Below are 576716 nucleotides of genomic sequence, written 5' to 3'. Positions count from 1 at the left end.
AGTCTTTTAAATTTTATATTAGTGAGTTTATTTTTAAAAGTTAATTGTAGTAGAATGATTTTATAGGCCCACAATTTTAAAAAGTTGACTCATTCACTAATTAGTATTTAAGAATAATATTTATTTTTATGCACCTAATCATTTTTAAAATGTCCCCATTGGAGCACACATAAAAGGAAGGTGTTCAAAGTATACTCCTGTGGGATATTCTGTGGAAAATGTGAACAAAACTCCATCTACCTGCTTCTCTGGAAGTTTCACAAAGAAAGCCTATGGCCATGTTTTGATAAATTTCCTGAAATTTTATATTTAATTTAATAAAGACATGCCTCAATATATGTGATCATAAATATTACATATAGCTAATTAGCATTTGAAATTTCTCAAACTCAACCTCCTTACAATCAATTTCAGAAAACTCCTAGCAATACGCAGTCCTATCCACCCTGCCTGGTATTCCCATTGTTAAATTTTACCAGAGTCTTTAAGCATAAGTTCAAAAATATATCCCTGAAGTACCTCACATATGAAAAAATACTCTCAATTAGTAAAAGATTCCTAAAGAATAAAGACCCATCAGCTATGAATGCTACTTGAGATACAAAGGATGTGTCGATTCTCTAAATAACACCACAGAGCCAAACCATTGGAAAAAGCTGTCCAATTCTAAAGAACACCAAATTCTCTGACAGAAGTTGCAGTGACTCACTCAAGTCCTTTGTAAGGCCTGTCATAAATATAAGTGTACATTTAACAATCTTAATGAAATGTACAAGTCGTTATGTCAAAAACGAACTTTACAACTTTGGTGGGGGGGGGGGGGAAGCAGGGAGGACTGGGTGGGGGGGGGCGGGGGAAGGATACGAAGGGATGGGAAGGGAAAACAAAGGAGGAGGCCACAATGCTTGATAAGAAATGTACTCATTATCTTGCCCATGTAATTGTAACCCCTCTGTACAGTATTTTCACAATAAAAAATAAAAACAAAAAAACACTTATATTTCCATCCCAGGATTTCAAGATTTGTCTGTTAGCTTTGATGTCTTGCTGTATTAAATAATTATGAGACATTGTCTCCAAAGACCAATAATCTGAGAGAACTAAACTCACTATCAGCTTTATAAAATGCAGTACACTCACAACACATTAGTGCTGCAGAATCAAATTTTCTGAAGGAGTTACTGAGAATAACAAGAACACTTTTGTACTATTTGAATGCTCAAAAGCCATAAGCTTGCTGTTTATATATATAACAAAATGTATAAATTATCCAAACTCCATAACTAAATTTGTAATCTTGTAAACATCGTATACTGATTCTGTCTTTATGACCTACAGACAATTCAACCTTACATAAAATAACTTCCTATAAACAAAAGTTTTTGTGCTTCTTGAATGCAATAAGTATTCTCAGCTTTTTTTAAAAAAATCAAATTTTACACAATGTTAATTCTTTATTATTATTCATTTATTCATTCTCTTTGCAGAAAACAGCACAGTGTATACAATGGGTATAATGATATCCCAGATTAGGATTTCTGCTGGAGATAGATTTGTCTTCACATTCAGTATTACCTGAAGTGCTTGAGATAGGTAACAATTACCTTGAGAGCACAGCTAATGGAGCACTTTATCCATTTATAAGTGAGAACTTACTAACTCTGTAGGTTTTTATCAATGATCTAATCTAGAATTAAATAATCTAATCTAGAATTAAAGGCAAAATTATGAAATTTATTGATTGACTTACCTAAAAATAATTTGCCTTCACTATTTCTTCCTAATAGTCACATGGGAGAGCTAATAGCTTAGTGTTTCTCAAGATTCTATAACTTAGAAAAATATTTTTGGCCCCAAAGTATTTTTCTTAACTTGAATACTATCCAGTGATGCACTAGGTCCAACACACAGTGGCTTACAAAATTTAATTGTGCAGCTCTTCCAAAATAAGGGAGCAAGCTAATTGGAAAGCAATTTTAAAGGAAATAAAGGGAATAGAAAATAGATTATTAATGATTTTGTGATGATTGTGGGGTATATTTTCTGTCCTTCATAAATCCTTATTTCGGATTTATTTTCTTCTATTGGGCCAGCTGAAGTTAAATCAAGTTTTGCCAAAAGTAGAACTAATTGTGTCATTCAAGAGAAAAGAGACAGGAACTGAGGGAGTTCAACAACTAAATTCTTCTCTTCTGTTTTTAGGTGTTTTGTTGTTCGTTCATTTGTTTCACCCAACCTCATATTGTCTGCTAAAATTTTGAAGTATTAACTAGCATTTCCCACATGCTGCTTCAGTCATTCTGCAAGATGGTGAAAGCACTCCATTCATACTGCTCCAAGGAACGTATAATACAAATTAAAATATGTCAATAGCTACTGAATGAGCTTTTTCTTTTAGGGAAGAATTGTGAGATGGCTGAATGCTCTTTGGCAAAGGATTCTGTACTCTCTCCTCCTCCCTAAATCAAATCAAGGGGAAGAAGAGGAATAGGAATAAAGTTCTAATGACTTTTGAAGGGTAAAGAACACTTCTGCACATCATATCTTATTTGATAAAGGCTCAAGGTAAAGAACTCTATGGGAGACATTACCTTACTGGTTCATGTACACAGAGGAAAGAAGATTTCTCCTGTGACCTCATGAGCTAGTGACTGGAGCAATAGAATGACAAACATGAGCAGCTTCTCAGGTGAGATTTGGGGCGTTAGCAAATAGTTTTCTTTGTGTCATGTTTCACTAGATCAATAGGGACATAGTCCATGAACACCAAAATAAAATCTGAAGGTTCACATCACCTAAGTTCATGACTTGACACTACACAAGGTACCTGGTATCTTAAATCTCACCTGAGTGATAGAAAATTGATAGATTTATAACATGCAGGAAAATATGGACACAGAATTAAAAATAAAATATAATCAAAATAAAAGATAACTATTGCACCTCTGTGATTGAATTTACAAACTGAATTTCATAACACGCTACACCTGGCCTCTCACAATTAAAAGACTAAAGCCCCAAGGCAGTGTGAGATTAACAGAAAAGAAGCATTAGGCTTAGCTCTACCTCTGCCTTAAGCCTTATGCAAAAGAGACAAAAGAGTTCTCCTCTGAGCACACATGGTCCAGTATATCTCATCAGGCAGAAGTTCTGGCAAGGACTTGTTGCCAAACCTGATTTCAGTAAACAGTGTGTAATTTGCTTAGAGGATTGTTGGTATATCCTCTTTAGAACCCAGTTGGGAATAGATAGCTAGTGGAGGATTAAGAATTCCTGACCTTGAGTATCACCTGGGAAATGGTTAACTTTGCACCCTCAAATATATCACAATCTATTAGCCAGTTTGTATCTTATAAAGTGAAGATACAAAAAAGAATTTAAATGTAAAAAGAAAATACCCAGTGCTAGTGCCAGCAATGTTTGTACTTATTAACACTTGAACACCTGCCAAAAAGTATAAAAAGTAGATTGTGCTGAAGATTTATTTACAAGTATAAGTTGTCACCTATGTCTTAGCAGATACATTTCTACAGATAGCTTTACTGTGAGTATGTGAGTGTGTGTTGTGGATGTATATGCTCTTTGTACAGAAAAATACAATTTCAAACACAAAGGTCAGGAGCGTGGAACTGCAAGTCACTAATATGATCGACAATTTAGAATTATGTTTCCAAAAAGTGAAGGAATTCAATTTGAAATATACTAACCATAATTTAATTAATGAGTAGTATAACATTTCAGAGATTTTTTTCTGATTTTAACCATTTTAATGACAGGAACTGAAATCGGACTAATTTTTTTACTTATTTCTTTTCTTTTTTTTTTTTTTTTGTCAGTCATGGGCCTTGAACTCTGGGCCTAGGTGCTGTCCCTGAGCTTTTTAGGCTAGCACTCTACCACTTGAGCCATAGCACCACTTCCAGTTTTCTGGTTGTTAATTGGAGATAAGAGTCTTATGGACTGTCCTGCCCTGGCTGGCTTTGAACCTCAATCCTCAGATCTCAGCCTCCTGAGTAGCTAGGATTACAGGCATGATCCCCCAGCATCTATTTCTATAGGCAAATTTTTTACATGCTACATCTATAGATAAATATGGTATTTCTTTTTGAAGTATCAAAATTTCACTAACTACATTCCCATAAAAATTTAGAATTGTGATCCTGATTCGAGTTTTTCCAAATATTCCTGACCTCTACCAATATAGTTTAGTTTGAACAGTAGTGAAAAGAGAAATAGACTGTAAGAGGAAATTAGGAAAACTTCTCAATGAATAGGACCAATAGCAATCTGTTATAGTTTGGGGATTGTAACCACATCGAACTAATTCAAATTAGTTTGACTAATAATATTTGAGTAATACATTTAGAGGAATGTGGTAAATGGAGGTAAGAAAGATGGCTATCTTTGTCTAAAAATAATAGATAAATAGTAGTGGTAACAAAAACTCAAACTTCTTTATTGGCTCATATGTAGGTATGCTTATAATTCTACCAGAGCCCTGTAGAATATTTGGTTTTATTCTGAGACTGTTGGGATATTAGTGAAGCTTTTCAAGCAGAAGGATGATTACTGTTCTGGAAATACTTCTCTGACATTGAATGAGAATGACATCTAAGGGTAAGGTTGGAGGTAAGATCTCAGGAAGTGATTGCAGTAATATCTGATAGCCAGTAAGAGCATATGTTAGCACTGTAATGGTGGATATAAAGAAATATGGTCAGATTGTGGTTTCATGTTTATTGATAAAGTCTTAAAGACTTTCCTGATAAAATAGAAAGAAACTATGAAGAAAAAGTAGTTCTTACACATGTAACTTTCCAAAGGAACTGATTAGAATATGAAATGAGGGTTCTTTGGAGAGAGAAAACTTGAGGATTAAAATTAATTTCTTCATTTTTGAAGCATATCATATGAAATGTTATTAAGTAACCAGATGAAGTTGCTAAGAACAAAAATATATCTCATGAAGAAGTTACAAACAGGAGGTTATTGACACATTGAAATCCTAAAACTGAGTGATCTCAACTAAGAACCTGAATACACAACATAAAAGGACCCAAGACAAAGCTAGGGGATATTTTAAGCTTTGAAGTTCTGACAGAGAAGCATATAGTAAAAGATCAAAATACATGGGAAGCCAGGTACATCTAGAGATGAATTATTTAAGTATAGATTAGTGAAGCTGTCAAGGTAACAATAAGCAGTAGAAGATAAGTCATTGATCATGATCATTTATTCTAGCAAAATAAGGTCACTGGTGGGAATTTTTCAGTGAAAGAAGAGGAAAATATAGCCTAATTTAAGCAGATTGAAGAGAAAAGAGGATGTGAACAAAGGTGTAGAGGCATTTATTTAAGAGTTTCTTTAAAGGGGAAGGAAGAAAAGGAGTAGTGACTTCAATGGAATGTAAGGAAAGAATTTTAAGGCAATATTTTTTCAGTGTTTACAAATTTTAAATGCATAATATTGAACATCATTTTAGCAGGAGAATAATGATCTGGTAAATGGACTCATTGTTGAGGCAAGAAAGGAATATGATTCATTCTTTTCTGCCTCATCCCAGCAGAATTCTGAATTTGAAATTAATTCAGATACTAAAGAAAGAAACAACCAAGAAAACTCAGAAGTAGAGCTGTCCCTTAACTGATAACATGCTAGCCTTGAGCAAAAAAAAAGCTGAGGAACAGTGCCCAGGACCTGAGTTCAAGCCCCAAGATCAACATGAAAAAAAAAAGAAAAGAAAAAAGAAAAAGATTTGAGAATGAAATATTTAGATAGTCCTTAGCAAACTTCTGTGGTGTCTGAATTGTCTTCATTTACATCCTGGATCTTTCTTAATTCATATTTTGTAATATTTTATATCCAGAAAGATCTGAAAGCGAAAACTTAATAGTATATTGTTACTCTTAGTATTTCTTGAGTAATTCTTTAAAAATCAGATCAATAATGAGCCTCTAAGCTCATAAAAGATTACTACCATTTGAGAAAGATGAAATGAATTTTAAATCTATTACCTTAAAAGAAGTATCTGATGAAATATTTTAAAACCACAGAAAATGAACATCACAAAATTGGATGGTAAAATATAAAATTCTTACTATTATCTATGGAAAAAACCAACCCTTGGGAAGTTAGGCAAACTTTTCTTAGATGATATATTACTAGTATATGGAACAGGCAACTGAAGAAAGCCATAAAATGCTTAATTATGAACACAATGAAAATGATTTAAACATTTTGACTGTACAGTTTACAGCCTTTAAACATTAGCTCTGTAAGAGGAGAAATAATTAAGTGCCATATGGCCTCTTTCTTTGACAAAGCATCATTTCAGTAAAGTAGAAGGTGGAAAGAAATAAGGATTTTTATTGCAAGCTCAAAATTCCTTTCTGTTCTTTAAGATATAATTAAAATAATAAATGGGAAAAACCTATTGTTATAATAATCCAGATAATGGTAAAAACAAGTCAGATACTTTTGTAGTATCCTGGAATAGTAAAACATGATTTGGTTACAGTTTTCCAAGGCCAAGGAAGGAAAAAGCAATCAGTCAGAATTATGTTGTGGTTGGAGTATTATGGAACTATAGCAATTTGTGATGGAAGTGTAGATTAGTTCCACTCTATTCAGCAATTCTGTTTACTATGGACACTTACAAACATAACAACATAGCTTGCTAACAATACCTTCTAAAACACTAGGAAATTCAAAAAAATGAATAAAAATATTTCAGTACTTGAAGATTCTAATTACTCTATTATTTCCCCAAACATACAAGTCATTGACTTAAACTGTACTTTATTTGATTCAAATAAATCATTCATCTGATATTATTACTTAAAACTTAACATGTTACTTAAAACTACTAAAGTCTTACTCATCTAAATCACCACCAATATCCATTACTTTAATTATAAAGTTCTAGGTACAAAGTAAGACATTGAGGAACCAGGGTATCAGAATAAAAACCAATTGTCATTTTGAATTACAATTACAGTTTAGTTTCAAAAATTAGTAAATTATCCAATGAGACTAAAAACTAAGACTAGAAGATCGGATTTGTAGTTCTAAAAGCTTCCTAATACTTGGGATATTTTACATGATTAAAATTCTTGAAAATACTGATTCTGATTATAGGAAAAATGAACAAAATCTTCCCTTGTTTTTCTGTAAAAGGATATTGAAATAAGAACTATTGATTTATTAAGACCCTTAGAGAAGCAGAGTAAATAGATTGGGATAATTAAGTGTTTAAGCAAGAGGAGTAATGCAAAAACAGATTCTCTGTTGCAACTGCTCTAGGTACAAATGTCAACTCACACCCATGAGGAATTCTGGGAATACTATCAAAGAAGGGCAGACATTGCCTTGGTTCACATGCATCATTTTTTTCAGCTAAGGTTTTGCCACACTAAATAACAGCAGCAGAAGAGAATGTATTCAAACTGAAGATAAGAAGCCATGAATATAGAACATGCCCACAGATGCCTACCTACCTTCAATCATCTCAGAGATGCCATTCTACATGTGTGCCTTGCCTTTAAAATAAGAATGTTAAAAGACATCAAAAATGTTTTTATTATAGAATGAAAAGGGGTTATCCATAAAAAGACAAAATACAGAATATAATGGGTCAAAACAAAATGTTAATAATAAAACACAAAGTTTTAGAGTTAGCACATTGCTTTGCTTCTTTGTAAATTATAATTGTTTATGGTCTTTCTCATCTTAAGGCAATACTTTTCAACTTCACACATTTTTTTCCTACAGATTCTTTTTAAAAAAATTATTTGTTTATTCCTTCAAGAAGTCATACAAGAGTGTTACCATTTAAAAAAGTAGTTTATGAACACAATGTCTTTTGATCAATGTAATTTCATCCTTCTCACCCATCCTTACTCTACCTACCACTTTCCTCATTCTTAATTTTGTAGGATATTCATTGAATTGTTGATTATATTCTCTTCCTCTTCTCTTTGTTCATCTACCTCTTTGCCCCTTAAGCCCATGCCACAGCTTTCAAGGACCTGTTTCCTGGTGTTTTACTTTGTTAAGAAATAACACTATTTCTAAGAAATTACACTGACTTCTCCCTTGAATCTACTATATTTCAGTTAAAACATTGTCATATATACATTTTATATATGATATATAGGTTATATATATACATGTATAAACATTTATAGTAATACATTTGTATAATATTTTTGTATACACTTGTATACAACCCAATGTATTTACTTGAAAGTTTACTAGCTAAATGTAGTTTCTACATTCAAGGGAAAATGTATGTCTTTTATCTTTCTGGGCCTGACTTATTTCACTTACCATAATTTTTTAAGTCTATTTCTTTCAAGAAGATACTTTCAAGGTGAACAAACAAGATAATGAAAGCAAACTCTTATGGCAGTATATTTATTATTTAATAATGAAGAAGAGTTGATCACTTTTCAATCCCAAGGAGCTAATATATAGATAACTAGAAGGCACTATGAGCTTCTAATTAGAATATACAATACTTTATAATAGAGTCTTACCAAAATACCACATTTTAATTGAATGAAATATATATGTAATAGTGAAAATATGTTGAAAATATTGAAATTATATATAATGACAGTATATATATTTTATATATATGTTGAAAGTATATCTTGAGAATATGTTATGGGATATTATGGGGTAAACCAGAAATCTCAGGTTGTGAATATATTTGCAGGAAACGTCATATATTCCTTTATTAAATATATTGGGTAAGAAAAGAGAAATAAAGTTCATTTTTGACATAACATTTTGTACATCTCATTGGTGAGATGGGAAGAGATGGGAAGAGGAAACAAAGGAGGAGGCAACAATGCTTGATAAGAAATGCACTCATTACCTTGCCTATGTAATTGTAATCCCTCTGTACAGTATTTTCCCAATAAAAAAAGAAAAGAGAAATAGAGAAACATACAATGAATAAATATATAAATAGAAAGAGACAAAAAAGCATAGCTGCAAATCACAATGTGTGGTTATAATTCAAACAAACTACAAAAGCTGAAATAAAATTGTGTTTCTAAATTTCAACATGGCTTAAGAGTAAAGAAGTATAGTTAACAGTATAGTTAATTTGAGGGGTTGGTATTAAGGTTTGAAAATAATAAACTATTGTTACTGTCTAAAGGCATGATTTATTTTACTGTGATTATCTTCTAAGTTTTAGCAGGGGTTTGTTTTAGATAATGAAGTTACAAAAAAAATAGAAAACAAGAGAGAAATATTTCCTGTACCCATGCAGAAAATGTAAGTTAAAGGCTCCTGTAGGGTCTGCACAGGGACACCTCCCTACTCTTGGCTAAGTTTCTGCCCAGTATCTGTTACCTAGGTAACTGGCACACCTGGAAGCAGTCACCTTCCCCTCCTGCTAGGTCACATCTTGGGCCACCCCTGGTCACATGCCTCCCATATGACCTTAGGAGGGTCCCAGATCCTGAGGTCATGTCCGAATCCAGCATGGCCACACCTTTGCCCCACCTGGCCACACCTCTTCCTGTCCCTGGCCTAGGTAAGTCCTAGGCATGCTTCTCCACTATGCATGGTGGGGGCAGCAGTTCAGTAAATAAACTTCTCCGGCCTGAATAGCATGTGGTGTTCTCTTCATCAGCTACCTAATGAAATCTACCTATTTAATATACCTTACTGTTCCTATTTGTCATTTATGTTTTCATAGCTGGATCATGACATGACCATATGTGTTTGGAATCCTAAAGTAAGGTTTAGGGTAAGATGGGTGGGACCCACTCAAAATACAAGGAGCTTTCCAAAGTTTCTTTTGTCAGACATGACTTATTTCTGTCTTTACCCATTTAAGAGTAAAGTTTTTCAGATTTTTACCATTTCAAAGTATAAGACAGGTTTAGATATCCCCTCCAGTTTGTCTTAATCTTATAACTTAACATCTAAAATGGCATCTAAAATGGAGAATAGGGAGCTTATGTGTTTTTGGTTTACTTCCTAATTTTATTGTGATTATTTTCAAAAGGAAAAGATCTTATCTTTTAGACTGGGGTATACTGATATGCATAGATGAAATAAAGTGTTTGAAATAGCATGGAAGCTATAAATGTACATAGAATACTGTTGTTGAAACAGCTAGTGGGCATATAGATTATTTTAATAGTTTTTCATTTGTTTAGGTTTCCTTCAATAAATTTTTCATTAAAAATAGATCAAACAAGTAGTGATAGAAGAAAATGATGTCATTCACAAAAAGATGATTCATCTATAATTTTTAACTTTTTTAGAGTTGAATTTACAGTTAGCCCTTTTATTGTATTAATGATTTATGAGTGTGCTCCTGAATAACAAGTCAAAAGTAGCAAAGTTAGTTATCTGAGTTTTCTTACATTGTTGTTGTGTTTATTGGTGATAGAGTTGTTCATTAGGAAGGCACTCTATCACTTGAGTCATACCTCTGCCTTTAGTTATTTTTCAGATAGGGTCTCTCACATTGTTTCCAAGCCTGGTCACCACAATCCATCTACCTGAACCTTGGTATACACATGTGCAGGCACATCAGGCTTGTTTGTTGAAATTGATGTCTCTTTAACTTTTTTCTGTGTTGTCTATGAACAGGGATCCTCCTGATTTCTACCTTATGAGATGTGATTGCAGGCATGTGTCAATACAACCAATGTTAAAACAGCATGTCTTATAAGTGTTTCCTTGAAATCTTGTTTTCAGTTTTCATTATTTTTTTCAGTTGACAAAATATTTGCTATGTATTTTGGGAACTAGGAATAGAAGGGCTGTGTTTGAACATAATAAAGGACACACACACACAAACACACACACACACACACACACACACACACACACACACACACACACACTAAGCCTACAACTATGTTTACAGTGAAAGGAAAAAAACTTAAATCAGTTCCTCTAAATTTAGACTATCTTCTCTCTCTCTTTCTTTCACTCTCTCTCCTCTTAATACAGTGATAAAGGATTTAGAGCAATAAGACAAGTGAAAGAAGTAAATAAGGACACAAATAGGAAAGGATACATCAAATTATCCCCATTCACAGAATATATAATCCTATACTTAAAGATCCAAAAGACTCTATGAGAAAACTCTTACAGGTGATACAGTTTCATCAAAGTCACAGAACACAAATGCTAGTTGAACTATGAATAACTTCAGTGTTTAATAATATACTATTATCCATAAAAAAACCTAAGAAGAGAAAGACCTCTACAGTGAGAACTATAAAATACAGAAGAAAGAAACACTAAATCATTGCAAGAAAGATTTCCCATGTTCATGAATTGGCAGAATTATCATTGTAAAAATAGTCTTATCATCAAAAACTATATTCATATTCAGTGTAAAATCCAACAAAATTTCAATAACATTCTTGACAGAACTAAAAATCATAAAATTCATATTAAAGTATTAAATAACTTCAAATAACCCAAGGAATCCTGAACAAATAAAGCAATGGTGATATTACAAATTATTCTACTGAGCCATAGTAATTAAAATAGCACAATAGTGGAAAAGAAACAGACACAAAGACCAGTGGAATCGAGTAGTAGATCTAGAATAAAGTTCAAGAAAGTACTGATTCTTCTTAAAAATATTAAGGTGATGCACAGAGGGGTTAGTTACATAAACAAGGTAAGGTCTACATTTCTTGTCCAACAGAGTTGCCCCCATCCTTTTCTCCCACTTTCTCTATCCCTGGACTCCTCTCACCCCCAAGTTGTAAAGTTCATTTCGAACATAGTATCTTGTGAGTATCACTGTATATTTGAAAAAAAAAAAAAAGACAGCATTAGTGGATAACCACATGTAGAAGACTAAAATTTTACACTGTGTATACACTTCTGTTATGTACACCAAGGATCAAAGGAAGAACAAGATAGAGATAATTATATAATCATGTTTGTCATGGCTATTTACAATTAGCCATGTTATGGGATGTGCTTAAGTGACAATAAATGACAGGATAAAGAAAATATGGTTTTATACACAACTAGGTCATTAAAATAAGAATATCACCTGGTTTCAGGAAAATGCATAAGTAAAATAGCCAGACTTATCAAGACAAATATTACTTATTTTCCTCTTACATGTAGAATTAATGTTTTGAAAAGCAATCTTAAGAGTAGAAAAGGAACTACAGTATTTGGAGAGAGAAGGAGATTGAGCAAATAGTAGGATGCGTAAAAGTGATGAAAGTATACTATACATAAGAATACATACACTTATTTATGATAAAGAAACCCATTATTTTCTACAATTAATGTGTGCTAAAAAAGGAAAGAGCTATAATATATTTATTGAAAAATAAATAAAATGAATAATATCTATATTTATAGAATACTTGGTAAGGCATCATATACCTCCCATCTACTAGGTGGCAAATATACCTAACCCCGAAACTTTCCATATTTCCTTTGAGCCAATGTATTCTAGTGTCTCTCATAATTAAGTAGACCCGTTTAATTTTAATAAATATTATATAAAACACAGTATTGTCTAATACCTTATAGGTATTTAGACTTGAAAGTAATTGATATTTGTTTATCCTCATGGATTTTTGCATATTCACCGAAAGAAAGCCCTTTCTAATCTGCCTATAGGCATACAAATATTCTATTTTAAAATCAAATTTTACATGTACGTAATGCAAGTTTCTAAGCAACCTGTTACAACAGCCTTTGCCACCTAGTGAATCACTTGAATCTACCTGCTGCCCAGGAATTCTGAGAGCAGCACTATATAGTGATCATTGATAGAAGATGCTCTAAACTATTTATTTCCTGTCCGGTTCAATACTGTAGTATTTAATACTATATTTTGAAATCTTGTGCCCATTATTTGTCTTCTTTTTATAGAGTTAGTTTTTTTTTAATTGTGAGAATACCGTACAGAGGAGTTGCAATTACATGGGCAAGATGAGTATATTTCTTATCAAGCATTGTTGCTTCCTCTTTGTTTCCCCTTCCCATCCCTTCCCATACTCCCCCCACCAAAGTTGTAAAGTTCATTTTTCAACATAACGACTTGTACATCTCGTTGTAATGGGTCCACCTGTATCCCTAGTTAAACGATTTGTTTTTGCCCTTGAGTTCAAGATGAATCTGTGTGCTACGCCATGTCAGTGAACCAAAAATGATGCATGAACTTGAATATTGGTGATTTTGGGATCCTAGGCCAAAGAACGACAAAGGAAGTCTATAATGATAAGTAAGAATTTCAATAAATTAACCCCATCTCCAAAATGAAAGAGGACCCAAACTATTTTACCTGCCACTAATTAGCCTATTTGCTTTCTTGAAGGATGATGCCATACTGTGGATTCTGTGTTGGTCTCTGAGGATGACAAGTAGAATATCAAGCAAAAGTAGTGTCTAGATAGACCTTCCTAAGTTAGAATAAATATGTATAATATCTACTACTACCACTAGAGTTACTCTATTTTATCTTAAATCAGTTAACATAAATTTATTGTATAAGAGACATTAAAAAGGTGGGATCCTTCAGTAATTATACCAACATAGTACAAAGGATTAAGTTTTTAAGCAAAAGCCCTAATATAGGATTATGTGGGTTTTTTTAAATCAGCTCTCAAGTGCAATTAGTATCAACAGAGTACAGTAGATTCAGGAAAAGTGAAAATAAATAAAATCTGCTTGAAATTCTGTGTGGCTTGTGTGAAATACCATAGTAAAACTCCTTTCAACAACTAGTGTCCACTAAAAAAATGAATGACTAACATGTAAAACAGGTCCTGCAAGGTGTGGGTCCGAAAGGAAGAGGGAAAGGTAAAAGAGGGAGAATATTGTGGAAATAGTTTATGTGGGAATAGTTTATGGGTGAAAATGGAACAATGAATCTTGCAGATATACGTTTGAGAAGACTGGAAAGAGAGTAAGAAAGAATGACAAGGAATTAATATAATCAAGGAACATTGTATGCATCTATGGACATATTCAAAGGAACCATCCTCCTACAATTTATTAAAATGTAAAAAAACATTGAAAAGAACAATAGGGTTATAGGATACAGGAATTTTTGGATGGTGAAAGGAGCACAAGTTCTGGTAAGAAAGTTTGGGGTTTGGGGCTCTAAAGTTCTGACAACTGTGATAAAAATAATCAAATTACTTGAACTCTTGCAAGCTTAATTTTCTCTTCTGGAAAATTACACAAATAAAATCTATCTTACAGAAAAAGAGTGTGGATTAGGAAGATACACTTACTATACAATCTGGTTTTTAATAACTTTTCATACTATACAATCTGGTTTTTAATAACCTTTCAATCTATGTACTAATTGAGAAGAAATTAATAGCATTTTGGATTGTCCACCATTAGGAATGTTCAGATATGGTGGGGTACAAATCTCTTGTAGCGGAGAAATTGTAGGTGTGAAAAGCAAAACAACGATTTGCAGCATAGAATGAAAATGCAATGCTACATGGAGATTAAGCTGCAGAAGTCATGGGTTGAGATTTCCATGAACTTAAGAAGTCATTGTGATACGAATGTGGAAATGAAAGAATTGAAAAGATGGGGAGATATGGTAGGTAGTCAGGATCACAGAGCTTAAGATTTTTCATACATTCTATTCTGAGCAATATCAAGGCACAGGTATACTGTTAGGGAGGGAACAAAAATGTAATATTGATTACAATGAAGTACAACAGAAAACAATTATAGACACTTAACTCTACCTACTGCCACAGATAGAAAGTTAACATTTGTATAGGTGGTGTATTCCCATCCTGGTGACTATAGTTTAGGATTAACTAGGTATCAAGTACCTGTATGGCTCTAATAAGCACTCTTAATCTTAGTTGGTTTCATTGATATATACTGGACTTTAAGTCCTTCCTACACTTTTCATGACTTGTCAAATTTTATTATCAACGAAACTAATGAAGAAACCACTAAACTCAGATTTTCTTCCCCAATCTCAGAGACTATTTTGATAATTTTGGAATGACATAGAAGAATACATATATATATATAATTTTATTTATGTATGTATTTATTCATTCATTTTTTTCAGGTCCTGAGGCTTGAACTCTGAGCCTGGGTGTTGTCCTCAGAAAATTTTGCTCAAGGCCAGCACACTACCACTTGAGCCACAATGCCACATCCATCTTTTTTCTGTAATTTATTTGGAGATCAGAGTTTCACAGACTTTCTTGCCTGGGCTGGCTTCAAACTGTGCTCCTCAGATCTCAGTCTTTTGAGTAGCTAGGATTACAAGCATGAGCCATGAACACAGGGCTAGACCCAATTCAAAGCAAATATTTCTCAATTAGGAAAGAATGTGTTTGCATGACATTTTATGCTCATTTATGCTTTATTATCATCCTCTTACTTCTTTTTCTTAAATGAAGAATAGAGACTTAAAATGATTAATTGATTTGCCTCTGGTTATTCCCCTGAAAAAGACATGGATCCAAATTCTTGATAGACTCCAAATTAAAGATGATGTCTTCCTAAAAGCCTGCTCATATAAAGACACACTTTACTGAACTATTTAATTCTGGAAGACAAACTTGTTTTATGTTGTTTGTGGATATGGTCCAGAATTAGGCTATTATAGTTTTAATTTCCACTTTAACATTTGTGTTTCTCTTGCAGAGTTCATACATAAAACTGTCTAGAAAGTGGAAGACCATTGGACTGCTTTTTTTGTTTTGTACTTTGTGTATATGTGCTATTTTTTAGGTATTAATATCAGTGTCACTCTTTGAGTTAAAGACTTTGCTTCCAATGCTTTGAATTATTTTAATGTGAATTTGACATGTTGCTTGAATATTTCTCACATTCACATTCTAGGCATTCAGTCAACATTATTGAGTAGTTTAGGGATCCTCAGTAATCTATAATGTGTGGCTGAACTGGCTGTGCTGCTTAAATGGAAAACTATATGCAAAGGTTTAGAAGTGAATTATTTGTCCAGAATAAGTCTACACTAGGAAGCAGAGACTTATTTCCAGTTAAATTGTTAGCTATTTATTAGCATGGCATATGCTGAAAAGAAAAATAGCCCAAGCTATTTTAGAAGATTAAGTAATAGTAATTCTCTAACGACTTGGGAATTCAATATAAAGTTCTTGATGGGTTTCCCAGATAAGGTGCAACAGCCTTAAGTTCAGAAACAAAATAATCGATTCTTTAGAACATTCTGTAAGAAGAGAAAATGATCAACATTATTTTTCTTCTGGAAAGGCTAAAGCTTCAGAGAACTGAACTTTATGCTTTCTTGGTCTCATTTTGTGGAAAAAAGATATGTATTAGATAAAAAAAGAAAGAAAAATGTGATTAATTTCCATCCAATTCCAATTTGGGGTTTTTAAAATCTGATCACTATTTTCTCTCTCATTTTATTTCTCTCACATTGTATTCATTACTTGATTTTACCAATATGAAATCAAACATGAAACAAGCAGCTAGCTTAGAGTTGGAAAGTAATTTATGACAACTTTATATATAGTTATCCTTAGGCAAGCAACATATCTGGTATCTAACCGAAAATAATTTACTCTTTTTAAGGAAATTTACTTATTGGTTACATAATCTCCAGGTGCCTTCGATTATAGCTATCTTTAGATAGGGCAATGAAAGCAAGGGAATTATTATTATTATTATTTTTGTCAGTCGTGGGGCCTGAACTCTGGGACTAGGTGCTGTCCCTCAGCTCTTCAACTCAAAGCTAAAGCTCTACCACTCAAGCCACAGTGCCACTTCTGGCTTTTTCTGCTTATGTGGTGCTGAGGAATCGAATCCAGGACATCATGCATGCAAGGCAAGCACTCTACCACGGAGCCACCTTCCCAACGCAACTTCCTAAGTTCTGCTTTAATTTCCTTTTTCAGATTGTTAAAGTTTTCATCATAGAGGCCCTTCACTTCTTTAGTTAAGTTAATTCTTAGGTGTTATAATTTTGGGGGCTATTACAGAAGGAGTTGCTTTCCTGAATTTAACCGGGCTCTTCTCAATATTGGCATACAGAAAAGCTATTAATTTTTGAGGGTTAATTTTATACCCTGCTACATTGCCAAAGTTTCTAATAGAAACTTCTCTGAGGAGGAAATAAGAATGGACTATAGACATACGAAGAAATGCTCAACCTCTCTAGCCATAAAAATAATGCAAATCAAAACAACATTGAGATTCTACCTCACCCCAGTTAGAATGGCTATAATCAAGAACTCTAATAACAACAGATGCTGAAGGGGATGTGGCCAGAAGGGAACTGTACTGTATTGTTGGTGGGAGTGTAAATTTGTTGAACTACTTTGGAAAGTAGTACGGATGTTCCTCAAAAGACTCCACATAGAGCTCCCCTATGACCCAGCTATCCCTCTATTGGAGATTTACCCAAATGATTCCAAACAAGACCATACTAAAGCTCCAAGCACAACTATGTTTATTGAAGCATTATTTACCATAGAAAAGATACGGAACCAACCCAGATGCCCCTCAATAGATGAATGGATCAAGAAAACGTGGTATATGTGTACAATGACATTCTCTGCCTCCATCAGAAAGAATGACATCATCTCATTTGTTAGGAAATGGAAAAAACTTGGAAAAAAATATATTAAGTGAAGTAAGCCAGGACCAAAGAAACAGGTCCTATGGTTTGCCTTATTTGCAGTAACTAGTATATGTCTGGGACAAGCAGAAAAGGTCAAAAACTATGTACATATGACCAATAAGATGATGTTAAGTGATATGATAGGGACACAAGTGGTTTTTTCTTTCTTGCTATTGTTCCTAAAGTATTTATAAAATACCATGTGGGTTTTTTTTTTTTTTTTGTTGCTTTGTATGTTCCTCCCTCACATGGTATAACCAGTGTTCACTGTATTTGATGTTGATGCCCTGCATCTTGTATATACAATTCTCTAGCTTGGGGAGAGGAAGGGAAAAAGCAAAATGCTTAAATAGGGATACAGGTTGACCCATTGTAACAATGAGATGTACAAGACACTATGTTGAAATACAAACTTTACAATTTAGGAGGGAGGGATGGGGTGATTATAGTTGTGGAGGGGGAGGGAAGGAAGGGTAGGGGAAAAACAAAGGAGGAGGTAACAATGCTTGATAGGAAATGTACTCATTACCTTGCTCATGTAACTGCAACCCCTCTGTATGGTATTTTTACAATATAAACATTTTTAAAAAAAAGAAAAGAAAACACAGTTCTTTGTCCTCTAGGCGACTGGCAGTCAACAAGGATGCCAGAATATTCATCATGGGTTTTTCAGGAGTTAAAGAAGAATTTAAATGAGTTTTACTAGCAGATTATGAAGTTTTAAGCTCTGTTTTCTACTGCTTCTTCCCTCAATTTTCATCTGGAAGCACTGACTTTTACTTTCTGACACTTCAAACTAACAAACACATAGATCTCTGGTGAGGTTCCTACTTCTGCACGGATATGCAAAGCAGAGTGTCACATGAAACGGGATGATCAAGGATCTTACCACCAATGCTCAAAAGGAAATGTACTCATTACCTTGCTTATGTAACTGTTAACCCCTCTGTACAGTATTTTTACAATAAAAACATACAAAAAATAAAAAAAGAATCTCACCAACTAAGACTCTAATCAATTTGTTTAATTTTTTTTCCTTTTTTTATTGTAATGGTGATATACAGAGGGGTTATAGTTACATATAAGCCAGGTAATGAGCACATATCTTTTTGAAGAATGTCACCTCTTCCCTCATTTTCTCCCAGCTTTTTTCTGCCAACCCCCCTCGCTCACAAGTTGTATAGTTCATGTAGAGTCTAGTGAATGTCACTGTGGCATTGCTCACCCTTTGTCCCACCATTTCTGTGCTTCTCCTTACCCTCTCCAAATAGATAACCTTTTGTCTTGCATGTAAGTTAATCACTTTCTTCAAGAGTCAAATGTCTTTTGTTCTTGTTTGGCTTTTTTTTTTTTGTCAATTGTGGGTTTGAACCCTGAGACTGGGCGCTGTCCTTCAGCTCTTCAGCTCAAGGATAGTGCTCTACCACTTGAACCACAGTGCCACTTCTGGTGTTTTATTGGAGATAAGAGTCTCACAGACTTTCCTGCCCAGGCTGGCTTTGAACCATGATCCTCAGCTCTCAGCCTCCTAAGTAGTTAGGATTACAGGCATGAACCACTGGCACCTGGCAGGCTTTTTTATTCATGGTAAGGTATTAGTTAATTATGTCCCAGCAGCTCCTTGCACATTTTGTTCAAAATTCAACATTGTCAGTAGGAAGCATGATTTAAACAATGTCCTCCCTGTAAAAATTTGCTACCTTAAATATCTTATGTTTAAAAGGGAGAATATAGAAATAATATCAAATTATATTATTATATTATAAATCATGTTATAAATGCAAAATGTGTCTTACAATGCCTAACACATAGAAAAATCTTGTTTTATGTTAATTGTTTTTATTGTGATAATTTCCAAGGTAAGATATTTCACTTAGCTTTGAAAATTCCTTTAGTTGATTCCAATTACTCTGTTCCCTGACACTGCTATAGCTTGGATATGATTTAGGAATAACCATAGGTGTGAATATGTTAGGTGCTGGGTCTTCTGTTATGTTGATCTTGGGATGATAGGGAACTTTTTTTTTTTCTGTTGAGGGACCTGAACTCTGTGCCTGGGAGCTGTCCCTCAGTTCTTCAGATTAAGGCTAGCACTTTATCATGGAGCCACCTTTCCAGCCCCTGATTAGGAACTTTAGAGTAGGGCCTAGTGGGAAGTAGTTTAGTCAGTGAGAATGCTGCTCTTGGAAGGAATTGATGTGATTTTCAGTGAAGCCTGGTTAATTCTTGCAAGAGAGTTATATATGTTATTGTACAAGTGCAAAGCTGGGCCCTTTCCAGTCTCTCCTAAATTCGTGTCTTACCATGTAATCTCTTTCTGTTGTGATACCACGTGTCACGATGTGCCACAATTGGGGGTCTTTCACTGAAGGCTGAATCTACCATCTAGGATATTCAGCCTTCCAAACTGGAAACTAAATAAACTGTTTTACTTTGTACATTATTCCTGTAATGTATTGTTTAGATGAAAAGGAGATTAAATTCCATGAAAATACAGTCTTAATAGTCACATAAATTAAAAAATAAAATATTTTGCCTTAATTATCTGGATGCTGATCATTTAGTACACATTAACTGAAATCTTACTGTATGCTTTCATTATACTTGATTGTGGAAATATTTAGGTAGGAAAAGTAAAAATAATCAAGGATCTGTAGTATTTTCTAAATGAATTTTTATATAGACACAATAAAATGCAATAAAATTACAAAGAAACTGTTATGGAATTTCTGTTGACTTATAATGCTGCTACAATTGATACAAAGCTAATACTATAATACATAATTTTAACCATATATGTCTTACCCAGTAGAACTACCTTATGCTGCACAATTTAGTCCATATAAATTAGGGAACCTAAATAATGCCCTTTAGTATACTAAGTCTACTTCATTGTGGACATAAGAATTATTTTTTAAAAAGCTCTCAACAACATAATATAATAAATCAAGGCCATAAAATAAGAACAAAATTATTTGAAAATCATTCATTCATAGATAAAAATGACTAAGAATTGGTCCCATGAACCAATGAATCTTTGAATGATATTTATACATCATTATCAACATAAGCAAGGAAAGATGATAATTCTGTATATTAGGATTCTGTAAAATTCTGTACTAGGATTTCCTGATTCATGAAGTTACCTGTTCCTAAAAGAAGTAATTTAGGATATAATACAGTATTAAATATATATATAATATATATATTATATATACCTCTATTTACTCCTGAACTGTATCTTTTCATGAAGAAATGGGAGTTGTAAATTTTTACCACTAATAAAAAAGTAACATTATCTTCACTACAGATTTGGAATTTAAAGAACTACTCTAGTTATATAAGCAAGAATACTACCCAAAAATTGATTTTAGTGATTGAATAAAAGATACATGGGTTGTCTGCACATATTTTAATGTTAATAAGAAAACATGTATATTACTGGACACATAAAATCAATTTAAACATAATTTGTTTCTAGTTTGTAATAGACAGCTCAATAAATTCAAATGTGAATGACCCATTTGCTTTTAGAGAAATGTGACCTGGGTGTAAATTGGAAACGGATCTTTTGTTGTGAACTGTGAAACTGGAGAGTAAGGGATTATTGCAGTTTTTATTTTTGACATCGTTGTTATTTTAATTGGAGGAGGGACAAAGAAATCAAAACTAGGTTTATCTTCTCTTATGATGATAATTTCTAAGTACAAAGCACAATTGTTAACACTTAGACTTTCTCCACAGGACTCATAGTAACAATTTAGTGAAACTCACAATGCTTCCTGATTTAACTGAAAACCATGCTATAGATGAGACTTGAGTTGTGCACATTCTTTCTAGCATTTAAATAACATGTCACATGTTGTGACCCAGCCACAATCAATATCCTAGACGTAGACCTTGAGGCTAGCAATTTCACCACCACTTCTTTTGCAGCATCAAAGAATTTGAAATTAAAAGCATAGATCATACATTGTAGCTGAGAGCTAACACATCATTTGATTCTAAATACTTTCTTGGAATCAGAGCCCAGCAATACTAATTCAATGAAGTTACACCAAAATACTGAGAGCAGTTTGTCTAAACAATAAAGGCCTTCTCCTAAATACACAATATCTTAATCCTATCTTCACAAAGAGCATAAAAGATTCCCACACTAAAGAACAGAAACTTTCTTTCAAGTAAAGAATTATTCCAGTTTCTAAAATCCATATCAGAAATAGAATTGGTCAATTTGGCCTTTTTCACAGTTGTAACTGATGTTAAATCTATTGTAATTATATGCTAATAAAATATTTGAAGATCTATTGTAAGACTAACATAAAATATTAGTAATTTAACTTGGTCACTTAATCTTGGCTCAAATAAATCAAGGATATTTCTCCATAAAATGAGTACTGAAGGTAAAGAAAATATATGCTGATTAAAAGACAAGTTCATACATCTACCTCACAAAAACTTTGCTTGAACTTTTATTTACATCTTGCCCTTTTTATTCTCTTTCCTTCTTCCGTTCCTTTTTTCCTTCTCTCCTTTCTCTCTTCCTTCTTTTTCCCTTCCTTCTTTTATTACTTCCAACCTTTCTTTCTCTTTCCTTTTTTTGGACTATTTTCCTTCAGACTATACCAATTGTGGGAAACTATTTTTTTAATATGGATTCATGGTAAAATAATATTCAAAATCATCCCATGTGTCTTCTCAATTACTCCCTTCAATTTTAAATTAGGTGACTGCTTAAACAGTAATTTCAGCTTTCTTCTAACATAGAACATTAAATGACTGTACAGACTCTATTATGTTTCTGTATAGCTCTTACTTTAAATTCTTTATAGGTGTGATCATGTGTTTATTCATTGTCATTTGCTTAACATTTGCCTTTCCTATTCTATTTGAACTCTGATGATAGCAAAGAACAACAATCAATTAATATTGATAGCTTGGTGGGTAGCATTTTAAATTTCTACTTTCTTTTTGAATTATTGAAGGTGAACATGTTGAGACTGTGTCTTTACATTTGAAAAACCAGAAAACATTCAATAAGTTTTGTTAAATGTTTCCCAAACACCTTTGTTCTCAAAATGACTAACTGGGAAATCACTATACAGACTAATTTATAAAACTAAAAGTCCACACAGGCTTTACCAAATAATCATCAACTGCACTACATTTAACACCCCATTAGTAGTTCACTATTAAAATCAGTTTACTCACATGCACAAAAATTGTGCCATTATTAATAAATATAAATAAATTGTGCTATAATTAATAAAAGAAAATAAAAACCCTTTGCAGAGCATTTCGAATGTGCCCATACCATTAATTTTGTAAGCCTGCAACAACAACAACAACAAAAATCTCACCACGGACATGTTGTTCTGTCCCTGCTGAAGCTTCTGTCAATACCTGCAAGCAGATTTGTCATTTTTAGAACAGATATCACTATGAGCTTCAATCACATCTGAAAATGCTAACTTGATATCTAAGAATGGTTAGTTTTGACTATTAAATTGATTGGATTTAGAGAAAGGCCTAAGGGATTAGGAAAGCACACTTCTCAGTCTTTAAATGATGTTGTGTCTATAGGTTATTGCTATGTGGGTCAGCAACTGAGGGAAAAAGACCTACCTCATATGAAATAGCCTCATTTGGTACCTTTTAATGCCTTTATGCCTGCTAGTTATGGTACATATATAGTATAAATAAGCATAGTCTGATGAAGATTAGGTAAGTAAGGGCTGAGACTCCTTGAAGACAAAAACCTGGACCATCTTCCTAAAGACCCTAAGAGAAGTTCCAAAACCAACTCCAAGAATGAGGATGACATCTCTGTTAATTTTCTTGGTTTGCTAAAGTCTGAGTAAAGTCTTTTTAGATGCCCTCTATAGCTGTCAATGTGAAGCTCAGAGAAGAAGGGACTTCCTGTTTCCACCTGTTGGATGGATATGATAAAATACAAGCTCGGCTCATGTTTCAGGATATATTCTGTACCAATCCCAGAGTCTAGGTACCACTACAACTACTCATGATGAGCTGCTCAGTAGGTCTTGCTCCCTACCCACCGCCACCACTCCCACAGCTGCCCAATAGAAAAAAATTAACATCATCTTATTATTTCCTAGGAACATGGATTAACAAATTATCAGCAATTCCCCTTAGCAGCAACCTAAGTGTAAGTATCAACAGCCTCAGAACTCAAGATCTACAGATAAGACTCTGAGTGGCTCTATCTTCTACAGTAACTTTCCAAATGGATCAAAGTAAATTCTGGAGGTGGTGAAATTTAAAACCTTGTAGGAAAATTTTTGACCTTTGAGACTGAAGAGATAGAAATCCAAAGACCAACTGCTTTTTCATTCTTTTCTTACCTCAACAGCTGTCATTTCCTTCGCTCACTGTGACCTTGGATCATGTGACTGATTAATGGCTAAGGCATTCCTTTAAGGTTTGTGGCTGGTTTTTCTATTTATACACACCCTTTACTGGCTTTCTCTCCCAAGAACGCTTTGTTTTTCTTTCTTTACTTGCTTCTTGATTCTAACCTATACTCGGCAATAACAAGTCAGTATAGAGTGAGCAAGTTAGGAAGAACCCAAACTCAAAAGGCTTATTCAACATGTCAAAGTCCTCTAAGATCTATCCTGTTGTTGCCCACGAAAAAATGCTGCTGAAACTCACAGAAATATTTCTTCTTGTATTTGTGTCTCAAATACTGAGATGAATGCCATGGAGAATCTCTATTTCCTACTTTAAAGGACTTAATTGAACTTATCTACTCAGCAAAGAAAAATATGCCAAATATTAAAAACTAAAGGTCCAGACATGTGAGCAGTTGGCATATGTATTTGTCAAAGATTAAAGCATTAGTAGGTAGAAAGAGGGTGAAAGGTAGGTAGGTTGTACATAATATACAATAAAACCTCTCTTATTAGCTGTATAGATATGAAAACACTGGGATGACTTTCACCATGAAATAATTAAACATGTGAAGAAAAGAAAGAAATGGGACAAATGACAGACATCTGAAGAGTTGTCACAGAACATTGTCAGATACAGAAAGTGAGAGAGGTAAAAAGAATAGAAAATAGAGCCTAATGAGGCACATCAAAAGTATTTATAACAGATCTTTATACATAATATATAAAACTTGTTTAACAATTCATTAGCTAGTTTGTTTCTGACACCTGTTTTTCTAGATTCTTCGTTGTTTCCTATGGAGATGATAACTTTGAGCATTTTGAATATGGATCCTGTCCTGCCAAGCAAAAGACTCACTTTATAGTCACTATCATCACCAACATTTTGTGTCATTTATTCTTAAAACTTGAAACAGGTTGCCAATCATATCATATGCATTTATTAAGAAAGTGTACCAAGTTATAAACCTTTGTGTTGGTAAAGGCAATAATAAAAACAAAAAAGCTTGTCTACTGATTCAAACACACACAACCACATAGCAGATCATCCATGAACTCTTAAACACTATTTGACAGATTAAGCTGTCATTCTAAATTACACATACTTTCTATTCCCATACTGGTAAAATGAGCCTCCTGTTGCAAATTACTCTTAATTCTGAATGCTTCTGTAAGCATTGAACCTGTATTCTCCCAATCAATATCCTGTATCAAAACAGGAAACTCAACTTGCAAACTGTACCAGCTCTGCTCTGCTACTAATTGTAGATAACTGATTTAAACAATAAAGACATAATATCACAATAGAGAAGTATTAAAATAGTAATGACTTTAGTGTCATAATCTATAGAAGAAATGTGGGAATAATATACAACAACACTCTTAAAAGAAAATGCTGTTGCATTTTATAATTATATAAACTAGGAAGAGAATTAAATGATTAATTTACTGATTTTAAATCAATATCAAGTATGACTAACTAATAAGATTTGTTCTCTAGTATTCCACACAAAGAAAGCTAAAAGTCAACACAAAGAAATGCAAATTATAAAAAATTAAAGTTTGTGGAAATTTAGGAATAATACATAAAAATATTTAAGGCAGAGGGCCAGAGGAAGATGGCAGAGGAAAAGCTGGAGGCTAAACAAGCTCTCACATAGAAAGCAGTTTCAGTGTTCCAGTGAACAGTCCTACATAAGAGAATCACACCAAGAGTTTGGCCAGAGAGGTAAAATCCAGGAAGCTTGGTCAAGTAGACAGATCTAGGCACATGCCAGCAGTGGTGGTGGCAAAGGTGGTGAGGGCCCAGCAGCAGCTGTTGCCATGGCCACCATATCAACCAAGAGTGTCTGGGACAAAGGTGCCAGATCAGAGTGAGAACAGATTCTACTCATCACCAGCAAGAACTGACAAGGAGCAGAAATCTTCATCCTGCTTATCACAGACCTTGGATAGCCCAGAAACCAAGAGGCTGGCTTGAGTAGACCCAAGACATCTTCACTCTTCATGGAGCAGTAGTGGGAAAGTAGCCCCTCCCCCACCACTGGAGAAGATATCTATCTTTGATACTGACAAAGGCGAGGCTGGAGCAGCTAGCTCCTACTCAGATCTTGGAAGAAAATAATAGGAGCCATTTCACAGGTCACAGGAACCTGATTGACCTGAGGGGCACAGCTCCACCTAGGGGAAAGTTGCCCTTCCCAGGCAGAGGGGGCTCTGCCCACCTCCTCCCCCACCCTAATGCCCCCCCCCCAGGAATGACTTTCTTCACTGGGTAAACAGAGCCAGAGGCTGCCCCTCCTGACTGCAGCCTTGGCCTGCAGTCTCAGCAGCAGGGGGGAATTGAAACTCAGTAAACATAAATCCTGAGAATGGCTCCAGGCTGGGTGAGTGTCTCAAGAGCTAGCCCCTCAGAGAAAAGCTACTGATTGCTGATAGGCCTCAACTCTACCCAGAACCTAGCGTTATCATAGCAACTCCAAGCTAGAAGAAACAATCATCTCCCTCTTTTGTGATACTCAAAGCAGATCTCCTTCCCACTGAACTAGCCTAGGAGGAGGATCACAAAGTCGTGGGTCAAGCAGAGCTTTTCTCTGCCTGCTCAAACAAACTGACTTAAGAAATCAATCAAGCCACATGAAAACCAAACACAACAAGCAAACCAGAGACTACAACAAGACTGGTTATGAACAAAGGGGAGATAAAAAATCTTCCCCACCCCCCCCAAAAAAAATCAAATACTCTTTTTTCTAACTAATTTTTTAAACTTTTTTAAAAAAGTGTTTTCTATTTTTTTTCTTTCATAATTTTTATTTTAGGTGTATGTGTGGGTTCTTTTTGTAAACTCTCTTTTAACCTTTTGGTCCTTTTTTTTTTTGCATGACTTAATTGCTGTTCTGCTCATACCCAGATATATACCCATTGTTGGTTATTAGACCTTATCTCTCATTGTGTACATACTTAATTCAGAAATTTATTACCCAATTCACAACCTCTTAGGCTCAACTGCTTTAATAGTAGTATTATTTCTTTATACTATATTTTTTTAATTATTCCATTGTTAAATTTTTTATTTTTTCATTTTCCTCTTTATCTCTCTCCTCCTCTCAAGCTATCCTTTTCATCTCTCAATATTATTTCTTTATCCTGACATAATTTTAAGTGTTTCTTTTATTAATTTAAATTTCTGTTTTTTCATTTTTTCTTGTTTTTGTTTTTTATCTTTCTCCTTTCATTCTATTCTATCCATTTCCTCTCTGAGATTAAGACTGGGTTAAATTCACTCTTTCCTTTTACCTTTCCACATCCCTCTAATCCTATTTTCCCACAATTCTCCCTAAACCTATTAATTTCTGGTCTGCTGAATGAATAGATTGTATCTGTTGAACGAGATTGTATCTGCAGCCATTTTGACTGTGCAACTACAGGACTCTGGTTGATGCTTGCCTTAAAATAGTGTTTTAGAATATAATTTGGGTTACTTTCAAACCAAATGGGCAGAACAAGCTGGAGAAACACAAGAAAAATGGCAAGTCCAGGTATCTCAACTCCCACTCATGATAATCAGGTGACAGAACAGTTAATGAATAATCGAGAGGAGAGTTCCCAAAAAACTCTACAAACACTGATGGTAAACATGGTGAATGTAAAGACTGAAAACCTGCTCAGGACTCAGTGAGAGCATGATAGGGAGTAAGATGAGGTTAACCAAAGATTAATACAGGAACTTTGCAAGCATGATGAGGCTAACCAAAAATTAATACAGGAATCTCTTGAGCAAGAGGAAGCTAATCAAAGCTTGCATGAGCAGGATGAAAATAGACAAAGATCAATAGAGGCATTCATGGAATCCATAAACAGACAGCAGAAGGAATCCAGGGAGACCACAAAAGGAATGCTGAATGGAGCTCCTGGAGTCCAAGGAAAGCATAACCCATCAACTAAGGGATTTGAGAATAAACACTGAACACCAAATTAAGGAAGTAAAGAAGTCTAAACAAAATCTAAAACAAAGCCCCAACAAATAATTTGAAGCCATCAAAGCCTATCAATTAGAAGAAAAGGAAATAAAAAACAAAATAGAAAGTTTTGACAGTAGCTTAGGCCATGTTGAAGATCAACTCTCTGGGATTGAAGACAGCCTAGCTAGTATAGAGAAAGAATATACAACTATCCAAGACAAATCCAAGAAATATGATAGATCTATTCAACATTAAGAAGACACCATCAGAAGGCCTATTCTGAGGATATTGGGTATATAGGAGCACCTACCAATAGAAGTTAACGGACTTGGGAATTTATTTAACAGGATCCTAGCAGAGAACTTCCCAAACATGCAAAAAGATAGGCCTATTCAGATACAAGAAGCTTTTAGACCCCCCAAATAGACGAGACCAGAACAGGGCATCCCACTGTCACATTATAATCCACACAGGATCAATTCAGAACAAGGAAAGGATCCTTAAAGCTGTCAAGTAGAAAAGATCAGTCACCTATAAAGGGAAACCAATTAGAGTTCTCTGCAGAGACAAGGCAAAAAGAGCCGGGAATGATGTATGACACACCCTAAAGACAAACAACTATCAACCAAGAATACTCTACCCAGCTAAAGTCTTCCTCATAATGGAAGGTCAAATAAAAACCTTCCATAGCAAAGAAAAACTGAAACAATATATCTCCTCCAAACCATCCCTAGAAAAGATACTTAAAGATGTCCTACACATAGAAGACCAACAAGAGCACAATAAAGACCCAGAAACTGCACCCAAACTGAGAATGCAAGAACCAAGGAAAGAACCCAGTTGTCTCAGTGCTCAAGAAGGTGGATAACATGGCAGGAACTACCAAACATCTCTCAGTTCTAACCCTCAAGATTAATATACTTAACTCTCCAATTAAGTGACATAGACTGTCTAATTGGGTTCAAAAGCAAGATCCTTCTATCTGCGACCTTCAAGTGTCACACCTTGCCCATAATAACAAACGTATTCTGAAAGTGAAAGGCTGGAATAAAATCTATCAAGCAAACAGCCCCCCATAAATGGGTGGGAGTTACAATCCTAATATCAGATAAAATAGACTTCAAATTAAAATTAGTGAGAAGAGATAAAGAAGGTCACTACATACTAATTAAGGGATCTTTCCTTCAGGAGGATATTACAATCCTAAATATCTATTCACCAAACAACAGAGCACCGGAATTTATCCAGGAAACACTACTTTCCCTCAAATATCACATAGATCCAAAGACATTAATTTTGGGGGACTTTAACACACCACTATCCTCACTAGATAGATCAAATCAGCAAAAACTCAAGAGAGAAACAACAGATCTAAACAACTGCATAGATCAACTAGATTTAACAGACATTTACCAAATATTTCATCCAGCAGCAACAGAATACAAATTTTTCTCAGCAGCACACAGAACATTTTCCAACATAGACCACATATTAGGTCACAAAACAAACTTGTCCAAATTCAGAAACATTGAAGTTTATGCCCTGCGTTCTCTTAGACCACAGGTGAATAAAATTAGAACTCGATACCAAAAGCCACTGAAGACAGTCCTGTAACACATGGAGCCTGAACAACACACTGTTGAATCACCTGTGGGTCATGGAAGAGATTAGAAAGGAAATTCAAATGTTGGTGATATTCAACAGAAATGAACAAACAAATTACCAGCTCCTCTGGGACACAGCAAAGGCAGTACTTAGAGGCAAGTTTATAGCTCTGAGTACTTACATCAACACATTGGAGAGATCTGAAACCAACAATTTAATGAGACATCTGAATCTCCTTGAAAAAGAGCAGCAAGATAAACCCCAATCCAGTATATGAAAGGAAAAAATTAAAATTAAATCAGAATAAAATGAATCAGAATCCAAAAAAATAGAAAGAATCAACAAAATAAAGTTGGTTCTTTGAAAATATTAACAAAATTGACAGACCCTTTGCAAGCTTATCAGGAAAAGAAGAGAACACACCCAAATAAAGAAACTCAGAGATGAGGGAATACTTCTCAAACCTTTATGCTAATAAGTTTGAGAATCTGGAAGAAGTGGGCAATTTCCTAGCAAATATCGACATGCTAATGCTAAACCAAAATGAGTTAAACCAACTTGAAAGACCAGTATCAAGCATCAAAATAGAAACAGCAATAAGACTCCTCCCATCTAAGAACAGCCCAGCACCAGATAGATTTGCAGTGGAATTCTACAAGGCCTTCAAATCAGAATTCACACAAATACTATTCCAACTCTCCAATGAAATTAAAAGAGAAAGTTCACTACCGAAATCTTTCTATGAAGCCATCAAACCCTCATCCCAAAACCAGGCAGGGACTCATTAAAAAGAGACAACTATAGACCCATTTCTTTGATGAATATTGATGCAAAAGTTCTCAACAAAATTTTGGCCAATCAACTTCAACAATTCATCCAAAAAAATCATACACCACAATCAAACAGGATTCATTTCAGGAATATAAATACATGCAAATCAATTAATATATGCAAATCAATTAATATAATTCATCACAGCAACAAGAGCAAGGATAAGAACCTCATGGTTTTGTCAATAGATGCAGAAAAAACATTTGACAAGATCCATCACCCCTTTATGATGAAGGTTCTGAAAAACTAGTAATCCATGGAACATTCCTCAATACAATAAAGGCTGTATATGACAAACCTACAGCCAGCATTATACTTAATGGGGAAAACTAAAGCCATTTCCTCTAAACTCAAGATTGAGTAAAGGATGTATACTCACTCCACTTCTCTTCAATTTAGTATTAGAATGCCTACCTACAGCAATAAGACAAGATGCAAACATAAAAGGGATCCAAATACGAAAAGATGAAGTAAAACTCTCTCTCTTTGCATATGACATGATCTTATATTTAAAGAATCCCACAAACTCCACTCCCAAATAACTCAAGCTGATTCAAAATTTTGGCAAAGTATCAGGGTATAAAATTAACCCATAAAAATCAATGGCTTTTCTGAATACCAACAATGAGAAGAATCCAGCTGAAATCAGGAAAGCAACTCCTTATGTAATAGCCCCACAAAAAATATAATACCTAGGAGTTAACTAAAGAAGTGAAGGACCTCTATGATGAAAACTTTAAAAACCTGAAAAAGGAAATCAAAACAGAACTTGAAAGTAGAACAAACTCCTATGCTCCTAGATCGGAAGTATCAACATCATGAAAATGGCAATACTTCCCAAGGCTATCTACAAATTCAATGCTATACCAATCAATATTCCAACCTCATTCTTTAAGGAAATAGAAGAGACAATCCAAAATTCATATGGAACAATGAAAGACCCCAAATAGCAAAAACTATCCTTACCAGAAAGAAGAGTGCTGGAGGAATATCAATACCAAATTTTAAACTGTACTACAAAGCATAGGTAATTAAAACAGCTTGGTACTGGCCCAAGAACAGACCTCAGCACCAATGGAATAGAACTGAAAACCCAGAAATGAACCCACAGACCTATAGCCACCTAATCTTCAATAAGGGAGCTGTAAAAATAGAATAGTAAATGCTGCTGGCAAAATTTGTTAAATACCTGTAGAAAACTAACATTAGATCCTTATGTATCACCCTGCACCAGAATTAACTCCAAATGGATCAAAGGCCCCGAAGTTAAAGCAGACACCATGAAAACATTACAGAGCAGAATAGGAGAAACCCTAGGTCTCCTTGGCACAGGCTGAAATTTTCTTAATAGAGACCCAGAAACACAACATAACCAATGAAAGTTGGACATATCAGACTGTGTGAAACTGCAGAGCTTTTGCATGGCAAAGGACATAGCTAGCAAGATCAATAGAAAGCCCACAGATTGGGAGAAGATCTTCACTGGCCAAACAACAGATAAGGGTCTCATATCTAAAATGTACTTGGAACTAGAAAAATTAAATCCCCCAACAACAAATCCTCTAAGACACAACTGCCCAATAGATAAATGGGCTAAAGAGCTAAAGAGAATCTTTTCTGAAGAGGAAAGAAGGATGGCCAATAGACACATGAAGAAATGCTCAACCTCCCTAGCCATAAAAGAAATGCAAATCAAAACAACATTGAGATTCCACCTCACCCCAGTTAGAATGGCTATAATCAAGAAATCTAATAACAACAGATGCTGGAGGGGATGTGGACAGAAGGGAATTCTACTGTACTGTTGGTGGGAGTATAAACTTGTTCAACCACTTTGGAAAATAGTATGGAGGTTCCTCAAAAGACTCCACATAGAGCTCCCCTATGACCCAGCAATCCCACTTTTGGGCATTTACCCAAATGATCACAAACAGGACCATAGTAAAGCTACCAGCCCAACTATGTTTATTGCAGCATTGTTTACCATAGCTAAGATATGGAAGCAACCCAGATGCCCCTCAATAGATGAATGGATCAAGAAAATGTAGTATATGTATACAATGGAATTCTATGCCTCCATTAGAAATAATGACATTGCCCCATTTGTTAGGAAATGGAGTCCTGGAAAAATTATATTAAGTGAAGTAAGCCAGGCCCAAAGAAACATAGGTCCCATAGTATTCCTTATTTGCAGTAACTAGTATATGTCTGGAACAAGCAGAAAAGGTTAAAAGCTATGTACATATGACCAGATAAGGTAATGTTAAGTGAAATGAACCCCAAGATAGGAAACAAAAGGTTTTTTTTCTTTCTTGCTATTTTTTCTAACATATTTATAATATACCTAGTGATTTTTTCTGTTGCATTGTATGTTTCTCCCTCACAGTATAACCCCTTTTTTCACTGTCTTTGATGTCGGTCTAATTTGTGGAGGGGAAGGGAAAAAGCAAAATGTTTAGAGATACATGTTGACCTATTGCATAAATGAGATGTACAAGACACTATATTGAAAACCAAACTTTACAATTTAGTTGCAGGTGGGGAGTGGGATGGGAGGGGAGTATATCTGTGGAAATGGGAGGGAAGGGATGGTAGGGGAAAAACAAAGGAGGATGCAACAATGCTTGATAGGAAATGTACTCATTACTTGCTCATGTAACTATAACCCCTCTGTATAGCATTTTTACAATAAAAAATGTATTTAAAAATATTTAAGACAATTCACTAGACAAGTTTAAATGCAGAAATAAGTTAAAATATCAATGTATTTGAAGATAGAAAGATATAAATTGCCTAATCTGAATGGACGAGAGAAAATATTTTTAAGAAAACTGCCTATTAAGTGTCTATGAAACATGTAATTGGTCTCAGAAGAAAAGGTTGAGAAAGGGAAATGGGAACTTAAATTCGGTGAAAATATAAATTTACAACTTTACAAGGAAACTTAATTAACTGAAGCTGGAAATAGAGGAAATCAATGTTAAGCACATTATATTCAAACTGTTTAAAATATGATCTGGAGAAGTATCTGGTTAACACAAAGAATTAGGAAGAAATGGCTCACATTATATACAATATTTATATTTACAACGTTCACTTGATCAGGTTGTCAACATCTTTGAAAGTTTCTGTTAGCCATACTCTTTACCTAATACCTTCTAGCAATTCATGTCTGTTGTCCTAGCCACAGGGATTCTAAGAGCAAAAGGTTCATGTTCCTAGATCAACCCAGGCAGAAAAGTTCCAGAGACCCTATCTCAAATTTTTTCCAACAGAAATTGGTAGAGCTCCAGCTTAACAAGCATGGACCCTGAATTCAAACCACATTATCACAGTGTTTTCTCTTAAGTGTGGATCTAAGACTCAAAATACAAATTCCCATTAAACTTTCATAGAAGTATATACTTATATGTATATCATAGAATTGGCTATAGAGATTATAGAAGTGAAACTGCATAGAGAAATCCTTTGGATCAATAAACAATTTAACAAAATGAATATCAGGAAGCTAAAATGAGATTGTATGTGAGGGGTTAATGGAAGGGGAGAATGAATGAACAAGGTAAGAAAAGACAAATACAACAAGAAGATTCTATGTATACCTGTGATAACAGAAGTGGAAAATGATAAGTCTGAGAAAGAGGGAGCAGATGGTATGGAGAGAATAATGAAAAGGTTGATTTTTAGATAGACTTGTTAAATGGCAACTTCCTTTTACAACCTTTAAAAGTTCAGGAAAATTAAAATTAAATAAGAAAAGAATAAAATAAGGACAAATGAGCAAAGAAAATAAAAATGAAAAATAAACAGAAAAAGAAAAGGAAGTTAGAAAGATCCCTTAGGAATATATTTCCTATAACATGAAAATATAAAGTACCATTTTCTACATTATTACTTACCAAATAAATACCCTAAAATCATAACATAAACTATTTAATCACAGCAATTTCTACCCAATTCTGCAAAAAGGGTGAATTACTTCTATTAAATTCATTATGTTTTGGTATTAAGAAAATAGCATATTTTATTGTTGGTTAATGTCAATTAACATTGACCGCTTGTTAATTAAACCTTTGTATGTAGATGTCATGGATGTGATGGTGCCTTTAATAAGCTTAAGAAATAGTTACTATTATCATCTTGTTTTCATTTGGTTATTAATATTTACTTCTGCTCTTGGAATGTGCTAGGTAGTTATATAAGACCTTATGTATCCTTTATGTAATCAAGGTCTAGTTTCTATTTTTGATGATAAAAGACAAAGTAATCAGTTACTATTATTATTTTCTAGTTGTGTTTATGAAAGTTTGCATTCACCAGAAATCCTTTTCATACTACTTTTCTCCTTTCTTCATTACTTCCTATAAATTTCTTTGGACTTAAACATAAAATATAACAAAATATCTGAGTAGAAACACATCACTAGTTTCTTCCTGATGAGTTTCTTTAGAACAGGTTTTCATCCAGCCTATTTTTATCTAATTATTTGTTTGTACTTGTGAATTTTGTGTCTGTTATATTTGTGTGGTTATTTATCCATGTGTAATCTCCTTCTCTGCACAGAGTATAGAATCCAATCATATATATATTCCTTATCACTGAATTTTTGAGGCCCACACAATAAATTAATGCTAAAATACAGATGAATTATCTGATTCAATTATAAAGGGAATAAAATATTAAATCAATTTCCAGAAACATTGGATTGTATATGTAGTTTGCTTGTTTTTACAGGTACATTTAAATCTACCTTTGCTAAATATTCTTCTATAACTTTCTTAGTTCCAATATTGATTAATGGCTTACTGTGTAGGACAATGTAAGATACTTGATTTTTCTAAGTATGCTCTGCCCTTCTGAAATGCCTTTTGGCTTCATTCTTGAAAACCCACCCATGCTTTTAGTAACACAGTCATTATTTTTCTTAATAGCATTTCACTTTCAGGTACGTTTACTGTCAAGATAATTACTTCATTAAACTATAAAGTTTACTAATAGGAATATGTTAACTTCAGATATGATTTTAAGACTATTTAACCCACATGAGGTTTTCTGTATATGAGTATTTTAAGTATATTGTTTCTTGATATTAGTTAAATAAATAGAGTAGGTCAAAGAAAGGACACATTTTTCTTATAGTAAACACAATCTGGAAATGCAACATTGATTAATGAATGTAGTTGTAGACGTGCTTTAAATGCTTCTCTTATTAGAAGCGTTGTCAGAAGTAAGAATTTTCAACAATTTTAGTGGAATTCCACTAAACTCTCTCATTTTCTCTCTTTCCCATGAGGAGAATGCTGTTTTTTTTTTCTTCCTCCAATTCCTTCATTCGATTGCATTATTTTTTCCTGTGGAACAGATGGCTTCCCAACTATTGAGTTTGCTCTCGAAAAATATCCTGGGGAAGTATAAACTTAGTCAAGAAAACCCTCAAGCAATTTTTCACATTATTTATTTTCACATTAGTTTATAGAATTAGTCCATGAGATCTAGTTTTCAAAACAGATAACATGATCAATAGTTAAAATAGAATAAATTTAATTTTATCTACACTTTTCCTACTGAGAAAAGTTGCTTTAAAGGCTGCTGAAAGACTTAACCAGATTATTGGTCTATCAAGAAAAAGTTTAAAATGAATATAAATTAGTTCAGAGGAGCAATTCTTTTCCAGTTATTCATTTTTTTCTCTTAGCTTCTTTACAAATTGATGTGACCTTTTTTTTTAAATGAATGAGTTTTCCATACAGATAACAGATTATTGAAATGGTGTTTCTGATTAACCATCTTCTATTAATTTTTCACATCACTCATTTTAGACTTACCCTTCTTTGTATCATTCATCTGATTTAAAATTTCCGAGGCCCCAGATTTCAAGGACAGCCTTCATGATCTTTAGGGTTCGGGCCCATCTGAGGAATTCACCTCCTGGCAAATGTGCGATTTTTCAAGCCTGACTGTCGATATTGCAAAGCCATGGCTTGGCAGGCTTCATGGGGGATGGCTGCCCTCCAGACACCACACTTGGGGTTCTGTAATCTCTGAAGTGATTTTCACGCAGCAAAGGACTCAGAACCCTCTGGCCAACCATTTTCCTCTGATATTTGCATTTAAAGCCAACATCTCTTTTAGGACGTCAGAAGAGCTCTTCTTGAGCTTTTGCCAATGGTTCCTATGAAGATAACTGAGAAGAAGAAAATTTTAAAACATGTTCCCTCCCTGACTCAGTACTCCATAATCCATAACACCCCACAGCCTTTTGCTGGGGTTCCCTCAAAAGTAGATGTATGGAATGCTTTGTGCATAAATTGTTCTCTTTGTTCCTTCCAATCTCGAGTGGCATTTGGATTTAAAAATGGATATATCTTGAAACTTTGGTAAACTGTAGAATTTAATGGGAAACTCAACACACTTGAGGCCTTTTGCTATAACACCCAGGTCAAACATCTGCATCAGCTCCTTGAACCAGGTACTCAGTCATCATGTTCCTTTGAACATTTTACTGAAAATATTTGAGCTGTTTAGTGTAAGACATTTGAGGAATCCATGTTTTTAAGTAACAAATAGGAGAACTAGTAGACCATGAGGGGAAGATGGGAAAGAAAAGGTTATGTGTTAAATTGAAAACTATGTAACATTTAAAACGACAGCAGTAAATTCTACTTCTTCACAGAATGTTAATCACAGACACAATCTTACTTGTGTGTTCTTGACATTTCTATAATTCTCTCAACTGTTGTAAACCTCACTTCAAGAACCCAGCTGTTTTATCAAATTATAGGGAGAGTAGAATGAAGTGTGGTCCTTGCATGTAATGCCTAGTGAAATATGTGAACAACTGACTAATAAAAATATTTTTTGTGTGGGGGGTTGTATTGGTTTATTTGAAAGAGAGCCCAAATTAATATCTAGACAGCTTATTTGTAAATGGTGTTTCAAATATTGGGAGAGATAAATTATTTCTTTGGATTTTTAAATGTATCTGTCATCCCAGATATATTGGACATATGTCATAGTTTATTGACTTTTTCTACAAAGTGAGTTCCAAGACCTTTTGATATAAATGAGGGGAACAGAAAGGGGGTGTTACAGTCAGTCAAAATCTCTCTTCTAACTCTATGTTTTTTTATTTTCTCTTAGTCACCTATTTTTTGCAATAACTTACATATGAATAAAAACAGGTGACATTTACTATGTTATATGTTATCTTTTGCTGTGGTTAATAACTAGCTATCAGAACAGTGGCAGTTTCTGTAGATTTATAAGGGGATCAAGAGATCTTTCTTTAATCATTGTTAAATTATTTTGTATTCTGTCTCTACTTCTCCTAAAACATTAAAATTTTAGTTCTTTGGGTTGTTAGGATGTAAAATAAGCATCTTATCCCTCAGTTGCTCTTGCATAGGTTGTTCTTGTTCTAACACAGAAAAATTGTGTACACACACACACACACACACACACACACAAAGTAAAAAAAATCAGAAAATGAATACAATCAAGATTGAGGGGGAAGGTCAAAGGAAAAGGGGTAGATCAATGAAGGGGAAAGTGAGGAAGGAGTATACACTCAAGAATTCATTATATATACTACAAAATTTAAAAATATAATGAAAGGGGTGTATTGAAGGGAGGGTGAGAATGTTGAAGGGGGAAGCAGTGATCATGACACATTGTATCCATAAGCTGTTTCCTTATATGGCATCTTCTTTGTGAAATTACTCAAAGATAATTTAACATATATAAAAACATGAAACATTTCTATTTCTGTGGGGAATTAGCAGTTATGGTAAAGATAAGTACAAAGAGGAAAACATGGCTGTTGTGGTCAGCTTTCCATCACTACTACAAGGTACTTGAAACAATTAACTTACGAAGTAAAAAGTTCATTTGGGTTCACAATTTTAGAAGTTCCAGTGTGTGATTGATTGGTCTCATAGTTTTGGCACTATTAAGAAGGAGCATATCATGCTGGGAGTACATGATAGAGCTAAATTGATTATATCATAAGTCAGGAAGCAAAGAGATGCAAACCAGAGTTTTAGAGCCCCCTTCAAAGACACAAAAACTAAAAACTTCCCAATTGGTTTTCCATCTCAGAGGTTCCATTCTTTCCATTCCCTTTCCACTCACCGAAAGCACTATTTCAAACATGTTTAACAGTGTTGTTTAACACATCAGTCTTTGGGATATGTTAATGAACCAAACTACAGTAACAGCCAGTGCCATGATGTTAAGAAGTATCAGAGTCTGTTTTAATTGAGCCTGAAATTCTTTTCAAATGTGATGACAATACCATAATTACCTTGTTCACCAATATACTTTGGTGTGCAGTGATGATTTTTTCAGATTAAATATTACAGCAATATGAGTGGTTTGTGATTTCTTAAATTACTGCTCTGAGCTCTTGTCTTGTTTTATACAGTATAAGCATGTTTCTTTTGGTATCTCTCATTTTTCCTAATACATTGACATAACCAAAATAAATAACTACATTTCAAACCATAAATGTTTAGCAATATGACTCAGCAAATTCTAATAGGTTGCCACAATTCTTCTGAAGTCATTAAGCAATTCATTTGTTACCTACATCTCAACATTAAGACATTTTTACCAAAAGACATGGGAGATGGTAAAAACAAGAAGTCATAGTAACATTGACACAATTATAATACTTAAAATTAGTAGTTATATGAAAACCCAACTTAGAGATATATACCCAAATGGTGTTGAAGATTGTTTCAAGGGACAGGATAATTAGAGACTATTTCTTACCTTTTTTTCTTATGTACTATAACATAGACAGATTGTTTCTATAATTTTATTACTTTAAATATTTTAATGAGCTTTAATTGTCAATTTCTTATCCAGATTTGGGGGGAGGGAAACAACAACAGAGAAAACGAGTAATTCTGCTGAGAAGACCTAAAAGTGACTTTGTGACTTTTATTCAGAAGGAGCAAAACACAAGAAAAATAGAAGAGTAAAGTACACGAAGACCTTGAAATCTACGTGCTGTCCTGGTGAAGTCTGCAAGGCAGTCCAGCACAGTGTGCAGTATGGTCAGGGGTTCTGCATGGCTTGGAGGCAAGCTTAGCTTCCAGATGCCAAAATTGTCACATAAAGCCACCTATGAAAAAAGAAATGTAATGGTAGTACTCCGAATGACTTTCTCAGATAGAAAGAAAAAGAGCCAATATTTGACAAAGAGCCAGGCCCTTGTGTTCCACATTGCCTAGTGGAATGGTGCATCATATCAAAGACAATATTATTGATGATAACTAATATATGGGGCCAATTGTCAATATTAAAAAAACATTTTAGAATTTAATAGGGAATTAAAGCCAAGAATCTTAAGCAATTTCAACTTGAAGAACGTTTACTATGTCTCTTCATCCCAAACAGTCTAGGAAAAATTGGGAGTATATAGGCAAAGTACCTAACCAATATCTGAGAGGAACACAGGAGAGACACTTGAGAACAGAAACTTCCACTGGCTGAACTTTATGATTTCCATGTGTGAATACTAAAGTGAATTGATGGTAGTGGTGGATATACGCTATTGTCTTTTGCATACCCACCACTTTCTCTTTTGCTTGATTTGCATCTTTATCAACATCAATTTCTACTATGAAAGTTGCTATTATTCCTTTAGGCAAGTTAGTTTATAATAGGTGACTCTTGTAGTCTATCAGCAAAACGCCAGGATTTCAATCTTATTCAAGTACTTCTTACCTATTCGTTCTTCATCAAGTCCAACTTCCTAGTGTTCTTTGTTTTATTTTATCTTAAAAACACAAAAATAATGCATGCCTCATAGGATGGTTAGGGTCTTTAAGGAAGTTGAAATTCTAATTTAGTATGAGCTATTGTCAGTTTTACAATAATGCTACTTTCCCTCTCTCTGAAGGCTCCCACTACCCATTCTTCTACAGAAATGCCATTCATCTCCCTTGCAGAAAGTCTGCCATTTTATCAATCCAGTCACCTGGGATGCTTTCTGTCTTCTATTTTCAGGTCTTTTTAATTTCACGCCTGAACTATTTCAATAGTCTCTTAACTTGTCTCTGATCTCCAGGCTTTTCCCCCACCCAGCTTTTCTGTTCACTATTGCCAGACTAATCTTTCCAAAGTGTCATTCTGACCCTGACATTCTCCTGCTTAATTTTTTTTTTTTACAATTTTCTAACAAATATAAGAAAAATTCACAACTTCTTGCTGAAGCAGCACATCAGGCTTCACCCTAATATGAACTTTGTGTCTAAATTCCAGGTGCTTTGCATGCATTTTCTTTAATCCTTATAACAACATAGCAAGTGTGAGATTATTATTCAGTTTTACAAATAGGAAATGGAGGATCAGACAGGGTTTGGGACCAGCCAAATTGAAACAGCTTGAAGGCACCGGAGTGCACTCACATCTGGTTTTGCTTTCTCTGCAAGGTCTGTATCCTTAAACACCACACACCAACACTCAAGCAATTGTATCCTAGCCTTGTACTGTTTCTGTATCTGTACTTCATGTGGTTCTAATTACTTTTCTACATGGTGGTACCTACTGTGATGTTCTTAACATGGAAGGACCGTTTCATTTTCTTCTGTATATCTATGAGAATGTGCCAAGAGTAAAACAGGCAAAAAGTAAAGAGTTTCTATTTTATGAATGGATCAATTAAAGAGAAAAAAATGACACTCATGACATGTAAAATGCCTGGTCAGAGCAGAGTACAGCTTGAATACAGTGTGGGCAACATTGTTTCAAAGATGATGAAAGCACAGAAAGCTTTAATATCTGTATGCCAGTATCAGCAGAGAGGGGAGAATGGAAATTGGAGCTATGTTTCAACTACACCTTGTTTCTCGGTTTTTTTCCATAGTAACATTCTCTTATACTGTATTAGTTTAGCCTCTTTCCCTATATAAAACCAGAAAGGGTACATTTTTAAGTTACATGTTTGTCTTTCTTCATGCTGTATTTTGTGATTAGTAGTAATTGTTCAATTGCGACATGTGCTTAGTAATTTCCTGTGGACTTTATATGAAGTTGGGACTTTACATAATGGTGTTTCTAATTAGAGCTTTGCTTGGGAAACAATTCAATGAGATAAGGAAACACAAATATCATTTTATTGCTCAATTATGCCATTGAGGGGCTAATTCTGAACACACAGTATTCTTCAAGGCTTGCTTTTCTCTGTGTCTGTCTGTGTGTGTGTATGTTTGTGCATATGTGTATGTGTGTGTAATATTACTCTTTTAGTGGCTGAGAAATGATCAGGACATTAATTTCTGCATTTGGGAATTACAGGTATATGTACTGAGAATAATTTAATATAAATCAAATTTAAAAGTGTACATAAATGAAATTCATCAGTACAGTGCCTCTCAGATTTGACAAACACACAGCAAGACCCAAAGGGATTGTCAACTTAACTGCTATTAATATGAAAACATGCTTAGAGCTTTAGCATTCTGCTATTAAAGTCAGTCCTGACATACAATAGTGAATATCTTTGGTGGGGCAGCTTCTTCACCAAGGAATCTAATTCTTCATTTTTCAAGAGGATGAATTTGTCTGATGGTAAGGAACTGGAAGTAAACTGTCCATATTATTTCAACAACACAATGATTAGTGGTATAGTTAACTGAATCTGCCCTAGAAGAAAGAAGCTGGTATTAATCTGAACTCAAAAACAATTCCTAGTTTACTTCACATATTGGATGATAAATAAAGCCTGAGGAAAAATAAATGTATGGAAACAAAAAGTCTAAAAATAACAGGCAAAACAGTGCTAGAAATAAGAGATATAGTCAGTGTTGTGTTTTTTTTTTAATTTGATGTTTCAACTTCAGTCACTGAATTTTAGATTATTGGATTACTTTAAATCATAAATAGTGAATAAGATAAAAAACAGAGAAAACAATAGCTACTTATCATGATGGCAAAAATAATTTTATTTATATCATTCAGAAATTTTCCTGCTCTTTATAAGATGAACTACATGTCTGTATTGTTACATAATTTGTTTCGGCTGCTAGTCATCTAACAAAGTTAATTATTCCTTGTGGTTCTGGGAGCAGGTTCAGTATGTACAGAATTTAGTTTGAAGCAGCTTTGTCCTGTAATAAAAGGGAGAATGAAATCTTTCTGCTTTCTTTATGCTGGAAACATGAGCAATGTCCACTATGGACACACTAATTTTCTCTTTTTATTTATAGTATGTCAATTTTCTTCATCTAATGGGACAGTTATTAGAAATTATATTTAAACTGAAAGTCTAAAAACTATTGGTCTAAAAATTCTTAATTTATGAGGAAATAATTTCTTTTCTTTTCTTTTTTTTTCTTGCCAGGGCTGGGGATTGAACTCAGGGCTTGAGATTTGTCCCCAAGCCTCTCAGTGCTCAAGGCTAGTGCTCTACCACTTGAGCCACAGCGCCACTTCCTACATTTTCTGAGTAGTTTATTGGAGATAAGAGTCTTAAAGACTTTCCTGCCCAGTCTGGCTTGGAATGCTGATCCTCAGATGTCAGCCTCCTGCATAGCTAGGATTACAGGTGTGAGTCATTGTCTCCTGGCTAAGAATTTCTTACTTTTGATACTTACTCAAAACCATTTTCCTTGTAATTTTTTTGTTTGCCTGTTTGGTATTGGTCCTGGGCTTAAACTTAGGGCCTGAGTGCTGTCCTTGAACTTTTTCCTCAAGGTTGGTTCTCTAACTCTTGAGCCATACTTCTCTTCCTGCTTTTTACTGGTTTATTGGAGGTATTGTCTCATGGTCGTTTGTGCCTGGTCTGGCTTCAAACCTTAATGCTCAGATCTCAGCCTACTGATTGGTTAGGATTACAGGTGTGAGCCACCAGTACCCAGCCGTTGCTCTTAATATTACATTTAACTCCATAAAATGTGTAATGTTCTTGGATAAAAATGCTCAAATATTTATGTGACCCATTTCATACTTTTGGGGCAAGAGAGAAAACAGTAGAAGTCCAACTGAACTGAGATATATATATATGCCTTTTGGAGCTATTTTATTTCATCAAGTGTTACATAATTTCTTCAAGGCCACAGTCCTATGAAGGTTAATATTGTGAACTAATTGCCTAAAATAAGCCTGCAGAATTCACTTCTCTGCCTTGACTTCCAATTTATAAATGTTAAAGTTGTCAAATTAGTTATGTAGGAATACCTCCAAATTGAAGGAAATAAATTTTTATTGCTTGTAGCCTGTATCTCTCTTTTCATCCCTGTTTCTCTTTATAATGTCCTCTTCTTTCTGCACTTACTTTTCCACAGTATAACATACCTGGCTCAGCCATTAATCTTTCCCACAAAAATGGGGACATTCACGAATATTACAGGATAATTTAATAATTGTGTTATCGACTTTGGGGAGAACCCTTCCATACTGTTTACCAAAATGATTGTGCCACATTATAGTCCCATAATCAGCGCTTAAGTGTTCTCTTTCCCCCACATTCTCTCCAACATTTTTCACCTTTATGATAATAATAGCTATTATCCACCCAATCCTTCCCCCCCTCCCCCCCCACACCGACATTGTAAAGATCGTTTTTGACATGACATTTTGTACTTCTCATTGTTGCAACAGGTCCACCTGAATCCTTAAACGACTTGTTTGTCCCCGTCTCCTCCACATGTTATACTGACATCAAATATAGTGAAAGCGGGGGTTATACTGTGGGGGAGGGACATACAAAGCAGCAAAGAAATAATCTTATAAATGCGTTAGGAACACATGCATGAAAGAAAAAAAACATTAAAATACATATTTGAGGGTTTGTTTTCCTAACATCACATTATCTGAACTTTTCCGCTTGACTCATACATATACTAGATATTGCATATAAGGGAAACCATGGGACCTATGTTTCTTTGGGCCTGGCTTACTTCACTTAATATAATTTTTTCCAAGCCTTTCCATTTCCTAACAAATGGGGCAATGTCATTCTTTCTGATGGAGGCATAGAATTCCATTGTGTATATATACCACATTTTCTTGATCCATTCATCTACTGAGGGGCATCTGGGTTGGTTCCATATCTTAGCTATGGTAAATAATGCTGCAATAAACATAGTTGTGCTGGTAGCTTTAGTGTGGTCTTGTTTGTAAACATTTGGGTAAATGCCCAAAAGTGGGATTGCTGGGTCATAGGGGAGTTCTATGGGAAGTTTTTTGAGGAACCTCCATACTGCTTTCCAAAGTGGTTGAACAAGTTTACATTCCCACCAACAATGAAGTAAGGTTCCTTTCTGTCCACATCCCCTCCAGCATCTGTTGTTGTTAGAGTTCTTGATTTTTGCTGTTCTAACTAGGGTGAGGTGATATCTCAATGTTGTTTTGATTTGCATTTCTTTTATGGCTAGGGATGTTGAACATTTCTTCATGTGTCTATTGGCCATCCTTCTTTCTTCTTCAGAGAAGTTTCTCTTTAAGTCTTTCGCCCACTTATTTATTGGGCAGTTGTTTCTTTGAGGATTTGTTGTTGGGGGGTTTAATTTTTTGAGTTTCAAATATATTTTAGATATGAGACCCTTGTCCGTTGTATGGCTAGTAAAGATCTTCTCCCAGTCCGTGGGCTTTCTATTGATCTTGCTAGCTATGTCATTTGCCCTGCAGAAGCTCTGCAACTTTATGCAATTCCATTTGTCCAGCCTTTCTTTGATTTGTTGTGTTTCCGGGTCTCTATTCAGAAAATTTCGGCCTGAGCCAAGGAGACCTAGGGTTTCTCCTATTCCATCCTGTAATGTTTTCAGAGTGTCTGCTTTGAGTTCAAGGTCTTTGATCCATTTGGAGTTGATTCTGGTGCAAGGTGATATATAAGGATCTAGCTTTAGTTTTCTACATGTAGTTAACCAGTTTTGCCAGCACCATTTACTGAAGAGGCTGTCTTTCTTCCATTGTATTGTTTTAGCTCCCTTATCCAAGATTAGATGGCTATAGGTCTGTAGGTTCATTTCTGGGTTTTCAATTCTATTCCATTGGTCCTGAGGTCTGTTCTTATGCCAATACCAAGCTGGTTTGATTACTATGGCTTTATAATAGAGTTTGAAATTTGGTATTGATATTCCTCCAGCAGTGTTCTTTCCGTTGAGGAGCGTTTTTGCTATTCGGGGTCTTTTATTGTTCCACATGAATTTTTGGATTGCCTCTTCTATTTCCTTGAAGAATGAGGGTGGAATTTTGATAGGTATTGCGTTGAATTTGTAGATAGCCTTGGGAAGTATTGCCATTTTCACGATGTTAATCTTTCCAATCCAGGAGCATGGGAGTTTTTGCCATTTTTTAAGTTCTGTGTTGATTTCCTTTTTCAAGCTTTTAAAGTTTTCATCATAGAGGTCCTTCACTTCTTTAGTTAAGTTAATTCCTAGGTATTTTATTTTTTGTGGGGCTATTACAAATGGAGTTGCTTTCCTAATTTCAGCCAAACTTTTTTCATTATTGGCATACAGAAAAGCCATTGATTTTTGGGGGTTAATTTTATAACCTGCTACTTTGCCAAAGTTTTGAATCAGCTTGAGTAATTTGGGAGTGGAGTCTATGGGATTCTTTAAATACAAGACCATGTCATCTGCAAAGAGGGAGAGTTTTATTTCTTCTTTCCCTATTTGGATCCCCTTTATGTCTGCATCTTGTCTTATTGCTGTAGCTAGGCATTCTAATACTAGATTGAAGAGAAGTGGAGAGAGTGGGCATGTTGTTCCTGAGTTAAGAGGAAATGGCTTTAGTTTTTCACCATTGAGTATAATGCTGGTTGTAGGTTTGTTATATACAGCCTTTATTGTATTGAGGAATGTTCCCTGGATTCCTAATTTTTCCAAAACCTTCATCATAAAGGGGTGTTGGATCTTGTGAAATGCTTTTTCTGCGTCTATTGAGATAACCATGTAGTTCTTATTCTTGCTCCTGTTGATATGATGAATAATATTAATTGATTTGTGTATATTGAACCAGCTTTGCATGGCTGAAATGAATCCTGTTTGATCGTGGTGTATGATTTTTTGGATGAATTGTTGAAGTCGATTGGCCAAAATTTTGTTTAGAAGTTTTGCATCAATGTTCATCAAAGAAATGGGTCTGTAGTTCTCTTTCTTTGATGAGTCCCTGCCTGGTTTTGGGATGAGGGTAATGATTGCTTCATAGAACGTGTTCGGTAGTGAGCTTTCTCTTTCAATTTCATTAAAGAGTTGGAAGAGAATTGGTGTGAGCTCTGCTTTGAAGTCCTTGTAAAATTCCGCTGTAAATCCATCTGGTCCTGGACTTTTCTGAGCTGGGAGGTCTCTTATTGCTGCTTCTATTTCAATGCTCGATATGGGCCTGTTATGATAGTTATGATAGTTTAACTCATCTTGGTTTAGTTTTGGCATGTCAATATTTGCTAGGAAGAGGTCCATTTCTGTCAAGTTCTCAAACTTATTAGCATAAAGTTTTGAGAAGTATTCCCTTATAATGTTCTGAATCTTGGTTGTTTCTGTGGTGATGTTTCCATTCTCATCTCTGAGTTTATTAATTTGGGTGTGTTCTCTTCTTTTTCTGATAAGATTTGCTAAGGGTCTGTCAATTTTGTTAAGTTTTTCGAAGAACCAACTCTTTGTTTTGTTGATTCTTTCTATAGTTTTTTTGGATTCTAATTCATTTAATTCTGATTTAATTATGATTATTTCTTTCCGTCTACTGGATTGGGGTTTATCTTGCTGCTCTTTTTCAAGGAGGTTTAGATGTGTCATTAAATTGTTAGTTTCAGATCTCTCCAATTTGTTGATGTAGGAGCTCAGAGCTATAAACTTGCCTCTGAGTACTGCCTTTGCTGTGTCCAAGAGGAGCTGGTAATTTGTGTGTTCATTTTTGTTGAATAGCATGAACATTTGAATTTCCTTTCTAATCTCTTCCATGACCCACTCATGATTCAGCAGTGTGTTGTTCAGCCTCCATGTGATACCAGACTTTCTTTGGTGGCTTTTGGTGTTGAGTTCTAATTTTATTCCCTTGTGGTCAGAGAGAATGCAAGGTATAACTTCAATGTTTCTGAATTTAGACAAGTTTGCTTTGTGGCCTAAAATGTGGTCTATTTTAGAAAACGTTCCATGTGCTGCTGAGAAAAACGTGTATTCTGATGCTGCTGGGTGAAATGTTCGGTAGATGTCTGTTAAGTCTAGTTGATCTATGCAGCTGTTTAGATCTGCGGTTTCTCTGTTGAGTTTTTGCCGAGTTGATCTATCTAGTGGGGAGAGTGGTGTGTTAAAATCCCCAACAATTAATGTCTTTGGATCTATATGGGATTTGAGGGAAAGTAGTGTTTCTTTGATAAATTTGGGTGCTCCATTGTTTGGCGAATAGATATTTAGAATTGTAATATCCTCCTGAAGGAGAGATCCTTTAATTAGTATGTAGCGACCTTCTTTATCTCTTCTCACGAATTTTAATTTAAAGTCTATTTTTCTGATATTAGGATTGCAACTCCCGCCTGTTTATGGGGGCCGTTTGCTTGGTAGATTTTGTTCCAGCCTTTAACATTGAAAATGTGTTTGTTTTTACGGGCAAGATGTGACTCCTGCAGGCAACAGATAGAAGGGTCTTGTTTTTTAATCCAACTAGACAGTCTATGTCGCTTAATTGGAGAGTTCAGTCCGTTAACCTTAAGAGATAGGACTGAGAGGTATTTGGGGGTTCCTGCCATGTTATCCACCTTCTTGGGGGCTGTGAAAACTAGGTTCTTCCTATGGTTCTTGGATTCTCAGTTTGGGTGCAGTTTCTTGGCCTTTATTGCGGTCTTTTTGGTTTTCTATGTGTAGGACATCTTTAAGAATCTTTTGTAGGGCTGGTTTGGTGGAGAAGTATTGCTTCAATTATTCTTTGCTATGGAAGGTTTTTATTTGGCCTTCAGTTATGAAGGAGAGTTTAGCTGGGTACAGTATTCTTGGTTGATAGTTGTTTGTTTTTAGGGCATGGCATACATCATTCCAGGCTCTTCTTGCTTTGATTGTCTCTGGTGAGAAATCTGAGGTGATTCTAATTGGTTTCCCTTTATAGGTGATTACCCTTTTCTCCTTGACAGCTTTAAGGATCTTTTCCTTGGTCTGAGTTGATCCTGTGTGGATTATAATGTGACAGTGGGATGTCCTATTCTGGTCTGGTCTATTTGGGGTTCTAAAGGCTTCTTGTATCTGAATAGGCCTATCTTTTTGCATGTTTGGGAAGTTCTCTGCTAGGATCCTGTTAAACAAATTTCCTAGACCATTAACTTCTGTTTCTAGGTGCTCCTCTACACACATTATCCTTAGATTAGGCCTTCTGATGGTGTCTTTCAGGTGTTGGATAGATCTATCATATTTCTTGGACTTGTCTTGGATGGTTGTATGTTCTTTCTCTATAATATCTAGGCTGTCTTCAATCCCTGAGATTCGATCTTCTGCATGGTCTAACCTGCTGTCAAGAGTCTCTACTTTGTTTTTTATCTCTTTTCCTTCTAGTTGGTCAGCTTTGATGGCTTCAAGTTCTTTGTTGAAGCTCTGTTTTAGGTCTTGTATGAATTTCTTTACTTCCTTAATTTGGTGTTCAGTGTTTGTTCTCAAATCACTTAGTTGATTGGTTATGGTTTCTTTGGACTCCCATTCCTTCTGTTGGGTTCCATTCAGCATTCCCTTTGTGGTCTCCCTGACTTCCTTCAGCTCTTTGTTCATGGATTCCATGAATGCCTTTAGTTATCTTTGTGTGTTCTCTACCTGGTCTCTCAATTCCTGTATTACTCTTTGATTAGCTTCCTCCTGTTCGTGGGATTGCTGTAGTTCTCTTTCCTCCCCTTCGTGCGATTCCTGCAGTTCTCTTTGAGTGTTCTCAGCCTGCTCACGCCATTCCTCCCTTTCTCTTTGAGTAATCTCAAGATGTTCACGTAAATCTTGTATCAGTTTTTGAGTAGCTTCCTCACTCTTACGATATTCCTTTATAAACTTCTGGGATGCCTCCTCTCTCTCCCTATCACGCTCATACAGAGTCCTTTGTAAGTTGTCAAACTTCTCATTTATGTTTGCCAGTAGTGTTTGTAGAGCTATTTGGGAACTCTCCTCTGGATTATTCATTATCTGTTCTGACCCCTGATTATCAAGATTGGGAATTGAGATACCCGAATTTGCCATTTTTCTTGTGTTTTTCCGGCTTACTCTGCCCATTTGAGATGAAGATAGCACCAGTTTTGTGCTAGAACACTATCTTAAGGCAACCATCAACCTAAGTTTGCATTTGTACAGTCAATAGTCTACAGATACAATCTAGTTCAACAGATACATCTATTCAACATCAAACAACTATAAGTTAATGGACTTCGAACCGCAGAGAAGAATTTGGAAAACCAGAAATTATTAGGGTTAGGGAGAGATGTGGGTAAAAAATAGGGATACATTGGTGTAGGGATGCACAGGGAGAGTTAACTATGTCCTAATCACAATGCAGGAAATAGGTTGGGTAGGATGCAAGTAGAGAGAGAGGGGAAAAGAAGAAAGGGAAAGGGGAATGAAAAGAGACCAGAAAAAAAAATAGAATCGTAAAAATTAATGTTATTATAGAGATTAAAAGACCATCTATTTAGAGAGGAATGTGAATATATTGAGAGAAGGGGAGGGACATAGAGGAGATGTGAAAAACTTTAAAAAAATGCTTAAAATATTATATAGGTATAAAGAGGTAGTACTGCTATTAAGGAATTTAAGTCTCAGAGGTTTTGAATTGAGTAATAAATTTGTGTATTAAGTGTGTACACAATGGGGGATAGGGTCTACTAGTTAACTACGGGTTTATCTGAGGATGTGCAGGACAAGAGTTAAGTCACATAAAGAAGAACAAAAGAGAGGAAAAGGTGAAATGGATAGGAAAGGGAGAAAAAAAGATCAGAAGTTCAGTAGAGCTAGACAAAAAACAAAAAGATAATTAAGAAAGAAAGAAAAAGAGAAAGAAGACAAGAAAAGAAAGGAAAACACACATTCATGTATTCCTAAAATAAAAATTATAAGAGGAAAAAAAAAGTTACTGGAAAACAATTATTTTTTCAAAAGAGGCAAAAATTAAAGATTAATAAAAGTTTTAGAAAAGGAAAAAATTTTTTTATATATATAAGGTACCAAAAAAAAAAAAAAAAGAAAAGAGAAGAAAAAATAAGAAAAAAAAGAAGAAGGAAAAAAAAAAAAAAGTTCTTTGATTTTTTTTGTTTTTTTGGGGGAGGGCTGGCAAGAATCCTGTATCTCCCTTTTGTCTGTAACCAGCCTCTCGTTGGAGTCTCTGGTCAGCTTGAGGTCCTGTGGCTTGATTGGTTTCTTAAGTCAGTTTGTTCGAACAGGCAGAAAAATGCTCTGCTTTACCCAAGATTTTGAGATCCCCCTCCCAGGTTAGTTTAATGGGAGGGTGATCTGTTTTGAGAATCACAAAAGAGGGGGATGCAGTGAAGAGGCTAGGTTCTGGGTAGAGTTGAGGCCTTTCAACAAACAGTAGCTTTTTCCTGGGGCTATTTTGTGAAAAAACTCACAGAGCCCAGCCTGGAGCCATTCTCAGGGTTTCTGTTTTTTAATTGATTGTGGAGGCTGCTAGAGGGAGGGGCAGCCTCTGGCTTTGGTTACCCAGTGAGGAGAGCCACTCCAATGGCTGGCGCCTGAGCTGGGTGACTTTTCCCTGGATGGAACTGAGTCTGTGAGGTCACTTTGCCGTTAAGTTCTTGTGACCTGCTAAATGACTCGTTTTATTCCAAGACCTGAGCTGGAGCTAGCAGCTCCTCCGAGCTTTGTCTGTATCCAAGATGGAGATCACCGGTGCTGGGGGGGGAGGGGTGGCCTTCCCTCCTCTGCTCCCTGAGAAGGAGTGAGGAAGTCGGGCTTCTACTCACGCCGAGTCTTGGATCCTGGGTCGTCTCTGGTCTGAAAACTGCAGGATGAAGATGTCTGCTCCTTGTCGGTTCTTGCTAGTGTTGAGTAGAATCCGCTCATCTGCTGCGTCTGGCTCCTTCGTCCCGGACTCTTGTGTCTCAGGTATGACCGCGGTGGCAGTCGCTGCCGTGACCCTGCCGCCGCCGGGGCGGTTGCTGGCAAGCGCTCAGATGTGTCTCCTTGCCTTGGCTTCCCCTCTCTTGACTAACTCTCAGACATAGTTTTTAAAATGTAAAATAAAATGCTTTTTTTAGTGACAACATGAATAAATCTAAGACATTACAGTAAGCAAAATAAAATGGACCAGTAAAGATAAGCATCTCAGGATCTCACACATGCCATGGAATTTAAATATTCAGATAGTTAAACTTAGGGAAGGAGAGAATAGAATGGGAACTGACGGAGGCTGAGCCATCAGGTGTTTAGGAAAAGTAAAATTGGAAGTCAAAGCATACAAAATTTTATAACATATGAAGAAAAATTTGGGTGATCTATTTGTTGCATAGAAAGTTGGCTACCCTTAATAGTGTCGTTCATTTCAAGGTTTTGTGGAGTACATTTTCATCGTAATGAAATGCCTATCATAAGAGGTGAGGGATTTTAAATTTTTAATTGTCTCAATGTATGCATGTATGGAAGCATTACATTATGCTCCATATATATGTATGTATGTTTTTCACTACAATAAAACATTTAAAATATCCATTTCTATTTGTCACAAGGAAGTGTCCAAATTATAAGTTATATACCATTAAATTAATATACTTTGAATAGTTTGGCATTTATACCTCAAAACTATTTTTTTTTGTTTTTAATGATAAACTGGCATGACCGTAAAACTCTCAAATACTCTTTGACAAATAAATGGTGTGCCAATCCAAAAATTCATATGGAACAATAAAAGAACCTGAATACCAAAAATGATCCTTAACAGAAAGAACAGTGCTGGAGGAATATAAATACCAATTTTCAAACTCTACTACCAAGCCATAGTAATCAAAACAGCTTGGTACTGGCACAAGAACAGACCTCAGGACCAATGGAATAGAATTGAAAAACCAGAAATGAGCCTACAGACCTATAGCCATCTAATCTTTGATAAGGGAGCTAAAAAAAATAGAATGGAAGAAAGACAGACTCTTCAGTAAATAGTTCTGGTAAAATTGGTCAACGACTTGTAGAAAACTAAAGTTAGAACCTTATATATCACCCTGTACCAGAATCAACTGCAAATGGATCAAAGATCTCGGAGTCAAAGCAGACACTCTGAAAACATTACAGGATGTAATAGGAGAAACCCTAGGTCTCCTTGGCACAGGCTGAAATTTTCTTAATAGAGACCCAGAAATACAACAAATCCAAGAAAGGTTGGACAAATGGGATTGCATGAAATTGCAGAGCTTCTGCATGGCAAAGGACATAACTAGCAAGATCAATAGAAAATACATGGAATGGGAGAAGATCTTCACTAGCTATACAACGGACAAGGGTCTAATATCCAAAATATACCTGGAACTCAAAAAATTAAATCCCTCAACAACAAATCCTCAGAGAAACAACTGCCCAATAAATAAGTGGGCGAAAGACTTAAAGAGAAACTTATCTGAAGAGGAAAGAAGGATGGCCAATAGACACATGAAGAAATGCTCAACCTCTCTAGCCATAAAAAAATGCAAACCAAAACAACATTGTGATACCACCTCACCCCAATTAGAATGGCTATAATCAAGAACTCTAATAACAGATGCTGGAGGGGATGTGGACAGAAGGGAATTCTACTTCACTGTTGGTGGGAGTATAAACTTGTTCAACCACTTTGGAAAGCAGTATGGAGGTTCCTCAAAAGACTCCACATAGAGCTCCCCTATGACCCAGCAATCCCACTTTTGGGCATTTACCCAAATGATCACAAACAGGACCATACTGAAGCTACCAGCCCAACTATGTTTATTGCAACATTATTTACCATAGCTAAGATATGGAAGCAACCTAGATGCCCCTCAATAGATGAATGGATCAAGAAAATATGGTATATATACACAATGGAATTCTATGCCTCCATCAGAAAGAATGACATTGTCCCCTTTGTTAGGAAATGGAAAGGCTTAGAAAAAATTACATTAAGTGAACTAAGCCAGGCCCAAATAAACATAGGCCCCATGGTTTCCCTTATTTGCAATAACCAGTATATGTCTGAGTCAAGCAGAAAAGGTCAGATAAGTTGATGTTACGTGAAATGAACCCCAAGATAAGTATTCAAATGTTTTTTCTTTCATGGGATTGTTTCTAACATATTTATAAGATGATTTGTTTGTTGCTTTGTATGTCCCTCCCCCACAGTATAACCCCTGCTCTCACTGTATTTGATGTTGGTATAATTTGTGGAGGGGAAGGGCAAAAACAAACCTTTTTAATATGGTTACAGGTGGACCCGTTGCAATATGTCGAAAAACAAACTTTACAACTTTGGCTGGGGGTTGGGGAAGATGGGAAGGGATGGGAAGGGGAAACAAAGGAGTAGGCAATAATGCTTGTTAAGAAATGTACTCATGGGCTGGGAAGTGGCTCAGTGGCAGAGCGCTTGCCTTGCATGCCTGAGGCCCTGGGTTCGATTCCTCAGCACCACATAAGCAAAAAGCCGGAAGTGGCGCTGTGGCTCAAGTGGTAGAGTGCTAGCCTTGAGCTGAAGAGCTGAGGGACAGCGGCCAGGCCCAGAGTTCAGGCCCCACAACTGGACCAAAAAAAAACAAACAAACAAAAAAAAAGAAATGTACTCATTATCTTGCCCATGTAATTGTAACCCCTCTGTATTGTATTTACACAAGAAAAGAAAAAGAAAGCCAAAACCAAAGTTCAGTAAAACAAAAGCAGGAAATGGGCACTCGAAAGAGGTAGGTGGGGTAAATAAGAAGGGAGTAGACAAATGAAGGGGGAAAATACAGTCAAGAGTTCACTGCATATCCTATAAAATTAATAAAGTTGAAGGACGATGTGGGTAAAGTAGGGATGGGTGAGAATGTTAAAAAGAGTGACGCTGATGGAGATAGTCATATATTCGTATATTCGTATATGCATATATCGATGCTTTGTTAAATGGCAATTCCTTTGTAAATAATAATAATAAAGTAAAAATTTTATGTATTGTGTTAAATAATAAATTTTTATCATCTATGTAAGGCATTTTGCTATTTTTAGAGAAATTAAGGCATTTTTCATATTTAACTAATGACAAGAAAGATGGCACATTAAGGTTCAGGATTCAAGCATTTTCCCTAAGATAATGTTGGTTATAGAATAAATTCATTTTAATTTTTAATCAATTAAATGAAGATAATTGTTGCTACTTTAAAAAGTTGTTTTTGACTTGGATTCTGGTGGTGCATGCCTATAATCCTAGCTACTCAGGAAGATGACATCTGAAGACTTACATTGGAAACCAGCCTGAGCAGGAGAGTCTTTGAGAGTCTTCTCTCTAATTAACAACCAAAAAGTTGGAAGTGGCACTGTGGCTGAAATGGAATGTTAGCCTTAGTTTTACAGATATTCAAAAAATGCTAGGTCCTATGTCATCATTACATCATTTGGTGTAGTGATATTTAATTAATATCCCACAAGGAAACTAAAATAGCTTCTAGAGATACATTTTTAAAGTTTTTATTTTATTGTAAAGATGTTGTACAGAGCAGTTACAGTTAAATGAATAAGGTAATGAGTACATTTCTTCTCAAACATTGTTACCCCTTCCTTTGTTTTTTTCCTAGTATACCTTCCCTCCTCCCACATCCCTTACTACTCTCCTGCCAAGTACCTTTTTAAAACACAGTATAATATATGCCTTGGAAAATTCTAACACAACATACACATAACATCCTGCAAGGTAGAAAGTATAAATGTATTTTATTGTTTCTTCTCTAGAAAGCAGAAATCACTGCTTTTTTTCATGTTTTAAACCAAGGAAAAAGCCGAAGTACAGAAGATCACCAACAGGAAATTAAATACAATAGAATTACAAATTCAAGAACTACAGACAATGGCAGCAACACACTGTTAGAAAAGTTTCATTAAGTACAAACAGTACTTAATGAAACCGTCATTTCTGGTTATTAGTGAATAGCCAAATGAAACTTTATCGAACAGTCCCTGTCATGGTACCTGTTCAACACGTTCAGTTTCTGTAAAGTTAAAGAAATTGTTTCTGAGATGAAGGGATTAGTGCTCATATCTACCTGTGAGGAACTTTATGAAACCATGTGTCAGAAAAAATATCACAAAAGCCCTTGATTTTCATTTGTGTCTTTTGCTTTTACTCTGAAGTATCTGTCCTATAGTTGGTACATGGATGAAAGAGAATGGTGACCAGAAAAAAAATATATTTAAGCTAGAATCTAAAATCTGCAACACATCCCTATTTAGACAAAAAGATCTCCTAGACACTGGTTTTTCTTACCTGTCTGCCTGTCAATTATCATCCTACAGGTTTTTTTTGTTTTGTTTTTTGTTTGTTTTAATTTTTTTTTACTGGTCATGGGATCTGAACTCTGGGTCTCAGCTCTTCAGCTCAAGGTTAGCACTCTACCACTTGAGCCATAGCACCATTTCAGGCTTTTTTGCTTATGTGGTGCTGATTAATTGAACCCAGGGCCTCACACATGCAAGGCAGGCGCTCTACCACTGAGCCACCATCCCAGCCCTACAGCTTTTATTTATATTTAAAATCTTTTTACTACAGATACAAAGTTTTTTTTTCTTGTAACTGCCTTGATTTAAGCATAGCCAACTCTCTAGCTACATTGTAGATGTGTTTGATTTATCTCAAAAGCCAGAACAATACTTCCATTTCGCAAAATCTTTTTTTTTTTCCGTTGTTGGGTAAATACTGTATTTAAAACTATGTCTATTAAGTTATGTTTGGACATGATTTTGTAAAACTCGTTCTTGAAGTGATAGTCTTAGGATCAGTTTAGAACATTCACCAAGAACAACTCTAATTTACATTGATATAATTCTTTCCAATCCCCAGATATACATTTAAGATTAATATGGATATCAATAACTAAGTTATAGTTCAAAAAGTGACTATGCTCAAAATCTCTATAAATTATCTAAAAATTAAATTTCTTCTATTTCTCTAATTGAAAAAGCTAACAATATAATTTATAAATCCACCAAATAGTACAACTATTGATGAAGACTAGTTTCTTAACACATTGCTAAGGACTTATTAATTTTACTGTAAGTGCAGAAATTTCCTTCTTTAACATTATCATGAAATGGATAAAATATTTTTATCATCAGAGATCTGAGTAGTTTTCATAATGAAATAAGTATTTGTACTTTCTTAGTGACTTCCAACTTGCAAAAAATATATAGTCATATGAAGGTCTGATAGTCAAATGCAACTAATCATGTAAACATCAGCACTATTTTTAATTTTGCTAATGGATATTATTATATACAATTTATTAGACCTGGGATTTGGTGTCCATGAACGTATATTCCCATTTCTTTTAAGGTCACAGATTTCCATCATTTTCCATTTTGTGTCCAATAGAACAGATAGTGACAAAGCCTACATTTTTGCATTATGAGCTAAATTTTAGTGCATTTAGAACATAGTGAGAAAAACATTTCTGAGCAATTAAATACTTTGATGAATTTTAAAACTACTAACACTGGGAAATTTTGTTGCCTTTCTGAGGCCTTGATAAATATCTCATCAATTTATTATTATTTAATATTTAATTTAGTTAATCAAGATTATACTTTTCCTAGGCTAAAAAAAACAAAATTTATACAGTCATTTTCAAATCTATACTGTACATCAAAACTACCTAAACTTTGGTTTTTAGAACAAAATCATCTGAAATAAATTGTCTCATGATTACCTTGAACAAGCACCATTTTATGTATCATAATTCCTACAAAATTTAAAGAAAAGAGAAGTATACACAGAATAGCTTACTTTATGCAACATACAAAAAGGAAGGATAACAAATCTTTTGAAAAGATCAAATTTTATTTTTTTGTTATCTTCAAGTAGTTGTGCAAAGATATTGCTATTAAACAAAGCAGTTTGGAGGAAAGAAGGATGGCCAATAGACAGATGAAGAAATGCTCAGCCTCTCTAGCCATAAAAGAAATGCAAATCAAAACAACATTGAGATACCACCTCACCCCAGTTAGAATGGCTATAATCAAGAACTCTAATAACAACAGATGCTGGAGGGGATGTGGACAGAAGGGGACCTTACTACATTGTTGGTGGGAGTATAAACTTGTTCAACCACTTTGGAAAGCAGTATGGAGGGTCTTCAAAAACTCCACATAGAGTTCTCCTATGACCCAACAATCCCACTTTTGGGCATTTACCCAAATGATCACAAACAGAACCATACTGAAGCTACAAGCACAACTATGTTTATTGCAGCATTATTCACCATAACTATGATATGGAACCAACCCAGATGCCCCTCAGTAGATGAATGGATCAAGAAAATGTGGTATATATACACAATGGAATTCTATGCCTCTATCAGAAAGAATGACATTGTCCCATTTGTTAGGAAATGGAAAGACTTGGAAAAAATTATATTAAGTGAACTAAGCCAGGCCCAAATAAACATAGGCCCCATGCTTTCCCTTATTTACAATAACTAGTATACGTCTGAGTCAAGCAGAAAAGGTCAGATAATGTGATGTTAGGTGAAATGAACCCCAAGATAAGTATTCAAATGTTCTTTTTTTTCTTTCATGCAATTGTTTCTAACATATTTATAAGATGATTTCTTTGTTTTTTTGTATGTCCCTCCCCCATGGTATAATCCCTGCTTTCACTGTATTTAATGTTGGCATAATTTGTGGAGGGGAAGGGAAAAAACAAATCATTTAACTAGGGATACAGATGGACCCATTGCAACAATGAGATGTACAAAGTCGTTATGTCCAAATACAAACTTTATAACTTTGGTGGGGGGAGGGGAGGATAGGCTCGGGGAAAGTGGGGAGTATAGGAAGGGATGGGGAGGGGAAACAAAGAGGAGGCAACAATGCTTGATAAGAAATGTGCTCCTGTGTTGTCCATGTAATTGTAACTCCTCTGTACGGTATTCTCACAATAAAAAAAAAGCAGTTTATAAATAAAATCTACCTTGAGAAATGTCACCTCTTTCATCATTTTCATTCATCTCTCCCAACCCCAAACCTTTTCTCAATTTTGTAAGATATACATTGAATTTTATAGATGAATTGTTCCTATTCCTCTCTTCTTGCCCTTTGAGCTTATCCTGGGCCTTCTTTACAAGTATCTGTTTCCTGTGGTTTTGTTGGTGTGGCTGTTGTTGTGTTGGGCTATGAATAGGTCCTTCTAAGGAATTAAACCATTTGAGTTTTCACAGAGTCTACCATATTTCAATTAACACATTTATGTATGCTTAGGTACTTCTCTGAAATGTTTACTTATAGTTTGCTAAATTAATTCAAGGTTCCACATATGAGAGAAAATACACATCCTTTGATTCTCTGTTAATTTATAAAGGGATGATATAATAACCAATATGTTAATAGAGTTAAAAAGATAACATGAATACTTACTTATAAAACATACATGAATCTAGAATTGAACAAAAGAAGTTAGAGACAAAAGTGAGCATAATGTTTGATTCTACTTACATTAAACATACAAAACTAATCTATGATGCTAAAATTCATTATAACCCTTCACCTTGGGGGAAAAAGTAATTAAATAATATTTAAGAGATTTTTCTAGGTTCTATTAGTATTCTGGTATTTTTATGTAGATGTAGGTTGAAAGAGTTTTACTTTTCAGTTATCATTTGCATATATTTTCATTATTGGTTATTAAACTAAATACTAACCTTTGATAAACTTTATGAAAGAACATGAGTAAAAATAGAAATAAATTAGTGATCAACTAATAATTGAAAATGGAGAAAAGTATATTGTGGAAGTGACGATGGGCTAATAGAGCATAATAGTTTTCCCAGTACAGAAATTTAGGAAGCTTGTGTAATTTGATAAATTAAAATGTAGAAAAAGTCCTGAAGTATAGATTCTGGTCTTTTTGCTTCAGTCTTCCTAACTTTACTATGTTTTTGGTTATACTGATATATCTTTAAAAATTCACTGAAATCTATACCAGCTTTGGTTTCTCTAACACAATGAACAAGAAAAGTGACTATGAGTGTTTAAATTGTCTCTCTGTCTCTGATATAATTTATATGTCTTTAGGCCTTGAAAAATAAAACTTTATTAGGAATTAATAATTATTTTTCTATGCTATAAGAAAAACCAAGGAAGATTTGAAGTTTGATACAAGAAAGATAGTCTTCCTTGGAATTTGAACTAAATTACTTCCTCTGAGAGTAGCTGGTGGGGATTGCATATTATTTGTAGGATAAAACTATTATTTTAACTCAACCTAAGTCCAAACAATATCAACCAAATTGATTGTAACTGGCTTTGATAATTGTCAGCATATAGTCCTTGGATGACATTAGTATTCTATTTGCATATTATAGAACTGTTTTCTCATTTTTCAAATTCATATAGTTTCCATTACAATAAAGTATTTGTATAGTTGTTAAATATATACTGCAATAGAGAAATAGCAGAAGGTGTATGAGAGAAATAGAGTAATTAAACTGGTCCAAAATTATTCACAGCTAACGGGTTGAGACAATGAAAAAAAATTATCTTTACTGTAACATTGGAAACCTAAAGTATAATTAAAGATTTGAAAAAGATCTGTCCAAGCAAAACTTCAGTTGTACATACCATATAGGCCCTTTCTTCTTCAAATTCTGTAAGAAAGTTCTCTGATAGACATTTGTGCTCTCTGTACTAGTAATAAAGGCCTGGACTTACCTATAGTGCACAGAACATATGGAGAATTTGCCTTTTAGTCTCAGCTAATGCATTTATACCTCACAGAAGTAATTTTCAGTTACCTAAAAGTAGGTAGAGTAAATGCTTCCTAAATTCAATTAATACGTTTCACAATGTGCATATGTGCTCTATAATTCTCCTATTAAATATCAATTTTCCTGTCTGTCTGTCTCTTGGGGGTTTGTCTTCACATAAAAAAAGAGACCAGGGATGGTTAATGTGTGTATCATTCATGCAATACAGTGAAAAAAATAAAAAAGTTATTGAATGGATAAAAACTGCCAATATTACTTTTCAGTAAAATACACACACACACATACACACACACACACACACACACACATACACATACACATACACACACATTACAGATATCAAGAGTCTGTGGTATCTGAAACAGAAAACATCTAAATAAAAGATTCATCAACTTTGTCGTTTGGTCCTTTTAAAAATTATGAAATGACTTTTTCCATTGTAAATTTAAAAACTTTGTTATCCACATTCTCAAAATGGGAAAGTATATTTTCATCATTTCCACTTAATAACTATGTAACATATAGAAAGAAATTTGTAAAAAAAATTCTGTTCCAGGCTTTCTATACTGACAACTGGATAAAGTCTCACTGGAGAGAGGAAAAAGACAATATGAAACATATTTTTAAATCTGGTTTCACAATCATGGAAATAAAAAAATACAAATACAGATGATATGTTCCATTTGTTTTAAAAGTACATAATCATTTAAATGTCTCATTGGCTTTTTCCAAAGTTTATTTTCTCTTGAAAATATCTCCCTCTTTTGGACTCTAAGAAGAAATGAAGGCCAATTAATAATCATACCATTCAATTGAACACAACAAAAATTGTACTTTTCCTATAATTTTCCTTTATATTCATTTCAGATTATATGAAAATAGCTAAACAAAACAATATCTCAGGTAAAGGTCAGTCTATGTTATACAGAAAGACTTGAAAACAATACTACTATAAAGGTTTCAACAACACTGAGACTTTTCTTATGTAATATCCTTGCTGTTTATTGATAACTTTGATAAAGGTCATTTAAGAGTGTAAGTTTTTAAGGACTCCCAAACCAAGACTTAAAACAAGTGATGGCATATACCAATTTATATTGTGTGCTCAATTATGATGTGTGCCATATTGATGTTTTGAGAAAAATGGAGATGACAAAGTCTGTTCTTTGGCCTAATAAATATGACCTATTTCCTGTGTATTAAAAAAAAAAAAGCCTCAGTATGGGCTGGGAAGGTGGCTCGGAGGTAGAGCGCTTGCCTTGCATGCCTGAGGCCCTGGGTTCAATTCCTCAGCACCACATAAGCAAAAAGAAAAAAGCTGGAAGTGGCACTGTGGCTCAAGTGGTAGGTAGAGTGCTAGCCTTGAGCTGAAGAGCTGAGGGACAGTGCCCAGGCCCAGAGTTCAGGCCCCATGACCGGACCCCCCCCCCCCCCCGCTCAAAAAAAAGCCTCAGTAAAATTAAAACCTAAAGTAATTCACATAGTAAAATCACAATTAAAAATATCTTCATTATCAAGACAGTCTAAAAAAGAAACCAAATGTAATTCTATAATTAAAAAGTATAATAACAAAAATGAAAAAGTCCATTAGGATTGAAAGGTAGACTTGGGTAAGCAGAAGAAAAGGCAGGAAATTTTTATAATGGATGAAATAAAACGATCAAGTCTGAGAAGCACTTTCTGATCCCAGAGAAAAGTGGAACACTCAAGTGCGATTTACTTCAGATATTTTTTATGTTTCTCTGTCAAGCAGCCAGCACTAGAACACTCAGATAAAAGATGTGGGTCTCTAACTTCCTTTTATGAATACTGGGAATTAAGGCAAACTCATGATATCTAGAAGAGAACTTGATTTCCTGCCTACCCTTGTTAGCTATACTTTGGAATGCTGCTCACACAAGCACAAAGCAAACTAAACTAGTAGTATCACTGCTTACATAATCTAATATTGAACCCACTCCTCTTTTGTAAATGGGAGTTGTGAAAGAACACTAGGGGAAGACAAGTGCTCCTGGTCCACCATGATTCCTCTGTGCCTCCAAGACACTGCTGTACAGAGGCAATACAACACTCCTGGGGCACTGTGAGGTCAAGACTAGAGATGTGCAGTCTGTCACCATTGGGCCTTAAAAGTACTGTGGAGCTATGCAGTGAACAAACTTTTCCAATGATAGCTTCTCTGTTAGTTTCAATGGATTTTTTTTGTCTTATATGCTATTTTAGTGTACTTTCTTTGGTTTCTCAACAACCTACCTGGACTACCCCATTTCAGCTCATCTATCAACAAGGCAAACATTAAAGAAAAGATGAAAGGAAAGTGAATAAAGTCCAATATACTTATGGGACACTATCAAAGGAAGGAACATACATGTTGAAGGAGTCCTAGAGGAAGAGAAAGAGAAAATGGAATTAATGACTTAAAGGAATTCATAAAATCCCAAGTTTATTAAAAACAGACATAACTGAAACATCTAAAAAGCTAAACAAACTCCAAGTAGGATGACCTGAGAGAGATAGGATGACCTGAAAGTGATCCATATGGAGATATAGCATAACTGAACTGGGAATGTTGAGATAGATAGAAATTTGAAAGCAGCAAAAGAGAAATGGTTCATCACACTCAAGTTATCCACAATGATATTATGACCAGATTTCTCACCACTGATTCCAGGGAACATGCTACCCACTGATTGTTTCTGTCTCCCCTGAGTTCAAATGTTAAATCTTTAATTTTCAATGTTACGCAGTTTGCAAATAGGGTCTTGGGGAGATAATAAGGTCATGTAAGTAGGACTTTGTGGATAGAATTAATGCCCTACCTCTCAGGGAAGGAGCCATCTGCAAAGTGGGAAGAGACACCATCAGATCATACTTCCTGTCGCTCTGACATAAGATTTCTCAGTCTTCTGTGAGAGATAACACCCCCTTTTTTTTTTAAGTGTTATTATAGAGGGATGTACAGAGGGATTACAATTAAACAAGTCAGGTAATGAGTACATTTCCTTTCCTGCAGTGTCTTCTGTTACCTCTTTCTCTCCTAGTCCCTCCCTCCCATTTCTACCCAGGAGTTGTTGAGCCTGTTGTCATCAGTGTCCATTGATCTCCACTGCAGCACTTTTTCACCCTTTTTCCCTCGACTTTTGTACCATCCCCCCCTTCCAAAGTTGTACACTTGAATACATCATATGTAGGGTAAAGAAGACAGAATCACTGAACACTAAAAAAACGAAATAAAAGAAAGGGGGGAGGAAAGTAGTCTCTTATTTCCATATCTTGGAGTTGATTTTAGTATGTATATTATTTTATATAAACATGAAGAGGCAGTTAGGCATTTTGCTTTTGTGTTTCTCTCCAAGAGTAGGAGAAATGCGTAGACTTAGAATAAATCATGTTAAGTGAGATAAGTCAAACTCAGCAAGACAGATGGTGTATGTTCTCTCTGATATCAGAAATTAGATCTAAAATGCACTGGGATATGATAAATTATGCAGGATTCTAGATACTCACACACAGTGAGTGCAGTACTCATTTAAAAGTCACCCCATTCATGATACTTTGTTGTGGCAGGCAACACTGAGTAAGATTAACCAGAAGACAATGGCCTATTAGATTTAGAATGCTATGATAAGTAAAATCTGCTTATCAAGAGCCCTACATCTACTAAACTGCTTTCAAAAATTAAAAACAACAACAAAAATGGCTGAGGGTATCATTCAATGATAGAGCAGTTGCCTAGTGTGCCTGAGGCCCCAGGTCCAATCCTTAACAAAAAATGGAAGGAAGGAAGGAAGGAAGGAAGGAAGGAAGGAAGGAAGGAAGGAAGGAAGGAAGGAAGGAACGAAGGAAGGAAGGAAGGGAGGGAGGGAGGGAGGGAAATTAAGACCTTTCCAGGTTAAACCAAAACTCAGATGAGTGACTAGGAATAAGGGGAGAATGAAGTGGTGATAATATTCAATGCTTGCTTTATTAAACTACAAAAATTGAGTTGATGGATGGGTAAGGTTGGGTGAGATAGGTGAGAATGAGGAAAGTAGAGATATTGATCCTAATGCATTGTACTCATAAACTGACATGTTAAACTCTACACCGTTTCTAAAACTACTTAAAAATAATAAAAATATAATTTAAAAATGCAATTAAAAACCTGAGAAACTTTATTACTTCTAGATATAACCTATAAAAAATTTTAATATGAGTCTCTCAGATTGAAAAGAAAAGACAACAGACAATAATATAAAACTATATGAAAAAAGATTTTTAGTAAATACATGAACAACTAACTACAGATAGAATTGTTATTAGAATCCTGTGTAACTTATGTTTATTTTCCACATGAAATAAAGAAATTTAAAAGGTTATTCATGTAAAATCTAGTGTTTTGTAACCCGTATGGCCTTGACAACTGAAAGAAATATAAATGGAACAGACATTTTTTGAATATTAAATTGTTTGAAAAAAATTAAATTTATAATTTTATAATTGTCAAAGTAATGTTTATGTAAACCACAAAATGGATATTGAACACAAAAAATAAAGAGTTTAACCATATCAACATTTTTCTACAAAATAAACTAAATAAAAAAGAAGCCAGTAGTATAAAAAATGAATGGAAAAATGTAAGTCATAATAAAAAAGACACTTCTCTGATCAATAATTGGCTTATACTTAATGAATTAAATTGTCCAATCAATCCATCTTTTTAAAAGTCCTAATTATATACTGTGTACAAAAAATTCACAAATAGTTTAAAAGCCAAAATATGATAAAAAAAATAGTTCTCACAAATAAAATGAAGAGAGCCATGATTATACTAAAATTATGCCTGATAGACTAAATCAAACTTTTTACCAGAGGCAGAAAATATATGAAATATTAATAAAAGGTACAAGACATCATTAAGTTGTAATAACTCCCTAATGACAAATCATAAAAAATGATCTTTGTAGACTATCACTTGGAAAGACTGAAAATTCATTCTCTAAAATTTATAGAATTGGATTTTTAAAACAAACAATATATAAGGATTTAACAATGTGACTAACCTACTAGATCTAACAGACATATATGAATCACTGTAACCCAAAAGTGGGGTATAAACTTTCTGAAGTGCACATGACATATTTTCTAATATAGATCCCACGCTATGTCTCATCTCAGTAAATAAAATATTGAATTTTATACAAAATGTCTTCATCATAATGGCATCAAGTTAGAAATTAGTAACATGAGGAAGATGAGAAAAAAAGACAATACTTTAAGATCCTTTTTATAAATACAAAGATATGTATGGTCATATGTACGTAGCTTTTGGCCTTTTCTGCTTATCCTACACATGTGCTAGTTATTGCAAATAAAGGAAGCCATAGGACCTATGTTTCTTTGGGCCTGGCTTACTTCAGATATGTAGTGGTGTCAAAATGATGAAAATAGATAGAATTATAGTTGCCAGGAAAAGGGAGCAGGAAGAGATAGGGTGTTAATGCTTAAATGGTATTGAGTTTCAGGTCTACACGATGAAAATAATTCTAGAGATGGACGTTGGTGATTACTTTCTCAATAATAGTAATGTTCTTAACCTTATTGAGTATTAACCATGTACTGTTATTGAGAAATGATATTTTAAGTATTATATGCATTGAAAAAGGAAAAGTCATAAATGGTATATTATATATTTTTACCCTGCTAAAAATTAGAATAACATAATTATGTAAGTCACTATCAAAAATTTTCCTTTGGCTACTATTTGCTACAAAGATTTTTTTTTAAATACTTATAAAGAATCTGAGTGCTGATGGGCTGCTTTTGAGGCTAAAAATGGGAGAATTGTCATTCAAAGCTAGCCTGTGCAGAAAAGTTCACAGACTGTTTCTCAACCCATAGTTGGATGCAACGACACATTTCTGTCACCTCAAGCTTTATAAGAGGCTGAGAATGGGAGCGTCATAGTGTCAAGTCAGTCCAGAAACAAAAGTCGTAGGGACTCCATTCCATGGAAGTGAAACTGGATGTGATTCTAGCAATGGCAAGAAGCACAATAGGTAGATCATGGTACATGACCTTTACCCAAAAATTCACCAGTGAACAACTGAGCAGTAGGCATACCTCAGCTGTACTGTCAAATGTACCAAGTGTAAGGCCATGAGTCCAAACCCTTAGTACTGTAAAATTTAAATAACTAGCTAACTAAATAAACAAATAAATCTAATAAAATAAAAGTTACTTACCGTGAAAAAAATAATAAAGACGCTGTGAAGTGATAAATTTTCTAGTATTGAAAAACCAATGAAACAAGTAGAAAATCTTTGACTGAAATATAATGAGTGGTTGCAGTTAAAAGGTAATCAAGGAAAAGCCATACAGGCCTAGCCATGTCTTTCATCCTCGTGCACTGTAGGAAAAATGACATAACAATGGTTCCCTTTCCCCTAAAACAAAGTAGAAATACCAATTTTGCATGAAACAATAATGATACTGATACAACACTTCAGGTACATGATAACATAAGTAATTTTTCTGTAATGTGACCTGGACCTTAATCACCAGGCATAATGATATTACTAAAAAAAAAACTTTACAAGCCATAAATAGTCAATTCATCCATGAAAGTTTAAAAGATGGCATAGAGGCTGTCTTGTGGGGCTTCTGTTTAAGGTGACACTGTGAGAATGTGATGTTACTGCCCTCTAATGGGTGGAATGTGATAGAATTCATTCAAATTACAATACATATGAAGTTATCAAATGATATTAAAGCCCTACTTTGATATATTTACGTAAGAATTTTAATTCACAATGCATAAATATTGGTGTCACTATGGGGTAAACAGAAAGGAAGGGTCTATTCTATTTTTAACAAAGTATAAAATTTAAAAGTAGGAATGCTTTTTTATTAAATTAAAATGCAGAAACTCAAAATATTAGTTATATATTTTAAGTACCTCTTGTTAATGTGATTTCTGAAGGCATGGTCATGATTCTACTACTTAGAATTTAAACTTTGGAAAAATTCTAATAATAAACATACCTATACACTGATATTTGAATTAAATTATGTATTTAGTGTACACTAAAACAAATGTATACTTCATATTATACATCTATATAGAGAACTAAAAAGAAACTATTGTTATATGTTAAAACATACAAAATTAATATTTGTTTTCAAGAAAAAAATTTTAACCTCCCTAAAACCTAAGGTGGGATTAAATTCAGGAAAACAATGAGGGAAGGGGACAAGTATCTTTAGTCTGACCCTTCTTTTCCCTCAGTTGAATAGATATATCCTTGTTTCTTCTTTGAGACTAGACCATACATAATTATCTGGAACTGAATCTTTCATACACCACAGAAACTGCCCTGCAAATGTCACAGAACACTAGCCTTTGCATCCCTCCAACACCACCACTAAGATAAATGAAAACATCTGCACAGATGATTGCCAGGAAGAAGAGAAATGTGTTTCTTCAACCAGTACATGAAGTCTGCTGACAACATAATTGCTTACCTGAATTTCCATTTCTGTAACTAAACAGAGAGAGAGTATATGTGAGTGTGTGTGTGTGTGTGTGTGTGTGTGCACACACATGTGTGTGTGTGTGAGAAAGAAAGAGAGAGAGAGAGAGATCTCAAGTAATCCAAAGATGCATCTCAAGCACTTAGATAAACAAGAAAAATAAACAAAAATTATTAGGCAAAAAGAAATGATAAATATAAGAGTAGAATTAATGCAATTAAAAACTTAAAAATATAATACAAAGAATCAATGAATCAAGAAGTTGGCTCTGAATAGATAAATAACAGTGATAAACTCTTAACCAAAATAAACAGGAGAAGGCAAAAACAGACACAATTCAATAAGATTAGAGATGAGATATCACAACAATAATAACAAAAAAATACAAAAAAACTGTAAGATTATTGGGGAATTCTTCAAAATTTTATAATCTAAAAAACTGGAGAATTAATCTAGAGAAAAATAAGAATATTTCTGAATGATTATGCCTTAGTAAACAGATTTTTTTTTTTTTACTGTGAAAATACCATATAGAGGGGTTACAATTACATGGGCAAGGTAATGAGTACATTTCTTATCAAGCATTGTTGCCTCCTCCTTTGTTTCCCCTTCCCATCCCTTCCCAAAGTTGTAGAGTTTGTTTTTCAACATAACAACTTGTACATCTCATTGTTGCAATGGATCCACCTATTTAAACGGTTTGTTTTTGCTCTTCCCCTCCACAAATTATACCAACATCAAATACAATGACAGCAGGGGTTACACTGTGGGGAGGGACATATAAAGCAACAAAGAAATTATCTTATAAATATGTTAGAAACAATAGCAAGAAAGAAAAAAAACATTTGAATAATTATCTTGGGGTTCATTTCACCTAACATCAACTTATCTGACCTTTTTTGCTTCTCTCAGACATATACTAGTTATTGCAAATAAGGGAAACCATGGAACCTATGTTTCTTTGGGCCTGGATTACTTCACTTAATACAATATTTTCCAAGTCTTTCCATTTCCTAACAAATGGGGCAATGCCATTCTTTCTGATGGAGGCATAGAATTCCATTGTGTATATATGCCACATTTTCTTGATTCATTCATCTACTGAGGGGCATCTGGATACAATAGACAAGGGTCTCATATCTAAAATATACCTGGAACTCAAAAAATTAAATCCCCCAACAACAAATCCTCAAAGAAACAACTGCCCAATAATTAAGTGGGTTAAAGACTTAAAGAGAAACTTTTATGAAGAGGAAACAAGGATGGCCAATAGACACATGAAGAAATGCTCAACCTCTCTAGCCATAAAAGAAATGCAAATCTATACAACATTGAGATACCAACTCACCCCAGTTAGAATGTCTGTAATCAAGAAATCTAATAACAGATGCTGGAGGGGATGTGGACAGAAGGGAACCCTACTGCATTGTTGGTGGGAGTATAAACTTATTCAACCACTTTGGAAAGTAGTATGGAGGTTCCTCAAAAGAGTCCACATAGAGCTCCCCTATGATCCAGTAATCCCACTTTGGGGCATTAACCCAAATGATCACAAACAAGACAGATTTATTAAATAGTGAAATTTCAGTAGTAATAAACAATTTCCCACCAAGGAAGGCAAGGAGCAGAAGGATTTACAATGAACTCTACCAAAGCTTTAGAGAACAGCCAATACCAATACTCCTCAAAACTTACATGAAACTGAAACAGAAAGGATTTTATTAGACTAATTTATTGAGTCAGTAGTACTGTTTTTACTAAATTTGATAGGGATATAACAGAATTTCTTGATAAACATAGAACTTGAAACCTCTCAGTAAAATACTTTTGAATAGACAACATATTGAAAAGATCCTAGACCATAATCATGCTGGTTTTATTCCAAAAATATAAAGGTGATTCATGATCTTCCAGTCAATGATTGTAATAAAGGATAAAAATCACATGAACACCTCAATAGTTACAGGGAAAGCTTCTGACAAATTTTAACATCCCTTCATAATAAAATCTCAGAAGATAGTAAGAAATATAAACATATAGGAGGTAATAAATGGCAAATCTAGAGCTAACATCAGACCAAATGAGATAAACTAAAAATGCATCTTAATGAATCTGTTGCTGATTATAATAGTTTGAAAAGCTGACGAATATATATTAGGAGAAATCCAAACTCGGAAGTGCCTACCTGATCCTGTCTTTGGGTCACTCACTACATTTACAAAATTCTCATGAATACTATTAATATGCAATGATAACTATGTATTTCAGAAAAATATAAAACATTAGGAAATATAATCCCATCAATCTCCTCATAGGTAAACAACATCCCACAAATAGAATGATTAAAACCACACAAACATTTTAGGGATATACCACATAAATGTCAAAAGAAGAGAACTTAACAGGACTTCATACTGAAGGCATACTTATATTACAATTCATACTGTTCCCTAATATGTAGGGTATTATGACATGCAAGACACATTAATTATATCCCCACTAAAATACACAGAGAGAAAGACAGGGAAGGGATATACACAAACACGTAGCCAAATATCTTATGATACTCCAGGCAAAGATGCAATCTAATTTCATAGGTGTTAAAATGTGAGGATTTAGACATAGTGACATTGACTCAAAGTCTTAGCAATAGAAGAAGTTCAAGCATCAAATCTTATACTTGTAAAGATTTAATATTCATTAAAGTAACTTTGTACCAGATGTATCTATTTTTATGTAAAAACTCTCATAATAAAAAATGATTTACTTTTAAGTCTATACATCCATCTTAGTTTCTACTGTTTAGCAAGTCTAAGCAAATTTAAAGTTAAAAAAATGTATTAAGTGAAAACAGTAGTCTTTGCTTTCAGTTTTCTTTTCATAGTCAAATTTCTACTTAAGTAGATATGACCTGGCTATTAAGAGCTATTTGATTCCATATCTTAGTTACGGTAAGCAATGCTGCAATTAACATGGTTGTGCTTGTGACTTTTGTGGGGCCTGGTCTGAGGTCATTTGGGTAAAAGTCCAGGAGTGGGATTTCTGGGTCATAGAGGAGCTCTATGTTTAGTCTTTTGATTCCCCTCTTGGATGACTATATAAAAAAATGTGGTATATATACACAATGGAATTCTTTGCTTTCATCAGAAAGAATGACATTGCCCCATTTGTAAGGAGATGGAAAGACTTGGAAAAAATTATAAGTCAGACCCAAAGAAATATAGGTTGCATGGTTTCCCCCATTTGTAATAATTAGAATGTGCCTAGAAATCCAGTTGATAGTAAAAGACAAATCATTACACTTGAACATGATTAACTAAACAGCACCCTAAACATTCACACAGTGAGAACAAAAGAGGATATTGGAGAATATTGGAGAGGATCACAACGGTTCAATAGCTTTGTGAATATGATCATATAAAATGATGCCTATTGAAATGTATTCCAAGAAATGGAAACAAGAGGGTTTTTGTTTTTTTTGTACTGTTTATAGTTCTTTTCCCCCTTTTGGTTTATTCCCTGTTCCCACTGTTTTAATTTCCTGTACCCTTTGTCCTATGAATAAGTTTACCTGATTTGGGGAAGTGAAGGGGAATCACAGAAATGGTGGGACAAAAGGCAAACCAATTCAGCAAAGATACTCACTAGACACTATGTGGGAAATGAACTTTATAACTTGGGGGTAGGGGATTGGGAGGGGAAAAACTGGGAGAAAATGAGGGAAAGGTGACACTGTCCATAAAGAAATTTACTCATTACCTGACTTATGTAACTGTAACCCCTCTGTACATCATCTTTATAATAAAACTTAAAAAAGAGATATTTGAAAAAAATCTATTTTTAAAACAAAAACTATTTTAAACTATCTGTTTTTAACTAAAAGATGAGAATATGAGATACATAAATGCAAATATGTGTTACAATATAATAGTTAAATTTAAAACAATAAACATAATTATTATTTTTATCCATCAATGTTAAAATAATTTCTCATGGCCAATATTCATACAATTGCCATGTAACTCATAATCAAGACAAATAAAGAAACTAGGTATATTTGATCATACCATATTAAGTTCTCAATTTCTACATGCTCCTAAAGATCAATTTCTACATGCTCCTAAAGATCAAAGGTCACAATGGACACAGAGTGGTATAATAATTGGAAAAGCACTCAGCTGGGCTGTCTTTAAATGAGTCTGACAGCCTTGAAACGAGACACTATCAATGACTGTCAGACCCTGACTGGCAGCTGGGGCCAGTCAGGGTCGTCAAAATTGAGAAGTTTCTTCAATACCCTTGGTCTAGAAGCCATTTGTATTATCATTTTAAAAATCAGTACCTAGTCAGGAAAATTCCCCAAATCTATACAAAGATTTCTATAACTCATTATTTTAGTGTGGTTCATTGATTTCTCACTCACAAACAAACATACTATTATACCCAATATGTCAGCAGTTCAATAGTCATATTTTTAGTCTTTGTCTTTACTTTTGTTTTAGTTTTTGGTCTTACCAAGTAAACTGTAATGTATGTATCTGTACATAATGATGGCTCAGCTATTCTTCACTCTTTTGGAAGAAATCCAGAAATTGAAATATTTTATAACTCAGCTTCTTCAACCATCAGTCTTTGTCCTGATTATGTGTCATTTTACAACAAATGTTTATTTCCCTAAAGTATGAATGTTAAGTAGAGCACTTAAAGTCTACATGCCATTTTCTTTATTTTCCTTCCGCTTCAACTAACATATTTTAAGTGGAACTAGATGAATGTATTTCACTGGATCAGATTAGAATCCAGTGAGGCTATGGGAGACTGTCATGTGCATCTGAGTTCAACTAACTTTAATGTCTTTATGATCAACTGGTAACTGACTAACCCTCAGCACCTTATGAAATTAACAGGTCATCATTTACATGCAAGTCTAGTATAACTTATCAGTGGTATATTTTTCTAATTACTAAAATTTCCAAGTCCTTTTTTTGTTTTAACAAAACAGGAGTAATAATGAATTTTATATAATGTAACAGTAACACTATCATAGCCTAGTACTTCACAGAATGACATCTTTTCTAAGTAGAAAATATATAGACTTAGCATATATAAAAGACATGAGAAATCACAGATGTTTTTCACACTTTGTAAATAAGTTGGATGACATTTCATGCTGAGGAATGTACCAAAGTATTTTAAGAAAGTTTAAAAAAAAGAACATATACATAAGGATAAAATAGTGCATTTATGACTCTTTCAACAACTCTTCAAATCTCCAATATATCCAAAAAGGAAGGAAAGTAAAAATACTAATGCAGTTTTCTTGTTGTGTTGTCATTTGCATCTTGAATTATTCAAGACATATCTGACTAGAACTATATAAATGTAGCTCCATGTTTTATCAACATTTATTTTCATATATATATATATATATCAAATACTACATCTTATATGCATGTTATCTTGATCTTAAATTGCTTAACACACTGTTACAGAGTAAAAAAATACTTCAGCTATGTTGCTATACTATCATACTAAATATTTTGGGGTTTGTTTTACACTGATCAGATTTGTGTTATAACAATGAAATATGAGAGGCAGGTAATTTATAAATGGAAGCAAGGTAACTTCACAATTTTGGAGGCTAATGCCTAAGATTGGGTGTCCCTTAAGTCTGGCCTCTGACAAAGGCAAGAGTTGGAAGCCAATCATTGGGGAGGGCATGTGTAGAAGCAAGCCAGATCAGGAAGGGGAAAGAGAACATGGGGATACAAGCACAGTCATTTCATAAAATCCCTCTGCAGAAAAATAGCAAACAAATCACACAAGAAATGCCTCAGGCCCCCAGTTGCCTAAGCATAATCTACTAGATCCATTTTTCCAAAGATTCCACAAGCTACCAAAAGTACTACCCTAGAAACCAACTCTTAGTCACAAGACTCTTAGAAACATTCACACTGCATCTAACTTTTAACAGCTCATTAATTTATTTAGTTTCTTAATTATGTATTTATCCTGGTTCACAAGAGCTCAGATGATGAAAATACCAGGAAAAATAAAAATGTAGTTCATTAAAACAACCTAAAATATCTAATAAAATATATTTCATGACAATTGTTTGCAAATTTAAAGTGTAAACAGAGGAAATATGTAATATATAAGAAAAACTGTGCCTTGAATTAACACAAACTTAAACTAAAACATAACAGAAGATTATCAATCTGAAAGAATCATCTCATAATGGGAACTAATGGGAAGTTTAAAATAATTGTAAATTAAAAGTCATTTTCTCTGGTTTTGTGTCAACTTATTGCCAAAAACTATGAAGACAAAGTTCAATTCCCAATACTACACAAATAAATAAATAAATAAATCTGTAAAGATGATTACAAAGTCTCATTGTTTCTTAAAGGGGGTGACATTGATCAAGATATATCCATAAACTGCCTTGTTAAATGGCAATGCTTTTGTACAACTTAAAGATAAAAAATTACAACAACAGTTCAAGCCTTTTTATACCTCCAGAATCTATCCTTCCAAAGTCAGTAAACTTTTGTCCCTTGCAAACATAAACTATTTATTTCTGAAATTTTTTTAGGGCTATGCTCTACAATTTAAAGGACTAAAATCAGTGAAAACTTTTTGATATCAATCTCACTTGATTTTAGTTGACCTTTAGTTCTTTAGCTACTACAATGACATATATTTCAGTAAAAACAAACCAATCGGTCCATTTCTCTAAACACTGAAGCTTTGTTCCTGTTTCATGTTCAGCTAATTAGAACATAGCTGCCATTATGTCTGTTAGGAAATGTAAATTAATGTCCTTATGGAATTAGTTGAGTTCAAAGCTGGCAATAGCTAAAGAAGATCTAACATAAAATAGCCTCAAAAGAAATTAAGACAGAAGAAAATGTCTACTGCTTAAAGAGTCTTAGAGTTTATTTATACATAAATGCTGAATCAGGAAATTGCCATGTGGGTGAACTGCTTTTAGTAGAAATTATTGCCAACGGGAACAAAGATTTCTTTTATTATTCCAATTTAAGTGATCTTCATTTTATGATGTGCTCCCAGTGGACCCATAAATTTATTTCTGTGTATTGCGTTTCCCACAGACAATAAATGTTGCTAGGGGAATTTTGTTTTGGCCTTATTTCTCTATTCTAAAATGTAGGATACTTAGGGAGTTCCTTTAATCTCCACCCCAAATTCAATTAACTACTTAATTTCAGGAACCTCTGTCTTTCTGACACTTTGTTAATATGATTTTTAGTTCCACATTAGTATTAGTAATTCTAGAAAACTCATGGTAAATCTTTGAATCTCAAGAGAACATTATGTGATGTCAAAATAATTTGCCCAATTTTAATTTTTCTCTCCAGAAAAGAAATTTCTTCAATACCTGATAAGATATGTACTCATTACCTTAATGATGTAACTGTAGCCTCTCTGTGCCTCATCTTTACAAGAAAAAAAATTTTTAATAATTTTTTTTTTTTTTTGGTCAGTTGTGGGACTTGAACTCTGGGCCTGGGCACTGTTCCTTAGCTCTTCAGCTCAAGGCTAGCGCTCTACCACTTGAGCCACAGCGCCACTCCACTCCCGACTTTTTCTTTTTTTGCTTATGTGGTGCTGAGGAATCGAACCCAGGGCCTCATGCATGCAAGGCAAGCGCTATGCCATTGAGCCACTTTCCCAGCCAGGTGTTCTACCACTTGAGCCACAGTGTCACTTCCAGTTTTCTGGTGGTTAATTGGAGATAAGAGTCTCACAGCTTTTCTGCCTGGGCTGGCTTTGAACTACGATCTTCAGATCTCAGTCTCTTGAGTAGCTAGTTTTTTGGTGTGAGCCACCTGTACCCAGCAAAAAGAAAGTTCTTAAATTTATAGAATGCAATTCTTTCCTAAATTGTATTTGAAAAGTTATTCAGAAATTCCACTTAGTATTTCTGATAGGTGGGAGGATAGCTTAAAATATTAGCTTAAATACAATTATCTTCCACTTCACATCTATAATCTGGCACTCAAGACCAATTACAAATTAGACAAGACAGATTGCAAAAATTAGTTTAAAATATTTTCTTCTATGAATACATAATATATAGGTCATAGTAACCAAAGGAATTCCAGTGAGCAAATTTTGTTCATCAGGCCCTCTATCTGATATCCCTTCTATGCTTATATTTTACTTATTTAAATAAATAAAAGTGAATAGGCACCTTTGCTTGTTGCTATAAATAAGCTGGTGAAAAAGATCTTGTTCATTACTTCTCTTGAAAAATAAAATAAAATAATCCAAATAGCCAATATCTTGCTTCTTTCTTACTCAACTAGTAGGTGCATATGTTATAACCACTTTAAGTCTTTAACACCTGAGAAAAATGTTTTAACTATATTGATAATCTATGTACTATAACCAACATAGTATTTTATAGCCATTGTGTACTCTTTAAGTCACATGACTTTTAATGCATTGTTAATATCCTTCAGAGAAACCTGTTACAAGATTATTTTTTAGAACAAAAAGAATAAAGTCATGATTCATAATTATATATAAAAATCATTATTACTTTACTTATAAGATATGAAGTAATCAAGTTGATGTTACAATTGTCAGTTCAAAGGAAAAATTCAAGCAGCATGAAATTAAAAAATTTAAGGCAGTGTTGTCTTCTTAGAAGGACAGTAATTGACTGGGAATGGATGTGAAGGGTAAACAAAGGAGGAGGCTGCAATGCTTGATAAGAAATGTACGCATTAACCTGCCCATGTAATTGTAACCCCTCTGTACAGTGTGTTCACAAAAAATTTTTTTAAAAAAGGACAGTAATTGAAATCATTAACAGACAGGATAGAATTTGTGTATTACGAATGATAACCTAGAAATATCTGCCAGACAACCACTGGCTAGAATATGATAAATTTAGAAGGGTCTGCTATGGATTACATAGTTTTCTGTTGAAAGAGATTTTTCTACAAAAGGTCCATTTTGACTTAAAAGTAATTTCTAAAAAAGATGATTATTTATCACAAACTAAGTAAGAATGTGTCCTGTTACTTTTGACCTGATTATTTTCATAGGTGCAGCACAAGCATTTGGCAGATGGGCCTTCTTAGATGTGCTTTGCTAAAAGTTTTTACAAGGAATCTCAAATTGGACCCTTAAAAGCCTCTTTACAATCAGAAATCAAGCCATGACTCAGTGCCAAATTTTACCTGCAGTGCCTTTTCACAAGAGTGAGTTTTTCTCTTCTCAAGGTCTCCAAAATACCCACAAGCTTCCTGGGACTTCCAGAAAGTCACCATTTCTCATCTGTAAAGCTGTGAACCCTATAAGTGACCTGCCACTCATTTTTCCAAGAAGGCTCTGGAAACATTGGATCCATAAAGTCAATGTTTCTTAAAAGTTTCTGGTCACAAGCCAGGCATGGTGGTGCATAATCTCACTCAGAAGCTGACTCAAAATGATCATGATTTCAAGACTAACCTAAGCTTTAGATGGTAAACTTGGCATACAATAAGACACTATTTGATAAACAACCAAAAACAAAAAGTATCTGATAATGCCTAATTAAGTGATTTAATGAAGCCTTCCTTGACCTAAATGATGAAGTGCCAAAAACAGCCTTGGTTCCATTGCTAATAACATTAATAATATATATTAGCATAAGAAAGAACAGCTTCTTTTACTTTCTTGTGTACAGTCCCAGAGTTTGAACCAAGTCGCTTACTTTCTGCACAAAACACCACCACATGAACTACCCTCCCAATCCATACTTAATTATTTATTTATAGTCTTGATAAATTTGCCTGGGTTCACCTTGAACCCAGTATTCCTACTTCTAGCTGCCTAAGAATATAGACATGCACTATTACTCCTTGCTACAGGACAGATTCTCATTAAAGCTGTACAAATAACTCTAATGATACAAAAATGCAACTATAAGAGTTTCCAAATTCTGGAGGGCTCAGTAGAAAGAATGAGAAAATTACATGTTTCATTTGCTTCAGCATAATAGATTTTGCTACTTTTTGGTTAACTATAGATTAAAAGAAAGAAAAAATTCTTTTATATGTATATTTATATATTACATATTTTATGTGTTATAGATCCAGAAAATAAAATATTAAAATAACAGTGTTCCAAATAAAATTATGACATCATCCAATAACCCATTTATCTCTATACAAATTTATTTACTGGGTCCTGTATCAGAAGTCTGAAAAAACCATCTGTTACATAACAAAAATTTTGGAAGTCCTGAATGGTCACTGATATGGTCTCAAAATTGTTCAAGCAGTGCCATCAGAAACTCATAGCTGACATTTCCTGTTAACGACCTTTTTCCATGAGTCTCTCAGATCACGTTAAAGCTTCTGGTCAGTAAGTGATTTCAGACCATTTAAGGAGGTGCCAAAGTAACCAGTGAAAAACTATCTGAAAGACAAATGACTTAAAAGAGCTAGTCTTAGCTTATTAGTACTAATTTTAAAAGTGAAATACATAATAGAAATTAAGGCCAAAAATGAAAGTGGAAAAAAATTGAAATTTTCTATGGAAAGCAAATTAAGATAATAAAGTAAGTTTGAAAGTGAGTGAACATAATCTTTAGATAGGAAGAAAATGATAGAAGAATATTAATCTTGATATATTTTATGATTATACCAAGTATGCATTAAGATATACAAAGAGCACAGAGGATAAGTCAACTAGAAATTCAGGAAGACTCTAGCAGTTCTTAAAATTTACAAAATGACTCTTCACTGATGATTATTGTGCATCTCAATTGAAAACTTCTGATGTGAATGATTCTATATTCTAAAGAAAATATCATACCATCATGTTAACATTTGAAAATGGAATTGAAATTGTATCTCATGGAGTAAAGTCTTGACATGTACTACTAAGGCAAAGCAAAACCAAGTCTTAGGTAAACATGAGCAGTGCAGACCTTGCCAAACAGTAACATATCAAGTGAATTTTATTATTATTTTATTGTAGCACCTCTCTTTTTACAACCTGAAAGAACAGAACTGTGTGATTTTTTAGAAGGCCTCTTGGAAATCTAAAAGGTAGTGTCTGGCAGAAGATACCCCAAAGGCTACTTTATTTTATATATATAATTTCTTTTTGGAAACAAGAAAATCAAAAGTTGTCAACAGATTTTAAGAGTTAAGTTGGGAATTGAATCAGCCAGTGGAAGAAACAGTAGTATCACTCCTTTCGAGGTGATAATAAAATATTTACAAATTAAAGATGGCAACAAGTCTTAGCTCTTCTTTCCCATGAGAAAAATATTTATCTTCCTGGACAAAGACACCAGAAATTTTACTGTAACACATCATAGAATATGATTCTAGTAAGACACAACATCTTTATGATCTGGGCATATTACAGAGATAAAGACAATGACAATTCTTAGTGGAGGTTATGGAGAGATGCAGAAAATCCAAGTAAAGAACTCCACCAAATCAGAGCACATTTTGCTCATAGTTTAAAATATTTCATAACTTTAAATACTCATGTACTACAAAGTCAAAACAAAATTCTTTATATTTTTTATTATGCTCTATCATTCTGGAATATATTGGCCTGATAAGGATTTTCTAAATTAGTGCATGAGGTAGAAGTGGCTTTAATAGTTGACTGGATAGACTGACCTAAAATTTATGAAGAGGTGGAAAACAGCTCAAAATCAATGACTAAAGTTAGAATTTAACAAATATGGAAGAATATGTTACTGGTGATATATAAGTTCCTATTAAAACAAAATGTTTTTGGAAAATAAACTTATTTTATTCTTATATCATTAGCAGAGTAGCTAAATAAATACTAACTTATGAAATATGGAAAGTGAATCTGTAAAACATAGATTTGCCCAGCTGTTTCCACATTGCTTTAGATTCACTGAATGTTGACATGTACCTTAGGAAATGAAGATATCCAAGTACCACTTTGAATTTTCTGTGTTTTTGAACAAATGAAGCACTAAATTACAAATAAGTTATTATCCATAGACAAAAGACAAAATCTGTTCAATTCCACACTTTGCTAATATGTAGCAGAGAGATTGGAAACAATTCTTTTATACAAACTCTTTATCAAACTGTCCCTACATCAAAGATAATGGGAATTAAATGTAATATCAGGATGGGAAGCTCTTCTCAGTGCCTTCAAGGTGGAGTTCTTTCTCCCCTATCCTTAAGACCAGAAATCCCCTGACTGCCGCTCTTCCAACTGTCATGTTTTGTACATCAATAAAGAATAGCTCTCATTTTGATTGAGAACAGATAGAAACTGAAACAAGTTGCAATTGGCAGAACAGGCTTCCATCTAAAGATAGTCATACTGAAAATCATACAATTTTTTGGCTAAGTAGCTAGGAAAACAGAAACTTGATTAGTAAGTTACTTTGCTGGAGTAGATCTCAACCATGGGCTGAGTTTGTATGACCAATGAGAGAAAGCAGTGCTCTTTAGTTCTGGTGTTATCCATGGTGTTATTGACTGCCAGTTTCAGCTACTGTCTTCCAGTTTTTAACAGAAACATTGAAAGAGAGCTTATCTATTTTTTTTCTGAAGCAGATAGTAAAACAAAAAGATGAAGAAACACCATGTGTTCAGCTCTGCCTGTTCCTTGTTTTTATGCAAATTTTCATGGAAGAAATCTGTTATCCAGGTCAAGTACAGCATCTCCTCCTTCAGGTAGCAGGTTTGCGGTGTGGGCAGAGCCACCAGATGCATGTGCCCTGCAATTACACAGAGAGGCACCATTCACAAGCTTCTGGTGTTTATAAATGGAGCAGTGACTTGGCTATATTTTTCATTCATATGCATAGCTGGGAAAAATCTTGCACAGGCTAATTCCAGACATGGAGTGAAGCAAATAAAGGAAGACACTTGAAAACAATGGACCTACATGTTCTTTTGCTTCCTGAAGAATTAAGTTTGTAAGGTTCTACATATGTTTAAAATGGCTTTCAAAAAACACTGGGAATATTTTTAAATGACAATGCTTTTTATGGAATAGAACTGAAAACCCAGAAATGAACCCACAGACCTATAGCCACCTAATCTTCAATAAGGGAGCTAAAAAATAGAATGGAAGAAAGACAGACTCTTCAGTAAATGGTGCTGGCATAATTGGTTAAACACCTATAGAAAACTAAAGCTAGATCCCAATATATCACCCTGCACCAGAATCAACTCCAAATGGACCAAAGACCTCAAAGTCAAAGCAGACACCCTGAAAACATTACAGGAATGAATAGGAGAAACTCTAGGGCTCCTTGGCACAGGCTGAAATTTTCTTAAAAGAGACCCAGAAACACAACAAATCAAAGAAAGGTTGGACAAATGGGATTGCATAAAACTGCAGAGCTTCTGCATGGCAAAGGACACAGCTAGCAAGATCAATAGAAAGTCCACGGATTGGGAGATCTTCACTAGCCATACAATTGACAGAGGTCTCATATCTAAAACGTACTTAGAATTCAAAAAATGAAATCCCTGAACAACAAATCCTCAAAGAAACAACTGCCCTATAAATAGGTGGGCAAAAGAATTAAAGAGAAACTTCTCTGAAGAGGAAATAAAATTGACCAACAGACACATGAAGAAATGCTCAACTTCTCTAGCCATAAAAGAAATGCAAATCTAACAACATTGAGATTCCACCTCACCACAGTTACAGTGACTATAATCAAGAAATCTAATAACAACAGATGATGGAGGGGATGTGGCCAAAAGGGAACCACACTGCATTGTTGGTGGGAATGTCAACTTGTTCAAGCACTTTGGAAAGCAGTATGGAGTTTCCTAAAAAGACTCCACATAGAGTTGCCCTGTGACCCAGCATTCCCACTTTTAGATATTTACTCAAATGACTACAAACAAGGCCACACTAAAGCTACCATAATGACTATGTTTATCACAGCATTATTTACCATAGCTAAGATATGAAAACCAACCCAGATGCCCCTGAGTCTATGAATGGATCAAGAAAATGTGATATATATATATATATATATATATATATGTACACACACACACACACACACACACACACACACAATGGAATTCTATGCATCCATCAGAAAGAATGGCATCGCCCCATTTGTTAGGAAATGAAAAGCCTAGGAAAAAATTATATCAAGTGAAGCAAGCCAGACTCAGAGAAACATAGGTCCCATGATTTCCCTTATTTGCAATAACTAGTATATGTCTAGACAAGCAGAAAAGGTCAAAAGCTATATAAGATAATGCTAGGCAAAATGAACCCCAACATAGGGATACAATAAGTTTTATCTTTGTTTTTTATGTACTTAAATGTACTATGTGATATTTTGTTTCTTTTTCTGTTCTTCCCCCAGGGTATAACCCCTGTTGTCACTGTATTTGATTCTAGTGTCCTGCATATTGTATATACATGTTTCTAATTTGAGGAGGGGAAGGGATATAACAAAATGCTGAAGTAAGGATAAGAATGACCCATTGTAACAATGAGATGTACAAGACAGTATGTTGAAAATGAACTTCACAACTTTGGGGGGTGAGTGAGGGGAGGAAAGAGTTGGGGAGTTAGGGAGGGAAGGGATGGTAGGGGAAAAACAAAGAAGGGTATAACAATGTTTAATAGGAAAAGGATTCATTACGTTGTTAATGTAACTGTAATCCCTCTGTACAGTATCTTTACAATAAAAATATGTGTATATATTTAAAAGAAAAAGCTTTTTAATTTTTTATAAACTGAACATATGTTCATTCCAATGGAAATTAAGGAAATAAAACAAAATACAAAGACTAACATTTCTAGACTGAAAAAAAATGCTAATTACATTTCTTTCAGGATCGATTGTGATATATCAACCAGAGACTCAAGTTATAAAGTTTTGAAATTATGCTATTTTATAGCACTTTGAGCTATCAGATATTCTATACGTCCTATACGCAGGTACCCTCCCAAAGGTCTTATATATAATAGTTTACTTAGTACTACTCCAAAGTAGATACTATTTTTATCCTTGTTTTACACAGATAATTGAAGCAAAAGTTCATATTGCCAATTAGTGGTGGAGTTTGATTTGACCACATTCATAAGAGTTTCTCCAGGTCACATCTATGCTATCAAATGCATTTATACAGATATTTTAATGAATGTGGTGTTCCTTGGCATAGATATTTGAACTACTCCCCTATTATAAAAGATGTGCAATAATAGTATTCAAAATAAAGCAAAACCCTGACTTACAGAGGCTCTAAACTAACTGTGCTAAAGGTTTAACTTAATCCAATGAGGAAAAGGGTGAGATATTAAAAACATTCCAAAAAGGAGTAAGATAAATAGTTGGAGAGCAACAATAATAAAACCAGTATGCAAAAGGGGACAAAACTGATCTCTTCCTTGAAGTGGGAAGGGACTCAATTGAACTTCCAAAGGTCACAATTTACATGACTATGGGATAGAAATAGTTGGTGTCACTATTATTTATATACAATACATGGGGTTAAAATTACCTTCCCTGGGGCTGGGAAGGTGGCTCAGTAGTAGAGTACTTGCTTTGTATGCATGAGGCCCTGGGTTCAATTCCTCAGCACTGTATAAGCAGAAAAAAACCACAAGTGGTTCTGTGGCTCAAGTGGTAGAGGGCTAGCCTTGAGCTGAAGAGCTGAGGGACAGCACCCAGACCCCATGACCAGCAAAAAAAAACAAAACAAAGCAAAAACAAAAACCTTTCCTGGAGTAAGATTAAAAAGCCTAGAAAGTGTGGTACAGACACATAATTTTCCATTGAGGAACCAGCTTTTCCTTGATGATCATTATTTCTAGTTTTCCATTGTTACAAAAAAAGCTTCAGTAAATAATTCTATGTATACATATATGTATCAAACGTAAGATGTAGAAATTTCAATCACTTTAATATATATGTGTATATATGTAATTATTTTCTATCACATAATACTTCTTTAGTGCCCTCAGTGCCTCTTTCCGTACAGATAAAGATACTAGATGTTTAGTCCTCTGACATTTTAATCTCTTATCATTATAATTCCACAGGGACTAAAGATTTATGTGTCAGAGCACAATTAAAGTTACATTTATTTGGAGACATTAAATAATTTATCAGAGAATCATGCTCTTAAAGAAGACAGTGAAAAATCATGATATTATTTCTTTGATCTGAAAGATTATGTGTAAATTTTCCACACATGAGTCCATAACTGGACTGTGGACACTCAAGAAGCAATGAAGAAATAAGAAAAGAAAATATCATACATCTGTATGAATGAATCTAGTTGGATACGCCAGAAAGAAGAATATTTTATGGAGTTTAAAATATTCAGGTAGGATTATTATACAGAGTAAAGCATAGTGAATTAACAAGTTAAAACTATTTTAATCCCCTAAAGTCTTTACATCGCCAAAAAATGAGCAAATGAGTATTATAAACCTTCTGAAAATAATATTTATAATGATTAAAGTTGTGTGTTCCAAAATCTATGTTGAAACATTTGGCCAGAACCTATGCATATAACCTTATTTGGAAATAAGAATCTTCATAAATTTAATCAAGCTAAGATGAAGTCATACTATGCAGGACCTAACCCAAGTGACAGGTATTTAATAAGAAAAGAGATAATTGGACACTGACCAAACAAAAAACAAACAAACAAACATGAAAACACAGTAAGATGGTGACTTTAGAAACTGCAATGATAATCTTAAGAGCAAAGAAAAGCTAGGAGTAATGACAACACAGGAAAGAGAGAGAGAGAAGGTTGGAACATATTCTCCTCCAGAGCACTGAAAAAGGGTTCAATCTTGATCACACTTTGACCTTGGACTGCTAGATTCCACAACTGTGAGTAAATAAACTTCTATCATTTTAAGCAGAAGTTCATGGCATTTTGTTATGGCACTACTAGGAAAGTAACTTTTATCTTGTCAAAAATTCTCCTTTAAGCTGGGTGCCAGTGGCTCATGCCTGTAATCCTAGCTACTAAGGAGGCAGAGATCTGAGGATCAAGGTTCAAAGCCAGCCCTGGTAGGAAAGTCTGTGAGATTCTTACCTCCAATAAACCACCAAAAAACCAGAAGTGATGCTGTGGCTCAAATGGTTCAGAGTTCAAGCCCTACCATCACCACCACCACCACCAACAACAACAACAAATTCTCCTTTAGTACAACCTCAATATTGCATATTTAATTCTTAGTGAAATTATGCTAACAAACTATTTTTTCTAAACAAATGTCTATTGTGACTTTTCATAATTACTCTTAAAGAATGTGTTCTCATTTCCATTCAGTTTTTCTCTCCCTTGGATTCCAGAAATTGTGTTGAGATATCAGTCCTTGGTCTATGTTAAACAGTAGTGTTAAAGTTAATCACAAGCTAAACTCTTCTAATTTTCCCCTAATTTTATCATTCATTATATCCAAGTCCCTTTATATGTTTTCTAAAGTAGACCTCATAATCTATAAAGGAAAATAGTTATAAGTCAGGAAGAATCTATAGTTAAGGCTTCACTTCAAAATATTATCTCCAAGATGGATCCCAAATCATTTCTCATTGGCCAAATATCTGCAATACCTTCAATGGGTAAGTGAACAAAGTCTTCAATAAACAATCATGCATTTGGAAATAATGTCCTAGTTTGGTTTCACTGACTCAATTGCTCACATCAGGTATATTATTGAAGAACCATTTGTTAAAATCAAGACTGTTAGTTAAAGTGAAGGAATTAGCTGGAAGCCAACAACCTGACATTTTGATATAATAAGACTCCCAGGCCAAAATTAAAGACCTCAAGTCCAGCCCATTTAAGTATCACTTAGAGAACACTAAGAATATCTAAAAAGAATCAAAAGAATTATAAAATGTATAACAATGGATTTTATTTGTTCCTTGATTTGTAGAACAGTTGTGCTGCCACATTTCAGGTTTCTATAAAACCACATTTGTGGGGCTGGGAAGGTGGCTCAGTGGTAGAGTGCTTGCCTTACATTCATGAGGCCCTGGTTTCCATTCCTCAGCCCCATATAAGCAGAAAAAGCCGGAAGTGGCACTGTGGCTCTAGTTGTAGAATACTAGCCTTGAGCTGAATCGCTGAGGGACAGAACCCAGACCCAGTTCAGGCCCCACAATTGACAAATATAAATAATTAACTAAATAAATATAAAAACACATTTGTGCATAAACATATATATATACACATATATTCATAAAATGTAAAGATACATTGTGTATTATATATTTTATTTTGTATATTTTAGTATTTATAAATATCTATTGTATGTGCACATATATACATAAATAAACCTCTCATATTACTACTTCACAAAGAAAACCAACCTTATATGGCATATTCAGTAGGTTTTTTTTTACCTCAGTACTTAGAAAGAATGGTGTTAAGCTCTCTTTTCTTCTCACTGCATGGCGTGTTAGGAACAGCAAAATTGTTTGTATAAAGTTCAAACTAAATATGAAATAATTTTGTTCAGAGCATGCCTTTACTCAGTTGTTAGGTGGCATTTTCTAATTGAGCCTTCAAAACAGTGCTGAAGAAATTTTCTCCAAAAGGTCATTTTCTGCCATGTGGAAATAAAAAGGTTATTTTAGCTGAAGAATTTTTCTCTCATGATCATAAGGGCATTATTTATTTGCAGTAGGGGTTTTTGAAATAAACCAAAAGGAAACAAGCAAGTTTGACAGTTTGGTTACAATTCCTAAGTGCTACAACCCTTTCCTAAGTGTTACTATTTGCCAATTATGTTGCATTGAAGGTATAACAAGGAAATGAGTTTTAAAATAGGATATTAAATTAATAGGATAAGCTGGATGCTGGTGGCTCACGCCTTTAATCCTAGCTATTCAGGAGGCTGAGATCTGAGGATCATGGTTCAAAGTCGCCTGGGCAGGAAAGGCTATGAGACTCTTATCTCCATTAAATCACTCAGAAAACCAGAAATGGGGCTGTGGCTCAAGTGGTAGAGTGCTTGCCTTGAACTGAATTGCTGAAGGACAGCACCCAAGTCCAGAGTTCAAGCCCCATGACCAACAAAATAATAATAAATTAATTATTAGGTTATTAAATTTCAGAATGAACATTTTTTATTTTTTAATTTTTATTTACTTATTTATTTATTTATTTTTATTGTGAAAATACCGTACAGAAGGGTTACAATTACATGGGCAAGATAATGAGTGCATTTCTTTTTTTTTAATTTTTATTTATTTTTTATTGTGAAAATACTGTACAAAGGAGTTACTATTAGATGGGCAAGATAATGGATACATTTCCTATCAAGAATTGTAGCCTCCTCCTTTGTTTCCCCTTCCCATCCTTTCCCATACCCCCCTTCCCTCCCTACCCAATCCCTCCCACACCAAAGTTGTAAAGTTCGTTTTTCAACATAACCACTTCTACATCTCATTGTTGCAATGGGTTCACCTGAATCCCTATTTAAACAATTTGTTTTTTCCCTTCCCCTCCACAAATTATACCAACATCAAATACAGTGAAATCAGCAGTTATAACGTGGGGGAGGGACATACAAAGCAACAAATAAATAATTTCATAAATGTGTTAGAAACAATCACATGAAAGAAAAAAAATTGGAATACTTATCTTGGAGTTCATTTCCCTAACATCAACTTATCTGACCTTTTCTGCTTGTCTCAGACATATACTAGTTAGTGAAAATAAGGGAAACCATGGGACCTATGTTTCTTTGGGCTTGGCTTATATCACTTAATATAATTTTTCCAAGTCTTTCCATTATCACTAAGCAGCTGTACAAAGGAGTTGCCATTCATCAACAAGTCACACAGTGCTTTGTTGAAACCATTGGGCAGTAGAAAAAATGCTGTATTTCTTTTTTTGGGTGGGGGGGAGTCATGGGGCCTGAACTCTGGGCCTGGGTGCTGTTCCTCAGCTCTTCAGCTCAAGTGATAGAGCCTTTTGCTTATGTGGTGCTGAGGAATCAAACCCAGGGCCTCATAAATGCAAGGCAAGCGCTCTACCACTGCACCACCTTCCCAGCCCCCTCTCTTTATTTCTTTTAATTGACAGAAATGATTGCAAATATTTATGAGGTACAGTCTTTAGTTCCTGGAATAATCACATTGTACTTCATAAATTATTACCTCATTATGGTCATTGGAATCTCCTCTTTGCAGACATTTGTTATTCTTCATGGTGAGAATATTCAAAATTATCTCTCCTGGTTATAAATTACATAACAAAATTTTGTAGGCTGTATTTAACTTATTGTGTTGAAAAACATTGAAAATTATTCCTTCTAGATAACTGTTTTGAAATATATTGTCCATTCTCCCTCTCTCTTTCTTTTTCATTACCTTTTCTAGCCTATCAGGACCACTAGTTTCTTTACTTCTACTCATTCCAATTTTGTCTACCTGGATATGTGAGTCTGAATATGTGGTATTTAAGTTTTTATAAGAAAATATTTAAAGGAATTTAATTTGTTATTATGAAAATATCTTCTGAATGGAAGAAAGACCACTTGCTCAACAAATGGTGCTGGCAGAATTATCTACACAGGTATAAACTGAAGTTATGTCACCTTGCACCAGAATCAATACCAAGTGGATCAAAGACCTCAAGGTAAAAGCAGATATCCTGAAATACTACAGGAAAGAATAGGGGAAACGCAAAGGCTTATTGGCACAGGTCAAAACTTTCTTAATAGAGACACAGAAATACAACAAATCAAAGAAAGGTTGGATAAATGAGACTGCAAGAAACTGCAAAGCTTCTGCAAGGCAAAGGACATAGCTAGCATGATACATAGAAAGCCCACAGACTGGGAGAAGATCTTCACTAGCCATTCTTCAGACAAAGGCCTCATATCTGATATATACCTATACCTCAAAAAATTAAATCCCCAAAAACAAATCCTCAAAGAAACAGCCCTGCCAAAAACAAGTGGGCTAAAGACTTAAAGAGAGATTTCTCTGAAGAGGAAATAAGAATGGACAATAGACAAGTGAAGACATGTTCAATATCTTGGTCATAAAAGAAATGCAAATCAAATCAATATTGAGATTCCACCTCATATCAGTTAGAATGGCCATTATCAATAAATCTAGTAACAACAGATACTGGAGGGGATGTGGCCAAAAGGGAATACTACTACACTGTTGCTGGGAGTGTAAACATGTTCAACTACTCTGAAAGCAGTACAAAGGTTCCTCAAAAGACTAAACATAGAACTAAACATATGACCCAACAATCCCACTCCTAGGCATTTACCCAAATGACCACAAAAGAAACCATGCTAAAGCTACCAGAACAATCATGTTGATTGCAGCATTATTTATCATAGCTAAGATATGGAATCAACCCAGATGCCCCTCAGCAGATGAATGGATCAAAAAAAATGTAATATATATACACAGTGGAGTTCTATGCTTCCATAAGAAAGAATAGCATTGTTGCATTAGTAAGGAAATGGAAAGACCTGGAAAAAATGTATATTAAATAAAGCAAGCTGGGCCCAAAGAAATGTAGGTTGCATGGTTTCCCTCATTTGTAATAACTAGAATATGACTATGACATTCTCAGCAGGGGCTCACAATAGCTCAATCACTAGGTGCATAGGACTATATATAATGAAGTATATCAAAATGAACTCCAAGAATTGGAAACAAGAGGTCCTTATCATGTCCCGTGTGCAATTATTTCTTTCTGTTTTAGTTTTCTATTCCCTTTGGCTTGTAGATAAGCTTGTCTGATCCGTGGAAGGGAAAGGGAATCACAGAAACAGCAGGATGAAGGATGAACTAATGCAACAAAGATATTCACTATACAATATATTGGAAAAGAACTTTACAACTTGGGGAGAGGGAAATGGGGATTGGTAAACTGAAGAAAATGATGGCGATGGTAACAATGTTTAAAAAGAAATGTACTCATTGCCTTATTTATGTAACAGCCCCCCTGTTAATCACCTTCACTATAAATTTATAAATAAAAAGCAAATATCTTCCCATTCCCCTTAACCTGAATAAATTTTAGAATTTTTTTCTTTTTAATTATAGATTTGACTTCCTTTTTCTAGAGAATTTACTTTAGAAAATTGTAATTGTAAGTGGTAGAGTGCTAGCCTTGACCTGAAGAGCTGAAGGACAGTGCCCAGGCCCTGAGTTCAAGTCCCAGGACTGGCAAAAAAGAAAAAAAAAAGGAGTTCCAGGAAGATGGCGGAGGAGAAGCTGGAATCTGAACAAGCTCTTGCATAGAAAACAGTTTCAGAGTTCCAGTGAACAGTCCCAAGCCAGAGAATCACACCAAGTGTGCCATCACAGGACAGAGAGTTAGTCAAGAGAGGGGAAGCCAAGCAGACACAACTGAGCACCTGCCAGCAGCTGCCGCTGCGGCGGCAGGGTCGCGGCAGCGACCACCGCCGCGGGGGCATACCTGAGACAGAGTCCAGGACAAAGGAGCCAGACGCAGCGGACGAGCAGAATCTACTCAACACCAGCAAGAACCGACAAGGAGCGGACAACTTCATCCTGCACTTTGCAGACCAGAGACGACCCAGGATCCAAGACTCAGCGTGAGTAGAAGCCCGACTTCCTCACTCCTTCTCAGGGAGCAGAGGAGGGAAGGCCACCCCTCGCCCCCCAGCACCAGTGATCTCCATCTTGGATACCGACAAAGCTCGGAGGAGCGGCTAGCTCCAGCTCAGGCCTTGGAATAAAACGAGTCATTTAGCAGGTCACAAGAACTTAACGGCGAAGTGACCTCACAGACTCAGTTCCATCCAGGGAAAAGTCACCCAGCTCAGGCGCCAGCCATTGGAGTGGCTCTCCTCACTGGGTAACCAGAGCCAGAGGCTGCCCCTCCCTCTAGCAGCCTCCACAATCAATTGAAAAACAGAAACCCTGAGAATGGCTTCAGGCTGGGTGGTGTGAGTTTTTTTCACAAAATAGCCCCAGGGAAAAGCTACTGTTTGTTGAAAGGCCTCAACTCTACCCAGAACCTAGCCTCATCACTGCATCCCCCTCTTTTGTGATTCTCAAAGCAGATCACCCTCCCATTAAACTAACCTGGGTGGAGGATCTCAAAATCTTGGGTAAAGCAGAGCATTTTTCTGCCTGTTCCAACAAACTGACTTAAGAAACCAATCAAGCCACAGGACCTCAAGCTGACCAGAGACTCCAACCAGACTCTGGTTACAGACAAAAGGGAGATACAAGACTCTTCCCACCCCTCCCAAAAAAAAAAAAAAAAAAAAATCAAAGAACTTTTTTTTTTCTTCTTCTTCTTTTTTTCTTTTTTCTGTTTTGTTTTTTTTTTTCGTTTTTTGTTACCTTATATATATAAAAAATTTTTTTCCTTTTCTAAAACTTTTATTAATCTTTAATTTTTGCCTCTTCTGAAAAAATAATTGTTTTCCAATAACTTTTTTTTTCTCCTCTTATAATTTTTATTTTAGGAATATGTGAATGTGTGTTTTCCTTTCTTTTCTTGTCTTCTTTCTCTTTTTCTTTCATTCTTAAATATCTTTTTGTTTTTTGTCAAGCTCTACTGAACTTCTGATCTTTTCTTCTCACTTTCCTATCCTTTCCACCTTTTCCTCTTTTGTTCTTCTTTCTGTGACTTAACTCTTGTCCTGCACATCCTCAGATAAACCCGTAGTTAACTAGTAGACCCTATCCCCCATTGTGTACACACTTAATCCACAAACTTATTACTCAATTTAAAACCTCTGAGACTTAAATTCATTAATAGCAGTACTACCTCTTTATACCTATATGATATTTTAAGCATTTTTTTAAGTTTTTCACATCTCCTCTATGTCCCTCCCTTTCTCTCAACATATTCACATTCCTCTCTAAATAGATGGTCTTTTAATATCTATAATAACATTAATTTTTATGTTTCTATTTTTTTTTCTGGTCTCTTTTCATTCCCCTTTCCCTTTCTTCTTTTTTTCTCTCTCTCTACTTGCATCCTACCCAACCTATTTCCTGCATTGTGATTAAGACATAGTTAACTCTCCCTGTGCCTCCCCACACCAATCTATTCCTATTTTTTACCCACATCTCTCCCTAACCCTAATAATTTCTGGTTTTCCAAATTCTTCTCTGCGGTTCGAAGTCTTTAGCATATAGTTGTTTGATTTCCAAGAGATGTATCTGTTGAACTAGATTGTATCTGTAGACTATTGACTGTACAAATGCAAACTTTGGTTGATGGTTGCCTTAAGATAATGTTCTAGCACAAAACTGGTGCTATCTTCATCTCAAATGGGCAGAGTAAGCCGGAAAAACACACAAAAAAAATGGCAAATTCGGGTATCTCAATTCCCAATCTTGATAATCAGGGGTTAGAACAGATAATGAATAATCCAGAGGAGAGTTCCCAAATAGCTCTACAAACACTGCTGGCAAACATGATAAATGAGAAGTTTGACAACGTACAAAGGACTCTGTATGAGCGTGATAGGGAGAGAGAGGAGGCATCCCAGAAGTTTATAAAGGAATATCATAAGCGTGAGGAAGCTACTCAAAAACTAATACAGGATTTGCGTGAACAACTTGAGAATACTCAAAGAGAAAGGGAGGAATGGCATGAGCAGGCTGAGAACACTCAAAGAGATCTGCAGGAATCGCACGAACAGGAGGAAGCTAATCAAAGAGTAATACAGGAATTGAGAGACCAGGTAGAGAACACAGAAAGATCACTAAAGGCATTCATGGAATCCATTAACAAAGAGCTGAAGGAAGTCAGGGAGACCACAAAGGGAATGCTGAATGGAACCCAACAGAAGGAATGGGAGCCCAAAGAAACCATAACCAATCAACTAAGTGATTTGAGGACAAACACTGAACACCAAATTAAGGAAGTAAAGAAATTTATACAAGACCTAAAACAGAGCTTCAACAAAGAACTTGAAGCCATCAAAGCTGACCAACTAGAAGGAAAAGAGATAAAAAACAAAGTAGAGAGTCTTGACAGCAGGTTAGACCATGCAGAAGATCGAATCTCAGGGATTGAAGACAGCCTAGATATTATAGAGAAAGAACATACAACCATCCAAGACAAGTCCAAGAAATATGATAGATCTATCCAACACCTGGAAGACACCATCAGAAGGCCTAATCTAAGGATAATGTGTGTAGAGGAGCACCTAGAAACAGAAGTTAATGGTCTAGGAAATTTGTTTAACAGGATCCAAGCAGAGAACTTCCCAAACATACAAAAAGATAGGCCTATTCAGATACAAGAAGCTTTTAGAATCCCAAATAGACCAGACCAGAATAGGACATCCCACCGTCACATTATCATCCACACAGGATTAACTCAGACCAAGGAAAAGACCCTTAAAGCTGTCAAGGAGAAAAGGGTAATCACCTATAAAGGGAAACCAATTAGAATCACCTCAGATTTCTCAGCAGAGACAATCAAAGCAAGAAGAGCCTGGAATGATGTATGCCATGCCCTAAAAACAAACAACTATCAACCAAGAATACTGTACCCACCTAAACTCTCCTTCGTAACTGAAGGCCAAATAAAAACCTTCCATAGCAAAGAAAAATTGAAACAATACATCTCCACCAAACCAGCCCTACAAAAGATTCTTAAAGATGTCCTACACATAGAAAACCAACAAGACCGCAACAAATGCCAAGAAACTGCACCCAAACTGAGAATCCAAGAACCATAGGAAGAACCCAGTTTTCGCAGCCCCCAAGAAGGTGGATAACATGGCAGGAACTCTCAAATACCTCTCAGTCCTATCTCTTAATGTTAACGGACTGAACTCTCCAATTAAGCGACATAGACTGTCTAGTTGGATTAAAAAACAAGACCCTTCTATCTGCTGCCTGCAGGAGTCACATCTTGCTCGTAAAAACAAACACATTTTCAATGTTAAAGGCTGGAACAAAATCTACCAAGCAAATGGCCCCCATAAACAGGCGGGAGTTGCAATCCTAATATCAGATAAAATAGACTTCAAATTAAAATTCGTGAGAAGAGATAAAGAAGGTCACTACATACTAATTAAAGGATCTCTCCTTCAGGAGGATATTACAATTCTAAATATCTATTCGCCAAACAATGGAGCACCCAAATTTATCAAAGAAACACTACTTTCCCTCAAATCCCATGTAAATCCAAAGACATTAATTGTTGGGGATTTTAACACACCACTCTCCCCACTAGATAGATCAACTCGGCAAAAACTCAACAGAGAAACCGCAGATGTAAACAGCTGCATAGATCAACTAGACTTAACAGACATCTACCGAACATTTCACCCAGCAGCATCAGAATACACGTTTTTCTCAGCAGCACATGGAATGTTTTCTAAAATAGACCACATTTTAGGCCACAAAGCAAACTTGTCTAAATTCAGAAACATTGAAGTTATACCTTGCATTCTCTCTGACCACAAGGGAATAAAATTAGAACTCAAACCAAAAGCCACCAAAGAACGTCCGGTATCACATGGAGGCTGAACAACACACTGCTGAATCATGAGTGGGTCATGGAAGAGATTAGAAAGGAAATTCAAATGTTCATGCTATTCAACAAAAATGAACACACAAAATACCAGCTCCTCTGGGACACAGCAAAGGCAGTACTCAGAGGCAAGTTTATAGCTCTGAGCTCCTACATCAACAAATTGGAGAGATCTGAAACTGACAATTTAATGACACATCTAAACCTCCTTGAAAAAGAGCAGCAAGATAAACCCCAATCCAGTAGACGGAAAGAAATAATCAAAATTAAATCAGAATTAAATGAATTAGAATCCAAAAAAACTATAGAAAGAATCAACAAAACAAAGAGTTGGTTCTTCGAAAAACTTAACAAAATTGACAGACCCTTAGCAAATCTTATCAGAAAAAGAAGAGAACACACCCAAATTAATAAACTCCGAGATGAGAATGGAAACATCACCACGGAAACAAGGAAGATTCAGAACATTATAAGGGAATACTTCTCAAAACTTTATGCTAATAAGTTTGAGAACTTGACAGAAATGGACCTCTTCCTAGCAAATATTGACATGCCAAAACTAAACCAAGATGAGTTAAACTATCTTAACAGGCCCATATCAAGCATTGAAATAGAAACAGCAATAAGAGACCTCCCAGCTAAGAAAAGTCCAGGACCAGATGGTTTTACAGCGGAATTTTACAAGGCCTTCAAAGCAGAGCTCACACCAATTCTCCTCCAACTTTTCAATGAAATTGAAAGAGAAAGCTCACTACCGAACGCAGAAAAATCATTCGACAAGATCCAACACTCCTTTATGATGAAGGTTTTGGAAAAGTTAGGAATCCATGGAACATTCTTCAATACAATAAAGGCTGTATATGACAAACCTACAGCCAGCATTATACTCAATGGTGAAAAACTAAAGCCATTTCCTCTTAACTCAGGAACAAGACAAGGATGCCCACTCTCTCCACTTCTCTTCAATCTAGTATTAGAATGCCTAGCTACAGCAATAAGACAAGATGCAGACATAAAGGGGATCCAAATAGGGAAAGAAGAAATAAAACTCTCCCTCTTTGCAGATGACATGATCTTGTATTTAAAGAATCCCATAGACTCCACTCCCAAATTACTCAAGCTGATTCAAAACTTTGGCAAAGTAGCAGGTTATAAAATTAACCCCCCAAAATCAATGGCTTTTCTGTATGCCAACAATGAGAAAAGTGTGGCTGAAATTAGGAAAGCAACTCCATTTGTAATAGCCCCACAAAAAATAAAATACCTAGGAATTAACTTAACTAAAGAAGTGAAGGACCTCTATGATGAAAACTTTAAAAGCTTGAAAAAGGAAATCAACACAGAACTTAAAAAATGGCAAAACCTCCCATGCTCCTGGATTGGAAAGATTAACATCGTGAAAATGGCAATACTTCCCAAGGCTATCTACAAATTCAACGCAATACCTATCAAAATTCCACCCTCATTCTTCAAGGAAATAGAAGAGGCAATCCAAAAATTCATATGGAACAATAAAAGACCCCGAATAGCAAAAACGCTCCTCAACGGAAAGAACACTGCTGGAGGAATATCAATACCAAATTTCAAACTCTACTGTAAAGCCATAGTAATCAAAACAGCTTGGTATTGGCATAAGAACAGACCTCAGGACCAATGGAATAGAATTGAAAACCCAGAAATGAACCTACAGACCTATAGCCATCTAATCTTCGATAAGGGAGCTAAAACAATAGAATGGAAGACAGACAGCCTCTTCAGTAAATGGTGCTGGCAAAACTGGTTAACTACATGTAGAAAACTAAAGCTAGATCCTTATATATCACCCTGCACCAGAATCAACTCCAAATGGATCAAAGACCTTAAACTCAAAGCAGACACTCTGAAAACATTGCAGGATGGAATAAGAGAAACCCTGGGTCTCCTTGGCTCAGGCCGAAATTTTCTGAATAGAGACCCGGAAACACAACAAATCAAAGAAAAGTTGGACAAATGGGATTGCATAAGGTTGCAGAGCTTCTGCAGGGCAAATGACATAGCTAGCAAGATCAATAGAAAGCCCACGGATTGGGAGAAGATCTTTACTAGCCATACAACGGACAAGGGTCTCATATCTAAAATATACTTGGAACTCAAAAAATTAAACCCCCCAACAACAAATCCTCAAAGAAACAACTGCCCAATAAGTAAGTGGGCGAAAGACTTAAAGAGAAGCTTCTCTGAAGAAGAATGAAGGATGGCCAATAGACACATGAAGAAATGTTCAACATCCCTAGCCATAAAAGAAATGCAAATCAAAACAACATTGAGATATCACCTCACTCCAGTTAGAACAGCAAAAATCAAGAACTCTAACAACAACAGATGCTGGAGGGGATGTGGACAGAAAGGAACCTTACTTCATTGTTGGTGGGAATGTAAACTTGTTCAACCACTTTGGAAAGCAGTATGGAGGTTCCTCAAAAGACTTCCCATAGAACTCCCCTATGACCCAGCAATCCCACTTTTGGGCGTTTACCCTAATGTTTACAAAAAAGACCACACTAAAGCTACCAGCACAACTATGTTTATTGCAGCATTATTTACCATAGCTAAGATATGGAACCAACCCAGATGCCCCTCAGTAGATGAATGGATCAAGAAAATGTGGTATATATACACAATGGAATTCTATGCCTCCATCAGAAAGAATGACATTGCCCCATTTGTTAGGAAATGGAAAAACTTGGAAAAAATTATATTAAGTGAAGTAAGCCAGGCCCAAAGAAACATAGGTCCCATGGTTTCCCTTATTTGCAATATCTAGTATAGGTATGAGTCAAGCGGAAAAAGTCAGAGAATGTGATGTTAGGAAAACGAACCCTCAAATATGTATTTTAATGTTTTTGTTTCTTTCATGCATGTGTTTCTAACGCATTTATAAGATTATTTCTTTGTTGCTTTGTATGTCCCTCCCCCACAGTGTAACCCCCCTTTCACTACATTTGATGTCAGTATAACATGTGGAGAAGATGGGGACAAACAAGTCGTTTAAGGATTCAGGTGGACCTGTTGCAACAATGAGAAGTACAAAATGTCATGTCAAAACCAGCTTTACAATGTCGGTGTGGGGGAGGAGGGGGGGTATGATTGGGTGGGGGGGAGGGGGGAGGCTGGGAAGGGAGGTGAAGGGTAAACAAAGGAGGAGGCTGCAATGCTTGGTAAGAAATGTGTGCATTATCCTGCTCATGTAATTGTAACCCCTCTGTACAGTATGTTCTCAAATAAAATAAAATAAAATTTAAAAGAAAAAAAAAAGAAAATTGTAATTGTGAATTTTTTATTCCCCTTGAGATGTAAAGCCCCTCTAAGTTCTTGCATGTTTCAAGGAACAGAGAAACATATTTTTTTTAATTTAATTTTATTGTCAAGGTGATGTACACAGGGGTTACATTTACATATATAATTAGTGAGTACATTTTTTGACGAACATTGTTTTTAACTGCACACATTAAGAAGGAACTGTCATTTTCTGTTCTCCTTCCAAGCAGGATAGAATATTAACTTCTTAAAGTATAAATTAGCAACATTCCTAACCTGATCACATTGACAACTTCAACCAACTTTCTTCCAGTACTTAAATTCTCACAACTTTTGTTTCAGTTCAGTTATGATTCAAACTGACTTCCCTAGTTTAACATTCTTGCATTTAAGTCTCATTGTCTGTTTAACCTATCCTGGGAAAAATGTCTTTGTTATTTCTTCAGCATGTGGATATTAACCATAGAAGCAATAAAACTAATAACTGACATAAAACCTTTGTTTTGCTTATTTCACAGATTCTTGATTCATTCCTCATAGAAATCATTTTAACTGCTGATATAAATGTACCAAGCTACAGTGTTTGAAGAATCTTTACAAAAAGAATTTAGTCATTTGAAAGGATAGAAGAAAAGAATTTAGCATCAAGATAATAAACATTGAACAAACTTATGAAGGATTTAAGGCTTTGAAGTTTGTCCTTTCTTCATTTTGATATTTCTCCTGTTCCCCCAAATCCATATGTTGAAATCCTAACCTTCAAGGTCATGGTATTAGGAGGCTTTTAGAAGATGATCAGATAAACCTAATGGAACCATAATGGATGAGTTCAATAGTCCTTTTATAGAGACTCTGGAAAATTGTATTTCATCTGTCATATAAGGCCACAGTAAGAAGGCATTGTCTATCACAAAACATGCCTACAACAGACACTGAATCTGTCAACATCTAGATCTTGGATTGCCAGGCCTCAGAAGTAGACTTATTGCTTTCTATAGAACTCTTATCTCTGTTCCCTTACTGAATAAAAGCATTTGTTGTATCCATTCTTAAAGTATCCTTGTTTCCAGACAAATTTTGTCCAGTACATGCACCATTTAATCTAGCCCTCACTAATTGGACATGCTATTTTTACCAGTGTTAATCACTATTTTATTTATTTATTTATTTATTTTTTTGGTCTGTCATGGGGCTTGAGCTCTGGGCTTGGGCACTGTCCTGCGCTCTTCAGCTCAAGGCAAGTGTCTACTGTTTGAACCACAGCACTACTTCCGGTTTTCTATTGGTTTATTGTAGATGAGAGTCTCATAGTCTTTCCTGCCCAGGCTGGCTTTGAACCGCTATCCTCAGAGCTCAGCCTCCTGAGTAGCTAGGACTACAGGCATGAGCCACCAGCACCCAGCTGACCACTATTTTCTTATTGGCATCAAAATTTTAATCTGGTATATTGCCATAAAACGACTATGATCAGTATTTCAGGTTCTGATGAATAAAGTACTAAAGGCCAAGGAAACAGCAATTTTTAATTAAAATTATTAACTATTGGCTTTCTTAAGGGATCCCAATATTGAATTCTAAGCCAAGCTTAACATGAGAAAAGCAATGATCAACTCTCACCTCTTGTACAATTATAAAATCTCCTTCCTAAATATTAATTCTGTATCTATAGAAGTTATTAAAATAATCATGTGGAACCTTACATTAAATGAAAAACCATCAGCCTACAATTTTAAGAAGTGTCTTATAAAAACAATAAATACTTAGTTTAAAGTCAGGGATGATTTATAATAAAGTTGGGCTTATCACATAAATTGAGTGGACTCAATTTGAAATTTGACTGGCAGTGGACACATCCTCAGAATGCTCTGACCAAGGGACTTTTTTTTTCCGGTAGTGGGTCTTGAACTCTGGGCCTGGGTGCTGTCCCTCAGCTCTTCAGCTCAAAGCTAGCACTCTATCACTTGAGCCACAGTGCCTCTTCCAGTTTTCTGAGTGGTAGATTAGAGATAAGAGTTTCATGAACTTTCCTGCCCAGGCTGGCTTTGAACCATGATCCTCAGATCTCAGCCTCCAGAGTAGCTAGGATTACAGGAGTGAGCCACCAGTGCTTGGCTCAAGGGACTTTCAAATATGACCTAAATTGCCATTAAACTTCTCTATAACATCCATCAATCAGAGAACCCAGAGAAACCGAAGATTAATCTCAAAGAACTTCTAATTCTATACCAGTTAACTGTTATGCCAAAATTGTTCTGGATTAAATTGTCTCATGCTTCATGGTTAATCTAAGAAGGTACCAATTTGTACTATAAAACAATCAGCAAGTATAATTCTTATTATTCTTTTTTAGATAAAATTCAGATCTGATATGAATCAATTATTCTAGAAGATGGTCAATGTAATTAAGTTTCTTTTAGTTATATGTAAAAAAGTCCTAAGAGAATGAATTCGTAAATTTAAAAATAAGGCATCTTATTTTAGAAATAGACTTGCTGAAGAATGATATAAATCAGCATATTTTAATGTTCATCACTCTGGGTTTTGCCAATTGCAGATGATTAAAGAGGTGGACGTCTAGAAAAAACTATTTTGTTTAACTTATCTTCTCATTTTCACCAACTTTATTTTATTGATTTTCCTCTCACTTCCTCCAATGTTCTTATCCCCTATTAAAAGAATAAATTTGTTTTAGAAATCTCTCAATCATGAAAAATTAAAAAATGCTTTGAAAGAAGTAAAAACAGAACTAAGTTTCCTGTATCACTTGCTTTTCTACACTATCTAAATTATTGCCTCTGAGCTAATTTTCAACTCTGTAAGTCATAAAAAACTTACAATGTAAATAATAATCATCTGAAGAAATGCAAAAGAATGATGTCTAATGGAATGCAATTTATGATTGTGTTTGGATAGACTATTTGCATCTAATTATAAACTCATATAAATATTCATTATTGTCTAAATATGTAGTCTTGGAATTCTATCTTGAAACAATTATAACATTATACAGGTTGTTGTTTATTGATTTAATAAATTCAGTATGATTTTACATATGTTTTTATATTTGTGTGGTACATTTTTATGAATCTGTATTTTTACATGATTAAAATAAATTAAGTTTATTCTTTAACATCTTCTCCAGTATTCCTGTCTACTTCCACATACTTTGGTTCTATTAATCCTTTAAATGATTTACTTCACAATATCACCCACCATCTCACTGGCCTCTGAAAAAGTATTACTGCATTTCCTTTATAAAGAGGCGAAATAAAAGATAAGATCCCTAAGGTTAGAAAGGGAAAGAGGAAAAGTTTAACCATTCAGGGTAGGCATCTCAGCCAATATGAAATCAAGGCTTCCTAGTTTTAGATAATACTAAAAAAAGAGTAGTTATATTTTCTTTCACCCTCAGTAAAGTACAGAATGAAGAAATATTCTAATATATAAAATGACAACTCTGTTTACAAGTCTATCCTATTAAGAATCTGAAAACATTTGGGGGAATATCCAGTAATTTCTAGCCCCAAGTGGGTAAGCTTGTCTATATTAATGGCAGCTATATTAAAGCTTGTCCAAGGAGGTTCTAGAACTTCTAGGAGATGGAACCTGGTGGAGAGGTCTCAGCCCTTCACATGGGATTGGGAGGCATTGGCTCTTGCCCTCATTGCTCTTAATTCCTGGCCATCAGGTGACAGTTTTCCTCCATGCACTCTTGACTCTGCCATGAAGCATCTTCCAGAGGGCTAAATGCCACAGGCCCATTCAGTTACAGGCTAGGACCTCTAAGACATGAGTCAGAATATTTTTTATAATCTTTAGTAGTTGTAAAAAGGAGTTTTAATTCAACATACAAATTTACGAATACATTGTCACTTGATCAATAGCATGTCTTTCATTGTTCTCCTACATTTCCCCCAATATCCATCCTCTCAAGTTACCTAGTTTCATTTTCACTTATGTACATTGGATATTATGACCCTGTTCGTTCACCCACCTTTTCTCTCTGCATTCGACAGTGTTTCCTTACCTTGACCTCTCGTTTCCTGAAAACACAGTTCAGCTTCTTGTTATTCATTTTATTAAACAGTGAGTTCATAATCTTGTGCCCATCATATTTCAGTAAGAGTATTTTGGACACATTTTCTGATCTAAAGAAAGACTTAACAATTATAAATTAGCAATGATAACTATTAATAGTTGCCTTGAATCTGAGCGTATGAGATGTTTCCATGCAGGTATGTGACAAAATGTTTTTATTATTAATTAAGAATGTGTCAACTTTAAATCAACACTAAGGCAGTAAAAACATGAAATATTTGAAGAATCATAAAAATAGCTGAGCTAAAACAGAATTTCTGTAATTAATAATAAGCTAAACAAAGTATAAAGGATTTTGGACTGTTTTGAAAGTAGTATTGTCAATCAAATATGTTAAGCCAAGGTCTTGACTCACCATCAATACACAAGTTTTCCATGTTCCTTTCTTGCCAATATATTCAGAAAAATAGTCTGGTTTTCCCAAGAGCAGAAGGTAAAAAGGACACATCTGGTAATGAAAGCCATTTGTGGTAAGAAATAATCTTTACTTAAGAAGGAAGTAAAAAGTTCAATAAAGTAATTAGGAAGCTAAAAATGTTCTTTAAATTACATCTTTTGAAGAGTTCACTTGATATGCTTCACATCTACAATTGGTCTTAGGCATTATAGGCATGTGGAATTGATTTCTATCCTCAGGATATACATACAAGGTTCTTCTTATTAACCAGACCAAGGAATTTTCAAGATTTATTTGACAAAATTAAAGCTAAAATGTTAGTCCTATTGTTGACTCTTGCATTACAGCAAAAATTGTCTTTTGTATCAATGAAGCTAGAATTATTATTTAGCAATGATTTGAGTGTAAAACAAACTTGATCTCTTACTCAGTAATTACATCCCATCAAGTACAGATGAAATCTATTCCCCAATTAAAAAATAAAGGAATATTTTAATGCTAAGAGTTATATTTAGTGGGTAGGAAGCATGCAGAGTGACTCAAATAAGTAGCATGTTTTAATATTTTTAATTTAAAATGTCTGTAATAGCTTTAGTTCAATCATTACTAACATTATGTAAATTCTTTAAAAAATAACATTTGTTGTACTCATTATCTTGCCCATGTAATTGTAACCCCTCTGTACAGTATGTTCACAAAAAATAAAAATTAAAATTAAAAAATAATGTTTGTGAATAACTGGATTTCCAAATTGTAGTAGAAAAATTTTTTGATAAGACAAAGTTGACTTTATTCCAAGTATAGGAAGCATACTATCTTAACAGTGTCCTATTTCAGTGGAGAGAAGTCACAGTGAGAATGTTTGCTGACAATGTGAATTGCTGTTGAAGGTAGATGAGAGCTGTGGAAATAGTACTGATTATCACTTTTTTCCATACATGGTTTAAATACAATGGCAATGCCAATTTCTTGATGCATTATATTTTTTTCAGAGGTTCTAAGGATTTAGTACCCCATAAATCTTTTTTTTTATTGTGAAAATACCGTACAGAGGGGTTACAATTACATGGGCAAGATAATGAACACATTTCTTATCAATCATTTTTGCCTCCTCCTTTGTTTCCCCTTCCCATCCCTTCCTATCCCCCCTCTACCCCCCAAAGTTGTAAAGTTCATTTTCGACATAACATCTTGTACAACTCATTGGTGTAATGTGCCCATAAATCTTTAAATATACTTTCACATTTAACACAATGGCCCGGATCATGAAACACAATCAAAAAAGGTATAATTGTGTATGGACTAGAAAGAAAACAGTTGTTTTCTGGTTGCACTTGAATTTTACACTGAAAACATTTATTATCTTTAATGATATCTAAAATAATTTGATCCATGCTTAATATTTCTTAAGACTGACTATTACAGTAAAATATCTGTGTTGATTTGATCATTGTGCTTATTACTTTCATTAATTCTAAAGAAGGCAATTCAAAAAGTGCTACACTTCCATGAAAAACTTTTATCACCATTGTAATAAAATATTCATTAATCAATATAATAAAATACAATTTGATGAAGCTATTCAAATGCTTTTAATTAAAGAATTGATAGGTTTAAGGCAATTCCACATGGTAAATAAGAACAAAGAAGACATTTAAGTGGAATTTTCCACACATGAGAGTAATGTAATTCCATTCAAAGTCTAGTGTCATATTTTAAATTTTGCTACCTGGACTAGGCTTCAAAGAATGAGAAAGCTTTGGTTTGATAAGGTAAGCGTAAGGCCATATTCAGGAGCCTCAACATATCTGATATTCCAGGTATAGCTTGTTTTATTGCACTTTACCTATTTATAATTCAGCTTATTTTTAATGGAAGGTTTTTCTTAATCCTTAGTCAAATGGAATCAATATTTCCATTAGTGTGTGCCTATTTCGTGTCGCTGTGAATTACCATAAGCTTTGGTAATTCTCATAATAATTCAAACTTTTCCATGATGATTTATAAACTTTGATATTACTAACATAATTGTCTTCCTGCTATAAACTTCATCCACATAGGGCAGTGAAGTTAACAGATAAAATTTGGTTATGTTCTGTTTTCCTGACCAGCTGTCTCCTTGCCCTCTCTAGCTCTCTCTCTTTACCCAGCAATGCCTATTTTCTATGAAAAAAATATTTGAAATAAGCCAACCAATACTCTACAATGTTTTCCACCTGTTCAAATAAATGCAAGAGTTACACTTCCTCATTTTAAGTGAAAAGCTGTTGACATTTGTGAAGGAGACATGTTCAAAGCAAAGATAGGCAGAAATCTAAGCCTTCCAAGCCAAGTACTTTTCAAAGTAGTGAATTGAAAGAAAACATTCTGGAAAAAATAAAAATACGACTTCAATAAACACACAGATACTAAGAAGTGAAACAGCGATTTTGCTGATAAGGAGAAAGTGGTAATGGTTCAGAAAAAAGATCAAACCAGCCACAACATTTCTTTGAACCAAACTCTAATACAGAGCAAAGCTATAATTTTAGTTTATGAACTCTAAGAGGAGTGACAAAGCTACAGAAGAAAGGAGGTTTGAAGCAGGCATATGGTGCTTCCTCAGAAGCATACAGGAACAGTGTAAAACTGCAAGTGGTGATACAGAATTCGCTTCAAGGTTTGCAAATTTGGCTAAGATAATGAATAGAGATAGTTATACTAAGCAGTAGATAGGTTTTCACTGTAGATGAAAGAAGCTTGTAAATAGAAGTGTCATCTAGAACATTTGTAACCAAAGAGAGGAAGTTCTTGCTAGGCTTCAAAGCTTCTGAGGACAGGATGAGAAGATCAAGCCTCATCATCAGCCTTTTCCAGCAGCAAAGCATTTTAATTAAGTTCTATTAATTTTTGGACATAGTGATATTGCACAGTAATAGGAAGAATTTAAACTTATGCTTTACATGTTCTGGACAAAACAAAGAACCACATGGCTTGCTTTATTATTATATTCATTTCATTACAGTTGTCTGGAATGCTACAATACGATGAGGTATGTCTCTTGTTATTTCATAACGCAGATGATAACACATTCAGTTGAAGCCAATGGCAATTTACTTTTTTGAAAATTTTAGGACTCCTAAGATATATACTAAAGCTATTCATACTATGACTTAAAAAATGAAGCAACAAATTCTGTGTGACAGTATGTCTAGTTACAACATTTTATTTATACTGAATATTTTATGCCCACTGTGGGCTTAACTGTTCAAACAAAATATATTCCTTTCAAAATGTTACTGTTTACTAACATGGTTCCTGCTCATCATATGACATACATTCTCTGGAACATGCATCAAAGAGTAATCTTCAATTCTAAATCGTATTATTGAAGAAAAATATTTTACAAGGAGATAGCTGCCACAGATGGTGATTCTTCTTATGGTTCTGGCCAAAGGGAACCATTAACTTTATGAAAAGGATTCACCATTCTTGGCGCCACTAACATTTCTGGGTCATAGGAAGTCTATTACTAGTGAAGAAGCTATAGATATTATTTGATTGACAACAAATGATTCAAAATATTACAGAATAGTAATTCAAATTAATTGAGAGAGCATTGGTTGAGTTGATAAAGATTAACTCCAATTTTGAAAGAAAGTTCTATTACATGCAATAAAACAGCGTCATATGCTACATGTGGTTGTGGAGATGGGAGGGAAGAAATGGGAGAGAAAAACAAAGGAGGAGGCAACAATGCTTAATAAGAAATGTACTCATTACCTTGCTCAGGTGATTGTAACCCCTCTGTACAGTATTTTCACAATAAAAAACTTATTAAAAAAGAAAAAAGAAAAGTAAATTAATATAGCAAATGACATTCTTAGCTTATTATTGAAGTTGCTACATCCACCCCAACAGTCAGTATCCACCATCCAGAATAGTCAGTATCCATTATATAAGGACCTCCACAGCAAAATGAGGCTTGCATGATCATTATCATTTTAGCAATCAAGTATTTTATTATATTAATTATATTATTAGTAATTGTCGAAAAGGCATTTCAAGGAATATTTTCTTGCTTCTTTCTTCAATGGATCTACCCTTTTTTGTATCCCAGGGATCTGTTTGACTAAGGATGTTGGAAAATAAATAACGTGGGAAAGATAATGTTAAATTCTTTTTCACAATTACGAATGGTACTATGAGAAATTTTAAATTCAGTGTGAAGAACATCAAGCTGTCAGAATGGACTGTTGTTTAAAACCTTTATGAGTATACTATCAGGAGCAATTGGAGAAGATTCCAAAGGGAATATAACAGTAGAAATGATGAACAGCAATGTATGAGGTAGTCTCATAGTTACAATATCATGTAGAAATATGTAAAAGTGATAGTATGTGAAGGTAATGGTAGACTGAAGAAACCAATTGCTATCAAGGTAATAAAGACTGTCATTTTCCCATAACAAGAGAAACCTATGATTTCCTCTTATTTGCTTCTGTGACTGAAAATGGCAATAAAATGACCTTATTGAATTTCAGTTTTCTTCCATAAAACTTTTGTACACACCCTCTACTGAACAAACGCCTCTGTAAAAAAAAAATCCAGTGGGAAATGATTTGGTGGGAATAAGAGTCTCCCAGGCTCTAATGTTTCTAATTTTTAACAACTCACTTTGGGAAAAACCATCACATAATTTTAGAATGGATTAAAAAATGAAGTTAGTTATGGAAACAATCTTAACAATAATCTGTACCATTTGGAATCATTAAGTTACACTGCTTTTTATTAACAGAGAGAAGTGATTTTATTCATTTGTTAACAAAGGCAAACTTTTCTTCAGAAGGCTAAGGAGAAAACTTTTAAAAATTACATCATTATTTGTCACTAAAATTGTGGGATTAATCCTGGTTTCTCATCTATATTAAGATAGCATTTCAACTTGGAAACCAGATGAAAATTTTTGTTTTTTGTTGATACTGGCATTTAACTTGCTTCCATTGTATTTTTCTCTTACTTTAAAATATGGTATACATATATATTCATATTCTAACAAAAATAAAGCTGATTGACCTTTTAATATTAAAATTATCGCATACACACTTTATCAATTTTGGAAAATAAATATAAAAGTATAAAAATATCTTAAAGTATATTGAATAGAATAAATACAAAGATAATAAAATAAGTAAATAGATTATAGCTGATATCATTCTGAAATAGAAAAATTACCAGCATGAAAGTACATCTAAGTCTATATTCTTTGTCTGTTATTGAATCTATTCTAGCTTGTTAACTAAATTTGTGTATTATGGTAAATTAATAAGTAAATCTAATGTATAAAATCTTAGCTCCCACCTTGAAGACTCAAATACTGTGGTTGTTAATTTTGCTACCAACTTGACTACGTTATAGTATCTGGTTTTTTAATAATCAATATTTGTTAGATGTTGCTCTGCAGGTTTTTACTATTCACAACCATTTAGTTTAAACATTGGCAGATTATACACCATAGTATAGTTGAGCCTCACCTGGATAGTTACAAGCCTTAAGACAAAACATTGAATATTTAATGAAGAAATAAATCTGCTTCAAGATTGTAAAGGTTCTTGTCTCAGTTTCTAACTTGATGTCTTGACCTATAAACATTCCATTCCATTCTATAACTTTACTTCTTGCAAGATACTCAAATTCCTTATTCATTAAGGAATATGACACTTTCTCATGTGAATAAATATTATATGTGAATTATGTATATAGAGGATGTATTTATATATTATATATTACATTACATATTATATATGTGAGAAATATACATCTATACTTATATACACACATACTGAATGCATATGGAGTATATATATGTGTATATATATATATAGCGTGTGTGTGTGTGTGTGTGTGTGTGTGTGTGTGTGTGTATGTTGATCTGTTTTTCTGTTGTCTACTATTACATCACAGCTAAATCTCTTTCTGGGAATTATATAAACATGCATTGACCATGTTTGCTCCAGCCATCCTATCTCCAGTAGTGAGTTAGTGTGGGATAATGCCACAAGCTAAAATATAATATATCTGTTGGAAACTTAACAAGGGCAAAAGATGAAGAAATTTAACAGTGATACTCACTAGACACTATGTTGGAAATGAACTTGGATTCATTTACCACTTGGTTGGGGGAGGAGAGCCTGGGACAGGGGTGGGAGGACCAGCTGGTGGGGGGGAGAGGGGGACAAGTGGGAGAAAATGAGGGAGGGGTTAACACTGTTCAAAAAGAAATCTACACAACTTTGAGATTCCACCTCACACCAGTTAGAATGGCTATAATCAAGAAATCTAATAATAACAGATGCTGGAGGGGTTGTGGCCAAAAGTGAACCCTTCTGCATTGTTGGTGGGAAGATAAACTTGTTCAACTACTTTAGAAAGAAGTATGGAAGTTCCTCAAAAACTCCACATAGAGCTCCCCTATGACCCAGCAATCACACTTTGGGGCATTTACCCAAAAGATCACAAGCTACCAGCACAACTATGTTTATAGCAGCATTATTTACCATTATTTCCAAGATATGGAACCAATCCAGATGCCCCTCAGAAGATGAATGGATCAAGAACATGTGGTATATATACACAATGCCTCCATCAGAAAGCATGCTATTGCCCCATTTGTTAGGAAGTGGAAAGACTTGGAAAAAATTCTAAAGTGAAGAAAGCCAGGCCCAAAGAAACATAGGTCCCGTGGTTTCCTTTATTCGCAATAACTGGTATATGTCTAGACAAGTAGAAAAGGTCAAAACCTATGTATATGTGGCCATATAAGATCATGTTAAGTGCAATGAACCCCAAGATAGGAACATAAGAGTTTTTTTTCCTACTTGCTATTGTTTTTAACATACTTATAATGTACTATGTGATTTTTTTGTTTCTATTGTATTGTTCTTCCCCCATGGTATAACCCTTGTTTTCACTGTATTTGATGTTGGTGCCCTGCATCATGTATATACATTTTTCTAACTTGGGGAGGAGAGGGAAAAATCAAAATGCTTAAATAGGATTACAGGGGGACTCATTGTAACAATGAGATGTACAATACACTATGTTGAAAATGAACTGTGCAACTTGTGGGGGGGGAGGAAAGGAGGAGTCAGGAGGTGGGGAGGGAAAGGATAGTAGGGGAAAAACAAAGGAGGAGGTAACAATGCTTGATAGGAAATGTACTCATTATCTTACTCATGTAACCCCTCTGTACACTATTTTTACAATAAAAAACATAGTAAAAAAGAAATCTACTCATTATCTGACTATGTAACCTTCTATACATCACCTTTACAATAAAATTTAAATTAGAAAAAAGACAATGGAAGATTCTCACCTAGACATTTTGGAAAGAGCATAGTCCAGTAGCTCCACAATTATTTTTTATATAATTTTTGTTATTATCAAGGTGCTGTACAAAGGAGTTATCATTTCATATGTCAGATGAGTACTACTTTTTGACAATGTCACCCTTTCCTTCACTTTCTACCACTTTCCCCCTCCCATCCCTGCTCATGAGTTGTATAGTTCACAATTATAACCTAATAAACATCAATAATAAATCAATAAGCTTGTAAAATAGTAAAAAGTTAATATCTAAAAGTACAGCACTATCATTTGAGACAAGTGCCAGTCTATTGTTAGCAAATTAGACTAAATCTACCCTGCAGGAGCAGGTATTCATCTTAACTACAGACAACATGTAGTCCATATACAGTGTACCTCGCTTAATTCTAGGGTATCAGTTAACATCATTATCCAAAGCTAGAGTGTCACATCCATGTACATTTCACACACAAAAATATTGTCTTGAACCAAGAAACTTGCTGTCAGAGCAAAAATTATACAACACAAAATCAAACAGTCAAGAAAGACTTCTCTGAAGGCTTTTCAAATCAGGATAAAAGAGTTCCATCTGAATTCAACTAAAGTCAGGCTACTTTCTAATGTCTGGAATGAGTGCATGGAAAATACTGGAGGATGTTAGAAAGGAGGTAAAGTATTGTGATATGTCAGACACATTGAGTTATTTCTGAGATGGAAAACATTCTTCTCTCTGATTAACCATCTGTATTTGCTAACTGGTGCTCACTGGAGTAAGTTACTATACTCCCACCTATATCCCAATAGGACATAGGTATGCTATATCTTTCTCAATTATTTTTTTTGTCAGTCATGGGGCCTGAACTGTGGGCCTGAGTACTGTCCCTCAGCTCTTCAGCTCAAGGCTAGCGCTCTATCACTTGAGCTACAGCGCCACTTCCAGTTTTCTGATGGTTTATTGGAGATAAGAGTCTCATGGACTTTCCTGCCTGGGCTGGCTTTGAACTGCAGTCCTCAGATCTCAGCCTCCTGAGTAGCTAGTATTACACGCATGAGCCACTGGCGCCCGGCAATGACTTCTTTTCAAAAAGAGGGGCTACCAGCTTCTTCTGAAAGACGTTCTGGAATGTAATCTTGTAAAAAGATTTGTAAAACATATTTACGTTTCAAAAGGATAGAGCTTATAAGTTTTCTAAAATTAGTGTTTTGAGAAAAAGATCAGGCCTTAGAACCTGTCAAAGTTTAGTGAAACTCAGAGAAATATTTATAGAGATAAAATGACAGCACGATAGATCAATAGAATGAGCTTTTGACAACACCTTAAAATACTGGCTCAGAGATATACCACTGCAAGAATAGGGAACACCCTCCAGGATTCAATATATGTCTTAAATCAATCAGCATCATATGCGGTGGTTTCTCTACCCCATGTAATATATGAATATATAGACTACGGAAGCAAGAAGTAGAAGTATTAGTAGTCTAGATTACCATCACTTTCTGTGACTCACCTGGGAGAATTTGTGATTTCTCTCTATAAAATTTTAGTTCTAGTGGGCTAGAATCCTGATAATAAGAAAGGAAAATCAATGATAATGGGGCACAGCAATATTTCCATTCATTCTTAACTTATGTAGTTGCTGCTCTGCCACTTCAGTCTCTACCAAGAGACAGACATTTACCAAATCATGTGCAACTCGGTTCAACATGTAATCTCACATTGCTAGTTTAAAATGGGCAAGTGTAGAAGTAGTTACACCACAGAAATTGTAAATACAAATCAGAGTCAGCTCTTAACCATTTTGAGCATTCATAGTAGGCAAGGAAAGGAATCTCCACTTTAGTAGGAGTCACTGACCTCAGTAATTAAGAAGAGAAAACAAAAATTTCCCTGTTCAAAACAAAACAAAACAAACACAATGGTGATTCCTTGAGCTCAAAGGATCCTGCCCTTGACTCAGGGCCTTGCAAATCTCCGGTCTCTTTTTGGTGTCTAAAAATATGATTATTATTCCAACATATTGCTAAGAAATATCTCTAAACACATTCTCTACAAAGCTTCTTGACCTTTTGTCCTCACAGAGAGGAAAGAGGATGAGGGTTTGTCTCCTTATTTTCATAAACCACCCATTCTCTCCACAGCAGGAAGGAGAGTGGGAATGGACATTTCCTTTAGGGGAAATCCTCACCTCACCCACAGGATGTGGTCAGGCCTTTGAAGGATATTTTTTTCCTTTTTTCATAGACAAGGCAACTTCAATAATTTTCAATAGATTTCCTGTCATCCTTGCTACTCTGATTAAAATTACACCATGTGTGGAAAAGAAACTCAGCTGCTGTCTCAATATTTAACAAATAATATTATCTAATTCTTCAAGGACAAAATTAGGCTGAAGATAATCCCGATTCATACTTTACATCTCACTCCAATGTCTACATTTAAAGTTGTTGTTACTAACTTAAATGGGTATGATCTTCCATTCTTTACAATTATATAGATTTTATTTTTTCCTCTAAATATTTCTTTATTGAGTTTGACTACATAGATTTCACAATACTATGGTATAGTTATACTTAGCTAAGGTCATAAACACATTTGAACCTTCATGGTGATAATCATCATGGTTTTAATCTACAAAGTTTATGAACTCTACAAACTTTAACCATAAGACTATTTTTTTCCAAATTGGGGGTTATGTGCTTTTCTTTCCTTTTGCTTAGTGTCAGCTGTTCCTTCTTTCTCTCTCATTCCCTCTCATTACTGCCCTTTGAGTTGCTTAGTTCAGTTTTATCAATATCCAGTGCTGTTGATAGGCCCCTCTGCTGTATTTTTTCACTTGTTTTCCAATGATTCTGTGTCCTCATATTGATTTTAAAAATATGAGATAGGGTCCCTATCTTCCACCCTCTGTAGGAACTTAATTTCAGTCAGGACCTATAAACAATCCCAGATGAGGGTTCATATGGGCCACTGTACCCATCAACACTACCCTGCTTTCCACTTCAGTAAGTTTTCATTTCTACTGAATGCCTCTCATCCTTTCTATTTCCTCATTCTCCCTTTGAAGCCATCAGCCTTGATGGTTCATACCTGTAGTTCCAGCTAATCAGGAAACATAGGTAGGAGCAGAGTAGTCTAGTTGGCCTGGACAAAAATGTAAGACTCTATTCGAATAATAACTAAAGTTAAAAAGATTTGATCAACTTTCTCTAAAGGGTACAGTCCTAGCGTAGAAAGCAGAAGGCTTCAAGCACAATTCTCAGTTCTACTCCAAACAAACAAAAATCTTGTTCTCCTCTATACTCATTGAAGATGGATTCAGTTTATTCCCTATTGTAATAATAAATTAGAGATTAAATCTGTCCTTATCACTGGGAGGAGAGTCAATAACTTCTTGATATTCATACTCAATTTGGTCCCAATTATCACTTTACTTACTAAAACATTATTCTTGTTTGTCAACTTTGCACATCAAAACCATATTTTCTCTATAAAATAGATTTTAATGTGAAGACTTATTTACACATTACAATGATATATCGTATCTTTCTTATTTACACAATGTTCTTATTTATATATTGCTTATTTATATATTACACATTACAATGTTCTTATTTATACTTGAAAAACTATAAATGACATGAAAATGGTATGTATGAGGTGCATAACAATTCAATTCTAAATATTTTCCTATATTATAACTCATGTGCTAAATTGCATATTTATGTAGCAAAACAGTAGAGGAAGCAACAATTCTCAGCATGTTCTATACTTTTCAGGAAAAAATTACTAGAATTTATGTTATTATTTTGATGTGAAAAATTAGCGATATTCTAAAATTTCATTCATCTTACCAAGTATCTACAAAAAAGCATGAAAAATTTATAATCTTCTTAGTGGCATATGGAGGTACATTTTTTGAAACATTTTTCTATTATAGCATGTCTTAAAAGTTAACCTACATAGTTTGGCATTAGTGGCTTATGCCTATAATCTTAGTCACTTAGGAGGCTAAAATTTGAGGATTGTGGTTCAATAGGGAGGCAAGAAAATCTATGAGAGCCTAATTTCTAATTAACCAGCAAAAAGCTGGAAGTTGAGCTGTGGCTCAGGTGGTGGAGTGCTAAACATGAGCAAAAGAGCTGAAAGAGTGAACAGACCCCCGAGTTTAACCCCAGAACTCCCTCTCTCCCTAGCCCTGTCCTCTCACTCTCTCCCTCCCTCCCCACACACAAATTAACCTATGTGATAGTGACAATTGGCTCCTTTTAGGTTCTGTTAACTCTAAAAGCTCACAGGAACTGTGTATACCTGTATCTATTATGTGTATCAGATTATCCAATTATAGTGGTTCTGAGAGTTCTGGGTGTTTCTCTTTTGGGCAGAATTGTACTCCCCTCTCCTAGTCAAATGTATACACCAATGCATTAACCATACAACTATACTTGTAAAAAGGGCTTTTAGCAAGTTCATGAATATTACATAAAAAGTAGATAAAAAGTAGAAATCACACTAGAGTTGGACACACAAAGAAGTAAAATATGTGAACATACAAGCAAGTCGGTGTTGTGAAAGCCAATAAAAAGACCTCAGGAGAAACTCAACCTGTGGACAACTTGATGGATATACAACCTCCAGAATGAGGTTAGGCTTTTAACTGAAACTGTTCTTCAAATTCATCACATTTAGAAGGTGCTATGAATTTTCTACTGTTGAATCAGAGCCAACATTTTGCTAAAAATTTTGCATGTAAGAATTTTCTATTAGCTGCTTTAGTGTCAAATGAATTTCTATATTTCAATCATTTCTTGTATTTGCTTCACTCAACAGAATACGCTGCAGAGTCTGGGGTTGAATGACACTAGGGATATGGCCAAAGATTTCTACATAGTCATACTTTTAACTAAGCCTTTCTCAACTATAAATACTTTGATGTTTAACAAGGCTGGAGATTTACATTTTAAAAAATCACTTGGTGCATTTAAAATGCCCTTTAGAATTCTCTAGGTGAATCCTCCAGTGCTCAGTAAGATGGAGTTATGAATAAAGAATTTACCCTATTTCCTGTTTCAAAAGGTCTTTCTGTTGCATGAACTGTTATGTGGAGTGTTTAATCATCTACTAAATAATTTTTCGCAATTGCTGCATGCATAAAGAGTTTCTACAGTATGAACTATTTGGTATATGAAAAGTTGGATATATGGTTGAATAATTCCCTACATTCCCATTCTTCATAAATATTTTGTCCAGTGTGTATTCTCTGGTGCTGAACATGTCTCCATTGTGATTAAAGATTTCCCCTTAGTGCATTTGTAGTGCCTTTGTCCTCTTCCCATTTGGTGTTGCTGTGTGGTAACCTTTACCCAAGTGCTGAGTGATCTGAAGCTTCAGAAGGCTTAAGCTTGTTGGAAAAAAAGCGTCTTTCTTATCCTTCACACATATGAAGAGCTTCTGTGAAGCAAACTGTACAGTTTCTTCAATACTTAACCTCTTTCCTCTGTTGTGCAGTGATGGTGTTAGTGAGGGTTACTCAGAACTCTAAGCTTCTCCTCCATATCCAGACCACCATCTGCTAGGTCCACAAACAGTAGAGAAAATTCTTTCATGACTGGACAACACAATGCATGTCAGTTTCCCTTCCAGGTACACATAACTGTCCTGGAATCCTTGACCTGTGACACTTCATATATAAAAGCACTTCTGTGCAGGAACCTGCTCAGGCTTCCTTTCTCTTTGTAAACAACTATTTGTGGCCCCTCTATTCCTTCTCACTAGAGCTGCATTATGTCTTCTCTAAAAGCCTGTTAGTTGCAGAGAGGTGTCATAACCAAACATGACTGATTAACATCAAAGAGAAGTTGTCTTTATGATTGAATCTTATTCATTCCAATATGCACAGTAGGGAGATTTCTAGCAATGTTAGGATTGTGAAATACTTTCTAGAATAAGCTGTATGTCTTCATTGTCCAAGGATTCACAGTTCTGTGACCACCAGAACTATATGTGAAATCATCTCAGCTCTATAATCTAGTAAACATCTATCATGTGCATCTACAGACCCAAGTGCCCTAGCTTCATATCCTAGAGGAAATCTCCAGTACCTTGATTCGCCCCTGCTAGTTTACTCATAATGAAGACCTGTCCATTGTAATCTCATGCTACTTTTCTTACTGACTTGTGAGGGGGGAAACCTACTCTAGGGTCATGGGGATGACTGAATGCATATGGGGGTTGCTTAAATCCACATTGGAGAGATGAGGTAGATAGAAGTTCACACCTGCAGCAGTGCAACTGCAGCTCCAGAGAAAATACTGCATGCTGTACAAACCTAGAGAGATCCCTTTGGGGGCACTTCAAGTAAGAGAATAAGTAGATTTCATAATGGCTTAACTTTCATAGGAGGGTGGGATTGGCTTGCTTGAGCAATTCCTTGGACCCACAGAGCACTGACATCTGCCTGTCAGATGTGTACTTTCCCAGCTACTGTGATGAGGAGGCTCAATTAGGAATGGGTTTTATCTGTGAGAGAAGCGTACAAAGAAAACAAAATGCTAGTTAGGCTGAATAGAATGTCAGGGCCTCAACAAATTAAGCTAAAAAGCTTCTGCACAGTGAAAGACAATGTCCCTAAGCTAGAGACAGCCTACAGAATGAGAGAAGAGCTTGTCAGTCATATATCTGATGAAGGTCTCATGACTAAATATATAAGAAGAGCAAATAGTAAAATCCCTAAAAATCAAGAACCCAGTAAATAAATAGGAAAACAACCTAAATACTCTTCACTAAATACATAAAAAATACACAATATTCTTGACATAAAGGAAAGACAAATCAAAGCAACATGGAGATTCCAGTTCACTCCAGGCCATACAACTTTTAGAATGAAAACAAAAGAAAAATCATGACAACAATATGAAACAGGAATTCTTCCTTGCTGATCAAATTGTAAAATAGTACAACTGCAATGATATGCAACTGGAAATCCTACAAAATTATACATGTCTTTATTGTATGATCCAGAAACATATTCCTTGGTATTTATTCAGAAAATCTGAAGAGTTATGACCACACCTTACTCTACACAACCAATTCAGACCAGCTTTACTCAAGAAAACAACCATCTTTCAATAGCTGAATGAATAAATAAATTGTGATATAGACAGAAAATGAGATCTTTTTTTTTTTTTTTTTGTCAGTCGTAGGGCTTGAACTCTGGGCCTGAGCACTGTCCCTCAGCTTTTGAGCTCAAGGTGAGCACTCTACCACTTGAGCTACAGTGCCACTTCCTTTTTTCTAGTGGTTTATTGGAAATAAGAGTTTCACGGACTTTCCTGCCCGGGCTGGCTCTGAACCAGGATCCTCAGATTTCAGCCTCTTTAGTAGCTAGGATTACAGGCACGATCCACTGGCGCCTGGCTTGAAAATGAGATCTTATTGAGCCCTCCAAACAACCAACCTATCAATCCATAAGACTACATAGAGAAAATTTAAATGCATGTTAGCAAGTAAAACTGACAGTCTGGAAAGGCTACCTATTGAATGATTCTATCTATATAACATTTTAGAAAAGGGAAGAAGATGTAAGAATGTTCATAAGCTGCCAAAGTTTAAAGATGATTAGGCAGAGCACAGAAAGCTCTTAGAATAGTGATGTACAAGACCAAGAAGTTGGAAGGCTAATATAAACTGTGGACTTTGATCATTATCTAACAGTTAAGATTCATGAGTTCATATGGACTGGAGTGAACTGGAATCTCCATGTTGCTTTGATTGGTCTTTCCTTTATGTCAAAGCATATTGTGTATTTTTTATGTATTTATTTGAGGAGTATTTAGTTAGGTTATTTTCCTATTTATTTACTGGGTTCTTGATTTTGGGGGATTTTACTATTTAATCTTCTTGTATATTTCAGTCATGAGACCTTTGTCAGATGTATGGCTGACTGAACCATCAGGATGGTTGTTTGTGTAGAGGAACAGAGGATATATAGTGTTAATAAGATATAAAAAGCCTGATTTCTAATAATAATTTTACTTTCTGAAGAATCATGAATGTCAGTCATTTATATTTAAAAACATCATTGATGAATGTCAAACCCTTCAATATGTTTTGTGTATGCAATTTAGAATAAGAAAACCATAGATATTTTATAATCTAGATGTTTACCAAATTATGGTATTTATTTTTTAACAGAATGCTACAATTATTAGAAGCCTTAATTGTGGTGACCACAGAATTCAGAGAAACTACTCAGAGCCCTTTTTTAAATTCTGCCAAAAATACATCTTCAATTTCATGAGCTAATGATATAGGAAAAGGGGTGGGGTGTTAATCTGTGTGGGAAAAAGCACAGTTGAGCTGTGGCCATTCATTTTTCCTTGGCAGGACAAAGCAAGTTTCTTAATATTAAAAAGTCATTTGGGTGTACTCAGTGTGTGTCAAGTGATTAGACTGTTATAATAGACATATTAGCTTTCAGCTGTGTCCTTCTCCCAAAATAAGGCTTAAGCCATCTTTAAAGAAATATGCTTGTCAAATAAACCTAAATCCATAATTAAATTATATTACTGTCTTTCCCACAAAATATATTTTCCTTTGGTATCATTGTAAAAGTGTAATATTATCTATTATTTTAATTTCTATGAGAATGTTTATAGACACAGAAACATTTGCAAAGCAAGATAATTTGCAAAACAAATACTAAATTCTACAAGCTTTGTGACTGTGTGCCTTCTGTTAGCCAGAAAATGTGAAACAAAATTGAGATGTATTAAGAGATTAGGTAGAAAAAATATGTAATATTACATGGAGATCATATTTAGACTACATTACAGAAATATATCTATGACTATACTGGCAAGGTAATCTAGAATTTTCTTCACTTCAAATATATTCAAATTCTTCTTATTGACTTCATTTAATCTTCAGTCAAAACATGAATCACTGTGATACAGAAGAAAGTTTTAGGTTTGAATGAGAGAAACCTGAGCAATAACTACCCAGCAGGGTTCTCCTGAAAGTGAGAAATATAATATAATTTATTAGCTAAAAATGTTAAATAAAACACATAGAAACATAAATGTATGCAAAATATCTAACACTTTGATAGAATCAACTAATATTAATATTATACTTAAATTAAAAATATGCTATACATCTAAATTATATAATTATCTTTAAACATTTTAGCAAATATGAATAGTTTTCTATGAAGCTGCTAAAAATTTTGCTCTAAAAACATACACTTTGAGGCAAATAAACAATAAGTTCCATTTTTATAAAAATAAAGCTAAGGGATAAAGTAATTCATTGGCATGTCAGAATGGATTAGTTTTACCTATGAAGCTTCATGTGTTTCTCATGTAATTTTTCATCCTCTGACTTCTCATATTAACCAAATAGCTGGCTCTAAATGAAAAGGTCATCACTCTTGAGAATTTATTATATTTCATGTGGGAACTTAGAAGTGCCTCAGTTCTGATTTTGCCATTAATCTCTTTAGTAAAATATTACATCTTATGTACTAAAAGTATGCTGTAAAACAACATACTTTCTTTAGTGAAAGTAAAAGTGAAATGGCCCTATTTTAAAACTACAAAAAATATTAAGGTACAGCATATTTGATTAGGTCCTAGTTCTAATTCTCTTGCATATGTACATAAGCACATTCACATATATACAACAAGCACAACCCTGACAAAATTATTTATGAATTTTGCCTAAAATTTAGTAATCTTGAGAAAAAATTATATTTTGAGTAATTCTTCCTTCCATACCTATGAAAAAGCATCAGACTTTACAACTTTGGTGGTGGGGGGAGGATTTGGTGGGGGGGGTGGAGGGAGGTTGGGAAGGGATGTGAAGGGTAAACAAAGGAGGAGGCTGCAATGCTTGATAAGAAATGTACTCATTATCTTGCCCATGTAATTGTAACCCCTCTGTACAGTGTGTTCACAATAAAAAAAATAAAAATTAAAAAAGAAGAAGCATCAGACACTTTAATATCTATAGAATTCCGTCTATAAAATTCAAACTTAAGCAATGATGATGGCTTCAAACACCTTCTGTTATCTGTACTGCCAAAGACGACCAACATTGTTTTACAGAAACTATTCCTCTCCTTGAAAATGCATTACTTAGCTTCCTTTTGTTTATATCCTTAATAGTAAATTTCATAATTCCTAGGTCCTGTTTAACATGAACCCTAGATAGAATCCAGCCATCAATGGCAGAAAAGAATTCACTTTACATCAGTCAAAATTCATGTATGTTTAGTAGGGGATTTTTTAGTATTTATTTGCCATATTAATCATAAGGCACAAAGTTGGCTTCTTTGCTCTTTGGTTTCACAAACTGAAAATGCAGCTTTTGCTCTTTTCAATCAGCATGAAACAGAGAAGAATGAGGAAACTACCCCTTTCCCTCTGAGGGAGCCTAGAGCTCCCTGTCTAAAAACTGGAGGAAATAATAGAATACAATTTGGTTGTATGCTACAATTATGTTCTTATATTTCCCTGTGTGGATATGTTTACCAACCTGGACAACAGGCTGAAGGAGAGAACATGTAGATCTTAACAATTTCTCCTCTTTGTGAGTTTGGAATGAGTCTGGAATGTATCCTTGGCATAAACATTGTCTTCCTAACAGCAAGCAATGAGCCTCCATTTTCCCTGTGAGCTTCCCTCTAAACCTTTCCTGCTCCTTTTCCATCTGCTCTCTAGAAGACAGCATGTTTGGAAATGAAGGTTCAACTTGTGGCCTTTTAATTAAATAATTGCTGTCTATCTTCTTTTCCTAGTAGCCATAGAACAGGCAATGTATGTCCAAAGTATGGTCAAGAGAGAGAAGAACAAAATGAAAAACAAAATCAAGTGACATCAGTAAAAAGATCCCAAAACTCGTTTCACACACAAATAAAACAATAAACAAGCCACTGCATTCTGACATCAATAGCTCTGAGAAGGCTCATGAGTATCATAAAGGAGTTGCAGAGACACTGTGCAACATAGACACTGATGGAACCCATAAAAAAAAAAGTGTAGAAAGCATTCATTCTAGCTGCATCATCCATGCTGCCGTTGGGCCCACCTTGTGTTGATAGTGATAGCACCAAAATGACCTTCCCCAATGAAGGGCAATGAAGGCAGCAGCAACCCAGCAGTAACCTCATCGCCAGGGCTTTCTCCACCAATGTCTCTTTCACACCCTATATACATGGAATCAAATGCGTGGTGCTACCTAGAGATCACTCTGCTATGCCTTTGTCAAGAAAAGGGTTCTGTACCCTTCCAGAGAAGTTGGCACTAATGAGCCCTGACAAAACAATGAGTACCACTGAATATTTGAACCATGGGTAGCAGTTGAGCACAGTGGAGCCCAGCTATAGCTGCAACTTGTTGAGCCTTCCTCACTCTGAGGGTGACCTATCCCCTGTTGGTATTAACACGCATCCTCATTCTAAACATCAGTCATAGCTATGGCAAGTGTACATGCACCCTGATTCAGACATCACAATTGTGCTATGCAGTGTTTTTTCCCAGGAACTGGTTTGTTGGTTGTTTTGAATTCAGGTGCCCTAGAATACGAGTGTTATTACTCTGGGAATTATGCCTGTGCTGCAGGTCCAGGCAATCCTTAATACTAGCTCAACACCAGTGGAAATTCCCTTGACTGTCATAGAGGAAAAGGAGCCAGGAAGCATTCAGAAGCCTCTGCCACCAAGTACCCCAGCAGCCCTCTGAGAAAATGGCAAATAGCCCCAGCTATGAAAGCCACTGCCCTCTATGCTGATGCTGACCTTTGATTCATAGAGCTCCCGCTTACAGAAATTGTTCAAGTCAAAAAGCAAACAATCTGAGTAGCAACATGAAAATATATGAAAAAATAAGTCTAAGAGGTTTATATACAGGTTGATGTCATGCTGTGCAAATAATTCTGATCCCCTAGTATAAAAACTAATAGATAAAACTTGGCTTATAATTTATAAGATTATTTCTTTGTTGCTTTGTATGTCCCTCCCCCACAGTGTAACCCCCGCTTTCACTATATTTGATGTCAGTATAACATGTGGAGGAGACAGGGACAAACAAGTCGTTTAAGGATTCAGGTGGACCTGTTGCAACAATGAGAAGTACAAAATGTCATGTCAAAACGAGCTTTACAATGTCGGTGTGGTGGGGGGGGGTATGATTGGGTGGGAGGGAGGGGGAAGGCTGGGAAGGGAGGTGAAGGGTAAACAAAGGAGGAGGCTGCAATGCTTGGTAAGAAATGTATGCATTATCCTGCCCATGTAATTGTAACCCCTCTGTACAGTATGTTCTCAAATAAAATAAAATAAAATTAAAAAAAAAATAAAAAAAAATAAAAAAACTTGGCTTATAGGTATACAACAAATCTCATTTGTAAGAACGACAAGAACACAAACATAGGGTGGGCAGGAACAGAGGAAAAGAATGGTGTTTTTGTAAGTGATTGAAATTAAGTTATTAATTTAAAACAGAATGTTGTAAGTATCCGCTATTTTATAAATGCCTCAAATTAATCATAATTGAAAGTATGCAGCAAGTGTGGAGACTAAAGACTAAAGCAAGTGACTTACAAAAAATCATTACCATACAACAGAAGAGAAGAAAACAAAAGCAAATCCACTAGAAAAAAGGATAAGGGCAAAACAGCTTCAAGACAAAAGAATTTTTTAAAATAAAAATAGTATATTCTCACTTATCAATAATTTCCTTAAATGATTTAAATGTCCAAATCAAAAAACATGAAATGGTTGAATAGGAAAACAGGAGAACAAAATTCAGTGGTGTGCTGTCAATAGGAGAATGACTTTAAAGACATACATAGGCTGGAAGTATAGCGATAAAAATAGATATTTTATACTAACAGTACTCAAGGAAAGCAAGAGTGGCAATACTTACATAGGACAAAATACACTGATATTTAAATATTATTACAGCATGTTGCCAGTGGCTCATACTTATAACTCTAGCTACTCAGAAGGCTAACATCTGAGTATTGATGTTGCAAGGCAGCAAGGCAGAAAAGTCTGGGAGATTCTTATGTCTAATTTACCACTAAAAGCCAGAAGTGGATGTGTAGCTTAAGTATAAAGTGCTAGCTTTAAGCAAAAGAGCAAAGGGACATTGCATAAACCTTCAGCTCAAGCTCCAGTACCTGCACATATTCACACACACTCACACATACATACCAAAAAAAACCAGACACAAAACCAACCCACTTTTATTGCATAATGATAAAGTAACGGCTATTAAATGTAATGATAAAAGGGTCAATTCAAGGGGAATGTAATGATAAATATATACAAAACCAACATCAGATCACAGGAGTATATAATACAAATATTGACCAATCTGAACAGAGAAATGGGTAGAAATTCAGTAATTAGAGAGAAGTTTTAAATCCCACCTACAATAATGAATAATAATTGAAACAGATATCAATAAAGAATACCTGGTTTGAATAGTATGTAGCATTTCACATCATCTCCTTAAGTACACATGGGATATTATCTAAGATAGACACCATGTTAAATAAAAAGTAATTATTAACAATTTTAAAATATCAAAAACATTTCAATCGTCCTTTCTAAGCAAAATGAAATAAAACAAAATCAACCAAAAGAAGGAAATGGAAAAACTTACACATACTTGGAAAATAACCACAAATATTTTAGTAAGCCCCCTCAGTCACAAAAGAAATCAAAATTAAATGAAAATTAAAACACAATATTCAAAACTTTTTGTATATAGCCAAAATGCAGCAGTAAGAGAGAAGTTGTAAGGATAAATGCCTACATTAAAAAAGAAAGATCTTAAACAAACAACCTGACTTTACAACTGAAGTAATTGAGAAGAAACAAAGACTAACATTAGCAGAGGGAAGTAAGTATAAACATTAGGGCAGAAATAAATCAAAGGAAACAAAAAATAAAAGGGAATTTTTTAAGTAAAAGCTAGTTTCTTGAAAATATAAACAAAACTGGTAAAACCCTTAGAGTAAGAAAAAGAGAAATGACAAAGAATTATAGTCAGAAATAAATGAACGAGTCTTTCCAGAAACATGGTCATAAGGAACTATTCTGAATAACTAAATATATGCAAGTGCTGCAACAGGAAAAGTGGATAAATTCCTAGTAACTTTAAAACTAAACAAAAGAAAGGATAACCCACTAAGAAATAGAAAGAATGAACAGATAAATAACAAATAAGGACACTGTAAAGAATATTTCCCACAAATAAAATCCAAATACCCAATGATCTTACAGATGAATTCTACCAAACATTCAAAGAAAAATTGAATCTTAGGAACAGTTAACTCTTCATGTCTTCATGAGGCTGAGAGCATAAGGCTCACAGTTCAAAGCCAAAAAAAAAAAAATTCACTTGCCTAGCAAGGGCAAGGCCCTCATAATATACCTAAATAACACAAAAAATAATAAATATTGATAGAGTAACATGTTGTGTTTAGATTCATGCCTATATTGTATACTGTTTAAGTTAGGTTCATCATTTCTGTATTTTCAAACACATCATTTCTTTATATTGAAATTTTATAAAATTCTTTATATTTTTATATAAACAGTATATTGTTGTCACATTACTGTGTAATATCACAACAGAACCTTTTGTGCCTATTTAGGTTTAACTTAGTATCTGTTGATCAACTTTGTTCTACATCCTTTACATATCTCCTCCAACTTGTGCTAACCTTCAGCCTATCCTCAACTTCTGTGTGACAATTCACACGTTAATGAGATCATGAAGATTTTCTGGGTCCAATTCATTTAATTTGATTAGTGTAAGTTTCATCCATATTGCCACAAATGATAGGATTTTATTGTTTATGACTGAATAACATTATATGTATCTGTGGCATATCTTCTATATCTAGTCAACAGTTGCTGGACATTTAGATCATATCCACTTCTTGTTAAATAAATAGGGCTACATCAAACATGAAAGCAGAAAAGTCTTCCATATACTCATTTTATTGTTTGGGGATATATACATATATATATGTATGCATATAAATAATGTACAGTTGAGAAATTGTTGTATCATACTGTAGTTATATTTTTAATTTTTAAGTCTATATGTATTGTTTTCCATAATGGCTGTACTAATTTACATGCTTACCAACAGTGTCTAAGGATTTTCTGTTGACCACATATTCACCGACATTTGTTATCTATGTCTTTAATAGCCATTCTTTATTGGGCCAAGTTGCTGTTTCACTTGGTTTTGTTTCATTAGACAGGCAGAAGCTTATTAGTTTGTCTATTTTCTCTTCAATATTCTACACTGGTAAAGCATGTTCCAAAGTGTTCTTACTCCTTCTAATATCCTAAAGTGTTTCCCCCTAGTGGTTTTAGGTCTTAGGTTTTTCTTCTTATATTTAAGTTTTAATCAGTTTTGAGTTAATTTTTATCTGATGAAGAATATCTGCCTAATATTATTATTCTTCATGTGGGCATCCAATTTTCCTAGAACAATATGTTGAAAATATTATTTATTTATTTATTTATTATTTTTTAATTTTAATTTTAATTTTTATTTTTTGTGAACATACTGTACAGAGGGGTTACAATTACATGGGCAAGATAATGAGTACATTTCTTATCAAGCATTGTTGCCTCCTCCTTTGTTTACCCTTCACATCCCTTCCCAGCCTCCTCCCCCCTCCCCCCCACCCAATCTTCTCCCCCCACCCCATCCCTCACCCCACCTCCCGCACCAAAGTTGTAAAGTTCGTTTTCAACATAACAACTTGTACTTCTCATTGTTGCAACAGGTCCACCTGTATCTGATGCTGGAGGGGATGTGGACAGATGGGAACCTTATTTCATTGTTGGTGGGAGTGTAAACTTGTTCAACCACTTTGGAAAGCAGTATGGAGGTTCCTCAAAAGACTTCACATAGAGCTCCCCTATGACCCAGCAATCCCACTTTTGGGCATTTACCCAAATGTTTACAAACAAGACCACACTAAAGCTACCAGCACAACTATGTTTATTGCAGCATTATTTACCATAGCTAAGATATGTAACCAACCCAGATGCCCATCAGCAGAGGAATGGATCAAGAAAATGTGGTATATATACACAATGGAATTCTATGCCTCCATCAGAAAGAATGACATTGCACCTTTTGTTAGGAAATGGAAAGACTTGGAAAAAATTATATTAAGTGAAGTAAGCCAAGCCCAAAGAAACATAGGTCTCATGGTTTCCCTTATTTGCAATATCTAGTATGAGTCAAGCAGAAAAGGTCAGATAATGTGATGTTAAGAAAATGAACCTTTAGATATATATTTTAATGTTTTTTTTCTTTCATGCATTTGTTTCTAACGCATTTATAAGATTATTTCTTTGTTGCTTTGTATGTCCCTCCCCCACAGTATAATCCCTGCTTTCACTATATTTGATGTCGGTATAATTTGTGGAGGAGATGGGGAAAATATTATTTTCTTAGCACCCTGCTTGTTGCAAATTAGTTGGCTGCAAATGTGTGGATTTACTTCCAGTTCTCTATTCTGTTTCATTGATCAATTGCTTTTATACTGGTATTGTTGCATTCTTTAGAGAAGGAAGCAAATTAAATGTATATAGTTTCACAAAGGAAAGATTTCAAATAGCCAAAAATACTTAGCAAAGAAAGCATCATACTTCTGATTTCAAATTGTATTATAAAGCTACTGCTATCAAACCAGTTTGATACTAATATACAAACCAACATACAAACCAAAGAAACAATGTAGACCTTGGATTAATTTACAATTGTAGCAAGGATGTTATGAACCCCAAATCGGGAGAATAGTCGCTAAAACATTTTGAGAGCATAAATTAGAAATCTGCATGTAGAAAAATGAAATTTAAACCTTCTGTATCAATTTATACAAAAATCAACTCAACATAGATTAAAAATCTAAGTCATTTACTAATACATTTTTGAAAACAGTTTATGTGTTCTCACACAAACAAAAAGTTATGTGCAATCATGCTCTGTTCCCTAGTTACAAGTGATTATTTCAGTATGGATATGATAACATGTTATCAAATTTTTGAAAAACTCATCAAGCTATGTTTCTGTCATCTGATGACTTTTCTATAGCTACATTATTATTTCAATAAAAATATTAATTTTATAAAAAAAGTTCCTGTAACTTCTACTATCATCTGCTCTGTAGCTTATACATAATATTTACCATACTCAATTAACACTTTTGCAGAGTTTAGCTATGTTCACCATTCTTAGAATTTCTAAATTATCTTCTATTTAAAGAAGATTGCTTTCATGGTTTATTTTTGCAAACTCTGCCACTGAAATTTTGTTCCTCTAATTTCTCCCAATTCTAACTTCAAGGCATCTTTCAACATTAAATATATACTGTCAGAATATATAAGCTATATTGATAAACTATAATATATAATATATAATATATAATATATAATATATAAGCTATATTGATAAAAAAGGATTTTTTAATTAGGGATGATGATGAATAGAATCTTAACATAATTTAAGATAGAGCTGTCAGTGAAATGATGTAAATGAAATAATAATAACCCCATGAGTTTTTTTCCTACTTGATTAAAATAAATTACTCAAGGTGATCTTCTTTTACTTTTTTAAAAAATTTATTTGTTTTAACTCATATCCAATGATTGGCTTTACTCTAAAATAAACCCCAAATCTCCACACTATGTATGTTTCAAAAACTTTAACTGCATGCTAAATTATGTAAAAATGTGCACATCCTACTCTCAACTCATTTAAAACTCTGTTGGTATGTTGTGCAAGCATGTGCACAACTGAACATCATTTCATTTATTAGCATTATACTTCAGTAAGGTAGAGATCACGAAGCACAATATGATTATTCATGAGGAAGTAAATAAATAGATGATAACGCTTGAACCAGACCTCCAGCTCTAGCCCTTCTCTTTTCCTCACCCAAATCTCCCTTCAATACACACAGGCATTCCCAAAAGAACAAGTAAAAAAGGACAATTATCACATTTCAGTTTCACATTCCTCCTAGTTTTGCATATAGATCTCCACATATAAAAGAGACTGCATGCCCACATGCCATATGTTAAGCAATCTTTGCTTGCAGAGACAAGAGTACTTGGTGGAACTTTGTAGATGTGCATTTATTTAAACTTTGTAGTTTTGTATGGCTCTGGGAAAGTCCTTGGGATTGCTCTTGCATTGCCATTCAGTAGGAAGATGATCATCTTTTCACATACCTTGCAACCCAATTGCATCCTCAATGTCTTCCTTTATTCTGAGATCCATTATATGGATATTAAGCTGTTATCTCTGTAATTTCCAAGCCCAAACTGTTGGCTTCTTATCTATTTCTCTGAGCCGTTCAATTTTCAGGCTCAAGCACGAATTTATTCTGGTTCAGTGATATTATCCACCCATCATCAAGCCATCTCACATCCTCTGCACCATCTGTTTGTGGTAGATCTTCACTACAGCGTTTGCTCCCTGGAGGAAAGCATTCAGCTGGAGTTATTTCTTTTTTGATAAGCCCATTATTATAACTTCAAGAAACCTTGTCATCACTGTTTACTTAATATATGTTCAAGAACATCAGTGTTGTTTTTTCAACATGTTCATACCATATTATTGTGATGAAATGGGAATCATCTGTTCTTTCTATTTTAAGACTAGATGTTTTCGATAGTATGCATTAATATTAAATATTAGTATTGGTGCTAATCAGCATTTATTTTCTGTGTTGTTGAATAGAGTAATACTTGTTATACACAAGTAATTGATCACATGGAATTTCCAATTATGAACATTTTGAGGAAAGAAGAGTAAATAGATGTTGATTAAGGGCTTAGCATTGGTGGCTCACATGCATAATCCTAGTTACACATGTAACTAGTGGAGAATTAAAAATTACAGTTCAAAGTTAGCTCTGTCTAAAAAAATGTCTGTAAGATTCCATCTCTAATTATCTTGAAAAATGCCTGACTGGATGTGTGGTTCATGACACAGAGCACCAGCAGTGAGTAAGTAACCAAGCAAGAGCACAATGTCTGACTTCAATTTCCACTATCAAGAAGAAAAATGTAGATAACAATACATGGTTGTCAAGTGAGGTCCCTTTTTCTTCCATGATCTATTAGCAATTCACTGAAGTGAATAAACTTCACAGTTCTACTTCTTTGAATATTCTCCCAATTTAATATGCTTTATATTAAAGTTCATCTACTCAAACCTCTTTCTTATTTTATAACAAATACACTAAATATTGTTTGTGATACATACTATGTTAGAACCTATAACCCTATATAATACAAAGATAGTCAAAATGTTTCCATAAAATATTTGTTAAGGTTAACAAGGAAAGCAGAAAAATATGAACTCTATAAATATCCAGCAAAAGATAAAGTCTTAACCTTAGTCAAAAATTTTCCAACTAAAAGTACAAGCCCTTCCTAGGGACACAAGTCAGGCACAAAGACAAGAGATTTTTTGTTTCAGAAAAAAATACAAATAAAAATCAATTGATTAATATGTAACTCAGATGATAGCTCTTTTAGTAAAAGTCACCTTTGAATATGAAGCATTGATTTTTAAAATGCATGATTTCGTACATCATTGCACTAATAGGGCTTTTGAGAAACATCTAACAATATTCAGGCTATTGGTTTTCTCTCTGAAGCTAGTTCTAGTTTACTATGATAATGGTTAGATGAAGAGGGAAGTATTGGAGTATCAAGCTTTATTTCCAAATGTCTCTTGTTTCATTCAAAAGGATAAAGTTATTAGAGAATTATTAAGATTCAATAAAGTTTGGATTTAACTTCTGACTTCTTTGTTTTGGGGTGCGTGTATGCCTCTAAAATACGTTTTCTGAAAATCATGTGACACAATAAATGCTGAATTTTGTAAAAGTCAAAATTTTAATAACCTACTTTTCCTTTAGCAGGAAAAATAATTCAAATGTATCCTCACTTTTTCAAGTCTGTTTAGGGAAGACTCACTTCCTCTGCACTTCAGAGACTTGCCACAAAATGTAGTGCTTCCACTTGCTTCAAAGAAAACTATCATCATAAAAGAAATAAACAGGAATAAAGAAGGCTAAGTCTAGGTCATGCTGTGACTACATACTCTGTGCTATGATCTGTTCCTGGAATGAATTTAGGAACTAAAGGACAAATAAAAATGCATTGTGTATTTATTTTTTGCTATTATCATTTAATGTATCATTTTCATCTGTTTATCTTTGATGTTAATAGCAAACTCACAGATGTGTTATGAATGTGCAATATTTAATCAGTTAGCATAATGTCAGGAAAATTTGCTGTGCATGGAACTGGAAACTCTGGGTTTCAAGCATTAGTGAGACAATGACATGTATGTGGTTTTCTATCTCTCTGCAATTCCTTTGTAAACCTTGAAGGATGGTGTCAATGATTATTAACATTTTAGGAGGTCATTGCACTGTGAAGATGTTCAAAGGGCTGCAGGTATAGAGGAAGGAGCAGCAAACACCAGTGTTTTCATGTAAATTGAGAGAATATCTACATTTCTAGATGGATAAATGCCTGATCTAAACCTTTGGTAAGGCTCTCCAGACTAAGACTTAACATCAGACCTAAAAAAGCTTCAATATTTAATCATCACTAGTGATTATAAAAATAGTTCTATAACAGAAAATGATCAGTATGACTAAGTTTCTTAACATGGAGATAAAAGTGGTTCACTGCAAATCTTTTTGTGTGTGTGGGTGGATGTCAATTGTAGGGCTTGAACTCTGGGCTGGGCATTGTCCCTCAGCTCTTCAGCTCAAGGCAAGTGCTCTACCACTTGAAACCTAGTGCCACTTCAGTTTTTGGGTAAGAGTCTCATAGATTCCTGCCTGGACTGGCTTTGAATCATGATCCTTAGGTCTCGGGTTCCTGAGTAGGTAGGATTACAGACATGAGCCAACTGTGTCCAGCTCCACTGCAAATCTTTAATAATTAACATTTAAATTATCTGGTTTTGTAAAAAACAAAAAAAGTGTAAAATGACAACAATATATCATGTATCTTTATAATTAATTAGAAAACCCTTCCTTTGTGATAATTAATTTTTTCAATATTTACAATTGATTTAAGGTGAAAAAGTCTTTCTGGAAAATAATATATTAAATTTGCAATAATAACATATGATAATAATAGTAATAGTAGAAAATTTCCATGTGTTTGAATGCTGAATATTGAGGAAACTTTATCTATAATATACATATATGTAAACACAAATACACAATATATATCACCATAGTATTTCAAATTTAGCAAGGTATTACTAATATTTTAAATACCCCCAAATCTAATTCATAATATATTCTATATAAAGCTAACTGAAACTTAATTTGATGTTCACTAATACAAGACTAAAATAATAGATATACATATATATAATGCAACCTTTCAAAGGTTAAGAATAGGCCTTAAAAACAATCAGAATCAGGGAAACAGACATATATACACAGTTAATATACAGAACAAAGGATATTTGGTGATAAAGGAAGGTGATTTTCACAAGAGAAGATAAATAATTCCCCATGAAAAAAATGTTATAAATAAATAAAGACCTGGCCATTCTTACCCATGAAAGAATGCTGGATTTTTCAGAGGACAAAAAAAAAACCAACCAACATTCCACATGGAAAAGAAAATAAGGAAACATGAATCAAATGATAAAGCTAGAGAAATATCAGAAATGCTGGATTATCTGGTTTTCAGTGATTAAACATTTAGGGGAATGAAAGTAAAACATAATTCACAGTACAATATTGATTAATGGAGATGTTCTAAAGAATAGCAATTTATATATACAAAAGAGAAGAAATGTCTGTCCTGAGAATATCAAAAATATTTGAGCTTTACTCTGAGCATGAGCCGTCTCATTCCCATCATTGAGTGAGTTATTTAATGGCTTTGAGTCTATTTACTTAACAGTTAAACTGAAGGATTACTCATAACAATTTTATGACAAAGGAAAGCTTAAAATGATTTAGCATGTGTCAAATCACAAGATAAACACAGTCACAATAAATATTATTTCCTACCTAGAAAAGTGTGAAAAATGGCTACATAATATATTCAGTCAGACTTCAACTCAGCTGCATGATGATGAGCTTCTGAAACAAAGAAAAATATATTATTAACACATTGATATTTGTGTTTGATGTAATTTGTGAACACATATTGGTAAAGTATGGGTTATTCACATATGGAAACTTTTTCTTAACAAAACTATTTCATGAAGAGAACATTCTATACTATTGCCACGATACATAGAACTTTATTGCACAGTGTGTTCTAGTAGCATGGCCATCTGTCCAGAAAAAATTACTCCAAATTTAGGAAAAGAGCATATTATTTGCTACATAATCTGAAATCCAAAATTAATCTCTACCTGAAGTTCATTGAGGGAGGGAAATAACAGACTGGGAATAATAGAAAGGGTGGTTTAAAACCTCTTGTGTCCCTATCTTGGGGTTCATTTCACTTACCGTCATCATAAATGGTCATCTGTACAAAAGCTTTTGACCTTTATCTTTTTGCTGTTGTTTTTAATGTTTTTATAATGTACTATGTGATTTTTTTGGTTTCTTTTGTATGTTCTTCCCCCATGGAACAACCTCTGTTTTCACTGTATTTGATTCTGGTGTCCTGCATCCTGTATATACATTTTTCTAATTTGGGGAGGGGAAGGGAAAAAACAAAATGTTGAAATAAGGATACAAGTTGACCCATTGGAACAATGAGATGTACAAGACACTATGTTGAAAGCGAACTTTACAACTTTGGGGGGTGGGTAGGAGGGAGTTGGTGAGGTGGGGAGGAAAGCTATGGTAGGAGAAAAGCAAAAGAGGAGGTAAAATGCTGGATAGGAAATGTACTCATTACCTTACTCATGTAACTGTAACCCCGCTGTACAGTATCTTTACAATAAAAAAATATACTAAAAAAAGGGTGGTTTAGAGTTTCCTTGGAAAGTAGAATAGTATGTGAAATGGTGGTGGTGGAGCACTCAGTTTTGCTTTGACAGTGTTTTATTTTATACTTTTTACTCATTGGAAATCAAATGGGTTATTTTTACCTCATATGATTTAGGATAACATCTTTCATTAAACTTTAGCAGTAATCCTAGAACTTGTATCTAAGCTAACTAAACAAACCTATACATGAAATCTATATTTTTAATTGTTGTTGGTAACATTACTAAGATTAGAACTCACGGCTTTGTGCCTGAAAAGAAGGCATTCTATACTTAGGTCATTTTGGATCACCATATTCCTATTTAAGCATATCTGGGATAACATGAACATCACCAGCGCTTGGCTTGTGATTGACATCTTTTATACATCTTTAAATTTTCTATTGCCTTGAGAAAACAGGGCTTTTTTTTTAAACCTGAATAGTTTTAAGGGAATGTAGACTTGGTAAATTTGAGTACTACAGGGATTTTAGGTGCTGCTACTTTGTTGATGTTCCTTATGAATGCAAAGTTAAAAGTAGAAACATAACCACAGCCAAGAATGCAGACAAAGCTGGGTGATGGTGGTTCACAGATGGAATCCTGGCTACTCAGGAAACTAAGATCAGATGATTTCTGTTCACAGCAAGTGTGGGCAGAAAAGTACTTGAAATGCTCCAAAATAACCAGCAAGAAAAGCAAGGCAGGAGGCATGGCTAAAGTGGTATAATTCCAGCAAACCAAGCAAGCTAAGTGGTTGAGGACCTGAGTTCAAACCCCAGTACCACACAAAAAAAGGAAAACAAAAAATAACAATAGCAATATGGAGGTTCCTCAAAAGACTCCACATAGAGCTCCCCTATGACCCAGCAATCCCACTTTTGGGCATTTACCCAAAAGATCATGAACAAGGCTATACTAAAGCTACCAGCACAATTATGTTTGTTGCAGCATTATTTACCATAGCTAAGATATGGAACCAACCCAGATGCCCCTCAGTAGATGAATGGATCAAGAAAATGTGGTATATATACACAATGGAATTCTATGCCTCCATCAGAAAGAAAAACGTTGCCCCATTTGTTAGGAAATGGAAAGACTTGGAAAAATTATATTAAGTGAAGTAAGCCAGGCCCAAAGAAACATAGGTCCCATGGTTTCCTGTATTTGCAATAACTAGTATGAGTCTAGGACAAGCAGAAAAGGTAAAAAGCTATGTACATATGATCATATAAGATGATGTTAAGTGAAATTAACCCCAAGATAGGGACTCAACTTGTTTTTTTCTTTCTTTCTACTGTTTTTAATATATTTAAAATAATTTTTTGTTTCTTTTGAATGTTCTTTCCCCATGGTATAACCCCTGTGTTTCACTGTATTTGATATTAGTGCCCTGCATCTTGTATATACATTTTTCTAATTTGAGGAGGGGAAGGGAAATAACAAAATGCTGAACTAAGGATAAAGGTTTACCCCTTGTAACAATGAGGTGTACAAGACAGTATGTTGAAAACGAACTGTACAACATGGGGTTGGAGGGGAGTTTGAGAGGTGGTGAAGGAAGAGATGGTAGGGGAAAAACAAAGGAGGAGGTAACAATGCTCAATAGGAAATGTACTATTACCTCACTCATGTAATTGTAACCCTCTGTACACTATTTTTACAATAAAAATCATAAAAATCCAAAAAAGAATACATTTAGGCTACCTAAGCTGTGAACATTTTAATTATTGAAAAGTTAATCCCCTTCAATAAAGAATATCGCTTTCAGCTAGCCAGTAAACAGATTTTTGCTTCTTCTATATAGAAAACTAGCTAAGTATTAAAGGAATCTTGCTATTCGACTCACTCTATCTGCCACCCCTTCCAGTTTAACCACTTGATGTAAATACCTTATACCTGCTCAGGTGACCACCTAACCATACAGTCATATTTCAACGAAGTCTACAAATGTATTCATTGACCCAAGTTCTCTGCATTAACCAACACATTTCATGGGATAAAAGATACCATTACCCAAATTCCCCTCATATCTCATAGCATAGACAAATTTTAAGGAAATAAGATAATGCAGTAAAAATGAATTATATATACACAAAATTAAGAAAAATAAAGACAGGGGTGAGTCAAAGTGGGGAGAAAATTTTGAAGAGGATGACACAGATCCAGATGCATTGTATTCATAAATTGCTGTGTTAAGTGGCAAAAATTCAATACATACCCTATAAAATTAATGAAGTTAGGGGTGAGTTAGGAAGGGTGGGTGAGAATGTTGAAAGGGGTGACATTCATCAAGATGCACTGTATTCATAAACTGCTTTGCTAAATGAAAGCTCCTTTGTACAACTACTTAAAGATAATAAAATATTAAAAATACACAGCTACTAAAACATCTGATATGTTTATATTTGCTTCTAACTTGCAGAGTTGGAATAGAGCTCAACTTAGAGAAACAAAAAACCCTCAAAAACTCCATCATTTATTTAAATCTTCAGAGGCAGAAAATCTGATGAAAAACTGTCACTTGAGGCTAGTTGCTTATGAGATTGCTGGCTCTTTAGTGTACCTGTAGGGTTGCTAATTCACAAGAGAACACTGAGTCTTTCAGGAGTTGGCACTATAAAGCCTGATATCTGCCAACAAATGAAAATACAGCTGAAAAAAATCATCTTGAAGGTGAAAATTCCAAATGGCAACAATCAGGGGGCATTAATAAGCAAAGGAGTAAACATCCTTTCTTCAAGGTGATAAGCAGATATTCTGAGATGAGATTGACTTAATCTTTGTGAGCACAGTTGTTTTAAGTATTCAGTCTTGCTTACATCCTATTTTATCAAGAAATACAGTGCTGAACCCCCAGTTATTTCTGGAACCTTACCCCTTGAACGATTTAAGCAATCAACTACATTAAAACTTACTTTCTTTGATTTGTTCTATATATTTACAATTTTGCACTTTTTGGGTCTTGGGCTCCTCTTTCTTATGAACTGTTACAAGGGAGTGGAACAACTTGTGACACCTTGAAAGCAAGGGAGGAAGAGGAGACCACGTTCATGTGCCAGTTGGGGGGTTAGTAAAATTGCACAGCTTCTGATGCTGTTTCTTCTTCAAACAGAAAGCTGTGTATTCATAGATTCCTTCCACATAGAGTTTTCTCAGTCATAGAAGTTATGATTTTGCCAAAAGAATAGAAACAATGCATCTATAATGACATTTTCTAATTTAGAACTTTTAAAGTAATTCAGACATCAGTGAATATCAACTTGGGAGTTATAAATCAAGTAACTTTTTGCTAATATTAAACTAAGAAAAGGACATTCATTCCATATCTTACATTGAGAAGGTAGAGAACACTTCAATGGCAGACAAGGAAAAAATGGTCCGTGTTTTGTAGTTATTAAATCATAAATTTTTCATCTGCAGTTTTGTGTAAATTAATTTCATTTTTGAGAATATAAAATAGGAAAATTTCCACATTTCAATTTACATTTTTATGGTATCAGATTCCTATAAAGAGAAGTTTCATTTCAAAAATATGATAAAGTAGGAAATAGTTGTGTTGAATTAATAAATCCAAAAGATAAGTTTTGAGAGATATGTGAATATAAGAAAACCTTACAATTCATTTCCACAGGAAATAAATATTATATTTTCAGAGGACTGTGAAGGAATTTTACATGTATATAAATAAGAATGGCATTTGTCACAACACTAAACAGACAAAAAATTGACATAACTTATGTAAACTTGTATTTTATGAAAAAAATGTAATGTGTTCCAGATGGGGTCTATCTTTACTCATTGCTTTGTATTTTTATGGCATAAGATATAGGGAATATATTTGTGTATATCTATGTGTAGGGGAATAGTGTACCAATGTACAAAACATTTTGTGGGTATCAGAGTAAAAAGAATATGTTAGATTATAAAATAATATAAAATAGACCTCTTTCTTTGTGCATTTGATCGCACATTTAGGAAATTGTTACCAATACAGGAAACTAAATATTTCTTAACTAACCCAGGAAAAATCTAATAGTAGCGCCTGGCAACTGGTAATTAGAAGGTTAAGAAAGGTTGAATTAGAAGAAAGCGTCTTCTAATTGAGTGTGAATAAGAGATGTGGGATTTGTCCATGTCACTGGACCACAAAGTGTTTGAACCTAAATAGTTATCCTGATGTTTCCCATTATGCCTACTCTCACAGAGGGCAAATGTTTGTGGAATTAAGTTTACAATATTATCCTTGATTCTCTCCTGTGCCTCAGTTATATGTTGTTATTTAATTAGGCACTACCAGACACCATCAATATAAGCATGATGCTTTAATTATACATTAAGATGTTACCTTAATGACCGAAAGTACTGTCCTCCAGAGATTGCTAATGTTAAACTTACTGTTTCCACATGTAATTGCCTGGCTAGGGCTGCCCTATTAGATTTTTCTTGTAAAAATCTCTTCAGTGTGTATCCTATATGTTTATATTCATTTTCTTATCTGTACACTATGTGACAATTTTGTTTCTTTTACATCCATTTATATCAGTACATTTTTCTTCAAGCTTTCTTTTCTTTGCTTTTTTTTTTTTTTTTTTTTTTACTTCATCTCGTTTTGGATTTTTTTTGTCAGTTGTGGGGCCTGAACTCTGGGCTTGGGCTGAACCCTCAGCTCAATGCAAGTGCTCTACCACTTGAGCCACAGCACAAATTCTGGGTTTTTTTTTTTTTTTTTTTTGCTTATGTGGTGCTGAGAAATCGAACCCAGAGCTTCATGCATGCAAGGCAAGCACTTTACCACTGAGCCACTTTCCCAGCCCCTTTAGATCTTTTTTACTTCATTCTCTGTTTAGCATTACTTTTTTTTGGGGGGGGGGGGTCCGGTTGTGGGGCCTGAACTCTGAGACTGGGCGCTGTCCCTCAGCTCTTCAGCACAAGGCTAGCACTCTACCACTTGAGCCACAGCGCCACTTCCGGCTTTTGTCTTTTTGCTTATGTGGTGCTGAGGAATCGGACCCAGGGCCTCAGGCATGCAAGGCAAGCGCTCTACCACTGAGCCACCTTCCCAGTCCTCTGTTTAGCATTACAAACAAATTATTAGAGACAAAAATTTGTTGATAGAAATATATTACTTGCAGAGAGCTTCTGAGTTAACTTAGTTCTAATATCCTGCATCTGCTTCAAATTTCTTTTTTTTTTTTTATTCTGAAAATACCATACAGAGGGGTTACAATTACATGGGCAAGTTAATGAGTACATTTTTTATCAAGTATTGTTGCCTCCTCCTTTGTTTCCCCTTCCCATCCTCCCCCCCTTCTCCCGCCCGGCTAAAGTTGTAAAGTTCGTTTTTCGACATAACTTCTTGTACATCTCATTGTTGCAATGAGTCCATCTGTATCTCTATTTAAACAATTCGTTTTTTCCATACCCCTCCACAAAGTATACAAACATCAAATACAGTGAAAACAGGGGTTATACCGTGAGGGAGGGACATACAAAGCAACAAAAAAATCATCTTATAAATATGTTAGAAACAATCCCAAAAAGAAAAAACATTTGAATCCTTGTCTTTGGGTTCATTTCGCTTAATATCAACTTATCTAACTGTTTCTGCTGGTTTCAGACATATACTAGTTACTGCAAAATAAGTGAAACCATGGCACCTATGTTTCTTTGGGCCTGACTTACTTCACTTAATATAATGTTTGCCAAGTCATTCCATTTCCTAACAAATGGGCAATGTCATTTTTTCTGATGGAGGCATAGAATTCCATTTTGTATATATACCACATTTTCTTGATCCATTCATCTACTGAGGGGCATCTGGGTTGGTTCTATACCTTAGCTATGGTAAATAATGCTGCAATAAACATAGTTGTGCTGGTAACTTTAGTGTGGTCTTGTTTGTGATTATTTGGGTAAATGCCCAAAAGTGGGATTGCTGGGCCACAGGGGAGCTCTATGTGGAGTCTTTTGAGGAACCTCCATACTACTTTCCAAAGTGGTTGAACAAGTTTATACTCCCACCAACAATGCAGTAAGGTTCCCTTCTGTCCACATCCCCTCCAGCATCTGTAGTTATTAGAGTTCTTCATTATAGCCATTCTAACTGGGGTGAGGTGGTATCTCAATGTTTTTTTTTTTTTTTGATTTGCACTTCTTTCTTTTTTTTATTGTGAGAATACCATACAGAGGAGTTACAATTACATGGGCCAGATAATGAGTACATTTCTTATCAATCATTGTTGTCTCCTCATTTATTCCCCTTCCCATCCCTTCCCATACTCCCCCCTCTCCTCACCCTATCCTCCCCCGACTCCTCACCAAAGTTGTAAAGTTCATTTTTCGACATAACGACTTCTATATATCTCATTGTTGCAATGGGTCCACCTGTATCCTTAGTTAAACAATTTGTTTTTACCCTTCCCTTCCACAAATTATACCAACATCAAATACAGTGAAAGCATGAATTATATCATGGGGGAGGGACATACAAAGCAACATAGAAATTATCTTATAAATATGTTAGAAACAATTGCATGAAAGGAAAAAACAAACAAAAAAACATTTGAATACTTATCTTGGGGTTCATTCCCCTAACATCAACATATCAGACCTTTTCCGCTTGACTCAGACAAATACTAGTTGTTGCAAATAAGGGAAACCATGGGACCTATGTTTCTTTGGGCCTGGTTTACTTCACTTAATATAATTTTTTTCCAAGTCTTTCCATTTCCTAACAAATGGGCCAATGTCATTTTTTTCTGATGGAGACATAGAATTCCATTGTGTATATATACCACATTTTCTTGATCCATTCATCATTAAACCACTATGGAAAGCAGTATGGAGGTTCCTCAAAAGACTCCACATAGAGTTCCTCTATGACCCAGAACTCCCACTTTTGGCATTTACCCAAATGATCACAAACAAGACCACACTAAAGCTACCAGCACGACTATGTTTATTGCAGCATTATTTACCATAGCTAAGATATGGAACCAATCCAGATGGTTTGCATTTCTTTTATGGCTAGGGAGGTTGGCATTTTTTCATGTGTCTATTGGCCATCTTTCTTTCCTCTTCAGAGAAGTTTCTAAGTCTTTAGCCCACTTATTTATTGGGCAGTTGTTTCTTTGAGGTTTTGTTGTTGGGGTATTTAATTTTTTGAATTCCAGGTATATTTTAGATATGAGACCCTTGTCCGTTGTATGGCTAGTGAAGATCTTCAAGCATTTCTTAATTACCTTAGGTAGAAACTTAGTTAAAGTTGGTCATGATTGTTTGTCTTTCATATTAAGGAAACTCTCATTGAGAAAAAAAACTGCTGTAGGAATCTCAGTTCAAAATATTTGTACAGAAATGTAGATCAGTAGCAAATATGAATACTAGAGCATGGTAGTCTTGATATATTACTAAGAACTAGTTTGGGCTTTAAGTACTGGAGAATCCTAGTTAAAAATGGCTTAAATAAATCAGAAGCTGTTAATCATGTACCATCTACTAAGACTTTTCAGTCTAAAGTAAGCAGAGGGTTTTGGTTTGAGTTCAGTGTCAGACTTAAACTCTTCGTACCTGCATGACTTGATCTCTGTCCACTTTTGATATAGAGGAAGAGAGAAGAGATAAGCCATCTGTACCAGTTTGCTATTTTCTTGAACAGAAATGTCAGGAGCTATGCACTGTCCTTACCTAGAGGCTGTGCGTCCAGTCCCAAATCAGTGACCACTCAGCACCAACAATGGGAAAAGCCTTTTATGTATCACTGCAATAAGACAGTTATTGCATTCATTGTTAATAAGACAGCGTAATATTATCTCTACTCTCCAACACTAGAGCTCAGATAACTTTTCAAGAGCTATTATTGTAAAATTAATATGTCTTTTTATGCTAGAAGAAAGTAGTTTATTATTCAGCTATCTTTTGCTGCATAGGAAACAATCCCAAAATTTCATTACTTTGAAGTAACAACTGTTTCATTATCTCTGATAATATTTTGAGTGGTGTGAATTTACCGAGACAGTTCTGCTGCATATGATATTAGCTGTGCTGTCATCTGGGGACTTAGTTATGCTTCTATGTCAAGATGATTCACTTACATGGCTGTCAATCAGCACTCATTCTCTGCTAGTAGCTCAGCTGTGGATCAAAGACCCTTAACAGCCTCCACAAGTCTCTCCATTCACTTTGGGCTCATCCTAGTATGAAGCTCTTATTCCAAGAATTAAGAGAGAGAAGCAGCTAGTGTTTTGCCTGGCATTGGTTCAGAACTACCAGGGCATCATTTTTGCTATATGCTTTATGTGATAACCAGTGACAAAACCTTCCCAGATTAAGATCTGGCTGGGATGGGGCACTGGGGGAAGAATGTGTACTACTTTTTGAGGGAGCACTGTGTTGTTTGTTTGCTTATTTGTTTGTTTGTTTGCTTCAGATCTTTTCCTCTTGATCATGCGGCTTGAACCCAGATTCTGATTGCTGTCTCTGAGTTGATTTTTGCTCAAGACTGGCACTCTACCACTTTGAGCCAAAGCTCCACTTCCAGGTTTTTCATTGGTTAATAAGAGTCTCGCAGAATTTCCTGCCCAGACTGACTTTGAACAGTGATGCTCACCTCAGATCTCAGCCTCCTGAGTAGCTAGGATTACAGGCATGAGCCTCCAATGCCCAGCCAGAGCACATTCTTTTAAAGAAATATATTTTATCTCCCCTTTCCCACAGACCTTGAATCTATGTACTAAGTTTAGCCACAAAGTATTTCAAATTGTATGGACAATTCTCCAAGTGAAAGTAATTTGTCAATTAACATATTCAGCTACATCTGTGAATACCATTGGGTAAATTTATTATTTGACATGAAAACAGAAAGCGGAATCTTAGAAACTTAGTAATTCAATATGTGGATAGAATCAACATAAAATTATTCATGCATGAGACATACGTAGCATGCAAGATTTTTTGAACAAAAAAAGCAAGATGCTAAAATAGAAAAAATCATTCATTTAGTTACAAATCCAGAAGATGCCAATTTCCAGTGCCAATAAAACTCCTGTCAGTTTCATGTAGTCCATAAATGCTGTGGGATGGAAGTAATTTTAATTGATTTTGTTGTTTAAAGTATTGTTCTTTCTTCTTTATTTATGGCTGTGTTTTCAGGTGGAAGCACAGCAAATTACAAGGTCAATATTAAACAATCAAGATGAAATTCATTCCTCTGTCCTAAAGCTCCTTTCTGGCTTAAGTTTTAGTATAAGCTCATTTTTTTTTGTTCCTTTCAACTCGGGATAGTGGAATTATTCCTTGAGTTGTTACATATGAATTATAGATGTCTATTCATGCTGATAACAAGTTCAATAAACCTTTTCCATGTTCCATTTTCCCATTTTCAAAGGTAACACAAAGAGACAAATTAAACCAGATCTTTTCCCCACGATGTTTTTCTTGGTCGAGGGACTCAGAATTTTCACTACTTATTTTCTTCTCTTTCCCCTTTGTTTTGTTTTAAACTCACTACAGTTGATTCTTTCTCTAGCAATAAATCTCTACTTTTATTCAACTATGCCCTTACCACTTCCCAGCCAAATCAATCTGTACTAGACTCAAGCGAATTAGCCATCGACAGCACTGTACTTGAGTTTTTTCCTCATCAGAAATGTATAAATCACTATAGCTTCTACTACTGAGATCCCAGGTTTCTCTCTTGAAATCTTACGTGGAAGATAGATTTCCTCTTTCAAAGTAGCCAGTGAAAAGTGAAGAGTTTTTGGGAATCAATCAAATTCCATCTCCCTCAGAGCAGACACGATCTTGGGGAAAATTAATTTCTCTGTGTTTAATTTCAGTTGGCTTTCTATTAAAATAGCAAATTTATTAGCTTAAATTATTATTTTAAAGATTCAACAGGGATTAAAGTCCTAGAACTGAGCTTAGCATAGAGTATTAACATATCAATAACTAACTTACTTGGTTTCTGATTCTATTATGCTTGTATTGGTTTCCCATTGCCACCATAACAACATACTACCACAACTTAACAAAAGAACAAAATTCATTCATTCACTTAAAATCAGTTTATAAATAATGAATCTGGAAACTCTTAAGATAACTCTTTTCTTTCCTCATTCAGTTTCTAGAAAATGACAGCATTCCTTAACTCCTAAATCTCTTCAGTTTCAAAGCAAGCAATGGCTGGATCTTAAAGTATTGTCCACAATGTTAATGCTCTTGTTTGAGTTTTTCTGTTTTTCTGCTTCCCTATTCGGTGAGGTAAGTACTGTATGTACTGCATTGGATCCAAGCAGAAAAATAAAGACAGTATTTCAACATTGATAAATTCTATTTGTAACATTAATATTCTTTTGATCTATAACATGAAAGCAAATTCTAAGAATAACAAGTTGGACATCAGTAGAGGGTTGTTACTGTGACTTTCTTCTCCTCCTCCTCCTCCTCCTTTTCTTCTTCTTCTTCTTCTCATATTGTATTTGAACACACTGATATAATTCACTATTTCACTCTATAAATATTTAGCTCAAATGAAGAATTCATTAAATAATGATTAGTATGAAAAAAATACTTCTATCTGATCATTAGGAAAGAAGAAGGGCTTAAATAAATAGAGTAGAGAAGGAATGTGATTAGAGATAGAAAAAATTCATAAAATAATGGTGAAAAGAATGCCTGAACTAAACATTATACTTCGGAGCATTGGTTTCAATATAAAGAGTGATCAAGGACAAAAAGACTATTTTACTTAATTTTGTAGTGATATTCAACCTAATGATGGATTAAATAAACAATAGAGAGATGAATAGGAAGAATGAATGGATAGTTAAATAGATAGCTTTAAATCTCTAAATCTCTATATAAACACACAATCCTATTAGAATATATACTTTTAGAATTACTATTGTTTTCTTTTTTAAATTAATTTCTCAGAGGTGGAAGTATGAAGAATAGGCCATGAATATAGCAAGAACACTGTAAATGAAAATAAAAAATGAGTTTTCTCATTTATATTAAGAAAGAACTAAAAATATAAAAAAGAAAGAACTGAGACAAAAATGTACAAGATGTTATGCCGAAAAATGAACTTTACAACTTTGGCAGGGGTGGGGTGGGGGGGACAGGAGGGTGGGAGATGGGAAGGGTTGGGAAGGAGAAACAAAGGAGGAAGCAACAATGCTTGATAAGAAATGTGCTCATGTAATTGTAACTCCTCTATATGGTATTTGCACAATAAAAACATTGAAAAAGAAAAAAAATAGGAATGAGGAACTAGAAGATTTGAAACAATATTGTCATTATTATTGAGAAGAACAAAAATGGAAATGGAGAATACAAAGCACACACTACCTATGTTACAATTTTACCAGGATAATTTTCTTATCTTTGGGGAATAGCAAGTGTATGTTTTCAAATGCCCAGAACTATAGTTCTCAACAGTACACAAGTCACTCAAATCTAAGCATGTAGACTGAAATAATAGACAATGACTAAACAGTTCATGCCTAATCATTCTTTTCTATGTCATCTTCAAAGCCTCATGCATCAGAAAGATTACAGTGTGAGTGGCTTGCTGGAGCAAAAATGTTTAAGTGAAAGAGCAAAAATTATATATATTTGATTTCATGGTATCTTCATGCTACTCAAAGGAAGGAAATCCACAGATTAAAAACAAGAATATTAACAATAACAGCATATGCCTGAAAGTAAAAAATAACATAAGATAACCCTAAAATATTATTACAACAATCAATTATATATAGGGAGAAAATATATCATGAAGTAGTGAGGGCTACTCTCCACCTTTCCTTTGTCTATGAATTCCCAGTGTTTGTCATGGCATTATTGGTCATGTGCTTATTCTCTATCTCAGAAATGTTCTTTGAAATAATAGGAATACATAGGAGAATTTGCTGAATGTAACTCCTTTGTTTAACTACTTGAAGATAATGAAAATATAAATTAAAAAATAGCATAATAATTAAGTTAGGTCAGTGAGTACAAACAAAAAAGTATTCATAAAAGAGATAAAGTGCATTGTTTTCTGTGTTATGTTATAGGATGTAACTTACCATATCACATTATTTTTAATTCATTTAATCATTTTGAAATTGACATTCTAATGTTTTAGTGAATAATAAGAGTTCTAGATCATTTTAATCAGTAGCTTCGCTCAGATTAATTAGATAAAAATAAATGGTAGCAACACTGTGGTTATTATATATGTGTGTGTCTGAATTAGGATATGCCAGTGTTGATGTAAATTCTCTTAGAAATCTGACCTAGTGAATTTTGCAGAAGTTTTCAGCTACTACATATTATTTAAGTTATATAGAAAAAGACTATCATTTGTTTCTCTGGCATATCTCCAAGTGAATTTAGAAATGCGAGGATTTTGTCTTGTGGAGAGAATAATCTAGTAACCTTTCCTATTTCTTTGTTTTGCCATGTGAGTTGCTCATGACATAATTTGCAAATCCCACTATTTGCAGCTTGCATCAAATTTAAGGAGCAATGTGATAAGGTAAGGTTTATTGAACCTGTGTTCATGAGTTTCAACTGCTGTAACAAAAATACCATAGTCAGAGTGGCTTATAAACAACAGAAATTTATTCCTCACAGTTCTAGAGTCAGGAAAGTCAAATTCCCAGTAGACAATGTCTGCTGAAGGCCCTCTACCTAGTTTATGGACTACTGTCTTTTCTTATTGTGAACTCACAAGCTAGAAGGACATAATTAACTCCCTGGAGCCTTCATTAGGACTCTGTCTCATGACCTAATCATATACCATGATCCAGTCCTTCAGGGTTAGCATTTCAACACATAGATTCGTGAGAAACAAAAATATTTTCCCCCTTTTTCACATACCATTTCAAACCCCTCAAAATTTCTATCCCACTTGCATGTAATATGGATTCATTCCATCCTGACTCCCAAAGTTGTAACTCAATCTAACATCACCATTAATATCTAAATCTAAAGCCTTATTCAAATATTATCAATTTCAAATTGATCTCTCAGTTATGAACTTGTGACACTGAACCTGTTATATACTTTCAAATACAATGACAAGACAGACATTCCCACTTTCAAAGTGGAAAATATGAAAGAAAAAAGAAATAGTTCATTTCAAGAAAATCCATAATCCAGCAAGATTTAACAGGACAAAGAGCATCAAACCTTCAGAACTAATTTTTTATTTATTTTATTTTATTTTATTATTTTTTTGGGGGGGGGTCCAGTTGTGGGGCCTGAACTCTGGGCCTGGGCACTGTCCCTCAGCTCAAGGCTAGCGCTCTACCACTTAAGCCACAGCACCACTTCCGGCTTTTTTCTTTTTGTTTATGTGATGCTGAGGAATCGAACCCAGGGCCTCATGCATGCAAGGCAAGCGCTCTACCACTGAGCCACCTTCCCAGCCCCTAATTTTTTATTTGATGTTGTGACCTCCAGGCCCACTGGGTGTCCTACTTTCCAGGCCTACTGAATCAGATGTCCTGTCTCTGACTTTACCTATATAAGCACTAGACTCCATGGCTCTAGGTGACTTGTCAAGCTTGTTACTTACTTGGCTAGATTCATATGCCAGTAGCTCTCTTAGTTGGGATAACCGGGGTGTCTGAAGCCCTTTTGTGGTTCTCAGCATGGGAGTCATGCACAAGGCTTCCATGCTTCAAAATCTAAGTGTAGGTAATCACAGTCCCAAGCTTCATTGTTCTCTAAGTGCTTGTGGACCAGGTGCTCAGTGGATTCTGACAAAATTTAGTGTCTGACCTCTTGAGGTGCATCTACTATACCCTAAACCACCCTGAGGCCTGCTACACATGCATATATGGTGACCAAGGACTATATCAACACTAGAGCTAGGAGAAGAAGGCCCAAGAGGTGGGCCCAAGACAAGGCATGTCAAAAATCGGTCAGCCTCTACTGTTCCTTCTCTGAATTTGAACTGGCACTGTTTTCCTCCATCCCTATTCTTCTAGGCTACTGTACTTCATGATGGGGATGCAATATATTTGGCAATCCTGGTGATATTTAAATGACTTTGAGCATCATACTTCTGTATTCTTGGACAATATATCTTGGTTTGGTTTAAAGTGCTGAGTAACCACTGTATCTGATGATCATTAGTCATATTCTTTAAGAGGGTTTTTTCACTGATTTAAGTACAAATAAACTGACAACTTTTTGAAGTATTAAGTCCTGTTTTATTTTACTTTTGATACTTAATTCTCACTCAGAATTTACAAAACACAGGAGTGATGGTATCTGAGAGCAGGAAGAGATGGATGTCACAGATGAGGAGAATACGTTTTTCTTTCTTCCATCTTTCTGTTGTAATTAGGCCCTCAGTGTATTTGATAGTGCCTAACCACATGGTGTTGTGATGGAAAGGAGAGGGAAAATGACATTTTTTTATTCAATCTACCTGTTTAAATACTGAATGCTGGACATATCCTTTCATGTATACCAACAGATAATGTTTACCAGCTATCTGGGCATGATTTAGCCCACTTAACATCACACAAAAACTAATCATTAAACACCTTTCTAGAGATAGTAACAGAAGTTTATTTTAAAATAAATTGACTTAAAATATAATGATTATGTTTTGCAACCTTTTAGCTATAGTTATAACATTTTCAATGGTATAATTATAATTAGATAATTTGTCATCTAAAATATAATTCCATTGAAAATGAAAATACATAACCAGTTCTTAACTTATGGTAAAAAAATAATGTGAATATATAGAAAATATATCAGAAAAATGTGAATATATAGCCATCATTGTATATGTAAACAAACATTGCAAAATATGTGAATAAAACCAGATTATGGTTTGTTTATCTAGCTAGCTAGCTAGCTAGCTATTTATACACAGACACACACATACTTAGTCGAATCACATAATTTTTTTTTACTGTAAGTGTATAATTACTATTTATAGAGAGGGGTAAGTAAGTGTATAAATGTATTTTATAGTTGCATTAAGATTCTCTTACATTTGAATTAATTGAAATTTTTCAAATACTGATGGATTAATATGATATTAATTTTAAAAGCAAATACCCACTGGCCATACACAGTTTATATTGGAGGAAAAAGAAATTCTCACATATTTGTTCTAGATAAGTCTCAAGTTTAAGAATTTATGTTATGACAAATGGAAGGAAGAAGAGAAGGAGGAGAATGCAGACAAGAATACAACATATATCCTACAAAATTAAGAAGAGTGAGGGAGGAAAAAAGTAGGTAGGATAGGGATGAGTAAGAATGTTAAAATCAGGACATATTGTATTCATAAACTGCAACTATTTGTACAACTATCTAAAGATAATTCAATAAAATAATAAGATTAAAAATAAAAACAGTATGAAGAAACATGCTGCAAAGGAAGTTCATGGAAAAGGAAGTGGCAAGGTCCATAGAACCCTTGATCTGGGCAAATGCCCAAAATCCTAAAATAATTCTGAAGAAGGATATTGTAAGAAAGGATATAGGCATCACTGAATTAGATACAACATTCCCTGAATTTCTCAGAATGGTATAAAAAGAATGTTAAAACTTGTGTCATAAGATTGTATGTTTTGGTTTAGTTATAGCACCTTTAACTCCATTAGCCATGTTATTTTGGTGAACAATAAGTTGTGGACATGTTTTTTCTGTAAGTTTTATTGAATAATGACAAGGAACAGTGATTGATAACTCATTGCCATACTGAGCAATTCTGGGGATATGACAGAGGGCTTTCATCAAGCAAGACATAACCAATATATGTGTATGTGTGTTGGATTAAGACATCTAATGCTAACCAAGTGCACAATTGACCCCAAGGTAAAAGATACGGCTATAGTAATAACAGAATCAAGAATCAAAATTATTTTGACTTGTGTGAAAGTTAGACCAAAACTACTACACCAAAGTAAGAATCTATCTATTTATCTATCTTTATAAACCTGTAATTTTACCTCCAATTAAAAGAAAATGTTTACTGTATCTAGCACAAGAGAATAAAATTTCCTGATATAACAGAAATGAAAGTGTTATTGTTTTAAACAAAAGTTATTTCTCAATCGTACCACCTGTGGTTGTATGGCAGATGTTAACAAAAGAGCTTTGCTAACATGTGTGTGTGTGTGTGTGTGTGTGTGTACACATATACATATATATATATATTTATATATATATATATGTTCACACACACTGGGGCATAATAAAATATATAGAAACCTAGTCATTAAAATACAGAGGCCAAATGATGCTAGGCATAGGAGTGGTGGACAAAGGTTCAATAGCTATATACAGATGATCATATAAAATAATAATCTAAGTAGCCGGGCACCTGTGGCTCATGCCTGTAATCTTAGCTACTAAGGCTGAGATCTGAGGATCGCAGTTCAAAGCCATCCAAGAAGGAAAGTCCATGAGACTCTTATCTCCAATAAGTGACACAGTGGCTAAAGTGGTAGAGCACTAGCCTTGAGCTGAAGAGCTGAGGGACAGTGCCCAGGCCCAGAGTTCAAGCCCCAGGACCAACAAAAATAAAAAAAAAATAATAGTCTATGAAATGAACTCCAAGAAAAGGAATTAAGTGAAACTTCAGTGGCCATTGTTGCTGTTTTTGTTTTCTTTTCTTTTTTGTCTTGTTTGTTAGTCTATATTTGAGAGGGTAAAGAGGGTACATAAAAGATGTAACAAAGATGAACAAATACAACAGCAATATTCTCTAGACACTATGTGGAAAATGAAATTGATATCTGGTGGGTGAGTACAGGAGGGAAACACTGGGAGAAAGCAAGGGAAGGGGAATCATGGTTCAAAAACAAAGGAGGGGCAACAATGCTTGATAAGAAATGTAATCACTATCTTGCCCATGTAGTTGTAACTCCTCTGTATGGTATTTTCACAATAATAAACATAAATAAATAAATAAATAAATAGAGTTGTACTCATTACTTATTACCTGATTCCCATAATTGTAACCCCTATGTGTATCAGCTCCACAATAACTTAAAATTTTTGGATGGATTGTAAACTTGTTCAACTACTCTGGAAAACAGGATGAAGGTTCCTCAAAAGACCTAGAGCTCCCCTATAACCCAGCTCCCTTATGCCCACTCTTGGGCATTTATCCAAATTACCACAAAGACATCACTAAAGTGATAAGCACAGCTATGCTCATTGCATCACTATCTACTATAGCTGAGATATGGAATCAATCCAGATGTCCCTCAGTAGAATAATGGATCAAGAAAATGTGGTGTATATACACAATGGAATTCTATGCTTCCATTAGAAAGAATGACATTGCCCCATTTGTAAGGAAACAGAAAGTCTTGGAAAAAAATCATATTAAGTGAAATAAGCTAGAGCCAAAGAAAAATAGATTCCATGGTTTCCCTCATTTCTACTAATTAGTATATGTCTAGGATAGGATCACAATAGGTCAATATGTATGTACATATGACCACATAAAATGTTGCTAATCAAAATGAACTCCAAGATGTGGAAACTGTAGGGTTTGTTGGTTTTAATGTACTTTTTGCACTTATTTCTTTTTTCTTGTTTACTTTCATCTGGCTTATTTCCTGTGGTCACTGTTTTTTTATTTTGGTACCCTTTGTCTTGTATAAATGTTTGCCTGATTTGGGGAAGAGAAGGGATGCAGAAATGATGAAATAAAGGTTGAACCAATGTACTGGTGATCCTCACTAGATACTATCTTGGAAATGAACTTTACAAGTGGAAGGGAGGGTGTCAGGAGCAAGGGAAGGAAGCAGGAGAAAACAAGGAGGTGGTAAGTGAAAAGAGAGGCACTCACCTTGCTTATGTAACTGAACCCCTCTGCACATTACGTTTGTAATAATAAAAAAATATAAATAAATAAAAGAAGAACAAATCAGCCTCTCCTCCATCACTTCTGGCTTCTACTCAGCCTTAAGAACTGATAAGAAATTGATCAGTTCTCTCAAATAATAAATTCCTTATCAGTTCTTAAGACTTCACCAGAAAAGAAATCATTTTCCAAAGGCCTTTATTGATCTAGACCTAATGCAAGAGGCAGACAAAGAAGAAATGGTATATTATGTGGCTAATTTATATACAATCGTCAATAATAACCAAAGTACCTAGCTAAAGTATCTATCAAAGTATCTATTGTGAAATAATTTAGGAAGTGGTTAACAAGTTCAACAAGAAAAAATAAGAATTCTCACATGGAAATCAAAATAAAGTAAACCAAAACAAAGAAAGAAAAATATAAAAAGAAGAGGAAAAACAATGGGCTCTTAAGAATTCAAATCATAGCCCTCTTCTAGTGATGAGCCCTGTATACTCCCTTCATTTGTCCATAGGATGGATTTTATATCTGGGTTTAGGTCATTTTATGCGATCAAGGTCAAAGAATTTTGCAGATATAATTAAGGTCTTAAATCAATTTTAGGAGAAATATGATGGCTAGACCTGACCTAATCCATTGAAGCCTTAAGAAGGACAGAGTACAGAGAAAAGACAAGCAAAATGTCAGAAATATCATCTTGCTGATTTTTAAGTAGAATGCTTCCATGAGAAGCAGCTCAGTGGCTAGGACTTGAGGGAACTGACATGCCTCCTGCAGACAGCCGGAAACTACTGGGACGGCTTGAAAGAAGAAACTGAGCTTTAGCTGAGAACATGTCCAAAGTAACTCTGAGCCCCTGAGAAAAGAACTCAGTAAAGCCAGACATCCATGGCTCTTAACTATAATCTTACTCAGGAAGCTAAGAGCTGAGGACTGCAATTCAGGGCCAGCCCAGGTAGAGGAATCATCCAATTAACCAACAAAGAGCTGGAAGATGTGTCTCAAGTGGTAGAAGTGTCCCAGTATTGGCACACAGAGAGACAAAGAGAAAGAAAAAGAGAGAGAGAGAGACAGAGAGACAGAGAGAGACAGAGAGAGAGAGCATCTTCTACCCTGATCCATGAAAGCAGTGAGAAAAAATTAAAATGTATCTTAACACACTAACTTACAGGAATTCATTCTGTAGCATAAAGAAATAATTCCATTTACTATAAAACAACTCAAATATATTTAAAAGCCAACAATACACAGTACAATGACTCAAATTTGGTTTAAAATGTATTTATTTGTTTGAGAGAATAATTATGATGTTTATACATTCAAAGTTTAACAAATGTGGTTAACACTGACAGCTAGTATTTTCAATTTATGCTGCCATATGTATAAAATCTTATCTTCATAAAGTCCTCAAGGTAGTAATCATTATATTCATTAATTTAATGATACATACAGTGACTTTTAATGATCTTTTTTGGATATTATGTGGAATTTCATTTCCAAATTTAATAGATCCAGTGTTTTATAGTTAGATATGAATAAAGCTTTTATACAAAAATGATTGCCCAAATTTACAGAAGAGTAGAAAGCTATTTGCATTTTAGAAACTACATAAAACTCTGAAGAGGACTACAAATCTAATGTCAGCCAACCATAAATGATACCACAAAATAATATCAGCCACCTTAATCTAATTGAATAGTCTTTCTTGTATTGAACTTTCACACCTAAGATTATTTGACCAAATTCTATCTTTTAGTTGCTTGCCTCAATGACATTTTTCTGATTCTACAAATACTAACTAGAGGATGGGATTCAAAATTAGATGCACCATTTCCATGCATGGCACATGGAAACCTGTATTCTTGCTCCTCTACTATCTTCTAAGTTTTCTTCTGTCTAACTGGGAAGTCATCCTTGGTGAGTCTAAAGGCTCATGTTGAAAACAGAGTTTCCCTCAGTTGAATCTCTGAAAGAATGTTGGACAGCCTCCTATGCCACCCATGGAGTGCTTTCTTCAACAGCTATGAGTGATAGGTAATTATTTTATATTGTATTATTACATTATATGTTAGGTCTGTTAACAAACGGCTCATGCTTAACTACTTCAGGCAGTTTGCTGTGATTCTGTGTATGCTATACAAAAATCATTATCATCTTATTTCATATGCAATTAAACTAAATCTTAGAAAATTGTAGTTCATCATCAGTCATCTGAAAGTGCTCTTTCAAGTAGTTAGTGGCCAAGCAAGAACTGGAATTTGTTGTCTTTCTCTACCAAAATCTATGTACATGATGTCTTTGTAGCATTGACATAATTTAAGGGTGATTAAAACAAACTGAGTGGCATCTGAAGAAACAGAATTTTCCTAGTAGTAATATTTTAAGGAACTAGGATTATATAACCTGACATGACCAACATGAAAGCTGTTGGAAAGTCCTGGTGTTTAAGAGTAGGAATAAAGTTGTTCTTTGCAACACAAATGGGAACTTTAGGGAAGAATTCCAACTCAGTATAAGAGATTTTCCAAGAAGTCAAACTGTCAAACCATGAAGAACATTGTCTTCATTTATTAATTTTTCCTTTTATTTAGCCAACATTGTGTTCTTACAATATTGTAGGCATTCCACTCAGATGTAGATGTGAAGATAGGAAAGACATAGTTTACGTCATTAAAAATGTACTTTCTCAAAAATCAAGGCAAAACTATAACAGTTACTCCTCAGTACAAAACAGTTGTGTCAAGGGCCATACCAGCATAATGCACTCAATCTCTCATGATCTGGGAACCTAAGCAGTTTTTTAGAAGGAAGAGGTCAAAGTCCAACAAAATAAGCACCAGGAAATGGGTGCATGAATGAGAGTTGAGGCCAAAGCGAAAAGGGGTAGATGAATGAAGGGGAGAATGTAATCAAGAATTCATTACATGTACCACAAAATTAAGAAAATGAAAGCAAAAGGTGGCTTCCAGTGTGGTGAGAATGTTTCAGGGTGACACTGATCAAGATGCAATGTATACATAAACAGCTTTACTAGATGGCACCTCCTTTGTACAACTATTTAGGAAAAAAAAAAAAAAAACAGCTGTAACACTTCCAGAAGAAAGCAATTGCCCCTATTTGAATCTGTCAGGGAAAAATATTCTTCAGTAAACTTTGCGGACTAGTACCTGCCTAAAATGAGAATAAAAGAATATAGTAATATTTTTGTAAGGCTCATTTATTCTTCTCAGGTTTGCATTCTTCCTTTTAGTATTAATGCTTTTTATTAAAACTATCCGATTGCAGCTGGTGGCTTGTTTGTTATTTGTATTGTTTGATACTGGGTTTGATGTTAATGTCTTTTATTTGCCAAACATAACTTCAGCAATCCTAAACTGCCTGTATATTTTCAAAGTGAAATCTTAATCGACTGTAGGTCACAGTCTAGTTTAAACTGAACATTAAAAATAAGCAGAGGTTTAAGATATCACTAATCAGGTTTCCAGGTAGAAAGGAGTACTTGGGGAAAAAAAAATCACAGGGATTTGAAGTCTACAGACTCAATTTGGTCTTGCTTGAATACAAAATATCATACATGGGATGGGAAAATAAGAAATAGGCTATACAGATCACAATGCATATGGTATTTTTATCATGGTATATGATTTTGATGTGATCTTACAGTCAATGCATTTCTCTCAAAAATCCACCTGCTCTCGGTCAGTGGACTGGAAAATTTAACATAGCTCCTCAAACCATTGCTTCATGCTTACTTCATTTTATCTTGTGTTTCAGAGTTGGTTTTTTTTTTTTCTTTCCAGACTATGGTGGTTATATTTTTAGACTTGGCAGGTCTATGTCAAGAAAAAGAACATTCAGGTCAGACTTCACTCAACTCTCAAAATCAGATTTTTGTTTAGTGTTTATGTCTTATATTTTATAGAAAAACTAGAAGTATATGATCTTAATTTCAGTCTTAGGAAGACCAGGGTCTTCTGTAAAGTCTGAAATGCAAGAAGACAGGGCACTATGGATACAGGATGAGTAGGAGCCCCAGCAGTAGTGATATGTGATCACCAAGAATCACAGTTTGTTAGCTGAAATGGCTCTTCAGGCTCTTAAAAGGATGTATGGATTTCCTTTTCAAGGGAACATAGACATATAAATAAAGCAGTGTATGTAAGGGTAATGATGGTGAAAATTACCAAAAGATTATACTTCCAGCCTTGTCATTGCTTTCCTGTTTTCTTCAGTCTGACAGACTCCATATTTTCCTGCTTTTCCTCCTAATCTCAATTTTTACAAAAGGAGAACAGGGCACTTCCCAACATCATATCTTTACAATGTATCTTTCATCTTCCTTTGCGAAAAGCATACTATGCCTGCTCTGGGTAAAGCTGACTACAGTCTCAGATTTAGCCTCTAGAAATGTTCTATGACACATTTACTGAAATTCCATCCACAAAACAGACTTATAAAATAAATCCAGTCCCTGAATCACAACAAATTGTCATCTCAAAAAACTTTGTAAATCAATGCTTAGGAATGCTACTGGAATTTGAACTTTGAAAGGATGTGGTCAGAATGGAATCAGGTTTAATATAACTTTTCTAGATAAAACTTGTATTTATTTCTACTTTAATACTGCTCTTCTTGGATTAGTATTATACTACAAGTTTTCATATGTTCCAGGAAACACCATAAACAGCTGAATTTTCCCCTGAAAAGTTTCCTTTTGATTTCTAGAACTGCCTAAATTATATCATCATTGGGCTCATTACTTTAAACAACTAAAATCTCAGTTCTTAGCAACTGGTCCTAATTCAATTCTTAAGTAATGAATATTAGGCTCTTTTCTTTCCATTACATGTTGGTTTTGATTGCTAAAGGCTTATTGAAGCTAAAGTGGACAGTATGATGTATTTTTTCCAATGGAATGAATCACATCTAACAAGATAATAACAACAGTTAAAAATGTCAGTCTCTCAATCAATGCAACAGTACTTTAATGTGAATGTGCAGCATTTACTTAATTTCATTATTAACTTGGATTACTCATCAGTTACCTTTTTCGACCTGGAAGAGTCATACAATAAAACAGAATTCAAGTCACAGATCTTTTCCATCTATACTTGAAAAATAATAGTTGATCAAGAAGTTTTAAATTACTTATTTCTCTAAAGAATAGATAAAACTGATATAAATATATATGACAATCATTGTATCAAAAATCAGAAAATACCTGCACAAAAAGGAATGACCCAGGCCTATACTGTATTCCTGATGATAGCACCATAATGAAACTAAAATCATATATGGAAAGTTCCCTAGAATGTCATATTTCAGTTCTTTCCACTCCATAAATGTCATTTTGCCTGGTGCTTAATCTAGTTAAATAAGAAAGAAATTTCCAGAAAGTTTGGTATTCTATCCAAAATCAACTTTCTTATATGAGCATTGGTGTTGATTCAGTGTCCTGAAAGTTCTGTAACTTCAGGATGTGGATGAACTGTCTCTGTGTATTTTTGTCTAGTGTTTACTGTGTTTCCATGAGCATGGATCCAAACCTCACCAGCAAGCATAGAGTAGGTTTAATAAGAAAGGTGTTAAATTTAAATCAGCTTTATAAAGATTTGGAAAAAAAAATGAAGTATCATTTAAATTCAAAATAAGCAGAGTAGTACACACATGTGATCTCGATTAACTGTGTGCATAAAAAGGTTCCCTTACTGAGTAAAGGTCTAAAATTGAGCGTTGCTACTCTATGTCAAATAAATGATTCTTCTTTCTAAATTTACTGTAGTGATTATATCAGGTAATATATGTAGCTTACAAGGTCACACTTCACTCACAACCTGATCACTCTAGTGGCTCTGTGGCAGCAAGCTGACATTCTTTATTTTTAACTTAATGACCACACATTATGGCATTTTGTGAGATGCAGGTTCATTAGACCTTCTGTTCAAGTGCCTTAAGGCCACAATTCATTCTTAGTCTGCAATTATTTGTGACAATTTTTATATTTGGCCAAATTTTCAATCTCACTGGGTATGTCTGCATAATTTGTAGTTTTTTTTGCTCTTTTCTGTAATAATCTCATATTGGAAAAATAATCAATGATGCATTATGCAAAAGCATCAATGCTATTTGTACCATTTAGTATTTTTTAAAGCATGAGCATTACACAAAGGAATATGGAGAAATAAAGATATTATCACATCTTGATTTTTATAAAGTTTATACTGGCTTATAATACTGCATAAACTAAAAAAAGAAGAAATAGCAATCTTCTCTGCTATCTTTGTATCATGTAAGTATATTGTTAAAGTTTTTACTGTTCTGAAATCTGTTCACTCTATATATCAGTTACATTTTCCCATGTATATAATATTTCTGAAATTAATTTTAACAACCATCCTAGTTTTAGATTGTGAGTTACTGTCATTGAGTGTCTCCTACTAATTTCACAGAAGCTGTGTGGAAGTCTGTCAGATATGAATTTAAATCAATTCTGGCCAAAAACTTGGAACAAATCCACTATAAACCTGATGGCAGAGACACTAATTGGAAGACAAAGATAGAGCTGTTCCTATGCAGGATCCTGGGGTGTGATTTGTAGGTTATCAGCACACACTGACTTAGACCAGATTCCACAAGACAGGAAACACCTGTGCATTTAAATAAACAAATGTGAAACCATAGCAATTTACCATCATTTCTAAAGATTATTGTCTGAAATCAATTCATTAAAACACAAATAATACTGTTTCTCCCCAGAATTTTAGTTGCTATTTTAGTAGGTTAGATAACATGAAGAGTAGAAAAAAATCTTAGAAAAGTATGTTTAAAATTTATAACATTAAACCAGTTCTGAAAAGAAAGAAAAGAAGAAATGAGGTAGAGAGAGAGTGAGGGATGGACTGAGTGGTAGGAGGGAAGAAGGGAAGGAAAAAGGAAAGATAGGGAGAAAAAGGGAAGGTAGGGAGGGATAAAGGAAAGGTAGGGAGGGAAAAAGGAAAGATAGGAAGGAGTGAGCATGGAGAAAGAGAAAAAAGAGAAAGAAAAAAGAAAGGAAGGAAGGAAGGGAGGAAGGAAAGAAGGAAGAAAGGCAGACAGGCAGGCTGTCAGGCAGGAAGGCAGGAAGGCAGGAAAGAAGGAAGGAAGGAAAAGCTGTCAGCAACAGTAAAGATTTTCTTAAGAATTGATTAAAATGAAGTTTGAACAAAGCACATGCATTCTTTAGCCTATTCCTCTTTAATTCTATAGCAGCAGAAGGCAAAGGGGTAACTGTAGTACTCTCTTACATACCAGTGCTCTGGGTTATTGTATGCAGTACATTTAGAACAAATCATTTTGTCTTCATGACTATCAGTTTCCATTGGTATAAAATGCCAATGATAATGCAGATTTATAAAGACAACAAAAAATTTAAACAATATAACCCCTGTGACTTCTCCGACTTCATAGTTATCATGCACAGTAGTACATCAGTCACCTATTCATTAATTGTGAGTGGAAAACTTTTTGAATGAGAAAACATCTCTGGGATCCGTCCACTGGAGAGAACAAAAAGCAAAATATAACTCACTGATAATAAACACAATCTAGCATATAATAATTGCCAACTCCCTTCTCTGGCCAACACTGGCTATTGATACAAATGCCTGGAAATGATTCAACACACAGGTGCTTGTTTCGAGACCTTAAGCAAATTTCTAAGATACCTCTGGGACCTTTTAACATCAGTACATGACTGGAGAAGTAGGTGCTTTTATAAGCTGAAACATAATGTGTATCTCCACTTAACACCTAATGATAACCGAGTCTGAGCTGCATATAACTAGACCTGTTAACTTTAACAGTGCTAAGCATATTAGGTGATCATTGTTAAATACTTCAGACCTGCATTCTTAAACAGGTAAACCTCTAGCACATGCTCCAAATACTTCAAACTATGCTACAATTCCTGACCACTGGCAACTAGTGGACGCAAAAATGAAAAAAAAAATAGTAAAGAAAGAAAACATCTATATAAAAGATATTTTTATTCAAATGTATTCCCAATATTTGAATGGCACATCTGAAAAGAGATGCTATATTATGCATGGTGGATTTACAATGATGACATTATCTAGTTGCCTTTCAAACTAAATGAATCATGATCAATGGAATATTCAGAACACACTCAACTCCACTTCCTGTGAAGTGACAAGGAGAGTGAACATGTTGCCTGGCTGCTGAACAAGTGAGTTGCTTAGCAACAAGAAACAGGTTCAAAAGATTAGGTCAATAATATCTAGCTGAACTCAGTAACAGCCAAAGAGCATACTCTCAGATATCAGACCCCACACTCCTTCTCAGAACAATTCTTTTTTCCATAATTCAACTACATAGTCTTTACTATACTTGCAATAACAACTTATTTAGTGTTACATTTAAGTTAGTCAAGATCATAAAACTACATTAAATCATGATACATTCAATTACAAAGCACCTCAATTTTGTGTTTAAATTGACCTAAGTCTGCTTCTGCTGACTAAGCATGACAAGAAAAGAATGTGCAGTAGGTGAATTGCTTTTATGTAGATTCAACCCACCTGTCATCTAGGCAGGGCTCAGTTTGAGTAAATAACTATTCGGGGTAAAGAATGAGGGATTTGAGCAGTTAATAGCACATGTGAATATACTCAGCTTTTAACTTTTGTGTTCTCAAAAAGTTTTATAGATAAGATGCAGAGATCATTCAAATTTGATAACCCACAGTCAGTAACTGTACTAAGTAATCTGACTTTGTTTCAACTGTTTTTATGCTGCCACTAGGGTTCCTTCTCTTAATGTCTTTATTGCTGAGTGCCAAGTATTTACCTCTCAGTTAATTCTGCTGTCCTCTCATTTATGGACCTAGCAGGACTAAATGCAGCGTAGCTTCATTTTGTGACTCTCTGGAACTTTGGGGGAGGAAGAATCCTTCCAGCATGGAGTCCCCACTAAATATTTTTATCTGTAACTAGTTAATTATGTTACATTTGAAGAACAGCTGTATGCTAAGACATCAACATTGAACAAGACTGCTTCTTACAAGAACTATGGGTCAAGCTAGAATAACCTCTTGTAAGATTTTCACTATGTGAAATGATGGGGCAGATTCAAAAGTAAAGACACTTTCTATTTATTACACAAAGAAAGATTCTAGGAACGACAGTTGAAACTTGAATGAATTGTAAAAGGCTACCATTCAGTCATCTTTGGGTACATGGGTTTTCCTTCAATATTTTTCCTCATTTTCTTCAAACTCAAACATGCACTTCAAATGAGTAAGAGAATAAGACGGAAGAGATACTATACTACTCAACCACATTCATAAAGTGTGTTTACAGTTGAGGGAATTCTGGAGAAAAGAGTAATTGGAAGAAGTATCTCAAATACCCTGATTTAAATATTAGATTATTTCTTTTAACTGCATGGATTGAATCGATTTCAATAACGAATATATTGGAAAATGTCACGTTGATATTGATGATGCTTTTTCCCTACTCCATAGTATTTCTACACTGAATTCTGAATGAAAAGGAAAATCACTGTTGCTTTCCTTTTCATCTTATTTAATGAAAAAGAAAAAGGGCAGACAATTTGAAAAGAAGTTGACTGGTTAGCCAGGATCACAAATAGCCATGCTGATGATTTCTCCGGTCCATGTTAGTTAGCTACTATGCCAGAATTACTCACTCAATTGTCTGTTCCTCGCCAAGGCAGGTAGTACTGCATGAATTGTTTCTTTCTTAGAAATTATTCGCTTTTCAGCTGGTCCTTTCTTTCTTCTCAGGAGCTGGGCTTAGCCATATAGATATCATCTGGACCTACATTTTTATTTACACTATAAATTTAGCCTAGAGTCTAATTTAAGGTAATAGGGTCTTCCTTGCTCTTTTCCAAGATGACAATCTAAACTTAAAGCAAGTTTATCTTACAAAACCCTAAGCTAGAATTAATAAAGCAAGCCCCCCAAAAGACTTTTATCAAAGCTACACTCAAAGAAACACATTATCTTCAGTTAGGAAACTATAAATCCACAATAATCTACACAGATGGAGAAACCAAAGAGATGTGATTGATTTTTACATTGCCGGATTTAGTTTTGAACTAAGGATGTCAGAACTTCTCTAACAAAACATTGTTTTTCAAGATAGTGATATCCAGATGTTGAGTTCTTTTCTCACTTAGCTATCATTTTTTTCCAAATGAGAATAAATATTTGGATGCTCTGTTGTGACATTACCTTCATTACTGATATAAAAATAATATAAGAAACATCTTATTTTATCACCACATTTCACAAAGGTCATTTCCTTGCAGGAAATAAAATAATATGTTTTCGACATAGTCCTAGTTCCAAGTATCTGAGAAATATTTCAGTGCAAATGTTCAAGACAAAGGATATGGAAATCTTAGACCAGAGATTTCAGTCAAAACAAAAATAAAGCAAGCTGTGTCTTCTATATATGCCCGAGGATATGGCTACAAAACTCCCAGTTAGAAGTAAATTATTCAGCTAATCAGTTTGCTATGCGCTGCCCAAAATCTGATTTGATGTGGTTTTTATTTTATTTATTTTTATTTGAAGACCAGTTGCTTAAAGGAACTGACTTGATGGGCCAGTTCTAATGTTGTTGCACATACTCAGTGTCTGAGAGATTCATGCTTCAAATTTGTCTTGTTGTTATTAACATATTAACATAATCATAATTCTGTCATTTTTTTACATAAAGAGGATAAATATTCTTCAAAGAAAAAATTCATTCATACTCATGATTGTTTGTCTCAATTTTGTGTAAAGCTTGTAATAAGTAATATGACTTTCTATTTCAGATGCTTCAGTATCTCATACCAGTTGAACTGCCAACAATAAAGATTTATGGGAAAGCTTGGTTTTCATTTCAAATATATGTGTTCAAGTGTTTGGGGTACAGCTATATAAGTTATCTTCTTCAACTAAGGGAATTTGAGATAAAATACTCCTTGTAGAAAAGCCAAGAGGATATAGCATTGAATGTCAAGGCTTAAGTTTTATGTGAATGAAATGGAGGGCTGTGTATTGGAATGCCTTGAGGAGCAAACGCAGCAGTAAAAAGTCTCAAAAGAGAAAATGGCCCATTTGTTATGTGGATTTCAAGGTCATTGTGCTGTTCTACGTGGCAAGTGTGAAATTAATTACTTTGATTTTAGATTTAACAATGAGAAGACAGAAAAGCAGTGGAGATATATGTATTTCAGTATAGTAAGACTATAATAAATGGCTCATGAGCATGGTTCAGTGAAGTATTAACAATCCAGTCATGAATACTCACATATACAAAAAGCATGCATACACATTGAGTATTAAAACTTAAAATTTATGTATTATGTTTATGTGTTGTTTTTATGTACATGCACACAAATATTTTTAAAAACCTAACTTTCAAAAAGGACAACTACCATTCCAAATACCTTATACAAATATAGCCTCTTTAGTCTGGGTTGTTTTTGCCTACATTCCTACTAGATAACTTTTATAAGAAAGATATTTGCCACAAATAATAAAAAAAATATAATTGATGGACTTTATAACATTTGAATTTTATATGAAAAAATTTCTATTCCTTCTGAAGGATAAACAATAGAAAACTAAGGTATCATTTACTCAAACACATTTTTTCCTAAGCTACATATCAATTAAGAAAATATAATTGATAGTCAAATATTTGCTCCAAAATCCTAGTATAATTACTGCATTAGAACATAGTTGTTTATAAGTCTATGATAAAACTACAAAATTTATCATAGATTTAAATCGTTATTCATTTATTTATACTAGCTATTATATACAAGACACTCCAGTAGACCTTGTTGGGATACTACAATTTAGTAAAGCACACATTGTCTCAAGTATCACCAATCTATTAATACTATATTGAACTTGGAAAAGATGAATGCAAGCAAAGAGATGATAAGAAGCAATTTAAAGATGAAATAAGCTTTCAGGATTTGACATAATTTAATACTGAGTTTAAAAATCTGGAAATGGCCTGTAATTTTAAATTAATATCAGTGAAATATCATTATCACATAAGTGTATCATATCATCTTTGTAGGAAATAAATCAGCAAATAAGCTTTAATCTATTGGCTAAATTTGCAAATTCCTCTTAAGTTACCTATTATAAAATGATTTTTGGGTGTTTGGGTAAAATAAAATATCATTTTTCTTAGTAAATAAGAATTCAGTTTTAACATTTGATGTACAAATTGATATTTTCAGTCCTTCTCCTATTTTTTGTTGTAATGATCCCTTCAGAATTATAACAAAAACATATTTTCCTCTAAGCTGCTAGATATATTCACTGCCAAATGCTTATTAAGTATTTGTGTGCTGTTGATACTATGTATGTAAGATGAATCCTTCAATAGTGAATGCAAAATTTTGGCCTACCTGTCTGTACATGTGGAAAGCAGTTTGACTGAATAGCCATGCCTTCATCAAACTAATACTGCTATTTAGACAAAATGATTAAAATGATTAATTTACTCACCTTACACCCATAGCAACCACAGACACAAAAGTAAGCAATCTGGTTCACTGAAAAGTGTTTTAACTAAAATTCACCATCTGTTGGACATTGTTCATTGCCAGTTCACATCTTATCTCACTGATGAAAGAGGAGACTCCCATGGCCTCTCAGCTATTCATTAACTAGACAAAAAGCTGTTCAGAGGCCTTCCCTCTCACTGCCCTCACATCTCCTGTGAAATGTGTGTGATCTTCTTCATGGTTAATAGGACTCATTCCAGCCATTCTAAAAATATAACCTATACAAATGGAAACATATTTTCACCAGTCCTTTTCCTCTCTCTCTACTTCTCTCTCTACCTCCCTCTCTCCTCCTCTCTTTCCTTCTTTCTCTCCCTTTCTCCCTCTCCTCCTTGCTCTCCCTCTCCCTCCCTCCATCTCTCCCCCTCTCTCCCTTCCTTCTTCTCTCTCTCCCTCTCATTCCCTCTGTCTCCCTCTCCTCCTTTCTCATTCCCTCTAGCTCTCTTTCTCTCTCTCCCCTGCATAGACTCAGCTGTACACACCATCCTTGGGGTTTTTTTCACTTTTTTTTTTGTCGGTCTTGGGGGCTGAACTCTGGGCCTGGACGCTGTCCCTCGGCTCTTCAGCTCAAGGCTAGCACCCTACCATTTGAGCCACAGCCCCACTTCCGGCTTTTTTCTGGTTATGTAGTGCTGAGGAATCGAACCCAGGACCTCTTGCATGCAAAGCAAGCACTCTACTACTGAACCAACCTCCCAGCCTTCTTTTCACTTTTTAAAACAAGATATTCTTGTACCTTCAGACTAGATAATTTTTAGTTTTCATTTATTTATTTCATTTATTTATTTTCATTTATGTATTGCAAAGATGATGTATAAAAGGGCTACAGTTACATAAGTCAGAGTACATAAAATGTTGAACAATGTCACCCTTTCCCTCTTTCTCTCCCAGTTTTTCCTTCATGTCCTCACCAACAAGTTGTATAGTTCATTTTCAATGTAATATCTAGTGAGTATCACTGCTGAATTTGTTCACCCTTTGTCTCACCGTTTCTCTACCTTCCCATTATTCTCCCAAAGAGAGATAAAAGTACAAAGAAGAAAAAAAAAAGAAAAGGAAAACAAAAACAGCAACAGAGAAAGAAAAACCTCTTGTTTCCACAACCTGGAATTTATGTTGATAAATATAATTTTATGTGGTCACATGCACATAGCTATTGCCCCTATGTAATCCTCTCCTAAAATTATCTTCCTGTGGTCTCTCTCTGTGTAAATGCTTAGACACTTGCACATTTTATCATATCCCAGTGTATATTTTTTCTTTTACCATCGAGTGTGTTTACTTGTAGACTGAAGAATATTCACTGATATGTCTTCTAAACTAAATGACCTTTTCTTCCACAGCCTCAATGTGTGTTTACAACCCACAATGAATTTATACTAGTTATTATTCATATAATTTATTATGTATTTTATATATTTTAGATACATTATATTATTTATAGTATTTAATTGTAGAAGATCCAGTAGATCTCTCAGTTTGTATTTCTCTTGTATCACTTAACACAATTATAAAACTAGCTATTTTTATATCAGTGTGAACTGATTCTAGCCACTGTATCTGTTGATTTTTTTCTCATGAAAACTAATTACAGTATTTTCTTGACTTTATTTTTTAAATATTTCAGCCAATTTTGAATGATCATTTGGATGATGTAAATATTTCATACAAACATAAAATAATTATGAATATTGAAAATAATGCATGAGCTTATGATTTCACCTCTCAGGTTAGAGAATGGTGTATTACATATAATACATATTTAACAAATGAATAAATCAAAAAGAAAAATGATTGGCCTCTCTCAAATTTCTCTCTTCCAAATTAGATTAGGTTAAATAAATTCCTTTTTATTTTCTCAGTATAATCATATTGAGAACTATTTCAGAGTCACTCACTACTCCATCAAGATCAGAAACATATGAGACCCATAAGGAAAATTAATATTCTGTTAAAACCCTGATTTGAGGTGCTATGCCAGGAGTGAGGTAGTTAAACTTGTATGTATGTGTTTCCATTACAGACTTCTATGTTCAAACACTTAAGATATAAAGACAGTATCATAGTAACATATTCAATATCTGACCCTGATTATATTTCTTGTTGTCTTCTAAAGGAATTAAACATGTACATAGTTAAAACGTTCAAGTTGTTTATGTGCAATTATAGCATTATGTTTGAACCTTGGAGGGCAAGTTTTAAATAGGTGTTGGTTGTGATTTTCACACTCCCAATTTGTGAATAACTTGTCAGTGCTGTTTGAAAACGGTAGCAAATTTAAGACGGTAGCAAATTTAAGATGTTTGAATTAATATATCCTGCTATAAATTACGGAGAAACTGAGCAATTGAATTTGTTACGTAGAAAGATAAATTTGGGTATACATATTTGATAACCAATACATATGATTTCTGAATAGAGATGCATAAATCTACAGCTACCATTGAGAAAGCTTGACATTTTATCATAGGTGAAGTACACATAGGTATTAGCAAGGTTATTCACACTGTCTTGTAGTCAGTGGACATGTATAATGTCACTGTTTTAAAACCATTTAAGACACACAGAAATATTTAAATATAGCCCTAGTCTCAGAAGTTATTATCATGACAGAAAAGAAGTAGTTTTTAATGTTTTTTTAATTGTGAAAATACCGTACAGAGTGATTACAATTACATGAGCAAGGTAATGAGCACATTTCTTATCAAGCATTGTTGCCTCCTCCTTTGTTTCCCCTTCCCATCCCTGCCCTACCATTGCCCCTCCCCCACCAAAGTTGTAAAGTTCATTTTTCGACATAATGACTTGTACATCTCATTGTTGCAATGGATCCACCTGTATCCCTATTTAAACAATTTGTTTTTCCCTTCCCCTTCCCAAATTATACCAACATCAAATACAGTGAAAACAGGAGTTATACCGTGGGGGAGGGACATACAAAGCAAAAAAGAAATCATCTTATAAATATGTTAGAAACAATAGCAAGAAAGAAAAACCATTTGAGTCCTGAAAAGAAGTATTTTTCCCTGACAATTAAGTTTCACTAAGTGTGAATTTAAGTTTCACATCAATTGTATGTATCCCTATTCCATCAAGTATCTGCTCAATAGAAGGATTAGAAGAAAACAGAGAAGAGTTTTCCATCTTGTACTCTCAATTACAGTGGAACCAAAACACTTGAGGAAAACAATCTACCTGTTTCATTTTTATCCCCTAGTTCAAAGTCATGAACAGTTATTTTGGAGTCAAGGAGAACTATCCTCCCAAATTATTATATTCAGTATTCACTAGTTATAATGGTAAATGTTGGTAAAGGAGAAAACTCAAGATATTTTCTGCCAGTAAAAGAATAGCCATGTAGGGATGTACTCAAAACTCTGTCAGGTTCTGACAGTCAACCTACCCACAAATTGCCAACAGATGATGCCTGACTCTGCCTTCCTCCAGTGCTCAGTGAGGCCATAAATTCAGAGATGATACTTCTCCAATTGGATGATAGACACAACTCAATTTTGGAAGATTCCTATGAATGTTTGCTGGCCGTGATACATTTCTGAAATATCTGTAAATCACATTTAATATAATGAAACTGGAAACACAAGTCTGAAAACTAAACTAACTTCCAATTTAAAATAATGTTACAGCCCAATGTTTTAAATCATTCTGGAACAAGTATAATTTAAAATTTCAAAAATATGTTGGAAGGCAAGCTTTTGATAATACACTTCTTTTGTTTTAATGATTGGATATGACCTAAGAATAACATATTAATGATGGAAATTCCAAAACTAGAAATTAGAAGGTTTTTAAAATTTTTTTATTGTGAAAATACTGTACAGAGGGGTTACAATTACATGGGCCAGATAATGAATACATTTCTTATCAAGCATTGTAGCCTCCTCCTTTGTCTCCCCTTCCTATCCAACCCTCCTCCCCTCCCACACCAAAGTTGTAAAGTTCGTTTTCCACATAACGACTTGTACATTTCAATGTTGCGATGGGTCTGCCTATATCCCTAGTTAAACGATTTGTTTTTCCCCTTCTCCTCCACAAATTATATCAACATCAAATACAGTGAAAGCAGGGGTTATACTGTGGGGGAGGGACATACAAAAAGCAACAAAGAAATAATCTTATAAATGTGTTAGAAACAATCGCATGAAAGAAAAAAAAAACACTTGAATACATATCTTAGGGTTCATTTCCTTAACATCAACTTAACTGACCTTTTCTGCTTGCCTCAGACATATACTAGTTATTACAAATAAGGGAAACCATGGGACCTATGTTTCTTTGGGCCTGACTTCCTTCACTTAATATAATTTTTGCCAAGTCTTTCCATTTCCTAACAAATGGGGCAATGTCATTCTTTCTGATGGAGGCATAGAATGCCATTGTGTATATATATACCACATTTTCTCGATCCATTCCTCTACTGAGGGGCATCTGGGTTAGTTCCATATTTTAGCTATGGTAAATAATGCTGCAATAAACATAGTTGTGCTGGTAGCTTTAGTGTGGTCTTGTTTGTGAACATTTGGGTAAATGCCCAAAAGTGGGATTGCTGGGTCATAGGGGAGTTCTATGTGGAGTCTTTTGAGGAACCTCCATACTACTTTCCAAAGTGGTTGAACAAGTTTACACTCCCATCAACAATGCAGTAAGGATTCCTTCTGTCCACATCCCCTCCAGCATCTGTTGTTATTAGAGTTCTTGATTATAGCCATTCTAACTGGGGTGAGATGGTATCTCAATGTTGTTTTGATTTGCATTTCTTTTATGGCTAGAGAGGTTGAGCATTTTTTCATGTGTCTATTCTTCATGTGTCTACTAGTTTCTTTTTACCTTAGACACTATACTTTGTGAAATATATATTTAAAAAAAACTGCATGCAATAGAGTAGTCTGGAAAGTTTGCCAAAATATTTAGCTTAAACAGCTTTTTACATAAGCAAAACTGATTTTAATTGAGGTAAAAGTCACATAATTTAGAATTAATCTTTGTAGAGTGAATAATTTGTATTTATTTCATTTCTAATGTAGGATCAGAGCATCTGTGATCCCCAAGTATTTCCATCATCAAAAATAAAATATTGGGCTGGGAAGGTGGCTCAGTGTTAGAGTGCTTGCCTTGCATGCATGAGGCCCTAAGTTCTATTCCTCAGCACCACATAAACAAACATAAAATCTGATCCGTGCCCCAATACCCTTCATTGATTATTAGCCTAGTTTTTTCACCCAAGCATTTACCTGTTCTAGATATTTCATATTGATATACTCATAGTAACCTTTTATGTCCTACAATGCTTTCTAGGTCCATCCATGTTATGGCATATATCTGCACCTTGTTTCTTTCCCTGCCTGAAAAAAAGTTCTATTGTCTTTTATTTATTTATTTATTCATTTACTCATTATTTTATTTTTGTTAGTCGTGGGGCTTGAACTCTGTGCCTGGGTGCTGTCACCTCAGCTCTTCAGCTCAAGGCTGGAGCTCTACCACTTGAGCCACAGCACCACTTTCTGTTTTTCTGTTGGTTAATTGGAGATAAGAGTCTAATGGACTTTCCTGGCCAGGCTGGCTGTGAACCTTGATCCTCAGATCTCAGACTCATGAGTAGCTATGATTACAGGAGTGAGCCACCAGGGTCTGGCTTCATTTTATTTTATTTAGTTAGTTTTTAAATTTTATTTATATATTTTGTTTATTTTTTATTTATTTACTGGCAGTTATGCCGCTTGAACTCTGGGCCTGGACACTGTCCCTGAGCTCTTCAGCTCAAGGCAAGCACTCTATAAATTGAGCTACTTTCAGTTTTCTGGTGGTTAAGTGGAAATAAGGATCTCACTGGGGCTGGGAAGGTGGCTCAGTGGTAGAGCGCTTGCCTTGCATGCCTGAGGCCCTGGGGTCGATTCCTCAGCACCACATAAGAAAAAAGAAAAAAGCTGGAAGTGGCGCTGGGGTTCAAATGGTACAGTGCTAGCCTTGAGCTGAAGAGCTGAGGGACAGCGCCCAGAGTTCAGGCCCCATGACCCGACCCCCCCCCCCAAAAAAAAAAAAAAAGAATCTCACTGACTATCCTGCCTGGCTGGCTTTGAACTGAAATCCTCAAATCTTATCCTCCTAAGTAGCTAGGTTTACAGGTGTGAGCCATGGGTGCCTGGCTCTGTTGTCTTTTTTTTTTTTTTTTGGTCATGAACTCAAGGCTAGTACTCTACTACTTGAGCCACAGCACCACTTCCGGTTTTCTTGTGGTTTATTGGAGATAAGAGTCTCCTGGACTTTCCTTCCAGGGCTGGTTTTGAACTGTGATCCTCAGATCTCAGCCTCCTGAGTAGCTAGGATTTTAGGTGTGAGCTACCAGTGGCATTGTATTTTTAAGGTAAAATTTTTCCTTTCCTCTGTCCATAAATATTTGAATATTGAGTATTTCTACTTTCTAAGACATTATCAATAATGCTGTTATGAGTATCTGTGTACAAATCTGTGTTTTTCTTAAACAACTATTTTCAATTCTTTAAATTATATGAGTAAAATCTTTGAGGTCATATTAACGTTAAACCTTTGCTTAACTTTTTTAGAACTACAAAGCTATTTTTCACAGCAGCTGGGAAAAAATTGATGTTCCTGCCTTCAATGTATAAGTGTTCCCATATTTTCTCATCACTGCTAACATTTATTTTCCTTTTTAAGAAAATTATAAACACAAACTTTCTGTTTAAATCCAACAATGTTAACTGAACCAACTGATTTTTAGATGCTTGGTTGTAATTTATCATACCATAAACTAATCATACATATACCTATACATATGCACACATACATGCACACATGTTCTTAGGATATAAATGGTACTATTATTTTAAAAGAGAGAACATTTGTACATAACAAAAACGATTCTTCAGGGTGTGTTTCTCTAACCTTTATAATGATCTACAAGGAGTGGTTTGTGATGTTTCCTCACATCCAGGAATTATGGTATTGTGTAACAATGACAAGTGCAAAAACAGGCATAAAAAGCAACCTACCTCGTGCTTCCCTCCTGTAACTCCTGTAGTGTAAACACAAAACTGCCAAATTTTGAAATTCATCAAGATTATTTCTTTGGTAAAATTTTAATATTAATGTGTTAATCTTCAGTGCCTTCCTCTATCCTGTCTCACTGGACTTATTTCAAGTATGTTAGATGTTAAAACTATACATAATGGAATAAGCTGGAAAAGTTGCCTAAACTTGAACTTAAATAACTTTTTGTCTAAACAAACCTGTTTTTAATTAGGGTAAAAAAAATCATAAACCTTCACTACCGTCTTCTAGGCTCTTGCCATCATAGGGAAAAATGAAACATGAAAATAGTTCAGTCTTAAGTACCAAAATAAAAATTTTAAATTCAGAGAAACATAGAATCAAGAATATTACCTTGTTCCAAATGGCCTGTGTGAATTTTTTAACTTGACATTCATTAGCACTCTGACCTTGGGTACATTTTCTTACTTCTTTAGGCATGTGTTATAATCTTCTTGGCAGCTGGACTCCTTGCATCTATAAAGAATATATGTGCCTTATTAATTTATTTATAACTAAAGATAGATTTATATAGCCTTTCATCTTCATGGTAATAGTACAGAATTGGGTAATGCTGCATTTGGGTGAATGTTTAGCTGTTCAACAAGACCTATGTCATTTGCACAGAAAAATTAGCACCATGTCAGGTGAGTAAGAAGCTGCACAAAATATAGAAGATGCATTACTCTCAAATTAGAACATATAGGATATTCTGTAATTTAATGTTTTACAATATTATAGGAATTCTGTCTTTGAAGCAGATTCTATTCAATGCTCCTTTCTCTTTCTTCCCACATTGGCCAGCAGAATGGCCAGACACTTAATATCAGATATATTTAGTATTCAGATATACACAGATAGATCTGAATACTTAGTATTCTTAAACAAGAAGGAGGTTAAAGGAAAAAACTAGAAGTCACAACTAGAAGGACCTTTAAGTAGATGACAGAGCTAAGTTAGTGATTTCTACTTTGCTGAAATTCTGTTCAAGTCCTTACATAGATGGGAGGTCCTCAGAGAAAGTTTGGTTCTGCATTGGTCCTTATACAGTTAAGGAACCCAAATCTTCAAGAATAGTAACATTTTTTTTAACTGGGTCATTATAGATCACCAGATGGATGACTATTTCTATTCTTTCTTAGGAATTCAAGTAAAAACCACAAGTTATGAAAATATCAAGAACTTTTTCAGATCAACTAAAATCTCATCTTGCAAACTGGTGTGAAATTTAGTCTTTTCAGATGGAAATGTCACTTCACTTGTCCTACTCTTCTCCAGATAGATATCAGCATGACTATAAGCAAACAGTGGACATGGCCCATCAAAAGTGTAAGCTCATTTGAGACTTCACTTATAATTCACTTCTCATTGCAACAATGAGATGTACAAGTCGTTATGTCGAAAAATGAACTTTACAACTTTGGTGTGGGGGGGGTGAAGGGGTGGGGGGTGGGGGGATAGCGGGGAGGATTGGGTGGGGGGGCAGGGGGAGGATGGGAAGGGGAAACAAAGGAGGAGGTTACAATGCTTGATAAGGAATGTACTCATTATTTTGCCCATGTAATTGTAACCCCTCTGTACAGTATTTTCACAATAAAAAAAAATACAATAAGAAAAATGTTAGTCCATTTCACCTTTGTGACTTGTATAATACAACTCCTAGGTTTTCCAGAACAGGAGTCATAGAAACACATGTAACAACACAAACACCACGTGGAATCAGGGATTATATGAATTTTACTTCCTTTTTAAATTGAATATGTATGAAAAAATCCCATGGAATGGTTGTTGGCCTGCTATACTTTCATCTACTCCCTTTATTGATGTCATCTACTTTTCTTGGTTTCGCATTTTTACAATAGGCAAAAAACAAAACTACTGTTAACTTCCATGAAAATTTGGAAGACGAAAGTGACTGTGAGGCCCATTAACCAAAGCATTTTAAAAATGAATCTTAAATATAGCACTAAAAAAAATCTATCATGGGATATTTTAAAGTCAATATCTGAACATAAGGAGGCATGAACTCCATAGATACTCAGAGCATACTCAAGACTAAACCAACACCAAGAGAACTATATATCAATTCTACTACTCATGACATTAGCTTAGTCAAAAGGACATTTAAATAAATGAGTAAATTATTCCCTGAAATAGTGAGTTCTCCAAAAGTCCCTGGAATTTAAATTGCAGAAATTTTACTGTCAACAAGCTGGATTTTTTTAAACTATGAAATATTGAATTATGCTATCACTAAGGTCTCTAGCAACTCCAAAAGTCAAGTGAATGATGGGACTACATTAAGATTAATGATTCAAGATACTAGAAATACAATTTTTACTGTCTAATTTTTCACCACTCTTCTTCATCACACGAAAGCTGGCTTTCATCCATTTAGGGAACTGAATTGGCAGACTCCCATGATCTTGTTTAAAATTCAGTGATTATTTCTCAGATTTTTCCTTCTTGACCTTTCTGCTACATTTGTTCCTACAGATCATCTAGTCTACGCAAAACCTACTTTCTAGACAGACCTATTAATATTCTCCTCTTCTGCCATCAACATTCACGCCTTCCAAGTTTCTGCCACTTCATCTTCTTATTTTTGCTGCTCAGGTATGTGCATTCTACCACTGAGCTCTTTTTATTTTTCATCTTTTTTTGTTTCTCATTCATTCATATGGTTCTTATTGTAATGTTGAATTCCAACACTTAAACTTTCCTCAATTCATCATACAGTACAAGTCATGCCTTTCTAGCCTCCTACTAAAAGATGTACATCAGGTTATTATTATATGACTTCAAATTTTAACTCTCTCAATGGACCTTTAATTGAATTATGTTCCATTTGTCAACTCCCTTTCCTAAAAATGCCATCAACACTTACCCTGTGACCCCTGGAATAAATTTTATCCTAGGTTCTTTCAAATTCTCTGTGAAGGCCTTTTCCATTGAGCCTACTTAATATTTCCTCACTGATGATCTCCCATTATCTTAGCCCAATATTGCTTAGAAGAGAAAGTCCCTCTGTTTACTTTCATCCCCACTCCTGAGAACTTGATCCCTTCACTGGGCCTATTTGTACTTTTTCTAGAATCACCCTAGTCTAAGAGAAAAGAAACCTGAGCTCCTCAGAATTTATTTGTATTATGTTATCCTCAAGTACAACTAAGTAGAGTTGGTGACTCTCAGAGTCTGATGAGGGAGGTTGTGGCTGATTGAGAATATTCATCTTGGCAGTTGAAAGAGAGTTCAAAATGACTGCAATTTTCCACCAACAGAACAAGCATTAGGTGGGGCATGGCCTTAGTCTATATAGTATAAAAGGAGAATATTTAGGCCTTTCAATAAAATACGTTTAGCTTGTGGACTCTAAGTGAAGGACTTTCAGGAGGCTGAGCACCAAGTAAGGGGCTGACCCATTTTTAAGACAGTAGTGAAGAGCAGGATACTGAGGCCGTGGTAGAAAACTGATGAGTATGTGAGTCATAAGAAAGGAAGCGAGTAGGTATGATGTTACCAGCAAATATGAATAAATGAAAGGGAGGGATGAAGGCAGAGAAAGAGAGAGAGAAGGTAGAAGAGAAGGAGGGAGGGAGGTTCCTCAGAATAAAATGTGAATCCAGAAAAATAGACCAGATTGAAAAAAAAATAGGCACAAAGGGGGTGAGACTTGAGAAGAAATGGTAACCCAATTTTGAAAGAATAAATATACAAGCTGTAGGGTGGATTTGGGACTAAGCCACTGATGACTGGCTATAATAAAAATTATTATCTACTATTTATTAGTATGTTATAGCCATTATATCATGTAGACATTATTTTAATTTCTGCCCACAGCACTGTGTTATTAATACTATTAAAGGAAACCAAGGCTCAGAGTGATTCAGTCACAGACTCAAGTGGGGATCATAGTGTAACTTGAGACAGTTTCTTCTAACTCCCAAAGACAATTTCTTAACCATTGTGTTGTGCAATATGTAAAAACATCTTATCCCAAGAGAGGGATTTTTCTTAAATGCCAATGAATGGAAGCAGGGCATCACATGTTTCCTTGCTGGACACAGAGAGAGACTATATTTCAGCCTTATCTTTGTTTTCTTTCTCCTCATGTGTAAAGTTGGGATTTTAATTGTTATTTCAAAGGAGAAACAAGATCAGGGAAGTGTACACATAGTTCTTAAATCTGATCAAGGTAGTAGTGAGAAGAGAATTGTGTGAGTCCATACTTGGATACATAACTTATAGACTCACTCAAACTCTACTATCCTTGTTGAAGCAATGTTTCAATCTATTTAAGCTGCTATGACAAAATACTATCGATTATGTGGTTTATAAGCACCATGAATATATTTTTCCTACTCCTAAAGATTTACAAGTCTGATATAGGGGCATCAATAGATTCATGTTTTTGTTGTGGTAGTTATGGCTAGAGTGTACTTCCTTAGAACTCATCTGTCTCACTGAATCTGAACAGGGAAAGAAGTCAGGATCCTTTTTAGGGACTGTTTTTATTTTAACAAATATAACAATTCCATTCACTGATCTCCACCCAGAGTTCCCCTCATGAAAACCATTTTCTTGGGGTTAGGATTTTAACATGTATTTTTAACATCTTAGTATATAAATGTAATGTTTAATTTAGAAATTGTAAGACTGAGCTCCCTGTCTCTTCTTCTAATATCTTACAATAGAAACTATATTTTAGTAACTGGAAGGACTCAAAGTATTGTAGTCCCAGGACAAAATTTATTGGCAAAATTAACATGCAATGCTGCTTACTCAAATGTTATGAAGAGTTTCAGATGCTTACAGCAAAAAAAAAAAAATATGCTAAGCTCAAGCTCTTAGAAGTGAGCTCTGAATAAATATACAGTCTACACACTTGAAAATAGAAACAGGAAACAGAAAAATGCAAAAGAAGAGAGAGTGTATGACCACTGGTCTACAGAAAGACTGATGCCCAGCTGAGTACAGGTTGCCAACTCCCTGTTCAGGCTTTGTATCCCTGCCTTGCAGACTTCGATTTCAATGTGGAATCACTCTTTCCTTTCCATAAACTTAGCTCTTGTTTGAGTATTTAAGCAGAGTGATTACTTTCTTGGCTACATAACTTTTTCAGTCTAACAGGCATCTTTAGCAATTTGGAGTTCCAAAGGTGTCATGTTATTGAAGATGTCATTCAAAATTTTGTGCATCTTTCAAAATATATGAAAAAAGTTACACCTAAATTTTTTTTGCCTTCTTTTTTTTTTTTAATTGTGAAAATACCGCACAGAGGGATTACAATTTCTTGGGCAAGTTAAAGAGGACATTTCTTATCAAGCATTGTTGCCTCCTCCTTTGTTTCCCCTTCCCAACCCTTCCCATCTTCCTCCATTCCCCCAGGCAAAGTTGTGAAGTTCTTTTTTCTTTTCAACATAAGGACTTGTACATCTCATTGTTGCAATGGGTCTACCTGTATCCCTATTTAAACAATTTGTTTTTGTCTTTCCCCTCCACAAATTATACCAACATCAAATACAGGGGTTATACCATGGGGGAGGGACATACAAAGCAACAAAGAAATCATTTTATAAATATGTTAGAAACAATCGCATGAAAGAAAAAAAAAACATTTGAATACTTATCTTGGGTTCATTTCATCTAATCAAGTTATCTGACCTTTTCTGCTTGTCTCAGACATATACCAGTTACTGCAAATAAGGGAAACCATGGCACCTAAATTTTTTTCTACCTTGTATTTTCATGAAGCTCCAATATGACAATCTCTTAATAGTCTTAAAGCACATATTATTTAAAGAAGAGAATCTTCAGGGAATAACCAGAGACCCTTAAAAGGTCTTTGCCTTTTATCTATGTCAAGGAGTCTAAGAAGCACCAACTTAAAGCCTTCTGAATTCCTCAACAAAGGTTTTAGAGTCATGATCTTGACTTTATCTCTGACCTGCCTAGAAGCCACATTTTCCTGGCAGAACTCAGCATTTTATCTTTTCCCTAAGGCATTTTTGTTTCAGTTGGGGAAATTTTCTTAGGAGTTTTATAATCAAATTTAAAGTCTTGACTTGTATATCTTTCTTCTATATATCTAACAGAAATTAGGAAATATACAATTTGTATTCCTCTGCAGCATGTGATATTGCAACTAAAATATTATTTGACATTTTCTATACTCTTCCTGGAAGTGTCCTTAGCTCTATCAATTCCTTCGGTCTATATTCCTTTTCCACAAAATAGCAGGTATTAGTTTTTGTTAAATCCCTCACCTACAACACATACATACCATACAATGAAATTCTCCTTTCCTCTAATTTCCAGTGTAACATTTTCGACTTGACTTTAAGCTTCCATTATTCACCTAGGGGCCCGCTAAGGCTTCTGCATTCTGCTCAGTAATGCTCTCCTATTCCCAAAAGGCTGATTATATTTATTTTGAGTTTTATTGTAGAGACATCCCATCTCTGATACCAAGAGTTTAATAAATAAATCTGTAGAGCATGGTAGAAACCACAGACTGCCCAGATCTGCATTTAGGGGTTAGAGTCTCATGGGTTATTCCAACAGTTAAGCAACAAGAAAGCTTTTTGAGCAAGCCAGCAAAAACAAAATCAGCCACAAAGGGAGAGTTTGATATTGGTAGGGGAAAGTGTGAGAAAGCGATGAGAGAAGCTAAATTTTAACCAAATATTCCAGAGTGCTTTTAATTATGAATCTTTCCTAGCAAATGTTCAAACATTTCTTGTCACATTTTATGGGGAAAAATTAGATCATTCAGATTTCTGCTATTCCTGAGAAAATTCATGACATCTAAATGACCTCCACTTTACCACTAAACTGTTTTTTAACCCTACATGTTATGGTAGTTTTGTTCTCCTTTCTCTTATTCGTAAAACAAAACAGTCTCTTTTGTCCATGAAGTACAGTATATTTTAAAGTGGAATTATTTTACTTGAAATTCCTAAGTCCTAACTGGCAATCTAATGGATTTACTTATTGAATTATATTTCCTTATGGTGAAAGAAAAATATAACTCATTATTGAGAAAGATAAAGACATATTCTGGTTAGCCATTAGCATCAGAACACATATGCCAGAGTTTGTTTTAGTTGGCAATTGGCCTTTTTAAAATTCCAAAGCATGGCTAATTTAATAATAGAGAAGAGGGTTCAGAAAGAGAGCCTCTGTGAAACGTAAAATCATTTCAGTTCTCAGTCATGAAAACCAGAAATCCCTTTGGTCACAGGAAGAAATAGTTTCTGGACTCTCCTTGGCAAAAACACAAAAATTAAACCTGCTCATTACGTATTCGTGGATCCCTGCTAAATCCATTTAGCAGAGTAAGTCAAAGTCTAGTCTGTGCAGCAATTTTCTCTAAGAACTTCTACAGAGAACATTTCTGTCTATGGGTTTGAATTGGGCAGAAAGGGGAGTTCCCATGATCAAGAGAAGGTATGTCTTTTCTTGCTTCTGCTCAGTGTTCTTCCTTATATTTGACAAGATCAGGCTTGATATTCTACAGCTTTGTGCAGTGCTGATTCCATCTGTCGCCCTGAACAGGAGTATGGTATTAATGTGATACTAGACATAAATTGGCACTTAAAGAATCAGCACAAGTTTACCAATGATTTGCTCTTTCACTTACAAATAAATCGCATTAGCCTTATTTAATTGTAACCCTAAATGAAAGCCTCCATGAATCTTGAACTCATTAATGTTCAATGACCCAAGAAAATCAACCCCTTCTACATATGATTTTCCATACAGCATCACAGCCCCAAGAGTATCCTTCTTTTTCTATAAAATGTGTCTTCTAGGTTTCTCCTACCTCTATTTGAAGACCTACTCACTTCTTAGCATATGAACATGTACTTACAGACAATTATGTAACATCAATACGGTTCATTTTTATCACATAGCTGCCATCACAAAAACTTAATCAGAAGTGATTAGGGAGTTTTGAGAGTTTACAGAAAATCATGATGAACTTTGGAGCTCAAGATAAGTAACTCAGCCAGGAGAGAGAAAGGCCTGTGGAATACAGCTGTTGGGAAAATCCAGGGAGTGTTTTTGAATTGACTTATACCTTTGTCATCTTCACACTTTGGACAGTGATTCATTGCCCAGCTGCAGTCTGGATTTAGGCATGATAATGGGGCGAGGGAAGTTTTTCTATGAGCTGATTTGCACTAGATGAAGAATACAGAGATAAAAAAACGCAAATTCACATCTGCTTGCCTCTACTAAAAAATGCCCAGCGGCATTCTGGGAGAAAGTAAGAGAGCATGGAAGCCTCAAAGGACGCTCTGTATAATGAGGAACAGTTAAAAAATCTTTTATGTTCTTATTAGTTTTGTTCCATTTTTATGGATTAGGCAAGGGGCAAAATTTAAAAAAAATTAAGGGAGAGCCTTGGGTGTTGGTGGTTCACACCTAGAATCCTAGCTACTCAGGGTTCTGAAATCTGAGGGTAGCAGTTCAAAACTAGTCAGGGAAGGAAAGTCCATGAGATAATTGTCTCAATTAAGCACCAAAACATAAAAATCTCTATAAAAGTAAAAAATATAAATATAAAATTAAAAAATAAAATTAAAAAGAAACAATGCTGGAAATAAAGCTGTGGCTCCAGTGGTAGAGCCCTTGAGCAAAAACAGCTCAGGAAAGCACCCAGGCCCAGAGTTCAAGCCCCAGGACAGGCACATGCCCACACACACACACACACACACACACACACACACACACACACACACACACACACAAAGTTAAAGAAGATATATCTTCCTGGCACCATTTACTAACTCTTTCAGCATATAGAACATTTGGCATTATTGTATGTGGTATTTCTCATTATAGAATGTCATGAGCTAAACAAGACAAAATGTAAAAAGTGCTGATCAGAGATAGAAGGATGGAAGAAGACCTAGATCATAATTGCATTCCTCATTGAAAGAAGAGAACAGTCCTACTTTTCCTCAAGAAGGATGCAACATTCACCTGAAGATGGACAAATGAGGAAGTTCCTGACTAGGCGAAACTGAAAGTCAACACACTGGATATTGAGTCTGAACAGATTCCATGGAAAGCCATCTTTTTCTCCTCCCTTAAGCACAATTGTCCTCCAAGGTAAATATCAGGTTTTCGAAGTCTTGGAAAGTTAGTAGGTTGCTGGTGGCACTGCCCACTGAAAGGAACAAGTTCTCCTGGGGACTCCTATTCCTCTCAGATTGAACTGCTATAAACACCCGAGTCTGCTCCACCATCTGCTGGTTCCCCTTTGGTTTCCTGTGTGATGATGTGATCTCACGTTTCCAAACACTCATACCATTTAGACACTGTGCACTGAGATCTCTGCCAAAGCGGAGCAAAGTCCAGTTCCATCTTCCAGAAATGTGAGCTGAGAGAACCTCTTTGCTCTATAAAGTTATCTTGTCTCAGACATTTCATCATAGTAATGAGAAATGGGAAAATATAGGAAGTGACAGGCTTCCTATCACAGCTGATAAATATTGCTGAGAAAAGCCACGTGTTGCTTATGTATAAAGAAGCTCTAGTGAACTTTGCTACAAATGTGCCACTGCTTGAGAATTCTTCCCATCTTTCAGGTGGATACTTTTCAATAATGTAACTGAGGAAGTTTTTCCTCAACCAACTCTCTGTGGAGCCTGCTAGTGTTTGCTATCCTTCCTCAACGTGAACAGCTGGAAGTACATCTGGAATCCTTCCATCCCTCACTGATTATCACCGCAGTCACAACTCATGCAGGACCCGGGCTGAAGCCGTGGACCACCTCACCCCCCCCAAGGGAACTGGTCTAAATAAATGAGAAAACAGCATGTAAGCAGCCATATCCCATACCTCTGGATATGTATTTAAAGATAATTGTTGCCTAGTATGGGTTTTATTTTCCTGTGAAGAAACTTCTACTTTGTATTTTTCTATAAAAGCTGAAGAGAATGACAAGGAAAAACAAGCAAACACAAAAGTTTTGTGTGCTTTCAAGTACAAACCTTTCCAGATAGTTTTTATTGGGGAAGAGATTATAAAAAGGATTATAAACACACTCTCAAGTATGTTTAAATTTGTTTCTGCTTCTTTTAATAAGTTTTTTATTGTGAAAATACTGTACAGAGGGGTTACAATCACATGAGCAAGGTAATGAGTACATTTCTTATCAAGCATTGTTGCCACCTCCTTTTTTCCCCCTACCATCCCTTCCCTCCCATCTCCACAACTATATCCTCTCCACCAACCCCCCCTCACCCCCCCACCCCACCCCCCGGGGCTAAATTGTAAAGTTCATTTTTTTACATAGCGTCTTGTACATCTCATTGTTGCAATGGGTCAATCTGTATCTCTATTCAAACAATTTGTTTTTTTTTCCTGTGTTCTCTTATTAATGCTTTTAGAAAATATTGCCTTGGCCTGAACATAATAATGACCATATCTAGTTTTTAGGTTGGATATAAAATGACATGAACCTGTTCTGTATTAAAATAGTGAATAGAGTCAGGAAAGAGCTATAAAACTCATTTTCATGTTCTACTTAGTTTTTCTAGACAATTAATATGTTCTCCAAAGGGAAATCTAAGCTGTCTAGACACAGAGACACAATTGAAGTATTTATTTTCATATGTAGGAAAAAAGTAACTTTCTTAGTTTAGTTAGGAACATAAAACAAGTATGGAATATTTTTCATGTAGACAGACCTCTTCTCAAAAAATGAAACACCTTCCTCTTTTAATTATTCTAGATGTTGACACCAAGCAGCAAAACTGTGACCAGAAATAAGCAGCGATGCAAGATTTACTTTGAAATGTTTATTCGTCAAGTGCTGCATCTCTGAAGATTTTAAAAATATATTTATAACTTTCTGTTAAATTGGAGGAAAACTATTATATCCAAATGGAACAAAATGAAACCTTCTCACTCATAACCTGTCATTCTGCCCCTTTGTTCAGATAACCACACACTGTCTGGGGTTTACATTTTTATATTCCCATCTAGTGCATTAATTGTACCAAGATGTAATGTATCCACACATTCATATAATGTGCTTAGGTTAAATTCACTGCTTTTATTACTCTTTTTCACAACCCTTACCCCTTTCTAAACAAGTTTTAACAGGTTCTTTGTCTATTTTTATACCTGTGTATGAAGCACTTGGACCATGTATAATGCTCTGCCCTGGGTCACTCTCTCCTTTCCCCTTTCCCCTCCCTATGGGTCCCTGCAGAGTTCTTGTTTCACATTTCTTGTAATTCATTCTTTTCAGAGGGAGGGACATCAAATGGCTGCAGACAAGTTGACTGATTAACAATGGAAACAAAATCAGAAGCAAGAGAAATGTTCAAACTTGTAGAAACTCTAAATTCTCATACAAACTAGAGTAAACATACAAGCAGCCAAATTCCCATTAACGTTTCTTGTCTATGTTGCCCATTGCGTTGGCCCTAGCACCTGTCACATAGGGTCATTGCTGTGTTTTCAGTGTGACCTTGAAGTTCATTGTTGGAAATTAAATCTCCAGTACACAGTGTTGAGAGGTGTGCTTTCACAGTTAACAAAGCCATGAGTGTAGAAGACACTAATGCTGTCATCGTGGGGGTGGGTTAGTTGTCTGTGGGATTGCTAAGCAAAGTACAACCATCTTCTTTTTCTTGGTTGCTGTCTTGACATTATGTCATGTGATGATAGAATACCAAGGTCCTCACCACACATGGAATCCTTGATCTTGGACTTTTCAACTTCCAGAACTGAAAAAAAAGTTAATCTCTACTCTTTTATAACTACCCGATCCCTGGCATTCTGTGACAGTGACACATAGACTAAGTCGGTCATGTAAGGTCATTCAAAGACAGCAACAGTGAATATTTTAGTGTATTTACAGCTATAATTATTTTCATTTATGTATCTATTTTAAGCATATTAGCACTGACATCTCCACAGACAGTAGACAAAAATGATGTTAAAAAAGTAAAGACACTCAATGACAGCATCTTCCTTGTTATTCTTTGACACTTAAAAATCTGCATTTGTTTTTTTTAATTATTATTGTAAAGGTGATGTTCAGTGGGGTTACAGTTACATATATCAGGTAATGACTGCATTGCTTTTTGAGTAATGTCACTTCTCCTTTTGTTTTCTCCCAGTTTTTCCCTCTTAAATTGTAGGAAAGAAAACACACAGGAAAGAAAACATACAGTACTTGTCGCTCTCAGTCTGCTTCATTTATGTAATATGATCTTTACTTCCATCTACTTCCCCCAAACATGATTTAATTCTGTACAGTTGAAAGATAGTCCATTGTGTAGATATACCATATATAGGCAGATTCCGTAGCTTGATTATTGTGAATAGGGCTGCTATAAATGTGGGTGTCAAGTATCTCTCATGTATGCTGACCTGCTGTCTTTAAGTACATACCTAGAAGTGGTATATCAAGAGCACATGGTAGTTCTATCTCAGTTTTTTTTTATTTTATCTCTAAGTAGTTGTATAAATAAGTTGCCATGTCAACAAAGTAGCATATGAATACAATTAATCTTGATCAATATCACCCTTTCCATCACTCTCTCATACCTCCCAATTCCAGTCTTTCCCTCATTTTTCTTAAATTTGTAGGATGTGCATTGAATTTCATGAGTGCTTTCTCACCTTTTACCTGTTCGTTCTAGTTCCTTTGTTGTTGTTTTTGTTTTGTTTTGTTTGTTTTGTTTTGTCGATTGTGGGGCTTGAGCTCTGGGTCTGAGCCCTGTCCCTGACTTTTCAGCTCAAGGTGAATGCTCTACCATTTGAGCTTCCGGTTTTCTGGTGGTTTATTGGAGATAAGAATCTCATGGACTTTCCTGGCCTGGCTGGCTTTGAGCCAAGATCCTCAGATCTCAGTCTCCTGAGTAGCTAGGATTATAGGCATGAGCCACCAACACCTGGCTAGTTCCTTATTTTTAATATTTTTGATTTACTTTGTTATATAGGATTGCTTTAACTTGAATTCATAAAACTTCTGTCTTAAAAAGTATTTTTAGAGGTGGTGCTGGTAGATCATACCTGTAATTCTAGCTATGCCAGAGACTCCAATTCAGAGGACTGAGATTTTATGCTATCCAAGGCAGAGAAGTCTGTGAGACTCCAATACTGGAAGAAATATATCAAAAATTAAAATATTTGTGTGTGTTTCCATTTTAGCAGATGAGCAACGCTCTGGACCCCCTCCTATTTAGGACACTAACAATTTCTTAATTAGAAGTTCACAGCTTCCCAGACTTGTTAGTAATACCTTTTAAATTTCTTTATTGCTAGCTCCATGCCAACAAAAATTAAAGCAATTCACAATTATATATGATCGATCTTGATTAAGAGAATTGAGAAAGAGGAAGCTAAAAAAATCACCTTCAACTATAGTACAGATAAATTTATTCCACTCTATTATCCAAGACACATTTATCTACTGGGATAAACAGGGGCCACAAATTGTCAGCAATCAGGAATGAGACAGGTCTCCTCATAACCAGGCAAGAATTCATCTATAGGCCAAGATAAAGGCAAAATGTGGGTAGGGACTAGATAGGAAGCAGGTCACCACAGCAGAGAAGATCAGTAAGCTAGCCTCTCCTTCCCTTTTCAATAGAAAAGGGCTTGTCATCTCTACCTGGCATCCAAGCTGTAAATGCCAATGTAGTTTATCTGAGATGTTGATAAGTATTCTAAAGAGAAAAGGTAATGTACACATCCATTGTAATGCTGTAGTCCACCCTATCAGAAAAGTATTGCTTTCTTTTCCCTCTTTGTCTTCCAGCAAGAACAAGAACCAGCATTTGACTTGCTTAGCTATTATTTCATACACTCCCTCCAAGCTTTAGTGGAAACAGGAGTATTTTTATTTGGCTTCATATCATTGGGACAAAAATAAAGGATTTATTTGAAGGAGATTGCTCAAAGTCAATTTCAATAAGGATTGAAAAATAAAATAGGACTAATATTAAACTTAGATTTCTATTTTTTTTACTTTTTAATTGTTATTATAAAGGTTATGTACAGAGAGGTTACAGTTACATAAGTCAGAGAAAGAGTACATTCAGACAATGTTATCCTTTCCCTCAGTCTCTCCATTTTTCAGTCTTTGTCCTTCCCTTTGTGTGCTACCCTCTTACCCTCCCAATGACAGATAAATGGATAAACAAGACCAAAAAAAAAAAAACCAGCAATGAAGAAAAAGTCTCTTGTTAGATTTCATTTTTTGAAAATAATAACCTTATGTTGTGCACCTCCCATGCAGGTAGAATAAAATTTAGATATATTTTCAAAATAAAGGGAAATTGAAGAGGGAAAGATGATATATAGTTTAGCTAATAATTATATAGTTATTTTAACTTTGACCACTGTTCTAAATATGTTTGAGTTAAAGGCACTAGGTTGTATAATGCTTTTGCCTCATGAGAAGTTGGAGGCTATTGCAACTCCAAACACACAGGAGATCTATGGATTTAAAATGAAATAATAATTCTTGGTTAGGACTAAGATGCTAAAAAATCTCAAAAACATATGAAAATATTAGCTTGTTCAGAAGGTGTTTCAGGACCATCTTGGGAACTGTATGTTGTTGGATATTAATATACCATTATACTTTACTAGACCATACGTTTCAAGAAGGCATAGCTATATACTTCAATCATCGGCTTAGTCACAGTGCTTAACAGAGATTATTAAATTTGTAAAGAAAAAGCAGGTGTTAGCATTTAGGAAGCCAGAAAGAAAAAGACAAGAGCTGGTCTGAAATGAGATATATACAAGTTTGCACACGGAGAAGTAAAGGGATGTAACAAAGTCTTCATAGCTGATGCTATTTGTGCTTATCTATGTTTACAGTTATGGCCCATATCCTTCCCAGGTTTGTCAAATCCTTCTTTGTCATTCCCTCTCTCCCATATTAGGAAACAGACTAGAGTTTAAATCTGGGTCAATGTCTTCACCCTACCTCAGTATGAAACAATAAAGCTGCATATTTTTGTTGAACCTCAGTTTTGAAACTTCTAAAACTAGTGAAAACAAAACCCCAAAACTCAAAGCATATTTTTGAAGATTATATAAACATGACATATGTGCAAGAGGGTGGAAGATAAGCATTCAACAGTGTTCTTGATCTGTATCTAATTTAGTACAAGCGCAGCATGATTTGAACGGCCCTCAATGGAAAAATCCCTGTGAAAGTATCAGATACTCTTCTGTGTGTGCTCATGAAAAGTATACATACCAAAAATGTTCAAATCAATGTATTTAAAACATTTATATAAGCTCCAAACTATGAGAATATAAACTAATAAGAAGTTGGGTCCTAAAACAGGAAGTGGTGGCATTGCCTGTTTACCCTTGCAACTCAAGAGGGTGAAATCTTAGGAGGGACACTGTAAGCCAGCCTGAGCAAATTAGAGAAACTCTTATCTTCAACTAACCAACAAAAAGCCAGAAGTAGAGATGTGGCTCACATGATAGAATATCAGCCTTGAGTAGAAAAGGTAAGCAAGAATGTGAGAAATTGAGTTCAATACAAAGTACCTACAAAATAAAGTTGAGTCACTTAGAAAAGGTAGGTTGATTTTGTTTTAAGCTTTGTGGAAGTTGTCTCTGATAATAGCTAGTCTCATTGAAAGATATAGGATCCCATTGTAGTCTTTCATTCTCAATTCCCTAAAATTTGGGAATTTTCTTTTATTTGTGTGTTGGCTACATTTATGTTTTATTTTGAGATCGTTAGCTAATTTTTAATTGAGTTAAGAGTATTATTGCCATTAATCATTTGAATTTGTTATTTATTCTAGACATTAACCATTTGTCTGATGTATTCTAATGTATTCTTCTTTACAAGTATTTGTTCCATTAAATAAGCTGTTTCTTTGCACATTTTTTTTTGGTTTGTTTTGTTTTCTATTCTTAAGCATTTTATGTTCACAATTAGAAGAACATAGAATCCAACTAAAGGTATATGAAGAGATGTATGTACAAAAGGGAAATGTGACATGGAATAGTCATAAATAAGAGTGAAACCTGCCATTTGCGAAACATGAATGCAGTTGGAGAATACATTTAAATAGCATATTTAGATAACAGATTCTTAAAGTAGATTTCATGAATTGAAAGTAAGAAAATAATTACAAAGAGGAGGTGATCAGTAAGTATGGAAGCCTAAGTTCTGATGAACAATAGCACAGCTTTTGTACATGTACAATAACAGTAATGAACTCTACATCTCAGAATATGTAGATGAGAGAAATTTGAATTCATCACTACAAAGAAACATTAAATCATTAGGTGATAATATGTTAATTACCCAGTGTTGATCACAATCTAAGTTATACATGATTCAAACATCACATTGTACCTGATATTGTATACCAAATTAAATATTGCTTTAAAGTTTGGGTTGGTTATCCTAAAACTTTATCCTACAACTTTGGTTGTAATTTCAATTTCTGTGTTAATTTTACATTGTTTTCTGCAAGTGTCATAGTTTTAAAAAGAAAAATATTATTGATCAAAAATATAAACTATTTCTATAAAATAAATTAGAATTAGAAACAATTGATGAATTTCTCAATTCAAATCTAGCTTGTGCTTTGTTGTTGTTGCTGTTTGTTTTGGATAATCAGATTTAAGCATTTACAAACATATTCCTATAACCTTTATGGCTTCTATAAATGCAGTCCATCATATTTAAGTATTTCTCTCTTTTATTTCTAAAGACAAAATATCACTGTTTAATATTTGTTTGTGGAGCATAGGTGTACCCATGCTCCACAAACAATAATTTTATTTGGGAAGTAATTCCCCAAATTTATATTTTGGTCAATGAGATTAAAATGGAAACCATCCTTATACCTACAATACTGGTTCAATCTCCAGGCCAGGTAGCAACATCACAGGCCATGTAGCAGTACAGTTGGACATGATGTAGCCCAAAAAGTTCTTGTGTCAAACAATGAGAGCTGACTTTCAGGCATGGAAATACACAATAGTCTGTGCAGTACCAGGGGTGGGACTGAACTTGGTTTTATACCAAATACTGGTTTTTCTAGATAGTTGCTTTTCTGCCTGTTGGGCTGCTTGGTAGTTGTTTGTTTGTTTCACAGTATTGGCATTTAAACTCAGGGCCTCACACACTATACAGGTGCTGTTTCACTGAACTATGCCTCTGGCTCCCAAGGTTTATGATGTACTATGTTAGAAAAGTATCATTTCTTTACCTTAAAGAATCCTTTAAGCGTGGGTAGTATTTTTTAATTTCAGATTTCAAACATTTCATTTATATAGATCTTTAAATCTCTCCTCTTCCAGTTCTTTCTGTTAATGAGAATGTCACCTTGTCTGCTGATTCCCAGGGTTCAGTTTGCATGTCAATGGCACACTGAACCCTGTACTATGGGACAAGAGCTGCCCTGGCAAGGGAGATGTAAAAATTCAACCATTCTGGGTCAGCAATCCAACATAGGTCTGGGTCCCCACACAGGAATGGAGGCCATTTTCTCCCTCACTCTGTGGTTTAGCTGCAACACTGAGAAGGTAATCTCTGATTCTCTAATAAATTAACATCTCAGTTCTAATCAGTTTGAGGTGTAGAAAAATACAAACATTCAAGTAGATCAAGAAAGATTTGTTGCTTTGATTTTATGTAGACATCTCTGAGACGTAACTAGAAGAATTACCGATGGCATAGGAAGTTCATTGGCTGAGGAACCAGAAATTGTCACCCTACTTGCTGACTTAGTGGTCTTTTACAAATCACTCTACCCTCTCAGTCAATATGATTCCTGGCCAGTCACTGGATTATTATTTAGGGAAATGAGTTTCTGTATTTCTTGTATAAAACCCAACAAGAGGTAACTGCTCAAAGCCTTTCAGTGGCTCCCAACTGCCAGTGGATTGAGAGTAGCTAACAAGGATGACAGAGTGTTTTCTACTCCACCTCCAAAGACCCAGATTGTGATTTAGCAGAGCAGTGATAAGACCAAGCAAATTATACTTTGTGACCCACACCCTGGTCTAAAACAGTAATCACAGGTAGACTCTATTCAATTACAGAATGGAAACGTGAAGACAGGGTGTCAATCAGAATGAGACTGGGCACTAGAGAAATGGAAAACCTTTGCTAAACTCACCTCATTTGCTGATCCCAGCCCCTAATTCCCAAACTCCTGCTTTTGTAAAAGATGAATAAAAGGATGAGCAAATCTCAGCTGAGACCTAGTGGCGTCAAATGAAAAAAATCATCCTTCATAATTTTAAGTACCCCTTTGCTCAGCTTTCTGGTTATCCATCAGCTGAGATCTCCACTTCGCTCTCTGAGGTCAAGTGTCCCAGGGTCCCAGACCTGGGCAAAATATCCTGGGACTCACATTTGTCAGGAAACATGCACTGGTTCCCTTTACACTGGTGTGAAATTTATCTCAATCTTGTTGGCAATACAAAGGGATTTTCTTACAGTTCCTGATGCCAAAGTTTAAAATTGGTTTCACTCCATTACAGGAAGATGTTAGCTGTGCTGGCTCTTTCTGGAGTCTCCAGGAAACAGTAGCCTTCCTTGATTCTTCTACCCGGGGAAGGTGCCTGTGCCCCTAGGCACCTGGACACCTTCCTACAACCATTCATTTCTTTCTTCTGTCATCACATCTGCTACTTCCTCTTTTGATCTGCTTGTCAATCTCTTATCAGCATCTGCATAAAATAGGAACATCTACTCAAAATTTGGTTAGTTCACTGCATTTGCGCATTCCCTTTGCCAAAAAAAAATAAGATGCAGCTACCTTTCAGAAGACATTATTCAGCCTATTACTGTAAGGTCCGCTCCTGGATGGTGAGCAGACTCCACCCTCCTCGCAGCAAAGTCTCCACCCAGTACCTGCGTTACCTAGGCAACTGGGACATCTGGAAGAGGTCACATCTGCATCCGCTGAGATCACATCTGAATTTGATGTGGCCACACCTTTCTCTGCCCATACCCTACATAAGGCCTAGCCCAGGCCCAGACGCTCTTTTTCTCACTCTGTTCTTTTCTAGCTCTTGCTCTTGCTCTTCTTTTCTAGCTCTCTCTGCTCTCTCTCTGCTCTAGCTCTTTCCTCTCTCTTTCCCAGCCACGTGGAGTGCCAACCTTGCCTGGTCCCAGCAGGTCTTCTGAATAAACCTACCCCTTACCCGAATACCACGTGAGTGCTACTGTTCTTACCCCTCTCTCTGCTCTTTTCTAGCTCTTTCCTCTCTTTCCCAGCTCTCTCCTTCCCAGGCCTTTCCCAGCCACGTGGAGTGCCAACCTTGCCTGGTCCCAGCAGGTCTACTGAATAAACCTACCCCTTACTTGAATACCACGTGCGTGCTGCTGCAGTTCTTACTCAGCTACCTCTTTTTAAAAACCTAACATAAATGGTGCCGTGACTCGGATAAAAGGCTTATAGTCAGGAAAGCTGGGATTTCTGTTTTTTTTCCTCTTTTTTCTTTTTTTGTTCTTCCCTTTTTGCTCTGAGGAATACCCACAGTTCTGACGGCCTTTTGCGAACCAGTCTGTCTGCGGCGGAATCAGTGCATCTATACCATTGCTGCCTTCACATCCACGTCCACACCACTTCTCTACTCTGGTGAGTGAAACTACTCTACGGCTCTCTGTTACTCAGTCTCTGTCCAGACGTGGCGCCACGCCAGAGAGCTCCTACGGCCTTTAGCTGAAAGGCCGGTCACCTCTGAAGCCGAGGACGCTTGGTTTTGGGGGCTTGGCCATTTCTCTCTAGAGGGCTCTGGGGGAAGTCGGGACGCCGCTTCTGCCTGGTCAGCTCTCCTTCACTCACCAGACTGACTCTACTCATTTAATGGGGTGCTAGCCGTGAAACCCCTTTGAAATGTCTCCTGCACTCCCTGGAAAGCCAGAGAGCCTCATTTTTATGCCATTCTCAGAAGTACAGTTTTTGCTACTGCAATGGTAAATGATCAGAAGTCTGTTTACTTTCGGGCTCTCTTTGCTCTCTGCCATTCATGGGCAAGTTTCTACCCTTTTTTTTCTACAACTTTTTGGCTTGTGCCTTGAAGAGTGCGACGCAGGCTGGGTCACAGGGACCCCCCTCTAGGTTCCCTCTCAAAGGCTAGCCAATGTAGGCTTAATCTATTCAGGCTTTCTTTGCATTTTTTCAGAAATTCGCCATCTTGAATTCGCCATCTTGGCCACGTGGTGGGTTAAGGGTTTGGCCCCATCTGACCCTTAACCTTCCACTAAGTTTACTACTTCATCTATTCTAAGGTGCCTTGCTAACAAGTAGCTCTTTTCACAGGCCCTGGTAATGGAGGCCCAACCAGCTGATATGCTTTGTTAGCAAAGATGTCTAAACGTTGTCGAAATTTTAGGTTTTAAGTTTTGCCTTTTTTGTTTTGTGTTGTGTATTCTACTACTGACTATGTGGTTCTAAAATACTGGGTATATCTGCTAAAATTCTCATCACATCTAATGAGTTTCATCATTTCAGAATATTTGTTGGCAATTCTTGATAAGAACCAGGTAAGCTCTACTTATTCTACTTGATCTCCTTGTTGCCTTAATTGGAAATAATAAAGGGCTTTTGTGGCAAAGATTTCAGTTCAAAGCCAGCTCGGGCTAAAAAATCTCTAAGACTCCGTCTCCCAGCTGAACTCTGCAAGTGGTACTATAACTCAAAGTGGTTCAGTGCTAGCCTTGAGCAGAAGTGCTCAGGGACAGTGCCCAGGCCTTGAGTTCAAACCTCCTTAAATACTAGTGGTACTATAACTCAAAGTGTTTCAGTGCTAGCCTTGAGCAGAAGTGCTCAGGGACAGTGCCCAGGCCTTGAGTTCAAATCTTGAATACCAACTGGGACAAGCCATCCCAGCAATGAGCACCTAGACTCAGCCAGTCTGGGGAACAAGGGAACATGGAGAAGAGTAAGAGGAGATAATGTCACATCAGCTACTTTGTGCCTGCCCTTTCAAAATTAACCAGAGCCGGGAGGTCAGTGGAAGTAAGAAGCCTACCCAGCTAATGTCTATACCTGTGTACCTATTAACTGAACAGGAATTTATATTCTTGCCTTTGTCACCTGACTTCTCTACCTAGTAGCCAGATGTCAGAAGTAGCTAGGGACATTTCTAACAACATTTTCAGCCCCAAGTCCTTCCTCTTGTCATTTATTTGCTGTTTAGTATTTTTTTTTCCAGCCCCTCAATGCTCATGAGACTTCTCCAGACTTCACCTAAGGACTCACACCACCAAGGGACAGCTGCTGCTCACTGCCTTCTCTGGGAGGAGACCAAATTCCAGCCTTTTACCCCTATTGTCGACGCCCCTTGTCAGCAGGAAGTAGCCAGAGAGAATCCGCGCCCTATTTCATGATTATTAAAAGGCTGGAATGTAAGGTCCGCTCCTGGATGGTGAGCAGACTCCACCCTCCTCGCAGCAAAGTCTCCACCCAGTACCTGCGTTACCTAGGCAACTGGGACACCTGGAAGAGGTCACATCTGCATCCGCTGAGGTCACATCTGAATTTGATGTGGCCACACCTTTCTCCGCCCATACCCTACATAAGGCCTAGCCCAGGCCCAGACTCTCTCTCTTTCTCTCTCTGTTCGTTTCTAGCTCTTGCTCTTGCTCTTCTTTTCTAGCTCTGTCTGCTCTCTCTCTGCTCTAGCTCTTTCCTCTCTCTTTCCCAGCCACGTGGAGTGCCAACCTTGCCTGGTCCCAGCAGGTCTACTGAATAAACCTACCCCTTACCTGAATACCACGTGAGTGCTACTGTTCTTACCCCTCTCTCTGCTCTTTTCTAGCTCTTTCCTCTCTTTCCCAGCTCTCTCTCATTCCCAGGCCTTTCTCAGCCACGTGGAGTGCCAACCTTGCCTGGTCCCAGTAGGTCTACTGAATAAACCTACCCCTTACCTGAATACCACGTGCGTGCTGGTGTAGTTTTTACTCGGCCACCTCTTTTTAAAAACCTAACAATTACAAAGCACCAAGCTGCCAGATGTGATATTACATGGTTTTTGGACAATGATAAATAATACCCGTCCCCTATTTTATAAATAGCAAAGGGCCCTATTGAAGTCTTTTGTAACCTTAAAAAAAAGATTGGTCATCTAATAACAATTGCGATTGGATTTTCCTTCAGTCTAGGATACATTTAACTTAATTTAACAAGTGATATTGCTTTGCCTTTGTTGAGTAAGATTCGTATGTACCAAACTCTAACTCCTTTCGGACAGTCCTTCTCCCTCTCCCTCTCCACACCCACCCCCCTCTGTTTAGAATCATCTCCATTCTCTACAGTAGAACTTACTTTATTAATTAAGATTGTAGGTTTACGTTTATATCAGATTTTTAAAATTTTTTTTGTTTTTTGTTTTTTTTTATTGTGAAAATACTGTACAGAGGGGTTACAATTACATGGGCAAGATAATGAGTACATTTCTTATCAAGCATTGTAGCCTCCTCCTTTGTTTACCCTTCCCATCCTTTCCCATCCTCCACCCCCACCCCCCACCCAATCCTCCTCCCCCACCACCAAAGTTGTAAAGTTCGTTTTCAACATATCGACTTGTACATTTCATTGTTGCAATGGGTCCACCTGTATCCCTAAACAATTTGTTTTTTCCCTGCCCTTTCACAAATTATACTGACATCAAATATAGTGAAAGCAGGGGTTATACTGGGGGGGAGGGACATACAAAGCAACAAAGAAATAATCTTATATATCAGAAATTTTTTAGAAAGCCCAATATTGTGAATAAATATTGTACAGTCATAAGTAAATAAATAAGATACTCATCCAAAAGAATTTTGCTTTACTTCATCATATTTGTATTTCATAAGAAAATAAATAGGGAGAAAATGAATAAAGGGCAGAAATTAATCACTGGGAAACATCTCTGCTGCCCTAAAAAATAAACTTTCCACTGACTTTTGAAGTATTTGAATTTTTATAGAAAACAAAATTATGCCTTAGAAATTAGGGAATTCACTCACTATAATTTAAGCTCTAGCAAATGGAATAATCATTATCTGGTGTGTGTGTGTGTGTGTGTGTGTGTGTGTGTGTGTGTGCTGGTATGGAGTTTTGAACTTAGTACCTTATGCTTGATTACTCATGGCTGGAGCATTACCAATCAAATCAAGCCCTCCAGTCCAACAATTTGCTTGATGAGTTTTGATGACTTTTCTACCTAGGCTGGCTTTGAACCACAAATTTCTAGGTCTCAACATCCTGAGTAAAGAAAACTGCAGGCATGAGCCACTTGTGCACAGCTATTATCTGATTCTTGATATATTTTTAAACACTGCATTCTTACTTATTTATACTAGAATATTTATGTAGCATCTCTTTATCAAATTGTCTTCTTGATTCTGTGGCTTAGTCAAAGTTGAAAATAGTGGATGCTCCTTTGTCCTACTGGCTTCCTTGTGTTGTCTTCCGCCATTTCCTACAATTCTCATTGCCCCTTCAAAGATACAGCACAATTACTTCTTGGAGCCAAGTGCAGTCCTTCAGAGCTGGAACACAGGAAAGCAGCCATGCTGCTCACCTCCTCTGCTTGAATCTATGCTCTTTAGGGTGTGTTTATTCAGGCTAGCTTTCCCACCCCACAGGGCAGAAAACCAGACTCATTAAATCCTGAATAGTTCCTAGTATTGCTCAGATATATTTTAAAAAGAGGATATAGTCTTGAAAATTAGGGGAAAATAATGTATATACCCTGAAACCTGAGTAATAAATTTTAGAAAATGGGCCAAACTAGTAGAATCCAGCTAAAGATGGATGTCTATGAATCAGGCCTGATTTTACCATTCCTTTCACATCTCATTTCTTAGTATTAGTTCAGCTTTCTTCTCAATCTCAGCTTGCAATTGAAAGTTCACTCTGATTCCCTTTCTCATGATAAGACAGCAAACATCCTATCATTATTCAGAGTTGAGACTGAGCTCTCACATTATGTTGTGTATATATTGCTATAATCACTTCAAGATAATATGCTTTTTATTATCTTTTAAACAACCAGGATATCAAATGTAGTCTGCCAGCTGTCACAGAGTAATCTTGTCAGAATAAATGGACAAAATCACCTTGGCAAATCTCAGCTGTTCTTCACAATTAACTACCCCCAAGTGGCAATCAATAATAACCATTCAACAATTTTGGCTTCCTAATACTTAAAGTCTCAAATCTCTGGCAACTGCTTATCTTAAAGATTCTTATTTTTTTTAATGTTTTTTGTTAAAAATTACTTTAATTAGTTACACAAAGGAGTTGACATGCTATATCTATTTCTTATATACTTGTGTGAGACCAAATGTAATAGGGCTCCTCTTCTTTAAAACTTTATTTTCTATATCATACCATCTTATTGCAATTGACTTCTCATAAATGGATTTACAATTTTGTATTCCATGTAAATTTTAGGTATCTTTTCACCCATCTTTAGAAGATATAAAAATGTTCAAATAAGACTAATTTTTTTTCTTGGAGAAACTCTTGGCATAAAAATAATTGGGTCTCACTGTAATAATGAGATGTACAAGACACTATATTGTATGTTCCTCTCCCATCTGTTTTCACTGTATTTGATATCGGTGCGCTGTATCTTGTATACACATTGCTCTAATTTGGGGAGGGGAAGGGAATAAACAAAATGCTTAAATAAGGATATAGGTAAACCCTTGTAACAATGAGATATACAAAACACTATGTTGAAAATGAACTTTACAATGGGGGTTAGTTGTGGAGGCGGGAGAGAAGGGAGGGGGAAATCAAAGGAGGAGGCAACAATGCTCAATAGGAAATGTACTCATTACCTTGCTCATGTAACTGTAACCCCTCTGTACAGCATTTTCACAATAAAAGACATACAAAAAGAAAAAGAAAAAGAACTTTACTACTTCGGGGAGGGGAGGGAGGAGTTGGGGAGGTGGGGAGAGAAGGGATGGTAGGGGAAAACCCAAGGGGAGGGGTAACAATACTGGATAGGAAATGTACCCATTACCTCACTCTGTAACTTACTACAACCCCTCTGTACAGTATATTTACAATCAAAAATGCATGTTAAAAAGTATATAAATCTATGGAAATATTACAGTGAAACCTCTTTGTATAATTAAGGTATGCTAATAAGTACAAATCATTCTTGATCCACTCATTGATTGTAAGGAAATCTGTGTTATTTCCATGCCTGGGCTATTATGAATAGTACTACAGTGAACATGAGTTGGTAGACACCTTTATTTTATCCTGACATGCCATGTTTTAAAATAAATTCTTAAGAGTGATGTTACTGAAAAAGAAATAATTGGGTCAAAGACTATTAAATTTTATTTCCATTAGTAGTATGATTGCTAACTACTGTATAGCATTTAAATGTACTACCAGAGAGAGAGACAGACAGACAGACAGAGAGACAGAGAGAGACAGAGAGACAGAGACAGAGAGAGTGAACATTTCTGAACCCCAGTCCAAAACTCCAGGAGTTTCATGTATTAAACTACCCCAATCACTCTATGTGCTAGTGGAGGGAAGAGAATGGAAATTGATTATAAGGCAGCAACCAGAAGACAGCATTTCTTATCTTTATATCATATCTTATTTCATACCTTCAGCAAGCTCTTTGGGTACAGAAATTTGTCATAGGTTAAATAGAGAGAATTTTGTGCTGGGAATGGGGAAAGTATGCATAGGCAAAACAATAGCAGGTAATGCATGTTCATAGGTGGTCAGAGGTGGCTTCAATAGTGGCCTGAGATTCTGTTTTCTCAGGGATGACCGTGAGGAATATTGTTCCAGTAAGAGTCATGCACAACTGACAGATGTTTCAGGCCTTCCTGGATTTCAGGATGACTACAAAGCTATTGTAGAAGACAATGACTCAACAAAGGACATAGATACAAAATGGAGGAGATATTAAATGCCCAGCTTTTATTCTTCTTCTAGTTAAGTCACAGCTCCAAGTAAGAAATCAATGTTTCTAAATAAATAAATAACAAGCCAGAAGTTTTTAAGCACCTCTTAAAGTTACACACACATATATTGAAATTGTATTTTAACGATGTTGCTGTTACTTATACTTCAAAGGGTTAATTAGTATCTATTAGCATATATTGGTTCATCATTCATCATAAAATTATTAAGCTAATACACCTTCATGTTATAATATATTATCAATGTTTACTCCTCCTTATTTTCAAGTTTTTCACAAATGTTTTTATGGTTCATTTCTCAAAATTTGCAATAATAAAATAATGTTTCATATGACTGGTAGCATTTCACCACATAAGCAAAATGTAAAAATAGCTATATCATACCTACAATACTAAGCAATAATTGAAAATAAGTATCCTATTAAAATGAATTTAATTGGCGCATTGTTTTTAATATTAATGTTAACCTTGAAATTATCTTCCTGTCCTATATAAATCACAATTAAGGCAGGATAGATGAGAGGGCAGGGAAATTTAATTACATTTGAGAATAACAGCCTTACTCAGACATATGAAATAGAAGGCAAACTAATACACACACACACACACACACACACACACACACACACACACACACACACAGACATACGCACAACAAAGTCAAGCTCCACCTTTCATCACATCTACCTCCAGAAGTCACAGTAAGAAGAGACAGAAAGAGAATATCAAACTTTGCCTTTTCCATTGAGATGGAAATAACTTTAAACTCTTCATGAATGGGTGAAAACAGAAAGAATTCAAGGCAAGACAGGCTAGAGGAAGTTGTGAAGGTTGGTATATATTTGGGTAAGCTACATCCTTTTCATGCACTCAAAGCCATTGTCAAAGGATTTGGAGCTATGTGATTGTAATGTGACTAAGGAAAGCATGGTTTATAAGAGAAAACACAAAATGGATGTGGTAATGGCATGCCTTTCTCCTGCTTTTAGTTAATTAATGGAGGCAGAAACAGTTTAAATACCTGTTACACATACACTTGCAATAGACTGAAAATAGGTTGTATCTGGGTGAGAATACCATTGCAGTTAGACTTTGGGGTTTAGTACTTATTGTATTGCTTATAAGAAACTCCTATCTCTAGGTCCAGTTTGTGAGACTGATTACTTGTAAGTAGACTTAATTACAATAGTTTTTTTTAGACCCTGTATTATTGCATTCCTCATTTTAGGTTACATTTGCATTTCCCTGGGTTGCATTTCCCCATCACGCGTGACTAATTGCTACCTATCAGGATATTTTGGGGTGGTATTTAGGATTGAATTGAACACCTTATGTTTGCTAGTGACACTCTTGTCACTTGAGTCACACACTCAAGATCTTTTACTTTGTTTTTCAGATAGTGACCCACATTCCCAGAGTCCTTAATTAGGTCAATTTCATGATATATTTGATAGGTTTCTTTTTAAAAATATTATTTATTTTTTATTGTCAAGGTGATGTACAGAGGGGTTACAGTTACATAAGTAAGGTAATAAGAACATTTCTTGTGGAACTTGTTACCTCTTCCCTCATTTTTCTCCCACTTTCCCCCTCCTAAGTTGCACAGATCATTTCCAACATCGTGTCTTGTATCATTGTTGCATTGGTTTTCCCCCTTGTCCTTTGTCTCACCATTTTGTTGTTCCCCTTGTTTTCCCTAATTCATATATAAAATAATTCCATATTTTATATATATCCATATATAAAATAATTCACATATAAAAATACCCAAGGTACCAAATCAAATACAGTGACAACAAGGGATAAACCATAGGGGGTAAAACACACAAAGGAAACTAGAAATCACATAGTAAATTAAAAAACAACAACAGCAAAGAAAATAAACCTCTGTGTCCATGTCTTAGAGTTCATTTTACTTTGCATCATATTTTTTTATTGTCAAGGTAATTTACAGAGAGGTTACAGTTAGATAAGTAAGGTAATAAGTACATTCTTGTAAAACTTGTTACCCCTTCCCTCATTTTTCTCTAACTTTCGCTCTACCCCCAATTCCCCCCCACAAGTTGTACAGATTATTTCCAAAATATTGTTTTATGAATATTGCTGTTGCGATGTTGTCACACCATTCTGTTGCTCCTCTCCCCTTATCTAATTAAGATAAATGTATATACACTACCAGAGTCCCACCTTTGGGTATTTACCCAAATGACCACAAACAAGGCCATACTAAAGCTACCAGCACAAATACGTTTATCACAGCATTATTCACCATAGCTAAGATATGGAACCAACCCAGATGCCCTGCAGTAGATGAATAGATCAAGAAAGTATGGTATATACACATATGTCCTTCCTCCTCTGGTATATCCCCTTTTGTAACTGTATTTGATTTTGGTACCCTGTTATTGTATGTAAGTTTGTTGTTGTTGTTGTTGATTGGTTGGATGGTTAAAATTTCCTGAGATACATTTACAGGTATAACAACTATATTGGAATGTTCCATTTTTGTGTCTAGCTATATTTGTGAAGTACTAGATCTTTTAACTATTTTAAAATTTAGGTATATGACTCATTTATAGCTGTTTTACATATTCTAGGATTTGTTCTTATCTTACTTGCTCAATTCTTCAATAAAAGATACAATATAAATGTCAATGGATTGCATAGCAAAATTCAATTATATTTGCTAATGTATTACTAGTAGAAACAGATTTTGGTGTTGCAAGTGATGCTTAAATATTATTATAACAACTTTTAGATCACTGTTATAAAGGAGCAGCTATACTTCTCAATCCTATTGAAATAATTTCTTCTCAAATGAATGCTCTATATAAAGCTATACATTGAAGAATTTCTGAGAGTTTGCCTAGCGTTTAATTCTGCAGAGCCACAATGTATGTAGAATCAGCTAAACACATCCACACCCACCTTTACCTATACATACATCTTTTAAGTCAAGGGGAAAGATAAATTCATTAAAGACAAAGGACTTAAGTGTCATATCTACATTGTTATTTGATCCAGTGAAGTTGGGAACTCCCACTTATATCTGTAACCTGAGCCATTTGGAATACATTGGCATCTCCTTTTTCTTTTTTAGATTGCAAAATAATGTTTTGAAACATATCTAAGTCATGAACACTTAATATTAGTAATTTTAAAGGAAAACTATACTTCACCTAACCTCATGTGGATTAGGGCACCTTAAGTTTACATGTAAGCAACATGATACCAAGAAATGGAAAGCTGTGGACTAATTTAAGCCAACAATATTTTATAGTTTTCAAGTTTAACCTTTATTTTCTGTTGTATCTTCTTATATAGAAATATGAAGAAACACACAAACATTTCATATGCATGTTTCTCAAAACTATTATTTAAATGTTTCAAGTGTGAAAATTATTTCTTTTTTCTCTTTTTGACAGGATTTGGGATTGAAATCAGCATCTTATGCTTACTAGGCAGGCACTCAAATACTTGAATCACACGCCAACTCCTTTCTGTGTGTTTTTCAAGTAGGTACAGGGTGGCTTCAGACTCCGAGCTGATCCTTCTACCTATATATCCTATAAAGATAACATTGCAACTGTGAACAATCATGCTTGGTTTATTTGTAAAAGTCCTGCCAAAATTTTTGTTTGGGTTGATATAGAACTAAAATTCTCCAATCTCTGCCTCCTGAGTAGCAGAATTACAGATGTTAGCCAATGTAGTCAGTTATTATTCCTTTTTGTTAATACATGAAATTAAAAGGACACATCTATAAAGTTTTATGCACAGTGAATTAAACATATAAAATGAAACAATTTGAATTTGCCAAGCTTGATTTAATTATTTTTGAGAATAACCTGTACTAGTAAACATCAGTGCTAGTGATGTGACTTTGCCTAGCTTTTATTCTATAATAGAGTCCTTAAATGCTTGGCATACCAACAAAAATATATAATTTGCCTACACTGTTGGGTCCTCACAAGACCCAGAAATACTGTAACCATATTAAAATCTCCATTAGTGGTACATTATTTTGATGTACTGATTGTGTTGAGATTGTAATTTCATTTTCAAACTCTCCTTTATATGAAAGAGATTTCTGTTCCACAGCATATGGGAATTCTGCAGTATGTCTTGAATGTGCACCCTAGTTCACAAACACTCATCATAACCCTACCCTACTCCATTAGTGTCCCACCAATGTAATTAGCCAGAACTCTGGTACCCAGAAAAGGTGAGCTACTAACCAAAGGTTATCTTTTATGCTTAGAAAGACTCAGGTGCATCTAACACGCTAATCCTCCAACATCTCCTTTACATTTTCCTCTTAAACTTTATTACAAGAAAAGCTCCACAGATGTATATTAGCTACTCAAAGTAAGACTTGCATTTTACATAAAAATACAAACATGTTCAATTCTTATCTATCTCACATGTTGAAGGCAGACAGATTTATATCATAGGTGCCTTCATTAGGCTTCACTTCACCATGTGGTGATATACTGTGGATCTTTTGGGGCTGGGAGAATACTTCCCTTTTAAAAAGATCCATTAATAGTACAAAGGGATTTCATATAGAAGTTCATAGAGGTGTACAGTTATTTGAGTGAGCAACCCTGCTGATTTTATGGGCTTCCTATCTTTCTTCCTTCTCTTTTTAAAACAATACTTGAGAGTTTCATTATGCGCTCTAAGACTCTGAATGACCTACTAGGATAAAAACAGGGAGTCAAATTTAGTACAACTTTTGCTTTATTAATATCATTTTCTTTCTTGTTACAGTTTTTGTGTTTTTTCATCTCAACATCCAAATTGTGGCCTTTTAATTCATAAGCAATAAAATTTATTGCACTTTGAAAAATGCTGACTCATGACTCTACTATCACATAATAAAGTAAAATATAATTAGTATTTATGTAATTTTATATAATTATGTAATTAGTAGATCTATAGATGTAGTTTATAGATCTACTAATTATATAATTTATCTGTTCTATGAAAGAGTATAAAAATCTTCAATAGCTGGGTGCTGGTGGCTCACATCTATAATCCTAGCCATTCAGGAGGCTGAAATCTGAAGATTGTAGTTCAAAGCCAGCCCTCTTAGGAAAAATCTCTAAGACTTTTATCTCCAAATAATCACCAGAAAACTAGAAGTAGAGCTGTGACTCAAAGGTAAAGCACTAGCCTTGAGCAAAAAAGCAGTGTTCAGGCCCTGAGTTCAAGTCCCACAATGACCACCAACAACAATAACAAGATCCTTCTTGAATAGTATAGCAATGTAACAATCTTTTTGAGTGTTGTAAAGAAAGTAAATCTCAGTCCTTGCCAAGATGGTATTTCTGCCATCTACATTGATTGAGTCCCCCAGTTGGACAGGGTCTGATCTTGATACTGTGAACATAAAAGGGAGCCTGGGAAGGAAAGGCAAAGACAAGGTGGGAGGAATAGAGTAGCAGAGACAGGGGTGTAAAGAACTGGGTAACAAGGTGTAGGTGAGTCTTCGACTCCCAGGTTTTGTTTTTTTGGCCAGTCCTGGGGCTTGAACTCAGGGCCTGGCCCTGGCTTTTCAGCCTCTGTGAGCTCAAGGCTAGCGCTCTACCATTTTTGCCACAGTGCCATTTCCAGCTTTTTTGAATAGTTTATTATAGATAAGAGTTTCATGAGGACTTTTCTGTCTGGGCTAGCTTTGAAGCGGCAATCCTTAGATCTCAGCCTCCTGAGTAGCCACTGGTGCCTGGCTCTGTTTTTGTTGTTGTTGTTGTTTGTTTTATTTTGTTTTTGTTTTCATTTTCAGTGTTGTTTTATGAACACAGTGTCCCTCTGATCACCCTCAGCTGTCCAAGTGTGCCTTCTCTTCCTGCATTTTCTGGAAGTCAGGCAGCATTTACTGCAATTTACTGTGCAATAACATTCTCCAAGGGTGAAGCCGCCCATGTCCCTCCTCCCGCTAGCTCCTCCTCATCAGTATCCAGGTTGATTTCTTCAAATTCATCTTCATAGGCAGCTTCAGCTTCCTGGGCCTTCCAAGGGCCTGTAGTGGGCTCATCAGCAACCCTCTCAGAGGCTGCCTAGAACTTGCCTTACTCCTGCACAAGCTGCAACACTAGCTCCTGCAGATCCCGTGCCATGCATTGCATGTCCTCATCTAGCCAAGTAATGTACTCCTCCTCCTCCATCCTCTGTTACTCTATAGCCATGTGCTTTTCACAGATGGCAATGCCATGCCCTGTATTGTCCACCTCTCCACATCACTGAACACAGAGAAGTTCCAGCTCTTCCACCCAGTCCTTCAAATACATCTTCACCTGTAGGGGCTCACTGAAGCAACTTTGAAGTTTGTGAATGGCTGGTAAATTTGTGGACACACAATTGTCCCAAGTTCCCGAGGCCAGGGTCTACTGCTGAGTGGTTCCAGCTGCCAAATGAGCCAGGCACTGGCATTGCAGCTTCTGCTGTCTCAGCTGCTGGCCCGCCCAGCAGGGCCTTCTCTGCCTCAGCTGAGGCTTGAGCGGGAGTTGAAAAGGCCAGCTTGTCTTCTCCGCTCTATGCTTTCTGGGATAGTGAGATTGAGCTTGGGAACCTTCTCATCCTTTTCCTTGGCTATTTCTTTCCTTCATCAGGGAGAGTCAGGAGGCTGAGCTGGGCCTGAGGCTGTCTCCTTGCTATCAGGTGCTCCTGAGTCTCTTGCAGTTTTTTTCAGATAAGTTCTGTTTCCCTCCTACCCTATAGCACCTCTTGCTGCAGCTGCTCCAGCTGCCTTGCGGCTGGTTCTTCATGTGCTGCCCTGACTGCAAGGCACTGGTCAGCTCCAACATGCTATTGGGGAGCTTGATCAAACCATCCTGGAGCTCAGCCAGGTTCTCCAGGGACATCTTCAGTGTTCCTACTTGGGTTTCCCAAGCTGTGCCTTCTAACAGCTTGTTGGAATGACTGACTGGTTGTTCAGACAGGCTAGAGCACTGAAATTGGAGTATGTGAGATATTGCTAGCTTCTTTTGTTCCTCCTCTATTCCTTGTTCCATAGGTGCTTTTCTCAAGCAGAAAATTTGAAGGCATTCTTCTAGTTTGGAGTTGTACTCCTGTAGTTCTGTCCTTTGTTGGTTTTCTCCAGCTCCACTTTTAGGCTGTCTCTTCCTCTGATGAGCTCGCTATTGTACTGCATCTCCTGCTCCTGCTGCGTGGAGATGGCAGAAAGGAAGGGCTTCCAGCTCTGTCATATGCAGTTGGGAAGATTGCAGAGCAGTGGCAAGACCCTGTAGCTCTCCTGAGTTCTGAGTAGCAGCCTAATGCATGTGGACCAGGGCTATGTATGAATCAGTCATATGAGATATTAGTATCTCAATGGTTAGTTCATGGCACTGCAGGTCTTTCTTCAGCTCCTACTGTTCATCCACCAACTTCTGCTTGTATCCTTCTCTTTCTGCAATTCATTCAGAGTGTCTTGGTTTTGTTTGTCCAGTTTCCTCACCCTCTTGCTTTTACAGCAGAAGTCTAAGGCATATAGTCTTTCAAGATCATCCCTAAGTTCAGTACATGGGAAACTCTTCCTATCTTTATTGAGTGTAGTCTCAGACATAAAACTATTATGCGTTCAGAAAGATGTGTCAAGCTCTTGAGCTCTTCCATGTTTAGACCACTGTCAGCATCAGGGTCATTAACTAATGTTATCTTATTTAAAACATCAAGGGGGGATGGCTGGGAATGTGGCTTAGTGGTAGAGTGTTTGTCTAGCATACATGACACCCTGGGTTCCTCAGTACCACATAAACAGAAAATGCCAGTAATGGCACTGTGGCTCTAGAGGGGTAGAGTGCTAGCCTTGAGCAAAAGAAGCTCAGGGACAGTGTCCTGGCCCTGAGTTCAAGCCCCAGAACTTGTAAAAAAATCAATCAAAAGGGGGAGAGACACTGTTAGGGTATTGAGAGTCATCTACAGATGACTCTGGACCCTCCTGCTACTGACCCTCTTCCCTTGTCTAGAGGGTCTATGTCCCAGGGCACAGAGGTGAGTAGGTAGGTGATGAATAGGCTGTAGGAAAATGTCATTTTACAGTCCCTTTTCTAACACCTCAAACCTCTGCCTCATTCTTCAATGTATTAGAAATCACCTGCAAGGTATCTCATCTGATCTCCACACAGTCTTTTTTCCACAACTTTTCTTCCCCACTTTTTCAGAGTTCTTATTTCTGGTAGCTCAACTGACATCCTCCCATATGGATTCAGTCCCAGCATCAGGTCAACTGTCCTGTGGCTGTTGCTTTTCCCCAAGCACCAGAGGAAACTCCTCCCACAGCCTCTGGATATCTTGTTACTCCAAGCCTTACTCTAGATCTCACTAGCCTGTCCCTTCATATTATTCTTTTTAAAAATGTTTTTATTGTAAAGATACTGTAAAGAGGGGTTACAGTTACATGAGTAAGGTAATGAGTACATTTCCCCATTGTTACCCTTTCTTTTGTTTTTTCCCCTCCTATCCCTTCTCTCTGCACCTCCCCAACTCTTCTCTCTCCAACCACCCAAATTGTAAAATTTGTTTTCAACGTAATGTCTTGTACATCTCATTATTACAATGGTCATCCTCTACCCTTGTTTCAGCATTTTGTTACTTCCCTTTTCCTCCCCAAATTAGAAAAATGTATATACAAGACGCAGAGCATGGGAATCAAATACAGTGACAACAGAGGTTATATCGTAGGGGGAAGAACAAACAAACAAAACAAAACAAAGAAACAAACAAAAAAATAACATAGTACATTAAACACAACATCAACAAGGAAAAAACCTCTTGTATCCTTATCTTGGGGTTCATTTCACTTAGCATCATCTTATATGCTCATATGTACATAGCTTTTGACCTTTTCTGCTTGTCTGGTAAGATTATACTAGACATATACTAGTTATTACAAATAAGGGAAATCGTGGGACTTATGTTTCTTTGGGCCTGGCTTACTTCACTTAATATAATTTTTCCAAGTCTTTCCATTTCTTAACAAATGAGGCATTGTCATTCTTTCTGATGGAGGCATAGAATTCCATTGTATATATTTACTACATTTTCTGAGGGACATCTGGGTTACTTCCATATCTTAGCTATGGTGAATAATGCTGTAATAAACATAGTTCTGCTGTTTGCTTTAGTATGGCATTGTTTGTGATCATTTGGGTAAATGGGATTGCTGGGTCATAAAATACTTAAGAATTAACTAAAGAAGTGAAGGATCTCTATGATGAAAAAATTTAAAAACCTGAAAAAGGAAATTAAACAGAACTAAGGAAGTGGAAAACCCTCCCATGCTCCTGGATTGGGAGGATTAACAATGTAAAAATGGCAATACTTCCAAAGGCTATCTACAAATTCAATGGAACACCCATCAATATGCCAACTTCAGTCTTCAATGTATGTGTGTGTGGTGAAGAGGGAGACTGGGGAGATGGTATTAGGGCCTTAACTCAAAGCCTAAAACATTGCTTGGCTTTTTCACTCATTCTACCAGTTGAGTCACATCTCCGCTTTCACTGAGTCTGTTTTTAGCCCCTTTTTAAAGAAGTGTTCTTACCTGAAGCTTCTGCCTTCTTAGATGTCTTAACTTGGCTTTTCCCAACAAGATTTTTCTCTTTCTCTCATCTCTAATTTTATTAATTTAAGTCTTCTTTTTTTTGATTAGCTTGACTAAGAGTTTATCTTGTTTAACTTTTCAAAGAATCCATTTTTTGATTCATTGAATTGTTTTAGTTTTAGTTTGCATTTCATTAATTTCTGCTCTGATCATTACTTTTTCCCCTATAAACTTGGGGTTTTGTCTTTTATTTATCTAAGTTGCTCATCCTTTTTTATGTTATTATTTATTTCCTAAAGCTAGATGAGACCATAAAATTCTGTGTCTGTACATTATAACAGAAAATGTGCATATTTCTGGGTATAACTGGAGATTTTTGTGTGTGTGTGTCTATGAGGCTCAAATAATCTTATGTATTTCCTGAAACATTTGTGGTTCATTATTTATATAGACATTCAAAATGCTTACTTTTAGCTTTTGTAACATTTAGAGTTATTTGTTATGGTCACTATACTATACAATAGAATATTAAAATTTGTTTTTCATATCTATGTTGTGGTATCCCTCATCTGATCTTCTATTACCCACTCCCCCACTGCCCCCTCCGCCCGCCCCAACTCTTCCTTAGTAACTAGTGACCACTGTTCTACTCTCTACTTCTACAAATAATTGTTTTGGCTTCTGCATATGCCTTTCTGTATTTAACATATCTTTCAATATAATGTTCTCTGGTTACATTCACTTCATTACAAATATCAGGATTTCATTATTATTATGGTTGAATAATATTTTATTACATAAGTGTATATGTAATACTTCCTTATTCATTTGCCTCTAGATACCTAGTGGTTCTATGTCTTTTCTTTTTTAAAAGGAGTTACAGAAGGATTACATTTACATAAGGCAATGCTTTCCTTCTATCCCCATCCACAAGTCATATAGTTCATTTTCAACATAATGTCCAGTTAGTACCACTGCTATATTTTTTCACCCTTTGTCCCTCCATTTCTATGCCTTTTCTTACACTCCCAAAGACATGTAAACAAACAAACAGAACAAAAGGGAAGGAAAACAAAAACAGCAAAAAATAAAAGAAACTTTTGTTTTCATTCACGGTCTATGTCTTTTCTATTTTGAGTTAGTCTACAACAAACTAGAGATCAGACATCTCAAATTACTATACCACTGTCCCCATTCTTTTTTTTTGTTTCAAGTCTTACAGTTTAGTCTTTAATGTATTTTTTCTGTTTCCTTCACTGGAACTATGTTTTGTTTTCTTTTTTTGTTTAATAACATGATGAAGTTAGTTGATTAAAAAAAAAACTAGTGAATTTTGTGTTCTCACTAGCTCATGTCACATTTTCTTTTCGTTGTGGTATTTGATTTGTTCAATCTTTGAGCATTTTTTAATCTGTCTTTGAAAAGTCTTAATCTGGTATTGTGTCTTTTATAATTTTTACACTATGGATATTTTGTGTGAAATATGATTAAGAGAAAAGAGACCAGTAATGTCACTGTATAAGAGAACTTATTGAAAAGTCATTATCTGCAGTGTGCAAGTATGTTAATTTTATTCCAGACTTTCACAGTTTAGTATTGAAAAAATGTTCTTCAACAAACAGTGTTTCTAAAAGGTGGCCTATTTCTTTTTTTTTTTTAGTCGGTCATGGGGCTTGAACTCTGGGCTTGGGCGCTGTCCCTGTGCTCTTTAGCTCAAGGGGAGTTCTCTACCACTTCAGCTACAGAGCCACTTCCAGTTTTCTAGTGGTTTATTGAAGATAAGGGTCTCATGGAGTTTCCTGCCCAGGCTGGCTTTGAACTGCAATCCTCAAATCTCACCTCCTGAGTAGCTAAGATTATAGGCATGAGCCACCGGTGCCCAGCAAGATGGCATATTTCTGAACTGCTTTGAGAATAACATTCTGCTTATCAAGAGAGAGATGAAATAGGAATTTTTTTTGTCCCCTAGGTCCAAACCCCAGGACTTCCACATGTCAGGCCCAGTCACACTCTCCTATATGCCAAAGAGACAGAGACATATGTATTATAGGGCATCCACAGAAGACAGTACTTCAGTACATTTCCATCCATCTTTTGAAATACACACATTTGCTTTAGGTTAAATAAGGAGAATTCAGAGCAGAGACTGAAAAGGTTTACTTTAGAAAAAATAGTCTAAATCACAGATAGGTAACGTAGGTGGGTCACAGGAGTGAGGAAGTTCAACAGACAATTGTCTTAGGATTGTTTTACTATAACAAGGTGGAACCTTTTACAGTAAGAATCATTGCCTCCTGGGAAATGATTTGACCCTTCCTGGCTTCCAAGATATCTGCAAAGTGACTGCTAGAGAGAATGGCCTAGGACAAAAAGTGCAAATGCAAAATGGAGAAGTCTGGTATGTCAAGTCTTGATCTTCCTTATGACCCAGAAAAAGCAACTTTTATGTACCTGTTATAACACACATTGTACAAGTGCATATGTTGTTTACATAAAGCAAATTTCCAGCAATTAAAAAGTATCATAAACAGAAGGATCTAATCTTTTAGTGAAAGAAGTTGGACTTTGTAGCTGTGCCAAAACAGGGAAGAGGAGGAAGAGGAAGTGGTGCAAGAAGAAGGAGGAAGAAAATGAGGAGGAGGAAGAAAAGAGGAAGGAGGAGGAGGAGGAGGAAGGTGGATAAAAAGTGCATCTGTCATTTTCTTGTTTATTCATTTGATATAGTCTTTCTTTTTTGTCATTTTTTCCAGTAGAATGCTGACTATAACATACATCATTTAATTCATATATCTAGCAAACCATATGGAATATTAATTTTTGATTCCCACTTTTATAATAAAGTAAGACCCATAGCTGCCAATTTAAATTCCCTTTTTCTTTCATTTTTTTTTTCACACAGAAAGATACGAGTTTGCTTGTTTCTCTTGCTTATCACTGCTGTGCTGCCACTTGAGCAATGTCTCCTGTGACTGAAGCATTTAGCTAGTTAATTGGAAGTGAAGTCAGTGGTACAGTTTCAAAGATTTTTCTTTCTGGGCTGGCTTTGAACCTTAAGCCTCCAGGTCTCAGCATCCTGATTAGCTAAGATTATAGGTATTAGCTTTAAACCTCTGGCTAAGAGATTTCTTTTTGAAGTGATTGAATATCACTATTAACACAGTTCTATTGAATTTCAAATCATATGTTAAACAAAAGTTTTCTAGAATACTAAGGGAAAATTAGAAATCCGATCAAACCAAGACATAACAACAACAAGGAAGGGAAGGGGTAATAATGATCGAGAAGTAATGTATGCATTGCTTTACTCATGCAACTATAACCACTCCATACTACATCTTAACAATAAAATTTAAAAAAATACAAGACATTAAGCAAATTAGACTCCATTCTGCTTAATCTCTGTTATCAATTAGATGAAGAAATGACCAGGAGTTTATTAAAGCACATCTCTGGTCCTTTCTGTGAGGACCTTTACAGGGACGATTAGATCATTAGGGCATTGATCAAAGGCTGTTTGATCTGTTGATGGACTCAAAATCTGAGTTGACTACTTGAAGGTGAGGGAACTGTGTGTAGGAGGCCTAGTTGGAGCAAGAGGGTCTCTATGGATAAGGAATATAAGCACATTTGGAGATTTCTAGTGAGAGATGGTCGGCTGCCTCACACTGCTTGGAAAGAACTGTTTCACACACCACTTCCCAATTTTCCATCTAGGGATATATACTGAGACTCAAATTCTGTGGAAGAAATATATGTACTGCAAAGTTCAACAACTGCCACATCAAGATAACTTATATTTTGTCTTTACTTTTGCATTTCTAACTGTTTTCTATACACTCTCCCACAGGAAAAAAACTAGTATGTTTGTTGCTCATATTGTGCATTTGTAAGATGTTTTTCCATGATATAAAAAAGCAGAAAACAATTTTTGATCAGAGAGAAAATATTTTTAATGCTCAATACATCAGACGTTCAAAGACAATTTTAGAGAAAAACCTCGGTACCATCTGGATGACCTGTCACCATGTGCAGATGGAAAATGGTTACATGACAGTTCCTGTAAGAAGAAAAGTGTGAAATATTATAGCATTTAAAATTAAAGGAGATTTGCATACCCAAAATAGCACTCTCAGCAGTTCTTCAATTTATTAAGTTTGTTTATTTAATCCAAGAATTACTTGAAATTATTTTTGAAAGCTTAATAGTTCATTAGTCATTGAAATTTACCATCTAGTCATATCACTTTATCATTAAAGATGAAAAATTAATACCCTTAGCAAAATGCATTATTACTGTATTATTGATCTATATTGTTTCAGTTGTTTTTAAGCATTGAAAATGTGTCATCTCTGGCCCAGTCTATTGATGCATGCCTATAATTCTAGCTACTCAAGAAGCAAAGGCAGGAATATTGTATATTGGAGACAGCACAGGCAAATATATTAAGGAGACTCTGTCCACCCACCCTCCACCCCCCCCCCCCCCACAAAAGAGCTACAAACAAAATAAATTGGGTATGTTTCAAGTGGTAGCTTGTCTAAGATGTGCAAGACCCAGTTGAATAGGGATTCAGTCCTCGGTGCTATAACAAAAGTTCATCTCTGACCATTAATACAAGAAATAACATAAGTGGTTTAAATAGTTTACACAGTTTTCAGAAAAATCACTGCCTCTCTGATCTGGGTTGTAAAAGATGTAAGGAAAAGATTATCAACAGTCACCAGGAGAAAATCTCCAATATTCAGTAGCTTATTTTATACTTAATTCTTTTCCTTCTACAATTAAACACACTCTTGATGGGAAAGAATTTTTAATATTGGAAACATAATATTTGAGACTATATGACAAGGAACACTTACCTAGCAGGCAGTAACAAATACATAGGTTTGGACTTTCAGATAGATCTCATCTAAAAACACAGTAAAGCTATTGATTTTTGTGTAAAAATCTATTGTGAAGAACAGTAGAATATGGAAATTTTTAATTACTTACACCGGTGTTTTATTACCCCCAAACTAAATTATAGTAATCAATATTATATCATTTTTAAATCATATCATTGATGGGTTTCAAGTGATTCCACACATTCAACACCATGTCATCTCAACATTTGTTGCTCTGTGGGGTGACCACAGGACATGACATGTCTAGCTCCTGAAAAATGGATCTTATATACTTCATAATAAAATATATTTAATCTATGGTTAATATGCATAAGTAATATATAAGCAGGTAATAAGTAATATATAGTAGGAGGCTTATATATACAGAAAAAGAAGCCCAAAATCACTATTTTTAAGTCTCCCTATATTAGATAGAAAAAGTCCATATAAAGTGTCTTCCAGCCTATGTATTCACTGTGTTTTGTACATATGAGTTTTCACAGACATTTTAAGAAACAGAGATACACTGAAGAAGTCATGCATGAAAACTTTTTTCAGGTTTGGTTTTTACCGCTAAAAGCACACCCATGCCTACAAGCTTACACATTCATGGGTTTTCGTATCATTTCAAGCTGTAAACTCTTTAATGCTAGCCTATCAATGGCTACATTCATAAAACTGAATAACCAGCTGTAGAGAAAAATGATTCATTACATTGTGCTTTAGTAATCTCATTTTGAAAAGTATCTGGCTGTCAGTTAGTTCTATTTGAAAGCAAGACATCTAGAATACCATCTTTCAGTGGCCTCCCAGTATTGTAAGAAGGAGGTGGGGTGAACTGTGCTCTTGTTGTAAAGTGTTTCCCTTTATGGAATGAAAGAAATCTTAGTGTGACAACTCGAACAGTGCTTTCTTGTAAAGCCTGCAAAAATACTTCACGTCCTGTAGGAATTGAATGAAAATCTCTTTGGAGGCTACAGGGTGTCATTCTAGTGAACTCCACTGTCCGTTTCAGTGGATTGCACACTATTTAACTACAGCCCTTAGGAACACAAAGGAAGCTGTATAAGTGTCCTTATTTCCTATGAACAAATTCAAAATGCTTTTTTCTCTATGGAACCGGAAGCAGGTAAGTCACACACTCGTGTGTCTGATGGTTTAAATATTTCAGCATAATACTCTTAATTGTGACTATATTCGGGGTAAAAAATAATCAAATATGCTGACTACACTAAGGAGTTAAGTTAGAGATTCATTTAATTATGCACACCGAAAAAAAAAGTGTGTTTTATCAGAACTGATATATCTAGGTTATTTCTCCTCTAAATTCAAATTGTTTTTTTTCCAGGCCTCCAATTATTTATACAGGCCAAGTTATTATTTACTTTCTGTCTCCTGAGAATTCTGTCTATTCATGCTTGAAGCCTAACTCTATTGATTCTAGCTCTAGCACGCCTTTCCCTTTTAAGGGTTATTTATTTGTATCTTTTCAAGAAACTCTATTTTAGAATAGCTCAAGATGCATAACGCAATGGAGCTCAGAGAGTAGAGACCCTGTATGCGCTGTATGCTCTCTACCCTCGCCCTGCCAGGAACCAACTCCTTCACCATCACTTCTGGCACCAGATGGGTCCTTCATATTCGTTAAATCAAAATCTGCATGGACATATCGTTGGCACCCAAAACAGCCCACATGAGGGTAGGCTCTTGGTGCTGTGCATATTATGGGCCTTGGAAATAATAGTTGTAATAACATATCCATCATTATCATGCCATACAGAAGAATTTCTCTATCCTACCAAATCCTCCAAGATCTGCCTAGCCAATTCTCTCTAGACTAGTTACAGCAAACAAAAGTTCATTAAATTAGTCATTCCAATGCTGATGCTTCTCCACAGTGTCATATAGTTGGGACCACAGAGGGATCAGCTATTATAAATTGGCTTCTTCCATTCCAGATTTTTCATAATTTGATGGCTCATGTCTTTTTAGTAAGTACTAGTTGTATATTGTTTTAATGTGCCACCATGTATCCATTGATCTAATAAAGGACATCTCAGTTTCTTCCATTCTATAAAAATTACTAGTAATGCTGCTATACACACACACACACACACACACACACATATAATTATGGCATCATCCCATTTAAATGAGTGCACTTTTTGACAAGTACAATGTGCGTGTGACATCTGCTATGATATAGGTATGACTTTTGAGGTGATATGAAAAGATAGACATGATGATAATAATGACAATATAATAATTCAGTGAAGATTATAACACTAGAAAATGGAGTAGCATAGTACATTACTCATAAGCCTGACAAATTCTTAAGGATTTGGCATGAATACATTTCATTCAATCACACAGCATTCTGAAAACTCACAGTGTAAATTCATAGATTTCAAGGAAAAACACTTCTCAAACAGATGAAATATATCAACATTACAAATACCATTGAAATGTGTAAAACTACTAAAATTATTTTAATTTTCTAAATGGAAATTTATTATGAAACTTCTCAATGATGCATAAATGGAGAGATGATTATAAGGCTTAGGATTGAAATGACAGGAAAAGAGCATGAAAAGGAGGTAAGAATTTTATAGTAAAATAAACAATAGCAAAAATTGTCATCAAAGATTTACAAAAGGCTGACTGTGAAAAATACCTGTAATGTCAGCTACTTGGAAGTTGGAAATAGGAAGATCACTGTTCAATGCCAGCCTAAGACAATATTTGGGAAATAAACTGTACAATTGGGGGGGGGGGTTGAGTGGGAGGGAAAGTGGGAGAAAAATGAGGGAGAAGGTCATAAGTTTGACAAGAAATGTACTCACTAACTTACGTATATATGTAACTGTCATCCCTCTGCATATCACCTTGACAATAAAATAAAATTTTAAAAAAATTAATGCAATGAGATGTACAAGATATTATGTCAAAAATGAACTTTAAAACTTTGTGGGGGAGGGCAGGGATGGTAAGGGGAAACAAAGGAGGAGGCAACAATGCTTGATAAGAAATGTACTCATTACCTTGCTCATGTAACTGTGACCCCTCTGTATGGTATTTTCACAATAAAAAGATCTTATTAAATAAAACAAAAAGAAAAAAAAGAAAGAAAAGTTAATGAGGTTCAATCTCAAACAACACACAAGTTGTGGTGGTGCACATGATCAGGGGCCAGTCCTGGACAAGAACCAATCTGAAAAATAAGCAGACAGGATGGAGGCATGTCTCAAGTGTCAGAGTACTTGTGTCATAAATGTGAAGCCCTAGTTCAAAGGCAAGTACTGAAAAATGATCACTATTTTCTTAAAAAAATTGTATGACAAAAAAGTATTGCAACACTCTGATATCATTGTGTTCAATTTACAGATGTGAAAACCACACTGAATGATAGTAAGATTGAGTGATCTGCCCTACAGAACACATTAGTGCAAATGAAGTTCAGATACAAGAAAACTCAACAGGTTAGCTCAAAAGTTTCCTATCAAAGTTTCATGTTATCTGGCCTTCCACTGAGGTCTTGCATCCATTTTGTTTTGATGCTCGTGCAAGGTGATGCATGGAGATCTAGTTAACATTATTCTGCACATAGTAATCCAGTTTTGCCAGCACCTTTTCTTGAAGAGGCTATCTTTCTTCCCATCTATATTTTTGGCTTCTTTATCAAATGGTAGATGGCTATAGGTCTGTAGTTTCATTTCTGAGTCTTCTGTTCCATTGATACTTAGGGCTATTTTTGTGCCTATACCAAGGTCTTTTCATTACCATGGCTCTATAATAGAGTTTGAATTTGGTGTTACTGTTCCTCCAACACTGTTCTGTCTTCTAAGGATTGATCTTGAAATTCAGGTTCTTTTATTATTTCATACAGATTTTTAGATTGCTTTCTCTATCTCATTAAGGAATGTTGTAAAAAAAAAAAAAAGGAATGTTGTTGGGATTTGATGGGTATGCATTGAATTTGTAGATTGCTGTGGGCAATATTATTATTTTCATGATGTTAATTCTTCCAATCCAGGAACATGGATGGTCTTTTGCAAGAAGGTTTAGGAGAAACACTAGAATTCCTAGGCTCAGGTTGAAACTAAGTAAAAATCCAGAAACACAAGAAATCAAAGAATTCATAAATGAGAATGCATCAAACTTAAAAGTTTGTGCACCACAAAGGACATAAGTAACAGAACAGGAGATTTCTACCAGCTCTACATCGGAGCCTAATATCCAAAATATAAATCAAGCTAAATAAATTAAACCCCTCAAATAAACTCTAGCAAAAATAAAACAACAACCAAATTAATGAATAGGCTAATGACTTAAAGAAAGACTTTTTGAGGAAGTAAAATTGGTCAATAGACACATGAAGAAATGTTCAACATTTTTGATCATAAAGGAAATGCACATCAAAACAACACTGAGATTCCCTCTCATCTAAATTAGAATGGCCAGTATTAAGAAAACTAAGAATAACAAATGGTGGTGAGGATGTGGCCAAAAGCAAACTCTACTACTACTGGTGGGAATGTAAGCTTTTGCTACCACTCTGTAAAGTAGCATGGAGGTTCTTCCAAAAACTAAACATAGAACTACCTCATGGCCTAGCAATTGCAATCCTGAACATTCATCCAATAGACCAAAAGGAGGATACTCTAACACCACCAGCATAACAATGTTTATTACAGCATTATTTACCATACCCAAGATAAGGAATTTGCCCCTCAATTGATAAATGGATAGAGAAAATATGATATATATAGTATATTATATATATTGGAATTCAACTAATCCATCAGAAATAATGGTATTGTAGATTTCTAATGAAATGGAAAGACTTAGAACAAAATGAAAAAAGTATATTAAGTGAAATAAGTCAGTCCCAGAGACACATGGTTGCATAGATTCTCTCATTTGTGGGAGGTAGAATATGCCTACAAATCTGTAAGCAAACACAAAGGATGTGTATGCAAGTGGTTATAAATGGCTTAACCGAACACTATCACACTCTGTGGAGAGTGCAAATAGAATAATTCTTTGAAAAGATTCAGTCAAAGCTCAATAAAATGAGTTCCAGGAAATGGGTACTTGGCAAGGAGGGAGGTGGAGGTTGTTAAGAGAGCTGTAAACGAATGAAGCAGGAAGGGAGTAGAATGCAGGCAAGAACTTATTGTATAAACCACAGAATTGATTAAAATAAGGAAGAGATGGGTAAAAGTGGGGAGAAGATGTTGAAGGGATGACATGGATCAAGATGTATTGTATACATGAACTGCCTTGTTAAATGATAAATTTTGCAGTACATAACTTAAGAAAATCAAGACAAGGGGTAGGAAGGGAGGTGGGTGAGAATGTGTGACATTAATAAAGTGTGACATTAATAAAGATGCACAATAAAATGCTTTGTGGAATGGCAATATCTTTGCACAGCCATTTAAAGATAATAAAAATATTCTTGTTAACTTTTCTGTGTTGTTATGTTTTGACTCATAGTAATCAATGCCCCAAAGTGAAAACTGCCCATATTGCTTCCTGGACATCCTGTGGGGTTGATTTGAGCATTATGTTCCAACACAACTTGTAATTTTTTTCTGTGCTCAGCATTTTAGATAATTGTTATTCCTGCACCCCTCCCCAAGAATTTCCAAAGCAATTCCACCCCAATTAACCTTAGGCCATTTTTCTATACCAAGTATACTCTCTGTGATCTGGTGATACTGTTCTTGCTAACGGTGCAGAAATAACTAGCACAAGTAGTACTGAAATTATCCTCTCAAAAGATCCTTTTCATGTATTAGAAACAAATATCCTGTGGAGAGAATTCAAGTGAGTTTATCTTATAATGGCTGTCTCTATGAAAGAGATAATGTTTGAGCCAGGTATAGTGGTGCATAGTGGTTGGTACAGGGTTTGGAATCAGATCTAGCCAAACCTACTTCCAGACTTACTCCTAGATGTCTTAACCAACTATTTTTGTTCAGTTATATGAATTCTTGCTAGAGAAGAATATAAATATTAAAATTATAAATTTCTAAGAATAGAAGTACAGATTCATGCAGCATTCATTTACATTAAATGGAGCAATATTAAATGAAGTTCATTGAATGTGTTTTATCTCTGCATTATAAAAAGAGAACTCTTAATGGATCAAGTCAACAGGTTGGTAAGCTGCATTCCATTTTGCACATCAGAGAAATTAGGTAACTTTCTACAATTTAGAAAACAGTGAGTCCCAACAGCTACATTCTAACTGTGAATACGTGTTCTATGAACAATGTTAGGGTGAGATTTAAATCTATTGAAATGTATGTGCATGTGTATTCAATATCTAAGCCTCAATTACATTAATATTAATTCATATTATTTGTATATTCACATTTAATTATCCCTGCTAACTGCATTTCTTTACTGCCAAAACTCAGTTTATAAAGGTCTGAATAATTCAAACCTCTTTCTTTTGTGCACTACAGTACTAAAATAGTTCCAGAATTGCCCGATGATTTTTTTTTTCCTTCTCCTAAGTATTTCTGCCATAGTATATGTTTCTGGGGATGCACTCATCCTTCCATGTAGATTAAAATTTAATATTGATGAGATAATCTCAGATATACTTAGCAATGCTACACTCTTAGTCACCAATTTGTCTTCACTTGCACAACTGAAAAGGATTTTGTTCTCAATGTTCTTTACTGGCCACTGAAACAAAGTAGATTTTAGTTTAAAAAAAAAGGTGTAATCCATATATTGAAGTTTGTGTATTCATTTATGGAAGCTCAAATATTTGTTTTCTTCTTTTGTAATATGTTCTAGATTTATTGTTTATCATTACTCTCAGAAAAGATTTCCATTGCTAAGATACAGAAAATGTTCATAGCTATAAGGGAAATAACAAGCATAAAGTTACTTTAAAATAGGATAAATTCTGCCCAGAGATCTAATTATTTCATCAATAATATGGTATGTTCATCTTTTAATCTCAGAGAGCAATTGTGGTAAGAATGTACTCTCCTTAATTAAAACCCTGATAATTGTATTAACCCACTGAACAGTTGCATGAATAGAAGGAACTGGATATTGAATTCACTTTTTCCATGATGCAAGAAACATAGTGATGGAAAAATTATACCTTAAATAATTTTTCCACCTCATAGCATATTTTAGAGCTTCACATCTTCTACACAGGTGCCTTACAAATTAAGCCTTAACTCCAGCTGTTTTTGCTATTCTTAGATCTGAAATAAGGTCTTGATAATTTTTTGGTTTTGTTTGTTTATCTTTCCAGTTTTAGTCTAAGCATAATTTTCCCAATTATGTTTGCTTCCATAGATGTATGAAAGATGGTGACATTGGGTCTTGGCAATTATTTTGTCTGAGCTCTCCTGAACTACAGTCTTCCAAATCTCAGCCCTCTTCATAGCTGAGAATGGAGATATATACAACTGTTCCCAGCTATTGATTGTGATGGAGTTGTTTGAACTTTCTGTCTCAATTGGTCTTGAACTGTGATCCTTATCTCAGCTTCCCAAATTGCTGGGATTACAGACATGAGCCATAGTGTCAGGCTTTTGATTCATTTTACATCCCTTTCAAACTTATGCTTTTTTCCCCATTTTCGATTTACAGAGCCCGGCTACTTCTTTAAGTTTCTCACTAAAGCTTCTTAAAAAAGCATCACCACAAACTCTGATTTCTTTTTCCGCTTTTCAAAATAATCTTCTTTAAAGGAAGGAAGGAAGGAAGGAAGGATGGAAAGAAGGAAGAAAAGCAGGGGAAAAAGGGATGAAAGAGATCTCAGAGGGAAAGAAGATAGAAGGGAAAGAGGGAATAAGGGAAGGAGGGAAGGTGGGCGGAAACTAGGAAAGAAGGGAGAAAGGAAGGAAGGAAGGAAAGAAGGAAGAAAGGGAGGAAGGAAGGACAGACATACAATCAATTATTTCAGCAATAATAGAAAAGAAAAATAGAAGAAATCTAACAGTTCATATTTTTATTTCTTTTTTATTGTTCTTTTGGTAACAATCTACGTTTTCATCTACAAGTACTGTCAAAAGAATCTTGGAATTCTAGCTGAAATATAATAAAAATACACAAAATAACTTCTCTTGTTACAGCATGTTTTTACAGATCTAATAAAATATAGAGGGTATAAATGATAAAAAAAATCTCCTTTAGCTTGGGCTATATAGTGAGTTCCAGATCAGCTTAGGCTACATAAGGAGATCCTATCTCAATAAACAAAACAAAGACATACACAAACAAAATGACCTTCTTGACTTCTCTCACACCAACCTTGACTTCTCAAAGAGCTGGTTTCAGCTAGGTTTTAGAAAAAAATATCATAGTTGAACTGATCTATGTGGCTGTATAAATGAATATTAACCTTAACCATACTGTGGTTATGTTAGGATCAGAAGTTAATTTAAACAAATAATTAAAGAACTAGAAAGTAGAAATATACAAAAATACTTTTAATTTATAGCAATCCAGACACCTACAATTAAACTGAAGAAAAACACATGTAATGTCAGAAGAGAAATCTTGGATATAATCAAGAAGTGTCATCTTTAATCAAGTCAGGAAATCATCTCCCCCTGCTGGGATCTGAATCTTAAATATCTTAGATTGAATTGCAATAATAATTTATTTCTAAACCTGATGCTTTTGAAACACCTATAAGTGTTGAGTTTTACATAAACTGTCTCCTGTAAAGCAGCCTCGGTAGATTCCAGAGATAAAAGAAAAGTGCTATTTATGTGCCTGTAGTGTTTAAAAGTAAATGTTTCTAAATTTGGAAAAACAAAAAAAACTAATATTCAATACAGTATTAACAACCTGAGAACTGGTTATCCTTTACTAAGTAAATAAATGATCTAATATTTTTGTCCCATAGAATATATTTAACATTTTATCAGTCAATCACTGATATATATATATATATATATATATGATGAAATACATTTCTAAAACTTATTAATCAAAACCTATTATTGCACCAATCATAATACATAAAATATCCATGCCAAAATTTTGTTAGGAAAAGGAAACCAAGCATCTTGAATATGATGACCCAACAGTAGTGATAATTTACGATTTTTGGTAAAGATACAAAAAGAGATGATTAGTGTTATAAAACTAAGATTAATGGGCAATTTAGTAACGCATATATAGCTGGATTAATGTTCTGATTTTCAACAGGAATGTAAACTAAAAGTACCATGAATGAATATGAAAACAGTTAGTTTAAGACTTACTTTTTTTTTTTAATTTGAAGAACAACTGTGACCAGTGAATTGTTGACGTTATGTTGGTATGTTTGGTTAATGCATATATTTAATTTTGTAGTTCAAATATAGCCAGTTGGCAAAAAAAGAATTGACTTTTAATGGACTGGCACTTGGAGTTAGAATATAAAGGCAGATAGACTACAGTAATTCATTTGAATTTCCGGGTTCCATGTGTATGTCAGTGATGACTCAGAACCCCTTAGACACAATGTGTCAATCACTTTGAGATTTATTCATTCAGATCTGGAAGCAGAGCAGGTTTCAAGACTGGGCCACTGAACAGCGGAAGTCTGGAGTGCCCAGGGTTCCTCTATCAGCCACCTGCTCTTCCTCTCTTTGGCTTCCACATAAGTCGCTTTGTTCTGGGGATCTTGGCAAATGCTCAATAGCATTTAGGACAAGATGAATGCTGTGAGCTGACAGCAACCCTGGCAGATCTTGTCTTGCCTTTTCTTTACCAAGCTCCACTCACTTCCTATAATGTCTAACATCACCATTCACTCCCTAGGGGGAGGAGTCTCATTTTCTCTCTTCAACTGTAAATTGCACAGCTATTACAAATTTCAGCACTTAAAGGGAAGAAAATATAAAGAATTATGGCCAGATGGACCCATGAGGAATTTAACAATATCATGGGAAACTATATCCTGGAGGCCAGAAGTCTATTTTTCCTGGTCCTAAATACTCATTGTATTTTTATCATTCTATGAAATACTAAGTTCTTAGTATGACAAACTTTTTTTAATAAAAGAAATACTTAATCCATTAGATAATTTCACGTATGTAAACTGAAGGTAAATGTTACAGAATAATGCAAATCGTTTGTGGAGGGTTGGCTAGAAATTCTTGGTAGTTATCTGTAAGATATTATTGACTATGTCCAATTTTCCAGACTGGCAACAAGATATTCCAAATCAGAGCAAGGAGTTCCATATAGAGACTACATGAGCACTTTGTTATCAATTTCCTAATGTAAATGAAGTTACAAATTAAACAAGCACATGGCTAATACATAGATAAGCATGAATCTGTTAGTAGTTAAGGTCTCAGGTAAAGAAAACAGCCCATGGTAATATTCAGCTCATAAGCAGAGCCACTGGCTCATGCCTAGAATCCTATCTACTCAGGAGGCCGAAACAAAAACAGTTACAGTTGCAGAAAAATATAGGCAAAAATGTAACAAGACCCTAATTCAGCCATAATCTGGGCCTGATGTCATATGACTATCATCCTAGACATTTGAAAGGCTGAGATTTAAAGAATCACATTCTTGGCCAACCCAAGCAAAAAATGTTTTGTAAAGTTCTCTGTTAGCTCCTATAAAACTCTATCACTTTGCAGATGACATCATCTTGTATTTAAAGAACCCCATAGACTCCACTCCCAAGTTACTCAAGCTGATCCAAAACTTTGGCAAAGTAGAAGGGTATAAAATTAACCCTCAACAATCAATGGCTTTCCTTATGCTAATAATGAGAAGAGTGCAGCTGAAATCAGGAAAGCAACTCCTTTTGTAATAGCCCCACAAAAATAAAATACCTAGGAGTTAACTAAAGAAGTGAAGGACCTCTATGATGAAGACTTTAAAAACCTGAAAAAGGAAATTAAAGCAGAACTAAGGAAGTGGAAAAACTTCCCATGCTCCTGCATTGGGAGGATTAATGTCATGAAAATGGCAATACTGTCAAAGGCTATTTACATTCAATGTAAATATCCCAACTTCATTCTTCAGTGAAATAGAAGAAGCAATCCAAAAATTCATATGGAACAATAAAAGACCCCAAATAGCAAAAACAATCCTTAGCAGTAAGAACAGTGCTAGAGGAATGTGAATACCAGATTTCATACTCTACTACAAAGCCATAGTAATGAAAATAGCTTGGTACTGGCACAAGAACAGACCTGCGGACCAAGGGAATAGAACTGAAGACCCAAAAATGAACCCATAGACCTATAGTCACCTAATTTTCGATAAGGGAGCCAAAAAATAGAATGGAAGAAAGACTCTTCAGTAAATAGTGGTGGCAAAATTGGTTAAACATCTGTAGAAAACTAAAATTAGATCCTTATATACGACCCTGCACAAGAAGCAACTCCAAATAGATCAAAGAACAAAGCAGGCACCCTGAAAACATCACAGGAAAGAATAGAAGAGACTCTAGGGTCCTTGGCACAGGCCAAAATTTTCTTAATAAAGACCCAGAAACACAACAAATCAAAGAAAGGTTGAACAAATGGGATTGCATGAAACTGCAGATCTGCATGGCAAAGGACATAGCAAGCAAGATCAATAGAAAGCCCATGGATTGGAAGAAGATCTTCACTAGCCATACAATGGACATGGGCCTCATACCAAAAATATACTTAGAACTCCAAAAATTAAATCCCCCAACAAGTCCTCAAAGAAACAACCACTTGATTAATAAGTGGGCTAAAGACGTAAAGAGAGACTTCTATAAATATGAATTAAGAATGGCCAATAGACACATGAAAAAATGCTCAAAAAAACCTGAATAAAAAGGCTGGAGGCATTGCTGTAGCAGTAAAGAAGAAAACAAGAAAGAAGAAAAGAAATTTCTGTCCCAGAAATCTCACATTTTTTTCATGGGACTTATATGCAGATATTTAAGTAACTCAAAAGACAGTAATATGTAGCTGATGTGAGGTTTTTTTGTTTTCTTTTTTAGTTTTTTTTATTGTGAAAATACTGTACAGAGGGGTTACAATTACATGGGCAAGATAATGAGTACATTGCTTATCAAGCACTGTTGCCTCCTCCTTTGTTTCCCCTTCCCATCCATTTCACTCCCATCTCCCCCCACCCACTCAAAGTTGTAAAGTTCATTTTTCGACATAAGGACTTGTACATCTCATTGTTGCAATGGGTCCACCTGTATCCCTATTTAAACGATTTGTTTTTTCCCCTCCACCAATTATACCAACATCAAATACAGTGAAAGCAGTGATTATACAGTGGGGGAGGGACATACAAAGCAACAAAGAAATAATCTTATAAATATCTTAGAAACAATCACATGAAAGAAAAAAAAAACATTTGAATACTTACCTTAGGGTTTATTTCACCTAGCATGAACTTATCTGACCTTTTCTGCTTGTCTCAGACATATACTAGCAAAGATATGGAAGCAACCCAGATGCCCCTCAGTAGATGAATGGATCAAGAAATTGTGGTATATATACACAATGCAATTCTATGCCTCCATCAGAAAAAATGACATTACCCCATTTGTTAAGAAATGGAAAGACTTGGAAAAAATTATATGTGAAGTAAGCCAGGCCCAAAGAAACATATGTAGCTGTTGAAAACTAAAAGATCTAGCCCATTTATGAGGCTTCTATAGAAGCTGTTAATTACTGTTCCAATTGTACAATTTTCTCTGTAAAACTTTTTCACTCAAGGATTGGTGTAGATATGTATTGAAAGGAAGAATGAAGAAATGAAAACATTGCTTTTGGAGAAGCACTGAACATGTGTCACTATTCTTAAACTGGCTGAATAGATGTGATAGTATCTGCAGATTTTGGGCAGTCAAAAATTTAGGTCCTTTGAATTCAAGAAAGAATTTTCTCAGACTTCTCTGAGATTTTCTTTTCAATGTGTAAGTTAAAAACAGAAATGAATGCAAGTTGGACTATTCCAGGAAATTGCCTGTTCAATCCTGTAATCTTCTTTTCCGTAAAAAGCTTTGATTACATTATCCTTCCTATAATATATAGTTTCCATTGCAATATCTCTAGCAGAATTCCTATTTAGGATAGTAGATGTTCAATTCTTCCTTTTGCCATAGTTGATATCCACAAATTTCACTTATAATTCAGGTTTCCATACATCAATTGTACAGATTCACCATTGGACAAAACTTTATACAGAGAAATATGTTCAAACTTATATGATGAATTCCTAAATGGTGTTTGTATTTCTCTGAACATCTATCAAGCTCTGCAATTGCAGTTTTACCATCAGGTATGCTTTAAGTGTTTATTTAAACACTTTTACTGGTTGTAGATATACATTTATAAATAACATAGAAAAAGGCCTCGACTTTAGGCAGTTTCAGTCAGGTGAGAAGGACAAATTATACATTGCCAATAAATGAAGAAGACGAATAAAAAATAATCTGCCACTATGATGACCTATTGTTCCTTGGAATGCAAAATATTATATTTCTCTTTCTCTCTATATATATACTTTTTCCTTTTTCAACTTTGTTTGCAAGATTCAATTTTTCATAATAATACCGTATTTACTAACCACATATGTTTATTTTAACTTCAAAGACTATATTATTTTTTATTTTCTTGTTTGATTTGTATTATTTCTTCTAAAGAGTACGAATTTAGCAAAAAATGGAACATTTTATAATTATTGCAATTCCAAATACCAAATACTTCCCCTATATCTTTTAGAAGTGGTCTCTCTCTCTCTCTCTCTCATCTATCTATCTCTATGTATCTATCTGTATGTCATCTCTTTTCTCATTTTATCTATACATATTCAAGAAACCAATTTTGTTTGTTCTCTAGTCCAGGATTTATTTTCTGGGTGTGTATTATATGCAAATTCCTATGATATGAGATAAACCAAGCAAGTCTGGTCCCTGCCCACACAGACTTGATCACTCTTGAAGGGAGCTGGATAATAAGATTAACTTACTCTATCAAGATGTACAAGATTATGAAAGTAATCATAAGAGAGTATAAGAAGAAAAACTAATGGAGGCTAGAGAATAAAGTAGGGGCATTTTAAGGAAATACTATTTGAAAACTAAGGGATGGCTCGGGGAACAGAAAGCTCTGGGAATGTTTCTGAAGTGAAAGTGAGCTAGAAGAACCAAATATAGGCCATGTGGCAAATGAAGGGGTGGTAGATATAAGATGTGGTTTCAGGGCTAGGCAAGCAGCGGATCCTGAAGGCTTAATTCAATGTGTCAGGGTTTAGCTTTTATTCTAAGCACAATAGAAATCCTTCAAATTATTTTAAGCAAATAAGTGACCTAGGATAAATTATATATTATAGCCATTTTTCCGATAATACTGTGGGAAATATAAGGGGAACAGGTAAATTGGAAATCAGCAACCTCTTAAACACCTGGAGGCTTTTTCTTGTCCATTGGAGAGAAAACATGAATTGGGGTAAGATTTTTACTATTAAGATGAGAAAATAATAGTGATATTTTTGAAATATATTTTTAAATATAGTTATGAGAATTCCTGATTGAACACAGAAATAAGGAAGCAACCTCGTTTCTTCTTTGAAAAAAAATTATATATTTACAGTATAGAGGAGAAAACAGACCTTATACATGCTGATTTGATAAGTATAAACTCATTACATTACACACAAGATTCCACCTAAGAGGTGAACAACATTGCATTGCAATAATAAAAATTAGACAAGCAAGGAATTGTCATTTCTTTTTACACCATAACTTTGTCCCTTCCTATTGTTAAGTAGTAAATTTGCCTCCTCTTCAGATTCTTAAAGCAGACTTCTTATTGATCTATTTCATTTTTTCAAATACATTCTATTGACTCTAGATCAACACTTCACCTATTTTTGTCTTTGAACAAATACCTACAGCAAGAGCCACAGCTAAGATTCCATTCAGAAGAGAAGGTCTCACAATATTGGTTGAGGCAGAAGGACATCTCCCATAAAAGGAGCTTTCTGGCTCCTTGATCTATAACTTACTATCTCACAAGACAATTTTTGTTTGTTTGTTTTTCTTTTTAGTCCGGTAGTGGGGCCTGAACTCTGGGCCTGGGCGCTGTCCCTCAGCTCTTCAGCTCAAGGCTAGCGCTCTACCACTTGAGCCACAGAGCCACTTCTGGCTTTTTTCTTTTTGCTTATGTGGCGCTGAGGAATCGAACCCAGGCTCTCATGCATGCAAGGCAAGCGCTCTACCACTGAGCCACCTTCCCAGCCCATAAATTATTTTTTTTTGTTTTTTTGTTTTGTTTTGTTTTGTTTTTACATTTTAATTCTCAATTTGCCCACTGGGAGAGACCACTGTTTTTTTTCTCATGGTTAATAAGGGTCTTGAGAAAAGATGTGGACCTTTCATATTGTATTGCATTTTAAGTTCCAGACAGGAAAGAAACCATTAGTCATAGAAGAATAGAGATCTCTGAGATTCAGCACATCAAGGGTGGTAGGGAAAGAAACACGTGCATTATCATTCCCTTGAGCAGATGACCTAGTGGCTTACCAAGCCATTTTTAGTATTTCTTAACATCTGTGTACAGTTTAATATTCCAAGCAAAGAGTCATTAAATCGGCTTTTATTTTTATGAATCACTGCCATAGTATAAATTCAAAATGTACTAGAATGTTCTCATACTTACTGTCAAGAAAGACACATTAAAGATTTTTGCAAGTGGTTCCCTAATTACAATTCACCTTTTCTTCTGTTAATGGCATGATCTACTTTGACACTGGTTACTTATTTTCTTTTAAGCCACTATAGAATTATTTTTTTTCAGCTATAAGTTGGACTAAGAGATCTATTGGTTTAGCTAGAACTTGAACCAAGGATACAGGCAATGAATAGTACATCATGATGCCCGTGCATTCATCTCCTTTTTTTCCCTCTTTGTTTCCCATTGCTAGATCTTTTTAATAACTCAAACTAGATCAAGGCAGACATCAGTTGAATGGAGGTCAAGACCTACACGCTGCCTTTATACATAACTGCACAGGGCTTAGGGATAAACGGTCACCTCACATTGCTACCAAAGGAAAACCGACACTTGCCACTAGTCATAACCTAGTCACCTCAGTGTGGTATTTCTGACAGTTGTATTGGGTGTTCCAGAGGTTCCAGTGCAGCAAAGTTTCAAAACCTAAAACATTAAGGTGTTATGAATTAGGCCATATTTCTCAATATTTCCATTACCATGACCTATGTAGAACAGGGTTAACATAAAAGACATTTTGAAAAGTTAAGCACTAGACTAGAGACTAATAGCTTCAAATTCTACCCAGCCACTCAGAGAGCAAGAAATCAATATTTTGCCACATTTGAAATCCATTTGTGGAACACCTGCATTTGTGGTACACTGACAAATTAAAATGAATTAATCCAGATAGTGATTCTTTTCCCTTAGGAGATGTGATTGTAGTCCTGGGCTTATATGGCAGACTAAGGGGAGTGTTCCTTGTCCACAAAATCCAACATAGCTCATCATCAGCTTCTTGATTCAGGAAGGAGAATGAGTAATTTGTAAATGTATAATGAAAAGGCCAATCGTGCCATTGCTAAATGTACTGAAATGGCCAGGAATGGGGAATGTAATCTTTGACAAAGAAAATAGTATGATATTTTTACAAAATGAGATTATGGCAAACTGTATTAGTATTCTTCCTAAAACTGTATTAGTATTCTGTTCCCTTTGATTACTAAACATTTTTGTGCATTATTTTGTAAATATAGACCGTACTGATTCCATTTCAGGAAGATGTAATACCATATTTCTATTAATCATTATAGTGAAATCACAGGATCTTGATAATATACAGCTACCTCCACTAAGTATAGCATACCCTTATGGGGGAGATTCACAACCATAACATCATCAGACACAAGTTATTTAAACCTGCCCTAATCTTACCCACCAAATAACACATGTATAAATAGAGCGTCAGAACAAGATAATTTTGCACAGAGTATATTCAGAGAAGGAAAGAATGAGAGATACCCAGCACTTCCATGTCCATTGTAGCAACTATTTCTTACAGAAGTCCTGGCCTTGACAATAAGTTATACCTTCAAATTCCTGATTCACTATCTTCCAGTCACACATGTCTCCCTGGAAAGCTTTCCTGTCTATTGTCCTCCAATACCACATCTGAAGTGAATGGTGGACAATTTTGCCATTCTTAATGGCTAAATTACTTTAACAGCCCTGTTCCTGCCACTGCACTTCTGAAGGCTGCTGGATGGCTAAAGTCACACATCCTTTGGCATCCAAGCTTTGTTAGTGATGTCACTTAACAGGCTATTAGTACATTTACTTCCAACAAAGCATGTGGATATAACCACCACCACAGATCTTGTTCATACAAAATTTGTGCCTGAAGAATTTCTTTTCTAACTTACTAGACTCTCTAACTCATCTTTCTTAAGGGAACTTACATTAAAGTAATCCAGATGACAGGTTTAGAGAAAAAAGACAATCCACTTAATACGATTTCTGCCATGAAGATAGTTTCTTTTCTATGGTCTAAAATTTTTAAGTTACCAGTATCTGAAGAATACTTGGGGGCATATTTCTTGCTAGCTTGAGATCCACATCACAAAGTATTTTAGGTTAAGGTACAAAAGAAATTTGGTGTTGCCTTAACTTTCTAGTCACTGTCAAGTGGCTAGTTACTGTCAGCCAATGTGGATTATCTCGTACAGGAGAAAAAAATGGCCTTTATCCTAATCATGAATATTTAAGTTTGTTTTGCAAGCTGCTTAGCAATAACCTGAGTTGATTTCTTCTTTGCAGGATTTGCTAAAAGCATTAGTACATACCAATGAATACCAGCATTCAGGAATTTAAGAAAATATTTTCCCTAGAGTTAAGAGTCAACATGGGAACTTTTATTCCAATATATCATAAGCAAAAATTTTACAAACTACTTTTTGACAGCATTCCAACTTTCCAGTCAGACTTATTTGTGTTTTGCTACTCACCTTCTGACAGCTTAGCAAATGAATGCTGCATGTTTCAAAATGTGTTATATGAAGACATTGCTTTTAAATGCCAAAATTTCTGGCAACCAAAAAGTAGTTTCCCTGCTTATAGGGAGACCAAAATAAAAGTACTTTGTTCCTTTATTCATTCACTTATTGATTATGTTTTATCTATTTTTTGTGCTGATACTGGGGCTTGAACTTGGGGCCTAGGCATTATCCCTTAACTTTTTCAGTCAAGGATGGTACCCTACCACTTGACCCACAGATCCACTTCCAGCTTTTTTGATTGTTAACATTTTCTTCCATGCTGACTTCCAGATACAAACCTACAACTCAACTTCTTCAGTAGCTAGGATTACTAGCATGAACCACTGAGGCCCAACTCTTTATTCTTGTGTTGTTTATTTACATATATTAGCTGTAAAAAGCAGGCATTCATTGTAACCTTTTCACACAGGTAAACAAGCATGTCAATCAACCTTAGCCCCCTCTCATATTCTCCCCATCCCACGCACTCTACATAAAACAATTTTAATATTTCATTCATTCAAATAAACTATACCAAGCATATTCATCCTCACTCATCCTTTATCCACTTCTTGTCTTGCTTTCTCCTGTCAGTGTTAGGGATCAAACTCAAACATGCTAGGCCAGCACTCTATTACTCACCTACAGTTCCAGCTCTAATGAGTTCTTTAAAAACAACTAGGATGTGGATGCCCAGAGCTACTTTATAAGAGCACCTAGAGGCATAGGCTCTTCAGGCCTTTTGGGGGTTATTGTTCCATTTTTACCAGTGGATTATCCTTATTGCCACAATATTAAGTGTTTCTCCATTGAATCCATATTTCAGAAAACAGAATGGAGGAAGTCATGTACATCTGAGGAATAGCTCTTACTGCTTTCTCTTATTAGTAATACTGGCCAAGATTTAGATATCATTGGCAAGAACTACCTAAAAAATTCCTAGGAAATGTAGTTATTAGTAAACCAATCAAATATTTGCCTCAGAGTTCTATTACCACAGACAAAGAGAATTTAATTTGGAGGGAAATGTTTATATTTTCAATATTTTCTTCTGTTTTATAAGAAACAATTAAAAATTAGTATTATTTCTTCTAATATGTAGAAAATCCACAACATGAGTTTCTCAAAATATTTTTTAATTAAATATTTTAGATAACAGCCTTCTTTACTTTTCCAATGATTTATTAATATGTACTTATTGGAAATTTCAGTTACTTGAATCATTCTTTGAAGTTAGTACTTTTTTTCTTGCTTTAAAAACCATGATTTATTTTTTACTTATATCTAAACCTTTGGCTTAGTGGAAGATGAAGATCTGTTATATTTATAAGATCTAAGAAAGGAGCCATTATATATTGAATTATTTTAAAACTTGTTCTAAATAATAAAAACCCAAACAACTCAACAGCAAGGTAACAATCTCCTACAAAATCAGCAGAGGATCTAAAAAGGCATCTCTGAAAAGAGGCCTACAAATATCCTATAAGTATATGAAACATTACTAATCATTATAGAAATGCAGAGATGTATGTGTTCATTGAAGTATTGATATATACATATATATATCATAGACATATATTAATGAAGCTGCACTCCACCCTAGTAAGAATGGCTAGTAGGCAAATAGCTTGGCCTGCTTGAGGCCCTGGGTTCAATCCAAAATACACAAACAAAACAAAACTAATGCTATGAAGAGCTTGTGGTGATACAGAGAAAAGAGAACACTTGAACATTGGTGGTGGAAATGTAAGTTAGTAGTCCCATAAACTAGTATGGCAGTTCCTCAAAACTGAAAAATAGAACCACCAGAGCTCTTATTTCTGAGTACAGAAAAAATTCATATTTCAAAGAGACGTGAGTACTCCCATGTTTTGGCACTATTATCGTGACTCAGTAGTTGAGATATCATAACCTAAGTGTTCATTAAGTGTTGAATGGATAAAGCAAATGTAGTTCGTGTACACAGTACAATATTATTTAGTCATTTCTTCCTCCATGGACAAAGCTGGCCATTGTTGTGTTAAGTGACATACACCAGACACATAAATAGAAGTCCCACAGAGGAATCTAAAAATGTTAAACGGAGAACAGTGGGTACCACAGTTCAGGGAGAATGGGGGGAGGGGCGATGAAAGACATGGGAAAAGACTTATCAAGAGGTATTAAGGTGTTGTGGGTGAAATAAATCCTGGGGATTGTTGTACAAAAGATAACTATTGATAACAAAAAGTTTACTAAATATTTTTTTAAACTACAGGAACTCTGTTTTTACCACATAAAATGATTAAATGTTTTATTATATATACCAAGCATCACCAAATGTCCCATAGATATGTATAACTTTATATAATGTACTCGTTATCTTGCCCATGTAATTGTAACTCCTCTGTACAGTACGCTCACAATAATAAATAAACAAACAAACAAAGAAACAAGAGTAACTATAAGAGAAATAGGAGAGCACTTCAGTGAATGTGTTTTTCCAGGAGGTACTTGATATATTTATGTAACTCTGAAACCTGAAATATGCTGTTATTTATTACTCAGCACAGGCTGTTTACAGAAAATAAAAAGAGCTTCTTGTCCTGAATTATAAAATGTAATGCTTTTGTTTCCATGAGTTCAATTTTATTTTTTTTCCTCTTAGCATTTTTAAATTACATTTTAAGTAGTTGTACAAAGGAGTTGCCATTTAACAAAGCAGTTTATGAATATAATATGTCTCGATCACTATCACCCCTTTCAACATTCTCAACCATCCCTCCCCTACTAAATTCATTCTTCTTAATTTTGTAGGATATACATTGAATTCTTGACTGCATTCTTCCCTTTTTTTCCCTTCATCTCCCTACCTCTTTCCCTTTGACCTCACTACCCCCTTTTAAGTACCAGCTTCCAGGTATTTGTTTTATAGAACTTTCATTTTGTCTACCTAAGGAATTACACTATTCCACTTCTCCTGGGAACCTCAGTTCAAAGAAATTTTTATTTTTATCCTTCGGATAAAAGAGAGTTGACCACTGAGTAGAAACCCTTTCCATCTGTTATAAAAGCAAATAATATAAATTCCTAGCAATAGAAAACCACAGTATTCTTGAAAACTTCTTGTTATTCAAACCTCTCTTTATGACTCTTACAGAAAAACATCAAAATATGCATTCACATTCCTTTTTTAAAAAAATTATACAGAAAACAAGATTTCATCCACCTTTTCATTGCTCTATTCTAAACTAGAAATTTTAAATTACCGTAAAATGTATGACATTTAAAATTATCAAAATTTTAATAATGACTATAAATGATTGTATCTTATTCTTTGGAAGTATTCTACATAAGGTCATTCAACAAAATATTTTTAATATAGTGGCTTTTGGAAGATGTTGATATTCTTGCGTATGTGTGCTCTCAAATTATTGTGAAACATGAGTGAAGATTGAAAAGGGACACAATGGGATGGCAGACATAACAGGCAGTTCACTTTACAATTCAGCTAAGATCCTTAGCATTGTAAGAACCCATGCAGGCTCTTTTTTTTTTTTTACAATGCAAGTTTGATTTTTAACAAGCAAGTTATATGAAATTTGCATGTGTTTTTAATTTTATTTCTCATGTTGATTCTACAGGCAGTCTCTCCTTACTTCTGAGAAAATGAGCAGGAGGTGTGAAGCCTCTAAGAAGCATGACTAGTACACTAGAAGTACAAGGAGAATAATGTAAACCCGGACACCCAACATTCATATGGTAAGCAGGAAGTACACTGTTCTACAACCAGGTGAGAAATTCTTCAGGATTCAGATCTCTAGCAAACAATGAACAAAGTGTTTTCAAACAACTATTTCTATTGGACCAATATTGGTATCCTTGAAAGAAAATATGAAATGTGTTACTAAACACACATAAACCATAAAAAAATTCCTCAGCCTCATATGTGACAGGTCTTATATGATTTTCCCTGCTGGTAGTTCAGAGGAAAACACTTTAAAGAATTTTACATGAAAGTATTCTTTCAATAAGGCAGGATTAAAGGAGAAAGATGTGTCACCCAACTTGTGTTCAGTGTTTTTGGAATGCTGTGCTATGTGGAGCAAGCCAGAAATGCTGGCTTTAAAACTAATAAATTCAAGGTAAGTTCATACCTTTCACAGAAACTCCTTTTCATTTAGTTGTATAATTACTTCTCCTTAGATTTCACTGACGTGATGTTAAATTATTTAACCCATGAACAAACAACCACAGGTAGTGAATTTACATTGTGAATGACCCTACGAAATTGATGTAGAGACGTTCTAATTTTGTACACCAAGGAATAAGACACTAATTAATATAAAGTTTGAACTATGAATCAGTTGAGCTGTGGGGGAGCGGGAGACATTTTCCCATCGCTCAGGCAAGTCCACATGTGAAGATTTAAACAAGGATTCTATTTTTCACCTTTCAATTGGCTGTTTGAACTTCCTAGCCAGTGCCTACAATGAATGACATTGCTAGCTGATATCCTCTGGGTTTTGTGCACCAAATCCTAATACCACAAACTGGTCCCTGATAGCTCATTTGTCTATTAGAGAGAAAGGAATGTGATCATTTTCAGTTTAAATTGCCTTTCCTCTGCCATGGTTAATTACTGTTCTCGCCTATCAAACCTACCAGTGCTGCCCTACAATGAGCAAACAAACCAATTTTGTAAGATACTTGGAGAGAATTCATCACCATGTCCTCTGCCTGTAGAGGCATCAATGAACAAAAGATACTCTCTTGCCTAAGACAGCTATCCAGTTCAAACAAAAAGAAACAAAGTTAGAGGGAAAATGAGTAATATTTGTTCAAATACACCAGCTAAGAATTAATGATATCTTAAGATCCAAAGAGAAAAATCAATTATAATTCTGGATTCTCTCCTTAACCTGTATCTATATAATAATGAAAATGTTACTCTAAAGTCACACATTATTACTCATTATGATATAAAAATAGATTAGTGATTATCAAACATGTCAGTGGCACTTTCTAGTTCATATTTTATTCACCAATTTTGCAGGATTATTTAGGGTATTTTATGTAAATAACATATATTAGTTTAAGAGATATATTTACATTTATTCAAGGAATCTAAAAAGCCTTTCATACATCAAAGATCAATCCTTAGTCTAATTGAAATAATAAGAACAGGGGCTGGCAAGGTGGCTCAGTGGTAAATATCCTGATATCCTGATGGTTCCATATTCTCCCACACATGCTTGCCTTGCATGCATGAGGCCCTGGGTTCGATTCCTTAGCACCACATAAACAGAAAAAGCCTGAAGTGAGTGCTCTTAGCTCAAGTGGTAGAGTGTTAGCCTTGAGCTGAAGAACTGAGGGACCGCACCCAGGCCCAAAGTTCAAGACCCATGACAGACAAAAAAAAAGAAATAATAAGATCATTCTTATGAAATACACATTTGTGTCATTTGAAGGAGATTTTGTGTGTTTAAGTGTGTGGGGTGTGTGTGTGTGTGTGTGTAGTGATACTGGGGCTTACTTGGATTTTTCGCTCAAGGTTAATGCTTTACTACTTGAGCCACATCTCCACTTACAGCTTTGTGGTGATTAGTTAGAGGTAACACTTAAGAGATTTGTCTGCCTGGGCTTTTTTCCAACCTTTTTCCACAGATCTTAGCCATCTGAGTAGCTAGAAGTACAGGCATGAGCAACCAATATCTAGCTAAAATATTTTTAAGTCCAATATAAGTTTTTGTTGGTGTATCTAATTATTAGAAAGAATGCCATTCCATTCTAGGACAAACATGCAACAGTCTATGTTTAGAAAATCATTTCAAAATAAAACAAAAAAATAAGTGAATATTGTTGTAAATCAATTGCGACCATTTGTCCACTGGTTTTCTTCTTCTGACTTTCACAATAAAACTAAGCTGCAATTTTCTTTCTCCTTTTCACTGGCAAGAAAAATGTAAGTGAAAACTTAAGTCCCTCAAAGTCTAGTACTCTAAAATGAAAGTTCCATGGTGGAAATTAGGACTCTATCTCCACTGTACATACCATTTGCATATCTGTGTCACACAACTGTTCCTTTTCCTGAGTGTGTGACAGACATGGCTAATCAATTGCAATACTGTTTTACTCTAAGCATCCACAAGGTCCCAGAATCCTTTTCTACTTAGCACTTCAAGAAGCCATTACCAATCAATTGGCATTGGTGTACAACTTAAAACCTGTTTTCTTTCCCTGGCTGACCCTTGCTTTTTTTTTTTTTTCCACTAGAGCAAGCTGCCTTTTGAGAAATGATTAAAGAGTAGCTAATTCCAAAATGCTCTGAGGTTTAAAACATAAAACCCCAGATCATCAAGAACCTGATTAATGATTTCAAAGTCTTTTGTGAGTGAATTATAAATAGATTCTGTTCAGTGCATCCACTACTCTCTGCAAGCATATTTTGCTCTTTAGAAAGATGCTTCAGAACAGTTCATTAATATGACACAATAAATTAGTAATTTTGCCAACTGAAGTGTCCCTTTGGTACATTTAAGTGCTTTAAAATAAGGCAAACTACAACGTACTCACAAGAAGTTGGTTACATATGCACTGGTGTACGGAAACAGAACAAAAAACTTGCTGGAGAAGAAATGCTCCATCTATTTTTAAGGCTTCAGTAATGATGAGATTAGGAAAATAACTGATGCCCAAAGAAAATCCTCTTAGCTTGTACAGGTCTATAAAGACAGATGATGCCCTGACCATTCTCTGGCCAAGGAAACTACGTCTGGTGGTTAAAGGTGTGGGAGAATATGGAACCATCAGGATATTAGAAATGAGGATTTGCAATATCTAGTGGACCTCTCTTTGGAGTGGGAATATGACTTAAATGTTTGAACGGCTTATTTCTTCACTGAAACATAGTTTTCAAAAGGTTTTTTTCAGATCAAATTTTGTTTCCATGAAAATTGATGCTTGTATTGTTTTCCTATGTTTATTTCTTTTTACTAGCCACTTGATACTGTGCCTGGAATCTTTGGTCTCCATTCCTCACCCTGCAATAGGAAACCTGCAAGACAGAAAATGGTAGATGAAAACAGGTTTATTCAAAATGGGCCTGAAGAAGACAGAGGAGACTCTGGTTGTCAAATTTCTACCTCAGGAGGTCTGTGAGAACAGTGAGCTTTTATGGTAAAAATAAAAAAGAGGAGAGAGACAATGAGCAGGAAATCCATGCCCTGGGTGAGGTTTTCATCGTCCAGAGGTGTGTCTTTCCATTTTTCTAGCAGGAAGCTTACAATGGAGATTGGTTTCCTGCAGCAAGTTAACTAGAACCAAAGAGAGGACTTAGCTTCTGCAGGAAGGATGAGGGAGGTGCTGACGGCAAAAGGAAGGAAAGGGAAACAAGAAATAGTTTCAAATGAATCACTGCTAGACTAACAATAGGTGAAGGGCCTCAGAAGAGAAAGGTTGAAAGATGACATCAAATAGATAATTGTACATTATCTGCATAATCCTACATGATCTGATTGTGGATTGTACTAATAAAAATCTCAGTACTCTATCAGACACATCTAGAAAGAAAAGCTGACTTAGAATATGATACAAGATTTTATTTTTATTGAGATAGAAATAAACATCCTTTTCTGACCCTTATCTAGTTGATGGAGATATTATATGAATTTTAATGCAAAAATAGAAAAAAACTCAAAAGTTAGAGTATGTTCTTCCAAATTTTGTTTCTTTGTATGTTCTGATAGCTGTTTTTATGGCTCATAATATTTTGTGGCTATCCCCAGTTGTTCAAATGATCACTTACACATGTTTAAATCATAATTTTTGCTTGATCAAAATGTATAACATGGCATCTATATGTCATAATTTCCTTCACACAAATAAAAATTGGACAGCTACACCAAAGTTTGGCATCAGTTATGTGAGTTTTGGAGTTAAGGCTCTTGATGTTTACGTGGTTTCCTTAAAGAAGCATGACTTGAGGTTTGAGCTTTTTTTTTCTTTTTTAAAAAATCTTAATACAATGAGAGAGCAAGAAATTCAAAGGCAACAGGGAGAAATGAGACAAGCCCAGGTACAATGTTGTAGGAAAGAAAGGTGGGATGTTTTAGAAATTCTGACAACCTTAACTAATTTCTTTATAAGTAGAATGTGCATACAGCACACCTCCTGTTTAATAAAAAACTGAAATATTTTTAAACAACAATTTTATGCAAGACAAAAATAAAAGGTATCCTCAGCTACCCCTGATGTTGTAAAAGCTGAGACTTTCTTTTCAAAGTCTTAGGGTCTGGTTTTGTGAGGGAACGCCAGTGTTCTTCCCAGGTGAGATCAGAGTGTAATGATGCTATTCAAACTATTTTGAGAATGAGAAAACTATATATGAGTAGTGCAAAGGAAAATGCAAAAATTGTCTTCTCTCTTCTACCAGAGTAAATCAGGCTTGGTGCCAACAATGATTCATGCCTTTAATCCTAGCTGCTTTAGAGGCTAAGATCAGAACAGGAAAATTAGTTTGATGGCAGTCCAGACATTTATGGTAACCCCTTTTCAACCATAAGGACTATCATCCTTGGTATGTGGGAAGTTGAGATAGGGAGAATAATGTTTCCAGGACAGGCCAGGCCAGGCCAGGAGGAAATGTCCTATCTGAATAGAACCTGAGTGTGGTGCTGTATCACTGCCATCCCAGTTAAGATGAGAAGGGAAAAGAAGGAAGATCATGGTCTAAGTACAAACCCAGGAAAGAAGTGAAACTCTGTTTCCAAAATAACAGTGCAAGAAAACAAAAACAAACAAAGCAATTAAGCACTTTATAATCTTAGGTATCAAATAATACTGGATTTAAGACAGATACTTTTAAGATCTTTCATAATCTCCACAAAGAAGACAAAAGATCTTCAGTTTATTAATCTCTTGGTTGGTCACTTCTCACAGTTATTTTGTAGTTCTTTGTTTTATTCTAATGACACCAAAGGAGATATGTATTGTAATTGTTTGTCCCGGTGAGAAAGAGGAAACATATCATCTCTGCTACATCAGGATTTGACTCCATTTTGTTAAATTCCAAATCATATTCTTTTTTTTTTAATGTTTTTATTGTAAAAATACTGTACGGAGAGGTTACAGTTACCAAATCAAATTCTTGATCATAGCATTTGGTTTGAAAGGTTGTTGCTGGTCTAATTTGTTTGTATTCATTCTTTTAAAAATAACATTTTAATCAATAGATTTGACTTTGATTTTTTTAAAAGTCTACAGGCTAAATGCTCAGGAGTGGACTTATTGGGTCATAAGGAAGCTCTATGTGTAGTCATTTGAGAAACTGCCATTTCTTGACTAAGGTAAACAATGCTGCAATAAATGTGGTTGTGCTGGTGGCTTTCATCTGGCCTGGTTTGTGGTCCATTGGATAAATGCCCAGGAGTAGGATTGATGGGCCATAGGGAAGCTTTCCAGAGTGGCTGAACAAGTTTACATTCCCACCAACAATGTAAGTGTTCCCTTGTGGCCACAACCCCACCAGCATCTGTTATTGTTAGCTTTCTTGATAATGGCCATTCTAACTGGGGTGAGGGGGAATCATAATGTTATTTTGATTTGCATTTCTTCTATGAGCGTTTCTTCATTTGTCTATTGGCCATTTCTTTTCATTCCTTTGAGAAGTCTCTCTTTAAGTCTTAGCCCACTTATTAATTGGGTTGCTCAGTTTTTGAGGGTTTATGGCCTGAGATGTTGAATATTGCTTCATGTGTATATTGGTCATTCTTGCTTCTTCTTCTGTGAAGTTGCTCTTGATTAATTGGTTTGTTGTTTATTTGAGGGTTTATTTGGGATGGTATAGTTTTTTGAGCTGTAAGTACATTTTAGATATGAGGCCTTTGTCTGATGCATAGCTAGTATGGATCTTGTCCCTCTTTGTGTGATTTCTATTTATCTTGCCAGTTATGTCCTTTGCCATGCAGAAACTTTTTAGTTGGATGCGATCCCATTTATCTAGTCTTTCTTTGATTTGTTGTGATTCTGAATCTTAGGAAGTATTGACCCATGCTTACAAGCCCTAGTGTTTCTACTACCTCTTCTTGTAATATTTTCATGATATCTGGCCTTACACAGAGCTGTTTTATCCACAAAGCTACCAGCCCAACCATGTTCACTGCAGAATTGTTTACCATAGCTATAGTATGAATGATCCCAGATGCCCCTCAGTGGATGAATGGATCAAGAAAATGAATCATACATACTCAATGGAATCCTATGCGTCCATCAGAAAGGATAAAATGGAAACTCTTAAAATAAATTATTTTAAGTAAAGTAAGGAAGGCCCAAAGAAACATAGGTTGCATGCTTTCCTCATTTGTTGTAACTAGAATGTACCTATAATTCTACAAGTAAACACACTGGATGGTAAAAAAAATATTACACTATGACATGATAAATTATATAGGACTCTAGACTGACAGACTGAGGATATTCTTAGAAGAGGATCACAAAGGCTTAATAGCTATGTGGATATGATCATATAAAATGATATTTATCAAAATGAACGTCAAGAAATGGAAACAAGAGGTTTCTTTGTTATTTTCCTTTTTTTTTCTTTTTGTTGTTGTTTTTTTTTTATTTCTGTAGCATTTGTCTTGTATATAAGTTTATTTGTTTGGGGGAGGGCAGGGAGGAACACAGAAAGGGTGGGACAAAGAGTGAACAAATGCAGCATTGACTCACACTAGACACTGTTGAAAATGAATTATACAACTTGGAGTAGGGAAGTTGAAAGGGAAAAACTAGAAGAAAATGAGAGAAGAGTTAACACTGTTCAAAAAGAAATGTACTCATTACATGACATATGTAACTGTAACTACTCTCTGTTTATCACCTTTATAATAACAATTTTTAAAAAGAAATCTAGAAGGTCTGCATATGAGTAAACACATTGAACACTAAATATGGCATTTTTATCTATGTATACAGCAAAATTTAACCAAATAATTTTAATTATTTGATAATAACTTATATTCCAAGATATCAATTCTAAGACAAGTATTCAAAAGAAAAAAATAGATTTTAAAGGGCATAAACTACAAATATTACTCTAGTCTCATCTTGCCAAAAGAAATAGGAGGTCAGAAAAACCCAATCTACAAGTAATGATTGACTAATCAGCAAGCAAATCTCCAACAGCTAAGATATGTGTTAGTCATTATAATAAATGATGTAGAAACTATAGAAATATAAAGTACTGTTTAAAATTAAATATGCAGATGAGTAAGGAAAGTAATTATAGATAATGTCCTTATAGCTAAACACCATCAGTTATTAACATCCTCTACATGTAACCACACACAAACAGCCCGAGGAAGCTTGACAGGTAAGTTGTAAGAATACAGATGAAGTCATTATAAAAGGACTTTTATTTGTCAAAAAGTACTCTAAAATTCCCGAGACTCCTCCAAATTTAAATTTGTCCTTGGCTCTATTTTCCACTAGTGTCAGGTCTAAAAAAATTAGATTTTTTTTTTGTTTTTCAGTTTTTGTTTTTGTTTTTGTCAGTCGTGGGGTTTGAATTCTGGGCCTGGGTGCTGTCCTTGAGGTCTTTAGCTCAAGGCTAGTGTTTTACCACTGGAGCCAAAGCACCGCTTCCTAGAATTTAAAATTTGCATTTATTTCTGCATTTAAATATAGCAAATGTATAAATATTTTTCATAGTGGCACAGGATGTATGTTTTCCAGGTAACTTAATTATTTTTCTGGATATTTTACTCAGTAACTACCATTGTAATTATTGATCCAAGCAGGGTGACACAACATTTTCTGCCAAGGCCATTTAGATAATTATAATATAGTTCTCAGGCCATGCAAAAAATTTTATGAGCCCCGTACAACCACCAATTTATATATTCCAAGTATTTCTTATCCCTGCAAGTTTAACATATTTTAGTAACCTCCAAAAAATAAGATTTTGGGCTGGGAAGGTGGCTCAGTGGTCGAGTGCTTACCGCTCATGCATGAGGCCTTGGGTTCAATTTCTTAGCACTACATAAACAGAAAAAGCTGGAAATGGTGCTGTGGCTCAAATGGTAGTGCACTAGCCTTGAACAAAAAAAGCAGCTCAGGGATAATGCCCAGGCCCTGAGTTCAAGCCCCAGGAATGGCAAAAAAAAAAAAAAAAAAAAAAAAGAAGATAATTTCTGAGCTAATGACAGCTTGCAACAGAAACTTTTCTTGGTTGGGGGCCAGTGGTTCATACTTTTAATCCTAGCGACTTATGAGGCAGAGATCTATGAAGAAGCATTTGAGAAACATGTGTCTTGTACATACTAAATAATTTTATGAGCCTCATACAACTGCCAGTTTATTTTTTGCCATTAATAAATCTTGAAATTTTATTATATTTTTATTTTCATATATTTAGCTTTAGTCATAGTCATCTGCCACAGCCTGTTTTACAGGAGAGATCATCAAAATTCATACAGACTTTCGAATCAAAATTTAAGAGTTCAATATCATACATTTCCAGGAGCACAAAATATTTCTAAAAATTTGTTTCTATTGCTAACCATAGATTCACTACGGTTAACAACTGCCAGTTTATATATTCCAAATATTTCTCACTCCTGCAAGACTAACATATTTTAGTAATCAAAGAAAAAGATTTTAAGAAGATAACTTCTAAAGATAATGACCGATTGCAACAGAAACTTTTCTTAGGTGCCAGTGGTTCATGCTTCTAATCGTAGTGACTCATGAGGCTGAGAGATAGTCATGGAAACAAAAGTCTGCATGTTTTGATCTCCAACTAACCAGTAAAGAGCTGGACTTGAAGTGTGGCTCAAGTAGCATAATACAATGCTTGAGCGCAAGTGTGAGGCCTGAGTCATGTATAATCCTCCAAATCTCAAAAGTTTGTTCTTTCACATTTTAGAAAGTATGTCTCTGAGACTTGCCTTTTGGGCATTTCATCTCTATACTAGCCCCCTTAATTTGTTTACCACAACCTAGAATCAGAGCAAATAATTTCTATTTTGTGGACAGTATTGTAGGTGAAGTTCTTTTGACAGACCTGGCTATAGTTAAGGAAATTCTGGTCCTTCTTTATCCCTGTAGAGTTGACATAACTGGGTGGATGTGAGGTAATGGTAGCAAGAAAAGAAATTCCATTTTATTATATTTTGAAATATTTTAAATCACACTTTATTTTGATGAGCCTTATGACTGTTAAATTCTTTGCCTATCCTTTTTTTGGCTAAAAGTTCCCTCTTCAACTGTATTTTGGTATAGTACAGCATTCAGATTTCTTTCATAAACATGAAAGTCTCACAATGCCTTGATTTTTCTATGGATGGATGTATGGGTGTCTGGGTTGTAGACTTTGTTTTTCTTCATTTTGATTAAATTATTAATATGCGACCTTCAAAGTTTTATGTTGAAAGGTTCAATAGAGGTTAAAATCAATTTAGTATATATTTATATATAGTAGACAATTTTTATAGTATTTCACTAACTTCCTCCGTCTTAATATTTACCTTCATAAACATCTCACAGGTGACATGAATATGAAAATAGAATTTGTCATGAATATATATGAATGAGAACAACTTCGGTAGAAGAAATTTCATTCTTCCTAAGACTTAAATAGTGCTTGAAAAATCTCCTCTTTCCAGAAATAAAATGTATCCTTACATGACATGCTATCTCCTAAGCCAACTTCTTTATGTGAAGCATATATTTAGAGATACAACCATATACAATCACTATCTTTACTTATTCCTTCTTTGATCTATGTTCATCCCCATAAAATTACATGCTTGAAAGGAATGCTGAGCTTGAAATTAGAACAGCTTCATATAAGCTAGAGTAATTGAGGTATTTGGATTATTTTGTGACTTTCAACCTGATGATCGATCAATTCTTTGTTGGATTCATCTAATTTTCTTGACAAATAAAGTATTGATCTACCAACTGCTTCTACCTTATGTTCAATGTGAGAAGAAAATGAATTTATGAAGAAAACATTTGAATTTTATGGGCTATTATGCACAAGGACTCCTCATTCTGTTTTTTGAATTCAGGCAAGAAGTTTGAATTGAAATCTTCATTTAAGTTTATACTAATATAGATGAACTACCCTGAATTAAACAGGTATCTTCATTTTAGTACAAATTTTAAACATTAAGTAACTAGTTTAAACAAAGGAAAGACATCACTCAGAAAAGGTTACATTAATTGTGAAATTGTAATCTTTGTGATCTGATGGTGGTGGTACATATTTTGATAGACATATTTTGTTAGTTTTCCATTACTGTGAAAATAAAAGTGAGATAATCAACTGTTAATCACACTTTTGAAGGTTTAAGTCCCTAGTTTCCTGGCCCCTTTAACTTTGATCCTGTATACTATGGAAGATGTGGCAGTTCAGATCTATGTACCCCATGGAAGAGGGAGGAAGTAGAAGGTCTGGGTAGTAGTAACTTCTTCAAAGGCATGCTTTTGCACAATGAGCTAACATCCTTCTACTAGGTCCCACATCCTGAAGGTTACATCACTTAGGCTGGAAACTAACCCTTTTACCCATGAGCCTTCAAGGTACATTCGAGATCCAAACAAACCATTGTAGACTAATGCAAATGAAGAAATAAGACATATCTTCATGGCTAAACATCACAATTTTTTTTTGTTGGTGTGGGACTTGAACTCTGGGCCTGGGTGCTGTCCCTCAGCTCTTCAGCTTAATGCTAGTGCTCTACTACTTGAGCCAGAGTGCCACTTCCAATTGTTTCTGTTTATGTAGTGCTGAGGAATCAAACTCAGGGCCTCATGCATGTGAGGCAAGCACTCTACCCCTGAACCACCTTCTCAGCCCATTGACAATATTTCAAAATTAGAAAATTGATGGTCCAGCTGTGCACATTGTTTAACAGCTGGATAGAAGGTAGCAGAATATGATGACTAGGATCACAGATTTTGAAAACTAACATTGGTTTAGCTTTATCACTGTATACCAATAACCCTAGGTAAATTATTTAAATTCTTCATAGCATGTAGTTAATATATCTTGGATATTTATCATGTGTAACTAAGCACAACTTTATATGACAGGTATTATTATTGATCCCACTTTATAGAAGAAGAAATGAAACTTGTCAACTTTTACCTGGACTAATTTTTTCTAAGCCAGTAAAAGCTCTGATAGGAAACTCACATTGGTCTGACACATTGTTATGTGATAACTATCTGTACTATTGTCCTAACAGCTCTGAGCTCCAGTGTTCCCAGCTGTCATATAACATGAGATTTTGTTTGTGATACTGAAAGGAGTAAATATATAAAAGTGCCTAGAAATAGTAGAACCAAATTCATAGTGACTAAATTCTATCCCAATTATTTGTTATTGGTTTGTTAGTAGGCAGAGTAGATTACTGAGCTTCATGTTTATTTGATGATAATCAGTGTAGAAAGGGGATGAGTAGTATATGTTGACAATGTATTGCTTCAAAACTTGTTTACCTATGTGAAAAACTTTGTGAAATATTTAGAAAGAAAAACTACTTAATATGATTCTGTACATTATACAATTAAAAGTTAATGAAATTAGAGTCTCTTAAGACAAATGCGAATGAAGATTTTGGTAATCTGAATTTATACCATTGAGTCTCTGAAAAGCTGTAATTTGGAATTCTTTTTTTAAAATATGTTTTTTATTGTAAAAATACTGTACAGAGGGGTTACAGTTACATAATCAAGATATTGAGTACATTTCCTATCAAGCATTGTTACCTGCTCCTTTGTTTTCACCCTACCATCCCTTCCCTCCCAGCTCCAAAACTACACTCTAACCCCCACCACCTAAATTATAAAGTTCTTTATTCCACATAGTGTCTTGCACATCTCATTGTTACAATGGGTCAACCTGTATCCCTATTTGGTTTTTTCCCTTCCTTTCCCCAAGCTAGAGAAATGTATATACAAGATGCAGGGCAGTGACATCAAATACAGTGAAAACAGGCATTATACCATGGGGGAGGAACATACAAAGAAACAAAAACATCACATGGTACATTATAAATACATTAGAAACAATAGCAAGAAAGAAAAAAACCACTTGTGTAACTATCTTGAGGTTCATTTCACTTAACATCATCTTATATGGTCATATGTGCATAGCTTTTGTCCCTTTCTGCTTGTCCTAGACATATAATAGTTATTGCAAATAAAGGAAACCATGGGACCTATGTTTCTTTGGGCCTGGCTTACTTCACTTAATATAATTTTTTCCAAGTCTTTCCATTTCCTAACAAATGGGGCAATGTCATTCTTTCTGATGGAGGCATAGAATGTGGTATATATATATATGTATATATATCACATATATATGTATATATATACATATATCACATATATGTATATATATATATATATACATATATATATATCACATTTTCTTGGTGTATTCATCTACTAAGGGGCATCTGGGTTCGTTCCATATCTTAGCTATGGTGAATAATGCTGCAATAAACATAGTCGTGCTGGGAGCTTTAGTGTGGTCTTGTTTGTGATCATTTGGGTAAATGCCCAAAAGTAGGATTGCTGGGTCATAGGGGAGTTCTATGTGGAGTCTTTGAGGAACCTCCATACTACTTTCCAAAGTGGCTAAACAAGTTTACACTCCCACCAGCGGTGTAGTAACATTCCCTTTTGGCCACATACCCTTCAGCATCTGTTGTTACTAGAGTTCTTGATTATAACCCTTCTAACTGGGGTGAGGTGGTATCTCAATGTTGTTTTGATTCGCATTTCTTTTATGGCTAGAGAGGTTGAGCATTTCTTCATGTGTCTATTGGCCATTCTTATTTCCTCTTCAGAAAAGATTCTTTTTAAGTCTTTAGTCCAGTTAATTATTGGCAGTTGTTTCTTTGAATTTGTTTTTGGGGGATTTCGATTTTTGAGTTCAAAGTATATTTTAGATATGAGACCCTTGTCCATTGTATGGCTAATGAAGATCTTCTCCCAATCCGTGGGCTTTCTATTGATCTTGCTAGCTATGTCCTTTGCCATGCAGATATGCAGCTTCATGCAATCCCATTTGTCCACCCTTTCTTTGATTTGTTGTGTTTCTGGGTCTCTATTAAGAAAATCTCAGCCTGTGCCAAGGAGACCTAGGTTTTCTCCTATTCTGTCCTGTAATGTTTTCAGGGTGTCTACCTTGACTCTGAGGTCTTTGATCCATTTGGAGTTGATTCTGGTGCAGGGATTGATATAGATGGATCTAGCTTTAGTTTTCTAAAGGTGATTATCCGAGTTTGCCAGCACCATTTCCTGAAGAGGCTCTCTTTCTTCCATTCTATTTGTTGTTGTTGTTGTTGTTTTGGGGGGTTGGGGTTTTTTTTGCTCCCTTATTGAAGATTAAGTGGCTGTAGGTCGGTGGGTTCATTTCTGAGTTTTCAATTCTATTCCCTTGGTCCTCAGGTCTGTTCTTGTGCCATGACAAGCTGTTTTGATTACTATGGCTTTGTAGTAGAGTTTGAAAATTGGTATTGATATTCCTCCCGCACTATTTTTTCTGTTAAGGATTGTTTTTGCTATTTGGGGTCATTTATTGTTCCGTACAAATTTTTGGATTGCTTCTTCTATTTCATTGAAGAATGAGGTTGCAATGTTGATAGGTAGCGCAGTATTGAATTTGTAGATAGTCTTGGGAAGTATTGTCATTTTCACAATGTTGATCCTTCCAATTCAAGAGCGTGGGAGGTTTTCCCACTTCCTAAATTCTGCTTTAATTTCCATTTTCAGGTTTTAAAATTTTTCTTTATAGAGGTCCTTCACTTCTTTAGTTAAGTTAATTCCTAGATATTTTATTTTTTGTGGGGCTATTATAAAAGTAATTGCTTTCCTGATTTCAGCCACCCTCTTCTCATTGTTGCCATACAGAAAAGCCATTGATTTCTGAGGGTTAATTTTATACCCTGATACTTTGTCAAAGTTTCGAATCAGCTCCAGCAATTTGGGAGCGGATTCCATGGGATTCTTTAAATGCAAGATCATGTCATCTGCAAAGAGGGAGTTTTACTTCAGCTTTCCCTATTTGGATCCACTTTATGTTTGCCTCTTGCTTATTGCTGTAGCTAGGCATTGTAATACTAAAATTGAAGAGAGGTGGAGAGAGTGGACATCCTTGTCTTGTCCTGAGTTTAGAGGAAATGGCTTTAGTTTTTTGCCATTAAGTATAATGCTGGCTGTAGGTTTGTCTCAGTAGGAATTATTTAACCAGTAAAAGCTGGGAAGTTAAAGAGTCGAAAAACCTTATAAAAATGATCAGACTCCAAAATTGTACTATTACTGGAGGAATCCCAGACATAGGTGCACTTGACTTGCTCTTCTGGGATCTTCTTTTAGATAATTGTCAGGGGCTGGGAAAAAAGGCAAGATTACAGAGTGAACAAATCATACCTGTGTACACGGCAGATGAGTTCTGTTTTCAGCATAATTTAGAGTGGTTGTAAAAGGCATTTCACAGTGCATGGTGAAATGTATAGGCAAAAGCTCTCAAGTGTCATTCAGGCTAACCAATCTATTTCTTCTGCTCCCAAATGAAGGGTAGGAATAGGAAGCACTTGGAAAGCACACATTCACTTACAGATGTATAATTCAAAAATAAGGAATTCCACATTTTTCATTTTGGTTTCATAAATTTTTTCAGATGTTTATCAAATGCCTCAATACTTTATAGCATGAGTCGACTCTGTTTGCATGTCAGATCAAAAGTGCCAGTAAGAATAGAAATCATTGAGTATTTACTCAATGTTTCCTTTGCCTCTCCCAATATTACCCTCTTCTCTAACCTGGCCACATGCAGGAATTCACCTTCACTCTCCCAGAAAGTGAAGAATCAGTGTGAAGTGAAGAATTGTACCCAAATGGCCACAAACTCTGCTGATTCCTGCTACCAAAAACTCCCTCCCAAACTTATTTTTACATTCATATTTAGAAGTAGAAGGCTGGATACAATTTTAAAAGCAAAAAGTGAATGTTTAAAATTAATCTCTCAAATTAAAATATAGCAACATTTTCATAAGTTTTTCAAGAAGTGTTCTGAACTTATGAGGACAGAGGACTTATGCTTTGACAAAGTTCTGAAAATGGAAACAAAAGACTAGTCCTTCAGTCTACCTCAGATTTTGTTTTTGATTTAGCATTAAAACACTAGTTTCACTAGAGTTTTCTGACCTACCTTGATGTTTGTTATAAAAGCTCAATCTTTTTTCCCCTAAATTCAACACTCTTCTCAGACACTTACAGTCCTTCCTTTAAAAACTTTCCTTTTCACGGCCAGCCTTGGAAGGAAAGAACCGGAGTTTTGTTTAACTGCTTTGAGTAGTTATAATTAGTACAGCCCATTAAAACCTAATGTTTACTTTCTCAGAGAGAGAAAGAGAGAAAGGTAGAGAGAGAGTTAAGCAACAGGGTTGATGTATCCCCTGTATCTGAATTGAAAGATTTCAAAGCAATTAGGACCTAGTATACTTACTTAGTACCTCAAGCATCTGTCTGAGCATTCACTCTATAGTGTATCATCCCTAATGGAAATTAGAATCATTTCGCTGTAAGGCTTTTTTACGGCCCATTGCTGAAACTGTAACATGAATGTCAATTCCTGAATAAGGCTTTGAAATACAGGATGGGAGATCTGCTTCCTAATTGGCAAAGTTTCAGGGGAGCAAGAACACTGACACATTCACCTCTATAAACTAAAAGTGCAACTGATGTGTCATTGGGTTTTCTGCAATCCAAGAAAGCCATGTTTGCTGACAATTGATTCATTAGATCCTCTTTCCTACTGCCAACAGGCACAGGAAAAAATGAAAATGTTCTGGCAGTCCCCAGTGTTGATGGAAGAATCAAAGTGGCCTTCAATAAGCCCATGGTCAAAGGGGAGCTTTGTGTCGTGTTCCAATAGCCTGAAAAACGGTCATTTGGAAACTCAATAAAGGTGTGTGTTCTAGGAAGTCAGAGGAGTTGTTTGTTAACACACCAGCCCCAACAGAGGAAGTTGAGTTAAATATGTCACTAGAAAATTTATGATGCATGTGGAAGACTTAGGGCCCTGAGGGATTCTTTATTCATAGAAATAAAAGTCACAGGGAAAAGTCTTGATTGTGAGTCACAAAGGAGGGACTCTCTGAGCCTTAGAATTGTGCATCAATTTTTCTCAAAGTGAAACTAACTTTTAAAAAATTGTCTGAGAATGTTTCAATGATTCAATTAATAATAGTAATTTGTTGCAAGAAATTTGCTGTCCTGAAGAGAGGAATAGTGACAGAGAGACCGACAAAAAGAAACAGAGAGAGAACTAATATATCCAAATACCAAAACATTTTTAAACATTTTATTCATTAATCTTGGTGAGCACCCCAACATTGGAGAATGCTACGTCTTCCCTACTTCAGTCCCTATTCCGACCCAACTCTGTTCTGACAAAGTATTATCCCAACATGATTCCCAGTGTCCCCTTGGTTGTGTCTTTTGTTTCTATTCCTTTTAAATAAAAGCTGTTGGTTCCTCAGTAAACCAAAGAAAGATCTAAAATACCATAACACAGATATTTAAGGTCACTGAAATCCAACACTCATCTTGGGGAAATTCCTACCACATCTATTCCTTTACAAGAAAGCTTTGGAGGTTCTTTGGGACAATTTGCTGACTAACCATTAAATTATTAGTTTATGATTACGTTTATCAATAAAATGTAAAGTGAGATTATTGGATGCCTAAAATATATTCACATAAATCAATTTTAGTTTGTTGTACTCATTTATAATAAAAATAAAAAATGATTTTTAACACCCCCCCAAAACCTGTATAACTGATCATTTCTTTGGCTTATCAGCCAGTAGATGATAAAAAAAAAAGTGAGATTAGCAGTAATAACTCAGAGATAATCATACCTGAATTCACAAAGGGCATTCTTGCCAGGTGATAACAGTGTAAACTACCCCCAAATGAGACCAGAGAAAGATCCCTTGTTCTTATACCTTGTCAAGATACAGTAAGAAGTTGCATTTGTGAGCCAGAAAGTAAGTTTCCACTGCCCATTTAACATGCCCTGATCTTGGACTTCTCAGTCCACAAAACTGTAAAAAGTAAATTTCTTTTGTTTTCTACCACCTAGCCTATGGAATTTATGCAATAGCAACACAGACAGACTGAGGCACATACCCTCTCTTCAATCTTTGGGTCTTCTAAGATGAGAAATCAGCTCCAGTTTCTCATGCAAAGGGAAGACTCCCTTCTCCCTTCATATAATAATAAAGGACCACAAAGACAATGTTCCTCCTTGCTGAATTTTAATAAAACATATCTTATATATGAAATGTATAGTATTATGTATATCTTTAGTTGTTAATGCTAAGAGTATATGAAAGTAGTTTCTAAAATTTAATTACCTCCCACAATAGTTTTTCCAGTCAAAAACAATGACATCTTTCTAGTAGCTCATGCTGCAAGTTTTGGAATCAATCATCTTTGACTTCAGTTTTTCTCACACCACACTCTATAAACCAATGAATTCTGTGGGCTCCATCTTCCAGGTACATCCAGAACTTGAACAGTTTTTGCTGCTTGAACTGCCAGGACTCTCTTCCAAGCCACAGACCCTTCTGCATGGATTGTTGCAACATGCCCATTTAGTGACTCCTCATTTTTGGTATCCTCTCAAATTGGAAGGAGTGAGCCTCTTAATATGCCGGTTGGAACCTGTCCTTCTTAAGTTTAGGAAAGCTTTGATGGATTTTCACCTCACTCAGACTGAATGGCCCCATTGTAATGAATCTTCCATTTCTCCTGTCCTCCTGGCTGGCTCTAAGAACCCCGATCTGTTTCTTGCCAGTTCTCCTAGTGGGTTATATGTCAGTTTACCAAGGTTAACTCATAATTTCTCTCTAATAGTGCATGGTACACCACTATCACCATATATTCTCTATCACTTGCCCTGCTTTATTTGATTTAGGTGTTCTGTTATTCACCATAGAAGCACTAGTTACCACCATATTTCAGTCACCACTCTAGTTTTCTAGAGATAAGGTCAACAAAAATATCCCCACACTCTGTTCTCATGGAAGTTACACTCTGGCTGGCTGCTCATGTTTTCCAAGGTTGTTATTTCAATGTGAAAAACGGTATTCACATGTTGAGATTTTTACTGCTGGCCTTCTCCCCCTCCCCAAGAACATAAAACTCTGACAGTAGGGACTTAGAGTTGCTAATATTTGTTCTTGGAGGTTCTAATGCTGCCTGCCTTACAGCAAGCACTACATAAACATTTATAACTGAAAAAATAAAATAATGAATAGATAGATTGAAGACTAAAATGAATTCAGCCATCGAATTTCTTACAGTGAAGGATTTGAAAATAGCAATTCCAATAACCTTGTTTTCTACACAATATATAAGTCAAAATTCTCACCAACCATGTGGATTTGTGGGGAGGTCTGAATTTGGGAGGTAATTTTCAGTAAAGGATAAATTTCATAAATATAAATAATAACAAAAGTGATAGTTTTCACTCACAAAATTATTTGATGCATATTCAATAACAACATGGTAAGTAGAGTATAGTGAATTAGAACTTATGCTAGGATGGTGCAAGAATTTGTTGACATGAGCCATACAGAAAGCAAATTTGGATATATATAATATATATTACATTACAGATAATATGTTTTATTCCTAAATGCATATATGCAATTAATATATATATATATATATATATATATATATATATATATATATATATATATGTCCCCAAATTCACCACCTATGAACTTACCTAAATATTCACGAAGCCAGAAAGTTACATATGTGTATAATTATCAAGCTAATATTCCCATTGGTGAAATCAACAAAGAAATATAACAGAAAGAACAAATCTCACAGTCAAGTTAGAGAAACTATGGTTCACCTAAATAGTTAAACTCTATGAAAATATTCAAGTCAGGTTATACAAATAGTAATACTGAAATATATTTGTCACTAAGTTAGAAGAAAAAGCCCAGACACAGTTATAAAGCAGTATAATTTTACTGTTCTAAATATCTCATGTGACAAAGACTGTAAAAATAAGAGCAGTTACCTGCAGGGGGTGGATAATGGACAATTTGTATTTTTAATATTACTTTCTAGATTAGATTGTTTCACTTTTACCCATTTTCAGTATTTTTAACTTTCTGGATATTTTACAGTGCATGGTCCATACTAGTCTCTATATCACTTCAGGTTTGGATATGTAATTTTTTTTTTTTTTTGTCAGTTGTGGGGCTTGAACTCTGGGCTTGGGTGCTGTCCCTCAGCTCTTCAGCTCACATCTCTACCATTTGAGCCACAGCATCGCTTCCAGTTTTGTGAGTAGTTTATTGGAGGTAAGAGTCTCATGGACTTTCCTGCTCTGGCTGGCTCTGAACCACCATCCTCAGATCTCAGCCTAGCTAGGATGATTGGCATGAGCCACTGGCACCCAGAAAATTACAGGATTTTTAAATAAACTGAAAACAGTGTAAATATTACCTCTTGAGGCAGGTTATCCAAAATACCCTATAAAGAATAGTACATCAAGGCACATGTTGGCACATACCTGTAATAACAGTAAGGAGGCTGAGACAGGAAGATGCGAGTTCAAGGGTAGCCTATTACATGGGCTACTTATCAAAACTCTGCCTCAAAAGAAAAAAAAATAAGCAAAGACAAACAAAAATAATCCACTTTACCCCTAACCATTTTAAACATTTTAAGCCACTGTCACTTTTACCATTTCAATCTTTGCAATATTTATTGCCTCCTACTATGTAATCCTTTCTTTATTTTTATTTTTTTTTATTGTAAAGGTGATGTACAAAGGGGTTGCAGTTACATAAGTAAGGTAATGAGGTACATTTCTTTACAAACAGTGGTAACCCCTCACTCATTTTCTCTGATTTTCCTTCCCTCTGACTCCCTCCCCACCCCAAGTTGTAAAATACATTTCTAACATATTGTCTAGTGAGCATCGCTGTTACATTGGTTCACCCTTTGTCTTGTAATACCCTGTGAGGTATGCCACAGAGGCATGTTTAAAGGTGATTAAGGAGTTTTATTAGTTGGTCTGCAAGCTTGTCCTGGGTTACCTCAGAACTAGGAGTAGCTGCAACCTCCAAGGGGACATTTTTTTTTTCCTTCTTCCTCCTTTCCACAAGCCTCTCCCGATCTCCACAGGCCTCTCTGATCTCTTCTGGCCTTTCTGCAGGCCTCTCCACTCTCGGTAGGCCTCTCTGATCTCCACAGGTCTCTCTGACTCTCTGCAGACCTCTCTGCTATTCACAGGCCTCTGTGCAGGCCTCTCTACCTCTCCGCGGGCCTCTCCAATCTCCACAGGCCCCTCAGCTCTCTACACGGACCTCTACATGGTCCTCTCTACTCTTCACAGGCCTCTCCAACTCTATGTGGGCCTCTCTGATCTCTGCAGGCCTCTTGGCTCTTCACAGGCAGTTCCATCTCTCCACCAGCTTCTCCAACTCTCCACTGCCTTCTCAGCCTCTCTGCCTACCACTCAGCCTCTCTGCTGGCCTCTCAGCCATGCAGGCCTCTTCACTCTGCAGGAGTCCCCTGGCCTATACGCTGATTCAGGCTTCCCCTCAGGCCAGCCCAGACTTTCCCGGGCCTCTCCATAGGCCCAGGTCTCCTCAGGCCTCTCTTCCAGCCTGGGCATGGCCTTCCCCAAGCCTCTCTGCTGGTGTGGGTCTCCCCTCAGACACACCCGGGCTGGAACACACCGTGGGTCAGTCTGGGCTCTCCCTAGGCATGAGGAGAGCCTGAGCACTATTCTGCTTCAGGAGCTGAGTCCCTTACAGTGTATCTTTTGTGACGTCCCTCTGCTCTCTCTCCTTCCCAGGGCCTCCTCCTTCCTATCTCCTGTAGCCTGCCCCCCAAGCTGCCCCTTGACACTCTACCCCTCCAGCAGCCTGATACAAGGCCATGAAGTCAGTGTGAGGTGGTAAGTCCCGCCTCCCCAGGTTCCCACACTTCCCACCTGTTTTTTATGTGCAATCAAATAATTGATTTTTAAGTTCTTTGTTTAGGCGAAATCCTAAACTCCCCTTAGGGGAGGAGGCAGGTCCAGCAGATATTAATAACAGCCATCCTTGAACTTTTTCCAAATGGAATCTCCAGGTGGGAAGAGATGAACTAGATGAACTAGATCTAGCTAGGCTGTGTTAGTGTCTCCCAATGGCTTCGATGGAATGTCACACCTCCTGCTGCATTTCCTGCAAATTTCTGCATAGAGTGACTAAGGATACATTACATAGGTTTGGCAGGGTAAGACCCCACTGGTTTTCAAGACAGTCTTAGGCAGAAGCCCTGGCAATTTACCAGAGTGACAAATAACCAGATATAGACAGAAAGCTTGAGCTTGTAACCATTGTTTTGTTGTTTTTTTCTTTTAAACAAATGCAGTCTCCACACCTGCACACTTGTTACCACTGTTTATTCCATGCCTCTTTTCTTTCATCTTATCCTGCCTTATTTTCCAAAAGATGACTCTGGTCCCTTGATTTTAAAGGGGGTTGAGAAGCGAGGATCATCTATTTTCTGTAACTTCTTCAAGCTGACTCAGGGGCGCTGACCCTACTTAGCCAGAAACCTATAACCTTAGCCTATTTTATCAATGGGTTTCCAGAATCAGATGCCATTAAAAACAATATGTTACTCAAAACTGGAAATTATATACAACATTTAACAACTGCACAGACTCAAACACGGATCCACATTTAAAACTGGTACCAATTCCAAAAACAAGACAAAAACTGAACCAGGTGGCCTCTCCAGAGAACCCCCCAACCATGGCCAGACCATATGCCAGGTAAAATCCAACCAGAATCAGACTAGATGCCATGGTGAGTGGTCTCCCTCAAGTACGGCCTGGCAGAACACAACCTCATGATGCCATCACACCCTTGGAGATAGTGGAGAGGTTACCAAGTATATCCACTTCCCATTATCTCCACTGTTCCAGATGGACCGATCCCCAACATTCAGAAAACATGCAGACAAAAGACAAGACACAGACTTATTTCCAGAAGATTTCTAAATGACTCTAAAATGAAATTTTGTGGCCTATCTAGCATCCATGAGATGGACTTCAGAGTGGTGGAAAGACCATGGGCTGTGAAATATCTCAGGGGGCATCTCCCTTGTGGTAATTTTCATTCCTTGGTAGCCAGTCCAACGAGGCCATCCACCAGTGACTCCAGGGAACCCAAATGTCAACACCAAAAGACAAATAAGAGAGATAAGTGACCACAGACACTTAACCTATATGTCTCACATGTCTCAGATGGCTTTTTGAGGGAGCCCTAGATGGCTTCTCAAGGGAGTTTCAGATGACTTCAAAGCAGCCCCAAATGACTTCTTTAGGAGATCCCGAAAAACTGCTCAAAGAAGTCCCAGATGGCTTCTCAAGGAAGCCCCAGGAGGCATCAGTGATGTCTCATCCCAGCCTCAGATTCCTGAAGTAGTGCTGTGTACAGCCTTCCAGAGTCTCCCCAGATGCAGGGCTACCTAGTTTCACCCTTGGGGGGTTTCCAAATGACTTCTGTCCACATTGGTCCTCAGGAATCAGATGCTCCAGGGAGGATCTCACCCCTAAGGAATGAGGCACTCACCTACCAGGGGGTTTCCTGGGGTCCAATGCTCGATGATGTCCAGATGGATTATCTCACTGGGACATATATATAATACCCTGCAAGCAAGAAAATTCACGGAAGCACGTTAAAGGTGAAAAGAGAGTTTTATTAGTGGGTCTGCAATCCTGTCTTCAGTTACTTCAGAACCAAGAGTAGCTGCAACCTTCAAGGGGGCAAGATTTTTTTCCCTTTTTTCCCCTTCCCAAGGGCCTCTCCACTCTTCACAGGCCTCTCTACAGGACTCTCCACCTCTCTACAAGTCTCTCGGACCTCCACAGGCCTCTCCACTCTCTGCAGGACTCTCCACTCTGCATGGGCCTCTCTGATCTCTGCAAGTCTCTTGGCTTTTCACAGGCCTTTCCAAATCTCTGCCCCCTTCTCCGCCAGCCTCTCAGCCCTGGGCCTATACACCATCCAGGCCTCTTTGCCAGCCCAGCCCTCCCTCCCCCTCCCCAGGCCTCTCTGCTAGCCCAGGCTTTACCTCACACCAGGCCGGGCTTTCCCAGGCCTCAGTCCAGCAGTGAGTGCTTTCTCTGCTTGTCCTGGGCTCTCCCTAGGCCTGAGGAGAGCAAACCATTGCTCTGCTTCAGGAAACGTGGTCCCTTACCTCGTGTCTCTTGCAGTGTCCCCCTTCTTTATCTCCTCCCCAGAACCTCTTCCTCCCTGTATCTGGTAGCCTGCCCCCAAGCCACCCATTGAAGTGCCACCCTGCAGCAGCCTGGCATGGGTTGGTGAAGTCTGCATGGAGTGGAACTTCTTGCCCTTCAACCCCCTCCCAGGTTCTCACAGGCCCACCGTCTCTGTTTCCTCTACCTTCTCCCACATCAGATAAATTTATATACAAGACAAAAGGTACCAAAATAAAAAAAAATGACCAAAGGGAATAGATCAGAGAGGGGAAAAAGAAAGAAAAAAGAAATAACTGCAAATAGTACACTTAAAAAAAATCCTCCTGTTTCTATATCATCAAATTCATTTCAATTAGCGTCATTTCATATGGCTCTATGTGCATTGTTATTGGGCTATTGTGATTCTTTGCTAGGACCCTCCCAGACATATAGTAATTATTACAAATAAAGTCAAAGAAACATGTTTTCTTAATAAGATGGCTATAGAATTAAAAAGAGACTGCTCCAAATGGAAATAAGAATGGCCAAGAGACACATGAAGAAATGTTTGACATCTCTGGCCATAAAAGAATGCAAATCAAAACTACATTGAGATTCCACTTCACCCCAGTTAAAATGGTCATTATTAAGAAAACAAATAATAACAGATGTGGCCAAAAGGGAATGCTACTGCACTGTTGGTGGGAATGTAAACTTGTTCAAGGTAAACTTGTGGAAAGCAGTATGGATGTTTCTCAAAAGACTAAACATAGAGCTTCCCTATAATCCAGCAATCCCATTCCTGGGAATTTACCAAAATGATCACAAGCCAGTCCACACTAATGCTACCAGCACAAATATGTAATTCTTACTTTGTGTTTTCTTTATCTCTGAACCAATTCTCATTAAAGTATAAACCAGAGTGCAAGGAATTTGAATATTCTGTCCATTGTTCTATTTCTTAGTACATAGAAAAGTGCTCAGTACATAATAAATCCATTGTAAATAATTGCCAGTTTGAATGAATAAAGGAATGGAAGAATCACTTAATAAATCACTTTCCAGCCATGTGATGTTGAACAAAAATCTTAAACTTTCTTGAACTCAGTTCCTTCATACATGAACAGAAAACAATAATAGTAATAATCTCATAAAGGCATAAAGAAAAAATGGGAAAAATGAATGAAAAGTACATAACATAATGACCAGCACACACACAAAATGCTATAAAAATGTTGTCTATCTCTATTATCAGCTATAGTTGGGCCATTATTCTTTATATGATCCCATCTTCTTTCCCTTCACTTTTGCTAGGCTAAGAATATCCTTAGTATCAGACGTTTCTGTTGGTTTCCATCATCTTTTAATGAGTGTTGCACATAATAGATACCATGGGACTATTTAGTATCAAAAGTTATAATGATTATGTTATTATATGGTGGTTATCAAAAATTTAATTTTCTGCTTTGTATTCAGCTTTTTCTGGATAATTTCCTCCATTCATCCCAGTCCTTTTGTTCACACTATTACATTAGAAGAAAGGAATAACAACACATATATACCTATCTCTAGTACTCATCTTGTTTTCCTGCCAGTCGGGGATTTAAACTCTGGGCTTTATAATATTACTTGGCTTGATTGTTCACTACTGGATCTCTACCACTTGAGTCATGCCAGCTATTCCCAGTTATTTTATTTTTACTCTTCACAATGTTAGTCATTATTATCTTAATCTACATTGCTTATGAACTGTATGACCTTTACCAATAAAACTATTATTTTTTACAAATCACGTGATATATACATTTTTTTCCTTTTGCTTAGTATCAGCTGTACCCCCTTTCTCTCTCCTGCCTTCCCTAACATCATCGCCTTTGAGTTGCTTAGTTCACTTTCATCAATGTCCAGTGCAGCTGATGGGCCCCCTCTGCTGCATTTTTTCACCCACTTTCCAGATTCTGTGTCCTGCTCCCATATATGGCATATACACCATAGATGAGGTAAAGAATACAGAGTCATCTAAAAACAATAGGAAAAATTAAGAAGAGGTCTTCTGTTTCCTTATCTTTGGGTTTCTTTTCACTGTGCATCTTATTTTATATACAAATGAAGAGGTGCTTGGGTATTGCAATTTGGTGCTTTTCTCTTTTCTCTCAGTTATTAGAGGCAGTCTTAGAGAGTAGTAGCCCAGGTGGTCTTCAAACCAGGATCCTTCAGGTCTCAGCCTCCCAAGTAGCCAGGATTACAGGCTTGAGCTTCTGGCACCTGGCTTGTCACACTTCAGTCTCTTGGTAATACTAAATGAAAAAATACCACTGTAGAGAAATAATGAAAGGCTTCTCACAGAGGTTACGTGAGAACTTCCAGACATGATGGAGTGTCTAGTTACCTCCCTATTTGGCAATTTTTACATGCCTTTCAAAGTGGTAAGGAAACCAATAATGTTTAAAATTAAATCTATCATGGATAAAAGTAAAAATTTTAGTTTTTAATAGTACTGCCTGATAAATGTAATAGCCCATGAACCCACTGAATAGGTGCCTAGCATTGAGTGATGCTGCCCCTACCCCGACTTCATGATAGCCAGGGGCCTTCCCAGTTGATCTAATAATAACCTCTAACTCTGCACTTGACAATTTCATTGCATCAGCACCACCATTTTCATTCTTTAATAACAATGCATTTACTTGTATGACTTTTGTGGAATTGGCTCAGTCTGCACTAACAGCAAGTAAGCAACTAAATATCTCATCTTGCAATAGCATTGAAAACATGCCCTGGTTCACAAATGAGTTCTCCAAGAGTTGGACTTGTATTTCATCATAAGTGACCTTTGACCCCCTGGAGAACAGGCTGCAAATTCTATAAATCTTACAAGAACTTCTCAATTCATGCCTCTGAAAGTTAAGAATGCTATTCAGCATAGGCTGTTTTATTTCTTCCACATTTTGAAAGTCATAGTGAAGGAAATAGACAAACCATACAAATCCTGCATTTTCATCTTGTTGTGAGTTTTCTTTCAGAGTTATTTTATTTTATTTTACTGTATAGTTCTGCTGACAGAATCAATTTTTATTATTTGCATTCACACTATTGGCAAAATTCATGAAAACATAGACTGTATACTTTGGATTTAATTCAAATAAGTTTTCAGTTATTCTTCCTTATTACTCTCTCCAACTCTGTGGACCAGGTTCACTAGTACTAAAAAATATGCTATTCAGCACCTGGGTCTCTTATCTGTGTCTAGCATTATGAAAGAAAATTTAAACTAAATAACATGAAATGACATTTAAGTAGATGAGGCCAGCTGTCAAGCTACACTTTATACAGTCTGCTGATAGAAAGTGATTTTTAGGACTTAACCTCCAAAGCAAGAGCATCTGGAAACAGTGTTGCTTTCCTTCTCATAAAGATGAAATCCTATTATAAACAACTCTAGAGGACACCTGAGTTGTTCTGTTGCAGTGGAATTTTACTAAAAGTAATAGAAGCCTATAAAGTACATGCTAGCTTGCACTAGTAGAATACAAAGCCCAGCTGGGTAGGTCTGATCTCTCCAAAATGAATTAACATGGAACACACTTCACATCTCTTATGGAGGAAAGCATCCAACATACACCCACTCTTTTCCTTCTTGAAGCTTTTCTGTGTTGAGTGAGGGCTTATAAGTGATATGTATTACTTAAGGTAGTAGATTATACTTTAATGGAATATGATTGGGAGGAACTGGGTGGATATTACAGAGGAAATTAAGAATGAAAGGCTTTACTGAGAGACCATGTTATGTATACTTTTCAGGATGTGGCAAACTACTAAATAAAGCAATTTAAAATAGGCTCTGTCATTTAGAGAGAAAATCAGGTAACACCCAGACTATTCTTTGCAAGGAAACAATGCAATTAGTTAAACAAAACATTAGTACTTTCATGGGCAATCAGCCAGGACACACAATTTGGCTGAATAACAAAGATTATGTGCTGATATTGGTGGATTGGGATTTTGTGCATAGTTTATCGTGTCTTTCTCTACTCAAGGCCTTACAAACAAAGGATGAAAGCTCTTTGTCAGGAACATTTACTTGGCCACTGGCCTCATTTGTGAAGAAGCACAACGCAATTTCTCCACCTTCTTGCACCAACATCTGAGCATGAGGGAGGAATGTCTGCCTGCTCCACATTCCGTTTACCAATTTCTTACATTTCTACAACAGTATTTCCCATGGCATGTTGTAATGACTTATCTTTTCTGAACCTGTGTGGATTTTGACAACCGTGCCTAGAGCCATGCCTGGGAAATCTCAATAGTGTCTATTGTTTAAGATATTTTCTATCCTAATCCATCTCAGTTGTATGATTATATTCCTAATGTTGCCAGGATAAGTAGTGAAGTATGTTTGCTTAAAGTGAGATCAGAGTAAGTTCTTGAACTACACAGACTTCAGAATTATTGGATTCTCTTACTTTTTGATTACTTTTTAAATCTATTTTTAAAATTTTAAATAGTTGAACAAAAGGATTTCAATTGAATGAGTTAGATGATGAGTCCAATGCATCTTAACCAATGTCACTGCTTCCATCTTTCTCATTTTGATTTTTCCTGCAGTCAGGAAAAATGGCTGGTGGTCTTCATGATTCATCTTACTATCTGTGAAGTAAGAATTATTGTGCCCTTTTAACAAAAAGAGCAATTAAAAACTCAGGGAATCACATAAATTGGCCTACAGTCTCCTTGATGGTAAATTGCCAGGCCTGGTTAGAACTAGCAGCATTAGGAAGAATGATAGGGGAAAGAGAAAGCCCATGTTTTCTTCTTTTACAACAGTGACTTCTTATTATGTTTCATGTTATGGGTCCACAGGCCACTGTTTCTTAGGCCAGTGGAAAAAATTGTTTAGAAAGTAATTTAGAATACATTCTGGTCTAAGTGAATGAAGATAAGGATGTCTTGTCTTGATTTGCTTTATTTGTTTTTCTTGCCTGCTCATTCATCAAGTAGAAATGTAACCCCCTTTTACCAAGGATTGCTCTATCAGATTAAAAATCAACCCTTTCTACTGCAAAATTCCAATGTTGTAGATTTCATTATACTCCATTTTAATGGAGAGAATGTCCTCGTTTCAGTCTTTGTTTGGCTAGTTGTATTTTTATCTTGTTTTGTTTTACCTTGGTAGCCAGATTGAGAGACTGAAAAGGCATGAAAGAGTTACCTTCTTCACGTCACTTTTGAGTTGGATAGAGGTCAGCTGTAGATATTCACATTCTCTCCCGTGGTCTATGATTAATTTTTTATAGGTAAAAGGAAATTCGCAGTTACAACTAAGGATCTCGAGATAGGGAAAGATTACCCTGGATTGTTTCAGTGGACCAGATAAGTTTTATAAAAAGGAAGGAGACATTTTAGATCTGGTGAAAGAGAAGGTGACAATATTAGGGAGATGGTAGCAGAGGATACCATGAGCCAAAGAATGCAGGTGACCTCTAGTAGCCAGTAAAAGCAAGGATACAGTTTTAGTCTGTTTGTGATGGTGTAATGGAATTGCAGAGACTGAGTAAATGATAACAAATGAAAATGTCATTTATTCCAGTTCTTGGCATCCAGAGATGAAAGTAACAGCATCTGATGAGGTTCTTTTGGCTGAACCATCACATGGCAGAAGACAAAATGGTGAGAAGGGACTTAATAGTGTGCTCTCATGAGGCACACGGGAGAAAGAGCAAAACCAAATGAAGCTTCGTTGACAAGAGCCTAAATCTCATTAACTGGGGAGGCGTACTCATGCTGGTCATCTCCTTAGGTGATCTTCAACTCCACCTTATACTGCTCTCACACTTGGAAAGTTTGAGAGAAGAAACACATTTAAACCATAATAACTGAGTTCTGTATTGAGCCTTCCCAACAAATAAATCCTGCTGGTAATGATTTCTGGAAGCTTCTGACATCCAGAATTGTAAAAACAGATCTCTGTGTTGCTTTAAGTGTTTATGGTAAATGGCTACAAGAGCTCTAAGAAGTCAACTGAATAATCTCTTTTTGCCTGGTTGAAAAGACAGAAATTCTGCCAGGTTAATTTCTTATAAGTGTTTTTAAATTCCAATTGAGTGATATGATTCTTTTTAACAATACATTGAATACAGGAGAAATTGTTTGTAGACCTAGTTGGAAGCTAAGATGTGTGACTTTCTACTTTTGTCAATGGGACACTTGATTCCTTGTCTTGCTCTTCTGTTTCTCAGTAAATAAGACTAAAGCTAGAGGGTAAAGCTAGAGTAAAGCTAGAGTAAAGCATAGGAAGGCTGTTTAGCTTCATTTATGAAAGCTTGTAAAATGCTGGGAAGATAATAAATGCTAATCTTTATTTAATCAATTAAGCAAGAAGACAATTAACTGAAAGACCAGGACTATGCCTTTCAGCACAGTATCTGATGGATTTCTTATAGCAAAAGCCAACAGAGACCTATATTTAAAATACAATTTTCATAATCTGCCTTATCAAAGTGATAAATTAAAGTTTAGAGCTTCCAATTCCTTGTTTATCTCAACTGCTTATATTCAATTGCTTAATTAAAAATGCATTGAGAATGCATTTTCCAATTTAGACTTTCAAAGGCCATTGGAGGTTTGGTTCCATTACATCCTTTTCACATTGATGGTGTTTGAAGAGGCATCACTTAATTTTCTCCACAAATTTCCTTCTTAAATTAATAGTTACTATTTCAACAAATAAGCTGTAAAGCTCATCTTAAAGTTGGCATTTAAACTCTGGAATTAGCCTTATCCTTGATTAATTCTAAAACACATACAGCACTATTCTGCAACAAAAGGACCAATCCGATCAAAAGAAGGAAAATAGAAAATAATATCTACCTACTAGCTCAGTACAAATTTCCATTTTCTCAGTGACCCAACAAAAAAACTGGCTTTTATTGTGTTTTGAGAATAAGAGCAAGATCATCTCACAACTATAACTATCCCCAAATGAACAGAGCTGATTTTTGATTTTTTTTTTTTTTTGGTGGTGATACTGAGGTTAGAAGTCAGGGCTTGACATTTGCTCAGCTAGTACCCTATACTGGAAACATGCTTGTCTTTTCTGTTTAGTCCATAGATGAACTCTATCAAATTTGACTGCCAGGGCTGGCCTTGAGCCATCAGACTCCTGATCTGTCTCCTGAGTATCTGAGATTACAAGTTGGAGTCACTGATATTCAGCTTGGATGATTTTCATATAAGAGTTTCATATATCTATCCATCCACTCATCTACCTTTACTCCTTCAATATAGACGCTCTAAACCTTTCCTCTTATTTCCTTTTGTTTCTCCTACTTTATATGTTAATATGTTTTCAAACATTTTAATATTAATAAACTCCTATCTACCCTTAATCAAGATTCATAAGTTGTTTACATGTAGTTCCATTTGCTTTATTATCAATTCTATTTCTTAATCTCTCCAATCCATCTGAAAGTTAAATGAAAAACAATCACACTTTATTTTTTATAAGTATTTCATTTGGCATTTCCTATGCAAAGGACATTTCTCACATATGCTATTTCGAAAACTATCAAAACTGCCAGGTGCTGGTAGCTCATGCCTGCTGCTCAAGTGGCTGAGATCTGAAGATCGCTTTTTGAAGCCAGTCTAGGCAGAAAATTCTGTGAGATTATTCTGTACAGTTAGCCACCAAAAAGCCAGAAATAGCACTGTGGCTCAGGTGCTAGACCACTAGCCTTGAACATAAAGCTCAGGGTCAGTGCCTAACCCCTAAGCTTAAAAGTTCAAGCCCCAGAACTGGTACGTACATGCGCGCACGCGCGCACACAAACACACACACACACACACACACACACACACACACACACACACACACACACACCTATCAAAACCAAGAGATTTTACATGAGTAGAAATTGGTTTTGTAACTCATTGCTCATATTCAAATTTTGTCAAATTTCTAATAAATGAATTTTTAGTTATGATTTTTATAGACCTGGATCAGACATTTTAATTAGCTGTCATGTCTATTTAGTGTTTGTATACTACTTCCAGCACCCCATCACTCTGCCTTCTGAAGACAAAGAGGTAACTAAGAGAACAGCTATTTTAATTGCTCATATCTGACAAAAGGTTGTGTGTTCATGTTATTTTTAAGTCTGGAAAATGGTTTACAGTATATTCTTATTCATTTGTTGATCATACTAAGAGTTGAATTTATTCAATAGATAGCAGCCAGCAAATCTGCAATTATAAGTATACTCATCCCTCCCAACATCTAATAATTTGATGACTTCCTTTCAGTTAGGGTAGAGCAGACAAGTTTTCCTCTAAAATGTGACCTGTGTGACTAGAACAGACACACATCACAACATCCTTATGTTTTCATCTACAACATGATTCCTTTTTCACACCTGTTTCAATGAACATTGACTGGAATAATTGCATGAAGCAGCATTCCTTATATCCAATGCTTGATAAGAAATGTACTCATTACCTTGCCCATGTAATTGTAACCTCTCTGTACGGTATTTTCACAACAATTTTTTTAAAAAAGGTAAAAAAAGAAAGCCTTTTGAAGGGCATGAAAACTGGGAAAATTTCTTTCCAAGATATACTATATTAGTCAGCTTTCTATTACTATAACAATTACTTGAGATGGTTGATTTCATAAAGAAAAGGCTTATTTTGGCTCACATCTCTGCATGTTGCTCTTCATTATTGAGTAGGTAGGCCCATTGTTCTTAGTTCTCTGAAATGAGTGACAAATGGCAATGACAAGGAGTATGTGATAGAGCTAAAAACAGGATTAAGAATATAAGCTCCCATGATCTCCTGTGAGGGTCCATCATCAATGACCTCGGCATCTCCTCACAAGGCTTCTCCTATAGGTTTTAACAATCCCCAGAAACTTCTCTTAGGGGACGAAGGCTATAGTACCTGTATCTCTGAAGGATATTGAAGGTTTAATTCAGAATAAACTATTGTAGGACTTTCAGAACTTCTCTAAAATGACTGTAATCCTTTCAAATATTTTCCCTAATCACGTAATTTATCAACAAAACTCAGCAGTTACTTCCAGAGACTTTCATAACTATTAGCATTATTTCCCTGTTATGCCAGCACTGCCTCATAGGAAATCCAAGTAGGAAACCTCGGGAGAGATAAATACTGCAAGCACAGAGAATTAAATCTCAAGATGCCCTAGGAAGAAGCCTACAGTTATAAAATATATAGGCACTTTGATTTTAATAATGCTCATATCAAAATGTCAGTAGTCATTATAAACATAATAATGATAGTACTATGAGAGTATGTCAGAATAATTCCTCTTTTATATGTGATTAAAATATCTCCAAAATAAACCACTGCTTTTAACAGTAACTTCTCAATTTTCACTGAACTTATTTGTTTTTACTAGTACTGAGTATTAAATTCAGGTGTATATTGGAAAGGGTTCCAACATTGAGCTTTGGCTTTTATTGTTTATTTACTTATAATTTATTTATTATTTATTTTCTTGTGTTGTTAACCTGAATTCTTGCTTGGCTTTTTCATTCATGGCTAGTACTCTACTACTTGAGCCCTGACTTCATTTCCTCCTTTTTTGCAAGTTTATTAGAGGCAGAGTCTCTTGGATTTGTCTGTCCAGATTAGCTTCAAAACTCTGATCTTCAGATCTCAACATCCTGGGTAGCTAGTATTATAGATGGGAGCCACAAGTGCCTGGCTTCTTCGTTTATTGTAGAGATAACAGCATTAACTTTGCCCAGGCTGGCCTAAACTCTGTTCCTTTTGCCTCTAACTCTTGAGTAGCTGAGATAATGAGTGTGTACTTTCACATTGAACTAGAATTTTTTAATGGAATAAACCATTCTGAAAAAGTGTGAAAGACAGACACCAGCTTAACCTTACTGTAATTGAATCCTGGAAAAAGTCTATTTCTCTATAGAATTTATTGTTTTTCTTTACAAAGGCATATTTTTATCCTAATCAGATGTATGATCAGAATAGAGAATGTTTTGATTGTGGTTTCATTAACTAAATTCAGCAGTAGTATTTAGATAGTAATTTATGTAAGTGGATTGAGATTATTAACTTATAAAACAGAACAAAAGGAGGTTGGAAAGACATGATTGTAAGGAATATGATAAAGGTTGCTGAGTGGAGAATTTTAGTTGACAGACACAAATATTGTTTTCTTCTGGGTGTAAAACTAAAGGTCTTGAAACACAGTAAACAAAATAGGTAAGAAAGTATCCTGGTATTTGATTTTGTGATATGAATTCTGCAGAGGTTATGCTCCTATGTGTAAAGATTTTCATGAAACATAGTTTAGAAAATAAGAAAGGAGTAGTAATAAACACAGAGAATAATTAAGATAAAACTATAAACATCTGTAGACAGAATGACAGAGGAAAAAGGAGATTTTTTTCCCCAGTACTAGAGAATGGAGTTAGTGCATTACACTTGCTAGACAAGCATTCTATCACCGGATTCACACCCCCAATGCAACATACAGCCTTTGAGATAAGGAAAAAATATGTTCTGTTACAACCGAAATATCAAGTTAAAGAGTCTTAAAATTGATTCACAAACAAAAAAATACAGAAATTCAAGTATACAACTGTTCTAAGGTTGAAACACAGAAAGTTCTTCAGTCATATCCAGTACCACTACTGGATGTAGAACAATGAAGCTTTTGCCTCTGCCTGGCCTTTCAAGATCTGCTGTAGATCTTTATATATGTCTACAGGGAAGATGAGTTAGATATGCTTACCTGACAATCTCTCTCTTTTCTCTGTTTCTCTGTCTGTCTCTTTCTGTGTCATTCTGTCTTTCTCTGTCTCTACTCTCTGTCTTTCTGTTCCTCTCTCTCTCTCTCTCTCTCTCTCTCTCTCTCTCTCTCTCTCTCTCTCTCTCTCTCTCTCATGCTTGCACATACACACAATATCTGGGTACCTCAGGGTTTTGGAGTTCTTTTCCAAAATAACTCTGAATCTACTTGTAAAACTTGTATAAATTTATCGTTTTGAAAATGGACCATGTAGTATGGTGTGGGTATATCATCCTGCCCCCAGACTTCATACAATAGATATTTTTCCTTATTGCTGCAATAATCAGAAGTGGAGCCTAGTAGGAGGTATTTACGTTATATGGTTTCATCATAAATCATTCAATCTGTGGTATTCAATTATAGCAACTGAAAACAAACTGAAGCATCCAAGAGGTAGCTGGTTGTTAGCAGCAGGCAGAGAGAGCTTAGATGTGTGATTCCAAAGCTCCAGGATAGATAGGGAGTATAAAGAGTAATGGAGGCCATCACAAGCCCAGCTTAATATGCTGCTTCTCTTGCAACTCCAGGGTGAAGTTGAAAGGACTCTGAGAGGTCAGTGACAGAAGTCTGAGAATCCTAAATTCAAGCCTAACTTCCAGTGGTTAAGAAGGCATGTTTGTCCAGGTACATGAATAGACACATCTTATCTTTTCTAGCTTATTAGAATTTAATATTTACAGATGTGGTAAGTAGATTTCCATTTGTATTTTAGGTTCTAAGCTATACTCCTAGTCCAAGACAGAGGATTCAGATAAGGAGAAATCTGTTCTTTTACATCCACAGTAACCAATCAAAGAGTCATAAAAATATTGTGAATAACTAAAAAAATCTGGCTTTCTGGAAGAGAAGAGATATTTTAACTAGTACAGAGACAAACTAAAATTCATTTGTAATATGTTATCTATTTGCTTTTGAGTTGAGTGTGTGCATTTGAATATTTTCCTGTGTTAACATTTCATTAACACTACGTGCTATCTTGAAGTAAAGGCTTTGCTTATTCTCTACTGGAGTTGTTATCCTGGAAAAATCCATCACACATTGTCAACTATAAATGCTAGACCCAAAAAAATTAAATGTGAAATGCCATCAAAGATGCTAGAGCCCAGGTTACAGAGCAGATGGCCAGTGCCTTGCAACAGCCTGCTCAACCGTACCCCACTCAACCCACCAAGAAGCAATCTGCCTCATGAAGACCTTGACATTTTGGAAGCTTGAAACGAGTTTGAATGATTTTGCTCCATGGTTTCATTTTACAGGTTAAGGACAGCCTCTCAGGAAGAGATTTCATACTGCTAAAATAAAAAATGATGTATTTACTCCAAAAAACAGAAAGTCTTAATGAGTGGTAGAAATTTTTTACAAGTGATTTTTTTTTATGTCATCAATGTGTTCTGGTTTAGGGATTGAATGAATATTGATTTTCAAAGTTCTTATGGAAGTGCAGGTGCCTCTGAGAGAAAACAGAGTCTTACATATTTTAAGCTAAGCTAGTTGACGATTGAGTATTCTATCAAACATAATGTAGAAGCCTTCAGGATGAAAGAGAGGAAACAGGGGCAGGGTAAGGAAGTGTTAGTGTGCTGGCAAGAGTTAAGAGAAAGCCAAAAAAGCTTAGCTTTGCTTGCTAGACAATGTTGTTCAGGGCTAGTGCTACATGCCGAGACACTGACTAGAGAAAAAGTGCTCAGTTATTGAAACTGCAGCTCAGAACATGCTTTTTAGCAAACAGGAAGGGACAAAAGTAACTATCTTTTCAACACAAGCAGCAGCTTTGAACGGTGCACAATGAATTTTTCATCTATCAATTAGATTGCAAACTAGAAAGCCATGGCTAAAAAGTATGCCACTTCAGGGGACCGTTTAAAAATAGAAGACTTCTAAAAAACAGGAGAAGTATAATCAATACTGTGATTAATGGCAGTAATTTCAAACAAACATCTGGGTAATTAAATATGCTCTTTAGTAGGTGTTATACCTTGTGACTAGTGAAAGAAATGAAGGAATTTCACATCAAACATCACTGTCAATATGCTGAATAATTCACAGCTACAAACAAATTCAAATTGAGATGTTTCCAGCTGTCAGGTCTACAAAGTGTCTTCTTTTATCCAGAAGAAAATATAATCTAGGCCAAGCCTTCATTGTGCAATCCTTATTCATTAAATTAAAGGCACTTTGACAAGTACACAAACATACACAAAGTTTATTTTGTACTCAAACGTTGGCTATGTATTATGGGAAGTAAAGGGACTGTGCCACCTAGCATCTGCTCCACGAAAAATGAAGGTTTTTGATGGCTAAGCCAAGAATATTCTCAGAAAACAATTCACACAATCAGTGGTAATTATCTGTGTTTCCAAACCTTGGATAACTACCATAAATATTTGAAGTATTGGTTAAATTTAATTCAAGAAATTATGTGTGGAACTCGTGAGTCTATATAGTTTCCTAAAGTAATTCTTTAACAATTCTGCAAAATTGCTTTTAAGGAAATACCATATAAAACCAATATCTAAAATATGATACAAATTGGTAGTATTTTATCCAAAAACAGACCACAAGCTAGCATGCTTACTTTAGATAAATTATTGGGGTCTGCATTATTTATGATTATTTATTTTCATTTTTACATTTTATATTTTTGTGCCAGTTCCTGGGCTTGAACTCAGGGCCTGAGCATCCTTAAGCTTCTTTTTGGTCGAAGCTTGCACTCTACCTCTGGATCCACAACTCTGCTTCCAGATTTTTGGTAGCTTATTGGAGATGAGAATCTCACCAACCTTCCTGCCCAAACTGGCTTCAAACCACTGTCCTCAGATCTCAGCCTCCTGAGTAACTAGGATGACAGACATGGATCACCAGCACCTGGCTTAAATCTATATTTTTTAATGAAACTTTGTCATTCAAATAATTATTTCATTGCATTCACCTGTAGAATCCTTGAATATAATAGCCCTGTAAAGCAACTGTTTTTTTTTGTTGTTGTTTTGGTTTTTTTTTTAGGTCCGGTCGTGGGGCCTGAACTCGGGGCCTGGGCGCTGTCCCTCAGCTCTTCAGCTCAAGGCTAGTGCTCTATCACTTGAGCCACAGCGCCACTTCCAGCTTTTTTCTTTTTGCTTATGTGGTGCTGAGGAATGGAACCCAGGGCCTCAAACATGCAAGGCAAGCGCTCTACCACTGAGCCACCTTCCCAGCCCAAAGCAACTGGTTTTGTGAATGCGAAACAAGATGTTCAAAGAGATGATTTGTCTTGTTTTGAAACTTATTTATTTTGCTAGGCAACTGCTCTATCACTGAGCTACATCCCCAGTTTATTTTCTCAAAATTTAATTGGTTGATCTCTAGATTCAAGTATGTGCTTCTCTCTGATAAAGCAAATACCATTAGACAGAATATCTTGGTGAACTCTGCTACTAGTTCAAACAGCAGCATGTACTTGACTATCTACTGACAAGCCAGCCAACAATGTCATATCTCTTGTATCTTTTCTGTAAAAAGTGTCCTTACATCTAACATACCATAATATGTCATAGCCAGAAAGTCCAAACCATGATCAATGTCCCCATTTAAACAGGTATTGATTTCAGTTATGAAAAAAAGTCTGCTCTGAAAAGTGACTACTCCATTTGTAAAACCTGAGACAATGAAGAATGGCTACTGGTAAATTAGCTACTGTGATTCCCATTTTGACTGGGCAGCTCTCAAATCATCCAGCCAAATGATTAGCTACGGTCTGTGAATCAGTATAGACACTCACTTTATACTATCTCTTTCTAGGCCCAGTCAAGATTTATCACTGGAAAGGGATTTTTCCCCCACACTCTTGTTCGGAGCCTCTTGAACTGGAGTATTGCACTGTAACAGGCATCTTCAACACTGAAATACTGCTGAAAACAGCAAACAGGCTATAATATTTTCCTCTTCAGGCCACTTCTGAAGCTTTAGAGAGCACTAGTGAAAAATTGTGATGCACCCCTCTTCTTCACACACCTTGTGCATTCAAAATCTGCTCAGACCTCAACTTCCACTTAGTGATGACATTTTACTGGAATGCTACCTTTGTTTTGGCATGCTTATATTAGACAATGAGTTCAGGAATGTTAGGTACTTTTATGTTTGGTGGTTTAATACCTGATAGTACACAGTACCAAGTCAGAAATTATTTGAGAGTGTGTGTCTTAACTACCATTTCTTGTGTAAAAAGCAAAAAACCCATACTCAGTCATTTAAGAGTCTTCTCGATCCAGTCTTTTCAAATCTATACCTATACACATTCTCTAAGAACTGGATGATATCACAGCACGTTATTGAAGTTTGAGATACCTTTGTATGTAAGTAGGTTCCACCATTGTTTTGCCTTATAATTAAGCTCTTCTCACAGCGTGTTGGAACATAACTATTCAAAGATAATTACATGTGATATCCATAAGGCACATACTTTTTAATTTCTCTTTATAAGGCAGTTCTACTGAATAACTCATTATAAAGTGTTTAAATAAGGCCACACAGTCTCATCAAGTTGGGAAAAATAAATGACAATGTTCTTAGTAGTCTAGGAGTTTAGAGGTACTGTGAATCCTGTAAGTTCTTCCATTTACTTGTTCACTTACTAAGTATCTATTCTTTCTCAGTTCCAACAATATGCTTTGTTCAAGAGATCTAATAAGGGCACACATTAATGGCCAGGAAAAATTGGTAATGTATTAGATCAAATGGGCATTTTACTTTCAGTACTAGGGCTGTGAAAGTTACCAAATTGCTGGAACCAAGAAAAATAATAATTAATTTATAATATCCTTTATTTCTGAGGATTTCATGCATCATTAGAAATTATAGTTTAAGCCTGTGGTATGTAATGTCCTCTTATCTCTGATAACTTTACATAGTTACATAGCAGAAGAAGCCATGCTCTTTTAATCCTTGCCTTCTTCAATTGTACCTGATTCTTGGACCTGATTGGTAAAAATTTAATGATCTGTTTTGCCCTCATATGCCATCATTGTCCAAGATATCCCCCGTTCAAACAGACATATTTTAATCATTCAGTCTCAAACTGTAAGGTCCACTCCTGGATGGCCAGCAGACTCCACCCTCCTCGCAGCAAAGTCTCCACCCAGTACCTGCGTAACCTAGGCAACTGGGACACCTGGAAGAGGTCACATCTGCATCTGCTGAGGTCACATCTGAATTTGATGTGGCCACACCTTTTCCGCCCATACCCTAGATAAGGCCTAGCCCAGGCCCAGACGCTCTCTTGCTGCTCTTTTCTAGCTCTCTCTGCTCTCTCTTTGCTCTTGTCTAGCTCTTCTCAAGCTCTTTTCTCTCTTTCCTCTCTCTCTTTCCCAGCTCTCTCTCTTTCCTAGGATTTTCCCAGCCACGTGGAGTGCCAACCTTGCCTGGTCCCAGCAGGTCTACTGAATAAACCTACCCCTTACCTGAATACCACGTGCGTGGTGCAGTTCTTACTCTGCTATCTCTTTTTGAAAAACCTAACACAAACCAGCATAGATAAGCAATTCCTGACCTTCCTATTCTTCTGACCTCTGAAGACAAACATGTCAGTGAGGGGTATAAAGTGCATACAAAGCAATCATATCTTCCTGGCATTACCTAAAAATGAATGCATTTGAACAGAATATGAAGCTTACAATATTACCAAATACATTGTGTTCCAGTTGTATAATAATTTAGTTCTCCCCAACATGCTATACTCTCACTTATTTGCCCTTTTGAATAAAATGCTATTTTACTTCCTTTTACCTATTTATTTCCTCCTCCTTTTTTTTTTGTTTTACTTCCATTATAAACCCTTCCCCTATTATCCCAAACAAAATGGATACTTAAAACCTATTGTTATCTGATTGGAACCATTATATTTCATTATATCACATAGCACATAGTATAATGTTGCATTGTGCTACACATCTCGTGCTATGCAAGATACTAATTATAAGGTATAATAGCTTGAGCAAATTTGACTTCTCTATTTGACTTTCTACATTCTATATCTCACTGTAGCAAATTTTGCAATGTAACCAAGATTCAATTAATATTGAATAAAAGACAAAACATTAATCATTTTTTTGAAATAGTAATTAGTGATTTCACTCTCAATTACATTGAGAGCATGCTAATGTCAGAAGTAATTTACTCAAGCATACACAATTTTTTCTTTCTTATCTTAAATTTTGACTCTCTCATTTGAGTCTTATCTCTGGTAGGGAAGATGACCTAGAAATTTCTGACCTCCTTTTGTAGGTTATTACTGACTACTTCTTGCCCAACAGATATTTACCTTTGAAGAAGATGTCTTGTAATCAATAAATTTAAAGTCCCACCATTTTTAACTTGTCTGACTAAATATCTCTCTACTATAAAGGCTAAGTGTAGTTGAAAGAAATTTCTCAGAATTTTCATGGTTTCCCTTTTTCTGGATTTTCATTATTTCCCCTTTTCTTTATTAAGAAAGGGAACACAAAAGTTGTAAAAGACAAGGGAGTACTATGGTGGAAGTTTGGAGGAAAGGAGCAAAGTGGCCAAACATGAGGGAACATGATTCTTTTCCAGATACTCAGGAGGAGTATCACTGTCTAAGGCTGGTCCCAGGAAAAGCTTGAGACCATTTCTAAAAAACAAAATAAAAGCAAAGGACTGTGGCGTAGCTCAATAAGTAGAGCATTTGCTAGCATCGAGTCCAAACCCCAGTACTGAAAATAAAAATGTGATCAAATTAGTATGCAATGGCAAAGGTGAAAAAGCAGTGAGAACCGTGTATGTTGTCCATGTCTTGCTCTGAGCTTAAACTTTCTATTAGATTCACATTGATATATCATTAATGCTAAAACAACAACAAAAATATCCTTTCCCAGCCTTGCATTTACTCACATTAAATTCTTTCCAAAAAAATCTCTTTTGAGATTTTTCTTGGTATTCAGTAGTATAGTATTTCTAAAGGAAAGCCATCCTCTTCTAGTTTTAATCTAAACAAACTATGACATTGTCTATGAATTTCCTATTATGGTATTCATCTTGAATTGTCTTCTTTGTTTCCCTTCTCAATATCCAATCTAGTTTCATTATAACTTTTGGTTAAATAAAAATTTAATTCTACCATTATCATTTATTTCAGATGTCCATCTCCTATGAATTCAATCACACAAATAATCTACTAGTTTCACTTTCTTTACTGCACTTTATGTGAGTATAAATATATAAATATGACAGAGTCTTCCACTCTCCTAGTTAGATTAGTTGTTCTCTAAGTCTAATATCTGGAGTTTAGTTTTGCCTTTATTTTAGAAAATTTCCTTTTTAAAAAGTGAATTTTTTTTATCTCATGTGTTCCTATTCTTTATTTCTGTTCTTTTTGTTTTGTTTTGTTTTGCTTTGTGTTTTTGAGACAATGCCTCACTATTTAACACCAAGATAGCCTATATTTACAAGCCTCCTGCCTTAGTCTCAGGGTTAATCTATTTTCTTGTTTGAATGGAATACCTTGTGTAGTAGCTTCATAGTTTTAAAAAGAATGTTGAGCCAAGAGCTGGATTTTTGTCTGTAATCCTAGCTACTTAGGCATCTGATATCTGAAAGAACCAGCCCAGGCAAATACATCTCCTAGACTACATTTCCTAACTAAGTAACACAAAGCAGTGTTGGAGGTATGGCTCTAGGAATGGAGTATAAGCCTAGCTAAGGCAAGACCTTAAGTTTGAACCCTAATAATATCAGAAAAACAAAAACAAGATGATGAGAAATTAACACTCACAAGCACAAAGGCCCTTCCCATCCTGCTCTAGTCTGTACGCTTAGGGCCTGGTTTCATTCTCAATGTTTTCTCTACAATCCCTTTAATTTTCATTTTCTTCTTAATGAATCCAGACACTTTTCTTGATTCTTCATTATTTAGGGCAACATATCTTCTAGCCAAGAAACGAGTCATACAAGGGAAGGATGTTGAGAGCATACTTGTCTTCATTGAAACTTACATTTAATAAATACTTCTCTGAACATAGTTTTCTAACCAAAAACAATTTTGTACAGGAAGTTTTGAAGCCAGCATCCTATGATCTTAATTCTTCTGGAGTTACTTTAGGGAAATCTGAATCCATGTAATTGTTTTTGCCATACAAGCAAATTTTATGCTCTCTCAGAAAACATCGAGAGATATTCCTGTTCCTCATGTTTTGGATATTCAAAGTGATCTAATGGCTTGATTTTTCTGTTCTATTCCTCTAGAGCTTCAATTATTTGAATTTTTTCTTTTCTGAATGTATGGGCTGAATTTTGTGTTATTTTACTCATTATTTACTTATTTTTTACTTTAGTGGTGCCAGAGCTCTGTGTATTATACTTGTGCCTATCACATGATCCATACCATGACCAAAACCAATTTTGCTTTATTTATTTATCTAATACTACTGCTGGGCTTAAATTCTGGGCCATGGCTCAGAGCACTTACTTCAAGGCTAATGCTCTACCACTGGTGCCACAGTTCTACCTCTGGAATTTTTTAATGGGTAATTGGAGACAACAGTCTGGTTTTCAAAGGTGATCTTCATATCTCAGCCTTCTGAGTGCCTGGCTTGCATTAGACTTTTTTTTCTTAGCTAGAGTCTTGAGTAGGACTGACTATGACTATGATCATTAGCCAATACATCTCTAGAAGCTGGGGTTAAAGATACATAGGACTACATCTCACTTGTTGGTCGAAATGAGATATCACTAACCTTTTTCATATGTTGACCTCCTAATTTCTGCCTCTGAAGCAATTGCAGTTACAGAAATGAGTTATCAAGCTATTTTGACTTTAATTAAATGTCCTTAATTAATGGTCTACTCTATTATGTTTTATATCTCCTTCTTAATTTCAAGAAATTCAATTTACTTTTTCAACTTCTTTAGGGAATTTTTCATTGTTTTTTACCCTGTTTTTAATTTCTAAGCAAATGGCTTTTACTTTTCTCTATGGAAATTTTTTAAAGTTGCCAAAGTTATTTTTCCCTCCATAATATTTCTTCTGTGATGTTTGGGTGTTTGCTCTCCATTTTACTATTTCATCTTTTCCTCAAATACCTAGAAATATTCTCTAGTAGGATTCTGTATTCAATGGCTGCCAGGATGAACCAGCCAGCACTATCTCTAAGGAAGGCTTATCTTGAGAGCTGTTTCCTAGGGAAACTTGTGCCAAAAAATGTTACTATGTTTCTGCTTAGGTTGTCAGATTGCCCAGAGAAGACTTTTTCCCCCCTAGGGAAAAAAACAAACAAACAAACAAGATACTTACTGCTGATCTTCATGTAAAAGGCAGAGGAAGAAATTTGAGGTGTCTCAGGATTGAGCACTTGAAATATGAACAAGTTTCCATGTAATGTCTTGCTTTCAGTACAGAAGCAAGTGCTCGTGCTCAATCCAGAACCTTCTCTTTACTTTCTCTTTAGGACAAAAGCGGGGGTCCAGGTACACACAGGAGAAATCGCTCAACGGCAGAGAAACCTGACAAGATGTGGAAGAGCTGACTGGTGTTGGCGAAGTTTCTGAGTCTTACTTTGGTCAACTCATTCACTACATTTCCTCAGGAACATGGTGCTCCCCTCTCCAAGCCTCAGCACATCCGTTTGACCCAACCAGTTCATGATTTGGTTCCTTTGTGTCATTAGATGTCCCCTGCCTTCTTTCCAAATATTACTACTGCCATCATTTTTCTTGTACTTTTCTTTCCCTAGGTCCTTGAAAAACAAGCAGAGGGAAGTTCTATTTTCTGTAGTTTATGTAGGATTTTGCAAGAAAGAAAATGACATGCGTATGTTTGATCTGTCATTGGGCCTGGATGTGTAAATATAGGGTTTGGATGTATGTCAGACACCACTTAAATTCTGTAAAGTGTTCTCAAGTGAAGGCTATTGTGAGCATTATGGCTCAATGATATCAAATTGCTTATCTATTGCTCTATTCTTGACTTTGTTCATTGTGAACACCTACTACAGCATCCCAGATAACTCCATACTAAACACTGTGTTTATACCTAGCACCAGAGTCCACACTACTGAATTTCCTTCTCAATAACTTCACAGACTTTCATAATGTCATTTTCAGGGGGAATTACTCTGCCACCTCATGGCAAGTACACTAATAATATTTCTTTGCTGTCTAGCATCACCTTTAAGAAAGTGAAATTAGTTTTTTGAATAACTTAAATCTTAATAATTGCCCTACTTATGAAACCATAAGTCTGTTGGTAAAGAATTCTCTGTTGGTTTACAAAGGTGATGATTATAAGATAATTATAAGATATCATAAGATTATTATAAGATAACCATATAAATTATTCTAAAATTTAGGCTTTTTATAACTTAAGAGAAAAAGATCTAAAAGAGCTTTAAAATAAAATAAGGTCTTGGAAAGACTCAAGGTTAACTTTAAAATATTTGACCTTAGAAAAATGTTTTTCAATACATTTATTGATAAGACTCCTAGAAAATAGGTTAAAATATGTAAAAAGGCACAATAAGGCATATTGTAACATTCACTATAGTACGACAAAAATTTTGACTTAGTGTAAATCTAGAGTTTTCTTTAAACAAGGTACTATAAAATGTGACAGTAGGAGAAAAGAGAGAAAAAACAGAGAATCAGAGAACAGGGAGATAATACAGTCCCCTGAGCTATGTATTAACAAGGAATCTTATGAACAAGTTTATATAAAATCATAAGCTTTATTTAAATATATTTTAATATTAAGAGAATGAGCATGTAATTTATTAATAACACCAGGACATCTTGAAGTGAAAAGCAGGTGATATTAAATTATGCTGGGATCAGTGTAGACAAAACATGGCAGAAAGAACTGGCATAAGTATCAAAGGTGGACAAGTTTGTTTAGTTAGTGAGGTCTGGGAATATAAAGATGGGTCATTTGGGATTTAAAATCGAGAGAAATGCATGAGCAACCCATGAATGGGAAATGGAAAATATCTGGATAGCTTTGGGTATATAATAGTAATGGTGAAATAGTAATATTGAATGAAAAGTAGAGAATAGATTTTGAGATGTGCACATAACATTTTTGTTCTTCACACTAGAATGAAATAATTTTTGTAAATGATTGTTCTTCCAGGAAATGTATGTAGGCTGAAAGAGAAAGAGACCATTCAGGAGGAAACATCTTTTGAAAGAAGTGAAAAGATGGTGATGAATTTTATTTATAATAGAGACTGAATCCCGGAGGCTGACAAGTGATTCCAGATTAAGTTGTCCAGCACGTGGGTGGACGTTGGGAACAGGGATTTCAGCATGCATTATATCCATAAAACTAAAGCCATAGATGTGAATGAGAGCCAAAGAAACAGGTAAAATAAATGAGATTAAGAACATATTGGGAGGTTTATGAAACCTAGTGAAAACCAGCTAGCCATAATAGGAAATGATTTCAATGTCAAATATCCAGAAATGGATATTTTATTGAGACCTAAATATGAAAAAGGCTGTTACTAGTTTCTGGAGATAAGAAATGGGTAGTTTTGCTGTCAGGAAATGTCTAGGAAAGTACTGATGTCTGAGTAAATATTAGTATTAAATATTGTAAATAAAGCAAGACAGGGAATGACAGAGACTAGACCAGGCAATAAATATTTAATTCACATCTAAACAAATAGGTCCAGAGGAGACGTAAATGCTCCAACAAAATTTTAAGGAGGAAAGAATAAAATAGTAGTTAAAATTTTTCTCTAAAAAGAAATAACAAAGGAGGGAAGAGCAATACAGGGAAGGGAAAGAGAAGTAGCAGTCGCAGTGGCAGAAGAAGAGGTAGTGGTAAGATAGTATAATTAACTTGAAATTTACTTGAGAGGATAGCAGAGAGGGAAAATTCTGGTTAAAGATACACTCATTTGAAGATCTTTTAAAATAGCTTACCTATGCAAACATCATCATTCACCTTAGTAAATATTTATGTTCCTGGAATATGCCAGGTGTTTTACTAGGTTCTGTAAACCTTACTTAGATTTTATTATTTGAAGGTGTTTTTGAATTTAGCACTTGATTTTGATGAAACAACATGTAGCACATGTGTATTTATGGCTCATATAAAATATTTTTGATATTTAATTAACATATAAATCCATGGAGACAAGAAAAATAGATTCTCTACTGAGTCTGATTTTTCTAGCTTTTCCCTCTCTTTTGATAAATAAGAACAAGGAAAAGTCATTCTCTGGTTCAGCCTAATAATTATGGCTTATCATTCTTACTAAGGAACCAAAAATGTGTATTTTGTTTAAATGCCTTTCAAAAATAGAAAAAATAAAAATATTGTTGGTTGGCTAACCTTTCAGGTTGTTTGGCATGTTCTAAAAGTCTAGTAACTCTTATACTGAAGTGTCCTTTAAATTCTTCATACATTTGTGTACTCTCAGGGATAGCAAAACACATCAGAAGAAACAAAGCACAAACAAAGGTCTTTAGTCTACATTCTGTTACATGAGGCAATTGAATCTGTAGGATCTAATTGGATCTTAAGCGGAGCTCCTCATTTGCAGGTGGGCTCAGATTTCTAAGATGAGGCTGTGGTGGTAAACTCCTATAATCCCAGAACTCAGAGATAAGGCAGAATTGACTGTTTTTACAATGCATGTGTAACAGAAATTTACTTACAGAAAAGTTATTAATTCCAGGCTTTCCTGTGGGTGGGGTTACACATGGAAGCAGCTTAAAGTTAGTACTGCTCAGTATCAACCTGGGAAGAAGCTCTTGCACTGTGCGGAGAGGGAGATATACCAAGTTTCCATTCATTCCTCACAAGATATTCACTGTGGGCATGGTATTTATAATTCAATCTTCACAAAAGTAGATATTTGTAAGTTGTAGAGTCTATGCTTTAGATCTGGCATTAGAAATATTCAAATTAAATTACTAGCCTGGGTTTCATTTTGAGATCCTCTCTCAAAAGTAAATAAAATTAATTCATTAATTTCTTGATGCAGATGGAGCTTGACTTTTGGATAAGAGAACATTTTCTTGCTTAACAATATGATTTCCAAATCCTTCCTAAAATTCAGGTAGTCTTTAAAACTATTGATACATACTAAGTCTGAATTTCAGAAAACTCTTGTGTCAGCTTGTAATTTGCCTATAAATTATTCTCAAAGAGAATTCATGCTTAATTACTTGTTCAAGATAATTAAAATATCAAATAAGACAGTATTTGTTTTTAATTTTACTATCTCTCTGTGAATCAGTTTTTAATGAGGCCTCCCTTTACTATAATACTATTACTAGCAGAATGGTGCGTATGTAAGTGGTGGAATATATGTTTAACCTAAGCACAGCCTTGAATTCAATTCCCAATTCTGCTGTCTCCAAAAAAGGAGGAATATTTCTTAAATAACATTCTACAACTGAATAACTTTACTTAGACAGTAATGACATACCACTTTAAATAGCACACATAACCAAAGTATACAAATATGAACATTGCATTCATAAACTGCTTTTGTTAAATGCCAACTCTTTTGTACAGCTAAAGATAATAATAAACATTTAAACAATGAACCTATTTTATGTTTAATGGGCATTTCACTGAAATTCACCTGATGTACTTACTCCTGTCCTAGATCACAGTTACAATACACGTAGTTAACCATCTAGTAATCCTCTACTTAATGTGACTAGATCAATATGAGTGGTAATTCACTCAAACATATAGGAAATTTTCTCCTACATTACTCAATTTTTTTCATTTTCTGTTCAGAATGAATAGCAAGACATAGATAAAGACTAATCTATAGAACATATCCTACCTATTGGTGATGAAGGTAAATCATTCATTGAGTAAAACCACAATATCTATGAGCCATTTTCTGTTTTCTTATTTATTGACAGGTTTTTTTTTAATTACAACACAATGAATTGATGGTAAATACAGAAGATGCAATAGTATAAAAAGCCATTTAACCCTTCCCTAGGTTAAGACACTTACAGCAGACAAAAACTGCCCCACCCCGAATCCCTTCCTTAAATGGAAACAAAATAAATATAAATTAATAAATACAAAGCAAATCACTGCACAGCCCTTAACTCTTTGATTGCCATGGCAAGAACCATGCTGATGATTCTAGCTTGTGACATTTGTGTGGTTAAAGGTTGCCGCAGCAGTCAAAGGGTTATAGCATTGTAAACATAAGTACTTTGTGAAAATGTTCAGTCATGTTAATAGTCAATAGAAATGAGATTAATAGCATGACCCCTTGACCTTTAATGACGCAACATTATAAGGAGTTAAAGAGATAATAGCTTGGTGAGCTGTTACATAGACTAGTCAACCATTTTATTTAACAATGTGCTATGAGGCCTCGATTTTACTAATAAAAGACAACTTGTGAATAAACACTGTTCAATGCACTGATCAATGAAATCAATGAAAAATTAATTTAAGCACCACAAAATTTTGCCTGATTATATCTGACAGTCATAATACACTTTAGCACCATTTATTTAGCCTATATTTGCACACAAACAAGCTTTGTGTTTGTCAGTAGAAGCTATCTGGAAAAAAAACTATATACGCCAGATTTAAGATGGTAAAAATGAACAGAATCCTATGTGGACAAAAACATTACTTGCACATCTTAAAACTCACTCAGCAGATAACTGGGTATTTATTTCATTCCTTGCATACAGAAAACTATTCTCAAAAACTTAATAAAATAGTATAGTATAAAGTGAACAATCTAGAAACTTAAAGTTAAGCTTTAATTGTCTTCCATAACTAAAATCATCATGGGGAATTAAAATAAAGTATGTTTAGAAAACCACTTGGTAGTGGCCTAATTTTTTTAATTTTCTGGCATTTTCTCCACTTCACAGTTTAATACTATTTAAATAAAGTCTACATTAGTTTAATTATTTTAATTTCCCATATCCACAATGAAAAAAAAGGAACTGATTTTTATAAGAAGCTATATAATGCTTACAGTTTATCTAAGATACAATGTTCCTTTCTAATTATTTCTCAGTTTGGACTCTGGAAGATAAATGTCTGTGCAATATTTTTTTCAATATATAGTATATATTTGACAAACTGTCTATGGGAGCTTATATTTCCTTAGTCTATCTAGTAAATATATGTATATATAACATATATACTATATATTTCCAAATCTATATTACCAGATAGCTTTTATGGATTTCAGAAGTCTGAATTCATTATCATATTGATCCACTACTGGAATCAGACAATGTTAATATAGGTATAAAGAATTTAAAAGATCTCAAAGATAAATTATTATACTGATGAAGCAGGCAAAGTTCTCAATGTTAATATTTGATTCTTTTAAAAATTGTCAATGGAGTATGAACTAATTAGATTTTATGTTTTTTGCTAAAAAATTAAGTTTATTAAAAGTTATATTAGTTCAAAATTGAACTAGTAAATTCCATTTATTTTTCTTCTATAATACAAAACAAGATATATTTGTTTAAAATTACATACCTTAAAAAAAAATCTCTCGAGACTTTTAAGCTTGAAACAAAATTTTATGGCCAAGCCTCTAAAACCCCTGAAAATAGAGGTCCATACAAAAATGCTGATACAGGGAAAACCAGCTGCTTTATTATCCCTCATTCTTTTATTCTATCTCTCTTCCTAATATATGTATAAATGTAATTTATGCTTAAAGGGAAATAGACCAAAGAATCAAGGCTTTAGACATTTATGTCTACATGATGTATCTTGAACAGAACACTATGTTTACTTTATAATTCTTTAAGACACTTTCTCTAAAAACAAATTTTTCTAGTTGTCTTGTCAACAGACAATGGCCATTATATTCATCTTCCCACTTCTCTCAAGGGAGTAGCTGTAGTCAAAGTTAGAAGCCAATAAAAAAGATTGGGATGTGTGCAAAATCTACAAGGATGAAGTCTTTGCACCAAAATTTATGAAGTAAAATACTGAAGAGCAAAGACGTATTTCCTGGGCATCACTTTTGATGTATAATAATGCTCATTCTCAGTTTTTCACAAGGAGAAAGGAATATACCCCAAACAAAAAGAAAAAAGGGGAGCACAAGTGGGAGAAAGGATTGCAAATATAGGCAGAGACTTTATCAAACAACACATTATGAATTATTCCTCCTGTACATCTTTATTTTGAAGAGATTAAAAAGCAATAATAATAATAATATTATTATTATAATAATGGTGCAAGAATCGAAGGAGCAGACAAAGGCACACACTCCCCTTTACTTGGAAATCATGTTTGTTTAAAATCAAAGTATTGATGATAATTTTGTATTTTGAATTATGAAAAGGAACAATGTAGTTCATATCCAATAAAGTGTAAATGACAAAAAGAATTCAAAAACCTAATTTTACTCAGAGGTGTGAGAAAACTGGGACTAATATGATGTCTGCAAAGGTATACTCACTAAAAACATTGATTTAAGGATAGCTCTTGCATTGCTACCAAAGTCATTAATTCAGTTTGTTTCATCTTGATGAAGAGAGAGAGAGAGAGAGAGAGAGAGAGGTCCAAATCAGCATTACATGAGAGCAAAGAACATGCATCCTAGTGACTTTTCAAATACACAGCTCACGCCAGGCTTTATTCATCCATATTTTGGCAAGACAGGCCAATATGGCAACATACATTCATATACAAGATGGTGAATACAGGCAACACCATAGCCTAACCTACCTAAAAACATCTTACCATGCAGTCAAATTGCACTAAAGCTTCATAGGCACATGTGTATTCACTGGCCTATGTCACTAAATGTGATGGCATCTGGGTTCCAATTTAGTACAGAACAAGTGCTAAAGCAGTATCTTTATGGTAAATGATATTTTCTTTCATGGATACAAACAAATGAATTAAGCAATCAGACACATGTATAAGTTAAAAAGCTGATCATTTCATTCTTTTTCATCATTCTCTCCTCCAGCTTTTCTAAGTAAGAATGAACAACACCTGGCTTTGATGCTAAGTGGCCTGATATGTAGAATTATCATATTTTCACATTTATATTTAACTAATTTTTCTCCCTTCATAAGGGCATATATATCCAGCTCTATAGTAGAGCACATGGCAAAGTTATGGGAATTAGAACAACATTATAGCTTTAAACATTTTCTTACACTGTTCAATGTATCATTTAATGGAAGGACACATTGAGTGCAAATCTGAAAGTTATCTCCAATCCTATGTTAGTATGTGAAAAGAATTCTAAAACACATTGTTCTTTAACTTGAAAAGGCATTTAAATATTAGAAATCTCAATATATAAATGATTTCCATATATAACTTTTTATACATACACTTTGACCATGTTGATTATGCCCTCATTTTCCTTAAAAAAATATTAGCTATGGATGCCTGTGAAGTCTTTGTTTATAGTATTAATGATCCTATACCCTCATTATAAAGAATTAGGATGATTCTAAAAAAACAAATGAATGTTGTATCTAGTTACAAGCCCACAAAATTGAAGGCTGTTGCTTTTGTACACTTACCAGATAATTAACAAGTATTTTACAATATCACTAGTTTTCCCCCTCATTTTCTGTAAATACGTTGAATCAGTTCCCATTCTTAGGCTTTCTATACTATTGGTTTAAATTTCAAAATAGACATATACGTTTAAAAAAATGTTTTAAATTGGCTGTTGTTATTCTGACCTGAAATATTTCAGAGTCACTTCCAATTTCAACCAATAGAAGAAAAAGAGCAATTATTTGAGCAATACATTAAAGACAAAGGCTCGGGTTAGCTGAGACTAGAACACTAAGGCAGTTGTTTTGCTACTATGCCAAGTGTTTTATGGTATATGATTACTGAGGTAAAGTTCTACCCTAGGAAAATGGCCTTTCTTATGAGCTTTTAACATTATACATCTTTCCAGTTGAGGTTACTGAACACCTAGTTCCGACGTGTTGGGCCTAGAAGGCTCTGTGTGAGTATTAGATGTGTTTACACAGGTAACATCTAACAACCACTGGGGAATATATACATTGGTAAATCGATACCCATCACTAGTGCAAAAGAGCTTGAAGGTGCATTTTTATCTACTATTTTTATGCTTGCTTAAGGAAAAATTTCTGGTTGTTTTGTTAAGGAGTGCTAGCACATATCTTTATAGTTTATAAAAGACTCATTTCCACCCCAGTGTCACTATATTATTAAATATAATAGTTTTGTTCATATTTATGTTTGGTACTGCCCCTGGTTGCTACTTTCTTAATTGTATAAAGTTCTATTTTTTAATATACCTGTTTAAACTCTTAGTATGAACTGTATTGTTCCTTTCTAGGCAACGTGAAAGCTGTAATGTAGATTCATATGTTCTGGCACTTATTTCCTTTTGGTCACAACAAATATCATGAAGGTTCATGGAATCCAAAGAAATGGTGAAATTCTCCAGTGTGATTGGCTTGATACTTTTTGTGATATCCTACACTGGCTGAGGTTTTATTTATAGATATTTATGATGTATCACCTCCATTTTGCCTTTTTTGGTTTAGGTGAAATGTTTGAGATCTGTGATACTTTGAAGCATCTAAAACTAAATAAATGTTCGTTGTGTTTGTGGAAAAAAATTTCATTACCATCTCCAAGGTTGTTTCAGTATATACTACAATCTCACAGACTCAAAACTATAAGTAATTCACTGTCTTTATTAAAGTTTCTGGAAATAATAATTCCAAAAACTTAAAAAAATGAGAATCTTTTCATGACTCTTGTTTAACATGTCTATTTGATAATAACATTCATTCCTCTTCAACAGCACATTGGGTTAGTCAATATAGACACATTTGTTATTCTACTGTAAGATCCACAAAGCATGGGTCTGTATTTGTACCATACTAGAGATATCAACACAATATTGTAGAACTTGCAAGTTATTACAGCACTATGCCTAGAATCCAGTATATACACCACCGTCCAGGTATTCGAAGGACCACTGAGTTTCGGACAATGTTCTCATCCACCACAATGGATTTTCATCATCCATAAAAAGAAAACGAAAATAAATATAAAATATATGGAAAGCCAAATTATGTAGTATGACTAAAAAGAATTATAAGCAACTTGAATAACAAAGGTAACATTAGCTTTTTTCAGTAGACCAGTCTGTATCATTTATTACTTAGTAATTTTTTTTGGTAATCATTACTTAGTAATTTATCGCATTTGATTCAGAAAAGCCTGGCTCTCTGATTGATAACAGAAGCTGATTTTGCTAGCAACATATAATATTCTCTAATGTAGCTCTGTAACCTTTGCAGTTGTAAGCAACATCTGTATTCACCTGTCTTGACTGCCATCCTGAAGACACTTTGTTCTCAAATGGGTCAGGTGTTAAATTCACAACCTTCTCTAGAGAACTGATGTGGAATTACTGTTTCACAGGCAGTTCAAACTGATGGGATATTTTAGTACTTCATTCAGTCCAGTTAAAAATACACAGAACAATATTTGACTAAAATTATAAATGATGCAGTCATTATGTGTAAAGAACATTCTTTTCTTTATGCTTGAACTTATATTTGGTAAAATAGTGAAAACTATTTAAACAGAAGAGTTGCTTTTTAGTGAGCATTAATTATTTTCAATTCAATTTGGAAAGCACTAGGTATGAGCTTTTCATGTTATTCGTGATAAGATAATGAAAAATAGTTGATGAGTTCCATGTCTCTACAGAAACTCAGGTGATACGTTACTGACCTATGGAAATTAATTCCTCACTGGATTTGAATTTCTATTCTAGTGTACTAGATCAATTATTCATTCTCCTATTACTATTCAGTTAAAATTGTCATCTGAAAAGAAACAAACAAATTCTAGGTGGAAGAAGAGTCAGCAACTGTATTCATAAAGTGCCTGGTGTATTACACACAGTTGAAATCCCAGTCTGCGTACTTATGTTTTCAGATCATTTGTGATCTTACAGCTTGATGAATGTTCTAGTCAAGAGAGCAGCACATATGCCTTTTCTTATCATATAACCTTCTTCTCATATTCAAGTAAATATCACTCAAACTTTGTCCATGACATTTGCCAGAATTCAAGCACGAAAGACTCCTTCCTTCTTAATGCCATGATTATTTTCTAGCCCTTATATACTTACAGTCTTATGACGAGTCAGGAGATTGTGATGAATGAGGAAAGAGCAATAGAGTGCTTATTCAGTTTCTCATTTTAGAGAAGAAAAAAAAATCAATGCAGGGTGATGGAGTTCCTCAGTGATTTGCACACGTCCCAAAATGACATAGTTCATTTCTATCTTTAGCAAAATATAATTTCCAGTCTTTTTTCTTGACTTCAAGGTCTTGAAAGGATTAACCCTCTCCCAAGCAAACACTGTATAAACGAACTTATGTATAACGTCCTCCATGCTCAGCAGCAGTGGCTATCTCTGTGCTACCAGCATCATCTACAATGGAAGCACTGAAGCAGAGCTACAGGGCTGAGTCTGGTCCTCCTCTCCATGCTTTTTCGGCCCTCACTTTCATAACCCTTCATGTCTGGTCAGAGTATAGTCTGCATATGCATAATGCTTTAACATACAGCCATTCCTTGTTACTTTCTAACGGTTCTTTTCCCTTAGCCTTACAGTGCATACATATGTTCAGATTGTAAGAAATACCCATTTTGCAAGGCTTTTCAACATGCCACCCAGGATTAGAAAATATTTTCCCCAACCAAATCAGAAACATGTAGTTTAACCAAAAGACATTCTAATTTTCATGCTATGTTGAGTATAAATATAAATTCAAGGCAGCCAACCTATCCATTTCCAAATAAGAATGTATACCTACACTCATTAAAAATCATCTGGAAAGGTGTATTATTAGCAAATGAGTAAGAAATTTTCACTAGTATAAAATTCCTGCTTTATATAAAAGCCACACTGGCCATTCAAGTATTTGAGGTTTTGTTTTTCCCCTATAGTTTTTGTAAGTCATACTAAAATGATGAAATTAGGCTTGAACTTATATTAAAAGGAAATAAAAAAATTCACTTCTACCTACAGGGCGGTTTTAGAGCGTGCATGTAAAGAGCAAGTGTCCATCTGCAGATCCACAATCAACATTCTTTCTCTTCCCCACTCTAAGGAAACAGCTCATGCTTACTAGGTTTTTTAGAGAACAATAATCCAATGGTGAAAACACCACCACAATTCCTTCAGTTTGTGCCGGTTTGCAAGTTAAAGGTCAAAGGGCAAAGACATAGAACAGGACTCTTCAAGGAAAATTTTCACAGAAGACAATGTTTAAGTTGTTGTTAATGACAGTCAACAGATCAATAATCAAGTTCAAGGCAAGCTGTTCATTGTTTCAAAAGCTAATCCCCCTCAAAAGCTGGCTTTCACACAAAGCCAAAGTCTGACTCACGGGGTGCATTCCTTCTGACCATCTCTAATAAGTTCACAGCCCCTATGGCTGTAAAGCCTTTCACTGCAAGAAGCAGCTCCTAAAAATCAATAAAGAGGTCTGTCAGTTGCTGACTTTTCTCTAGGAAAAAAATATTGATACAAACCTGCTCTGCAGGTCACATGAAAATGACAATACTGTTGTTAGGACAAATTACACTCAACAATGAAATGCTTTGGTGGTCTCTTGGCTCTGTCAGTGATCAAATGAATGGCTGAATGCCAGAAGCCACACTAACCCTTTGAGAACTATGGTTGACATGCAGTAGGTAATGCATTGGAAGATTCTCATGCAACCTCAGAGTCATCTTTTAATTCAGTTTTCAAATGGCAATGGTAACTGCATGAACTAAGGCAAATTGAATTTTCATGCAATAGATTTTAAAACAAAAATTCAATATGTCTAGGAAAGAAGAAAAAAGAGAAGACTTCAGCTGTTATCACCACTTGTTCGAATAAAATTTCACTCTTTTGAGATAGTTAGCAAAATATCTGTTTTATTTGCCATAAAAGTTTTTTTTGGCAAGTGACATTATTTATCTTTGTTATAAATGCATTTATGTATTATTATGAATCATTTAAGAATTACATGAGATTATAGGATATGTTTTAGAAACCAAAGTTCTTGAAGCTGTTGACTGTTCACTGCCCTGTTCTACAACGTACCAGACTCTGAAAGCTGGTCTGATAGTTCTCAAAGGGTTACACCAATGTGTTAATAGAGTCACAAATCCTTGTAAAATAACTGTCACTTAGATCTATTTCAGAGGCATACTGCTTCTTGCTCTGTTTATAATGAATATTGCTGACAGACCCACGGAAGGCCTGGGGCAATGGCCTAAGACAACCTGGGGAGATATCACAATGATGGAGGGGGTCAGGTGGCAAGAAAAGGTTTAGAAACACTTCAGAACAACTTAAAGGTCCTGTGTGATAGAGTTATGAATATAAATGTGATGAAACATTGAGGACAGAGCTGAGAACAGCTGTATAAAACGAAAAATGGATGTATTATTAAGGCTGTTACTATATTGCAGATATTTTGGCCCCTAGTTTGTTGGAAAATGGCTGTCCCAACAGTCTAAAAGTCCTGCATGTGTATTCCAGAACTCCCACCTGACACAGGGCTGCGCGGAGACTATCCGTAGCTGTCACAGAGCTATCTTCTTTGGAGACAAAGCTGTTTTGGGTCTTCACACTTTCCTGAAAGTTCAATGGTGGATTTTTGTTGTTGTTGTTTAAACTGTATTTTCCTTTGCTTTAAAGAAAAAAAAATGTGGGTTTTCTGCTTTTCTTTCTTTTGCTTTTTAAATAATCTCTCTTTCCCAGAAATGGGCTCAGACTTCAGAAGGAAAAAAAATAACATTAAAAACCTTTGTGAAGAATCATTTCTTCTTTTTTTTTCCTCTTCTTTAATTAATCCTGAAATTTAATTGGGCATTGAGCGTGCAGAGGAAAGGCCTAGAACTGAATGACAAAGAAAGACAAAGGACTGAAGAACGGCAGATACTGTGCATCATGGAAGCTTCCCCATGAGTGAATTTCCACTCATGTGCAGGACCAGCAACCCTCTGGGTTTGAAGGTCAGCCCCGATTCAGGCTGCCACAAGCCTGCTCCTAGCTAGGAAACAGCATAACAGCTCTTGTCTTGAATCTCAAGTTACCACAAACTCCTGGAAAAGAAAGAAAGAAAGAAAAAACCCTACATCACACCCACTCTTGCATAGAGCGTTTACAGTACAGTATGTGGCGGGGTGTTCCTTTCCTCTTGAACTGGAACACAGTGTAAACCAATACAAGAAGGCATAAGGCCAAGATGCAGGGAATGACAATAGCTATGGCTTTCACAGTGCTGGCTGTGTTGTCCAGTTTGATGATAATGTCTACATCATCTGGTGGGCTGTGTCCTTCTTTATCTCGGTCTGTTGGTCCATCACAGCCCATAAAATCCTTGAGGATGGATCTTGGATATCCAGGTTCTACTTTGAGTATCTGGTTGTTGAATTTCCAATACTCCTTTCCTTTGTAGAAATATGTAAAGCCTGGTGGGAGAAACACATGCAGGTATCACCTATTTGTGATATTATATATGCCTTAAGGTATTAATAAAATAGGATACTTTTAAACACTATCCTCAGATCAACTAACTGTACATGGTATGTTCCAGGAATTATGTCCTCAAATACTTAATGAGAGAGAGAGACAGAGAGAGGTAGAGAGAGAGAGACAGATAGAGACAGACAGACAGAAAGAGAGAGAGCGACTCTGCGAATATTGTCACAGGATTATACATTACAGTGATAATAACAACCTACAGTGGAGGATGCTGAAATTGTTTCATAAAGTGAAACGCTGTTTACACTGAGGTTGCTGCTGAAGTGATTGTTCAATATATTGTAAAGAGATTTCTCACCTATTTACACCTCAAGGGAAATTTCTAATCATCTTAGCATCAGGCATCTTTGTACTCCTTCTAAGCAATGGATTCTTTTTGTCATTTGGAAAAGATACCATAATAAATCATCAGACAGGAGATGTTTGGCTCTCTCTACGAGGAATCTTAAAAAATAAACCTTTTTTATAGTGTCTTGTACGGTATCTTATTTCTGGTACAAGGTGTGCTTATTTTGTGTTTTATCTCTTTATTTGACTTATTTGCTTAATGTTAAATTTGTGTCACCTAGCCATATTTTATTTAACTTTCAAAGTTATTACTAATTCTTCTAGGAATAAAATGAAACATATCGCAATTCTATCTTTACAAATAGTTTCTATTTAATAAAGAAGGTGGTATAAGAAGTCTTAAATAACTTAGTAGAATATAGATAGATCTTTTATTTTCTAAAACACTATGATTATAGGTAATGGCCTTAGTATCTTTGTAAGATCCTGACAAAGTATAAATGTGCATTTTTCTAAAATATTTTTCATTTTTCTTTTTTTTGGGGGGGGGGAGGTCCAGTCATGGGCCCTGAACTCTGGGCCTGGGCACTGTCCCTTAGCTCTTCAGCTCAAGGCTTAGCGCTCTATCACTTGAGCCACAGCACCACTTCCAGCTTTTTTCTTTTTTCTTATGTGGTGCTGAGGAATCGAACCCAGGGCCTCATGCATGCAAGGCAAGCGCTCTACCACTGAGCCACCTTTCCAGTCCCGTATTTTTCATTTTTCTTAAAGGGACGCATCTAGTCTTTTCTTTCTTTCCATAGCTCCTTCATATAAAGTTTCTTTGGGACTATGCTAATTGAATTTAATTCTTGTTTTGATATAAAACAAAAGCATAAAAGCCAAAATAAAAAAAAGAAGAAAAAATGCAGTAATGCTACATTTAGTATAAAATGTTCTTGGGGAGTATCTATTTTTCACAGAATACATAATTTGGAGTTCATTCATAGTCATTAAGAAAGGCTTTTTTTCTTCTTATATTATGGAGGCTTATTATATCAGAAGCACAAGCTAGAAGTTTAGCATATGCCATCTTTTAACCCTTATTTTCAGTCCATCAAAGAGAATTAGTTACCCATTGTTGTCACAAAAATGTGTGTGTGTGTGTGTGTGTGTGTGTGTGTGTGTGTGTGTGTGTGTATTTCCCTGAGCCCTTTGTGAGAATAAAATTCAAACCCTTACCTTAATCTAGAGCCTGAACACATAACAATTTTACTAGTGAAACATCAAAGATGACATTAGGTATACTTTTGGCATAAAGAACTCTGACTTTACACAGAAATTTTAGATAAGAGTGATCCTCAGTTCAGGTCACTTCATTTTGGAAATCATGATGTTCATTGGCATTAAAAACTCTGCTGTGGCTTTTATTTTAGAAGGACAGTTTGGTAATCAGAGCAACTTGCCAAGTGAAAACAGGTGTATGCAGATTTAAATTTTTCTGCAGGGAGCTAGTATTTGAACATGCTAATAACATCCATTGTAATTACTTAATAAGCTTGGATAAAGGAATGTTGAAGGCTTGCCAAGTAACAGTACCTTAGATGATCACAACTGAACAATACCATTGAATGACAATTAAAGAGACCTTCAAAGTAAATTAAGATGCTTGTTTATAAACTGGGAAACTTACAGCAGAATGTGTCCTCACCTTCAATTTTTAGTCAAAATGAATTACTACAATGTTACTGGGCATCACACAAAAGTTAAGAAGATTCATTTTTTTGTTTACATTTATCTGTGCTGCAGGCCAATAACATACTTCTTGCATAGGCATAGAATTTGTAGTTACTGAGTACACTTTTGAGAAATCAGTCAAAAAAATTAGAACATGTAAATATTAGAAAAAAATCTAAAATCTTGTAAAGGAAATATATCAAACCTCAAATCTGGAAAATTTGTAATGTTTGATAATTTAGAGGGCTTTATCACTTATGAAGTATCTATTAATGTATTACTTTTATCTATTTGTAATGATTTTCAAATGAACTGAAGTAAGTTGAAGTAAAAAGAAATTGTCTAGCATATAATGCTAGATGTAAATGTAGAAAGCTAGGTCATACCAGTATAAATATTGCAAATAGTCATAGTATGATATTTTCTAATGATTTATTTTAGCGTAGTGAGAAAGAATAATGTGTTACTAAAACTTGAAACTTAGGAAATGTACAATGTCCATTGCATACCATTTTCTTTATGCACAAAGGCTCCCTGAGGAGATTCAGGGATGCCTTTCCAGACTGTGATTGGCTTGGGATAGCCAGGGTCCATGGTTTTCATTTCTTCACTATATCTCCAATATCTAAAAAAGACAAAACAACAACAATACAAGCATGGGAAAATTTCATATGAAAACATTTATAGTCAGGGATGGAAATGTGGCTTAGCAGTAGAGTGCTTGCCTAACATGCATGAAGCCTTGGGTTCAATTCCTCAGTACCATATAAACAGAAAAAGTCACAAGTAGTGCTGTGGCTCAAAGGCTAGCCTTGAGCACAGAGAGGCTCAAGGACAGTGCCTAGGCCCTGAGTTCAAGCTGTAGGACTGGCATAAAAAAACAAAAAAAAAAACAGTTATAGTTAACACTTACTAAATCTTGACACTATTACCTGTGTTCTTGATACTGATTTACAGAGTATCTGATTTAAATTACTAGAAAGTCAGTGCACATAAATAATTTGATTCCTCTTCTGTGTGTCTTAAAATGCATATTAATGTACACATCCTGCATATGTTAAAGTGAGTATTTATTTGAACTGCTAAAATTAACAAATGCTCTATGCTCTATGATACATAAGTGTACTTGTAATTTATAAGACTACATTATACCTATTTATGTAGTCTTGAATATGAAACCTTAATTTTCAAACTATATCACTTTCACCAAAACACATATACACTAGATTTAATTGATCTTGTATTGTATATTATGTGATGTAATACAGACCATAAATTAATTTATCAATAAATACCTATTTTGATAGGAAGTATTAAGAACAATAAAAATACAAGACAAGTGATCTAGGAAAGTATGAATGCCATTTTTAAATAGTAGACAGTAATTCCTCTTTGATGAGCTGATATTTTAAGCAGAGAGCAGAGATAACTAAAGAATGACATATGTAATTTTTGGTAAGAGAACATTTCAGGCATGGGAACTAGAAACCCACAGTTCTGATGGTGAGGATATGCTTGAAGCATATCACCATCTACCAAGAACCTAGAATAATTAAAATTGACTTAGTAATGGGGAGACAATATAGAGTAAAAACAAAAGACTAAGGTCAGAGATACTTTTATGCTATAATAGTCTTTGATTTTTGCTTTGAAAGAGAGAAGCCAATATACATTTTGAGATGGGTAACTTCAAGATATGGGTTATCGTTGAAAAGAGTACACTGGTTGCAGTAATAAAATAGATTAAAAGGGACAAGGTAGAAGTAGGGAGACCAGTTGACATATCATTGCCTTGCATACCTTGAACTGGTAATGGACCTACAAGGAGGATAATAATTCAAGCAATTCAGTTTGAGGAAAAGAATTGGAAGTATGTACTAATGTATTAGATTTGGTATGTGAGAAGGAAGTTGAATATAGTTTGAAGATTTCGATCTAATTTTCTGTCAGAAAATTATTACATAAAGAAGCAAAGTAAGGCCGGGTATTGGTGGCTCACGACTATAACCCTTACTACTCAGTAGGCTGAGATTTGAAGATCTGAAACTAGCTAGGGCAAGAAAGCTTATCTATTTATCTGTCTGTCTGTCTGTCTGTCTATCAACAGAAAGTAAAGTTCAATTATAGTCAGAATTCTTACACCCTTTTCCTCTCACAAGGTGGTGTATAAGGTAACTTTTCCAGAACCCCTAGGCTTCTATGTCCATAGCCCTACTTATTAGCATCTATATATCTCAAAAGTAGGAAAATTATGTTCCTGGTAAACTTATGAATTTTAACACAATTACATGAAACCACTGGGGGTTCACAGTAATAAGATGGCCTGTTCCAGGTATGATTCTAAGTCTATAAGTCTATAGGACATAACACTGTATGGATTATATGATTTAATCACAACAAATCCATGAATTAATCATCATTATTTCTATTGAAGAGAGAACTCGGAGTTCTCTTGGTCAAAAGATGACACATAAATGCAGAACTAGTTTGTCTACTTTCAAAAGTCATCACTCATGGGCTGGGAAGGTGGCTCAAGTGGTAGAGTACTAGCCTTGAGCTGAAGAGCTGAGGGGCAGCGCCCAGGCCCAGCATTCAGGCCACATGACAGACCAAAAAAAAAGTCATCACTCTCCAACATGACTCTGGCCTCCAAATTTTTGGTCACAAGCAGATATTTTCCAAATTTAATTGACAATGCTCATTGGCTCTCACTGAACTGCTAAAGCTAGTGTGTACCTACATGTTGAGAAGACAATAAACTTGCTTAATTGGTCTTAGGTTAGCCATTTTACCTGAAAATTGAAAAAGTAAAATGATTTCCACTCTAGTTATTTTCCCTGTGCTAGATTTATGGAGAAGCTTTTATCAACATAACTATAGGCTCTTGTTCAGAAGTCTGTGCTGTAAATTCCTGTATACATTACTCAGGTAAGATGTGGAATAAAACAAATTTTGCACTTTCAATGTTCTCATGAAAAGGAGAAGAAATGGCTTCAAGATGTATTCCAATAGGAAACCACAAGGCACAGAAAGAAAACAAATTCTCCTAGGTATTTGCCATAACTTCTCATCACAGGGATGATGAAAACAGATCTGATGAGCAGAGGAGAAAAAGTTTCATAGAGAAGCAATAAGCTGAAAAAAAGATGACTCAGTACTATATATTGTTAGCAATCCTGAAGTATATTTTCTTTCATATTTTGTTCACAGAGACATCTCCTTTTAAATTATTTCTAAGCATCCTTTTTTCATAGAATATTCTGTAAGGACACAGAATTATTTGTGGGGTTGAGATTGTGTTTATAATCTAAAAAGCTCTTCTCTTGAGTAAATACTTCAGTAGAGTTTACAGCAGTCATACATGTTTATTGTTTTCTTCACTGATCTAAATAATGCCTAGAGAAAAAGTTGAATACTTTATTTCACAAATATTAAGAGAGCCATTTTTTACATTTTACATTTCTGGACACCAAACAGAATTTATAATCAAAATATTCTCTTTCTTTTTTTTAACAAAACAGCTATACTTTATGAAGTATGGTATATAATTATATTAATTTACACAACAATCTTTCATATGATGTATTATAATGTTCTTTGTGGTAATGTCCTAGCATAACTGCAGCATGTATAATCATTTGTTTACCAGTTCTATCAATGTCAGAGCATTGGTATCATTTTATTCAAAGAAAATTTATTTACATTTTCTCACTTTAATATGAGGCAGGTGAAATTCACATGAACTGTCTGATTTATAATTCAGTTTGGCTTGAATACCATGATGCTGCTAGTCTTTATTTTGAAACTTTATTCTTATCATAAACTTCCATTATCCAAATGTGCATAATACTTTCAATCACAAAATGTTCATTGTTTGGGTATGTTTCCTTTGAAAGTTTACTCAAAGATCCATTCACCAATTAATGGATAAATTAATAAATTAATTGCAAGCCACATAAGACTCATGCAGATCACATTTCAAGAAAATATTCATGGTATATAAATTTTATTAGATTCTTTAACATAAATGAGTCTGTTTGATAAATATCTAGAGAACTTAAATGTGATTGGAATTATTTAGCTATATTCAGGATTATCTTTAAATGTGCAAGATTTAAAAATACAGGTTTGTACTTCAATTTTCAACATACTTGAACATATTTTACCAGGAAATAAAATGTCTGTCTCTCTGAAAAATAAGTTTTTATTGGATTCATTAAAAACTAAAGAAAATATTCTGATATGGATGGTTTTATTGTGAATAAATCCACTAATGAATTAAAAATTTAGATACAGTAAGAGGAAATTTTAATTTTATGCGAGTGTCAGTAAATAACAAAAAGTAGTTATTACAGCTTTTTCTTCTAATTCATTAATTTTCTCTCCTAGAGAAGTTTGACATTAAGTAAACGATTCTTTGAACAAAGCATTCTTAATCAATAATTCCCAATAAATAAGGAGATTCATTAGTTTTCAGACTTTTAGACTTCCATAAAAGATAGGAATTTCTTATGTAATAGCATAGAGAATTTTTAAAAAGCCTCTAACCTAAGGAAAAAAAAGGACCATAATTCTCTAGACTGAAATATTCAATGGAACACTGCTATATTCTAAACTCCACAAGGAACAACAGGGCTCATTTCACATGACTCAGTCATCTCTTTATCTGATTGGGCTTCAGAGAGTCTCTACTCTGAAGTCAAAATTACTTGCTTCTACTACACTGCCACAAAACATAAGAACATGTCTTTTCCCATTATCAAATAATTGCATAAAAATCTCATTTTTAATAAGAATGGCAAATAGTCATATGAAGAAATGCTCAAGCTCTCTAGCCATAAAAGAAATGCAGATCAAAACAACATTTAGATACGACAACACCCAAGTTAGAATGACTATAATCAAGAACTCTAATAACAACAGACGCTGGAGGGGATGTGGACAGAAGGGAACCCTACCGCATTGTTGGGAGTGTAAACTTGTTCAACCACTTTGAAAAGCAGTATAGAGGTTCCTCAGAAGACTCCACATAGAGCTCTCCTATGACCCAGCAACCCCACTTTTGTGCATTTACCTAAATGATCACAAACAAGATCATCTAAAGCTACCAGCACAACTAGATTTATTGCAGCATTATTTATTGCAGTAGATGAATGGATCAAGAAAATGTGGTATATATACACAATGGAATTCTATGCCTCCATCAGAAAGAATGACATTGCCCCATTTGTTAAGAAATGGAAAGACTTGGAAAAAATTATATTAAAGAAGTAAGCCAGGCCCAAAGAAACATAGGTCCCATGGTTTCCCTTATTTGTAATAACTAGTATATATCTGAGACAAGAAGAATAAGTCAGCTAAGATGATGTTAAGCAAAATGAACCCCAACATAGGGACACAAGTGGTTTTTTTCTTTCTTGCTATTGTTTCTAACGTATTTATAAGGTACCACGTGATTGTTTTTTGTTGCTTTGTATGTCCTTTCCCCATGGTATAACCCCTGTTTTCACAGTATTTGATGTTGGTATAATTTGGAGATGGGAAGGGAAAAAACACATTGTTTAAATAGGGATACAGGTTGACCCATTGCAACAATGAGATGTACTAGATGCTATGTCAAAAAACGAACTTTACAATTTAGGCGGGGGGGGGGGGGGAGTTATGGAGATGGGAAGGAAAGAATAGTAGGGGATGAACAAAGGAGGAGGCAACAATGCTTGAAATGCTTGGTAAGAAATGTACTCATTACCTTGCTTATGTAACTGTAAACCCTCTATACAGTATTTTCACAATAAAAAACATTTTTAATAATCTCATTTTTATGAAACATGCTTAACAATTCAGTAGAATAGAAAACATTAATTTACTTTGTTGATGAATATTTCAAAATACATGAAGTAACTGCTTGATAAAGTTATAACAAGTTCAAAGTCAAAATAGTTTTTCACTTTACTCTCTGTGGCATTTTTTTTAATGTATAAAGGGGGTGAATATTTCACCTTTTTATTTGACAATATCTTAAAATCTCAATAGTTATGTTGAGTATGAAATATGGCACTAGAAACTTAGATGTATCTTCAAAAAGATACAGAGAGATGATTTAGAAACATAGCATTTTAGAGCTAAATGCTAGGAAGATCAAAATGTTTCCAAGTATCAAATTATAGTCTATTATGAAAAGGGCAAGTAGAAGTTTGTGGGAATGAGTTCCATGCTGTATGTGAAACTGTAGATATTTTCACTGGAATTTATAGCTCTATTTAAAGAACTGTAATTTCCTCTAGTCTTTGGTTTTCTCTGCATTTAGAAAATTTCATTCTGTTGTCAGTACTTCCTCTATTTCAATTACCATTAGTCCTGTGCTTTTGATTGACCTATCCTCTGAGGCAAATTGAATATTCAACTACTTACTCACTTGACTTCTCTCAACTGGAATGTAATAGGTGCCTCAACAAATACAAATGTTATAATCTCTGAATCCCTTTCTCTTCAATTTTTTTCTAAAACCCTCTACTAAATACGCAATTATTTAAATGCAGAAGCTGGAAAATACCAATGATTTGTTGTTTAATTTCCTCTCCCCCAAAATAAAATACATAAGAACAAGGCATCACGATTGGATCCAAAATATATTCTGTAACTATACACTTTGCTCCAACCCTACTGTCACTGTCCCGTTACCACTGATCATTCTCAACTTTTTTCATATGTCAGTCCAGTGGCTTGAATTCAGGGCCTCAGAGCTGTCCACGAGCATTTTTGCTCAAGGCTAGCACTCTACCACTTGAGCCATGAGTCTCATGGTCTTTCCTGTCTATACTGGCTTCAAACCATGATCCTCGACTTTAGCCTCCTCCTGAATAGCTAGGATTACAGATATGAGCCACCAGAGCCCAGTTTTCACACAGGAGCTAGAACAATAGCAGTACACAATGCTACAAATCTTTTTCTTGTTTTCTGAACAATCATTCTTCATTCCTAAATTATTGCCATGACATTATTCTATTTTTTTGTTATCTACTATTTCATTACAACACACTAGTCTGACATGTGGCTGAAACTACTGTGGTTCCATATGCAAACAAAACCCTCTGAACTTCCACAATGACTTACCAGCCAGTCAATACCATCAATACCTATCTCTGTCACTCATTACCTTCTTGTACTCAGTAGGAGTTCTCAATATAAAATGGTGAAGACCATTGATTTGGTTACTATTCATTATTATTCTATTTCAACAGAAAGAGCCATAGGAATAGGACTCCTGTGGCCTTCCTACTACTAGTTCTTTATGTCTTGGCACATGCCATATAGTATGTATTTAAAAATAACTTCTGTATGAATTAACAAGAGTATACTAGTAACTGGTAGAAAAATCTTAGGGGAATGCATTAGAGCTACTGAAAATGCAATGGGTTCAAACCCATACGTTTAATTCAGGTAGTTAGGTAGATTTTTAATAGAATAAGTACATTGATAAATGTTATGACTATGGAATTATACGATAATACAAATATGAACTAGCCTGTTTATAAAACACCTTGAACTGATGACATTCAATGTAAAATCATACATATAAAAATTATTTGGAATCCTATTTTCAGTATTTTATATCTTATATATCCCATAGTAATTTAAGACAAAGTAATGCAAGCATTCCTACATACTTTACTCTAATTTTACGTATAACTTCATTTAGTTAGCAAAGAACTAAAACCAGCTAGGCATGTGGCTCATGCCTACAATCTAGCTACTCAAGTGGCTGAGATCTCAGGATTGCAGTTTGAAGCCAATCTGGGCAGGAAAGTCTGTGAGACTCTTTTTTTTTTTTTCCAATAAACTACTCAGAAAAAGTTTGGAGTGGTGCTATGGCTCAAGTGGTAGAGTGCTAGCCTTGAGCAAAAGCAGCTCAGAAATATTGCCTAGGCCCCGAATTCAAGCTCTAGGACCAGAGGGGGGAGGGGGGAATTGCTTATGAGATGTTTTTATTTTATTATAAATTTGTTATTGATTTCTCTAATTTGAGGTAGCATATAGTTAATCATTAAACTTAAAATTTCCAGTAATTGCTAAATTTTTAGGAACATCTTTTAGATATAAATTCAATGTATGGAAAAAGGGCTAGTTAATAATAGAATGATGGTTTTATCATCATACATGAAATTCTTCTAAGTTTCACATAAGTATTGAACTTTCATTTTTTTCCTCTTAGAAGCTCTTCTTCTAAGAAGAAGCTAACTTTTCCAAATCTCTACATTCTGTCATTTTCTCTCTTGAGTCCTAAGACAGTATATATAAGCAAATAAAAGCAGCTGGGCAATTAACCATCCTCAAGGATTATAACATTTTAAATGACACATTAACTGGGCTTGGTGGTAAGCACCTTTAATACCAGCACTTGAAAGAATGAGGTAGAAATATTGTGAATTAGAGGCTAGCCTGGAATATGTGGTGAGATTAGTATCAGCCTGGGCTATAAAGTACAATTCTGTAAAAAAAAAAAAAAAAAAAAGAGAACAAAATAAAGCAAAATAACATACTGTACAGAGGGGTTACAATTACATGGGCAAGATAATGAGTACATTTCCTATCAAGCATTGTAGCCTCCTCCTTTGTTTACCCTTCACATCCCTTCCCAGCCTCCCCCTCTAGCCCCGCCCAATCCTCCCCCCACCCACCAAAGTTGTAAAGTTCCTTTTCGACATGACAACTTGTATTTCTCATTGCTGCAACGGGTCCACCTGTATCCTTATTTAAACAACTTGTTTTTCACCTTCCCCTCCACAAATTATACCGACATCAAATACAGTGAAAGCAAGGGTTATACTGTGGGGGAGGGACATACAAAGCAACAAAGAAATAATCTTATAAATGCATTAGAAACAAATGCATGTAAGAAAAAAAACATTTATATATATATCTTAAGGTTCATTTTCCTAACATCACCTTATCTGACCTTTTCTGCTTGACTCATACATATACTAGATATTGCAAATAAAGGAAACCATGGGACCTATGTTTCTTTGGGCTTGGCTTACTTTACTTAATATAATTTTTTCCAAGACTTTCCATTTCCTAACAAATGGAGCAATGTCATTCTTTCTGATGGAAGCATAGAATTCCATTGTGTATATATACCACATTTTCTTAACTCTCATTAATTTTCCTCTTGATCTTGGTATGTTTAAATTTATAAAAATATAGTCTTCATCTAATATGATTATATATACATATATATATATATATATGTATATAGTTTGTCAAAGAGTGGGTAGGGTGGAGCTACATAGATTAAGGTACTGTTGTGAGTTTTAAGGCTAACATTTTACTTACATTTTATGCACCCTGTTAGCAATGTCACAAAAGAAAAAGACAAAAAGAGAAAGTAAAATAACTGAGAAAGAATATTATATTTTAAGCCCAAAGTATTTATCCTCGTGATAGTTTGTTCATATTTCACACATATGCTTGCTGGTATCCAAATAAATAGCTTCTTAAGAAATGGAACCTGTGAGTAAATTAAATTATTTTAAATGACTATAGTTAATTTGGTGAAAGGAAAAAAAATAAATAACTTTGTGGAAGTATACAAAACCTGTGGTTAAAAGTATTTTTTCTACATACAGTGAAGTAAAAGGGTAAGAAAATGTATCATAAGAACACATATCTATACTCTCTCCATAGTTTCATAGGAATGTTAAAATGACCAGGAAAAAGAACAAGAACATAAATGTATACAGTCATAAGAATATTATAGTTGAATGTATCACATGATAATTTGTCTTAAATATTAGTTTTAAACCTATTTTAGAAATATTACTATTGCATTAATTCTTGTGTTTATATCTATGCAGAAGCTGTACCTATACATGCCTATAACCAATTAGAAAGGTTGAGTTCATATTTTACTATGTGATGTGTGTACTGACCTGTCCCCTTTGAAGAAATAGGTTTTCCCAACATCCTCCCACCAAATGGCCGAATCGATACCATGAGGAGGAATTCCATTTCCAAGAGTAATCAAATCATGAGGGTAACCAGGTTGAAGAGTTGTATCCTTGAACACCCAATATTTGTTACCTGTATGGGATAAAGCAAATATATTAGTTTATTGTCAGATTAGAAGATAACTGTCAACTCCTGTTATATGAATTACTATGCGAGAAATATTCTTGATATAATTTAGCGCCTGTCACCTCCAAAGACTTGATGTTATTTTTACAAACATGTATTTTATTTCAAAAGCAATGATTACAGTCATCAGAATTTGTGAGTTTTTTAAAGATAATAAGTACTTAATAATATAGAAAAAAAAAGTTTTAATTTAAAAAATAAACTAAATCTAAAACTTAGCCAGAAAGAAGTGATTCTAAAGCAAATTCTTAGATATTAGAGACCCTACATTTCTTTCCAAACCTACAACATTCCTGTGTTTTTGACATTGAGTATGTCATCTACTTGCTTTAGTGTTTATGATCCGTACTCTACTGAAACACTTTCTGGGTGGATCTTTTCCTTTTGTTATGAAAATATTCACGAGTCTCTAGTTTTATAATGCCGCTGTCCTTTGACCCCATGTCTTCTCTTTACTGAAAAACTATCATTCAGTTTAAGAGTGGTACCAAATGGAAGGAAAATATCAATGCCATCCTTATTCAGGATTATCGGAGCATGATAATACTATACTGGAAGGAGAAACAGTTCAGTCAGCTGTATAGTTCTTTGGAAAATTTTCTACAGACAACATACTTCCTTGTGTTCTCCATTCTGGCACACAGAATCCAGCACCTGTCAGCATGCCTACCCAACAATCTACACTCTTTTCTTAATCACTGAAAGGTGATTTCATAACAGTTCTCTGCTTTCTGCCCTCTTGTCAATAATGCCTTCAACTAAAAACAATTTTCCATATTTATTTATTTATTTATTTATTATTCCACCTTTGTTTATTTCTGTTTGTTCCTCTCTCTCTTCTCTCAATGTTTCTTTCTGGTAGAAATTGAGTAAGGGCTCTACCAAGAATGGGACAGAGACTGGCAGGTGTGTTAAGACCGATGGCAAGAGTCTCTGGTTCCTAAGCTATGAGTTCTTGTCACATACCACAAATCCTCCTTAGGTCAAATAACCCAAATGGTTTATTTTTCTTCTAAGCAAAGATGACTGCACTGTACAAATTTTGAACCTACAAATATTATATAAGACATTAAGTCTATTTGAGCCCCCATATCTGTTGGAAAGATTTCTGACTTTAACCCAGGATGTCATGTTGCCTCCATCCAAGTGCCTTAAGAAAATTTTCTAGCATTCATTATTCCCAAAGTCTGCTTTCTTATCAACCTGTGTCCGTCCAGTATGTTTCTCTTTTATTTGCCTTCTCTAAGCCATTAAATGAATTTCTTTTTAATGCACAACTGATTTTTATTTCTATTTAAACGTTTACTGGTTTTCATCGCATTCGTTCAAACTCCCCTATGTCATTTTGAAACTCCTTTAAGTGTACTTAGCTCATCTCATTCTCATTTCCTTTGCCTTGAAAGAATCTGGTGACTCTTTCATAATTTAACCTAGGATAGTTTCTCTGGGAAGCACTTCTTAAGTAATGTTGACCTGTAGTACATGTTTCCTGGATATATGGAATGACAGGCAGGAACCCACCATACTCTGGTTTTCCTGATAAGACGAATGTCCTAAAAACTGCGAAGAAAGGCCTCTCTGACTAAATAGTTAGGATGGAAGATGGTGGCCAAGACTGGCTCCAATATGATAGGGAATAATGACATGGTAATAAATACCTATCATGTCTAAAGGCTCCAGGTCCCAAACTCATGTGCCCTGAGTGGCTAGCCACGCCCAGCTTCCATTGAATCCACATCTTCAATACTCCTGCACTATGATAGGAGATCCAATCATAGTGAAGCTTCCATAGGGGATGCAATCACAAACCTACTCATAACACATGTGTACTTCTTGACCAATAAGACTAGGAGAGAGGAGGTAAGGGACCTTACATATAGGAGCCCTGAGAAAGGGACTATGGACATTTGGTTCTGGAACCTGAAATTGCACAAATAGTCCATTTTACTGTTTCCTTCACTGTCCCTTTTTCGATTTCTTTTGCTTTCAAATAAACTGTTCTGTTTGCTTCATACCATTTCTTGTCCTTTAATTATTTAATCAGCAGAGGAAATGTACCTGAACCCTAGATGATATCAAAATTGTATGAGTGGCTGGACCCAAACCATGATATTTTGAAATAAGCCTCCTGAGTAACTAAGTTTATAGGTTACTATGCTCATCTCAAGAGATTTTTATCTCCTTCCCTCTTTTTTAGGAATAAATATGATGGGACTTTTAAGAGGTGTACTTGTATGTGCTTTAATAAACAAAATTGGGCCCAAATATATCAGACAACCTTTTCTGTAGGTTTATATGATAGAATCACAGCAATTAAACATAAAAAAGGCACTGCCTGACGTGTAGTATAGAATTCTCGGATATACTGAATGTTAACATTTAATTTTCCAACTCTTTATTAAGAAGATATAATTATATAATGCCTTTCAAATCTTAATGCGTTAACATTTTTCACATGACAAAGTTGAAGTTACTTCCTGTTTGTTAATTTGTAAGACTGTGAGACTTATGCCCAATTAATTTCCTTTTGCATACATGAGCTAGATTTTTAATTATCTTAACATCAGATTGTCTGACTTTTCAAGGAAAATATTGCTTCTGTGGCAAATGAAATGATTCACTGGGTTTCAGTGACATGTTTGTTCTTCAGTAAGTGGTAAAACACTGATCCTTACTAACATTGTACTTGGAATAATGCACATTGTTAGAAAACGTTTTGATAAATAAATCAAATAACTTCATAAAGTGATTATCATTTGTGGATCATCTATGACAGTTTTTTTTCAGTGAGAACCATCCATCCATCTATTCTCTACCTCCTTATTAAAAGCTAATAGTAGTGAATGAAAAAGGAGTTACCAGTAAATTAATGAAGGGCAACAGGCCAAGTTGCAGCTCTGTTGGAGCTAACAAAGGACAGAGGCACACATGAAGTAATCATATCAAGAGTTAAATGAAATGAACGATTATTCCTAGGGAGAAGTTTAGTGTTACCTGACAACTGTAGTTTTTTTTTTTTTGGGTCTGGTTGTGGGGCCTGAACTCTGGGCCTGGGCGCTGTCCCTCAGCTCTTCAGCTCAAGGCTAGCACTCTACCACTTGAGCCACAGCGCCACTTCCGGCTTTTTTTTTTCTTTTTGCTTATATGGTGCTGAGGAATCGAATCCAGGGCCTCAGGCTTGCAAGGCAAGCGCTCTACCACTGAGCCACCTTCCCAGCCCACAACAGTAGTTTTATCAATAGGATATTGCTTTCTCTGGGGGTGATGATTCATACATGTGTTCTTGACACTCTATGAAATCATTAGTGTTACTAACATGAGTGCAATCTCTTCTTCAGTTGTACTAAATCTAAAAATGTACTTGAGAACCAATGTGCCTTTTTTTTTTTTCTACAGGTCAAGAAAGTGATGTGCTAAAAATCATACAATTCAATCAGTAATAGAGCTGTATTATGCCCAGGTCTTCTCATTTTAACTTTAATTTTACTCTCCCAAATCAACTCTGAACAGGAGTTCACATTCTGGTGTTCAGATATGCCTATGATTTGCTACTTTCTCCACTTTAAATATTAATTAATAACTACATTAATAAAATAATTTGTTAAATAAATCACCATTTTCTATACATGCTTGTTTGTTCTTTTTTGGTCTTATTATTAAAAATGTTCAAAAATAAATTAACTATTTTTTTCAGTGTCTATATAACTCTATTTTTATATTTTGTATCTTCCACTATTAACAGTGATCAGTAGAACAGTGACACTCACTGCTGCTTGCGTTTGTAAAGAACAGGCCAATACACCATCTTTATACACCATCTTCTTTGACCTTTCCTTGAAAAACTCAGTAGCTAAGAGAGTAAGAGAAGGATAATGGGATTCATCAAGAAAGAAGCACTGACTGTGAAATGATTTGTAGAAAGAAAGAAAACAAAAATTCTTTTATGTCTGAGTTTTCTTCATACCATAAAGCCTCCACTTGTAAGTATTACCATAGAGATGATTACTTTTCAAAATTATCTATATCTATATCTTTATCTATACACTTACTGAAAACATTTTAAGGATTTGAAAATAATTATCATAAAGCATTAATATTCTCTTTGTTAGAGTCTTGGATTAAGGGGGTATTCAACAAGTTTTAAGTAAGAAATAAGAGAACAGCTTTCCTAATTACAAGTTATAAGATCTTGGACAAGTCATTGTAACTAAACATTCATTTCCTATTTTGTATAAAAGATGTCAACACTTTTAATTCAGAGTTCCAGAAAAAATGAGACTTTTAAATCACTCAATCCCAGTGAAAGACTCAGTAAATTATACTTATTGTTATTGTTACATAACAGTATTGTACTGATCAAATTGGCTCATCACCTTCTCAAATAACTAATGTCAAAATAAATAATTACTTATATTTATCTATGGTAGTACTCCTACTTGGATTATGTTTGAATTTCTGCCTTGTATATATGCATAGGTAACTCAAGAAATTTGGATAAATGTCAATGTCTGAAGGTTATAAGATGTCATTAAAAGCCTCCATTTATATTTCCCTAGATTCTGTGGCACCAGTTAATGGGCTTATATTTGCAATGCTTTTGTGGAAATGTGGCAGCTACTGAGGTGTACAGATCTGATTTTCTTTCAAAAAAGAACTTACTATCTGCTAAGTGCCTTTGTAACTTATGCATTACTTGGTCATATGATTTTCCCCCCAGAAGCTTAGAAGGAAACACTGATCACGGGAGGATAATGAAGTCTGGCCAATTCTGCTTTGTGTGAGTCTCCTAAAATAGGCAATGTCTACTCCAGAGTTCAACAAGACATTTGTTAACACTCTGTAACAGCTGCAGCACAGATCTAGGCTTTCTGTTGCCTTGCCTACTCCCCTATCTTTCACAGACTCACCTCCCTCTATAACAAAACTCTTGACCTTCAAACAGTATCTCTGCTTCCTGGGAAACTCAAATTGGCCGAGAGCTAAAACATTTTGGAAGATTAGGGAAATTTTTAAAGTAAAAAGTTGTAATTAGGTTCAACGATTGCAGTTTGAATGATTAAAAAGAAAGAGCCATAATAGAAATCTATCATAGACTTTTTGAATTCTTAAATCTGATAAGGCATACTACTAATGGACTCTTCCTAATGGTTAAATTTCTGGACATTTTATTTAAATATTGAGTTCTTCTCAATGTGCAATCTAAAAGTATCATTAAAATTCCCTAATAATTGTCATTCAACAAAACAAGAATTCACATGTTCTACACTTATTTTTTACATACTAGTATCACTGAAAACCAAATACAACTCTAGAAATAATTTTCCACTATTTCCAACATTAAAGAATATGTAGTGTACTCACTGATTTATAATAAAAATTTATTTTGTTATCCACTGTACTATGTAAGAAGCACATTATTTTCTCAAATAAACTTCATTGGACCTAGGTAGCATCTCAAGAATACAATTTGTAACCAGCGTAAATAAATTCTTTGCTTATGAATATTCATTTGGAATAAAGTAAAAATGAAAATAATAGAAACTGTTTCTGAAATAGTTCTTTGCTTTGCTATCTTCTGAAGACATGTATTTTTAAATGATTCTTCTCTTTTTCTGCACATATTTTGTATGCTTCTCCTATTCTCCAACTTTATTATCCTCTTTTCTGCCTCATATACTTTAGTTTCCATTCTACAAATGGTATTTTTGCCTTTTGAAATTAAACTGTCAAACATGGCAAAAAGAACTACTTAAAGTTATTAAGTGATAGCAACAATAAGAATTTTGAGACAACTGTGCATCTACTTGATTTTTGCCTATTACTGATTTTGACAACTCCAGCAGCTTTACTTTAAAATGCATTTTCATTTCTTGAAAGAGATTGCCCCAGCTCAATTTTCAATGCAGGCTTTTTGATATTATTATCACATAACCACTCAATCTGAAAATGTCTCATAATTTAGAATGTAAACATCTGCCTTGATTGTGCCTAGAAAATGTTAGTTTCTTGTATGGATTAATGCGAATAACAGGAAGAGAGCTGACTAGCACAAACAGTGCAGTAGATTTACTTGCTGGAGAAAAGTTTATGATATTTTCTACTTCTAAGTCTCTCTAACTAATGCAACCACTTCATAAATCTAAAAAACTGGATGTTTTTTAGATAAATTTGATGCATCAAAATTGAACCAAGAGGATATAGATCACTTTAATATATCTGTAACAAACAATGAGATTAAAGCATTAATAAAGAATCTCCCAACAAAGTAAAGCTAGTACACAATGGATTCACTGCTGAAATCTACACGAAAAACTATGACCAATACTCCCCATCTTCTATTTCTATGAAATAGAAATAAAATATTAGCTACCCAAGTCATTCTGTAAAACCAGCATTACACTCATTACAGAAATGGTCATGGCTATAACATAAGAGACTATTGTACACCAATCTCTTTGATGAACACAGATGCAAAAAATCTCAGTAAAATACTTGCTAGCTGAAAGCAACAACACATCTGAAAGATTATATACCCTGGTTAAGTTGGTTTTATTACAGGTATTCAAGGTTGATTGAATATATGCATATTGATATTAAAAATGCATCACATAAACAGTGTTAAGAACAAGGATCATATGATCATCTCAATTGACGCAGAAAAAGCCTTTGCCAAAATTCAATATCCTTTTATGATAAAAACTCAGAAGAAACTAGGACAAAAAGGTGATCATCATTTTGTATGTGTGCTTTTTCATTCAAAATTGGCACTCTACCACTACCACCTAAGCAATAACTCCACTGGTTTCTTGGGGGTTATCAGAGACTTTCCTGCCTGGGCTGGCTTCCTGTTAAACTTATATCTCAGCGTGCTGAGTAGTTACGATTACAGGCCGAAGCCAATGGATCCTGGCTATCAATATTATTCTAAACAGGGGGAAAAATCATTTGCTTTAACGTAAGTAATGAAACAAGAGCTTCCACTCACCACACTCTTATTCAATAGAGTAGTGGAATTCCTAGCCAGGGCAATAAAGTAGGAGAAAAAAAATAAAAGAGAGCCAAATTGGGAATGAAGTCAAACTATCCCTGTTTTCAATGTGTACAATCCTACAGGTAAAGGATTATGAAGACTCCACCTCAAAATCCTAGATCTGATAAACACCTTTGGCAATACATTACAGGTTACAATTTCCAATATAAAAATCAGTAGCTTTTTTGTATACCAATAGTAAACAGGCTGAGAAAGAAAGTAATAGAACAATTCTATTTACAATAGTCTCAAAAATATACCCATGAATAAGAACCCTAGAGGTGAATGACCTCTATATTGCAAACTATAAAACTTTGGAAACAAATTAAGAAGACACCATAACACGGAAAGACTTCCCATCCATGCACATAGATTAAAAAACTAATATTACTAAAATGTCCATACTTCTAAAAATCATAGACAGATTGAATGTAATCTTATCAAAAGCCAATGTCGTTTCACGCAGAGATGAAAAGATTAATCCCCAAACTCATATAGAAGCTCAAAGATCTGAATAACTAAAGAAATCCTAATAAAAAATACAACAACAACAACAACAAAAACACAGTAATACTGGAAGCAGTATGAGCCTTTATTTCAAATTATACTACAGAGATACAGTAACACAAGCATTGTGGTATGGCACATAAACAGATATAGAGCAATGGAATGGATTAGAGGACCCAGAAATGAATCTACACACATATAGCCATCTGACTTTTGAAAGGTTCCCCAATTGTAAGTTGGAGAGAAGGTACACACTTTAAATACTCAATATCCACATACACAAGATTAAAACTAGATTCCTTCCTGCCTTGTCTCTTTCTCCTTCCCTACCTTTCAAAAACTCAACATTCAAAAGCTCAACATTATTAATACAATAAACATTTTAATAATCCTGAGTTCTTTCATGATTCTTTGTACTCCTTCTCCCTTTCCGCAACTCTAATCTGAGTGCAAATTAATCATTAAGCTTAAGACCATGTTAATTATTGTGTATGGCTGGAGATAGGAAATTGAATGATGGTTGTTTACTTATATATAAATATACAATAGTTTTGGCATTGTTAACAAAGAAGTCTACTTTTTCTTAAATTTTCCCTGTATCTTTCAAAGGAAAAAAAAAAGACTAAAGTTACTTGTGCACATAAGTTTGTGATTATTTGAATAGTCTCTTCTCCTCTACTGATCCATATTTTCTATCTTGATGACAATGTCACAGTCATCAGAACCATAATCTTAAAATAATATTTAAAATAAAAAATTCAAAATAGTTTTAGTTATACTAGGTCTTTTGCATATGGATTTTAAAATTAGCCTGACCATTACTCCATAAAAGCCTGTAAATGCTTTGATTGAGATTATATAAAGCTACAGATAAATTTGGTTAGAATTTGCATTGTAACAATTTGGAGTGCTCTAACTTATGAATAAAACATTTTTTCCTTACTTAGTAGAGTTTAGAAATGTATAAGTACATACATTTTATTGCTGATACCCCAATATTTTCTACTTTTGGATGTTGTGGCCTTAAAATAGTTTTTTTAATTCTTCATGTTTCTTTGCTAATATGTGATAGGAGACATTTTTCCAGAGATTTCTTGCTTTTCAGAATGCCTTACAAAGGGAGGCACTGATTGCCTTTGTTCTGGAATATATTTCATAGCAAATAATCTCAGCTTATAAAGAGAGTGTCTTTTTCCACAATAAAGGGAAGATTTGTTTACTGTCAAGAGTAAAAAAAAATCCCTTAAAAGCTATTTAGGCAGCAGGGTGGCACAGGGCTGTAATCCTAGCTCTTCAGAAAACTGAGATGTGAGACTCATGGTCTGAAGCCAGCCCAGGAACGAAAATCTCCAATGGGTCTAAAAAGTTGGAAGTGGCTCGAATGGTAGAGCACTACTTTTGAGCAAAAGAAGCCCAGGGATAGCATCCAGGCCTTGGGTTCAAGCACCAGGACCAGCACATTACACACACACACACACACACACACACACACACACACACACACACAATTCAAGTTCTTAAAGTTTGTATGATAAAATTACCTACAGGCACAGGAGTTACCTGGTCATCTTTATATCACTCCTTCAGAACTGGGGTTCAGCAAAATTGTAAACATGGCAATGCTATGGTCAAGTTTGTCTATACTGTATTCTTTGTTTAAGGAATTCCATATCTTTTATCAATCTTCATGAAAGTGAGACAGACTAAGCTTTTACCTTAGAAATAACTTATAAAGAGGATAAAATTTCAGACTCTAAAAGCTCTTCACACACACACACACACACACACACACACACACACACACACACACACACACACGCCGCACATATACATACACAAACATCTGATATTTCTATAATTTTCTTGTGTTCTACAACTTTGCTGACTTCACTCATCAATTGATAAACCTTTTTGAATGCAATCTCTATATCCCTATTGGTTTGCCGGTGCAATTTCTTTTTCTTTGCAATATGGCTGATTTTAATTCATACTTCTTATCTTATTACACTAGATACCATATCCAGTAGAATGTTGAATAGGCTTGATGTTATAAATTTTACAGTTGAGGGCAGTGTTTTTGTGTTTTTATAAATACTCTTGAACTTTATTCTAGACATATTACATGGTACTAATTTAATTATTTCATGTTTTACTTTGAATATCTGTTAGGCAGAGTCAGAATAATAGATATTCTTAATTACCCCTCCCTATTGAGGAGTACCTTATCTAATATTTATTATGCACGTTGTAGCAATAGACATCCCTCTGTGAGTGCTGCTCTGTGTGACTCCTTTATTCCTACTGAATGATTCTCTACTATGGTTTCCCTGAAACAGATGTATAGACCAGTGCTTTCTCTAGGACTTATAAGGTCTAACTGCGAATGTCTGGGCTCTAACCCCAAGCAGTTCTCTCTTCCACATTCCTTTGTCCTTTGATGCTGTATTGGACAAATAACATGGATGATATTCTTATTTTTATATTACTAAGGCAATATACTTTATAAATAAAACACTGATTGACATGTCATTATATAAGACAAAAACATTAACAGAAAATTTTCAGCAAATATATTGTTGATACTATTATATCTGAACATAGATTTTCATTAAATAGGGATAATAAAAGATAATGTGAATTCACTATAATTGTATACTATTAGAAGACGAGAGAATAACATAAAAATGACACTGTGAACACAAGGAAGGAAAGGACAAAGACCAAGTATATGAAGATGAAGAGGTCTAAAGAAAGGAACACTTTCCAGAACAATCCTTAAATCCACTCTAGCTTCATCTACAATGGTCATTCACAACGATTAGTGTAGACAAATTTGCATAGGCCTGTAATATAGGCCTATAAACTAAGGCTTCTCTTTTATTCTTACTTCACACAAGAAGTCTTTGCTGAGTATATGCCATCTAAAGTATAAATAAGACAGAATTCTTTTACAAAGACACTGAACTCTGGCCTGATTTATTTAGGATATAACCACTGACACAAAAATAATTTTTACATTTTTAAATATTAAGGAAATCAGCATAATGACAAAGACATTATATATTTAGGTTTTGTAACCTAAACTAAGTTTTCAAATGTTGCAAAATGCTGAGAGTATGACAGCATAAAAGAGAAGAAAGAACACCTTTCTTTCTGAAGTGGATGTCCTAGTGGAAGGTTCTGGATAAACAACACATGAGAGAAATAAGTAGGTGGTTAAGGGGTAAGAATTAAGGTGGGGAAAGGGTTGGATTCTTAGATAAAGAGCTTGGATCTCCTGACCCACAGGGCAGAGTAGGGTTGGCTGTCTGGAGATGAACAATAAAGTAGTCACTATCTGGACTTTTTGAAGGAATAAAGGACATAAGAAGATAGTGTTGAGCTGAGACTTTCCTTTTGATTGTGATTGTTGTGGGGATGGTCAGGCCAAGCTGTAACTTCTATCAGAAGGCCACATTTCTAGAGCTCTCTCCTTAGCTTCTTCCACAGGTGATGAAGAGATTAGAGGAGGAGATGGTCTTGATGGCGACACCAGAGCTATTGGTTCCCTCTGGAGAATAACTGGTTTGGAGCAGGATTATTTACATCCTATCTGGGTATTGGAGAGGTTGTTAATCTGAAGGTGGAGGTAAATCAAACAAGGGAAGAGGCAGTAGAGGATGGTCTTTGAAGTCACCAGATCCAAGGAACAAACTTTGCCCGATGAGTACAATGGATCACAAGAAACAACTGTTCTAGAAGTTAAATATATCTTGTGACAAGAGACACAGTTGTTACTGTTAGCACCAGAAAAATAAGGAACACCTATGGAGTCAAATTAGTATTTCATGATATTGCTTTAAAAAAAATATGTGTTGGCATTGAAGCTTCAACTCAGGGCCTCTTGTTCCCAATCAGCTTTCACTCACAGCTGAACTCTACTACTTGAGGATCCCTCCAGGTTCCATGGTATTGTTTTTAATCAAAATATTTTTGAAGTCTTATTTTTATCTTTAAGCAATTGTACAAAGGAGTTGCCATTCCACAATGCAGCATATAAAGACAATGAATCCTGATCAAATTCACCCCTTTATCATTCTCCCCCATACCTCTCAATTCTATCACTTCCCCCGATTTTTTAAATTTTTGTAGAATATGCATTGAATTTGATGGCTGCATTCCCCTCAGCCCTTTCAAAGTATTTACTGAGTGTGTACTATGTTCCCCAATATTACCTGGGGAACAGAATTGGTATCAATAAAATAGAAACAAGATCCATCTCCAATGATGAAATTTATAATTAAATGTTGGAGTTAACATTAGGCTTTTTTTTGAAAATACAAATCCTGTGTGTTAGTCTGAAAGTATTGCTTACATAAAAGGACTGGCCTTTTATGCTGGCTGGTGACACATGAAAAGATTCCAGCTATTCCACCAGTGAGGAGAAAAAAGCACATTGCACAAAACTGAAAAGCTTCAGAGACAGCAAAAAGCTCTCACACCTCTGGTTTGCTATGGCAGTTCTTCCCTCAGGCAGTTCTGTCAGAGAGCACTATTGATGCTGCCTGGAGACGAAGCCTCCTGGAATAGCCCGAAGGGGTTAGCCTTCTCCTCTCCTTTTTGTAGCCACTCTTGGGAGCTAAGAAGGGAATGGGGGAGGAAATCTCCTTCCATATATCATGCTTTTAAGATTCACAGTCTTTAAGATGGTATCCTCAACTTGATCAGTGCTACAATACATGTCTAGTTCAGTTATGTACTTATACAACAACAGGGAAGAACAACACATATTACCAGAAACAGAAGGTGATAATTTTTTTGTGGCAGCTATCATGGGCTAAGTAGTTTATATATAGCAATAATCTCAAGATTGTACCATCTTTTCCTTCCTTCCTTCCTTTCTCTTTCTCTCTCTCTCTTTCTTTCTTTCTTTCTTTTCTTTCTTCCTTCCTTCCTTTCTTTCCTTCTTTTCTTCTCTCTCTCTTTCTTTCTTTCTTTCTTTTTTCTTACTCTTTCTCTCTTTCTTTCTTCTTTTTTCTCCCTCTCTCTGTCTCTCTGTCTCTGTCTGTCTGTCTCTCTCTCTTTCTATATAATTTTCCAAGACAAAATAAATTCCTAGGACAGACTTTTATTTTATACGGATAGTTTGAACCTCACTGATAATGTTTCAAGAGTTTCCCTGTCTTTTAATTTTCCATCATCAAATTGTATTGGTTTGATGATGAGAAAATCTCCTGGTTTTAGTGCAAATTTCCTTTTGTTTCCCTAAACTCATAGTTCAGTCTTTCAGTCTCTTCACTGACAAATCCAATCATATTCTTTCTACAGTTTCAGGTCACAATTCCCTCAATTCTCAAATCTAGTCTGTTTCATTCCTATCCTTTCCCCAGGCTTAATTAAGGTTTACCATTGTCAAATTTTAAGGACAGAGGAATCACTTTAGTAGGTGATGGTTTTCAAAGGAGACAATTAGCAGCATTTGTGAAAGTGAAATTTACCACTCAAATGAATAACTGACAACATTTCACATATATATAAGTAGGGAAATTGTTCGGTTCGTAGCTTCTCTTAACCTTTTTTCTCTTGTTTTTGCTGAACAGCTGCAGCAAAAATTTAAGAATATGTGGAAATGAATTATGACAGATATTATCCAACAAAGATAATAAAAAAGTCTATTTATTTCCTTTCCTTCTTTCTTCCCTTTTTTGTTTTTCTAAGACAAGATCTCGTTATGTTGACCAGGCTTGTCTCCAACTCCTAGGCTCAAATGATCTTCCTGCCTCATCCTACTGAGCAGCTGCAACACAGGTATGAGCCATTACAACTGACTTTTATTGTCTTTTATTTTTTATGTTTTTAACTTATATATAAAAGTTCCTAGAGAACAGGATGTCACCAAAATTTGATTTCATACTTGAGGATGTATTAAAAATATATATACATATATATATTCATTCATGTACTGATATCACTATTCAATATAAATTTTATAAAATCCATCTGCTACCTAATCAGAATCAGGTTTACTTACTCATCTCTATATATGATAAATGTCTATGAAAAAATGACCAATATAGGACAGAGAAGATATGGAAAACATCCTTACCTTTAAAGAAGACAAAATTCCCATCACTATTTTCATACACAGCATCAATACTAGGCGGTAAGCCCCGCCAGAAGTAAGTAATTTGCATGGGGTATCCATCCATCACCCTGTTGTTTCTCACTCGCCAAAACCACTGGTCCTGCAAACCAAGCAAAATGTCGCTCAGTGAACACATAGGCCTCTCCAGACTTTCTCCCCAATGTTTAGTTGGGCAGTTGTGAAGCTATTTTAGTACTATTTTAATGGCTCAGAAACAAAACAGAGAAATAGCTGACTAATTTTTGTAGTAAACTAGGTAAAAAGCTTTGCAGTAAACTCCCAAATTTAAAATCATGTCATGTGATTAAAAACATAATGACAAATACTTGAACTTTCCATTTTACTTTACTAGATGATCCTTTTCAACGTTTTCATACTAGACAATTAGTAGCACTTGTGAAATTCAAATTCATACTCAGATAAATAACAGATACAAATTGCATGGTACTGGATAATAGGTAAATGTTTCTGCTTATAAGCTAGCTTTGCCCTCATGATTAATTTTGTATTCAGGGCATTCTAGATGAAAAAAAAAAAAAACACAGAGAATTGGCTGGTACTGTGGCCACATATGCTTATTATATGCATCCTAGCATTGCTAAATATATGCAAAGTCCTTCATACTTGAAAAGTTGGGGATTAAACAAGGAGGTTCCACCTCCTAGCTCACCCATGTTACACTTATTTTACCATGTAATGACAAGAACTCTTTTCTGTTTAATTATCAAAATGTTTCCTGGGATGTTGAATATTGGATACATAAGGAACAAAGGTTATCTTGAAAAAAACCATCATCAGTGTGTTAATTGCTTGTGCTATTCACTTTCATAACAAACTCAATCACAGCCCAGGCTACTCTGTTTCTTGTTTTCTTCAAGTGAATAATATCAGATTTCTCCTATTAAAGGTGCTCATGAAGTAGTGAATGAGTTTTGATATAAGTACTGATAGAAAAAAGAAAATAACAAAATCAACTCCCCAAAACCAACTCAGAATTAGGTACATTTTATAATATTGGTTTTAAGCTATTAGTTTTCTATTATCTATTTTTCATAGTTCTTTAAAATGAGAAAACCAACCATTTTAATGTTGAAAAATGAGCTGTACAACTTTGGTGGAGGGTGCAGGGGGTAGGGGGTAGTGTAGTCATGGTGATGGGAGGGAAGGGATGGTAGGGAAAAACAAAGGAGGAGGCAATAATGCTTGATAAGAAATGTACTCATTTCCTTGCTCATGTAATTGTAACCCCTCTGTGCTATATTTTTGCAATTAAAAAACTTGTTAAAAATAAAAATTAATTTTCAATACATTAAAGATTTTATTTTATTTTATTTATTTATTTATGTTTGTGTCAGTCATGGGGCCTGAACTCTGGGCCTGGGTGCTGTCCCTCAGCTCTTCAGCTCAAAGCTAGTGCTCTACTGCTTGAGCCACAGCGCCACTTTCAGCTTATTCTGCTTATGTGGTGCTGATGAATCAAACCCAGGGCATCATGCATGTGAGGCAAGCAGTCTACCATTGAGCCACCTTCCCAACCCTAAATATTTTATTTTAAGTCATATTTCACTTCATTTCAAATTTCAGTCTATACCAGCTAATTTCACTTAAAAGTTAAACATTTATATTAGATGGACAAGGATATATCACAAAAATATTTTTAATTCATTTTCTTCTTTCTTGATACCTTCTCTGGAATAAGATATTAATAAATGAGTTATTAGACTGTTTCCCCAAATTTGGGGCTAATAATAGGTTGGTCTGACTGAACTTCCTGGATTTATCATTTATTCATATACTAATGCATGTATACATCTACTGAGAATTCTTGGATTTCAGAAAATATAAAAATAGTGTCCTACCTAACATATCTAAATAATCAGCTCTCTTAGGTGCCTTGAATAGTCCTAACATATTCTAGATGTCATTTAGAAAAGAAGAAATAACTTAATGGATCTGAGTTCATACTCTATTCTTGCTCTGTTCTCTAAAAGAGTTATTATGTGGCCTTGGCCAAAATAATTATCATGTAGTTAATTACAAACTTATTTCTAATTCATAGCATGATTACTGTACTAAATATAAACGACTTCTAGAAAACTGGTCAAATAGCACCAAAGTTTTGGTTGTAATTGTTAAAATTATGTTGAAAATGAGTTATTCTATACTTTCCATTTACTTTTCTGTTTAGAGTGTATCTCTTGTTTATTGTTTCCTTTTCAGATTGCAGCTACATTCTGATCCTAGTCGTGTATTTCTTTATCCCACAGAATTTCTTATGTAATTAACCTTTCTTGATAACCATCATGCCACTGGGATGATTTTGTCCATGTGCAGTAGTAAAACTAAATGAATTTTAAAAAGTTACTTCGTGAAAATATTGATTCAGGGAAATGTATAGGGACGTAAGGATTAGGGGTATCTGCTCACAGAATGTGAGCATATGATATTAGGATCATGCAAAGGAAAATAAACATTGTCTAGCTATACAAAGCTTTCAACTGAGTCTAATATCTTGCCAGCCTCCAAATAAAATGTGTCTATGATATAATTTAAACCTACTTGTAAAAAATTAAGTCCATCACGCATGTACTAGATTCTTATAAAGAAATAAGTATTATTTGGTTACTGATGGCATGAACAATGACACACAAGCTCTTTCCTACTTTCTCCTACAGAAGCCCTTTATATTGCTACACTGTCCCCATATTTGAAGACAGAGCCAATGGCGAATGGTACAGACCCAGGCTGCCATTGGTAGATAGGAAAACAATCCTAACTTGCCTCTAATAAGTGGAGAAATGAAATTTCTCCCTCAAGATGGCTACAGTCCATTTGCAAAACCTCAGAAGGTAATGCAGCACCATGAAAGACTAATTTTTCCTTTGACTTGGCAGAGTCACTTATAGATGTTCTGCTTGGTTGTGATTCTATTCACCTTAGCCACGGGCTTGTCAATTTAGCAGAAAGCAATGGTGCAAACAATTTAGGATGCATTTTGTCACAGAGGAGGTAGACTTTTACCAGTCACCAGAGACTGCCATTTCAGAAAAAGGGACTGGGAATAATCTTTAGAGAAGGAAGATTTCAAGTGGTATTCAGGTCTCTGCACAGCTGAAACTCTCCTTACACATGATACATTTCTCCAACAGCCTTATCTAAAAGTGAAGGAAGTCCATCACTTCACCCACACACATCTGCTGTCTTTCCCCACCTCCTTACCAAGCATGGTTTTCTTCTGTTGCATTTTTCACTGTTTTATCCCATTTTGTTTATTATTGTTAATTCTGTCTTCATACTAAGCTAACCTCTATAATGACAGGGTTATCTTTTGCTCATGTATAGATCTCCTGTGCTAGAAAACGTCCTTGTGCATAGTAAATAATTTATAAATACTTTTTGAAAGAGAGTAACTTGAAAGAGCAAGGTACAAACCAAGTGATCCTTTAAAATCCAAAGCTTTAAAATTAAACCTACATGTCTTCCTGTCTATGAACAAGATGTTTTCCTTACTTATAAAATGTAAAAGCTGTGTGAGAGTCATAAGACTACAAGAAAGACATTCTACTTGAAGAAGCATATGTCTAGCACATATTCTGTTTCTAGAAGGATGTGATATTTAAATCTTTGAACTATAAAGGAAAAACATATTTGTTTTCAACTTTGCAAACAATGTAAGTTCTGTTCTTACTTCAGATGTGAAGAGAAAGATGAGAAGCAATCTCACCAGAGCTTCCCCATCCCCCCCTTCACCCCCAAAATCTGTGTCTGTGGCATTTCTGGCCTCTTTCCCTTCCTTTTCTCTGTAGTACTAATAGAAGTGGATAAAAGTAAGTTTAATAAATTAATCACCAGCACTTCTGTGAAGTAAACCTCTGAAAAGAGTTCTAAAAATGATTAATTTGAAATTTCTACTTAGATATGAATATTTCTTTTGAGGTATAAACATGTATGAGGTCTTACACATCATTTTAACTTTTCATGTAACACTGGATCCAGAAAAAACATTTTGTTCACAGAGATAAATCCTCAGAGGACTATGGAGTATATATAAGGAAGCAGTAACAAGAAGCATTTAGTTCAGGTTCACTGTTCTTCTATTTCCTTTACAATTTTGGCTGTCACAGACATACTGCTGCAGAGAACTCTATGGAGAAAGTGTTCCCCTGAAGTCTGAATATGAAGTGATGATGTGATTGATGGACTATCAGTGGAGAACGCTATTTTCAGGACTTTTAAAATCAAGGGGACTCATTAGTGGTAAAGATACATTAAGAAAACACATACAGAGTTTCTATACGCATTAATCATCTTGGTTTCTCAAGCTTCTAGAAATCAGATATGTAACAATGGCAAAAGAAAGACCAAATCTTGCTGCTTTTTACCAAACAGGAGGAAAGAGAATTTATTTGAACACTTAAAAAGCAGAAGAAGAAATTCATGAGGCCTGAATTTGTGTCTACCCCTTATCAAGCAGAAAGAGATATCTGAGGAACTACTGTGGATCTTTCCAGGGAGGAGTAACTGTTGGGAGCCAGATTCACAGTTGTTGGAGTTGAATAGGGAACTGTTCAGGGATAACACTATGACTATTAGGCAGGAGCTAGCAATGAGTTCTCAGATAAAAGTGGATGTCTAAATCACTTATCCATTCAGGCCACTGCTCTTTTGAAGGCACAAGATGTTGACCTAACTTATCAAAAGTAAAAGCTGAGGGTCATGAGACCACAGGAAAAACATTCTACTTGAATAGGATTTACAGGCAAGATGGCTGATGCCCACCCACCTGAAATCTGAGTAAAGAATGTTGTAGAACTAGTGTCACTGTATCTAATACATTCCACCATTAAGCTGGCTTACTGATGTATATATGATGGAGAAAAAGCAAATAATCAGAAATATCCAGAATTTCTCATAAAGTATATTTGTTGAAAGGTCTATCAATACCATATGCCAGACTCTTATCTCACGGCACATTTGTAACTAATTAGTGAAATCACTGATTTTAAAAAACATTGACAATCACAACCTAATGAGTACATTGCTTATTTTATTTATTTATTTTTGTTGTGTTTTGTTTTGTCAGTTGTGGGACTTGAACTCTGGGCTTGGGTGTTGTCCCTGCACTCTTCAGGTCAAGGCTAGCACTCTACTGCTTGAGCCACAGCACAAATTGCTACATTGTTTATTTTTAGGATATTTTAGATAAGTATTTGGATTCATCACTTAATATTTAAACAGTAAAATACATACAATAGAAATCAAGTATTTTAACAAACTATAGACAGAAAGATTAAGTTTAACAGAAACTGTCAAACAAGTTAATGTTAGGTGAAATGAACTCCAAGATAAGGATTCAAAAGGTTTTTTTTTCTTTCTTGTGATTGTTTCCACATATTTAAAAGATGATTTCTTTGTTTCTTTGTATGTACCTCCCTCAGAGTATAAACCCTGCTTTCACTGTATTTGATGCTGATATAATTTGTGGAGGGGAAGGAAAAAAACAAACTGTTTAAATAGGACTACAGGTGGACCCATGACCACAATGAGATGTACAAGACGTTATGTCGAAAAACAAACTTTACAACTTTGGCGGGGTGGGTGGGTGGGTGGTGGTGGTGGTGGTGGTTGTGGTAGGGGGGTATGGGGGTGTCGGGGGTGGAGAAGGGAAGGGATGGTATGGGGAAACAAAGGAGGAGGCAACAATGCTTGATAAGAAATGTACTCACTATCTTGCCCATGTAATTGTAACCCCTCTATTTGGTATTTTCACAATAATAATAAAAAAATTGAATTTAAATTATATATTAGTAGAATATAGAAAGGTGATAAAATACTTATTTTTTAGAATATTGGAATGTAAAATCCACACACTAGAAAATTGGACTTGTGTGTGTGTGTGTGTGTGTGTGTGTGTGTTTTCATTGCATCCATTACAACCTACTTTAGTAACAAGAGGGACATGGGAAAAGGTAGAAAGACATTATATGTCAAAGTCAGCACACATCTACCTTCCAGTTCCTCTTCAGATCCTTCTCAAGTTCTAATTGAAGACTCAGTCACATTTTTATACAATACTGCCTTACTCTATATTATTTACAAAAAGCAGATAAAATGCACGTTTTAGTAAATTATTCATTAAATTGTATTTCAATGATTATAAATAGCCAAACCCAAAGAAACATAGGCCCATGTTTTCCCTTATTTGTAATAATTAGCATACATCTAGGATAATCTTAGCAGAGGAGCAGAATAGCTCAATAGCTATGTACATATGACCATACAAGCAGAAAAGGTCAAATAAGTTGATGTTAGGTGAAATGAACCCCAAGATAAAGATTCAAATGTTTTTTTTCTTTCTTGCAATTGTTTCTAACATATTTATAAGATGATTTCTTTGTTGCTTTGTATGCCCCTCCCCCATGGTATAACCCCTGCTTTCATTGTTTTTGATGCTGGTATAATTTGTGGAGGGGAAGGGCAAAAACAAACCATTTAAATAGGGATATAGGTGGACCCATTGCAACAATGAGATGTACAAGTCGTTATGTTGAAAAACGAACTTTAAGCTTTGGCCGGCTGGGGGTGGGCGGTGGAAATGGGAAGAGATGGGAAGGGGAAACAAAGGAGGGGGCAACAATGCTTGATAAGAAATGTACTCTTTACCTTGCCCATGTAATTGTAGCCCCTCTGTACGGTATTTTCACAAAAAAAGATTTAAAAAAAAAGATGATGCTAAGCGAAATGAACATGGACACAAGGCTTTTCTTTGCTGTTCTTTTTTTTTTAATGTACTGTGTGACTTTTTTGTTTCTTTCGTATGTTCTTACCCTTATGGTATATCTCATGTTGTCACTGTTTTTGATTTTGGTACCTGAGTATTGTATATGTTTATTTGAATTAGGGAAGGGAAGGGGAGCAACATAATGGTGAGACAAGGAAACAATGCAACAGTGATATACACAAGACAGTACTTTGTAAATTATCTGTGTAACTTGTGGGTGGGGGTTAAGGGGGAGGGAAATTAGGAGAAAAATGAGGAAAGGGGTAACACGTTTAACAGGAAATGTACTTATTACCTTACTTATACAACTGTAACCTCTCTGTACATCACCTTGACAATAAAAAATTTTAAAGTAAAAAATAAGTTTGTGCTACCCTGTATTAAAAATTAACTATATTACATAAAGTATTATTTTGTTTTCATGCATTGTAGCTCACTGAAAAATACTCTTTTTAACAAAAAAGGCAGCATGCCTTTGGCAAACTAAAGTCTATGACAGGAAGAACATACTTGCTTATCACAAACAATATTTATGATAGTGCTTAAGAAACTTTTTCAAAGTCATAAAAACTCAGTAACAATTGTACAGAAAATTCAAAGTAACAGCAAAGTGAATGAAAAGATAACTTCAATTATGAGAGAAATATAGGCTGAAAACTCTCTATGATATGATGTCTTTCTTGTCAGATTATTTCAGTGTGGTGTCATATAGAAATGAGATTACTCACATAGTCATGATAAGGGTATGAAACAGGGCAAAACCTATGAAGATCAGTTTGGTGAAGTCTTTGTTTTCTTGACCCAGTAATCTGACCTCTAGCAATCTACCCCAAATGAAGATGCATCCTCTCAAATGAAAAAAAAATACAATGCAATAAAATCTAATACAAAATCATTTAAAAAATACTGAAAGTGTTTTTGTGGACCTTTTATTGGATGTCATTTATGATTGCGATGAATGGTATCATGGGGCTTAAGTGTTACTCAATTGGTAGAGTGTTTGCTTAATAAGTACAGTGACAGTACTGCAAAAACAACCAATCAATCAATCAAACAACAGAATCCCAGCTATGCTATCTTCTACAGAAAATAGGTTGGAAAAAAAGCCTGCAATTGTATAGGTTCAGATATAAATATCAGTGAACTACATTTTATTTTCCACTTGGATATGCTTGCAAACCAACCAGAGACAAAACACTAACAGTGGTTAAAGGGAGATTTTTGTTCCCTATATAGTCTCTAAATTTGTAGAAATTTTCATAATAAAGAGAACCTCAAGATAAGTATTCAAATGTTTTTTTTCTTTCATGCAATTGCTTCTAACATATTTATAAAAGGATTTCTATGTTGCTTTGTATGTCCTTTCCCCACGGTATAACCCCTGCTTTCACTGTATTTGATGTTGGTGTAACTTGTGGAGGGAAAGGGGAAAAACAAATCATTTAACTAGGGATACAGGTGGACCCACTGCAACAATGAGATGTACAAGTCATTATGTCGAAAAACGAACTTTACAACTTTGGTGGTGGGGGGGGAGGATTGGGTAGGGGGGATGGGAAGAGGAAACAAAGGAGGAGGCAACAATGCTTGATAAGAAATATACTCGTTATCTTGCCCATGTAATTGTAACTCCTCTATATGATATTCTCACAATAAAAAAAATAAATAAAAATTTTAAAAAAGTTAAAAATCATATTCATTAAAAAATCTGGGATCTCATGTGCAATTACCTACTTTATGGTAAAATGTTATATAAAAATTAGTGTATATATTGCTACGGCCAACATTTTAGTGCTTTATTAAAGGAACAGATATACTTTACACCTCATAATTAAATTTAATACATACTCCTTTGACCATAATATATATATGTATGTGTGTGTGATATATATATATATATATATATATATATATATGGATTGAGAATGTAAAATCATTCATTGTGATAATATATATATTATAAATTCATTAAATGTCACACTAAATTATTGTTTTAATGTTGTTTTAAATCATTGTTTTAATATTGTAGTAGGCACTCTACAGTGTGAAAAACAAAGCGGGTCTGAGCAGGAAAGTCCGGAAGACTCCTATCTCCAATAAACCAGCAGAAAACCAGAAGTGGCACTGTGGCTCAAGTGCTAGAGTGCTTGCCTTGAGCTGAAGAGCTGAGGGTCAGTGCCCAGGCCCAGAGTTCAAGCCCCATGACTGACAAAATAAATAAATAAATTAAATTAAAAACAAAGCCATTCATATTGAATTAGCTATATTTCTTTTCAATATTGGGAAAGGAAAAATAAGGATTATAACTTGGAAAAGAAAAAAAATCACTGCTAAGGAAGGCTTAGTGGATGTATCTGGCAAAGATAATGGCATTCTGGGAAGCTTTCATTATCTTATCACCACAGCTGACACAGCTGGTTTGGGCATCTAACCATTAGGGAAAAGCCTGTGCAAAGCAAACATCAGAATATACACGAAGACTGTAATGATTTTGCAGGCATGATTTTCAGGACTCATCATTCCCAGATCGACAAGATGTAATTCTGGAAAGGGTTATACAGCATCTTTTCCCAATACTTTGGATAGTGCCTGAGGCTTTGCAAAATGCTCAACATAAAGAGCCATGATAATAGTGGATGAAAGTAACATCAACAAGTTATTCTTTAGATCATTCCTAAATTCAGGGTTATGACTTTTTCCTTTTTATGTTTTTAAGCTGGCATCTATTACAGTCACTACTTAGAATTCAGAAAGTTAAAGTACTTATATAAAATAAATAGATGTTTTTGAGGAAAATGAAAGTACTATTGTCAGAATTTTTTTATACTTTATGCCAAATTTATGTCATGACTTGTATAGTTTTCAAATGATAAAAGAAATAGTTTTGATTTAGTTTAATTTATGTTGGTAAATATGGATAACAAAAGGATAAGCAATCACTATCTCATTAATTAGTATTTGCTTGTCTTCTTAAAATCCTGATGTAAAAATATAAATTTATAATCAATGATATACAATTTAATGTATAATTTACTAAAACAAATGTGCATTTTATAAATAATACAAAGTAAGAAAGAGTTGTATTAAAGTGTGGCTGAGTCTTCAATTCAAACTTGAATAAAGGATCTGAAGAGGAACTGGAAGGTGGATGTGTGCTGACATTGACACATAATGTCTTTCTACCTTTTCCCATGTCCCTCTTGTTACTAAAGTAGGTAGTAATGCTTCAATGAAGAAACACACACACAACAACAACAACAACAACAATAGCAACAGCCAAAACAAAACCCCCTTATTTATTTAAAAAAATGCAGAATCTGTGCACAGGCTTAGGGAGAGTCCACAAACTTCATAAATGAGCACTCCACATAATGTTACAATTTGTGTTTGTATTCCTCCTTTGGGATATGGAAATCATGATGAATACTGTCAGGCTGATCTCAATGTTAGTTCATAGGCCATATAGTTAACTATTAAGACTTGAACAACAACAACAAACAAAAGTCTCATTCCCTTCATAGTTCAATTCTGGATATAAAAACAACCACAACAAAAATCCTCAAGTGAGGATATTCAAATCAGAGAAACAAACCACTGATTTCAAAATGTTCTGCAAAATACTATTATTGCTTTCTCTATAAAATAGGAGCTACCATTTATTGCATATAATGAGCTGAAAAATGGCTGTATCATTAGCATATCTATCAAGAATTACCAGTCTTTTATTTTGACCTGAAGAAAGAGGTCTCATTTGCAATAAAAACTATGTTCTTGCTGAACAAAATCATAGGGCTATTTTTAGCTAAGGTACACAGGGCAGAACGTTCAATTTACTTTCTGACTACCTATTCAAAAGTTGTCTCCACAATCTTTTTCTATGAAAGCATTGTTTTTTTTTTTTTTCCACAATGCCTCTTGTTCTCTGAAATTCCCTTCTTTATTTGTCCTCATCAGAATATGTACTTCATTTGGCTTGTCAAACTATTGTACCCTTCAGCCCTGGAACAGTATCTGCTACTTTTGCTGAATTAGCATTGAAAAAGGGAGAGACACAGAGATGGTGAGATAAATCAGCAAGTCTTTTGGTTGTACTTGGATTTAGGGGGGGCTGTCTGACCGCTATTGCACTGAAGTGGCCTCTTGAAAATTCCTTAGGCTTTCTCTACTGCTACTATGTGGGTCATATCCACCAGCAGACTTAAACCACAGCATGGAAATAGCCAACCAAACAGTTTTATCCTATATGCTATAATTTTCCCCATGGGCATAATTATCATTTTCGTTTTAAAGGTTCACTCCGAGTTTCATCTCCTCCAGGAATTCTAAACTTGAAGTTATGATTTCTATTCCCCCAAGATTCACTTTGACTTTTCAATGACTCCCTATTTATTCCAGTAAAATCTTACACAGCCTGTAATCCTGGCCAGTGCTCCAAGATGGAGTCACACCATGGAGGGTGGAGAAAGGAGAGGTTTCATAATAAGCTGAGGAAGATTCAAAGGGTGGAGACAACATTAGTAATATGTTCTCAGCTTGATCTTCAAGCAGACCCAGTCTTTCTCCCTAGACACCATATGCCACACATGTGGAAAGTGGACAAGGAACCCACTTAATAATAATCTATTGAATGGAAATAGAGTCATCAACAGTCATTACTTAGAAGCTCTGAGCAAGTGCAGAGGCCATTGGAGGAGGTTGGAAGGCAGGAGGTTGCCCAAGAGGGTATGAACCACAAGGAAAGAGTTTTATTTTTCATTCAAAGAGAACTTGTCAACAAATTACTGGTTAAAGGCTTATGTTGAATTAAAAATTTGCTCCTAAGTGATAAGAGTAGCATAGCAGAGTATTCCCAAGGAATTTTAAAACAAAAAACCCTGGAAGATTCCTAAGTGACTGTGTTACAGAGTTCAGGAGTAGTTGTGGCCACAACAGAAGAGACTAATCCTCATTACCATTGCCTAATTGCTTTATGCTAATAGGCTCTTGAGAACATCTTTTCTGCTGCCATGGTTATACTGGAGCTTATTTACTTAAAAACAGAGTTCAAAAGGTAACTGCCTTGCCTTGCCTTGCTTTATACTGCAGGTAAGTATTCACCAAACAACTTGACTGTGCAGTTCTAAGGCAGTCCTTAGGGAAGTAGCAGGACCACAATGGCAAAAAGAAAGCCCTGAGACACTGTTCATTTCCATCCAGTGAAACAATGGAAGTTTCCTTCTTGTTTAAGGAAAATAATGTAAAATAAAAACAAAGTAAAAATATAAACAAATAAAATACCTAGTCATTCACCAAAACAGGAGAGGCATCAACAATTATTCTGGTGCATGCAAACTATTTTTAAAAATTAGTCAAACAACTAACAATGCAAAAAAGATGAATGAAATAAAATCAGTGAAGAAAATTTGGAGCTATGTGAAAATCTAGAAGCTGAACGTAACAACAGGAGTCATTTCATCACAAAAGAGATGACAGGTGGCTGAAAGATTTATAACTTATGAGCAAGTTTGGAAGCCTGTGGTAGTAAAGGAGGATGGAATTGTCTGGGCTTTCAGATGAAAAGTCTAAGAATTCTAGAATGAAGGAAGGTAGCATGCATAACAGAAACAAGATGCAATAATCAAAGTTCCTTTAGGCTGGTGATGAATGCAGGAGTCGATGCATTTCCTTGTAGGAAGAAAAATGAAATCTGAAGGACAGGAGGAACCCAAGTAGATATGCAGATGAACCCACTAGGAAGTTAAGAGTAGTAACCAAGGTGGAAATATGATTATAGAACCAACTACACTCAGATGTGATACAGACAGAAATCTAGACACTTGACAGGACATGCAATGACATGATCAATAAAACAGAATGGCTCAGCATGGGCATTGCAATGTAGGATCTGATATCCTCTACAGCCCTGTTCTACATATAAGGTGCAAATTTAGAGTTAGAAAACACTAGAAACTTCAGCATAGAAGTTTGTTACTTCAACAGGCATGATAATAACTTTAAAAGTGTGCATGAGTGAGACAAAGTACAAACTGACAAAACGATGAAATATACTCTAGAGTGAGGACACTAAGTGAACAAAATAATACAGGTAATAAAATGATAAGTAAATTAAGCTCCAAGGGTTAGGAGAAGAAGTGGGATTAGATAACAAGTTTATATACTGGGAAAATTACTCCCTGCTTAATCAATAGTCTAACATTTAAAATAATACATATGTTTTTTAAGCAGGGAGGAATATATATATATTCATACACACATATATATGCACATATATACACACATATATATATATACACACGCACGTATATATATATGTATACATACGTACACACACTTCGTTTTTACCAAGGCTTCAGAGATTTGCAACTTCTCTTGACTAGTGTCACCCTTTCAACTTTCTCACCCACTGCTCCTGACCCACTCCTTCCCACTCTTTTCTTAATTATGTAATATGTACACTGTCAAATTCTCTTAATATTTTCTCTGTGGTTAAGAAGAAAGCTGGAACTGCAATTAATTTCTATACATCCTAAATACAAAGGTATCACTTTATACAACAAATTTATTACTGAACAACTAATATTGCTTATTGTGCGAGGCAAATATTATTTGAATTGACTGAAAAGAATTACCATTTCTAGAAAAAATGCATTTACACTGCAGTGTAAATTCTCTATACAATTAAATATTACAATATAAAAATCAATGTTATCAAAATAGGTTTCTTTGCTGTTTGTTTTGTTTTTCTTGTTTCTTTTTGTTTGGTTTTGGTGGAACTGGGCCGCTTGCTCTATTTTCCACTGGCTATTTTTAGGATGGAGTCTCTCCGGGTCATGTGTCTGAGCAACATTCTGCCAACTTTTTGGCTTCTGGTGTCATTACTGGTGCCCACCACCACTTCATCTACTTTCCCTTCCTCAGAGACAGAGTCCCAGGCTTTCATTGCTGGGGCTGGCCTGCCACCCAGATCTTCTAAATCTTAGCCTCCCCTGTGGCTTGGGATACAGTGGCACGCCAGTAAGCCCAGCTATGTGTTGAGGAGTCTAGCCCAGACTGGTTTCAAATTGCAATCCTCTCATTCTCAGCCTCCCAAATAGTCATGATTACAGGTAGGGCTATAGTTTTTTTATTTTATTTTATTGTAAAGATCCTGTACAGGCCTGTTACAGTTACATGAGATGAGTATATTTCTTGCCAAGCATTCTTACCCCTCCTTTGTTTTCCTCCTACTATCCCTTCCCTCTCCCACCTCCTCCATTCCTCCCCCCAGAAGTTGTAAAGTTCATTTCTAACATAGTGTCTTGTGAATATCATTGCCCTTATTTACAATAATTAGTATATATCTAATATAATATTATTAGATGAGCAGAAAAGCTTAAAAGCTATGTACATATGATCATATAAGGTGATGCTATGTGAAATGAACCCCAAGATATGGATTCAAGAGGTCTTTCTTTGTTGTTGTTGTTGTTTTTAATGTACTATGTGATTATTTTTGTTTCTTTTGCATGTTCTTCCCTCTATGTTTATCCATGTGGTCACTGTATTTGATTTTGGTACCTGTATCTTGTATATACATATATCAAATTTGGGGAGGGAAAGGGGAATAACAAAATACTGGCTATAGTTTTTAATGTTAGATACTTTTTTTTGGGGGGGGGTCCAGTCGTGGGGCCTGAACTCTGGGCCTGGGTGCTGTCCCTCAGCTCTTCAGCTCAAGGCTAGCACTCTACCACTTGAGCCACAGTGCCACTTCCGGCTTTTTTCTTTTTGCTTATGTGGTGCTGAGGAATCGAACCCAGGGTCTCATGCATGCAAGGCAAGCGCTCTACCACTGAGCCACCTTCACAGCCCTGTTAGATACTTTTGACTCTGGTTTCTTTGTTTTGGGCTACATTTAGACCACTATTTCTAAGGGAACTATATCAGTAGCCCACCCTATGGCTAAACTGGGTGAATAGGTGACAATATGGCTATGTATCCCCAACTATGACATTAAAAAATGTTACGTTGCTGGGCACTGCTATCTCACACCTGCAATCCTAGGTAGCTACTCAGGAAGCTGAGATCTGGAGACCCTGGTTCAAAGCCAGACCAAGCAGGAAAGTCTGTGAAGCTTTTATTTTTAACTTACTACCAAAAAGGCTGGAAGTGATCTGTGGCTCAAGTGGTAGAGGGCTAGTCTTGAGCAAAAATTGTCAAGGATAGTTCCCAGGCCTTGTATTCAACTGCCAGAACATATAGACATATATACAATCTGACAGACAGACGGACAGACAGACAGACACACACACACACACACACACACACACACACACATCTACTTCTCTTATTAACTGAACAAAGTATGACTTCAGAAGTAGTTAGTAATAGAGGGACTGAATTTGATCTAAGGATATCATATGGCAATATAATGAAAATTCTTTGTACAGTTACAAGCTAATAAAAATTGTTTTAACTATCTTTTTTTCTTTTGATACTGGGGATCAAACCCAATGTTGCAATTCCTTGGCAAGCACTTTGTCAGTTCTACAGGAGGGGAAAGGAAAAAACAAATTGTTTAAATAGGGATACAGGTGAACCCATTGCAACAATGAGATGTACAAGTCGTTATGTCAAAAAACGAACTTTACAACTTTTGTGTGCGGGGGGGGGGGGGGGAGATTTGGTGGGGGGATGGGGGGAGGATGGGAAGGGATGGGAAGGGGAAAAAAAGGAGGAGGCAACAATGCTTGATAAGAAATGTACTCGTTATCTTGCCTATGTAATTGTAACCCTTCTGTACGGTATTTTCATAATAAAAATAAATAATAAAAAAATTTAAAAATATGTAAGAAGCAATTCCCAAGTTACAAAAAATAATAATAATAATAACGATAGATTTAACAATGATCAATTTATTTCTCCAAGTCCATGCTGTGAACATGGTGGCAGAGGCCAAAGATACTAATTTAAATTTAAATTAACTATTTATAATTAAAAATCTGATTGTGAGTTACACCAAGTCCTTGTCAGGTGCTCATCGGATATATGAGACTAATGCTTAGCACATTAGACATCCCATACACAGTGTTTCCATCAGTGCTGTGTGTTCTATTTAATAGAAATGTGACAAAATGTATCACATTTTAATGTAATTTGACAAATGTCATTATTTTTTCCACATTCTGATTTTTTAAGGTTCCTGAATCATGAATAATATAAATTCCTAAGTGCAGAGGTGGCACAAGCCCATGGAAAATGCTAAATGAGATCAAAGCTTGTAACTGCATCTCTGTGACCTTTAGCAGAAGCACTACCAGTGTTAATCAAAAATGTAGAACAACTAAAAAACTACTGGTAGAGTAAATGGAAAGCCAATTGTGATATCTCTGTATTGTAGGTACAGAAAGCATGACCTCAACTTTCAGATTTTTTTTTTATAACATACAGGGAAAAATCTTAAATTTTATTTAGCTAAGGGTCTATCTGGAATGTTTATTCTGACTTTACCTTGCTAGTTCTATTTGTTGTTTAAACTTTAAATAACATGTTACTTCTTCAAATAAAAAACCCTTCCATTTCTTCCCACTGAAATAAGAGTAGCCTTGTTATAGATTGGATAAGTGTCCTCCAAAGACCCATGTATTCAATGTTTGGTCTTCAATTCTACGAGAAGATGACAAACCCTTCAAATGTGGCAAGTCCTCCGGATATTGGAGATGTGCTGTTGAATGGGATACTGGGACTCCAGTTCCTTCTCTCTGTCTCCTTCACTTTCTGGTCAACACGAAGTAAAAGCTTTTTTCTCCTACATGCTCCCTCTATGGTATGCTGCTACCTCATCACTAACCCATAATACAAAGGACAATGGCTATAATTTTTAAAATCTTGATTCAAAATAAACCTTTCCTTTATATAAGTTGATTAGCTCAAATATTTTGTTGTAGTAATGGAAAGCTAAGAAATTGCTTCTCATGTATCTTGATTCATAGTTTTATCACATTACCTTGGTTACCTTTCATCACTGAATTTATTAATGTCACAGGTACTTAAATATGTTTGACTTTTCACTGGCTCTTTTTTTCCACAACTCTCATTTTAAAAGAATTTTGTGGAACTCACTGTAATATCTTTAGATCCTAAGAGGCTTCCACACAAAGGCATGTACCTTATAAATATTTATTGCATAAATAAACCAGTGAATGCATTGGACAGGAAGTGAAGATTAACATTATTCACAATGCAAATACACTTTTTTGGCATATTCAAATTAAAAATACATTTTGTTTTCTTTCCCAATCTGACTTTTTGCCACTCACATTCATCAAACTTGAAATGAGAAATGCAGTAACTAAAAAATTGTGAACAGAGAATATACAGAAGAAGTTTATTTCTGTTCTTTTTTCTGAAAAACTGCTTGGTTTTAGCTTGGGGCTTTGTGATGGTTACTAGTCATGTGCTATCACCTGTAGTGTCATGTGAATTCTTTTTGTTTTAGTTTATCAGAGAGGGATTTAGTTTCCGCACAGACCAGTCTCAGACTGTGATACTCCTATCAACTCCTCCCACATAGCTGAAATGATAGGTATGTGCCAATATATCTAGCTTATTTGATGAGATGGAATCTTGATAACTTTATTCCTGGGCTGGCTTTGAATTACAATCCTCCAAAGCTCCACCTCTTGCATATGTGGGATTACAGGTATATACCACTATGCCCAAAGCCACATAAATGTACTTTCATAAAAGCCAAGAGAAAGGTAGCCTATAGCAGCTATAGATGATGTTTGGCCATATATAGCAGTAACTACTCAAGTGCTGGTGGGTATCTTGAGGTACATGCAAATCTAGTTTAAAAAAAGATAACCCAAAATAAGTCACGCACACACACAGATACACACACACACACACACACACACACACACACACACACACAATCGAAAAACCCAGTGTAAATGAAGGTTTTGAAAAAGATCAATTCACAGCGCTCACTGTCTAGAAAGTAAGGCTATAAAAAGGAGATTTTGGTAAGAGGACTTCAGTAATACCCAGGGGCGTGAATGATTTGAAACTTTAATACTTGTCCCCATGCACTGTTTTTAATTCGGTATTAACTATAACACAGGCATACTAGGTTCTAGGTAAACCAATAATAATGTCTGTTTCATAAGCAGCTCTCTGATTATAATATTTCTTATAATGCAGAAATCTTCCTGGGCATAAGTGATTCTTGAGCATTGTTCTGTGATCACTATAACTGTCACTGTAAATTGTAAGTTGCCATTCTGGCTCACACATCATCCTGTGTTTCATGATTGTGCTTTAGAGACTGAGTCTTTAGGAACCTATAATAACTATATCCCCTGACTCATAAGTCCAAGGATGAAACTTTTGAGACTCTTTGTCTCCCAATACAGGATAAGAGCTGATCTTCTGAGGTCATTTCTCTTCTTTATTTTTAATTTTCTATTTCTGTTACTGGATGCCAGGGATTGAACTTAGTTTCTCACATGTGTTAAATAGGCACTGTACCATTGAGCTATACCCTTAGTCCTTCTTGGTCATTTTTAGCATCTCAAAGTATAATGTAATTCTGGTTTACACTCTTTGAATATTTCTTGATATCAAGATTTTGGTCATTTTTGTTCTTGGTTACAATGAAATTTAATACAGAAGTTTAAAGGTTAACAATATTTGCACTTACATAATTATATTGTTAGTTTTTTGGTACTGGAGTTTGAACTCTTGGCTTCACACTCATTATTCAGGTTCTTTGCTGCTTGAGTGATGTCTCCAGCCCTTTATGTTCTGGCTATTTTTGAAATAAGCTATTAACATTTTCTCTGGACTAGTCTGGACCACGATCTTCCTATCCACACTTGCTGGGGTAACTGGTATGATAAGCACATTCCACTGCACCCAGCCTTTTCAGTTGAGATGAAATCTCTCAAATTTGTTTGCCTGGGCTGTCCTGGAATTGTAATCCTCCCTATCTCAGCCTCCTGTAGAGCTGAGATGACAGCAACACACATTAGCATCCCCAGCTGTTGCTTACAATGGGGTTTCATGAACATTTTTTCCAGGCTTTCCTTGAACAGTGGTCCTCTCTATCTTAGCCTCCCAAAGAGGTAAGATTACAAGGCATGAGCCTGGATTAGTCTTTTCAATAACACAAGAAACCACTGTAGAGGCCACCTCAACTAGCCTGGCAGAGTGTATAGGTTAAGGTGTTCTTCCTCGTTTTAGGAGTATTTGACTTACAGATAAGCACAATGAAAAAAAACCTTAAATATATTTTTCATCTTTATGTTTATGTACACCATAGTCATTTCAATGAGGCTATATTTGAAATTCACAATGAAAGATATTTAAGAAAACAAACTCTTGGGCTATGTGAGAGTTTACCCCAGATCAACGTTAAATTATAATATGAAGAGGAACTGACTGCACGTTGACTTAGTATAAGGAGGTCCATTTTGGACTTAGACCAAGCTGGAGTGGATTCCTGGAAATCACAGAAAGAGTTCTTTATTTCATGAGTAAAAGATCCCATGTACTGTGGGTTTGGGAGAAGTACCAGAGTATATTTTTGCTGTAAGATAATTGCATGCATTTCTTTTTTCCAATATTGGAGCTGTAAAATAACTATTCCATGCTAGTGTTTTCTATATAATCTGAATGGATTCTTAAAAGCAACATAAATGCTAGATTATGACATATTCAATTGAAACAAATCACTAATAAATTAAAGATTATATGTCATTTTTAATATATAGACACTCATAAAGAAATTAACTAATTAATTAATTGACTGAAATTATTGGTAGCAATTAGTAGAGTGGAAACTTTAGCTAATGATATTAACTCATTTAAGAAAAATAAACATTTTCTTTTATGGCCAAGTATAAATTGAACTACTGGTGTATTCTCAGAAATATTTGCATATGATAACTATAAAACTTGAGGTTCACAAAAGAATTAGTATATTTCACTCTCCTGGCAAGTTTTACTTACTCTACAGGGTTAAAAGTGGGTATTTATTCTTATAACATATAAAATATTTTCCAAACTATTTATACTCAGCTTTTACAGAAATGAGAGGTAAATATGGACATTTCAAAATAAATTAGGTCTTCGCCTCCTCTGTCCAACAATTCAAACACAATTTGAAAGTGAAATGGCAGCAGTAGGAGAGTCTAACTATATACTTGTGAAGTGTCTTGAAACACTGTTGGTCCCTTGTAGTGTGGCAGTGGTTAATGGGTTTTGCTTGGTGTGTTATGTGAAACCCCTCTGTGCTCTAACATGAAAAAGGTCTTTAAGGAAAGTGAGCAGCTTCCGGACCTGCTTCTTACAAGGATTTCAGTTTCTCTCTTTTTCCTTCCTACCCATTTTCAAAGGTTTATTTCATTTCTGCCCAATTCCATGTTATTAATGCATATAGCTGGCAACTGTAATTCAGGGTGGGCCTCATGGTGGTTACAAAATTATAGACAGGCTTGATTAGGTATAAAAATAAAAAGGCAGAGCTCCACAGATTTTACAGTACATTAATATTTTACTACTGGCCATGTTTAGTGGTATCATGGAAAAAAGGCAACAATTTGCTTCAAGTCATTTAAAAAGCTCTATTAATTTTGCTTTGAAAATTGACATAAACTTTGGAAAGTTTATTATTACTACCACCACAGATAGATTGAAAAGGACAATGGATTAAAAAAATAATCTTTTGTCCGGTATAACAGTATATGTTATAATGGCATGTCAGGAGTGCTGACTGAAAGTCTTGGGTTCTAGTTTTTTTTTTGTTGTTGTTTTTCATTTTGGCCTTTAGATTCAGTACTGTGTGGTGTGTATTAGGTCATGTTCGTTACCTCTCAGGCTTTAGTTCCTCAATCATCTAACAGGGAAAAATATGTTAGAAGGCTTACTTTATGTTGAAGTGAGAATGGAAGTGTTATAATCTGGACATGATTTGGCCTGTCAAAAGTAAGATTGAAAATTGATTGCCAATGTAGCAACCTTAGGAGATAGATCCCTTATGGGGATTAATGTCTTTAACATAAGGCTGTATCAGTTCTTAGAAGAGCAGGTTCTTAGAACATGAGTTCTTTCCTTTTGTCTCCTCTTTCACACTGGCCTACTTGCCACTCTGTCTCATCTGCTGCCATGTCTACCTGCTGATTCGCTTCCATGTAGTAACCTCCTAAGAAGTTGTCACACTATCTTGAGCTTTTCCATGCCTAGAATTGGGAGCTGGTTTAGCTTCTTCTTTTTATTTATTTATTTATTTTTTTTTTTCAGTCGTGGGGCCTGAACTCTGGGCCTGGGCACTGTCCCTCAGCTCTTCAGCTCAAGGCTAGCGCTCTATCACTAGAGCCACAGCACCACTTCCAGCTTTTTCTACTTATGTGGTGCCTCATGCATGCAAGGTCAGCACTCTACTCCTGAGCCACCTTCCCAGCCCTGAGCTTCTTCTTTACCCACAATTTACCCTCTCTCAACTAATCTTTTATAGCAACAGAAACGGACTGAGGGAAAACAATTTTAAGTTCCACCTCTGCTAAAACTCGCTGGAAGTAGCTCCTCCATTTATAAATGCAAGAAAGACTCACAGCAACACATTTTCTTGATTAATTAGTGAGTATTGTTATGTAAGATGATTTCCTGCCCTTAATAGTATGCTTGAAAATTGAATATAGCCCTTCAACCTGAATCTACACCTGATTATCTAATTATCCCACGACAATGTAAAGGTGTCTCTAAGAGTTCCTTCTTGAATACTCTCATCAAGTTATTAGTTGAGTATTCAAAAGACTTCAAAACTACTGATAATCTAGAATATATTCATTTAATAAATGCCTATTTTTCACTTCCAAAGTAAGACTGTTTGACTAGCATTGAAAGTAGAGTTGTAAATAAGACAGTGTTATAAGAAAGCCAATCTACATTTTTTCAAGCTTTAAACCCACAGCAACTTAATATTTGTACTCACATGGCTTTGAGACACAAAAAGCTGTTCTAAACAACTATTCTTAAATTATCCTTTCTAAAGAAGAAATATACAAAATGTTAGTTTATATTGTTGTGCCATATGGGCTGAATAAGTCTATAAGCCAATCTATAATTGTAAAATACAGAGAGAGTGAAAGAAGTTTTTTTCTTGAGGTTGGAATAAACTTTCTGGGTACACAGACTCAGGTAAGGCTAAAATGCCTACTATAGTTTCTGGAATATTTCTGAGTTTCACAGAGGAAAGCTTTGTGGATATGACTGTGGGTAGAGTCCTTTCTCGCTTCTTTCTGTGAAGGCATTAAGGAAGAAAGATTTAATGCACCGAGTTATTCCACTGAAATTAAAATGAATCTTATCTTTAACATAAAAGCTGGCTAGTCCTAAGAGCCGATTTTAATAATTTTTACTAAATTACAAAAAAGTCTTATGTAAGCACACTTATTTCAAATCCAAATAATAAGGATATTATTTTGAAAGGTTAGAAATTTAATTTTCTGCTTCCTTGATTTCTCAAGAAAAATCACTGACTGTTTTTATTTTCACTTTTAAAGAAGAGAACTAGTTTGGAAAATAAAGAATTTAATTGTTTGGTCTATTATCTGAGGTTGTAAGTATGTAATTTCCTGCCAGACTGTGAGTTCTGTCTAGAGACAGCTGCTGTCAGGAAGATTGATTAGAGGCCTTCCCACAGGCACTGGAGACCACTGCAATCCATGAGATACACCACCCTTTTGTGAGAATGTGGAAGTCCCACCTTCTTCCAGCAAGCATTGTCTACATACGGGGCTATATGAATGTGTGTGTTCTCATTTTCTTAGGTTTCCCAGCCAGCCTCATCCATCACTGGCAACATGAGAAAACACTGTAACATTATGAATTCTAACACTGTAATCCTGTGAGGAATCACGTGTTCTATATCCAGAGGACCGATCTCTGAAATCTAGGATGTAGCCCCTGCAGTGCAATTCAATGAGATCCAGCATCCCCGAGGCAAAATGTGCCTATCTAAAGCACTTTCAGATCAACCTCTGAAGATTCACAAAACATGCACCTTCACAGGGTGGGTTTGTAAGTATTGGAAGTCACCTGAAGATTCTGTAGCCAATATTGCCATATATAGAGACACTTCATAGGTATAAAATATATTATCTCACATTATATAAGGGCAAACAAACTTCTCTTTGAGCAAGTCAACTTTTAAAAATGCAACAAGTATGTGGAGGGTAAAAAATATTCTTATAGATTAGAAGAATATTTGAAATAAAAAAACAATTGGAAATGCCAAGTATTTATTCAAGGCTTTTAACAAAGAAGAAAGCAAAGCATACACTCATTTCAAAAAATAAGTGTAAATAAATAAATAGGTGGCAAAAAGAAATATAGAATAATAGAGGTTTAGTGCCCAGGATTAATGTGACTTAGTTTGTTTTACAACTTTGAAGGCATATCCAAGTAAAATATCATGAAAATTCATCTTTCATATAAACAAAAACAAAAGTAGAAAAGTCTATAATCATGTAAAAAGAAACCTGTAAATAATGTTAATGCTAATTGGATAATATACATCTAGAGTCTCAATAGACAATAATATCAACTTGTCTTTATATATTTGAAATAAAATATAAGAACTAATTTGTTCATTATAAAACCCCAAAATATTTCAATGATGCTAATCAGTCTGGCAGTATTTTAAAATTTTTAGTAGGGCTGATTGAGTGGCTTAAGTAGTAGAGTTCCTTTCTAGTAAGCAGGACTCTGATCTAAACCCTGGTATCTCAAAAAAATTTTAAATAAAATTTGCTTTTTGTTTATTTGTATGTTTGTTTTGTTGGTCATAAGACTTGATCTCTGGTCTTGGGCACTGTCCCTGTACTCCTCAGCTCAAGGCTAGCGTTCTACCACTTGAACCAAAGCGCCACTTCCAGTTTTCTAGTGGTTTATTGGAGAAATGAGTCTCACAGACTTTCCTGCCGAGGCCGGATTTGAACTGTGATCCTCAGATCTCAGCCTCCTGTGTAGCTAGGATTACAGGCGTGAGCCACCTGTGCCCAGCTTTTTGATTATGATTTTTGCCATGATTTTCAAGTATCACATTGCCCCAATCAGTTATTCTGTCAACTTTTCTGTTATGAAATTTAAAACGTTTTTTCCTTTCTTTTCTCTTTATTGTGAAAATACCGTACAGAGGAATTACAATTACATTAGCAAGGTAATGAGTATATTTCTTATCAAGCATTGTTGCCTCCTCCTTTGTTTCCCCTTTTACCATCCCTTCCCATTCCCCCATACCCTGCTTGCTAAAACCTCCAAATTTAATGTATACTGACTTAATGAGTTGGAAAGTATAAAACTGATAGTTATATTTCAAAACACAAATCATCCAAGAATTTGGAAACATTCAGATATTTTCTGCATATTTTACCTACTGTGAGGAGTGGAAATAGAAATTCTTTTTTCCTGTATTTGATACATTGGAAATGTAAAGCCCCACGCTGAAATTTTCATCAAGGTAAAAATATCCTGGCACTAACAATCATGTCTCCTGACTTTTCACTGAGATTTCTTTTTTTATCATCTTCTAGAAAAGAGAGGACAGATCACACTATCAGGTCAGGCAATTGTCCCACAGCAAAGCTTTCTGTCTTCTCATTGACTAGAATTTCAAAACGAAGAGAATATTTTATCTGTTCTTGCTGAACTATGCCACTGTTTTCCTTTCTACACAGTACTTGTGATTTTACTTATCTCCTTCTGATTAACCAGTTAATGTATTCTGGAGCCCCTGATTATAACTTCTTGAAGCAATCTTGAGACAGTAACAAACCTTTTCCTGTTTGAAGATGCTCAACTTTAATAGTGCATTCTTGGCCACATAGCCTAGACTTGTCTGCTTGAATCTCACTCCACTTCATTATCTTACACACAATGTAGCATCAACAAGGACTCATCAAATAAATAATAAAATATTTCAATATCTAAGTAGCTATTTTTATGTATATGTAATATATGTATTTATGCAAGAGAAATAGAACAAAGTGAAATCTCCATGTATATAATACGTATATTATATATATATATATATTTACACTCAGGAATGAGTATTATATTTAAATAAAAATTTGGTAAAGCATCTGATTTTTTCAGTAACGCTCACATTTCTAATCATATATTTTATGTTTGGGCTGTCTAATTTATCATTTGTGTCTAATCAGGAAAACCTGACATATATACACATTAAAGTACTTTAATAAATTTACTCAGAGAAATCTATAAAATTAAAGCATCCTTTTCAAAATGTCAGTGTCACCTTTCACAAAACTACAAAAGACAATCTTAAAAGTTAGATGGCACCACAAAAACCACGAATATCCAAGTATAGGGGAAATGTTTGAGAGCATGAACATTTATATGTGGCTTTTATAGAAAAGATTCTCCAAAACAAAAGAATAGAAAATAAGGAGAAAATAGACAAACAGAAATAAATGAAACTAAGATTTTTTTTTTCTTTTTTACTAGAAAACGAATTGATCAAAACAGAGAAGATTCAGCCTACAAAATGGGAGAATACGTGTGAGCTATCTTTTTGACAAGGCATGAATATACAAAATATATAAGAAACAAAAACTCAATTGCAAAACTGCAAATAATTCTCCTTGAAAATCTTATAGAGTTTGAATGTCGAAGACTAGTTACCAGAGGCAAGGCACATACGGGTGAGGTAGGTTGACAGCATGTTGATGAATGGTACTAAGAGAAAGTTAGCTGAGAGTAATTGTGGTATGCTATTACACAGCAGGACAATGAAATGTACTGTATGCTAAAAAATGTGAGAAGAAAAGAATCTGAATGATTTTACCATAGCAATCATAAGAGTTGAGGAAAAAGGTATGTCTAATCTTGTTTAAACATTTTAGTATGCACACAGGTAAACAAATATCACATGGTACACCAGAATATATGTTTTTGCTTTTATGTGTCAGTTTAAAATAAATTCTAAATTCTAAAATAAATTCTTTTGTAACAAATTCATTAAATTACATGGAAAAGCTTCAAGAATGTACTGGTTCCAACATTATCTGTTCTAATTGCCAATGCAGTTACTTAGAAAACATTGACTCTATTCCAAGGTATTTCAGGATTATAAATGAGGAGGTTTATGTGTCAGTAGCACATGGACAGCCAGCTCTTACATCAGCTCCTTTGGGCTTCAGCTGAGGGATCTAAACAGCCTTTCTTTGTCCAATGATCTGACCAGCAACTGCTCCAAATACATTTCACATGTAAATAGGGCAGTCTGCGGAATGCAGAAACTTAGCAATTCCATGAGGGGCAAGAATAGTAGATTAATAATCACCATACTTAATTTTCTATAAAAATGTTTTCTTTCTTTGACTAGGTAGATTAAAATATGATGCACCATTCTTTTGAATAAAATTTCAATCAATAATATTCCTAAAGACAAAGGGGAAACAACATAACGTATTTTTCTCAGAAGTCCCAATCTTCTGATATATAAAAGAAGCGATGCTTCTCATGTGCTAGGTAGGACTTGTTTAGCTTTCTCTAATTCTTTTCACAAGTTCAGGCTTATGGGCCATAGATGAGCCCCATTTTAAATTCCAGGGGTTCAATGTCCAGCAGCCTGTTAGGGCTGCTCTTTTGTCGGTCCCCACATCCCTGTCTCCTAGTCCTTTTCAGTCCTACTTATTAGGAATGCTGCTGTTCGTTCACTCTCACCAGTTTCTTCCATACTTCCTTTGCTCAGTGTTTCTCATTAGCTTCTTCTTGTATCTACTGCTTTCATCTGTAACTCTCAATCAGCTGAATAAAGCTTAGGGTTCTCAATGATGTCACTAATGAAATAGTCTGCCTCTTCTTCCTCATGTCTCAATGACTGTGCCTCAATCTCTCTAGTGAAGTGCATTGTATTTCCACTGTACTCAAAGCCTTCACACCTTCTCACTTAATAATTAGCTGGGATAATAGATGCAAATTAGATAAACTTCATAGGACATCTTTCCCAGTGTATGTGGTCCACATAAGTGCTCCTATAGTACTTTGTGAATTAGTTGCTAACATATTCTCCTTTGGACTGAGGAATGAAAGAGGGAATGGTCTAGTGATCATTTTGTTTTCATATCTAGTGATTATTTAGTAAACAGTAAACATTTTCCTGAATTAAAAGATTATAGTAGTTATAGGTTTCATAAGGCCAGGAAAGATGAAACAGACACTCTGGCAATCACTTTCAGGTCAAATTTTGTCTTTCCCAGTACTACTACTACCATTACTACTACTCCTACTCCTACTACTACTAGTATTACTACTAGTATAATAAGAAAAACACTATCATTACCTGACAGATGCTAAAATTACTTGGACATTTGGTGAATATTGGATTCCTGGCTTATAATTTATTAATGTTCCTAGAGCTGACCAACTTTGCTATATGACAGCCTTCTTAACAATACTCTCTGGATTAATTCTAAATATCTTGTTGTTTTTGCATGGTTTTAAATAAATTCTGTACTAGAAATTCTTACTATGGGAGCTTCAAAATGGTCAAACTGAATGAAAATAAAATAGGTAGCAGGTCTCCCAGAAGGTAATTCTAATTTGAAAGAAATGTACAGTAGGTACAGGTTTTTATCTAATTGGAGATCTTTGCTCACCAGAATAATATCATTCAGCTGTACCACCATCATTTTGTCTAAAGTGATTTAGTTACAATCTAAGGGAAAATTTCAGTATAGAATGTAATAGCTTCTGCCATCACTTAATATATCACAACCTTCTTTTATGCCATTATGTTATGGGCTCTTAAATGTATAGCCAAGACTCTTCAAAGGTACATCTTCAAAAATTCCACTCAGTGTCATCACTCTAAGATTTACTTTCCTTTATTTTTCTAGTCTTTTTATGCCTTTCAAATAATGAAGCTCATGATCTTCTACTATTTCACTCATGTGTACAGTGCAGTTACATTTGTTTCATACTTTCTCAAGCATTGACCTTTCAAATGATTGCATTTCTTTCAGTTGGTATCCTATTATTTGCTGTAGCATTACTACAGTGCCAGATAAATCAGTATTACTTAAGGAAGTTTTTCATACTAGCAAGAAAGTGGTAATGAATGCTATTGTACCTTTGAGTTTTTCTTTGATATTTTCCAGATGAATGATTATTCAATGGGCTGCTAATTTTCAAATTAGGCATATTTTGCTGTTCGTTGTAACACAGAAAAATAAACTACTTTAAATTTGTAAGTAGTTTTTAATCTTAGAGTCATGCACAATGTCTTGGAGTTGCTATTTATGTGAAATAGTACAGTAGTATAAGTATCAGTAGATGGGTAGAACAGGTTGGAACACATGTCAAATGTACCCTATGAATCATTGCACACCTTACCACCTCTTTCTAACTGCTCGTTTCATTATTGTTGCAGAGTTAAAGGGCATATTTGTGAAAAGATATTTCAGTTTCTCACAATTATTTTTGTTTTTAAGGTGCTGTGTCTAAATTCTGGAGATGGGTTGTAATATTTCAACTAACTCTGGTTAGAATATGCTAGTCAAAAGAAAGATAAAATTCTAGCTATATCCTTAAAATAAGACTCTCCTATTAAAGACAAACAGCATAATAATGTATTTATTGTGATTAAATGAGTCGTGGAGAGAATGAAGTTAAAAGCTCAATGTATATCCTACAACTTTTTTTTTTTTAATGAAGAAAAGTGTTGGTTGGGAGAGAGAGGTGAGAATGTCGGAAGAGGTGACGTTGATCAAGATGCACTATATCCATAAAATGCTTTGTTGAAAGTCAAGCCCTTTGTCCAACTAGTCTTAAAAATAATTTAAAAGAATAAAGAATGTTCAATGAAAACAAAACAAAGAGCTATGACAAAATCTGAGATACTTCAATGTTTCCATGTAACATAACAAGTGATTAATTAAAAAATTATTCTGTGCTTCTATGTTAAAAAGTTAAATCTTCGAGAGTAATCTTGTTTAAAATTTACAACACTTCCATTTTATAGGTAATTGGCCAATGTTTAAAGCCAACCTGCTCTTGATGAACACATTGGATTTCACTGCAGGCAATGCTGAAATCAAGATCAAGCTACATGGCTCAAATGATAAGAGTACCAGCAGCTGAATCAGTGTGCAAGACCCCGAGTTCAAGATTCAGAACCAGCACACACACACACACACACACACACACACACACACACGCACGCACGCGCACGCGCACACACACACACACACATACACACACACATGATTCAATCAATATGAGTTCTCTGTACCTAAGTCCAACTCTGTCTTTTTGATGGTTAACTATAAATACAAGTCTCACAGATTTGCCTGCCTGAGTAGCTTCAAACTTCAACCTACAGATTTCAGCTTCGTGAACAGCTAGGATTATAGGCATGAGTCTTTGATGCCTGTCAAAATGGAATATTTTCATTAAAAAATAAGACACTTCCTTTTATTTATAAGCATCATAGTCTGGCTTTGTCATAAAGTTTTAATATTTTTTTCCCTGGAAGTTCTGTACAAGTTACTCTTAGATATATTATTTTCTGTTATTAGTGTGTTGAGATCTTCCTTTATTTTTTTAAAATTTGCCACTATGTAAAAAAATAAATTTCAATTTGTTGACTACAAAACAGAAATAGAAATAATTAAGACAGGGAGTTCATATATAACTTAGAATTGGAGTGGTAAATATGATGCTTATACTTTTTCCATATCACTTTCTATATGAGATATAAACATGATATACCATGATCAAACAGGATTCATCTCAGGGATGCAAAGCTGGTTCAATATACGCAAATCAAATAATATAATTCATGACATCCACAAGAGCAAGGATAAGAACCACATGATTATCTCAACAGATGCAGAAAAAGCACTTGACAAGATCCAATACTGCTTTATGATGAAAGCTCTGGAAAAAATGAGGAATTCATGGACTATTCCTCATTATAATAAGGGCTGTGTATGACAAACCTACAGCCAGCATTATAATTAATCATGAAAAGCTAAAGTCATTTCTTCTAAATTCAAGAAAGAGACAAGTATGTCCACAGTCTCCTCTTCTCTTCAATTTAGTACTGGAATGCTTACAAAAGCACTAAGACAAGTTGCAAACATACAGGGAATCCAAATAGGGAAAGATGAAGTAAAATTCTCTCTTTTTGCAGATGATCTTGTATTTAAAGAGCCTCATGAACTCCACTCCCAAGTTATTCAAGCTGATTTGAAACTTTGGCAAAGTAGCAGGATACACAATTAACTTTCAAAAATCAATGGCTTTCCTGTATGACAATAATGAGAAGAGCACAGCTGAAGTAAGGAAAGCAACTCCTTTTTAATAGCACCACAAAAATAAAATACCTAGGAGTTAACTAAAGAAGTGAAGGACCTCTATGATGAAAACTTTAAAATCCTGAAAAAAGAAATTAAAGCAGAACTAAGCAAGGGAAAAACCTCCCATGCTCCTGAATTGGAAGGATTAACATCATGAAAATGGCAATACTGCCAAAGGCTATCTAAAATTCAATGAGATACCTTTCAATATTCCAACCTCATTCTTCAATGAAATAGAAGCAATCCAAAAAGTCAATTGGAACAATAAAAGACCCCAAATAGCATAAACAATTCTTTAAAGACCCCAAATAGCAAAAACAATTCTTAGCAGAAAGAACAGTGCTGGAGGAATATCAATACCAAAACAGCTTGTTACTGACACAAGAACAGACCTGAGGACTGATGGGATAGGACTGAAGACCCAGAAATGAACCCACAGACCTATAGCCACCTAACCTTCCATAAGGGAGCTAAAAAAAGTAGAATGGAAGAAAGACAGCCCCTTCAGTAAATGGTGCTGGCAAAATTGGTTAAACACCTGTAGAAAACTAAAGCTAGATCCCCAAATTATGACCCTACACCAGAATCAACTCAGAATGGATCAAAGACCTCAAAGTCAAAGCACACACCAGGGAACCATTACAAGAAGGAATAAGAGAAACTCTAGGGCTCCTTGGCACAGGCCAAAATTTTTTTAATAAAGATCGAGAAATACAACAAATCAAAGAAAGTTTGGACAAATGTGATTGCATGAAACTGCAGAGCTTCTGCATGGCAAAGGACAAAGCAAATAAGATCAATAGAAAACCCAGGGATTGGGAGAAGATCTTCACTAGCCACACAATGGACAAGGGTCTCGTATCTAAAGTATACTTGGAACTCAAAAAATTAAATCCCCCAACAACAAATCCTCAAAGAAACAAACTCCCTATTAACAAGTGAGCTACAAACTTAGAGACTTCTCTGAAGAGGAAATAAGTATTGGCAATAGACACATGAAGAAATGCTCAATTTCCCTAGTCATAAAAGAAATGCAAATCAAGACAACATTGCGATTGCACCTCACCCCAGTTAGAATGGCTATAATCAAGAACTCTAATAACAACAGATGCTGGAGGGGATGCGGTCAAAAGGGAACCCTACTGCATTGTTAGTGGGAATGTCAACTTGTTCAACCACTTTGGAAAGCAGTATGGAGGTTCCTCAAAAGACTCACATAGAGCTCCCCTATGACCCAGCAATCCCACTTCTGGGATATCAAACAAAGCTATTCTAAATCTACCAGCACAGTTGAGAAGGTGGGGAGGAAAGGGATGGTAGGGGAAAATAAAGGAGGGTGTAACAATGCTTAATAGGAAATGGACTCATCGTCTTGCTCATGTAACTGTAACCCCCTGTACAGTATCTTCACAGTAAAAATATATATTAAGAACAAAAAAAAGAAAAAGAGAGAAAAAAATCTAAAATGTTGGTCACATGACCCCAGTGGTCAAATGTTGCTTTAGCAAATACAAATTTGTTGATTCATCCATGATCCTGCAAAATAATTATTATTATCTTGCTTTATGTCCAAGTGAATTCTAGGTTAAATATAAAAGTTGTACCTTTCGCATGATTTGGGGAGAGGAAACACAGGAATGGTGGGTCAAAGGGTGAACTAATTCATCAGTGATATACATTAGTCACTATTTGGAAATGAACTATACAACTTGGGGGACAGGGTGTCAAGAGGAAAAAAACGTGGTAGAAAATGAGGGAAGAGGTGACACTCTTCAAAAAGACATGTACTCAATACCTGACTTAAGTAACTGTAACCCTTCTGTACATCACCTTTACAATAAATATCAAAGAAATACAACAAATTGAAAAAAAGGTAGAACAACAGAAATAATAAAAATCCTGGTTTTGAATGATAATTAGAACTAGCAAAGAATTCTGCAATTGATGGGTCATACAAATAATATACAAAAACCAGTAACTATCTGTAAAAAAGTAACAAGCATTCAGTAAGTGTTGAAGTAGTCTCTAACTACTCATTCAAAGTTTAGTTCTTGTTCTTCCCTGAAAACAAATTCTTATATTGTTTGAGTGTAATTTGCACAATTTAAAATCTTGCTTACCCAGACAAATCTGTGCCCAAGATTAGCAGCATAATAGTTCTAGATCTGGGAAGGAAGCATTGTCTGCTTCCACTGATGTGTTTACTATACCTTTCTGTTTTATTTTTCTTCCTTTAAAGCACACGGAATATCTGCAGGTGCAGAAATCATTCTAAAACACAGAGCTAAAACAAATCAATCATGCTGTGTAGGAGAATTACTGATTGATAGAGCCAGGATTGAGTGTTTAGTACAAGACTTGCACAATTTGAATTATTATCCTCTTCAAATATAAATTAAAATCTTGAAGAGCCAGGTCTTCCATCTCTAATCCTATTGGAATATGACCATAAGCATTTATAATGTGTAAAATAATGTCAGAGATTAGTGGTTTTCCAATACTAAGTCTCTCAATCCAAACACATTGTAATCTCCCCCTTAGTTCAACTCATTTCAATTTCCATCATTAAGTTGTTCAATTTGTTTTCTTCTTGCTTATAGTTCCTGAAAATTATAGTCATTTCAAGAAATAATTATGAAGTGCTATTGGCAAGTACTTTTCTAAGCTTTGGAAGAGCATAATGAATAAGATAGTAAAGAATTGCTTACTAATAAAAATTTTAAAGAAAGAATTTGTTCATGGAGTTTCATTGCTGGTAACAGAATTAAAAGCAAAAATACCATTCCAAATCTGGGTACTGATGGCTTACATCTATAACCCTAGCTATGTGGGAGGCTGAGATGTGAGGATCCCAGTTCAAAGCCAGACCAGGCAGAAAGTCTGTGAGACCCTTATCTCCACTTAACCATCAGAAAATCAGAATTGGTGCTGTGGCTCAAATGGGTGAGCACTGGCCTTGAGCTGAAGAGCTCAGGGACAGAGCCCAGGCCCAGAGTTCAAGCCCCACACCAACCATCCCACAAATAAAATCCCCAAAACTACTATTCCGTTAATATTTATTGAATGCTACCAATGTAGTGCTGATAAAGCTGACTATTATGAATTGCTTAATCATTCCACAAATTACGTAGTAATATTGGTTGTTAAAAATGTTGTAATTTCCATTTTTAAAAAAACCTGTATTTCAAGACATATTTCCTAAAACTTTTAAAATTTTCTGTTTGTTTCCTTGGAAAATTTTAGGGAGATTGTTAGATAAACTTCACACAAGTACAAGTTTATGTTATTTATTTTAAATTTTTGTGCATATAAAATTCTCTTGTTTTTTCCTTTCATGCAATTGTTTCTAACATATTTATAAGAGGATTTCTATGTTGCTTTGTATGTCCCTCCCCCACAGTATAACCCATGCTTTAACTTTATTTGATGCTGGAATAATTTGTGGAGGGGAAGGGAAAAAACAAATCGTTTAACTAGGGATACAGGTGGACTCACTGCATCAATGAGATGTACAAGACGTTATGTGGAAAAACGAACTTTTCAACTTTGGTGTGTGGGGGGAGGACTGGGGGGGGAGAAGGGAGGGAGTATGGGAAGGGATGGAAGGGGAAACAAAGAGGAGGCAACAATGCTTGATAAGAAATGTACTCATTATCTTGCCCATGTAATTGTAACTCCTCTGTACGGTATTTTCACAATAAAAATAAAAATAATAATAATAAATAAATAAATTCAGCAAGGAAAAAAATTCTTTTACAAAAACTAAAACAAATAAATACCCTAAGATATATTAAAGCTACATAATCCCAAAATTCCAATGATGACTATAACACAGTTAACAGAGTTTCAGCTTCAGGGTGCAGGAAAAAAGATCTCAAATGGAGATTTTCTGAGAAGGAGAGAAGAAACTCAGTGATTCTAAATCCACTCCTACTGCATAACACTCATTCACTTGCCTAATAGCTAAGCAGTAAGAGAAATACCAAAAAAAATATTAAAATATTAAAGAGAAATAGTAAGCAAATAAAATATTTTCAAAATCAATATTTATATTGAAATGGAATTTCATACCTAATACCATTCTCTTCAACAATGTTTACATAAAATATTTCCAAAATTATGATTTTTTTACTATAATAAAATTTTAACAAATTCTGTTAACAGTGTCTTGAATAACAATATCTTTTTTCTTTTGGGGGGGGGGTCCGGCTTGGGGCCTGAACTCTGGGCCTGGACGCTGTTCCTAGCTCTTAAGCTCAAGGCAAGCGCTCTACCACTGAGCTACCTTCCCAGCCCCTCATATCAATATCTTCGATTTGTGTGAATCTGGATCCAATCACATGTTCTATTATCAGGTGGTATATCCTGGGAATATAGAATTCAGTTGTTAACTGCAAGTAACTTCAGATTACCTCGTGCTGTGTTCTCAAAATATTTTCTTGTTTTTTGTAAAACACTTACTAGATTCTCTGCCAACAAAATATATTCAATCATTTTTATCGAGCAAAGTAGTATGACACATAAAATAATAGTAAAGTGTTCTAGTTCTTTTCCTTATATTCTAAGTATTAATGCTATTTTGTACTGATAGCTAAATGCTATTTTTAACAATAATGTCAAACAGCATTAGAACTTGAGTAAATGAATACAATGAGTAGTTAAAATTGATGAGTCTGGCTTGCTATGTAATAGCCATCATTTCCCGAGCTTACTACAGAATTCTGATGGAATTTATTAGCCATGACACAGATTAGGAAAGTAAGCTTTAAAAAATTTAGCAAATATCTGTTTTCTTCTATGGTTAGGTCTCTGTGCAATCCAGTAGAGATAAACCCATTATAGTTCCTGTCTGTCAACTATGAGAGTAGAATCTGACTCTGAGTCTTTATCTAATGTCTAATCATTCAAATACTATCCTATCTAAACACTTATACTTATGCATACTTAGGCAAAAGTAAAAAAGCCACCTGTGAAAGACTGACTCCCACCTTAATCCCCCAGGGAGCAAAGCACCACGTGCTACCTTGTGCTCATAGTGCTTTTCCACAGGGAGGTCACTCTGACCCTGACTTAGCTGAAAGCCCCCTCATCCCAGGCAAAGCATTTGATTCTGGGCCTGGCCAACGACAACCTCTGATCTCATGGGAAGGTTGCTGTGCCTCACTGCCCAATTTCATCAACAGTCCTTGCCTGTAGAAGACCGAGTCAAACCTGTTTCCTTCCTTTCTCCTCCATTTTCCTAACAATACTACTATAAGTTGGGACATTATTTTTCTTACTGTAAAAAATGTCTCATACTATCTCATTAGTTTGAGTCTCAAAATACAAATGCAGGAAAGCTTGAAACTTTAGAAAAATAGGATGGAAAAGAGTAGATGGGCTTGAGTATATGACAGAGCAAAATAAGACAGAGGAGGCAAAATACAAGAGGTAGCAAAATTGGAGGATGGCAGTCTTCAGATCAACAGACAGAACTCTTAGCTTCTATTCTAGTTCAGGGCTTTTGACAACCAGTGTTAGGATTGAATATATGTTTTACAATATCATTTGATAATATTGGAAAAAGATCTGAGAAGGAGACATCCAAGAGGAACAAAAGGACACCAACTTGGAGGATATTATATTAAAGACGATACTGAGATATCTTGAATTGAGATGGGGACATAGTGACTAGATGAAAAGGTAAAATACTCATATAGGTAAGAGTCAAGAAGTTCAAGGTTGACCAATTGTGCAGGATTTTAATCACAAATCACTATCATGAATGTAAATCAGGGCAGTTTTTATTATTGTTTTGTTGCTGGTAAAGAGGCTTGAATTCAGGGTTTGGATGCTTTCCGTGATCATTTTTTACTCTACTACTTGAGCTAAAGCTCCACTCCCAGACTTTCTTTTCTTTTTTTTCCCCTGGTGGTTATTTGAAGGTAAGAGTCTCATGTACTTTCCTTCCCAGGCTGACTTTGAACCACACTCATCAGATGTCAGAATCCTTTGTAGCCACGATTTTAGTTGTAAGCTACCAGTGCCTGGCTGAAGAGCAATTCTTATACATTTATTCAATCTCTTTAAATAAACATTTCTCTCTCTGTCTCTCTCTGTCTCTGTCTCTCTCTCTCTACTCTTCAATGAAAATCCTCCAGGTTTAAGAAAACACATAACAAATAAGAAATTTTTTTCACTGAATGAAATTAACCCAAGCCTTTAATTGTAACTTAGAGTTCTTTAGTAGAAATAAGTCAGTACTCATCAAGGGAAAAACTCATCCTTAAGATTGATGATGAATTTGATGACAGAGGAAGCAAGTGGTGGTATCTGCTTTGACTTCTGTTTTCTAAGTAATGAAATAAATGCTCTCCTTTATGAAGTAGGGATGCTGAATCTAACCTGTGCCATCTTGGCCATGTGGTGGATGATAGGCTATTGGGTTTAACTGGCACCATTTTGTCTTTATGGTGGAGGCAAGGAAGTCCCATCTCCCAGGTATAGGGTATGCTTGAATTCCTAGAGGCAGGGGTAGGGACTTGGATAAATGGTCACTGGACCTGCCAATTTGGGTCGTGAACTCTCAAGTTCCCTGTGACCCTACCCCTTGATCTGATTTAGGTCTGGACCAGCTCAGGGGCAATTATGCCATGCCACTGTCTCTATGTTTATGTCCTCTCTCCTGTCTCTGGGCTCTTCTCTGGTCACCATGGTGTCTCACTTCAGTTCACCATTGGAGCTGATCTGGTTTGTTGATATCGTTTTTTTTGCTTTTTCTCATGGATCATTTTTTGGACAGTGTTAAGTGTATTCATGGGGCTGCAGATCTTTGCAACAAAGAGTCTAGCTGCATTGGCTGTCCTTTTAATTAAGACTCCCAATTTAATCTTTCAAAATGTGGCTTCTCTATTTTCTCTTCATACAACACTTACACAGAGCCTGAAAATCTGTTCTACATTGAGAAGACACTTCTGATACATTTGGAAGATGATACACAGAAACTGTGCCTGTTCAAGTTAGCCCTTCTAGTTTAGTACAAAGCACTAGCCTTTTTTCTCTTGATTTAAAAAACTGACCAGTAAATAGAACTATTTTTTATTTTAAATAAAAGATCCCCAGGTGTTGGACAAGGTATTTCTTCTCATTCCCAGCTTCAAGAGAATATAGTTACCATAGTTAACTCTGCATTCTTTAGTATATAAATATAAATCATATGCTTTAGAACGTGTTCATTCTACAACTCTGTTACAACCTTGTGTAATTGTGCCTGTTCTCTCCCTCACCCTCAATCTCTCTCTCTCTGTTTCACTCTCTCTCATACACACCACACACACCACACACACACACACACACACACACACACACACACACACACACAATGTTTTTATTTTGCAGTCCAAAAGCACATTGAGATTATTGATTTGAATGATCAGATCATGCTATTATCAGCTCAGGTAAATAGCTTTCTTCATGGAGTAGTCTAAATCACCTTCTCCAAAGGAAGGACAAAGCTTCTTTTGTTATAGCTGATTGGTTTCTCTGTTCCTTGGTATTTTGCTTTGACTTTCAGTTCCTGCTGTAGGGTGATTTATATTCCCCAATGATTAGAAAGCCTCAGGGTTTAACTCTCGTATGTAGACATTAAAATGGACTATATATGTATGTATATATATATATATAACTATACATAATACAAATACATAATATATATTTCAAACATATATTCCACATATATACATGTTCACCTCACCCCTGAGCCATAGGTAAAGATGAATTCACTATAAATGCATGGATACCTAAAAGTCTTAATGTAAATTGAATCATCTGAGAAGAAACCAGTTACCAAAAATAAGTGATGCTGAAAGTCTTATTGCAAAGGATTCTTCCTAATAAGAAAACAAAACTGCATCTCTTTTTATTTGTTTTTGCTACTAATTAGATTTTTTTTCATTGTTTGCTTAAAAATCATACCTACAGCATTTAAGTAAATAATACTCATTGACATGCTTGGACAAGGAAGAGAATGTATTAGAATGCTCAAGTTTCAGTAATTTCAGTTTGGTTGATTGCCTAGTAGAGACATGAACCTACCTGTAGCTAGGATCCACTCAGTGCTCTAAGAAAGTTTATGCCTGGTTAGAAAATACACAGCCAGGAGAAACAGAGAAGATAATGTATTAATAATGCACTGCATGTATGTAAAGACTAATGGTAAAAAATACTAGATAGATTTTGGGTTGATGAGGCAGTCTAGTTTGGAACACACTTCTGCAAGATGCTTGATCTATAAAAGTTTGTGTAAACAACCTCAGACATAAAAAGAAATGTAAAAATTAGTATTGAATAGGCAGGATTGATGACACAAAAAGGATTCTAGCTAGTAATCAAGAAAATTAGAAAAATCAAGCTACATCAGTAAAAGGAAGATCAAACAATGGGCATTCCTAAATACATTTGAGGGGACAGTCAACAGGAGGACAATACATGAAAAATGATGAACCTATTGAGGGAAATTTAGAATATAGGAGTTTAAGAATAGATAGATTGACAGAGAGCAATTTCAACCAGAAAGAACAGGTATAAGGCAATGGTATTAATGTAAAAAAGAAAGGTAGACTTGATGTAGAGGGAGACATGGAGAGACCAGTAGCCATGAACAAAGGAAAGCAGCATTTCAGTAATCCATCATGCATGCACCTGATCTCTCACACCCCCTAACATTCAAGAGTGGCACCCACTCGCCCATCTGTGAAACTGGGTTGCTAGCCAAAAGAGCCAAGTCTGTCTGGTTTGTGCAGAGCCTAAAACAAAAACAGCCTGGCATATTAGTAAGAACACAGTAAATAATTATTGAATAGTTACTGTTTCAAAATATGGTATGTAGTCCATCTTTCTTTTGTTACACCTAGTATTTCTTTTTTCTTTTTCGCCAGTCCTGGGACTTGAACTCAGGGCCTGGGCACTGTTCCTGAACTTCCTTTTGCTCAAGGCCAGCACTCTACCATTTGAGCCACAGTGCCACTTCTGGCTTTTTCAGTTTATGTGGAACTAAGGAATTGAACCCAGGGCTTTATGCATGCTAGGCAAGCACTCTAGCACTAAGCCACATTTCCAGCCCTCTACTATTTTTTATATGTCACAGAAGAGCAAAACTTTGTAGGGAAAAACTCATATTTGGAACTAAGTAAAACTGGGTAAAACTAATATTTATATACATCTAACTTGGAGTAATAACTTAATTTTTTCTGATCCTCAGTTTTCCAATAATAATACAGATAATGCAGTGCTTCTGTGGGATTCAGAGATTCTGAATGTTTACCTAACATGCATCTATGCTCACGGTAGTTAAATTACTCAACCCATGATAGCTATTAACTAAGAGCAGATAGGCTGGGTATGGTGACACATGCCTGGCACCCCATCACTCATGAGGCAGAAAGAGGAGGATTTTAAGTTTGAGGTGAGTTCAGGCAAAGGTATTCAGAACTAATTTCAAAAACAAAATACAAATGAAACACTAAGGAAATGCATAAGTTACAGTTTCAAGCCCTAGTACTATAGAAAAGAAAAAGAAAAAACTGGTGAGGTATTAGTAGGTCTATGCTTTACAGAGTTTTGGTTAAGGAGTCAAAGATAATATAAGAGATTAGGGAAAGAGGTCTTAATGCAGCTGTTTTGATATTGCAAACAGTGATCATTTTATTATACAGAGTGGTATTAAGTCCAGACAGCAGTGGTCAGAAGATCTCAGATTACCCATCATTAGCACTAAGAAGCACCTACAATGTACAGTACAAAGAGAAAGGTGAAATTAATTGCTAGGTATACCGATGCTAAGTTCCTTTGAGAATAACAATCTATTCAGCCAGAGAGGAATAATGTAAAAGAATGCCTCTAGAGCCAAAATTCACATTGTGTTCTTAGAGATTGTTGACATTTTAGTGACTTCATCATAGTATCAAAATATCAAGCCACAAGGTGGAAATTTAGACAAAGTGGTAAGACACAATCCTGCTGTCTGAAAGAAAATATAAACTATGGCATTTTGTTTCCATTTCAACTAGATGCTCTGGTTATAGCCACAAAATAACCGTGAATAATCATGGATTACCACTCAAACCACGAACTTGACCAACCAGGTGTAATTTTGGTTATACACACTCATATGTAAACACACACAAATGCATACACACACAAGCATGCTTTTTTTTAAAAGTAAGCATTTTCTTTAGTCAAATCTAAATTTATCAGCCTACTTGAAACTGAATGATGATATCTGCAGAGTATTTATAGAATTCAAAAATCTATTCATGTGTTTGAAGAAATGCATTGATTTTTTCTGGAAAGCATAATGGTCTCATGCATACCATATAAAATCTAGATCTTATTTTTACAATAAAGGAAACAGAGTACATTGTCTTTGAAGCATTATAATAAAATCTATATTTTTAAAGTATATCCTTGGTACACAGGAAATGCTGCATAAGCAGGGCAATATTTCACTATGTATTGATCCATGGCCACTAAAAATAAGAGTGCATTATTTTACATTGAAATAGATAGTGCTGGGAAAATGTGGCTATGTACATACTTGAGTGACAAGGTTGAAAATTTGCATTCTTCTTCAGTCCTTAACCTCAGTTTACAACTACTGAGTGAAAAAAATATGTTTCAATATGTTCACACTGTAATATTCTATAATTTAGATATAGTGTCCAGTACTGTGAAATTGAGAGGTATCATTAACAAATGTTAAATTAACTTTCCAATGTTTAAAAAATAATGTAAATTAGATAGATCATAATTGCTATTGAAAAGAGCCATATATATATAGTCAAAATGATAATATTCCTAGAGGAGATTTAACTCAAATGGTTACCACTTGATTACAAACAAATTGATCAATAATACTTCTAAACAATTCAATAATGTGAAGTGAAATCATAAGGATCTTACAAAGATGTGTAAGTCAGAGATAAAATAGTCACAATGTGCCTGGAAATGGCTAGTCTCCCAAACACAACATCCCAATTAATCTCCATTCAGGATTTAAATGATGCCATTTCATCTCCTCTCAACTAGCAGTGTTTTTTGTTTTTGGGGTTTTTTTGTTTGTTTTTTTGTTTTTCATTCTCACATTTCCAGGCATTTTGTTTCTGCTGACATAAGCACATGTCCCAAAATAGAATGCTATAGCACTCCTCTGATAGATATTAAGCCCATTTGTGCATTCATTTTTTTAAGGATGCTTTTTATTTAAATAAATAAATAAAATCTCCTAGCTGTAAGAGGGCTGGGAACGTCGTTTTAGAATGAATGAGAACATGTTTTCTAAGTGACATTAGGTACTTGATCCATTGTTTCAAAAGCAAAGAAAGAAAAGTAGTCATAGCCTCCTACCTTGAAAACAAACATCTCACGGCGAAGAATAGCTAGAGTGTTAAAGTTCCCATCACAGATGTTGGGTTTGGCTCCTGGATAGGAAGGTCTGCCGGTGGGAGGCCTAGGAGGTTTGGGCCTGTCGTTTTTCCTTGGGTCAGCAGGAGGAATAGAGCGGTGTGGGGGCACTGTTGGTAGAGGTCTTGTAGGTGGAGGGATCTTGTCAGGAGGACCTTTTGCAAATAGGAGAAGAGTGCTTGAGTTACTTAAAACTTGGAATAGTGTTGGAAAATATGCTACAGAGAACGATCACTTGTCAGCAGAAGGCACAGACTACTAAGCGTGCTAAGAGGCCTTTACAATCATGTTTTCTGATAAAATAAGCCACTTTAACCTACCCAACCATGACCAACTCTATCTGAGATTGTCCTTACCATTCTGGATCCTGGATACAAGAAATTAGTGCTTGTTAGTTAATGTAAATGATTTTAATTTATAGGTTATCACAGTCTTTTTAGGAAAACTGTCTTTAAGTCTTTGGAACTAGGTGGTATAGGAATAATAAATGAAAATGAGTACTGAAGTCAGGCATGTAAGCCCTAACCAAGATCATCTTGGATTGTGATAATGGATTTTATGCACATAGTTCCTGAAGATGAACATGAACTCATTAAACATTATTCTGCCATATGTCTTTAACTACATTTTATAAACTTTCACTGATTTCACTGCTTTTTTTTTCTAATGAAAGGTTTTGGCAAATTGCTGGTTGACTGTTTTATTTAAATATGAAATCTATAATACCTATTGATTAAAATACCACTAGTAAAATATTAATGTCAAGTACTCCTAAAAAGAAGCTAAAGTTTAGGCATGTAACTTGATATGTATGTTCTGCATTATTTCTTAATGGATGTATATTTAAAAAACTGAAATATAGAGCTGTTAACTTAACACTGAGAATTTAGAAAGGGAAAAAGATTGTTTTCCAGATCGTTAGAGATCTAATTCATGAGGTCATGAGAAAGAGACTGCTTCTAGCTAACCATTCAAGAGTAATTTCTGTTGAAATACACTAAAGCAGGGGATAGTCCAATTCAATACCTGAGCTGTTTCAGTTTTGAATTGGAGACATAGCTTTTTTTCATCGTCCTGACAAAATGAAGAGCAGCACAAAAGTTGACCTATTTTGTTCCTAAATTATTTTAATTCGAAGAGAATACTAATGAGTGAGATATTAAAACTGAAAAACTAGTGAATGCAAAACAAATTAGTGAACTTAAACTACACTGTTTAAAAATGCAAATAACATCTTCTGGACACTTGAGATTAACATACAGATAGCACACAGTTGTCTTTGTATTGCAAAAATCAAAGCTTCACTTCATTAATTTACTTGCTATATGTAAATTATAAATGTCATGTTCTTAACAATTAGGTGTGAAATAAATGTCTTTATAAAGGTCAATGGTTGTATTGAGGGAGTTGGGATTATAGTAAATATTCATAATAGTCTCCCTGCTTATTTTAAATTTGCATCTCCTGACTGAATCCAATAAATACAAACGCTATTAGCGTACTGAAAATTTATTTTGTGCTATGTGTTCATATATTAAGCCATGTGTTATCTTTCATTCCATTGCTAGTGACTTTCAGTGAGTTAGTAATTATTATGCTTTTGAGCACAAGTGGACCTTTAAAAGTACCAAAAGTGAGAACTAATACCAAGCTGCAGAAACTATTATTCAATCTGTCAGTTAGCACCAGGCTCAGTACCTTATATAAAAGTCTTACATTTCTTACTGTTTTGATGGTACTCATTCCATTTTTTTTAACTGCAAAAGCAAAAATTCAGTAGAACTTAGCATTATTGAAACTTTCAACTAATCTCAATTTTAAAAAAACACATACACAAAAACAGTATTTAAGACTTTTCCTTATTACAATATAAGATATCTCAGGTAGCTGTCAACAAAATTAAATCAACAGAAAAAATACTGCAGCAGGCCAAACAATGTTTCTTTATCTTGTGTATGTAGAGTATCTCTCAAACAAGAAAATGGCAGAAAGTCTATATTTGACTGTTGGATTAGCTAGACAGAAACCTACCATATATCTTCTGGATGCCTTGCAAGTCATCATTAGGAAGTTTGAAGTTGTCTGTTTCCATATACTGATAAAATGGAGCCATGATAGCAGTAGGGTCATTGGAATGCTCCAGTCCCAGAGCATGTCCTAGTTCATGAACTGCTACAAGAAACAAGTCATTTCCTGAACAAATAAAAAAAAAACAAAACAAGAAGTTAAGGTTCATGTAAGTAATATCCAAGGGCAGAGAAAGAGAATAGTTTAGTACTACTAAATTATCACCCAATTAAAAATGAGAGATTTAATTATCCATAGGATTTTTATCATTGGCTTTCCTACTGGCACAATCCAGTAAAATTCTTTAAAATGTTGATATGGGGGGGCTGGGAACGTGGCTCAGTGTCTACGAAGAGTGCTTGCCTCACATGCATGAGGCCCTGTGTTTGATCCCTTAGCACCACATAAGCAGAAAAAGCTGGAAATGACACTGTGGCTCAAGTGGTAGAGCACTATCCTTGAGCTGAAGAGCTGAGGGACAGCGCCCAGGTCCAGAGTTCAGGTCCCACAACCAACAAAAAAAAAGTTGATGTGGGCAAAAGGGGGTGATGAAGACATTGTATAAGTTCATAAAGTGGAACAACGAAGAATAAACTTTGAAGAACGAGTACCAATGTTGGAAACTAATAATGCTAGCTTAAAATATCCTTCCAGTTTTAAAGTAAACCTCAAAAAGGTAAACATCATATACAATGTTTATATAAACATCTTACTTTATAACCTTTACATTTAACGTAATCCTAACAAATCAGTTAAAAATGAAAACCATATGGAAGACACAATTCCTACTTTTTTAAAAAAAATAGGTAAATGCATTAAGGCACAAAACATATTCTTGTCAAAGACAGCATATCCTCCATTAATAAAGTAGCAATTGGAACTCAGTTATTATGACTGTGCGAACTGTTTTACTTGTGGAGGATGTAGGAAGAAATAGTACTATAAAATAAAGGCTGTCAACTAGCAGTCTTAGGAACTGAAATTTTAGTGTCAGCTCAATAAAAACCAATTATAATCAATGCAAAGATAATCCTAACAAAATCTTCTATATACTTTCCACTCCTGAATCATCATAGTTGATTTTTAAGTGTAAATTTTAACACAACTGGAGATCAAGTGCAAAGGTTTTAATGAATGACTTGCTGTAAATGTAAATAATTTCAACGTACAGCCTTTGTAAGACACCCTCTTATTAGCCATTTCTATAAGGCACTGTGGTAATTCCTTTCAATGTACCAGTTTATGAACACAATAGCAGCTAAATAATCCCACAGTTCTCCCCTTGGGAGTTTGTCACCAAAGAATGGATGAGATGATGGGGCTAGTTTTCTATATAACAACACATAGGAAATCAGCCCGTGTAATAGTTTTAGAGACAACCTGACTCTGGAAGAAGTAATGTAGATTAGATATTGCTGTGAAATACTTTTTTAGATTTTAAAAAGAGATAAATATGACCATTTTCAACCTCAAAGAGCTTATCTTCTAATACAATTACTTACAAGTGAGAGCCATACAATGGACAAAGGTCTCATATCTAAAATATACTTGGAACTCAAAAAATTAAATCTCCCAACAACAAATCCTCAAAGAAACAACTGCCCAATAAATAAGTGAGTTAAAGACTTGAAGAGAAACTTCTCTGAAGAGGAAAGAAGGATGGCCAATAGACACATGAAGAAATGCTCAACCTCCTTAGCCATAAAAGAAATGCAAATCAATAATAACAATAGATGCTGGAGGGGATGTGGACAGAAGGGAACCCTACTGCATTGTTGGTGGGAGTGTAAACTTGTTCAACCACTTTGGAAAGTAGTATGGAGGTTCCTCAAAAGACTCCACATAGAGCTCCCCTATGAACCAGCAATCCCACTTTTGGGTGTTTACCCAAATGATCACAAACAAGACCACACTAAAACTACCAGCACGACTATGTTTATTGCAGCACTATTTACTATAGCTAAGATATGGAACCAACCCAGATGCCCCTCAGTAGATGAATAGATCAAGAAAATGTGGTATATATACACAATGGAATTCTATGCCTCCATCAGAAAGAATGACATTGCCCCATTTGTTAGGAAATGGAAAGACTTGGAAAAAATTATATTAAGTGAGTAAGCCAGGCCCAAAGAAACATAGGTCCCACATATATCTAGTATATGTCTGAGTCAAGCAGAAAAGGTCAGATAAGGTGATGTTAGGGAAATTAACCCTAAGATATGTATTCAAATGTTTTTTTTTCCTTCATGCAATTGTTTCTAACACATTTATAAGATGATTTCTTTGTTGCTTTGTATGTCCCTCCCCCACAGTATAACCCCTGCTTTCACTGTATTTGATGTCGATATAATTTGTGGAGGGGAAGGGGAAAAACAAATCATTTAAATAAGGATACAGGTGGACCCATTGCAACAATGAGATGTACAAGTTGTTATGTCGAAAATGAACTTTACAACTTTGGTGGGGGGGGGGGGGGAGGAGGAGCATGGAAAGGGATGGGAAGGGGAAACATAGGAGGAGGCTACAATGCTTGATAAGAAATGTACTCATTATCTTGCCCATGTAATTGTAACCCCTCTGTACAGTATTTTCACACACACAAAAAGACCAATTACTCACAAGTGAGGATCAAAACACAAAAGAAAAGCACAATACTCATTAACTATGATAATAAAGCATTAACTATCTCTATTGAAAGTTTACTTGTGGGAACTTTGAACATTTTTACCTGCATTTCCTAATCTAATTTTTTTTTTGCTTGGGACTTGAAATATGGATTTGGCTGCTGACACTGAACTCTTCAGCTCAAGGCAAACATTCTACCACTTGAGCCACAGTGCCACTTCCAGTTTTCTGGTGGTTAACTGGAGATAAGAGTCTTACCAACTTTCCTGCCAGGGCTGGCTTTGAGCTGAGATCCTCAGATCTCAGCCTCCTGAGCAGCTGGGATTACAGGTGTTAGCCACCAGTGCCTGTTTTCTAATCTAAGTTTTACAATGGTCAATAGAGTTAATTGACTATTATCTCTGCTTAAAAATGGAGATATGAGTGTTGGACTTTAAAAATGGAATACAAGGTCTGGATATGCCCTGTAACACTTGAAAGCTACAGGGTGAGCAGGGCTTGATTCATACTTATCAGTTGGATTCCAGGATTCATTGTTTCTAAAAAGTCACTATAGGAAAGTGCACAGCTGTAATACCATAACCATTCTCTAGAGATTATATAATATTGCTAAGTAAAAATAGCTTTATTCATTAAGCAACTCATTTACTCAGCCTAATACATAGGTTCTGACAACAAAATGAACAAAATAGACTCTCCCTCTCTCCCCCCAAAAAACAACGTAAACAAAAAAATGCCTTTATAGTATTTATTGTAAGGTTGGATACTGGAGAAGTAGGTGACAAAAAATAAAAGTAAAGTACATTATAAACTGAAAAATGATGAGGAGATACACCAAAGCAGGAAAATGCTGAAGTCAAAGAGGAAGTCAGGGTTACAACATTTATGATAGTTTAGTAATGGTTTTGGCTTCTAGTCTGACTAAAGTAGAGAACAATGAATGTTTTTAGGAGAGAAAGCTGTAATGTGATTTTCATGTTAACAAAATTACTCTGGCAATTACTCTTGAGAATCAACAGCCAGAGGAAGAAATGCAGTCTGATTTAAGAAATGAAGTTAGTAAAATAAGGCAGGCACACATGCTGTTGGGTGGGATCATCACAGAGTACGGTAAGATTCTTGATACACTGAAGGGAGAACGGGAAGCTTCATTAGGAACAAAAATGCACAGATTAAACAGTAAAAAAAATGTCAGTGATAACACCCAGTGTTTTGTCCATGCAACTGAATAATTGAACTTATATCCAGTACATTCACTAAGATAGAGAAAACCGTAGGAAGAGCTGTAAGTTGCTATTCCTATGTCCACATGTGGTAGAGAGAAGGGGACAATGGTAGGGGATATTACTAGAAGCACCGACTTTAATTGTCATGTAACAGATGATTTAAAAATATTCAGTTGAAATGGTAAGTCCAGTTTGATATATGAAGGTGGGAGGTTGGGTAAAATTATACCTTTTGGGTTGATAAACAGGACTAGGATTAAAACACGTAGGCTGTCCTCAAAAGCATGTATAATCAATCACGGAAAATGAGAGAGTAAGAGAGAGAGAAAATGAAACTGTAGATTGGCACAAGTAGTGGTAGGAAATTTCTTTTGAATTCTTTAATTTGCTTAGTGAAGATGAAGAGATGAAGTGACTTATCAACTTAGAGAACATTTGTAGAGGAAATGTTTTTTTTTTTTTTTTTTTCAGCTGGAAGAAAATAAACTTGGGGACACTGGAAAATACAGAATGGTTGCAAGGTAGAATTCATGATCATGAATTTAAGGAAACTTGTTTCATTATGTGGGTGTATTTTTCTCATCAAGCGTCATTCCATTTATGTTAAAGCAGGTATCATGCCCCCAGAAGAGCTGCTTTCAGTAAGATGTTGGTATACCCCATTGAATATGAAAAGTAGAGAGAAAGATACACTGTAGCTATATGTAAGGACTGTATATTTTTGGCTTATCATGATGTTTTGTGCTGTGAAAGGAAAAAAGGCAATACTTATAGAATGCAGAAGGCTATGACAAAGACAAATAATAAAATACTTTAAGGTCCACTCTTCAATTCATGGATAGTTATAGAAAACTTGGATTCATGGTGCTTCCAAGACAAGGTAGAAAGATGAACAGTGGGGGTGATTATGATAACATGAGATTTCTAATGATAATTCAGATTTGTAAGAGTAAGGTCAAGAGTATATGTACAGGAGGAACTGAGTTAGGATAGAATACAAAATCCTTGGAGAGGAAATACAGTAACTGAGATGCCACAACAGTAGAAAAATTATGTGCATGTCTATTGAGGCCATCTAGTATTAATGTAATATTAAAGTCAACAGCATTGAACCAGGAGATAAAATAGTGAAGGCATAGATAGTCATGGCCTGAGGGCTAATAGATAATTCTGGTAATGACAGACAGTAGCACTTGCCTGTTTTCCTATCTTCAGGGGAATCACAAAGGCTGGATACAGTCCTAAATGCCTGTCTTGCCCAGGGGTACAGGCAAGCACAAGTAAGAGAATCACAGTCCAGGAAGACTGGGCATAAGTGAGACTGTGCCTTAAAAATAATCGATGCAAAAAGAAGCTGAGGCATGGCTCACATAGAGAACATTTACCTGGCAAGTATGTGGTCCTGAGTTCAATACCCAGTACTACACACACGCAGGTGCGCGTGTGTGCACGCGCGTGCACACACACACACACACACACAAACACACACACGAAAATTAGAGGATTTTAATAGTGAATATGAAGAAAATGTGGATGATAAAAAATACACTTGTGGTCAAAATAATATAAAGGAATCATTTCAAATCTCACAAATCTTGGTCATAAGAATTTCTTCCTCATCTCCCTTCTTCCCTTCCTCCTTTGCCTCCTTCCCTCCCTCTTTCCATCCTTCTTCCTTTGCTTTTATTTCTTTTTGCCTAGTAAAAAAATACAGTAAGAAAAGACTAAAACAGATCTAATAGCAAATATGTTTCAACAGCCAAAAACATTTTATTTCATATTTCTGTTACCAGTTATTCAGATTTTTCCCTAAGTACCATTTTCAAGGGTAGAGCCATTCTGGTCTAAAGAAGAAAGTAAAGCTTTAGAAGGAACAAAATAGAATTGGGATATGAGTTTATGACCTGTCGAGGATGCCACAGCACTTTTAATCAAAAACACTGGCCAAGGCCTTCAACTAATTTACCATTCTTCAGATGATTGATAATAATATAATTAAAAACTACTTGTAGATTCATAGTAGTCTAAAAAGGGTAAGTTGGTAAATATAGTATCACTCTGATGGAACATGATGAGTCTTAGGTAATTAAAATGTACCACTAGAACCTTTTTCCCAATGATGAAAATAATAACTGTTCCTGCAGTTTACCATTAATTCACATTATTTTAGATTCTTGGTTGAAATATGCCATGATCTTATTAACAGTCAGGCCACAAGGGAGAAAATTAGTCTCCTGGTTCTTAGTATGGAAACATACTTGCTTCCTTTTCAAGATTTTGAGTTTTGTGTTAGTGGCTTTCAATCATATCTCTAATCTCTTTTCCTTTGTATTCTCCAGTGCCATTGAAGAATCCTGAACTGTATATTATAAACGATAATATACAGTTCTTGTAATTATGTCTATATTTTAAGCTAAATTATTTTACCCTTCCATGCATTTTCATACATCCTTTTTTCTGCTGACATATACTGAATGTTGTTAAATAATGGTTATGTAGCTTTTCTGACATAAAAATTGTTGGAGTTCTGGCATTTACAATCCTATAGACCTAGTGCATTATGGGACTCTAGCACCATTCATTGAATCTATTTTTTTCAGGTCCCTACTCCCTCAGAGGTACTCATCAACTTCACTTTTAAATTTCTCTTGCTGTATTTACTTCTTATAATTTCTATATGATTGTTCCAATGAATAATACTTTTCTTGTGTTTAAGCTTTGTAAAATAGATACCATTGCATTTGCCGTTGTATTTAAAAATTATCTTTAAATAGTTGTACAGGGAATTGCCATTCAACAAAACAGTATGAATACAATGAATCTTGATCAGTCACCCCTTAGATAGGTATCATTTTATACTCTGAAAGTTGCATAAAGTCAGTATCTTTCCTATGATGTACCTTCTAGCTTGTCCATGTCATTTTCATAAAATTTTATTAATCTTTAAAAACAAAACACAGCCACCTTCTCTACATATTGTTCTTTATAAACAATTTGATTGTAACACATCCTTTCATTCCTTCAAAATTTCTCATGCTCTTAATATTTACTTGTATATTACATGATGAGAGACTGGAAGAGATTCAAACTTTTAAGTATTTAACATTAATATGTTGAAATCCATGCCTATAATTGCAATTCAAAAATCACCACCAAAAGTTTCTTTGGTAGAATTTTTTCCATTGTCTACTTATTGGATAGAATAGGCTGCTTTTCTTAATTTTTATTTCTCCAAGACAAAGCATATAGCTGGAAAAGATAAACTAATGTGTGTCAGCTATTCTACAGATGATCTCCATGATTCCTAACCCGTTCTTAATGGTTACATCGAATCAAGGTTGAAGGGATTGGTATTGCAAAATAAAGGAAAGTGATATCCTTTGACTTTCAAGATGAAGTCATAAAGTTCACCCATGACTTTAAGTCCCATTCTCTTCTCTCCAACTGTCTCTTTCTCCCTTTCTTCCTTCTCCATTGTCCAATGTCTTCCTTTTCACTCATTTGGAGAAACAAGCTGTCATGTTACACAAACACTTCCTTACAGAGGACATAAGGAGAAGATGATAACAGCCAGGACAGTGAAGTTGGCCTCTTGGTGAGTGCAAACCAACTGGACTTTGAACCATAAAATACTGTGAGCTAGACCCTTCTACTTTAGCCCCTATATTCCGGTCCTTCAAAACTATGAGAAGATAAATGTTTATGATTTCAAGTGCTAAATTTGTGGCAATTTTTTTGTAGCAATAGATCATTAATATCAGATCCTGTATCACTGTATTCCATTCCAATTGCTTAGAATTAGTAATAAGGAACGAAATGTGAATAATACAATTTATTCAATAGAAATCCAGCAGAGCATGTGTACAGTAAGCCTGTCTAATCTGGGATGGCCTCTACATAAACAGATTTAGCAATAACTCTGACTCATAAGGAAAGACTATGAATGAAATTTTCTAAGGGAGAATCTTACATCATGTGGTATTGGGATCCATGATATCTTTGCTACTACTCCCTGAAAACAAGAGAAGTTGGGTAGAGTAATATGAGAAGGGAACAAAAAAAAGAGAAGTAAGTAATTTCAGCGTTACTGAGCACCTATAAAGAAACAGAATGGCACTGAATTTGTATTGAACACATCATTGCTTATGTTTTCTTATTTTTCCTTTCACCAGTAACACTTTGATGATGGTGGAACTTTCCCAGTCAAGAAATCTATTGGAAATTGCATCTTGCTTTTCCAGGTCCAGATAAGAACATGGCACAAACTTTTTCTGCAAAATAGAAACTGAGAGAAGTTGGTCTTGGGTAGATTTTCACACATCTCTGATATTTCTACCTCAAGCTTCAGAATGAACATTGGCTTTTCTTCTAGATATTTGTCTCCAGCTGGCTTAGCCAAAGTTTATTATGGCTAATGTTAAAGATAGCTTAGACAATGTTAGACATATATGTTAGACATAGTTTACTATGGGTAGTGTTTATTATTAGAGCCATTTATTAGTTGCTTACAATTGGTGCAAAGGAACGTAAATACTATTACAATTTAGAGTACTATTTACATGTACCAGCTAAATGTTATTGAGTTTTATTTGACAATAAACCTTATTTACATAAACTTATGTTCAGAACTTTGAAATGTTTTTACTATACACCAAAAGGATTGAAAACTAAAAAAAAAAATTAAGTGTTGTGATAAAAGTAACAAGATTAGGCATCAAATAGTCCTATGTGCTGAGTAGAGTACTAGATGCTTTAACTATATTTGTTTTTCTTTTTCTTACCATATGATTTAGGTTACATTGTGATCACTATTTTACAGGTAAGGAAATGAGGCTTGAATTTACAAGAATTGACCAAAGTGACAGAGTAAGTGGCAGACATTTTTTAAGGCCTGCCAGCTAGAACTTAATGTGGGAAAATGGGTTTCTTCCCCCTTTTTTTTTTTTTCTCAGCCATAAACATCTTTTCAAGGCTTCTGGAATGTGCATGTGTGCATCCCAGGATATGAGTGCTGCTGGGTCAAGCCACCTGTTCAAACAATAGAGCTTTTCTACAAGAATTAGTTCTAGACATCTATAATAGTATTTCTGCACTCCATTGAATTAATACCAAGTTTAATTTAAAACTTTTTCCCTTTTTAGTATGCCTGGAGGGCTATAAGAAAATACCAAGAAACACTTGGCTTTAAGAAACAAAAATGTGCCGGGCGCTGGTGGCTCACGCCTGTAATCCTAGCTACTCAGGAGGCTGAGATCTGAGGATTGCGGTTCAAAGCCAGCCCAGGCAGGAAAGACCGTGAGACTCCTATCTCCAATAAACCACCAGAAAACCGGAAGTGGCGCTGTAGCTCAAGTGGTAGAGCGCTCGCCTTGAGCTGAAGAGCTGAGGGACAGCGCCCAGGCCCAGAGTTCAAGCCCCACGACCGACAAAAAAAAAAAAAGAAAAAAGAAACAAAAATGTCTTTTTTGTTGTTGTTCATGGGCTTGAACTCTACCTAGGCACTGTCCTTGAGCTTTTTTGTTCAAGGCTAGTACTCAACACATTGAGCCACAACACTATTTCCAAGGAATATTTTTCTTACACCTCAGGAGAGTGTAATCTGAGAATAGGATGTCAGCAGGGTTGGTTTCATGGAGAGGATTCTCTTCCTGGCTTACATCCTGCTGATTTCTCCTTCTCTCTCTGTCGTCCTCCCTCCATGGTCGGAGGGCTCTCTGGTGTCTCAAGTAAGGACATTCATTTCATCTCATCAAAGGAGCCCTTTATGGGTTCATCTAGCTCTAATTGCTTCACCTACTCCCCTCCCCCAATACCTCTCTAGGATGTCAGAGAGTAGAGCTTTAACATTTAAATTTTGTGGGGTGTATCAGTCAAGACTGCCTGTGGCTTGACAAAATGCTTATTTTGGTTCATGGTCCTTGGCTCTGTTGATTCTCATCTCATGATCAGGCAGAGAATCATAGCAGTAGCAGAATAAGGCAAAGGCTGTTCCTCTCAGATCAGACAGGAAAGGAGAGAAACAGATAGAGATACAGAGAGAGCAAGAGGAGAGAATGAGAGCAACAGAGAGGGGAGAGAGGGAGAGAGAATCAGAATCTCCTAAAACAGTAGCTCCAGCTGGGGACCTACCATTGGGGGACACTTCACTCTCAAACTATAACATAAATGTACAATTCAGTCTATTGGCTGGCTTAGAAAGTTTTAATCACTTCCATTGTTTCTCACTTTTAATTGAGTATAAAAAGACTTAGAACAAAGGAAAAATTTCTACCAGAAAAGGAAGATGCATGGCTACCATTAGGAAGCAGAGCACTTATGTTTTGATTTATAAAATTGTCCTTCAAAACATTTCATTAAGGGACTGAGGATGTTTTGCTGAAAAGAGTGGAGTTGTAGGAATGTGGTTAGGTTTGAGCCTGCCACTGGTGCACATCAATAAGTCCCAATTAAACACTGAGCATTTACAATCTGAGCGAAAGGAACTCCCACTTAATAGGTCTTCCAAAACCAGCAAAAATGTTTTAAAATGTACCAAACCTATAGGATTTCTGATAAAAAATAAATACCTTAGAATAACTCAATACCAAGAAAACAACTTTGGTTCTATGTTAGCCAGGTACAGGAGAAAACCTCAGAATAATATTTGGTTAATAAAGGCCAAAATAGATTTTTTATTCTTTTGGACTCCAGTTTGGCTATGAAATTTGTACGTAGTCAATTAAATATGTCTTCTCTTAATTTGATAAAGTCTTGTCAACAACAACAAAAACAACAAAATAGCCAAATCGGATATACTAAATTGCATGACTGAAAAAAGATTGTTTTGTTTCCTTTCCTGTTAAGCCCAGTTAAGGTTCTAAGAATGTTTTCATTTATGTGCCATGTGATTTATTTATATGTGGTTTATCTGGGCTACACTTTCCTGTGGACAACTCAGTTGATTTGTCAAGCTATTCAGGAGGTCTATTTGTCTTGATACAGTTAGTGCAAAAGATGTCAATGGTAATGACTTCTTAATCAAGAGAGGTTACACAATAAATTACAAATACACTTTTCAGGAACTGATTTGATGTGTTTACTATTATTTAAATAACAAAAATGATTATTTGTATAGCAATCTTGGTATTATGTGCTACAATTTTAGACAAACAGCCACAAAGTAACACTTTATTTTTATTGTTTTGTTGTTGTGGCTTGAATTCAGGACCTGGGTATTTTTCCCTGAGCTTTTCTATTCAAGGTGAATCTTCTATCATTTGAGCAACAGCTCCACTCTGGCTTTTATTTCTTTTTTAGGGGAGGAGCTAATTGGAGATGAGAATTTCCAATGACAACATTTTTTTTTGTGGCATAAGAGTTAGGTAGTTAATTAGAGAAATGTCTCATGGATTTTCCTGCCTGGGCTGGCTTTGAACCACAATCCTTTGATCTCAGTCTCCTAAGTAGCTAGGATTATAGGTGTGAGCCACTAGAGTCTGAAAATGTATTTTTAAAAAAGACTTATTTTCTACTATGTTCAAGGAACTATTTATATCACTATTGAACTATTGCTAAGCTGTTTATCATATCATGTAATTGATTTTTCTACTGTGTAGCAGAAACGATGAGTGTCATGGACTCTCAGGATAAATCATCCAAGGCCTTTGTTCCTAATTAAGAAACTGAGAATGCAGCTTAATTAATCTGAGCTCTTTCTAACTCATAAACCTTTCAGAAAATCTGAGAAATTACACAACTTCTCTTAAGAATCATCAATGATTTAACCAGACACTGCTCCTGATTATGAATTTATTTTTGGCCCATTTGTGTCCATTAAGACAAACTCAGTTATGAACTCTTCTAAGTGTTTAACTTAATATAAAGTTCTACTGGGCTCTCGTGACTCACACCTGTAATCCTAGCTACTCAGGAGGCTGAGATCTGAGGATCACAGTTCAAAGCCAGCCAGGGCAGGAAAGTGGTGCTATGGCTCAAGTGGTAGAGTGCTAGAGTTGAGCTGAAGAGCTGAGGGACAGCACCTAGGCCCAGAGTTCAAGACCCATGATGGACCAAAAAAAAAGAAAGAAAAAAGAAAGAGTTCTGTGGATTTAATGCACATCATGATGATTATACTTCAAAATATTTAATTGTGCACTTGAAAGTTGCTGAAAAGTTGGATCTTAAGTATTGTCTCTATAAAAAGAAAGCAAAAGTGTAAAAACTGTATGAGGTGATGCATGTCCTAATTTGGTTGTGATAGTCATTTTATAATACATCCTATATTAACATTGTGCTTCTGAAGGATATATAAAGGGTTAAACATAAACTTGATTTAAAATTTTAGAAGGGGTGACATTGATTAAGATACACTGTACTCATAATCTGACATGTTGAATTGAAATCCATTTATACAACTACATAAACATAAAAGTGAAAAGAAAACAATGTATTAACATCTGTGGTTAGTTTCTTCATTTGTGTAGTGGGTCTAATTACCTGTCTTATGAGGTTGTGGTCAAATTAAATAATAGCATGTATATAAAACATTTTCCATTGTTCTAAGAATATAGTTTAATGCTTAATGTGTGGAAGTTTTCGCAACATAACAAATGTCTTTTACTGCTCATATTCCTATAATTCATAGTCTTTATAACAAATTTTTGAAAAAGAGATAAGATATTGATGATAAAAGGTCAGAAGTCTGACATATCAGAACAGGAATTTTTGTAGTATTTATTTAAAATTATATCTTTATGTCGTTGTACAAAGGCATTACCATTCAACATGTCAGCTTCTCAGCACCCAATCCTACCCATCCCATCAATGTTCCTGGTTTCATAGAATATGCATTGAATATTATTACTGCATTCTCCCTCCTCTTCCTCTCTTTGTTCATCTGCCCTCCTTCCCATTGACCTCCCCTGCACACATCTCAAGTACAAACTTCCTAGAATTCATTTTGTTAGACTGTAAGTATTCTAAGGAGTTACACCAATTGAATTCTTTCCTGAATATATAATACTTTGTTTAGAATATTGTGTACATGTGTATATGATGCTGTATTTACCTATATATTTGTTAATTAGGTCTAACTTCCACATATAAGAGAAAATATGTGTGGATTATCTCTCTGGGTCTGACTTACTTCCCTTATTTTTCCCAGGTCCATATATTTCTTTGCAAATGATGTAATACTATACTTTCTATTGTGTGGGTAAAATACCATTGTGTATAAACACATTTTCTTGATCCATTCATCCATTGAAGAACATCTGCTTCCGTACCTTGGCTATGGTGAATAGTAAAGCAATAAATATAGTTGTGAAGGTAGCTGTAATGTATCCTGATTTGTAATCTTTTTTAAATACCCAAGAGTGTTACCACTGGATTATAGAGTAGCTATATGTTTAGTTTTTTGAGGAATCTCTAAACTGCTTTTTGGAGTAGTTGCGCCAGTTTACATTCTCATCAACAATGTACTAGAATTCTTTTTCTTCATATCCACACCAGCATCTGTTGTTACTTTGTATTTCTGATGATGGCCATTCTAACTAAGTTGAGATGGAACTTCAGTGTTGTTTTTATTTGCATTTCTTTTATAGCTAGAGATGTTGAGAATTTCTTCATGTGTCCACTGGCCCTTTTTAATTCTTCTTTGAGATATCTCTATTAGCTTCTTTGCCCATTCATTAATTGGGTTTTTGATTCTTTGAGACTTAGTCAGGATAAAAATTTAAATATGCTGCTTTCAACAAAAAGTCAACTAGCTAAACATGGCTAACAGTATATAGATATGACAGGGATGAGAAATACATTAGAGTGAAGTTTGGGGGAATGTGAATGGTAGTTTTCACTGCCTGACCAATGTACGGGGATAATAGAGACTCCTAAGGTTTGAGTAAAATGATATGGAAATTGAGTAATTTGGCCTCAGGATGATTGAACTATTTACATAACTGTAGTCAATGAAAGCAATCAGAAGACTGCTTCAAACATTTGCAGTTCTTAGGTAGGAAGGTCTAGGCGGTGATGATGTCAAAGAGAAAAAAAACTAGAAAGGAAAATGCTTGAGTGACAGAATGATGGAAATAATATTTAAAATATTATTTCTTATCAAAATAGATGGTTATAATCCTTTCATCATCAAATTCCAAGTAAAGATGTCACATATTTTATTCTCACTGTAGAATGTTGTTTCTATATGTAAATTATAGTATTTCTCAAGCACTCCTTTATGAGCTATGAGCTTATCACATAGGGGAAGTATCTGAAAGGAAGGCTTATTGCAGCATCATTGACATGGTGCTGTTAGACCCAAGGACTGATTCACAACAGTTGCAAAGGGTAACACATGTTGAGGAAGTGTTTGGGCTTACTGTGATGCAGACAGACAGACTTTAAACAGACCTGGCCTCTGTAAGTAGTATATGCTACAAGAAACTGCACGCTCAAGGTTATGTCTCACAGGAATGCATGGAAAAATATCTCTGTTCCTACAACTTATTTAATGAAACCTTCATAAAGTTGAAAGCTACTACAGACTTGCGTGTGTGTACATGAGAAGAAGAATTAGGAAATTTCACTAAGTGCCTGTTTTTCTGTCTACAGGCTCAGTCACAAGAAGCTTGTTTTATTTTTCATTAGAAAGTAACTTTTGATCATAACACCAAAGAAGAAGCTAGCCAAAGCATTAAGAAAAGGAATATTTACATTGCTCTTGAATATGGTTTTGTTTTTCTTGTGGCATATCTCTTACCTATGATCAAATTGCCTTTATTTTTCCCTTCAATATAAGTTTAGTGTGTTTTCCCTGATGATAGGATCTTAGCTTCCATTCATTTAGAGCATCTGCTTTAGGAAATTTAAAAAATTAGCAACTACAGAAATGTCTTCTGTATTCATTTGACAGGATAAATTTTCCCCAACATTTTACCAGTTTACAAACATGCAATATCTTTTTAAAGGATCTACAAATCATGTATGTATTTTTATATAAGCTCGTTAAAAAAATAGGACCAGTCAGGTGCTGGTGGCTTATGCCTGTAATCTTAGCTACTCAGGAGGCTGAGATCTGAGAATTGTGGTTCAAAGCTGGCCCAGGCAGGAAAATCCATGAGACTCTTATCTCTAATTAACCACTAGAAAACCAGAAGTGGTGTTATAGCTTATTGTTACCACATTAGCCTTGAGTGGAAAAAGCTCAGGATCAGTGCCTAGACCCTACATTCAAACCCCACAACCAACAATAAACAAACAAATGAATAAATAAAGATAAGCCCTCTGCCCCCTATCTCTCAGTCTCTATGAGAAGTTCAGGTCCTATTTTATTAGCCCTGATCACACTGATTGACCTCCTTCCACCATATAGACTTACTATGGGACAATGATGTTTATATATTCTTAGGAAAACATTGGAAAGTATTTTTAAGTTGTAGAGAGAAGGCATGTAAAGAATAGATCATAGTGATGCTCATCTGAACAGCTGGAAGCACTAAAGTACTTTTTTTGGTTCATTTCTACTTCATAAAAACAAACTAAACCTGGAGAAGAGTTGGGTTAAAATTTCTAGCGCTAGAGGACTGAAATAGAATCCCTCACAGGAGCAAGCAAATTTCAGCATGAAGACTCTAGTGAGAGAGAAAAAGCAGGAAATCAAGTGGAAGATGTTACAGAAATACCTGAATGGATTTGTTGTGTATTGAGTCACCAGAGTGGGTGTGTATGTCCCTCAAAAGTATACCCACAAACGTTTCTCTGCACCTGCATGTGTTTACATGGCTAGAAGCAACTGACCTATATTCTATATGTACAATAGCTTGGTTTCTGAATGTAGGAGCACATAAATCTTTAAAGGTTGGGAGAAAGTGCATTTTAGTTGTTTCCCAGATTGTACTTTATTTTCAGCTCATTGCCAACAGATTACTCATTTCTATCGTAGCATGAATCTGAAGGTTTATGTATGGGTAATTTTAGGGTTTGGAAAAAATTCCAAAGCAAATAAAATTTCCCAATGCTAAAGTACGTACAGCAGATCAACTAACAGCTTACAAATAAAGCTGTTTTGACAAAGCATTAGTATGTTCTGCTGCTCTACCAGCAAAGTCGGTTTGTACATACAGAGTGAGACTTTTCTTAGGAGTCTTTTGTTATGGATTTTTCTCAAAAGAGACCCTATTCTATTTCTTTAGTTTTCCCCACTCAATATTTTTTACAAAGATACTGTAGAGTTAAACAAGACCAACATGTTTGTGCAAATTACAAAATCAACCATACAATTATTACATTAATGTAATTACATAATTTTATATCAAGCATAATGCATATATGGACACAAATGTGTGTAATGTGTGTGTATATATAATGTATATATATAAATATTTAGTGTGTGCTCTTGTGGTGTATGTGTAACTTTAGCACACACTTTCAATCTTATATTTGCCAATAGAAAATTTGTCATGCATTTACTAAGCTGACTTACAGACTGATCATCCACAGCTACAGATAAAAAAATATTCAGATATTTGTTATGAAAGTATGTTAAGATTACCCAATTTGATTACAACTATTGATGTCAATAAGCAAAAACAAATGTTTTTCTTTCTGTAATTCTCACCTTAAACCAATGTTTTGAACTTTCAATGGTGTTACAATAGAAAAAGAGAAAAATGAAAAAGTTTGATCAGTACATCAGATTTCATGTGTGAATAAAATATTTAAACAAGAGCTGGGTGCCAGTGGCTTACATCTGTAATCTTATCTACTAAAGAGGTTGAGATCTGAGGATCATGATTCAAAGCCAGCCCAGGCAGGAAAGTCTGTGAGACACTTATCTCCACTACACTGCCAAAAGTCTGGAAGTGGAGCTGTGGCTGAAGTGATAGAGAGCCAGCCCTGAGTAAAAGAAGCTTATGGACATCATTCAGGCCCTAAATTCAAGCCTTAGGACTGGCACCAATAAATAATAAGAAGCCACATATTTGATAATTATTTGTACATTTAATATTATAAAGTTAAAGTGAAACAGCTTACCAAAGTGGATTTTACAATAACAGTAGACTTAAGTATACATTTTAACAGACATGTTGAATTGAAGGTAATAAAAAATAAAATTAATAAAATAAAATAAATATACATTTTATGACACAAATAAATAGAATCAAAAGCTTCACTCCTGGTATTCACGTAGCAATTTTTCAATGTCTTATTTTTATTTATTTGTGCCAGTACTGAAGGCAAACACAGGGCCTTACCCTCTTGCATGGCTAAGTGCTCTACCACTTAAACCATACCTCCACTTTCAGCTTTTTGCTGAATAACACAAAATTCTCACAGACTTTTCTGCCTAAACAGGCTTGGAACTCTGATCCTCAGATCTCAGACTTCTGAATAGGGAGGATTACAGGCATGGGCCACCATTACCTGGCCATATAACAATTTTGAAAAAATATTTCTCAATCTTAGGAAAAGGTGTGATGTCAACTGGGCTCATTTCTTCTCTGTGTGCTTTCTTTAGTTTGCTTTAGATTCTAAAAACTGAAATAGGAAGATTAAAATGGAAGTGAAAAGGAGTGATATTCCTCTTTAAATAATACATGTACTTTATATCAGTATGTCATTATTCACTACAATTAAAACATATATTAACATGTGTTTTATTTTTAAGTACATAAATCTATTAAAGGCCAGAGTTTGAACTTAGTAGTTGGAAGAATATTCTGTTGGCAGACTGGTTAGGAATTTTAAATGTTCTGAAGAATATTTTCTTTCTAGGATTCATGACTTGGAAGGAAACTATAAACTAAATGTCTATTTATGTCTTGTGAAATTTTTGTGAGTCTCTGTATGTTTTGTAAGTAAAACAATGGCAAAAGGACCCATATCTCATGGCTTTAACAAATTTTGAGAAAATAAATTCATACTAAAATATCATGTAGTCTTAGAATTTTTTCCAAAGACAAGAAGTATATGAAAAACTGACTTTAAAAAGCAGAAAATGTCAAAATCTATGTACGTATGACCATATAAGATGATGCTAAGCAAAATGAACCCAAGATAGGGACACAAGAGATTTTGTCTTTGTCACTGTTGTTTTTAATGTACTATGTGATTTGTTTGTTTCTTTTGTATGTTCTTTTCCCATTGTATAACTGTATTTGATTCTGGTGCACTCAATTATTGCATATACATTTTTCTAATTTTGGGAGGGGAATAACAAAATGCTGAAATAAGGATACAGGATGACCCATGGTAACAATGAGATGTATTAAGACACTATGTTACAAAGGAACTTTACAACTTGGGGGGGGGGGGGGGAGGGAGGAGTTTGGGAGATGGGGAGGGAGGGGATAGTAGGGGAAAAACAAAGGAGGGATTAACAATGCTAGATAGGAAATGTACTCATTACCTTACTCAAGTAACTGTAACCCCTCTGTACAGTATCTTTACAATAATTTTTTAAAAAATGAACAAAGTAAAACCAGGCACAGTGACTCACAGCTATAATCCTAACTGTAATCCTAATGCTGAGATCTGAGGATCAAAGTGCTTAGCTAGGCCAGACAGAAAAGTTCATGATACTCTGATCTCCAATTGAGCAACAAGCAGCCAAAAGTTGAGCTGTGAGAGAATGCTAGCCTTAAGCAACAAAGTTCAAGCCCTAGAACCAGCATGTGTGAGAGAGAAGAGAGACAGACAGACAGACAGACAGAAAGAGACAGAGACAGAGAGAAAAGAGTGACAGAGAATTTATGTCTCTGATTTTGAGGTTCTTTTACTTTTCATTACACCTTTTTTATTTCAAGGGACTCAGTTATTCAGGAAGTTTTTTTCCTTCCAGAAAGGAATGAAAATCAACATTCATGCAGTACCCAGTATGGATTAGAAAATATCCTCACACAATATTTCTTTAGGAGGATATAAACACCTGTAGGTATCACCTGAAGGAAATTTAGGCATACATAGCTTAGAAGCTGTTACACAGTACAGGAAAGACAATACCTATGTTTGTTTGCAACCAAAGTATTTTTCCTTAGTTATTATAAACACACAGACACAGACACAGACACAGACACAAACACACACACACACACACACACACACACAAAGTTCAGTAAACATCATTGCATAAACTAAGACAGAAGATTTTTATATGGGCTTCTCATGTAAATGGAAAATGAAATGATGATATCCAAAGCAAGATCGCTTAATGATTGTGCATGGGTTTTAACAACACAGAGAAAGAATTTATTTCCAGTATATATTTAACCAGGAACCCATACTATCAAGAGGAGACATGAAAGCCTCTGAGGAACCAATTCTACTCCAGTAAATTACACCCAGAGTCCATTTTAATGGGTAGACAATACTCCTTAACTCAAAGTAATGAAATGCTTCCTTCCTACAGTATGAATTACGTATTAAAAATTCTCCCCCAGATTTTAGTCCAAACTCTGCTCTTTATATCAGCTACTTTCATTTACTAAAACAGAGTTTAAATTATTAAAAGTTCCTCTAACAAGCTATATTATTTTCTCTTTCGTGCTTTTTAATATGGGTACCGTATATTTGACTTTGATAAGTATTGTTTCTTTTCTCTCATTGTTTATACCCCTGATATCTGCTGGTGGCTTATGCCAGTAATCTTAGCTACTCAGGAGGCTGAGATCTGAGGATCTGCCAACCCAGGCAGGAAAGTCTGTGAGACTCCAATAAACCTCCAGAAAACCAGAAGAGGTGCTGTGGCTCAAGTGGTAGAGTGCTTATCTTGAGATGAAGAGCTGAGGGACAGTGCCCAAGTCCAGAATTCAAGCCCCATGACCAACCAAAAAGAAAAAAAAGAAAAGAGAAGACATCTAAACTGTGTGTGAGGACCCTACTCATCATCTTAATTGCTAAGAGGAATGTGCAACTGTTTCAAATATTTCCTTCTGGCTATTTCCTGTTCTGTGTTATTTCTCAAGGGTTATGTTAGCTTTGAAAAAAATCATGCATTCCTCCTTTTATTATTTTCTTTCAGTTGGGAAATTAGGGCTGGAGATATGGCTCAGTAGTAGTATGTCTGCCAAGCAAAACCCTGAGTTCAAACTCTAGTACTGCCAAAATGTGGGACATTAAAGATTTTATATGTACATAAGAAGTTTTAATACTTGAAAAGCCTTTGGGAAATTTTTTAAAAATAAATTTTATAAACTATTCTTCATTAATAAATTCAATACTGATTAATTTTTAGTCATTGCTACCTAACTACTGACAGGCTAAAACATATCCATTAATCTGTGTCAGGAATCTGATAATAGTACCTGGTTTATTTAAGACCAAGATTTTTCATAAGGCTTTAGTCAGATTATTGGCCTAAACTGTCAAAAGACTTCACTAGGTTTAGCTGTGCACAAACTCCAGTCAATTGTTGTTTGTGACTCTTCAGTCCTGCTGTCTGCTGGACAGAGATGCATTCCTCACTACATTGCACTTTGCCATGTATTTGAGAAGTGCCCATTTAACACAATCTTTGACATCTTCTGCAGTGATTGGGGAGAAGACGACTTGAAGTAGAACCCACAGTCACTTAGAACATGATCTTGGAAGTCATTTAACATCTCTTTCTCCATATCCTACCATTCTATAAGAATCATTTTGTCTAGCTTACACTCAGAATAGATTATACAAGGAACAATAAACAAAAAGTGGACCATAAGTTGCCATCTTGGAGACTGGCTACTCAAGAAACAGTAATAGTGAATGCTGACATTTTGGAGTAAGGACTAGGTTGCAGAAATGTATTAGGTATTCAAATACATTGCAGTAAATGTGTAATATTGTTCTGTATTTACATTTTCCTTTCAAGGAATTAATATCCTGGGATGTTAAATAAATAACAAGACAGCTTGAAAGAGTTAGGATTCAAATCCAGCTCTATAGTCTTCAAAGTGAGCAGTTTGTTAAATTCTCATCAATACTTTAACTTTTTACAGCTTTTCCACATTACCAATCATAAGTGATCTAAACTATGATAAATTTTATTCTGCACATTGTTTTAGGAATTCATGTTACTTAAGCATGAAAGAAAGATTAGTACTAAGTAATCTTGATCTTAATTTTAATAGATTGTGTTCTTGTTGAAAATTACAACCTTCAAAAAAAATCTATCACTCTTCAATATAATTTGGATAGAAAAAAAAATAAATAGCATTACTGACTTGCTAATTCGGAAATAACATTTGTTCTCAGAACTGTTTCTCCAAGAATCATGTAAAACCCGAAGAACCTCTTCTTAGTCTTGCTCACGGGGAATTTTCTGCTTCTGACTAACACATAGAACAGACAATTAGGGAGTCTATGACAGCTAGACAGAACATAAAGAATTAGTTATGGTATTTGTTTTTCCATTTCGTTCAGTCAGATCTTCATGTTATAATAATGAGTAATCTAAGGCCTTTCATTTGTATCTCTGACAAAGAGATTATCTGGATAAATTTCCACATTAGTGACTTTACTTTCAGCAGTTAAACTTTTAGAGAAACAGAGCCATAACTTAAAATAATGTTTCAGAATTAAACACAGCACTTGGGATTTCAACCAGCACAACAAATATTATAAAAATCTCATTTTTCCCTAATATGTTCATCATTCTAATTATGAGTAATGTATCATCACATAACATGAGATTCACTTTTTTTGTCCTCGTGTGTCCTTCCACCCTTCATGTGGTCACAGAATCTTCATGTCAACTATATTAAAGTGAAAAGAAAAAATAGTTCATAATTCATATCAGTATGCAGAGTGAAACAAAATTCTCTATTGAAAGCAAAATAGAATTCAATCACAAAGAACTGATATCAAATCAGATGGCTTCCCAAAAGCATAGTTTTTTAAAAAAGCAAGACTGTTTTATCTGAATGTAAAACACTTTCAGATAAAATGTACATATGAATATATAATTTTCAATTTTAACAAAACAAATGATTTATTTAATGGCTGAAAAAAGCCAGATTTACCATTAGGCTAATAAACTATTAAAGATTATTAACAGAACAATTTTCTTTACACATTCATGCATAAAACAGATTTTATTTTTATTACATCATACATAAATAATTGGCATTCATGCATCTTTGGACTTACAGCTTTTAAAATTCTTCCCAACTGTCTATATATGAAACAAGTATTTCTAAAGAAAAAGCCTATTTTTACAAACAAGTTCCTGTATGTCCTACATGTTTTTCTTTTCCTAGCAAGATTATTTTTTGTGATAAAGAAGATCCACCTATTTCAATATTTGAAATGTTGTCTTACTCAATGTTAAAGAATTTTAGAAATCTTGAATATTTGAATCCATCTATCTGTATTTCTTAGCTATCCTCTCAAAACAGTCCAATTACTTGTCAGTTACCTCTTTCTAGAGGTACAATAGCTATTCCTTTAGTTGATTTAATACCATACTTATTACTGTTTCTGTCACTACTTTGCCTGGATAAACATCTGTCCTACCTAAAAACACATTCAGACCTAATTCTGATAATGTATGTTCAGGCTTATTTTGGTGATGTGTCCTAAAATATCATAAGATTTATTGCTGTGTGGTTTGTTATGTTTCAGTCTGCTCATATCTTGAAAAGTATATGAATAGAATTTTCCCAGATAATGCTTTTAACATCATAAAAAGAATAATGAATAAATCATTCTTTTTTTCTAACATGAATTCAGTTTATGTTGCAATCATTTCACAGATTCTTTATGCGATTCTCTTCCATTGAACTATTCTAAAGCTCTTTTATTAATCTTTTTGCCTCTTATAAATTCCTAATCAAAGTTTATTTCAGCAAAACTTAATTCCACTACATGCATTTATTCATTAAGCCAAAGTTTATTGAGAATCAGATTACAATACATGGACCTGACTTTCAATGAGTATAGTCTGACAGGACAGATATACAAATAAACAGAAAACTGAACATTAACAAATAAAAAAATTACAGAAATTTCAGGTTAATAACTATAAGCATTGTATATAAAATGATACAGGTAAGATCCTAGTAGCAGTCTACAATGTTTAGATAGATGTATATCCAACTTCAAGGAAGCATGACAAGTGTTAAAGTTTCTTAGGTAAGAAAATAGTCTGCTATGATTCTGCACTGAGATTGGTTCTCAGAAATGCAGCCATCAGTTAGAATCTAATAAAAATGCCTGTGTGAGAAATAATGAAAATTGAGCCAAGGAAAAATAGTATTAATGGCAAGCAAGAAACAGTAGAATCAACATGGCCAAATTGTTGTCAAGAGTTTCTGAAATAGAAGGCAAACAACAAACCAACTAACCCCAATCAACCAACTCAGGCTGACACTCTGTTTTTGTTCTAGACAATTACATGGATGTTAACAAATTAATAAAGACAGAGAAGATCAAAACAACCATACATCAGTGAAAATGATAAATTAATCTATAATATTTAACTTAAACTCCTATATACAATACAAATAGGGTTTTGAGGTCAAAAGGAAAAGTAGTTCAATAGAAAGTCGTCTAACCCAGCCTTTAATCAACAATTTTATTAACCCATGGCAATGAGTAAACTAGTCAGAAAATGATAGAAAAAGATGAAATGAACCCCAAGTTAAGGACTCAAATGTTTTTTTTTTCTTTCCTGCTATTGTGTCTAACATATTTATAAGATATTTCTTTGTTGCTTTGTATGTCCCTCCACGACGGTATAACCCCTGTTTTCACTGTATTTGATGTTGGTATAATTTGTGGAGGGGAAAGGAAAAAACAAATTGTTTAAATAGGGATACAGGTGGACCCATTGCACCAATGAGATGTACAAGATGTTATGTCGAAAATGAACTTTACAACTTTTGAGGGGGATTGGGGGATAAGATGGGAAGGGATGGGAAGGAGAAACAAAGGAGGAGGCAACAATGCTTCATAAGAAATGCACTCATTACCTTGACCATGTAATTGTAACCCCTCTGTACGGTATTTTCACAATAAAAAAAGATTAATTTTAAAGGAGTATGAAAAGAAGGGAAATCAAGAAAAAAGACGAGTAGTTCAAAGAATTGAACAAAGAATGAGCAATCTAATGAGCAGTTAAAAATAAAGAGCTATGGGGCTGGGAAGGTGGCTCAGTGGTAGAGCACTTGCCTTGCATGCATGAGGCCCTGGGTTTGATTCCTCAGCACCACATAAGCAAAAAGAAAAAAGCCAGAAGTGGCACTGTGGCTCAAGTGGTAGAGCGCTAGCCTTGAGCTGAAGAGCTGAGGGACAGCGCCCAGGCCCAGGGTTCAGGCCCCCCAAAAATAAAATAAAATATAAATAAATAAATAAATAGCTATAAGTTCGAGAGCAAAGGTCAAATGAAAGTTGAAATCAGAAGTAAATTATGGATTGACAAAAAAGAAGTAATGATGATTTCTTGCAGATGGTAGAATTGAAAGAATGAGCAGCAAGTGAAAAAGTAGACAGATGAGCCCACTACGATTCTGGTTATAGACAGGAAAGTACTGCCATATTTTGTGGGTTTCTGTGTTTTTAGTTTGGTTCACCAAAAATTTTAAGTGAACCTTTACATTTATGTAAAATATACATAAGACAAGATTTCATAAATCCTACTTACACAAATCACTTTGTCATTACAAATTGATGACTCGTATAAGCAATATAAAAAATGCATGTACTTTCTTGTCAATTTATCCTAAAAGTATTATCAGTTTGCTATCCTCAAATTAGGTTGTTTGACTTAGATGTATTAGATAAAACTGCATATTGTACTTAGTTAAAATGCTTTTAAAAGTAAACATGCTGCAGTATTCATCCACAATTTTGCACACAATCTTGTGTTTCTCAACGTTGTGTAATATTCATTGGGTATGCACATATTCACGTAAGTAATGACCAATTGTTTCCTAAAATTTGTATATCAGTCTGTCACCTCTTCTAGACTGTAAGAGGCTCCAATTTTTCTACAATGAAACGAGCAAGATAATGTCTTGATTCATATTTTCTAGATGATGAAAATTTTTCATATCCTTTTTGTCAGAAATATTATTTCAGAAATTAATGTGAATCACACAAATTTAAATCTAAGGTTTGTTCAAAAGAGATTAATATTAGACTTAATTCCAAAGGACTTCTGGGTTCTGATAGACATTCTAAACTTAATATCTATACAAGAAAGAACTTTCTATACCATATGTAATTCCTTTTGTTATATTTAGAACTTTCAGTAGCCTACTGAAATAATCGTCAATGTTTATTATGAATGAGGTCTATTGTAAACGGAGCAGAATAGAAGACATCCATGAATAAATCCACACATTATCTCTTTGTTAAGGATGATTATTATACAGTGATATAGTAGGGAACAGATAGCAGTGTATAGTGTTAATTTCACTGAATACCTTGTGGACAGAAAAGATGTATGTTAACTTAATCTCACACTTTACATATATTAATTTGTGGTTTCCCCGGAAGTTACAATTTGATGTAGCCTTCATTTGTGTTTTTCTGAAAACTAAGTCAAGTGGGAACCATTTCCAAAATGGTCATATAACCACAAATTGGTGCTTGCTATTTTTGATGTCTATCATAGTTTAGTTTCCATGTGACCTCTATGTGGTATGGAACTCTACAAAACAGTAATTAGACTCTAAAGATAGACAGAGAGAATTAACAGAAATAAGAATAGAGAAATAAAATATGGTAGATTCAGGTATGATTTATGACCTACTAGTCTCATAAATTTGTATAGGATCATTCTATTCATTAGAATTGTCCAGGCATTAAAGAATTCAGACATATTTCAGAAGCAATGCAATAGACACGAATGCCCTAAACTCAAATCATAAGTTATTCAATTATGGCAACTAGGAAGATAAAGTTAATCTGCTTTACTCTACTGCTGTGAATTCAATTCTACTGAATTAACTTTCCATGAGACACTGAATATATAACTAAGTTCTTTATAATATTTTTCTATATTTTTCAAAAGTCTTAATAACCTTACTAAGCATATTTCATAACATTTTGATTAGAAAGAATTGCTGCCTACAAGAATTCAAGAAACCAATTATTTCACATCACAAATTTTTAAAAAGAAAATAGATAAAACACCCTCCGCTAAACTCGGCTCTTTGCCTGAAGAAATTTAAGAAATGTACTCTGCACGTTTTAATAGAGAAAATGCAAAACTTCAAAAGACAAAAACTACACCATTTGAAAAGTCACAGATACACAACCGGAAAACTGTCTTACCTCTTGCAAATGATTAAGTGGTAAACAATGAGATACATAATCCATATCCTTTGTATTTAAAAACAGTACAAATTAATGAATAACATTCAGTAGAACCGCCTGTCCAGAGCAAAGAAGGCAAGTAGCTTCTGAACATGAACATAACACACAAACATGAAAATTACAAGCAAAAGTGCATGTCCTTCACTATGAACAAAACATACGTACAACTAACATTGAATTTCTACATCAATAAAGGTAATAAAACATCAATTATTAGAGTTAGTAGGGAAGTGAAGAGCTTTGAAAGTTGAATTTGTGTGCTATGCATGTATCATACTAGGGTATACAACCCAGATACATTACAATTACATCTTAAACACAACACTTAGTCCTTTCTGTTTCAATTTTCTCATATGTAAAGCTGGTATACTAACAAAATCTGTGAAATACAGTTATATAGTAGTGAAGATTATATGAAATTTATCTACACTTAGAAGTAATATTCAATATATTATTAATATAATGACTTAATATTAATTTTATAACTTCTATCACAGGTACAGTGATGTTCTGGGCCAACAGATTATACTTTCCTACATTGCCAATTTGAGTGTAAACCGGTTCAGCAGTTTAGAAAACTAACCTAACAAAATATTAAGCTTTTGTTCTAAAACAAGTTTCTCTTGACCAAATAATCATGTGAGTCTCTTATAAAGAAATAACTAGTATCACACAAAACATTTTTTGTAAATATGTGCATCATAGTATATTGAATAGCTAATATTACAGATAATCTGGAGTTTTGTTATTAAAGCAATCTTAAATGAAATTCAATTTATATGGAAGAATCATTGGACTGTATTTACCTACAGCAGAAACAAGCCTATAATCCTAGCACTCAGGATGTTGAGGTAGGAACATCACTGAGCTATAAAACCAAGCATACAAACAAGAAAACAAACTAACGATCTTTCCATAGTTATGAAAATAATGGACAAGTATATTTACTGAAGTGAGCACATATTGTAAAACTATAAAAATTTCAGCAATGCTTATTGGTAGCTGGGATGACATGGACCTATCTTGCTAGATACAGTGGAACATGCAAAGAGGATCTTGGTTGAGGCCAAACAAAGTAAGAATCAATATAAAAAATAACCAGACCTAAAAGGGCCATTGGTATGGCTCAAGTGGTAGAGCACCAGACTAGCATGTGTAGAAGCTCTGCATTCAAGGATCTTACTGCCAAAAGAGTCGGAACATGGAAATGAAGAAGTCATACATATATAAAAAATGAAAGTTCATTAATTTCTGACATTTTTTTGGACTGCATCACTTGAGACCTACTAATATCAAAGTGTGTGTGTGTGTTTTTGTTTTTTTTTTGGGTCGGGTCATGGGGCCTGAACTCTGGGCCTGGGTGCTGTCCCTCAGCTCTTCAGCTCAAGGCTAGCGCTCTACCACTTGAGCCACAGCGCCACTTCCAGCTTTTTTCTTTTTGCTTATGTGGTGCTGAGGAATCGAACCCAGGGCCTCAGGCATGCAAGGCAAGCGCTCTACGACTGAGCCACCTTCCCAGCCCCTGTGTGTGTTTTTAAAATGTAAATCGTGGAACCTGAGAGTAGAAACAGACACTGAGATAGAAGGAAGGCAGTGTTACTGATCTCTGTCCTCACATCCTGATCCTAACCTCACAGTGTTTAACCTAACAGATGGTATTTGGAAAAGAATATTCTAATGCATGAAAATTAAATCATGGCTCATGCTTATTACTTCAGGTTAAATATGACTTTATAAACAAAGATACAGGAAACTATTTCCAGTGGTTCCCAAAGAAGACTGAATTTTATCCTGTTCCATTTTTGGCTAACAATGTAAAAATTTTCTACTTGAAGCTTTTCTATTACCTTAATTAAATGATTATATTGAATATATTGAGGAAAGGAAAAAGATATGATGTAATCTGGTTGAAAGTTAATTCTATAAGTTTATTACCTACAGTTTGATTTAATTTATACCATAACAATTTGTTACTTTTTGAGACAGTGGAGGAAATGTGTGTATTCTGAAGGCCAGAAACATTCAGAGGAAAACTATAAAGTTAAATAAGAAAAAATGACTAAGGAAAGGTTGGGAGGATGATGAGAGTTGAATAAGACATTATGACATGGAGCTGGGAAGGTGGCTCAGTGGTAGAGCGCTTGCCTTGCATGCATGAGGCCCTGGGTTCGATTCCTCAGCACCACATAATCAAAAAAGAAAAAAAGCCGTAAGTGGCACTGTGGCTCAAGTGGTAGAGCGCTAGCCTTGAGCTGAAGAGCTGAGGGACAGTGCCCAGGCCCAGAGTTCAGGCCCCACGACCGGAACCCCCCCCAAAAAAAAAGACGTTATGACAAAACTGGGGTGGATACAAAATGTAGTTGTCATACTTTCCCTAGGCCTTGCACATATACCCAATTATTTTACTACTGAGCTAAAATCATGGACCTTACAAGGTAAGAATTCCTGAAAACAAATCATAAGTGAAGATCAGAGGAGACAGTCAAAGAGAGCTTTGAATTTATGTGATTATTTACATAAACTGATTTCAATAGTAATAAAATGTGTAGTTCTCTCCTAATGCCAGGGATTTTTGGTGGAAGTCTAATATAATCTAAACTTAACAAAACACTAATGTACTTCCCTTGATAAAAATAAAATATGATAGGAAGAGACATTTCCCTAGCATGAATGCATGGAATATAATTGGTAATATCCAGTAATAGAGCTAAAAGTTTTTCAATGAAATTCCTCCCTCAAAACAGCTCCAAATAAAAATTCTAATTAAGCACAAAAATTTAAACATGCTATTTGTCATTAACTTAATTTCTAATCATTAAAAACTAGTTATGTACCATAAAACATTTTCTTGTTAGTATTTCCTTTTTTCCCCATCCGCCTCAGATGAGTGAACTATTAGAATGAAATGAATCCATTTTCTTGATCCATCCAATAGTTATTATTTAATAATAAAATTAAAATGTCCAGGTGGCAATAAAATATAGCAGGTTTAACAGCAAAAAAAATATATAACCAAGTGCTATTTTTTTCTTTAGTAAAAGAGCATAAATTATCATTAAAATGCATGCTCATATTAATAGTTTATGTATAATCTGCATATGCACATATTTCAAAAATTTATACTCTGCACACTGGGAAGGAAATTCAGTGGTAGAGTGCTTGCTTTGCATAGATGAGACCCTAGGTTTGAATCCTCAGCACCCACATAAGCAGAAAAAGCAGGAAGTGGCGCTGTGGCTCCAGTGGTAGAGCACTAGCCTTGAGCTGAAGAAGCTAAGGGACAGCACCCAGGCCCAGAGTTCAGGCTTCAGGACCCACGACCGACAAAAAAAAAAAAAAAATTATACTCTGACACATTGGAAAAGTTTGAAAAGTTGAAAGAGGCTGGGCATTGATGCTCATTCCTATAATCCTAGCTAGCCCTTGAAATCTATAAAGCCTTTCTGTCCAATATATTTCCAAGTAGTTAGAATTAGAGCTCTCACTCAAGTGGTAGAGTGCTAGCCATGAGCAAAACAATTCAGTGACAAGGACCTAAGGATTAGCATAAAAATATTTACTAGGGAATGGAGGCATAGTTTAATCTGATAGAGTACTAACCTATGTGCATCGGGTACTGAGGTCAAGTCCTGGTCTTGGACCAAAATTAAAAACTAAAACAGTTAAAGGACATGATGACTCAGATATTTGAATACAAATAAGTTGAAGAAATTTGAAATATGTATTATTTTGATATTTTAAAAATGTTTAATGAGATTTTTCCAACTTAAATACTCATATTAAATCATATACAAATATTAAATTTTATACACAAGAAACTTTAGAATTAAACATATTCAAGACACAAATTGAGTCATAATAGTTAAAACAAGGGTCATAAACATTAAGCATGAGCATTTTAATGTTCACAAAAACTAACAATATTATTCTCTCTCCACTATGAAGTAAGTCAAATCACATAGTTAAAAAGAGGTTTTTACTCTATTGTTTCCAGTTATTTCTTTTTTCTTTCTTTTTTCCCTTTGATGTATTCCCTTTTGTCACTGTTTTTAATTTCTGTACCCTTTGTCTTATATACAAGTTTATCTGATTTGGGGAGTGGAAAGGAAATCACAGAAATGGTGGAAAAAAGGGTGAATTAATTCAACAGTGATACTTAGAGACTATATTGGAAATGTTCACAATTTAGGGGGCCCAAGGTTGAGGAGAGGAAAAAGTAGGAGAAACTGAGGGAGGAGATTACACTGTTTAAAGGGGAAACAAAGGAGGAGGCAACAATCTTTGATAAGAAATGTATTCATTATCTTGCCCATGTAATTGTAACTCCTCTGTACGGTATTTTCACAATAAAAAAAAGAATTATACTCATTACCTGATTTACATAATTACAACACCTCTGAACATCACCTTTACAATAAATTTTAAATTAAAAAAGGAAAATTATTAAGCATTTCTTACACATGCCAGTATGTTTTGCTTTATATGATATTCTAATTTAAATGCACTCACAAGGAGATGTAGGATGTCTTCAAACATTGTTCTATTTAATATTTTAAATTTTATATTATATTATGAATTACATGATGTGGTGAAAGACAATAAATGAAGAGTTCAGGGCAGGTCCATATAAACCCTGTTAATTTTACTCCTTCTGAAATGTTTTAGATCTCATACTCTACATAAATAGATGAAAATCACAGGTATATTATTTTTGGTTCAAATGTTCAGTGAATGCTATCAGGCCATGAGAAAATCCAAGTTTTCATATAAAAAGGAACATCTGATTTGGGAATTGAAGGAAAAACAATAATCTTGAGAGAGATGGAATAAAAACATATTTAGGCAACGGAACTTCACAAAATGAGGCCAGCTCAGGCATGAAAATACATGAGACTCTATTTTAATCAATGGCTGGGTATAGTGGCGCCCACCTGTTATTCCAGCTACTGAGGAAGAACAATGGCCTAGCCACAAGGCTGGGTTCTGTGATCCCCAGATATCTGTCTCCAAATAGATAGAATTACAGGCTTCATCTGCTTCTAGTCAGGTCAATATTGGTCATGGGGCTTGAAATCTAGACCTGTCCCTCAGCACTCTACCACTTGAGCCACAGCACCACTTCCAGTTTTCTGGTAGTGTATTGGAGATAAGAGTCTCACAGACTTTCCTGCCCAGGCTAGCTTTGGACCATGATCCTCAGATCTCAGCCTCCTGAGTGGCTAGGATTACAGGCGTGAGGCACCTGAACCTGGCTAAACTAAATGTTTTATACACAAATAGCTGAAACACAAATATAATTTCATTCATACAGCTAATCCAGGAAAATAAAAAATATGAAAATATTACTTATATTTTCTTCCAGTTTGTACAGGGTAACATAGTGACAACCCTGAGTTATTTTGTTTTTCTCTTCTCCCCTCTCCTCCCTTCTCCTTCCCTCTTTCCCCACCCTTCCCCTCTTCTCTTCATTTGATCTTTGTTTTATTGAGACAGGCTCTTACAAAATAGCCCAGTCTGAGCTCAAATTCATATTCATCCAGTGTCCACATCTGCTGAGATCACAGCTATGTATCACTATAGAGAGTTAAGAATTTTTAAAATTTATAAAGCAATATTTACATGTCTTATGTTACTTGTAGTGAATGCAATGACTTCTGAATTTCATACAACTGCAGTATTATTTTAGGATTGGACATTTGGCTATTTTGTGTTTGCTTATTTATTTTCCTTTCTGTGTCTGTGTTTTGAGAGCATGTTTAATTCTTAAGCTGTAACTGTCTACCAGGTTCCTCTCTCTCTCATGAAAATACTGTACAGAGGGGCTACAGTTACATGAGCAAGGTAATGAGTACATTTCTTATCAAGCATTGTTGCTTCCTCCTTTGTTTTTCCCCTACCATCCACCTCCACAACTATCCCACACACACACACCCCACCCCGGCCTGGGCCTAAATTGTAAAGTTCGTTTGAAGCTACTCACTTTCTTAAATTCTCATGTAAGTGCTAGTGCTTAAATTGAGGAACAAAATCTCTCCCTTGGCTTTCTCATTCAAGACTGTTGCTCTACCATTTATGCCATGCCACAAATCTGGCTTTCTGATAATTAGTTGGAGATAGAATCTTAAAACAACAACAAAAACATTTCGAGCTAAGCTAGCTTCAAACCTCAATACTATGTGTCCCTGCTTCTTGAATTGCTAAGGACACATGAACTAGGCATGAACTAATAGGGATGAGCTAATGACACACATCTTGTATCTACCTCACTTTTTGGCCTGAATTATCATTTTATCTTTTCTTGCTTCTTTGGGAATGGTTTAGCAAGATCTTCCACATGATCTCTCAGTTTTTACAAAAATAACATGATTTTTTTTCCTGTTCCATGTGAACATTTTTGAGTGTTCTGAGTTGCTCCAATCCTATTTTTCCAGTTCACCATACAAAAAATTTTCAATGATAAGCTTTCCTTCTGATTCTCCAGGTAGTTGTTCCTCTTTCTGGATTCTTGAGTATCATTTAATAGCATGTTGTTAATTTTATCTACCTAGTTTTGAAAATTACAGTCTTTTAGTGTCTTTTTTTTAGTGAAACAGAAGAACTTGCATTATCTACTTATAAATTTGTTGTGAAAAAGAAATGAGTTCATCCATAAAACCAATTTAGAATAATGTCTGAGACATAAAATTGCACAATTAAATGAGGCTAGTATTATTACTTTTACTTTCTTGTTTAGAACATCTTTGAGTAACTAATTATAGTCAGTAGAAGACTTACAAATCACCTCTCACTTTTGTTCTACTTTTATTTTGCAAACTTTTCAAATACCTTTTCTCTCCTTCCTCTCTCCCCTCTCCCTCCCTCCCTCCCTTCCTTTCTTCCTTTCTTCCTTCCTTCCTTACTTGACTTTCTTCTTATTTTCTTTTTCTTCTCACTCTCTCTCTTTCTTGTGGTACTAGAATTTGAATTCAGGCCTTGTGTGGCTAGGCAGTGGTCGCTACTCTTTAGGAATATTTCCAACCTAACAAGTATATGGTAGTTATTTTTTAAGATAGGGTTGCTTTTCCTTTCCAAGAACATACTTGGGTCACAATCAACACTATTGGTTGAGAAAGGAGTCTAACAAATGTTTCTGCCAGGGCTGGCCTCCAAATATGATCCTGTAGTTTCCCAAATATCCAGAATTACAGGGGTAATCCACAGTGGCTTGCCGTATTTTCAATTAAAACATAAGAAACAGATTTATATTCTGCAGTCTTAATCAGGTTCCATTACAAGGATACATGCATATATTTCCCTGATTCATTTACAATCCTCTAATTGCACACAAAGATTTAAAAGTAAGGAACCAAGTCATTTCCATATAACAATCACATTAAGCTACATGATTGAATGATTTTGAAAAAATCAAGTATATTAGACTTGAATCACAAGTCTATTAAAATGAAATAACATAGAAGAATAAAGTTCATTCCAGTAAAAGAGAGACTTGTTTAAAAACATACACAAAAGACCAACTATAATTGTGAAGGTAAAAATTACTGAGAGTAAGAATTCCCAGGTTTTGATGAAATGTGAGCTATATGGTAAGAGTTAATTTTAAAATGAAAAATTTCAGTCACTACTCTTATTTTAAGAATAGACATCTGACCACTCAGTCATATTAAGTCCTTTCCTTATCTTCCAAACCCACAAGACAGATGGCTCCAGACAGTATTTCCACAAATCACAGTGCTGACTGATAGATGTCTTCATAAATATATGATTGGTGCTTAACTTTTTTTCCCTTAAAGATCAAAGTCAAATATGCTCATCTGACCATATAAAACGATGCTTAATGCAAAAAAGAACTTTTTAATTGTACTGTTTATGATTCTTTATTTTTCCTCTGTTTTTCCCCACTTTTGTGTTTTTTTTTTTTAATTTCTGTTCCACTTTGTCTTGTTTGTAAGTTTATCTGACTTGGAGAGGGGAAGGGGAAAAAGAAATGGTGGGACAAATGGTAAACCAATTCAGCAGTGATACTCACTATACACTATCTATGCTGGTAATGAACTGTACAACTTGGGGGGAAGGAGAGGTGGGAGGGAATATCCTAGGAGAAAATGAGGGAAGGGGTGACAATGTTCAAAAAGACAAATACTAAATATGTGACTTATGGAACGGTAACACCTCTGTGCGGCATTTTTACAATAAAAATCTTAAAATCAATCCTAATAGGCCTCTGAGAAACATACAGCAGAGGCAGCTACAAATAAACAGAAAGGTTAGGAGATCTGAAATCACTTAATACAGCCCTGGTTATAGTTTGGTCAGGATTTTTCTGTACTAGTCCATCAAGGACAGCTTCTCTCTGAGAGAACTGACACTTGTTAGTATCTATCAGTCCTATCTATTGACTTGGGTGTCGCATCATAGAGACACTCTACCTAGGTGTATTCATGAGGGCCTAGACTCTCAAGTAGTAATAACAAGACTTTTGCTGTCTCTAGTGACAATATAATCATCCTGTACTCTCCCCAGAACTTTCTGTTTGTTCCTTTATTGCAGTGATGAAGATCAAACACTCAGCATACTATGCAAGTGCTATCCCACGGAGCCACACCCTCCCCAGCTTCTACTCCCTGATTTTGACAGCTTGCCCTAACAGTTCTGAATACAACATTTCTGGATGCCTTCCTGTGTGAGGTAGGGAACTTCCTGTCAACAGTTTCTGTAATGTACTCTATTTGAAAATTAAATTGTAACTGCATGGTGATATAGGATGTGTTTCTGGATATTTTTTCTATCGTAAGTGTTATATATTAGCTTAATAGGCAATCTTACTTTAAATGACTTGAAATCTTATTAGTTGATACTTAGCTATTTAGATCCAATCTTCAGGATATATTACATTTAGATTGCTAATAGTACTTGATACTATAGCCAAAGAAACAATAAGTTAATATGCTGAAAATGAACTTTATTCTAGAAGAGCTAAGTTATACATTTTCAAAACTATCATGATAAATGTTTCCCTTTGGAATTACTATACACATGTTTGGCTTCTTCACAATTAAGATTTGAAAATCAAATTTCAATAAAAACCTTAAAAAATTGCCAGTATTTTTATTAGAGGTGTGTTTATGTGTATGTGAATGGGTGTACATATGTATGTGATTATTTGTTTTTTTTATTGTGAAAATACTGTACAGAGGGGTTACAATTACATGGGCAAGATAGTGAGTACATTTCTTATCAAGCATTGTTGCCTCCTCCTTTGTTTCGCCTTCCCATCCCATCCTCCCCCACCTTCTCACTCAACCTTCCTTCCCCCCCCCCCCAGCAAAGTTGTAAAGTTTTCGACATAACGACTTGTACGTCTCTTTGTTGCAATGGGTCCAACTGTATCCCTATTTAAACGATTTGTTTTTTCCCTTCCCCTCCACAAATTATAACAACATCAAATACAGTGAAAGCTGGGGTTATACCGTGGTACCGTGGGGAAGAGACATACAAAGCAACAAAGAAATAATCTTATAAATATATTAGAAACAATTGCATGAAAGAAAAAAAAATTTGAATACATATCTTAGGGTTCATTTCCCTAACATCAACTTATCTGACCTTTTCTGCTTGACTCAGACATATACTACTTATTGCAAATAAGGGAAACCATGGGACCTATGTTTCTTTGGGCTTGGCTTACTTCACTTAATATAATTTTTTCCAAGTCTTTCCATTTCCTAACAAATTGGGCAATGCCATTCTTTCTGATGGAGGCATAGAATTCCATTGTGTATATATACCACATTTTCTTGATCCATTCATCTACTGAGAGGCATCTGGGTTGGTTCCATATCTTAGCTATAGTAAATAAGGCTGCAATAATCATAGTTGTGCTGGTAGCTTTAGTGTAGTCTTGCTTTGATTATTTGTTTTTAAAAAAAGATTTTGGAATTTGCTTAATGATCTTTAGCTTGAGATTTCAAAAGGTATCATGAGTATAAGCAAACTGATAGGAACATAGATAAGAATGAATTAAGGATTATGCCAGCCTAAGGTACTGTTTATCACTTCTGAGGCAGACACAATTCAAATTGCCTTCATTAGCTGAGCAATATGCTGTGCAAAATGAGGGGGAGACTTATCAGGAGACTTTTTCATTTGCATTTTTCCTGTATAACCAAGCTGTTCTGTTTTCTAGCTGCTCAAGAGCTGTGAACAGGAAGGAAAGAAAATAGTTCAGGTAAGCCAGAGGCATTCCAGGACAAAATAAATGAAAAGAAAAAGTTTATCAATGAAGAATTGTGCTTTGTGTTATTTGTAATACAAAGAGACTAGTTTCCCAGTCTTCTTCCTGTGTTGTTAGTTTTTAAGATGTTCTAAGGCATGATTTCTCTTCACATCTACTAACACAAGCAAAGCTAGAGGCTGCTCTTTTGATAAATGATCAATAGTTCAGACTGACATCACCCTAGCTACACTGCTGTTACTGCTTAAGAGACTGAATTTCAATTAAGCAGTAAATCCTTATGGAATTACATTTCCAACAGTCACTTAACATCTGTTTAATCCGCTGGAATTCTGAAACACTATTATTTTGTAGAGTTCTTTCCTCCAGGCTCATTCATAAAGCAAACTATTATATTTGACTGGGAAAGACATAATTTCCATCAGAGGAAAAAAACCCACCCAAATTATCAATTAATTGCCTTCAGTTGCATGCCTATGTGCAAACTATGTTATAGCTTGCAGAATAAGTCACAAAGGTTACAAACAAGGTGCATTAATGAATACTCTCAATCACAAGTGTCTGGAGTTGGCTACATAGCTTTAGATCATATGTTACACTTGAGAAATTTTTTCCACACAGACCTTCCTTAGACAAGTTTTAAAATCATGCAAGACACACAAGCATTCATAGTACTGATCCTATGCAAATCTGTGTAAATATTCTCATTTTCTATATAAGAAAATCCTCCTACAGATTTTTTTTCTTAAAATGTTTGTTTACTTTCAAAAACGGTGGTTGATACTTCATAGGCCATTCATCTAAAGGAAAATACCATCTTCTTTATTGAGGACTTCAAAGTTTTAAGACAAAAGCATAAGCTCTATGACAGGCATACCCTTCATATAATGTTTTAATCATTTTAAATTTATGAGGCCACAAAGTCAAATGAACACAACTGGTTTGGTTCAACTGTAATGTTTGTAGATATTTCACTAGTAGATGTGTAGAGAGTAGACAGTAGGTTAAACATTCTTACGTATAAAGCACCACTTATAATGTCTACCACACACTGCATAATCTACACCTTATGAATAAAAATACAGATATTAAAGGCTTTTTGAACTAATAATCAGTCAGCCAGTATTTAAACATAAATTGTTTGACTACGAAGGTTTTGGCTTTTTATTCCACTGTACCAAAATCCACAGACATATCTGCTGTTTTCTTTAAACTTTTAAAATGAAGATCCTTCTTTAGTAATACAATTTATATCACTGTTAACAATTCAGTAAACACACCTTAATATCACACATTTTGTTTTATTTGGGAAAACATGCTCAGTTATTTTCTCTTTCAAAATTGGTGTTAAGCTTAAGCAAACTTATACCTCTATCCATCACATGATTGAATGTTAGGTATCCTAAAAATACAAAGCTATTATAATAATCCAGCTAACTACATCTGTTATGGACTAGTAAAATTTATTTTTACGGGTAGGCTTAACATATCAAAGAGTAATTTAAACAGTATCACCTCTTCCTTTTTTTTCTCCTAGTTTTTTTTCCTCTCTACTCCTTCCTGCACAAGTTGTATAATTCATTTTCAGCACAGCGTCTAGTGGGTATCACTGTTGAATAAGTTCCCATATGTCTCACTCTATTAAAAAAGAAATGTACCAATTTCCTGACCTATGTAACTGTTACTCCTCTGTATGTACCTTTACAATATAAAAAGTGAATAAATAAATAAGAGGAATTTAGTGTATATTAGCTGATAAGTTGTCACTAAAAGGATGCACTCTAGTAAGTAGTACAGTAGGATTGTATAATAATGGGAAAGAAAAATTCTAAAGTTCTGACCTTAAGAATTAGAAATCTAGTAACCCTTCTGTACATCCCCTTTACATTAGAAAAGTAAAAAAAAATAAAAAGAATTAGAAATATTAAGACAGGAAGATTCTGTAGTGCTTATTATTTTAGAAATCAAGATTGAAGCATACTTTTATGTAGGAAGAAGCATATTTCTTTATGTGATAAACCTATTATTTTAGTTATTAATTTTTCTGACTTCATATTATTTTAGAACATCAGAACAATTTAAAAGATTAAAAAACTAATAGATGTGTTAGATAAAAATAAAGATAAAGATAAAACAAAGATAATAGTTCCTATGAGGAAACAGATAAAAATAGCTGAGACAAAAGACAAGGAGGAGAAAAATACATAGACCACCAAGGTGAAAACAGAACAGAAAATATTAGGACATACAGAGTAGTAGCTGCACCTCAAATGTTAATTTCATTAATTTTAAACGTCAAGTGGAAATATTGGCACAAGATGTTGGAAAAAAATAGCCCCGAGTTTCTTGGTACATATCTCAAGATTTTAATATTGACTATATAATCTTTTAAGAAATTTTGTAATAATCAAAAAATACTTTAACATGTTTATAGACTGCATAAGTTTCTAATAGTCAATAAAAAGAACACACATAAAATGAAATTGTGTAATGACTTAGACCAATAAATAGTTGAGTGCTTTGAAAACAAATCACATTGGAAGAAAATTATGCACTTACCATCATGATTTGGATTTCCAAGTGTCCATGGCTCATCAGAGTCAAAATGAGTATCTCCTCCAATTCCAGGGCCAGGGAAATAGGCATGTGCCAAAAATCCTCCCTCCCCGTCAAAGGGAGAACTGTCTCCGTGAAAACCAGATGCAAAAATGATGGTTATATCCACATCACGTTTACCATTTTCTAACTCACTGTAGGGAACTTCTTCAAATGTCAGAGGAGTTACATTCTGCCACACATCAAAGGCACGGCGAATAGCTTTTCGAGTCTCAGGGTCTCCTACTTTTGGAGTTACGTTCTTTATACTGAAAGTTAGGAGAAAAAAAATCATTATCAATGTGATTCTGTTATGTGCAATATGACAGATTTTATCCATTTAGTTCAGCAAAATATCAGAGAAAACAGCTTGAATAGAAACGCATTCTATATCTACTATTCACTGCACTGGGGATTATTTAGGTATCAGCACCACAGTACTCATGTGCTAAAGCTACAGGGAGAAGATTTTCACTGAATAGTTAACAGAGCGAATGTAGTCCATTTGTCACTTTGCTTCCTGGACAATAAGAAGGGAGATATTCTAAATATCGTTTTGAGCTGAAATAAAAACAATTTCCTTATACTTGTAATTATTTTTAGGGGTACATCATTGTATCTGTGTAAATCAACTCCAAAGGTTCTCATGTTTTGTGCTTTAAGTCTCTAAACACCAATTCAATAGACACAAAGGTATTTATTTTTTAAGGTCCTTATCTTTTAAAGAACAAGTCTCATAATTACAGCTTCTGATATTCTACTATTTGTAATTATCTTTCTAATTAAAATGTATTATGTGTAAATAACTAATAAAAGGAACTAACAAAATTTAAGAGTAATGTGGCTATTCTTTCAGCTTGTTCTCATACAAATACAAACTGGTGAAACAATTATTATTTTTCCTGATTTGTCATTTATATATATTTCCCAGATAATTCTCTATGTGAATTAAAAGAATTAAAATACACATTTTTGTATTATAATATCATAAGTCCATACTGTATATAAGTAAAGTAATTGATAACTTCCATACCAATTACAAATATGCATCTCAAATACTTTCAACTCATAATTTTTCAAACATGAACTTACATGGAGGAATATTTTAATAGGAAATAAAATCTAATATCAAGTCAATATTCACTTTATATGATCATAAAGGAGAACTGGAAAGGTAAAGTTGTAGAGTAATGGAATGAGAGTTTAATTATGGGGTGTCTTCTATATGTCATTGCATATATAGAACACGATCAACTTTGTATGTGAAAGCAGTATTATTAGTCATGATTCAATTGCGCCTATGCCAAACTGGGTACAAATGTTAGGGAGAGTTATACTAAGCTATATTTACTGTTTCTTATTAATGCCCCCAAACAATTCACTTAGATGAGTGTTTATACCTGTCTTACAACAAAAGAAGCTACCATTTAGGAATTTAAAGAAAAGCTTTGATGTGACAAAAGTGAAAATATGTTAAGTAGTTTTATCCTAAGACTTTTAAGAATTCATTGTCCTGAATTCTATGCTAGTTTACATGTATAATGTTTCCCTTATTTCTTAATAAGTCATCTAGAATGTATATACAGTGGCTATGTGATCATAAATATTCTCCATTCTAGGAGTCTTTATCGCCTATTTTCTCCATGGGGACACAAGAAAAGAGTATCTTTTTCTCTACTTAATATCTTTTATACTACAAGAATTCCTAGCTAAAACTTCCAAAATATTTATAATCCATTCTACTTAAAGGCAGTGAAGTCTAAACCTACCAGATATGAAGTGGAGGTAAGGAGCACTCTACAAGAATTCCTAGCTAAAACTTCCAAAATATTTATAATCCATTCTACTTAAAGGCAGTGAAGTCTAAACCTACCAGATATGAAGTGGAAGTAAGGAGCACTCTGCAAGAATTGGGAAGTGGAAGATTTGGAGAAGAAAAGCCTGGGAAAATTTAAAGAGCAAGGGGCTGGTATAGTTTGGGCAGAGAAGAAGTGTCAGTCTTATGTTCTGTCTGAGAGAAAGAACAGAGTATCATCAACAGTGATGTAAAAACTGACTTATGCTTCTTAAATACCTTGAGCCATAATGAGAAAAACACATAGCAGTAGAGCAAAAGTCAAAACAAAAAGATCCATCAGGAACTACTGTTAAAAACCCAGGTAAAAAATATTGGTATTCTAAACCAGCCTAGTTTTAATGGAGATGAAGAAAAATGAATTTTATGACATGCTTAGATAAATCATTCTTTAAAATTATGAGAAATGTGAAGAGTTAGGAAGATATAATAGTTTTGAACTGAGACCAATGTTGGATAGATCATAGAAAACTTGCTTAGAAAGAAAATGAGGATTGGTTATTAGTAATACATACTAATATCCTACGTAAAAATGATTAGGAAAGGATTTTACTGTAACGAGGGAAGCAATTTTTAAGAATATAATAAAATGATTAGTAACAGTTAAATTATTAGCATATTTACATTCAGAGTATAATATAATGTTCTAGTAGGGAAAATCAATAGACTGATTTACTCTTATGTTGTGCATATATAGTTGATGGGTTTCATCACCTTCTACTGTGTGAGAAATGGTTCCAGAAAAGAAAGTACAGAAGCCCTCCAGGAAAACCTGTATTAAATATTTGGCTATTTCCTCATGATGCAAGAGGATTTAAGTGCAAAATTATTTGGATCTTATTTAAATCATGTTCATTTCACTTCATAGTCCGTAACTTATCCTCTGGTCACACAAGTTGAATTCTCTTTGAAGTCAACAGAATCCTCAAGTTCAGTGAGCTCTTTGGGTTCAGATAAAGTAATAAAACATCTGTCTGTGGAGAAGCTGATTATTTCTTAAAACTTCTGAGTTTCAGTGCTGTTCATGTTACTGAAATAAAATAACTTCAAGAATGTTTCCTCAGTTATCACTAGGGATGCATTTAAAAGCTGTGGTAACTAAGTGACATATATACTGAGAAAATTAACACTAATTAATATAAACATGGCATGGTAGCAATCACCTGTAATCTCAGACTAAGGCAGGAGGATGAAAAGTTTGAGACTAGTTTGGGCTGCATGGCAAGATGGAGTGCAGGCTTTAATCATACAGCAAGAGCCAATTTCCAAAAAAAATCAATCCCAAACAATTAATTAAGACATTCAAACAGAGCATTCCTACACTAATACTCATTAATATAATTTTAAAATTAAACCAACTAGCAATTTAGATTTATCTCATTAGCAACTTATCATTTTATACTATAATTTAGAGTTGTAAAACTAAATAATTTTCTTACTCCTGCTGTATAATATTAAGCCAAATGTGATAAAAATCTACTTAAAACAGTCACTTTATTCAATACATTTTTCTTATGCTGTGAAAAAGGTAAAACAAACCTTACTTTAAATTCATTAACTTACTTGGAAACTATCGTTCCAATCATTGCAGTAAATAATGTTCTTTTACATATTTAACATGTGAGTTTCTTGCTTTTAATGACCCAATGATGAACAAAATTGGAAGATGGCTAATTTAATTTTCCTGTAGTTTAAAATATTTGTTTTCTGAAAGCCTGTGAATATTTGAACATTACTGGTGATTCCTTCCCATCCAAAAGGCAAAGAAAATTTCTCCATTATGTTGAAAATCCTCACATTAAATTTGACTTTTCCTCAGCACCTTAGCCTTTTGGCTGCTTTTCAAGAAATGTATATTAATCAGCCAGAAAATAGCCAACTGTGATGACCATAAGAGGTCCACAAGGTAAGTTTTGGTTCACTAACCAAAGTGAAATACTATCACAATAACCTTTTTTTTTTCTTTTTCTTTTTCTTTTTTTGAGGGGGTCCGGTCGTGGGGCCTGAACTCTGGGCCTGGATGCGGTCCCTCAGCTCTTCAGCTCAAGGCTAGCGCTCTACCACTTGAGCCACAGCGCCACTTCTGGCTTTTTTCTTTTTGCTTATGTGGCGTTGAGGAATCAAACCCAGGGTCTCATGCATGCAAGGCAAGCGCTCTACCACCGAGCCACCTTCCCAGCCCCCTCTTTTTTTCTTTTTAAAACTTTGTACCTTGACTAGGTCACACTCACTAGACTGACTGGCCCCTAACTGTCAATCCTTCTGCTTCAGTCTTCTAAGTTCCAAGATTAAATACCTGGACACCCAACCTGGCACCATCATCTTGAATATCACCCTAAATCTTGTCTGCGGGTAATGGCACACTTTACCTCATAATTCAGCTGCTCTTTGCATAAATAACTACTTCATGAGTTTAAATGCTAGGTTTTGTATTTACCTTTATAAATATAATAAGAAAAATAAATAAAATATTATAAATATAATAAAAAACAAAAACTGTATATGTAATACTTCAATATATTTTAGGAAACTCTTTCAAATATTAATTTAAAAATGTAATATTCTTAGTCCTTGTGCCCACCTTTTAATATTCCCATTAAAATACCCTCAACAGTTTCAGATATTGCCCATGAAATTAAAAGAACTAGAGATGATAGGTTGCCTTCATGAAGCACAATGTTTCAAGCATGATACAGAGTTTATTGTGTTTGCTATATTAGTTAATATTCTTCAATTACTGTAATGTTTCCTTTGCACAATGAGGAACTGCAGCTTAGTAGATTGAAGTAACTGGATGTATGTAAGTAAGCTTTAGAGGCAGGATTTAAAAACAGGTCTTTCTAACTCTAAAATAGGACTGTTAGCCACATTTTATGTTTTCTATAACCTTAAAAACTACAATGGACTCGGCCACTGTCAGCATGGAAACTCAGCAGTCACTTCTAAATATAATGACTCGACTCTCATTCTTTCTTCTCTTCTTCTCTTTTTCTCATTAAAAGAAAAGGTATAGGCAATACCTAAAAGTATAGACATGAAGTAGGGTGCCCTGTCAAAATGTTGAGGTCAAATGTTCAAGTCAAATAAAGAGATTTTTCTGAAATGAAAAATGATTAAGAATGGCTAGAATGACCTTAGCTTTATAGTTCTATGGTTGAATTTGTATCTTGTCAATTAGGACAAACTGATGTTTTCATTGTCATCTCTGTGAATAAAGATCTATCACTGAATAATTTTGTGAATAAAATAGCCCATATTTTCATTACTGATCTAAAAGGACTACCCTGGTATAAATGAATTGTTTATATATTCATGGTTCTGTTTCTGTGTCTCTTCCTTTACTATTGGCCTATTAAACTATCTAATATATTATCTATACCTATGCTAATACTTTATATTTCCTTTTAAGATCTGGGAGTGGAGCTCAAAGTGTTAAGAGTGTTTTGCTTATAAGGACAAGACTTTCAGTTAAAACTGCATAGAGAAAAACAACAAACAAGCAAGTAAACAAACAAACATGGAAATGTAGTTTGGAAGTAGAGCATTTATCCAGCACAGCTAAGGACCTGGATTCAATCCCCAGGACCCAGTACTGAAAGAGTGCTGAGGGAAAGACAGCTAAAGCATACTGGCTTCCAATTTTGGGGGGGAAAAGGCTGGAGGTCATCACTCCCCATCTCCTTAATCTGAAACTGAACATCTCTCTTAAAAAAAAAATCTGTCACCAAGGCTAGTGTGTGGGAGGATCTCATACATTTTTGAGTTTTACTTCTGGTGGCTACTTCAGTTTCTTACACTGAACAACTTATAAAAAGTCTTGGATGCATTCAGCAAAGGGAGGAGAAAAGTTTCTGTAAATCAAGCCTTAATATCCAGGCCCCCTGTAAAAACAAGAAATTTAATCACAAGGCTAAGGTGATTTTCTTTCTACAGAATCTTACATCATGCCAACTTAGTGTGAGTAAATAACAGTAAATTACAAACAAGGTAGCTAAAGACATAAAAAAACGTTCCTTTCTTCCTGCCTTTTCTCCTTCCTTCCTTCCTTCCTTCCTTCCCTCTTTCTTTCCTTCCTTCCTTCCTGCCTGCTTGCCTGCCTACCTTCCTTTCTTCCTTCCTTCCTTCCTTCCTTTCTTCCTTCCCTTCCCTCTCTCTCTCTCTTTCTTCCCTCTCTCTCTTTTTCTTTCCTTACTTCTTTCTTCCTGACAATCCTCAGGCCTTGAGACACACCTCTTGTTCCAGAAGTTTTCATAGGTACTTAGAAGTGGGGAGAAGAGACTAGACTCATTTCTAATAGCCAAAACCTGGGAAACAATCATGATGACCTTAATCAGTGAAAGAATGCACAAACCTGTGTTGATTATTATTCAGTAATAAAAATAAATGAACTACCAAGTTGTATAATTTGTGATGAAGTCTTAAATGTAATTTGTTAAGGAAAAGAAGCTAGTTTAAAAAGACTTTGGATAATTCTTGCAGATTTTTTTTTAAATCAATGATTTGTAGGGGTTTTGAGGAAGGTGAGAGGGATAAGTAGATCACATATGGGAGTCTCAAGGAGTGAAACTAATGTACATGAAATTTTAATGGTAGGTAATGACATTGTACAATTGTCAAACCCAGGGAATTGCACAATACAAACAGTGGACAGTTCAATGTACAATTTTTTGAATCATGCATCATATTTGAATCATCATTTGATACAAGTATACCATCCTAAAGAAGATTTGAATAACAAGAGAGACTATGTGTGCTGTGTGACTTCTGCAGCCTATATTTGTCCTGAAAAGAAAATTTCTTATTAATTTAAGATGATATATGCTTTTATTATTTCTAAATTATTAAGAGTTTCTTTTAAACAAATTATGAGTAAAGATAGATTCTTTTCAAACCCTATACATTGACTTTCTCTCTTCTTAACTACACCATGTTGTTAATACAGGTACAGGTGTCAACATCATTTGCTGTCTTTCTTACTTAAAGATTTTACCGAACATTTCCCACTGTTTGAATATGAAACAAATTATGACAGTTTTTAATTTTGTGGATGCTTTTCTATTGATTATGAAGTGTCCTTGCTTTATTTCCTAGTTATAACAGTTACTACTTGTCTACATGTTTTAAGGACACCATATATTAAAGCTCTTTAATGCTGTACATTTCTCTCAAGATAGAAATTCAATATCTTTACAGTTGACCTTTATGTTCACTCTTCCTGTTTCCTAATGTTTTACTTTTATACAAAAATGCATTTTAAGTTATATGCCTAGGCTTAACCCTAGTCAAGAGTAGAGTTAAGGCTTTTTATAGTCATTTTGCCAGAAAAAAATTTAAAAACAAATCTTTCTATTCTTCATTAAAGGTTAGAAATCCTTCTCTCTAATTTTCCCCTCTCTAGGAAATATTTGATAAATGAATTTACTTACAGAAAATTCATTGGAATGAACTGGCATGAAGAGATATGAATTAATATTGCCATTCCTGGATATATATATATATATATACATACATATATATATATATAAATTTATTGGTAGAGCAAGTTTTACAAGTGCCAATTTTAGAGATTGTCAGATCAAAGTTATAAAGTTAAAATTCCACTGAAAAAATGTAAATGATGGTTGAATACCAACTTCACAGGATTGGCCTAAAAATGCTTTGCTTAAATTTTTCTTATCTGCACTAGACCTGGACCTGATTTCCATAAAACAAAAATCCAGTGTAACGCTTTCTGGAAAGACATGAATACAGACTGACACAAGAAAAAAATTATTCCTCAAGTAACCAAATCTCAGTGGCAAATTCAAATTATGTAGATAGGAACCCAACATATATTGAGTTTTTTCCTGATGAAACAAATGAAAGAGAGAAGAAAAAATAGAGGAATAAAAAAGATGGAAAAGAAAATAATGAGAGGGGAAAAAAGCCCTTTGTGAGCTTCTCATTTTATCTTTAATCAGTTTGTAAAGTCTTGCTGATAAAGAATATGAATTACAAAATTCTCTTCATGTATTTTATGGATTACCTACACTTTTTTCCAATGTAGTGTCTGTCCCTGCCCACTGGCTTAACAAGGTCCTGATTTGGCGATAAGGTTATTTTTCAAGGAGACTTTAATTTTTCAGAATGTTTGGATGACATTTGCATTTCTCTTGCGTTTTGTTTATACATTTCAATCACATTTTCCATTTTTTGTAGCTTTTCTATATGACTACAAATTGCAGAGGACAAACAGGGTCCTGTATTTTATGCCCAGGGCCTGCCACTATTGGACTGGTATTCCATAAGCAGCAGTTCAGTTGAAAATAAACATAAGCATTTATATGATCAGCAGTTGTCACTGTAGTTTGGAAAGAATTTTGCTTCACTGAAATAATACAACAAAGACTATATATTTCAATGGTTTCTAAAAAGATAAGAAGCAAAATGATAAAAGTGAGATTATGAGTAAATTATTGATTCTCAAGGTACTTCATTTAAAAGACAATTTTTATGTACTTAATTATTTGATTCTCCTTTTTATATTATAAACACTTATCTCAGAAGACACTAATTCAGATATGCATCACAAAATCCTTCAGAGTGCTGGAATCCATTCAAAAGGAGAAACACTAGTATACAAAGGAGACGTTTCAACTAATGTGCCCATGTGGATAATTTATTCTCTTTCCACTGAGTTTTAACATTATTACACCCAATGCTAACATGTAGTCCAAGTGCATAAAATATATAAACTGTGTCAAAACAAATTGCAATGGAAAAGCAATTAATTGTTCTCTTTCTGTACCTGTATGTGATGTGTTTGTGTTGCCACTTCTGTCCTGTTAATGCATATCGTTTTCGACGAATATTAAATTTGGAACTACCTCTTGTCTGATCAGGTACACCACATCGAGGCTTTTTCATCCAGCTGAAAAAAAGCAGTAATATCTGTTATTTATTGAAATCTCTAATCATTTTTCTTGTCGGTCATAAGGCCTGAACTCTGGGCCTGGGTGCTGTCCCTCAGCTCTTCAGCTCAAAGCTAGTGCTCTACCTCTTGAGCCACAGTGCCACTTCTGGCTTTTTCTGTTATATGGTGCTGAGGAATCAAACCCAGGGCCTCATGCATGCAAGGCAAGCACTCTACCACTGAGCCACCTTCCCAGCACCCCTAATCATTAATTTTAAAAGGAAATCAATGAATAGTTTAATATGAGACAATATTATTGAAGGCAGCAAACCATAAAGTCCAGGGATAAAAGTAATTTTCTTGCAATTTGAATCTAAATAGAATTTTGGGAAGGCATATACAAGAATCAGTGGTTTAACACTAGTATTCCTTAGATATTTTTCCTCCTAATCTTTTTTAAAATTTTTTTTGGCTAATTGCAGACTGAGATATAGCTTCCAAAAGGAATCTGCTGTTAGAAGGTCTGTAACTATGTGAGAGTCATTAAAGTTTCATTCAATTTAGCATTCAACAATTTTTAAAATCTAGTTTCAGGATTCAACTTCTAACTTAAGTAGCTGTGAGATTTTTGTACATATAAATTCATGTCCCCAAATTTTCTTCTTACTTTTGATCATTATTCCAATCTTCAGGAAGTAGTCTTTTGCTGTGAATCTTTACTAATAATAAAGCTAAGTTAAAAATAAGGTTTCTGAAATGAAGCTCTGTAGCTGAAGAATAGAGTGCAACATTTGTATTTGGAAGTGAAATGATGCTTTCAATTCACTGAGTTTCATGTTTATTCACATATAATAGTCTAACATCATTTCTAGAGATTGTCATTTGATCATTGTTATGTTTTCTATCTATCCTATTGTGTTTTCCAAGGGGAAATATCTTTGGGTTTTCCTTTTGAGTCCTGTGATGCTACATGACCCAGAGTGTGTGAATGAAAGTCAGTTTTTGCTTTATTATGTCAGGCACTTGATAATTTCCTTATTGTACAAAATGGTGAGACAAAGGACAAGGGGGAACCAATGCAACAATGATACTCACAAAAAATATGTTGGAAATGATCTGTACAACTGGTGTGGGGGAGGTTGGGAGGGCAGGAAAGTGGGAGAAAATGAGGGAGGGGGTAACCAGATTCACAATAAATGTACTGACTACCTTACATAACCCCTCTGTATATCACCTTGACAATACAATTTAAAAATAAATTTTAAAAATAGAATTGACTAAGGAGATGACTATCTGAAACTGCCCGTTAGGTGAAAAATGAATTAGTTTATATATTACATGGATAAATCAGCCACTCTTGGATTTTCAAAATTACAATGGCATTTTTAGTGCATATTTTAAGTCAAATTTATTGAACAAATAAACTTTAATGGATCTCTGACAAAGTTGATTTTATATAGAGAAAATACATCATCATATTTTCAAAGAAATCTAACATACTTTTCCTTCTACCTCACTGCCCGATGCCTGGAGGTAAAGGTTGCTTTCTATGCTTCAGTTTCCTCATCTGCGAAGTGAGATGATAATGTTGCCTCCTTTACTAAGGTACTTTAAAGATTAATGTACTTAAATTGTGTGAATCAGTTGGACTACAGTCTAATAGATAGCCACTGCTATTACCATCATAATAATTGTAAATTATCAGGTAGTAGTCATACCAGTATCAATAGTAAAAGCAATAGAAATAATGGCTGCATACAAAATTTACTTGTTTCTGTTCACCTTGACCTGTTTGCTAAAATGCAACATTTTACATTATTCAAAACAGAGATATTGCTCATGCTTTGATAATTGAGGTAAGGACAAATATCTGTTTTTTAATGTAAATAAAGTAGCAACAATCTCTGAACAGCTTTATAGCATATATACAGGTGTTGACATACACTGACCATGCTTGAGAAATACAGGCTGCCCAATGCAGAACTCCCAGTGGAATGAATATAAGAGTTGTAGTCCAAGTATCTGTTGGTGCTGCAGTGGGCTATACGAACAGTCTTGTAGCAGAATAGAATGGAAATGCCACCCCTGGCTGGTGGAATTGCGCCATGCAGTAGCTTGGCATATCTTTACCAAGAGAAAAATATGAGTCCCCAAACATACTTTATGCTTTTCCAATTATCACTGTGAGAACAATATTCATTTCACAGAGATGCTTTCATCTATCAAACTTTACAAATTTTAATTGAAAGTAAAAGTAATATCTACGGCTTAGGGCTGTCCCTGAGGTCATTCTCGGAATGTTTAAATATGTTTGTTTTTATTACTTTAAACAGCTTTAGGTTTTGTTTGTGCTCAAAGAAAGTAAGCCTACTAGTCACAAGAAGATTTTAAAGTAACATTTACTTAGAGCTCAAAATGTTGGCTGACAGCTTGCTCTGGACCAGAGTATCTTTACCAATTCATGAACTGCCTGCATGTATGCAGTGACTCACAAGGCAGAGGGGCAAATTTAAAGCACTTCAATATAAGTACAGAGAAAAATGCATCAAGCCATTAAGATCTTAAAGGAGAAGAAAGTCCAGTTAGTGTCTGCTCTTGTTAATGCTTTCATCTTTTAGAATGGGAATATAAGGTTTCTCTTATTATCACTTCTTCCAAAACAACTGAGGATAGACCCACCCTGTAATGCTATAATATTTCAGTTCCCTAGAATATTCAGTACTTTTAAAAGAGACCATTAGTTACTGAAAACCACATCTTTTCTACCTAAATTGAAAGGGAAGTCTAAGTATTAACTTGAATATTTAAATAAAATAATAAAAACCACACAGAACATTGTTAAGTCCAAATTGTTCTGGCTCTTAGTATATCTATATACAAATTTCAACTGGCAATGTAGAGTTCAAATATTACTGCAGTTCTACAATAATTTTGTGGAAAAGGTACTTGCTTGTATTAAAAGAATTTTAATCAAATTAAATTTCTAGGCATAGTTTAAATAAAATATGTATATTCATATTACTCAATGCATTAGATTAAACACACACATATATTCCCATATATATATATATATATATATATATATAAAATATGCATTTTGAAAGAAAGATCAAATGCTTTAAGAAATAATCTCTCTCTCTCTCTTTGGGCTGGGAAGGTGGCTCAGTGGTAGAGCGCTTGCCCTGCATGCCTGAGGCCCTGGGTTCGCTTCCTCAGCACCACATAAGCAAAAAGAAAAAAGCCGGAAGTGGTGCTGTGGCTCAAGTGGTAGAGCGCTAGCCTTGAGCTGAAGAGCTGAGGGGCAGTGCCCAGGCCCAGAGTTCAGGCCCCACGACTGGACTAAAAAAAAAAAAAAAAGAAATAATCTCTCATTAGTCATTCTTCAATACATAAAACTGTATACACAAAATAACAATAAACCAAAGTTTTAAAAACTTTGAGCAGAGTCTAAGACTTGTCAATATTTTATTGCATGTAAAAAATGGGTAAGATGGTATTTTAATGCAAAGGTATGAGTTGACCTCTGTACCTATAGACCTTATTTTATGTAGCAAGTTGGAGATTTAAAAGTTCATATACAATTCATATAAAATATATCAGGCTTATTTTCTTATTGTTTTGAATTTTTCATGCTAAAGTATCTTTAAATATTTTATTATCTTTTTATTAAGTGGTTGTACAAATGGTCTGTCATTTAACATGTCAATTTATAAGTATAATGTATCTTGATGAATATTACTCACTTCATATTCTCTTCTAAGCCACCCAACCTGACTCATTCCCTCATTTTCTTAGTTTCAAAAAATATGCACTGAATATTATGACTGCATTCTTGACTTGCTTAAAATATCTATTTTATGCATACTATATACAACAATATTCATTAAGCAACTTAAGTGAGCTTGCTCACAAAAAGTTGCTAGCCAACCTAATAATTTAAAAGAACAAAGACAATATCAGGTAATTAATTTTTGTGGGGAATAAGAATTTATTACTATTTCTCTTACACTAGTTCTAATTAATATAAAAGCCATACAGTAGGTCAAATAATATCTGAATGTGTTACTTGAAACTGGTTAAATTCATCGACATAATGTAGAGCTTACCACAATTGTAATCATTACTTTTAATTACCCAAGAATTATAGATTAAACACACCATGTTTGCCTGCCAAAGGAGGATACAATTATTCAATATAAACACACGCGGTTTTGAAAAGATTAAGATATGTTAATAGTTGATAGTATCTGAAAATGGATAAGATGCTATTTTAATACAAAGGCATGAGTTTAATCCTACACTTATAGACCTTATTTTATGTAGCAAGACTAAAAATTCATACCTTATTATTTAATTATGTAAAATAATAATGTCATCTCAGCATGAATTGCTATTATATATTCGCCTGTGATTGTATAAACACTATTTGAACAGTATGATTGTGGGGATTATGCTTCTAAAACCAGTATACACTGTTTGATCCAAGTAACCTGGGAAGTCACACCTCAGAAGCAGAAATATTCTAATGGAAAAATAGGCAGCCAGTAAATGAAGCCACAGGGCTTCTCCAGGGAGTGACAGGAATAATAAAGTCTATGCAGACAGAAGGAGCAGAGGAGGTGTGGCTGGGACAAAGAAACAGTGAGAGGGGGTCAGCAAGTCTTTTGAAGCTTCACCTAGAAATGACTGCCAGATAAACACACCATAAATTAAAAATAAGATTCAAACTGAATTGGATGATGTTTGTTAAAACACACACAAAAACAAAGAAGCAAAAAAGCAAGCAACAAACCTAATTTGGTTTTACATTAATGGCTGCCTGGATGGATAATCTGTTCCTGTAATTCTGTTTCAACGATCTGCTATTTTACCGCCTATTCACTGTTACTACTGCCCTTTATGTGTGGCTACTAAGCCATGCTAGGCTTGAAGGACCCATGTTCTTCTCTGCACTTCTGTAATTTTACATCCTCCTGACAACCACAAATTGTTCACATTCATCACCACGTGATAGACCGAATAAATCCTGCACATATTTTGTGTTATCCTCTTTTATTATCTCACTTTAGACAATAAAACCTATCCATCATGAATCCTTCCAATAACCAATTTCTCTAAAGTGGAGAAACAGATACTACCTTTTGTCCAACTCTGATAAATTCAATATTTAGAGCTAAATTTTTAAATATTCTGGCATTAGTAAAGTTAGGCATTCAAGCACTTTCATTTGTTTCCAAAATTTCAATTTATTTGCAATTCAAAAAGAAATTATGTTCTATTCTCTAAGAAAGTGGGATGAGTCATAGGGATGCATATGTGTAAGCCCAGCACTCTGGAGGCTGGGATTACCTAGCAGGACTCTGTCTCAAAAGAGAAAGGAAATACAAACAAAAATAAAGTGAATCAAAAGGTAACAGTTCTCTATGAGCAAACTGTCCAGTGTGTTTTATACAATGACAATGTTGGGGTTAACTGTGCAATTTAAACAGACTATAATCCTATAGCTGGTATCAAAACACAGAACTAGCTGAAGGTTTATGTTTTACTAACTTGAAACTTTGATTTTGGAGAAGTTGTAATCATGGCTTAAAAGTAAAAGTTTGGTATTATTTTATAAAGAGAGAATTGCGATAATCAGAGTTCAGCTGGGCAGATATTTCAAAATTTGAATCTCAATACTTACAAAGCATATAACTGTTGAAGAATTTGCTATATCAATTATTCATTTTATTTTCTAAAATATAAATGAAAATGTTTACACTTCTATAAAAAAGTGCTAGAGGAGGTTGTGTTTTTTTTTCTCAAATGGGTTTGAAGTTTTTTCATCTTAAAGCTTTAACTGTCTGTGTTCCTCTCCTGATGATATAAAATGATATAGAATCACAATACTATAAATAACAGAAGACAAAATGTAATTTCAGAATTGTATGTTAAGTTAGTTTGACATGTCATTATGTCTGAGCCCCCATACTTCAGATATTAAAGGGTAAATAATGTTATTTCTTGACCAGATATGGTGGCTCATGGCTATATTCCTAGCTACTTGGGAGAGAGCTCAAGAGGTTCCTGGATTTAATGAGGCCAGGCAGTCATCCAGACCCCATCTCAAACAATAAAGCTGAGTGTTGCATATGACAAGCCATCCTAGTCATAAAGAATAAAGAGCAAGATTTGATCCGGTGGCCCCATGGAAAAACACAAGACTCGAAATGAAAATATGAAGTAACTGAAGCAAAAAGATTGGAAATTCAGCTCAACTAATGCAATAAGTTTCAGGTCTTGATTTCAAATTGCAATAGCACCCAAAATACAAAAAAAAACAAAAATGAAATATTATTTGTTGAGATCTATAATGAAGCAAGTTCCACATGGTGGACTTAGTTTATGCCACCATTCTGGAATTTACTTAGCCTTTGACATTCAGTTTCTTTATCTGAGCAAGTAATGAGATAAATCGATTGTGTCTTTCTGTTCAGAAGCCCATGTCTGGTCATCAAACTAAAAAACAGATTTATTTACATATGCTTGTTTATTACATATTTATTTTAGATCTCTAAAAACACATGACTTTTCCTCTACTGAAAAAATATTTAACCATTCTTCCTTTCTCGCCCAGAAGCAACAACATAACCTCATGATGCTAGGTGACATAGAGCCCAGAAGCAACAACATAACCTCATGATGCTAGGTGACATAGAGCCCAGAAGCAACAACATAACTTCATGATGCTAGGGGACGTATAGTGAGCCAGTGAGTAAACACTCTGTGACTATGTAGTTACCCATAGACGGTATTCTACTCACAGCAAGGTAACAAGGCCCTAGCTCTTACCACTATACATGCGTCTTTCACAGACAAAGTGATCACTGACACGTTACTAGTAGATGAATCAAGGAATTAAATTTTATTAGAGAGTAAGAAACTCCTTTGTGTGTAAGAAACTGAAAGTAATGATATTTCACTGAAAAGTCAATTTAATTTATCTCCTCTGGGGACTCTCACCAGTGTGGAAGTCGTAACCTGTTAAAAACTTGGTCTCTGGCATCAACCATCTTTCCCACCCAAAATAAAAAACCTGATTTGAACTGCTTCCAAATTTCCAGTTCTATATATTTCCATTATAGTACTAACCTAACAACACTTAACATAACACACTATTACCAGTTATAAAGACGGGCTCTACCCTTCCCTGGCACTTTCTCATAAAGTGGCTTCAACCAGACACCAACTGTGGCTCATAATCATATCTTCCATCTTTTGCTAAAAGTAGGCGAGTAACCTTAGATTGAACTTTTAATGTACAAAATCTTTTCTTAATTGTGAAAATATAATACAGAGGGGTTACAATTACACAAGCAAGGTTGTAAGTACATTTCTTATTAAACGTTGTTGCCTCCTCTTTTGTTTCCCCTTCCCATCCCTGCTCCCGCTTCCCCTGGCCAAAGTTGTAAAGTTGTAAAGTTCATTTTTCAACATCTCATTGTTGCAATGGGTCCACCTGTATCCCTATTTAAACAATTTGTTTTTTTCCTTCCTCTCCCCAAATTATACCAACATTAAATACAGTGAAAACAGAGGTTATGTACAAAATCTTTGAGGACGGAAGTTTTCAGATGGACAAATGCCAAAGAAAGTTCATGAGACAAATTATTCTATTAGGAGCTGCTGAAGTTTGTGTAATACTTTAAAGTCTATTAGTTTGGATTAAAAGGACAAAATAGGAGTTCAGGTGTCATTACTTACTCAATTGTGTTTCTATCCACTTTTCCTGTCATGTTAATGCCATAGAACTGCTGCATGGCAGAGAGGGCAGACTGCATGGTCTCTGCAGAGCGCAGTACCGACATCCGGGGCTCAGTCGGTGGAAGATAGCCGTATTTTTGTAACCAGACCTGCAATAACAAGTTGAGTCACTTTAAATCAGCCTCACGGTATAACAATAACTTCCTAGCAATTAATTTGTGTCTACTACAGATTAGCGAACTTCATTTCATTAACATGAACATTATTCATATATCTATTTCTAATATAAATTACATAGTTCAGACTGTGTTAGTACTATTCTAGTAGTTGTTTTGGGCCTTTCTAATATATCAATATATTTTACTTTGGGAAAAGGTTACTGTTCCCTAGAAGCTTATTGTATATCAAGGCTATTGAACATAAAGTAGTGTAGTAAATATCGCACAAAACACAAAGTTTTCGCTGCTTTTTAGGAACTCAACCTCTCACAGTGAAGAATGTTCTGTGTTAATAATATGACTCTATCAAGGCATCTTCACTAGAAGAGTCAGTTAACATACACATCTGAAAGACTGAGTAACTGGACAGTTACTACAACTTGATGAGTGACTTTCTAAGATTAAATCCCTGTTATTATGTCATGTCATTTTCAGTTTAAGTTTATAACAAGTCTATTTGGTTGTAGCAAGGAATTTCCTAGAAAAGGCAGCTTTTTCATATAAAAGATAGTCATTATTTACTTCATATGATTTATAAGGTCAAATTTATATGATGTCATTGCAAAGGTGAAATCTGACTGTCTTATGAAATATGCTTAATTCTCTTTTTAACTCTCTTTTGAACTCTCCTTGGTGAAGAGAATCTAATAGGATAGTGAGAGAAAAAAGTACAGTGAGAGAAAGTTAGAATTGAGTTCATATCCTATTCCTGATTAGAGAAATAAGTCAGAGTCATTTGAGGAGATAGCTTAAAAGCATTTGAACAAAAATACAATCTACCAGGAAGCAGATGCTTTCCAGTTTTACAAGTTGGTGCATTCATTTAAAATCCTATGTATAGTCTATGGTCCAACCAGCTGTTTTTACTTTAATCATCCCAAGGGCTCTGAGGTTTCTTGAAGTGCAGTGAGCTACAATTGATATGGGCCACATAGCTGCTGTAGTACTACTCAGTGGAAGGCATTCATCACTGTGTGTTTTTCTATCTCTTTCTCCGTATCACATGAATGAGAATCCTTCAGAAGTTCAGGAAACTGAAATGTTTCCTTTATAAAGTTACTAACAAAGCACATTAGGCTTAATTCCCTAGTGACTATAATAAGAAAACATCAAACTTCCTCAAAAGAGATTCATACTCATTACATCAGTCTTAAAATATGAAACATACATGTATGAACAGTCTATGATACTTTCAAATGTTGCTTGCCTAAGAATGTAATATAATGAGAACTTCTTGAAAACAAATTATAACATTCATTCTAAAACTATTTATGAGATGAGCAATATATCAGTATCATGACGGTTCACTGGGGAAACTCAATCTAGTAAATGTATCTACCATATAGCCAAAGCATGTCAAGACAATCTGTTCATCTGATCTGTAATGAATAGGCTGCCAGGGATAATATATTTAGTTACCTAGATAACAGTGGTGCAATCTGAAATAGATTCCATTTTTACTCCATTCAGGAGGCAGGCTGGAATATTACTTGGTAAAAAATAACTACTGTTATTCCATTTCTCAAAAATTAGATAATTTTAATAATATAGATGTGTCAATATGCTTAAAATAAATAATTTTTCCATAACACTGTGTTCATTTCTCTCTTGTTACAGTTGATTTGTTGCTAGGTTACACGTGGATGCTAAGCTACTGGCAATTACATTTATGAGAACAGCAAGAAGAGAAAATCATTAATAAAACCCTATCATTTATATACAAATGGAAGGACTAAAAAATACATAAACATTAAGTATATAATGAAAAAATAGCATGTTCTGCAAATGCATATTTGATTTATGCCTTAGCATTTCAAACAAATGATTTCAAATATTCAAATAAGAGGAAAAAATGAATTGTGACTTCTTCAAGTCATTTTTTATATTATGTTAATCAGGAAATGCTGTTTTGTTCTGAATGACTGACAAGGTGGTAATTCGTTTTAATTGGAAAACAACAGGAAGCCTATGAGATCTTTCATTCTATGGTGAAAATTTGTTTTCTAGAGAATGGATAAACATTTTGATTTGTTAGCCAAGAAGCAAACTTTTTTAAATGAAATTAAAACATGGTATCTAATTGGAAAAGAAAATAAATCCACAAAGTAATATTTCACATGTCACCTTACTTGAAATCTTCTGAAGTCCAAGGTTAATGTGCTATGCAGTCTTTCTATAATATTTACTATTCATAAAATGCATTTAGATGACCATACATGGAGAGGAGGACGTATGTACACATTTCAAATATATATGCATGTGCATGCTTTCCCACAGACATCATGTTGTCTTACACCATATCTGTTTTTAATATTTTTTAGATTGGGAATAGTGATTTTGCCTCTTGAAATTATTTGAGCCTTGATACTTTTCCAGTGATCTCAAACACACATTTTATTGATAGTTAAGGAGCAAGTTCTAGTATGTACTTTTGGAGAAATAAAACATTTTTGTATGCCAGTATAGTTCACCTTAGATAGTATTAGGCTACCAAAATAATCTCGTGCTCAGTGAGTTTTATTATTTCATGCCAATTAATTGTCTTCAGCTATCAAAATTGCTTCTGTTTAAGTTAAAATTGTCCTTGGAAAGAAATAACCATACACTATTTAAAATCGCATTTTCTTAAAAACAAAGAAATTTAAACCATCTGGCAAGTTCTGTTTTGTTCTTGTTCTATTGTTTTGCTTATTGTGTTTGTTGGAATGATAAGTCCATATAAGAGTGCTAAAAATTATCAAGAGATCAATGTTTCTTCAAAGAAATATTTGATTTGTGTACTATCTGAGACTTACAGCATCACATTACCATGCAGATGAACAACCACAGAACCTCTAAAGGAACTGCAAAATCTGATCTTGAATTGCACTCCTCGTGCTACTAACTTACTCAAGTGTCTTGCTATTTTTGGATAGAACTAATTTTCTACACTTGGCGATAACTCCAGTGGAGGGACAACCAGAATACTGCCACTCTCTGTGGAGCAAGAAAGTATATCAAGAAATAAAAGGTAAAGACTTGAATATTAAGTGATATGCTGATTTTTAGACTGTAATATAATCAAGAAGCAGCAGGCACACAACCTGCCAGCAAATTCACTAGAGAAATGTTCTTGTCAGTGATATTTCAGATTCACATATTATGAAGAACTATATTAATGAACGCAGTTGTTGAAGGTTAAGCAGAATGTTGACAGTTATCAATGAAAGATGTTAACAGTTCATATAATGAGCAGCAAATTCAAGCAGTGACTAAGTCATTCTTGTTTATTTCACTAGACTAGTATGATAACTAGAAAAATAAATGCTTTTCTCTAGTATTCAAAAATGGAATACTTTGGGGAGGAAATCAAAGGCAGAAGGTTAAGGACAAGAAGGAGAAAAAGGTAGAGAAAGAAGGAAAGGGTGACTCTGTCCAAGAATCACTGTACTACCCATAACTTATGGACTTGTAACACCTTTGTACAACTACTTAATAAAAAGAATAACAGCAAATAAATAAATAATATAAACAGCAAAATAAATAAATATAATTCATTGACTCATTCATGTAAATTTAGACACTATAATTGCTTTACTCAAGTGAATCACAAATAGAAGAACAATTATAAAACTACTTCTTACAGGATATTATATAAGCAACAACATTTTATAATAACTACTTGAATGTTTACAAGGAGCTAAGATGTACTTCAAAATAACATAAAATTAAGGGACTGAAATACTGAATTTATTATTATTAGAAGGGTTCTCTTTTATATATTTATATATTGCAAAAATCACTGGAAGAATATCTAAAGAGGAATGGTTTTAGAATTTTGTTTAACTTGGACAATCATTTTTCTAGTCTTCAATGCCTATAGGAAACTGAGGCACAGATTTGTGGCTATGCTCAATGTAGTTAATTTTCCACTAATATAGAGTGAGTCTGTGATTCCCTGTATGAAGTTCATATGACCCATAATACTCCTCAAATAAAAGAGAATCTGATAAAATATTTCATAGCATTTGCTTAGTGTAAATTATTACTATTTATAAAATTATATGTTTTTAATGGAATTATTTTAAAAATACTGGTACATAAAACCTTATCATACTAATGAATATATTTAAATCCAAAATTGTTCATACATATTCTGAAACAATAACTGACCATATTGATGATGTATAACTGAAAGAATGCATTTAGATAGAAAAGATCTTGATTTCATAAAGATGAATTTCCATTTTTCAGTATGTAATATCTATAAAAGTTTATTATGTTCTTTTATAAAGCAAAACTAATAACAAAAATGATCAGCATCCTATTTTAGTCATCATCAGCCAACTCTGCTACAGATCTAGGATACTTTTTCCTGAAATGACATTTATTCACCAAATAATGGTCAGATTTAGAGCCAACATTTTGTAGACTGAAAAGTACTATAAATATGAATTATGGCTACCTGTTACCCCCAAAACTTAAAGTAATGTGGGAGTAGTCACACAGAATTGGTCAAATTGAAAATTCATAAGATAAGTTAATGAGGCAGAAATTAGTCTGCCTCTTCTTTCAAAACTCTGAATGGGTTCTAAATCACCATCTCATCCTTACCATGAATGAAACAGTGTGTGAAATTGAACATACAGAACTCAGCTCATTTAGAATTTTACCATCTATCAACTGGCTTCTTAAACTTGAAGTAAAACAGTAAAGAAACCAGTCTATTCTACTAAATATCTTACTAAAAAAGTCTGCTCTACTAGCTATCTTATCACTCAAGAAACAATGATCACCAAGCCAAGCAGCTGACTTTTTAGTAAAAGTTGCAATGATTATCATGACCATATTTTATTTTCACCTTGACTTAAAACTCTTTTATTTGGAGTAGTAACTAAAAATTGGACTATAAAAGCTGTAAAAGGTATTTTTTTTCCACTCTTCCTCTCTGGGTAAAAGTGAGCAGTGCTGTGTACTTTGTCACTGTGGAAGCAAAAGCATCTTGGATAGCAATCACTGAACTACAGAGATAAAAACAATTCCTTTGCTGTGTGCTGGTGGCTCTGGACTACTCAGAAGGCTGGGATCTGAAGATAGCTTTGGTGAGATTTTTATCTCCCTCAATTAGCTACTCCACACACACACACACCCTTACTACCGCAAAAAAAGCAAGAAGTAGAGCTATGGCTCAAGTACAGCACTAGCCTGAAGCAAAAACGCTCAGGGATAGTGCCCAAGCCCTGAGTTCAAGCCCAGGACTGCACAAACAACAGCAACAACAACAGCTCATATCTAAGACATTCTGGAAATTTACTGGGGATTGTAATCTATCATTTGCTCTGCCTTTATGATTAGATATCCTAAGTAAATTTACTCTATATATCCTTATACAAAGAGAGTGACAAATACCTCCCTAAAGCAAAGCATGATCAATAATGAATAGAACAAGTCTCCATGCTGCTACTTAGCAAGAAATAATGACCAAAAATCTGCTTTAAAATAATCTTGGCATGATTCTACTTTCTATCACATTCATTTTCTTATTCCGAGGCAGACCCCGCCCCCCATTAAATCAGTGTTTTAATGCTAAGTGAAGATTAGTGCTGACAATGAGCTACAAGGTGTGCTGAGAGAGGAGGTAGAGCTCCAATGTGGACAGTGTGTCACTATAAAGTCATTCTGAGGAGGAGAGGAGACGGAATAGAATAAGGGATGACACTCATCAAGGGTATGAAAATGTCATATATAAAACTCATTATTTAAAACAAATAAAATGTGCTAATCAAAAATCAGATTTGATTCTAACATGTTACAGGACAAGCTATTTGGCTGAGTCAGTTCATATGGATTTGTGAATAATGTTATCTTAAAATACAAATATTAGACTTTTTTTTTTTGGTTGTGGGGCTTGAACTCAGCGACTGGGCACTGGCTCTGAGCTTTTTCTCTTAAGGCTGCAGCTCTACCACTTTGACCCACAGTGCCACTTCAGGTTTTCTAATGGTTAATTGGAGATAAGAATCTCACAGATTTCCTCCTGAGGCTGACTTCAGTTCAAACCAGGATCTTCAGATCTCAGCCTCTTGAGAGGCTAGGATTACAGGGTGGGCCACTGGAGCCAGGCAAATCATCCAACTTTAAAATACATAGAGTAAGAAGCAAGCATCTTCTATTACATATAAGTTTGCTGGTTTTCTCATAGCAAACTTTTTAAAAGGAGTTATGGAACCTAAAAGGGTTTATTTGCTTTTTATCACCAGTGTGTGTGTGCGTGTTTCTTTGTTTTGTTTTGTTTTGTTTTTGTGAAGACAGTAGTTGCTAGTAAAATGCTATACAATACCTTTTTGGGACAGGAGAAAAAAGGAATAAAACTCTTTGACCTTGTTTCTAAAAATAAAAATGATGTGTTGGCAATTCAGAAGAAAGGAACTGATTTCAAAGGAAAGATACACACAGTTAATTTAAGTATAAATGGGTGGAAATGTTCTCATCATATGTAACACTACAATCACAACAACAAAATCGTGATTTATTCAAATGCTTTTATTAGTTTTTAAAACCCTGGCCACAAAAGCCTCTACCTTTAAGGCAACTTGCCAAAAATAGTTTCAGTGGTTTTAACCCCACATTTTTATTTTTTTATTTTTATTTTATTGTGAAAATACTGTACAGAGAGGTTACAATTACATGGGCAAGATAATGAGTACATTTCTCATCAAGCATTGTAGCCTCCTCTTTGGTTCCCCTTCCCATCCCTTCCCATCCTCTCCCGCCTCCCCCACCTAATCCTCCCTGCTCCAGCCACCCCAGCACCAAATTTGTAAAGTTCATTTTCAACATAACCACTTATACATCTCATTGTTGCAATGGGTCCACCTGTATCCCTATTTAAGCAATTTGTTTTTCCCCTTCCCCTCCACAAATTATACCAACATCAAATACAGTGAAAGCAGGGGTTATACTGTGGGGGAAGGACATACAAAGCAACAAAGATATAATCTTATAAATGTGTTAGAAAGAAACAAAAACATTTGAATACATATCTTAGGGTTCATTTCCCTAACATCACCTTATCTGACCTTTTCTGCTTGACTCAGACATATAGTAGATATTGCAAATAAGGGAAACCATGGGACCTATGTTTCTTTGGGCCTGGTTTACTTCACTTATATTTACAAACAAGACCACACTAAAGCTACCAGCATGACTATGTTTATTGCAGCACTATTTACTATAGCTAGGATATGGAACCAACGCAGATGCCCTTCAGCAGATGAATGGATCAAGAAAATGTGGTGTATATACACAATGGAATTCTATGCCTCCATCAGAAAGAATGACAATGACCCATTTGTTAGGAAATGGAAAGACTTGGAAAAAATTAACCCCACATTTTTAAAAAATATAAAAACACAATATTTTCTGATTACTTTCCAGGAATAATTAACTAGACAAATTCTATTAGAAATAAAAACCATTGGTTAGTTGATGGGTAAAATTATATACATTTTTCTAGTTTAATTTATGTTTCCTGGTTAGGTGTCTCCTTTGGCTTATGAGATTTTAATGATAGAAATTAAAAATAAACTGGCCTTGAAATAATGAATTTTGATCCACTTAACACTGTGTAGAAGAATGAAGCATAGCCACAGAATCCTCAATAAAGATGATTAATGGCAACTCTCTAATGAGTGCAAATCAATGTAAATATAATTTGCAATAGTTATTTTTAAATGTTATATCATCCGTAGGTCATCTTAATATGTCTAATCTGAGTATGTTTAATGACAAATATAATGTTTAACATGTGAGTTCATAAATATAATTTAAAGAAGATGGATGTTAAAAACTTGGTTGATGAAAATATTCCATTTGAAATATCTGATTATTAATTATCTCAATAGCAAAAAATTAAGTTCTTATAAATGAAGATGTCCTGTAATTGGCTCCAATGAGTCAAAGACACTCTCAGAAAGGACACGAGGACAATAGCTATACATATGTGTGTGTAAATATATATAACAATCAATAGCTGTATTTTAGATTCTCTTCCCAATATGATAATCCCCAAGCTCTTCCATTTCCCTCACTCTGTTGAAGCTATTCAGTCTGTGGAAACAGTTTTTATAAAGACAATCAATCCATTCAAGATTTTGTCTCAAATTACTCTCTTGTTACCTGTTAACAATTGATTCTTTGGTAAATGTCAGTCCTTTCCCAACAATCATTGATAACAACACTTGTTACATTTCCTTCACTGTTACTATGGACCAGGCAACTTATATGCATTGTCTTTAATAGTTAAATTAACAGCATTATGTGTTTCATAAATGACATAATAGAGCCCTAGAAAAATTAATTAACTTGCAAGATATCTGGAGATTAAGAGGAACAATCAGAGTTCAGAGAGAGATCTGACTGATATCCAAGCTTGGCTCTGTCATTATAGTCTGCCTCTTAGAAGAGAGCCAGCTGCCTGTCAGTAGGCTTGGTAGTCATAGGAGCAGCTATTTAAGTCTGAAGATGAGAGAGCAGACCATCTGAAAACATGTCTACAAAAACCAAGAGTTTTCAGGTTTCATGCAAAGCAGACCATTTTACATCATAAAAAGGCACCAACCTGAGGTTGCTTATATTCTAGGAATAACACTAATCCTATTTCCAAGAGTTTAATCTTAATTCTCAGTGCAAAAGAGACTTTACAGTCTAATTTGGCTAACACAGTTAAGATTCTTATTTCACTTATGGTCATTTTAGTGAAAAATCACAGTCCTCATTTCTTTTCACTTTATTCTTTCATGGAACTTCCTTCTTGCAGTCTTTTGTTGTTCCTCAACTATGTCTAGGTTGTCCTTAGTTATCATTCTTAAAATTAATCTCTTACTACTTTCAAGGCTGATGACTCATCAGTTCTTAACTTTGAACTCATCCAACTCGGCCACCATACTTTTTAAACAAATAACAGTAATCCCTCAAGGGCAGGCACCAGACAATAACATAATTTAGAGGAACTTTAAGAGGTCAGGGTTAGTGGAAGGTCATTTGGTAATTCTTTTTTTTTAAGTATTTGAAAATTGCTTTTAGTAAAGCATTCATATTCAGTGTGAACACACACCTAGAGCTAAGATTTATTAAGCCAACCAGCATGCTAATGTTAAAATGTTAACTCACGTAATTAGCACCACAAGTCTCAGAAGTTGGTACTATTATCTTCATTTTATAGGTGAGCAAACAAGATGAGAAAGGTTAATCAAATTGCTCAGGGCTATGTAGGAATTACATGATACCAGAGATATAGGGATTAGTTTGACTCCAAAATGGCTCTTGCTCTTAGCAATTGAAAGGAAGCCAAGAGGACTAGGCCCTTGGCAAACCTAGACTTTTTTGTTTGTTTGTTTGTTTTTTGCTTTGTAAAAATTTATTAATAAGGTTTTATTTATTGTGAAAATTCCGTACGGAGGGGTTACTATTACATGAGAAAGGTAATGAGTACATTTCTTATCAAGCATCATTGTCTCCTCCTTTGTTTCCCCTTACCAATACCTCCCTCACCAAAATTGTAAAGTTCATTTTTCGACATAACGTCTTGTACATCTCATTGTTGCAATGGGTCCACCTGTATCCCTATTTAAACAATTTGTTTTTCTCTTCCCCTCCACACATTATACCAACATCAAATACAGTAGAAACGTATTATACCGTGGGGGAGGGACATACAAAACAACAAAGAAATCATCTTATAAATATGTTAGAAACAATAGCAAGAAAGAAAAAACATTTGAGTCCTTCTTGAGGTTCATTTTGCCTAATATCAACTTATTTGACCGTTTCTGCTTGTCTCAGACATATGCTAGTTACTGCAAAATGGCTTATAGGCATTCTAAGTGAGAAATCTTATGTTTTGCTTTTATACATCTAAACCTCATCAGTGTCAGGTGATCCATTTTACTGGAAGGGAAAAAAACACACTAAAATAATAAATACATGATAAATAAGACTTGACACTAGCTTCCATATTATCAGTTACTAGTTAGCAGGGAAGAATGGGCAGTTCTCCAAAGGCTGAAAAGACATAGCTGTTTAAGCAAACTGGGATGCTTTTGAAAGTAGCAAAGCCTCCTGAAGACAAAGCCAACATGGTGTCCTGATTTCCTGATCCCCACCTAACTATAAAGAAAGGGGTCTAATAGTGGCACTCTACTAGTGAATAATAGATATTGAAGTTGCTAAGCACTAAACCCTGAAAGTTAATTGTGATTTGGAGAAAGAGAATTAAGTGGAGCAGATACAATTCCAAAATAGAGAACAGGGGAAGGATATTTAAAAACACAACAATCCTTCTAACTATCAGTTGGAAATCAGCTGCTTCTCTCCAGGCCTTCGGGTACTTCAGAATCTTGAACATACACCTCTCCTTGGAGAAGTTCTTAAATGTGAAACTTGCTGTTTTCTCTTGAGGGACTAGTGTGACGTGAATGTTGAACAAGTTTAATTAAGATAATTAGAAGGTTAAATTCTTTGTATCTCTGTGACATTAAGACATGCAATTCCAAAATAAGGTTACCTGTTATCTATCTATCTATCTATCTACCTTAGGACAAATGAGTGGAAGTTAGAATTTCTCAAGGGCACAAACCACATTTCAGATTTTTACAAAGAGAAGACTAAACAATCTAAAACCTTTTCCATTATGCACTCTTTAGATCAATACTTACAAAATCCCCATTGTGTGTAAGTTTGAGACCAGGGTGAGACCAGGTCACATTTAACTTAGAGGATGATCAATGTAAAAGATATCCATAAATAATCTCCAAAGAAACACAGAATTTCAAATCAGAACATAAATGTTGTGAAGATCTATGACACCTAATTTATATTTATAGGACAATAAGAAGAGATATTATCAATGTATAATTAACCTGGAATTTTAACTTTTAAGAAAAAAAAGATAAGAAAGAGAATGCTGACCTTCATAAAGAGAGAGAATGTGGGTACAAATACACAGAGGAATTGATGATATCTTCAGAATGCATGTACAAATTATTTGACACATCCCAGCTATGGAAAGAGTACAAGTTTCTTTAGCATTAAAAATACTAGTGTTTGTATTTGGATCTGATGGATACAATGTGATGTAGATGGTGCTGATTGTTTGTAGGCTATGGTAGAAGCAGTGGCCCATCTTCACCTGGCTTTTTCTTTTATGAGAGTCTTGTCCTGAAAACTCACCTGTCATTATGGGGAAACATAAGACACACACGAGGTGGTGTTCCCACTGGCTGCCTCATCTAAAGCCAGCATCAATTGCTACACAAGTGAATGAAAGGCACTGAGAAAATTCCAGCTCCTGGCTTTGCAGCAGTATTCGCCGAGATAAACTGCCCTAGCTGAGCCTCACCCAAAGTACAAAATTGTAAGCTGCTGTGTTTTTTTTTTTCTTCCACTATATTTTAGGCAGATATTTTCATCACACTACAGAACTGGAAGAGTTTGAAGAATCCTAACCTTATAAGAACCTGAAAGGAACCAATGTGGTCAAACAGACTAGAAAAGACAGTTACATTGTCAGCCTATGAAGCAACATGTAGTGTGTGTGTGTGTGTGTGTGTGTGTGTGTGTGTGTGTGGTGTGTGTGTGTAGATAATAAGTAGAAAGAGGATTAAGGCTTTAATGACATGGCTAAATTTGTGTTAGAAGTATGTCTTTTTTATGAACTGTGAGTAGAGTTGGAGGGTAGAGGTGCATAAAGGAGCTACAGTAAGGAAGTTAATGCAATTCTGGAGGTGGGTGAAACAGATTAATGGATGAATTGATTATTCACTTTAGAGGTAGAAGCAACTCTGCACACTATAAAGTATGTTATAGATATAATTGTGACCACTGCTGTTATTCTATTTATGTATTTGGGGCATAGTGGTTTGAGCAGCATACTGGTCTCTTGGATACAAAGATAACATCAGAGTGTTTGTCATCAAGGTTACTGTCTGACCATCAGACCCAAGCAGGGGTTCGGATAGAAGTCTGTATGTGCACTACAAGTTCACACAGATAGGGCATATGCATGTCATAGGGCAGATCATTTGGAGGATGAAAATAGAGCATTAAATACAACTGCAAACACATTTCAAAACATTTGAATCTCCTGAGTTTATAAAAAGCCTCCTTGGTTTGCCCTTCCATCTTCAAGGTCACTTCCCTGCACCAGGGCTCTCTTTCCCTGGCACTTTAATAATCTAACACGTTTCCTAATTGCTTAATTAACTTCTCTGGCTCTATATTTTGTTTTCAGTTTTGACTTATCCTATTTCATATGGAAAGATCTTAAAGTATCTTAAAATATCAGTTCCTTTAACTTTCTGGCTCTTGACAGTATGATTGCCATTGGTTATTTTTTAATGGCTTAAAATTCTTTACCTTTGCATTTGTTAAATCCCCAAAGTTCTGCATAACCACCTCATCAAGGTCACATATCTCCAAAATGTATATCTACTATCTAAAACCTTATCCCAACTGAGCTGTAAATGGTTCATCTTTTTGAATCCAGGCCCCACAACCATCATGGTCTCATATATATTTCCATTCCCTTGCTAACCGAGTCTTAGTATTAGAGAAATCCTTATTTTTCCTTATCACACTTTCTAGCCTTTGAGAGAATTAGGCTGTAGATGGCCTGTTATGATGTGAGAGATCATGCTTTGTACTTGATATGAAAGCTTGTAAATGTGGAGGATACAGGTTGTTCAGGGACCTTCAATAAGAAACCAATAAGAGCCACCAATACTGGTGGCTCACACCTATTATCCTAGCAATGCAGGAAGGCTGAGATCTGAGGATTTTGCCAGTTAGGGCAGAAAGTCCAGGAGATTCTTACCTCCATGTAACCACCAAAAACAGACAGGAATGGAGCTATGATTCAAGTGGAAGACCACTAACCTTGGAGCAAAGAAGCTCAGGGACAGTATCCAGGCACTAAGTTCAAGCCCAAGGACCAGAACACAACAGAGAGAGAGGGTGGGAGGGAGGGGGGAATGATCTTAACTAAAGCACACAGGCCTTCTTAAGTTTTGGTGTCTACATCTGTCACCTCTAGGGTTGTGAAGAACATTTAAAAAATAATCTGTCCCAGAGGGGTGAGCACAAGGGAAAGCACAAAATAAAATTAGCACAGAAATTATACATTCAAGGTGTGTGTATGTGGAATACACAACTACTCCTAGCTACTTGGGAGGCAGAACTAGGAGAACTATGGGTCAGTAACTACCTGGGGGGAAATAGGAGACACTGATAAACAACATAAAGTGAAAAAGGCTGAGGATATGGCTCAAGTGACAGAACATCTGCCTACCAAGTGAAGCTTTGAGTTTAATCCTCAGTCCTCAGTCCCAACACACACACACACACACACACACACACACACACACGTTATAATTATTTGACATAAAGATTTTCAGTATTTCCAAAATATCTTAAAAATACATGCCAGCCAGGAGTGGCTCACTCCTGTAACCTCAACTACTCAGGAGCTGGGATCTGAGGATCATGGGTCAAAGGCAAGCTGAGCAGAAAAGTCTGCGAGACTCTTGTCTCCAATAAACCACCAAAAAGTTGGAAGTGGAGCTGTGGATCAAAAAAGCTTTTTTTTTGAAAAAAAAAACTTTGAACAAAAAAGCTCAAGGACAGAACCTAGACCCTGAGTTCAAATCCCAGTATGAGTAAGCACCTAAAACAATATATGGCAATTTTAGGTAACAGGTTGTTAAATTTCTTGAAAAAAATGTCAACTCTCTTCCAATTAAGAAGATAAAATACACATTTCTTCCTATTTGCTTACCTTGTGATGAGCATCTTACATACTTCTCTAAGATTTCAGCTTTTCAGATATACAGCCTTTAAACTATACTCACTCCCCATCATGATTTTTAATTTTACTTATAAATTAAAATGGAATATTATATAATCATAAAATCAGATAGATCTAAATGAAGAGTTACACATGAAATTGTGCTAAGAAAAAAATGTACACAACCTATAAATTATGTTTGTAAATACACAGGAATTTTCTAGATGCAAACCCAATAAGCTACTAAAATCAGTTAACTCTTACAAATGGAACAGATGGGCAAATGATTAAGTAGAACTCTTATGGTGATGATTTTAAAACTTTTAGTAATGTGTAAATACAGAAGCTCAGTTAAAAGCAACTCTTTCTTTGCACAGCATTTGATATCCCACAAGAATTTCAGAGAGTCTAGAACAATAAACTCTAAAATGATTTCAGGGACTAGACTGGACTGTACAGGGACTGTATTATACAGATTAGGCCACTAATCTGGTAAACGTTATGTTAAGATTCTATACATTTACTCTTATGTGTGGCTAATTTGTGTTTAATTTAACAAGCCATACTGACTTAATAAATACTCCAAATTAAAATTTCTAATGGCTCAATTTTGTAATCCCAAAATAGTTGAGAAAACATTATTAATAAATACTAGGAATATTAGGAAAACATTTCAGAAGAATAGTGTTACACAGTTGTTTTTATTCATTAAAAAAATCTCACCTCGTCCAACATTTAATGCCTCATATATATATGCATATATACACATATGTATATATTGTGGCTGATTATATCACTGGAGGGGAATAGAAAATCAGACAATGTGAGTAGTAACATTTGCACAGATTGTGTGCATTCTACTCTCCTTTGCAGACATCACATTCCAGAATCCTCTGAATTTCCTAAAACTCAGGACTAAGATAGAGAGATGATCAATTAGAAAAATCAATTTTTAGTAGTCACAGGATTTCTTCACAGGAAGCACAAATACTTTTCTCATTCTAATCCTAAATATTGTTTTTCTTATGAGTATTATGATCCTATGATTCTGAGGTTATATGTTATCCTTAAGCAGAACTCATAGAATTGTTTATTTCAGATCAAAGGAACACTCTAGGAAAAGAAAGGAATACTAGAAGTACACACTAAATTCCAAAAAGGAGTCAGATCATTCTCTTTATGTTTGTAGGTGCTTCTTTTCCCCTTTAATGCTCTCTAAAGCCATATCTCAAGTGTTTGGATAGGTTCTGTTTCAATCTCTGTTTGGTGAACTCATCTTCTGAGAGTACTGGCTACCGAACCTCTTTTCATAGCAAGGGCCTACTAAGTTTTTAACATAGGAAGGCTGCTAGCAACAATATCAATGATGACAATGGTAACAACAGTGCTAGCTATCTTTAAAAACAAGAAGCTGACAATTTCTCTAGGTTTAACTTCAGATGTTCTCTTGCTCTCTCAAACTCCAGAAATGTACAACATACTTTCTAGTAAACATTGAGCCATGCCCACAGATGCCACACCTTCATCAGGTTTAAAACTTTTATCACGATTTTGCTGGCTCGTAGTGCAGGCATAGGTGGACTTGGCATTCGCATAAATGATGTTATCCCATCAACCAAGCTCCAAGTCTGGGAGTTATCTTTAACATGTTCTTTTTTCTTATTATTCTCAAAAAACTGACAGGTATACATATCTGACTTGTTATGTTCCATAAACACATCTGAAATACAATCCTCAAGCTCAAATTAGACCTTCAACATTTTCTTTTTCTAGATTTTCTTCATAATCATTATTTGGTTGTACAGTATTATGAATTTCATTATGATATTCATAAAGTACTTTGGTCATACTCACCTTCAATTCACTTCCTAGCTTTTAAAGAAGGTTTTCATCATGTTTTTTATGCTGACTAAGGCTGTATAAGACTATGAATTCATTATGAAATGGATAGTTTAAACAAACAACTAATCATAACTAAGGTGGTTATCATTATTTGTATTGAAATATTTAAAATCTACTCTCACAGAAATGTTCTGCTATATGATTCATATTTTCTTTAAAAAAATCACCATATTATGTAATATATCTTTAGACTTTTGAGTTAAATTCTGTATCTTATAACCAGAATTACAACTTTTTAAAGCTGAATAAGAATTCTTGCCTCTATTCCTGATTTACCTCCCTATCCACAGCAGTATGAAAATCTTTAGGAAGCCTTCCAAATGCTTGAAAAAGAGAACACATAATACCTGGTCAGGAGTTCGTAAATCTATTCAGTGAATGAACTCTACCATTCAGTGCTCAGCCCTGAAAATAAGTCCTCAGATAATAAATTTGAGACAAGTTTCCTGGTTAAAGGACTGCTAAACGTATGGAACAGAAACTAAATCTGAAAGCAGTTTTGAAAGCGTTATGTCATTTACATTTCATTATTTTTTCTGAGAGCTGTTTTTCAGGTCTACCCTTGCTTATACCAGATTTCCCATGCCTAAAGCTCTTTACCTTGGGAAGAAAACCTCTGTCATCAACATTCCCTCACATTTGACTCCCAGCTGGATTGAGAAATCCAAAGCTCTATTCATAGAGATGAGGTTGAACTATTTTTGTCCCTTCTTTTCATCCTCACTGCATTTCTGCAAGGCTTCATGAATACTGGGCAGTTAGTCTTCTATAATGCCACGTTCTGAAACCTAAATTGTGTCCCTTGCTGTCATTGCTCTATTTCCGTTTTGAAATTTGATGTGACATCTTTTTCCCGCCAGGATCCTGACTAACATTCATGACCTGTGTGCATGGCACTTTGGGCTTATTATATAAATAGAATAAAGCAGCAATAGAGGATCATACTTATCCAAAAAGCTTTTGAGGAAACCATTGGATAATAGCCATGCATGTTCCATATGATTTAACAACTACTTATAATTATTGAAAGTCAGAATAACAAATATATATTTGCACATATCTTAACACAACATAGAATACATCATCTGGAGAAGTTTACTTGAAAACATGATCCAATATTGGTACAATTCTGAAGGTATGACTTTTGATTGATTTGGGTCAAATGCAGAAAATAAAGTTTCAGAAACTTTTTTTTTTTTTGGTCGGTTGTGGGGCTTGAACTCTGGGCTTGGGTGCTGTCCCTACGCTCTTCAGGTCAAGGCAAGCACTCTACACAGCACCACTTCTGGTTTTCTAGTGGTTTATTGAAGGTAAGAATTTCACGGACTTTCCTACCCGGGCTGGCTTTGAACTGTGATCCTCAGGTATCAGCCTCTTGAGTAACTAGGATTACAGGCATGAGCCACCAGCACCAAGCAATTTCAGGAACTTTTGTAGCAAAATTGACACCAGGTAATATTTCTAACCACAAATATTGATACATTTTACACTCTAAAATTAAAAAAATATTGGTTCATCGCACAATTTTTACTCTGAAACAAGCATGAACTTTAGGAATTGTAGGCATAATATGAACATTGTAATTTTTTTCTGAATCATTTATAATTGGCAACAGTATACTGCCCAATGAAAATTATATTTCTTATAAAGATGAATATTATTTTAAATAGTCAAATATATCACAAAATATCCATGAAGTAACATTACACTGTCATTTAAGTGTCATATTCCACTTAAAATTATCCAGTTGTCTCAATAGTATTTTTAAAAACAAAAGTTCATACGCAAGTTGCCCATTGTTGTCACCTTAATCTCCTGTTCAAAATCATTTGGATCCCTTCTTGATATTCAAACACTTGATCTTTTCTTGATATTCATAACTGTGGCATTTTAGAGGACTTAAAGCAAATTATTTTGAAGAACATGCTCTGTCTGATGTCTCAAAATTGACTAGGTTGCAAATATTTGTCAGAAACAGCTTAAAGCAGTATGGTATACACAAATAACATCATGAATGATTTTTATTTGTCCCCTTCATGATGGCTTTTACTTTAACGATGTGTTTTTTGTACTATCAGCGAGGTTTGTGCTGCAAGTAAATCATGTGTTATTTAGTTGTAATCAATCAGAACTTGATAGGTTATACTTTAAAACTATACAGATATTGTGTTTTCTGTGAAACTTCAAATTATTTACTTCAGCATTTATGTCCACAATGGGCATGATTTATCAACATATTATAATCTATTGCAGTCATTACCAGATTTAAGACTCACATTTTCTTTTACTCAGAAAGGAAACATAGTAAGTATGTCCTTTCAATATATTTCCATAATCCCTTACATATCTTCTTGCATTCTGACCAAGCAAGATGTTTCAGACTCATCTTATACTTTCCTAACCTTACCAATGGAAACAGCTATTCTGTAAGAAACAGTGGTTTCTTTTAGTAGATAATGGTATTCAGAAGCCAAAATATGAGCCAAGTTGTAATCATTGTCAATGGGTTTTACTGTGCATGCAGTCACTCATCACAGCCCAGGCCATTTCAATGTCTTCACCTCAAAGTTTTTGGATGTCTAATGTCAGGATACCAATACCTCTCACACTTGGAGATTACTTTTTCAGGAAACGAATCCTTGAGTAATTGTGAAATAGTCACATGGGTACAAAACTGACCTAGATTAAATGCTTCAGATGCTAACTGATTCTTCTATGATGCTTAATATGATCCTTTCCAAATCTGTTAATCTTCTAATTTAGCACTGTTTCAGAAGAGAGCAAGATCAGTACACATACTCAATCTTCCAACTTTTACTCAAATCTTAACTATCCCCTTTAGCTACGTGGGAAAAAATAGAATTAAAAGTCCTCAGACACAACTGGGATAGGAGAGAGAAATTATGGCAGTTTCCATGGTGCAATCACTTCTGACTGATCATGGATCACTTCAAAATGACAATGTAAACAGACTTTTCTTCATTTGCTGTGATTAGTTTTCTTTTATTCTCACAATGGATTTTTATGGGTAAGTATACCTTCAAAATAAAGACCTTTTTGCTCCTAATAAATAAATGCACTTAGGCAATGATTGTAAAAATTGTACTAGATACAAATGTTCCACCATATTACCTTAAGTAGACTGAAAAACAATCTCTCTTACACACACAAACACATATACAGATCTAATTACAATGTACACAACTCCCCAGATCTAATTACCAATTTATCGAGCTCACAAATTGATGAAGAACATCATAAAGGATTCTATGGAAGTGCAATCAGTCTATTGTAGGCATAAAGCCTAAGAGAATATCTATGGAACCATTTGTTTTCTTCAACAACAGCACAAAGAATGAAAGGCATAACAACCAAAACGTGTAGAATATATTCAAATTCTAGTAAAATTATTGTTTAAAAATTATGAGATAAATTTGATATTGGAATTGTCTATGTATTTGTAGACATTAATGATGTCATTGGTTAGGTGTGAGGGGGTTATTTTTAAAAGACTGAAAACACTAACAGTTGGCAGTAAAGTAAACCTTGGAGGAATGATGTGCTTACTTGGGTGTACTACAGAATTACCTGGATGGAGGAGTAGGTGAGGAATAAAATGAAACTAGACTGGAAGGTTTGACTAGTTGCTGAAGATGCTGTGGGTATGTTATGCTCATTTAGCATTCTCTCTACTTCTGTGTGGGAAAAAATTTCATAAGAACTTTAAAAAAAACTGGAATGACTACTTTGGTGACTGGAAAGATGAGTGTGTCTGTTTCTGGAAAATTCAACTTAGAATTCAAAGAGCTTTGAAAAGAAAACTCATTAAGGATTCCAGAGTACAATTCAGAATGCAAAGCTCTGCATTTGAAGGAAAAATGTTTGTGATGAGACGTGCATGCTTATCAGAGCTGGGCATTCAAATGTTCATAAATAACTCTAGAATATCTCGAAGTTTTGTTTTATTTTAATGCAGTACATATTGTCATTGTATAATATATTCTAAGTGGCTACTTGAGGGAAAGTATATATAGCTTAGTGTATCCCTCTATATTTTAGGCCACCAGAAGGCTCTAGGAATCCCCAAATGAATAAGACATAGATCTGATGAGACTTTGATCTCAAATACCTACTTTTAAAATAGAAGTTTTATAAGTGAATAAAACATCAGTGGCCCAAATGTCATGTAAATAAAAGGGCAAGTACTCTCAGGGGAAGATTCCAATGGTGTAATTCCTTTGAACAAGTAAATCACAGTTTAACAATACCAGGATTACCAGGAAGCTGAAAGAAATTGCTGGGGGTGGAGTAGGGAGAAGGACAAATGGGGAGAGAAAGAGTGAAAACATGAATAATACTCAATCTACATATGTAAAAGTGGAACCAGGTAACTTGCAAGAATATCCTTGATAAGGTTGAGAGAGATGGGAGAGAAAGATGGAAGGTATGACAACAATCAAGATGCATTCTACTTATAAACTAACATGTTGAATCAAAAGCCCTTTGCGTAATTATTTAAAATAATAATAATAGCCTGCCTTTTCTAAGAAAACTGCATTAGCTCTCTGTAATTGTTTTTTATTCATCTCATATTTTTTCCTGTTTTCCTTTTCCATTCTACCCTTTGTCCCTTCCTCCTTTTCATGCTTAGTTGCTGTTGTCTCTACCTTGGATGTCCAACTTTATATCATGAGTTATGCTATGATGAAGCTGCATTATTGTATTATTGAATGTGATTTATCCATACTGTTCCTTCCTCGATTCCTTACTCAAAGTTTTATAATATTAGTGAAATCATGCTTGGCTATCCTGTCTTTGATTTGCTCCTCCCTGTCATCCTTTCTTGATTTAGTTTCCCTGCAGCTCTTATCTTTACGTACTTTTACTTGAAATTTTTTTTATTGTTTATTAACTTTCTTACCTTATCATAGCAAAAAACATGTGAGGCCCAAGACTTTTATCTCTTTGATGGTCTGCGAAAATTGACAATGCCTTGCACATAATAAGTGCTCCATAACTAATTAATGACTTAATGAGTATGCAAACATTAAAAGCTACATATTCAAATGTAATGTAGAGATTTTCTAAGAGTTTCAAAGTATAGTAAACATAAAATTACTCTTTACTTCAGTTTACATGGGATGTGAACTCAATATGAAGAAGTTTGATTGATGTGCAGTGACATACATCCATATATATATGAACCCAACACTTCTGTTAAATTCCTAAAATAATTCTTGACCCCAAGGCACTATAGATATTATGTAGAGTTGGTGAACATTTTCAATTGAGGCATTCTTAACTTTTTATGTATTTTTCCAGCTTTAGTGAGGTGTAATAGACAAATAAGAATTACACACAATTAAGAAAGACAATGTGATATTTGGAAATGCATATACAACTTGGGAAACAACTATTACTATCAAGCTAATTAACATATCCATTGCCCCATCTTGTTACCCTATTTTATGGCTGGTGGAAACAGGCATCATGTACTCTCAGACAGTTGCCAGAGCTCATGCCTATAATTCTAGCTACTCAGATATCAGGAGGTTTGCACTTGAAGTCAGCTGGGGCAAAGAGTTTGCTTTCTAAGATCTTGTCTCAATTAATAAAAGTGAACATGGTGGTGTGTACCTGTCTTCCCAGCTATTTTGGAAGCACAAATAAAATGAACAGGGTTCTTATTAATTCAGGCATTAACACAAGACCCCATTCAAAATTGACAAAAGCAAAAAAGAGCTTGAGGTGTTAATCAACTGGTGTATCTAGTAGAACATGACAGGCCCTAAGTTCAAAGCATTGTGCTTGAAATAATTAAAATAATTCCACAAAGAAATATTAGGACTAATAGATGAATTTAGCAAAGTTGTAGAACACAAAATCACTATGCAAAATAAGTTTTGTTATAAACTGATATTGTGTTACATGCAAAAAGAAATCAAGCAAACAATCTCATCTCCAATAGCTATACAAAATACTAAACATAACAATAAATTTAATCAGAGTGAAAGATCTGTGTAATGAAAACTATAAAACATTGATAGAGGAAATTGAAGAGAACACAAATAAATGGAAAGACATTTTGTGCTCATAGACTGGTAAATTAATGTTGTTAAAATATTCATGCTATCAGAGAAATCCACATATTCAATGTAAACCTTCATATACAAATAACACTTTTCTCCCCCAAATAACAAATCCTCAAAGAAACAACTGCCCAATAAATAAGTGGGCTAAAGACTTACAGAGAAACTTCTCTGAAGAGGAAAGAAGGATGGCCAATAGACACATGAAGAAATGCTCAACCTCCCTAGCCATAAAAGAAATGCAAATCAAAACAACATTGAGATACCACCTCACCCCAGTTAGAATGGCTATAATCAAGAACTCTAATAACAACAGATGCTGGAGGGGATGTGGACAGAAAGGAACCTTACTGCATTGTTGGTGGGAGTGTAAACTTGTTCAACTACTTTGGAAAGTAGTATGGAGGTTCCTCAAAAGAACCACATTGAGCTCCCCTATGACCAAGCAATCCCACTTTTGGGCATTTACCCAAATAATCACAAACAAGACCATACTAAAGCTACCAGCACAACTATGTTTATTGCAGCATTATTTACCATAGCTAAGATATGGAACCAACCCAGATGCCCCTGGGTAGATGAATGGATCAAGAAAATGTGGTATATATTACACAATGGAATTTTATGCCTCCATCAGAAAGAATGACATTGCCCCATTTGTTAGGAAATGGAAAGACTTGGAAAAATTACATTAAGTGAAGTAAGCCAGGCCAAAAGAAATATAGGCTCCATGGTTTCCCTTATTTGCAATAACTAGTAGATGTCTGAGTCAAGCAGAAAAGGTGAGATAAATTGATGTTAGGTGAAATGAACCCCAAGATAAGTATTCAAATGTTTTTTTCTTTCATGCGATTATTTCTAACGTATTTATAAGATGATTTCTTCATTGCTTTGTATGTCCCTCCCCCATGATATAACCCGTGCTTCCACTGTATTTGATGTTGGTGTAATTTGTGGAGGGGAAGGGAAAAATAGGGATACAGGTGGACCCATTGCAACAATGAGATGTACAAGTCCTTCTGTCAGAAAATGAACTTTACAACTTTGGCCGGGAAGGGGGATGGGTGGGAATGGATAGGAAGGGGAAACAAAGGAGGAGGCAACAATGTTTAATAAGAAATGTACTCATTACCTTGCCCATGTAATTGTAACCCCTCTGAACGGTATTTTCACAATAATAAAAAATAACACTTTTCAAGTAACAAAAAATAACTATTCTAAAGTTATATGTAGCCACATAAACCTAGAATAGCCAAAGGCCACTGGAAGAAAAACAAAAAAATCAGGAGACATTGTAATTCCTGACTTCAAAACATAGGACAAACCTGTAGTAATCAAAACATCATTATATTAGCAAACAAAAAGACACAAAGACAAATGAGACAATAAAATTACTAGACTTAAATTTGTGAATCAACATTCTCTAGTAACAAACGCACCAAAAAATGGACAGTGAAAAAAGAACAGCTTCCTCAATAAATGGTGCTAGGAAAACTGTGTCTCTATATTACAAAATGAACGATCCCTATCTTTCATTACAAAATGATAGAACCCTATCCTCATCTGCTATGAAAATCAACACAAAATGAAATAGATATCTAAATATAAGTCCTGAAACAATGAAACCACTATAAGAAAGCATAGAAACAATATTTCAAAACACTGGAATGAATAGGGATGTTTTTAAATAAGAAATCAAAAGCACAGGAAACAGAGCAAAAATAGACAAATGAGGTTATCAAACTAAAAGCTTTCTATATAGGACAAGAAATAATTCGGAGAGAAATGAGAAATTAGAAGAGAAATCTAAGGAATGCGAGAAATATTTGCATGGTTAAACTGAAGAACATAGAAGAAACTGGATTGCTTAATAGCAGTAACAAAAAATGGAAAATAGTAATTAATAGATATTTCTCCAAGGAAGAGACACAAATGCCCCAAAGGTGTAAGAGAAATACAAAGAATCAAGGATATACAAATCAAAACCACAATAAGATATCATGCTTGCTAAAATGACTATTACCTAAATGATAATTCCCTTACTTCGAGCATTAAAATATATAGTGCATGAGTGTTACCAGTAATCACTTTATGGTGCAGTAGCACACCAGAATTTCTTGCTCTGATCTAAATTTAATTTTGTTTTCAGTGGTCAACATTTTCCTATGCCCACTTTCCCACTCCATCTTCTGAGAATTACCATTTTATTCTCAACTTCAAGATCAATTTTTTGAGACTATGCAAATGAGTGAGACTATGTGTTCTTTGTTTCTCTGCACCTGGTTTATTTTACTTAAAATAATGATGCACAATTCTAATGCAGCAGTGGTACTCAGTAGACACTGTTGAAAATGAACTATACAACATGTGGGCAGGGACAGGAGGGAAAAACTGGGAAAAAACATAGGGAGGGGTGACACTGTCTAAAAAGAAATGTACTCAGGTGATTTATAAAACAGTAACTCTTCTTTACAACACCTTTACAATAGCAATAGAAAATTTAATAATGAAAACAATGCACTGTCCTTTTCATGTTCTCAGCAAGCTGAGTTAAATGTAAATATTATGCATTACAGAAGTAACAAATTATTTCATAAAGATGCTCATATTTTGTTTTCATCTATCAACTATGTAACAGAAAAAAATTAAGTCAAAAAATAAAAGTAAATTATAAAGTATGAATTCTGAGCTTTCAAAATATGACAGGGCCAAAGTGCACAAGCTCTGGAAGGGAAAATAATGAGAGAAATTATCTGCGAGATGATGGAGATCATAGAGTCTTTCTTTCTTGTGTTGCCAGGATCAAACTTAGAGCTTTAGAAATGGCAGGTGAGAGTAATACCAACAAGGTATATAACAAACACAAGGAAATGTCTTAGAAGAACTGACAAGTCTGCACAGGGAGGCTGCAGGTGGACTGGAGGCAGGCATTGTTAGCATTTGAACATATAAAACAGCTTCAAAATGTTAACATGCTGTGTTGAACCTTTTTGTCTAATGGAAGGTTTTTCCAACAAGAAACTGGTCTGTTTTTATTTTGTGTTGTAACATTAGATTATAAAAACAGATAGCTATTTTTACTTTTAGTCTCCCTTCAAGAATTTAATTGAAAATTCTGGATACCAATTGGTAAGATTCAGATAGATGATTAGAGTTTATGGAGGTTTACAAGCAGCAAACTAAATTGAAAAAAAAGAACTATAGGCTATATATACTATAAACTCATATAAATAGATGTTTTGGTTGTTTTTTCCTCCATCAAGAGTTACCTTCCCTTCAAGGTTTGACAAGAAATGTACTCATTACCTTACTTATGTAACTGTAACCATTCTATACCTAACCCATACAATAAAATAAAAGGAAATTAAAAAATTAAAATGATTAAACAGGCAAAAAAGGGTTACCTTTCCCAGTATGCATCTGTTCACTGCATACAAGAGTAGTTCTTGGATAGTTTGTATAAAGAATCACTGTGTCATTTACACATCCAATGCTTAAAAATAAATTTGGTTAACTTCACTCCAATTGCTACTTACTATTTAATTTTATGTGTGTTTCACAACTTCACCACACAAGACTATTGGAGACAAGTATTTTGAACTTGGTATAAATCTGTCACTGCACTTAAGTTAAATAACTGAACACATCATTCTTTCTATTATAGAGCTCTGTTTTCATGACCTGGCAGTGTATGTTCTGAGCAAACAACAAAAATAATCCCATAGTCTAATATGTGTGGTAAACACTGAATTAAAACAAGGCATGTTTCCTTTTGAGAAATCTCATAGAGCTAATCCAAACAAAATGCAAAGAAAAAGCAGCCTTATTTATAAAAAATAAGAAAATGAACAACACTAATGAAGACATTTAGGTATTTAAATATTTATCATTATTTCCCAACAAGTAAATTGTGGATATTAGAATTTCAATTTATTTGTAGTGGATCCATTCTCAGGTTCCATATTATTTTCTGTAAATTATTCTTTCAAAACAAATGTTTTTCTTTTTAATTAAATTCATGTATGAACTTTTGCCAGGTTTTCCAATTGTGTTTACACTGATCCTGCCTCTCACACCTACTTCTTTCTACATGAATTTCTCTCTTCCTCACAGACTACAGGCTTTCTTTTTTTTATTATGAGTGGCTTATATTAGTTATAAAGGGTGGCATTTCATTATTACATCACTACACATTTACATGACATTCAATCAACTTCATATTTTCTATCATAATCTCTGTCTTCTCTCCTCCCAAAATAGTACCATGATCTGCTTTCTACTGAGTTTTTCTTCTTACAAAAAAGCCCTAGTCAATACTCCTCCCTTGATAAAGCATGTCTGAGAGATTCGGCCTGTCTAGGGTCCAGTCCACATTTAAAACATACAGAAGCCAGACACTGCTGGCTCAAACCTGTAATCCTACCTATGCAGGAGGCTGAGATCTGAGGATGGATCATGGTTCAAAGCCAGCCAAGGTAGGAGAGCCTATGAGATTCTTAGCTTCACCTAAGCACCTTCCTCTCCTCAAAAAGCCCCCCCCCCCCCACACACACACACAAACGAATCCTCTCAAAGCTCAGTCTCACTATAAAACAAGAGGAGACAAGGTAGAAAGGTTAGGTTATAAGGACATCACAGAGACCTCTCAGTTAGTACAGGTCATTTGGCTTTTAGGAGATAAGCAATTGTTTGTTTAATCTAGTTTTTATTTGCAGGTGAAAAACAGAGTCAGAGAAATGGTTCAGTGACACGTAGCTACATAAAATATTTTAGTTTAAATAATATGCAACTGATTAGTTAAGAAGGAATAACTATTACCTCATCAATGGATGATTATTCAACAAGGAAGAAATTAAAAATAGAGAAGAATGTTTTATCAAAACATTTCTAATATTAGTATATATATATGTATACAAAGTATACATATTCTCAATATGTATGTGAATAGTATACATATATTATATATACTATATATACTATACATATTATATCATACATACCATGTGTGGCTATAGAATAGATAAATCATATGTGTTTATATAATCTATTTATACTTATATTTGTATATGTACATAACTTATTTCAACTATAGCACACTTGGTATATGTGATACACATATATAAATATATGTTTATGGTATATGTAGGTATATATAGATATAGATAGATAGATTCAGTGATGAAAATGTCACGTGATTATGTATTTCATCATCAAAGCTAAAATCTATTCCAACATTCAGGTTTCTAATGTAGCTCAACACTTACGATGTTTTTACCAAGGTACATTAAAATTCTGGGTTCAACCTGCTGCACAGACATCAAGCCATTGAAAGAAGAAACAGAAGAGGGAGAAAACTAGGTAGTTATCTACTATTTACAAGAGTCTTTGATCTATTTGGATCAAAGACCACATATGGACAAGTAAGAAAGTAGTCCCAACATTAATTTAAACTTTGGTGAATATTTAATACTGAATTAAGCTTACAAAATACTTTCAGCTTTAGTTTCAATTTTGTTTAGTAAGAACAGCACTGAGGCCATGAATTCAAGCCCCGAGAGTAGCACTAAATGAATACATACATACATAAATAAGTATCTTTTAACTTACTTTTTTCAAGAACTATCATGAGAATAAAATAATACTTGGAATCTCTGATGGAGTATTCATCACATATTAAGTGCCCAACAAATGCTAGATATTACTACTGTCATTATACCTCCCTCTCCCAAAAAATGCCTTTAACCTTGCCAATTATAAAAATTCTGAACTTCTAAGCCCAAAATTGAAGCCAATTCACATTACAGCCCAACCTGCTTCTGAGAATTTCTACCACACTCCTCTCCTTTAGCAACCATGATGAGACCAAATCACTTGGTACACCATTCACATAATCCCTAACCATTCACATAATGCCATTCACATGTTCTTTCCATCTTACCTTCTACTCATCAAATTCAATTTCTTGACAATCAAATCCAAATGCTGCATGAAATTATTCTGATTCCCCCAAACCAAAACAAGGCCTCTATTACTTCCCAGAGAATATCCTCTCCGAACAAATGGCATAATCCACTACAGAAATGCTTATTATTAGGAGTTGGGTTGTTTCGTGCAAGTACAAAAACTACTAGGGCACTGTTAGCACAAAGCATGATTGAGGTACACCTTGATATGGTGATAAACAAAATGGACTTAGGAAATTTTGACATGCAGCCTGTCCCTAATGTGGGAACTTAGCTTGCAGCACAGTTTATTCATATCAGATCAAGTACTTAGTATTTATAACATTAATACACTAGAGTATCTAGCTTTGTTCATTACTTATTTGAAAAGTCCTCCAAAATGGATGTCAAATTATTTTATAGTGACACTCTATTTTACAGTGAAGCCTGAAAATTGACATATATCCAGCTCTAAGGAGCTAATACTAGCTTCTTGAGAATAATATTATTCAAAGACTTTTTTGAGAAAATGAATTAGCAATGAAATCTTAAATTAATGTTTTAAGTGCATGCTTTAATCTCTCAAAAAACAGATATATGCTTTTTTTAGAAATGAAAAAACATTCTAAATCACTTATCCTTAATAGGACAATTTAAAGTGAAGTCGAGATCATATTACAAAACAGCAGATACATAATTTCATTAACTAAATGTTTATTAATGTGAGTCTATGTTGCAGCCTTTTATTGAACCTAACAGAAGCTAGAATTTTGAGTATGCCATGGATCTAAAATATGAAGTTCATGTTTTCTTTAGAACTGAAAAAAGTTGACCTATTTTGGCTAAGGGTATAACATGATCCAAATCTAATGAACACAATTCCTTTTCTAACCCATCACTTCAAGGAAGAAATCTGTTCTTAGGAATGAAATACCAAGCTCTTTCTGCTTTAATGTTTCTGGGTGCCATGTGTCTTCCTAGCAATAATTTTAAATTAGTGAAAGTTTTTGAGTAATCAATTAATTAAGTTTTCTATCTTGACTCTGCTTTAGCTGTAGCAGATCTTTTGTTTCTTTCAAGAGATACTAGGACAAATACAGGATATTCAGGGTTAGGTTCTGACCTTTCCTGATAGACACAATTAGAGTCAGCCTTTTTAACTACAGTAACTCAGTAAAGCTGACTGGCTATAAAGAGGGCCAGCAAAGAAAGGTCAAAGACTAATGGGAAAAAGGTGCTTTATGGCCTTTCAAAACCCCAAAGTATATGCTGTCCTTCATTCCACTGATGTACTTGGTGTTTACTAAATGTCCTTCAGAAAGTACTATAATAGACTTACAGCATTTCTTATATTACTACTTGTGAGTAAATAAAATAAAAACCATGGACCAACTGTTGTAAATCACTGATCTCAGAATAGTCATTAGTATGACCAACACCATGGACTTCATGAAAAAATTCTATATGAACAAGCATTGCATTAAAGTCAGGGAACCAGAACATAATTCCAAGTACACAAGATTCCAAGTACATATAGAGGTTGTTGGTCAAATAACTAAATTTCTAGTAGAAAAATACACCAAAAATTATATCTTGAAACTTATCATTTATTGGAAACAAGGAGTTTCATAAAGTAAAAATCTGTGCTTAGACATGGAAACTGGAGATGGAAATTTTTTTTCAATCACAAAGCAGAAAAACTGAATAGTGTTATCAAGAGAGAGTCTAGCAGATGGGAAGGATGCACACACTCTGGAGTCAAAGACCAGAAATGGAATCACATCTGTCATTTGTGAATTAGTGGTGTGGCTTCCCATTGGGGTGAAACCCCATGGAATGAGGTTTAAAAGCAGTGTGTTTAGCAGTGCTTCATCCACAGCTACCATGAACTAATAGTCAAGTTACCATGACACCAGAGGCTAGGAGGAGGTAATCATGGTAGAGGAAAATCTCATCTAGAATGAACAGAGTATAAAGAACACTGACTCTGGGACCAGGCTGCTCAACTTCTCTTTCATTGTATAGATAATATACATGTTTCTCAGAATTACAACATCAACTATAACATCAGTTATAACTCACTTTTCAAATCCAGGCCACTGCTCATTTCATTTTCCCACCACTTAATCTTCAGTTTTTCCTTTCAAAATCCCAGATGTCCTTCAGTAGATGAATGGATCAAGAAAATGTGGTATATATACACAATGGAATTCTATGCCTCCATCAGAAAGAATGGCATTGCCCCATTTGTTAGGAAATGGAAAGACTTGGAAAAAATTATATTAAGTAAAGTAAGCCAGGCCCAAAGAAACATAAGTCCCATGGTTTCCCTTATTTGCAATAGCTTGTATATGTCTGAGACAAGTGGAAACTCTCAGATAAGTTAGGCGAAATGAACCCTAAGATAAGGATTCAAATGTTTTTTCTTTCTTGCTACTGTTTCTAACATATTTATAAAGTATTTCTTTGTTGATTTGTATGTCCCTCCCCCACGGTATAATCCCTGTTTTCACTGTATTTGATGTTGGTATAATTTGTGGAGGGAAGGGGAAAAAAAATTGTTTAAGTAGGGATACAGGTGGACCCATTGCACCAATGAGATGTACAAGAAAGAAAAACAAACGTTACAACTTCGGTGTGGTGGCGGGGGGGGGGGGGGGGGGGGGGGGGGGGGGGAGATAGGAAGGGATGGGAAGGGGAAACAAAGGAGGAAGCAACAATGCTTGGTAAGAAATGTATTCATTATCTTGCCCATGTAATTGTAGCCCCTCTGTACAGTATTTTCACAATAAAAAATGTCTCATACTATATGGCATTTGAGGACAAATTAGGTATAGTAGTAATAAAAGTAAAATTTGTATGGTCTTGTTTGTGATCATTTGGGTAAATGCCCAAAAGTGGGATTGCTGGGTCATAGGGGAGCTCTATGTGAAGTCTTTTGAGGAACCTCCATACTACTTTCCAAAGTGGTTGAACAAGTTTACACTCCACCAACAATGCAGTAAGATTTCCTTCTGTCCACATCCCCTCCAGCATCTGTTGTTATTAGAGTTCTAGATTATAGCCATTCTAACTGGGGTGAGGTATCTCAGTGTTGTTTTGATTTGCATTTCTTTTATGGCTAGAGAGGGGGAGCAATTTTTTCTTCATGTGTCTATTGGCCATCCTTCTTTCCTCTTCAGAGAAAACACTTTAGCCCATTTATTTATTTGGCAGTTGTTTCTTTGAGAATTTGTTGTTGGGGGATTTAATATTTTGAGTTCCAGGTATATTTTAGATATGAGACCCTTGTCCGTTGTATGACTACTGAAGATCTTCTCCCAATCTGTGGGCTTTCAATCCAAACCATATGCTCTCCATAGTTGGGTGATATAGGCAAGTTAGTCCAGATTGTACATATCTGAAATTTTAATTCAAAAACTATTCACAGTAAAATTATTTTAACTGATCATATGAGCAACTCATGGGTAATTAATAATGCTCTTAAACTGTAGTATTTCCAAATTACTGATAAGATCGCCTTCCATAGCAACTTTTACAAAATTATTCCATGAATTCTAGATCAAAGGGAGCTTTAATCTCTTTTTTTGCCCAACTACCTTATTATATACATATTTATTTATGTATTTTACTCTAAAGCACAAAGTTAGCTAAGAATCATGGTAATCCACATTTACCTGCTGTGGAGAGCTGCCGGAGCTGACCAAAGATGGCGCGGCCGCATGGCACGGCCACGACCAAAGATGGCGCTGGCTTCTGCCTTCCGCCTTCCCGATGGCGAGTGCTCTCTGTGAAAAACAACTCCTTATATGGCTATGGCTTGGCTACTGGCTTGCTTCCGTGTTTGCGACCCTATTGGTGTATGCCACGTGGCACCTCGGGATTGGCCATCCAGGAGGCTTATAACCGGAGTGCGGGTGCAGGGCAAGAGAGAAGCTAATAATCAAGGTTCCTGAATAAACTGCTTTGAGAAGAATCCCGGGTTGTGTCTTCCTTGCTGGTCGAGGTGGATGTGACAAGTGGTAGCCCCTATGGGGAAACTAACTCCACAAGGGATCCAGAACTCCTGGCAGTCAGGGTAGTGCACTGGTAAGTTCCCAGGTAAGTGGGAATCCGTGATTAAATCAGGCATAATACGGGGCTCTTCTCTGTAGATAAAGAGAGAGCGGAAACCCAGGAAGAAATGCAGGCCTAAAGTGAAAGTAAAATAAAAAAAGAGTAAAAGAAGATAAAATTTTTATAACTGAGATGGGCGCCACGACGTCACATCCAATTTTTCTGGCCCTGAATGAGCTCCTATGCTCAAAAGGACTAAAGTTAAAGAAGGGTGTTTTACAGAGTTTCCTTGAAGAATGCAACATTGTAGCTCCTTGGTTCATAGTGTCCGGGAGCCTTACAGTAGCCTCGTGGGAAAAATTAGGGAGGGATTTGGACTTTGCCTATGAACAGGGCACATTAAAGGCAGGAGTCTGCACCATTTAGAAACTGATAAGGGGCTGCCTGGAGGACCAGCGCTGCTGTGAGGTTATAGAAAATGGACAGTCAGCACTGGAGCAGTTACAGGAGGAGAGGTCAGAGAAGGCGATCAGTGAAAAGGGAGACAGTAGACAGGGCAAAAGGGGGCAACTATACCCAGATCTGTCCGAGCTGAAATCGGAAAGAGAAAGTTCCAGCGAGTTAGAGGAGGAAGAAGTGAGAGCACTTATTCAACAGATGAAAAGGAGCCGTATAAAAAAGGGAAAACATAAGCTAAGCCAACCTGTGCTTAATGAGGACGTAGAAAGAACTTTTGGTCAGGCCCCTTTAGATGACATAAAAGGAACTTCCGGTCAAGTCCCCTTAGGTCCTCCTCCATATCAACATGGAGCCAATGGGCATACGTTTTGCCCGGATACTTGGCGGACTGCCCGAGCAGAACTCGCCTTCCCAGTTTTTCAAGACGGTAATCAACAGAGATTTCATGAGCCTCTAGAATTTAAAGCAATTAAGTCCCTGGTTGAGTCTGTTCGGACGTATGGGATTCCAGCCTCTTTTACTGTAGCTCAAGTGGAGGCTATAAAGAGATACTGCATGACTCCCTCTGATTGGGCAAGCCTAGCACGGACATGTTTGAGTCCAGGCCAATACTTGGATTGGAGGGCATTTATGCTGGAATTTTGTAGTGAACAGGCTGCCATCAATCAAGCAAACGGAAACCAGGCTTGGGACAGAGATATGCTCTTAGGACAAGGCCGCTTTGCCAATGCTCAGACAGGATATCCCCCTGAAGTGTATCAACAGATAAATAATGTTTGCATTAGGGCGTGGAAATCACTACCAAATAAAGGGGAAGTTAGTGGCAATCTCACCAAGATCCTGCAGGGGGCTACTGAGCCTTTTTCAGATTTTGTGGCCAGAATGGTGGAAGCAGCAGGCAGAATTTTTGGGGACCCTAACATGGCCATGCCTCTTATAAAACAATTAGTCTATGAGCAATGCACCAAAGAATGTAAAGCCGCCATTACCCCGTATAAACATAGAGGGTTGGAGGCCTGGGAGCTGGGAGGACCTCTAACTAATGCAGGCCTTGCCGCCGCAGTACTACAGTATTCAAATAGGCGGGGGGACGCTCTGGAGTGACATCTGGAGCATGCTTCAAGTGTGGCAAGGCTGGTCATTTCAAGAGAGATTGCCCAGAGAGAAAAGGAGCCGAAAGAGTTGGAGGAGTTACAACGGGTAAACAGCCAGGGCTGTGCCCCAGATGTAAAAAAGGAAAGCATTGGGCCAATGAATGTAGATCAGTCAGAGATGCTATCGGCCAGCCCTTGGGCCCCATCACGCAGCCAAAAAACGGGCAGAGGGGCCCCCGTCCCCAGGGCCTGCAAATGTATGGGGCAATGGAGAGCTCAAACGAGGAAATTCCCCAAGAAGGATGGCCTACCCTGAGGCATCCCAAGAACCGCGGAGAGCCACTACAGGCTCGGCGTGACTGGACCTCCGCGCCACCACCAGACTCGTACTGACCCCGCAAATGGGCGTTCAGTTAGTAGAGCCAGATTTTCAAGGTCCTTTAGAACGGGGCACAGTGGGGTTACTAATTGGCCGGTCTTCTGTTGCCCTTAGAGGGCTTAAAATTCACCCAGGAGTTACTGACCCAGATTATACAGGTATAGTTAAAATTATGGTAGAAGCTCCAAAAGGCATTGTAGCAATTTCCCCTGGAGACAGAATTGCCCAATTGTTACTCCTGCCTAGCCTACATGAAAAATTTCCCGCCATACAGTCTGAGAGAGGTGAAAAGGGTTTTGGCTCCTCAGGAATTGAGTCAGTGTACCTAGCTCTGGATTTAGACCAGAGACCCATGCTTGAGCTGGAGATTGAAGAAAAAAGGATTATAGGACTGTTAGACACAGGGGCCGATCGTAGCATTATTGCAAAAAAGGATTGGCCGAGAGGGTGGCCATTACAGGCCTCAGAACAAACTCTGAGAGGGCTAGGCTATGCCAAAGCTCCTGACTTAAGTGCAAGACCCCTCAAATGGAAGGATGGAGAAGGACACTCTGGAAACATCCAACCTTATGTTTAAGAATTGCCTGTCTCCCTGTGGGGTTGAGATTTACAAAAAGAGATGGGGTTTTGCCTTAGTAATGAATATTCTCCCACCTCGAAGGAAATGATGTTACGAATGGGCAACTGCCCAGGGCAAGGACTGGGAAAAAACTTGCAAGGCCGTAAAGAGCCTATTGATGTCCACCAAAAAACTTGATAGACATGGGCTGGGTTTTTCATAGGGGCCGCTGAGGATCAAGTTCCCATTACCTGGAAGACGGAGGAACCGGTATGGGTAGCTCAGTGGCCTCTATCCTCTGAAAAGCTTTTAGCCGCTCATAAATTGGTAGAAGAACAAGTAGCCCTGGGCCATGTGAGACCCTCAGTTTCACCATGGAATACTCCAATATTTGTGATAAAGAAAAAGTCGGGTAAATGGCGATTACTTCATGATTTGCGTGCCATAAACGCACAGATGCAAATTATGGGCCCTGTACAAAGAGGGTTACCTAAGCTTTCTGCACTTCCTGCCCACTGGCCTATTATGGTAATAGATATAAAAGATTGTTTCTTTTCTATCCCCTTTCATTCCGCTGATTGTGAACGCTTTGCCTTTACTGTGCCCTCTTGTAACCATGAGGAACCTGACCAAAGATATGAGTGGGTCGTGCTGCCTCGGGTATGGCCAACAGCCCCACTATGTGTCAGTTGTTTGTCGGCAGGGCTATAGCTCCTGTTAAAAAAAGGCATCCAAAACTTAGGGTGGTTCATTATATGGATGACATTTTGTTAGCTCATAAGGAAGAGGCTGGGTTACAAAAGGCCTATGCAGAATTGGTTTTTGCCTTAAGGGAACAGGGTCTTTATCCGGTGCCAGAAAAAATACAAACAGGCAGAGTGGTGGAGTATCTGGGAGCTAAGATACATCCCAGGTTGATCATGCCCCAGAAATTGACCCTGAGAAAAGATAACTTAAAGACTTTAAATGATTTTCAAAAATTGTTGGGGGATATTAATTGGATAAGGGGGTATTTAAAATTGCCAAATTATGAATTAAAACCCTTATTTGATATGCTAAAAGGAGATATAGATTTAAACTCCCCCACGAGACCTGACTGAGAGCGCCCGATTTGCTCTTAAAAGGGTGGAGGAGGCTTTAAGTGCTGCCTGTTTAAACAGGCTACAAGATGGCCAACCTTTTGATTTATGTATTCTTCCTACTGAGACCCAACCAACTGGGGTACTTTGGCAAAAGGGGCCGTTGATGTGGTTACACCCTCATGTTTCCCCCGGATAGGCGCTGGAGTATTACCCTGAGGTGGTAGCGGGCTTAGCTCTACAAGGAGTTCAACAGAGTTTACAATTTTTTGGAGTTTATCCGCACTCCATCATTGTTCCCTACAATGCCTACCAAGTTCAGACTTTATGTGCCACTATTGATAATTGGTCCATTTTGAGATGCATGTTTCCAGGAGATATTGATAATCATTTGCCCAAAGACCCCCTACTAAGATTTGTAAAGGAACATCCAGTGATTTTTCCAAAGGTAACTGCCCAAAAGCCTATTAGAGGGACTATAAATATTTTTATGGATGGCTCCAAAACGGGATGCGGGGTATAAGTTGCAGGTAACCAAGACCCCGTACAGCATCAATTTGTCCCCGGTAACCCACAGATTGTTGAGTTGATGATTGTAATTGAAGTATTTAAAGCTTTCCCCTGTCCCTTTAATATCAGATTCAGCCTATGTAATAAATGCCTTAAAAATATTGGAAGTGGTTGGTACAATAAAGTCTACCAGTTCTGTTCTAGCTCCCTTTACCTTGCTACAATCCCTTATATGGCAACGCAAGGAACCCTTTTTTCCAATGCATATTTGAGCACATACAGGCCTTCCAGGGCCACTGACAAAAGGTAATGCCTTGGCTGATGCACACACTCGTGCTGAGTGGACGCTCCATGTTTCTTCTGTTGACTTAGCAAAAGATTTTCATGCCAAATTTCATGTAAATGCCAGGACTTTACAAAGCCGCTTTTCCCTTTCTAGAGCGGATGCACATCAAGTGATAAAGGAGTGTCCCCGATGTATTATTTACCATAAGCCCCCTACGTTTGGAGTTAACCCACGTGGTTTAAGACCCTTACAAGTATGGCAAATGGATGTAACTTATGTACCTGAATTTGGCCGCTTAAAATATCTACATGTTTCTGTTGACACCTTTTCGGGTGTAATACTTGCCACCCCCCTATCAGGGGAAAAGGCTACTGATGTAATATCTCACTGCTTGGAAGCGTGGGCAGCCTGGGGAATGCCAAAACAGCTAAAAACTGATAATGGTCCAGCCTATACTGGGCAGCGCTTTGTTTCCTTTTGCACTCAAATGGGTGTTACCCTGGTGCATGGACTGCCCTATAACCCTCAAGGGCAAGGAATTGTGGAAAGAGCTCATCGCACTATCAAGGAAATGTTACAAAAACAAAAAGGGGGAGCTGGACCCCTGATGGCTACAGCAAGACAAAGAGTAGCCATGACACTATTCACCCTAAATTTTCTGAATTTGGATAACGCTGGTCGCTTAGCGGCGGATAGGCATAACAGTTCCACTCCTTCGGCCTTAGGATCGGCTTTGTGGAAGGATGTGCTCACGGGGCTCTGGAACGGGCCTGACCCCGTGCTGGTATGGGCACGAGGATCTGTTTGTGTTTTTCCTCAGAATCGTTCGGATCCAGTGTGGGTGCCTGAACAACTTGTGCGGCGAGTCCAAGATGAACGAAACCCGGAAGAAACAAAAGATTGCGTTGCTGATCATACAGCTCCTGATGATCCAACAGGGACAGGCGGGTACCGAGTTATCTTTTAGGCAACTGGACGGGGGAATTCGACCAATTGATGTTGCAGCTACGATCAGCCATTGTCGCGGTAAACTCCACCCGGATGGATGATGCCCTGTTACAAGATGTTTCCTCCTGGATTTTGACAGCTGTGGATCATTTAAAGGAGTGGGCGGGAATAGGCTCCCTTATCGGTATCCTGGCATTGGTGATCTTGCTGTGCCTGTGGTGCATATGCCGGATTAGGAGCTCGCAGCACAGGAGTATGGCTATGGTGGTCCAGGCCTTCACTGCCATTGAGGCCGGACAGTCCCCCCACGCGTGCCTTGCCACGTTAAAGGAATAGCACAGGGTGTAAGGCAAACGCACTGCACTTGGGCAAATGCACTGCACATGGGAATCACTTCCTGGCGTGAGCCCAAGAAGAGCATGTTGGGTTGCAAGTGGGTTGATGCCCAAGGTCCCACCTCTGCAAAAAAGGCATCGGACGGGTGCGACAACCTGCCTGTATAAAGTTTTTCTAAATGTTATCTGATGCTCTATATGTGCATAGGTTAAGGCTACTACTGGTGGTATATATCTGTCTTTTGTGTCTTGACCTCAAACACTAAAAATAAGTACTTTAGAATCCTGGGAAGATGACTAGATTTATCACTAGGCTTATGTCTTGAAAATTATTTGCACATTTACTATGCATATTACCTACTGTAAGTAACAACAGCACATGAATGAGTATGTCCATCAATCTATCAAGGAAAACAGAGTTATCAGTCATCTAAAGCCAACAGGTTTAACTTCAAAGTAGTATGTATTTTCTCCAACTTGATATAATTAAAATGTGATGAATTGCTTCAGAACACATACACATTACATTTAGCAGAGCCAGGTGGGAAATGGTGAACCTGTGACAAGAAGCTCATTTTGCCTTTCTTCTATATCCTGTATCTGAAAATGGTGTTCCAAATAATTAATTATGTCCCACGCAAGGGGAAAGCCTACTATCTATCAATGATCATAGAGAAGTCCTGGACTGCTCATTTCTATCTGTGATTCTCATACTGCATATATTTGCATAACTTTTCTAATAACTTGGAGGCACACTGAAAATTCCTTGCTATTTAAATTCATGATAGGCACTCAGAAAATATTGTGATCACAATGGAAAATTCAAAATTGGTGAAAATGCTTAGACTTCTTGACTAATTATGAATTTAACAAAACAACATAAGAGATAATCAAGTTTAATTTCTCCCACTGCAGTGTATTTCTCGGTAAATAAATATAACTTATATTTACCTCACCTCATCACAAAACTTTTTTGTGGTATGTTGCTATAATTGATATCTGATTTATGGTTTTCTTGACACAGGCAAGCATAAAGAAAGGAAGAGATAAAGACAATAACACAGAAAATATACACATTTTCAAAGATACAAATTAAACCTTAATGTGAATACAAACTTTTAAACTTTCACTTTATGGTGAAATTTCTTAGAATAAATTTGTTCTAACTTTGTTGCACTGTCAGAAATTGAAATCTGCTTAAATTTTTTTAAGATACAAACTTGCCAATAATTTTCTAATAATTTCTCATGCATTCTTGATAAAACTGTGTTTTAGAGGTTAATATGGTATATTATACATGAGTATCTATCAATCTATTATATCAGTCTATTATATTAATATTGTTATGAAATCCCCTTGAACAAAAAATTTTAAATGAATCAAAGAAATGTAAAACAAGGTCTGAAATGTAGATACTACTGAAAGTAACATGAATATGGTCAAAATACTTCATGTGTCTGTGTGAGGATGGAATAGTGTAGGTCATTGAGATGGGTTTGGGAAGTGGAAAGGGGAGATGAATGAAACTGACAGAAGAGGGTGAGTCACATCAAAGTGCAGCGTATGCACATGTGGATTTGTCAAAATGCAACCCCCTTGATTGGTGTTAATAGAAGTGTGAGGAAAACTTTAACCTGATTGAGAAAAGAAAAGGGCTTCGCTGCTCTTTTCTTATAATCCGTTTTTGACTGACAAGAAAAAATGGCATATATTTTTGGTATATGGTGTATGCATTGTGTAAGGACTACAAGCTATTCCACACGTGTATTTACCTAACATATTTAGCTTCTTCTTTGGCTGAAAAGTACTGTTAGCACTTTTCAAGTATAAAATATTACTATTAACTATGGTTACCATGATGCAATGTAGCTCTTTTTAACTACTTATTCATCTGAAATTTTGTGCTTTCTGGCACTCAGTATTACAAGTTATGTAAAGTGTGTTTGTATTTCTGTATCTGGCTTATTTCATTTAATGTATTGTTCTCATTCATGTTGCCTCAAATATATTTCCTTCCATTTCTTAAAGGCTGAATGGCATTCAGTTCCATATGTATCTTTTAGGCATTATGAGAAAGCCATATACACACATATATTTAAATATAGATAGAGACAGATATATATGTATGTACATATATGTATATATACATATATACATGTATATATATAAAGAGAGAGGGAGAGAGCAAGAGAGAGATACTACCTTTATCCATTCACAGGCTGTATATCTTAGTTGATTCTATACTTTGGTTACTATGAATAATGCTGTAGTCAATATGGAAGTGTAGGTATTACTAACAATCTTGTCTCATTTCTTTTAATATTTAAAAGTCATATTGCTGGATCATATGGCAATCTGTATTTCAGTTTTATAAGAAATCTCCATACTCTTTTGTGTAATAATTATACTAATTTATATTTCCACTGGAGTATACAAGGGCTGGTTCTTTTACTTCCACTCAAATCCTTACCTCCCCATACCATTTCTCAGATAATGACCTTTCTAAGAGATAAGGTGCCATCTCAGGGTAATAATTTTAATTTTCATTTCCCTGATGATTAGTGATGTTGAGAGTAATTTTTCATGTGTTTATTAGCTATCTGCATGTCTTTTCAATAATGTCTCTTTGAGTCTTTTCTGATATGTTTTTGTGGTGCTAGAATTTGAACCCAGGGTTTTGAGCATGCTACAAAAACAGTTTACCATTGAGCAACACACCCTTCAACTCTTCCTCTTGCCCATTTCTAAATGGGATTATTTCCTTGCCATTAAGCTGTGTATTCTTCATATGTATTAGAAATTAAGTAATTAAGAGATATTTACAGATTGTGTCTATTCTATTCCTTTACTGTACGGCATTTTTATTTTATTACAATCTCACACTTGTACTTTATTTGATTTTATTGCTTATGCTTTGTGGTTTATAGCCACAAGTTTGTTTTATTTACTCAGATCAGTTTCTTGGAATGTTCCACTCATTTTTAAATTATCTTTAAGTAGTTGTACAAAAGAGGTACCATTTAACAAAACAGTTGATGAACTCAATGCATTGTGATGAGGGTCAATCCTTCAACATTCTCATCCCCCTTTGACCTACACCTTCCCTTACTTTTCTTCATTTTGTGGTATACGCAATGAATTTTTGACTGCATTCTCCACCTCCGGTTCCCCCCCCCCCCCCCCTCCAATCTCATTTTGTTTGCTTGTAGTATTTTTACAACGTTAAGTGTGATATTCAGTTGTAATCTATTTTGACTTGACTGCTTTATATGGTAAAATGAGGGTCTAATTCTACAGGTGAATATTTGGATTTCCTGCACTAATAACTGAGGATCATTCCATTCTCCATTGTGTGTACTTGGCATCTTTGTTGAAGATCAGTTGACTCAAGCTGGGCACCTGTAATCCCAGCTACTCAGGAGGCTGAGATGGGAGGGTTTTGGTTCAAAGCCACCCTGGGAGGCAAATTCTGTGATACTTTTATCTCCAATAAACCACCAGAAAATCAGAAGTGGCACTATGGCTCAAGTGGTAGAGTGCTAGCCTTGAGCTGAAGAGCTGAGGGACAGTGCCCAGGCCCAGAGTTTAGGCACCACAACCGACTAAATAAAAAGGCCAATTGACTCTGAATATGAAGATTTATTTTTAGATTCTCCATCTCCCTTTTCTTCTACCATACATATTTCTCACGTATGTTTGAATATTCCTGATATCTACATACTTACTATAGGTCTGCCTTATTCCTGGATTAGTGACATATGGTTTTGAGCAAGCACATTATAAAATATCCTTATATGCAGCTAAATAATTGCAGAGAACCTTTCTGTCACTGGCATTACCATCAGTTATAATTGAACTTTATACACACTGAGCTCATGGATTTTCCTCAAAAGTATTCTTTTGAGACATACCTGAGGACACCAAGGGTCTACTGTAAAACTTTTATTGTTGTTTCTATTATGAGAGACAGTTTCTTATGTAGTCCATGTTGACCAGAAACTTGCTATGTAGCTTAGGCTTGCCTACAACATCAAATTTCTTCCCAAGCTCTAGGAGTACAGTGTAAACTGAGATTACAGTACTCAAGCTTACCATACACACTAATATATCTTCTTTATATATCCATAATTTTATTCTTTTTTCTCATCTGTAATACCTGCTAGCGTTATCCTACGACAGATATTTCTGTTGACTTAGGTAATGTAAAGTTGCCCTTTAATAAACAGCTAAGTCATCAGTTCTGTATAGAAAGGTTGCAGAATGCCCCTGATTGGTGTGGTTGTTTGCCTACATGTCCCACACTGGCTAGTAAGTCTTGCTTGGGCAGAAAATTCTATGATTCCATCTCAGTAAAAACATGCTCTGGGTATGACTGAAAGTTTCTGCCCGCCTAGCTAGGACAAGATTGAAATAGGTGGATCCCTATCTGGGAACATGACTGAGAAGAAAGTGAGATCCTCTCTCAAAAACAAGCAGTAAACAAACATAACAAATAGGCTATCTGGTTCAGCATAGAAAATCTACTTGGCAAGCACAAAGCCTGAAGTTCAAACGTTAGTTCTGTCACAGAAAAGAGAGAAAGAGAAGGGAGGGGAGGGGAGAGGAAGAGAGGGGAGAGGAGAGGAAGGGAGGGGAGGGGAAGAGAGGGGAGGGGAGGGGAGAGGCCAGGCCAGGCCTGGTGGGGTGTGGGTGGCCAATGACTAGCAACTCGGGAAGATAGGATCACAATTGGAATCTAGCCTGGGCAGAAAAGTCTTTGAGCCTCTGATCTCTAAGCACTTGTCTTGAACAAAATAAGCTCAAGGACAGTATCCTAGCCCTGAGTTCAAGGTTCAGGACCAGCACATACTCAAAAAAAAGAAAAGAAAGAGGGACTGGGAAGGTGGCTCAGTGGTAGAGCGCTTTCCTTGCATGCATGAGGGCCTGGGTTCGATTCCTCAGCAAAAAGAAAAAGCCGGAAGTGGCATTGTGGCTCAAGTGGTAGAGTGCTAACCTTGAGCTGAACAGGCCCAGAGTTCAGGCCCCTCGACCAGACTGCCCCCACCAAAAAAAAAGAAAGAAAAGAAATATGTCAAAGTTATCTATTTTCCGCCAAAATGTACAAGTAATTAAAATTCAACACTCCTTTTATTCTGGCTATGTCCATTGCATAAGGCCAAGTTAAGGTCTCTATTTGGCATAGAACCTTTAATTAATAACATTTGCAACATTACAGATCTCCTTCAGAACATCAACATGTATTTTAAAATAAAACCTGAAATAGTTATTTGTATTTCATAAACATGTGACGTCAGAAAATTAAAAGCTATGAGCAAAATGTGGTGAATAATATTATCTTTGAGGCTCATATTCAATATGTACTTCAGAAAAAAATCACTTGCCAACAATTTAAGACAGCTATGATTATCTGTAATTTTAGGTTATACTGTAACCCAAGAAGGTAATTTTAAGCAATCAGTTTTTTTTTAAAGCTAAGAAGGACACATAATGATACCCAGGGCAACAAGTCTTATATAATTGTAAGTATCTCAAATATGACATTTTTGAATATATAATTTTGTTATGGGTTTAATTTTAATAACTGGCAGATAATTGTAAATTTTATGGGAATGACAGGAAGTACGTAAACATTTCAGATTAAGTGACATTAAGAAATATATGACATTTATATAGGTCACAGAGACAAATACATACTATTTTAGTGCTTTCATTAAAAAATCGCAATATATAATACCAGCTCATCTGACGATCTTAAAAGAAGTTAATATGGATAATATCCTCTTTCCCCCTTCATTACTGAGAAGGCTAAAGAGGGCATCATGGAAGTAATTATATTTAACCATCACAAATCTACAATTATTACTGATTTTTGTTTCTTTGTTTTACTTTTGTTTCCCCATGCATCTAGGTTCCAAAGAAACATAGGTCCATGGTTTCCTTTATTTTCAATAATACCTAAAATATGTCTGAGACAAGCAGAAATGGTCAGATAAGTTGGCGAAATGAACCCTAAGATAAGGACTCAAATGTTTTTCTTTCTTGCTATTGTTTCTAACATATATATAAGATATTTCTTTATTGCTTTGTATGTCCTTCCCCATGGTATAACCCCTGTTTTCACTGTATTTGATGTTGTTATAATTTGTGGAAAAATGAACTTTACAACTTTGTTTGGAGGGGGGAGGGATGGGAAGGGAAGGGAAACAAAGGAGAAGGCAACAATGCTTGATAAGAAATGTACTCATTACTTTGCACATGTAATTATAACCCCACTGTATGGTATTTTCACAGTAAAAAAAGAATATCACAACAATAACTTTTCTACATACTTACATACAAATATTGTAGTGAGGGGGAGGTTATTTTAAAACAAATGACACTTAGTGATAAAGTTAAGTATGTTTCCCTTGTATGGATATAACCATGCAAAGAACTGTAGCCCAACAAACTGGTCAGGGGACTTGAAAGCAAGCAACTTCTCATAAATTATAGAGGGAAGAGTACCACAGAAATGCTCTGTTATTGAATTGCCTACATATCTTAATGCAATCAGTGAACTCCACATCTGAATGCCACATGCTTGCTTAAAATGATGGTTTGAGATAATTCTACGGTGGACACAGTACTTTTGAGATCCGTAACTCTATCTTGGGCAATGAGAATCACAATACTAAAGGACTTTGCTAACCCTGTTTTAAATGATGAGAAAATTTCATTTTAGTTTTCTTCAGGTTTGCTAGAGGGTAAATTAATGCTCCCATTCCTATATTAGTGGAGGATGGGGGAGTTACAAATGAGTACCATTTGTTAGCATACATCCTCCAGGTTTTTATTTATTCAATAGTCTTAGCATGACTGTAGTTATTTGTGATGCCAAAACTGTGTCTTGAGCATCTCTGAACACAAATTTCCTGTGATATCAAAAGCCAAGGTGAGGTAGACTTGCAACATGATTGTCATTCTCCTACATCCTGAAGAAACTGAGAACTCAGTGCTTTCATTTAGCTGCCATCTTCCCTTCAACCCTAATTCTAGGCATGAAGGAAAACCCTAGATGACAGTGTTGTCAACAAGTTTCAGAATAGAAAGCAAAAATCAGTCCCCAAATCATAACTGCTTAATGATGATTAGTATTGGTATGAAACTCCACTAGGAATAATTCTGTTTATTGTGACTTGGGAAGGACTTCACTATTCCTAGAATCTTCTTGTTTTTAATGAGGGGTAGTGGCCCTGGGCATTCTTGCAATTAAGGTCATTTAATCCCTGCCTCATAGGACCTCCTAATATCATGTCTAGTCTGCATCATTTCACTTGGAAAATGCAGCAAGCTCTAAAGGAAAAGTCAGTTGGAAATAGCAGAATTTTAAAAAGAATTCTCCAGTTTATTATGGACCTACATTAAATACTGGCTTCCTGCTGATGCAGGTAGGGTTTTTTTAATGTTTTTTTTTTCCACATTAATATTTGGAAGAAGGCCAAAATCCATCAGTAGAGCTCAGAATTGTTTAGTAAGCAAGGATCTTTTGTGCTGCATGTTAATATAATGTATGACACCATTGTTTCATTTGGGCACTCCTGAAAGGGATGAATAATGAGGTGCTTTGCAGGTAATAGTCCTCAGGTTGCCTGTTGAAAATAATGTGAAGCCTGAGTTGCTAAAATTGTGCTCTTACAGTCATTCATTTGAGCCAAAGCATTAGTCAAAAGGAAGTACAGTATAAAAGAAGACAAGCCTATAATCTTAGCCAATCAGGAGGCTGAGATCCGAGGAGTGTGGCTCAAAGGCAGCCCAGGTAGAAAATACTTAAAAAGCAGTAAGTGGCACTGTGGTTCAAATGGCAGAGCATTCATCTTGAGCAAAAGAAGCTCAGTGACAGAGCTCAGGCCCGGAATTCAAACCCCAGGACTGGCAAAATAAAAAAAGAAAAAGACATCTGCAATTTAGTATTTTTCAAAAGTAACTTAGTTTACAGAATTCTTTTCTATTAAAGATAACATAGAGTTTTTTTTTTAAATTTACCTGCTGAAAACTACTAGTAAAGAACCTATAGAATGAAATTGCCAATCTTTCTTTTGTTCGAGGCCACAGCTGATCACGACATTCATCACAAATGATTAATGAACCTTGTATTCTTGTATCCTCTCCAGTCACAAGCATACATGCAAACTCTAGAACAAACCTACTTCTCTCTACAGGCTATACCTACTTTGCCTAAAACCAAGAATCCCTTCTCTTAAGATTGAGAAGCATAAATATATAAGACGTTATTTTTTGTGAAATTAAAAACTGAGTTATTACCTGTGGGATCTTTCACATGATTAAAAAGCATCTGGGCCTAAATAAAACAGGCATATCAGCTTCAGTCTTGACATTTTGAATACTATATATATATATATATATATATATATATATATCAACTGATATATATATACACATCAACTGATATATATATATATATATATATATATATCAGTTACTTATTTTTTAGTTAAGACATATCAAACATTTTCTACATTCACTAACTGAGCTATTTCTAAACACATTCATATACTCTGCAATGCAATATAAGGAAACTAATATGGATGATGGCTGAGTTAGATGTCTAATCTACCCTACTGATATAAAGGCAGGCACAAGCAGTGAAGATCAGTTGAGTCTTGGCTCTTAAATACTCTGCTATATCACTCCTCCCATGACTTTCTTTTGTTTGTTTGTTTTTAAATTTTATTTTCTTGTAAACATGCTATACAGAGGGGTTACAGTTTCATGAGTAAGATAATGAGTACCTTTCTTATCAAGCATTGTTGCCTCCTCCTTTGTTTCCCCTTCCCATCCCCCACCTTATGTCGTTTTTCAACATAATTACTTGTACATCTCATTGTCGCAATGGGTCCTCCTGTATCCCTATTTAAACGATTTGTTTTTTCCCTTCCCCTCCACAAATTATACCAACATCAAATACAGTGAAAATAGGGGTTATACCGTGGAGGAGGGACACATTAACAGTATTAGACGACAGAAAGATTTTGAATGTATTTGTGCTATTACATAATCATCCTTTTTATTCCATGCTCAGTAGAGAAGCCCCACAACATGTACAAATTTAAACTTCTTAGTGTTGTGGAAATATTGTGTGGATCTAGAGTAGCATCTGTAAATATATTTAACAGATTAGAATATCTATCAGAGATCAAATGCATTAGCAATATATTAGCAGTGTGTTAGAGATAAAAAATTCCTACATAATACTGAATGAAAGAAGGAATTTACATTCATTATTCATTAAGGAAAGGATTATTTTAGGAGACATGTGATATTACTATTACATTAGAGCAAGTTTTCATATTCACTGGTCATTAAAGTATCTAGTAAATTTGATTATGTTACAGTTCCAAAATAGGAATATGCCAAATACTGTTTCCCTGAAGAAAAAAAAAAATCTCAAAATTATCATTGGATTTTATAAATTAGTTTCATTCTACGTATATTTATTCTTTATCATGTAACTATAAACACACAAAAAAAAACTTCATCCAAACCATTACAGAGTCAAATAATGACTCAGAGGAAGCAATTCTTCTGAAGGCCATAGGAAATAGAATAACAAAATCATAAAATATAAAAACTGCTATCAGCTCAGCTCTAGGAAGTATAAAAGATTCATTCAGTGAAAGTCACAATCAGTAATTTTTGTTATGATTATTTTACATCTTCACAAACCCTTCAAAATACATTCAAAAGACAATGCTTGATTCAAACAGGATGTTTTCAATCATATCTTTTAAGATTTTCAACAGAAATATGTTGGAATAATTCAAGTATAAATAGTCCATGGGAAAGTCTTTTCATTTGGATAATTTTGTATTCTTTAAATAAAATACACTATTACTATACATAAGTTTTCAGAAACACATGACAAGGTGCTCAATGCATATAAAGTATATAGGGAAGTGTAGGACAAAAAGAAGATATTCATATCCACTAACTGGTGTTATTAATTCACCATCTTTGTTGACATCATCTCATGTCAACAGATGAAATAATTCACAAGGAAAGAAAATAATTGAGTTAGAAACTGAAGACTTAGCCGGGCGCTGGTGGCTCACGCCTGACATCCTAGCTACTCAGGAGGCTGAGATCTGAGGATCAAGGTTCAAAGCCAGCCCGGGCAGAAAAGTCAGTGAGACTCTTATCTCCAATAAACCACTCGAAAGCAGAAGTGGTGCTGTGGCTCAAGTAGTAGAGCACCGCCTTGAGCTGAGGCGTTCAGGGACAGTGCCCAAGCCCAGAGTTCAGGCCCCATGACTGACCAAAAAAAAAAAAAAGAAACTGAAGACTCGTAGCTTTTTACAAGACAAATTTCCTTCTAATCTAGGAGAGATATATAAAGTACAGAGATATGACAATAAAAGATGAGAAATCCCTAGACTAAAACTAAGTGGAGCAGTTTAAAGAAGAGACTAGTCTTAAGTCATGGATACCTTAGTACACAAATATCCACAAGCTGAGGTCAGTTCTGCAAATGATAACCATATCACAATAGCATAAGCTCCAGCTGAAATTGATAATGGGGCAAGCCATTTACACGACATGATGCGACAATCATAAGCACAGAAAGAGCAAGAATGTAAAGGAAAAATATGAAATCTCATCCAAAATAAAGGCGTTTTTGGAACTCAGGCAAAGACATACCAAATAAGTGGAGATGTGAGTATGCAGGATACAACACTGGAAACAGTGAACTCAACAGATTAAAGTTAGGGATAAGGAATAGCCTAGAGAGGCAACAAAGTAGACTGAGGAGCATTCATGAAAGCTGTCTGCAGAGAATTAAATCAGGGTGGGAGCTATAAAGTTTCAGAATAAAGAAGATAGAGGCCAGAAAACGCACAAACTACAATTATCATCAACGCACAGATTCACACAGGCACCCCCTTTCCCACTTTATTAGAAATCTTTAATTAACAGAAACTCCGGGATCAAGTCCCTATGGTTCTATTGAGTCTACCTCTACTCTAGAGTTCTATGAGGTCCATAATTACTCACACATCAGATCACCACAGTTTTATCCAAAGGACTTACTCAGTGTGGGTATTGGGAAAGGAGATAGAACCTGATTAGAACTATCTTGCTGCTGTAGTTGAAAACAAACTTTTATTGGGTTTCCCATCTGAAATACTGTTCACATTAATGTGGCCAATACATGAATTTAAAAGGAGTATGTTCACATTAATGTGGCCAATATGTAAATTTAAAAGGAGTATTTTAGCAAACTTCATTTGTAATTCTACTTGTTTGATTTTTAGAAAAAAATCATGTTAACTCCTATAAAATTAATTATTAAAGGAAAAATAAGACCTATCACCACTACTCTAAAACAGTCAGCTGTGGATGGATCCAAGTTCTATTTCCAAAGAGAAATGCTGGAATAAAATGAAACAATCAGATGTGACAGAGATGAGGCTTAAAATGCCATCCATACTACGGATTCGTTGGATGGGAAGAGAGAAAGAGCAAGCAGAAATTAGCTTAAATGGTGAAGGTAGAGGAATATTCAAGGTGAAAACAAATTTGGAAGCCAGGGGAAAGAATGGCATAAGAGTTGCAGAAGTTTGCAAGGATTAATAAGGCCCTAAAGAGAAATTCTGAAAGTTCTGTAAAATTCTACAGAAGAACTTATCTCACAGAACTACCACTAGTATTTAAACTCGACTGAGAGTAGGCATCATGTCTTTCTTAGTTTTTAACTCTGAAAACTTGATATTATATATTCTTCTTCTATTGAAGGCTTAATAAAATGGTAAAGTTCTTAATTTCCCATATCTTTAAATAAAATGTACAATAATTTTAAATGTGAAAGTAGGTTCATTTCATCTTAGCATACTGAATCAAATATGAGCAACTTTATCTTGCCTTGGGAAAAAAACAATCAACCATTAAAATACCTTGTTTTATAAAATCAAGAATACATGGTACAAAATATAGAAAAGGTAAGTTGGCAAGTAAGACAATCTCTTAAAGTTCATAATAAAGGGGCCTGAAGTTAAACCAAAGCAGCCATCAGGGGCTATACTTCCAATTGTTTTGTGATCCTCTGATAGCTGTAGCTGTCTTCATAAGCACTGCACTAATACCTCTTCTACACATGATGCTTCTTCCTCAAGATGCTCATTATCTTAACAATCACAGCACTCCAGCTGACTTCCCACTCACTACAGTTAATGGAAATATTTTCATTATTGCTTATATTTTCAGCTTCTGACAAGCAATATATTTTATTTACATCTCATTTATCTATTTGCTTAGCATTAAAAGCCAACATTCTCATAACAAAGGAATGTACAAGGTTCGAAAAATAATAAAATTTCATTTGAACATCATTTGTAATAAGAAAATTTCAGAGAAAAAAATGTCTCTGCTTCTTGAGCACAAGAAAAAAATTAACAAAATTTTAACAAAACTAAATTGCATTCAATGTGGTGTTCTAGACCTTTAAATAATACTCTCAGTTTTAAGTCTATAATTTAAAAATACAAGAAAATCTAAATCAAGTTAAAATTCTCCTCAGACAATCTAGCTTTAATCCTTTAGCAAATCAGAGCACTAATGTAAAAATATTGAAATGTAAATGTATAATGCATATTGGATAACTTGGCTTAGCTGACAAACCAAGTAGATTTGAAAAAAGTACTAAATGAGTACTAGATTTGAAAAGTAAATGAACATGTCTCTGTGAAGTAATTCAGACATATGGCAAGCTGTGGAAGTTAAATTCAAATAGGACAATTCTTTAGGAAGATTGCTGTTTCCTTACTTAAAATTCTACTTTCTTCCTTCTCATTTACCCTTCAAGTTTATAAAGCCATTTTTGGTCATCTGTAAAGGCACTGGTTAAATAACAATACCAGAATGCATTTGACAGAAATTATTATAATTAATATTTAGTTATACAACACTATATGTATTTTCAATGGTGCTGGGGACTTGAAATCAAGGCTTTGCACTTGCTTGGCAAATGTACCACCTAGACCACCCCAACTCCAGCCCTTTCTACTTTAGTTTTGATTTAGATAGGATTTCATACTTTTTTTTGTCTGGATTGGCTCAGAACAATGCTCTTGCTTCCTATGTAGCTGCAATTATAGGCAGTTAATTTATTGAAATGGAGAATTGTTAACTTGTTTCTGGGATGAGCTTCCAAAAATACTCTAAGTTTTTGAAGTCTATGATAAGCATAATCTAAATTAGAATGCATAATAATCTTCATAAAAATAACCTTGGAGTAAACGTAACTATCCACATCTCACACATTGGTTATACACAGTGACTTCCTTTCAAAGAGTAAAATATGGGGAAATGGGGAAGATCTTACAGAGGAGAGACTGAAAATAATCAACTTCCTAATCAATGCCAGTGACTTCATTTTGATATTACTCCCTTGATATATGATAGCAATGATACCCTTCCTCTCTTTATCCACTTGTCCCCAAAACTCATAAACTCAGAATAATCATAAGAAAATGATGAAGCCGATCCCCATAGAGGGACATTCTTCAAAAATAGCTGACCTGTTGTCTTCAAAGCTGTGAAGAACTTTGAAAAGTGAATAATTGAAAATGTGTTATGATAGCAAAGAGGAAACTAAAGGGATATAGCAACCATATACAATGTTGTATTTTGGATAGGATGCAGGAGCAGAAAGAGAACAATTACATGAAAACCTAAAGAAGTTTAAAATAAACTGTAGTATAAAAATGATACATAAATTGTGAGTCAATAAACATGACTGATGAGTCATACCACTCCTAGAGGTTTGTACGAGACAAAACATTTTGGAGACCATGAATATGATCGATAAAAACATCACAACTTTACTACAAATCCAAATCTCTTCTGAAATAAGTTTTATTAACTATGTAGGAACATACACAAATATGTATTATTCTAATTTACAACTGGAAACTGGAGATTCCCATACATCCAGTGATCTGACTGGGTCACTAGTACAGGTTGAATTCAATCCATTAAAGGATAGTCATATATAAATTGAAAGCTTTTTTCCAGTATAAAAGAGGTATAAATGGTAAATATAGACTTGATATGCACAACTGAGTTTAAAATAGCATATTCTTATTTTCCCAGGATTGGCAGAGTTAATTGTATTTTTTATGAATATGCAGATAAAAAGCATGTCAGAATTATGCACTCACATACACTGATGGACAGGTAGTAAGAGTTTACTTTTTCCACCGGACAAGTAAGGTTTGAGGAGTCCTTTTCTGAAAGTTGTAGAATCCAATCATTTAGATCTCAGTTTCTGTAGTCATGGCTTTAGGGAACTTTTCTGCAGATGCTGTTTTCATTTTCTCCTACTCTATCTTTTCATTTATCCAGAGGTTATTCTTATCTCTCCACTTGGTTTAATCTCAAGGTTGTCCCGCTTATCGCTGTAATGTCTCTGCACCTGGTGCCCTTGATCTTATTAAACAGCTCATGTGCTGTTTACAGCTTAAGATTTTTCTAGACAGAATTTTTAACCCTTTATTTTTCCTTCATCAGTTCTGTCTTTGTATGTAGTTGAATATTTTCCAAACCAAGTGGGCAGTTAGTAAAGTTCCAAATATTAAAAATAGGGGAAAAAACTTTTTATTGCTTTCTTCATCAAAATCCATATTAGACTGTTTAATTTTAAAATAATGATTGTGTGTGTGTGTGTGCGCGCACGCGCGCATGCATGCACATGACATGGACAGGCATGTACCAGTCCTAGGACTTGTATTCAAGGTCTGAGTGCTATCTCTAAGTTTTTGGTTCAAGTTAGAGCTCTCCAATTTTGAGCCACAGCTCCCCTTCCGGCTTCTTTTGTGCAGTTTAATGTAGGTAAGAATCTCAGAGAGCTTCTTCCCTGGGCATCTAACCAAAATTCACAGATCTTGGCCTTGTGATTAGCTAGGATTACAGGCATGATCCACTGGCACCCAGGTCAAAATATTATTTTTTAATTAATCTCTGATACAAATCAAATGTTTCAATTAAATAATGAGCTGATGTGCTTCTTCCTGAAAATTAAATGTTAAGATGGATTTTACACAACCTTCAAGGTTGAATGATCTAAATATGTGATTCTGTAATATAATGCTTTCTCTTTTGAAAACAACCTTGTCTCAGGTACAAATCTGATGCCTGTCCCCGTCCCAGCCAGAGGAAGGTTGCAAGATATTTACAATTCAGTGAACATATTCCTGTATCGTACACCAACTTTTGTATCTTCACCACAATATGACTGTAAATGCCAAGCCTCTACCACAAAGCCATAACTTTTCCAAGATGATGCACAGGAAGCTAGAAGCAGGATACACTTCCCAATAAAACTAGGCAGTGACTAGGAAGGAAAGTTTCTTCGTTTTTCATAGCCCTCTCACACTATCATTTTGAAATTACTTCCTTTCTCCAGTAGCTCCCTAGATACTCATATGTCCTCAGGTGGCCGAAGCCTCTTTTTAATCACAGGGTTAACAGAACTTTCATACAAGTTTGTTGAATTGTTGAACTCTCTCATGATAAAAATCAAATCTAAAAAGGAGAAAACAAAATGCTTAAATAGGGATACAGGCTGACCCATTGTAACAATGAGATGTACAAGACACTATGTTGAAAACGAACTTTACAACTTTGGCTGGGGTGTGGGAAGGGGGTAGCCGTGGAGGTGGGAGGGAAGGGATGGTAGGAGAAAAACAAAGGAGGAGGCAATAATGCTCAATAGGAAATATACTCATTACCTGCTCATGTAACTGTAACCCCTCTGTACAGCATTTTTACAATTAAAAACATCCAAAAAATCCAAAATTGTGGAGACCATTCTAGAAAGTGAGTATGTAAAAATTATATTTTGGCTTACTTACAATGTATTTTATTGTGTCTGAGAATGTAAGAATGGCCTGTGAGAGATAAGAACAAAATAAAACTTAAAGAAGCTTGTTACATGAAGCTGACTAATTCCTTTGGATAGTGCTAGACAGTTAATAGACTGTAGAAACTTAGAGATAATAAAAAAAATTTAAAGGAGAAAAAAGTCTAATATTAAAAGTTCAACCAAAGGTTGACTTTTAAGTAAAACTAATAGCCCTTGTGGACAGCTATATGTAACTATCATTATTTTAGTTCCATTATTAGTATCATGTTTGAAATCAGATACATAAATAGACCTTTCCCATTGTTTAACAAATCTCAGACCCATATCCTTGCTGACGTCAAGTCTGTCTGGATGTTCACAGAGATCCCAGTACATGCTTTCTTTAAACAATAATATTCTCATGAATGAAAGCAGATTTTGGGTGGGAACTGCCTGTCCAACGAAATAGCATCTTTCTATTTTTCCCACTAAGGTCAAACTTTCTTGTTTTGATTGCTTCTCTGAGGTTCTAATGACAATGAAACACACAGATTCACTGTTGGGTCAGCTGTAGTAGAGACACAAAGTTGGTCTTTAAAGATTTTCCAAAAACTGCTGTATTCAAGTCTCTCATTTAGTGATTCAGACTAATCTTGAGATGGCAAAACATCTAGAAAGTTCATCCATTGAACTAGTTACTAGTTCTAGCTTACAGAAATTTTGCTTCCACTTAATTACCATCTTAAATGTTATTTTCAGATAAATCCTTTATAAATATTTCTGCTAATGTTATTTATTACTTATCCAATACAAAAGTCTTATTTAGGGATAGTGTAAGAGAACCAGCACTTTAAGGCCAGAAAGCTCTAGATGTTCACTATTGTAAGTCAAGATACTTCACATAAGGACATGTAAAACTTAGGTTATACAACTAAACAACCTAAGGTAGGAATGCAGATCTATTAGTTTGTCAGACAAGTGAAAATTTTTACTATGTTATTATGTTACAGAAGAGAGAGAAAATCTAGAACTATACTTTGTTTTAGTCCCTAACTGAAGATTTCTTAAAGCACCTGAAAACCTATTTGTCTTTTAAAACACAAGAACTTGGCAAGTCTTACTTGAATTTAGCATTGATCGATCCATAGAAAATTTTCTTCCCAGCACATGAATAGCTTTTTATGGAAACATGTTCAATCAACCAATTGTCAATGCTTTCTTTTAGTAGGAAAAAAATGTTCTGGATGTCAAAGTCAATAGTCTTTGGAATATGTCTCTGGTATGTATATGAAAATAATATATTGTCAATGAAAGAAAACCATTTCTTAGCTTTAACTTTGGTGATATATGGTATCAGAGGTAAGTTTTAAATAAACATGAATTATGTGAACATCCACTGTAACCAACAGCTGCTCGGGCTTCTGCTTTCTGCTTTTGTTTTGTCTTTTGCCAGATGTGGGGCTTGAATTCCTGGAACTAAGAGCTACGTCCCTGAGCATTTGTTGTTCAAGGCTAGCTTGAGCGACAGCTCCACTTCCAGATTTTTGAGGCTAATTGGAGATAAGTGTCTTGCAGACTTTTTCTGCCTGAGCTGGTTTCAAACTGCAGTCCTCAAATCTCAGCCTCCTGAGTAGCTAGGATTGCAGGCATGAGTCACCAACATTTCCTGCTTTTTTGTTTGTTCTTGGAAAAACTTTCAAAGTTTAGGGCCTTCAAACATTTTTTGGATTCACTTATATCTACCAAAACAAGACCAGGGCTTTTTGCTGAATAAAGCTATGGCTGCTACTTGTCTTAAGTCCCTTCTCTTCTGATCTAGATGAATTTGATATTAAGCACCAAGTTATACTCAGAGAAGAGAAACTGAATGTACATTTCATAACTAATTGTTGTAGCTATTTCTGAAAAGATATACCACTCTATATGTGTTTATATACATATATACATGCAAATATACCTCACATACACAAATGCACACATATGCATACATGTATTTATATATGTATATCTAACTTTTTTTCACCTGTCTTTATTTCCTCTCCTCTGCCATTCCATCCCTCCATAATTACCCCATAAAACACACACATACACACACACACACACACACACACACACACACACACACACACACACACACACACACACATTATCTTCACAGTAAAAACTGCAACATGAAACTGGTTTATAACCTCAGTGGTTCACAAAAACAATTCAAACATCTACAATTAACTAGGAATTTCTTGATAGCAATGTTGTCAAATGATAAAGTCAAAATGTTACTGATGTTTTCTCTTTATATTGGAACCTACTTAAGGAATTCTACACAAATTATCTGCATGTGTTCAAAAAAAGAACTGTAGATCATTATAATTCTATAATTTTTGTTCTGATTTCAGTAAAAAGCATCATTGCTCTCCTTACAGTCACATCAATATCCAGCTGCTGATGTTTCAAATTCAGTAATTTCAGTTTCTTGAAATATTATACTGTCACTTTGCATCTTTTTATCAGCTTGTATTCTAACACTTAATAAGGCTGAATGTGTCTTAGCTTCACTTTATGCAGCCATTCCACTCATAGGAAGATTTAATCACTAAGAAACTAGTATTTACTCAACAAAATCATGAGACAGTATTTGCTCTCAGGAAACCAGCTGTGTATACATAATAGTAAATATAGCTGGACAATGAATTCCAGAAACCTGTATAACACAGAGAAAAGTAGAAGGAAGCATTATCTTCTAGCAACTGGGAAAATATGCTAGTTGTCCTAAACATTGAAATATGTATAAATAGAGCTAATGAAGAAATAAAACACAGTACAATATATATGTTATAATTATTTGGACCCTCCTTGGCATATTTCATACATATAACAAATACTACATTTTCCTAGGTAGATCGATACTCTCTAAAAAGATCTAGCATTTATTGGCTGAAGAATTTTTAACAGTGAATCTCATTCCACTTTTAGCTCTAATTTATTGCTATAAATTCTGTTATATAAGTTACTGCTGTTTATTGACACACTGCATGTATTCAGAAGTGGTAAAACTTATGAATTGAATATTTGTTAATCTAACAAAATGAAGAAATATGTAATTATTTACAGAGAGTTCTCCCTGTGGAATACATTGATTATATCCTATTAAGGTCAACTCAAGGAGAAATAAGGGCTGGAAATGGAGCTCACTGATAGAACTAGCACATTACATGGATAAGGTACCTGATTTAATCTTTAGAATTGCACACACACAAAAAGAAAAATACTACCAATTTTTGTTTAAGAAGTTTATGGTTAAATAGGGTACATTAGAGTCAGGTTGGTTACTTCTCAATTCTGAAAGAAAAATGCTTTCTAGAAAAGAAAAACAAAGAGGATAGGAAAATAGTGAGGAAGAGTTAAACATGAAAATGACTTCTAGCTCCCTGAAGCTACTACAAATGAAAGCTCACCATCCTCTCTTTTCTAACTGCTTTGCCCAGCTGTCTATATTCATAATTCTTGGGGGTTAATAAAACGTCTTCTCTTACATGCCTTCAAGAAGAAAGAAGATTAAAACACCTAGTTTTGCAGTCAGTGGCTTATATTTAAGACCAGTAGTTAAAATAGGCTTTCAATTTCATAACCTCTGAATCAGTAACCAAACTGAATTTCCAGTGAGTCTGCTGGAAGGAATACTAATTCCTGTCTAACATGTCAGATCTCTCCCTGACTTGAAAAAAAAAAATCACCCTGCCTAATCCCTTGTTCTCCTTCCAAATCTTTCCATACCCTTTTGTTTTAAAACACAGGAAACCACTCAAACAAAGGCTACATAAAGCTTGATAGAACAAAATATGCCCTTTAATTTTTCATGTGATTTCCACACTGTCCAATGCATAGTAAGAGATGGATAATATTCACAATAACTGGGAACACAGGTCACCTATATGCCAAAAAAGCGTATTTTTTCAGATCTGGGAAAAATGAATCATCTTATTATTTTTTCTATCTCTGATTTAGAAATGTCAGTCTTCGAGACTGAATCTAAGGCTTCAAGCATATTAGCCAAGTACTCTATCACTTGAGGCAACCCCTACCTGTCAGTTCTTTTTATGGTAGAATAGTTGGAATGCTACAGGAAGAAAACAGTAGCAAATTATCACTGTTGGAAACTAAATAAAATATTTGGATTAGTTCTATCTGAAATACAGAAGTTGCTTAGTAATAATTTAGATATGCCATCACTCCTTTACAAAAAAAAATAATAAATCCTAAAAGTCCCAAGAACCTATAAGGAGGCTCTGAGAAATCAAGTCTAAGTTCCTTCCCTCCTTCCTTCCTTCCTTCCTTCCTTCTTCTTGCCTGCTGCCTGCTTCCTGCCTTCCTTTTCCCTCTTTCACCATCATCAATTCCACATAATATATGAAAATAAAAATCTGCTTTCTCAAAATGGTGTCTTGCCCTAAAACTGAACTATCATTTGAACTCTCTAATTCCAAGTTGAGGATATTTAAGGAGATATGGACAAACGTTTTCTATGCATTTGTCTGGAAACTTTTATCCAAGACAAAAATTATAACTATTTTTGTACCATGGATAAAACCCAGGTCTTTCATGTTAGGTGGGGGCTGGAGTTAAATTTACAATCCTCCTCTGTCCACTTCTCTAGAAGCAAAGACAGAGTATGCCACAACTCTCAGGTAAAAGTTACAGCTTTGGGCTAAAGCTTCAAAAGTAGAAATACTCAATAAAAATGTCTCAAAAAGCAGTACAGTATAAATATTAAGGCAAAAACTCATATGGTATTAAAATGGAAGAACACAAATGAATATGATAATGGTGAGGATTTAGTGCATGCAAGTTAAAGCCCATTACGTTACTGTTTGCTTAATGTGAAGTGGCTTGATATCACATTAAGAAAAAGAGCAATAGTGTTTTTAGAGAATCAATTTGAAGTGTAGGAAGGAAAGGAAATAGAAAAAAAAGAGGAGTAAGGAGTTAATCAAAGAAGGGAAGGAGGGAAAGAGAGAGAAAAGGAGGGAAGGAGAGGGGAAGAAGGAAAGAAGGAAGGAAAAAAGGAAAGATGGGAGAGAAATGTTTCCAATTATTGAAACTTAATATGTTAAACATGGAAATGTAACTCTACACATAAAACTATTGATTATTTTTTAAGACTATGTCAAGGAGAAATATATGACATCTATCATTTCTATCATTTTGCCAAAATATATTTCTTATCTGTATTGAAGTATACAAAATACTTCCCTCATTAAACATCAATTTTCTTTTTTTTTTTTTTGGGTCCAGTCGTGGGGCCTGACCTCTGGGCCTGGGCGCTGTCCCTCAGCTCTTCAGCTCAAGGCTAGCGCTCTACCACTTGAGCCACAGCGCCACTTCCGGCTTTTTTCTTTTTGCTTATGTGGTGCTGAGGAATCGAACCCAGGGCCTCAGGCATGCAAGGCAAGCGCTCTACCACTGAGCCACCTTCCCAGCCCAAACATCAATTTTCTTAACCGTATAAAAATAACATAAAGAGCTGGGCAATGGTAGCTCACGTCTATAATCCTAGCTACTCAGGAGGCTGAAATCTGAGGATCACGTTCAAAGACAGCCCAGGCAGGAATGTCCGTGAAACTCTTATCTCCAATAAACCACCAGAATACCAGAAGTGGCGCTGTAGCTCAACTGGTAGAACAGTAGCCTTGAGCTAAAGGGCTGAAGGACAGAGCTCAGGCCCAGAGTTCAAGCCCCATCCAGAGCTCAAGCCCCATGATCAACAAAAAAAGATAATAATAATAATAACATAAAGAATGTAAAAAAGACTTATTTTCTTGGCACTGAAGACAATTATCTTTCTTCACCTATAGTTTATGTTTATTTTTCTGCTGTATAGATTCAATTTTTAAAATTCTCTGATAGGTTACTAAAATAAGCTTCATTTTCAACAACTCTAACTGATCATTCGTGATACTATTAGAAACATAATGTGATCGCTTGGTACTGTACTGTACTGTACTAAAAAAAAAAAGACTGGTAAATGAAACCTGGAAGACATAGCTCTTCCACTCCCAACAACATAGAAAGTCAACTAATCAAGGTCAAAACTCGCTTAGGAAAAGAAGCTCAACCAATGATAATCAGATGAAACTTGGCAACTAGAGTATATATTAAAAATTAAGAAAAAGACATACATTAAAAATAAAAAAGATGAAAATTAAAATTATAAACGTAAGTCCAAGGCAGCAAAACCTTGATTTCCCATTAATAAACTCTTTACTGTTACTCAGTTACCAAACATTTTTAACAATTGAATATCAGACATAAATCTATACATACCTTAAGATGAATAAGTGTTTCCTATTTGGTGGAAATTGTTTTAATGTAAATGTGGCTTCTAATATACTAAATTAGGTAATTCTTATATATGGTAAGTCAACATTGTTAGCTTGGCTTTGCATTATACTTCTTTATCATCCTCATCCTCTGACTTCACATGTTTGTCTCATTACTCATTTAACAATTCCCAGTTTCTTTTAATATAGCCCTGCATTTCTTCATGAGGCATGTCAGTGGTTTTTCTCTACTAACTTGTCTTGATGAACGCATTTCCAAAGTTCTCCATCATTCTCTAGAAAGCCTTTAAGATCATAAAGAAATTAGTACCATAATTTCTTTCAGCCTGAATTATCACTTTCTGGTTTAAATCTGTCTACTGAAGCAATAAACAATGGTATTATTTCAGAAATCATGTATGATTTCCAGTACTATATTCTGGTCATATTTAAGATCTACATAAATTTCTGGTCAAATATGATCACATATCAAGCAGTTATAAATTGACTAATATCCTGGTGGAGACGTGGAAGCAACATGGTAGCATTGACTAGCAAAATATAACATTAACACTTTCATTTTCATGGAACCCAAACTGAGGATGGCCTAGGTACATTGTTTATTACGAACAGCACTATAAGTTCTTGACCATCTTTCACAGTTTTTTTCAGTCTGATGTAATAGCATTCCGTAAATGACTGTAATGTCTATTTTCTGATTATGTTGCCAGGACACAGATTTTATGGTATTGGTTTCGAGAGTGCGAGTGCCTTTGGTTTTATACTCGGCTTGATCATAGTCCTTAGATGTGTTGCTACACAGGTACGAAAGATCATCCATTCAACCATGGCCTTTCTTCACCTATTATCAACTCCAACTGGGAACTTTTTTTCAGTGTAATTATGAATAAACACTTACTTCAAATGGTAACCTTTCTCCTTAATCAACTTCAGGTCACCTAGGAAATGTGAAAAAGCCTCTCTCTAAGCCTCTCCTGTAATTCGTATAAATTTTAAACCAAACTTTTCCCTGAGGCTATGTAACAATCCTCACTAGCAATGAATAACACATGGGATTCTGGATACTGTAAAAAATATATATAGATTTAACACTTTATAGAGTAATAAGCTCTGTCATTCCAAGCACATTTTCTGTTCATGACTTTTACCTATGAGTTTATTGCCTTCTCCATCATAACTATTCACACTTATCTTGCATTGTGGCCAAATATTTTAGTCTCAAGCAAGACAAAAAAACTGCATGAATTTCTCCTTCATTATTTTACAACTGGACAGAGAGAAAATTCATTCTTCCAGTAGATCTTGCCAATCATAATATCTGATTTTTTTCCCTTTCAAAATTGATTTGAAGAATTTTATCATTTGCTGTAAAGGAAACACTATGGCTTCTCTTCAGCAAATCTGAAGTGGCAGCATTATGACTCTTGCTCTAGGATGATTATTAAGTAAAATAAAGCTTCAGCAAATTTACACACTGTAATAGTGTGATGGTAGCTTTAGTAACCCAATAGACTACACAATGTGGTTAGGTTGGACAAAGTGTAATTCATGTCTTAGGCATAACTCAGTGTGGGATGGCCAAGTTTCATAATGCTATTCAAAATGATGTATAGTGCATTATGATTTTTTTATTTCTTTTATTAGAGAGACATTCATTTTATTTTTGGTAAGTTTTTATTGTGAAAATACTGTATAGAGAGGTTATAATTACATGAGCAAGGTAATAAGTACATTTCTTATCAAGCATTGTTGCCTCCTTTGTTTTTCCCCTACCATCCCTGCCCTCCCATCTCTACAACTACTCCCCTATCCTCTACCCCCCCTCCCGCCCCACCCCTGCCAACATTGTAAAGTTCTTTTTTTTTTCATCCTATCATTTTGTACATCTCATTGTTGCAATGGGTCCACCTGTATCCCTATTTAAACAATTTGTTTTTTTCCCTTCCCCTCCACAAATTATACCAACATCAAATACAGTAAAAACAGGAGTTATACCGTGGGGGAGGGACATACAAAGCAACAAAGAAATATCTTACAAATATGTTAGAAACAATAGCAAGAAAGAAAAACCATTTGATTCCTTATCTTGGGGTTCATTTGGCCTAACATCATTTGTTAGGAAAGGGAAAGACTTGGAAAAAATTATATTAAGTGAAGTAAGCCAGGCCCAAAGAAACAAAGGTCCTGTATTTTCTCTTATTTGCAATAACTAGTATGTGTCTGAGACAAGCAGAAAAGGACAGATAAGTTGATGTTAGATTTTTTTTTATTTCTAAACTTTCATTTAACTTTTTTTTTTCTGTTGCTGATCATGGGCATCATAAACCTTAAAAGTCAAAAGTGTAGATAATAGGAGTCTATTATAAAGTAAGATTCAAGAGTAATTCAATAGAGGTTACTAAGGGATTATGTGTGTAAGATCTAAAGAATGAACTGATTATGGCAAAGGATCGTGTCTCTCACTTGTTTCAGAGACTATCATGGGCCATTCATCAATGGTATCATACTTGACAGCAAAATAACATTCGATCAGCAGTTACTCCAAGCCAATATTACACTATCACTGAATAAATTAAATTATAATGCATACTCAAGACTCACTGCAGCAGTGAGATGTACACTACTGCAAGAATAGGCTAAGCACAAGAAATACATATGATATACAAATATTAATGCATAATAACATTTGTTGGAATATGACTATTTGAAATGCTGTCATGCATTTTAAAGTTATCTTTAAATACTTGTACAAAGGAGTTGTCATTTAACAAAGCAGTTTATGAATGCAATGCATTTTCACCCTCCGCCTTGACCCATCCCTTCCTGTACTTTTCTTCATTTTGTAGAATATATAATGGAGTCTTGAGTCATGCATTTTTATAAAATAAGGTGCATAGAGGCTTAAGAAAGAGAAGAAAAACTATGTCCACATTTTATTAAGGCAAAGAAAGTTAAGAATATCTAAAAGTACTTCCTTGCTGAAGGTTTCTTTTAATTTAATATGATTTTCAACACTTTTCAAGAGTTTGGCCTAGTAGTCTAGGCTTGCCTACTGATCCTACATTTCATAAAACACTAATGTGTTTTTTTCTGTAAGTTCAGCAGAAAGAGAGATAAGACTACCCACTCTTGTGACGTTTTGCATTCACTAGGGGGAAAAAGTACACAGTTTGAGGCTCTGAAGACCTGCTTACTACTGGACAGAATCTGAACTCTCATGTTTGTTCTTAGCAATTTAGTGACAGTTACATAGACTACTGGCTGTTTCTTTTTTGGTGTGCATGTGTTTCTTTGGGGTTTTCAGGCATTATAAACTCTTCTTCACCTTAGAATTTTACTTTTCGGATAATTTGTAATTCTGTACTTTCTAAATTAAATTCAGAATTGTTGATATACTGGTATCTTTGACACCAAACCTCCATATAAATTACAGTTGGAGAAAATCAATTATGAGAGCCAACATTCTCTCCTCTATATAAAACAATGTAATTTTTCCAATCCCTACAAATACATTAAAAAATCATATAACAAAAGGTTGCAATTATTTCTTTAAATTCAATTTCCATTTCCTTTTCAACACTGAAATATATTGAGTTCAATTTTCCAAAGATACTTGCTCTCTTAATGTATCATAGTATACATAAATTCTTCTGGAAAGTTACTTAAAGAGAGCCATAATTATGGAGAAATCTCTCTCTTGCTCTCTTTCTCTGTCTCTCTGCCACTGTCTCTGTTTCTCTGTATCTGTCTCTCTCTTTGTGTCTTTGTCTTTGTCTTTGTCTGTCTGTCTGTCTGTCTGTCTGTCTCTCTCTCTCTCTCTCTCTCTCTCTCTCTCTGATCTCTACATGGAAAAAAAAATTCTATCCAGCCCACACATTAGTTTTCAAGAGCAAACATATCAAAGTATTTCACAGTACTTAGCATTTGATATCGAGTTGTCAGTAGTGTTGGCTCCTTTTGGGAGCTCTGAAGAAAGAATTTGTGTTAAACATCTCTCCTTAGTTGCCTGTGACCTCTTCTTTCTCCACAATGCATATTGTGTGTGTGTGTGTGTGTGTGTGTGTGTGTTGTGTCCTTGGACTTGAACTCAGGGACTGTGCACTATCTCTGAGTTATGCTCATCTAACAATCACTTCAACAACAGCTGTACATCTGTCTTTTTTTTTTTTTTGGTGATTAACTGGAGCTAAGAGTCTCAATGACTTTTCTGCCCAGTCTGACTTCAAACCATGACTCTCAGATCTCAGCCTCCTAAGCAGCTAGGATTATAGGCTTGAGCAACCAGCACCCATCTCGCAATACATACTTTATGTCCAAGATTCTCTTTTATTTAAGGATAACAGGCATATTGGGTTACAGTATCCAATGACTTCATTTTAATGTGATTTCCACTATAGATACTTAATGCCCTTATAAGCTCACACAGTAAGGTACTAGAATTAAACATGAATTTGGCAAGGTCAAAATTGAACTCATAACACTACTTATTCCATATCCTTTGCTGAAAGCAGAATCCTTTGCGGTGGAAAAATTCAGAAATTAGTTAATATTTCTCATAATTCAGTCTCACCAGTTCTCAGATGAAGTACTCAAGCTGACAAACTCAGGGTAGAATTCACTATTTCTAGGTTCAGAAAAAGAAGGAGTCCACACAAGACCAATAGTTGAATAGAGACGTGATATCCATCATGATCTCTCTCTCTTTATTCTTTCTGGATTTTGCATTCAGGGCTGCAAGCGTTCTAGGTACTACTAAAGCCAGAAAAAAAGAAGCTTTCAGAATTTAATGGTAAATTACTGACAGTCCTTATCATAAGGAGCTCTAGTTTAATGGAAGAAAAAGTCCATTTCTTGAATAACCATAGTGATATTGCTGAGCTCTGAGAATCATGGTTCAAAGTCAGCCTGGGAAGGAAAGTTCAGCCCAAAAGGAAAGTCCTTGAGACTCTTATCTCCAATAAACTACTCAGAAAAAAGTAGTATTGTGGCTCAAGTAGTAGAGCACTAGTCTTGAACATAGAGAGGCTCAGGAACACAGCCTAGGTCCTGAGTTCAAGCCTCAGGACCAGCCAAAATGAAAAAGAAAGAGAAAAGAAAATTTGTGACTATTTATACAGATGTTGATAAGTTAAAGAAGTTGTTATTGTACAATTGATACTTTATGAAGAAAATATCCTATAATTATATTTCTGCAGTAGTTTGAATAGTTTGAAAATCTTATAAGATATAAGAAAGTAGGATCTCTTTCCAAATAACTGCTTCTAAATTCCTTAAGAATATAATATTTAACCAATCCATGAGTATAGGATGACATAAATTTTGTAAGCAGAACCAAATTTTGAATGCAGAACCCAAAAACTCCCAGATAACATTACTATAACTTTTGGTGGAGCTTTCTCAAAAAGGTGAAAGCAAATGTATGCCGATAACCAGAGCATTCAGGAGACAAAGAATTGAAAAATGAATGACTTGGGAATCAGGAGAATCCTGAACTTTCCACAAAAACTTGCTCGATGTGCAGGACCTTCATCCTTCACTTCTTAAAAATGTCTTAACTTATGTAAAATGAATGCCTGCTCTGTGTGTATGACTCAGTGGTGTACCACTGGCAATCTCCAGCGTTGTGTAACTCTAACATCTCTATCATTGCATAACTGTAACACCATGAGCATTTCTGCTTCCCTAAATGCTAATGGTGACACTCTTAATACAAGAACACACCCCCGACACTGCAAATTCCTTTCTAGACATGTAGACTATCACTACCATTAGTTAGAACTCATAAGCCAAATAAATTCTGAATTTTTCTCCAGGCCTCTGATTGTGCCATCTATGTCTATTATATACATTAGGAATATCCTTTATAAATTAGTGAGTATGCTGTTCTTTGACATATTATACACTCAGTTGGAAAAAGTTATCCACTTTTTCTTTTTATTATATCAGTGTCATCTATAGTTTTGAACATTGCCTCGTATGCTTGACAACTTGTGAAGAACCAGCCCTGGCATCTTACCAATGGCTTTTATACAGCACTGTTTCTCTACATATCTGCTACTCCTGTTTCCCCAAGTTCCCTACTACTGTGGTAAAATAAATAGTTCTCAACTCTGAGGTAATTTTCCAAAAGTCTATCTTCACTTCTTTAAGAGATTATCTATTTAGTAGCTTAAAGATGCATAAAAAGGGGCTGGGAAGGTGGCTCAGTGGTAAAGTGCTTGCCTTGCATGTATGAGGCCCTGGGTTCGATTCCTGAGCACCACATCAGCAAAAAGAAAAAAAGCCGGAAATGACTATGTGGTTCAAGTGGTAGAGCGCTAGCCTTGAGCTAAAGAGCTGAGGGACAGCGCCCAGGCCCAGAGTTCAGGACCCATGACCAGACCCCCCCCCCCAAAAAAAAAAGAAACATAAAAAGAAATATGGCTACTCAAGACATGGTCAGTTTTTTAATGGGAGTACTTAGAGCATGGAAAAAAAAGAACAGTACATTCCTTTTATAACCAATTTTACCATTTAGATTTCAGCCATGCTTAATCAGTAGCCATTACCTGCAAATAGCTATTACGTGACTCCAGAAAAACCTTAAACTTTATGTATTTTCTTAGAGAAAGTGCTCAGATTAGTTGAGAACCTAAGAACCATTCTATAGTACAACCTAAGTGAGGGAAGATTACTGAGAATTAATATGTATACAATAGGAAAAGGCTTATGTGATGAACATTAATTTATGAGATACTTGTGAGCAATTGAAATGTTGATCATTCCTATATTTTCTTCTTGGACACTCTCTAAAGAATACTAATAGCTTTCATTCCTTCTTATATAGCATGACCTATTCAGAGTGAGGGCGAAGATTTCTATAGTATAAATAATTTTTAAAAACTTTTAAAAACTCATTCGAAGGCCATCCATTTTTAATTCACAGCTGACAGAAATGAGTAGACTCAGGTTAATAACTTACCCAAGATACCACTGGAAGTGGCAGTCAAAATTTAAGTCAAAGTTTTTTCCATTTCAGACTTTAAGCAAGCAATTTTCTACATTCAAGCCTCTTGATTTCTCTGTGCCTCCTACAGTAGCTGAGTCTCTTAACATCAGCTTCTTCCTTATGCTACCTCTTCACATAAGATTGAGGTGTGCTAGGCTAAAAATCACAAAAGCCAGGCTTTAAAAAAAATGTCTTTGCAGTTCTAGGGTTTGAACTGAGCGACCTTGTTTGCTAGAGCAGGACACTACCACTTGAATCATTCTCCAGCCTTGCTTTTTGTTGGTTATTTTGGAGATGGAGTCTATTAAGTTTTTTTGCCTGGACTATTTCAAAATTCTGTATTTCAGACCTCAACTTCCTAAATAGTTAATGTTATAGCTGTGACCATTGATGTTCAGTTTGACTTAATTTTTAAATAGCCAATCCTTAGCATAACACAAAGGTCATAAAAGGCACTATTAAATAAAAAATGCACACCGGATACATATGAAAGAATGTTTTTTTCAGTTACTTGTGTTGTTTCTTCTCTGTATAAAAAAAAATAAATAAAAATTAGTAAAATTACTAAATACATAGTTATTCCTAAACACTGGCAAAAAACCAGAAGGAAATGTCAGATGCAGTTGCCATAATGAACTTGTTATAAGCTCTTATAGGAAGAGCTTGGCATATCAGGTAAGGCAAGCACAGTGAAACCATTGCCAAAGTTCTTTTTATCTATGTTAGGGATGAGAATAAAAAAGAACTCGGATGAAAACCATCTTTATTCAGAAATATTTTTTAAAAAATAGCATGATCCAAGAAAGCAAGTAAACAGCATGGGACAAGAGTCAGTGTTTTTTTTTTGGAAAGCAACAATCCACTATTACTATTAGAATAACCAGTGTCTCAATCAGTCCTCCCACACCAACGACTGATGAACAAAGGTGGAAACTCCAGCAACTTCTTGGATCATGGTATATCTTTGTGGCACCCACATTCCATTGGACTGATGTCTACTAAAATTTTTTTTATTGTGAAAATACTGTACAGAGGGTTGACAATTACATGGGCAAGATAATGAGTACATTTCTTATCAAGCATTGTAGCCTCCTCCTTTGTTTCCCCTTCCTATCCCTTCCAATCTTCATCCCCCCCTCCCCACCCAATCCTCGCCGCTCCCCCTCCCCCCCACCAAAGTTGTAAAGTTCGTTTTCGACATAACATCTTGTACATCACATTGTTGCAATGCATCCACTTGTATCCCTATTTAAACAATTTGTTTTTTCCCTTCCCCTCCACAAATTATAACGACATCAAATACAGTGAAAGCAGGGGTTATATTGTGGGGGAGGGACATACAAAGCAACAAAGAAATAATCTTATAAATATGTTAGAAACAATCGCATGAAAGAAAAAAAAACATATTTGAATACATATCGTAGGGTTCATTTCCCTAACATCACCTTATGTGACCTTTTCTGCTTGACTCAGACATATACTAGATATTGCAAATAAAGGAGATTTATTTTAAATAGAATAGTTTTGAGGCTAAATTTCAAAGAAAATGTGTATATAAAGTAAGGTATTCATTTTAAAAGTTATTCTCTTGAAATTAGTATGTTCACTGACATATATACAGTAGAAAACTAAAGACCAAAACCAAGTCATAGTGAAAAAAAAGTTTTTTTTAATGAATTTGGGAAATGTTATAGTTTCATTTTCAATTTCCTACAAAACTCACTGGATTACTTTTGAGAATATCATGGAGGACAGAGAAGGATAAATGGGTATCAAGCACATGAATTTGAGTATGCAACTATTGTACTTCCCCTGTAATTTACATAGTATCTAAAATGCAATTATAAGAAGACAAAGAGAAATAATTGGGAAGTCAATGTATCATTTACAAAAAAAACTCAGAGAGAGAGCTCATGAAATGTTTACAATAACCTATTATGCACATTTTGTAAAGAAGGACACAGAATGCATAGAAGTCCTTTGTATCAGGCAAAGAAGATAAGAATTAGTAATGAATTAATATGAATGCTTGGACAGATGTATGAAAAGTCTTTACCAAAATGTAAGCATTCAAAGGCAAAATGTTTTCATTTCATTGGATGTCATAACAGTTATTACTGTCAAAATGTTTCCCTCTTATAAGTGAAATTTATTTGTAGCTTTCTAAGTTTTCTGTTTTCTTAATACCTATCCAACTTGATTAGTCTTTGATAACTAGTTACCTTCCCACGATCTCCTAGAAAGTATTTCACTGATTGAATTATAGTCCAAACAATTTGCAGAGAATCCAACTATTTGAAAAACTAGTTAGTGAGCACATTAACTTTATTTAACTCTATACATGTCCAGGACCTGGCAGAGATTTATGTAGGGGTAATAAATGAATGAGACAAAAGAAAAGGTAGGCTCACATGGGACTGGGAATGTGGCTTAGTGGTAGAATGTTTGCCTAGCTTGCATGAAGCCCTGGGTTCGAGTCCTCAGTACCACACACACAGAAAAGGCCAGGAGTGGTGCTGGGTTAGGTGGTACAATGCTAGCCTTGAGGAAAAAAAAACATAAAACATAAAAAAAGATAGGCTCACATGAGTTGGGCTTAAGCTATGGTTTCAATTCTCAAACAGACATATAATGAGGAAAAAAATATTCTGTAGGAGAAATATATCCATTTAATCTGATGAAAATGTAATAATTCCTGAATTCTAAAATTTATAGGAATCATGTAATTTATGAGAAACAATAGTGAACATTTTAATATGTTAAAGAATAATGATGAATCTATGCTATACTTTGTATTGTTTGTTTATTACTTGGATTATGAAACCAAATGTCAGAAATTCTTCTCTAAATTTGACTTTGAATAAGCTAACAATGATTCCTTCAGACATGTACGAAAGACATCACAATATAATTAATTTTAAAGAAGAGCTTATGAGCTACACTTCTGACACTAGCATGCATGCATTTGAATCTCAGCAAAAGTTGACTTTCAATATTTCATATATATGATTTTAGATTTTATATAATATTACATGCACCGTAGTTAACATAGACAATGTCTTCATAGTCTCAGTTTAAAAACATGATCTGTACAAATTGGGGTGGATTGGAAAGGGTGGGAAAGTGGGAGAAAATGAGGGGGGGGGTAACAATTTTGACAAGAAATGTATTCACTACCTTACTAATGAAACTGTAACCCCTTTGTATATCACCTGACAATAAAATTAAAATCTCTGGGACTGAAGACAGCATAGATATTATAAATCAAGTAAAAAATTTTTTAAATATATTATCTTAAAAGTAAAGTGTTAAAAGGAACAGCCACATTATAAACACAAGAAAACTGGATGAAACAGGAAGTTAAACATGTAAAGTGTGTATCATGTATGCACGTATCTGTTAAATCATAGTTGTATAATTGGACTTTAGGACCAGAAGAGACAAATCTTGAATTCTGGTTTAACAACCTACCAACTAAGAATATTCATCTCACAAAATGCTCTGTGAAAATTAAATGAAGTTAGTATACATAAAGTTCATTACATAGTTCATGCCATTAATGTCACTAATATGCATGTACAAGTGAATGTGTGTAAAATTTAGTCATGTTAATGACATACTACTGGTATTTTTATCATCTTTGGAATGGTGATGTCATGTTAACAGTAGCATTATAATCACTAGAAGATCACCATCATCATCATCATCACCACAACCAATGTTATCATCCAATATCCCTACAAATATTCACTTGATTAAGAGACAACCCAGACTCTGAAATAGAAAATACTGGAAGATGCTAGTAATAAATCCTCTGAGCTGACCCATTTGGGGAACACTCCATTTCTCTCTGAATTAATCCTACACAGATGATATAACATACCTGCTTTCAGACAACAAGCACCATTATTCTCAATTCTAGCCAGAAATCAAATGAAAATATTCTTATCTATTTTGTTTCCATGATGAAGACTGAACACAGTGACATGTTAGACAAGCAATCTGCCACTAGATTATAACCCTTAAATCTTAACTTGAATAAATTAAATAAGCTAATGACCATATTTCTAAACATTAATTTTCTAATTGAAATCAGAGACCTTTTTTCAATGTTTTGTATATTTAAAGTGCCTTGTTTAAATTAGAAATATTTTTGTGATTCAAATTTAAAAATTCATATAAAATTTTGTTGAAAGTTTGCAAATAATAGAACTGTTAATAAACATCTTCAAATGCAATTGTAACCCTTTACAAATTATATCAGAAATACACTAGCCTATATATTGATTTTTTTTCAGGAAAATCTCTAGTTAAACAGAGCATTATCTCATATATATATATATATATACATATATATACAATATTTCATATCCTGTTGTAAAGGTGATATACAGAGGGGTTACAATTATGTAAGTCAGATAATGAATATATTTGTTTTTGAACAGTGTCACTCCCTCCCTCATTTTCTCCCAAATTTTCCCTCTCTTCCCCCCAAGTTGTGTAGTTCATTTCCAACATAGTATCTACTGAGTATCACTGCTGAGTTAGTTCACCCTTTATTCCCTTCCCCTCATCAAATCAGATAAACTTACATACAAGACAAAGAATATAGAAATCAAAAACAGCAAAAAAGAAAAGAGAAAAAAGAGGTCGGGGAGAAACACAAACAGTACAATAAAAATTTCTTGTTTCCGTTTCATGGAGGTCATTTCAAAAAGCATCTGTTTCTATGATCATATGTCCATAGCTATTGAGCCCTTGTGATCCTCACCTAAGAATATCCTCTTTTGTTCTCACTATGTGAATATTTAGAGTCCTGTTTAATACCATGTCCAGATTCATTTTTTTTATCTTTTTCTATCCAATGGGTTTACTTGTAGATAAAGAGGCAAATTCTAATAACTACAAATGAAGGAAACTATGCAACCTATGTTTCTTTGGGTCTCATTTACTTCACTTAATGTAAATTTTGTAGCATTCTTTGGGACTAGATTGGTCTCTGATTACTTTTCATTTCTGTGTTTATTACTTGCTCATCTCTACTGTCTCAGTTCACAGAGCTATTCAGTTTGTTGTGATGTTTCTGATATTCTAGCATGCTCATGCCTTTGAAAATACTGTGTGCACAGGGGCCATGCTAATCTTCTATGTATTGTTCCAATTTTAGTATATGTGATGCAATTATATTAAGTGAAGTAAGCTAGGCCCAAAGAAAAACACGTCCTATGGTTTCCCTTATCCGCAATAACTAGTATATGTTGGGGACAAGAAGAAAAGGTCAAAAGCTATGTACATCTGACCAGGTAAGATGATATTAAGCGAAATGAACCCCAAGATAGGGACACAAGTGGTTTTTTCTTTCTTGCTATTGTTTCTAATGTATTTATAAGATACCATGTGACTTTTTGTTGGTTTGTATGTTCCTCCACCATGGTATAACCCCTGTTTTCACTGTATTTGATGTTGGTATAATCTGGGGAGGGGAAGGGAAAAAACAAAATGTTTAAATAGTGATACACGTTGACCCATTGTAACAATGAGATGTAGAAGACACTGTTGAACAACGAACTTTACAATTTAGGCGGGAGGGGGGTGGGATGCAGGTGTTTAAAGGGGGAGAGGAGTGTAGTTGTGGAGGTGGGAGGGAAGGGATGGTAGGGGGGAAAACAAAGGAGAAGGCAACAATGCTTAAGAAGAAATGTACTCATTACCTTGCTCATGTAACTGTAATCCCTCTGTACAGTATTTTCACAATAAAAAACTAATTAGAAGAAAGTGTGCTTCTACTCTTTCTCCTCTTCACTTACCAAATAACTTGACTTTGAAGCTCTAAGTCCACAATTAGCTCCCTATGTGTTTTGCAAGCCTCCATTATGGACTTCTCCCCTAAACTGCAAGTATGAATATGCACCTGCCTTTGACATCAGATGATAAAAATTCCCTGAGCATAGAGATGCTATCTTACCTAAATTCATACCCCCAACAGCCAGTACTGTGTTTGGCACAAAGAAGGCAACAAAAATAAATGTATTAAAAACTATACAAAAAAACTGCTTAACTAAAACAATGAACAGTGCACGAGGTTACTTAACATATTCCAGCAGGTATACAGCCAAGTTTAAAAGCTTTAATAATTCCAAGTAATTACAGATTCATCAAGATATGTACTTGTGGAAAGAAATAGTAAATATTATTCATCTTGTCTCTTCTTGACAGAAGGAAATGTAAGTGTTAGATGCCCTGGTGCAAGGGGATCATGAATCATTAAAAAAGGAAAAGGAAACACTAAGGCCATCTTGGACTGAAAATAATTAATCACACAATACTACTACTAAGACTATCATTAAACAAACTTAAAAGACAAATCTAAACAATGTTACCAAAATATTCTTTGAATTTTCCTGAATATGACTAAAAAGCATATTTATGCATAATTACTAAATTCTCCAACACATTTGGACAAAAGATTAGTGTCATTCAGAAAGAGTGAAGTAGAATCAAGAAAAATCCAAAGACACTGTAGAAGGCAAAGGATTGTGAGACAGGCTGTATGGGGCTATTCAAATATCCAAAATAAATAGAAGCACAAATACTTATTTTTATGGTACTGTTTATGAAAAGCAATTGCAAGAATTAAACTTTTTTGTTATTCCTCCTCATCATTTTGTATCACTCTGATAAAAGATCAACAGAAACAGTACCTTATAAATTATAGAATTAGACAAACTTATCTGATGTATATATTTATACACATCGATGCTGAAGTAAATGCTTGGAATAAAAGTACTTATTAATATGAGGAGTAATAGAGACAAAGTAGTTATATATCTTAATATCTAAGACTAAGATAAATTACCTCTGAAGAGAGTGCTTACATATATAACTTTATAATATAGCTTTATAATTTGGTTTCAAGATACCTTCAATCATTTTCAGTCCTTATAGTATATTGTTTAATATTAATATAAAATCAATATATATAACTTTAAAAAAATCAGAGAAAAGCCAACACTATAAACACTGCCATTGTGTACATTTTAAAGCAAGACCTAACAATGTTATTTTTCTTAGGAAGGGTAGAAATTCATCTTTATGATAACTAGTAAACATGTAGGACAATTAGAAAAGATCAAAAGCTATGTACATCTGACCATAAAAGATGATGTTAAGCAAAATGAGCCCCAAGAAAGGGACACAATTTTTTTCTTGCTTGCTATTGTTTGTAACGTATTCATAATTTACCATGTGTTTTTTTGTTTCTCTGTTTGTTCCTCCCCCAACAGTATAACCCCTGTTTTCACTGTACTTGATGTTGGTGCCCTGCATCTTGTATATACACTTCTCTAATTCAGGGAGGGGAAGGGAAAAAACAAAATGCTTAAATAGGGATAGGGGTAGACCCATTGTAACAATGAGATGTACAAGACACTACGTTGCTGGGTCATAGGGGAGCTCTATGTCGAGTCTTTTGAGGAACCTCCATACTACTTTCCAAAGTGGTTGAACAAGTTTACATTACCACCAACAATGCAGTAGGGTTCCCTTCTGTCCCATTTGTTAGGAAATGGAAAGACTTGGAAAAAATTATATTAAGTGAAGTAAGCCAGGCCCAACATAGGCCCCATGGTTTCCCTTATTTGAAATAACTAATATGTCTAGACAAGCAGAAACTCTCAGATAAGTTGATGTTAAGGGAAATGATCCTCAAGATAAGGACTCAAGTGTTTTTTCTTTCTTGTGATTGTTTCTAACATATTTATAAGATGATTTCTTTGTTGCTTTGTATGTCCCTCCCCCACAGTATAACCCCTGTTTTCACTGTATTTGATGTTGGTATAATTTGTGGAGGGGAAGGGAAAAAACAAATTGTTTAAATAAGGATACAGGTGGACACATTGCAACAATGAGATGTACAAGATGTTATGTCAAAAATTAACTTTACAACTTTGGTGGGGGCGGGGGGGAGATGGGAAGGGTTGGGAAGGGGAAACAAAGGAGGAGACAACAATGCTTGAAAAGAAATGCACTCATTACCTTGCCCATGTAATTGCAACCCCTCTGTATGCTATTTTCACAATAAAAAAAAAAAAAGACACTATGCTGAAAACGAGCTTTACAACTTTGGGGTCAGGGGTAGTTGTGGAGGTGAGAGGGAAGGGATGGTAGGGGAAAAACAAAGGAGGAGGCAACAATGCTCAATAGGAAATGTACTTATTACCTTGCTCATGTAACTATAACCCCTCTTACAGTATTTTTACAATAAAAAATGTACAAAAAAAGATATGAATCTGATGTTCTCATGCCTAAGTTCCTTAAAATCAATTACTAGTCATATTTGTTCTTTGCAAATAATAGCATGTTGGTATCATTAATATTCTTGTTTTCTAGTTGTAGCTTTCAAATCCTTTTTTTGATACTCAAAATCAAATTCTAAGGCAAAAATACATTAGGTCTTTTAATATATTAAAGTAAGCAGTTACAGAATTGTAATTAAAAACAAGTGAAGTTTTAAATTTTCAGAAATAGACAGTGAGAATCAAGCCATAAAAAGTATCTTAAGAGCTGGGCACCACTGGCTTACATCTGTAATCCTAGATGAGATCTGAGAATTGCAGTTCAAAGCCAGCTCAGGCAGGAAAGTCCCTGGCACTCTTATCTCTAATTAAACACCAGAAAACCAGAAGTGGCACTGCAACTCAAACTGGACAGAGAACCTTGAGCAAAAGAGCCCAGGACAGCTTTTAAGCCCTGAGTTCAAGCCCTAAGACCAAAAGCAACACATATATCTTAAGAATGAACAATACCAGTTTATACCAACATTACAGTACACCTTACATATCCCTAAAAGTAAAAATAAGTGTGGTGTGTGTGTGTGGGTATGTATGGGTACTAGCACACATTGTAATATTCTCTTATATAATGTTTTCTGTTATATCTTTGCTCTCTAATGTTACTCATTTCCCTTGGGGATAATTCTACAGCCTTATAAAAGCTTAAAGAAGATATGAAAATAATTATCTGCTTTCTGCATTCAAATGCATTACTTTATATTTACGCAAATGATCAGCTTAGTCTCTCCAATTTTTTGAAGAAGTAAGTATGAAGAGGAGAACTATTTGTCTACTATTTTAAAGAAAATATTTTAAATTTCATTTAAATATGTAGTATTCACATTACTACTTCATCTACCCATTATGTCATGAAAATAAGTGATAAAAATTATTCCTCTTTATATGTTTTTATACCACTGAAGAGACATTGCTGCTCCTCATCTCTTAATGATAAGTAAGTAAAACCCTGAATGATTCCTTAACCAGTTACATTAGTTAAAGTAGTCAAATGTTATTCAGCCAAGGTTTACTTTGTCTATGTCTGTGACCATAAAAATGAATACTAAATAATGATTCAGTTGAATGTACAAATAACAAATGTTCAAAAGCAGTATTCTAACCTAACACAATTATTTTTATTCTTGGCTGAACACTTTTTACAAGTCCTTAATATTTTTACTACAAAAACTGGTTCCTGAAGCTCACTAGGTGATGGGTAGATTATAGTTCAAGAATAGCCTGAGCAGGAAAGTTTGTGAGAACTCTTCTCAACCCACAGCTTGGTTCTGTAGTGCATTCCTGTCATCCCAAAATACCTGAGAGGTTAGATTGGGAGTGCCTCAGTTCCAAGAGAGTCCAGGTAGAAAAGTCCATGAGACTCAGTCTCAATGGAGAAAAGCTGCATGTGGTGGCATGTACGTGTCATCCCAGCAATGACAGTAAGCTTAATGTAGGCAGATTGTGACTCAGGATACAAAGATGGGAAGTGAAACCAGATTGCCAAAACACATAGTAAAAACCAGACTAAAGGCAGAATGCCAAGTTAGCAAGCATGATATCCTGACTTCAAACCCCAGTATAGCAAAAATGAAAAAAAAAAGATTTTCACCATAAAAGATTTTCTTTATGAAATACCATTAAAGTTAGAAAGTCTTAATTAGACTATACAATACAAAAATGAATGAACTTTGCATATATACAATACATGTGATCTATTCTTAAACCATCAAAGAAGAACTAAAGATATTCTGCTTTTACATTTTGGTTTTTATTCTCAGTTTCAAAACATTTAGAATTCTGAATGCAAGAGAAAGTAGTAAAAAGCTCAGCAGCTCAATACTAATTACTTTGGATGTACCTCCCCTATATAATTTGTCACTATGATTATGTGTATTTTTTTAAAATCACTTTAATTAATATTCAAGTCAAGCTACTCAGATACAGTCTGAAGCCTCCAGATCCATAGCTATTAGGATAAAACTATTAGGATAAAGCTCAGTGAATCTTTAGGGAACTTTGTAATCAAGCTAATAACAGATGTCTTACAGAGGGTGGAGAGGAAGAAATGAGAAACAAAACATTTATCACCCTTTGCCTCTCCTCATCTGCTAGAGCTGGCATCTGCACATTTAATTCTAAAAATTAATGTCTATCTGGAATAGAAATATAACGCCTTTGTAAAACAAAAGAGTAAAATTATATTTCCTTAAATCTTACTAAGAAAGAGTATCTAAAGTTGGCTATACTTTAGATGATAAATCTGACATAGAAGGAAAGTATGGTATGTTACCAAACCTGCAACATGTTATATGAAAGAAATAATACCAAGAATAAACTTCAGCATATTTAGCTTTCAACTACAAGCCAAGCTCTACACACAAGAGCCATGAAGTCTCAGAAGGTTGTTTTTGTTTTGAGAAACCAAATAAGACCCCTTCTCTCATCTGTAGGATGTCCTATTGCAGCGCTGTTTTCTGTATGTAATTGAACAGTGTTCTCTGGTATTACTAATTACGTTGAATTCTTGAAAATTCTTCAGTATTTTCAATGAATAAGGATCTAATATCCTGCATATGCTCCTGAAATTCTATTTTTGTAAGCCAAAGTGACTCAACACATTTATAAGGCCAGAAAGTTTAATGCTGTCATCACGGATATCTTAAATTCACTCTTTCTCCTGATATCTTTCTTTTTTTTCTTTCAGATCATGGAATTCATTTCGATTAGCATCATTTTATATGAAACTATGTACATGGCTATTGGACTATTGTGATCCTCTTCTAGGATCTCTATTTCTTTAAGATATTACCAGTCCATTTGAAATTCCAATATGGAAGACAGCACTTCCCCAGAATCACCAGGCTTTCTTAAGTTGGGACAGGCTACATTCTTAACTTTAAAAATGTCTATTTATTCTTCTGGAAATTTCTATTTGAGTATCTCTTACCATGCCTCTCTAACTACCCAATACCTCCAAGCTGTTCTTTTTAGACCACAGTCAGGTTTAAATAACTAAAAATCCTAAGTATGTTGTTTTAAAGAAATATTGACAGTTCAACCAAAAGATAAAAACAATATTGAAAAATTCCAGTGTTTCCTATGTAAACAATGAGCTACAAAATGTAATAAGCCAAAAATTATAAAAATCCATTCAATTGAATTTGTGTGTTTTCCAAAGTAAATCATATTATAGACAAATAACATTAAATATCATCTTTTCTCCAATATATACACATTTCTTTTTTCCTCTTTCCTAAATTGCCTTGTCTGAAGCTTCCAGAACAATATTAAGTATAGGATAAACATGAAATTTGTGAAAAGATTTTCCCTGAATTAACTAAAAATATTTCTGCTAATTATTCTCAATGTTGGTAAATAAACAGGTTATTAAGGAGATAGAGAAATATTTGTATGCTGCTAAATTTTTGTTTTGTTGTTTACAAAAATAGGTATCCAAGACAAGCACTAGTGGCTCATGTCTGTAATCCTAGTTACTCAAGAGGCTGAGATCTGAGGATTGTAGTTCAAAAGTCTATAAGACCCTTTTCTTTAATAAACTGCCCATCAAAAAGCTGGAAATGGGGGTATGGATCAAGTGGTAGAGTGCCAACCTTGAACAAAAGCAGCTTAAGGACACCATGTAGGCCCTGAGTTCAAGAAATAGGAATTTGCACACACACATACACCGGGGGAAAAAAGATATCGAATTAATTTGTTAAAGTTTTTCAGCATTCTTTCAAAGAGCCAGAAGACTTTTTTCTATAATGAATTAATAGAATGTACAATATTAAGAATTTTCTTATCTTTAAACAACTTTCCCCCTCCTAGGTTGAGTTTTACTGGGTTATATCATTCTTTTAATGTATTATTTAATATAGTTTACTCAAAAATTTTACATGAAATTTTGTGTTAGCAATCATGACTGACTTTCCTCTTATGTCATGTTTTAAATAGCATGGCAAGAATAGGATTTTTTTTTTTACAAGAAAGCCTGCCGGGCGCTGGTGGCTCACGCCTGTAATCCTAGCTACTCAGGAGGCTGAGATCGGAGGATCGCGGGGTTCAAAGCCAGCCTGGGCAGGAGAGACTCCTATCTCCAATAAACCACCAGAAAACTGGAGGTGGCGCTGTAGCTCAAGTGGTAGAGCGCTCGCCTTGAGCTGAAGAGCTGAGGGACAGTGCCCAGGCCCAGAGTTCAAGCCCCACAACCGACAAAAAAAAAGAAAGCTTATTTTATCACCTTTAATTACTAAATCTTAATGTTTAGTAAAAAGTGTGCTATTCTCGGCCTGAGTTCTCTGACAATAGATTCTGGGTATGCTGAAGCAGATCATTTTAAAAACAATAAAACCCTCCTGTTCTTCAATGAGCTCAGAAGTTCCATTTAACTGTGAGACTTGTAAGATAAAGGAGATAAAAATATTATGCAAAAACTGCTGTACTTACCTTAATTTTTGTCCCTCCCTCCCTCCCTTCCTCCCACCTACCTGCGTTCCTTACTTCCTTCTCTCATTTCCTCCCTACATTAACACAATTACAAAGATAAATTTGTAACTGCAGTAGACATGTTTTGGGGTACAGGTGCTGAAGCTTACTGAGTTGTAGCATTGAGCAAGTCATGGAATCTCCCTCAGTCTCAGTTTCTTCATATGAATTAAAACAAGAGTTAAAGAAAAAATAAAGGTATCAGCAAGATTAAGTGGCTCAATGTAAACTAAATGCCTAGCACTATACAGATGCTTGTCAGTGTCCATCTCATTCCTCTGTCCCCGCACTGTGGTCACCCTGTACTTATGGATGCACCCACGTCTGTTACATTGTTTCTAGGGCCACTATATCATCTTGCTTAAAATTTTCTCACATGTGGAAGATAGACCTAAAATACAAACATATGTGATAATGTATGAAGGGTTCTATTCATAACACAAAATAAATGATTAAAGGATGATACATTTAGGGGAAATGTAACTCTTCTAAACAATGAACGAAGTGTTTAATTAAATGAATACCCAGAAGGTGAACCTTTCCCTGGCTGATTTTGAACCGGGATCCTCAGATCTCAGCCTCCTGAGTAGCTAGGATTATAGGCATGAGCCACCAACGCCTGGCACAACAGTGTTTTTAAACTATTAAGAACAATAAATGCATACACTGGCCCACCTGTGAGACCTACATCATACAGAAGTGTACTCATTCCTACACATGCACCGATACATGTGTTTCCTCTTCTCACAAAGGAGACACCCACATGACATGCTCATCATCTCCATGGACTAAGCACTGCAAACAAGGTAAATCTTGACATACTTCAAGCATAGAATGGTACTAACAGTTCTGTATTTCACATTGAATAAATATTGAAAAAACTGGTGACAGCTATTAAAATAAATCCATGCCCTTTCTCAAAGCTAAAAAACAGTGCCCTGAAGCATCACCACCTTTTTGTCTATAATCAATATTTTGGAAAAATTACTTGATGGCACTATTAAGAAAATATTGTCTTCAATGGTGCTAGTGGAAGTCACTCGGCATAGCAATGACACTCCATTGTCATCCAGGGCAGCACAATACTGTCAGTTAACTCTCTTAATATATAGTCTCACAGAGCCTATAAATGATGCAGCTATATAATGCAGACATTCAATACAAAGAAATTGCTCTTGAATAAATTCTGCTCAATACTTGGCTTTTGGTTCTCATGTGGAGCCTATAGAACAGGTGCTTATTGTAAAAAAAAAACGATAATCTTTGAAAATGTTCAGTTAGGTAGGTCCCAAAAGAATCTGATTTCATTTCCTCCTTTTACAACAAGGACACTGACTTTCACAAGAGAAATTCCATGTTACCAGGAGTACAGTTCTAGACTGTAGGTCAGCTGATCCTCATGCAAAACGCCCCTTTCAACTCAACCTGCTGTTTGCTTTGTGAATACCAGCACTCCTGGTGGACAGAAGCAAGGCACTTCTCAGAAGAAAATAGCCGACAATGAGACGGCCAGAGACAGCTGTCAAGTGTGATTTACTCACCATGTGCACACCTGGCCTCTTTCTACAGTTTATGTTTTTACATCAATGCATCCTAAAATAATTCCTCTCCAACCAGCTCTAAAAACCTTTAATTCCTTCACTGAATGTTTCAGACTCCCTTCCCAGTTCCTTTATATCTATGCCTTCTTGTATTCTTTCAATTTTCTCAGTCAGAAAGCATTTTCACCATTTTTTATAGTTCTAGCAAACTTCCACTTAACCTTAATGTTTTAACTTGAATATAAGTTCCTCAAAGAAAACTCCCTTGACTCCTCCTGTCTCTGGTCTGTGCCCCTGAGAATATACTACCATGAGTTTTTATTTTCTCTGTAATAGGGAAAACAAATATGTTCCTACAGTGATTCCTTATTTATCTTTCTGACAGAAAATACATTTAACAAGACAGGGAACAATTTTTATCTTTCTCACCATTTTATCTTACCCCCAAGACCTTTTAGACTGTAAATATCAAAGAAACCAGCTTATGAAAAGTCCCTCCTTTTCAGTTTCACACTTACTTATGAAAGATGAACTATTTTTTTTCTTCTTAAGGCAAATCCTTGCAACTAGGTGAGATTCCCGTGTCTTTAATTGCCTGGTTGGAGAGGTAAAAGTTTTTATTTTTTTTAATGATGCATTATAAGTCTTCTTGTCAACTGGATGCTTCACTGTCTTTCTTTCTTTCAAACATTTTATTATTGTGGTAAAATAAACAAAACATACAATGGGCCATTTCAATCCTTTTGAGTGTACAATTAAGTAACATTAAGACACATACATAACAAAATGTTATATTTTCTTGTCCTCCCCCCAGTGATAACCTTTCCCTTTCTTCCATGGTATTTATTTCCTCACTATCCTCTTACTTTTAACTAATTCACCTACATTCTTCTAAATGACCTCAATAAGTCAGTAGTAATTCTCCATGTTAATTCATTCAAAAGGCTCCTTCACTTTTCCACGGAAGTGTTGAATACTCCTTCCTTCTCAGCTCTCCTCTCCTTGACTTCTCTGATTTAGGGTATCACTTACCTCTCTATGGTGCCTCAGTGTTTGCTTTCTAAATCCTTTGTTCCTTTGTTTACACAAAGACATTATATGAACACATCTTGAATGTTCTTCTCTAGATCCTCTCTTGCCTTCATGGTATACTTTTTCCTTCATTAATAAACCTTGGCTTTGGATACACTTATGTTTTCCAGATTCACATAACTATATAAGACAGTTCAACTAAAACATTTCCTCAGATTCAACAAGTATTGAAAATTGCTTTCTTACCGTTTCCTACCAATTCAAACTCTACATACTCCAAATAAAACCCCTAATGTTCCCCCCAAACATGAACTTTTCCAAGATTCTCTACTTCAATGAATATCCGTTTAACTAACGTTAAACTGTTGACATTTCTCATATCTGAGCTTTTCATCATAGTGCTATAGATTTTACTTCCAAAATTCTCACTTTAGTCATCCTTTTCTTCAGTACTACCACGATATCTAATGTTTCACTGCCTCTGCTTGAAATCTCACACCAGTTCCCCACTTAGAATGCAATGATTGACATTTAATTGGTTTATTTACATCTGCCCTGTGGAGTCAGCTCAATACTTACTCCAAGCTGCAACATGCACCCCTGATATCCTGTCTATTTAAGGCCACACAAGGACTTTCTCTTGCTCTTAGAACAAAGGTAAAGTCACTTAACATGGTCTACAAGTTCTGATCCTTACCATACTTCAGCTCTAACTTAAATAAAAGAACCAGTCCCTTTATTAGATCCAGCCATCCTTGGTTGTGTTTTAATCCTTTATTCTTAATACTATACCTTTCAATTTATTATCTCTATACTCTATTTGTTTAGGAGGTTCCGTAGCCTTCCTCATATTTGAAATAGATAATTCCTGTGAAAACTTGAAGGCAGATCAAATACCATTTTTAAGAAAAAAAATACTACAATTTTATCATGTCTCCGTATTAGTTTTCATACAACTAAGGATATCTTCATTGTACTAACACATGATCTTCATTGTACTAACACATGACTAATTTGCTTGAATCATATACAAGTTTCCCTTCAAAACCTTAAATTGATAATGAAATTAGCATTATATGCCCTCTACCTAATTACATCCCTGGAATAGAGTAGGCATTCAATAAGCATGTTGGCCAAAATAATAAGCACATTTTAAAGAAGGCCCCTAAAATATCTGTTGAAAGAGCTTATTCTTCTTACTCTAAATACCATCCAAAACTGTTGAATAATAATTAACATTTAGTGACCATTTTCTATGTGCCAGAAACAATGCCTAGAGCTCTGAGTTATTTGGGCATTCTGGGTGATACTGTCACAGCGTGTTAGATATATCACATTATTAGTCTTAATTCATAGGGAAAGAAAAAGAGGTCCAAAATTTCTGATTTTCATAAGATAACTCAAAAGGAAAGTGAGAATCAAACAAACTCCAAAGTTTGATTGAGCTTTCTGAATGATGACATGTGTACATTTCAAACATACCACAAATATATTGTAAATTCAAGAATGTATCATAGTCTTGAAGCTGTTTAAAAGAGAATGTTAGATATATATTCTACCAACACTAACTCAATGTTTCACTGCTTTTCACTATATGGAATGTATTACAATGGGTCACTGCACACCTGTAATATATAAATGTAATGTATGTCAAAAACTTCCCAATAAGTTCATCTCTGAAAGACCATGAAACGTGATTCCTTTCTTCCAAATTCAACTAAGTAATTGCAAACAGTGACATAAATATTGCAAAAAATGCATTTTTTTAAATGTGGAAAGGCCTCAGGTACCAGGTGCTATTATCAGAGACATAATGTAGCTGGCACCAAATAGTTCCATAAAATGTTAAGACCACATTAAGACCTATATAACCTCATGAATATATGGCTAAGTATACAGAGAGGTGTACAGTCCATCATTCTATAACTGCTGAGCATCTAATGACTAGTGCTCTGGTATTTTTAGAAAGTAATGGTTTTTCAAAATAAAGCATTAGGAATCCTGTTTTTTCCAGCACAAAATTGGCAGATTGCTTATGTATACAGAAATGAATGTTGGTGAGGTTTCCCTAAAACAGAAATTCTCATATATTTATTTGAAAGTATACATTAGTACATCAAATATTTCTTTGGGAGTATATATTAGCATATCACAAAAACTATTTGTTATGTATCAAAAATTTTTTGCCACATTATCTCATGAAGAATAATCACTTTTTTAAATAGAAAATGCATTTATTTGTTTACTATTCACTAATTTACTGAACCACACCCTGTATCACTTTATTTATTAGGCATCAGTAAATAATATTAGACATCTTCTGGGGCAAAGACAGATTCTGCTGGCTTGGGCTACAAGGGAGCCATACACACAAACATACAACACACACACACACACACACACACACACACACACACAAACACACATAAAGGTATACACACGAAAGCAAAATGAAACAAAAAAATCCAATTTTTAGTTGCAGAAGTAGAATTCCTATTGCAGATAGGGAATCAGAAAGCCTCAAGCTGATACCTAGTGAAAAGAGTACCACAGGTAATTGGAAGATGGCCCAGGGAGAACATTCTAATCAGATGATATGACAGAACAAGAGCAGCTCATATTAGGAGTGGTCAGAGCAGCAATGCCTGCAAAGGATCTTGACTAAAAGGAAAATATCAAAGGCTATAAGACACAGGTCATTTTTGTTTTCTTTCTTGTATGCTTCCTTTCACTCAAAGTTTTACATTGTTCATTGGGGAGAAAATTATAAAGTGATTATTAAAACTAGTTACACGAGCATCATTATAATGACACGTGACCCATGAGATACATCATCAAACAATCCTCACATCAGAGGAAAATAGGACAATAGATTTCAAAAGCTTCAATATGTTTAACGTGTACATCTAATACCCACATACACATTAACATATGTTGTAATTTTGTAACAGTGCCACTAATTTCACATAACACATTTTACATTTGCAGGAAAACACCAGTATTTATTTTGTAGTAAGAAATTACAGTACCTAAGCAAATTTGCAAATACAGAATCCACAGAAAAAAAGAATCAAGAACACAGGGAAACACTAACATCATGTATCAATTAATATCATGGTGTAATACATCAGAAGACAAAAAAAAATGTTTCACAGATAAGCCAACTGGCAGCTCTTATTTAAAGGACATATTAATGTAAGAAAATCTATAAGCTCTTAAATATCATCTATAAAATTTTTTAAGAAAAAATTATAAAATTTGTTAGACCCTTGAAATAAGTTCAAAAGCAAATAGAAATTTAGGAAAGAGCTGTATAATCACAGCTAACATATTTTAAAGCCTTATTTAACCTAGAACGCCATTTTTGCATCCAGTCTAGCAGCTACTGTTAGACTGCTAGTCAAAAAGAAAGAAGTAGATCAGAAAGACTTTCCTGCTTCTGTCTGTCTGTACACTTCCTGCTTTTGCCAGGAGTTGAAAGGTAAACTCTGTGTCACAGAGAAAGGCGCTCATTCTCCATAGAAAACAAAAGCTGTCTCTTCTTAACTAACCAGAAAAACACCTTGTACTGTAAACAAATTAATAAAAGGTGAAAGTAAGACTAAAATCCAAGGAAAGGTAAAAACCTACACTTATGGCTAACAGCCATTTGTAACATTTCTTACTGCAATCTAATATTTAGGATAAACGGATAAAAGGCTAAGAAACAGAGCACAATAAAACAAATTATATTTTCCATAGGTTAATTATTTCCATAGATTTAATTATTTAGTTTATTGTTATTACAAAGGTGATGTGCAGAGGAATTAGAATTATATGAGTTAGGAAATGAATGCATTTCCTTTTGCACAGTGCCTTCTGTTCCCTCTCTCTTCCCCAGTGAATAATAATGAGTAGACTTTAAGGACTGATGCTTATCAGAGTCCACTTACATATTTATTTAATCCTCACATTAGCAGTAGTGGCTAAAAAATACTACCCTAGTTTCTTTCTTGGGGATACTGAGACACAAACACACCAAGGTTTTTCCTAGGCTGTGCACATCTAGAATTTTCAAAGGAGCTCATTCCATCACACACTGCCTCCTCAACATAATAACTAGAAAGCCAAAATCAATGCTTATTAAGTAAAAATCATTCCAAAGAGCTGCATGCTTTGCTCACGAGATTAACGTGAAAAAACATATATATATATATATATATTATATATATATATATGTAAGTTAAAGTCCATAAAATCCTTTGATCTGTTTGTTTTTTATTCATTTTTATATTAGTTCACAGTATTAGTAGTTTTAACTGTCAGTTGATGAAAGGATTATGAACTTAAGAGGCTAGGAAAAGAACTCAAGAAAATATTCATATGCAAATGCTGCAATAAGCTTCTGCTATTTAGAATCCCGCTGTCCAGCTCATCAACTCCTTTGAGTACAGCTGTGCAAGTACTAACAGAAACACAGAGTCAAATAGTTCTGTTCTTTTGTAATCAAACCACACTGGAAAAATGGTAAAATACTAAACTTGTGAAAGGTAAATGCATAACAAAAATTAAATGCTTGAGGAAAATATAACTGTATCAGAGAAGGATCACTTTCTGAGGAATTAATGAAACAGTTTCTGATTGCTCTTTAGTTTTCAAATGAAGTTATACCTTAAATTTAGCATCTACTAAACATCAATGTTTGCAGTACTAATGTGCACTGAAGACTACATATGGAAATCCACAAACATTAAAAACAACAGCAACAAAGAAAAATGCCCCTGTGTCCATACTTGGGGTTCATTTCGCTTAGCGAAATGAATCATCTTATATGGTCATGTTTACATAGCTTTTGATCTTTTCTCTTTGTCTGGTAAGATTGTCCTACACGTATACTAGCTATTGCAAATAAGGGAAACCTTGGGACCTATGTTTTTTTGGGTCTTGCTTACTTCACTTAAAATATTTTTTTCCAAGTCTTTCCATTTTCTAACAAATGGAATGGTGTCATTATTTCTGATGGAGGCATAGAATTCCATTGTATACGATGTGACTTTTTTGGTTATTTTGTATGTTTTTCCTCCCATTATGGTATAACCCCTGTTGTCACTGTATTTGATTCTGGTGCCCTACATCTTGTATATGTATTTTTCTAATTTGGGGAGGGGAAGGGTAATAAGAAAATGCTGAAACAAGGTTACAAGTTGACCCCTTGTAACAATGAGATATATACTATGTTGAAAACAAGTTACATGGGAGGGCGGAGGGAAGGGATAGTAGGGAAACAAAACAAAGGAGGAGCTAACAATGTTCAATAGGATATGTATTCACTACCTTACTCATGTAACTGTAACCCCTCTGTACAGTATCTTTAGAATAAAAAATAATAAATAAAAGAAATCCACAAATATGATTGGATCCAGTTATCCCACAGAGACAATTGAAATATCAATAATAAGAAATCATACTTACATATTAAACATTTACAAAAACTTCTAAATACCTTTTAAGTCTTCTGTATTTTGCAGACTACTGCACAATAACAGTAATTATGACTCTTAATTGTTATGACTAAGGGGGGCTGAATCTCTAAGTATCTGAAAAAAGAACCAGTGGAAAATGCACATAAAAATGCAACAGATAGACCTCTCAAGATTCATGAGATCCTAATATCAATCCATGCAAGCCTCTGGTAATGATCACTCCATATTTTGTAAGTTTTTCGAAGTGAATGAACAATACAACTGTAGCTTTCGTTATACTGTCTTCACTGCTGACTAAGAGATGACTATAAGTAGATTTAAAAGAATTAGTTGAAGCATTTAACATTATGGAAAGAATTCTAAGTTCTGGTTTGCATGTTTTAGTTATTCTCTCCACCATTTCTTTTTAGTACTTACTGGGCTAATGGTTGATTCAAGCTATTTCCCCTCCCTTACACCTACACTATTTAGAGACAACTCTAAGAGATTATTGTTGATAGATAAAAATTACCCTTGAATTAACAACTGGCCAGTATCTTAGTGAATTCATTATCAGTTCAAAGTATCTTCAGAGTAGCAAGACCTAATTTAATCAGCTGTTCTTATTTTCAAATTAAGACCAATAATTTAAGTCTAACTTGTTTCAAATAATCTCAGGACAATGAAAATAAACATGTTCAAAAAACTTTAGTAATGTGTTTTTCAGAGAGACTATCGCTCATTCCTGAACTTGAACAAATAACAAATGTACACTGGAAATTCTTTCTAAGAGTGTATTATGTGTTTTAATATTTCACTTAACTCTCAAAAGCATATGATTGAGACATAGTATGTCACACTTCATTTTTACACAGTTGAAATGAGGTTCTGAGTATTTAAGTAATCTGTCCAGTATGACATATAATAAGTAAATTCAAGATGTCTAGCCAGAGAGTAAAAGTCCCTCTTAACAAGGAGTAGGGAAGGTCCAGTTTACATACCATATAAGGTCTGAGAAATCATTTGGTATGTGGCTAGACAGACAGACACGAATGCTTCTCACATCTTCTCATAGGCTGTCCAAAGCTGCCTGCTTGTATTGATAATTTTGTTTGGCCCACTAATGGTGTTGTAAATACTCAAATGGCTTTGGTAGGAAAAAAAAAAAGGTTTCTTATTGCTGAACCATTATTTTTACGATAACTTCTATTGGCCAATATTCCCTGAATAAGTTCTGTGAGTCAGACACTTTACTGGAAATTAATTTGATAACAACCAAAAAGAAAGAACAATATGCACTGGTTTAAAAACCTGGCTAAAATATTTCAAAACCAGAACAAGCATCAGTACAATTGCTTTATATTTACTCAGCCAGTATAAATGTAAAGATACTTCAACTTGATATATGAGGATATTTGCATAATAATTGACTTTCTATGAAGAGGTTTTATAAATCTCAATATTCCATTACATCAAGAAGCTTTACAGTCCTTTATATACATATGTATATATATGTACACATACATACGTTTATGCATATACAATAAGCTTTCTTGACAACACGTGTATTCATAGGCTACAGTTTCCTAGGTAAACAACTGGAATTGCAATACATTCTAAGTATGAGGTTTCATGAATCCCTGATTAAGAGAGAAAGAAAGTGAGGAAGAGAATGAGGGAGATTTTGTGTGTGTATGTGTTTGTGTTTGTGTGTGTGTATGTGTGTGTGTGTGTGTATCGGTGTTTATATTTCTTGATTGAAAAGTTTCACTAGAAGCAATGAATACTGAAGAAGCATATCTACTTGTGTCTCAATTCTTACTTTCAAGACATTAGTGCTCAATATAGCATTGTATCATACAAAGAATAGTGAACATTACAAGATAGGGCATAAGGGAATTAAGAATCAAGTCAAATCCTAACTCATAGATGAGAAATTGCTTCTACCTTTCCTCCTGGATTTAAAATTAGACTCTTTCTTTTCAAATATATGCTCTACACCAAGTTCTTTTTCTTTTTTTTTTGGGTCCGGTCGTGGGGCCTGAACTCTGGGCCTGGGCGCTGTCCCTCAGCTCTTCAGCTCAAGGCTAGTGCTCTACCACTTGAGCCACAGCGTCACTTCTGGCTTTTTTCTTTTTGCTTATGTGGTGCTGGGGAATCGAACCCAGGGCCTCAGGCATGCAAGGCAAGCGCTCTACCACTGAGCCACCTTCCCAGCCCTACACCAAGTTCTTATATACTATTAATAACAAATATTTGGTTATCTCTTGGCTTTATACTGTAGAGTCTCCAAAGACTCAGAATAGAAAACTACAGATGAACAGAGTTCAACAACCTCAGGTAGAAACTGCTATAGGTAGGAGCAATCCATTTTGAAGAAATGAAAACAAATGGAAAGTAATACAGATCTATAGGTTGTACAGAGCCTTATCAAGTCTACACTTACATATTTGTTCAGAGAAAATATTATATTGCAGAAAATGTATCTTATAGAGAGCAATGTATTGTTGAGTGATCATCTCAACTTTTCAAAGAGATTAAGTCTATCAAAGAAAGATATTTTCAAATGTGTTCTTTTTCTTATTATTGCTTCTGAAATCCTCTAAACATGGTGGGTTTTGGAGAGAATTGAGAAATATTTTACAATCCTTAATCTGCTTTTATAAACTACATGTTGTTTAAAGAGACATTCAGTAATTGTTGAAGTTGTGTAATCTCTTTGGAGTTAAGTGAAGCACAGATGGTAATACACTGTTTTATAGGATGCATTTTATATGCTAAATGAAACCATCACCATCATGAACCCTGTACTGTGCCATGTTTCTCTAACAAGACATAAAACACTGCATAATAGGCACACAAAGAAAAAACCACTCAGGAAAGTCAAATGAACCTTTAAAATATTTACTAGAATGCATTAATTTAAAATTCATAATGGTAACATAATAATTGAATATTACTCTTAATGACTAAGTAAAACTAGTCTGAGCAGGTGCCAGTAGCTCATACCTGTAATCCTAGCTACTCAGGAGATTGAGATCTGAGTATTGGGTAGCCAGTCCATTATTTGAAGCCAGTCCACACAGGAAAGTCTGTGAGATTCTTATTTCAAGTTAACAAGTAAAAATCCATAAGTAGAGCTGTGGTTCAAGTGATAGAGCACTATCTTTGAGCACAATACCTCAGGGGCAGTGCCCAAGCCCCAAATTCAAGCCCTAGCACCAACATGCATACACACACACACACACACACACACACACAAAAGACTGAATAAAATAACCGAAAATTGATATATATATATAATATTTTGCTACTTCAAATTTCCATTCTGTTATCTATGCAATTATTATTCATTCAACACACATTTACTTAGCTTGTACTAATTATCAGGTGTTACGCTGAATATGAAATGAATAACAGTATACTCCACTTTAAGGAATACTCTAAGGTACCAGCAAGGAGGTGAATAATGATCAAAGTAAGAGCTTCAACCCCACTGACTCCTAGTATCACAGTTGGTTGACTTTCTCTCTAATAATAAAGAAAATTCAAAAATTTTAAGTGAATGTCAGTGACTATGAAAAGTAAAATGATCTTGAATGAAAAATAAATTTCTAGCATTTTAGTGTAAAGAAAAGTCTGTGGGCTGGGAAGGTAGCTCAGTGGTAGAGCGCTTGCCTTGCATGCCTGAAGCCCTGGGTTCAATTCCTCAGCACCACATAAGAAAAAAGCCGGAAGTGGCGCTGTGGCTCAAGTGGTAGAGCACTAGCCTTGAGCTGAAGAGCTGAGGGACAGCGCCCAGGCCCACAGTACAAGCCCCACGACTGGACCAAAAAAAAAAAAAGTCTGTAACATTCAAGTGTGCATTTTTAATATTTTCCTATTTTAATAACATTTTATTAGATTAGTTAAAATATGACTTTGTCCAAAGGATTAGCTTCGCAAACCTTAACACAAGATCTTGACATCTTGCTTGCAATCCTCAATCTGAAACAGTGATGGAAGGAGAAGGGGAAGTAGGCAAGGAAGTTTGTTACAGGACCTGCAGTAGACATAAGGGCTACTACCACAATGAATGGTAGTAATGGAAGGAAGACAGCAGAGTGCTCCAAAGAAAACCTGGAAAGCCTACTAGAAATTTTTTATCTGATGCAAACATCCTTTTTCTATTAACTGGCATCTCTGAAACCTAAAAGCAATCTCAATGATCCTGAAAAGAAACTTAAAGAAATCATTTAATGTACCGATGAAATTACCTCTGTGAATATGGCCACATCAAAGCCCAAGATAAATCACCAAAGATTTAGGAACTTTCCAATGGGAAAAAGGAAACACTAACACTTCCATCCTACTGATTTCAGGGGTACAAATGAAGCTTGGGGCACCTTTTTTTTCTGGTCATTTCTGGGGAGTAACCCAGGGCATTCTATATAAGCATTCTACCTCTCTCAAGCTATATGTAAAGCTCTTCCAGTATTTTCTTTTGTTTTTGAGATAGGTTCTTGCCAGCTTTGTCTAAACTGGCCTTGAACTAAAGATCTTCCTGCCTATAACTTAAAGTTGCTAGGACTATGGATATACACCACTACATACAGATGCCAATGAGGGTCTTTAACCTAAGACCTTTCTAAACCAGACCTCACTCCAGCTCACAGACTATAGACACTATGCACGGCTTGTAGCAGTGTTGTCTGACCACTGTTGGTTACCAGCCAAGGGGACTGATTATTATTTACAAGACTTCATTTACAAAAAATTCCAACTTCTCTGTTATCTCAATTTCTATGTCTTGAAAATGAGCATGGCAGCATACTAGCGTACAGACTGATCATTACTAATGAAAATGACCTAAATCCAAAATGTTCAGAAATCCAAAGTGGAAATCATAGATTTGGGAGCATTTCTGATTTGCATTCTCCATGTTAGAGGTGCTTATCCACTAATATGTATGCAAATAGTCCCCAATCTGAAAAGCTCCTAAAGCTGAAGTGCTTCTGTTCTCAAGCATCCTGCACACAAGCATGTCCAACTAGAAACCATAAATATCTCAGGGAGTTAAAAACAGATAATGTAATATATATGATATTTAGCACAGAGTCTGACACATTTGCTCGAAATACTGACTATTTTTCAGGCAAAGGAGCCAAGTCTACGAAGTCAACTTTGGAAAGAAAATTCACAGCAATTCAACATTACAGTTCTAACAGGCAACTGAGTTTAGTGATTACAACTATACCCAAAGAAAAGACCTGTACCTGTTGCAAAGGACACAGAAAAAGAACATAACAGATAAGTGAATTTGCACTTCAGCTTGTAATTGAATGTAAAGGATAGAGGAAGTTTCCGGAACATTTTGAGTTCATTCAGTAAAAATCATAAGACATTCCCTCCTCCTTCAAATACTCTATGTTAGGAACAGTATAAAAAAACACAAATCCATCTAAGCATCAAAGTGCAGGCTGGGAGGTAGAAAATGTACTGCTTGGTAATTGCCAAATTTACGTGTGGAACAAGAGATGAAGCAGAGAATTACAGGCCAATAAACCTGAATTCAATTTAGAGAAAGTAATGGAAAACACATGCAATTGTTCAGATAACAATCCTTGAGGAAGTTCTATAACTGTGCTTTCCAAAGTAAGATCAATGGTTCAAGAGCATTAAAAAAATTACATGGGAATATGGCAAAAATATTTTAAAATGTATGTTCTGGGGTTGTATCTGTCCTTCTAAAGTAGTTTCTTAGTTTACAAGAATCATCCAAGGACACCTATCCAAACCAAGGAAACCCAAACACCTGGTAAATGAAGACCCAAACCTCAAAGGCACCAAAAAAAAAGAAAAGAAAGAAAAAAAGTGACAGGCAAAATAGGGGAACAAAAACTTAAAGAAATGTCGATTTTTAATCCTGCTACTGGCTACATAGTAACTTTTATGTACACTGGTGGTTAATATGTTATTTCGCATATATCATTTGAGAATCAAACTGAATTTCAAAATACAATTATAATTAATTTTAAAGTAACTTCCTGAGATTTTCTAATCATAAAATACTATTAAAAAACCTTATCACATTCATTTCGAATCCGTAGTTTGTCAAATACAAACCCCAGATTTTTCTTTTTAGGCTTATCATAACAAGATCACACAGTAGTTCCACTCCTGGGAATTTACTCAAGACATTACAAACCAGGATAAAATAATGCCATCAATACAACCATGTTTATTGCAACACTATTTGCCTAGCCAAGATATGAAATCAGTCTTCTCAATGGCTAAATGCATAAAGTACATATATATGGATATATAATGGAATTTTACTCATCCATTAGAAAGAATGATATCGTATGCTCTGTAACAAAAAGGAAAGACCTGAAAAAAAATTATGTAAAGTAAGTCAAGCTCAGAGAGACAAAGGATGTATGTTTTCTTTTATATATGGAAGCTAGACTTAGCTTATAAATTTCCAAATAAATATGTTAGGTGGTATGCAATGTATACATAGTATAAATATAGTAGATTGTACGGTGAACTCAAGTAGTGTAATTCTTTATAAAAGCAGTCAAAATTCAGCAAAATAAAACAGCAGAAAGCAAGTGAAAAGTGTAGGATGAGATCAAGGGAAAAGAGGAAAGCAAATGAGATGAGGGAAAGAAGGCAGTCAATAACCCAATGTATAGCTTATACATTTAAGAACAGTGAGGGAAGAATGTTGAAAGCGGTAACATTGATTAAGATATCCTGTTTGCATAACCTGCTTTGTTAGATTGACACTCCCTTTTACAACTACCCAAGGAAAAGTTTTTTAATAAAAAGATCACAGAACAGTGGGTAGTAGGAGACATAATTCTCAAAGGCATAAAGTTACAGTGGACAGAAACATAAAGGTAACCTTATTTAGTTTAAAACTCAGTTTTATTAACCTACACACAAACTACCCATGAATCTGTTCCCAAATTTAGGAAAGTGTATTACAAATGGATTAGTTCATTCTTTCATTCTGACATCTTCTCTTCAGAAAGTAAGTGCACACATCTTTGCTTTGTGCTTTGGGTTCACTTATTGCTTCAATATTTTGTTCAATATATTTTCTAAAAGCCAAAGTACTCCAAATTCAAAATCCTTTAGTGAATACTAGCATGGTAGATACATCTTTATCCTCTACCTGGAGCCCAATTAGAGACCTGAAGTCTCATTTTACATCATGTACTTCCTTCTTCCCCCAAAGAATATTTCTGAAGAAAGCACAGAATCTCATCAGACAAAATGTAAAAGTGGGTTAACTTGCCTGATAGTGTTGCAGTTGTCCAGATATTTACCAAAGTCTATTGCTATTTTAGAACTTTGAGTTGCCATCACTTCATTAAATGAGTTGGTTTGAAGTGATTTATAATGATATCATTAGTTTTGTTTGCAAAGCATTCCTGTCAAAGGTTTGCAAAGACATTAAGTCAACTGCATCCCAGAAAACACAAAGGACTCTTTTTATTCACATAACCATTTCCTCACTAACCTCCTATAAATGAGTCTATAAAGAAGTCTGTAAATGTTAGCTTGTACTACAAAAATCAGAATTTGAAAGCATTTCCACTTATTTTCTATACTAATTTTGCAACTAAATCCCTTGTTTCCAGACTAACAAGCCAGAAAAGACTTCAAATATCTATTTGTGTATGTGACTCAAAAGACACAATCTAGAGTGTGTTTACTCTGCTTATGTTTAGATATCCTTCCAATTTAAAGTAAATATAAAGAACCACCACATGGGTAGAGAAGTGTTTGTGCCAAGAAACATTCACATTAAAAAGGTGAGTAAAACATGGACCACACACAAGTGAGATCCTTGGAAAAGTGTGGCCAGTATCTTTATAGCATCTCTGCTCTTCCACACTTCACAGAGAAAATTAAAATACTTCCCACCTCCCTGTTAATGAAAACTTGTAAGAATTAAACTGTACTCTACTATCTTTAAGCTTGTAAAAGTCCAAACTGTCTATAATAACATAATCAAATAATTTTTATACCAAAATAACATATATTATTTAATGAATGAGCCAAGTCTTCACTATTAGAAAGATAAAGAAAATGAGGAGAGAGAGAGAGAGAGAGAGACAGAGAGAGAGAGAGAGAGAGAAGAAAAGGAATGAGGGAGGAAAGGAAAGCCTTAAACTCCTCTGAAACTGAAGAAAGGCTAGACAAAATGTTGGTATAGCAATTTGACTGGATGTCAGTATGAGGAGGACTTCAAAGCCGTGATGTATGAAAAAGTCACAATGAGCAAACCACCAAGTTTACTATTTCCTCTACGTGTAAAGGTAGACAGAGAAATCAAGTTCAAAGTTCAAAGAGGATGCCATATACTAATACCTCACAATTATAATCCTAGCTACTCAGGAGGCTGAGACCTGAGGTTTGTGGTTTGAAATCATCAGAGGCAGAAAAGTTTGAGAGAATCTATAGTCAATTCATGAGTAAAACTAAACAGAAAGCTCTGCTATGTTTTAGATTTTATATGCAGTTAAAATAATTAACACATTGTAAGACTATAAACCTTTGATTTTTAAAGTCAATTTTTACTATTTCTTTATCACTGCTTCTTGTACCACCGTTGGTTTTGCAATATAAATACTATACATTGAACAAATTAAAGGTCAAAATTTTTATTACCATAGTTCATGTGAACAGTGGGCCTTTCAGGTGTGTAGAAAAATTTTCATTTAACATTCATTGTGAAAGAACTAGATGGTGTAAATTTTGGAGTTGAATTTAAGAGATTCTCTGATATGACACTATCTTGTTATCTGAAGTAATAAATTATCATCCTAAAAGTGCCTAAAAAACTGCTAGACTAGAGGCACAAATCAAGTGATATAGCACCAGCTATAAGCATAAAAGCTGATCGAAAATATAAGTTCAAATCCCAGTACTAGCACAAAAATAAATAAATATCACTCATCTATTCTTTCCTATTGTCTTAAATTTTAATAAATCATCTACTGTGCCTTGCACAAAAACAGTATCATCATTTATTTTAAATGTTTCTTGTAGAAAGCCTCTCATACAGCTCCTTGCAATAATTCTAGAACAAAGGACAAGTTATTCTTTATAGCAATGCTAATTCATCTAGGGATAATGTGCACAGAGGAAGAAAATCCTTTCTCAGCCTTCTCTTGTTCCCTCAATATATCCTTCTCACCGCCTCTTCTCTGCTTCTCTCTGTTATAACTGCAATAAGTTTTAAACGCAAGACCTAAAAAGGAAGAACCCTGGATCTTAAGAGTCTCATCCTCTTCTTACTCTTTCCTGGAAGCAGGAAAACAGTTCTCTCCTTTTAATATCTCTGTGGTTTATTTGCTAACCAGTTTTCAAGTAAGTTAAAAATTCTAAGACATTTATAAAAAGCTGATTTATTTTCAAAACTCTTTCAATATATTCTTGCATACATATGGTAGAATCTAAGTCTCATATTTATGAATATACAGATAGCTGCAAGAAGATGCCCTGATATGTATATAGTTATAAAACTGTTCAGTTGTAACATTACTTACAAATTTATACACAGATGAAACACAGTATTCATATTTAACAGGGCCTAGAACTAAGATGACTGTATCACAGCTACAACATAAACATCTTTGCTACTGAGAAAGAAACCCTGTCTCTAATTTAGTTAGTTGAGTTATACTCTGAGTTTTCCAGTTTGAATTAAAAAGAAATGTAATAGTATCATAACACTTACTAGCTTTTTGTGCAAGCAAAATTGGCTTTTGGCAAAACACACTCACAAATCCATATATCAGTATTTAAGGGCTCAAATAATTTAATCAAAATGTATCTTTATGAACAGTGGCAAAGGATATAAATAAGTAATAATCAAGTGCTGTTTGGCAGTGATTTGTCATAAGAATGACTTCTGAAATCTTACAAGAGCCACAATAAAAGAATGTCCATCATTTTTTAAGCACAATTGCTCACTAACTCTCAATAGAACACCACAGTCCAAAGTATTATTTTCCATCCTGGTTATTACCAAAGACTTTGTATGAAGTCCATGAGAGGTGATACCCACACCATCTCCCAAGTCTTAACTTTAAAAGTACATTCTAGCAAAAGCTCTAACATGGGAATTAATTAGGAAGTCAAAGAGAAAATTCTCATTATTTTGTCAAATAACAATGCCCTCAAAAGTTGGAGGGAAAAATGTTATTTATTTCTCCCTCTTAAAGCAAAAAAGGTATACTATAAAATCTAAATTTATTGTTTATGCCCAATCTAAGCCTCCAGTCTCCATAAACTCAAACTAGTTGGACTGGACTAATTTTTGTCATTTGTTTTATGATTTGTGCACAAAATTATGTCCCTGCTATCCTTCATCTCTACTTTCTACCTGCATTTGTGATATCTGTGTCCAAATAAGTAAAGATATTAACAGAGAGAGTTCACTTAAATCCTAACTCACCCTGATATGGAGAAAACAACAGAAAAAAAGAGGAAACAGAAAAGAAAATAGGCAAGGAAATAACTGAGCATATATGTGTAGGATCATGGGAAATGTAGAGGAGAAAGGAAGAAACAGATAAAATGCATAAGCAAAAAGAAAAAGTTAAGAAAAAAATCAATTCTTTTGTTCTAGACATCTATTGTTTATGTATACTATGTTTCATGGACTCTGATGCAAACTCTACTCCTTTCCTCGTACTATCTGACTATATAGTAAAACCCTTCCACTCATGATCCAAGCAAATTACTTCTAGCTACAGAAACAGTCCATGATCCGCAATAGGCTCATCACAAATCTACATAAGGAAATTTTCGTAGTAGAGCTAGAAGTAAATGTGTGTGGGTGCATGCCTGTAATTCCATCTACTCAGGATGAATAGATAAGAAAATCATGGCTATAGGTTAGTCCTAGATAAAAGCAAGACCCTATATGAAAAATAACTACAAGTAAGGAAAGCAGGTATACTGTATGGGTATCAAGTTTGCGGCCACAGGTTCAAACTTCATTATTAACAAAAAGCAAAGAAAAGCAAACTGCATATAGTATAGAATAGGTTTTTTTTTTTTCCAAAATGGAAATGATGAAAAACCTTGCCAGCTTAGAAGAGAACTGTACCAGAATGAAAATCTGCTCAAGAAAGAATGAAGCCAATCAGAAATATAGATGAGGGGAAGACAGAAAGCTCCGTGAAGATCTCAGGTTTAAGAGAGTTTCACTGCTCTGGACTATCATGGTGCACCTTCTCTATGAACATTATTCCTGTTTTCAGCAGGCCTCCAGTATTACTCATGATAGCTCAAATGCACTTTTCATTGCATGAAATCAAGAGTTTTGAATGGATGTCTTGAATAAAAATCTCTAAAGCCTATCAAAAAATTAATCTATGGCTTGTTTTATTCAGAAAATCATGTTTGTGTACCCACCATGCTGAGAGTCATGGAAATATACAGATAGTTCAGGAACTACAGGGGAACATTAAATTTAAGATGTGAAAAAGGAAGGCAGAAACAGAATATTGACTGCACCGACTTCAGCTTTTTGTGTTACTTGTTATATTATCATCATCATCAATCTAACACTGAGTGGAGCACTACAACTGAGCTGCCCACTATAAACGTTAACTTCCAGGCAATATAGTTGGATGCTCGAATTCATTATCCTGTATAAAATCACTAGGATTTTAATTCTTTAGTAGGTTAATGACTGACAATTGAAAACAAATGGTCTTCATTCCCCTTAATGTTAGAATAAAGACAATTATGTCTAGTATCCAGATAATTAACACTATGCTGGAAAAATATGAGACAATGTAATTATCTAAAAGAATGAATTAGAAAAACACAATGGAGAAACAGGAAAAAAATTATCTTTGCATAAGACCATGTATCAGAACACCCAAGACAATCTACAAATAGATAGTGTGAAACAATATCTAGCAAGGTGACTATTTGAATATTAATGCATGGAAATCTATAGAATTTCTTTAAATAAATGAAAGCTCTTTTTAAACATAGTAGAAGGTTTCATTCTTAAAAAGCAATAAAAAAGAAGACACTAGTTTTCTATCTGTAAAAGTTATGCAAGCAATGACATTGCCTCATTCGTAAGGAAAAGGAAAGCTTTGGGAAAAAAATTATATGAAGCAAAGCAAGCCAGATCCCCCAAAACACAGGCTGCATGGTTTCCCTCATTTGTAAAAACTAGAATATGTCTATGATATTCTTAGCAGAAGATCACAATAGCTCAATAGCTAGATGCATATGAGCATATGAAATGAAGCTTATCAAAGTGAACTCCAAGAAGTGGAATCAAGAGGTTTTTATAATGTACTGTTTGTAGTTCTTTCTTTCTTTTTTTTTCCTTTGGTTTATGCCTTGTTGTCACTGTTTATTTTTATTTCTGTACCCTCTGTCTTGTATATAAGTTTATATGATTTGTGGGAGGGAATGGGAATCACAGAAACAGCAGGACACAGGATAAACCAGTGCAAGAGTGATACTCACTAGATACTATGTTGGAAATGAACTTTACAATTTGAGGTGAGGGAAGTTGGAGAGGGTAGGAGAAAATGAGGGAGGGGTAACATTGTTCAAAAAGAAATGTACTCATTCGGGCTGGGAAGGTGGCTCAAGTGGTAGAGCACTAGCCTTGAGCTGAAGAGCTGAGGGACAGCGCCCAGGCCCAGAATTCAGGCCCCAAGACTGAACCCAATGTAACTGCAATCCCTCTGTACATCACCTTTACAATAAAAATAAAAGATATGAGCAAATAAAACAGCATGGTATTTTTTCACCATAAACTTTAAAAAAAGTGGACAAAATTGTATTCTTCAAAGAATTTAAATAATTATAAAAAATACAGATATGATACAAGTAATAACTAAGTCGATGCATATGTTACTGAATGAATTACTGGTCTCATTTCTTCCTTTATAAATCAACACCTACACTACAACCTCATCACAGGCCAACTGTATACCCAACTGATTTTGTCTTGCTATGTTTCCAACTTGCTTTAGGCATGAGAATGTAGTTAGAGAGATCAGGTTCAAGTTATAGGTTCAAGAGTCAGGTTCAATATTAAAGAATAACTGTGTTCCCTATTCTCATCCTGCCCCTAGCCAACAAGGAGGTGTTAGTTATTCTTTCAGTTAATTCTTCATAGGTTGTCCTTGTTAGAACACAAGCATGATCTAATAGTCCTGCCAAGTTATTTAAAAGAAATTCCAATTATGTGATGATTCACTTTAGAGTTTTACATGATAATAGATGTAGTAGTTGACAGTAAAGTAACTTTTTTCTCATCCTTGTACTTAAAAGAGAAAAACAAGTAAAATTGTTTCTACTCTTTCTTGAAAACTGACTTGGAAGAAGTTGTTCTTTATTAATAGAATAACTACAAGGCAAGTCACTTGACTGGAATAAGGTTATTTTCCTTTTATACTTGCCCTAGATATTCTAATACACATCTCAAAAAAGCACTTAACAATTTTATGGTATTTTTAGTGCCAAGCCAAACTGTATTGATAGCAATATACTGTCATTAAACAAAGCCAGGCAGCACAGTTTATACCAAATATACCATTGTGTATGGTTTATCAACAACAGCCTAGAAGTCTGAAATGCTCACTTGTTGACCTCTGGTCACTAGAATAAACATGATCCTTCATTATTTTGAGTTATTATTTGTTAATATGTTAATTAAGGAACTAAAATAAACGGGTGACAACATATCATTGCCCAGTGCAGATTATTTAAGGAACAAGTACTGTAATGATCAGAAAAGATTAGTTGTATTAGAAACCAACATCAATGAATAAGAATGATATGATACACTGACTCCTTCAAGGCATATCTAGTGAGATCTCTACTTTTGCACTGCAGTGTTCAGTTCATGATATACAGAGGTAGCCAAGACTACTTCTGACTCAACAGATATGAGTATAATTTACTGTAAGTAACAAGTATGAGTCTATTAGACAAACAATGTGTCTAATAGACTATCTGCATGAACATTTAATTAGTTCCAATATTTCAAATTTTGCCATATGCTCCAAACAAAGGAGAAAGAAAATTACTGCATTCCCTTTCTCTTAACAGTACAATGATGTTAGTAATATAAGTGGATCACACTATCATTTTTTTCATTTTTTGTTGTTATAACAAAGGTTATGTACAGAGGAGTTACAGTTATGCAAGTCAGATAAAAGAACATTTCCTTTATTTATTTATTTTATTTATTATTAAATTTAAGTAGTTGTACAAAGAAGTTCTCATTCTATAAAACAGTATATGAGTACAAAGTGTACAAACATTATCATCCATCTCTCTTAACCCACCCCTTCTTTCACTTTTTTTCGTTAATTGAGATTAGGTGATTACATAAATTTCATATATTTCCTTTTGAACAATGTTACTCCTTCCTTCACTCTCTCTCCCATTTTTCCCTCCCGTAACCACCCACAAGCTGTATAATTCATTATCAGCATAGTGTCTACCTAGTACCACTGCTACATTTGTTCACCCATTTCCCACCATTTTTGTGCTTTCCTTTTATCCTCTCAAAGATAGATACACAAACAAAAGAAAACAGAAAAAGCAACAAAGAAAAACAAATAGTTCCATTTTCTAGAATGCATTTTCATATTTATTACTATATATGATAGGTTTACGGACAGTGCCCAGGCCCTGAGTTCAAGTCCCAGAACTGGCACAATAGTAACAACAACAACAGTGGAAATAATAATAATAATAATAAATAGTGCTAGAGGTGTGGTTGTGCAGTAGAGTATCTGCCTTTCAGGCAGGATGTGAGTGCAAATGCCAGTATCATCATCAAAATAGAGAGAGGGAAGATAACAAGAATAAAATGTGTTCAAATGCATTAGATACATTGTATCTTACTATACAATGTATAATAAGGAAATTGGCAAGTGTTCAACCATTGTTATATTGTTTTGATTATAATTAAAATAAGAAATTTATTCACAAATAAATTGCCAGGTACTTTACCAACTATCTGGAATTTTTGTTCATCAGAATATAATGGCAAAATGTATTCAGTTGCATACTTCTTTCTGATCATCAAAGGGAATTAAATGCAATTGAAACAGCCTCATATTCATACTGACAAAGTTGACAGTCTGCATCATCTCCGTGATGTCATTACAAAACCTGTCCTACTATACTACCTATACTACTTTACAAGCAGTAAAGATCATATTTCTATCACAAGGCAATGGTTACTTAAGTAATTTTTGGTCTCCCATGGAGCAAACAACTACAATGAATCCATCAACTACAGAAGCAGGACAGTAATTTTTTTTTAATCAATTGTGAGTTTCAAACTCTGGGCCTGGGTGCTGTACCTCAGCTCTCCAGCTTAAGGTTAGTACTCTACCATTGAGCCACAGCGCCATTTCTGGCTTTCTAGTAGTTAATTGGAGATAAGAATCTCCTGGACCTGCCTGGCACTGGTGACTCACACCTGTAATCCTAGTTATGCAAGAGGCTGAGATCTGAGGATCGCAGTTACAGCCAGCCCAGCCAAGAAAGTCTGTGAGATTCTAAGGAAATGGAAAGACTTGGAAAATATTTTATTATGGGAAGTAAACCAGACCCAATGAAACATAGGTTGCATGCTTTCCCTCTTCTGGATGGTTAAAAAACTACCCTTGAATATGATAAAGTACACAGGACTTCAGACATTCACATGGTGAGACCAAAAGAAGGTATTCTTAGGAGAGAATCACAGAGGCCACATAACTATGTACATGTGACTATATAAAATGAATATCCTTTGTTTGTGTAAGCAATTTGTTGCCAACTTCTAAGCCTGGAGTCCTGAAATATTCCTAAACTATAGAGTCCCTTAACAAAACTCCAACTAGAAGAAACTAGTCAGACCATGAGAAGAAATAGACTGGTAACTGTTTAAAGAAGGAAGAAATACACAGATTTTAGAAACCTAATGCAAAGACAAACCTCCAATCACTATAAACAACAGGAAACCATTCACATGTGGTAAGAATTTAACTGTGAAAAGTTCCCATGGAAAAATGTTTCCACTGTCACCTTGAGGTGAATACTTATACTTTACGGGTGTCAAATCAGGTGCAGGTAATATTTGAGATGTGAAATGATTTTCATTAGTGTATCCAGCTTTCACTAAAATAGACACATTTAGTCCATCTTCACTTATGTAGTTTCTTTAGACATGATGGTCACTTGAATATATCATTCCAAGTATTTTATCTCCTGAGAGCTTTGGTCTGACGTACACAGTTTACTTTATTCATGTGTACCTCCTTTAACTTAGAAAATACTTTAAAAAAATTGAGTGGTGATATGAGTAGGTTGTAATATCTTAATGTTGTGGGGCATAATGCATAATGTGTTTTTAATCCCCTTTCCACCAACTTATAACCACAAATGTCATGTAATCTGCAAAGATTAAAACATTTTTGAAGTTGCTATTGAAATAAACTAGTCTCACACTTTTGTGGGTAGTTAGTATTTTATAAAAGAAGAACAAATATAAATTATACTTTCAAAGGTGCTTTCACTGAAAAGCATCCATTTAATACCATCTTAATAGTTATTAAAAGATTTAAAAAGTACTTTAATGAGCTTTTAAGAATTGGATTTTTGCTAATCTAAAAGGCAGTATCAAGTTTAATCTACCTCACCTCTAAGCTCTAAAGCCACTACTATTTCATTCATCATTTTAATTTAAATGAGAACATCAAAAGCAACTGCAGTCACTACCATATATAGTTTTTACCTATCCCACACCTAAAAACAATAAAATATTGCTTTAGAGCATTCCCTACTCTCCAGCTAAGAACTCCCCCCCCCTCCCCCATGAAGTGCCAATTTCCTTCTCAGTTCATCAGATATAATCACTAGTGCCAAGGGGCTCTCAATATCCCAACTAACATCTTAAATCATGAGCCATGTGTTCGCTGATTTCTCCAAAATTCTCTATGATTGGCTATGAGTCATTTTAAGACATCTGATTGCACCTAGCATCCTTGATTTTTAAACCAAGTTCTAACAAGCCATTGGAGTCCCTAATAAACAGCTCAATAGCACCCTCTAGCCACTTTTTATATACTGCACCTAGAGGTCACAGTTAATCAAATTTTAAGGACTTCAATGACAACATTCCTGTTCTCTTGGCTAAACATATCTATGTGGCCCATCATGCTATTAGCCCACTAATCCAAACCCAAGAAGGCATAATACCAAATGGTGGTGTTGAAACACTTAGACAAAGGTATCCATTCAGAGTGCTAAATGACAGGAAGCAATATTCAGTGTGGTTTCATGACTAACCTCAAAATCCACAAAGAACTATTCCCCAAAAAAGAAAAAAAATGCAAAAGAAAATTTGTTGCAACACTATTTACCCATTTACAAGATTTTTTTTCATTGTTTAAACGAGCTGCATGTTTGATTTCATTTTTTAAAAAAGGCAATCTAATCTCAAATTCAAACTCTTACTATAGTAAAGATAAAAATAACCTTCAAAGAGCATGCGAGAAAATTAAGTTCCCCAACAGGCAAGGAGAAAAGAGTAGGAACACTTCATTTACAAAACTTGTGTGAATCAATTAAAATAGATACAAATTTTGAGACACTTTCTCTCTAAAAAAATTACTCAGATAAAATTCAAGATTTTGAAATTCTTCTAACTTTCTCTCTTTTTTATAATGGAGGTGCTACTTGTGGATAATATGTATTTTTCCAAATAATATTAAGCTATTTTTGAGATTTAATGTTTTAACTTTAATAGTTTAAAATCTGCTGCTGTGGTAAAAATTGATTTTAAGTGTATATAGCATTTGCTGCCAGTGTTTGTGCTACTCAGCAAAAGGCTAACGTTCCCAAAACCAAGCACCCTCTGTCACTACCAATGACAACATATGTTAAGTTATGCATTTTATATTTTCTCATGATACTCATTTCAGAGAAAAAAATGTGTGAATCGTCTACCTGTGTGATCTAAGTTGTCCCCAAACGCAGATAGTAACTTGGTGTGCCCCACTCCATGGTTATATTTATTAGCTTGAAGACTAACTAGAATTAGATTTCAAATTTAGAAATGACATTAGTGACAATTTTATTCAATACTCAGTTTTTTCCAGATAGAAGTATTAATGAAAGTACTTTTCGAAGTTTAAGGCTATGTTAATGCAAACACCAGAGTTAAAGCCTACATTCTCTGACTTTTCTTCCAACTTTCCATTACACTATATTGCTAGCTATGGTGTCATTCACAATGGAAAATGGAAATTTTTTTAGCCTTCTTTTTCATTGTAGGAAATATTTCAGACCATTCTTACATCCTTATCTCTTGTGTATTGGGAGTTACCTTCTCAATTGAGGTACAGTCTAGAACTGCCCTAAGTTATATATGGCACTACTCCTCCTATAGAGTGGCATTTTGGCTTGGAGCCAATTAAGATGAACAGACCCTCTGAAATGTAAAGACCTGTTTATTTTCCATGGCATTGGAGAAAAAAATAAATGAACAGATTTCAGCAAACCCAGTCTTTTAATATAGAAGGTGTGAGATGAGCTTGACATACTTTGATAGTAACAGATGACAAGACAAAATGTGAAAAAATCTCATTCCTGAGCTGAACTGTCTAAGAAAAGCCCAAGGGAAGAAAATGTACTGATGGTAGCTTAGTGGATTTTTAGTATATTGCATTTTTTAATGAAAAAGGTGTTCAAATAAAATCATTCTGGAACAGCTGGTATGTCTTAACCTGATAGACTTTTATTTAATTAGATGCTATTATCTCTACATTAACATACATCTCCTAGGATAATGACATAAACATAAAAGTATGCTCAAAGCCATGCATATGTAATACAGAATGGATATGCATATAACAACATATTGTATATATCCAATATATTCCATATATAGATAGATCTCCTATATATACATATATAGCCTATATATAATAAAGGATATATCCTAATTCATATGAAATATAAAGATATACGATATAAAGGATATGTATATAAAAGAGATATAGAGTATATCTATTTGTATATCCTATATAGATAGATAGATAGATAGATATGTCCTATATCTATTTAGATATAGATATATAAAATCACCAAAACAAACCGAAAAGCCCTCAGCATCTTCAGCATCTTCATTTTATAGATATGTAAGTTGAGGCTCACAGAGGTGAATTCAGATGTAAGCTAAAGATCTGGGATCAGAACCCAGGTAGTCTACTTCCAGAGTACATGCTCTTCATGACTACATTACTCCATAATGAAAAGAAGTTAATGGATCGAATTACATATACAGATATTTAAGCACAACAAAAGAAAAGAATAAAATTTCCACCTTGAAATACTCATGCTGAAAGGTCAGAAAGCTCCTAAAGTGCCATAAGGAAATTATTTTTCTTCCAATGCTGAATACATTTAACACATTGACTCAAATGTTCCACAGATTTTGGGGGGGAAGGGGAGGTCCTGACAAAAGTTGGCTATCTACCAAGTTTTCCTTAGCAGGTTCATTTTGAGTAGTTGGGATAAGTTATCTCAGTGAATTACTTGATTTGCATATGACAATTTATTAATCCAGCTTCAGAGAAATGAATTATGCCACTGAACAACTGTAGTTTCATATGTGAATAAATAATATAAATGAGTAGAAAATGTGGAGCTGAATGATATGAAAGCTACTCTCAACCCCTCTTCTAACCTTCCTTCAGGAAGAAAACAAACTGAAAGAGAAAATCCAGCTGTACTGTACATAGAGGGGTGGGCTTGGACTTTGTTCCTGAACTTCTCAAGGGGGCAGGAGGAGAAATGTGCATGTCTAACAGAAGGACAGAAGCCAGGATTTCCTACATAACCCCTGGCTTGGGAGCAGCCCATCCAGGCAACTCAACAGAAACAAGCAGAGCCAAGGTGGGTCCTACACAGGAAACTACAGAACCTTTGAGCTGCCAAGAATTCTGAGTCTGCTTGTGACAGATTTGGGCCTTCAGGATCACTTTAAATGGCAAGCACATTTGGGGTGTCTGTATACCAGTACTTCTGCAGCAGATAAAATGCTTATCAATCTGCCACACAGCGCCTTCTGTTAGCCATTTAAAAATTGCTATCACAAATTATGAGATAGAGAGAGTCCCTGACTTGAGGAGGTAAGGTGTTATAATACTTTCAGGAGAAAATGGAATAATGCATGTTGATTAGTTCAACAAGGACAGAAGAAGAAAACTTTTTCTCAACATAGGACAATGTGTATTCTGTGTGTGTGTGTGTGTGTGTGTGTGTGTGTGTGTGTGTGTGTATGTATCACACTCAGGTCCCTACACATTCCCAGTAAGCACGCTGACACGAAGCTTCATCCCACCGCTTAGTTTCTTGAGATAAGTTCTCATTATGGAACTCAGTCTGGTCTTGAACTGAAAATATATCCAAGGCTGCCAGAGAACTTGCAGTCCTCTTGGCTCAGACTCTCAAATTCTAGGATTACCATAGTGCCTGCCTAACACAGAACATTCAAAAATCTGTAACATATATTTTTATGCCCTGAAGTGTCTCATGTAATATATATATATATATATATATATATATGCATATATATACATACACACACATATATATCAAGACCCAGCATCATGAAAATCACCCATATGAAATATTTTAAAGCTAAAATGATTTTAAGAGAGCAGAAATTAAATCATAATTCCTCATTCATAAGTTAGCTGCTCCTGACCAATGAACGCTTTGGATTCAGAATGATATCCAATGACATTTTTTTTCTTTTAGTTATTGTCAGTATAATTACTTTGCATTTTGTAAATTATTGCACAGTAAAAGAACCCCCCCCCAAAAAAAAATCCAATGATATGCAAAACATTTATCTATATGAGTGAGTACTGCAAACAACATTTAACCAGTGTTGTACCTGAAATACAGGTGAAGCAGTGTGTTGGATCTCTTCCATAGTACTATTCTTGATAGTATGTAACCCTTTCTTGCTGTGAGGAAATGTTCCCTTTGGCTTATTGAAAAGCAAAACAAGAGTAACCAAAAACCCAATGACCTCTTTTTCTGTTCCTGGCTTTTCACATCCATATAAAAAATGTTCAAGCATTCTCTTATAACTTAAATCTCTAATATTTATTGTTTTAAATGAGAGACACGAAAGAGTTAATATGAATCTCAACCCTTCCTGGTGGAGGAGAATAGGCTTTTAAATCTTTTATCATAGAGATGAAAAGTATGGGCTATGACAAACTGTTAAGTTCAGTGATCAATAAAGCATTGTAATTTTTTGCTGTCAGCATTAAAAGCATCTCTTTGAAGCTTTGTTCTAACTATAATAACTTGGAGGCTTACTAGAAAAAATATGATCATGTGCACTTCATGCATGATTGATACCATTAGTGTTTATTTTAAGATTGTCCTTGAGAATCAATCAGATGAAGCAACCCAGTGTGTATGTTTTGCTACCAAAAATAAGGAACACAACATAAGTGACTTTTCTGGGGAGAAAATAATGGACGATTCTTTCTATTAATGTTTTCTACCCAGAAAGAAATATCTTTAAAAAATGAACTAGGATGTCTAAACATTCGATGTCCTTTATAATATTTTTGGGTTTTAGGACAAAAAAAAGTAGAAGTTATTTCACAGTAGAAGCTTACAAACCCAACCAAGGAAGTGCTTAAGAGTTTGTAAAACGATTCAGGAATAATACAGACTATGAAATCTTATCTCTTCTGAATCATTAGAAACTCCTCTTTGTGTTAGGAAAGCGTTTTCAAGTCTCCCAGGTCATCTAACTCTGATTCTCTTAACTGCCTTTCCATGGTGCAATAAGTATGGCTGGAATATTTTAAATACTCCCAAAATGGAAATACAACTCTTCTCTCGGAACCATTCCTTTATGTAGATCTTGAAAAATTGACTGGAATTAGAAACAAAGTGATTTTTTTGTCATATAACTTTCCTTGCATAATCTTGTCTGAGTGAACTAAGGGACTTTAACATAAAGAAATTCAATCTAATTTATGATTAGCATCATAAAAGATACCTAAAAAAATCATCAAAACACTGATATCTGCTAGTCTCTGGAAGCCAATGGAAGACTTTCCCAAAGCAAGCAGCTCTCAAAACAGGCTCTCCCTTCCCTTCTTCCCAAGAAAAGCAAAAAGCACTTGTTTCCTTCTCCCCAGTCCCCAGACTTCACCTCACCAATCTGAAGCAATAGGCCTTTCCTTCTGTTTGTCATGTTCTAAAGTAAAGCTTGCCATGTTCACTCCTCCAGTCTATTAACTAATGATTTCTTTATTCCAACCTTAAATTATTTCTTGATCTAAGGCTAGGTACCAAAATTCTCCTCTCTGGTATGGAGTATCAAAAGTTCTAGCTTTCCATCCAGCAAAGTCTGGACCTGAAGTCCCTGCCTATTCCTCTTTTCATGCAGGAAACACAAAATTTATCTTTGAAAGGGCTAAACTGTTTTGGTTTACTCACTGGGGTGCTCCTGTGGCATGTCCATCCTTAACAATTGCAAAGTTCCTGAACTCTGTTGATAACGGCTCTTACTTTCCCAAATACTTTGTTTGTGTGCCACCACTTATGACGTGGAGTCCTAAGAACAGTTCCTGTAAGCAACGATATTCAGAATATACCTCTGCACATGGCATTTATTTGCACACTTGGTATAGAAATCGGTTACAGGAAGCATGTTCAAATGCTAAGCAACAGGTCCAGCCATTGTGTAAACAACAGGCTCCCAGCAATGACAGGAAGATATAATGAATCCACAATATAAGACAAAAGTCACTGTACTGCATAAGGGCTTAATTATCATCCTTTGGAAAGGAAAGACTTCAGATCTAATGAAAAGAAAAAGAAAAATCCTTTGTTATCTTTGTATCCACCTTATGTATAATGAGCTTGTGTCACAGCCCAGGTGTGTGGTGCACACGCTTCCATTGATTTACTGCCCATCCCTGGCTCCTGCCCTGAGTTGACGACTGACTGGAAGAGGGTTTGGCAGAGCTCTGACAAGCCCTTATCCTTAAGTTGCCTCTTGCTTTGTGCAGTCTGTGCTCAAAGCAATCACAGTCAAACAAATGACAATCCAAGATCTCTGTCTTGTTGTGAGTATGTGAAATCAAATTTAAAAAGAAAAAAACGAGAGAAAAAAAGCCCACAGCGCTGAACTATTCCATGGGACCACGTTTTGTTTTTCCACTGGCGGGGGAAGGGGCCAGAAGACACTTTAACAAGAGATGGATTTCATGTCCTCTGTGTAGTCAGATCCAGTTACAGTGTATTAAGTTATGTCTAAATGAGGGGCGGGGGGAGATTTCTGTCTGGCCCAGTGTTTTATCACAAAGTAATGTTATTAAACATAGCAAGTATTCCCACGCTCTCCTCTAGATTCTTTGATTTTTTTTTTTTTTTTTTACCTCCTTTGTTAGGCACCAACCAAGGGGAGAAAGATTCCAGGAACAATACCAAGGCAGCCCATGATGTCAAGCAATCAATTTTGTTCCCCGGGCTGTTCATCCATCATAAACTCAGGCTTCCTTCGGAAGCGACCCGTTTGCCATAGGTAGGGCTTCGCCTCTCCCCTGGGTCAGAGGCTTGGAACAGCTGGGGCTGTGTCTTTGAACGCACAGCATCGTGCTTTGTGCTGCTGGGGATAACGGATTCTGGGTCTCACTGGCATCCATCACCTAAGACACAGGGAAACTCAACCCGGGTTCTGGCGGCTGGAAAGGGAAACAATGTGTGCAGGGACCTGGCTGCTCCCAGCTAGGAGGATAGGAAGAGTGAAGGGAATGTTTCAGGGAACAGCCCAGGCAGGCAGGGGGTGGGGGTGGGGGGTGGTGGGAGAGGAAGGAAACCCGTGCACACTCTTACCTCCACATTGAAATACTGCTCCGTTCCGCAGACTGTAGCACATAAAATCCAAAGCAAGGTTTGCAAGAAAAACACCCCCGAATGATGCACGAAATCCAACCGTCTTCCAGTGCTGAGTGTGAGTAAGATCATAGTGAACTGTGCTTCAATGGATGGACTAGCTCCCTTCCTTGTGTCTCCTTCTTTCCCTCTCCCTCCCTCTCTCTTGTTTCCTTAAAAAAAAAAAAAAAAGTCCTCGGGGTGGGCAAGGAGCTGGCAGGTTCACCCACCAGCCAGCAGCCGGAGGAAACTGAGGCGGGCGGGGGGGGGGAGGGCGCCCCCTGTACACGGCAGCCCCGGAGAAGCAGCGGCGGCGGGGGCCGGCAGGGTCAGCAGGCGTCCACCATCCTCGGGCTGGGAGGAGAGGCTGGGGGGGCTCGGTCAAGCCAGAACGTGGCGCCCAAGTTCACAGGCGGTTCGGACTCAAAAGCACCGAGTCGCAGCTGCAGCAGCAGCCGCCGCCGCCGCCGCCACCGCCTCCAGCCCGCGCGTCCTCCGCCGCCTCCTCCTCCTCTTCCTCCTCCTCCTTCTCCTCCTCCGCCCTCGCCACCGCCTACTCCGCCGCCGCCGCCGCCCCCAGCCTCTGCGGGAAGGGCCTGGGCCGCTCCGCGCGCCGTCGCCTCGGCTTCGCCTCCCCTCCTCTCCGCGCTCCCCTCCAGGATGTTCATCCGTAATCTACATAACTCCTCCTTCCCGGGGTCCGCCGTGCTCTCGGGCCCGGGCGCGCGCGCGCGCACACACGCACACACACACACACACACACACACACACACACCGCCACGCGCGCTCACACCCGGTCCCACACACCCACACACACACCGCGCGCGCGCGCACACACGCATGCACACACACGCAGGCACACGCTCTTCTTAAAGGAGACGTCTCAGCCTTGTGTGTGATCAGGGCCCTGGATTTGAACAGTAACCCGCCCTTCATCCTGAGCCTGGCACCCGCGGATACACCCTTTCACCTGGCTCCACCGCGACCACCAGGCCTCCAGACAAAGTGCGCCCCTCCCCATCCGGGCTTGGGGCGGGGGGGGGGGGGGGGGGCTCAAGCTACAGACCCTGGCTAGGGGCTGGGACTGCAGAGCGATCGTTGGGCATCCTTAGAGGAGCCATAACCTGGGGAACAGGGGAGCGGAGAGCGCCCCGGTTCCCACGCGCAGCTGGGAGAAGGGGGTTAGATCAGTTATCAGGGATGACCAAGTTTTGGAAAACACGAAGATGGCAAATCTCTCAAGCGTCCAAAACTTTAGTTTGTTGGGGTTTGTTTGTGTGCGTTGGGGGGGGGGGGGTCTGCCGAGATTATGGCCTGATGCCTCCCAGAATCCTATCTACCTTCTTCACCATCCGCCAGGCAGGCTTGGGGAGTTGGCATGGGTTCCCGGGTGGGGAAGACAGGAGAGGCATAAAAATGCTCTTTCCAAATTAGATGGTGCACCCTTCTCGAAGCCAAGGAGACTGTGCAGAGGTGGCCAGGGGTGTTCACAAAACAGCGATCAAGGAAGGGGTAGGGAGGTTGGAAGGAAATAGGCTGCAGGGTGGAGGGGAAAGGAAAGGAGAAGGGAGCGGACTGAGGAAAGGCGAGTGGAGCAGCTGGCCAGGGCGGGAGGCAGAGGCAGCGCGCAGACCGAGCGGGGGCGCGGCTGGCGGGGGACCGGAAAGCTGCAGGCTAGAGGCGGAGGCTGTTGGCAAGGGGCGCGGGTGAGACGGGGCTGGGGGAACTTTAGAAGAGGCTGCCAGGAAGGACTAGAGCTGCAGCCGTGGGAGGCCGTGGACCGGGGACGCAGCAACCACCACCAGCCCTTGGCAGGTGATGGTTTGGCTCGGAGAGAAAGATGGGGGAGGGAGCTAAGCTGATGTTGGTGGGGCCAAAGCCAGGAAGTGTGCTTCTCCCAGGCAGCCAGCAGAGGGGAAGAGAAGCCCGCAGGAAAGCAAAGCAGACAGGAGATGGGGGGGGGGGGGGGAGTGGGGGATGGGCAGAGGTACAGAACACTCCTCCAGGTACCACAGCCACCCCAGTGACATGGCAGAGAGAATCCACAAGGCCTATTTTATGGTTGAATGGGTCAAGCAAGCAAGAAGAAATAGGATTCATAAGAGGTCCTGTTTGATAAGAAGATGGAAAAATGTAGAATGCATTGCCATAAATTATGTGGGGCTGGAAAAAAAAAATGTATCCTAAAGATAGGAGGAGGCAAGCTGAGAAATGGGACTTTTCTAGCTATTGCTTTAAAAACCTAGTAAACAGGCTAGCACAACTTGAGACTCAGACTCTTCTAAAACAATCTATCTCCTGCACAACATGTATTCCCACAAAATAATTTTAAAAATTGGAAATGTTTTTAAATGCATTATCATCTATAGCAACCACATGATAGCATTTGCATAATGTTTCTAGACATACTATCTCACTTAATTTTCATACCATCTCCAAGTGTTTTGTTTTTATTTTAAAGATTTTTTAATAAAGAAGATGGAGGAGAATGATGGAATTCGTCAAGTTGCATTGTAAAACCTCTTTGTACAGCCACTTAAAGATAATATTTTTAAAAAGATGGTCATAAAAGATAACTTTCCATGAAGCAGTAATGTTCAGACTGGTGTTTTTTGACTCTGAATTTGTATATTACTTATTCCAATGGCTTTCCACATAGAAATTCACTCCTGCTCTAAACAGATTTATAATCCATAGGTGGAGGTGACTTTTATAAAAGCCACATAACAACATGAAGGCAAACTTATGTGCTATAAGAAATTATCAAAACATGGTGGGATGTGTTTGTCAATAAATCAAAAAAAGGATTTTATGTTTGCCTTGTATCTAGCAAGGTGTGAAATAGAAAAGAAGATGACCCTGTCTTTGAGACAGTATTGAAGGGGGGTTAAAACACATTTAAACCAAATGTACAGGAGCAAACAATCCTAAAGGGTATAGAGTCTTTACTAAATGAGCCATCATATTCCAAGACATTTAAGAAGTTAGACTAGGAGATGAGTGCTGCTAGGCTATGAGCAAGCAGGAAGAAAGAAAAGGAAGGGTAACTTTGTCCAAAAGAGAAATGTACACATGACCTGAATTGTGAAGTAGCAACTCCTCTGTGCCACACTTTCATAATAACAATAAAATTATACTTTAAAAAAAGCAGAAAAAAGAAAGCCAAATTCATTAACAGAATTTGTGGAGGGCATGTATAGAATGGGACTTACAATGAAATATTGAATAAAATTATGATCAAATAGCCAATCGAGGATTACTGGAACCATCTTAGACATAAATAGACATAAATGTTAGGGGGAAATTATCTTAAACACTAAGCACGACATGTGCTAGAGGAAGGTCGTAAGCTCAAAGAGATAACCAAGCAAGGTTTTTGTCCCAGAATTACACTGTAAAATCTTGTATTAATGGAGTGCCCTCATGCTTGAAACCTGTTTTCAAGTAGCAGTCCTAAGCCTTGGTAGAGAAGAATACTGAAAGCAAGAAATTCTAAATTCAAAAGATAATTTAAAATTAAAAATAAGTAGGAATGATACAAATTTTGAATTGTTTGTGACATTATTTAAATTTACTAGTGGGCATTCTCTACTAAGTAGTTAAAGTGATCAGCATTTTAGAGATAACTAATACAAATGCCATTTCATTTCAGTGCTGGAGGTCAGGATGCATAGTTCAGTGAATGAGACAGCTAATACTGCAAGCCTGTAGGAACTCAGTTTCTTATGTATACAAGATGCTAGAGAACAGAATGGAAGAAGTAGTTACTTTTCCTCTCTCTCTTTGGAGATAATATCACAGAATAAGTAATTCTTGATTGGAATATTAAATAAAGAGTAGGCAGATAAGTAAAAGAAGGACACTTTGGACTTGTGCACAATGGGGGATTGAATCTGCAAGAAGGTATCAGTGGAAGCACACATGGTTTAACAGGGAGGAGGAGGCCTGGTTAAAACAAGCTCAAAGCCAGAGTGGGCATGGATGAGTGGACAAGGGTCAGGTCAGGAAGGATCTTGCATGCCACATTTTGGAGATTAGAATCTATCCTGAAGAAATTTTTAGGAGGAAATTATTAAGTTTTTGCTGGCCTTGGTCTGTTTGCCAACTCTATGGAGAGTCAATTTCTAGAAGTTCTCATATTTTTACTACAGTTTTCATATCTTCATGAATCTATACCTACCATTAAATATTTAATATCTACTATCTGTGCCTCTGCTTTCCTAGCATAACAGTGTCCCATACGGATAAAGCTATTGCCTGAAGAAATGTAAGGAAATTTCTTTCTCGGGTGAATTTTTAAATTGTGTGTGTGTGTGTGTGTGTGTGTGTGTGTGTGTGTGTGTGTGTGTGTATACTGGGGCTTGAACTCAGGACTTTAAGGTCTTGCTTAGGTTTTTATTTGAAGCTGGTGCTTTACTACTTGAGTCACACCCTGACTTCGGGCTTTCTGACATTTAATTGGAAATCAGGGTTGCTGGGATTTGTCTGCCAAGGCTAGTTTCAACATTGATCCTCAGATCTCAGACTCCTGTGTAGGTAGGATTACAGACATGAGTCACTGGCACCCAGCTGATAATTTCTTATCTATTATCTATGCTTATATTTTATTCTATTTTACTTATTTTATGCTTATCATTTAAGGAGCCAGAGTTAAGTAAAATTTTCTATTCTTGCATGTTAGTGTGTGTCTTTATTACTGTTATTCTTAGGAGGTTGTTTTGAATATAGAATATCACCCTTCCCTTGAGGGTGTTAATGAAACCTTTCCTTGCAACTCTTGGCTCTTACTGTGTGTGCTTTCTGTCAGATGCTTTCTCCTCACAATAATACAAAAGTAATGTGATTGTCAGAATTACATGTGACTAGACAACAAGGAATCCAAAAAAAAAAAAAGCATTAATAAGATATCTAAAAAGGAGTACTTGTGCCTGGTAAAAGTTAATTTCAATTCAATGAAAGTATTACATGAGAGATTTGGGGGGTGAGGAAGCAAATGATAACAAAATATCACGAGACAAATGGCAGATACTTAAAAGTACACGGTTCAGGGACGTGCTGGGTTATGAGAGTGATTATTACTACTAAAATAACCTTAGTGGTAAATTATGCAGTATAACCAAGATTGAACCAGATTTCTTAGTAAACTAAAACCTGCAGAATGAATTCTTTAAGTGGGGATTTGCATAAATTGCCCATTCCTTTCTCATATCAATTTATGTACTTTCTTCCCATTTGCATCAGTTAAATCTACAGTGCTTTTTTTTTCTTAAATTCAGAGAACACTGGCTTATTGCCAAGCTGTTGGCATTCTCTGTTACTACAGGGGCATGCATATGTAGATCAGGCCTCTAGAGCCTTGTTATTTAAGGTGTGCTGTCTAGAAGGAAACTTAAACCCTGGGAGTTTGTCAGAAATCCAGAATTGCTCACTGTATCAAGATTCTCTGGTGACTGGTAGTCATGGGAAAATGGAGACACATGCTCGCAATGTATCAGCTACCTTACAGCTCTTCCACATCTAGCTGTCAGTGTGGTGATTGGACAATTCCAATCAGAGTTATCCTGGTACTGAAATACTATTTATTCAAAACTAATTGCCATATGGCCTAAATTTATTGATGTCATTTCTCACTTTCAGTGGTCCACTGTTTCTTGATAATGTGTTTTGTGCAACACACCTCATTTTGTGATAACAAACATGACTGTCATAACTACCCATTGTGATATTATGATTTTTTTCTGTTTTCTGTGTCATGTTTACCTTTGTAGCTATGAGTGCTTCCCAAGTATTTGGTTGTCTGGTTATCTGACTTTTATTTATTCCTACACTAAGCATATATTAAACACTCAACAATATCAATCAATGGAAGATATAAAAAGACAAACACTAAGTGTGTTAAGATGGGCAAATATTTGGTTCTAAGGTAGATGGGAATGAAATACTGTCTTGTAAAGTTGTTTCCAACTGAAAGTGCTATTCAGATAACAAAGATCTACCAGCATAGAATGTAAAGACTAGATTCTGGTGAAGATGAGCACTTGAAAGTGATCCTGAGTGACTCATTTTTCAAAAAATTCATCACAGAATGCCTGTGTTCAGAGGTCAAAAATGGCTGGCAAATGAGAGGTAACCATGATGTCCAAGAATAAAAGACTCAATGGGTGACCATTTTATACTAGTAGGCCAGAGATCCATTCTTATAGATGCCCATAATTATGTCCATTCACCAGATTAGCCCATTCCTCCAGCCCTGTAGTAACTAATCCCAGTGATGCTGGTCCCTTGTAGCATATAGCAGGTTTTCTAGAAGCTCAAGCTAGTAATTTGGCTGTTTTCTCACTTCAAAATCTTCCTAAAAAAGATTTTTCCCCTCTTAACTTTTTATTTGTTACTTCCACTCTGGTAGCTTTTGATCCTTAATCACCAGTCTTAAATTCCTTTGTAAGAACTAGAATTAATATCATCACTGTCATCTGAAAGTGAGCTTCCAATCAACTTCAGGATGTGTGTTCCTTAGTTTACCTATTTCTGCCTAGCCTCCACTATACTACAAATCCTTCAACACACCTTTGACTCTTAATGTTGGTCCTCAATATTGAGTCTATTACCAGTAGTAATAGTGTTTTTTGTACTTCACCATTCTGATTAATTCCTTACCTTCAATGCAGCTAATGACTGTTCCTTATTAATTCACACTCTGGTTATTTTATGGCTAGCCATTGCAGTAGTCTCCAATATGTTGTGTCTATGTATTCTTTCTATGTCTGCATGATTTTTCATGTCAATCCATTGATATTATATTTCTTACATACAATTTTCAACATAGACACACTATTTATAAATTAGAAGGACATTCTTAAAGTTTTCTTCTTTATATTTCACATTACTCTTGAAAGGAAATTAATTGCCATCAGGATTAACTAAGTTATAGGACTAGTTAACAAAGTGAAAAATACACACATGCATTTTGAAATCAATACCTGATTGCTTCTTTAAAAGAAAAAAATAATTATAAGAAAAAGAAAACATTGGGCTGGGAAGGTGGCTCAGTGGCAGATCGCTTGCCTTGCATGCATGAGGCCCTGGGTTCGATTCCTCAGCAACACATAAGCAAAAAAAAACCAAAAAACAAAAAAACCAGAAGTGGCACTGTGGCTCAAGTGGTAGAGGGCTAGCCTTGAGCTGAAGAGCTGAGAGACAGTGCCCAAACCCAGAGTTCAGGCCCCACGACCAGACTCAAAAAAAAAAAAGAAAAAGAAAACATGATTATTATAAGCTACTTTAGATATGAAAGAAATTACCCTGACTAAACAGCCCAGTTTAAGAAAAAAGTTTCATTGCTATTTTACTGGTGCTATGTAAATAACTGTGGTAAACTACAATTGAGTAATATGTTAAATTATTATATATGTCTTGGTTTGATAGTATGATGACACATTTCAGGAATAAAAATTTCATTATGTAGTTGGATGGAAAATGGAAAAGACTGAAATAGTGTTAGATAATTCATTATTTTTTAGTCTTCATTTTCTTTCCTTTTTTCCTTCCTTCCTTTCTTTCCTTCTTTCCTGCTTGCTTGCATGTCTGCCTGCCTTTCTTTCTTCCTTTCTTTCTTTCTTCTTCCTTCCTTCGTTCCTTCCTTTCTTTTTTCTTTCTTCTTTCATTCATTCGTTCTTTCTTTCTGTCTGTCTGCCTTTCTTTCTTTCTCCTTCCTTCCTTCCTTCCTTCCTTCCTTCCTTCCTTCCTTCCTTCCTTCCTTCCTTCCTTCCTTCCTTCCTTCCTTCCTTCCTTTCTGTCTGTCTTTCTTTATTTTATCTTTCTTTCTTAGTAACGGGTCTGAACCTAAAGCCTCATACTTGCTCAGCTGGTACCACTTGAAATACATCTCTAGCCCTAAATTTTGCTGGTTATTTTGGAGATAAAAAATTACCTCATGTACTTTTCTGCCAAGCTTGCTTTGCATCTAGATCCTTCGGATCTCAGCCTTAGTAGGTAGCCTTACAGGCATGAGCCACCAGCACCTGGCTCTTAACTTCATTTCTATTTTTATCTGTACAATAAGATTTCATAGTATTTGAGGGATTGAGATATAATATGTGAAAGTTGATATAAATTTGTGAATGCTAGACAAAAGTGATCACTGTTGCATGTGGCTATAGCATACTGCAAATTCATAGGCAAGCTGTAAAGATGCCTCGAGACTGCTTAGCATTCAGTTAGGACTCAGAGCCTACCCAGTAAGTTAAGTTGGGGATAACAAGTGAGTGTATGTAACTGAGGTTATTGAAAGTGATAGGATTATTATTTGCTACTAAAAGAAAAGGAGCCATAGAATTTGAGCCTTTAACATTGTTATCAACATGGTTGTGCTGGTAGCTTTGGTATGACCTTGTTTGTGATCCTTTGGGTAAATGTCCAAAAGTAGGATTGCTGGGTCATAGGGGAGCTCTATGTGGTGTCTTTTGAGGAACCTCCATACTACTTTCCAAAGTGGTTGAACAAGTTTACACTCCCACCAACAATACAGTAGGGTTCCCTTTTGGCCATATCTCCTCCAGCATCTGTTGTTATTAGATTTCTTGATTATAGCCATTCTAGCTGGGGTGAGGTGGAATCTCAGCTTTGTCTTGATTTGCATTTCTTTTATGGCTAGAGAGGTTGAGCATTTCTTCATATATCTGTTGGCCACTCTTATTTCCTCTTCAGAGAAGTCTCTCTTTAAGACTTCAGCCCATTTGTTAATCGGGCAGTTGTTTCTTTGAGGATTTGTTGTTGGGGGATTTAGTTTTTTGAGTTCTAAGTATATTTTAGATATGAGACCCTTGTTTATCGCAGCATTATTTACCATAGCTAAGATATGGAACCAACACAGATGACCCTCGGTAGATGAATGGGTCAAGAAAATGTGGTATATATAGATAGATAGATAGATAGATAGATAGATAGATAGATAGATAGATAGGAATTCTATGCCTCTGTCAGAAAAAAATGACATTGCCTCTTTTGTTAGGAAATGGAAAGACTTGGAAAAAATCATATTAAGTGAAGTAAGCCAGCCCCAAAGAAATATAGGTCCAATGGTTTCCCTTGTTTGCAGTGACTAGTACATGTCTAGGAAAAGCAGAGTAGGTCAAAGGCCATGTACATACAACCAAATGAGATCATGTTAAGCAAAATGTACCCAAGACAGGGACACGAGGGTTTTTTTTGTTTGTTGTTTGTTTTGTTTTTCTCTTTCTTGCTAGTGTTTTTAATGTACTTACAATACACTGTGTGATTCTTTTGTTTCTATTGTATGTTCTTTGCCCATGGCATAACTCCTGTTTTCACTGGATTTGATGCTGATGTTCTGCACCTTGTATATACATTTTTGTAATTTGGGGAGGGGAAGAGATATTGCAGAACATTTAAATGGGGATGCAGGCTGACCCACTGTGAGGACGAGATGTACAGAACACTATATTGAAAATGAACTTTATAATATCGGGGTGGGGGGTGGGAGGAGTTGGGGAGTTGGGGAGGGAAATGATGGTAGGGGTAAAATAAAGGAGGAGGTAACAATGCTCACTATGAAATGTACTTATTACCCTACTCATGTAACTGTAACCCCTCTGTACAACATTTTAACAATAAAAATTAATAGTAATAAAAAAATTTAAAACATTGTTATTAAATATAAATAGTCCCTTTTAAAATATGTAGGAGCACTTTTTCTTAGTTAACAGGCAAAGTAAAGGAAATGCAAAATGTAATAAAAATTAAATTGGCATTCATTAAAGGCTAAAATGTCACAATGAAAACATACCACATAAAACGGATATTTTATGTTAAGTTATAGTCATTCAATTAGAATCTGAACTTAACGATTTAGGAGAAGATTTTATGAACTAATTCCCAACAATAGTGAGAAAATTAGCAACCAAGTGACTTGCTCTTTTTTATACATTTTAGAAGGAATTATGTTGATATTATAATTAGCAGAAAGACAGTAATACTATAAGAAAACCCTAATTTTAATGTATTTTGTGTGTTTATTGTATGGTCCACCATTTTAGAATTATTTAAACTCATCTTTAACTCCACTGGAATAATCAGCATCATTCTTACAACTTTTGATTTTAAGGAACATTTTATTCTTTATTATTTATTTTTATTAAAAACAGTGTGACTCACTGTTTTCTCATTTGTTGAAGAATGGATGTTCTAATATTTGGTAGTCTAGTAAGGAGTACTATTCATATGGAACTATAAAACCACCCAAGATAGACATTTCCACTATCGTGTCTGTGAGAATTTGTCAATAGATTAATATCAGTAAGAAAGCAGTTTCTAGGGCTGGGAAGGTGGCTCAGTGGTAGAGCACTTGCCTTGCATGCCTGAGGCCCTGGGTTTGATTCCTCAGCACCACATAAGAAAAAAGCCGGAAGTGGCACTGTGGCTCAAGTGGTAGGCTAGCCTTGAGCTGAAGAGTTGAGGGACAGCACCCAGGCCCAGAGTTCAGGCCCCACGACCGGACCCAAAAAAAAAAAAAAAAAAGAAAGCAGTTTCTATTTACGTTAAATAGCTGTTATTTTCTCTTATCCACAATGTCAAAGATAGTTGACTAATTTATTTTAAAATATAAAAACAATAGTGTCTACAGATTTCAAGATGAATACCCATATCTCAAGCTTGCAATCCTACATGCTCAAAACACTGAGATCTGAGGACTGTGAATCAAAGCCCAGGCAGGAAAGATCTTGAAACTCTTATTTCCAATTAACTACTAAAAATCCAGAAGTGGCAGTGTGGCCCAAGTTGTAGAGCACTGTCCTTGATGTAAACAGCTCAGGGAGAGTACCCAAGCCCTGAGTTCAAGCCACAGGATTGACTCAAAAAAAAAAGAAAAGAAAAGAAAAGAAAAGCTAAGTCTTTAAAAACATTGGTTCATATATCCATACAGTAAACAAACTGCAATATTGGCCAAAATATTGGCAATAATATCACAGATTGGCTTATAAATGTACAGCTTCCACGAGAATGCCAAATATACTTATATGCTACAGATTGCCCATCAATGCTACTTACGTGTTCTATGAAATAATTCTGAAATAATAATATACGTGTGATAAGTAATACTTCAAAATTTTATAATAAAGCCACATGTGCAGTTAGCTATTTTATATTACTTATACTATTTAAAAATTCTTTGTACAATTATGTTGAATATATTTTACCTTATAATAAAAAGTTTCTGCACAGCTAAAGACATAGCTACCAAACTAGAAGGACAATCTTTTATTTTTAATATAATTTCATTATTATCATTCAGGTGTTATACCTGTTTCATAAGTCAGGTAATGAGTACATTTCTTTTTTGGACAATGTCATCCTTTTCTTTGCTTTCCCTCCGTTTTCTCCTCCCATCCCTGACCACACACTGTGTAGTTAATTTTCCAAATAGTGTGTAATGACTACAATGACTCTATTTGCTCAATTTTCCTCCTTCCTTTACTGTGTCTCCCTTTACCTCCTTCCACAAAAAGAGAATCCCAAAACTCCAACAAAAGTGAAAATAAGTTTCCTTTTCCTGGAATTCATTTTGATAATACATATTGCAAGTGTTCAGAGGAGTTATGCTTTTGTGTTCCTCCTCTAAGAGTATCAGAGTATTCTCCTTTAGTCTGTTTGTGTGTGAAGGCCTATAGTCCTGTTATCCTTTCTAGTTGTGTGTTAGGAAATCTGCCTTCCAAATATGAGAGAAAACATGAGCCATTTGTCTCTCTGAGCTTGTCTTACCTCATTTAACATGTTTTGTTCCAAGTTCATCCATTTCCCTGCAAATGACATAATATTACTCTTCCTAATGGATAAGTAAAATTCCATTGTGTATGCATGTGCCCCATTTTACACTTATCTATTGTAGGCCTCCTATACAGTACTTTATACGTATCACACACTGATATGTCTTGTTCCTCTGCTATTAAAACAAAGTAGCTTAACATGCTGTCTTCTTTAAAAATGCTTAGGCCTTTTGTCACTATGCAATTAGTTGTATCTAAATAAACTAAATAAAATCTAGAACCTTATTACTTGCTTTTTTGATTGTGAACTATTCAGTAAAGACTTAAGTTAGTCCCTTTCCTCAAGACTATAGGTGTCCAAACAACCACAAGGTCTTGCTCTTTTTCCCTCTTCTTGAGTAAATAATATAACCTTTCAAAAGATACACTAGTGAATACTGGAGATTTCCCTGAGGCAATAGTGTGCATACTTTCCTTACTAAGTCATTGATTGCAAACAAGTCTGTCAACTATTCTATGCTATGTAGATTCTATTTGTAAATTTTAGTGTCTGATTCAGATAAATTTGGAAGAATATGACAGCTCTCAAACTCTGTGAACATATAAATTGATATTAGTTCAAAAGTCATAATGAACTGTCTTGGCGAAAGAGTTCAAAATGAGGGGCTAGTAATAAATATAATTTGATTTAAAAGTGTTCCGATCAGTTTAGTAAGTTTCAATGTCATGAGCGTACTAAGTAAATAAAAGAATTTTCTTAGGCTAGCTGGAATTAAAATGAAAGAAACTCGGGCTGGGAAGGTGGCTCAGTGGTAGAGCGCTTGCCTTGCATGCCTGAGGCCCTGGGTTCGATTCCTCAGTACCACATAAGCAAAAAGAAAAAAGCCGGAAGTGGCGCTGTGGCTCAAGTGGTACAGCGCTAGCCTTGAGCTGAAGAGCTGAGGGACAGTGCCCAGGCCCAGAGTTCAGACCCCACGACCGGACCAAAAAATAAAATAAAAAAAAATGAAAGAAACTCTTGATTTACATAGTAGTAAGCTGATTGTTTATATTCTTGAGCAGCTTCTTAATAAAAATTATTCTTGTCTATCTGGGTGCATCTGTAATGTGTGGTGCAATTCCCTATCGTACCCACTAGGGGTCATTATAATGTATATGACTAAGGAAAACTTCACAGCTAGTCAACGTTTTATGTTTTTATTTGTATTTTTGTATAGGTTCATCAAAACATGATAATAAGATTTCTCTCATGAATTATATAATTTAAAAGGAATTTCTTATATGAATAGCGTTTGACATAGGTATAAATGTGAAATTGTTCCAGTAAAAACAAGTTCTCATTGCACACTTGCTACTTTTATTCTAATTGTTTTCACCTCTACACAACTGCCTTAGAATAAGTCAATATAAGTTAATTAATATGTGAAAGCTATGTATGACTTTGTAAACAAATCTATGCTTATTTTATTCTGGTAATATCAATTAACATTTATTAACAAGTAATAGTACTTCATGAACATAGCAATAGGTAATTGTGTAGTGAAAAATAGGGCTTATATCAATCAAGCCTTTGGTTACATTAAATATGACCATTTCTAATTATAACAAATGTTCATATCACCTTGATGGAGCACTGTCATCATTTTAATATTTAAAACCATAAAATGATGATTAACATCGCCTATTGGAATAACCTCCTCATCTGCTCTGTATAAATAACTTTAGGGTATTTAGACTTAGCAAATAAAACATAGGATTATTATTAATGATTATCATAGTTGAATTTGAGTTTCAGGTAGGCACTTAAAAATTTAATATGTGTGCCCCAATTAGTGTTCTACAATTAGGATCTATAGTGAAGATTTATATCATTATCTGAGGTTTTAAATTAAGAAAACATGCTGTACATTATATGACAGATCTCCACAAGGTTTAAATATGCGCAACAGTTTAAAAGTACTTACAAAATTAGGTGAGGAAGTGGCCCTGTGACTCAAGTGGTAGAGTGCTAGCCTTGAGCTGAAGAGCTGAGGGACAGCGCCCAGGCCGAGAGTTCAAGCCCCAGGACCGAAAAAAACAAAAACAAAAACAAAAAACAAACAACAACAAAAACAAAAAGGCAATAGATAAGTAGACAGACAGGTAGATAAATAGATATAGATTAGATAAATAAGTAGAGAGAGAGAGAGACAGGCAGGCAGGCAGACAGACAGACAGACAGACAGATATGCATGATATAACCTCATTTCCATTATCAGAATGTTGAGGTCTAGATTTCCTTAAGGCCAAAGAATGAAGTATAGTTGGAATTACAGAAAGACAGACGGTGATCTGGTAAGAAAAGAAGAAGAATATTACAGATGATTTTGCTTCTTTTAAAGTGACTGGCCAACATCTATCTAGTGCCTGCAAAAATAGCCAGACAGGAGAAGGATTAAGCCTGATGAAATTGGTATACTTCCCTCTGAGTGAAAAGCAATGTCCTAGCAGCAAGTAATTGCACAAAACTGGGAACCCAGTGGGGAAGAGATTGGAAAAGCCAAAACAGCAAAAGAGAATTGGCAAGGGATAAAAGAATAGGAATGGAGGTCTTGACTGAAAGGCAATGCAGTTGCTTCAGTTCGTTCTGCTAGCGGAAGAAGTATAAAGGGGTGGGTCAGTCTTTTATTCTCATGACTAAGCAAGGGTATCAGGGTATTATTTGGAAGCCATGTTATTATTGGGCAATATCTGTAGCATGCAGCATATATCAATTAGGAAGTTCACATCACAACAAAACTATTTTTTGCTGCAAATATTGAACCATTTTGCCTCACCAAGAACATAAATCAGCCTTGCTACACATCTTCAAATTTCATTGAAATGAGAGCTCTTTAATTAGCCAAAGTCATGCAGTGAGTAAAGTGGTACTCAGAATGCACATCCACATTATATACCAAAAAGTCCCTATTTGTTTCATTTAGCAATTTCTCATGCCAATGAAGACTTCTACTTGCTCAGGAACTGCAAGCATTATGAAAGAAATGTAGTTGACAGATATCACTTTCATGGTAGATAGGTAGGTAAGTAGATAGATAGATCAAAAGATAGATTAGATAGATAGATAGATAGATAGATAGATAGATAGATAGATAGATATTTCAAATAGAAAATAAAAAATACAAATTGTTCACAAGTTGTTAGCCATTTGTATATTTATAAATGATGTGGCAAGAAATGTACTTATTACCTTACTCATATAACTGTAACCCTTTACACAACATCCTTACAATAAAATAAAATTTTTAAAAAGGAATGAAAGAATGGGTTATGGAGTTTAAATTAAGAAGACATTATATAAACCAATGTGATGCATTTTACAAATGCAATTGTTTTACATTTCAGCTTTTATTAAGTAATTTCAAGCTGTATTCATGTTTCTTGTAATTCCTGATTTCTTTGGCTCTTGAAATCTGTTGAATGCTTTTGAACTTGAGCAACAAGATGGTTTAGTATAAATTTGATAGTTCAGTTTTTTTTGGTGCAAATAATGAAAGTTTTGGGGCATCTGTGAAACCAGTATCTGATAGCTATTATCCATTTTCTTAGCATAGCTACCCTACTTGAGCTGATAAATCTGATAAATTTTACTTTATTGGATTTTCAGTATGTTTACATTTTGTTTGCTTTCTTCTATATTTCAAAACATATGCATAATGGATCTCTTTTGTATGCTATATGCAACCATCCTTTTAATCTTCCTGAACAATTGGTAGATATTTCTCTCAATCTAATTTGCTCACACACTTCTAAATTAAAAATAAAAAGAGAAGTGTACTTCCCATCAATTTATTTTATAACCCAGGAAATTAATTCTAAGAATTTAAGTAAATTTTGCTTCACTAATTATTTACTTAAATAAATTTATGATGAATTTGAAAAAATATATATTCAGTGATTTTTGTAGTATAAAACACATGATCACATGTAAAACGATTCTCTTGGTCATTCTTTGATCATCATGGATTTTCTTTCTTTGTTTATCTCTTTTAGGTCAGAGGAAACAAGAGAAATAAGATTTGAGTCACAAACATCTCTGATGACAGATGGCTTAACTGCAAATCCCTTATGAATGTGTCTCTATTTCCAATTATCTGTAGTTCTCTTGCATTTCAATATAGCTTTTCAAATTCCAAATCTTGTTTATTACTGTCTAGGAGTGTTTAGTAAATACAGTGAGGTTCTGAGTTTTTCTGTCAAAACATTATTGCAGATATTATTTTTCATATTGTATTTTTAAATTAGGCTTCGTTATAAGGTTGCATGCTATGAATATACTTGAAAAGTAATTGAAAGACTAGCTGAGTTCAGTGGTAGATATCTGTAGTCCTAGATTCTCAGGAGATTGAGCTGAAAGAATTCCTTGAGTCCAGGCATTCACCATTGGCATGGGAAGATAGGCCCTATCCCCAAAAAGTAAAGAGTTCAAAGATAGCTCAGGTTAACAAATAGCTTGGGTATGGTCGTCTGTATCTATTGCTTCAGGGATGAAGTAAGCTGAGACCATTAGGATTGTTTCCAGGCCAGGCAACCCTAGGCAAAATCAAAACAAAAGATTCCGGTGGTTCACGCCTGTAATCCTAGCTCCTCAGGAGGCTGAGATCTGAAGATCACGGTTCAAAGCCAGTCCGGGCCAGGAAAGTCCGTGATACTCTTACCTCCAGTAAACCACTCAAAATCCGGAAGTGGCTCTGTGGTTCAAGTGGTAGAGTGCTCACCTTGAGCTGAAGAGCTGAGGGACAGTGCCCAGGCCCAGAGTTCAAGCCCCATGACCGATCAAAAAAATAAACAAAACAAAACAAAAGATTTCAAGACATGGACACAAGAGGTTTTTCTTTGTTGTTGTTGTTCTCAATGAACTACATGAATTTTTCTTTTGTCTTTTTCCCCCTATGGTGTATTTCCTGTTGTCATTGGGTATTGTATATACATTTATCTGAACTAGGAAAGGGAAGGGTAACAACAAAATGATGAGACAAAGGACAAAATGGAAACCTATGCAACAGCAATACTCATAAGACAATATGTTGGAAATGATCTGTATAACTAGGAGGGGGCGGGCGGGACTGAGGGGGAGGGAAGAAGGAGAAAAATGAGGGAGGGCTAACAAGTTAGACAAGAAATGTAATCACTGCCTTACATATGTAACTATAACTGCTCTGTACATCACCTTGACAATAAAATTAAGATAAAAAATGAAGACAAAACAAAAAGAAAAAACAAAATCACTTATACACACATATGTACACACACATATATCACCTTGGAAGTTTTCATCAGAGAAAAAATTAATGTGTTGGCATGCATTGTCATCCTACATACAATAGAAAGCTTAAAATATGAGAATCTCTTTCATGTAGGCACCCAAGAAAAAGGCATTATGGCATTATCCTATCTGAAAATAGCCAATATAATAAACACTGAGAATGGCAAAGTGATAGAATGCCTCTCAGCAAAATGAGGCCCTGAATTCAAGCCTCAGGACCCCAAAAACAAGGGGAGGGGGAAGAAAAGAAAAAGGATTATGTTTATTTTTAGATATGTTTATTTTCTTTTATAAAAGATTCAAATTCATGAACTTTACAGTTCCTCTCCTGAAACCCATTTTATTTTGAGAGATCATGGGCTTTTTTTCATATTTCTATGTGAAAATGAAGTTCTTTGAATCTGTGCAAAAATTCTAATTTCTGCTTGGTACTGCCATGAGAAATAAACATCTTTGTCCCAACCAAGGAGACTGTGTGGCAGGCTAGTTGATGAACTGGGTAGAAATGTTAGACTCTGTATCATTTTAAAAATTATTTTGGCAAAATATCAGAGTATTCACAAAGGCAAGAGTTTCTAGAGGAGAAAATGAGTTATATAGGATAATAGTTTAGGGAAAATCCATGGGAATTCATAATAAACATGATGATAAAATTGTGTGGTCAACCAGGAAATACATTAGCTAACCAGGAAGTAAATGGCCCTCTACTGTATTGCATATGTACAAAGAAATTGGGACTGGATGCATATTAACAAATAGAATGTAGGTGCAAAGACAGCTACATGAACAATGTGATAATTATCAGGAGATTTGTTCTGGAAGTGAAGAATAGATTCTACTTCTTTCCAGGGTAATAGTTAAAGGGATACCATCCTTTTAACATAGCAAAATGGAAATTCACAAGAAACTTGGATGGAAAGTAGGGGGGCCTTTTTAACTGTTATTACTTGAAGCATGCCCCCAGCTAGGTGGTTCGTCAAAAAACATGGCTAATTTATTTCAGAAAAGAGATTCAGAAAGAATGGAAATAATTATGTTATCTTACCCACCCTTACTATAAGCTATAATTTATCATACCAATCTTAGATTGAATCAAGGATGACACTAAAGATCTGAGGTTTGCTGTTGGTATTTGCTTTCTTAGAATGGATTCTATAAGCTGAAAGAGAGCTTGATTCTCTAAGGAATTTTTTTTTCCCAAGAGAAAAACTCTGAGAAAACATAGATGAGTCACTGACTAGAATGGTCACTGTTACAGATGCTTTATGAAGCATGTGGAATAAAAATCAATATGTCCCACCAGAGAGCAAGAAACACACACACACACACACACACACACACACACACACACACACACACACAGAGAGAAAGATTTGTGAATCAAACATAAAAAAGTGTTGTGATCAAGTGTAAAATGTCCTGAAACCAGAAATGAATTCCATTTGTTTATGCTACACATCCTTTCTCTCAGTCCATCTTTGTTAATCTCTTATTTTTGTCTATGCCTACCTAAGCTGTAAAGGGAAAGTATAATGGTAGGTTTAGAACTCTGTCTCTGAAAAAAAAAAAAGCAAATCCCATATATCCAACATCTTATCAGAATCCAGAGAGATGAGAGAAACGAAATGTAAGGCTTTGTTAGTTGTAATCATTTGAGGCAACACTATTCCTGTTCCCACAGGAGAAAGAGTTCCAAATGCTACTGTTGGGAGTTTGGCAGTATTCATATTAGGAAAAGGTCACTTAATGTAATTTTTTCCATGTCTTTTCACTAATGGGGCAATGTCATTCTTTCTGATGGAGGCATAGAATTCCATTGTAGATATATACCACAAGAGGTTTTTTTTTTTTTATTATCTTTGTTGCTGTTGTTTTTAATGTGCTTATAATGTACTGTGTGATTTTTTTTGTTTCTTTTTTATGTTCTTCCCCCATTATATAACCCCTGTTTTCATTGTATTTGATTCCGGTGCCCTCCATCTTGTATATACATTTTTCTAATTTGGGGAGGGAAAGGGAAATAACAAAATACTGAAATAAGGATACAGGTTGACCAATTATAACAAGGAGATGTACAAGACACTATGTTGAAAACGAACTTTACAGCTTCAGGGTAGGGGGAGTGGAGGGAGGAGTTGGGGTGGTGAGGAAGGAAGGAAGGGATGGTAGGGGAAAAACAAAGGAGCGGGTAACAAGACTCGATAGGAAATGGACTCATTATCTTACCTGTAACCTCTTTGTACACTATCTTTACAATAAAAAATATATTAATAAAAAAAGATAAGCCCAGTGACATTCTGGGTGAGATCCTCGAGCTAATTTGACATGCCGATGCTGTAGTTTTTTCTGAATGTTTGTTTAGATTACTCATATTCTTTATGATTGTGTTGTGAATGGTTTTATAAGGAATTTCCTGTATTGGCAGGAGCCTCTTCTAGTAAAATGGTCGTAGAGAGTCCCATGTCTCTAATATCCTACTGAGCAACAAAGGTAATAATGACTGGTGATTTTCCACTGTAGCCTGTCTTTCAATAAGCTTTTCCTCTGAGAGTACTACTGATTAATCATCCTATGCATTGGTCCCTCCAGGCAAAATGGACATATCCCAGTATTTCTGGCATTTATTCTGGTTTCATATGGAATAGTAAAATAATGAACAAATACCAAATAGGACATACATGTATGGAGATCCTGCTGTAAATCCTAGCAAGTTAAGTTATATTTAAAAATATCAAAATACTGGTTTTTTGGGATCTTTTGAACCCTAATGGGAATAGGACTTAGAGCTTCTGGTGTCATTCATGGCTACTTTCTTGGTCAACATGATATTTCCTATGTGGAGCTGAGACTGAAAACTGCAGTTTCCACCATCTTAATTTTGAGGTATCTACATTACCATATCAATTATGAATCTCATCTTACGTTTCCTGTTCCTCTCAGGCCTGATGACGCATTGCTTTACTCTTTCTTCATTTTCAGTTGCTTTAGGTGACATGGTAAATTCAGTCTCTATGCTCTAATTTCATCTGGCATATTACTTACATCTATAGGTTAAAAAGTATTTCCCTAAGAAATTAGTTTTAAGGACATCACATTGGTATTCTCTCTCGTATGAGTTTGTGTTTCTGTTTTCATCATATTTATTTCATTTTATTTATTCTGTTTTCAAATTATTTTTACATTTAAAGCAAAATTTGAACCTTCAAAAACATATGTGCTTTGAATCATGAGATTTGGACATTTTTTAGACCCTTAAGTGTAAAAAACAATCATTCTTATCTTGAATTTTGCATATTCCACAGAGAAAAGTGTTATTTGACTATCCATACTTTTTGTGATCAAACTGCTTTGTTAAAAGCATATTCACTCCTTACTTGGGCTTGCTAGTTTAAGTAAAAATTTAAAGAAATCTTAGGCAAGTCTGCTTCCATTTTGTAGCTGTGCTAGACATTCTTCTTATAGCCACTTTGGAATCTAGGAAGGACAGGACTACTGACTGACAATACCTTACAGAGAGGGGCAGGAACTGTCCCCAGGAAATGAACAACAGCACTTCCTCTGGACAGATCATGTACCAAGCAACAAAATGGCTCCCCTCCAGAATACAAGTCATTCCTTATTTAAATCTATAACTCTTGTCATTAATTAAAAGATCAGTTGGACTGTTTTCTTTGTTTCTCACAGCGTGCCCATGATACACTCATAAAGCTTTTTCTGTTTTTTGCTTATCTCTTTAATTTAGCATATTGTGGTTAGTGGCCAGGTCTTTCTGGAGCAGGGACAAAAGCATACCAAGATGAAATTTTAACATAAAGATAAGACTATTCATATCGTGTTGTCTTTTCTAATTCCTGGTAAGTCTGGGACGAAAAGGCTAAGAAGAAACAAGAAATGAGTAGCATTTGTGATTGCTTTCATTGCTCAGGGTGCTTTGCTAACATCTCTTAGTTTTGCTTCTTGAGACATCTGAACCTCTTTGCCAAGCTGCATTTTCATCTGAAGTTCTATCTGAGGAAGAATTCATTCTGAAGTTTGTTGAAGTTGCTGGCATGATTCATTTCCTTGTGACTGTATGGCAATGTTTCTTTGTCAATTCTAGGTGTTTTGTGTATTTATATAAATATTGTGGCCATCCACTGGGATTGCGATTATAATTTGATATAACAGTTTCTAAATTAATTTGAGAAGAATTTTTAACTTATTTCTACTCAGTCTTCTAATACATGATAATCATGTATTTCTTAACTTGCCTAAGTATTTATATTTTATCATAATTTTTGGTAGTTTTTCCCTTTGCCAGTCTTGCTTTATATATGTATATATATATATATATATATATATATATATATTAACCATATATTTTGCTATTGTGCAAATACTTAGTATTTCAAATAGTTTTTTTCCCCGTACATTCTTTCAGATTGGCTAGATCAAAACCAGATGGTAGGATGTGGTATTTTATAATTTGTACTCTTTTTGTTTGACTTCTCACTTCACTGTCTAGGACCTTCTGATAATATTGATCAAAAGTGTCAAGAAGTATCCTGGCCTTATTTCCAATTGTACAAGGAAGAGCTTTAGTCCCTCATTGTTAATTATATTGTTGCTTGAATGTTTCTGAGATTGCCTTTTACTACTTTCACAAATTTTGAGTTAAAAAGTTTCGTTCACCTATTGACTGATCACATGGTTCTTTTTCATCTGGATTATGCCTCTATAGTTATTACTTCTTTTTTAGTTGTTATATTGAAGTGACACCAAAATTTTGCACATATTTTAAAGGTTCACTTGAATAGTTCGATACATGTGTATATTGTACGCACTTTACTGAGGAAAATATCTTCATATATCACTTTTTGTAATAACAACAAAAATTTTGTTTTAAATCTTTTCTAAATATGAAGTAATTTATCATCATCTATAGCTACATTATTGTTTTAGCAAAAGCAGCAGAACTTCTGTTTTCATTCTGTTATTTCTTCTGTGGGATTTGGTACTTCGTGACTTTGAATTCATTTGTCCACTTTATCATGTTAAAAGTATAAAGCTTCAGAAAGTTGGCTTATTGTCCACTTACTATCTGTCTGTAGATCACTGATGTTTCCTGTTTTATGAGTTTCAGTATTCATATGTACTTTTTCCTTCTGATTATCAGGTTAGTATTTTATCAGTTTTATTTCTCTAGATGAATGTTCCATGCACAACTGAAAAGAATATGTGTTTCTTTTTTCACTGAATAAAATGTTCTACAAATATTATCTTATTTATCATTAGACAAAAATGTTCAAACTTTTTGTATTGTTACCGGCATTTTGCCTACTTATATCAATGACTAGCAGTGAATCATTGAATTACCAACTATAATTGCGGATTTTTCTATTTTTCCTTCTAAGAATCAATTTTTGTGTCACACTAGGTACAGATGCATTAAAATGTATAATGTTGAAGACTTATTCCCTTTGTTATGATGAAAGTCAGTGCTTTACATTTGAAAATATTCCTTTTTCTAAATTCTATTTCACTTGTATAACTTGTTCATCTTTCATTTGATTAATATTATCATCATATATCTTTTCCATAATTTCATCTTAAATGATTTATGTCTTTAAAATTAAGTACATTTCCCATATTTGGACTGCAGCTATCCTTCACTTATCAATCTGAAACTCTCTCAATTGGATGGTTTTGGCTATTTACATTTAGTGCATTTATTATTTTTTAAATAGCCTTATTGAGATAAAAGTTAGCATATAATCTGTCCATATAAATTGAATAATTCACTGCATGTTTTGGGTGTATTTACATACATTGCCACAATTATTTTTTGGATAATTATATTACTCCCCCCAAAAGGTCTTGTCTCCTTTAATCTTCCACATATGATTCTTCCATACCAGTCCTAGGTAAACACAACTCTACTTTCTAGCCAATGATTTGCTTATTCTAGATAGCTCATCTAATAGAGTCATTTCTTCTGCTTATATTTTCATTTTTATTGTAGACTGTCTCTAAACATCAGTTCTACTTACTAATAATATTCTGTTTAGTTATCCTTTTTTTTTACTCATTCTTTAATTCTATTGAGAGACACTTGAGTTCTTTCAAGTTCTTTCTACTTTGAAGCTTTTATATATATTGTTGTGACTACTTGCCCATAAATTTTGATGTGCAAATATATTTTCATTTATGTTGGGTATATTCTAGGAGTAGAATATACCCTGGTATCTCCATTTAACTATTTGATAATCTGTCACAGTAATTTGAAATATAGTTCAAGCAGTTCATATTCTGACCAGCAGGGTAGGGTCCTAATTGCACTATATTTTGTCAGTTGTCACTATCTGCCCTATTTTAAAATAGCTCTCTTAAGATGGGCACAAATGGTTTATAACTGTAATCCTAGCTACTCAGGAGTTTGAGACCTGAGAATCTGGTTCAAATGTAGCTGGGAAGGAGAGTCTGTGAGGCTCTTAGCTCCAAATGATCACCAAAAAGCTGGAAATGGAGCTGTGGTGCAAGTGGTAGAGTGCTAGCTTCAATGTGAAAAAGCTCAAGGACAGCTCCCACACCCTAAATTCAAACTCAGGACTGGCAAAAAAAAAAAGCCATTCTAGCGAATATTAGTGTTAAGAATAGAGACATATACTTCTGTGCTTACCATCAATTGATTTGCCAATGAAAAATTAACTTGAAAACTCTTGGAGAGATCATCCCTGCCTTGTCTCAACAACTTCTTTTTTACTTCAGTTAGAACTATGGACTCTATTGTGGATATTGCCTCCTGCTTTGCAACAAATACCATGTATTGTGTTTCCCTCTCTTAGAAATGATTGTCCTGAACTCTGTTGTCCAATGTAATGGCTACAAGTAGTTCTTTCATGCATTTTGTCTAGGGAGTTGGTATAATAAAGCAATTTCTGTTGCTATTCAATTCTTTAGATGGTGGAAGACTAATATATTAATATATTAATGTTAAACCAATGTGCTCCAACTTTATGTGCCCAACTTTGCTTCTCCATTTTCCTTACTTCTCCAACATCATTTTCTTATTAACTTCAATTCCACAGAATGGAATTTTAAATCATTTTATTGATATTTCCATTCTCATTCTATATTAGTCACCAACCCAAGAATTATCTTTTCAGGATGGAAATAAAAAGGCTTATTTGCTTCTTCTAGCTACTTGTCAATAAATTATTTGAGGGAAAGGATAACACCACAATCAATATTTGTTATGGGAAAGTACTTGTCATCAAAAAACCAAAATTCTAGATAGCCAACATTTTCCCACTATTGTACTAATGATGGCCACTTGCAAATTATTAAAATGAATATTTGTGAAGATATATGTATAATCATCTTTCATGTGGTAGTGCCACATGAGTATATTTATTGTTTAGTCCCTTATAGACATTTAATAAACACTTTTTGAATGAAATATTTTTGTATTAAAATATAGTATTGTTAGGAGAACTAGAGTCCACTATCTACAGACTCCAGAGAAATCAAGTCTGGAAGGCATTGTAATCAAAAAGTTAAAGATTACCTCTTTGTCTTCTTTGATTCTGACTACAGTATGAAGCAAGTAAACCAGCTGAACACTCACATTTTTTCTCAAATAACTCAAGACATTTGAGCATTTAAAAGTAAATTTAATTTTAATAAATTTAACAAAGTATTATATGTAGTATAAATTTTATAAATTGTGAAATTTTCCAAAGTTCACTGAATTTTTTTCTCCTTTTGTAAGTGATAATTAAAACATATTGGAAAACAGATTGCATCCTTTATGCTACAGTGATTACCTGAGAGGAAAAAAAAAACCTGCAGAAGGAAAGGAAAGAGAAGAAACACCTATAAGAGTAGAAAGATGGAAGGAAGAAATGAACAAAGGAAGAGAAGGAAGGAAAGAGGAAAAAAGGAAAGGAGGAAGGGAGAGAAAAAACTTTTAAAGTGTATTTTTTCTAATTTTTAGAAGATGACTATTAAGAATATATGAGATCATGATTATTGTTTACCTTTTACAGGTAAACAATCTGACTTTAGGTCTAGAGCTCTACTCCACCATTCTCTACTTCTTCTTAATACTGTAATGTTAGGGGTAGATGCAATCTTGCTTCTTGCCATAAGGATTTAAGTACAGTTGAAAACTCATAGGAAACCTCTCTAAGTCAAAACTATACAGGATCAAATCCAATGAAACAGGAATTTCAAGTACAAGGTAGAGAAACTATTTAGACTTAGTATTGACTGGATGTTAAAGGACAGCTAGATTTAAAATTGGCTGTAAAAGCAGATTTTTCTTTAACAAATTTAAGCCCCACTCTATAAAATTCTCAAGTATTCTAAGGGGTTATATAAGGAGTATAGAAAAGTATATTCTTAAGATCAATTAACTTTCTTGTAAAATGTTATCTCATTAGTTTTTCCTTATCTATCACCCTTCCTTTCACAAAATTTTACTGTTTTAATGTTCAAAGAAAAGTTTCATAAACCACACAGTAGTTTGTAATGTTATTTTAAGTGATCAGGTTTATGATTACAGACTGAGAAACAAGCTGTTGTTGACCCAGTCTATTTCATTGTGAATGGTACACTATCATTGAATTAAGTGAGGTAATCCAGACCCAGAGAAGGGAAGGTTGCTTGTTTCCTTCATTTGTGAAAGATAGAATAGACCTAGAAATATGTAAGTAGATATGTTGGGCATTACGCTAGTGATTATAAGTAAATTAACTGAAGTACAAAAGAATTTGTGGAGAGCTCAAAGATTAAAAATCTTTAAAAAGGACTAGGTCAAAGACAAATAAAATCAATGCCAGGAAAGAGTATATCAATGGAAGAGAAGGTAGAGTGGGGGGAGGGGAGGAGAAAGAGAGGGAGAGAGAAAGGGAGAGAGAGAGGGAGAGGGAATGGGAGTGAGAGAGGGAGAGGGAAAGGGAGAGAATGAAGAGGGCAGTAGAGGAAAACGCAGTCAAGAATTAAGAAAAGTAAGGAAAGGAGTAGGTCAGACAGGATGAGGGTGTTGAATGGGGTGACACTGAACAAGATACATTGCATTCATAAACTGTTTTCTTATTTATATGACAACACCTTTGTACACCCAACGATAATACTTTTTAAACAACAAAATTGAAAATGTAAAAGCAGATAGTTTATAATTTTTTTGTGTTAGGAAAATGGAGGAGAAAGGAAAAGGCTGGACTCAGCTTCAGCAGTCTACGACTGTTTATTGAGGCACAGCAGCAGCGAGGTACAGCAACCTTCCCCACGGGAATGGAAGTTGTGCAAGGCGAAGGGGTCAGAGTTAGGCTTTTAGGGGTCAGAGCAAAGAGACTTGGAGGTTATTGAAAAGGCTATTAGGGCTGGGTAGGCGGGGACTTCCAGTTAGGCCCCAAATGGAATGTTGAGTGCTAGGCTTCTGTCAGTTTGCCCGGCCTGCACATCAAGCATGTGTGGGGTTTTGCCTGATGTCTGTATGCACCTTAGATAACAGGGTGGGTGTCAATCCTTCACTATTAAATGATAAATATAAAAATGTACTATTTCCATCCAGCAAAAACTACTTTGGACAAACAAAACTAAACAAAGATTCAACTCAACATTACTGCAAAAGGAGAAATAAAACTTACATCCGTTCAAATAAAAATTGGGGAAACTTTAAACTCTAAAATGAGCCAGAACAAATTCATTGGAGAAGGTTAATGTAGAGAAAGACTATCAATGTGAGTAGAGAATCTGTGTCTTACTGGTTTGACCTTGAAAAAGTTAGGCTCTTAGTTTTCTAAAGAGATTGGGAGAGATAGGAACTATCTTTTTTGAAGATTATATTTCAAGGGAATGGCTCCTAAGCCCTTCAGAAAGACATTCTTGGGTTGTAAAACTGGCTGGAATTTAGATTTACATCTTAAGTGGTCAGGGAAAGAACTAACACGAGTGATCTAAATTTAATGCTCTGATAAAAAGGAAGCCAATATCTTATTACTGGGATGAAATCACAGGATAGTCTAAGCCAGGCTTGGGACACCTGTTGGATATATTCTTAAATAACCTTCATTTAATCCTTCCAGATGTATTAATTCATACATCAATAATTATGTATTAGATTTTTAAACAGAATTTTCCAAATGTTATAGGCTAAATGTGCAATTCTAATACTAAACTGTTCTATTTCCTTTTAGAATTTTTTGAGCTGAATCAGTTCTGTTGGGTACTAAAATTGCTTCTTGTTTCTTGACTTAAGCAGAAAATTTCACTTAAAACAGATTTTTAGGTCAGGAGTTTTGGTTAAATAAAGTTTGATAAACATTTTGTATTTTCTCAGAAAAATTCCTAAGAAAATGATGAGATGAAAACAACTGACATTTGCAGCTATGCCTAATAGTTCACATCTGTGATAAAATTATAGCTTCATCTGAGACTTTATATATGCCTTGACTTTTATACTAATTCCTGAATAATGTTTGCTTATTTATTTACATATATAAACTAAAGGAATAAGGAAAACTCCAGCCCAGTGTCGGTGGCTGATGCCTGTAATCCTAGCTACTCAGGAGGCTGAGATCTGAGGATCACGGTTCAAAGCCAGCCCAGGCAGGAAAACCCATGAGAATCTTATCTCCAATAAACCACTCGAAAAGCAGAAGTGGTGCTGTGGCTCAAGTGGTAAGGGGCTCCCCTTGAGCTGAAGAGCTGAGGGACAGCACTCAACCCCAGAGTTCAAGCCCTTCGACCAGCCAAAAAAAAAAAAACAAAAACAAAAAACCACCTCCAGCACATTTAAGTACAGACAACTGGCTTTTGCTTTAAGGTAACAGGATGAGGCTCTACCTACTAACCTGAAAATCCCCCAAATGTCAAAAAGAAATGAAGACTGGATTTAATGTGATAAAACTTTCAGTAGCAGCTTCACCTTTGCAATAGTTTTTTTTCCTATCATTTCTACAGATAATAAAAATGATATTTTCTTAACCTCAGCTTAAGAACCTGTCTGATTTTTTTCTGTCTCTACATAAGTTTTAGAAGGAAGGAATGGGTGAATCAACTGTTCCTTATATAAACCTTCAACTACAGCTTCTGCTTCCAGCCCATATCTCTTCCCCTGCCCCTTGGCTGAACTTAACTGTTTAAATTGCCCTGAATGTAGCCACGTTAGTGTGTATTCCAGACTGTGACTTCCTGTGTTTTCCCTAATCACTCTTTAATAATTATTTCCTGTTATTTTGCAGATATTTGTGGAAAAATGTGTCCCATAATGGAGTATCCTTATGTTCTCTATTATTTAAGGTATTCTTATATTTTTTTTGGTCAACTGAGAAAAGATGGAGCTAAAGGTGGAGGCATGTGCATTAATCTGCATATTGAAACTAAGCAAAGCACATTCAACTAATACTTATTTCATTTCTACTGTGCAATAAAACCTTGAAAGCTTTTACGGAAATGGTATGTTACCGTCTAATGCAAATGATAATTGATAGGTAAATACAATTAAGATTAAGATGCAATAAAAAGACAAAAAATAGTATCTTGTAATTGGGAAAGCAGAAAAAATAAGACACACTGCTAATAATCAAATAAGCCTAAGCCTAATCTTTTGATAAGAGCCAGGCATGAAAAGGCAAGGTGGGCAGAATTCTATAGATGAAAGCCATCTGTTTCAACAAACATGTATGTGTTATAGTAGAACTGAATGGACCAAAACTAAAATCTGCTAGTGAGAGGGAAGAGAATCTGGAAGAATTTAGAGACAGAGACACAGGCCAAATCTTTCAGGGCATTACCAGCTACAATAGGCTCTTATTTTATGTACCTTGGAATGTTTTATGAAGTAACATGTTTTATGAAGTCATTTTGCTCTTCTCAGGAAAACAGGTTGGATAGGAAAGATAAGAAGTAAACGTGAAATTTAAGAGTTTATTCAGTAATTTTTGTGAGACTTACAACCACAGCAGAATAGAAAAGAAAGAGAATGTATTCTACATAGGTGAGAAATATTGAATTGCTGACACTGATAGACCAGTAAGCAAGGTGGAAAAAGAAGAGGCTTAGGTGACTCAAATGTTTACTTATAAAACTGTCTCATATAATTTTTATTGAAGTGTAGAATAATGATAAAGAAGGGAATGAATTTAATTTTAAAATAAGTTTGAAACACCCAAACACATTGTCAAAATGAGATGGTAAGACAGAATTTAAATTTTATTTTCTTCGTACATAGATAGTTATTGAACCAATGAGCTGGCCGTGTATCCTAGTGTTTGAAATCCTACAGAGGAAAAGACTGGTTTTTTAGTGTTTGTAGCCCTTGAATGACAAAAGCTTATCAGCTGGGGTAGCAGCCTCACAAGATGATGCATATATGACCTTAATTAAACTACATCTTTATAGTTCCAGGCCTTAGAAGCTAGGGACTTCTGCTCTAGGCTAGAGTCTTACTACCCTGGACGCCAATTGACAGCAGCCCAGCACTCTGGAGCTAATAAAATTTTCAGTTCTATGGAGCAGCTAGTGATGAGAACATTTGTCAACAGTAAGCATCAAATAGTGTTAAACCTCTTAAGCCTTTAGTTGTGGGACTCTAGCCTTCAATGTTTAGCAGCTTTTCTATTAATCATAGCCTGCAGTCTCTCATTTTTAACCACTTTCTGTTTTCAGTATTCTTAGAGCTCTTCCTGTCTTCCTTTCTACCTCCTTCCCTTCCTTTTCTTCTTTCTTTCCTCCCTCTCATCATCCTTGTCTGTCTCACCATCTCGGTATCTGTCTATCTCTCTGTTCTTCTGAAAGCACTAGTGCTTGAACCCAGGCTATACTTTTTCTAGGCTGTTGTTCTGCCACTTGAGCCACACCTCTAGCTTAGTTTTTCAATGGTAATGTTTTGATCTTTGCAATCTTTCCAATCTTAGCCTCCCACATAGCTTGGGATGACAGAGATGCACCACTAGCCATAGCTCTGCGATAATAAATGGCTTCATAAACTCTCTTCTTAAGCAGGAATCAAACCACAGTCCTCTTCATCTCAGCCTCTTAATTGTAGGTATAAATCAGCCTCTGATGTAGGCATGTAACTACCCTTGTTTCTCCACATTTTCTTGATATCTCCCTCCTTTACCCATCCTTCTTTATGTCTTCTGCCTTTGTGTCCAGCTACTACAGCTACTACTCCGCTTTATATAATCAGCTAAAATTCCTATACTTATGATGAAAACCATTACCAAGCCAAACACCCAAACACAATAATATAGACAAACAAAAAAGCCAGACAACTTAAGAGAGGTGTTTCTTAGCTGACTCAAAAAATGAGTTACACAATAATATAGACAAACAAAAAAGCCAGACAACTTAAGAGAGGTGTTTCTTAGCTGACTCAAAAAATGAGTTACACAACATGATTACATAGTCAAGAGGTATGTGTATTTCGATCATCAAAGCAAAACTTGCAGTTCTATAAAAAAGAACCAACCACAAGCCCCCAATGAACACTGGTTTCTTTCTGAATTATTGAAGAACTGCTCCTCTTTCCATCTTGAGAGAGAATAAGTGCAGAGCTGTCAAAGGCCTTGTTCTGCCTGCCTTAGGTTGCCCATAGCAATTATGACTGCAAGAGTAGGTGTCATGGTTCTACTGTTGTGAACACCACCTGAACCTTTGGTATACACTCCTGAACTTCAGGAATGTTTGTCTGCTTTGTTACTTCACTTCTGATACTATGTGCAAAGTGGTCAAACGTATCCATTTGTGCATTAATAAATAACCATGGCTATTAAGAATTTTATAGGAGTAGGAGATTGTTCAATAAACCACAATCCCGGTTTTCAGGTAAATAGCTGCATTGTATGCCATTATTGATGTTATCCCCCATCTTTCCTTCTGTGTGCCTCTCATCCAAATAAAATATAACCATTGCTAGCCAAATCCTTCTTAAAATATTGCTTCCTAATGTAAAGGTTGATTTTCATCCAAAATGCCTATAACTGACTTAATTGGACAAATATTAGAACAAATTGAAATTTTAATCATAAATTCTCTAAGAATTATTTTCCTAGCATAATATTTCCATTCTGGATGGTCTGTACACATAGAATGCCAAAGTCAGCTCTTTTTCATGAATCCTGTGCTATCAGATTTAAGCTATACCTTCAGTGAGATTGACTCCACTTTCTTTTCTGCTTCAAGGAAACCTGTTGCCACTGTTGGCGTATTTACTGCTGCCCTTGCAGATATATGAACCATCTCGAGCATAACGTGGCCACAGATGGTAGAAAGCTTTCTTTAATCAATCTCTTGCTGAGTTTCTGGAACAGCCACTGTCACCCCCAGCTTCACAGCTGATGGTTGCTGCCCAGGCTATAGACTCTAGTTGTGTGGAGCACTAATCTATTTAATTTTAACAGAGCACACTGTGGCATCTTTATCCTGCACTTTTAAGAGAGTAAATATTTATTGCTCGCTACTTTCTAGCTATTTCAAGGATGACTACTCGCCCTGAGCTAAGGGATTTCAATGTATTGAATCATTCCATTTAAAACAAATAAGCAAATGATGGGAAATGTGTTGGCCTTCCTCAGCGCCCATAAAGTCATTTAAAATGGTACTTTGCTTCCTTAGACCAGTAAAAAGGGGACATGACTTGTTATATTCATCATTAAGTTCTGGAGATACCAATTTTAGCTTTGTTTGCCAAAATCAAATAGGAAGTCTGTATGCATGCCTGATTTAGATTTTAGCAGAAAACAGTCTTTCATCTTCACAGTTCTAATGTCTGTTTGTGAAACTTACCTTTGGAGTCAGTGTGGTGACACTGGCCCATAATCCAAGCACATGAGGAGGCTTAGGTGGAAGAACCACAATTTGATTTCAAGACCAGCCTAGACTACAAGGGTAGAATTTATTTTAAAAAGTACCCTAGGGCTGGAAAGGTGGCTCAGTGGTAGAGCGCTTGCCTTGCATGCATGAGGCCCTGGGTTTGATTCTCAGCACCACATAAGCAGAAAAAAAAAAAGCCGGAAGTGGTGCTGTAGCTCAAGTGGTAGAGTGCTAGCTTTGAGCTGAAGAGCTGAGGGACATCGCCCAGGCTCAGAGTTCAGGTCCCACAACTGAACCCCCACCCAAAAAAATACCCTAAACATTAAAAATGCATTTTTGTTCTGCAACCCTAAAATAATGAAAGATTTGACTCTTATTTACAAGTTAAGACCATTAATTTTGATCCCTATCCTATCTTTTGCCAAATAATATAAATATTCTGAAATGATATTCTTCAATTATTACATTAACTTAAAATTTTATCATGAGATTCTTCCTGATTATCATGAATCTGTTCATATCTTAGAGTTTTCAGACTGGATTTAACAGTTGTAGAATTGTCTCTTAACTTGTTTTACTTTAAGGCCTTTATTATTTTTCGTGACTTTAATTAATTGATAAAATCAAGATTATGTGAAAAAATATAAGATATGCAATATGTTCTTTTATAATATCTAGGTAATATCTACACTTTCCAGAATTAACATGGAAACTCAGATGGAAATTTCAAGAGAAAAAGTTTCTTTTTTCTGATATTAGGGCATTGGCTTTAAAGCCACATGGGAAGCAAGGTTCCTTCATGTATGGGTTGAGTGAAGGAAGGCAGATTGTAGCTCATAAATTTTGTTAATATCAAAGGATGATGACTAAATTTATTATTCATTTATTACTTGAGTCATATAGAAGGCCAAATTGCACTTGATATTATTGTTCTAATTAATGGATCAAATTCCTATTGAAAACAAAATTTTCCAAAAAACTCTAAAGAAAGTCTGGAATATGATTTAAATATAGGTATACATGAACACACAAAATCAAAACTTTTATTGCTGTTTATTTATTAGGAATAATTTAGAACACTGTGGATATCACTTAAAATCTTGAATGCTTCTATAGAGTTTTCAGCTACTATTTTCAAACAATGTGAGACTAGGTACTAATTTAGAACTTTGTGAAAAGAATTATCAAATAATGGCAGATTTCTGACAGGTACAGCTTTCCTACATTTGCATGAACCAGGAACAAAACCACACTTACATAGCTTGAAGGAAATTAAAAACATGTAGGCCAGCTAAAGGAGGGCTTGAGTAAAATCTAGTTAGATTGATTAGAAACATTATTTAGTTAGTGACTAGAGGAAATGAAGATTATGGAATTTTAAATCTCTAAAAAAACAAAGAAGAAAAAGCTTTTGCTAAGACAAAGTCTCAAACAGTCATGCAGAAGAAGAATGATATTTGCTCTCTCACTAAATGATCTCAGAGCTACATCAACATCCCCTCACCCAGCCCAGTGAACCTCGTGAATATAGCATTGCCTATGTTCACCCTGCAAATACAGAGATTAGATACAGAAACTGCCCTGAAATTGTGTCTCTCTTAGCAGGGTAAGAGTGACATGGCAGGGAATGCTGCCAGTTGAACCCAGCATGAAATCTCTGCTACATGAGCCCACAGGAGACTGACAGCAAAGCAGGCAGAGTAAGGACACAGATTCCTTGCCCTAGATGAGCAGGTGAGAGAAACTGCTTCACTTACTTTCTTAATACTATAGAAAGGCACCCAGCACATAAGGGTGCTCTTATTTCTGTGTGCAATTTATTCATCTCAGAGATTACTACCAAGCCAAACCTCATGTGAATCTAAGCTAAACCGAGAATGCAAGTGAAGCGGGCACAGTAAAGACACACAAAGAAGTACAACTGGCCATGGCCAGATAAGTGAATGAAATCTACCAGGCTCAGAAATTCCTCACATGTCCAGAATGTCCCCATCTCTACCAGATGGATAAGCCCAGCCCCTGAGAATGGCTTGTAGGTTACATGACCTGCCCCACTCCAGTTTAGTTGTTTTACCTGGTCAAGAAGCTTAACTGAATACAAGATGAGGTATTATTACATGCTTAATTTTAAAGATATTGCTGAGTGGCATAATAAATAATAAGATTTGAGTCAAATTCTTTTTGATTAAGAAATGTTCAAGGCATTTTGTCGGACCACTATTCCAAGATAAGTACAACCATGCTTGTTTTCTGAGAAAGCAAAGGGAATGTCTATGTGAGTACTTCTTGGTTGTGGGAAATATGAAGTATAATTTCAGTGGTCCCTCACTCATTCCTGTCTGGCACAGCAAAGAGCACTTCTCTAATTAAGAAGGCTAATACAAATCCAAATCTGTGCTATATTACCCCACAATGCTTTCTGTCATATGAGGGCATGGTGGTAGACTTATTGAGGGCATTTAAATGAAAAGTGGAGGGTTTTTTTTGGTTTGTTTTTTCTTCTTGTTGGTCATGGTGCTTAAACTAAGGGCCTGGGCCCATCTGAGCTATTTTTGCTCTAGGAGGCTACTGCTCTACAATTCTGAGCCACAGAGCCACTTTCAATTTTCTGGTGGTTAATTGGAGATAAGAGTCTCATGGACTTTCCTGCTTCCCCGCTGGCTTCGAACCAGGATCCTCACATCTCAGCCTCCTGAGTAGCTAGGATTACAGGTGTGAGCCACAGGTGCCTAGTAATGAAAAAATATTTTTGTAAACACTGTTTCTAAAACAGTTGGAGAACCTTAGGCATAGAGAAAACTGCTTAAAAGAGACTCTGGAGTGCCGTGTTAATGGTAGGTACGGAGGATACTTTCCTTCACAGTGGAAGATAAGGCTTTATTCTGGAAGATTAGCCTTAATTTTTTATGTGGTATAACTAACAACATTTTAGATAATTCTAGTCAAACTGAAGTCCTTACATTTATCATTGATTACTGGAAGCTGGAGAGCCAGGATGGAGAAACATGCTGCATATGAAATGAGGAAGAAAGTCAGAACAAAGTTATAACTAAGACCCTCATTGCTTTCTTAGCAGAACTTGTACTAAAAATATCAAAGGCTACCAAAAATATCCCATTTAAACAGATAAAAGGAAAGCGATATCTTTACTCATGAATAATAGTGGTGTGATGTAATAAAGTATGTAGGCTTAGAGTTTAGGCTTTGCTGCTAGGTTGCCAGAATTTGAACTCTATATGTGCTGTGCCCTATTAGCTAGTTGGTATACCACAACCAACTGATTTCTTTAAATTCCATCATTCTTCCTCTTCTTCCTTGTCAAAACTACCAATAACTTGAGTATTTAAATAAACGTATATTAAAAAGTTAGGATACATCATAGTAAGTAGTAGGCACTTAAAAATGAAATGGTTAGCATAGAATACATTGACGGCCCTTTGATTTTCTATGTTACATATTTTCTCAATGAGAGAAAGATAGAAGGAGAATTAACATTATTTGAGAAACTTTCTTAAGAATATTTATGAAAGCTGAGTTGCAAAACTCTGATCTGCTTGATAGTAAGATTATGTTGTTTACCATATTCCAGGATATTTTCTTTGATATGCATTTATTTAAATTAAAATAGACAACTCAGTTTCAAATACAGAGACATAACTACCCATTATTCATATACAAATATTTCATATCCTGTGAACATACTAGGTTTCTTAAAATAGACCTTGCTCATTGAGGAAGTGAATTAATGACAGCATCATATTTATGAAACTATAAAACCATTGCTATGATTTACATGGTGTCAAAAAATATGACAGGGGTTATCATTCTATTCTAACAGCTTGAAAACATGTGATTACAAGGATGGGTAAGTTCAATGATGAAAACTTGCATCCATGGCTCTGAAACATTAAAATACTAGGACCAAAAGCTTACATAGGATGAATCTTGAAAGCAGGCAAAATTTCCAAAATTTTAGATTAACCTATTATTGACAGTGATAGTGGTGATAATTGTTATGGCTCTTTTCCGAATTGTAAGCTCTGTAACTGTAAGGATTATCTTTATTTTCCCTCTTTTTTTTTTTTTTTGTTCTCAGTTGTAACCACCATCACCTTGTCATCCACAGCAGCACAGATTGTATTTGGAAACTCTTACAGTAAAATTTGGTCTATGTTAAAAGCCAGAAAAAAAGTTATTGGTATATTTGCCATTAATTATGCTAGTTCATGTGGTTCTTAGGGATTAAAAGTTACCAAAATATTCTAGAAAATGTAGTCAACACTATGCAGTATAGTTTTATAATTCATGTATAAGAGAACAGTTTAGATTTCTGTGTATGTGTGCATGTGTATGTATGTGTGTGTGTGTGTGTATGCACGCACACACCTGTGTGTAGGGTGTGTGTGTATGTGTGTATGTGAGAGAGAGAGAGAGAGAGAGAGAGAGAAAACAGAGAGAGAGAGAGAAAGAAGATGATACTAGAACTTGAACCTTGAACTACGGGTCTTGCTTAATTGTTTGTTTTTTGTTTTTTTTTTACTCACAATGAGTATTTTACCACATGAGCCAAGACTCACATTTCTAGTTTCTTGCCGGTTATACGGAAGTGAAAATTGTGTGAATCTGGACACCTACTCTAGCTTAGAACTGCCAATTATTAATTCTTAACCACTTGAATAGCTTGTATCATAGCTGTGAGCCACTTGTGAAAAGTCTGTAATATTTTCTTTTTTGCTAAAATTATGTGTGCTAAGGAATATAAAGCATACTGAGGTTAATTTCCTCAAAAAGTGACGAGTTTAAGCCAGGCACTGGTGTCTCATGCCTGCAATCCTAGCTACTCAGACAGCTGAGATCTGAGGATCACATTTTGAAACCAGTCAGGCAGAAAAGTCCATGAGATTCTTATCACCAATAAAGCACTCAGAAAAATGGGAAGTGGCATTGTGGCTCAAGTGGTAGAGGGCTTGTCTTGAGGGAAGAGTTGGGGAGTTGGGGAAGAAATTGATGTAGGGGAAAGCAAAGGAGGGGGTAACAATGTTCAATAAGAAATGGACTCATTGCCTTGCTCTTGTAACTGTAAGCCCTCTGCAAGGTACCTTTACAATAATATATATATATATATATAATATATAAAAAGAACATAATACATATATTTGAAAATTAAAGAAGAGTTGTTAGTTCAAATAAGTCAGTTTGACTCAAAGGTTGGTGCCTTCTTTTAATAACCCAATAATGAACAAACTTCAGTGGTCAAAGGAATGATCAGAATTGCATCCCAAGCCCTAGTACAAGCACATACACACACACACACACACACACACCAATAAACATCTTTATCCTTGTTAAAGAATATCTAAGACCACCTCCTTTTGACTTACTGAAATCAGAGAGGGAGCTGTTCTATGTGAGTGGCCTGTAGCATTTGAACAATAACGTCTTCTTTCAAGCACAGAGCATATTGATTGGAGGAATACCCAGGACCTGACAGGAATTCAAGAACATCTGAAACTTTTTAAGGATTTTTACTCATCCTTTGGTGACTAAATTTTGTGTCTCATTAAGAAAGAAAAATAAGCAACCTATCTTTCCAAATTAAAAAAACATGGCCAAATTTGATGGATTGTAAACAATTTCTTTTTTAAAAAATTCTGTAATTAGAATGTTAAAAAAATCATGTGCTATTTCAGGTTTCAGTGTCAGAGGAAAAAGCAATGACATGAGGAAAAATAACAAAGTGTAATAGACACTAATGAGTTCATTGTGAATATATTGAATGTGAGATTGTGTAGGGATATAAAGACCCTAAGAAGTGGAAAGAATAGAGATATGGGGTACATGTTCTAAAAGGGTCTTTAGATAAAAATACCTACATAATATCAGTCCTTATAGATGAAGACTCTACAATTTTACTTATAGCTCTGTTCTTGGCCTTTTGCTGGTTATTAGAACTAAAAATCCCAGGGACTTTTCTGCCCTGACTGGCTTCAAATCATGATCCTCAGATCTCAGCTTCCTGAGTAGCTAGGATTCTTATCTAGCTATCAGCACCCATCATAAAATTGTTTTTGATGCAAATATTTCCACTAGTTAGATCATGTTCAAAATGTTAAAATTTACTCCTCTGGTCACATGATATTCTTCCATCTGTGAAGCAATTTATGCCAGTCTATTTTTCACAGTTCACCATGGAAGTGACAACTATGATTCATTTGTTCATTACCTAAATGCTGGGAGGTAGATAAAGTACTTTCTCTCACCCCATCAAATGAAGTTCTGTGACAATACTGATGGCTAGACCCCTTGTTGGCCTCTGCTCCAGAAAAAGTAAATACTTGATGTATTCTCTGCAAAAAGTCACATTTCACACTGTGAAAATGAGGGAGAATCCCATCTTCTTAGATATTAGGGCATCTATGGTATTATAAATACGAATAAAATAGTCATTAGCTATTTGTTTCATTTTGCCATGTTTTTAAACAAAATATACATTCACATATTCCCTGGTTTTATATAGCATGAAAAATTAAGATTTAGAGAATTCAAATCTGCTCAAACAAATTTATTTTTTTAAAAATGCCCTATAAACTGTCATGATGTCTGGATCTTCTTCATACAGAAAATGAAATCTCACAACTGAAGAGGACATGACCTGAAAAATATTTAATTCTTCTGTTTATCTCCGAAAATTTCTGTAGAAGTTGTATGCTTCGATCTTTTTCAGACTCTGTCAGGTACTACCATAAGTGCTGTCAATAAAGCTTCATCTCAGCCATTCACGAAAGAGCTTCAGACCGTTACCTGAGAGATGGAGAGGCCACAGCATGCCTTCCTGTCAATATCTGGGACCTTTTTAATGGTGACACAAATTACATTCTGTTTCCTTGACACGTGTGAGCATCTATACTTGCCATTTTTAGATGAACCCTTTAATATCTCTCTCTTGCTCGCTCTCTCTCTCTCTCTCTCTCTCTCTCTCTCTCTCTCTCTGTCTGTCTCTCTCTGTCTCTCTAACATGGTAAGTCTTATTTTAGATAGTAAGTTTTATCCTCATTTTGTTCATGGAATAATCCTTGCACTGTCTTGCAAATTTAAGTCTAGATATTGTAACATATAGCTGAGAAGTATATGGGTAATATTCATTTGAAAAAGATTTTTGAAGTGCTCAAATATTTTAGAGTATGTTTTATGCTCCTAGGGATAGTATAAATGCTGCATGGAGAACTCATAATTAAACCCCAACTTTTTTCTGTTCTCTGTTTTTGTAATTATTTCATTCAGTTTTTGGAAAGGTTTAAACTCAAAGCCATATTCTTGCTAGACAGGTACTCTACCATCTGAGCTATGCTACAAGTCCCTTTTGGAAGACTTTAGTTAGGGTCTCATACTTTTGCCCAGGCTAGCCTCAGACTACCTCTACTTCACAATCAACTAGGATTACAATTATAAACCACTGTATCTAACCTCAAAACTCTTAATTTGAATCCATATATCTCAGGTCAGATACATTCTTATTGAGTTTAGTTAGAGAAGTAAATATCTTGTAAAGCAATAATATTATAGGACTAAACAATCATATTTTGGATGTGTGTTAATTTTCCATATAACCTTTCAGGCAAAGCAAGAGTATTATTTAGTACAAATATTGTATTAGTTTTCATAATACTTTATAAATTCACATTTTAATAATTCCCGGTCCACTAAGAATCATCGAATGGCATATAAAGAGAAATTTCATCATTTTTTCTCTCATCACAGGTGAAAACTATATAAAGAAAGAACATGCTGTGATATCAATATGACTGGAAAGTGTCCCCCCCTACCAGGCCTTATGTGTTGGGATTTAATCCTCTTTGTAAGTGTTAAGAAGTAGAAATTTAATTGACTATTGTACGTAGGGGTGAGTCCCTTCCAGGCTGATTAGGATCAGAAGATGTCACCAGGATGGAGCTGCATGGAATCCCTGAGCATTTATAAGAAGAAAGAGCCGGACTGGGAGGGTGGCTCAGTGGTAGAGCGCTTGCCTTGCATGCATGAGGCCCTGGGTTCGATTCCTCAGCACCACATAAGCAAAAAGAAAAAGGCGGAAGTTGCACTGTGGCTCAAGTAGTAGAACGCTAACCTTGAGCTGAAGAGCTGAGGGACAGCGCCCAGGCCCCAGAGTTCAAGCCCCACGACTGGACCCCCTCCCCCCAAAAAAAAGAAAAAAGAGACATCAAATAGGCCAACAGACTTAAGCCGGAGCTCCTGTTTCTTGCCATGGTCCTGCATGGTCCTGAAAGAAGGCCATCCCATCTCCAATGAGTGTTTGGTGGTTTTGATTTTCCAGAACCACATTCTGCCAAAAGCAACCAAAATGGAAAGTCTTTAAGCTCTAGCCAGTATTATGTTAGGAGCAGAAGAAAATTCATCAATCCATATACTCCATGTTTACATGACAATGTCCTTTTCTTCATTCTGTTTGCACTTGGCAGCGTACCTACCTTCCCATATTACAAAGTCTCTGCCTTAGGAAAAGAGGAGGAAAACGCAAGCAAGAATCCAGTGCATGTCCTAGAAAATTAAGAAGAGTGAGGGAAGGGATAGATGGATGGATGATGGGTGAGAATGTTGATGGGGCGACATTGATCAAGATAATAGCATTTTTTAAAGTTTCTGCCTGATTTATTTACCCATACCTACTCTCTACTTTTTGCTAATTTGATAATCAAGACAAAAGAGACTAATTGTTATTGTAATTAATAGAAATATAGTCCTGGAGCTGCCAAATAATTTCATATAGTCATATGAAAAAACTTTGAGGGAGTGATTTTCCAGAGTGATCACAACTTTAAGTCTGTGAATTGTAAGAAAAGAACAACTATCGTTATGTCTCAGTTTTGGTTTATTTGCTTTCTTTAACAGGAAAAAATTAAAACTATTTCCTAGAATAATGATGGAATATAACCATCTTGTTCTTACAGAGATAGATATAAAATTATTATCTTTATTGCCAAATACCATCTCATAAAGCATAAGAATTTTGGGCAAAATGATTCAGTGTATCATGTGCTGACACAAATGACAATACTACAACCAAATGGCTACATCTTGGGGAAAAAAAATCAAACACCAAAAATAGTTGTGATAAAAGAAAGAATGTACATTATTATTCAGATTTATATAACATGTAAGCAGAACAAGCTATAAATAGTTCAAAAGATATGATATATTCCTAATAAAGAAAGAAATACTGCTGTAGTTATAATATTAACATCATTGGATAGATTTTAGGCGTTTTCATTCTCAGGATCACCCTATCAGAATTTCTGGTAAAAGATGAAGAAGCACATGACTTACTAAGCTTTCTAAGTACAGTTAAATGCAAGTTATACTGGTACAAATTAAATGTATTTTAAGGTTAGAGAATCAGTGCATTGCACTTACATAAAATGTTTACTTGTCAAGGTAAAAAGAGATGAGGTTGTAGGGTAATAAAATAGGAAAAATAATTCAGGTTATTAAAATATTGTAAAATTAAGCCAGGTATCAGTGGCTCACAGCTGTGATCCCAGCAACTTAGGAGGCTAAACTCTGAGGAACATTGTTTAAAGCCAGGGTGGGCAGGAAAATCTGAGAGATTCTTATTTCCACTAAACTACCAAAAAGCCAGAAATGGATGTGTGGCTCAAGTGGTAGAATATCATCCTTGAGTTAAAAAAAAGCTCAACTCAGACTAGGCCCTGAGTTCCAGCCCTAGAATGGCACACACACACACACACACACACACACACACACACACACACACAAATATTGAAATACAGTCATGGAAATGTGTAAATGGCTATAGGAATCTTTAATACTTATTTTACAGCAAGTATCATCTAAAAGGCTTCTAAAGAGCCAACTTCCTGATATCCAGTCCTATTCTAGTGGTTTCCATAGTGGCTTCTATCTCAAATAATATAGTAAAAGTGATAGGATATAATTTATTTTTTAAAATCTTTATTGAAAAGGTAATGAGCAGGGGTTTTACAGTTATATAAATAAGGTGATGAGTATATTTGTTTTTAAACACTGTCACCCTATCCCCATTTTCTCTTGCTTACCTTTTTTACTCCACTACTGCCCACCCCAAGTTATAAGGTTCATATCCAACATAGTGTCAAGTGAGTTTCAGTGTTGCAAAGGTGTAGCCCAGGCTGGTCTTGAACTTGTGATCCTCCTGTCTCATCCTCCTCATTTATTACTGGCAGGAACCACCATGGCTAGCTGATGAGATATAATTTCTGAGGTTAGCTTCTGCCTGGCTTTCCCTATCTTATTGTTTGTTGGCTGTTCTTCGAATTGCTGTAGAGCATGACCCACATAAAAATATCTATTGGACCAATAGCTAGCAAGGAACAACAACAAGGAACTCAAAAGCCTAAGAAGAACTGAAAATTGCCAATGGCAAAAATTCAGTTGGGAAAGAATGTCTTCTGAACTGACCCATGAGCTAGCCACACAGTCCAAGATTATTCCTTGCCTGGTGACTATAGTTCATAGTTCATAATAATGTATTGTATGTTTGAAATCGTAGAGTAGACCTGATGTATTCTTACCATAAAAATATGTGGTAGAATGGGCATGTTAGTGAGTTTGATTTATGCATTTGCTATCACATATATATCTAACCATGCCATATAATCTGCTATAAGTATACAAAGTTTAATAGTCAATGAAAACAAGTAAGTGTGGTTATTATTTTTAAAGACCAAGTTTCAAGACTTACTTTTAATAGATAATGCAAGAATAATTCAGCAGGTGTCCTGAGCAGTTAGCAGGACCAGGTTTCTCTGTGTTATATGGGTGTATTCTTCATTGGCTGTTCTTATTGGATGAAGAAAGCATTAAAAGTGCCAGCGGAGGGGCTGGGAAGGTGGCTCAGTGGTAGAGTGCTTGCCTTGTATGCATGATGCCCTGGGTTCGATTCCTCAGCACCACATAAGCAAAAAGAAAAAAAAAAAACGGAATTGGCGCTGGGGCTCAAGTGGTAGAGCGCTAGCCTTGAGCTGAAGAGCTGAGGGATAGTGCCTAGGCCCAGAGTTCAGGCCCCACGACTGGACCCCCCCCCCCCACACACAGAAAGTGCCAGGGAAAGCAAGGCACTAGTGGCTCACACCAGTAAGATTCATGCCTCAATTCGGAGGCTGAGATTTGAGGATCACAGTACAAAGCCAGCCTGGGCAGGACCTTCTGTGAGACTCTCATCTCAAATTAACCACCACAAAAAAAGCAGAAGAGTGATGGCTTTGAGCACAAAAACTCAGGCATAGCACTCAGAACTTGAGTTCAAGACCCAGGCCTAGCACTGTCCCCCACCGCCCCCCCCCAAAAAAAAAGTATGAGGGGAGGGAGAATCACAAATGATCCCAAGCAACTTCACAGGAAATTGACATCATCTCTCATATACTGATTATGTGTGGACTAATTTACTCAAAATATGCATTTAGATTGTCTGCTTCTCCAGAATTATAAAAATAGGATTATTAAATTGCTTTTCAAATTTCTTAAGCTCATACCCTTTAAGGATAACATAATGAGAGTAATAAGGACAATATTTTGGTTTTTTTCTAATGCTCTTTTTTCTTTCTTTACTCCCTCCCCTCATGAGATAAGGGTCTTTGTTAGGTTGTGAGGGGAAATCTCTAGTATAGTAATACAGTCCAAAATATTTTCTCTTGACAATAGTAACTTGCCTCAATCCAGTGAGAGGACTTTGCCCTTCCAAATTTCTTTCCTTCTTGCGCAGCCAAATATGTATTTCCTTTTTGGAAAAAAATAGAACTAGATCTAAGTGTGAACAGGGATGAGGAAAAATACAGAGAAGAGGAAAAATACAGAGAGAAGGAAAAGAGTGAGGCATGCCACACAACTGAGTAAGTACTGACAAAATAAAGATTTCTGGGTACATTTCAAAAGGGTCTTACAGACAGAAAAATGCCTTGATAAGAAGTTCAAGGAAACATTTAATATGACCTTTTGGCTCCTGTAACTACTCATAATGACTAAAATTTTGTTTTAATTTTTATAATTTTAAATGGTTTTAAATTTTTATAATTGTTTTAATTTTTATAATGATTAACATTTTTTCTGCTTGAAGAGGATCATGTATGCAAACTATACTGAGACTAAATAATCATTAAAAGTGTTCAATAAATATGAGTGATTAAACATCATCAATTAGGGTTTAGGAGAATGCTGTCAATTACAAAGGTATGACTACAGCAATTTGAGAAAGTTGCAGTAACATTCAACTGAATAAGTCAATTAATCTCTTCAAAATATAATATATACTTTATAAGAAATCACTAATAGGAGAATATATTATACTTTCTACTAGGAGAATCTAAAACTAAAGGATGCTTACTATAGATATAATTCTTTCAAGATTCAGTAATTGGTCCATTCACTCTATCACCAAGGCTACCAGTACAAATGCCACTGAAGTCAATCATCTTAGTCAATAGCATTTATTGAATATTCACCTACAAGTAGATATTTCTTGGAAACAAGTAAAGAGAAGAAGATTAGCTGTAGCCAGAATAGCTGTAGCCATCGTGAAGATGAGAATGCAGATCTTAGATGAAGTCACTGTAAATATAAAAATACCTCAGTATTAATAGGGACTCCAAACCACCAGTCACCACAACTAAGTCAAAATTTTTTACAACTCATGAACCAGTGAATGTATACCAGCTTCTCCCTAAACTCTTGAATAAGCAGAATTCTGCTAATAAAAAAGCATTGGGTCCCCTTAGATTTAGGCAGTTTTAGTGGTAAGTGCACAGTGCTAATCATTTTCCCATTACTCTTAAAAGACTCTGTTGTTCATTATATTGGTTTAAGAACTTTTTATTTCTTTTTATTTCCTTGTTACCCTTTTTTGGGCCTCATTTTTGGACAACAACATGACTTCTGTGAGTGTAGAAAAATATCATTCCTTCATTCTAAAGTTATGGCTTTGCTGAGTACTGTTATGCGCTGACAGGTATTTTTATTTTCCTTTAGTACTGCTAATATCTCATGCCAGACCTTCCTAACCTAAGATTTCTGCAGAGAAGTCTACTCTCAAGTGAATTGAGAACTCTGTGTGTTATTTTATTTTCAGATACCTGGAGGTAGAATGGTAACCTTTGACGTTCTTGTACTTGATATGATATCTGTAATTCTTCTCTAGGCTTGGAATGGTTTCTGTTTTTTTTTTCATCCATTGTGGGGCTTGAGCTTGGGGCCTAGACCCTGTCCATGAGCTTTTTTATGGAAGGCTAGTGCTCTTCCATTTTGTGCCACAGTTCCGCTTGTAGTTTTTGAGTGGTTAATTGGAGATAAGAAGCTCACAGACTTTCCTGCAGGGGCTGGCTTCAAACCTTGATCCACAATCTCACCCACCTGAGTAGTTAGGATTATAGGCATAGGCCACCAGCACCCAGCAGTTTCTTCTATATTTTTGAATCTGCCTTCAGTTTCTTTGGCATACTCAAGACTTTCTGAAAACTCAGTAACTCTAACATTTGCTCTTTATGAACTGCCATGAGGTTCATACAGATAACCTTTTTTTCATTATCTTTTTTCTCCAATTATATATATTCAGATAACCTGTGCTCAAGTCCACTAATTATTTCTTGTTTCATTAAACCTTGCTATTGATACATTCTATCACACTTTCAGTTTCAGTGATTGTAATTTTGAGCTCAAGAATTTGTATGATATTTGCAAGTTTTTTTTTCCATCTCTACTGCTTACCTACTCTTCTAGAATAGTAAAATGATTTTTGAGTATTTTCTTCTAGCTCATTGAGGTTCACCTTGGCATTTCTTAGCTACATCTGGCACTGCCAAATAACTCATTAAAAAGAATATCTAGATAATATCATGTAACATAAGTAGAACCAATATTAATTTATATGTAAACTGGAAAGCTTGTTTTTGAGATGTCCAATAAATATTAACTGACACAAGTTTAAAACTTGATAACTAAAATAAGTGTATTCTAAGTGAGGTGCTTTTTATTCTATTGTGTACAATCAATATTGTTAGGATAACATGTTTGGAATCTTATTTTTAAAAGATATATAAAGCAAAAATAGCAAACAGCCACATGATGCTTATCTTTTTTAACAAATAATAATTAAAAATAAATAATAATTGGGGAATTTTACTTTAAAATAAGCCTTTTCTTCTGAGCATTTATCATAACAAAATGTCATTCACAATACAGTGCTTATTTATTTATTTATTTTTGGTACTAGGTTTGAACTTGGGGTTGTGTGCTTGCTCAGCTTGCTTTGCTGGTATTTGCCATTTGAGTCATATCTCCAGCTTCGCGTTTTGCTGGTATTTGCAGATTAAGTTTGGAGGACTTTTTTATTAGAACCAAATTTGAGTTAGTTCTCATGTTTCTGATTAGCTAGGATCACAGGTTTGAGTTGCTGATGCCCTGAGAAAATTTATAATTTAAAAGAAATGGAATCTATATAGTAAATTAAAAGGAAATAATATTTTACCATTTCAGATGGAAATATACTGTAAGATTACTAATAAATTGAACACATATATTGTAATAACACTTTCAGACACTGGATCATAGTCATAGCTGCTTTTAGTACTATCTAATGAAACATCTCCTGATTTATATTTTAAGTTCTAGATGCGAAAAAGCAATGAAAAACATCGACTTTCAGAAAGTTACATAAGAAATCAGTTAAATATCTGCATTTCAGCTCTTCTTAATCTGACTGATTTAAATTTTAAACCTTGAATTTTAAACCAAACTCTTCAATTTATTTGAAGAGTTATGAGAAAAGGAAGCAAATACTATTGTTAATTTTTACAGTGAATATTTTACTTGCAGACTTTCAAAATGCAAGTCAATACTTATAGCAGCAAAATAAACTTTTAAAAGATCGCTTCTCATAGACTTGATTGTGGAAACCCACAATGGCTCTTGTAAACCACATACTTTTGTTTATGGCTGAGACCACAAAATAGACATTTTCATTGACTACTATTAATAATGTTTCACATTTTTCTCAATCTACTATTACCTCTTTTTTTTTTCCTCTCCAATGCTCCAGAGTTGGTCTACTAATGATTTTTACATTGTTCAATTACATCTTCTAATGCTTTCTATAAACAGTCTATTCAATTCCTTATAAAGTACTCAAAAACCTTCGGAATAGACAGAATAGTGGAATTAGCTTTTAACTTGGTTTGTGTTCCTGATACTTGCAATATCAGATAAAATATTTCCCATCACTTTTGGAGGAAAAAATATAGTTTCTAGAGAAAAGAAAGAAAGAAAAAGAACCTCAGTTCACTGCCTGAGTCAATCTTCTACACAGGCTATCCCAGACAGTCACAGATGTTAAAGAAGAAATTGGTCTTTCACATTCCAGACTGCCTGGTTCCTATTAAATTTTTGCTTCTTCATCTCCTTTTTGTGTTTATGTCTCTGAAGTTTCTTCTTGGAAGCTATTGATGTGGTGGTAAGAGTCAAAACTTGCATTAAGCACTCATCATACAAATTAAATTTTAAGTAAAAGCAATTGGTATTGCTGCTGAGTAAGTTCTTCCGGTAGATTGTTCAGACATGCTGCAAAAGTGCCTGCTGACCTACTCCATGGGCCAGAGATGCCAGTGGCCTGATAGCCAAAAGTATCTATTATAGGTGACATTTATAGTAGAGAGAGTTGTGCACTGTGCCAGAAGTACATAGAAACTGCAACAGGATATTTGGCATGAGACAATATATGAAATTATTTGCTGCACTTTCAATTGAAAAATGAGCATCCTGGAGAAATAAAACACTCCTGGAAACCAAGCTGGGGAATAAAGGGACAATTTGAAAGTAACAAAGTACTTTCATTTTGATGAACTCAGTGTATAAAAATGAATAAAATGTCACACACATTTAGGAAAGATGACCTACAAATCTTTTTCTCAGTTTATTCTATGCTGTATATTCATATTATAAATGGAGAGATTGGTGTGCAGATAAAATAATTTTTCAGTTAAAATAACTATTAAACTATTAACATGCACAGAGAATGCACAAGCCTACATAACAAGAGGCCTAGGCATATTCTGTTCAGGCATATTCTCTTTTCTTCATCATGTTTTATCTTATAGAGGCTACTGTTTAGATAAAAAGGATCTTTCTCGTGAAATATTCTCTAGAGAAGAAAGTCACTAACTGTTTGATGTGATTTCAAGAGTGCTTGGGAAGTTTCTAGTGCTCTATAGCATTCTGGAATTCTGTAACAGAGATTAGAGGCTTGGATTAAACAACACCATCTAACATATATGCTGGATTAGAACATGAAATTTGGAAACTATAACTTACTTGCTGATTACTCTGAATTTACTCCATCCTTTTGCCTATGTTAGGTCTAGGGAAAGAGAGAAATATTAACATATAAGCTCACTTATAAGAGAGAAAACTAGTTTTTTATTTCAAATTCTTGCCTTTGTTCTATATGATTTTTTATTTGTTATCAATCATAATTGGGACATCATTTATTTATTTTGTAAAATATTTTAAGTAGTATTTTTATTATTATTTTCTTTCACAAAAGAAGTTAGACTAAATTAACTACTTTTCCCTACTTTTAGGTAGGTTTTTGATGTTTGGGGGTGCCATTTATAGTTGTGAGAAAGGAAATAAAATCATTCATGGTTAATTCTTTGGAAATGTAACTCTTGGCTTAGAAGAAATAGTGTGCTTTTCCAATTTTCCTTTATCAGAATACTTGCTCAAGTTTGGAATTGAAAGTAATATTCACTTGACAGTTTTATGATTTGGGGGTACAAAAACACATTCCCCTGTTTCTCTAGGCATGAGCTAAGATAGGTGCAAAAGTAAAAGATGTACATCTGCTTGTTTTATGTAGTTTTTCCCCACTATCAACACCCGAGGGATTAATGGTAGGTCTGTAAGAGCATTATTCTAGGAAAGAATTGCTTCTCTATCTATATTGTTGTGAAGAACTGTTCGTAGATAACTTCAACAACAGAATAATAGTTTTTTAGTTCATTTTCTGCATTGAAAAATGCTTAAAATATATCCTGTTATCTGGGATGTTTTGATTTGGCTCCAAGAGAAAGATTTGACTCATTGATGTTATAAAATACATTCAAATACATCCAAATCATGGATGACCAATAAGTTATACAATATGCTTCAAAGAACCCAGTAACCTATGGAAAGAAAATTAGCAGGAATACTTAGAATTGTCTCCTAGAATGGTAAAAACAATGAAAAAATAGGAAGACAATTTTAGTTATATTAATCATGAAGTTCAATGAACCTGAATGGAAAAATAAGAACTTTTTCCAAATGAAGAAGTGTGATTTCTGTTTTAAAATTTGCAGGATTTCAATTCCAGTATTTTTGAAGGTTTGGTTATGGTGATTGGTCAAAAAACACCCTCAAAAACAAAACAAAAATAAAATCCTATACTATGCCTCCTGGAAATGGGACAGGCAATGGTAAATGAATAACCAAACTTATAAAAAATGAGCAAAGCATTAAATCTTCTCTTACTCTGTAATCTAATGAGAGTCATTTTAGTCATATAACATTTAAAAAAAATTTTATTGTAGAGGTGATGTACAAAGGAGTTACAGTTGTATAAATAGGGTAATGAGTACATTTGTTCTTTTTGAACAGTATTACCAACTCTCTCATTTTTTCCCACCTTCCCTCCCTAGTCACATAATGATGACGACAAATGTATGAAAGTTTCAAGAATGATTGTCTATCTTTACATAGTATTATTGTTGTCAGATCCATTTCCTTTTTACTCTCACATGGTAGTTAACTGAACAGCTATCATGGCCTCTAAGTTTTCTACTTGTTGGTTGGTTTATTAGATACCACAAAAAAACCTGTATTTCAAATTCAAAAAACAATCTTCTGATGTTTTTTTATGAGACAAACAAACAAATATAGAATAGATTTACAGTCAAAGAAATATAAAAGTGAATAAGATCATTTCAACTTCTTACATAATACTGTCAATGCCACCTGTAAAAAATGTTAATCTTTTTTTAATATTATTTAATTGTGCTCTTCAGATTACAATGCTATTTAAACCTTTTCAAAGTATAAAGTCATAGATAATATATATTTATATATGTATACATATATTCCCCAAATAAGAATTTCTTTAATGTTTTAGTAAACATTTAAGAGCTTCAAATTT

General features: G+C 35.2%; 1 protein-coding gene and 1 pseudogene across 1 annotated transcript; both read right to left on the bottom strand.

The window, feature by feature from the left end:
* Window positions 1-289216: 289216 nt before the first annotated feature.
* On the bottom strand, window positions 289217-526693 carry Mmp16 (matrix metallopeptidase 16). The gene is made up of 10 exons (XM_042673081.1): window positions 526562-526693; window positions 414912-415060; window positions 407064-407186; window positions 398386-398690; window positions 359434-359595; window positions 357346-357557; window positions 315775-315913; window positions 301948-302098; window positions 292528-292643; window positions 289217-289941 (listed from the first exon to the last, which is right to left on the bottom strand). The coding sequence occupies exons 1-10, from the start codon at window positions 526691-526693 to the stop codon at window positions 289607-289609; spliced, it is 1824 nt and encodes a 607-aa protein (XP_042529015.1). The 3' UTR covers window positions 289217-289606.
* On the bottom strand, window positions 486899-486997 carry LOC122102498 (annotated as a pseudogene).
* Window positions 526694-576716: the final 50023 nt, after the last annotated feature.

Source organism: Dipodomys spectabilis, unplaced genomic scaffold, assembly GCF_019054845.1.
Source record: "Dipodomys spectabilis isolate Male_0828 unplaced genomic scaffold, ASM1905484v1 ptg000783l, whole genome shotgun sequence".
Lineage (NCBI taxonomy): Eukaryota > Metazoa > Chordata > Mammalia > Rodentia > Heteromyidae > Dipodomys > Dipodomys spectabilis.
This window is presented reverse-complemented; position numbering and strand designations above follow the sequence as displayed.

Bases quoted from the DNA above. Each gene is read 5' to 3' on its own strand.
- Mmp16 (XM_042673081.1), bottom strand. From the start codon at position 526,693: ATGATCTTACTCACACTCAGCACTGGAAGACGGTTGGATTTCGTGCAT. The intron at 415,061-526,561 runs GTAAGAGTGTGC...TTGTTATTGCAG, and splicing joins AGCAGTATTTCAATGTGGAG to GTCTGGTTACAAAAATACGG. The intron at 407,187-414,911 runs GTAAGTAATGAC...GCTTTTTTTCAG, and splicing joins GTGGATAGAAACACAATTGA to CTGGATGAAAAAGCCTCGAT.